Below are 540,447 nucleotides of genomic sequence, written 5' to 3'. Positions count from 1 at the left end.
ACTGAACCTCACCACGTGAATTTCATGAACTCCACCACTGCAGCACACCCTGAAGGCCAACCATTGCACAGAAAGCTGTCGCTTACAACATGCCGTCTCTTTTAATCGATGTAGAGCCCGCAAGTCCTATTCAGCCGTGCTTGTGTGCTCGCCAGCTGCGGAGCTCGACAGTAGGCCGGTCCCCTGAGCCAGCCTTAATGTATTTAGGTCATCAACTTATCGTCATAGCATCACATCATAATCCTGACGCCGAACGCGATGAGGCGGTTGTCGGCCTCGATGAGAAGCTCTATTTCACCTTTTCTGCGCATAAAATATGAAACATAACACGATGTCAAAGCGGGGAACACTGGCGTTATCAAACGGTACTATGTACTTTGCATACAATACATGTCAACATGCTCCAAGTATAGACGCGAGAACGGATCTTTCTGACATCCTCGTTTAGCGGAACTTCGAAGGAGGAAGTCAGAGAAGAGCGGCGTCAAGAATAGCAAGCTGTCGACATTAGACGTTTTATATTGGATTTATTTTATTTGCGGCAGTTTAAAAGATAAAGTAGATGTGTGTATCCGATTAAAGAAGACGGCAGAAGGAAATTTCAATTTTGTAATGACTAAAATACCCTGCGATTTCGAATGTCCCACTGTGGAGTTTTTTGGGACACAAGCGGGCATTCCTATGTCGCTTTCTTTTGAAATTCCTCCGCGACTATACCGCGCCCTTTTACTATGGTGAGCTAGCTTCTAGCTACTTCTACTAGCTTCTACTAGCTTCTAGCTACTTCTACTAGCTTCTACTAGCTTCTAGCTACTTCTAGCTACTAGCTGAGCTTCTAGCTCACCATACTTTTACTGCACTCTTCCACGTCATGAGGCTTAACGTCTTCCTCGTCTTCCCTCTGCTACGGCTGTGGAGTGCACGGCGACCTCTGTCACGTCATCCTGGCTTGTAGGCAGTATCACCAAGAGCGTGCACTCATGAAAGTTGCTACGCAACGTATTGACAAATGGCCGTTCAACCTCGCGAAGATTCTCAGACCGTGGTCGAACGCTGCCCACCAGATCCAAGACCTTCGTCTTCTTGCGGAGTTCTTGCGGTCCACCGGACCGGCGACGGATCTCTCTGGAAGTGCTCCCCCATCATCATCCCCTCATCCGTCCCCAATGAGCAGTAGGGCAGTGTACCGCCACAGCGGTGGTGAATCGCCCACCTCATCATCATCCAATGTATGCATGTGAGCGTGCTGTATGATTCATACAAGCAGAGCCGTCACGAGGCGAGTTTGCGCTCGGGGCAGGGTAAACGTGAAGCCCCCCCCCCCCCCCACACACACACACACCTCTCTCACTGCTGTTAGAACCTCTGTAAACATAGAAAAGAAAACGCTCATTCGCACTGCCGAGATCGTAAATTCAAATCCTCTTCATTCCCACTTTATACTGTACAAACTACCTGCCAGAGCCTGACGTTCGGCGCCTCTCTGGCGAGGGCGCCCAGGGCGGCTACCCCCCCCCCCCCCCCCCATCGCTACGGCTCTGCATACAGGAATGTACTGTTACTATGGCACTGTTACTGCGCGTAAATATACGTGATAACACAACACGGAGAGCCAACGTCTATGTGTTTCATGTTCCGTGATCGCTAATATGTATGACGCAATGATTCTCCAAGTAGGAGGTAGAAGACATATTTTCTGGTCACTATATAGGAACCTCTTGTGTATTTTTGAGCATACAATTTAACAACGTCAAAACTGACGGTCTTCTCTGTTCGACATATTGAGCCGGCGAGGTTTGTAAGGTATTTTTACACTGGCCTCGCAGTCTTCCAATGTATTCTCGGGAAAACAATGCGGGCTCGGCCTTTTAGAACGTCCTCGGTGATGGCGAGCACGTTCACAATTCAGCTGAGGCAGTCGTCACTTATAATGTCTGTCATGTCGTTCTCGACATCTTGTCAATGAAGGTTGACGAGGAGAATGGGACGCCATTATAGTATATAGTCGACAACTTCGAATGCTACCGTCGAATGTGTTGGAGAAGCCGACCATGTGGTTTGTATAGTCGCACTTATAAAACAGAGAGTTGAGTTGAGTTGATAAGATAAGAAAAAAATGGAGAAATAGGCACTCATTACGAGGGCCGGCTACTCCAGATCACTTAGGAAAGCACAAATGGCTATCTACAATAAAACCAATGAGTGACAGAGACTCTCACTCAAACACTCACACACACTGTCCACACACACTGTCAGTCACACTGTGTCCACCAGCTTGGAGTCTGCGCAAAATCGCACAAACGCCTGCATGGCGCGAAACTGATGGTCGGGTGTCCAAGGGCCCAGGACCACAGCACAGGCAATCTCTACAAGCTTCCTTAGCTCGGCTGGATGGCAGACATTTGATAAAACAGAGACTTGCTAGAGGGACTGAATGGTGCAATAGTAAAACCATGCGGTTGATATGGAAAATAATTTTTTAACAACCACCACCACCACCATAATTTGATGTCAATGTCTATGAATGGAGGAACGTGGAATATTCGAAAATGAACTATTTGGGCACAAAATAAAATAAAATAAATAACAATACATAACAAACGAAGAAAGTGCAAAGCGTCGTGACTGCATAATTTCGAAACGAACAATTTTGAATTAATATACATAATGTCCGATATTATCATTCATCACCAACCAGCACAGATTTAATTCCAATACACTCCTATGATTTCCGGTCAGGGGTGCTACCGATTACAACACAGATTTGATTCCCATAACTGAACAAAACCGAAATTATGTTTCCAATACTGCTGAACCGAAATCAATACGAGACCACGATATCGGTCAGCGAAACGGTCCGGCAGGAATGCTAGCTCTAACAAGCCAGACTTGTAGCGGTGGCGGTTTTCGGCCGTCATCATTCCTTCATCTGTTATCACACCATCTCATCTGATCCCGGCCGAACTTGTAGCTTCTGTATCACGCAAAGAGCGGACCTATCGTTCCACTACGTACTTAAAAATCTAATTGAGAGACAATTAGAGCTTGCCTGTGAAAATCATACGACCTCATGAGCTGGAAAACACATGAACCAGAATCCAAGCAGTTCATCGCAGCGTGGTGTGTACTGCATCATCGGAAGCAAGCGCCGTAAGACGGCAGCATTTGTGAGCCAATTAAATTATCATTTTAAGAAGACGATCCATTTGCGGTGCTACCTGAATTAAACTGGCAGTTACGCATCTGTGCAGTTATTTCGCTACGAACTCCGACAAGTTTGCAACAATGACAAAAATAATATTGGGCCATATGTCTTTGCGAACAAGTGTTATATGTCAGTCAACTTCAAAGCCTTCACTGAACCGGTTTCAACCGTTTCAAACTTTTATTTTGTCCACTTCGGAGCCGATAGGCTTGAACCCCCGAAGTGAACTCCCAAAAATAACATTTGCTTAGGCTCACTTCAATTCCGTGATAATAAAAGGCGATAAACGAAATTCCGATCGTAGGCTGGATTCTTTGATCACATCTAACAATACATAAACGCGGAGTAGCAGATCCTATTTATTTGTTTTATGATCAAGCTCCCTGAATTACGGTGTACCAGCTTCAAAATATCCTCGTCTCCTCGGAGTGGCAGTGAAGAAATTGAAGATGAATGTAATTAACTCTTAATTTGGTACGTACCAAGAGACGACAAAAAGCCAAGGACGCAGTTTCATCGATATTGTCATACATGATCTGGTTCGGACTAGAAAAACAGACATTACTTGCTGTCCAGACTTCTGGGACTTTGCACGAAAGCCGATTTTGCAATCGCACCGCGAGCAAGTACATCTTTGTAAGATAACGAGTTACATTTCCTGCATCTAAGTGTAGAATGCGCGGTAAAAAGCAATTAAGAAACTTTTGAGGCACGACTTACCCATATAACTGTTCCTGACAAAGTCAACTTCCGCGTTTCCAGTCATTGCTCGAAAACACGATACGTCCAATTCTTGGTCCTTCAGTCGCGAGGCAACAGAGATCACGAGCGAGCAAAATGTCTGCAACTGCAGGACGTTGTTATGGTCGTGATACAAAAGAGGGGGGAAACCACTCAAGAATGTCCGCGGGCATTGTTTTTTAGAATGAGGTCGGAGCGCGGCCTTGTGCGGGCACTGTAGCACTTTAGGGCTTTCGCTCTTGTCCGAAGCGTGCACTGCGCCATATAGCGTACACACGACATCTATTCGCATAACTCACGTCGAAGAAAGTTACCTTGGAGGAAAGAAAAAAAAATAAGAAAAGAAAGCCGCTCCCCACACAAAGTGAATCGAGAGCGGTTATAAGAGTAACGACGGGGTGTATATGGATGTACGACATGGATTTCGTGACGATCCGGTCGGTAGTTATTCTAAAGCGCTCGTGTCCATTCCCTTGGATTTATCCGGAAGACGATACTGCTGTAACTGTCATGTTCGGTGCACGATATAATACAGTCAAACTCCTTTACAACGAAACTCAGGGGACAGCAAAAAAAAAAATCACAGTAAAGGTATTTTCGTTAAAAAAGATGTCCATTATTGGACCTATAGGGCTCCAGCGGGACCGCAAAAAAAATTGCTGTAGTGGTATTTTCGTTGAAAAGGTGTTCGCTATAAAGGAATTTGACTGTATAACGAGAACAGAGAAAGTTTCCATGCCTGGTTGGGAAACCTTTGACTATAGGCGAAAGACGAGGGGGCAATGAAGAAATAAAAGGACAGCGTGCAGCGGCCATTGGGCCGAGCGTTTTCTTTTTTTTTTTTTTTCAAATAGATAAATAATTTGTTGATAAAAAGTCTGCAAAAAAAAAAAAGAGGTTAAAGGAGCGATGAGGTGACATTTAACGTCGCTCGAAATCCTGCCTCATCTGTCAAGCTGTCCACCAGGAGTCACCATGCAAAATATTTTCGCTCTGCGGTGCGTTATAGCTGTGCACTGTGCGTGTCGGATAAAAATAATTACCGTGATCGAAATACATCCAAAACGTTGCGCAGAAACAACAACCGCATTGTTTACAAACGGTTTGGTCGCCGATTACGGGCGCCGCCATCTTTAAGGTCACGCGTGTGCCTTGACGTTTGCTGTGACGTGCGACCAGGACCTGTCCAGCACGCATTGCGTTCGCCCAGCACGCTTTCGTCTACGGAGCAATACATTCGATGCCACCCCTGTGGTAGGCCACCTGCGCTCATCGTTCTTTCGCGCGAACTCATTTTATTCGTTGTAGAACACTCCCCACCGGAAAAAAAAAAAAAAAAAGATGGGGGTCACCACACTGACAGCAACAATTTCCCGTCGTGGAATGAAAGCTCGCGTTACCTTTACACCAACACAAAAGGAACGGGAGCTATCCGGTGCATCGTTCATGACGTTATGAGTGAAAGAAGCCGCAATGTACGCCCTTTCCCTCTCCTTCTCAAGAACTGCAACGATGCTGAGCGCGCTCCCATTGGTCTCCTCAAACTGTTTATCCAACCATCGAGTTGAGATCGTTTGAGGAGACCAATCGGAGGTGTCTCCGCATTGTCGAGCTTGTTGAGAGGGAGAGGGAAAGCTTACAGAATGTTTGCACTTTAGTGCCCCTTTAATCTAGCGTTTCTTATTTGGAACCCCTCTCTTCACTTTGTGCGACTGAACAGTTAGCGCGCACTACTTTCTTTCTTTCTCTTTTTTTTCAGCACGGAAACTGAAAAGTATTTGACTAAATAACGAGTCCAAGTCAAAGAGAGAGATTTTTGGAGTAGCCGGTCCTGAGTAATTTGGGACTAACGTCTCTTTTTTTTTCTTTTACCAATCAATCAATCAATCAATCTATCTATCAAGTCTTGAAATAGATGTTATAGTCAAATACTTTTCATTTTTTGTGTTGCAAAAAAAAAAAAAAACAACAGTAGTCACAGTCAACAGTGTCGACAGGGCGCGCAGCGCTCACTCATCACCTTCGTTAAGAGCATTGCAGAACCTCTCGTCTTTGTAGACGTTTTTTTTTTCCTTTTTTTTCCTCTACTAGATCTGGAGTAGCTTGTCCAGCGGTGAGCGGGCTCACATCTCCCTATTTTTTCTCCTACCATAGTCATCATCATCATCATCGTCGTCGTCGTCATCGTGATCAACAGTCTCGATTGTTGTCAGCTTGCAGAAATCCACCGAGCAACATCGACCGCTTGTCTACCCAACGTTACCCCCCCCCCTTTGCAGAAATCCGACCTCTATTGGCGGTTCACCACATCTTCATCCCATTTATGTGTGTGTGTGTGTCACTCGTCAAGGATATCTGGAATAACGATCACAGAAAAGCAATCGAAACACACTACGAGAGGAATTTTTTTTTAGCCCACACAACCAACCAGTAATGGTAATTTGGAGGTTGTTTTGTTGCCCATCTGATGGAAGCCGTACGCTGCATAGAGCGAAAATAATGGGCGGCATTCACGTTAGTAGGTTGGCCAAATGCTTCGATACAATTACAAAAAAAAAAAAAGAAACGTGTGAAGCGGAAGACGATGGCTGGCGAGACAAGACCGTTTGCCAACGCCGCATTCCTTGGACGATCGGCAAAATTCACCGATACGAGAGTAAGATTCCGAGATACTCTTTTGATGCATGGGATATATACAACGTAAGTGTTTCGAGAGATACCAGACGAAAGAGAGGGAAAAACAATGATTAAGTTTATATATTCAAGTAAAAAGAAGAGTGAAAGAGCGAAAGCACTGATGCCTTGGTGGAGAGTGAGTCCTGTTAGGAAACGGGTTAAACAACTCTACACTCTCAAGAAGTGGAAATGCTGCATCACCTATATGGCTAATCAAGAAGAAAGGCTTCATGCGGGTCAGTTTTTATAAGTGTACGATACTTACGAAACGCAATACTTAAACTTCAGCAACGACCAAAGTAATGATTTCAAAGATGACAGTTGACAGCGTTTTCATATTTTTCTTTCTATCCTCATCCCCATATCATCGTCATCATGTATTTCTCTCTCTCTATTCTATTCTATTCTAGTTGACGAAAATTAAGTGCCGGTGGCAGGACCTAACCAAACCTCAGGGCTTCGAGAGAAAACTTTATCGACCCCAGCGTTTTCTGGGACACTTTGCAGAAATCGCGCATGTTTTGTCATAAAATTATTCGCTATTTTCAGATAGATTTGTCAGATTTCAGATGTTGGACGCTTCGCATCATGCGTCACACTAACACATTATTGAACCGGTCAGGAAACATGAAAGGAAACACAAACATTACAAACAGAAACATTTCCATACAGTGCACATACAGTTCGGCGACCAGAGTAGGTGACGTTTTTCTCTTTTTATATTTTCTTTTCATTTTTTTCTTTTTCCTTTCTGTGGGGTTCATCCAGTTAGGGGTTGTTTGTGGGAGTTGCAGAATTCGTCAGGTCACGAATTCAATTGCTTCCCTTTCTTTTACATTCAAACTCAAACTCAGAAACATTTCCAATCCAATCCAGAGCAAAGTCACCCTTGATTTGGGGGGAGGGTGAGGGTATACGCTTTTCTGTAACCATTAACAAGACTGTGAAGTGCCCCAAAAAAGTCGTTCTCCTCCTCCTCCTCCCGTGTCAATGCTGATGCGGTCACACCAACTGGACGCCACTGCTTTCATTTTGACCGCACCTGATCATTTCAATCTGCTAGCAGCTAAGAATGCATGAATGCGGACATCAAACGTTATTTTTTCGTGACGAACTTTTCCGAATATAACCTTTTTTTACACATCCCTCAGTAGTGCAGCCGCAGAGTGGGAGGGTTCGGAGGTTTAAACAAATCCCCGGAACCGCATACCTTTGATAGTAAAGTTGGGAGAGGGAAACGAGGGTGGATATCATCCTCCCCCCATTTAAAGTCCCCATATAGAACCGCTCCAGAACTATTTTTCTCCCTGCGCCACTGATATCCCCTTCCCATTCTCAACCAATCGGGAGAGAGAACGATATTTCTGTTTTTATATAGAGCGTGTATAACAGAATCACGTACCTTTTTTAAAAAAATTATAACGAACCTATTGGGTTATTTTGTACTCCTCATAGGAGAGGTGCACTTACTCTAAAAAAACACACAAAAGAAAAAGCGAACGTGCACCCTTTATATGCATATAAAATGCAGGTTCTTCGGGCGTTTATTTACCTTGCGCTCCCAGTGTGGGGGCCGTTTTTAGTAGCGATATCGTGACGGGAAATCGAGGTCCATTGTTCACAAGCAAGACCGTTTATAACGATGGATGCGGCTCTCATCGTGGTGTAGTTTCGAGATCGTGATCAAACGTCAGTGAAAACACAGCAACAGCACCAACCGGGGGCGTTGCCAAATCGATATGTTTCCCCTTATTTTTTCTCTCTACGCCTTTTTGAAACTTCCACAGATATTTCTCAGTGTGTACGCAACAGGCCGCGTTGCGCACCTACACGCCTGACCTATCTGTTCATGAGCAGTTTTGTAAGTCGCGACCTTGTACTCGTATCTTGAACTGTATATGGCACATTCTTCCAATCCGAAAAGCAACAAGGCGTAGCGGACGTCAAACTCAATGGCGACCCAAGAGTGTTATGACCGCCCAAGATTGTGGCAACGTCCCTCACCTTGTCGATGTCGTGTCGGGTCCACAATAAATATAATTTGCCAGTTTCGTGATAAGTGCTTCTATATAAATGAATTGATAGCTAGCTAGCTAAATGATGCGCACGATAGAGTTTGTTTCAACAATCGAAATGAAAATGGAAAACCATTGGCAAACATTGTCCCCATTGTTGCCCTGAAAACGTGACAACTAATAGTTTTTGTAGAATAGAATTTAATCTAAATTTCTGATGTGCGCATGCTAATAAATAAGTTCAATAAAGTTTGTTAACGACAGTTTTTCCTTCACTCAGACAGGATTAGTTGCATGAGGCGTTTTTTTTTAGAGTGTACCAAGTAAACACCTCATAATGCCAGTACGCAAGCACAAAATACTCTGCAAGAAAACCAAGGGCAAATGTAGGTCTTGTAATGCGGGCGGAAAACTGTTCCCGGTTATAGTACTTAAACCAGTGGGCAAGCTCACCGAAGCATGACAGGAAGGCGTAGCAGCTTACATTTAGATTATCTACACTCCAATAAATGTAGCAATCAAACGAACATAAGATGTCGGTATTACACATTCGGAATGAGCACTGCTCTTTGTGCTCGACACGCCACCCGAGTTGGCATATTTTTTCACTGTGAGATGGGTTCTCCGGGCAGGGCAGAACAAAAGAGACAGTATCGCCTGCAAACCTTAAACAGCAGGTTCGGACATAATATCACTTTATCAGCACTGCAGACGTTGACGAACACAATGTTTCTTTGGCGTAATAGTTTTCTTCGTCATATTTTCTACGCAATCCTCGAGAAGCTTCGTTCAGTTGAGATTGGATAACTATTATCCTGCATTCACTGCCTGCACTGGAATGGGGAGTCCCGCGAGATACCCAAAACACACTTTATATGTACTATACGCTTGTGTCTTCTCAGGCCCATTTCCGGACATAATTATCCCCTGGTGACGACGCCGCACGCCGCACTTGTCTGTTGTCACTAGTACAGCGAACTGGATATCGCAGACATTACGGCCTCTCTCAGCGGGAACCGCCACAGAAATCCCTCTGGACCATGTAATCAATGAACACGTGTGCTCTCGGTGCCTCCGAAGTGGTGCGTAATAAATTGCGCCAGATCCTTCTTGGGGCTCCCGTGCGAGAAATCATTGACCGAAAAGCTGACAGACAGACTGTAAACAGCCACCCACTCTGCGCACCACAGACGGTGGATTAACAGGACGACATGTCTGAGCTGAATGACAGACGTATACACACGACAGGGGAAATTTTGTCTCGAAGCGGATGAAAGGGGAAAAAGCTGGCAATTCATTCGCACGGCTCCAGGCTTTTCCCGGTGACTTTCCCGGTACTTCTTCATTTCGAACAAAGCTCTTACTCTATAAGCCCATTTTATTCGAATTCTGATCCGCGCTTGCAGCAATCAACGACTGAACCGATGATGCAATAAGGAGAGCGTAAGCAGCCGATTACTTTCAGAAACACGAAAGCACCCGTGCGTGCAAAATGCTCCGGCAAGACACACGCGCTCCTTGTTGCACCGACACAAAACAAGAGCGAGCCTACATGAAAGGAAGCGGCGCTGTTCGTAGTATTGCTGCTACAAGAGAACGTTAGTTTCGCTTGTGCAAAGGAGTAGCTGCGGAAAGCGTTCCCGACATCGCACGTCATATATTGGCGATGGCCCAACGTTGCCGCAAAACGGACGAGCAAAATATAGAACAGAGCTAGCTCACCGAATTTGCCGAGAATCACAGATGGGAGCAGCATCAAATCCCTTCCGGTGTCAAATCCACGTAACCGCGTAATCGACAGCTCCGTTCACCTCAATCCTCCCTTCTCTCCCCCTTATCTTATCAAATCTAAGGTGCCGCCCAATAAAGGACTGTTTCAAAAAACTCACCGGTCTCCAAGGACGGCGACATAACGGTGAACTGGTGTGCTTCCATGCTGACGGCAACTGCTACAAGGCGGCCGCCCTCCTTTTTCCACTCTCTCCTTTGTAAAGCAAGCCGGCCTACATTGAAGATTAACAACGTGATCAGAATGAGGGGGGAGAGGGAGAGAGAGTGATCGCAGAAAGTTCTCTTCCGCCGCTTTCCCCGCTCGAGTCCATACAGAGTCGCGTCAAACTGGAAATGAGCGCGCCAAGAAGAACCTAAAAGCTGTCGTCGCATTTTGATGAACGTCTTGTTTTAGGTCTTCTCGTGTGTCGTGTATATGCCCGTAGATCAGCGGGATATGTCTGGGAGTAAGGGTTCAGAAGGGGTTTTTAGTCAGAGGACGGCATAAACGCAAGCCGACTGGTGGAAGACAGCCTGAGCTTGGGCAGCAAATGAATAAGGACGACACAGACAACAGTCGTATACTACTATGTCGAATACGTAACTAACAGACCTCTCCCTACTTGTAAAGAAATTACGTCATAGTGTTCGACAGCGCCGCCAATTTGGTAGAGTTGAACTGCGCTCGAAGCCAGGGGCGAACAAGGTCGCGCCCGAAAGCCACGGTCTTGAGGGGGTTACGATGGTCCCTGAAAGGGACGTGACCTTCGGTCCTACTTTTCTTTCAATAGGAGGCAGCGAACAAGTGCCCTTTCGTGGAACCCAGCCCTCCCCTTCCGATTTGTTTCGGTTTTGAGTCTGTCTACCAACGTTATGATGGCGTTTCTCGGGTAGAGGTCTATAGTCTGTGTTTGGCTAATGCAGAGAAATTAAAATTTGTACGCGCTGAACTCAATTGAATACCTTACGCTTGGCTCGTGTAACCGCGAATTCCCACAAGCGGCGCTCTCCAGAATCTTCCAGCGGAAAATGCGCAGAAAGTCACAGGTTTTTGCAGCCACGTCACGTCTTTCCATGCTCTTCTAACCGTGTGGAGCACCCTGCGGCTCAGCCACAATATATTCCGTAGCAGACGACAGGGACGACGGTATCGTTTGCTGAGTGCTCAGTACACCGCTCCTATACGGATGGGAGCCGGAGCCGGATGGAATACGGATCCGACGCCGTGCGGATGCTCAACATAGCTCAACATAGGCAAATTGGGACATCATGGCTCAACATAAGACGCGGCGGAACAGCCGCCTCGTGAGCAGCTTCTTGCTTTTTCATCCACTAGAATACTCCGTGGGATGTCGCTCGTGTGAACATATGGTAATAGGAGTTTTGCTCTCACAATCTTTGAACTTTCACCACTTGCATGTGACACGTTTATGAATTTATTGTTTATTTCCAATGAAAAATAGAGGTGCGCGAAAAAAAAACTGTAATATAGTCAGCTCCTTAATCGATTGATTGAAAGGCAAAATACAGCTGGTTATAACGCGACTAACACGCCTATCGTTGTATAGTGGATGAAGCAATTCGACATAGAAGGGTAGACGGGCGGGCAGGGAGGGGGTAATGGCAGAATCGGCTCGCCGTTGTTGACCACACAGAAGTGGGCGTCGTCACGACTATAGCCAAAAAAGAAGAAGAAGAAAGGTGGATGGAGGATGGAGGGTGAAGGGTGGAGATGCGTAGAGGGTGCGTGAGTCCGACGGGGAGTGCAAAGTGGTAGAGGGCAAACACAATACAAGTAAACGCCCAGTTGCATACTTCAATTGAATGATGGCAGCTGAGGAAACAATACTGTTGGTGCCTTTTCTTCAACTGCCATCATTCAATTTGAGACAGCTATCTTGTTCACGTCAACACGAACAGAGTCTAGCGTACTAAACACCGCTGTCAGTGTTGCCAAACTATTCCAATTATACGATAGCAAGCAGTATTTAGTTTGAATTTAAAACCACATATACTATTATTTGTTCACGCCGCTATAGCTGGCGCGCAGAAATGTTGAACTGCCAAATGAGACAGAGGTGTGCAAATGACCTCACGATTTGTAGACAGCGTATTCCTTGCGTTCTTTCCTAGTTTTCTAGTGTTCCTCATACTCCAGGAATATACATATTATACATATATTATACATGCAACGTACAAGTCTGTTACAACAGCTTGTTTGCCTCCTACTCCTGTATTGGACCCTCACCACCTTTGCCGTTACAGATGTTTCTCCTCCCCTCCCCTCAATCTTGTCTCTTTTTGTAAATTTTCCTCGCCTCACACCAATGTCCTTGAGGTGGGGGTGAGAGCGTCTCCTCCCTTGTAGAGGAGGTAGTGTTCCTCCACGTGAGTCCTGATCGGCGATGATGAATGTCCCAGCGGGCAGGTGTTCGTGGCCTCACGCTATGACGGCGCCGGTAGAACTGGCTGGCAGGCGCAGTGGAGACCGGCAGCTGAGGCACATCTTCATCGTTGTCCACAGGACGCCACATCTTCATGTGCTCGCGTGAGGGTGCCCACCTCTGGTCATCTCATAACATAGACGAGGGCGAGCAAGAACGGTGCTTGTTAGTAGTAACTAGCGTACGTTATTCGCATATCGTTGCGCATCTTTTATGCATTCTAGATGCATTGTTAGTATCTATAGCGTACGTTATTCGCATATCGTTGCGCATCTTTTATGCATTCTAGATGCATACATAATAAAAAGTGCACCTTAAGTGATGCGGAGTATATTTACACGTAAGGTTAGACAGCTGATGTTTCTGTGGCGACATGCTGCACGTACCGCGGCGCAGAGCTGCTGATAATTTCGACCACCAGTGGGGTGACACAGCGCTTTGTGGAAACATAACTTCATCGCATAACACACCCAGAACCTACCGTCGATCCTCCATTAAGAATGCTGTCGTGCTGTTTATGGGCAAATAATAAGTAAATCACAAATGAAAATGAAATTAGCGGTGGTTCATCTCCGTATGCATCGTAGCGCCCCGTGCATCGAACATTTTATTCAAATTCCTTTTATGTTCGTGAGGACAACCCTGTACACGTGGTAATACGGTACCTACAAAATCATTGGAAAGTTTCAGGTGTGTTCTGTGGACATGTTGAGAGGACACATTGGCCTCAACAAATGAAAGTTATCGGCCCGATCAGCTCGGCTTCAGGGGCCCTTTCTATGATGGCTGGTTGCCTATATACCGTTGCCACCCGTGAAGAATCTACCGTCTTTGGACACAAAACGAGACACCGATTTGCATGTTATGCGTCCGCACCGAGGCCTCCGAGCCCACAATGGCTCCTTTTTGGCCCAACGAGTAGTTGTTCGTTTTTCACCTGGCTATTGTTTGCGTCAGCCTGAAACTTCAAGGTTCCGTCACCGCTCCATTATCGCGTTGTTCACTTCATTCTCCTTCAGTACAAGGAAGCGTGCCGACTGATGAAAGGGGATTACAAAAGCTGTCATATGCTCTCGATGTGTGAAAATTGAGCGAGAAATATCCGAAAATTTCTTCTCGAACGCTGAGTGACAAGCACGATGCCCTGTTGAGTCACGTTTGAGCGTTGCCACAGCGGAACACGGGGTATTTCCCTCTCTCCACAGGGCTCTCTAGATAATTCGCTGGCTAATTCGCTGATTCTGGATAATTCGCTGGATAATTACACTCAGTGTGGAATGAGGGACTCTTAGTACAGACGTTGTATTCTATCTCATTACGGCCGAAACTTTGGGAAGCATACAACTATGGCGGGCTAGAAGCCCGCCATAATACAACGCAGTGATTGCTAAAATGGCGGATGCTTCTTCTTCTTCTTTTTTGTGGCCTTTTTGGCCGAAATGAGAGTCGTCGTGTTCCGTAATGAGACATCTTCTGCCGATCTGAGATTTCGGCCGTGATGAGACACTTGGGGATTAAGAGATTATTTCTCGTAATGAGACTTTCTTCCGTAATGAGACATTGGTCGTAATGAGACGTCGGTCGTAATGAGGTGTTACCCCGACATTGTGAGTTCCTTGTTGGAAGGGTGGGGTGAAATGACGTAATCTTTAACGATATTAGTGATCGCTGGAGCACGGATTTTCATGCCGATGCATGTTTTCGTTTTTTTTTCTTATGTAGTTTCGTATCTACACGATGCGAAAAACTTTTGGTCGTGGTTTGGGACTGATTACAGAGGTTCTATGGTGTATACCAAAGCAGCACAATGTACTGAAACTCGAGTGCAATAGGGGTGGAAAGGTAGGTGGAAGGCCTTGAACAGACTTATGAAACTAAAGAACATTGATAAGACACGTACCGTCCACCCCTATTGCACTCGACTTTCAGTACATTGTGCTGCTTGGGTAAATGCATGTTTTGCACCGCATGAAGATGGTCCCTCCCACCCCATGGTCCCGCAACCCATGGTTGGAGGAGTGTGCGCGAGCGGTTATACTCGCGGATCCGCGCGGTATCCGCGTTTTATCCGTAAATAGGTATGTGTGTCTCTGTCGACGTCCCCCCCCCCCCGCCAGGTGGAGCCGCAATTAACACAAATAATCCAACATTTTCGTGTTTATTTGTACTGACCATGAACAGCAGATTCTGATGTCGAAGTCGCTGATGTCGAACAGTGTCATCCTTTGCATTGCTGTTCCTTTTGCCGCATTTTATTGGACAATTCTGGATGACATAATGTTCCTGGACTGGTATGTATGCTGAAAAGTGAAAACATTTGCAACACAACATTTTCATTAAGATTAGTGTTTCCCAAACTGCGGGTCGCGACCTCCAGGGGGGTCGTGCGGGGGGGTCGCGAAACGTCTCGGGAACAAAAGCAAATGATAAAAGGGACAGCATGATATGGGGACATGATCTGCATACCTTACTGAATCACAAAAGAGCTCGTGGTATAGCGGACCCAGAGGTGTAACAAACTAACACACCTAAGGGAATACATTCCCCTAGAGTGAGTGACAACTTAAGTCCTGCAATTGGGAATGCCCACTCATCCGTGGAAAGCTCCTGCGATTGGCTACCAGCCTTTGTACGACGCCTCCGCTTCGCGATGAAGTGCCGGCTCTCTCTCTCCCCCGAGTCCTCACTTGGCCGCGCCGCACTACATTCGCGCGCGCAACGATTCTTGTGTGGGGGCGGGGTCAAGTGTATGACTTATGTTGCACTGACGATAAGTCTGTTACTTTGTTACACCTCGGGATATTAACAGCCATACCTGCTGGCACGCGTTTGTGTGTGTGTGTGTTTGCGATGATTTATAGCTCAGCTGATTCACTCTCACTATATCAACTGTTAAATTAAATTACACAGTCAATTCAGTGCATTCCTGCACTGTTCGTGCACTTCTGTGCCTGCACTAAAATCGAAAAGCTGGAGGGGGAATCGCGACGCGATTCCATATCTTTTTTATGGGTCTCAGGCACAGGGCAGCCGAGTTCCGGAAGCACTGCGTTATACGAATACAGTGACCATGGACGTGCGGATACACTTGATATCCGAGCAGGGTGCGGAAGCGAACACACTTATGTGAACAACGATCGGTATTCGATGCGATCGCGGATCTTACTCGCGCGGGTAGTGTACAGTGCGGATGCGGATACTGTCAATATTATCCGCGCTCATCTCTATGCATAGTCAGGGCCGGCGATAGGGGGGGGGGGGGGCGAGTAAGGCGACCGCCTTAGGCCCCGCGCACGAAGCCCTCAACAAGGGATTACTTTTTTTTTTTTTTTAAATATCAAGTATGCACTTAATTGTGTGAAACAGGCCCCGCGATGTGCATTTGCCTCAGGCCCCGCACATCCCTAGCACCGGCCCTGCGCATAGTGTATATGTTTTGTCACATTTGCAGGTGACGAGGTGCGGCAGCTTTCTTTTTAACTTTAATTAAGGTTTTGCGTCTTTGAGGGAAGGTCTCGGGTCCTCTTTATTGAAAATTTCGGTCAGAATAGAATATATTTTCGATGTTTCGGTGTGATGTGGTATTCAGCCCCCACCTTGTCTGCTCCACTGCGTGAATTACTACCCACAAAATGTTCGAGATTTTTTCTTCCAGCGGCGCTGATTGCTTGTTCGCATGCATGGCGTCGGAGCGGTTCGCTTCGCGTATGTGACCGGTGTTCCGTACTTTGCCTTCGCCACTTGCTTTACCGGTACGAAGAGGGGCGGCGTTAGCATTTCGTTCTGCACTATGGTGCAGTGCCGAAAGCAAAGCCTCCAGCTGCATGATTTATATCTAGCGTAAGCATTCGTTGCTGTGTGCTCCTGAACGATTGCGGATTTATTTTACCGCCTGATCCCTAATGCATTGCTCGGGATGTTGTCAAATATGCGTTAGATACATCAAGAACGGTGAAAAACAGTGATACACCGACAATACTTACTGCACACGTCGAAGGTGTTTGGTGCCTAGTTGCATGCATATTTCGGGAGTTTTTAGTGTATGTTTCTCCCAACTCTATTTATTACTTTTCGGTTTCGTTTTCAGATTATCGAGGAAGCACCAAAGCACCACGCCAGGGGCGACTGTTGATAATGCTTCCTCGGTACTATGTATGGTGGCATAAAATAAACAACGACATCGACACCCTCAGTGACCGAGGCTGTGAAACATGTGCAGAATTCAGAGAGCAAAAACGCCCCCTTCCGCAAAACAAAAATGGGAGTCGCCAAGTGCGATTCGTATTCACTGTATCACACTGCATTACCCCCTTGGGGGTCCTCAACGTATGTATGTATGTAAATAAATAAATAAATCAGCAGTTTATTGTTCTCGTTGACGCTTATACAGGCTACAGCAAATGGCCCGAGGTTGCTTGCCTGACATCGTTCGACAGGGCTCCCTCAGCCCTGGCAGTGGGCCCTGCCAATCGAATTGAATCGAATCCCGAAAACGAGGTCAATGTATCAGGAAAATACTTTAATCGCTGCTTGCTAGCCCAATACATAATTAGAGTCACTCTAAACACAATAACAGTGCACGATTGGAGGAGCCGGCTCGTCGAATTGTTCGGTTTGTGCAACGGTGGAGGATAATGAGCATATTATAACTAGGTATGCATCTCAAAGAGCTACACTGAAAGCTACACTTGCTCGACTAGACAGCAGGGTCTTCGATATAGTGAAGGTGTTGGGACTTTGGGCACCCAACAAGAGGGATGCTGCATTGGAGGCACTTGCGAAATTTGTTCAGAGCTGTGGGATGGATACAACCTTCTCGGATTCTTTGTGCATGATCTTGGGATAATTGTGAATGGGTGGACAATAACGAACATGTGAATAGGAAATGGTGAACTTGCGAGTAGAGCACCTGAGAAGTATTTTTGGGGGGTGGGGTGGAGGGGGGTGGGGTGAGAATTTATGTTAGGAGTAGCAGAACAAGTCGGGAGTCCGCTTAAAGGTACTGTAAAGCAGTAGACAAGCATGATATGCCGCTGATGTGACTAGAGACTTTATTGCTTCTAAATACCATATGCGGAACCATACGACCTACAACGCGCTATAAATATTTTTAATTTGCCATGAAAGATGCGGCGTAGTGGAGCGGTGCGATGCCTGGTGTCAAACAACCCCCTTTACAGCGGGCAACACTGAAAATTGGTATTACACACCATGACATAGGAACTTCGTTACTTTGGTAACCATATTATTAGTTTTCCTGTTTATCTATGCATTCTGAAACCCCTGTTAACAGTTTAACCTGTTAACCCCTGTTTTTGCGAAGTAACCCTGTTGTTCCCTGGCCGCTGGGCGCTTCCCTGGCCGCTGTACCCTGGCCGCTGTTCGATGGGGGCTCTCCCTACTTCTCTGCTGCGCCTGCGCGCTCCTTTTGTTCGCGGCCTCTTTCAAACGAACAATCTCTCTCCGTGAACCTCTGTGAACAAACAAGTCCCGACGCTGTCTGGCTTCTTGAACGTCTGACACATTTTTTTCAACGGCTCAGCATTTCATTTCAGTTCGCTTATCCGTTTATCCTCAGATGTGGATCGTTGTGTGGATTGCAGGGGCGGATTTTATAGTGGATTGTGGTGGATTGTTATGTCGGGCCCAGTGTTATACGCATGCAATGTGGTTGCCGCCGTATGTGTCAGAAGTACGGGTTCATTTCGAATACCTAGTACAGTGTTGCCCGTAATCTTTAATTGTAATTTTCTAATTAACTGCACCGTCGATTGGAATGAAACTTGCACAGTTTTTGTCCTGGGGGCTTGGACTATCGAATAGCCACACTAAATGACATTTGATCGGTGCTGTTTTACAGTACCTTTAACGAACTGCTTCCGTATATGCACTGAGTGCCTCACACCTCCCCCTCCTTACAATGAAACATTTGCTCCAAAACGCTCAGGTTGTCGGCGATTCTGTGAGCTTCTCGCAACACCACTGGGCCCTATAACAGGGAAAAGCTAGCCATTTCATATATCACACGTTTGAAAATGCCCACCCAGCCTGTGCCACCGAGGAAGGCGTGGGCGTGGATATAGCACTACATTGTCCACAAGAGCCATCAAATAGTGCCGACTCGTGAGAATAGTGAGTTTCAGTATTGCAAAGGCGACAGCGACGGCAGCTCCATGGACGGCAGCGCACGTAAGGGATGCCATTGTTCTGCGCACGCGCAGAACACCCGTTTTACTGACCTAACCGGCGGCACAGTCTCACGCCCGCACCGCCTAGTGCTTGTCTGGGGGGGGGGGGGACCCCTAGACCCCCCCCCCTCAATCTGTGAACCCTAAACTGACCTAACCTCACTAAAGTGAGGTGAGCGCCTTCTGGAAGCTACTGCAAAAAACCAAAACCATCCCTGACAGCGTGACGATTCACTGAAACAAAAGTGACGTGCTAATTATCAACTGGCTGCTTTGTGACTATTTTCTCCAAATTAAGGATATAGTCACCAGGTCGGATGGCAACACTGACACCACCGGAAGAAAAAAAAAAAGATACAAACAAACATGGCTGAGGCGGTGGATTCTGTTGTTGTTGATGGTGTTATTGACAAAGATGATCCTAATTTCTGGTGTGCAGTTGGCCTAGCGACCAATACGAAATGTCATTTAACGGTGTTGACCAAAGAAATCGGCCTCAGGAAGACAACAGAGCTTTCACTGGAAGAATTGGAACTGGTAGTAGCGAAGGCCGGCGCGGGTGCCGAAGGCGTTTGTTTACATCACCTGAAATACCTAATGTATCGAAGATACCACACGAACGGATGCTGTAATCCGCTGTTGGCGCATGCAGACAAACCGAAGACCCAGGCTGAGGCAGATCTAACATTCATCACCGAAGCCGTTGCAGATGCGTGCAAGGATGTTATTGAGCTGGAAATTGGGCGGAAACTCTGTGCCTCATGCATCAAAGGACTGGAAGCAGTCTACATGAAAAAGTTCCCCGATGCAAAAAGTTTTCCCCTCGCAGATGTCATTGCATCAGAGCAGAATTCCGAAGAAGTTGTGAGTCAGGTTTCAGTAAATAGTCGGAGTGTTTTCGAGTGACTGTGCCTTGCACTCATCAAACAGAACGTCACCGCACAGCACGCTCCTAGCCAACCATCATCCTGCATGAAACCGTTATCTTCCCTGATTTGTTGAGAACAGGAGGCATGCACCCTCTTGTGACACGTATGTTAACTGTCACAAAAAGGCCTTCATCTTGCTATGTGGTGAAGTACTGTTAGGAGTGTACGTTCTTCATGATTTGCTGGACTTATCCAATGTGCTGGCTGTAGTGTGGCCATCATGTTCTGCCATTTTGCACAAATGATAAGATTGTTCCGCAGACCGTTAGGGAGAAGTATAACAAAATAAAAGAGGTGGTATCTCCAGGAAGAAGTCTACAATGCTGATGGTATCATGTGCAACAATTATGTCACGATGAACTCTTTGTGGAGAGATGCTGGTATGCAAAGCTGCATTTTTTTTTCGTGGCATTGCTATCTGTTAGATGTACATCTCACCTGACGCGCGACCAGGTACTATTAAATTTAATACAGTTTGACATTCTGACATCATGCTCACTTTGAATATTTTATTTAGATTTTTACTTGGCAATGCTAACCTTAAATTTCAGCTATTTGGTGGTGCTGACATGTGCAGCTTTGTCAGTTATATTTTCCGGTTCTTACATTAAGACAATTTAGTAATATAACCTGCAACATAATTAGCAGCATCTTATTTTGTGCATTGAGAGTGCCCCGCTTACAATTTTGAAACTATCTTTCCGCAGGCATTTGCACAAAAGTGCAGCGTTGGGCTGATGACCAACACTCGGTGCCATTTGCTGGAACATGTGTCAGTGAAGGCTATCAAAAGCATCGTGGCTATGCCTCCACGCTTCTCCCAGATGTTGGTATCTCGTGTTGGCAGAGCCTTTGACACAATTTGTTACCACCACGAAAGAGTTTACTTGGAAGGCCACGGCCCGGCTTGCTGTGATCCCGAAGGAAGACACATTGGAACTGTCGTTCATGCGTAAGTGCCTTTAGAGAAAATTTCGGGAATGCGCGACTGGTCATTTCAAAGCGAATGCGAAGTGAACAGCTACATGACCTAGCTAAGCACATGTACTGCATATACAGGGTGTTTCACCAAATATGTAAAAAAATATATTTCAAAACTACTTTTCTGAAGATTATGGGATCACCGGTGTTTATGTTTATGGAACTTTTACTATGAGCACTTTGATCAGTGGCGTAGCCAGACCTCCAAGGTGTGTGTGTGTGTGTGTGTGTGTGTGGGGGGGGGGGGGGGGCTGGATACAAAAACCTACTCCCCTCCCATCCGCTGACCCTGGGCACATTCACACACTCATCCTTGTGCACACAGCGACATGAGAGATGAAAACACAGAATACAGTAGAACCCCTTTGTAGTAAACTCTCTGGGACCATGATGAAATTTTACTAGACCAGGAGTTTTATTATATCACGTGTGCCATTGAATGAATGGGATTCTATCGGGACCACAGCTCTCGTTTACTATAAGCAGAGTTTTACTACAAGAGGAGTTACTACAAAGAGGTTCTACTGTATTTGAATGTTTAATAATGCGTTTACATATGGGGTGTCATGAGCTGTGAGGCCGCCTCACAAGATTTGAAGTAGCTCGAAAAGCTCATAGTTTCAAAAGTATTCAAGTATGCTGCTTAGATAGACGCCGGTAACTGGAAGAACTTTTGCGATCGTCATGCTAGAACCCCCCCCCCCATATAGATTATTTTTTTCTCCTCGGATTTGCACGATTTGCGTGGGTCGGCCTGTGGCAAGTACGGGGGCTCGAGCCCCCCCCCCCCCCCCCCCCCCACCTGCTTCATCTCCGTTTGGGAGATGTCTAACTCCATTCTAGTTTGTGCTCAATTACAAATGAAATGCAAGCATCCCCATTACATGCCATTGGAGCTGAGCTTGCTCATGCTTGTTTTATCGTGTTTCAGGCAACTGTGGCTTGTCCCTATGAACTTTACCAAAGCTTGCACTGGAGAACAACCCATAAAGACTGGTCAAGTTGTGTGTGTGCACTGTTTCAAACACATCAGATCAAAATATCCGGACATCGAGAAGTTCTTCCACAGTGACAACGTGGACTTGAACAGGAAGTACAACTTGAAGCGAGTCATGCGCCTAGATGACAGTCCTTCCGTCAAAGGAGACGACACCGGGGATGACACGTCTCAACCGGAAGATGAAGGATCGAGGAAACGCAGTCGGGGATCCAATGTGGTGAGTTGCCTCTTTGCCCCGCTCTTTCTGTTGCACAAAGCGCGGAAGTGCAGTTGAGGCCAGATGCAACAGACCCTCATATCCAGTTGGAGAAGTCTGTTGTATCCAGTGCACGTAAAAGGAAGGATAGGAGATGAAGCTTCACAGTAAATGTGGGACAGCGACTTGAGAGTATCAGTTTAGGGTGTAATAAAAATGAGGCTGCGCTGCTGTGCCGTTTTGTGTTGCGCTTTCCCGTGGAAAGCTATGGGAAAACTGTGCTCTTGAGATCGTGAGAGAACATGTGTCACTTACATGTGGCGTCTAGTTCATCACAATCCACGAGAGACAGTCCCATTCTGTCTGTGTGGTTTAGTGGATGACGGGAGAAGCCACAACACCGCTATGTCAACAGGCAAGAGAGTGTAGGTGTGGTCATTGCTATGGCCCCCGGTTTTTCTGCAATTCCGCGAAATATCGCGGAATCCTTCGTTTGGCACGGAATCTCTTATTTTTAGGTGCGTGCGGATATTCGAGTTATCGAATTCGAATCAAATATCAGTCACTCGAAGTATTTCATTCGCGAATTGAATACCTAATATATTCGGATTTGCAAATATCCAACTGTTAACCAGTTAACTGTTATCCAAATATGAACGACACCTCCCGAAAGTGGGCTTCACCTGAAGCTTCCCTGCATGACGTGAAGCCTGCTTTACGAAACTGCACAAATTCATTATGCATACTTCGCCTGAGGAGCGGGCGGCGTCCCTCCCGTGTGCAGTTTAGCGGTGGCAGTGGGGGATTTTCATTTGATGTCTGGGAGTTTGCCTGTACAGAGTCTTATATAATGCCTACAGCCCAGAAACAAAAAGGGTGTCCTGTAAATTACACAGGGCATGTATTGTAAACTCCTTCCTATAAAGTTCCTATAAACTCTGTAGATGCTGAAAGATCTTTCAGCAGGTATAAAGTAATTGCAGGTGACAGACCTTTGTCCTTGTCAGAGGAGAAATCAAGATATCATGTACGTAATGCTGAGCTAGTTTAAGTGAATTTTCTGAGTACCGGGCAAAAAAATTAAATGAGTAGAGTACTAAATACTCAACCTTGAAAAGTATTTTGAGTGGAATACAAAACACTAACAAAAGTAGCTTGTTCCTTTCAACATACTATCAAGTTACAATTTGTGAAATTCACTGTCAAACAAATAAAAACTAACGGAAGAGAGCGGATAAGCGGATATCGTTACTCTCGTCTTCCCGTAATATCTTCTTACTACGTGCTCCCCTCATATCGCTCGGCCATATTGCCCAATACCGTGGTAGCTGTGAGTTTAAACGAACGACAATCCAACAGAATATTCCAGTGGAAGAAAAAGCAAAAATATTGCTCACCGGGCGGAAGTTCTGCCAGGTCTTGTGAGCATTTGTGCGGCTGTGGAGTACTGGGAATGGTGCACATAGCAGACGATGGCAGCGGCCCTGTCGTCTGCTATGGAATATCTTGTGGCTGAGCCAGTGTCGGCCCAATATTGGGCCAGCATTGCCAATATTGGGCCAAGATGTTGTGCAGCTTGGGGTCCTCCATGGTTAGATGAGCATGAAAAGACATAAAGCTGGGCACTTGTGGTCACATGACAGCAGAAAGTTCCGACGTTTTGCACATATTCTGCTGCGGTATTCTGGGGAATGTCGTTGGTGTGAAAACATGGATAATGTCGCTCGCGCAGATACACAATACTGTGGTCGGAGCAGGGGGAAGAGCCACACAAAATGAATGTAGGTGAGAGCAAGCCACTTTAAACTAGGTACTCCTATTATTTTAATCGATTGTTCATTTCAAGCATAAACATTTATAGCCTTCCTTGCTCGCTATTACTTCATGAAACACAGTTCCTCTTCCAGGCTTCGACAGACCTCGAGCATTCATGAAAACAAGACAGAATAAAAAATGATACTTTATTTCGTATTATTAGTGAACCATGTTGAGAGACGCAGTGCACAAAATATACATACGTGTGGCCAGTGAACATTACACACATACATATACACATATGTACATGCATACACACACACACACTTATGTGCACCATACGCGCCATACATCACATACATACATGCACCAGCAGTATGGCCGAGCATATTAAAGGGACATTCGACACCGAAATGTGTTGAGGTAACAGTGCGACATCGATCCAGGCCGTATGATATTTCAGTGAATACAATTTCTCATCCCAAAGTGGCACAGATAATTAGAAAATGAATATTTTCCTTTGAGTGACTAGGCGCTCTTCTACAGAAAAGCAGTCCAGCAACACTGTGCTTCACCTCACCAATACCTCGTGTACCACCTCGTGTACGGCTTTCTGTAGGTTTTGCTTTTATCGCTGGCGAATATTTTAGAACGAAATTAAGGAAGCAGATGACTGGTCATCCATGTGGCACAAAGATGTTACAAAGCGCATGCCCGAAAAACAGCTGGTGGCCCACATGAGACTACCGGTGACGTCACGCATGGTACACGAAGTAGGAGAGGGAACCTTCAGAAGTTTCAGTTTCGTTTTGAGCTTCCCAGCTCTTTTGGCAACTGACGAGTCCCCGACTGCCAAACCAACTTTATTTCTCATTTCGGAAGAATGTATCGAACTTATTTACACAGCCATTATCATAGTTTTGGATTGTCCCGGCCCTTTAAGGCGTCCCGCTCAATGGTGGTAGCTAGGTCGTGCTGAAGACGGGGAGGTGGTGGGTTCGAATCGTACCACCTACTGTGCTGTCTGAGGTCTTCCCTGGGTTTTCCAAAGACTTTCCAGGCTAATGGCGACATAGTTCCCCTGAAGTCGCCCTGGGACGCATATTAACCCCCCTATCCCCCACTCCTTCCTGCTGTCCACTCTCCATCCGCCCACGTCTGTACGCCGACCATAGCCATAGTTGCTTCGCGGCGCTAACATGGAGTAAAAAAGATCAAACTTGTGATACCACGGCCAATTTAAATTTGGGAAGGATCCACACAGAAGCTTTGGATAAGTGAAAATCTTACTCCAAGCTTCTGATTGGATCGTTCCCAAATTTCAGTCAGCTGCGGTATCACAAGTTGGAACTAAACAAAACGAAAGAAAGGTACTGGTAATGAAAGAAAGGTACTGGGCAATCGCCCGTTGTCCCAACGGGCGATTGCCAGCCGTCCTGAATGTTCGCTTTCGTCGGTGTACGCATCGTCCGTGCCTGTCGCGAAGAGGGCCGCTTGGAAGGTGCACCGATAAGCAGAAGACCACCGACCACCACGGCGGAGGAAGACAAACAAATAATCGCCGTAAGTACCGTCGACCCGTTCTTCGCGGTGACCACCGAGCGGGAACTGGGCTTAGGGGCGTCATCGAAAACTGTTCAACAGCGCCTCAAGTTCCTTGGTCTCCAGTCTGGCGTAGCTGTTCCGAAGCCTCTCCTCAAGGCTGCCCACGAAGAAGCCAAGCTCCACGACAGTGCGCCTTCCAGCACGGGAACTGAGACGACGACCGTTGGTAGAGCGTGATTTTCAGCGACGAGGCCACGTTTAGCACACGGTGGTGCGAGGTGAACAGGATCTGGCGGCCTCCGAAATGCAGATACTTATGCAATATCCCTGATCATTTTCGTTTGAATGAGTGTGGGTGACCTTATACCTCCACCTTTGTTAGGTGCCTTCCCCAGTATATCTACAGAGTCGTGTCCAGTGGCCGGCACGCGGTGAGCGTCTGGGGCCTTATCGTACGAGGGACTCGGGCCTCTGGTGCGGTTGGAAGGGTGCTTCAGTTCTGCAGCGTACGCGGACGTCATCGAAAGGGCGCTGCTCCCCTATGCCCTGGACGAGCCGTTCACGGACGGATGTTACCAGTTTCAGCACGATGACAGCTCAGTCCGTCGAAGTAAGCTGTCCAGCGCCTCCTCTACAACCTCGACGTAATGCAGCTCACATGACCTGCCTAGAGCCCAGACTTAAACGTCATTGAAAACATCTGGGGTATCCTCAAGAATAGGATGAGCAAGAGACAGACGCAGACAAGGTTCAAAGATGCGCTTTGGTAATTCATAGCTGCAGAGTGATCCTTGCTACGCGAAGACGTGGACCTTGTCCGTCGGCTGTACGCTTCCCTGCCTGTCCGCAGGGCATCCGTTATCGCTGCAGAACGGGGGCCGACAAAGCATTACACGAGTACCATTACGAGTACGCGCACACACTCTTTTCTCGCGTTTCTGATGTTTTACCGAGTAAAACAAGACTGAAGAAAAACTAAGCACTGCAGCCGGTTGACGCCTCGATACATCGTTCACGATAACAGTTCCGAAAACATGATCAGCCAATCATCTGTTTCATTGGAGCGAGTGACATCACATTACTAAGCTTCGATTTGATAACTTCCTTTATCGTATTGTTTTCGTCCAATTCTTCCAATGTACTAAAACTATCTTTTAGCCGGTTTTAGTACATCGGAAGGCGTTCACGATAACGGTCCCGGAAAGATAAGACACGAGAATTTAAGAAAAAGACCGGAAGCGTTGGCGTAAGTTTTGTTAACACCTTTCACCGTTTGACCTGGCCACAAAGATCTGGAGGAGAATCCGATATCTGAAGGAGGTACTCCCTCAAAAGTATCCTCTCGCGGCCTTGGCTACCGTTAGGGGTGTAGACGAAAACACGTTAGCGACGGACTTCTGGGTGGTACTAACGGCACCGGCGGCTGCCTCGACGACTCCAGTACACGGCAGTTTTGTCCAGACTACGTTGGACGGCTGAAATTCGCCAAGACTGGCTCAGTTCACCGACCGTGACTTCACTCTAATCGAACTAAAGACAGCGTTGAAGATTGTGAACGTGGGCTCGTCCTCGGGACCCGATAAAATCACCTATGCCGCACTGCGCAACCTTGACGGGCGGTCACTCCAACTTCTCCTTCATGTGTATAATACGTCTTGGCAACAGGGATCTCTACCACCTATCTGGAAGGAGGCAGTAGTTGTTCCCATCCTGAAACCAGGCAAGCCCCAAATGCCCTATCCAGTCAGGCCTGTGAGCCTGACAGGCTGTATGGCAAAACTGATGGAGAGAACGGTTTTGTATCGTCTCGACTGGTGGCTCGAAAAGCAATATGTGCTCCCTCACGAAATGGCTGGATTTCGTCGCCACCGATGCTCCATGGATCCAGCCCTCGACCTAGTCTCTGCAGTACAACATGCTCGTGCTCGTCGGGGGATCGTCGTATCGATTTTCCTAGACATCAAGCGCACATATGATGCAGTCTTGCACGCCTTACGCTGTTTTCGAGTATCCGGTTGACTCTTCAGCTGGCTCCAAGACTTCCTTACGGACCGAACTGACGCTGTCCGTATATCCCAAGGCCAAGGCCAAAGCCCAAGGAGTCCCCCAAGGAGTCCCCCAAGGAAGCATTCTGAGTCCGACACTCTTTAATGTTGTGATAGCGAACCTAAAATGGATAATTCCTCGCAGTGGCGTTATCTGTGTATGCAAATGACGTTGCCCTTTGGACAGTAGGAATACCGCGACCAGCAATTCAGCGCCGCTTGCAGCTGACTTTAAATAATGTACATATGTACAGTGCCGGATTTAGGGGAGGGCAGACGGGGCAGTTGCCCCGAGGCCCCCACCACAAAGGGGCCCCTACCAGTAAAGGTCTTGTCCAAAGGAAATCTGTTTTGCATGCATGAAACGCATCACTGAAACGGAAACTTCGTAAAAATCTGTCCTCCTTCCACGCATATCGACCCCGAATAACACATTGGATAGACATGAATAGAATATTTATTTCACTTATCTACGAAATGTTCAAAATATGACAAAACCTGACTGCTGAAAAACCTCGGACTAGTGTGCCATACGGCCGCCGTCCTTTAGGTACAAAACGATGTCATTTATAGACATGTAATACACGAATACATAGAATAATACATAGAATACATGAACCGGCCTCGGTGACTCAGTCGGTAGCGTGTTCGCCCTCTGATCCCGAGATCGCGGGTTCGAACCTGGCCGAGAACGCCAGCAACTTGGTGGCAGGGTACAAGTTGCGTAGACACGCCGTCTTCCGCGAGGGACGTTAAATACGGGGTACCGTGTGATGAGCTTTCATCGCACGTAAAAGATCCCTCAGGTGGGCAAAAGCAATCCACAGACCGACCGCTGTGGCGTCGATCATGATCTCAGTTGTCTTGCGACGTAAACCCCCAATTATATATATATATATATATGTATAAATAGAATACATGAGGGAGCCCCCACAGCACAGTGCCCTGGAGCCCCCACCACTGTAAATCCGGCACTGCATATGTACCTCACGCAACTTGGGATGGACCTTTCGCCCGAAATGTGCGTCCAGCTTCCTTTCACGCGCAAGGTTACGACAAATTTCCCTCTTTGGGTTGGTGCCAAGAAGCTTGTGCCTGTACGTTTCCATCGCGCCCTTGGTGTGGTCATGGACACGGACCTGCGCTGGGCTCGCCACATTAAGCACCTTGAAACCAAAGTGCAGCGATGGCTCCCTGCAATTCAACATCTTTCTGGCGCAGGATGGGGCTGTGATCCTCGCTCCCTTCTAGAAGTTCACACAGCTTTGTTGAGGGCGTCTGTGCTTTACTGCCTTCCAATGCTGCACAGGATTTCCACAACATCATTAAATACCCCTCGGAGCCTGTTTGCTCGAAGCCTTCGTCGCTGCCTTGGAGTTCCAAAAATGGCTGAAACACGGCAAGTCCTGACTGAAGCTGATGAACTCCCGCTTGAGGTTCTACGTGAACGTGAAACGGCTCGGCACTTCCTCCGTTTGCGTGCATACATTCCCCGTCACCCGCTCCTCAGGAAAATTCCATACCGCCCTGAAACCGACTTCTATCGAGTAGCGCAGAGGACGCGCCAATCTCACTGGTTTCTTAGCTATGGACGTAACACCGCCGGAAGCCCCCTGGCCTCTGCCGGTACCACCCACCTTCGTAGGTCTTCCGAACCTTCTGGAACGAAGGATCAGGTTCCCCCGAAAGTCCTTCGAGCCCATTTCTATGCTCAGGTAGACGCGAAGTTTTCTTCCTCTGCCGCAGCATACACCGATGGCGCATCTCGAAATGGCAAGTCCGCCTCGGCAATCGTCATCCCGTCCGAAGGCGTAGTGGAAGGACGTCGCCTTTCGTATCAAACCTCATCCACAGCCGCAGAACTCTACGCTATTATTTTCTTTGTTCAGCACATCTTTGATTTTACATAGCGGGAATGGGCAGTGTTCACTGACTCAAAATCTGCACTGCAAGCTATTGGAAATTCTGCCATACGAGGCTCATCCGCACCCCTAGTGACGGATGTGTTAATGGCTTACCACATTGTGTACGAAGCAGGGCACGGGCTGGTTCTCCGGTGGGTTCCAGCCCATTGTAGTGTCGTGGGGAATGAACAGGCCGACAGCGCTGCAGAGGCAGCTCTCTCATCTCGGAGACGGACGAGTATTGCGCTGCTGAGAGGAGACCGTCGGACCGTCTTTCCATTCTTCGATGCCTCGTGACACCTCTGGCTTCCCGCCAGTGAACTGACATTCTCCCCCATCTATACTGAGAAGTGTTGATCCAACGCTTGCTTTCCGCATGCCACGAAACACCTGTCGTCAAGATGCTGCGTTAATTCATCGAATACGACTGGATGTGGCTTCTATAGCTCAGTGGCGTTACCGCTTGAGACAAGTTCACTCTCCCAGATGCTGTCACTGAGGTGCTCTAGAAGATCTAGAGCAGATTCATCTTCATTGCCCACACTATCAACCGTCCCGGACCGCACTCTCCGGGTCTCTTAATCAGCTGGGCTCTCGCCCCCCCCCTCTCTCAAAATTGCTTGGTCCCTGGCCAAATCCAGCCCACCAACGTTCTGCCCTCAAAGCTCTCTTGACCTTTGTGGTTACCATAGGACTTCGATCCTTATTGTGAAGGGGCTCATTATTTGATTCCCCACATCACCACCAGCAATGGGGTAGAGTATCGCCCCTGGCGATGAAACTCCCCATTCATGATCTCACAATAAAGTTGTTGAAAAGATAAGCCAATCGCCCAAGTGGGTGATATTGATTTGCTAAGCTTGGATTGGATATCTTCCTTTATCATATCGTTTTCGTAGAGTGCTTCCGATGTACTAAAGCTTGCTATTCCTCTCTCCGCGATAGCCGCTAGGGTGTCTCTGCCAAGAGAAAATACACCACTCGAGCGTTCCGTAAACTTTTGTTCAGCACTGTACAATATGCTGATACAAGAAAGCAGCGCAATGGATTCCAATGCGAATCGACTACGTCACTACCTCCTATTGTGGAGCGGTTGTAACGCAAACTAAAGAACGCGAAAATTGTCCCCTGCGCATTGAGGACGCTTTTGCGTTTCAGTAAACGTAATGTCCATGTTTTCATTCCGCAATAGACTATGTTCGAGCATTACAAATGTCCTGAAAAAGCAACTATCTACGCAAACAAATCTCCAGGCACTCTGAGTCTGGGAATAGCTAGACCTGTTCCATGATAGACCTCTACCCCAGAAACGTTATCATGACGTTGGTATACAAACTGCAAACCAATACAAATCGGAAGGGGAGGGCTGGGTTGCACGAATGGGCATTTGTTCGCTGCCTCCTATTGAAAGAAAAGTAGGACTGAAGGTCGCGTCCCCTTCAGGGGCCATCGTAATCCCCTCAAGACCGTGGCTTTCGGGCGCGACCTTGTTCGCCTCTAGCTACGAGCGTAGTTCAACTCTACCAAATTGGGGGCGCTGTCGAACACTATGACGTCATTTGTTTACAAACAGGGAGAGGACCGAAGGTCGCGTCCTTTTCAGGGACCATAGTGACCCCCTCAAGACCGTGGCTTTCGGGCGCGACATTGTTCGCCCCCTAGCTTTGAGCGTAGTTCGACTCTACCAAATTGGTGGCACTGTCGAACACTATGACGTCATTTGTTTACGAACAGGGAGAGGCCCATTCAACATCACGCACATGCACGCACGATCGTACCAATTAAGTTCCTTTGCTTCTGCTCGCATATCCTTGACTCCCTGCACCGTCGCGCTTTCAGTAATCTTCCTATGAGTGCCAGTACCTGCAACCGTGTAACCGTGTACTTGCTTCTGCACGCAAATTTATTTATTTATTGAGAATAGTGTTGACCCGTCAACGAGGGTCGCTACATAGACAGCCGGCATATAACAAATTCCAACTTTTGTATAAAAGCGGAAATGTTTCTTGCACTCACAACATTCTCCGGAAATTGAAGGGGTCTGTTCGGTAGGCGCGTTTGGCGAAGTCAGTTATCTGTGAACGCCTCCAATTTTAATTTTGCAAACTTGTCCATTTTACGGACCATTTAAAAAATACTACACACCATTTCGATTACCCGTAGATCGCCCAAACTCTTCGCAGAACCAGTGCTCGGGGTACATGGCGCGTATCATGATGGTGGACTTCACCCCAATGCTTCAGTGCAGCAGTTGAAGTCTCCTTTACATGTTGAAAATTTTGATCCTAAATGGAACCTCGAAGATCCCAATATTCACCCAGAAAAAAATATACCAAAAGCTTCGCCGCGACACAGTCAACGTGCAAGCAGCGTATACGAATGCAAAGCGCTATCAACGGAATGTGTTGCACGATCTTTTTTTTTTGGATTCATATACATGGCTTCTATGGGAGCTCTTGAGACAAGTTGACTCTCCCTGATGCCGTATCACTGCGGTGATCTGGAAGATCTAGAGAACAATTCTTCTTAATTTCCCACACTACCAGCCTTCCCAAACCACGCTTTCCGGGTCTCTCAACCAGCTGACTCTCGCCCTCTGTCTTTGGTCCATGGCCATATCGAGCTCACCAACGCTCTGCCCTCAGAGCTCTTTTGACCTTTTTCGTGGGCACCGTAGGACTTCGGTCCTCACTGTGAGGCGATTCATTATACCATTTCCCGCACAATGGGGTAGGGTATCGCCCCTCGCGATGAAACTCCCCAATCATCACCCTCAAATAAAGTTGTTGCTACGGGAGCTTGAGACGGTGAAGCCTCCTTGACGTTTTCTCACAAAATTTCTGGTCGTAATGTGCTCGTGCATGGGCGCTCCCACACATAATAATCTACTCTTTCCTGACATCCCGTCGCTTTCGCTTTTTCTTTCTTCTGTACTCGTGCATATGTGAAACGTAATACCTTGAAGGCCTCCAGCACTCCGTCGAGTCAACGCCACCTAGGAGACCTGCTTATTGCCTCCTCTTCCTCTTTCGCTATACGTGGACATATAAAGTCAGAATTCGTCTGCTACTGCGAATCACCGTTGCGAAATCAAGAACTCAATCACTCACCACTGCGAAATCAAGAACTCGCAAATTATTGCAGCTAACTTGGAACCTGTAGACATGAAACTGTAGACAAAATGTGCAACACGCTTTCCAGGAGATCAGCCTTAACGGGGCGTTTTGCGCTTTATTTTAAAGCTTTTTAATTTAGTAACGCTGGGACGTTCAATCACTCTCGCGACGGTAGTTCTTCTTCATGACTACGACCCCTGAACACTCGTTCATGATTGGCTACCGCAACTAAAAACACGATCTTGATTGACTGACTCTTAGTTCTTACGTCACGTCGACGAATAAGCTGGCTTTCTGTATCCCAACAAAGCTTCCCTAATTACACGCCGGTCAAGAGGTTATCGGAGCCAGATGGATACTGGAGATTGGTGACGACGACAGTGCATTTCGGCATTAGCGAGTTTTGGTGGATCGGAACGTGTTCGCGATAACGAAAACACGATAAGTCGCCGCCTGATTCCTTTAAAGTGGCTGACATCATGTTCCTGTGGTCTTTGACTGCGTATCCTTTATCGACTAAAAACCCCTTATTCACTAAATATCAACGTATCGTACAGCTCTTGGAAAATGTGCTGCACATTCCAAAGCGAATTTTTCGTGACTTTTTCTCGAATATACTCAGAAGCCACAACCTTTATGGGGCGATAGTTCACTTGCAGGACGCCGCGTTCGAGCCCTGCATATTACGTCAAGTTGGTGCACAAATTGTAAGTGATGGTTCCAGCTGGTGGTCGACCCATTAAACCATCAGGAACGCGTATCTTGGGCACCAGCACAAAGGAAGTGCTGTTTCAACCGGAAGCAGGCAATTGGTTTCGAATTCGATGTTTTGGATGTTTTATGAAAAACACGAACGAACTGCGCGTTTTTAGTGTTTCCTTCTTGGAAGGCATCTCCAAGTGGATATCACATTAACTCTATAATGCCGGATTCCTCGCGGACATCGCCGCGTGGGAAATAATCCCCAATTTCTCGAGCAACAGTGGTATATGTTCCCGACTGGTTTTGCCTCATGATGACTACGTAGCCGACTTCTTTTGTTTCTGACACAGTGTTATGCGCATGCAATGTACTTTTGCCGCCGCAGTCGACGAGCAGTGCGCAGTTCGTGGCGACTTCGACACAGTGTTGTCCGTAATTTTCAATTTAAAATTCCTATTTAAAAAAACTAAGCAATTGGAACGAAAGACTACTGATGGCTCAGGCTATCCAATAGATAGATTTTCTGAGATTGCCACCGAAACTCCCCCGAAACTCAATGTAATTGTCCAAAGTAATTCAACAGAAGCTCGATGGACGCATTCAGAACACCTAACCCGTTTGCCTAAGAATGTTTTTTTTCTGATTCTTTTTAATGGTGTGCGGAACCGGGTGCGAAATTCAGGTTCCGGATCTCACATCACCGCCAGGACCAGTTCCATGCACATACTATGTCGATTTCAAGAGCCACCCAAGCAGCACAATGTACTGAAAGTCGAGTGCAATGGGGGTAGCCGGTATGTGTCTTATCAATGTCCTTTAGTTTCACGGGTCTGTTCAAGGTCTTCCACCTACCCGTCCACCCCTATTGCACTCGACTTTCAGTACATTGTGCTGCTTGGGCAATGTTTCCACCATATTATCTTGATCATTCACGTGATCTCGGTAGAACATGTGAGACACATGCATGTAGGCTGCACTTGAGGGAGACACGAATAGCATGAGGAAAGTTTACGCAACTTAACTTGCTCGCATTCACACCCGATAAAACCCTCGATGCGGGAACGGGAGATGAAGGACAAACACAAAGGAAGACGAGGACATACTAGAGCCCTGTACGGGCCGACTTTTCCGGGCCCGATCCGTCCCGGGCGCATCGGGAAATAACCCGGGCCGACCCGACCCGACCGGGGCCCGGACCTTCATGTTTTCATGCGGCCCGGCCCGGCCCGGCTCTGCCCAATGGCCCCGTGAATAGAGCCCGGCCCGGCCCGGTGACTCAGCGCGTAGATCCCGGCCTAGCATTTCCAGACTGACGTACGCGTTTCTAGCGCTTATCACACAAATTTATAGAAAGAGAATACACGGCCACAGACATACAAGAATTGTCGGTTTGACACCACAACAGCACGAGACCAAATTAAATCCAGGACGCACGCGGGCAAGCGCGTTATCGTTACACTACCAAGTTTTTGTGGATGTAGAGGATGCCGTCGACAAACTCCTCCCAATCCTTACCCCTCTCACCCCTCTCAACCTTTGTGAAATTCGTGAGGACGTGAGGAGTCAGGAGCAATGTAAAGTGGCTTTGAGAATGTTATAGAGGGTCGAATCATACACATAATGCAGTGCCCCTTGCTTGTTTTTGCAAATACTGTGCACAGGAATGACGCAAGCACTTGATGATATGAACTAATAGTCCTCCATTGCGTGGAATTCGCTGCGTGACCCGGTCCAGCCTGACCCTCGGAAACATGTTTGTCGGCCCGGGCCCAGCCCAGCCCGCCGTGCTGGAGTCCTTTGTCGGCCCGGGTCCGACCCGCGGTATTTGCGTATTTTGTCGGCCCGACCCCCCGGACCACACAGCCAATAACAAGCCCGGACCAGCCCGCAGGCCGTGTCGGGTGCCCGGGCCCGCGCAGTGCTCTAGGACACACTGCACTGAACTGCTAACCATGAATTTCATTTCGAGAAACGGCGAGTAGTAAATACACTGGAATTCATCTCCGACACTCTCCTTGTGTTGGCCATCCTATTTACAGCTAGCAGTTCAGTACAGTGTGTCGTCTTCTGTGTTCGTACTTCTTCCCCGCACTGAGTGCTGTTATGCTATTATAGGACCATGACTACTATACTGCGGAAGCCACTGTGTATTCTTTCGGAAAAAGATGTTCAGATCGAGCCCATATCTTCTTCCTTCTGCTTGCGGCTTCTTGTAGCCATTCGTAATGGCGTTTGCGATCCACAATCAGGTCATCAAATATATTGCGCTTGCGATTATGAAAACTCGATGCACTACTGCAACTATGCCACAACCACTAGTGACTAGTAAAAGAATGCTGCCTCGTTCAGTGCATGTTGGCGTCGCGTCAGAACACACACAAAGCGTCAGTCGTGTCAGATTAGCTGCGAATCGTGTCAGATTAGCGAAGAGCACTTGTATCTTATCTACATCACGTATAATCATGTTCCGTTTGTCCGGAATCTTCCGTTCCGTGGTACAATCGTCCGGATATATCAGTGTTACCTGAACCGAGAGGAAACTCTTTCATTTCCTTGGCAGAGTTTGGCATTTATTTAAATATACAGGATGCGTCACGTAAGACTCACCAAAATTTTTCTTTAAAAAAACTATGAGAGCAGCATAGATGTTTTTGCAGTTGAGTTCTGCGGCCAGGCGGACATCCTCTGGAAGAGAGAATGTAACTACCAGATCACTAATTACCTGAAATTCATTAATTATTTTTTAATTAGCGAATCTCGCGCTAAAATAAAGCACACACGATCAGCCACACGTAAATCCAAGCGCTGGTAGAAAAGATAAATAAATATTCAATATAATAATAATAATAGAATAGAAATAAATTTGACATCAGTATGTTTGAAATTCAAAAGATGCGCTGTTATAGGCTTTTTGCCTGTTCCTAAAATTGTACTCCGTTTAATCTGTTCTTCCAGCTCAAACGTTGCTGATACGGCTGGTGTGTGCAGCCGATATTGCCCAGAATACCCTGGAGAATCGTGATAACATTTCGGTGGAGGAGGCGCCGCATTACCTGGCGCACTTGTCATTTCCGCTGACAGTGCTTGAACTAGATGACAGCGCGGCCGGGGAATGTTTTTCTTTTTTTTGACAACCATACTAACCATACGAGATGCCGCACGTGCGTAATATCACGGTAATATGCATCGGCCGTGATCGACACAGCAGGGATTATGCAGATGTCACAAGGGATTGTTGGGATTCATTGTTCTTAGCCTTCTTTTCTGGCACTGGAGCTATGTGGAACCAACTGTGGTGCAAGGGTTCTATAAGCAGACAAGGGCTCTATAGGGTTCAAAAGAACCCTACACTCTAAGAAGAAGAAAAAAAGAGTGTAAGACGGGGAGTAATTGCAGCTTCTACTCCCCTAGACTGCAATTACTCCCCATTTTAGCCCTCAACCCCGACATTTAGTCCCGACATTTACTCTCTAGGACTGCAAATTGTCACTAAACTTCGCGAATGGTCTCCTGAATGCAACAGTCTACGTAAATATGTGCCCTTGATCAATTTGAACGACATAATGCTGTATAACTCAGACAACGTAGCAATTTTCCAGCCACACAGAGTAAGAAACAGTTAGCGCATCTTTCTTCTCAAATTGTGCCCTATGTATGGCGCAAGATTTTATATCAGTCGATATATCACGGTTGACGGTTTGCTTCAAAGTATTTTCATGCGTGCACACGAATTATGTACCTGGGACTCTTACAACAGCGCGTCAAATGCAGTCTCCACTCTGAGACATTCATTTACTCCCGTGTATTTGCTCCCGAAAGGGACTATTTTTTTGTGGCAATGCATTTAGTCCCCAAAAGGGGTAATATTACTCCTTTTTTTCTTAGAGTGTAGGAGGTCCAAATTATCGGCAGTCCTACCACCCTGCGGCACGTGCAACATGTTGTCACTCTGCGCAGACAAACCCTACGTGTAACGTCACGGTACCATTACCATTATTACAAACCTTATGTGTTATATCACGGCACCATTATTATTATTATTTATTTATTCTTTACGTGCTTTCATTCATTGTTCTTTTGAGGCGTCGTAGAAGAAATAAGATAATCTCAAGCAAATGGTTGTGTTTGAGCCATCGCTTTAGCCAGGCCGTAATACTCATCTGTTGTCACATAATAATATACCGTACTAAAGTGCGCATAACAGTAGGAATATTAATAAATTAATACATATTAACTGTTGTAATATATAAATTATACGAAATTTATACGTATAGGCCAGTTATACTCGTATAAGTAACGCTTCGATAAAATGATTGCTCTGTATTGTTCGTAGTCTACAGTGTGCTGTTAGAGGGAGACGCTTATTTGTATTTTAGCTGTGGAACTGTTTACGTCCTATTGACAGTAACGTAGCATAACATATGTAACAGCATATAAGGTATGTTTCCACAGGGTTTGACTTGAGTAGCAATAATTCTTCTCAAAGGCTGCGTCGTCAGATGATTGGCCCTAAGGTTTAAAGACACTAAAGCTGATGAACGCAAGCACCTCCACAACACAGCTTTTACCATACAGTTTGAAACAGTTAGTTACACATGACTGTAGGACCAAGAGAAAAAAAAAATGTCCCATTTAGTACAGTTCGACGTTCCAGTGTTACATTCACGACAGGAATGAAGTGTTCCACCCGTTTGCGACAGGCAGTTAACTAACAACGGGATACCCTGTCAGAGATGGTTCTTTCTTGATATCCTTTGTTCGGAAGCACGAGGTCAGGCACTAATCTTTAACCCTTAGACGAATCAGAAAAATGGAACAGCCCAAAGGTGCAATGTCTTTTGGTGTCCTAACGGTATATGCTATTGTTGACGCATGCAGGATGGTAGTCAGTACAAAATATTACTGTAGCATTGCAATACCACCCTAGTGTTTTGCCAAAGGTGTAATGTTTGGAACTCGTGCGTTACATAAAGGAATGTTACTGCAATGCGCACCGACCCTTGATTCGTCCTGATAAAGCACGTGACTTTATGTAACTTTATGTCTCTGCCATATCCGCTTGTGCAGTCCCACACGGAACGGCAACTGCGGAGACTGAAGGTAGACAACCCGGACTACAGTGACATCCTGGACAACTTGGACACAGATTCCAACACACGTGGGAAGCGTCGTGTCACGAAAAAGCTGCAGAGCAACACCCAGACGTTAGTGGCATATCTCTTGTCTGCTCTTTATCACTTGACTGCGGCGCGTCACTGCCGCGTTCCCATTGGCCGGATTAGTAGCTCCACAGGTTCGGCCAATGGGGCGCGGTACCGTTTTGTAAAGGTCGTTGGTAAAAAGATGTGTTTATGCTGGCGCTGAATCTCTGGCCCCAGCCTTTCGTAGTGGTGTATACAGCTTGGTTCTGCAACAATGAGGCTCAGGAATCGCACACCGGACTCAGGTGAGATCCAATTTTTCTGCTTTTCGTACAGGCTTCTTCCTTTCTTTTTGCTTTTTAAGCTGCAGGGATAAAACCGTTCTTCAGAAAAACGAGACACTTCCGAAACCCTTTGTATGGTTTCTTTTGCAAGAGCCCCGTACATAGTGGAAAGTTTTCTTGTTTTTTTTTTTTTGTCAAAGTATTTTAGCGACGACCGAATAGGATAATAATAGTAATAACAAAAAGATATTTAAAAAAAACTTCGTTGCTCGGCTAGTTGTATTTTGTGTGCCTCTTGAGATTGTGAATATGTTATTGTTTTTACCCCATTATTACTGCTTAGTGATACGAAAGTATTCGACTTACGTAAAATTGACATTGGACTGCTTATGTACGAAGAAGGAGGACGTAGAAATCGAGGAACACGAAAAGGAATGGTGTATGTACGTTATTGTATACATGGGGGGCACCTTATCGGCAAACGACAGCGATAGCTGCACACAGTGTAGAATGGGTGTCGAAGGTGCAGAGATACGTGCTCGCATAGGAAACCTTCTGCATGCTTCAGAAAAAATAAAAAATAAATAAAACGACACCTACTACACGCAGAAAGTAGCAAGGGCACTTGCCCAATAAAGCGTTCCACGTATCATTGACAGTTTGTGGTCCTCGCGCGTTTTGGTTGCCTTAGTTCTGAACACGAAATGCGATCATTGTTCGAAATGTTAATATCAGATATCGTTATGTGATAACGGACATTTATTCATACATTGTGTTACCAGTGCGACAAGGCAGAACTTTTCAAGTGATGTATACGCTATCGTGACACACTCTTCTGATCTGTTCAGTGCAACACCTGCGGACCATCTAATGACAGTATAAAGGCTATACTATTGTAATCTCCCTGTAATCTGCGCTAACCTGGCTGTGTTTTCCTCTGTGCCTTTCTTTGCTTCCGTTGCAAAGGCAGGCGTCTTTCTAGACGAGCATGGGGATAGAAAGCAGGGGACAGCGTCATCTCAGAGCATGGTTCGCTTCACCATATGAGGGCAGTAGCGAGCGTTCCGGATTGTTTGTATAGTCGCGTGCGCGTCAGTAGGGATGCTGTCTGATTGTTCCATAGATAGGTTTTATTTTTTGTATTGCTCATTCACACACTGTTTTGACGAGCTAAGAAGTTTTAAACTTGCATTTTCCATTTCTGGCGCATGATTGAATATTCGAAATCTCGACGTCGCCATTCGCTCTAACTCCGTGAGGTAGCGAAAAAAAGAAAGAAGAGAAACACGGAGGCATGCGCTTTCACCGTCGGAGCTCTAAATAAACAATAAAAAGAAAAACAATGGTTATCGCTGTCGTCATTTGCCTGTTGCTACGACAAGGTTTTTTAGACTGTACATACAGTTTCTTCGCACATATTTTATACACTGAACCGGGTCACCTCTTCTCGAACCGGTTTGAACCGGTAGCTGAATGGGAACCGAGCGTTTATGTTTGAACTCGACACTCTGCATCTTTTATCTGTTTAGGGCGTTAGCGTCCGTTTTGGACATTTTGAACGAGTCCGCGTTCCGAATTACTGCCGTATCCGCTGTAATCCGGCGTTGCACGAGCAATCAATCTTGTTTAGAGACGTATACACAGTGTTTCTTTTCTTTCTTTTTAGCTACGCCAGATTTGACAGATCAGATACGGACGGTATTATTTTCTTGGGCTGGAGGTGTTTTGTATGTCTCTCCCAACCACATTCTCAAGCTCAAGGAAATGGCCCAATAGTGTAATGCTCTGCCCGTTGACAGCAGATGAGCACAGACTCCTACCATCGTTCCAAAGCACGTCGTCCTCGCACGTGGTATGAGCGCTGTGCTCCCCGCGTTCCTGAGGCGCACGGTTTGGGTTTCGTCTCATTTGCATTGTAATACCCCTGTCAGACGTACTAATTTAGTGTCACTTTCAGCGAGTACACTTGCAGTAAGTGTCATTCTTTCGGAGTCACACGGCATCTTTTAGTGACACTAAATGCAAAGTACACTTACGATGAAGTGAGTTCGCCAAACTCACTTCACTTTGCCTGCGACAATCAAGTACGTAGCCTCCACGGCAGGGATTGCGTAACAAACAGCTTATTTTTGGAAAAGGAAAGAAACAACACAATCGGAATTTATTTTTGGACAAATTTGTTAAGACAGCACTGATTTGTATAAGAAAGACGTAAGGATTTTTGGCGTGATTTACCGGTACTCTCGTTCACAGACTGCCCAGTAGAGTTCGTAATCCACTTCGCGGCAGCCATATTTGTTGACATTGCACGGTGGTTAAGTGTTATCGGCGAAATCGCGAAATACTCGCAGTGAAGCACTGAATAATAGAAGACAAAAAAGACAGGGCATCGTGGTCTGAGATAGAAACCTATGCTATCAGAACATGGGAGGACCAAGCGAAACGCGAAAGTGTATGCTGACATCGCGGGCCAGTTGCACGCGCAAGACATAGTAAACACCATCAAAGAGGTGAAGAAGAAGATTGAAAATTTGTCAAATAAATATACTTGTGTTGGTTCGCAACAATTATATTTATGACGTTCAATCGACTTCAACTGCGAAGAAAATCTTTATGGAATGTTTCTGGACGTAAGAAAAATGATTTTGCCAAGAAAGCATGGCGCACTCCCCGATGTTAGGTGGGAGTTCAAGCTCGCCCATCGTCATCACCATGACTGCTTAGTGACACTTACTTATGCCGTGTAGCAGGAGCCTAGTGAAAGTGACATTACAGGACGGAGTGCACTTCAAATAAGTGACACTAAATTAGTACGTCTGACAGGGGTATAAGATACAGTGACAGACGTTTGAACTTACGTGCTAGTTTTAGGATTTTTATTCGAAATTTCAAATGTGAATGCTTTTGCAGTGTCCTTTCTCCATGCTCTACGCTGTTCTCAAAACCCGTGGTACTCTTTACCGTTGTTGACGCGCCAGGTTGGACAATTTACCTTCAAGGGGCAGTGCTATCCCCACTGCAAAAGCGGTGCTAGAACCGTGGTTGTCGAATACGTCTGTTAAGCGCTTTCAAGTTTAGAGCATCGTACGCTGTCGCCATTGCGTACGAACGTGGTGGTTCTGCGCAGTGCGCGAAGCGCTCTATATGCTTTGCGTGTGTGCAGAACCACCATCGCTATCCCTTACGTACGCAAAGGCGATAGCGGACGACGCAATATAAATCTCTAATATTTCGGTCGTTAAAGCGGACTATGCACGAAAATCAAACACCAGATCTGCCTGGCTTTGGTAGATTGACTCGGAATCTCTGGAATAATAATGGTGCCGTGATGTTGCACGTAGGGTTTGTCTTCCTTGAAGCAGATAACTGGACGCATTCAGAGCAAAGTTACCGATTATGAGTCAGCTATCTAATCGGGTAATGTTACCTCCAAAGCGCATCTCACGTGAGCGAGAAGTTCAACGCCGCTGTTGTCTCTCCAGCGTGAGTTCATCACTCGTGATCAATGACGTAGACTGCAGGAAAAAAAAAAAAAAAAAACAGGCAAGTCGAACGCTTAGCGGGCGGTCTGCATGTGTGCTTCGCTGTTACTTTGTGTGCAGAAACTTTATGAAATGAGGAACATCCCAGAACAGAATCAAATATAGAGTATTTGGCGAGCAACGTATAGGCGGCGCTGCGACGCCTTGCGTTCTGCGCCCTCTGCGGGATGGTTTATCGTCAGCGGTAGGACGCGAAGTCAGCTGTGTGGTGTACGAATGCATGAGATGAGGAGTCGTATCGGTGCGCTTATTACATCAAAGGCATCCAATCTGTCAGAAGTTGTAGTGTAGCAGCAACATTCTCACTGGCGGAGAACGGTATTTTGGAGGATACGATAACAACAACAATAATAATAATAATAATAACGTTGTTGCTAGTTCTGATCCATCCTTGACGAAACATGTTGAATACGTTTTTGGTGCTTGAATTTTCATTTAAATGAAATCGATATTTTTTTTTATGCCTTCAGTCCAATTGTTTCGGCAGTAATTGTTGTCGCAATTGGTATAGCACTCTTATTGAAAATCCTGTCACCCATCCCGAAAACATCGTCTTGGATATTTTGGAAGCACGATTGCCAGTCCATATCTGCATTCGCGTGGGAGCTGGCTTCGTGAACGTGGAAAGTATCTTCAGAAGGTTGTTGGGGTATTTTCACACTTACTATTGTCAGCTGGAGGCAGCCGACTGTTTCGCTATTCAGATAGCCGACCCGAATTTCTCTTTTATCAATATATTTTTACCCTTCTTACTCAGAGCCCTTCTTTTAGTTAACAATGCTAATAATGTCTGTCTCCTAAAGATAAAGATATATGGCACGTTGATAAAAATACTTTAATAAGGCCCCTCATTAATATTACTTGCAGATTGATATGTCTTATTGACAGTAAGTTCGAACCTTCCTGTACAGTTAGTTCCACAGTTAAGGGAATTATACTTTTCTAATCCTTTGTCAGCGTTGGAGGTTAGGCTCCCAACAATAACTATTTGGGAGCCGTGATGTTATCTGGTGATATGAGCTACTAGAAGTGTATTTTTTATTATTACAAGTACTATTGCCACAATTGTCTGTGTTAGGGGTGATGAAGTTGAGTGACCGCGAGTCAGTGTCTCACAGTAACTCCTTGTTTTATGTTACGCACTACCATGCATACGCAAGAGACAATAGGGAATGGGAATATGTGCTTACTCCAAGAAAAAGAGCAAAAGTCAGTCAAACGCAACGTAGACTTGATATCCTATTGAAAAAAAAAAAAAAAGAAGAAGCAAAAAAAAAAAAAAACAACAAGAACAACAGGGAAACGAGGTAGGCATATGCACGAAAGACTTCTCGAAACTGTGGCTGGTACTGCGGTCAGTATGAGCTTGTTGGGTAAGAGCAAAAGAGGAGAAACACGATATGGCTCGGTTCCTTTCGCTTCTCGTTTCACTTTTAAATTACGACGAGAGTACAGGTGTCCCAATCAAGATGTATTGGAAAGCGCACTAGTTGAACATAATTACAAGATAGACGAGAGATGAGACGTACGCGAGCGCATTTTTTTCTTTTCTTCGAGGTTATTCCAATCGACTTTACAGTCGCGTCTTATCCCGATTGTACAGATTTGGCATTACCTCTGTGTCGCGGCATGATTACACCAGACGAGGCATCGAAGACGGCAGCCACCCGATTTTTGTGGCTGTGAGATGCTAAATAGAAGACCATACGCTGTTCCGCTTTGTAGGACTTTCACAAGTTCGGTTTCGCTTTCTGCGTAAATAGTCTGAGGCTTTGCAGAGGAGTTTCGGTTTGGTGTAGGTTACTGATCGTTTCTTGAACATAAAATGCTTCTGTAAAAAGCTATCTCAAATATGATGTTCAAGTACGTTCCTTATGGTTTCCGTCCATCGCCTACACCAGAATATGAGATATGACCATGCATATGACCATGCGAAGGGCTACGACGCTAGCAATAATCACAACGAGTTTTTCTTTCACTCAGAGTTGCATACACTGGTGATGCTTGGCGCGTGAGCCTTGTTTTGGTTGCGTTGCGCGCGCGGATGGAAGACGAAGATTGCCATTCCAATAGTTTCATTTTTCTTGTCGCTTCGTCGGTGCATGAACGTCGCGTTTGATAGACAGCCCAGAATCTGTAAGCTGTAGTTAACAACGTTGCTTATGACACGATCGTTTGCTCGTAACCACTTCATTTTACTCTTTTTGCACTGGAACATATAAAGTACATACTGTGCATGCGTCTATACATATTTATGTCATGTTCTTTAAACATTCTTCGAGGGCACTCGTAAAAATGTCAGATTTATCGATGTTGCCGCCCAGGCTATGTTTGATGTAAAATCGATGGTTGTGATTGCAAGCGGGCACTCAAGATAACTTTCATGACGCTTTGTAGGCATTGAAATGGAGTCTGGATTTATCGAGGCATTTGCTGTCATGAAAACGAATGATACATCCAGTTCGAACACGTAAGCGGGTTTCGTTATAGTAAATCAATAGCGCAAATCAAGGTGTGATTAAGTTTTCATTTTTAGGTCCAACGGCGAAGTATATGGCCCCGCAAATATGATTGAAAATGGCTACTGTGAACAGGAGCTGAACTGTGAACCACATCTGTTGCCATCTTCTTGTGATGAAGGGTAATATTGATTTGTTTCATTAACGAAATTGCTGTTTTGTGTACAATCTCCCTTTCTTAGAAAAAAGGCCCGGTAAAAAAAAGCTCTTAACTCTTGCAAACATTTTTCGCTTGTTGAGGCTGCGTCAAACATGCGCTTCTGAATGGGTTGGATCTTTCCTACGCTTGTTAAAAATTCGCACATTCGAAACTTATCTAGAAGAACCCAACCACTGTTTGACGAGCCTCCAGCTACTGCCGTTAGTTTTCTCTACCTGTCTGTGGTCTACACAATTACATACACAGTCTTTATCTTTTGTTAGCTATCGCAGGACAATAGCGGTACCAGTGTTGATGAAAGTAACAAATACATGTCAGTTTTAGAAAGCAAAATTGTCAAATTAGTTTAAATAATAAAATTATCTCAGTTATTAGTGTTGTTAGACAACCCCGTTCTTGTGCAGCGTTAGTGATAGCAAAAATATTCCACACACAGAAGCAGTGCATCTGATGTGGAAGATGATGAGTGGAGACCTTCGCCCAGGAAAAGACCCCGTAAGACAGCATCTGTGCAGCGGTCACAAGCAACGCGGCTCGTGCGAAGACGCAAGCAGGTATCGAATGGCACGACTGAACAACTGTCCTGCACCTTTCCTTATGCTGAAGATTTGGAGAAGTGAGTGAAATCAACAAACATTCTGTCGAACAGCACAGCTCATGAACAGAATTTAGGCAAACTTTGTCCTAAGGATTAATGTCTCACCCTTAATGTGCTTGTCCCTGCTCGCTTTGTGTCCTCATGTCATACAATCGGAGCGTCGATCCGGATCGGAGACCGAAAACCGGAATGAACTGGAATTTTTATCTGGAACTGAACCGTAATTACTAGCACCATCTTGGAGCTGAAGCGGAATCGAACCGATCTTCGGTTACCGGTTCGGGATACCGGTTCGGTTCGGGTCACGTTGCTCGGTGAAGGGATGAAAAGGGGTCTTGTTGGTCGAAAAACAAAAATAAATGCATAAAAAAACAAACTGTTTTTGCATTTCTGCATTGCTGTTCTGCATTTTTAGTGGCTACCTATAATTTTGTAGCATATTAGAATCTCGAACCGATTCCGAACCTGTTTACAGCCTCTGAACCGGTTAATCGAACCAATATATGTGAACTCCGGAGCTGAACCAGAACTGAACCTTTATGGCCGAACCTGAACCCGAAAGAAACCGAAAAATGTTTCTGTTCGATGCTCTGGGTACAATACAGCTATGAGCTTGACAAGGGTCCCAAGGCTACATCTATCTAACAATAATTGATTGCTGCTAAAAATTGCCAGCCCTGCTATTGAGTGTGACCCTGTCCTTGGCAAGGATTTTAATTTTGCTTGTAAAAAAAAAGAATTGAAGGGGAGAAAAAAAAGTCTATATAAATCTGGGGAACTTAGAACATAACTTGCGTGTATTATATTGCATCAGCTAAAAGTGTATCTAATTTTAAATGTTTTAGCTTCAACTTTCTCTACTGTCGCATGGCTCTTTCTTACTCTTAGTCAAACAAATGTTTGACACATTCATTGAACCATGTCCCTCACGTATATTCTCTAGACTTGGACATAACATAACATAATTGGCAGTACAGCCAGAGTCAGGAAAATCAGTCAATCAATAAGTCAGGAAAGTCAGCAGTCATGGGCTTATTTACTTATGTGGATGCTATGCGTAAGCATAAAAATGCTTCATCCATACTAGGCCAAATTATTTTGATTCCCGATATTCATATCCTCTTAACAATATCACTTATGGCAATTTCGGGTGGTGCATTTATGGCACTTTTTTATGCCGTGTGGTCAGAGCAAGCGCCGCATGTTCGGGTGATGCAGCACGGAGCAGTTTTTTTTTCTCTCAGACCGAGCCAGAACTACTCTCATTCCACTCTTGACAGTGAGCATGCGCACATGTGCCTAGTGAGTGTCATCTGCTACATGTTGCACCTGTGGCTGTGTGCCTCTCATATGTTTCTTTGTTGTGTTCACTATTGACGGTATGGATCGTTACGAAAGTGGTAGCGATGAAAGTTCAATTCACTCAGATATTGCGAATGACGAAGAGTTGAATGACCTGTTTCTCTCAATTTCATTATTTCATTCCCCACATCACTATCAGCATCAGGGTAGCATATCACCCCTGGCGATGAAACTCCCCATTCATCATCTCAAAATAAATTTTTGTTGTTGTCTCAAGCTATGCTTGTGATGCAGACGACAAAAGCACTTCAGGACGCTACCAGAATTAACGAACGAATGGAAAGCACAGCGCACAGCGCCCCTTGTGGAAGAGCGGCAGAGCGTCTGGCAAATTCTAATGATGACTGCTCCAGAGCGACACCCATGTAGAGCGTGCACTGGACTTGGGTACTCTTGCTCGGATTACCAGATGCATTACCCAAAATCACCATTCCAGTTTCTTGTGCACAAGATTTGTACCCACACTTTCGCGATAGAGGGGTAATGTGAATGACCTGGATTTTTACGTGTTTTTTTTTTTTTTAAACCATTGTAACTGGAAGTATCTGTAGCGAATCCAGTATCTGAAGCAAATGGGATAAAAATACTTTCGCGAACACTCTAAACCAGTGTTTCCCAAAGTGTGGTCCGCGGACCCCCGGGGGGTCTGTGGGAGTGTCCGTGGGGGTCCGCGACCATCTCTCACATTTCAGTGAGGATTTTCGTCCCCACAAACACGCTCTCGTACATGCTGCCCGATTTCTAAACACCCAGAACTTCCAAAATTGCTACAAGCATGCTTCAACGGCTAGCTTCTAATTTCGGATAGAAAAGTCCTGCGATGCACGTTTGTCTGCGTCAAGAAACCAGTCCGGAATCGTTTCTGAAGCTGTATCGAAAGCACGCAGCAGCTGACAAGGTTGCTGGTTATGCACTGGCTGTGACGGTGTGTGTGTGGGGGGTCCGTGAATTGGCTCTCATCGCTTCCGGGGGTCCGTCACCGCCAAAAGTTTGGGAAACACTGCCCTAAACGTATGACAGTAGGACTAGTTGAGCAGGAGTCTTAATAACGTGACATGCATGTCTCTCTCCAAAGCTTTCCTCAGAGTTTAATAACGTGACATGCATACCTCTGTCCAGAGCTTTCCTCCAAGTTTAATAACGTGACATGCATGTCTCTCTCCAAAGCTTTCCTCAGAGTTTAATAACGTGACATGCATACCTTCCTCCAAGTTTAATAACGTGACATGCATGCCTCTCTCCAAAGCTTTCCTCAGAGTTTAATAACGTGACATGCATACCTCTGTCCAGAGCTTTCTTCCAAGTTTAATAACGTGACATGCATGCCTCTCTCCAAAGCTTTCCTCCGAGCTTAATAACGTGACATGCATACCTCTGTCCAGAGCTTTCTTCCAAGTTTAATAACGTGACATGCATGTCTCTCTCCAAAGCTTTCCTCAGAGTTTAATAACGTGTCATGCATACCTCTGTCCAGAGCTTTCCTCCAAGTTTAATAACGTGACATGCATGCCTCTCTCCAAAGCTTTCCTCCAAGTTTTGCAAAAGAGAAAGCAAGGAACAGTGAGCGCATGAAGGCAGTGTGGGCAGGGTGTTCAGCTACTGGACCAAGGCCGATGGGCCCGTTAGCCTCATGGCAGCAACGCAAACTAGCTCGCCTCAAAAGGGCTCGTCACCGTGGCTGCGACAAGCTCTCTTTCCTCCGCAGAGATGCAGTGTTGGTGTCCTTCTTTCCTCCTTCACTTTTCTGTCCTGCAAGTGGTAATATCGCAGAATTGTAGAGTAAGCTCAGATTGTAAAGTGACAGTGACAGTAAATTTACTCGGACCATTTAGTAACCCATACGTTTTGCTGGTGTGGCCTGCTTTTGACTCGGGGGTTCTGTCAAAGCGCTCTGTGGGGGTCATCTATAGTGCTACCATGTACAGTGGATACTGTTTATTTGTGATTGTTTGTTTGTTTTATTCGTGATTTTGGAAAAACATAAAACCAGAAATTATAAGGGTCTACATATGATGATATCGTCTGAGTGACTACAATAAGTATCACCAAATACACGAGTGAATCATTTGCAAGGTAGCAGTTGTCAAAATGGCAAGAACCCAGGCGCGTTGGTACATGGTGATGTGAAACCTTTAAAGGGATGGTCGCATCTGTTCCAGTTGGTTTTGAAACAAAGCAAATAAAATTCATTTCACTTTGCCAATTCCCAGTGGTGTTATGTTCAGAGTGTTCTAATTGGTATTCCTTTTTGGTTTATTTATTGTTTGTTTAGTAAATTTTGAAGTGTGTCTAGCTGAACACTAATGAGGGCGATGTAATAAGTGTGCGCGAGTCTCTGGCACAAGTCTGTATTCTTGAGCCAGATTGTTTTCTGCCTTTTGTATTTCATTTGCGGCGTGTAGGTTCACAGTTTTCGTACTGCCGAGTGCACATATTAAACACTTTGAAGAGAATGTATTTGACGGATATGAACAGAAAATCTTGCCCCGAACTTGATGAATCGCTCAACTTCCACTTCGTCATTATCGTCAGCGTCGCAATGGTTGATCACTACTTGTGATCACCCTTGTCACCTCCCGGTCTCGGGTGGGGGGTTTGATTGACGGGTTTTGATTGATTGATGGGTTTTTGAAACTTTTTGATTGAAATCAACTCCTGAACTGTTACTGTAGTGAGTGAAATCAAATTTGGTCCAAATATCGCAGGCGGGCCTGCTGAGAGAAGTGATTTTGTTGCATCTCCCGTCAGTCGCAATCCCAAGTTGGGGGGGGGGGGGCGGTCGCTCCACCCCAAAGCATGGCCTGGTCCAGTTTTCGTCTCTTTCCCTGTGACACTCTAAAGGAGAGCAGCGAAGAGGGCGCACCCCCAAACTTGTTACTCATAAGACTTCCCATCGTCTAGCAGCTGTTGTACTCTACCTGGACCGTCCTGGTAGAGTACAACAGGCTTTATGCTGGGCACTATACCTAAAATGGATTACCAGTGATAGGATTTCGTGCGAGAAAAGGTTGAACCCGTGTCCAGAACCCATCAACCCCCTCCGCAGACAAATGGATAGCGACTGGCTAAAGGCTCGCCCCCCCCCAAAGTACTTCGCTGGGACCGCCCCTGTCTCCCATAGACTCCCATGTATTGAAAATTTGGGAAACTTTAATTCACCAAAAATCAGTGGATCTCATCAGGTCTTCAAAATATCTCATTCCTTAGGTAAACTAGAGGGTAACACGCCTATACCTGTTCCGTGTAGAAATTTGGCGAGTTTTACGAGAACTCTGCGAACAAGAATCCCCCATGGACTTTCTTAAGAAGTGAGTCCGCCTTAAATGGCATAACTAAGCTTCAGTTTGGGAAGTACTTCCCGCAGAGCCAGTTCACATCATTGGATTAGGGATCTATTTGGTACGATTTCTCTTCCCAAGGGCTTTAGTACAGCAGACTAACAGCAGTTCATGGAACTGAGTTAAGATTGAAGTTTGAGGTTTGGCCACGGAATACTCTCTATTGACGAAGAAAAGCTGTGAAAATATTGCTTCCGTCTGCGACAGCGTACTTATGCGGGCTTTGCTTCTCCGCTGTAGCGACACTCAAAACAAAGTACAGCAGGCCACAGCTCAAGACTGAGGAATAGGACTGAGGGTTGTGGTGTCAAACACAGTCCACATTTGAAGAAACTACGCAAAAATAAAAAATAAAAAAACAGGCGGACTCCAACTACTAGGGAGAGGTCTCCATGCTTTCGTAGCCGTGCACCTCTGCCGTTGTCAAAGACTTTTTGGCTCGTAGAACTTTCTCTGAATGTAGCTCCAATAAAATGTCGTTGGATTGGCTAACCGTTTAGCACTGAGGTCCGAAGACGTTCGGTATTGCGACGAGGAGAACCGTAGTGGGGGGTCGCGACCGAGTTGTCTATATTTTTATGGGCCGTGGGGCGGCGAAGTTTGGGAACCACTGCACTAGGGGATTATACTGTAAAAGTAGAAATTACCTTGATTTAATTTTCGCAAATTTTGCGATCAAACCTTTTCGCGAAATTAAGGTTCCGCAAAATATATGTACAGTCAAACTCCTTTATAGCGAACACCTTTTTAACGAAAGTACCACTACAGCAAATTTTTTTGCGGTCCCGCTGGAGCCCTATAGGTCCAATAATGGACATCCTTTTTAACGAAAATACCATTACTGCGAATTTTTTGTGCTGTCCCCTGAGTTTTGTTGTAAAGGAGTTTGAAGGAGTTTGACGAAAAGAGACTGTAGCGGGGATGAAAAAGTATGGGCACTGGAGTCCGCGACTGTACGAGCTCCATAAAGACAAATAAAATTACTTGACGTCCTTTATTCTCGCACATTCGTTCTTGTGAAACATTTCTATGAATGAAACACCACTTCAACATCTGGTTTATTCGTATAGTGTATCACTTGAGATTGCAGATACCTGCTTTCACAAAACCATCACGTATGTCATTGTTACGGGATTGGAATTTACGGTAAGCCTCTACAAGCCAGCCGGCATGTAGGGGCCAGCTAATTCTTGTTGTTTACTGTCTGTAGTGTCACGAACCACTGATCTCCTCAAACCCGCGATTTCCGGTTCCACACGAATTCGCGAAATTACGGTCCAGCGAAATATTCCTGAAAGGTGCTCCCACACGAATTTGCGCATTATTAAGACTGCAGAATTAACCACTTTTACAGTATTATGAGTGTGCGCCTCCAAAGCATTATCTTGGGGCTTTTGTGACAAGAATTCATCATGTGGTGGTAACATATTGTTCTCTCACAGACGGTACCCTCTGTGCTGGTCAGACACTACATTAGGATCTGCAATGGCTGGGAAGGCAAAGGCTGGAATTGATAGCGCTCCAGTTCCTAGCTGCATTCTGCAGGAATCGAGGCTAACAGCGTGCAAGAAGACACTTCCAAATGACACTGGGTGAGCTGATGACTTATCAGTAGGATGAGAAGTTAGAAGTAGCTACCCAGTTTTATCACATCCGAAAGCTGCAGAAAATGCTTTCTGAAAAATGTCTGGACCACCTTAAGAGGCAATTTGTAAAGCATTCAGTGACTGGTGAGTACTTGAAGCACACTAGGGCCTTGTAAATTCACGAATCGAATACTCAGTATTCTGTTTTCCCAATATTCAACTACTCAGCTACACCTCCCGCAAAGTGGGCTTCACCTTATGCTTCCCCGCATGAGGTGAAGCCTGCTTTATGAAATTGCCAGTGCTGCAGGATCAACGCAGGCAGATTGTTGTTTAGCTTAAGATAACGTTAGCCCAAGCTTATTGTGCATACTTCGCCTGAGGAAGGGGCAGCTCCAGCCAGCGATTTTGATTTGATGGCTGTGAGGTTGCCTTTAAAGAGTTAGTTAGTTAAAGACCCTTAAATAACGCCTACAGCCCAGGAAATAAAAGGGTGTCTTAAAGATGTTCCTTATGTTCAAAATTTTCAGCAAGGTAACTTCCCCATTCGAGACGCGCACACACCAGTAAAGAAGAAGAAAAAAAAAACGTTCACGACAAAGCTGAGGCAGGACACCAATTTTTTTGTTTCACAAGTGACCTACAGATGTCCAGAAACAATTCCAGCCTCATCTGTATAACATGCCATTGCCAGACATCAAATCTTGAAATCGAAGATAATTACCCCAGTATGTACTCACCTGAAAAGCAGGAAACACTATCATGGAACATTAAAGAGTAGGGGCTTCCCACAGAAGAATTCCCACATGTCTCTTGTGACAGTTAATGCCAGAAAAATAACACTAGAGCCATGGGCTAGAACTTGTTAATTGCAAACTTTGACACAAAAAGCATGTATTGTAAACTTTGTGTGGATATGGAATTCAACATTTCTTTCTCTGTTAGATTTGATATATGATTCGACTTTAAATGTTTGGATTTGCGCACCCCTAAATATAATACAATAAAAAATAAGAGACTGCACACATTATAGACTATACATTACATTACATTACACCATTAGACTATGCATTATATTCGTGCAAATCTGAACGACATATGGCTTTGGTTCTTACTGTGAAACACATTATTTGGTATATTTTCACCAAATTACTGTGAGTAACGGGGATGAAAACCCTCTAAACACATAATTAAACATTGTGTTGAAGCGACACAGCTCCCATGTCACTTTGACATATGTGGCACGTCATGTTCACATTGTACTGCATGTATTAACGTCAAAGGATGGCTTCAAGGTTCATGATCTTTAAATAGTTTCTGAATGACATTTGAAATTTGTTATAAGTTGCATCATGGGGTGCATCAAGGGCTCTGTGTTTTAGGACTAAACCCAGTAAAACCCATTTTTACCCCTCAATTTACATAATTTTCACTTGGGGTAACCCCCGAAAAACCTCAAAAGCTAACCTAGCAAAGGGCCAATTCAGCCAGCCATACAGGCACTGCAGAATGCTATGCCCTGCACATTCAACACAGCTGTCCCACGGCTTGTGCTCATCGAAAATGTGTGAAGCGCTTTATTTGTTTTCCACCCAATATCACCTGATTTGTCCTGGTTTTGGCTTTGTCCCTGGCTCGTTAACTAAAACCAGAGTTTTTACGGATGTTGCAGATTTTTGCAGGTGATGACATTGCATGAGGAGCAATGCACACTTAGATGCACCCTTAAAGTAGCACAGAAGTCATTTTTAACACCCAGTTTTCTTCCTTTAAAACTGTTAAGTAGGCCAGTAAGATGCACCATGCGAAGTAATTTACACCACAGAGTCATAATTATTGAAGAAATTGAATTTAAAATACGCCGCAAAAAGCGACCGTGCGCAACGGTGGTGAAGAGCAGTACCAGCCTGTGATCTGCCTGGAACCTCGCGCTGACGCTATAAGGAGAACACTCGCTGATTGGCCTAGAGAGATGTCCTCTGCTACTCGGCTGTTCGGGGTTCTGATAATGCCTTTCTCCTTGCTCGGTAATGCTTCGGCCGCTCCTTCTAACCCCAATTCTCCGTGAAAACTGGCAAAACAGGTTTACGGCGGCAAAGGGACGAGGCGCTGACCCCCACTGACCGCCAAACCAGAACGAGTCTCCTTATGCCGTCATCGGTGATGTGCCATCATACCTCCTCATTCTCGTTATAGCTGGAGTGGCGAGTTAAGGGTGAAGGCGCGGAGCTATGTTTATGTGAGTTTTTTTCTGCGAAACAAATTGCACACATCAAAACCTTTCGTGCTATTCGGTAAAATGACACACACACTTTCATCAGATGTCTTAATCTGAAATTTTTTTGGATGGCCCTCTGTACTCCTTTAATGCATTCCTAGAACACTAGAAGTTACGGAGTGACAGTAAGGAGGTTCATTTTGTCTACCTCATACCAGGTGCAGTGAGATGTGGAAAGAGCCTGACAAATGCATCGGCTTGAGGAGTGGACCGCACCGTGCATGCCGGCCTAAACTATTCCACAGCAGTTTTCAGTCGGACGACGAGGACGCCTTTGAAAGGTTCGTGTTGCCCATAATTTGGGTCAGGCCTTTTGAAGGGATTAGAACCAGCTGTTTGCGAATACGTCGTGAAGCATACGCATTCTATCCCAGCATTGCTTTAACCCTTGGAAAAGAATGCAGACATGCTTTATGGAAGCTTACTTAGAGAGAACAGTTTTCCAAACCACACAAATTCAGCTGATGCTATGGGTAGAAACAGTTCCCTCTTTTTCTTCTTACAGGAGTGAGAAGCATTTGAAATTGAGGAGAAATGGTGCCAACAATTTTAAAGAGGCGGGAATTCCCCCAATGCCTAATTCCAGACCAAGGTTACTTCAGAAAAGACCGGTAGAAAAGTGCTCGTAAGTTTTCTGTCTTTCTGTTATTGTATAATTCGCAGTTGGAGTTCTTATCTGCGAAAGACAGCCTTTCAGATGAGTCCCCATGTGTCCCACCAGAACCCCCACAGGCCCATCGTCCGCGCCTCAAGTTCCGTTCCTTGGCTCCGCGAATGTTGAGCAGAGGCAATTACGTCGTGGAGAAAGACTCAAAGGAATCTCCGGAACGGTGAGGCTGATGAGGGTTTACGCCTTCGCGTACACATTCGTGAAATAGTCCTCTGTTTTGCTTTCGTGTGACACAGTAGAATCTCGATGATACGAATTTCGGGAGGATACGCATTCTTTTCCGGTCCAGGCTGGAACGCCTATTCTTCTCGTGTATTAGAGTTTGGATGCGTTGTCTTGCCTTTACGGTTGATACGAACGAGCCGAGGATGCGACGGAGGTCGTTGCCCTGTGATGTGAGAGCGTGCAAGTCATGCTGCTCCTTCTGTCGAAAAGTGAGGGAGATTCTCACCATCCTCACCACGAACTCCCTTACATCACACAATGCAAGTAATGACTCTCCCTTTGTTGGTGGTGGAGGAGATAAGATCAAAGGGATTACATGGCCCAAAACTTTATCACCTTATCTCTGTTTTGACCTTTTTATCCTCCTCCCAACAAGAAACCGCGAAGCTGTGTGACATCGCACTGGTGGAAAACAGCGACCAGAACATGTGGTGGGAACGTATCAGGACAACTTCTGGCAACATTACGCGTCACCATTCCGCAAGTCTGCTTCACCTGACGCGCACCTGCTTTAGGAGAACCTCGCATTAGAACACTGTCGCGCAACACTGCTGGGTCTTCATCTCTAGAATTTGGGCAGCGTTGACCAAAAACAGACATAAGAGCGTTACGACCAACCTCTTTCACTGACAGTAATGGAAAATGAACAGTCGCTGTCTATTTTCTTGCCTCAATTTTTATTTTGGTTTAATTCGTTTTATACGAATTTCAGTTGATACAAATTTTTTCCGCTACCCTGCGAGATTCATATCATAGAGATTCTACAGTAGATGTACATTTTGCCTCATTGAGCTAGATTTAATATATACCAATTGTAGCCCAGGTAGGTCTTTTCGTTTTAAAGAGGCCTTTTTTGTGTAATTGCAGTTGTGTTGCAAAAAGAATGAAATGTATTTTTACAATGTATGTTTGCTACATAGAAAATTTTTGGATTTTGTTTATCTATATGCTTGCATACCTTGTATTTTTTCCTGGTCTTTATGACTGCACGTTAATGAGGGCTCATCTTATGATTACAGCCTGAAGTTTTCGGGAAATATTTTTTCTAAATTCGGGGCGTAAAAATCGGGTAAATAAACATGTGCACTAAATTCATGCGAATTCGGGTGAAAAAACTTCCATTACGCTAAAATCGGGGAGAAATCTGGTTCAGTTATTCAAACTAACTGTAGCGGTTTGGTACAAACTGTGATGTAACTGCATTTATCTGCCAAACAAGTAAGTTGGTGCATTCCTACAGACGTCCCCGAGAGGGCAATTTGCAGGGTAAAAATCGGGTTTCACCCTAAAGAGGCAACCTTCAATTCGAGGTGCAAACTCTGGGAAGAATCGGGTAAAACCCTAAAACTTCAGGCTCTACTTATGATCCATGCCAGTTCTGAAGTGCACGTGAGGAATAGAGTGAAATGCTCTATTTTTATCTGCAGGCCTGTCGAGTCCACAGAGGTGACACGTTGTTCAAGAAAAAAGAAGCTCTCGTTGGCAGCTAAACAGAGGTGGGAACGTAGGAGGGCAAAAAATGAAGCTCTAAATGGACAAGGTGTACATTGTGCAGTGCCACCATTCCCACTGTCTAATGAAAGGTGCGTTGGAACATTCAAGTGCCCGAGTTGTGTGTTAATTGCAGGCTGTTTATAGTAGATCTCACGGGGCTTGCAGAGCTGTTGAGAGCATACTGGATAAAAGAGAGACAATATTGTAAAAGCAAGAATAGCACACAAAATTTACAAATCTAAACATACTACATGGGTGGAGAGACCAGCTATTTTTAAATATGTAATTCGGGTATAATTGAATCATTCAGGTGTTACTGTATCAGTATTTTTTTTTTCTCTCTTCAGCAAGCTGCCCACAGTTAGAGGTGCATTGGTGGACGAAGGTGTATTACTTTTAGATAGTAGGGACAAACACCGCATGTACTATAACATCAAATGTGCTTTGCATAGTTTATTTTTGCATTCAATTAGTATTTAGATCAGATATGCATTGAGATTGCTACTAAATCGTATATATGATATGTGATTGGAATTCGGGAAGAAACAAGGTTTAATATTACTTTGGGGCACCATCTGGTTTAACTAAAAAACGGCCATACTCTAAGAAGCATGCATCAGGAACATTGTAGCCAGTAATCTTTCATCATCCTACAAGTCTGCTTCACCCAAAGCCGACTTGTGCGATGTTACATTGGGCTAGTATTTTGTTGTTTGGCAAGGATGTGTGTCTAGGTAGGCACTTGCAGAGTTTTCAGACTTCAAAAATTCAGGCTTTTCGATTTTTCGGACAACACTCTCCAACTTTTCACTAGAACTGGCATATGATGGTCACATATGACTAGCATATCATGATCCACATCACATGCTGAATGTTGTTACAGCTCTGTGCCCAAGTCCGCAATTATAAAGGCTGCATTCGTGCTACCAGCAAAGCTTCGATGGAAGTGGAACAATGGCTGCTCAGATCCTTCCAGGTAAAGTCTTCACAAAGTATTCGTTGGTGGCGACTGCACACAAAACTGTCGATGAGGTATCTGACACTTTGATAACAAGGAAGGGTGTGAGTGCTCAAGATCCTTGCCATCTGTAATGTGAATAAGAATTACAATGGAGTGCAGTGAAAAGCTCAAATTCCTCCTTCGATTAAATTATTTAACCGTTAAGTTCAGTTTCTATATGGCTAAAGTTGATGTGATGCCTTTTTTTGTCCAGTTGTGAAATCAAAAATGAATCCCAGCCAATTGTAAATGAAGATAAGAAACGGGAAGAAGAGAAGAAAGAGTATTTCTCAATGCCAGCCAAATTACGGTGGAAGCATGGGCAGGCAGCTCAGGAAGAACAATATACTGACACTTCTCATTGCCACAGGCACGACTCAAGGTGAGATAGTGTCCACAAATGATGCATACTACGATAGGGTACTACAATTTTCTGTTGATAATATGGTAGTATTGCTGCAAGAAACAAACCAAAGGGGGCACTAAAGTGCGAGAACTGCTCCGCGCAGAATGAAGGTTGCTGTTACCTTGATGGCAACGCAAAAGGAACAGAATTCATCGGTTGTGTCGTTCGTGACCTGTGAGCGAAAGAAACCGCAATTTTCAGTGTTCCCTCTCTCCTTCATTTTCTTCCTTTCCTTCCCAAGATGCGTGGCAGTGTGGAGAGGCCTTGGATCGGTTTCCTGAAACGACCTGTTTTAATCCTACCGTCGCTCTCCGAGGTTTTCCCTGTGTTTTCCGAAGACATTCCAGACGAATGTCGGCACAGTTCCCCTTGAAGTCTGCCCAGGACGCATACTGACCCCCCCTGTCCCCCACTCCTTTCTGCTGTCCTCTCTTCATCCGTCCACGTCTATGCGCCGCTCATAGCCACAGTTGCTTCGCGGCGCTAACACAGAATTAAAAAAAAGAAAGTTCCACTTCAAGTCAGGCCTACGATGCATACTAACTCCCCTTGTCCCCCACTCCTTCCCGCTGTACTCTCTCCATCTGTCCATGTCTGTGTGCTGCTCATAGCCACAGTTGCTTTGTGATGCCAACATGGAATAATTAAACTATAATTAATTAAATAAAAATAAAAATTAATAATTAAAAAAAACTATCTCCATTGACGATTCGATAAATCATTTGAGGAAACCACTGAGGACTGCTCTGCTTATCGTCTGCCTGCTAGGGGAGGGCAGGAAAAGGTAAAGGATAAATAAATGAACAATACATTTCTTTTAGAGCTGCGCAAATATTGAATTGAATTGAATAAGCAATGTTGTTCGAGCGATGTTCGCACGTGACGTTGTGTGTTCACGGTTTTCGAATATTTTTCTAATACTACCGAAACGAGGTGAAGCACCTTCGTCGGCGCAATTTTACATCTGAAAGGCAGGAGCGAAAATTTGTGTGTGTGTTAAATTGTTGTGCAATAAGACAGGCGCTGCGTTTTGTGGTGCGGTGCAGCGTCAGTGTGATGAAAACAAAAGCAGGAGCATAGCATACCGACACTGAGAAGTAATTTCCCTCACTCACGTCGTCTCGCGTTGTGCGTAAAGGATATAGAGACACCGAATGGCTACACCGAATGGGCTACAAAGAGATCCGCTGGAAATAACCGAAGGCGTGCAGTGCGAATATTGACTCCCATGCCAAGAAAGGTTGCTGGAGAAAGGTTGCAAAAATGATTGCTATCTATACTTCCAGCCTTTCTGTGCTGTGAAAGATCGCGGATTTCGTGAACTAATGACTGAAGCCGTACTGACTTCGAGAAGAGCCTTTTCTCTGATTACTATACTTGCTACTAAAGCTAGCTTTTCTGCATGCTAACTTGTGTAACTAACTCACAGTACGTGCCTAGACTGGTCCATAGCACACCACCACAACGGTAGGTTTCCTGTGCTTACATTATGGGGGCCGGATAGATGTGTTCACAATAGATGTATTCTGCCAGAGTTGAACACAGTAATAAAGGGAAGTATTTGCAGTTTGTAAAAAATACAGGGGGTACAAGTGCTAACAAACTAAGAGAACACCCATCCCAGTGATGTAGTGTCTGTTCCAATATTTCAAGTGTGTGTGGGGGGGGAGGCTTCTTTCTCTTGATATTACCGTATTTTCACGCGTATTAGCCGCGGCTTATGCGCGATTTTTTTTTCTCACGGGCGCCCTGCAGCTTATCCACCGGTGCGGCTTATCTGATGACTATTTTTTCCTGGTATTTTCCCCATACGCCGATTTTAACGAAAGGACCGACAGTGCCTCTGGAACAGCAATGGCCTGCAGATGCACGAACAGTGCGTAACAGGGACGGGTCCACATTCGAGTAGATTGATCTTCCTGGTGCATTCCCCCAAGCAGTTTTAAGGAAAGTGGTGACAGTGATTCACGTCTTCTGGAAGATCACTGACCCATCAGTCCACGAAAACCTCCCCACAAGGGCACAATCCGATCTTGGTAGAACTCCGGAACTGACCTCCTCTGTTGTACACTGTGCCGATCCCGGAGTATGGACCACAGGGTTTATGGCCTTCTCTATGGTCTCATTTGTCACACAAATCAGTCGTCTCGTATTGCCCGCGGCTTATCTGCGGGTGCGGCTTATCTGCCAGAAAATTTTCAAAACGTCCCAAAAAACGCGTCCTGCGGCTTATCTGTGGTGCGGCTTATACGCGTGAAATTACGGTAATTTAAAATTTATATTTAATATTTATATTAATATTTATAATTTATATTAATATACATATAAAAATAAAGTTTAATAAAATAATAAAAAGCCTGATATTTTAAAAATGTTAAAATATATTAAATATTTTATATATCATATGTATTTTATTTATATTTATTTTTATTGTTGTATTATAAAAGCTCAAAGCTCATGCATCAGGAGCAGCAGTTCTCCTAATGGGCACAAAGCTATGAAATTTTCCAAAGTGAGACATTTGAAATACATGTATTCTAACTGGGCTTCTTGCGAATATTCAAATTCGACCCTAAATTGAATTTGATTTGCAGTGTGTGTGAAATATTCGTACTTGATTTGGCCTGGAAATTTTGCTATTCGCGCAGCTCTAATGACTAGAACATGCACACAAACAAGGTTTTTGGTTTAGATCTGTAACTTTTTGTTCTGGGGTTTCAAACTGTAAACCTGTTGCAGTGCAGTTTAGGCTATTTAGTGGAAGCATCGTGCGAGCTATAACATTGTCCCTTCCTGATGTATTCTTGGGTGGGTATGGCAAACATCGCACTGGGAGAAGTGTTTGTCTCCTTTTGACAGGTATCGTCTATAAGCATACTGGTCTTTTTACGGAGTTTACGGGACAATCTGGCGCATTCCTTCCTCAGAGTGACACGCTAGCAGCGAATGGGACCTTACTGACTTAGACATGGGCCTAGGTAACCCGGTCACCTGTTTGCAAGTCCGTACAGTGCCATTGTTCTGTAAACATTTGTCCAGCACTGTACAAGAAGTTGCGTAGGGCCTCTCAAAAAGTGTGTGATGACAACCAGCAGGTGACTGGTGCTGGAGACATTTTATTTGTCAGTGTTATAACCTGTTGTAAACTGATGATAAAATATAAAGTGCCTGTACTACTACATAATCCTAAGCATCTTGAAACTTTTGTCTATTGAACGACATACTCGACTAACGACTCTTGCATGTTACCACATAATGAACTTCAGTCTCTGAACGGCTCATGTCCGTAACAGTGATAATGCTGGAAATTTTTATGTGTATTCTGGGTATAATCAGATTGTACCTTCTCTGCTATAGCATGTGTTAGTGAGCTTTTCGCCGTTTTGTTTATGGTTCTTGAGGCTACGCTGCACCTTTTATGCTCCTCATAGTTGCAAACCGTCGTTAGTGACCTCACTGCGAAACGCATCTTCAGCAGCATTTCAGAAGGTGCCGCAGTGCCGCAGGAAGACAAAGTAAATAGGCGTTCACACGCCAAGAAGCTGTGGTGGCAGCGTATGAAGACCTTCACTGCGGAGAGCACACTTGGTCAGGCACCGATCCCAAAGTTTCTCCAAGCGGAGCTCTTCCCCAACATACGAATGAAGCGCCGGAAATCTCTGTCGGCCAGAAACGAAAACCACTCGACCGAGGCGGCCGAGCCCAGCAAGCGGTCGTTGGCGATGAAGGAGAACTGGCGAAAGAGGAAGCAGGCCTGGATTCAAGCAGCTGCAAAGTCGGTGGCTGCATTCACTGCAACCCCATCAAAGTGAGCAACAACATGTAGGATCAGTGTTACAGTAGGTTTGTTTGCATTGTTTCTTTCCAATTTTTCATGAAAGTTCTCGAATCCCTCTTTAGTAGGTTTTATTTACAGTGTTCCGCTTGCTCTGCTTGCGCAAATTGTGAATGCCGCATTTATCTGATGGCGTTTGATCCTTCTTAAATGACAGAAGGGCTACCCTCGACTGGTCTTAACCAGAGCCTGAAGTTTTAGTGTTTAACCCGATATTTCTCTGAATTTGTGCCCCGAATTGAAGGTTGCCTCTTTAGGGTGCAACCTGATTTTTACCTGGCAAATTGCCCTCACAGAGATGTCTGTAGGAATGCACACTAACTTGTTTGGCAGCAAATGCAGTTACCTCACCGTTTGTACCAAACCAGCACAGTTTGTTTGAGCAACTGAGCCCGATTTCTCCCCGAATTTAGCATGCTGGAAGCTTTTCCACCCGAATTCGCATGGATTTAGAGCACATGTTTGTTTACCTGATTTTTACCCCCCGAATTTAGAACAAAAATATTTCTCGAAAACTTCAGGCTCTTGTCGTAATGAAGTGGCAGTATACAGGAAATCTACAAACCTGGGAATTGTTAGGGAATTTTTATGTGACTGGAAAAGTCAGGGAATTTGCCAAAAAGCAGCTGAAGTGGGGCTCTGAAGAAGCTCAGAGACTGGAAAGTAGTGCAGCTTCACTAATACTCGATAAATGATTAGTTTTATCAGGGATTCGTACCAAAGCGTAGCAGCAGGCACCAAGTTCCTTTTTGTTTTGGTCAGGAAATTTGCTTCAAATAGTCGGTGAAAACCTGGAAAAGTCAGGGAATGTGCTTCAAATAGTCTGTGAAAACCTGGAAAAGTCAGGGAATGTGCTTGAAATAGTCGGTGAAACCCTGGAAAAGTCAGGGAATGTGCTTCAAATAGTCGGTGAAAACCTGGAAAAGTCAGGGAATGTGCTTCAAATAGTCGGTGAAAACCTGGAAAAGTCAGGGAATTTGCTTCAAATAGTCAGTGAAAAGCTGGAAAAGTCAGGGAATTTGAAAGCTGCAACTTGGTAGACACCCTAGTACACAAGTTTTCTTGCCTTTATCGGTCTTCCTCGCAATGTGTGGGCATTAACTGTTGAGGCGGGATATTTCTGTGATGTCGGGAGTTCATCTGTGTGCAACCTTGTCCCATGTTTTGTCCCTTATGGTAAAGCAGTGTGATTATAGGAGGAAGAACACAAGCAAACAAGTCAGTGCTTGCCTTTGTGATTCCAGCCTTGCAGCCGACCTTACGAGCTTGGTGGAGCTTGGAAATGCAACTGAACTGGCTGAGAGCATGTTTCTTACCCAGTGCACTGCGGAGATGACTCTTCTGGAGAGCACCAGGTTTGAATGTACTCTGGAAACCTGTGCCTTTCCACGCACTCAAAATATGGTCTGTTTCTCGCAGCACTAGAACAACGCGTCCTTTACAGTAATTGTAATAAGTAGTTGGCGAACTGCGCCATTTTACTGCGTTCACGTAGGTTTGTATTTAATTTTGAGCATCAGGCGTCAGGATTGTGAGCACTAAATTGCATATATATGTATTTTGTGGCTGTGATGGTCATCAGCCGTTGCCAGTGTTGAAACGTTGTTTTCTTCTACCAAAGTCAGTGGTAGAATTGAGAGGTTTGTTGAACTTGTGCATTGGACAGGCCACTCTGTTGTTGATGGTATTTGCCTCCTGAGGTGCGTTGCATCCTGCTGCGGCATTGATGGTGTAGTAGTGGAAGGTTGTTACACATGTGTGCATATCCCCTGAGATTAGTGTCAAACCAATGTGGAGCTTACATGCAATTTACATGAACTCTAGGTGATGTGCACACTGTTCCGTAATTGGTACTGCATCTTGTAATGGTTCAAAACGAAAGTTTCATGCATTCTTGCATAACCTTAGGTTTGCATTGCTCACAGTAAGGAATGTCTCACTATGTCACACTGAAGCAATAGTGTTCATACCAGTAGATATGTCTTAAGTTCTCAGGGTGTATTCCTTGTTTTGAGTTGGTGAACCAGAACGAGCTGTTCTGATGGTACGCTGTAGTGCATTAAATTTTGACTCTCGCTAAAATAAAAGGTTCACAAGTTTCTGGATGTGCGTAAAATGGACACCTACTAAATTTTTGTGTGTGTTATGGCACTTAACATGTGACTCACTTTGGCGACTTAATTTTTAAATAATAAAATCATATTAAATAATAAAATTGCCTCAATTAATAATTAACTGATACATAATAATTAATAATGTAGATTAACCGCATAATTTAATTCAACCGTAATGCCAAAACTACAGTGTCATTTAATTCCTCACGGAGCACTGGCCACGGTATTGAATGCCCCAGCGAAATACTGGTGTACTTTCACTTGTTATTTGACGGAATTCTTGACCAGCACACGCAGGATGTTGAGAGTATGCAGGAATTCCCTCTCTGGAAAAAAATTGAGAAAACTGGCATTCTATAACTGGCCCAAGACTACACGCCTTTGAGAAAAGAAATGCTCGAGAGTTACGGGGCGTCTGGAATGGCGCCCTCTCACTCCTCCGCTTACAGAGTGATGTCGCGCTGGTGGAGCTTCTGCTGCCGCGGAGGCAGCACTGATCTTTAAAATTTGTTTAGTTAATATCTAAGCACTTAACAGAAAAATGCGGCCGTCCCTTTAACTGTCAGCTGCATGAGCGATCAGAAAGGCTTAAATGCTATGTCAAAAATGAATGATGAATAACGTCCGTTGATGGAGTAAAAACAACCTCGAAGGCCATTAAGCACGTTGATGCTTCCTTGTGGTACGCTTTAATAACGGAATGGCTGAATTCGGTTGACTCTGCCTTACGAAGGCCTGACAGCTTTCTTGTCTTTCTCTCTCCAAAGGAGCCGCAATTCTTCTCGGCACTACAACACTAAAGGCGTTCACATTGCCAGCAACCAGGACCTGTGCGATTGCTTGGACTTGTCGTGCCCAGGGTGTCACTACCCCTGCCCCAAGTGCAGGTCACCCAAGTGCGGCCACGAATGTCGCTGCTCTCGACATTTTGTCTATGAGCAGATAGAGATCGATGGTACAGACACAGTAATTAAGAACCAACTATTGTGAATTTTTTTTTTTTAGTGCCTGCCCTGAAAGAACAGTGCATCGCTTCACATCCTGGTGGTCGTTTTTTTTTTCTTTTCTTTTATGTGTACAAAGTTCACAAAAAATAAACGTTTTGCACAAAGTGTAATTTTGTGAACTGTGTCAAATAATTTTGATACTTATTTGAGGATTGGATCGCGGTATGAGACTCGGGGACACAATATGATTAGGGCCTGACTTTTTAGGGTTAAACCCGTATCCGCCCGATATTTACCCCCCGAACGAAATCTGTAAAATTCGGGTTTAACCCGAATCTACCCGAAAACATCCGGGTCGCGTGGCACACTCATAAGCGTGCATTAAAGTAAAGTTTGATAACATTGCATGTTGTTATGCAGTTCCATGTTAAGACAAATTTTTATGAAAAAAAAAAAAAAAATCACCCGAATACACCCGAATTCCTGACGACAGAATATGCCGTAACGGGATTTAACCCGAATACACCCGAATTTTCGAATGAAAAATATCACCCGATATTTACCCCCCGAATTTGGCCAAAAATAAAACCCGAAAAAGTCAGGCCCTAAATATGATGCGATGGTGGTTTGTGTGAACCACAGTGTGGCACCACCAACTACAAAACAGGTAGACTTGTGGGTAACATTCCATCAATTATGAGGAGAAGACACGGAAGATGAGAGAGACTATGGGCCAAACGCGTACCAGCACTATGAAACATTCCATGAGTCCAGGTACTATGCGAAAGGGGACTTACGGGAGGTGGATGCTTGGCCTCTACTACTGAAATCAGGTTGTCATGTTGTTCTGCGCAAACAACACACATTGGTGGAGAGTGGAAGTGAGCACCTGAGGGTGAGAACTAAACGTCCGAGGCCAGACAGACCCACACGCACAGACAGGCATGCCAGGTAAACTGCTAAGATTAATTGAAGCACTCCATGACTGTAGAAATGGAGGGGGGGGGGGGGGGGGGGGGGTCAGGACAACCAGCACCCTCTAGATGTACCACGCACATCTACGACATAAAAACATTGCAATTCACTTATTACACACTCTGGGCCTAAAAATGTTACATAGGGAAGTGGGATCAGAGAAAACACTAGACAAAGCAAGATTACACTTGGGTACACCATTGAGAAATGTAGAAACTTTGTGGAGTCAACACAAGTGATAAAATGTTTAGCAAATGCAAACTCCTGTTCATTAACAATCTTTCTTGCTGTGGTCTGCATGTGTGAAAAAGAAAGGGAAAACTGGGAAATGAAAGAAAATGAAAATGGTTATCAAGCATCACAGAAATTCATAGTAAATACGTAGGCAACGGAGAGACGTGCGGCAAATTGATTTTTTTTCTGCCAGGAACATTTTCCACATTGGTACCATTTTATATCATTTCTTGAATTGAACTCCAAAATTTCCGAAGGCAACCTAACTTTTTCTTTGCGGAAAGGGGTTCCTCTTGGATAGGGGTGAGGGAATCAGAGCTATACCAAAAACGAGGTCTTTCATTTCATTTACTATGACACAGTAGAATCTCGATGATACGATCACGGATGACACGAATTCATTTCCGGGATACTAATGCATTCTCTTGCCTTTACGGATGATACGAACGAGCCGAGGATGGGACAGAGGTCGTTCCCCCGCGCGAGTCAAGCTGTTCCTTCTTTCGAAAAGGAAGGGAGATCCTCAACATCCTCACCACAAACTCCCTTACATAATGTTGCACAATGCAAGCAGTGACTCTCAATTTGGTGGAGGAGATAAGGTCAAAGGGATTACACGGACGGTCCTGAACCTTATCTCTGTTTTGATGGTTCAAATAGCGAAGATGTTCTATATTAGCCACGGGCGTGAACGGCAGCTGCTACGGCCCGCCTCCGAGGCGAACTGGCCGTGACATCGTACACAGAGAAAAGATGTTCGGAGATATTCGGAGAAAGCCGATGTTGGGTGGCTTTTATTTGCATATATAACAGGAGCACACTTCACCCCAGCAGGCTCATCGGGCACAAGTTTTGCAGCAACAGACTTTGCCCTCTCCAAGGAACTATCTGGGTGTCAAGCTGTGGCAAGGCTATGACACTTTCTCAAAAGAACGTGAGGACACAAAACTATGTCTCTGTTCTCTTTGCGAGGTCGAGGTTGTCTTTGCGAGGTACGCAAGGTCGAAACAGCTAGTGCGAAGGTACCTTTGTTGCCCGAAAACATGGAGGAAATGCCCGGAACCTAGAAGCGCTAGAACTAGAACCATGACCAGAACTCCTGAACTCCGTAACACACAGGAAGCGGCAGCGATGCCGATGGCAATTGGGCTGGTATTCGATTGACGTTTTCGTCTATGTGCCCAGAGAAAAAGCAGGCGTTTGAGATATAGAGAGGAATACTGCATTTTCCGGGAGATTTGCTTCTCGGACGTACAATCGTACAAACCAGTCCGAATCCGGGAGTCTCCCGGATGAATCGGGAGAGTTGGCAGGTATGCACAGGGCTCTTCAGATATTGAATGAAGTCGACTCCATGACGTTTGCACGAAGTTTCATGCCGGATTGACTGCCGCAGGACAGAGTTCAAGTTCCTCTGCCTTCTGTCCCGTGCGTGTCTGCATGTGACGCTCCAGATCCGAAAAATTCACGAACTCTGCCCCGCAGTGCTCGCACTTCAACGACCTCACTCCCATGTGCGATCGCATGTGACATTTCATGTTTTGAGACTGAGTAAATCTCGCGGGACACACTTCGCACCTGTACTCCTTCTCTCCGACGTGCGCTCGCATGTGGCATGCCAGATGCGAAGCCGAAGTGTACTCTGCGGGACAGAATTCACACCTGTACACCTTCGGTCCAGCGTGTGTCTGCACGTGATATTTCAGCTGCAAGGAATGAACGAATTCTGCCCCGCACTGCTGGCACTTGAACGGCTTCCTCGCACTGTGTGTCAGCACGTGGCATCTCAGGCTGAGACGGCAGACGAAGACCGCGGCACAGAGCGTGCACTTGTACATCTTCCTTCCTTTGTGCGTTTCGACGTGATGTTTCAGATGTTCGGACCGAGCGAATTTCGCGGGGCACTGCTCGCACTTGTACGGCCTCTCCTTAGTGTGCGTTAGCACGTGAGATTTCAGTTGCGAAGACTGAGTGAATCTTGCGGGGCAGTGTTCGCACTTGTGTGGCTTCTCTTTAGTGTGCGTCAGCACGTGGCATTTCAGGTGCGAAGACTGCATAAATTCTGAGGGACAGAGTTCGCACTTGTATGGCCGCTCCCCAGTGTGTGCGCGTGCATGACGCTTCAGATTTGCAGAGTAAGCGAATTCTGCCCCGCAGTGTTTGCACTTGAACGGCTTCTCTCCGGTATGTGTTCGCATGTGGACCTTGAGATTGGAGGCGGTGAATACTGCCGGACAAAGTTCACACTGGTAGAGATCCTTTCTCGTGTGCTTAAGTGAGTGTCTTTTCAGATGCTCAGACTGAACAAATGTGGCAGTACGGGCCTTACACTTGAAAAGCTTTGTTGGTTTCTGTACTCTCTCTTGGTGCTCAGGCTGAGACAATGCGACGGCATTCGTTCCACGTGTCTTTCGCTTAAATGGCATCTCCTTTGCAGTGCCATTTCTCTCGTTTTTGGTCGCTTGTGATGATGAGTCAGTGCTGTCTGCTTCTTGCACCAGACACTGTTCACTCAAGAATGCAGCCTTGTCAAGTTCGGAGCCTACTTCTGGGAGGACACTGTCTGCACTACACAAAATATCATTATCGAGGGTGTCTCCAAACTGTGCGGTTGACGAACTGCAACTTGAATTTGGTGTACCACAGGAGTCCTGAGGTTCCTTCTTAGTTTGAAGCATACCTTTGGCCACACCCATTCCTGGAATGAGAAAGTAAAAATGTTTTCAAGAAACTACTTCGTTTAAAAGTAGCCACTCAGGTGCAATGTTAAAACGATACAAAGGACTGCCAAGTACACAAAACACGGGAGTAAAAACCGGGCCTGGTGTACTTAAAAAGGGGTAAAAACTATACTTGACACTTCGTGACCCTCTTGACGCTCGAAACGTCAAGTATAGTTTTTACCCCTTTTTAAGTACACCAGGCCCGGTTTTTACTCCCGTGCAATGTTAAAAGACAAGGTCACTACTATCATCAATGTAACTTCTGGTTTGATGAATAGCCTCATTTCCAGTGCTTGATTTAGGCTGCTTCCATGTTGATTATGCAGTTCATCCCACAAGAAAGTCTATCCATCGACGTTCTCTCAAGTCCCAACCTGCTTCACTTCACACTTGCAAGTGTTAATGGGGTTTTTACACTGTGATTCATGTTCTTTATTACATCATGCAGGCACTGCACTATGTGCCAGAGTGCTGAGGAAAAAAGCATTATTTATGTTTGCGTCATAGCTACCAGCAAGGCACACAAATCTGCAAGTACATACTTTTCCAAGAATTTCCAACGCTGCATTCACCTCCCTGAACATTTTGTGAAAAAAAAAAAAAGACAGTGCTGTACCTTGACTGTCGTCTGTTACAACTTCACTGTTGCTCTCATGAAAGTCTTCTGGTAAAAGGGTGCAGCTGATGTTGTAGGGTTCAGTCTTGATACAGGTGATGAGACTGGCAGCCATTTTCGTGTCTAAGAGCAGATAGAAATATACTTTTTATATTTCCCAAATTTTAAATACTGAGCCAGGTAGAGAAGGTGTGCATTACTACAAAAGCTCATGTTGAAATCACAGTGTCATCAATGTGTGTGTGTGTATGTCATTAGCCAAAATATTTCCATCCAAGTGTTCTGCCCTTGAGGCAGACTCCTCTAGGTTTGTGCCTAAAAAGTGAGCACACTGTTCAGATATCCAGGATCATAAACCAAAGGAGATATACATGAGAACTGTTTTGTTCTGCAACGAACCATTCATAAAACGAAGGAATTCGCAAATTGGTTGAGAGTTGACTGGATATAGAGCTGCCAAGAACTGTACAGAAAATGCACTGAACGACAAGCAGCCAGAAGGCTGCTCCCATTCCTGAGAGTGAAAGCCCTGTATCACCAACAAAGTACAGGATTGTAACAGGTGTCCAAATATCTCACCCGTTCTAACTTCATCCGTTCCATGGGTACCAGTTACGAGAGGGACACTTATGTCCAGAGGTTCTTCCTTCACAAAGATTGATGCACTTGCGGTCAACGTTCCTGAAGACAGCAACAAAAAAAGAAAGGTTTGTTTTCTGACAACACATTGTCAACTCCAAAACTCACTGCACCTTTGGTACAATCCCGTTATTTTTCTCAGAATTTAATGTCCCGCAAGATATTGGTCAGCTGCACTAACCTAGCCTAACCCATCAATAAACTAACCTAAGACATCATAAACTGGCTGGCATAGTTTTAGGTTAGTTGTGCGGCTGTGGCAGCTCGCCTTGCCTTCCCAAATCCGTTTCGATAATGAGGTGAAGCCAACTTTCAAATGGTGACGCCTACCAAAGGAATGTCCTATTTCGCATATATTTAGCCCACTTTTGTAACATCAATAAATCTCTCACCCTCCGCCACGTCCTTAGTGCTTCTGTAGTTCCCAGGCACAGAAGACAGAATGCTTTGATGCTCTTCTTTGATTGAGATGGAAGCGCTTGCCATAATGTCTTATTCTAAGAACAGAGCAAGTTGTAACTGTATTGACTAATTGTACAGTCATGTACGCTCATTCAACTACGAAATCCGATAAAACAGAGTCGTACTGAAAACACCGAAAGCACGAAGATTGAAGATGAATGACTTGTTTTTTGGATTGGATTGGATTGTTGGTGCACCCATGGTGGCCTCTTTGAAACGAGGGCCCTAACCAATTGAAAGGGCATATCTGGAACTCTGCAAGACATTCCTATAACCGATATAGCGTAGGAAGACTACTTTGGAAATCTACAGCGGTCCCTGCCCTTACTTTCGCGAATGATGCGGTTGTCTTCTCGCCAGCTACAATCAGGACCCTGGATCAACATCAACGAGAACTCGGAAAATGGTTACTAGGGGGTAACTTTGCAACAGCCAACGTACAAGGAGAAATGGGGTGGGCGACTTTCGCAACACGAGACGCAAAGTCCAAAACGCATTACCTAGGACGATTAATACACCTACCGGAAACATCTATAGCAAAAAGAATTTTTCAGCATACCCGATACCTCGGTATCAAAACAGCCTGGATAAAGAAAATAAACCAGTACGACAGGAAATATAGCAGCTCTGTATAGCAGAGGCATGAGGCGCCACAAAGCCCCCAACGAGAGAGAGTGGTCAAAAATCACGGCCGAAGAAATCAAAACGACGGAGACTGAAGAATGGAAAAACAATGTAAAGAAAAAGCAAAGCCTCAAATGGTACGGTAACCACAAGTTGAAACCCGAAGTTTGCACCCAATATACAGGAGACAGAGCCAGCGCGCTGCTTTTCCAAGCACGTACGGGGTGTCTGCTAACAAATGTCAGGAGGAGTGAACTTTTTGAAGAAGTGGATCCCACCTGTCAGCTATGCGGCAAAGGGATGGTGAGTCTATATCCTATATTGACAGAATGTGACGCGCTTCAACCAGAGAGCCACGAAACAACAGAAAACCACCAAGACTCCGTCGCCTGCCTATTCTGGGAAACCGAAACCACATCGACAGAACGGCTCAATAGGGAGCCTCCATGCGCGGAGAAGCCGCAGCAACCCATGGAGGCTCCCTAGGCTCAACCATGCGCAGCGCCGCCTTGTGAAATGGGAGCAACAAAAAAAAAAAAAAAAAAAAAAAAGCTCGACAACATCTGGACTGGACAGACGTAAGTGACAATGTGTATTTTTTTTTGTGTGTGTGTGTGTGCACGTTTTTATCTAGTTAGTTTTATTTTTGTCTATCTTTTCGCACCTGTGAACCTATTTTTGGGATCTGCCCTGTATCAAAAGGGATTAGGTGCACGGTACTCTACTCTACTCTACGAGGGTCCAGCAAAACCAAAACTATACCAAAACAGCAAACTGTGCGCTCAGTGCTGCCAAACCCTATGTCGGAAATGTAGTTAAAATGCCGCCTAAAAATAGCAACAACAAAAAAAAAAAAAAAAAGAAAAGAGAAGAAAAACTGGCTAAAACACGAAGAACGATTCTAAATGGAGCTAAGGTCTTGTCTTGGCTCGGATACGAACTGCACTGCTCGACTCCACTGACAACATGACTGACAACGACGTCTAGCATTTCAACACGCGTTTCGCGGCATCAAGGAAATGACATGCCAGTTCGAGATGATATCGTGGCCACTCGTCTGATCAGACTTGGCAACAGTGTTTCCCAACCTGTGGGTCATGTCAGATTCAGGGGTCGCGAACCGGCTCTAAAACTATAAAGAATAGACGTCCAAAAAGACCATGCTCTGGCCAATGATTCTGTGTTACACACACACAAAATGAAAACCCTTGGTAGCAGGCAGCGGGCGGACCACCACAAAGCAAGCTCACTTTAGTGAATAGGAACAGTCATTCCTGCTGCCACGCGTTTATTTTTCTGTCTGCGATGGTTAATAGCCAGTCTTACTACCTCTGACTAGAGTCACTAAATAGCTACGCTCAGCTAGCGTAGCTATTTAGTGACTCTACCTCTGACTAGGTGCTCCTTCCGTCTTTCTGCTAAAACGCTACAACATAGGCTTTCGAGTTACTCCCTCGAGCTCGGGTCGGGTAAGCCTCCGTGGCGTCGGGTACGAGCCGGGTCGGGCTGGTAAATTCAGGCCCGTGCAGTGCTCTATCTCAGGGTAGCAAAGTTTGGGAACAACTGTCATTAAGGATGTGCTGCTGAGCTTTCGGGCGTGTACATATACAGTGTGTTTCTTTTTATCTGCAACACATTTTCATAAAAAGGGCAGTTGCCTTATGACGCTTTTACTTTTGTAATTGGATTAGTCGGCGACGCTGATTCTAGGAAACCGTATTTTTCTCAATTAAGGAACTAATTAACAGAGGTGTTTTAATAAACTTTCTAATTATTGATGTTAAGGAGCACATTGCAATTGCGATATTAAAGCATGATCTACACATGACGCGCTAGAACCACTGATGACGTGCAAAAGTAATTACAGCGCGCGCTACGGACCTAAGTATTTTATCTCCGCCGTCTGCTGTGCACAGCAAGTGATCGGCAAAGAAGCGGCAGAGACGTCGATGTCTACGTCCTCACTCAACTTCACAGAAAGACGTCATACGCAATTCAGGCAAACCCTTTTCGCGGTATGCTTCACGATCTTTATTTCCTTTTTCGCTTGCAAGGAGCTTTGTACATACAACACTACATAGAGGGTGTCCCAGAAAACGTGTCATTGAATTATAACAAAAAAACTGCGCCACCTAGAATCATGCGGTTAATGGCATTTGTTCTTATTAGGATTTTGCCACCTCCTGATGTGAATGTCATGTATCGTAAGTTTAATTATGTAAATATTCGCGAACTGAACTCGGAAATTTGCCAAGTGAAGGTCACTTTTTTACCCCACTAATATGAAGAGCGTGCCGAATTCACTCACGTTCATGATAACTGACAGTGATATTCATGAGCTATCCCATCGAAAGAAATAGCCGAACATCATGCTTTTCGGAGCATCGGACCATAACGCGCGATGACTTTTTGAGCGCAATTCCTCACAATCCGACGAAAGGAGGTTCCAAAGCAAGCCCTCAGAGTGATAGTAGAAAAAGTAGCAGTTCCTAAAATTGGGAGAGGGAAAGCATTATTCCAGCGAAAGTCGGACGCGCTAAGCAGTGCCTTTGTTATCTCTTTCTGCGATGCCGGGGTGGACTGGGTTTCCAACCTCCTTTCGTCGGACTGACAAAGATTGCGCTGAAAAATTCATCGAGCTACCCTATGGGAGCTCCGTAGAGCATGATGTTCGGCTATTTTTTCCGATGGGATAGCTCCTGAATATCCCTGTCAATTATCATTAATTTGTGTAAATTAGACACGCTCTTCACATTGGTGGGGTAAATAAGTGATATTTACTTGGCAAACTTAAACTTAAACTTACGTTATACGATATTCACATAAGGAGGTGGCAAAAACCCAGTAAGGACAAATGCTGTTGACCGCATGACTCTAGGTGGTGTAGTTTTTTTATTATAATTCAATGACACGTTTCCTGGGACACCCTGTATATCAGCGATTATCGTACCCGTGAACGGCAAGAGACATGTCCAGCAGAATGAAAGGAATGATATGGCGAGCGACTCCGAACACATGAAGGAAGGAAAGAAAGCAAAAAGGAAATACATTACAAATATCGTGAAACATGCCGCGATAAGGGTTCCTTACATCGCATATGACATTTTTTGTAATGCTAAGTGAGGACAGATATACGTCTCTGGTACAGATATACGACAGATATAACGTCTCTGACGCTCTTTTGCCGACCACTTGCGGTTTACAGCAGACGGCAGAGGTAAAATAGTTGGGTCCGTAGGGCACCCTGTGATTACTTTTGTGCTCCATCAGTGGTTCGAACGATCACGTGGACATCTAGCTTTAACATCGCAATTGCAACGTGCTCCCTAAAGTCTATAATTGAAAAAGCTAATTAAAATATCTCTGTTAATTAGCCCTCTAATTGAGAAGAAAAAAGACATAGCGGCAGCCCCGTCGAGTAATCCAATCACAAAAGGAAAAGCGTCCCAAGGTAACTCCCCTTTTTATGAAAATTTGCTGCTGATAAAAAGAGCCACCCTGTATAGTCCGCAGATGTGCCGGATATGCTGCTGCGGCGGGAGACTCAAACGAGGTGACCGAAAATGTGGAACGTAGCTTACGTAACAGTTGTCGAAGAACTTGGTGAGAGTTCTCTCCCTTGCGTCTTCTGTTTGTGCGCTTTTTATATTTTAATGCTAGGATGCGGCGTGCGAGAAAGCGTGCCGCCATTTAATTTTCATTGCGTATAAGTGCGCAGGCCACTATTCATAACCACGAAACTCTACCTAACAACCAGGAGTGGCTCCCTCCCACACATTAGGCCTTTTGATTACCATCTGCATACTTATCCGTGGCTGTGTGAGGGGCTGTCGCGGCCCCTCACAATTTCTGTAGCGCGTTGTCCCAGAGGGGTCCCATCTCCGAAAAAGATCCTGGAACCGTCCCTGAACTTATCCCACATACAATTTCAATTCTCAAATGCTCACTTGCACTCTCCACAAAAATGTGCCGTTTGTCAATCCAAAGCAGCATAACGCAAGGCCTGATTTCAGTGGACCTTTTGCACAATGGCATATGTGCATACGCATGACCTTGAGGCGCCGGAGAGGGTTATCTCCGTCTTCACTAGATGGCGCAGTATGGGGACCAGTGGGGAGACCGCACGAACGGTTCGAACTCGTCGGTCGCACTCCGGAGCCGAGCCGGTTTTGGTCCTTTGTGCTACCCACGTGGAGTTGTTTTTGAGCGCGCTGAGCGTGGTTCGTTGGAGAGCCGGTAGGATACGACGCGCATGTGAAAAAGGCCAATTCTTAAGGTGCGCACGCTCTTCAAAATGAACCTCACAGCATAGCACGGACCTAGCCAACCATCATCTCGAATGCCATTGCTCTTTATCCACTGATTTGTTGAAAACAGGAGGCGTACGCCTTTTTTTGTGGCACTTATGCACTTCATAGTTGTCACAAAAATGGCGTACGCCTCCCGTTTCCAGCAAATCATGGGAGAGAACGATGTCATTCGAGATGACGGTTGGCTAGGAGCGTGCTATGCGGTGAAAATATGTTTTAAGAGTGTGCCTGTTGTGCAACAGGCAATGGTATACACTGTAGTTTACACAAAATAGCGCTAAGACGTTCCGTGGGTCAGCAGAGAATCGCAATCCCATTCACGAATGAATGTCCAAATACATATGTTCTAAAATGACATTTTGTTTAAACTGTTTATTTCATGTGAACTTTCTACACGTGAAAGATGAAAAGAAAACAAACGACCCCCTGGATGTCAAGCGCTGCACAGTTCTTTCAGAGCAGGCGGCGAAAAGAGGACATCACAATAGCGGGTTCTTGATGACTGCGTTTGCACCATCAACCTTTATCTTCACGTAGACAAAATGTCGAGAGCAGCGACACTTGTGACCGCACTTTGGTGACCGACACTTGGGGCAGGGGTAGTGACACCCTGGACACGACAAGTTCAAGCAATCGCACAGGTTCCGGTTGCTGGCGATGTGAATGCCTTTACTGTTGTAGTGCCGAGAAGAATTGCGGCTCCTTTAGAGAGAAGAAAGACAACAAAGCTGTTAGGGATACTACTCTTCAGGCTCCACTGTCTCTGCAAGGCCAAGTCGACTCAATTCAGCCACTAGGAGCACTATTGTTACTAGTTCCATTATAAAAGCTACAAGGCGAAACCACTGAGACGCCTCATGGCCTTCCAAACCTTTTGTTTTTATTCTACGAAGGAACATTATTCGCTATCCGTTTCACTATTCGTTTAGCGACGCTACATTGACTTTCCAGCTCTGTGCCATTGCGGCACAAATATCCCTGCCACACGGGCGTGAAAAATGACATATTCTGCTTAATGCCTTAACTCATAATGTCATTCGTACGGTGCCACGAAGATATATTTAATGACATTTGTCTGAATGACAGTTTCTACTTAATGAGATTTACAAAACATTCACCAGGGCAAGTGAGCCTATGCTGGACGTTTAGGCTTGATCGGGGTGCGGACAATTTCTCACCGGACACTCACCAATGAAACGCTGAACCCGGGCAATTGCTCACGTCTCATTATAAAATACTCCAGAGAGTCAACCCTGAGGTTTTAATTTCCCCGTGAGAGCTCCCTTGCAGTTTCTGCTCCATTGGAACTTACACTGCCATCGGATCCAGTAATTTTTAGTGACCTTTTCGACGTATTCGTAACCGTCCCAGAGAAGCTTCGATTTCCTACTCGTAATGACCCCCACAATCGACCTTGTCTCATTCTCAGATGCTTTCATTTACTTTGCCTATTATCCAGGCATGATCACGGATAGCCGTACAAATAAAAGTACGGCTTCTTTTCTTTTCTTCGAGGTATTGAATTCAAGTTTTCCCTAGGCAACGGGCACCCACCTTCCTCAGAAAATGGCGCAGAAAACCTTTTACTGTTTTTAATTCGTAACGAAGAAGCCAACCTCCACGTGTAGGTCGTTTCAACCTCGCATACACAGCCTATAGGTGGTCTCTGGAAACGTGAAATTCAGAATGGCCGTTCTCAGATTCAACCTCTCGGGATTTTTCACTTCCCGAATGAATAAGCTAGATCCCAAATTCCAATACGCAAATCATCACAAACGCAGGTGGTTCAGAAACTGGGGGTCGCGACATCCAGGGGGGTCGCGAAGGGGCCCACAAATAAAAAAAAAAAAAAAGAGGAAGAAGGTAGGTCAGCCTTTCGCGCAGTCCCTCCACCACCACCAAGTCCCTCAGCTATTCCCTTTCTCCTCGTGCACGTAGAACGGTCTCATTGGATCGCTCTCAAATAAGGTACCACACCAACTGCACGCGTATTTTGAGCTGTCCGAGAATATTTTGCCACGCGGCGAAAGCGCGCCGCTGTTGACAGTTTCCCTTCTTCTAACTTACGGTGGGGAAAGAATCCTCGGCCTCTTTAGCCTTTTTTGAAGTGCAACACACAGCACGTACCATGTGCGTGATGAGAGAACACGCTACTTTGAAAACCATAGCACTATCACCAGAATGGCGCTGACTGCCGCAAACTAGAGGGTCCGCTAGCCCAGCCGAACTGTGCTAGAAAGACTACACTGCGCAAATAAGATATTTAGAGCTGTCAGATAGGGATTCACAAACTAAAGAAAAATGAAATTAATAAAAACAAAAAAGGTCAACAACTACACAACACTACTAGAAACAAGAAAACCTACTGTGACGCTGATCCTACACGTTGCTGCTCACTCGATGAAGTTGCGGTCTCTGCAGGCGTTGCTTTGCCAGGGTCCGCTTGAATCCAGGCCTGCTTTCTCTTTCGCCAGATCTCCTTCATGGCCAACGATCGCTTGCTGGGCCCGGCCACTTCGGTCGAATGATTTTTATTTCTGGCTGACAGATGTTTCCGCCGGTTCGTTCGTGTGTTGGGTAACAGCTTTGCTTGGGAAAACTTCGCCATGAGTGCCTGATCAAGGGAGCTACCTGCCGTGAACGTATTGAATACGTTGCCGCCACAGCTTCTTGGCGTGTGAGAGTCTATCTACTCAGTGTTCTTCCGGCATTGGCGCCCCTTCCGGAAATGGTCAGATCCTTTCTACATTCTCCCCATGTCTGGTTATCACCCTCTCTCATATTCTGCTCTTCGCACCCGCGTGTACCCAAATGTGTAGGACCTGCAGCCACTTCAGGGCGGGGCCACTATTTAGTGAACAATAAAGGTTCCGACATTCCCTGTGCCTGCGGTTCTGTTTCCCCAAGGCTACGGAGCTCAGTTGTTGAGCGGTACCGATTTAGACGGGGGTGAAAGGAAGACTGTATGAAGAAAGGTCGCTCATTCACCAGCAACTGCAGCATACACAAAAACCTGTTTTTTGTGTCGTTGCGAGACAGTTGGTGTTGCGAAGTACAGTTGGCACACGCCCCAAGGCACTCTTTATAACCACATCATAGGCAAGCCTCAGCTGTGGGTCAAGACACATAAACAAAACGCAACAAGATGCAGGAACGTCGGAACACTTTCCAATATGGGGGGGGGGGGGGGCGCAGAATTAATTCCCACGTGGGGTGCGGTCGCTCGGGGGGGGGGGGGGTTGTTAAACATACCTAGTGTGTCTTCTCGTAAGGAAGATGCTAAAGGGAGCTATCAATAGTAATATAATAGAATAATGACAATAAGTGCTAAGTGGTAATATTTGTACAAACTGAGGTGGCAAGAGGCACTGAAGCGTGCAAGCACGGTATTGGCCATCTGCCTGCAGTATAGCTTCGTCGGATCAGTTGATCATTGCTTCATTGGTGCGCATAGAAGTACCTGCACACAGCTCACCTGCGACCGCCATGCTGGCGTATTCTACTGCATGGAAGCCGACGTTTTCGCGCTGTTTATTGTTTTGCCCTGAGTATGGCTTCCACGATTTTTTTGTAGCTTCCGCACGCATAAATACGCCATTGTGTGCCACCGGAAGTTCCTCGGGCATGCAGACATCGAGTTACGTGTGCAAATGTGGGTTAGGTTTATCTGCACACATACTGTACGCTACGTATGTGTGACGCCCACTTCGATGAGTCCACGTGCCTCATAGAATACTATCACTCGAGTGAATGCTTCAAACAAAGTCAAAACAATAATTCTCACGACAGGTGGATATTATAGCATTCTCTGAAACCAGATAATAAAATTTTAATCAATAAAATGAGCATAGATATGCTTTTAATTAAGTGTAGACGAGCACTTGAAAACAGAAGAGACAATTGCTCTACATTGAAAAGATGGACAGATTTTGTACTCGCTACCATAAGTCATGGGAAGATGTGATAAAAAACTGCTTCGAAAAAGAAGAGCCGCGAAACGATTCCATTATCGCTGCATTCGAATATGTCCTAGACATGGTCGTATTCGGAGAAATGGTACAAACTACAGAACTGAAGGTATGGCCTTTCCATTTGTAGTGCCCTGATGCTATGACACTAAAATAATGTGATCGTTTTTGTGTACGGGAAATCTCGAGTATATTTTGTGAATTGGATCTACGTTTATGTGTGACCTGCGCTGATCTGGTTATTATAATTAATATAACATATCTTCCATTGTGTTTATGTATAACGCTCAACTTCATTGTATATTGGTTAAGCACTTCTGATGGCGGTTGTGTGATCCGCTTCTCCCAAAATCTGATTGCCACTTGGAAATTATTTCATATACGTTTGTGGCCTGCACGTCACGCTCGTAAAATCCTTCGTTTTCATTGTGGCATCTGATAATAGATTCGCTTTTCGCGAAGACTCCGTATTATCTCGCAGGCACTGAACCCGAATGCAGTTGTAAAAGTTGATGACACTATGTCGCGAACGCTTTGACTTATCCCGCCGCGATCAGTTATCTTGCCTTATTTCCCGTTTAGCCCTATCTTGGATAGCTCCTTTTTCCTATCCATACACACAAATGGATAACTGTGTTGACGAAAATATTTATTCCGCGATTAGACGATTTCAGAAATTGCATGGATGGCCCACCAGAGAGCGCCGTGTTGCGAAAGCCGCGCTGCTCCTTGGGATTTAGTGTTCATGAGTCAGAGAGAAGAAGAAGAGCGCAAACGGTTTCTGTTTTCTTTCTCCTTCACCTCCCGCACCTTCAAGCAACAGGCAGACGAGCACGAATGCAAACCATTTCCCACAGCGCATTGCGCGATGCGCGTGACTTCCGCGACGTAGGGCCCCCGTGCGGAGCACAAGGGCGATATCTGAAATCGCCTGCTTGTCAAAGACGTCTTTTCTTCTTCTTTTCCTACGTCTGGTTTTGTCCAACTGTTTGAGAAATATACATGCACTGTGGAATTTAATTCGTGAAATGTGATAAGTTTTCACAAAAGATTGATGATTCTTTTTTTTTTTTTTGTAATCAAAGATTGATGTATCATGCCTCAAATTTCAATGACCGATCATTCTCCAACAATTCTATCCTTGGGGTGATGAAGTTGTACAGAGTGTATAGTCAGCAAAAAACCTATTTGATGGCTAGCTCTGATTCCATATTAGAATTTTTTGCACATAGTGTGGAATATTCGTTCCCTCAGCAATCATTGTGTTCAATCTAGCCATACCAAATGCAAAGTGTTTTTCATTGTGATGCGTAGAATTCATTATAAGCAGCCCCACCCCCAATGGATGGCACCCCGGAAACAGCTGCTGTGTTCACGTCCATACAATCTGACATGCTATCTGGTGGGCCCACAGTATCTACAACGGCCTTCAGCAAGCACACTCTGCATTGCAGCGTAATTTTGTTCCGCAATCCATTTCTCTTTTCTTACGTTATCTCCATGTCTGCAAGTGTGCAGTTGAACGGACTGTGGATTCCCAGAGCTTGAAATCTGTTGAACAAGTGCACATAGCCCAGAATGCTTCGCCCTCCAACAACACAGGGTCCGTTTCCGGACGTTCCTGCAGACACGTTTTGCGTAATGTCGCTTCTGCTAGCTCTCAATTGCTTGATTGGTGAGAGACTGATACTACTGAAAGATTATCCAGATGCCTTCTCTTGTAGAAGCTCAAGGCTTGTTCTTTGCGTCTCATCCGTTTTCCGCAGATAGGTTTCCTTTGCGATAGATGCTTTGCGAAAAACCATGACTGTCGAGTGTCGAGGCACAGCACAACCACGGAACGAAGGATTCCGAGATAAGAGCGATAGCTGCGCGCCCACAGTCCATTTATTATCACATGCCAAAAGACAGATTGTGACAATTTATCCGGTTTTTCCCACTTGTGCAGATTTCTGTGGCATGCAGACAGATGGCACCACCGCGCACAGTCAAAATCCCAGCGGGTCAGCATCGGCTAACCATTGCTCACGAGAATCCGTGTAGCAACTCTATGCTTCGACATAAACAAAATCTTTCGGGACATATCGATTTTAGACATATTTTTCTAGTACTCAATGGGATTAAAATTCTCACCATAGGTCTATTTATTTTGTGACCGGCCAACAAAATTAAAGGAAGCGCGAAACGCAATTTCTGACGTCTGCGGAAACATTTCCAACGTAAAAAATGAATTTATGGCAGAATTAAATACTAGAACCCATTGAGATCTCCCATTCAAGACTTATTTTATGCAAATTGAATCCCTTGCGGAGTTATGCGGTTTGAAAAATGCATGAGGAATGCCATTGGGCCAGGAGGGTGTTGCACCCCCTCAACGCACTTTTGGGCCTCAGTGAAACGTAGCTTCAGTGGACAGGGAAGCCCATTCTCGCGATGTGCTATCTCCCCCTCACAAGGGTGGCAAGCTGGGGTAGTTGGTTCAAGTTCAACGTGGTGTTCATTGCAGCCAAAACAGACACACACTCAGACAGAGAACACACAACACAAACTGCAAACTCTCAACTAAACTTTAATCGCAGTGCACAGACAAATTTAAACAGTCATAGACAGAAAAAGAAGCAGATAACAATCCGGAAAAGGCACCAAGGTAGAACAAGATCTAGACAAGTTCTGGTACACGTGCCCTCACGATATCAAGTGAGATATTCCAGCTCCGCTTGGGACAGGCCTATGGAAGGCTGGCTTACACAATTGTCTCCGCTTCTCCTGATAAGTGAAGCTTCCGCGATTTCCCGTACCTTCTTGTCTTTGAACCTGGCCACAATCAAAGTTCTTTTAAAAAAGGGGGCACAACCGCACCGTGAACAATGCACTGCTAAGTGGCCTGACGGCGTGGAATTAGATACAGAAGATCTATGCTCAAGAAGCCTTACATTTATGCACCGCCCTGTCTGTCCAATGTATTCACGCCCACAGGAGAGAGGTATATTGTACACGACTTGTCGCCTGCACACAAGCAACGTTTTGTTGACTGCAGGCGACAAGTCGTGTACAATATACCTCTCTCCTGTGGGCGTGAGTACATTGGACAGACAGGGCGGTGCATAAATGTAAGGCTTCTTGAGCATAGATCTTCTGTATCTAATTCCACGCCGTCAGGCCACTTAGCAGTGCATTGTTCACGGTGCGGTTGTGCCCCCTTTTTTAAAAGAACTTTGATTGTGGCCAGGTTCAAAGACAAGAAGGTACGGGAAATCGCGGAAGCTTCACTTATCAGGAGAAGCGGAGACAATTGTGTAAGCCAGCCTTCCATAGGCCTGTCCCAAGCGGAGCTGGAATATCTCACTTGATATCGTGAGGGCACGTGTACCAGAACTTGTCTAGATCTTGTTCTACCTTGGTGCCTTTTCCGGATTGTTATCTGCTTCTTTTTCTGTCTATGACTGTTTAAATTTGTCTGTGCACTGCGATTAAAGTTTAGTTGAGAGTTTGCAGTTTGTGTTGTGTGTTCTCTGTCTGAGTGTGTGTCTGTTTTGGCTGCAATGAACACCACGTTGAACTTATCTCCCCCTCGTTTGTTTCTTCATTGCGTGCCTCAGATGATAAGAAACGTTTCCACCAGCGGAGACCCAGCTTTAGCAGATCGTAAGGTCTTAACGATAACGCTTCGGAAAACATGATACGTCATTCGTCTGATCTGATGTGGGTTCCTTCACGTTGCTGATTTTTGATATGACAGACCTTTATCGTATCGTTTTTGCGTAGAGTGCAGCGTCTGTTAAAACTCCAGCAGGTGTGCTTCTTCCGCGTCCGAAATGGAGTCTTCGTCCTCCTTCTGTTGTAATGCTAGTAATGCTATCGCATTTCATACGCTTTTGGCAGTGTGCCATAGAGTACAGTCATTTTTGTTGCTGTGGTGGGTATGAAACGGGAGGAACGCGTCGGCTGATAGGCCAAAAAGGCTGATAAGGCTGATAAGTGCCCAGCAGCATATGCTTTGCCCGGCGGCGAAACGTAATCAATGACATTGGGGATCAGATCGTCTACGCGGTGGCAGTGTCGGAGAAGACGTATCAGCGTGTTTCGAGACTGCCGTTGTTGTGCTCCTGACAGATTGTCCCCGTAAGGTCCAAACTACTACAGGAAGATATTACCGTGAGCCTCTGACGAAGTTACACGAAGCCATCATGGCAGAGCGCCTCGGGAAGCTCCAGGTCCCCCAAACTCACCTCGGAAAAGCGTGCAACGAAGAAGGCCGCCACTAGATACCCCACTGTTGCCGTTCCGGATCACTTCAGCGCGCTAAGTTTAGCAGCAAAATGTTTTTGTTGTTTCTGCGAATGAATCTAGTCTTTATATGTCCAAATAAAACGCGTATAACAACTTTCTCTGTCGTGTTTCACTTTTTGGTCCGTTTTTAAACGTGTTGAGCGATCGGAAGGATCTAGTGCACGGCTGCGTGCATCACATAGCGTACCTGTCGTACCAGGCGCCGCAGGCGCTGCAGTCGTCCATTTCTCCTTCGGTGACCTGGCCTGGCTTGGATTGTGCTTCAACTGGATCTTTAGCGCGCTACAATTTACGCAAGCCAACGTCTGGTAACAATGGGGTATCTAAGGGCGGCCTCCAGCATTGCACGCATCGGGATAGGAACAAATACATGGGAAAATGGCGACCTTGGGGGACCTGGGAAGCTCACAAAGGGTGTCCGTCTGCTCCACGGCAATGCATCGGCTCATTCCGTACAGGAAGCGGTGAGATATGAAACCTCATTGGGTTACAGAATTGTACCTATTGTACCTACAGTGGCTTCTTTCTCTTTGAAAGTATGTGAGCCACAAACACGCTACATGTTTCACACATTAGGCGGAATGGGACTCCGTGCCATGCTCCGTGCAGATCGGGGTGGGTGACCATGCTAAGAGATAGGTAGGTATTCCGCAGAAAAAAACTTAGGCAACATGAGAATAGGCGAGATGACAAGATAAGTTCGTGCCAACAGGCCTGCTAGCGAATATAAATTCTGTGATCAAAAAAGCTTTAGCGTGGGAGACAAATGGAACAAAGAAGGACACAAGACATACTAGGAATATTAATTTACTAAATACTGAAACGCACGAAGCACATACATATAAGCTCGATGGGAAACCGACGAGGAACTTGTAAAAACGGGGGCACGCGCCAAAGAGGGGGGGAATATGTTTAATGCAAAGTAAGAAAAAAGGGAAGGGAAAGGTTAGCCACGGTGTGGGCTTGCTATTCCCTAATGCTTTCAAGCAAACAGAAGAAAACAGCTGGGATACAGAAAATTATCAAAAAATACAGAAGAAACAGCTCCTTCACTAATCGTTGCGCCAAAGAGAAGCAGGTAAGGGAAGAGGGATAACATTCTTTAGGAAACAGTTTGGAAAACCTGTGAAACTGCGTAATTGTCACTGGAGCCATTTATATTTTGCGAACCGAGTCTGAGCGACGTTGCACACGAAATAGAATAAATACAATTTCTATTGCAGAATGGCAGCTTAACGGAGTGTGAGTGGCGTTGATGCATAATACGAAACAAGATTAATAGTTTTTATTGCAGGATGGCACTTTAACGGAGTTTAAGTGGCGTTGATGCATAATACGAAACAAGATTAATACAATTTTTATTGCCGGATGGCACTTTAACGCTCTTTGACTAATGAATAGCTTACTTTGCTTCTTACTCAACACTATGCAATCAATCCGTGCAGCGCTTAGTCCTTTGCCCACTACCTAGCGTACGATTACGTGCGGCTCGCTACCGCCCCCCCCCCCCCCCACACACACACACCTGTTTGAAAGACAACATGTCAGAACACAAAATAGCTTCTGAAACAAGTCGTGATTGTCTGCCAGTGCGTGACACCTCGACTGTCTCGTACATTGGTTCGATATGGAAATCTCTTTCATTCTATAATTCTAGGATCTTGATAAATACACTTATTCAGCGCACTCGAAGTTACGGAGCAGTGACATACGGTGACAGTGACTAAAACTACACTGTTAACAGCTTCTAAGATGGAGTCGTCACTAAGCTGTGTCCAGGGAGGCGAGGTCAAAGGCGAGATATGAGAGTACCAGGATCCTGAATTCCAAACTGTAGGTGTGTTGTCACCCAGGGTTGAACCTCGCTATCCAGAGATATGGGTTGCTGTAGCGTACGCTCCACGTAGTCGACACCCCCTCTGGCGTCGACGAGAATGATGGAGTGGGTTCTGCAAGAGAACACTTGCGTCTGTAATCGATGCGGCGTGTGATTTGGAGTAAACACTTCGCAGTTCGCTGGGTTCTGGGCCGGACCCACCCGTATCACCCAGGCCAAGGGAACAGCACCTCCAGTTTACCAGAACAACAGGCTGGTTCACTATATACTTCCAACTCCCTCACATCTTTCCGCGGGAACAGTTGAGGAAATTACATTGATTTTGTAATACATTGCATTACTCATTACTTTTGCATGCTTAAAGGGGCACTAAAAATGCAAAAACAAGTTCAATTCAAATCACGTTCCACGCTATGTTAATTTCGTACTTGTTATCATAATTCAAAACTTTGATTCCGTTACGAAGCTACAATCAAAAACATACGGGACTCTTTCTTGCTTCGGCGCTAAGCAGCGAACGTCGTTTCAGCTCGTGCATCGGTGTTTCTAGTTAATGCTGCGCGTGCACGCGCGTGCCACGCCATGCAGATAGCTCCGGTGAAAAAACATAGTGCGCGTTGTGAAGCGAACTGGCGCCGCCGTCCGAAGGATAAATAAATGTTTTCAGTGGAACATATGCGAGAACTGCTGTAGGCTACAATTCAGTGAGTCGGTATTGAGAAATGAAGCAGTGTGCATCATGCCACGCATATACGGAACGCTACGATCAGACCCGTACCAAATCCACACAGCCACGATAGGTATGTGCGCGCTTCTGCTGCTGTCTCATTGGATGCCGCCAATCTTTGCCTCCTGGGGATCCCATTCGTTGCCGCAAAAGACGGCTCTGTTTTCATTGCGTTTTTCTTCTAAACCTCAGCGCTGTGTGAACTAATTTCGCTTGCGTTATACTAATTGAAACACGAACTTCAATTTGAGAGCAAGTTGTTTTTTGCATTGTAGTGCCCCTTTAATAATCCGTTACTAATGCCATTTACTAATGCCGGTTTTGTCCAATTTAATTATTACCTTTATCGACTAATGACATCACTAAGGCATTACGTTTTTCCGGAAGCCTCTAACACAGTTCCATGCGGTGTTGAGATCTGATTGATTGACGTGTTTGTAAAGGGACGTGATTGGTCGTGTACTTCGTTACACATTACTAGTGACGGTCGGAGCTTCCACAAAATCGCTAAATGATTTCGTCCAGAGGTGAGAGCAGTATTCCTTATGATTCAATCACAGAAGAATGAGTTCAAACACTCCACATGTCCTGCACCTTGGTAACCTGATCCGTGACTGGTGACGTGGACAGACCAGCTTGGTGGTGGTGGTGGTGGTGGTGGTGGGGGGGATATTTATTAGAAGAAGGAAGCAAAATGGAGGAAAGGTAAGCCAAACGGGACGTCGGCTTGCTATTCCGCAAAAAAAGGAAAATAAATAAAGAAAAGAACAAGAAAAATAAGTAAAAGACAGATAAAATTAAACAAAAATTAAACAAAAAGAAAAGAAAAGAATTAGGAAATAAAGGATAAACTAAGAAAAGGTGAAAGAAGGAAGAGATGGAAAAATAAAATAAATAAAAGCTTCGGTATATTTCCTGTCCGTACCATACACAGCTCATAACAGGTGGATTTACACAACGCCTGAATTTTCGACCTAAGTAACGAGTAATGTTATTACGCATCACTCTGCAAAAACGTAATGACATTACTCACTACTGCTCCACATAATGTAAATCATTACTCATTAACAAGATGTAATGCTTTACCGGTAAGGCATTGCTCTGTGATGTATTTACTTTCCATTTCTGACCTCCAGCCCCAAGACCCGAATAGCTTCGTCCTTCTGCCGTGGTATACTATTAAAGGACGAAAATACAATTATTGCCGTAATGGCGTGTAAAGTATTTCAATTGCAAACTTTGTGGTTATTATGTTGGAAGAAGAAGACACGCTCAGAACTTGTGTGGTATCGTATAGTCTTCTTCGTTCCGTGTCTTAGGGTATTCTTCTGCCATCATGCTTCACCCTCACCACCATCACCGTCATGCTTCACCAGCAAGCGTGCGTCTTGTCCCTTCTCCATTAGTAGTTATTCTTGATCAGGAAAAACAGTGTTAGTTCAGCTTTGGTGCGGACTTTTTAACTGTTCCCAGTAGGTACCAAAGGACTACACCTGGATCCGAAGCATTCTTCGTCGACACGCACAAAGACAGAGCTGAGCTTTCGGAGGCTCTCTTCCGATCGACCTTCGGCATCACGGATGAGCTGTTCGTCCGGATAGTGTCTGTGGGAAGAAATGCAAAAGAGCCATTGGCGTAAGCACTGTGACGAAATGTGTGAAGAAAGAGATACCTAGAAGATATGCCGCTCGAATATATGTGAAAACAATATCAGGAAGAATGGCTTCAATAAGCACACCCTGTAGCGAATCGATGACTATTGCACACGAGCAGCAATATGCAATACCCATTTTTGAGGTGGAGGTCTACATTTTTTTCGTCTCTCTTTTCGTCAGCGCTATATTGTGTGTCGAGTGTCGGAAGTTCTTGTCGAAGGACGAAGACGATAGTCTTCGTTTTGTTTCGAAGACGAGTTAATTCCCGGGGTTAGGCAGTTATGTTAACAATGTATTTTAAAGTGCCGCTCAGACTCTGAAAACGGCGTTCATCTTTTTAGTCCATGAAAAGAAGGTATACCTCAAGGACCATACATACGCGAAATTTCAATCCTGTTTGTGAGCGTTGTGCATTCATGTCAATTTTTGAAGATCTGCGGGCCTCCATGAGTTTCAATGACGCGAGAAGCAGGTGACGTCATGTCTTGCCCACACAGTGATGTGTGATGTCATGTTCTGCTGAGAGCGTTCACTCCTTGCAAAGTCTCCGGCGTCCGGGGAGGGCCACGTGGTGGAGAAGTCGCGTGACACTGATCGAAAGAGGGGGAAATGGGAGAGATGTCTTCCCCCTCCTTGTGTTTTCTCGAAGGCCTGTCGGAGGGTATGTCACGTGGTGCTCCGCTAACGGTGTGAGCCCCCAGGAAGACACAAGGGCAACAACGCTGCCAGATGAGAGTCGGGCGCTCCGTCATAGCCTAACATTACGTTACAGTTCTCAAAATAAAAATTAAAATAAAATTAAAATTAAAAATTAAAATTGAAATCAATTTTTCTAACTTTCGCGTCACGTAGAGCCCAAACAAGCAGGAATGCAGACTGCAGGAATGTGAAGTGAGACAAGAAGGTAGCAGTAACATAACTTTGGTAGGATTCGGAGGACACGAGATTTAGTCCGTAGTGGCACTTTAACAGTTTGTTGCTTACAAGCCCAGCGATGTTACAGAATACTTTTAGTATATTTAGTTTGCAAGCGAAATCACAATAAATTGGTTTGGTAGGTAAACGGCTGTCAGGAAATAATCCACAATTCGTCGAGCAACAGTGATCCACATTCCCGTGAATGATTTGTTGCTCCTGATGGCTACATAGTCGACACTTTTTAGACCCAATGCAATGCGCATGCGATGTAGTTTTGCCGCCGTACTTCATGAGCAGTGCGCGGTTAGTGACCTCTTCGACGCAGTGGTGCCACTAATTTTCAATTTTAATTTCGAAACTCGAATGCAGTTGAGATGAAAACTGTGATGCAAAAGTGCTGAGGGCTCAGGCTCTCGTATAGATAAATTTTCTGAGTTTGCAAAAGCGCCAGAATCAATGACTGGAGTGTATTGAGGAGCTTAGCGGCACAGGGATCTACATTCTATTCCAATCTGGAGACGAAGTTGAGAAGGACGTGTCTTTCTCTCTCTCTCTCAAACTCTATTCACAGGACAACTGTGTGCATTACTTTCAATCTGCAGGACAGTTTTTTTGTTGCAGATCTCAGTTGGTCTTGTGACGTAAACACCCAATTGTTATTATTTTCTGTTGCAAGACGTGGACAATGCCAAGTAGAACATTTTCAATAAGCCCCCATTTTTTTTACGTCTGATGACCCGAACAAAGAATGCCACGCTCGGCGTAATTCGGCCCTTCACCATCCCAAATTTTGCATCGGTCAACGCGTTACTCTGGAAGCCATCACTGAAAAGAAGGTTGTCTTGTTCCTCCAAGGACTCGCTTGCGGTGACGCTCCACGCTGTTTCAACAACCTCGCATTTCTCGGCGCCACTCCCGCCTGGCTCATCTTTCAACACGCCACGGACTCCTTCACTGCTTCGCGTGGCCTCACGCATCGCGATGGTCCTCCTCGGGGATCATCCAGCGTCACTCTTCCGAGTCCCACGCTCCTGTACCGGTTGCGGTACGCCGCTGTCGACCGCCCCGCACGTATCTCCCACACAAGGAACACGGTCCGTCAACTTTCCTGGCTTCGACACACGATCCTGACAGTCCGTTCAGTTGTGGCCAAGAATAACCGGGACCAACGTTCCACAGTGGACACGCACGGAGGCCACAGTGAGTTCCGCTGCAGGTCTTCCCGTGCTTCACGCTGGTGTTCCCCGGCACTTTCCCAGGCGACAACACTTCGAGCTCGCCGCTCATGTACCGGTTGCGGTACTGTCGGACCCTCGCCCACACTACTTCAGCCCTTAACGGGAACACGCCCTGCTTACATCGCGCTTGCCCATGCCGTCATGCAGCTGTTCTACCCTCTGCCATAACCACAAGCCGTATGCCCAGCCGTCACACGTCCATGTGTCGTCTTCCTCATGGTATCGACGCGAACCTAAAGTGCATGCACGGCTCCGTGTCTGAGGGGAAGAACTGATATGGCGGCCCGTGGACAACGAGAAGACGTGCCTCTCTTGCCGCGTACCACTGTCCTATACTACCTTTACCCCAATGCGCCTGCCAGTCAGTTCTACCGGCACCGTCCTAGCGTGAGGAGAAGGACACCTGCCCGCTGGGCCATTCCAGTCGGTCAGGACTCATATAGAGGAACACCACCTCCTCTACAACCTTATTACTCGTTACATAGAAGTCGTCACTCAACCGTGCACGCTACTAGCACTGTTCAAAACGCAGTCCTTCAACCAGTGGGTGTCTGTTCAGAGCCTTTCGATGAAAATCACGCAGCGAGACGAAGTGGCATTTGGTTGAAATAGGTTGAAACCGATAAATAAACAATAAACGCCATGCGCTATTCCCGTTCCAATTACACATTTCCTTCTATGCTTTCCCAGCAATACCGCTACACTTACTCCGTTGTGCTGTCCATGAGTCCAAAGAGGCCTTTCACAAGGTCCCTCTTGTGGCCGACTTTTGCGTTGGCGAGAACAGTGTCAGCAAAAAGATGCTTCGTCTCCGTCACTTTTCTCCATGGGTGCCTCGGGTCGCTGTTGCCGAACACGTGGAACCCTGCATTGAACCTTTCGTGAACACGCTAATGAGGAAAACGAGGCCGTGTACCGGGCTGATGGTGGTGGGGTACTGATGAAAGAGCTCGCCGTTGTCGGCATCACAACGTCACGACTAACGCTATGGGGGAATGTGCGTCCTGGGCCGACTTTACCCAGAACTTCACCGCATAACACACCCTTAGCCAAAAACCATTCCGAATGATATCTTTCTTGCTCTCTTGATTTAGTAGGGGTAACCATTTTTGTATCACCTTCCATTGCTCTTAAGGGGGTACTAAAGTGCAAAACGTTCTCCTCGCGTGATGAAAGGTACCGTTACTTTGACAGGAATTCAAAACGGATGAGATTCATCTGTCGCGTCGTACGTGACTTATCAGCGAACCCGTACAAAAATTACGGATCAAGCTTGATCAGCCCGGATCTGGTTTTAATCAGGCCGGATCAAGATGAATCCGGGGTCGTTCAGGTCTCTTCCAGTTGATTCCTGACTGGATCTGCCTTTATCCTGCCTGAAAAAAACCGGAATGTCCCAGATTCTGGAACACCCAGGTTTTGATCAGGCCAGTACAAGCATTAGTGGCCCTCTAATGGACACAAAAAGCCGTAGGCCTCGCTTTCTCCTGGAATCAGAAGGGACAGAAGAATTTCTGTGCACTAACTAGCTTCGAATGTGTTATGTTGTCAAGCTATTTGTTATGAGTGCATCTAACTCTTCTGACACTTTGCATTTTATTTCGCTGTCACATTATAAGACTGTCGCGCAGTGCATTCCCCCACCCCCCTTTTTTGTACCCCGATAATTCTACATACCGTGACAGAATATATCCGCACTGAGACGTACGAATACCGCTATGAGGGGACGCGTACCGTATAGGCTCATTATTGCAGATAACGGGAGAGAGGAGCGCTGGAAATGTGGGCACAAAGGTGTGTCCTACCTGGAGTGAGCTGCATAGGAACTGCGTCTTGGGCGTTGGTGTAGCAGGACGCTCGCGCATCTTGTGCAGAAGGCCTGTTGTGCCATAACGTGTGATGAGTAGTACTGCCCATCAGTACTGCCGGGAGTGGCAAAAGGCTTACCTCACGTCCACTGTTACCAGAAGGAATCGATCAAACTGGTCACCTTTCCTGCGGACATCTTTTAAGTACGTCATGCCGTCCTGTTGATTTTCCAAGTACCTCACTACCAGGTTGCCTGCAAGGAGACGTTCAATCAAAGCTGTTTATGAGGGGAGTTTGGCCATTATTTGATCATTTGTAGATGCAGCTTCCGCTGACGTGAATTTCATCACGAAGCCACCAGGTGGCATTTTCTCGTTCCCGTGCACACATGAATACGTGAGCACTCAAACTAGCTTTTGGATGCATCTAAATGTTTGGATGCGCAATGTCGAAGGGTAGAAAATCCAGCGAACCGGTAAGCAAATGTGAAGCTCAGGACGAGAGCTTTTCTTTCAACCATCATCATCATCATCACGAGAGTTGCCGATATTTCGAGCAGAGATTGTTCTTTTGGCACCGTCCTCATCATTTGCATGGTACTTGAAGGGCTAAGGGTTCATTGGTATTGCAAGCCAACAGGCCAGAGGGTACGTAGGAAAAGTTCGTTCAGTCTTTTACGACAGCATTCCTTTTTTCTTTTCTTTGTCCATCAGCATTCCGAGAACTTTTTTTTTTTTTCGATACGCGTCCAGCTGCGGACAAAAGAAAGAGAATCGACTGTCCTGGAGAAGTCTGGATGAGTCCGAAAGCATACTTTATTGCGTCGCCTTTGGTCTAGTACTCGCCACGTTGAATACGTTTTGGTGGTGGTAGTCAGGGCCAGCCCTGAGCGGCCCTGAGGGGGGTAGCCGGGGATACAGCCCCGGGGCCCGTGTCTCTTCAGGGGCCTGCCCAATGGCCCGACGACCACCAGGAGACGTGAGGAGGGGCTCTTGCAGAACTCGTCCGAAGTCATCCCGAGGGGCCCGTAATTTCTCTCGCCAGCCCTGGTGGTGGTGTGTTATTTCCGAGCGGTCTGCCAGCCGGCGTTGCGGCATGTTGCTTTCGGGGACCGCACGTCCTGGACCGACTCCGACCGTGCGTCCTTGGTCGGTTTCGGAGTGTCAGGAAGCAGCGTCGGAAGAGCGTGACGTACTAAAACTTTTCGTTCTACGGTTATATTCATAGCTCATACATAAGAAAAGCTCTGTGGTGTCAAACATCGCGAAATCATCGGAGTAATGTCGTCTGTGTATAGATCTATTCCTGCTTTTACTGACGACGTCATTTGCCATCTTTTGGACGGATAAATCAGTGACACCCGGTGTAAAACCTTTTTTGTCCAACGCTTGTATGCTACATCGACCCGCCTGTATTTAAACTCGTTGCAGGGTAATTAACGCCAAAAGTATCAGAGGCAGAACGAACAGGGTGCACACAGCAAGCGAAATGATGCACGATGACGTAGAGGCATGGGAATAGGTTTGAGGCACGGTTTGCCGATCTGACTTCAACGGGTCCCAGGTGGTAGCGTCATCGTTCTGGACAATGCTTGAAAGCATGCCAACAAGTGCAACCAGGAAGGCTGACGTACAGCAGTGGCTGGGCTCAAAAGGAGTGGAATGGAACCGTGATATGAAGAAGGCTGAGCTCCCACAACTTGTTTCCAGGGAGAAACCTATGAAGTACGTTCATTACAGGGTAGACCGTATGGCGGAGGATTAGGCCATCTTGTGCTTCGCCTTCCCTCATATCTCATTGAGTTCAACCCCATTGAGCTGATATATGGGGACAGGTGAAGGATGAAGTTGCCGTAAGAAACGCTTCTGGCAGGCTTGCCGACGTTCGAGGTTTGCTTGAGATTGCCGTAAGGAATGTGCGGCCAGTGAGTTGGCAAAGAGCATGTGCCCATGTTGAGTGCCTGGAGGAGGAATTTCGTCGAGTGGACATGGTCTTCAACGACATCCCTCCCGTGATAGTCCAACTTGGAGAAGGCGACACCACTTCAGAGCACGAGCTGTCTGGGATTGAGTCCATGGAATGATGCTGGACATGGACATCGGACTCAGGGCATCAGGTCTTATCTACATGTGAGGGTCATAATTTCCAACATGCAACCTATGAGAATTGGACAATATTGTTTTCAATAAGGCTACATTGACAGCTCTTAACATCATGCTGCATTATGGCAGTGGCGTAGCCAAGGGGGGGGGGGGGTTCAAAACTCCCCAAACCGTACCTTTGATTGTGCTTTTGGGAAAGGGAAACGAGAGTGAAATCCTCCTCCCCATGGGTAAGGTTCCCATAGAACCCCTCCCGAAATAATTTTCTGGCTACACTGCCGATTATGGCACTATTGTATTGCGAGCAATTCAGTCTTACATGGGTGGCTCCAAGACGAGCTGTAGTCGTATGAACTATGCTACCGTTCAAGTGGGACACATGCAACTCAACGGTAATCCGTTGTGAGGCTCATTGAAGAAACCGAAACCACTCGTCAGTGTTCACATTAATATTGCAATAGACCTCTCCCTGTTTGTAAACAAATGACGTCGTAGTGTTCGACAGCGCCACCAATTTGGTAGAGTTGAACTACGCTCGAAGCTAGAGGAGACCAAGGTCGCGCCCGAAAGCCACGCTCTTGAGGGGATTAGGATGGTCCCGGAAAGGGTTGCGACCTTCGGTCCTACTTTTCTTTCAATACGAGGCATCGAACAAGTCTTCATTCGTGGAACCCAGCCCTCCCCTTCCGATTTGTTTCGGTTTCAGTCTGTCTACCAACGTCATCATGACGTTCCTCGGGTAGAGGCCTATTGCAGTATGCTCCCTAAAGTCAATAATTACAAAGCTGATTAAAATATCTCCGTTAATTAGTCCCTTGATTGAGAAGAAATATTGCTTCCTTGTAGCAGCCCAGTCGACTAATCCAATGACAAAAGTAAAAGCGTCCTTTTTATGAAAATTTGTTACAGCTAAAAAGAAACTCCCTGCATATAGTGAAGGCTACAATGAGAGTGTACAGACAATAGACTTCTTACCTCTTGGTAGTTTGTCTCCCGAGACATCGTCGAGTGGCTGGATGATGTTGAGAAGAGACGCGAACTTGCCCGTGACGTTCATTCCCATCCACGTTCCGCCTGCTCTTCCCTCGGCCAGATCCATCGCTGCAACATTATAACGAGCATCTTAAACGATTGGAACAAAACAGCAGTGTAACACCACGGGAAATAGCATGGGCTTGAGGACTGGTTGTCTGATGAAAAAAAAGAGGAAAGAAAGAAGTCGAAGGGAAAACCTCTCAAGCACCCGGTGGTCGTTGTTGTAGACGTTATTGTGGGTTGGCTCCATACTGTTATCGATAAATTGATGACACGGTTTCATCATTGATAATTACGGCCAACCTATGCTTTTTCTGCAGGGAGGTTTTGCGAACATCGTTTTGCTTCGCCGCATTGGTCCTATGTGGTATTTACTTGAGCGAATTATAGCCTTAATTGCTCATGCGCCAGTCAAACCTCAATCCAATCCAATCCAATAAAACTTGTGTGAAGGATGCGTCCCGTATTCGTGGAAGGCACACTGGTCACATCCAACCAGGGAAAGGTAACGGAAACAGAAACGGTATATTACCGAAATTGGAGATGGTAACGATAACGGAAACGGAAACGCATACCACGATCCTCCATTACCAGAAGCAGAAACGGAACGAAAATTATCGCCCTGTATATTGAATTCGGGTAATGGCTATTGCTATTGTGCGATGACATTTGAGTGACTTTTCATCTTATTCTTGTATCTTGACGACCGCATTCCCTGTAATGCTCTAAATACTGTACGAGAGCATGGAAAGAAAGCGCGATATTTATTGGATCTCGAGCATAGAAATGATCTCGAGAGTGCATCCCTCGCTTACCTACTCGTCCCAGTCCTCATAACTCCATGACGCCAACACGCGGGACTTACAAAACATAGACTCCACGCCCTCTACTCCACCATAGCACGAGGACGAAAGCATACGACTTTTATTTATTTTTTATTTATTTTTCATTTCACCGTGGCTATGACAGTATTATTCACTACTGAAAGCGTCCGCCGATGAATGTGACATTGAATAAAGTTCACGCCAATCTTGAGTTGCTGGACTCAGATTGGCTGAAGACAGAGGACATGTTCCTACATTTTCTACATTTTTTTTTAAATCTTACAAGCTGTGCACATCCCAGCGACGTAAAATTGCTTGTGTAGTGTGTACGCTTGACACCGAAGCAGCACTTGGAGAAAACTGAGTGCTGACAGAGCCAGACGGGCTGTCCTCCCGCAGCTCTCTAACAGCCGTTCCATTACCGGACACAGTAACGGAAACGTAACTGAAACGAAATTGAAAGGCTGGTATCAGAAACGGATAACGGAAACGAAAATGTAGCAAACGAAAATGGAAGTGGTAACTAAAGTACATCCGTTACCCTTACCTGCACCTAACCACGTCACGCCATAGTAATCAATCATACGTGTGATGGAATTTCGGTTTTCACGATCGCATTTTCTGTGCTAACACCTTTGGAGTACAACAGCACCCCTTTGGAATTATGTGCGTACACACGTTTGGAAATGTAGTTCGCGAGAAGCAAGCGACCCAGCAACCCAGTGACCCAGGAACAAGTGAAACTGTTCCGTACATGGGTTACGACGAAGGGGCAACCACCACGTCAGAACTACAACGTCAACGAAGAAGCACCTAGCTGAAACTGTGGGCGTTTCTACTGACCATATACGTGTTGTCTTCCTTTACTGTTCTGAAATGTTCGTTGGTGAAGTTATTTGTTACACACCATCGCATATTTCCTGAGCTGTTTCCCAATCCGGAGTTTGACACACCGAAATTTTCGTTGTTTCTCGTCCTTCGGGAAGGCATGAAAGCTAATTCCGGGTTCAGTGCAATATGTATCGCACTAAAAAACGTCCCGTCGCTATACGATTGGCTTTTTCCACGTCTACCATCTTTATATATTTAATATTTTAAGGCAACTTGGTGCTTTGTTGTGTCCGTCCTTACGTGTTCCACCCTCAGGACGGCTTTCCATATGCGGAACGCAGCAACAACGAACAATCTTTCCACAATCGCTTCGAAGGCTATGAAAATCCAACGCGCCATTCATACTCTTGGAACGCACCGCAGCGCCGTTCTCCTCACAAGGCACCCAGAAACGAGGAGCGAACGTTAAGCATATTACCTGACATCTTCATCAGTCTCAACAACAATTTTATATGGAGATGATGAATGGGGAGCTCATCAATCTGGTGGGCACTTCTCTTTGTGTTTTGCATGTTGAACGCTCAGACAAGAATTATGTTTTTAACATACGAGACAATCCTCTTATCTTCTGCCGAACTCGATCCACACGAGCAATCTGAGCTATGATCTGAACAATTATGTGTGCCGCCATCTATCGGATCTCCCAAAAACTGGCGCGACCGGATGGGGACTTAACCTGAGGCTAATGTCTGATTGGCCACTTGCGCGCGCCGCTTCCGCCGCCCGCCGTCAAGATCTTGGACTTCAAGGACGGCGACGCGTCTCATTGTTCTCTGCCGCTGTGGCTTGCCGCTCGACACGCTTGCCGCTTGACGACAAGCGCTACGGCCCACCGAGGCCCGCCGCGGCCCGCGGCCCGCCGCGCCGCGAGGCGAGGTAATATGATATGAGATGAGTTGTTGAGATGACGACGGTCGAAAGTTAAGATGTTGGTGGTCTCTGCTAGGCTTTGTCAGGGGCCCCGTGTGCAAATAACTTCCTTCACACGACCCTACACAACGCTAACGCAAGACAGCATGCGCAGCAAAACGAGCCTTTCGGGTTTCGTCCGATTCAGCTTGGCGGCGCCGCCTCACGGCCTCACCATTCTTTCGCCGCCGGTCCTCCGCACAGCTTTCGTAACCCATGCGCGTCCACGGAGACACGTCTGAACCTGTAGACCACCACAGCTGCATTGCCGACGCTGCTGCGCTGCTCTCCACGCGCCCTCTCCTTCCCGCCTTTCCTCTACACTCACCGCGCATGCGCGCCGTGGCTACAGACATACCACGCCGCGATTCTTTCGTAGCCAGGACTCTAATGCTCACGCATGAAAATAAATTCTATCTCATAGTCTTTGGACGAGTCCAGAATCCTGGTACAGTACACGATAGCCCGCTACGCTACACGGTACGGTAATCCAAAACGATATCACGATACGCGAGACTAATGCTGTTGACGTTCTAGTACACTGCGGAAGGAGACGGTACGGTTAATTAACGTCGTAACGCTCCCGCATGGCAAATCTCGAACCCTGAACCGTGAAGCCTTTTGTCGTTACGCTGTTGAGGAGTTCTGTTATCGCAATCCATTTCGTTGGATCCACGAGAGGGCTACTCGCAATCACCTTGATAAGCATAAAAATGCTACAGGAGCCGCACTGCTTGCTTCTCGCGTAGATGGCCTAGTCGTCGTCGTATTCTCCTCGCGGAGCCCCTCAGCCGGCGTGTCACGTTTCCGATAACACGGTACGCTATAGATCTCTCACTGTTTGTAAACAAATGACGTCATAGTGTTCGACAGCGCCACCAATTTGGGAGAGTTGAACTATGCTCGAAGCTAGGGGCAAACAAGGTCGCGCACGAAAGGTGGCCCCTGAAAGGGACGCGGTCTTGGGTCCTACTTTTCTTTCAATGGGAGGCAGGGAACAAGTGCCCATTCGTGGAACCCAGCCCTCCCCTTCCGATTTGTTTCGGTTTCAGTCTGTCTACCAACGTCATGATGATGTTTCTCGGGTAGAGGTCAATTCCTCGAGGAGATGCGTACCGGCGATATACGTTAGCGATGCTCTGATAACATCGCGTATGCGCCATGAGACCAATGCCGTAGCGGGTGCCGTGTCGGAGATGCAAAAACGGTCTACTAAAAGGGTATTACCGTGCACTTCCTCCTCAAAATGGTGAAATGCTCTTTGTACCATACAGTTTAGTACCCCCCTTTTTTTAACGGCAACTTAGTATGGGGAAGGGCTCCTGAAACTCGTTTAAATAAGGTATCGTTGGTACAGGTACGGGCCCTCGGGTTAATAGAAAATTATATCCTGTAAAACTGACACACGGAACGGAAAACAGAGCGCCCTGTTGTATCCATCCGTTTTCTGTTCGCTGTGTCCGTTCGTCGACTTTAGCGCTTTTATTCCAAGGTAAACTGTTAGGTAACTAGCCCAAAGAGACATTTTATTGACAATTATACATAAATACACATAAATACAATACATAAATACAGCATCGTACCTGCACTTATTCCTCGCGAAACCCTGGAGAATACTGCCAGCCACGTACTACAACAGATTATGGCCGAGAAATTATTACCCTCCGAATTTCCTACCTCTTAATCCGATTACCCGATTTGAACTTGTCAGAACGGTTCATTGCAAGCTTTCAAAAGGCTATACATAAGAGTAACTTGTTGCAACTGATTCGGTAGGGGTACCGTTATTTCCACGTACACATTACATTTGCCTGTACTGCATTGTTTTTAAAGTTACTTGTATTGGATGATTGTACGAACTGAATGGGCCCGTAGCCTTTAACCTCGTTGTGGAGAGTCTGAAAAATAATGCTGATTCTCCAAACAGGGAAACAGTAGAGATGTTGATGTTACTCAGAGTGTTAATCAGAGGAAGCATCGATTCCACCTGATGAAATTCCCCCATGTCCAGCGGCATGACTGAGTTGCTGGTAGCCAAGGTCGTGCTGAAGACTGCGAGATTGTGGGTTCGAATCCTACCACCGGCTGTGCTGTCTGAGGTTTCTCCCGAGTTTTCTGAAGACGTTCTATGCGAATGTCGGCACAGTTCCCCCTGAAGTCGGCCCAGGACGCACACTAACCCTCCTGTTCCCTACTCCTGTCCTCTCCCCGTCAGTCCCCGTCTGTACGCCGCCCACAGCCACAGTTGCTTCGCGGCGCTAACACGAAAAAAAAAAAAAAAATCCCCTGCATCTATCTCACCTCCGATTTGGGACGACAGGGATTCGGTGAAGATTGCACTACTTCATGCGACTGTAAATTTGGTTACAGACGCTCGTCTTGAATCGGTTCTCCTTCCTGGGTAGGGTATCGCGTAACTTTTGTTCCATCCCATGAAAGTGCCTTACGAAGCCATATATAAGGAGCGGCCGCCATGTCTTTTGTTTGCTATTAGGAAACCAGAGACATTTCGACGGGGAAAGCATCGAGACACATTTTCTACACAGTAGAATCCAGCCATTTCATTTCTGTAGGCCGGATCAACCGACTGCTTCGGGAACATGTAAAAAAAATTCAATAGTCTCAATAAGGTTTCAACGCCGCGAAGACGAGGTCGTGCGTAACGTATTCTCACTTCGAAAATCCGTCACATCATCCCCGTATTCGTAAAAGCGCCCGGTTCCGTGTTTTCTTCTCTTTCTTTCTTTTCCACGGCACCTATAAAAGGGCACGCCATCGATCATGTGATGCAGTGCCGGTAACACGTGACCTCCTCCCCGTGAATATGGAGGTCGCCCCACAAACACACTTGATGGGAGGTGAACAACCCGTCCTGTCGTTCTCCGAAACACATTGGGTGACAGTTGTTGCGCTACCATTTCCGTGTTGTCCCACGTGCTGTACAACGATTTTCAGTCGAGTGGCCGGAACGTCGGTGTCACGGGTCAACTTGGAGGATCCAACTCGTAATACCGATAGATGTGCGTGCACGATAACCGTTGCGCAACGGAAATAAATAACTCGTTTATTTATTTATTTATTTATTATTTTTAAGGAGATTGCTCGCGTGTCGTCATGACAGAATGTGTATGGATTTCGAAGTGTTTTTGAATTAAAATTGGATCGTTTCTTACGTGATGAGACCTGCCCAAGGGCTGCTTTATCGCTATTACACTGTAACAACCGATATGACACGGTCAACGCCGCCCGCTGTACAATAATGGTGCTGTTACCGCACTCCTGATTTGAACAGGGAGTGGAACCGTCCCACTCCCTGTTCAAATCACAAGGAGTGCGGTAACAGTACGTAACGGTAACGGTAACTGGGACGTACGCCTTTCTGTTACCATTATCATTTTTGCCACTGGCGCCTCCTCAACAGGCACGCGTCATAACAACAACTTTATTTTGGCTTTGGAGAGTGGGGAGGTCCATCGCCACAGGCGATACTGTACTTACCCATATACAATACCTACGCGTCACATTTCAAATACTGTAAACGAATTTTTATTCGCGATGTATTAATTTTCGCGAATTTCGCGGCCGCTAAAAAGTCGCGAAAAATTGTACTCGCGAACACAGCTTCACGTTTATCCCGTGAGAGGAAACAGCCCCGAAATTAAATACTCCCGAATAACTTCGCAGATGACTGAATGCGCGATTCGCGAAAATTAATACATCGGGAATAAAAATACGTTTACAGTAACTGAACTTGTGACGTTCTGCTCTTCGAGTGCACGTGCAACTATTCAAATTGGGAGTAGTTTTATACGTAAAGTCGGTCAGCCTATTTGTGTGGCGACGTGCAAGACGTTTCGCAGGGTAGGACAGCGGATAATTTCGACCACTTGGGGTTCTTTTGACGTGCATCGGAAATCGCCGACACATGCTGGAAGCAATGTTGACCTCCTCACATTGCTATACCGTCCTCGACCGGGGTCGAACCTGTGTTTTGTGCATTGTTCGTCGATCTTCACCATCAAAACTCATCACATCGGTACGCATGTGAAGTGACATTCCTCATCCTCCGAACATGGCCGACCCCTCTCTCTCAATTTTTTTTTTCGCTTTTGATCATCATCAACAACATCATCCTCCGAAGATGCCTGTGAACATGCATGTCAGCTCTTTGTAGTGGCTGCGTGGGAAACAACTAATGGCGTCGTCATTCATAATTTAATTGTTATTGGCTTATTAAATGTTAATGGCCAATATTGTTATTGGCTTAATTAAATTGGCTTTTACCTGTTAACTCAAAAAAATGCAAAATTGTGTCGTTCACACGTCGAATACCAACCATTGTACCTTATCATCCTGGTTCCTGTGACCTTGAGCGCGTCTCCTCATTTAAGTATCTGGGTGTTATCTTAACAACTAACCACTCTTGGTCAAACCATATCGCTTACATCATGTCTAACGCTAATTCCTCGTTAGGATTCTTACAACGCAGTCTAAAGCTAGCACCACCATCAGTTAAGAAACTAGCGTACACTATACACCCTGGTAAGACCTAAACTGGAGTATGCTGCCTCCATATGTGATCCTTACCACGCAACTCTGATAAATTTCATCGAGAGCGTCCAGAATCACGCTTTCTCAACGACTACAACACTAACTTCAGCGTCACGGCAATGAAGCAATCCCTTTCCCTACCCCCGTTAAGCCTACGTCGTTCTTTATCCAGACTCTCCCTTTTCCATAAAATATTTCATAACACATCTTTGCACTATTTAATGTTAAACTCTCCATCGTGCGCCGTCTCTGAACGTCTCGATCATCCATTCAAAGTCGCAGTTCATTCCTCCAGGAGTAATTACTATTACGAATCCTTCATCTCTCGCATATCTCGACTCTGGAATGACCTCCCCGGTGACTGTGTTACCCTGACTGACCCAATTCATTTTAAGCAATCTGTAGCTGTCCTACTAGGTGTTTCGTTGTGCTAACTTGTATTGTGTATCCTTGTGTATATTGTATATTTTATTGTGTGTTATATATTGCATTGTATGTATTGCATATCTGTTGTGTATTCTGTTTATATGTACATAACTTATAGCATATTGTACGTTTTGTTTTCTTCATCTCTCACTCTGTTTCCTCCTCATTTTTTCTGTATCCTTTCCGTGTGCCCACCTCCGTTATGTAATGCCCTCGGGCTTTTAACGTGTTAACAATAAATAAATAAATAAATTATTATCCTTGTTCACTATAATTTGAATGTTGCTAACGGTGGCCGTTAATTTACCGCATGTTTCAGTCGAAATACGCATTACGTAAAATTCGATTCAGTTCAATTGTATTTTGACGGAGTGAGAGAACTTTAGTTACAGTTTAATTACAGAAAAGGCCACCGAATCAAGTGACGTACAGCTGCTGAGTCCACGTCGTTGATACAATATGCGCGTGAAACAACCCGCGACATCATCGTTGATAATTTAGTTGTTCTTTTTGTTCACTATCACTTGAGTGTTGTCAACGGTGGATGTTAATTTCCAGCGTATTTTTTTTATCGAAATACGCTGTCAGAAAAGTTCAATCGAATTCCATTTTTTTAAACAGAATTACATCATGTTATTTGGGCAAAATGACAGCAAAGGTCACCGTATCGTGTGACGTAGTTGCAGAGTCAGTGAGTCCACATCGTTGATACAATAAACGTCATATGAGGATAAGGGCATTACGTTGGCGGCCAAGTCCGAGAGTTTTCCTCATCGCTCTGACATTTTCCTCTTACCTTGACCTCCAACGCTTTCATTCTCTTTTCCGGTGCCGTCTGTTTGATTTCCTTCATAGGACGTTTTATTACTGTTTAAAGACGTTTAACATGCGTGACAAAGCGCTGTCAGTACACCTTTTTTAGACGCTCTTTGGCCTTCGTGAGCTGGCAGTGCGTTTTTTTTTTTTTTTTTCTGTCACCGTTCAAATTTCACTACCACCAGGGGAAAAATTGCTGTGCTTCGTGGGGTGATTTTCTAGTGCATTGGTGCGGGGTCTGTAATCTGTGTCATTAGCGGGCTTTAGTGCATATGCATCGTACGCTATCGCCTATGCGTACGTAGGGGATAGCGTGGTGGTTCCGCGCACTGCGCGAAGCACCCCTTGTTTTGCGCAGTGCGCAGAGCAACTCTCCATTGTTGGGGAGTGTTGTCTTACTTTACCAGCGCTCTGGTCATTTTCTATAAAAACGAAAAGTGGTAGACATATAAATTTGGTGTCTATCGATTCCTGAAATATTTCGAGAACAATTAAATCTGAGATTGTTTTCGTAATGGTTATAGAAGTTTAATAAAAACCTGTTCAAAGACGGACGAGAAAAATTGTGATTTTTTTTCACATTCGTGACGTCGCAGTAAAATACATACTACATGTTCCAGAATTGTTTCTGCGTTATTTAATTCATCTCGTCTTCCTCTTTATAGTGAAACCATCCGTGTCAAAATCTGCGTGGTGGTTACCGAGAAAAAGCATAAAACATGTTCCATAGGAAATACATTGGGACGGAGAGCTGGTACGCCCTCTTAACATCGATATTCTATTTTTTTCCCCCGTTTGGGGTGTGTGGAGGTGCTGTCACCGACGCGCAACTAGACTACGTGTTGTTACCTTGGGGTGCGGTAGACGGACACCACCTTATCCACCGTTGCCGGTAGCTTGATTAGTTCCAAAACACATGCGTCTGTGTATGTTTGATTTTGTGGAAAAGCTGTTATTGTCACGGATGAAACAGATATGTCGACTCGATGAACAACTGACGAACGCTTTATTCAGCTAGTTGCTGAGATAAGCACAAGAGCACACTTGGCTCTTCGAATGCCCCTGCTTGGGGCATAACAATCATTTTATGCCCGACAACGAAGATGGCTCGCGCGGTAGACAGAGTGCTCACGAAAGTTCATGATGTACGCCGCGTGTTACCGCCGTTAGCAAACAATAAGCGTGGCAATATGTTGGGGTACGGGACCAGCCTGTTTTTGTAAATACTTTTTTAAACACACATTCACCAATCTAAAGTCGCGCTGTTCTTAGAAGTTACACTTCTTAAAAGAAGATGTAGTTATGGTTCTTGGTAGACTCGTTATATTATTTCATGCTCATTTTTTTTTATTTTTAAAAGGGAAACACCAGAACGCACGCAACTGACAGCAATGCTGGTTTGCCACTGAAGTTGTTCGAGGTGGCTACTGCGTGTGTGATGTGGTGCGAGCGGCTATAATGACAGACATTTCGCTGAGAGCGTCTGTCGAGATCATTGCGCTGCTGCTGATGATGGTGGTGAAATAGTAGAAAAAAAAGAACTACTCGATGACGCAATGCCTACAGTGTATGCCCATCTGACATCTGTGCGTGCGTGGGTGCTCCATCAATTTGATTTCAATCTCATATAATAAAGAGTTTTAGTGCACCGTACGCTATCGCCTTTGCTTTGGTGTAATAAACATAATATAAAATAATAATATACATAATATAATAATAATACCTTTATTAACGTGCCCAAGAACAGCCAAATCCTTGGTATTGGCGCACGTAGACGATGCAGTAACATATATACATATATGTTAATAATAATAATACAAAAAGTATTAACATAATAAACATACAGAGAGCTTCCCGCATTTTTGCGCAGAACCACTACACTATCCCTTACGTACGCAAACGCGGTAGCGTACGATGAGCTAAAATTCACAATTGAGAAACATGTAATGGGATAAGGTACCGCAACTCTTGCGGTGAAACACGTCATGCTATCATCATTATGTGCAATGTTGCCTTTGCTGTTCTGCTGTACTAGCCTGAGCCACATCAGTTTTTATATTTTGAGCATATAAAAACTTATAATTGCCACAGGTGAGCAGTGCACACTATAAAGCGTGATCACACCGTTTTTTGTCGCATGAGTTACACGTATACACAGTGCCGGCCATAATAATAAAAAAAAACGTTGGTCGTTTGTTTTGCGGGATTCGCGCATTGCATACGTTAGACTCCCTGATAGTGAGAAGACTTCGATACCAATCAATATTTCTAAAAAAAAAGTTTCAGAAGGGATTCGTACATGAGCAGAGCCATCCGAGTATATATGTTGCCATATACTCACCACTACAACCCAGAGATACGCTGTACAACGCATTTCTCTTTCGTTCCTCCCTTTCAAGGACCCGTGTGTTCCGAAAATGGGTTTGGTCTACATAGTCGAGGCTCCCCGCGGCGGTGTGTGCATTTTTTTTTTTTTCATTTTCCCGTCAGGGACTTGACGGCCGTGTCTTACGTCGTTTTATGTTGGCACACTTACGTCGAGATCACATTTCCTTTCTTTTTCTTTTCTTGTTCTGAAACGGTTTCGTAAGTTCGGATGCTCTACGCAATCAAACCGACTCTTTAGTCTTCGAGAAGCTGTTTCCTTGAATGGATGGTTCTCGAGTGAAGGTTCCGCTATTGAGTTTAGCAGCTCTTGTTTGCGGACAAACCATCCGTTTCCTGCCCACAAGTACCCCTTGTAGGGGGACTTCGTCCTTCTTTGGCATCAGCTCCTATAGCCACTTTGCGAATGAAGCCATGACGAATCGATGAAACGCTATCTTAGGACGAAGCTATTGCGCGTGACTGAGTCAAGTTATTAGGGCCAGATCATGAACTCTCGGCGGTGCTCCTCGGCTATACAATGCTGGACAAAAGTTAACGGAACACGCTCCGGCACATTCCTTCCTCAGAGTGACACGCTAGCAGCGAATGGTAAAGCACGGACTTGGAAGCAGGTGACTGGGCTTCCTAGGCCCATGTCTGTAAGCCCGTAAGGTCCCTTTCACTGCTATCGTGTCACTCTGAGGAAGGTATACACCGGAGCCTGTTCCGTAAACTTTTGTCCAGCATTGTACATCGAGTCACCAGAGAGGTCACAACGAAGGGTGACCTGGGTCCCGGCATCAGTTTCAGCCCGATCTGAGGAAAATATCTTCCGATGCAAGATCTGTGGGTGTGATGGCGTCTTTCTCTTTTTCTTTTTTTTGTGTGAGTGTGCCATCACCTGCCTCATCTGTGCGTTCATAGCGTCCCCCACTCCAAACTGCATTACGCAATTTTTATTTTATTTTAGTTAGATACAACTAAGAGCCGTTAAAGGCAGAACAACATCGACAACAACTTTATTCGGGGGATGATGAATGGGGAGTTTCATCGCGAGGGGTGATACTGTACCCCATTGCTGGTGGTGATGTGGGGAATGAAATAATGAGCCCCTTTACAATAAGGACTGAAGTTCTATGATGTAAAAATAGGTCAAATATATATTGAAGGGAGGTGCCGGCATGATTCCCTGTGCAGTCGACCCAGGACGAACGATTATCTCTGGGCAACATACCGCCATATTGACAGGCTTGTCCGCTTCGCAAAAGAACGCCACCAACCAACCACTTCGTCGTTCCTATAATGGTGATGTCGCTAGCATGCTGCAAACCGCAGCCCTCGTTAGGTAAGGTTCGGTGACAACGTTTCCATACCTTCGTGTTTTGCTGAATTACATTGTAGTCAATTACTTTTTACTTTGAATTACTAAATCATTACTGCTGGATTTCGCGGGTGAGTTGACTTGGCATTTATGGCAAAGGATAACGAAAGAAAGAATTTGCAAATGAGGTTCTGTTGCGAGAAATGACCCAGCAACTCATATTGAATGCAAGGCGCCCGACATTTGGAAGGGTGATTTACCCCTTTTTTGCTCGTAACTGCTTCAAAAAAAGCAGGAGAGTCAGTATCTCCACGATGCAGGACTTTTCCAGCTGAGTACGGCCTCTGTGTTTGTGAATTCAGTTTTCCGAAGTTATTTGAATTTCAGTTTCTTTCGTTTTCATTGGCGACATTGACATTGAATAATCAGTGTCTGCTCATGAAAAAGTCCCATGGAGACCGAGTCGTAATTTGGTTCTACACCCAGTTCCATTCATTCACACCGTCATAATTATGCATTGTCTCCTTGACTCAGTTCAGTCATACCTCCTGTCTGTTAAACCATATTTACAGCAACAAGGGAGAACAATAAATGATGAACTACCTTCGCTCTTCGATTTTATTCGATGAACTGCTGTTCGTTTTTAGGGCGAGGGCAGTGCTATTTTTGATATGTGATGTGGGCAAGATTTCGCTTGCCCATCCTACAGTTAGCAATAGAACTACCTTCATAGGTAGTTCCGCTGCTTGATGACAATACACACAATAAACGAAGGAGAAGTGATGATGATATGGGATGTTAACAACGGAGCAGCATGACTGTATAGTATAGACTGTATGGTATATAGCAAAAAAAAAAAAAAAAAAAAAACAAAAAAAAAAAAACGTAATGTATAGTATAGCCTTTTTGAATAGAAAGTAGCGGAGAAGCCTGACGAGGATCTGTCAGCGCAAAACAAGTTATAATGTTCGTCGTTCTTTGTTGGCGTTTCTTTCTTCCAATGCCTCTTCATTTCATACTCAGCTAAAAGTTTTTCTTTTCGCCGGGGGGGGGGGGAAGAACTACGAATTCGATTGCATTACTACGCTGCAGGTTTATTTATACATATGCGAGGGGTTATAATTATTATTGATCGGGGCTATAATATAGAATATTATACTATTATATTATATTATAGAATATGTGTATAATTCCACAGACTCTATAAGAGAAGTTTACTGCATAACACTTTCATCGCCAAACGTTGAGCCGAATGATAAAATTGTCGCTTCTGATTTGAGGACAGAGCGTGACACTACGCATTTTGGGGGTAACTAACATCGATATTGTTATAAAATGGCGTACACCTCCTATTTCCAAGAAATTAAGAACAACGCCATTCGGAATGATGTGTGATTTAATTTTTTTCCGTGGTGAAACCCTCTTTGTAGCGTGTATTGTTAGCTGGCGCATTATCGCATTATATCTGTACTTTTCACGTCCTCATCATCCCTCGAGTGAACTCTGCAAAACATAAAATCCACTCCTTCAAGGCGTGTATCGTATGTTTCCTTCGTGTTCATTCAATTACTGTGCAGAGAAATAATCGTGTCGTATTGCAGTCGTATATGTAATTCGTGTTATGCAGCCACGCTTTAACGACTTGCTCGCGTCGCACATTTACCTATTAAAGCACGTTAAACGTATTTCACCTAATAGCGGCCTCGAAACAAGTTCATAAGACGCTTCATATTCGTCTTGCGCTCCGTAGTCATGTTCATCAGCGTGCTGTTTGATGATAAACGCTGTAAGGCTGGCGCTAAATGTCTGCCTTCCTCATAAAAGCAAATTTAAGCGCCGCAACGCTTGAGTAACAGTGAAACATGAGTTCATTTGTAACCACGCACCATAGACATGTCACTGCTCTATTTAATTTCGAAGCCAATGCAAGCACACATGTAGCACACCAAGAAGAAGTGGTGGTGGTGGTCATGATCGAACTGCTTGTCGTAGTCTGCCACGGTCAGGCGCAGGTCGACGTCACGACTATTGCAGGAGGGGTTCGTGCTTCCTGGGCCGACTTCACAGGAAACTGTGCCGACATTTGTCTTACAGTGTTTCAGGAAATACGCGGGAAAAACACTTAGACAGCGCAGCCAGTGCCCGGATTCGAAACCGGGGCCACCTCCCAGTCTCGGCGTGGAACACTAGCGAGGGAACTTCACTACATAACACGCTCGGAGCCAACCACTGGTAAAAAGAACGATATATCTCTCACAATGGGGGCTAGCTAGACCTTAAGCTTCGTTAAAGCTTTATGATTATAATGTATGCATCTCTGGTAACTTTGCAATGCGTAGAAAATGAACCACGAAGTTTTTGAAAGTTCACCGGATTATGGTCTACGGTATGATTTATAAATGTCAGACTTTCAGGAGAAAGCGGGAAATCTGCTGTTGGGCATAACTTCGCGACTGTCTACTTTTGCGCGATGACGTCGCCGTCGTTCGATCATAACACAAATTTAAAAATAAAGTGGACGATAAATAATAGTAACAAAATAATCATATGGGCAAAAATCAGCAGACGTATGTACGGTTACATATGTATTGAACCATGCAATGCACTTACGGCCAACAATTTGAGGATTCCTGTCCCAAAAGTGACATCCACGCGTCGGTCTCACAAAAATCTCGTCACGCACATTCGCAATCACCAGGAGGTACTCGTCTGCTTTCGGTTTCGGGTTCACGAACAGATACAACATGCACATAGCTGAGTCTCAAAAACAACCACACAAGCACCGGGATATGTCTGTCTCGAACTGTATGGGAAGGGATCGTTCTCCGCCAATTTTTTGAACCTGAGTCTTCGGATGTGACGTCATCGGAGAAAGTAACCAATGGAAGGGCAAACAAGAAGTACCGCTTTCACTCTTGAACGTTTATTGTACTTTTTTTCTTTATTACGACTGGGGGCGAGGGAGATGCCGGAATATGAGGCGTATTTTTAGCCCCGCACTCCAAACAGGAATTGAGGCGTTTGTTTGAGCGCCTGTCACATCACCCGAATGCCAGTTCCGGACTCTCTTTACGCTTTCAAGTAGTCATGCCGACAAATCAGTCCGTTTCTGCGTTCACAGAATTGGCGCTCTGCTCAAATCGACAATGGATGAGTGTGTGCTTTCTGTGGCGTCAATGGATCTTGACAGTGTTGCCCACATATGCGCCGCGTTTCCGCACTGCATCTCCTCTGAAGTGGACGGTTTGTTATCGGAAAAATTTCTTATTGTTACACGATGTAGACGTTTTACACAATCAAAAAGGAGGCACGTTTTGATGCTCCTCAATCTCGCGACCGACCGGTTATTTCACTTCGGAAATGCGGAAGACGTTAGGCGTCCGAACGGTGCGATGTTTGCTCCTCGAATTTCACGCGTACCTTGTTACGTGCCTTAGTTTCGTGAGAAGGGCATGCATGTTCTGTTCGAGACACTACGAGAGCCACGTGCGTCCCATGAAACTGAAAACCAGAACTGAGCGAAAGGATTGGGAACACCTTCGACGTATAGTTAAGAATAGGTTTGGGTCAGCAGACGACAGTGCGGTGATGTCAAAGTACATGCTCAAAGTGAAAGCTCTATTGTTAAGACGGGGAATCTGTGATACGTGGTGATGCTTATGATTCGTTTACGGTAAGCTTCGTTGCAACAACAACAACAACTTCGTTATTTCGAGATGATGAATGGGGAGTTTCATCGCCAGAGGCGCTGCAGATTCCAACTTGCCCATACGATTACGTTGCCGATACGCTTCGCACTCGTCGGCGTTCGCAGCGACAGACGTTTACTGGTGTGTGCAAATGCTATAAAAAGAGGGCTTCGGGGTCATTTGCTTTCAATGTACAAAGTTTCAGGCTGCATAACTACAAGACAGAAATGGCAGTTTATCGGTGTGTTTCACTCTCTCTCTCTTTCTTTTTTGAGACTGTTTTCGCCCTGCCCTCTAGCCCTCTCCAAGTTCAAAAAAGAGGCACATTATTTTGAGAGTGACGACTGCGTTATTCTAACCCTGAGCAGGGATTATACTTACTTATACTGTATTATATATACTGTGTATATATACTGTATTCGCAAATAAGACAGTCTGACAACATCTTCCGTGAGAGATGCAGAGGTCCAGCAACACGGTAGAATAGACCTCTCGCTGCTTGTAAACAAATGACGTCACAGTGTTCGACAGCGCCACCAATTTGGTAGAGTTGAACTACGCTCGAAGCTAGCGGCGGACCAGGTCGCGCCCGAAAGCCACGGTTTTGAGGAGATTACGATGGTCCCTGAAAGGGACGCGACCTTCGGTCCTACTTTTCTTTCAGTAGGAGGCAGCGAACAAGTGCCTATTCGTGGAACCCTGCCCTCCCCTTCTGGTTTGTTTCGGTTTCAGTCTCTCTACCAACGTCTTGATGACGTTTCTCGGGTAGAGATCTATTCCAAGCGGACATTGGGGACGTCGAGCGTAGGCAGCTTTATGTAACTGCGTGGCAGTCTTGCAAACGCTCTTGATATGTCAGCAACTGCACGGCACACCGTTGACTGGCTTGCATCAACTATGTCTCCAGTCCCAGTCTGGAAGGACCCAGTCTGATGAAACCGCAGGGCGAGCAGAACTTGAAATACGGGTGGAAACGGGCATCCACGATTGTTGACGCACTTGGTCAGGCCGAAACGTTTCCACAAGCTCACGTGCCATCTTCTTGGGAAAACCGTATCTCCTTTCGAACTGCGTGTATGTAAACTTCAAATGGATTACTCCAATCACGCATTCCTCTATACTTAGTGTCAGGGGTCCAGACTCTCGCTGTGTGTGTGTGTGTGGGGGGGATGCGGTTTCTTTGTCGGAGCGCGTAGTGGGGAAGGGGAAGAAGGAAATCGAATGAATAAACTGTCGTTTTTTTGGTTGGACGATATCTCCCCCATGTTTCCGTCTCACTCGGCGCTCAAGGGCTGTCCGAGGTTGCCCCGTCGCTCCCTTGAGCGCGAGGGTAGTGACAAAGGGTAGCGCTGCAGTCGAGTGTGCTTGAGAATCAGAGAGCGCCCTTCGGAGTGCATCGGACGCTAGGGATCCCTGATGGCACAGCAAGAATTAGGGGGTTAGTAGTCCTGGAAGCTTCTATGATGCCTTTGATGTCAGTGTCACTACTTTGTGTGCATGTCTTGTGTGTCTGGTGATATCCCGTCATAGTCAGCTGTAACGTATTTCCATCCATTAAATACAAGTGCTATTCAGAACATAACTGTTGTGGAAACCTTGTTGCAGCTCATGCGCCGTGGAAGAGTGCAGTGAAGCATGCATGAAGAGGGGAAGGGCGGGGGTGAGTGGGGAGACTCGCTGGTAACGTCCCATATGGCGTCCCTAAAATGTATCGCAGTATAATCCACAGGATAGCCGAAAGGATGTCTCAAAATGTCGCACTGGCAGTCATATATCGACGTCTAGTGTCATCCATTACGGCTCTAGGTCATTCGCCGGACATCATGTTGTCAGCTCAGTGATATCTTGCAGATGTCCACAGGATATCTTATCGTCTACTGGGTCATTGGTCTGTGGTTTAATATTGTCCTCCAAGCCGCGTGTAGTGTACCTCGAATTGTATTCTATTTATTGTAACCGTATTTATTTTTGTTATTCTCCTCTTTCTGTACCCGTGTAATGCCTTACGGTCATTGTGTTTTTGACAATAAATAAATAAATACCCCCCTGAAATCATGAAGAGCGTTAAAGAGTGAGCCAACTACTTACCGAATGGCTATACATAAATATCATCGGCGTATATGCTCCTTCGTACACCCCTAGGGCTGGGTAAGAGGGCAAGGATGCTAGCCATTACAGTGTTTAAAGCAGAGGGCTAAGACGTCCTTCCTGGGGCGCTCCAGCTGTTAGACTGTCTGTCCGTGTTGCAGGCTTGCAGCTGGAAGTGCGTGCAGGAAAACTGTCCTGCTTTGTAGACACTCAGAAATAATCCACCGTAGGCAGCGACCTCGAATTCCTTTTTCGTACAAGGCGCGCAACAGGCACCTGAAAGCGACGACCTGATTTTTCATCTTCAACGTACGATACCATGTGGGAGATGCTGTGCATGGCGTTGCGTGCGATTCTGAATCCCGTGACAGCCTGTCAGTCCACATTCCGTGTCTCTGGGAACCACTACAGACGGTTTAAGACCAGCCCTTTGACCATTTTCCATGGACAGCTGGTCAGGCTTATTTGGTCTGGCCGGAAGGATTTCAAAGCCCCATGACGAAGAAAGCGTGAGCTTGGGTACTACAACGGGACGTAACGTAACACAACAGAAGCCGTTGTTACCTTACGTCCTGTTATTATTCACTCTTATGGCTGGCTTAGAACACAGCGTACCGCGAGCCGCCGCCGGTGAGTTCATAGTGCGATGACACTCGGCGAAACGCGCAACTACGTCAGCCGTCGTTGGGGGGGGGGGGGGGGCAGTGCTCTACATCTGGCGTTGGCCAACAAAGTTGTGCACGGCGTGAGCTCGGTGGACTCGCATTTCCCAACATCGCGTCGGCCATTGCGCTTTTGATCGAAGTCGTCCGTGCCTATATAATACATGACGCATATGTATTATAGAAACAAGCAAAGGAAGGAGAACAGCAAGGAAGACGTGCGACTTTCTTCTTTAGTTGAGTGTCCATAGTTGGGGGTACCAACCGTATTACAGAAGTACAAACCATAACAGTGCAAACGATGGGAACACTGATTGTCTCTAGACGGATTCCAGCACGCGGTACAGTTGCCAGATACAGAGGCGGAGAGTTTTCATTTTCCCAGGGGGGGCAAGGGCGCACCGCGAAATAAGTACTCTGGCGGGGGGGGGGGGGGGATATGTTTATTAAGAAAAAAAAAAGAAAGGTAAGCCAGATGGATGTCGGCGTGTTATTTAAAAAAAAGTGAAAGGAGGAAGACAAAAAAGGAAAAGAAAAAAGAAAACAAATGAAAACAAAAAGAAGGAAAGAAAAGAAAAATGAAGAACACAAAACTAATCACACACTCTGGCGGGATCTTATGATGTATGCAGAACTGGCATAGAAATAGGAGGAAGGAAGAACAGAAAAAAAGAAAAACAGAGAGAACGTAAACAGTGAACATGTGCACAACTGAAGGCATTACGCCTTTGAAAACTGAGTGCAAAAGGAACAAAATGCATTGAATCCTCGGTGTTTGACCCGAAATGCACGCAATATAATGAATATGGTCAATGAAATGGACCAGCGGGAGTTGAACCAGCTCCCAACGGATATGCGTTCCGAAGATTCTACCGTTGCACTTCACTGGCAGCTGCAGGTACCTTTTCGACTGCTTTCGTTTTATTGATCTTATTGCTTTGGGCGAAATTCAGGCAGTGTGTTGTGTCATCCCCTGTGTTTCTTCGCCTCACCTTCTACTGTGATAATGAGTATGGTGTGCGGATACATATTTTACAAATTGCAAGATGCATTTTTGGGGCTGGTGCCTCTTCGCTCTTTTGACCCGGGCGCTCCGAGCCCCAAAGATTGGTGTCAGTCTCTTAGCGGGACTTCCCGGGGGAGGCGGCGCCCCCCCTAGTTCATGTTCCGGGGGGGCAAGGGCCCCCGCGCCCCCCCGCAGTCGGCGCCTATGGCCAGATATGTTTGCTTCCCCACTACGAAATGTGAAAATCTCCGGTGGTGTCTTCATTGCGCTGCGCAGAATAGCGTCAGACTTGAAACCCAGTAGGATGAGGAAGTGTGGCATAACGGACGCTATAGCTGTCGGCCCGGAACGAGGGCGGCGACGTGCGAAGACTACGTCGAACTATACAACAACCTTTAGAAAAAAAAGGGTCCAGCACTTATACCTTTGTGGTGATCACGTATGTTAGTCCAAAAAGGTGTAAAGGTTAAAACCCTTGAATGGATGACAATATTAAATCTTGTTGGCAGGGTGTAACACTACCACCTTGAGGTAAAATATCGTACCCCATGGATAGGTGGTAAAATTGAGACTCCTGGTTGCTGCACTATACCATGTGGGTAGGTGGTAAACTGCCACCCCTGGGTGTTTCATTGTACCCTGTGGTGTTACATTATACCCCATCTCCTAACGGCATATCCGCGTAGCATCTCCTTCCCGTCTCGTCCCGGGGCATTTAGCCTTTTAGAGCTACATTTGACTTGGAGTTATCTTCATTGACGCATCACCAAGGGAAAGACGCAAACAAAAATTAAGCGCGCTTACAAACATGCAAGCTTTGCGCGCAAGGCCACACGCGCCAAGCACAGATTAGGCTGAAAGGTCGTGCAAATTTTTGGGAAAAAAAATCTTCCCGGGACAGCACCGCAAGCGATGCTACCGAAGCAAATTCCCGCCAATTTGCCGGAGAACAGATACTATTAATAGGCTGCGACTTCGCAAATTCTGAGATCCCCTATGACAAGCGACTTCGCAGGTCAGGGTTGGAAGATTTCCTCGTAACAACGGAAAGTCTGCCGCTACGAGTGACAACATTTCGGATTAAAATACAATCGCGTGTTGCTGAATGCGCAGTGACAATACACTGCAGAGCGAAAATATTTTGCAGGGTTTCGAGCCATGTTAAATGTCACTTCCGTGCGCCTCTGCCCAAACATGAACAAAACTTAATTACAACCTCCGAGATCCACTGAGTGCCATACCAGTATGATAACCTACGCTACTCATGCGTCTGTCTTCTACTTGCCCAAAAAAGAGGTGTTCCAGCTAGTGAATCAGTTTTTCAAAAACACTGAAAGACGCGAAGACTTAAGTTATAGAGATATGCTCACACAGCTGTGACACTGTGTGACAACCGTGATGTCATATTTCGGTGCTACAGCAACAGAAGTGAATAAACTGGAAGTTCCAAGCTGCGAAAGTCAAAAACAAAAACACCATTTATCCCTATAAGCACCGTTGAAACTACTTCGAGGCCTAAATATCGACGAAATGCAAAACACCTGTTAGTAGGACGTAGACCGAAACTGTCCACAATCTTCCCCTGTCTTGAAATAGCCCCTTACTGCGCACTTTTCCGAACCTGTAGTTTACTGTACCTGTAGTATTCCTGATCGTCTAATCTATATTGAATCGCATCATGAGAAGACAAATAAGTTGTCTAAGAGGACATAGATATAGCCACGCGAGCGTGTACAAACGCCTTCAGTACAGCCCACCTTCAAGCGCTTCGTTGCAAATACGGAGCGGATGATGAGACTACGTTTTTTGCCATTGGCCTGATTGACAAAGCTCTTCACCACGAAGGCACTCAGATGATCCATCTCGTTCGAACGAAGAACCTCAGTTAAACCAGTTAACCTCAAACCGTGCCAAACGGCTTCTAACCAACTCGTCGAATGCGCTCGATTTAGTTACTTTCCGCTAAATATGGAAGCAGCGAAGGCTGTCGAAAGCTCTCGTCCGGTAAAGTTCAGCGGTTTTATGTTTCAGCACCTGTGATGAATTGTGTGCACCAAACTCCAAGTATGGTCGAAGCGTTCGGTGTGTGATGAACCGAATGAGACCTGTTCGTCGTTCAGTGGAGGTCAAAAACGAGTGCTTGCCGGCGCAGACTTGGAAAAAGAGAACGCGGAACAGACACGATGTGCATGCAGTTGTAGGGGAATTCGGAACGTTGTGATGACGCAATTTAAGATATCGATTTCCGAGCGTATAAGGTCCATGGCATACGCGGTAGAACTCGTCCAAATGACCTCGAGCGAACCGCATTATAATTTCAGGGACATTAAAAGCCACAGATCGAGAAGTTACCAAGTCAAAAAGAACTCGTTACGAGTTAAGCTACCGTGTGAAGAATGTAACTAAGTTAATAACGAAGTTCTTCAGCCTGAAATGTAACTCGCAGTTACGGAGTTACTTAAAAAAAAGGAACGAGTTACTTCCAAGTTACTTCGGACATAGAACTACACAGGTGCAGCGCGCGTGAGCAGTTGAGTTAGGCCTTCAGTTGCTTGCGGAGGAGTGCAACACGCTTAGGTCGTTTTCGTTTATGTCCAACAATTCGAACGCTTTGCATCTTACTTCCTGTGGGCGCACAATGATACAGCTTCATTTCAATGGCAGACGTTCTTACTTCCTTGCATTGATTGAATATCACGTTTTATGGCATAAAATGCCATGAAAGCACCGGAGAGAAAGCAAGAAAATATGTGGGCGTGAGTGAAAAGCGAATTAAAAGTAACTTGGAACTTAGCTTAACTTACTTTGGCAAATTTACCTGCAAAAGAAACTAGTTCCTCTGAAAGTTACCACGGCGCAAAAATTACCGAGTTAAGTTACAATCCATAACTTAAAAACCCGAGACTAGGGGACAAAAAACGACAAACACAGACAAGGTCGTTTGTCGTTTTTTGTCCCCTAGTCTCGGGTTTTTAAGTTATGGATCTATACCACCAGCTCGCTAGCTACCTCTCTATCCTCTCGTTAAGTTACAAGTTACAAAAAAAAAAAAACTTAGTTTAAGTAATGAGCTACTTGTAACGAGTTACCTTGAACTCTGTTAAAAGCCAATTAACTGTTCAGCCATGTGCACGCTTTCGCATAAGCCCGCCTTGTCCGCTGACTTTGAGTCACCTAAAGGTAGTGTTGTACATAGGCACCGCATAGTAAATGTCATCTGGTAGCACCGTGTCCATAAACTGAAGCGAAAGGTGAACGGAGGAAAAAAGAAAAGTAACGAGTTACGCAGTTTTGTAACGAAATCCGTTACCAGCAAATTTTAGAAAAGGAACTAAGTCGTTACTTCGTAAGTCGTTAGTTTGTTCCTCATAAAAAAAAAAAAAACTTGTTACCCAGTAACGCGTTACGTAAGTTAAAGGTACTGTAAAGCATCAGGCAAGCTGTTAATATTGGCAGCGGCATTTGAAAGCTTATTCCGAATGAAATCCCGCACTGCAAATTTTATGTGCGACAGAAAACTCTAAGTATGTTTTTAATCACTACTGAAATTGCGGTGAAAAGACGCAGGGCGACGCATGTTGGGAAACCGCCCGTTCGTAGAGTAGCAGTGTTATGTCTGCAGCCCTCTATCGGCAAAGTCATGGACTAAGTAGCCGACTTCTTGAACTTTCTTTGAAACGTTTGTTCAAACGGGATAGTTCCCGACATATATTCTCTCCAAGAACATTTGTACATCGTGGAATTGAATAACAGAACTGCCAGCAGAACCACCATGAGAGTCACCTACGCAAAAATGCACCACATCCGGCGAGGCGGCGTGGTGTTGGTAGCGGTCCACAGATGTCGCTGTACCTTCCCACTGTTATTGGCATGTTTGTGTTCGCCGCCCTATATGGCGGGAACTGCGGAGTTCGTGTCGTGTCTTAGACACAGGGTTGCTCGTAACATTAAATCTGAACTTTCTAAAAAAAACAAAAAACCACGAGGCTGTCAAATGGGCCGGCAGTATAAAATTATATGCATGCTACTTTACACTACCTTTAAAGGGACGGTCTCGTACAGCCGGGGCGATTCCGAAACTTAGCCAAAACTATCTTTACGAGTACTGTACACATACAATCGTCAAAGTTTCATTGTGAATAACCAAGTCGTTCTCGACGAATTTGCCGAAACATGCTGTAATAGCAGACGATGGAACCTGCGCTTCACTCTCATGCAACGTCACGCATGACGTCGGCCTGCGGATACGTCGCCGTTGCCATGGGAATAGGAACCTGCAGAAGGACTTTGGATTGAGTCATCCCTTTGCTCTCGAAATGGGGACACTCAGACATATATCTCCTCGAGCAAAGAATATAGCCCGTGCATTGACTGTGGAGTATCCGATAATGTGGGGCATAATCGGAAACGTGGAAGCTAGGTCACGTCGCCTGAGAACTGAAAGAAAATGTACGAGAGTTGCCGCTGTCCCCAGTCACTTCTGAATGTCGTCTGCTCACGCAAGTGCACTAGCGCACGCAAAAACAGACGATTTCTGTATCCCATCACGGACTTTCCCGCAGGGCGACGTGCCCGTCCTTATTGTTGCCAACACAGATCGCGGCACGCTCTGCAATCTTTATCAATTTAATTCGGTTATTTAATAACCATGTCGTACTTTGTGAGGTAAATTTGCAGTATTCCATCTTCAACAAAGGGCAATCGAATGGTACACTTTATGAGAGGGGTAGGGGGTACGGGGTACGAGAGTGTCCCTTTAAACACGGTACGCCATGTGCTGAGATTTCAGTGCACGTTAAAGAACCCCCAGGTGGCCAAAATTAATCCACACACCGACGGCTGCGGCGTCGCACACGATGATAGTTGCCTCACGACCGTAATATCGCTTTTGACAATATGCATACCTTGGTGCTCCATTGCCGCGACTCCTTGTGCTTTTTGAGCCTCCTTGACTGCTGCAGCAGTACTTCACTTGATAACTTGATAACTTCTGGTTTACGAATCTCTTCAACCCTTTCTCACGCACAGCTTGAACACACACGTAACTGCACCTGTACAACTGCGTGAGTATCCTTTGAATAGGTCTTGATGCGTTGTCCCAGCTCATCAAATGTCTAAGTCTGTCGCCAGGCTTCATCCCGTTAAAAAGACAAGAACGTCACAAAGTACGGGAGTACGTAAAGTACGTCACCGGAGCAAAAAGCACGTGGGAACTGTTGAAACAGGGTGGCAACAAGCGCCAATGGTGGCTGTTATCGGCTAGTTGCCTGGCGTGCCCGTAATTGCCTCTCTGCGTGCCAGTGACGGGTGACGTAACTGCTCTTGTACGTTTAAAACGAATGTAAAGCGGTATAGAGTCTTAGTCAATCTAGAGTCAATCTTAGAAAATTTATCGTTTGGGTAGTATGAGCCGTCAGTAGTCATTCGTCATTGCGCTTGTAGCTTTTCAGAAACTTAAATTACGTGTTTGAAATACGTTATTTTTAAAATTTCACGGAGCCACAGAGCCCCACAACACAGACACTACACCCACTACAGACGAACACAACACGAGCCTCAAGGTGCCTAAGAACGTGGACAACTGTATTGTATGTTTCATCCGGGTTCCCGAAGAAATGGTCCCGGAAAATTTGGTCCCCGGTATTTGTTCTCATGAACAGCCCGTGAACTCAAGTCGTGCCATGTCATTCTTCAGTGCACCACCCTCACCTCTCACCCTCATACGCATTACCCCGATATTTATTTTTTAAAGTCCTCTTTGTCTTTATTCTATCTCATCCTTCCTTCACCTTTTGTTAGTTTATCCTTTATTTCCTAGTCCTTTTCTTAATTTTATTTTATTTTTCTATCTAATCCTTCATTCATCGTTTGTTAGTTTATCTTTCATTTCCTAGTTCTTTTCTTTTTATTCATTTTATTTTTAGTTTATTTATTTTTCTTCTTTATCTTATCTTTTCTTCCTTTCTTTTTCGGAATAGCAAGCCGACGTCCGGTTCGGCTGACCTTTCTTCCTTTATTTTTCTTTGTTCTCATAAATATCTCCCCCCCCCCCCGCCCCTCTAGCTCTGCAACATTTCTTAGAGGCATTCACCAGTCCGCTATTGATTGATCTCTCGTTGTTATCAGGCAAATGTCATATATCCTCCTGGTCTCCACTCAGCAATGGAGAGATTATACATTCCTCTCTATTTGCTGTTCAATACTGCTGTTCCATGCCCTGGTCTCATGCCTGCTCTCTTCCGTTTTCATCAACCACTCTCCGCAGTCTTCGTTCTTGGCCTTCGTTCCGACCGCCTCAGTGGCTCAGTTTTTAACAGCTATAGACTACTCAGTTGCGCTGTTTTCCTTTTGTATTACCGTGGTATTACTGAGCCCACCCATGCTCTGCCGCAGTGGTGAACACTCCAGAGTGCGCCCTTCGGCTAAGGAAGGCCGCGTAGAATCAGTTTAATCATAACCGCTCTCCTCGCAACTGGTATGTACAGGGTGGGTACTCTAAAAGTCACATTTTCGCGCATGACGCGATACCTACTTGACGCACAGACTTCCGCTGCCTCAGAGTAAAGAATTAATGCCAGAGAAGCATACGCAAAAATCGTGGTTACCAAGCACTGTGTAACAAATTAAATACGACCCCGCAAGCTTTCGTCTTAATGCATTTCCTATGCGCTATACCGATGTAAACACGGCGGTCTGCCGATGGTTGTGTATAGCACCCGCCTGGGGGCGCTAGCCGACATGAGTTTGTTTCGGCTTCCACGTCGCTAGCGCCCCTAGGCGGGAGCTGCACCCAGCCATTGGCAGACCGCCGTGTTTGCATCGGTATAGCGCATATAGGAAATGCATGAAGACGAAAGTTAGCGTGGTCGTATTTATTTTGTTACGCAGTGCCTGGTAACCACGATTTTTTCGTAATGTTTCTCTGGCACAAATTATTCACTGTGTGATCAGCGGAAGTTTTTCTGTCAAGTTGATATAGCGTCACGAGCGAAAATGTGACTGACCTTTTAGAGCACCCACACTGTATATCGATTGCGCCGTGCTTCTTCTAAGCGGACTGTTTCTAAAGCTAAAGAGCAACATTTCACTTCATTACATACCGTTATGTCCCACCCCACTCTTCCATGACTCCTTTACATGTGTGCTCCGTTCTGCGCGAATAACTAGGTGGCCAAATCTCACTCCTTATCGCTTCCTTCGGATATTCTCTCACTCCTCGACCGGTGTGCTCGCGGCCTTGAGGCACGTTTTAAGAATGTGCTACCTCTTGGCCCTCCCCCCGGTTCAACCCGGGATCCTCAATTTGCCCCGGTCCAATTTGACGAGCGGGATGCGCATCCAGAATTCTGTGACAAAAACTTAAAGCGTGCTTCACCCGCAAACTCCCATAGGCGCTATGCATTTGCAAATTCGCCTGCAGTTCATCTACTTGATGTCACTCTGCGTTTGTTCTCTAGATGTACGTTCATTAAGCACCAAGGGTGATTTTTATCACAAATTTGTCGATGATTAACGCCATCTTCGAGGTTTCATTTAGGTTCCAAAGTACAAGCGCGCGGGTGAAGCCTGCTTTACGTTCTGTCCGTATTTGGTTCGTGTCACTTTTGCCAATTCCTTGTGGGAGCAAAGACGGGCGACAACACCAGAGGACGTTCAAGCGTGAAGTGGTGGTCGTGGTGGTGTTGTGATGTTATAAGGAAGAGGAGCGTGGAGTGACTTCATGATCCAGGAATATGAGCAACGATAACACGCGCCAGCGAGCATCTTCGGATGCAATCCGACGGCCTCTTCCTGACTGCGAACCACCGAGTGACCGCGGTGGTAATGTAGGTGCTGCTTGACGTCGTAGGCGTCTCTAAGGTGGGCAACGTGACGGGTAACGCACAAAGGAAACTACGTCCCTGTCGACTTCACGGGGATCCGTGCGGCATATGTATTTAATCCCATTTACATCATTTAGATTTTAGATTTATTTACATCGTACACACATTCTTGGATTATACTGTTGCGAATAAGGGACGAAGTACTGCACAGCTGACACTGAGCGGGCAGATTCACGTGTTTCTCTTTCTATACCTTTTTCAATAAAAAAAGTAATGCAGATTTCTCTTGCGTACAGTGTACTGCGTACTGCGTAGACAGCACTGCGTACAGTACGCAATAGATACGTCATAAACGCAATGCATAAGGAATAGAAAGACGCCTGTTTGCTTGGTTGATGTTGCTGTGCGTTTGTTGTGCGCCTTCCTTATGTCTCAACAATGGTTGTGATTACAAATTTGGAGATGATTAACGCTGTCCCCGTGGTTCCATTCAGGTTCCAATCTACAAGTGGTCCTGGTTGTGATGCACGTACCGTCGTTACAGAAGATGTCAGTGGGTGAGCAAACCCTGCTCTGTATTTTCATTTGCCCTCCTTTTCGGGAAGTCGTTGAGCAGGCTTCAGCCGTATCTCCGTATTCCAACTTTCTGTGACAAAAACTTGTGAAAAAACAAACAAGCAAACAAACAAAGAAAGCGTGCTTCATCTTCATACTTTCATAGACGCAATGCATAAGGAGTACAAAATCAACCATATATATAAGTAATACCAAGGGGAAAATAAGTAATACCAAATCGCCTGTAGTTCGTTTGGTTGATGTCACTGTGCATTTGTTACCTAAAGGCACGCTCTTCAAGCACCGAGGATGATTTTGATCCAAAATTTGTGGATGATTAACGTCATCTTTGAGGTTCCATTTACGTTACAAAGTACGGGCGTGAGGTGAAGCCTGCTTTACACTATGTATGGACTTTTTCTTTTCAGACATTTTTGGTCATTTTCGTATGCATGACGTACTCCCATAGGGGAGTAGGTCACCACTGCATGTAGTGCATAAGGAATGGTAAAGCGCCTTTTGTTTGTTTCTTTGGTGCGCTCTGAGCATTTGCTCTCTAGAGCTGCGTTTCTCAAGTCCAAACGATGATTTTGATTTCAAATTTGGAGATGATCAACATTATCTCAGAGGTTCCATTTATGTTCCAACGTACAAGTCGCAGTGGTGGTGGCAGACAATCGTTACAGGTGAATGCAGTGAGCATTCTTCTGTAACGTTTTTTTATGTTTTACAGAAATAAACAAAACGAGCTTCACCCCTATAGTCCCATTGGAGCCCAAGCGTACGCACATCATACCATTTTGTTATTTATACTATATTCTGTTTTCACTCCGAAATGAATAGTATGCGACATACCCAATGTCTTTTAATCCGTTAGCATTAGAACCCCCATGTCGGTAAATTGTGGCCATCGCGTCGGTGTGTTTGTCTGTCGGGTGTGTGAAGCCTCGGTGAAGTATAGGTGTTACATATGAGTAGAAGAGTAGCTCACGGTTGATGTAGATAGTGATGATAGGCGATTAGTGATAAGGTGATAGGTGATTAGTAATTACTAATTAGTGAAACAACAACGACAACAACAACTTTATTGTGAGATGATGACTGGAGAGTTCCATCGCCAGAGGCGATACTCTACCCCATTGGTGGTGGTGATGCAGGAAATGAGATAATGAGCCCCTTCACAATGAGGATCGAAGTACTGTGGTATCCAGAAAGGTGAAGAGAGCTTTGAGGGCAGAGCGTTGGTGGGCTGGATATGGCCAGGGACCAAGCAATGTTGTGAGAGAGAGGGGCGATAGTCCAGCTCGTTAAGGGATCCGGAGAGTATGGTTCGGGAAGGTTGGTAGTGTGGGCAATGGAGAAGAATGTGCTCTAGATCTTCTACAGTACCACAGTGACAGCATTGGGGAGAATCAACTTGTCGGAAGCGGTAACGGCACTGCGCTGTAAGAGCCACATCGGGGCGCATTCCGTGATCTGATGCGGCATCTTGACGAGTGGTATGTCGAGGCATGCGGAAAGCGAGCGCTGGATCAACTCTGCTCTGTATGGCTGGGAGGAGAATGTCAGCGGTCCATTGACGGGAAGCCTGGGGAGTCACGAGGCGTCGAAGTACGGAACGACGATCTCCTCTCAGCCGCGCAATACCTGTCCGTCTCCGACACGAGAGAGCTGCTTCTGTGGCGATGTCGGCCTGTTCATTCCCTTCGACACTGCAATGGGCTGGAACCCACTGGACACACGATACTGCTACACCGAGCCTACACGAGCACGGTACAGTATGCTACATTGAAACGACCAGCGGAATTCGCCATTACGCTCTTCCGCTGTCGCGTTCCCCTTCTGAACTTCTTTCTCTGCCGTATTCGCCACATTCCTTCCCCCAGTTCTCCTCATTGCCATTTGGATGAGACCATAGATCACTTTTTTTCTCGTCTGCTCTCGCTATTCATCTTACAGTAACACCTTCTTGGTCGTCCCCCTCCGTTCGGAAGGTATTCCCATTGCGCTTCTTGCCATCCTCTCGTTTGGTGGTCCTTCTGGACGCTGCTTATCTGACACCATCTTTTTCTCAATTATTTCTTACATATAGTCTACAAGGTGGGTGCAGATAAAGTAACCCCGCATTTTCGTACATAGCGCGTTCCCTGCATATCGTACGAACTTCCGGCGGCGCACGACGGTGCATTTATGCGATGGAAATCGATTAAAAAATCGTGATAACCGAACTCCGCGCAATAAAATCGTTAACAACGCGAACTTAGCTCCGTGTATCTCCAATGGGACATGGCAGTGTAGCACAGTTTCATCGCCTCACCGCTGGGGGCGCCACTCACGCAGACACAAAACGAGATCTGGTACGTGTAGCAGTAGCTAGTCGCAACTGTGCCGTGACCGCCATATTGACTTCAGCATAGAAAAATCGGGATGAACGGAGAGCAACGTTTGCATGGAGAACATTTTTGGTACGTTTGTTCGTTTTCATCGTATAAATGCGTCATCTCTCTTCTTCTTCTCATCTCTCTTCTTCTCATGCGCTCTTCTCTGTAGAAAGAAGAGCTCTCCGCCTTTACATGGGCCTCCCCAACGGCCAACCAGGCGCTTTATGCCGAGGCCCGCATTCCCCCTCTGAAGACTCGGTTCGGCCTACTCACAGTGAACACCTTCCTTTCGCTTTGCCAGAGCCCTTTAGCCACCAGACAGAACCAGTCTCTCAGCGATTGGACCCGGTGGATCGCCCGGCGATTGCGAAAATCCAACACCCCGCAGTTCGTCCTTGACGAACCCCTTCTGGCCTCGCTGAATACCTCTCTGACTGCCCTCCCTGTGCCCACCAGTCTGGTCTCGTCCATGGCACTACGAGTTACCGACGCCTTCCAGCCCGGCCTTGCCTACACTCCGCCTCCCAGGCTTGAAGCCCACCTCTCGGCGCACATCAACCAGTTTCCGTCTCACGTTGTCGTCGCGAATGATGCCTCTGTCTCGGCCCAGCTGGCGGATGCCGGCGTCGTCTTCCCCAGCTGGACTGTCATTGCCCCATACGCCTCCCAGACTACACTCCACTGTTCGAGAGCGAATTCCTCGCCATGATACTGGCCTTCAGATTGGGGCCCCGTGCATACTCCAGGATCCTGCTCTTGTCCGACTCCCTATCGGTCATCACCGCCTTAGCAGCACCTCGTGCGAGTTGCTCCAGTTCCTGCAGGCACTGAGTCATAGCCACATCACGGAAGTAGTACTGACATGGATCCCTGGCCACTGTGGCCTCTCTTTCAACGAGTTGGCGGACAGCCTGGCTAAAATCTTCCTCTCTGGCCCTCTCATTGACGTTCTTCCGCCCCTGGCCTCTATCACGCGAGCCAGGTACAGAAGGCTCCTGGAGCTGACTGCTCTCCGCTCGCTGCCAGCCTGGTACGCCCACCTTTCCCGCGCTTGGCAGGCTGACCGCCGCATCTCCCGTCAAGTTGAAGTCTTGCTGACTCGTCTGCGCTGCCTCGCCCTTCCCCTGAACTTTTATTTACACCGTGCGGGTGTCAGCCGCTCTCCTGCGTGCGTTCACTGCGGTCAAGAGGAAACTGTGGAGCACGTTCTCCTGCACTGCCCCCTCTATGATCGCTCCCGCCTTAGCTACCTTGCCCAGCCGCTGGCGAGACAAGGCGTTCCCTTTTCCCTGGGCGCCGTCCTGTCGTTTGGAGCCTCCCATACTGAGAAATGGCGGTTTGAAATAGGGTCGAGTGCCGCCGCCTTCCTTACCACCTGTGGTCGCTTCTGAATCACCACACACCTTTCGCCTCTTTCCTTCCTATTAGTGCGGCTGGAATCATATTATTCTACCCACTGTACTTCCTACCCTCTTCACCATCCCCCTTGTCCCGCGTGTGAAGCTCTGGGACTTATGAGTCCCCAGTGATTACCCCGCACGGAACCCTGGCCAGTCGCCCTGCGTGGCTTGTGGCCACTGTGCTTAGTGATGGAAGAAGAAGAAGAAGAAGAAAAAGACCCTTGCACTGACCCGTGCCATTGGCTGTGCGCCACGTCAGTTAGAAGGAGAAGACACATGCATCTGTTCTGTTCGCTCTGGGCAGAAAGTGGAGCGATGGACGATATGGAACATTTTGGCACACCTGATCGGATGGAAACTCCTGCGACGCTGGAAGGCAACTTCAACGCAACGAACGTAAGTTCTGCGTTTGTGATAAGAAACGAGCCAAAGGCCTTTTTGGATATCTTGTCAAACCCCCTTAAAGGAGCTATGAACTCTACCAAGCGAGCCTGCCGACTGTGTCGGCTCCAAACGGCGATTTCAACGTGTTGTCTGTGACACCTTTTGTATAGGTAAATTTGATAGGTGCGTATCTTCAGCACATAGCATGCTCCTAGCCAACCATCTTCCCGAATGACAACGTTCTCGCCCATGATTTCTTGATAACGAGAGGCGAAGCCTGTTATGTATCTATATATTATGCGCGGCTACAAAATGGGCTACGTCTCCCGTTTTCAACAAATCAGAGACGAAAACCTTGTCATTCGGGATGATTGTTGGCTAGGAGCATGCGCAAAGCGTGCCATGTAATGAAGTTCATCTTGAAGAGGGTAAAGCAGAACGTTATGTGTACCTCCGCGTTGGCTTCTGATTGGGTGCTACAATTCTTCAGATGACGTAACGATGGATAGAGGTATCTGGACGGCGGTGCGTGTACTCGCAGAATACGAAAGAAAGTGCGTTTTTGTATTAACGCTGCACAAGTTATGAAGGAGAAGAATTGAATAATAGATTGTAAATAGAATTACGAAGCGTAGAAGAACAATATTACATATATTAAACCCGTAACTAAATACGTGCAGACAGGAGCTCTTACCTCCTTTAAAAAATAGACATCAGGTTCGGACGCATGGTGCCAGAACAGAACAGTCTACTGTAGCTTTGAGGTGACTCATGCGAATGTTGCCCGCCCATATCTAACCATTTCCTAATACAGTCATTGAATAATCGTTTTTCACTCGTTTCACACTTGTTTCACATTCATGGACCCGGCTAACTCCAGGGTGGACTGTGCTAGTAAACTCCGCGTTACAAGTCAGCTGGAGTAGCCGATTCCACATCTGTAGGTCATTCTCATTATTTTGAACTTCAACCCAATCAAATCCTGAGTTCGCTCATGTGATGTAACTAACGGAGCATTCCATTGACATAGATGGATTGGCATAGTTTTGCTCGCGGAAGGGGCAAAAGCTGTTACACTGGCAGAGCGGGGCATGCGTTGACTGTCCCATTGGTGGAGAAAAAAATTGCTCTAAGGAGCAATAGTTTTTGACCCAGCGATTACTTCAACGAAACACGACAGAGAAGAGGCATGCGCTTGACAAATGAGGCTGTGATGTTAGAGCCCCTTTTCTTTTTACTCGTGTGTTGCGCATGTAGCCGTGCTTCTCTTGAACAGTGTAAACACTGTGCGATTCCAAAGCAGTTTGCTGAACCCCACGTGGCCAAAGCAAAACCCGAAAAAGCACTCGGGTCACGCGCTATTGCAACACCTCCTATATACAGAAAGCCTGCGCGCTCGTCGACGTGACGCAACATTTAAGAGTCAGCCAATCAGGATCGTGTTTTCAGCGGTCGTGACCACGGAGAAGAACCTCTGTCGTCTGCGAGTTGTGATTGAACGTCCTCGCGTACTAAATGGGAAAACTTGGAAATAAAGCGCAAAGCGGTCTCGATCTTTCTAAAAACTGATTGCACTTGCACTTTTTGCCTAAGTGTTTAGGCCTGCAGGTTCCAGATGAGCTGCAATCATTTGCGGGTTCTTGAATTCGCAGAACGGTGAAACGCTGTAGCAGTCGAATTCCGACTTTATATGTCGACGTAGCGAAGGAGGGAGAGGAGGCAATGCGCAGGCTTTCTCCATCTAGGTGGCGTTGGCTATGCGAAGACCGCGCACCGTACATTGAATACTAGCATTCCATCGACAAAGCAAATCCGAGCGACCCCGCCGGGAGCATACACAGGACCCCACCAGGGGCAAAAATGGCTCTCCCATTGGAGTTCTACATTAGTGTCGTTCTGTGGTTGCGTTCCTCCATTTTAGACTCTGCAGCACAGGGATAACACGTGGTGCCAGGGGTATTGTGTGGCGAGTCTCAATCGAGTAAAGGTATTGAAGCCGTACGTGTGTCATGTACTGAAGGGCCCTATTTATTGTCGCTAAGAGATGGATGTACTGAAGGAGCTGGACCTGTGCCCTTGTGTTACCTCGCATGCATGCTAGCCTTCTGGTTATTACGGCTGGCTTGATTCTTGGACACGCTCAGCAAAAACGAAGTTTTTCTACCTCAATACCATACTTTCTCAATCTCGTTGGCTCTCTGTTGCTTTGTTAACGTCTAATTACTTTTGTGCCATTACAGGACACCTATGAACCACAAGGAACGAGCGATAAATGTTACGCTATACTGGGTCTGGTGTTAGTCTTCGTACTCTTGCTGGCCATGGCAGCAGCGGTCTGGGTCATCACGCAAAGCAAAGGAAAAACATCTGATGACGACACTGTTTCCCCATCAGCTGGACACATCACGCTCCCAAAATTCACACCCGAACTTAAATTTCCCGCGAATGACTACGAAGACTACGAAGACAAAGAAAGTATTCCGGGAACATCAGAGCGTTCACTGCCAACGACGACGACGACGACATCGACGACGACATCGACGACATCGACGACGACATCGACGACGACATCGACGACGACATCCCCCAGACCTGGCGACGACGAGTCTGTGAAGATATGCGAAACAAAAGATTGCCGCACAATCCGCCGGTTAATCGAAGACGCTGTGGACATGGACAGAGATCCCTGCGATAATTTCTACGCTTTCGTATGCGGACGAATCAAGCAGCTGAGGTATCGCTTGTACAAGGAGGGTGGCGTCATCAATTATTTCGCTGGGAAAAATCTCCTCGCCATACAGAAAAGTTTGGAAGAAGCTAGAATCCCGGGGAGCGGGCAAACCGGATTCGAAAAATCTGCGGCACTCTATCAGCACTGCATAGAAGCAGAGGAAACGACGTCTGCGACTGTCGCAAAAGATTTCCTGACGCGGCGCGGACTAACTATTCATGATACCGGAAACGTGCCATTTCGACCAGTGGACGTTATGGTAGAATTTATATTTGAAATTGATATTCCACTAATACTTGAAGTCATACCGAGAGAGCGGGAGCCGCCGGTGCTTCAATACAGTGAAATGGCTTATGGCTGGGCGGTCCAGACGCGGAACCGGTCGGAAGGAGTGTCTACCGTACTATCAGCAATATACTCGACGCACATCGACGACATCCTCGTTAAAAATGTTACGGATGCTGAGGATAAGGTATGGTACAAGCCGCTGTACAGGGGCAATAATGTGGTGTTGCTAAAGAAGCTCTGGGATCTCTTCCTCGATGACGACGCTCTGTCGTCAGACTGGCAAACATCTCTTCAACGGCATACATCCACTGGGATACAGAACATGGAAGTAAATGTCCTAGACAACACAATTATATTTGTCCAACTACTATTCGGAAAAAACGCAACAGTCACAGAACATGAAATGCGCTTGTACTTCTCTTGGAAATGTGCATCTTACCTGTACTTTGCCTCGTTATTCAGCATTAAGGAAGACTATGCCGGTCAGTGCCTGGCAATGACCTTGGGTGCTTTTGAGCACGCCGCTGGCTCTCGAGTGATGTTCGCAGCGCTGACCAACGAAAGGACTGAGGCCATCAAGATGATGACTGACAGTATCATCGACGAACTTAAGAATTCATTCAGAAACTCCTCGTGGCTGGACGACGAAGCCCGCGAAGGGGCTGTGGAAAAGATCTCTTTGATGAAGTTTAATTTCGGCTTCCTGCCGAGATTCAAGACGAAGGAAAAAATCGATTCATTCTACACGGACCTCTCCGACCTCAAGGGACCTTTCCTCTCTGACTGGTTGAACGTCAAAAGGCACTCGACCAAAACGCTCTGGAAAGGTGTTGAGACTGGTTACGCGGAGTACGCTCGTGAAACCGTCGCTATAGTCCCGCACAACCTACCAAATGGCGTGTACTATGCGTCACGGAATGTGGTTACACTAACTGGGCAATTCATGATGATGCCGTTCTTTATTCCTGAAGCTCCGCCAGAGGTTAACTATGGCGCACTGGGCTTCGGTATCACGCATGAAATGATGCACGGCTTTGACAACCTTGGTCAATACTTCGACGGCAATGGCGTTCAGACACCGTGGTTTGAAAAGAGCCGCAATGAGTTTCAATACCGGACCTTTTGCCTCGAGAATAAAATCGAGCATGCTCCGAAAGCCAGGTATGATTATCGCGAATACATTTACGAATATCAGGCAGACAACCTTGGGTCTATGTCCCTCTTGAGGGCGTACCAGAATGCTGCGAAGAAGTCAAATGTATCTCTAGGGAACGTAAAAGGCTTGACACGGGATCAAGTGTTTTACGTTGCCGGTTCGCTCATGTGGTGCGACAATGATCCTGATCCGTCCACCTACACGGGTCATCCACCGAATGATGAGAGGAGGAACGTACCTTACATGAACTCTGTTCACTTCAGCAAAACTTTCTCTTGCCGTGAAAATTCACCAATGAATCCAACGGAGAAATGCGTCTTCTGGTAATCCCTGGAACGGACGTACATCATGTGGAGGGCAGTTCATTAAAAAGTAGATCAACACGTGTCTTATTCATTCCTTTCCGATGTTCGCCTAAGCTGGCAAATGACAAATTTTAAATGACATGACGTTGACTCGTATAATCTAGAACGTCGTATTCTGGGTTAAACGTTTTGTAGACTCATGCGTGTCCCCGTCCCGCCACTTGCCCATTGTCATATGTTGCGTTCTGGGCTTGTTACCGTTAATTTGACCGCATACATGCAACATGTGCCACAGGGTACTGGTACAGGGTACTGGTATGTACTGTTCACGGTACAGACGCAAAAGTATAATAGAGCGTTAGGTTGTGTGATGTTCGATGTCGCACTTCTCATAGCGGCCACTTTGCCCCACGCGCTCCTCCCTCTCCACTCCTTTCTGCTTTCCTCCCTCCATGTGTCAAAGTTTTATACAGCTCAGCGCCCCAGTTGCTTCGCGGCGCTCACAAGGAATCTCGAATCGCTATGGTCATCGTAATAACGGGAAGTGAATCAGTGTTGATGCCAATTTTTCGCTCTATAAATGATACACAGTTTCGTCTCGCTTCTTTCACCACTCAGACGTACGTAAAATATGTAGCATTGTAACGCTGGACACTTGTTTTCTGTTTTTCTTTTCTTCTTTTTTCAATCGCATCACGGGAAGTTCCCCCTGGGAAATCTCTCCGGTTGTATCGCAAGACCCACGGTTTCGATGATTCACAGCAAGTTAAAATAATCTAAAGCTATAATAAAAGCCGTTTTGCATACGTTGTCCCGGAAAGTGTCCCGATTTCCTGTCCCGATTTTAGTAATATTTTTGTCCCGCTAGCTCCAGCTGTACGCGTCACCACTCACTTCACGGGTCACGAGGCTGTAATCGTCACTGTGGTTGTGCACATGCACAACCAGCTACCGCTGGAATTCGCGTTACGCAGTCGTAACCGTCCCGTAATTTTTTCTGCATATGCTTGCAGCCCTTATTAAAGAGTCACCGAGAGCTTAGAGGGAGACTTCGCAACGAAATGGATTTCAAGCCGTGCGGTATTCCCACAGTCATTTGCACAAACTGGACACAGTTGTGAAATATCTCACTGCAAAACGAAAGTGGAATCATAAAAACGACTTTTGAATTTTGAAAAAGCCTGGCTCCCACCGAGCGTCGATGGAAGCACTTCTTTTATTCTCTGGTCGGCCAACATCCCCGTGCAGTAGTCATGCCATTCCTCGGCTGTTTCTTGACTCTCAGGAAAGCAGGTGACTGCCGTTTCTTTCCATCTGTGTCCGTGTAATCTCATATTCGTCCATTGTTTTGTTTCAGGAATGTAACACAGCTGCTACGACGAGCGTGGTATACTACTTGTCCACTCCATGCATGGTGACGTAACGCGTTGGCGCCCGGAGGGGAAGCTTCTGCGACTCCTGCAACACTTCACAGCACCGCACCTTCCAAAAGCAGCTTTCATAGTCGACTTTCGCTGTTATACGCATGCAACCAACCGTCTTTCTTGGTATTGTCTAACCGGAAGCTGTCTAGGGTTCCCAACATAAGCGGCTGCATGTGGCGCCACGCCCTTTCACTCACTTGAGTTAAACCCGTTCACTATTTGTAAGCAGCATAGATTGAGAAGTTACCTGGAAAAAAGAACTCGTTACAAGTTAAGTTCGCATGTGAAAAATATAACTAAGTTAATAACGAAGCTCTTCAGCCTGAAATGTAACTCGCAGTTACCGAGTTACTTAAAAAAAAAAAAGAACGAGTTACTTCCAAGTTACTTCGGACACAAAATAGCATTACGCAGGTGCAACGCGCATGAGCAGTTGAGTTAGACCTTGAGTTGCCTGCGGAAGAGTGCAACACCCTTAGATCGTTTTCGTTGATGTCCAACAATAGGCCTCTCCCTGTTTGTAAACAAATGACGTCATAGTGTTGGACAGCGCGACAAATTTGGTAGAATTCAACTACGCTCGAAGCTAGAGGTGAACAAGGTCGAGCCCGAAAGCCACGGTCTTGAGGGGATTACGAAATGGTCCCTTAAAGGAACGCGACCCTTGGTCCTACTTTTCTTCCAATGAGAGACAGCGAACGTGCCCGTTCGTGGGACCAAGCCCTCCCCTTCCGACTTGTTTCGGTTTCAGTCTGTCTACCAATGTCATGATGACGTTTTTCTGGTAGAGGTCTATTCGAACGCTTTGCATCTTACTCGATCCCTGTGGGCGCACAATGGTTCAGCTTCATTTCAATGGCAGCGGTTCTTACTTCCTGAATAAAATACTGTCATTGATTGAATATCACGTTTTATGGCAAAAAATGCCATCAAGGAACCGGAGAGAAAGCAAGAAACTATGTGGACGTGAGTGCAAAGCGATTTAAAAGTAACTTGGAACTTAACTTGGCTTACTTTGGCAAAGTTACTCGAAAAAGGAACGAGTTCCCCTGAAAGTTACCACGGCGCAAAAGTACCGAGTTAAGTTACAAGTTACCAAAAAAAAGGAACTTAGTTACAGTAACGAGTTACTTGTAACGAGTTACCTCGAACTCTGGTAAGCAGTGAAATGGTTTAAGTGAAATGAGTGACACGGCGTGGCGCCACATGTAGCCGCTGACGCAGGGAGCTCTAGACAACTATCGGTTGTGCCTTCTGTCTGTAAACAGTGAAAGGCCTTGTTGGCGTTGGCCCTGGGCGCTTGTTGACACGGCAAAGAGAGCATGGCTGGCCGCGTTTCGTTTTCGCTGACCCTGACACCTTAGCGTTTACGTATTAACTTACGTTCACGGTGTGTGCTGCCAAATATGGCACCACAAATACCACATTCAACGACAGATAGCACCGCGGTCCCGATAAAAACAAATTAAGAATAACAAGAAGACCGATAGCGACGACGATATGTGTCGACAAACGCAATGGTTGCAACGTAAGTTTGCCCATCAGCAACTCCCCAACAAACCATCGACGTCCCACGTCCCCTCAGCATAGCTGTTGCTTACTGACGTTTTCAGGATCACTCGTCGTATTCCCCCACAGTAGCCGGCATGACACATAATTCGAGGGAGTCCAGTATCCACGTCTTCGAGCTGATCCCAGGAGAGAGACACCAATGCAGACCGTGTCAGCCAATATGCTGTCCTCCTAAGCATGAGAGCCGGCTCACTTCTGCACCCTCCACCACGTAAGTACGCGGAGCTGAAGTGAAACCTGAGCGTTCAAAGAACTTCCACGGGGAAGTCATGTACTACATGCTCTTTGCCACGCGAGCTTCCACGAATTCCAGAGCCCTGTTCGACTGCGAATCAAAATGAAGTGTGGGGTGTCTTATTTTAAATTCGACTGTGTACACTAACAGCGCGGAAATGAGCAATTGCTTGGCGCATTAACTCACCATGAATATAGCGTCTGTGTTTTTTACTGCTTTTGGTTTGAGACATTCAGTTGGTCCATCAGAAATCGACCTTCGCGGAAGGTCGACTTCCGGAATCGAAGGTCGCGGTACTTCGCGAACTTCGCGGAATTGAATGTCGCTGAGTTTTAAAGGTAAATGGAGAGCACTTGGGGGGATATATAGGGTGTTTCACCTAACGGGATAAAAAAGCGCATTAAAAAACCTCGGGGAAGACTCATCATGACTCGTGATCATTTTAATCAGACTTCATTCGTGAAAGGTTGAATTTTTCCAATTGATCTCCGAAATTTGCCGAGTCAACCGCACGCTTCTTATATATATATATATATATATATATATATATATGTACATTTTTTGTATAGAACTGCAATCCACGTCGGATTTACCCAATGACATTGTAGAATGCATTCCTTGCAGCTTTGGTAACAGTTGAAAAAAGAAAATCGCGAAAAACGTCGTCTAGAAGCGCGAAACCAGTCCGCACAGCTCAGTTCTCATTCCCATCAAGGCAAGGTGCAGCGGAAGGAAAATCTAAGCGCGGTCGAGCGCCATTTGCATTCCTCAAAACGACGGTTTTCGTAATTTTTTTTTTTTTTTTTGCTATTATCACTGTAGTAACAGTGAATGTATTTTGCAATAGAATGGGGTACGGCATTCGCTTTATGTTTCTGTAAACAAACGTGAGGTTCGGAGTTCAATCGGGAAAATGCAATTTCTCGCAAATTAGTTTTGATAAGGGCGCTCAGAAGGCACCCATGGTACTCCTGGCGTGTGGTGACGTCAAGTACGTCAGCACCTTTTATTGGCTGCCGAGAATTGGCTGGAAAGCAGCGATTTAAATGCGAAATTTGCAGCACGAAATGGAAATGCAAGAAGAAAGGGAAAAAAGAAGGTGCGTGCCTCACTATTGGATGGCGGACGTGACCAAGGGAAGGAGCATTTCTGCGAGCGACCTTGCAAGCTCTCTTGTGCACCAGAATTGTGCGCTGCTGTCATACTTTTTCGTGAACAATATATCCCAGGCCTTCTAGCCCTAATTACTACTCCTCATGACACTTTGTTTTCGAGTCCTTGCCACCCGTGTGGGCTTAACCAAGGCCGCGAACGTCACCGTTCAAAGCTTCTACGTTCCGCCTTACATCCCGTCTCCCGCCACGGTAGGTAGCACCTTGAGACTGGGGGCTGGGGTCCGTAGTCGCGCCACTCACCAAACACCAGCAAAAGATTATGCCTTATTAGGCACAAGAGTAGATAATCTAGAAGAGAATCCTCTTTCGAACAGTGCTGGACGGACGGTGTTTTGCATCGGGTACTGTCCCATCCCACCCCACAGTTGGCAATACGACTACTTTAATATGCATTTTGTCATCAGAGCATACCCATGCGCAGGCCCTTCTGCAATATTAGCTAGGCCCCCTTCGGCGCCACCTCGAGCCTGATGCCCAGCTGAGCAACAGTCCAAGAACTGAGGTACCTGGAAGGTTCCATTCCGCAATGGCGCGATTCTTTAACAAGTCTGCGTTCCAATTCCCACTGTCGACACCGGAATTGCATCACACTCTCCGTGTGGCCACTCTTGTAGCTTCCACAGCTGGATCCTCCCGTCGCGCTATACAAGGTGTGCAAATTCGGTGGCCTGCTTTCGCCCCGTTCTAGCTTCCGTTCTAGCCCCGTTCTAGCTTTCTTCCCGTTCTAGGTTCAGGACACAATCTGGAGATTTGCCTGGAAAGTTCAGTCGACCCGTGACCGACTGGGACGCTGGATAATCGTACCCCACTCTACGTGCCCCTTTTGCAGACACCCAAGTCGAACGAACATGTCGTTTATGACTGTCGTGTAGCCAAAGAATTTTGGCAGAATCTGCGAAGGTCCACATGTATTCGGCGTCCCGTGGACTTTCGTGAAACTTTGTCTCGTCTGCGTTCATCATGCGGATCATCAGTCTTGTGGTCCGCCAGATGAAAAGCTGTTGTTCAGAGTCGCCTAGGGACTCCCATCTTGCTATCTGTACAGCGGGCAAGGTGTCCCGTGTAGTCAAGACACTCCAAGAAGAGCTCTCTACAGGTGCTGACCACGTTTTCCTTGCAAGATGGGAAGGCCTGTCATATCTGAAACGTTGGGGGGATCGATCTCCTTGCGGGACTACCGAGTATTGCAGCGCCGAAGTCGCTACAAGTTGTACGATTCCGTCATTTTGTCATTTCCATTTTTCATTGCTCAATCCAACTGTCCTTTAATTTTTTCGCCGTAGCATATATAGGCCTCACTTTTCCATCACGTTCACACATGTTCATTAGCACACTAATTTTAAAAGCCACGTCTTCGTACCACCTGGAATTATGCCACCCAGTGAACTACCACACCCCATCTGATTCGATTTGAAATTGCTCTGACAAATAGGCATATAAGAGAGAGGGTGCGACAATGAATAGTGGGGAGTAGCAGTCTCGAGGAGTTGGGTGTTGTGCACAGGGGCGGTGCTCGCATCCAGGGATTATCGCAGTGCGTGTGGGAGAGGTCGGTTCCGTAGGGAGGACGATGACACACGCATCTGAACTAGTTTAGGATTTCTTTGGCCCTCTTTGCTGGAAGGTGTTTTGGCCTATTTGATAAGTATTTGCGAGAGGGTAAAAGGAAGAACAACGTTAGAAAAAACTTCGGGGGCGTTTGCCCTCGGACATTTCGCCTTATCACCCCTGATTCCAAAGAAACCTTGCAGCAAACCATTCGAGCTCCCAGCTGAGTGTCATGAGCATAATCAATACCTCATTTGAACACAGTATTTGTAATAGTAATAAAAGACAGGAATGGTTGATGAAAACAAAACCCAACACAGGCTCTCTAGCCAACCCTTGGATCGATGAGGTAACGTTCGGTAAATTTTTCGAAAATGACGTTCAGGAGTGGATGCTTGCCACCGCAGACACCGCGGAAGTCGTCCATGTCCACGTTGAAGACCATTACGCCGCCATAGTCGTTGTCCATCACGAAATCGACCTGCAATCACAAACATTATTCCAAAAGTTATATATTGCCACGAATCATCATCGCGAAACTTTCAGGACAGGCACGAAACGGTACATCTCATCCCGGCGCATGCTGAAGAAGAAGCAAGAAGCTTCCAGACACATCGTCTGCTCTCTGGCAAACGCACGTGCTGTTTCTAGACTTTTCGGCGCGACGCTTAAATGCTTGTGCGCTCCAAGCTGGAGCATTCATTCTTTGGACTCAGTTGTGTTCAGAGAGCTATCACTCTTGTGTTTTGCTACCAAGTAGTCTAATAAACCGTTCGCTGTTTATTCGACGACCCGCCGACCCATTTCGCTTCGTGACATTTCTGGTGGAGGTGCGGGGCATTCCTTGTCCAACGGGCTGGAAGACCAACTGCGACAAAGCAGAAGACAGCTCGGTCTGCCTGCAGAATTCGGTCCATTAGAACCCCCTAAACGCAAGAAGAAGATGACTGCGGAGACCAGTACCCAAGTGGCGCAACCTGTTGCCGCGCCCATAGCCCCTGCACGGTCGCCGAAGACATTCAGCGGGGAGTATTACGACGACGTGGACGATTGGGTCGACCACTATGAGCGGATCGCCAAGTTCAACAACTGGAGTGACGACCAGAAGTTCGTCAACGTCTATTTCTCCCTGGAAGGCACCGCGAAGACATGGTTCGAGAACCGGGAGACTTCGCTCACGTCCTGGGACGTCTTCAAAAGCAAACTCCGCGAGGCGTTCGCTTTTCAACAACGAGCTGAACGCGCTGAACATCTGCTCCAGAGACGGATCCAGCTGCCAAACGAAAGCGTTACAGGCTTCGTCGAAGATGTGTTGCGGCTCTTCCGGCGAGCTGACCCCAAAGCATCCTAGGAGAAGAAGGTTCAGCGACTCATGAGGGGCGTAAAAGAAGAAATTTTTCGCGCACTGTCCCGGGATCCACCTGCCACGACCGACGCTTTTCTGGACGAAGCCGCCCGCATTGAGAGGACCCTGCTCTCTCGCGCTACCGTTAACGAACGACACCAAGGCTACGAGGCTTTCTCCACGACCGCTGGCCTCGACGTCGGATCGCTCAGACAGCTGATTCGAGAGGTGGTACGCGAAGAAGTACGAGCTCTCCTCTGTCCTGAGAAGGCTCAAGACCCTTTGTCTTCGATCGGTGCGATCATCAAGGACGAGGTTCAGCAGGCAATCCAGACATCGTCAACCGCCAACCCCGACGCCGAAGTACCGAGACCAACCTACGCCGCCGCTGTGAGACAGGTGCCACCTACTCGTCCGTCGTACTACGGAAACCGTTGGACGCCTCCTCGGCCCGTCCAACCTACTCCAAGCTTCCCGCCACACTCTCAGCCGTTTCGCAAAACGGACGTTTGGCGGACTCCCGACTTCAGACCGCTCTGCTACCACTGCGGGGAGGCCAACCACGTCTATCGCCGATGTCCCTACCGACGACTTGGCCTTCCCGGTTTTTCACCCGACGCCCCCCGCCCCCAGCGCGGTAGTCGCCCCGCCGCAACTGAAGACTACCTACGGCAGCAGAATGCTTCTGCTGGCTCGGGACGCGACCTGTCCGCCATAAGTGTAAGATATGCGCAGGAGCGCACCACTTTAAAACCTGCACGGCGCGTCGTGAACCAAGGTGCGTTAACTGCGGAGAGAAACATACAGCGTCGTACGGAGCGTGTAGAGTTGCACGGGCAGCGGCGGCTACACACGCTCGGAGGGCTTTTACGGAAGCGACCAAAGCGACCAAAGTATTCACTCGTCCAAATGCTACCTACGTTAAGCAGCCACCAAGGGAGACTCCTCCTCCAGCAGAGGTGCACAAAAGCACACGTGACCAGAAACACACACGCCCTAAGGGGAAAAAATCATTTGCTGAAGCTGCAGCGAAGGGGAAGAATAGTCCAGAAGTGCCTTCTGAGCCTATAGCAACAGCCACGCCAGCGACTCCAGCTCGTGCGCTCCAACAGGAACACGGCAAACAGAGCTCCCATCACACTGAGACGCAAGCGAATGTCAATCTTGAGATGCTCGTGCCATTGATCATTCTTGCTCTGCGCTCAATCTTGAAAGCGATACCTGGAGCATCTAAACTTCCGGAGGTGCAAGCTCTGCTCTCCCTGGAGCCGATGCTGAACAAGCGTACCACACTGACCAGTAATGACCGATAGGTACAAACATACTACTGTATTTCAGTGGAATATTAATGGCATGCGAACTAAATTAGGCGACTTTCGCAATTTTGTGTATAGGCACAATTTCCCTGTGTTGGCTATCAGCGAGCATCGAATGGATCCTTCTTTCCGGCTTTCAAACTACGTTACGTACGTCTCTGCCTCGACGACGGGGTCCAGCCGGGCTATGCTGTGTGTTAGAAAGGACATTCCTAGCAGCCTTTTGTGCACCTCTAGCGATGGGGACTTCGAGTTTGTTGTCTGCAGTGTTCTCCTCCGCACACGAAGGATTGCTGTGGCTAGTGTATACATCGCCCCTTCTATTCGCATCCCGGAAGATGCTATGAGGGAGTTCTTCCAGCGACTTCCTTTCTGTTTTATCATATGTGGCGACTTCAACGCCCATGGCAACAGCTGGGGAAGTCAACATGCCGATTCAAGGGCGCGACTGATTCAACAATGTATTGAAGACTGCAGTGCTGTGGTGTTAAATGACGGCTCACCGACATATTTCCGGGGTCCCTCTTATTCAAGCTGCCTGGATATTACAGTCTGCTCTCCCGATCTGGTTTCTCGCATGCACTGGAGGACGGATTTAGATACACTAGGAAGCGACCACATACCTATACTCATCTCTTACTCCCCAATGGTTGCCGGATCACGACAAGAAAGAATCACAGACTGGAAAGTATTCAAACGCAGGACAGAGGAACTTCTACAGAATGTCACCACTTTTGACGAATTCAACGAGGCGCTGTCATCTAGTATTGCAGCTGCAACAAAAAAGATATCGTGCCCGATCAAATACCGCAGCGTGGACGCCGAGTTCGAAAGGTTGCGGACAATACGTCGTAGGGCGGAAAGAAGACTGCGAAGATCGGGTTGCATTGAGGACTACCGCGAGCTTTGCAGGCTGCGATCACTAATTCGCACTCATCTTCAACGTCTAGCCAAGCAGAGATGGAGAGCACTCTGTTCTACATTATCTCCATACACACCTACGGGACATGTCTGGCGGATCATCAAGGGCCTAAGCTCCCCGGTTGAACAAGTTAAGCCGTTTGGAGCACTAGCCGTTCATCAGGGCACGACCGAAAAATCTGTTGGGGAAGACTTTTGTAGGCTTTTTATTAGGCCCTCAGATGCTTCATGCACAACATCACACAGGGACTCGGCACAAGCCGCATATAGGGCGGTTGTTTTTACACAGCCAGCTGAAGACCCCTATATGGACAGTGACATCACGATACAGGAATTGGAGGCTGCCATCCACCTGTCCACGAAGCGGTCAGCTCCAGGGCCCGATGGGGTCTCATACAAAGCTATAGCCTCCTTGGGACCGACGTCGCGCACTTTACTTTTGAATTTGATCAACGACTCCTGGAGACGCGGCTTTGTCCCTCCGTCATGGAAGACGTCGCAAGTTGTGCCAGTCCTGAAGCCTGGAAAATCACCTAGAGAGTTGACGTCATTTCGGCCCATCAGTCTTACAAGCTGCGTGTGTAAGATCATGGAAAGGATTATCCTACGCCGAATAGAGTGGTTCTTAGAGTTCCGGCGTCTGCTACCTGCCGAAATGGCAGGTTTCAGAAAGGCTCGGACCTCGATAGACTGCATCATAAACTTGGTCACTCACATTGAAGAAGCTAGATTTCGGGGTGAGCTTACAGCAGCTGTTTTCTTGGACATAAAGAGAGCATATGATACGACGAGCTACAACCATGTCCTTTACGACCTATACAGTTTCAACGTCACTGGCCGGGCTCTTCGCTGGATTGCTGCTTTTCTTAATGGTCGGTCTGTTTTCGTGAGAACAGCAAAAGGCGACACGAGTTTGCATACATTGTCAGCAGGGGTACCACAGGGGAGCGTACTCAGTCCTTTACTTTTCAATGCTGTCATGGCTGCCCTGCCTCGTCTCTTGCCCAAAGGGGTATTTGTTAGTCTCTACGCAGACGACATCTGTATATGGTCATCGGGAAAGCAGTGGCCTGCTTTACAGCGTCGCCTTCAGACTTCACTTGATCGCGTAGTGCACTTCCTGCTGGAGAGAGGCATGGACCTGTCTTCAGAAAAGACTGTAATGCTGCCTTTTACGCGTCGCCATCTTAAAAGATTTCAGCTACAAATTGGTCATCATCAGGTACGTCGTGTACCACATCACCGCTTTCTCGGCGTTACTCTCGACCGGAGTTTGTCATGGGTAGCGGAGGTGCGCTGTCTAAAAGCAAGAGCTGAGAGTCGTCTTAATGTTCTTCGTTACTTATGCGGTTCCCGGTGGGGCACATCTCCTCGGGCAATGCTCAGCGTTCACCGATCTCTTATAAGTCAGATGGTTGCGCATCACATCCCCTTGCTACACAACCTCCCCGTTACCACAGAGAAGGTGTTAGAGTCTATCCTAGCAAAGGGCGTCAAGCTCTGTCTTGGCCTTCCTCGAGCAACGTCAAACGCTTTATCCATGGCAGAAGCACGGGAACCACCTGTATCAGCTCTCAGGATGCAAGAAACGTTCCGCCACTACGTGCGGTTGGCAACGCGTCACCATCGCCATCCTCAGCTTCGAGCCATTATGAGTCGTCACCACTCTTCTTTTACCCAAGCTATCCAGACACAACGTGGTCTTATTCCGAAACACAAGCCACATGCATTACCAGATATCCCAACATGGGTCCTGCACCCTCCTGACGTAAGAACTAGTGTGCCTGGACTCCCGGGAAAGAAGGATATACCAACGCATGTTCTTCGTCAGTTCAGTCTTGAGCTACTAAACAGCTCCGCAGGCAGGATGCAGATTTTCACGGATGCCTCTACGACATCATCCGGCTCCTCGTGTGCATTTGTTATCCCGGAGGCGAATATTGAGAGAGCGGTGCGGCTGTCTCACGTCACCTCTGCAACGGCCGCTGAACTTTATGGAGTCCTCTTGGCAATAAGTTTCATCAACTCACAATCTTCAGCTGCTCGCTGGACCATCTATAGCGACTCAAAATGTGCGTTACAGACCCTAGCTACCATGTTTACTACGGGATCTCTGGCGACACCAGCACAAGATGTCTTACACGCACACCATGCAGCAGCTTTAAAAGGTCATGACATCCAAATGCAGTGGATCCCTAGCCACTGTGGCATTGCAGGTAACGAGGCTGTGGACGCTGCTGCACGCCGGGCTCTTCAACTAAGGCGCGCCCAGGTGTTGCCCATTTATTTCACCAAGGGTGACGCGGGGCGAATGCTGAACGAGTTAAAACAAAGAATGTGCAATACCTCCTGGTTAACAGGATCGGCTCGGGATTCGCTTCTGTATAAGGTCGACCCAGGGTTACGCTTTCGAGTACCACCTTCCTTTACGCGACAAACGACAACTGTCCTACATAGGCTACGGCTCAATGTACCGTACAGCGCACGTCTCCTCTTCAAAATTGGAAAGCGAGACTCTCCGAACTGTAGTGAGTGTGGCGTTGTAGAGGATGTTGAACACATCCTTCTCAGGTGTCAGAAGTACGTCGATGCTCGAAGGGCATTAGAGACAAGCCTCTCTCGTTTGGACTCCCGAGCCTTCGACATCACGAAACTATTAGGTCCTCCTTCGTCCGACAAGGCGCTAAGGGCACTTGAAGACTTTTTGCATGCAACAGGGCTTATGGACACCCTATGACACGGTGAATGTGTGTGATGTGTCCTGTGTGTGCCCCCGGTGATTCCGCCACTTTACTCTAACTTGGGCGCAGCTCTTGAACTTTTGACCTACATGTTGAACTCAATTATCATCTCTGTTCGTCTCTGGACATCATCCTTTTGCGTTTTCATCATCTCATCATCAGATTGAACTTTCTGTATTAAGTGTACTGGGGTAGCCAGTTTGACTTCGTCGAAACTTACATCCCCATTTTTTTCTTTATTCACATCACATCACATCACATCACGCGACCTGTCCGCGAGCGTCCCCCACCGCAGCAGGTCGCCAGGAAGAGCACGTTCACCGTCACCGGCAAGACGACCTGTGTGGCGCAGCCCTAACCGGGAAAACTGAAGACTGCATCTCCGGGAGGTGAAGCTGCGGACCGACGACAAGTTACAATTCCTCGACGAACTCGAGGAACAGCAACTCGGACAACACAACTCGACGAACAGCAACGCAGCACCAACACGACGCTCGAAAAATTACCAATAACCTGAAAGTACTCATCGACGGCCATGTGATGATTGCGTTAGTCGATACCGGAGCCGACGACTCTGTTATAAGTGGTAGGTTGGCTAAGAAGCTTCGCAAGGTACAAACGAAGTGGGAGGAGCCTAACATCGGCACTGCTGGTGGACACGTCGTAACACCGACTGGCCGATGCACGGCAGTCATACAAGTGCGTGACATCCAGTACGTCGTCAGCTTTGCCGTCTTGCCGAACTGCCCACGGGATGTAATACTCGGAATGGACTTTCTAGTCGAAAACGAAGCAGTCATCGACTTCACAAATGGAGTTATCTCTTTTAAAACGCCGGAAACAGCAGAAGACAAGTGGTGGGCACGAATAACCCCGGAGAAACGCGCAAACACGGACGTAACCGCCGTGACGACTCAGCACGTCAACCTGCTTCCCTTGTCGTCAGTCCTTGTGACCGCTACGTGCGAGAGAGCACCGACTGGCTGTTTGTTGGCTGAAGGCAACACGCAACTTCTCCTCGAACGAGGAATTGGGATAGCAAGAGGAATTGTGCCCGTAAGAAACGGAATATTCGAACTCCTGGTCACAAATTTCCGCCCGGAGCCACAACACCTGGCGAACGGCACGAAGATAGCCGTCATCGTAGACTACTCCACCACGGATGTTTGCCTGATGGACACTGCTCGCATCGCGGTCACCACGGAGCACGAGGCCGAACATTTCGACGTAAACCCTCAACTCAATACAACTCAAAAGCAAACCCTTCTCCAGATGCTCAACGATTTCAGTGACTGCTTCGCTGCATCGTCGAAAGTAAGACAGACGCCCATTGCGAAGCACCGCATCATCGTCGACGAAAAGGCCCGTCCAATTCACCGCATGCCGTACCGGGTCTCCTGCAAAGAGCGAGAAACGATCCGAACGCAAGTAGAAGAGATGCTAAGAGATGACATTATCCAGCCGTCGACCAGTCCGTGGGCATCGCCGGTGGTACTAGTGAAGAAGAAGGACGGAACACTCAGGTTCTGTGTCGACTACCGGAAACTCAATGAGATAACGAAGAAGGACGTCTACCCGTTACCGCGCATCGACGACACGCTCGATCGCCTTCAAAACGCAAAATTTTTCACTTCCATGAACCTCAAGACGGGGTACTGGCAAATTGAAATCGACGAACGGGACCGTGAGAAGACTGCCTTCGTCACTCCGGATGGACTTTACGAATTCAAGGTTATGCCTTTCGGCCTTTGCACTGCACCAGCGACGTTCCAGCGTGTTATGGATACAGTTCTCGCCGGGTTGAAGTGGCAAACCTGCCTGGTGTACCTCGACGATGTTGTCGTCTTCGCAAGAACATTCGAAGAACATGTTGAACGGCTAAAGCAAGTCCTCGAGGCTATCAGAACTGCAGGGCTGACTTTGAAGCCTCAGAAGTGTCGATTCGGCTGCGAGGAACTCAGATTTCTCGGCCATCTCGTGAGCAGCGACGGCGTACGCCCCGACCCCGAGAAGACGGCGGCCATCGCAAATTACCGTGTTCCTTCTAACGTGAAAGACGTTCGAAGCTTTCTTGGCCTTTGCGCCTACTACCGACGGTTCATTCCGAACATTTCAAGAATTGCGTCACCCCTGAATGCCCTCACGAAGGACGGATCCACGTTTATCTGGAGTGAAGCCCAGCAACAGGCGTTTGATGAATTGAAGACGCGTCTACAGACCGCACCCGTGCTTGCACTTCGATCCAAACGCCGAAACTGAAATACACACCGACGCAAGCAACGATGGTCTAGGAGCCGTGCTCGTTCAACTTCACGACGGCGTCGAACGTGTCATCGCTTACGCAAGCAGAACGCTAACCAAGGCAGAGAAGAACTATTCGACGACCGAAAAAGAGTGCCTTGCACTCATATGGGCCATCACAAAGTTGCGCCCCTACCTGTACGGACGGCCGTTCAAGGTGGTAACAGGCCACCATTCTCTGTGCTGGCTGGCTGGTTTAAGGGACCCCTCAGGACGCCTAGCGAGATGGAGCCTCCGATTACAGGAGTATGACGTAACCGTCACTTACAAGTCAGGAAGAAAACACAACGACGCCGACTGCCTGTCCCGAGCACCACTCCAGCGACAGGACAACAGCCTCGAGGACGACGACGCCTTCCTCGGTCTAATGAGCGCGACTACCATGTCTACCAAGCAGTATAACGACCCCGAATTGAAGACACTCGTCGACTATCAATAGGGCCGCGCCGACAATGTTCCTCCCGTCTTCAGAAGATCACTCCCAAGTTTTTCCCTACGTAATGGTGTCCTCTACAAAGAAAACCACGCACCACAAGGCGCTACGTGGCTTCTCGTTGTGCCTTTCAAGCAGATTGGGATGGATCTACTTGGGCCCTTCCCACGTTCGTCATCCGGAAATCGTTGGATAATCGTCGCCACCGACTACCTGACACGCTATGCTGAGACTAAGGCACTTCCACATGGCACAGCAACAGAAGTGGCGAAGTTCTTCATCGAGAACATCGTACTACGACACGGAGCTCCGACCGCCTTAATCACCGATAGGGGAACGGCATTTACAAGCAGGCTAACACAAGAAATCCTTCGACTCAGCCACACCGCTCACCGGAGGACAACTGCGTACCATCCGCAGACGAACGGGCTCACCGAACGCCTAAACAAAACCCTTGCCGACATGATTTCGATGTACGTCGACGTCGAGCACAAGACATGGGACGAAATACTGCCTTACGTCACGTTCGCCTATAACATGGCTGTCCAGGAAACAACAGGATTCACATCGTTCCGCCTTGCACACGGCCATGACGCATCGACTATGCTGGACGCGATGCTGCCCCACGAACCCAGTGATGTGGAAAACGACGCTCTGGACTTCACACAGCGAGCAGAAGAAACCCGCCAGCTGGCCAGACTACGGATTGGCCAACAACAACTCCTCGATGAAAGAAGATACAATTTGCGGCGACAGTCCAGGCGACTTGGTATGGGTTTGGACGCCGATTCGACGACGAGGCCTGAGCGAAAAGCTACTGAAGCGGTACTTCGGTCCCTACAAAGTACTTCGACGCATTGGAGAGCTGGATTACGAAGTGGTACCTGAGGGCAGCGTTCCCTCTCGACGACCCCCGAGGACTGAAATAGTTCACGTCGTTCGACTCAAGCCGTACTACAGCAGGTAGCGCTGAAGACTGGCTGGAAGGAAACAACATGAAAAAAAAAAGAAAGAAGAAGGAGAAGAAACGGCATCGAGACGATGCCCCGTCTACGGAGGGGGCAATGCCACGAATCATCATCGCGAAACTTCCAGGACCGGCACGAAACGGTACATCTCATCCCGGCGCATGCTGAAGAAGAAGCAAGAAGCTTCCAGACACATCGTCTGCTCTCTGGCAAACGCACGTGCTGTTTCTAGACTTTTCGGCGCGACGCTTAAATGCTTGTGCTCTCCAAGCTGGAGCATTCATTCTTTGGACTCAGTTGTGTTCAGAGAGTTATCACTCTTGTGTTTTGCTACCAAGTAGTCTAATAAACCGTTCGCTGTTTATTCGCCGACTCGCCGACCCATTTCGCTTCGTGACAATATGAGCTTCGCGAAAGAGAAGTCTCTCATAATGCAGTAAAAGGATCAACACCAAGATTAAAGAGGACCTGCCCTTCTTCTTCTATATGGTCCGGAAAAGTGTTGCCCTCTGCAGCTAACCGCTTCAGATGGTTTTAAAGACCTGTGTGTAGCTTCAGGTAACTGCTCTGTATGGCTATGGCTGGTTGTGATTGCGTGTCATTCTTAAATACATAGCCACAATTGCGAAAACATTCTTTGATCTATATGGCGTTGACTAATCGCACGAATTACCTTCGCAGAAACGCTCTCTGGGTCTTCATATCCTACCCATTGGTCACCACTGTAGGCGTAAGGACATTGTCCCTCGGAGTCGTAGCCTCGTGTCCAGGTTCCATCCTTGCACTTCATGCAGATCTAAAACAAATGACTTGTTTGAGTGACTAGCTTGATGCTCCCACTATTACTACTCACATACGCCAACTACGACAAATAGTTCCATCGCCAACGCCACTCACATAAACGACCTACAAGTACTACTCACAACCTCTTGAATTTTTCTCTAGGAAACATAACTTGTGGAAAGACCTCAAAGTGTAACGCATGCCGATCCATAGTGCGCATCGCACTCATTCATCCCGTACATACGTCACCTCCAAGCCTTCACGCATTCACCCTTCATCGCTTTCTGGCTATAGTCGTGACGATACTCTCGTATGGCCAACAATGGCGAGACAATTCCGACATTCACCCACAAACACCTCACGTAAAGTGCAGTCAACAGTCGTCATCCAGTCCTAGCGCTCTTCATGATCAAGTCACTGATACGTTGGTGTTGGTGTTGATGTTGAAAATACTAGGGAGAGGTCGAATTAGTCACACGACAAATTCTGCTACCGTCCCATAGACAGAGCCTCCCCATGAAAAATAAATATAAAAGAGAACCCCCACCCCCACTTTCACGATAACTATCGGCCAAAGGCCGATAGTTATTATTCGTGAATTACCACATTATTATTCGTGAATTACCACATTATTATTCGTGAATTATTATTATTCGTGAATTACCGCACTAATAGACTGAATTACATTGTCCTAATAGACTGGCTCCAACGCACAGCTCTGAATAAATGTCACAAGCGCTGACAAGGCAACATCCCTCTTGTCAGCCCTGATACGTGTTTCGTGCTGTTAAGGAGGTAAGTAGGAGTAGGAGTAAGGAGTAAGGAGGAGTATAACCAAAGCTCAGAATCTATAGCTCTGTAAGACGTATTTTCATCCTGTGTTTTGGCAATGACTCAGCAAAAGAAGGCAACGTTAGCATGGCAGTAACGACAATTAGAGATATATGCATGTATATCAGAAAGGGTTATCTGTAGCGCCGTTCTCTGAGCTAACAAGTTCGTTTAGAGCACTTTTGTATTCGTGTTCACACAATGAAGACTAATTCATGCTGTCTGAAGTGTTCAAGGTATAGCGCTAAACAATGTTGTAAATGCTGAACATGGCATTTTGTGCAACCATGAAGTGCCCTGTTTGTTTGTTCTTTTTTTTATATAAAAATTGGTGATGAGCCATTTCAGGTTGGACATAACCATAACCGGTGTCGTGTCATACGGTATGAGCATATGAACACTGTTGGGTTAACGAGAATCCGGGCTAACAAGTTTCTCACTTCCAGGTACTCACCTCATAGTAGGCTAGAACATCGGAGGACATAACGAATGGTCCAGGCTTAGCAAGAATGTGTTGGTTTATCGGGGCTCCGAGATAGCTAACTGTTGGGTCCTGAAGAACATATGTGCGTCCGTAAAAGGCAATGCCGACCATCAGTTTCGCTTTCGGAGCGCCCAGTTTCGTGAGGAGTTTCAATCCATCTTCCTAAAAGATAGCCACCATTACATATGGCCGTAAATAGTTATAAATAACTTTCATTTGTATTGATTCCACACATAAAAGAGGTGTCCTTACAGCATTGAGTGTCTTGTAGTAGCCTTCGTCTATGCAAGGTCGTCGTTTCAAAGGACTGTGAACATCCGCTCGTCCTGTCCATCGTCCTCTGAGGTCATGTGCGAACACGTTGAACCAATCCACGTATCTGCGAGTTAAAAACTCCCATAAACCTTGCGTCTTTATCCAGAGAGATAATTACCGTGACAGTGACGCAACGTCGTAGCCATTTTGCAAAATAATTGGGTCAATAGGAATGCTCGTAGTCAACAGGAACTTCTCTGCCATGAATGCGTTGTGCAGGTCCTGCCATTGAAAGGAAACGAAATTATTCCGGGTAATTTTTTCACTGTTACTCCTGTGGAAATGACGTAGGCGATCTCATCTATGACACGTTCAGACGGACCAACCCGAGGCTGAGGCGTCTTGCCGAGGCCGAGGCTTTCATCTTGTTGCAATCTTGACATGTGAGATCAATTTGATAAACCCAACAACTCAATAATAACAATTCAATCATTCTGTCACAAGTGTGCATAGCTTTTCACAAAAGATGGCACTTGAACAAGAGACAAGGTCGCGTGGAAGTCTATTCCGTTCTTCAACTGTTTTAGCGAAAAAAAAAAAGACTTTTTGAAAACGGACATATGAAAACGATAGGGCTCAACCTCACAATCATGGTTGACACGTTCTGAAGTGTAGCTCGGTGCAAAAAGATAATGCCCTCGGGGAATGCCTGAAGTCCGTGACATATCTGATAAAAAGTTTCAATCGAGATTGTCTCCTACAGCATTCGAGTAAAGGCCATCCCAGCATGGATCTAAGGTGTATAGATCTAAGGAGAGTAATTATTACAGACAAATCTAGTCGCTTGGTTTTATAATTTTTCTAGTTTTCGCCTACGATTTATTTCAAGGGGCCCCAAACCGCGCTACAAAGTTCTAAGGACGGGCGGACGTATGAGTAGTAGACACTTTCTTTGATATCTCTAGAAGCCCTTTTGAAGTTCACTTTTACAAAACGCAATGTTATACAGGCCTTGTTTACAATTCAGTTTATATATGTTTGTCCCATTTCAAGTCCTTACTTAAGGTAACGCCCAGATATTTATAATCACCCACTGTGTCAAGAATCATGTTATTTAATTGGTAAAAGAACCTGTAATTATTGGAGGAAAAAGCAGCACGTTTACATTTAGACGTGTTTAAAATCATACCCCAATTTTTGCACCCTAGTTCAATTTTGGTCAAGTCACTCTGAAGTACCCTGCAATCGTCCTCAGTTTCTATAGTTCCATAAATTACGCAGTCGGCTGCAAATAACCGAATACCCGAATCAACAGTATTTAACTAAATCATTATTATAGATTAAAAACAAGAGCTGTCATAAAGCTAAACCCTCTGGAACACCCGATGTGACGGGAGTTGCAGGTGACCCGTTTAATACAACGCGCTGTTCGCAATGGGTCAAATAATTCCCGAGCCAGGACAGCAACAGTGTCGAACGCCGTTCTGAAATCCAGAAAGACAGGGTGCGTTCGAACATGCATATCGAAATGGGATGCGAGGTCATGATATATCGATATCGCGTGGTACACGAATTGCGTACACATTGCGTGGTACACGAAATTTTTTTACGAAATCTATGCTAGACTGGAGAAGAGAAATCGTTATATATTGATGCTGGGCATTTTCATCGAAATATCCCAATGGCTTCATCATATTTGTTTTGTTGTTGTTGTTTTCTTTCACCACACCAACCAACCAACCAATATTTTGTTGAGACTTTTCCCTTGCATAAAGTTTGAAGAGTCGCGACATGTTGCTCAAATAAAAGAAAAAAAAAAGTCGTTTTCTTTTGCATAGCGTACGCTCTCAGTCGCTCGAGCTAAGAGCTGGGGCGCAAAACAGACACGCCTTTAGTACGTGGGATTGCGCATATGGGGAGAGTGTGCACAGACCCCTAGTTAGGGAGCGCCCATGGAAGCGGTGTGCTACACACGGGCACACCGCATGTACCTCAGGGTTGTAAAGTACGTTAAGGGCGGGGTGCAGCCCTGCGTCCCGAAGAAAAGGTCGGGGTCCTTCCTGAACAACCTTCGGTGTTGTGAGCCGCCCATGAGATAGATAATGTCTACTAAGGAGGATTCGATGATTCCCACAGAACCGAGTGCCTTGGGCAGTGCATGTAGCTCTGAACATGACACTCCGGTTTGAAGATAAGGTACACACAAGAGAGATGTTCACCTGTACCAACTCGATGGCGACCAATTGTCGTGATGGTGTCAGCCCGACGCGTTGCGAGCAATGTAGAGTAAAGAAAAAATGGATGCTGATTCGCGTTAAATTGTGCAAGAGATTTATGTCAACATTGGAAGTCGATGTTTGACGGATTGTATCTATAATAATAGCCGCTACTTGGATGGTTAATCGTGGGATGCGCTCGTCGTTGGATTTTAATTAGTGTTTTTACTTCATACCGCCATGGCGGTCCATCGTATTGGACTCGATTGGATGGCACATTTACCTTCATGAGCAGAACGAAGTTTGTTTTGTCGTCGGCCGATCCCCCACGGTCAGGTTTCCCCGGATACTGCCATGAAATGTCCAGTCCGTCGAATCCATATTCCCGAAGCCAAACGAGGGCGCTTTTTACGAAGCGATACCTAAAAGAGACAAAAACCAAGAGGAAATGCTGAACAGCATAAAGACCATTCCATCGTGACCGATACAAATTTTACATTCCGATATCAAAAACGAAACGTTCTTGGAACGGTTCTTCAGGGTTCTTCTATAGAGGGTTCTTCAACTGTGTCGTAGAGCAATTATAATGGTTATTAGAAACGAGTCCCAGATGAGTCTAACAATGTGACCAACATGTATACCGCCTCACATGCGCGACTATTGTTTCGACGTGGATAATTTTATGGTTTTAAATTACGACGCGAACGGACCTTGTATAATCTTGCATTACTACTCTAAAAACCTATAGGTGCTCTGGAGAGTCCAGCGTAACGCAACCTGGACACAGAAACAGATTATCACTGGGTCAGCCACCGGAATACCTTCCAAGAACACTTGTAGAGAAACCTTTTTTAGAGAGGCACCCTGATGAACCATCTTCGGGCCTCTTACCTGTATGAAGCGTCGCGTGCCATCTCAGAGAATACGCCATTGCCGTATTCCCATCCTCCTACAGATAGCAGAGTCTTGACGAAGACAAACTTTTCTTTGATAGAGGTGAATTCCTTGTAGCGAGCTGAACTCCAGGGCGACAACAATTATACATTAGCCATACGGTTGGTGACTTTTGGCAAAGTTAAAAGAAACCGTACACATACTTGCGTTATCGGCATAGCTGGGAATAACACTATGCAGCTGGAACGTTTCTGGGTGGATGGCCGCGAACGCCAGGTTCACGTGGGTGCACAGGTTACCGCGAATATCACCGATGTCGTAGTTCATGGGCCGGGGGCGATTGTTGGCCCAGCCATAGTAGTAGCAGACGATTGGCTTCTGGTCCTCCGCACGAGAAACATCTGCGGATTTCAACATTAGAGGTCACATCCATCCATGAGGTGGAGCCTTGGGGGACTGGAACAGGCACTCTCCGTTTAAATGGCGCTCTATTTTTTCTACCCATTGCTTCGACCAGGATCGAGCTCTCGAGGCAAAGCAGTAAGCTGCCAACGATCTCAGGACTTTTGACACTCTTGCTGCGTTTGATGAAGCACTAACTCAACGAAGAAAAATGACCAAAGAGGCGAAGAACAAATGGCAGCGTCGGCACATTCCTGTTAAAGGGGTTCAGACACTTTCATAGATGTGATTCATTACATTATGGACGCATTGCACTGCACGCTAGAATACTCAGCAAAGAAAGACTTCTTTTTCGTGTCGTACTTAGCGAGATACAAGCCCTCGAACACACACCCTAGCAAAGTGCAGACGTCACAGAGCTCAGAGTTGTGTCCATTCCCATTGGCAGAAGTAGGCACGTGACTTCTCGTGCGCTGTCTCACTGGCGGCGGCGCGGGCTGTGATGTCAGAGCCGCATGAGTTTCGGTATTCGTGGTGTCCATTTCCTCTGCTTCCATTACCCTCTTCGCCGTGAAACTTTCAATGCAGGATCACATCGGCGTAGAGAACAGTCTTTTACGTTTATCGGCATGGGATAACGTGGGTTGACCTGTCGCAACCCCTTTAAAGGGGGAGACTCCGCAAGGATTCGAAAAAGAAAAAAAGATAGGTGAGCATCATACCGAACACGAACCACCTTCTCGATAGCGAATAGAACGTTCGTATTCACTTCGCGCAGGTAATGAATTCGTAAATGATGATAAAAACCAACCGAAACCGAATTGCGAAGAGCTCCATACTACGGCTGTTTGTCAGGAGAAGGACACCGTGACGTCACCCAGCATTGCCGTCTGCTTCGAAACCTGCATTCTCCCTTGCGTTTTGAAGGAAACAAAAAAGGAAGTCCCATGCAGGTGCCGTTTCCGTCGTGTAACGAATCTCTTGTCGCAACCACTCATGCAACATTTTGAGCCGACCATTTCGGCGTCGATTGCAACGGGATAGAAGCGAGTACGGTTTGGAAAAAGGTTGGTGTGGTGTGCAGGTGAAAGGGCTCGCCGTTGTCGGCCTCGCAGAGGTGAGCAACGTCACGACTAACGCCCAGGGGGGAATGTGCGTCCTGGGCCGACTTCTAAGGGAACTGTGCCGACATATGTCTGCAAGCGTCTGAGGAAAACCCAGAAAAACCCCCAGACAGCACAGCCGGAACCGGGATTCGAACCTGGGTACCTCCCAGTCTCGACGTGACATGGTCAGCACGCCATGCAGCATGGCCAGCTCTAGGGTTCGGAGCCCGGGATCACGAAATCCCGCGATTTCAGCATAATTTCATGTCGCGAAATCCCGAGATTTCGAGATTATATATTTCGACTTTTTTTATTACAACAAATATTCGGTAGTAAGAGTGAAAGGGAAAGAACGGTGTCCAATCGACTTTTTGTTTCAAGCGTCCCCTCCCTGAAAAATATAATTTGCAATCTGAAACCGAACCAACCTTGTCGTGCAAGACACATTGCAACGACGTTAGTTGCTGACTCATGTGAACTACGCAAGCCATAGCGGAAAACAGACCTCAAATAGCATAAAACTCCCATTGCAGAATCCCTCTCTCTCTCTCTGCAGAATCTATCTATTTGTTCTTTTGATCCTCACGAATACGTATATTTCAAACGTCAATATACAGGGTGTCCCAGAAAACGTGTCATTGAATTATAATTAAAAAACTACACCACCTAGAGTCATGCGGTCAATGGCATTTGTTCTTACTGGGTTTTTGCCACCTCCTCATGTGACTCTCGTGTAACGTAAGTTTAATTAAGTAAATTTTTGCGAGCTTAAGTCGGAAATTTGCCTAGTAAAGGTCACTTTTTTACCCCACCAATGTGAAGAGCGTGTCTAATTTAGTCAAATTAATGATAATTGACAGGGATATTCAGGAGCTATCCCATCGGAAAAAATAGCCGAACATCATGCTCTACGGAGGTCGCACAGAATAGCGCACGATGAATTTTTCAGCGCAATCTTTGTCAGTCCGACGAAAGGAGGTTGGAAACCCAGCCCTCCCCGACATCGCAGAAAGAGATCAAACAGGAACGGCTTATCACGTCCGACTTTCGCTGGGATAATGCTTTCCCTCTCCCAATTTTAGGAACTGTTACTTTTTCTATCACTCTGTGGGCTGGCTTCGGAATCTCCTTTCGTCGCACTGAGAGCGATTGCGCTCAAAAAGTCATCGCGCGCTATGGTTCGGTGCTCCGAAAAGCATGATATTCGGCTATTTTTTCCGATGGGATAGCTCGTGAATATCACAATGAATTATCATGAATTTGAGTGAACTCGGAACGCTCTTCATATTGGTGGGATAAAAAAGTGACCTTTACTTGTCAAATTTCCGAGTTCAGTTCGCAAATATTTACATAATTAAACTTGGAGTACATGACATACACATTAGGAGGTGGCAAAAACCTAATAAGAACAAATGCTGTTTACCGCGTGATTCTAGGTGGCGTAGTTTTTTTATTATACTTCAATGACACGTTTTCTGGGACACCCTGTATATACATATATTTGAAAGTAAAAAGAGAACAGATACATTTCAAATACTTGTACGTTGCTCGCCGAAAGCATTACTTTTCTAGTTGCACGCTTGTCGCTTCGTTGGTCTCTTTTCACCCCTTCTTCGTTTTCATCCATGAGCAGTAGTGCATTTTTTTCTAATTCCTTTTGCTTCTTTTTTATTCCTGTTTACTATCGCGTGCAGGACGGTTACGGCTCACTAATTCGCTTGAGCGTCAATGCCGAGCGGTTTCTATAACGTCCAAGGTCGACGGAATAAAGCTAGCAGTAAAGCTGATAATGGAGACCTTTAAACATGAGTCAAACCTATTAGCTCCCCCCTGTGCCATGGTACAAGATGTGGAACACTGCGCAAACATTTCCTTTGTACACGTTCTGGTTGTTGTGACCTACAGGAATCATAAAAGCTTTGTTCATATTTCGCGGCTGCTCATTTTTTGACGCGTAAAGTAGGCGACGATAGAAAGTACGTGAAAGAGACGATTGGGGGGAATCATGATGTTGCAACGGTTCCCAAGTAAATATCGGGAAGGAGTTTGCGGGACGAAAAAAAATCAATATCAATAATTATTGTTGAAAGGCATTTAGTCGTGAGACACCTCATTTAAAAGGTTAAAAAAATGTCGTAAAAGTACGAATGTACTCAGAGTTATATGCGCACCCTTTTAAACTTATCCTAATGAAACTCCAACCTTCTATGTCGTCTCACGCGTTGTTCGTCTCCTATGAGTAGACGCTATATCTGCAACGCTACGCAAAAAAAGAAAAAGGAAAAGGTGAAAAAAAAAAGGATTAAGAAAAGAAAACAAAGCAAACGTCCGTAATAAACAATGTAACAAAGTGTCTTCATAAGCTGTCGCCGGTCGTTGCAGTTCAAGCCGATTAGACGTCACCTACAAAAGCTTCAGCTGCACTCTTAGAAAAAAATTTCACCGCATAGCACGCTCCTAACCAAACCATCATCTCGAATGATATTGTTGCCTGCCCTGATTTGTTAAAAACAGAAGACGTACGCCTTTTTGGTGACGCTTATGCGGTTCATAATTGTCACAAAAAGTTTTCAACAAGTCAGGGCCGATAACGATATCATTCGAGATTATGGTTGACTAGGAGCGTGCTATGCGGTGAAGTTTATTTTTAAGAATGTGTCTTCGTATTGTAATTAAAATCCCATTTGAAATACAAATGCAGGTACACTCTAAAAACAGTACTTCACCGCATAGCACGCTGTGCTCCAACCATTGCCGCGAATGATAGGGTTATCGCTTTTGATTTGAGGAGAGAGGGAGACGTACGCCTTTTTGTGGCAATTACCAGATATCCAAATTGCCACAAAAAGGCGTACGCCCCTCTCTCTCCTCGAGTCAGAGGAGACAATCCTATCATTCGTGGCATTCGTGGCGCACAGCGTGTTATGCGGTGAAGCTCTGTTTTTAGAGTGTACTTATATTTTGTATTTAAATACAAACTTGAAAGATGCATTTATAATTATATCTAAATACCAAGTTTAGGGTATTTCGTTTTGTAAATACTTCATAAATGCTCCTAAATACACAAGATACTTACTCAAAGCTTATAGTTACTTCAGTGTTGTGCGTAGCGGCGCTACTTGTAGCGGCGCTTCTGTAATCGCTACTTTTTTCAGTATAGCGGAGGTGTAATCCCGCTACATTTGTTATTTGTAGCGGGAAACTAATTTCCGCTACAATTTTGAGTAGCGGAACCGCCTCCACTACCACTACTTTTGAGGGAGAAAATAAAATAAATTAGACGCTAGACTCCAGCGTCTAAAGGTGATTTTACTACATGCTTTGTATCGTATTGGACTGCGAAACCGGTTACGATACATGGTATTGACTTTTGGTTCGACCGATTCATGTCAGCCCAGAGCCTTCAAATCGCTGCTGTCTTAATTCCGAGGTTCAAGCTCTCATGGTTCACGGATGAAAACCAACGAAAGGAAGTAACCAGCTTCACCGTAAACGAAGTGTTAAGGTGTTCGGTCACCTCAAGTGAGCGCGCCGAGGAATCCACGAGCGAGCTCCACGCAGATGATTTCTTTTCTTTTGGGGAGTCAACTTCTACAGCAGATCCAGCTGGTCGTGAGCTTACTCAGTACATCTATGTGCCAGATAACTTTAATTTGACGTCGCTAAAGCAGGGTTATCCAAGAGTGCACGGGGCGTTCCTCAGGCTGAATACCGCCGTTCCGTCAAGTGCGTCTGCCGAACGACTTTTCGGTATTTGCGCCGATACGCACCGAGAAACGTGTTAGACTCAGTGACGCGAACTTTGAGCGGCAACTGGCTCTTAAGTTGAATGCAAGTGTGTAATGACTTTTTCAGAAAGTACTGATCGCAAGAAACAAAATATCAGCAAGAGCACATATCTTTGAATCTGCCGAATCACATATTCATAGGCCTTCGGCAAGAAAGTAGCGGAAGGGTAATTGCGCTACCTTTTTTTTGGTAGCGGTAGCGGTATCGCGCTACGTTCGTAAATTTGTAGCGCCGTTAGTATCGCGCTACTTTTAAATAGGGTAGTGGGTAGCGGTATTTCGCTACCTAAATTGAGTGTCCGGCACAACACTGAGTTACCTGCATTTGATATTTCGGGAAGAAAGGCAAAGCAGAGTTGGGGCCTGAAGTGATCCTGCGTCCCCATAGTTGCGCAGTAGTGGGAGTTTTCGCTAACATGCGCGTGCGATAAACTCTTCTAGGTAACGATTGCTTCACTGTTGTTGCGGTCTACCTACTACCTACCCTACTACTACTACTACCCGACTACCTTGTTGTACGAAGTGTCTCATTGAGCCTTTGATCATCGACGCCTGTGGAGAGGCTGTTCTTCTTTGCTAATTCGATTCTGCGGCCGAACTGAAGATGCCTAGAAGATGCAGTCTTTGAGAGGTCTCTAATATTAAACTCGCCATGATAATCTAACAAATAAATGCTATTAGTCCTTGCTGATTTGTTGTTATGATCATCGCTATTTCTGTAGTTCCAGATATCATATTCCTCAAAGTATTTATGGTAGTATACGGTATTTAAATACTGTACCGGTCTGGCGAAGGCTCTTTGACAGCCCCCATCATCATCCCTTCATCCTCTCCCAACGCGAAATAAGGCAGTGTACCACCTCAGCGGCGGTGAATTGCCCACCCCATCACCATCCAATGTATGTGTGTGTGTGTGTGTGTGTGTGTGTGTGTGTGTGTGTGTGTGTGTGTGTGTTGTATTTGAAATACTTACATTGAAATGTATTCATGCAGAGTACTTAAACACCTCTTTCAACAAATCATTTTGTATTTATATTTAAATACTCAAAATGTATTTATGCCCCTTCCGACGACATTGTGTGCACGACATTCTTTGCACTTGGGCGCCGTACATCAGCACTGAGCCAGGATCCTTACGAAGTGCGTGTGGTAATCGGGGATACAAAGGGCGACGACCTATCATGCACGTGCAAAGCAGGGTGCGAACCGGAAGGCGGAACTTCAGCTTCAGCATTGTAAAATAAGCTGGTGAGGCTCTGGCATGTGGAAATCTGAGACGTGCCTGATATTCGTGCCCTCTCAGAATCTTCCCATCATCCTGTCAAACTTCTTGTCGACGAAACAAACCGCGTTCTGTTCTGTGTACCGGCGTAGCGGTAAACTCTCAGGCCCTGGTACCACGTCTTAATTTCGATATACTTCAAAAGTGCAACAGGGAAGAGGCAACAATTTGGAGGCAGGGCATACTTGTAAGACGACAATGCGGTGCACAGTAATGTGGTTGCCGTACACCGTTTGGTTGCGCATGGTCACAACAACAACTAGATAATCATGATGACATGAGGCGTTTCACCGCGGCGGTGAGGTACCCTACCCCATTGCATGTGCGGAACAGAACACGAAGAAGGTGAGAGAATAGAGAATAATAGAAAACACGCGCACACACTAAAGCGTCTGAAGCAACCTGATGGACCACAAAAAGTCCATGAACAAGTGAAGAACCCGATGATGCGGCACCAGGGTTTTCATATAGGGGCCCAAGAGTGCAGCACAGTTTAGTGGTCTCTTGCTGATACGAGATAGTGCATCACGCAATGTCTGCCTTGCCGTGCCGTAGAGTTCACATTCCACCAGGGTGTGGTGTCCGCCACAGCACAGCAGGTACACTCTTAAAAATGAACTTCACTGCATAGCACGCCCCAAGCCAACCATAATCTCGAATGATATCGTTATCTGCCCTGGGGGGGGGGGGGTAATGGCAGGATCGGCCCACTGTTGTTGGCCACAGAGAAGTGGGCGTCGTCACGACAATAGCAAAAAAATAAAATAAAAACAAAAACAGAGAGAAAAAAAGAAGGACAGATGGAGGATAGAGGATGCAGGGTGGAGATGCGTAGAGGGTGCATGAGTTCATCGGGGAGAGCAAAGTGGTAGATGGGTCGTTGCACAAGACCTGCCTTATCTGCCCTGCAGATAACGATATCATTCGAGATTATGGTTGACTAGGAGCATGCTATGCGGTGAAGTTCATTTCTCAGAGTAATGGAGCAGAGGTTTGTGTCACAATATCGGATCATACGTTTGAATTAGGGTGTGAAAGCCATATTGCTGTGGCGTCTACTCAAGAGAGGGGTAAAATGGCGCGGTAAACTGGAAGGAAGACGAAAAAAAAGTGGGTCTGCCCAATACACGAGAGATTGGTTCGTGATGTTCCGACGCCCTACTGCTGTGCCAGTGGCTGAACACGAGCACTCGGAATACGCCTTGGTCCCGTGCAGAGAGCTAGCCAGTGGAGTGTCACAAAGGCGGTGCTCCGCTTTCCGCGGGATTCGGGCCTCCTGGGCTCCCTGTGAGCTGTGTTTTTTTTAATTATTATAATTATTGATTTTACGTAATAGCAAGCCAGTGTGTTGCCTTGGCTGACCTTTCTGCCAATAAATCCCCCCCCCCTCGAGCAGCTAATAGCGTCCTCCTGTCACCCATCGACAGCGGTGGGCACAGCTGTCTGGGGCTCGTGGCCAGCCATTGCCACTTTATCGGTCTCGTAATTGCCTTTTACACCACAGTGGCATGGAATCCACTGCAGGGATATATGATTACCTTCGCGATGTAGACGCTGAGCTCATCTGACAAACTTACAAAAGGAAAAACGACAACAAGAAAGAAATTATTCACAGCTAATCCCACAATCCCAGGATTTTTCGAAAATTTCCGGGGATTTCAGGTCGTGCGCTCTAAAAACAGAACTTCACCGCATAGCGCACTGTGTTCCAATCATTGCCCCGAATGATAGGGTTATCAGTTCTGATTCGAAGGGAGAGAGGGAGGGAGTACGCCCTTTTGTGTCAATTATCATATATCCAAATTGACACAAAAAGGCGTACGCCCTACTCTATCTTCGAACCAGAACTGATAACCGTATCATTCGTGGCAATGATTGGATCACAACGTGCTATGCGGTGAAGTTCTGTTTTTAGAGTGCGAGAAACAGCCGGGAGTCCCGGGATATCCCGGATCCCAACAATATGCAGGACAGGAAGGCTGCACAAAAGTTTTGCGGACGGCCAGAAGGGACTTCTCGTCCATTCCCCGCTCAGTTCCGGCAAAGTGACGGGTGACAGAGATCCACGCATGCAATGCATGTCAAGGTAATGTTGGAGGTTGCCCTTAATTTCCTTACTGCTCTGCTTTCCTAGAACTTAGAGATGAAAGAACATAGTTGCTGTGCTGTACATTCACAACACAAATGAGTTTGTGGAGCTGTCACAGACAAATCTGCCCCCGAACGTTTTGATGCCGACGGGATACTCGCAGTGTCCTTCGCTGAAGTGTTTGCTATACAAGCACGAAACTGTCTAAAATTCCTTTCTCCATCTTTACTTTGATTAGCCATGCTTTCCTAGGCGTTCATTTTTTTTTTTATCATAATGCAAAGTCACCTCCTTTTCCCCAAGATAGACCTCTCCCTATTTGAAAACAAATGACGTCATAGTGTTCGTCAGCGCCACCAATCTGGTAGAGTTGAACTACGCTGGAAGCAGGGTTGCCAGATTGGGCTATAAACCGCCAAATGGGGCTACTTTTTGTGGCAGTTGGCGGGGCTATTTGGCTATTTTTGGGCTACACCAGCGTTTCATGCCATGCGCTCGGACGACAGCACGCGATCACACGACGACTGTATCCACACGACTATCCATAATCCAGGAGAAGTTGCATGATTGTATATTCTCCTGGTTTCGTGAACAGAGTAACGAAAACACTTTTGGCTATTTTGGCTATTTTTTTCTTTTATGCGTTGGCGTGATTTGGCTATATTTGGGCTATTTTCTGAATCAGTTTTTGCGGGAGACCAGTTTGGCATCTGGCAACCCTGGCTGGAAACTAGGGGTGAACAAGGTCGCGCCCTATAGCCACGGTTTTGATGGGATTACGATGGTCCCTGAAAGGGACGCGACCTTCGGACCTACTTTTCTTTCAACAGGATGCAGCGAACGAGTGCCCATTCGTTGAACCCCCCCCCCCCTTTCCGATTTGTTTCGGTTTCAGTCTGTCTATCAACGTCATGGTGACGTTTCTCGGGTAGAGGTCTATCCTATGCAGCTCCTCTTTCTCCTGTACGTACTTCATATCTTGAGTCCCGCGTTTAGGTACATTACAAAGAGCAAGAAAAATCACCATGTCCATGTTTTATCATTCTCTTGGCGCAATATGACAATTCCATTGCTGTTGAGTCATTACACAGAAAATTCAGTCAATCAGTCAATACTGAACACAGCGCTAGCAGTACTACCACATAATACTACGCGAAATAATAATGCTGACTAGTACTGGACTAGGATAGCGCAAGGGGCAAGGACCGTACTGAAACATGTCCGGTGACTGACGTTTACCGGACTAATAGTGAAATCAGTATCAATATCACCGTTGCTACAGCTGATATAGGACGAGGAGTGTTGCCTTAGTACAACTAAAGTAGTGTTTGATCCCTGCCGAGGACGGTGGCAATGTGGGGGAAGTAAATATTGATTTCAGCACCGCGTGTATCGGAGATTTCTGGCGCACATCAAAAGAATACTACCCTGCGGCATTTGCATCATGTCGCCACGCAAATAGGTTGAGTCACCTAACGTGTAAATCTAATCCGATTACTAAAAGTTGTACTACGGACCAGGACCACCTTTTACAACACTAACCACTGTAACTACTAGAGAAAAACTATTATTACTACTACGTCTTAAGCAAGACAAATGCAATTCGGGTAGATAGAAAAAGGAGGTTAAATTCGACCACAATGGAAAATAATTGGAGCGCACAAGCAGAACAACACCACACAATCCTCAAAGTGCCTAGCAATATGGAAGCTTCAAATATGGCAGTCGTCGAAAAAGCCACAGGGATCGAATCCACACCTCTTGATTACCGGTCGAGCGCGTCAACATCTCTTCGCTCGACCAATTCTGCTGCACCCCCACCGAACTTCCCCCGCCTCCGCTCATCTCATCAACCGCAACACAAAGGGAAACTACGAAGTCTACAAATATATATAAACGCTATACTCACGTTGACTAGGAATTCCTCGGACCACGAAAACCAAAAGGGTAAATATCCTAATAAGCATTGTTTGTCCTTATTTTTAGAACTTCCGAAGTATATGGCCGAAAAGCTCCGGCTACGATGAACGCGTTCAGGGTCTGCCGACTAACGAGTCTGCAAGTTCCGAAAAGTTCTTTTGCTCCATCACCTCCTCTCACGTTTCTCCACTTTCACGCTGCAATACACCTAGGGAAGTCCCATTCCCCCTCTTTGTTTTTTCTCTCTCTTTCCTTTCTTGCTTTTGCTAAGTTCTTTTTTGTACATTACGTCGATGTAGCGTTCTCACTTTCTCGGTTTAAACGGCTTTGGCAAATCATGGAGGTCAAAATCGGACGCTGTCATTATATATACGAAGAAATGCGTGGGTTTTCTTCGAACGGATCCCATCCTCGGGAACTTCCAGAGTTGTGCAGCACAGAATTAGCTGCAAAAGTATTAGGAGCACGTATGGTGCAGCCTACTGTATGCTTCTGCGCTCGGACATCGCGTGGAATTAGATTTTGCCCGAAAAATGCCGAATCGTAGATTGGAGGGGCCTCGCGATCGCGCGCAGAAATTATATTTACCTACAAAGCACACTACCACAATATGAATAAACGAATTAAGAGTTGCGGAGTAAATTCATTTGGAGAGGATTTGGGGCAGAAAGTTCCAATCTAAAAGAAATTATTACAATAACTTCTTTTTTTCTTTTTTTTCGAAGTCACGAAGTTTGTCACAGCATCGATTGGACGGAATCTTGCGCGATGTTGCCGCAATCGGTCGATAGGTTTAGGGCTAATTTCCCTTTAAATTTTTGACTAAATTACGCTCGTGTCATTATAACGAAGGTGTTTCGTAAACACCGTGTAAATGTTGACGTCTCACAGAAAGCGTTACTTTACTGGAAGGAAGGAAACCGACCATCCGGTGACCATGACCAAGTTTCCTTGAACCGAGTCCACGTGCGCCGTTCGTTGCACTCGGTACATTTTTTAAACTGGAATTCCCCTCCATTCCAGCGGAGCCGGACGAAGTTGCTAAGACCGTGCGCAATGTTTATTGCACACTTGGTGTGTGACCAAGAGTATATATCGCTATTTTCACGTGTACTGTAAAGCCCCTTAATTTCACGGGTGCAACCTTTCGCGTACCGAATTCGAGTCAGACGTATAGTAGTAGTAGTAGTCCCATTTCGTGAAATCTGGGGGCTAAAATCCATGGCTTGGTTGACGTACTTTGTCATGCGCCAGAGATTGCCTTTACCGAACCTGAATGACCTTAAATAAAAGTGACATTGCACATGCTTCTTCAAATGCCTATACTGTATACAGGGTGCGTCATCTACATAACGTGTTAAAAATTTCAATGAGAAAGTCTACTTGTCTGAAGATCCAGTCGGACCTACTGGGCATCGAAACTACCGTATAATGAACGGTTTAGTCGGATACACATCTGGTGTTTCTGCTCCCCATTCGCCCCAGACCGACCCAAGGCGCTAATGTGTCTCATCGACAAGCTGCTAGGTCTCTGGAGTTCAGGCACAAAGCAACATGGCTTTAACGCTCCTCTTGTCCAGCGTGCCTTGAACGCGCGCATTACTTCACAAATTCGCCCAAATAAGTCCCATTAACAAGGAATTCACCGCTCGTCGTTGACGTCGAAGCCAATGACGTCCTAGTAAATCTGCAGTCATCACGCAAAAGGAAAACAAATGCAATTTCGATGTTTCGTTGTACACGTTGAATTTTTATAATTACAACACATTCACCCACGACATCAGATTGTGGCAGGTACAAGTGTTGTTGAGATCTACGAAATACCCACATGCACGCCAAGTGCAAGGACATAAGTCGAGGCATGCGCATGGCTATATATAGCTGGATATATGGATGTATACATGGATATATTTATTAGACGAAAGGGAAAAAAAACGGCGGAAATGGGGTTGACCAATATATAGTATGCATCTTGGCATTGTTCACGACCAAGACAGCACCGCTTATAAAAGGAAGAGCTCTATATAAACATACGGAAACTAATAAAGGGCTGCCAACTGAGTCGTTCCTGCAATCAAAGCATTGCTTGTTTTACCGGCATTAGTCGTAAGGAAGGTATAGAAAGGGGACAAGTAGAACCTACTAATAATGCTTATAACTCCAATTAGTAAATCGAGCGTAACGTCACACAGGAGCGAGTGCCGTACGCTAATAAACACTTGACTGGAGTGACTGCGTTACTCGGAGTATATGCTTTGGATACTTCGAAATCGTAAAGCTCTCGGAATGCTGTAGATAACCACGCACGATCTGTAGGTGCCCGCATATCTGAAGAAGTATAAGCTGCACAGCTTCAATTTTTGGAGCTCCCACAGCGGTACGGAGCGCTCCTTAAGTTTCAAAAAACAACCACGCTAACAAATAAAAATAAAACAGTCTTGAGCATTATTAGACCTGACTAAGAAATATTGTCGATTAACAGTTAAAATCACGTGGAAGGCGCGCATAAATGTTTTGTTATTTTGTTATTGTTCATTCGTTATTTTGTTATTTCGTTAAATGTTTTGTTAATGTGGTTATTCCCTTTAGTTGAAAAGAACGAACGCCGAAATGCTCCTCTTCTGTTCTGGGGCCCTATTCTCGTCAAAGTAAACGACCTCGATTACTTTGTGTCTCGTCTGTCATTGGTCGTTATGTGAAGAAGGCTTGAAGAACAGAGAATCGTGCCCGCAACCGATAGAGATCAAGAACCGATCAAGAAAGCGCTCTCAACCAATGGTCGAGCTCTTGATCCTGCAATCTTGCATCGTCATCATCTCGCAATAAAGTTGTTGTTGTTGTTAGCGAGAAAGAAAAAGCAATAAGGGAGGGAGAGGGAAGGAAAGTGGTCACGACAGACCTATCCAGGGTAGGAGGCGAAAGCGTCACTCGGGCCAATGCTCGGTCGAACTGTGAGACGAGGAATGCATTTCTTCTTCTTCTTCCGTCTCTGGACGTCATGAACCAAGGGAGATGGGCCAGGAGTAAATTACTGGCTAAACGTGACTAGTTTCCTAGCTATGTGGTCGATAAGGATGCTGAGTGTGTGCGTATACAGACAGTGGCCACAGAGAAAGAGGCACAGAGATGCAGTGCCAGCGTGTGTGAGTATGCGAGGGAACACGTGAAAAATTAAAGCACAGACGCTTCGTGGACTATGTTGTTTATGTTATTTCTATTCAGAGAGTCGAACCGATCACGAACCTGAACCGAAAACCTTTATTAACCGTTGTTTTTAGCCGAACCGGGAGTGAACCGATCCGAAACTATTGGCGGCGACTTGGAGCTGAACCGGAACTGAACCGTTAAAAAAATTCGGTGACCGGTTCAAATAACGGTTCGCAGTTACCGAAATTACCGACTGTGGGAGAAATTTAAAATGTTCTACGTAGAGTTGACTTGATATATGCCAACGACTTTCATATGCCAGACCTTAGGAAAAGACGAGTGCATGGTAGCATCACAAACTAGCACCGCAAAGGACTATATCCATTGCCACAATCGTAGTTCCTTTCTGGACTAAATGCATGGGACTAAATGAATTGTCAGAGTGCTGCATTTCACGCTTTCTCCCCGCAGTCCTTATGTACACATTCTCAATGTTCATGAAAGAAAGTACTTTGGTGCTGGTGGTGATGGAGGTGCTTGCCGTCGACCACGCTCAGGCGTGCAACATCACGACTATGGCAGGGGTGAGCCAACTTCACAGGGAAATGTGCCGACTATATACTTGTATTATGTGCCGACTATATCTGTTTTAAGGCCCCCCCATCTGAGTAATACCCAAGAGCACTGTCTATATCATGGAAGGAAATGTTAGCGTCCCAATCTGGTTGATCCTTGAAGAGTTTCATTTGTGTAACATGAACTGTTTTTGTTATTCCTTCATCCAGGCTTTGAACAGTACAAATGTCGTGGGGATGAGTGGATATAACACTGAATACCTTGTCCTTGCACTTATATAGGATCAAAAGGTAAAGTTGAAAATGACTCTATCCAAACTAGATCACTCGCAGAGAACTGCAATGGGTTTCGACCGTAGTCGTAGCGTCTCTTCTGAGAGGATAGAGCTTTTTCTAGGTTTCCGCGTGCTTCTGCACGTATGTCGTGTAGCATTTCAATGCTCTCAAGTCGCGACATGTCGTCAACGTTTACACCAACCTGAATCTCGTTTTTTGATACGAGGTTGAAATCCAAAGAGAAGGAAAAATGGTGAAAATCTAGTAGAACCTTGTCTTGAAGTGTTTATGAAAGAAATGGTGTTTGCGTTGCATTGGTCCCATTTTGAAGGATTCGGAAAACACCCAGGCAGGGATTCGGATAGGGAAAACACCCGGACAGCACAGCCGACGCCCGGATTCAAACCCGGATCACTTCTCGGTACTTTGAACAAAACAGTGAACCGTGGTATATCGAGGAACAAAAAATCTTGTGACATGCATGCATAAGACACAATTTGACAAAGAAGAACTGCTGTAGCCTGGTTCACGAAATTCTCAAAGAGCACATATTTACGTATACGTTGTTGCTTTCAGAGGACCATTTGCGAAGTTTACTATTTGATGTCCTAAGGAATAAATTTCAGGAAGCCACAGGCTAGCCACTTATAGAACTCGACTAATTAGTTTAAGGTAGGAGCTGTTTCTTAGAGGCTCTTACATTTGGACATGTTCTTAACATATTATCGTGCTCAGCAGGCCATTCCTCCTACCAAGCAGCGTTCGACGTGCACAGCACTGAAATTACATTGTAATTGCTCTTCGCTGATAACTGTCGGGTAAACCATGTAAACGCAAGGAAAATCATCGCGAAAAACCCAGATTTCGCGAAAATCAATAAACATCGCAAAACATACGCCGAATCCGCCCAAAAATTAACATCGAAAACGCGGAACCCTAGGTCACCACAAAGAATACTTTCAAGCAACTCGGAAGCAGCAATAAAAAGCAATAAAATCAATCCAATTTTTAACGCTTTGATGAACGGCAAAAGGGTTGCATGGAGGAAAAAAAGTTTCAAGTGGACTCATGCGATCTAGTTAACGTTCGCTTCCGAAGAGGGTTGGCTGCACCATCCCAAACTTGTTTTCTTCGCTTTGCTTTTCTCGCGCGCTCTAAGGAAGTAATATTATCGGCACCAGCGTGCAGAACATGCTAGCAAACGACAAAGTCATTATTTTCATTCATAGGGATCTGAAAAACTGCAGCAAACTTGTCGAATTTGTTCATTGCAATCAATTCCCAGACTGCTACTCTACATTCTAAAAACTGAACTTCACCGCACAGCACGCTCTGTGCCAACCATTGGCACGAATGATTGGGTTATCGCTTCTGATTCGAAGAGAGAGGGAGGGCCCCATGTATTGAAAACTTAATAAACCTTAATTCACCAGAAATCAGTGGGTCGCGTCAGGCATTCAAAAATATGTCATTCCCTAGATAAACTCGAGGAGAACACGCCTGTGCCTGTTTCGTGTAGAAATTTTGCGAGGTTTACGGGAACCCTGCGAACAAAAATTCTCCATAGACTCTCTAAAGTAGTGAGTCCGCCTTAGACCCACTGCTCTATTGTTTCAATTCTGCCCACAGTGAGTGGAGGGGCGTGGCACCAAAGGCGCATCAAACAAACCTCGGTCCCCCGGGAGTCACAGCAATCCGGCTGCCAGGGGAAGGACAGGTGTTCCTAACCAGGACGAGTAGCGCTCCTGGAGCAGCCTATATATCTTGCTCGAATAATTTCTGCCTGTGCAGCTAACACTTCAATTATCCGACAAGACAGGGATATCTTTGCCAGGCTGTCCGCTGTCTCGTTCAGTGGAAGTCCACGGTACCGGAGGCCCATGTGATTACGAGCGTGGATATGTCACTCTGTACGAGGAGAGGTGGTGGCCAAAGCAGATATTACTGATAAGTAGAGCATGGATAAATATGCACTAAAAACTATGCATGCAACTGTACACTAAAATTCTTCGAAGGATGCAGTAGAAACACTGAAATATGTGAATTTTTTTTTCGTTGTTTGTGGCATGAAAGCAATGTATAGGATCCATAATTTACGACAAATTTGCATACAAAGTCTGCATTCAGTTCCACATGTTCGATGTCGTCTGCGACGTCGCACTCGACCGCTTCGCCATCTGACGGAAAGGAGCTGGAACACAAACTGTGGTTCAGCTCCTTTCCGTCGGATGGCGAAGCGGTCGAGCGCGACGTTGCAGACGACATCGAACATGTGGAACTGAATGCAGAATAGTTCTCCGCGACGCCGCATTCGACCGTGTCGCTATCTGAGGAAAGTAGCTGGAACACAAGTACAGCCGATTAGGCAGCGGTGGTTTTTTAATTTTCACGATGTATCCGCAGAGTAACAGACTAGATGGCATTATGGACATAAAATTTGGGGACATAATACGTCCTCTAACGTCTACTTTAGCTTTCCGACACTGTTCTTATTTGTTTTATCTTCGTTACAAACCTCGAAGTTTATCTTGGCGAACCCTGTACATTCGCACTGATGTAGCTTCTTATTGTTGGTTCCCTTTATTGTGCTGCCGTAGTACACTTAATATAAAAAAAATGTACACGTGAAGGCTTGCGCAAAAATATAAGTATTTGCCGAAAAAAACATTTTTACAGTGCACACCTGTCCTTTTGGGTATTATTCCTTGGTGAAAGGACTAGACAAATTATGTTACATTTTAGTGTAACTTGGCACAAGCTTGGCACAATGCAGCTGCAGGCCGGCCGATATTTGGTAAGTCATTGATCAGGGTATAGATCCGTGCCAATTAGAAACAAGCTGTTGGCCAAGCACTTGCCCTGCAAGGCAAGGTCGGACAGCCACGCAAGTTCCATGTTTGGCCCAATCTCTTGGCAGAGATGCAAAATTTCCAGAAATTTTGAATCTCGAAAAAAAAATCCCGTTTCTTTCGTGTTTTTTTTTTCCGAAATATTGGAAAAATTGGAAGCAAGCATGGTTACTGCCGAGTCGAAGCAATGCCGGCCAAACCACACCACACAATGAGCTAGAAGCTTGAGTCCTGTAGGCATAATTGTAGAGCAGAGCATTCCATGAGACTGCTGTCTACTCAGCGATAGGTAATTAGAACTAGAGTCATTATTTAGAAACTCTAATTAGAACAACCCGTCCACTCCAAGCAGAACTCCGACATTATGTGAACGCGATGGCGGTAGCTTGGAGCGGCCAGATGGAGCTCTAAGTTGATGGATACTTGTTGGCGGATTAGAGGCACCTAAGGCACTGTTGGCGGGTTGGAACGCATCAAAGGCACGAACATTTACATCTTTGAATTTTGTCACCTGGAAATTTTGGGCAATTTTTCCGGAGACGAGGAAAAAAAACGAAAAGAAAAACAGTTTTTTTTCCACAAAAATTTCCGTTTTTTTCCCGGGGCTTCGCATCTCTACCGCTTGGTAAGATCCACGTTAAAAAAAAGAATAAAACAGGAAGAATATTGGGATAGAGATGCACACGAACAGGGTATTGTTTCCACTCTCGGATATTTTTTAATGGATGTATGGCACCAACTCGTTTGCTTTTCAGGCACGCTTTCGCCAATAGGCAGTCTCGCTATGGTCATCTAGCCACCATAGTCTCGCGTGTGTTACCCACTGATACCACTGACGAAAGAAACTGAAATCAACGCCATTGTGAGGCTCATGGTTACTTTCCCAAAAATGTAATTTAAAAAGTTTGAAAAGCGCGGCTGTTGTGAGCATGCCGCCGGTCTCCGCTGAATGCCGCCGCCGGCCGCATAGCACGCATGGGAAGAAAGAAAAAAGCTGCCTAGTCTACTCTCTATCTGTTTCATGAAAACTGTGCAAACGCCTATCAAAATTATTTGTATTGTACTTCAAATGGCCTGACTTTCTCACGATTACTAACTTTTACTGTATGGAACTAGCTGGCGTCGCGGACGATTCTTGAGCTCCCCTAGAACACGGGCAAAAGATACGAGCATGTGTGCGTACGCGTCGTTGCGTAATGTGCATCTCGCTGTGTCTATGTGGGAGTGATAAAGATTTTAGCTAATAAATCTTAGTGTTGCTTTCGCGATTTTCGATCAACTGGCCCTCAGTAAAACGGCTCGAATAGCCACGGGCCACAGTATCAGCTGTTTTGAGGCCTGCGTAGGGGCTTTGCATGGAAAGCGTTTGCCTGAGACCCCTCAGACAGGCGTTGACGTCATAAAATTGACCTCGTCTTTACGTTAAGTTCTTGTCTTCCACAAAGTGAAAAATAGGAAACTACGTTGATTAACCAGTATGGTGAGTTCAAGTCAATGCTTATTTACCAGCAATACTGTTTCTGTTGCAAAGTACGTAATTCACAGCGTATGACAGGTAGGATTTCAGCGGGGCGCTTTGTCGGTTGCTCTAGAAGGGGTTCAAGATGATACTCGTTCGCACTTTCCAAGGCATAATTGCCTGCACGAGTATTGTGCCTTCGATTAACTCATAGCTACGCGAAACGTTGTACTCATACATGTGTAATTGCGCGTAGTACCTGTTGAAATGACCTGACGTGACGTTATTGGTTATCATCAAGTCTGCTGCAGAATTTCTGAAAGGGCTTCCATCCTACAACGAGAGCAATTTCACACGATTCCAAGCAGATTCTACGTGCAGGACGACGGTAAGCAAGCATCCTCTTGTGTACACAAAAAAATAATTCCAATCACTCATCAGGTGAGGAGGCCCTCGGTATATCTTCCAACAAATGATCACCCTTCTGACCAAGGTGGGTGACGCACTTTTTATTACATATCTAATCAACAGAACCAAACTTTTTGTGCCAGAATACCAAAGCCACTGTGTTTGTTTTGATGTCATTGAACTAATCAGTAGTTCGAAGTCACTGCCATGGGAGCCTTCCTTGTTTTTTGCACTAGGATGTCTTCCTGCATGTGTGATTTGTATCACAAAACATCAGCTTTAGTTGGTAGTGTGATTGATCCCATTGACTCTATTGATTCCAAGGTTGTGGAACCGATCCCGCAACTTTGTGGATACGTTTTTTGTGGCAAAGTGTACCTTCCATCCTTTACCTCCCTTCCATTCTTAGTTCGCATTGTTGTTTGTGATGAGCCGCGAGTTTTCGCGGTATAGGCTGGAAGTGGTGCGTAAATAGGGTGCGGCCTTTTCGAGTTAAACCGGATTCCGTCCGATTATTCCCTCCCGAACCGGATCATGACCAGTTCGGGTTAAACCTGGTTTCTCCCTGAATTCTAATCATGCATCGCATTGTGTCGCATATCATGTGCGCTACTGATTAGCAATCTGTAAATTGTGTTTGATGTAATATTGTTGAAATGCAACAATGGACTAGGTGAAACACACTTGTTGCTGCAACGTGTGGTGATCGTCACTGTAATTTGCAACGCGTGCATGTTTCACCAATACAGGGTGTTTTTGTTTTAGCATTTCCTCGATTTTTATAAAAAAGGCTGTGAGGGCAGCATAGATGTTGTTTTTGCAGTTGAGTTCTACAGCCAGGTGGACATCCTATGGAAGAGAGTATGTAAAACTAAAAGATGACTAATTACCTGAAATTCATTAATTAGCTCTTTAATTGGGGAATTGTGGGCAGAAACCGACGTAATAGAACAGGAGACAATCCTTGCTGGAATTCATTCTGTCTTTAGAAAAAACAAGAAAGAAAGAGTGCGTGCTGTGAAATATCCATCACTGAATTTCGGTATACGAATGAGCTGAAAAACCGAAAAAGTGCACTTGAGGAGCGGAGGCTTGTCTTGGCTGGAAAGCGGTTTATCTGACCAGCTGAGAGGCACCTTTTCCAATCATCTCCATCCCTCCAAACCACGTAGCCCTCTGACTCATGTCAGAGGGCTACCCATTGCGTTCCTTGTTTCGTCATTTCGGTTTCGACTCACTTGCATATCAGAATTCGGGGAGGGATATTCTGACGCGTGTGTGTGTGTGTCAGGATTTTTTAAACGTGAAATGGCTCGCAACCAGGATAGCCTCTCAATCTGCTATCTCACTTTTGTCCGAAATCCCCTAATTAAAAAGTTTAAGGAATTTTAGGTAAAAAGTCATCTTGTAGTTAAACACTTTCTTCAAGAGGGTGTCAGCCCGGCTGCTGAACTCAAGTGCGAACTCAAAACTGCAAAAACAACATTTATGCTCCTCTCGTAGCTTTTTTTAACACAAATCCTTTAAAGGCTAAAAAGACAGACGAAAAAAAAAGAAACAAATGAGAAACATATATGCACTTTAACTGTCGGCTGCTTACTAAACAGAAAGAAAAGTAATAACCTGATAACACCCCGAATGCATCAATAATGCCTGGTTTCACTCCAAATTACATTTCAAAATGGCACCTGATTTCCCCCTCCCCTCCAGAATCTGATAAGACATTCAACCCGAAAAGGTCGGAACCCTATGCATGAGGTTATTGTCATGGTGATAGATGAGTGTGTTGCGTGAGTGCAGTGCTGAAAATTTGTGTTTACGAGTAATATCTTTTTGCTGGTCTGCTTGCAGTAATCACCACAGAGAAAACAAACATTCTTCTGCGTTACCTTCACCAACAGTGGGACAAAAAGGCAAGTGCCGATTTAATGAGTGGTCACCTTGACGGCCACAGAACGGACACACCGGCCAAACTCCCCAGAACTGTTTCTGAACATTTTCACATTCCAGGACACACTTTGACCATATTAAATTGTACAGGGTTCGCCAAGACGAACTTTGGGGTTTGTAATGGAAATGAAACAAATAGTAGCAGTCCTGTGTCGGGAAGCTAAAGTAGATGCTAGAGGACGTATTACGCCCCACACGTTACATTGACTAATAATCGGCTATACCTGTATTCAGCTCTTTCCGTCAGATGGCGAAACGGTCAAACGCGGCATTGCAGAGGATACCGAAACCAAGTGAAAAAGTGGAACTGGATGCAGAGGACTGCTGTGCGAAGTCGTCTGCAACGCTGGCGTTTGACTGTTTCGCCATCTGACGGAAGGAGCTGAAACACGGGTATAGCCGATTGGAAATGTTAGAGAGGGGTGTTTTTTAATTTCCACGATTTATTCCCAGAGAAACGGACCAAGTGGCAGTATCGACATACAATTTTGGGGCATAATACGTCCTTTAACATCTACTTTAGCTTCCCTGTACGTACTCAAAAGTAGATTCAGGTTCACATGTGACAAAGATGCTAGGGAATCATTTTTGATAGATACGTTGAAAACAGTCGGCCTGTATGACACTGATAGGCCAAAAGGAACCCTAGGAACGCTTCACATGTGGATTATCCTCGAGCTCGACCTAAAACTTTCTCAATTTTTCTGCATGGTCATTGCAAGGGAATGTTGCAAAAGCAACTTTTAAAGCACACAGGGTTCATCCCCCCTGTCCCCCACTCCTTCCTGCTGTCCTCTCTCCATCTGTCCATGTCTATATGCTGGCGCTAACACGGAATAAAAAAAACACAAAGAAACACAGGGTTCATCTACGTCATAAGTGTCACCTTCGTCATACTCTCGGTGTAGTTGTTCAACGGTTTTGAGTCTGGTTGTGCTTGTGCAGTGGTCACATGGCGAGAGTTCAATCTCCGTAGCCAGCCACTGCTGGCAGTAAAGTCTTCCGCCTTGTGGCCGAGGAAGAGTGTAAACATCGAGATAAACTATAGTCAGTGACAATGTAAGTCATACACTTGAGCCCGCCCCCACACAAGAATCGCTCCGCGCGTGCAAATGTAGTGCGGCACGGCCAAGTGGGGACTGGGGGAGAGAGAGTGTCGGCACTACGTCGCGAAGCAGGGTCGTCGTGCAAAGGCTGGTAGCCAATCGCAGGAGCCTTCCACGGATGAGTGGGCGGTCTCAATTGTAGGACTTAAGTTGTCACTGACTATAGCAGTGCAAACGAGGAGAGGCGGGAGAGGACAAACACTGTGCTAGTTTACCTCGATGCATTCATACTGGGGCTGTGCAAATATTCGAAATATTCGATATTTGTACCGAATAACGGTACCGCGCTATTCGTATTCGAACCGAATAACATTTTATCGAATAACTCGAATATATTCGAAATTCTGCAAGCTGGCTTCATCTCATGCATCTGAGCGTTGGGCGAAGCCTACTTTGCATTTCTGCGACTCAACTAATATCCTGCAAGGTGGCTTCACCCCATGCCTCTGAGTATTAGGTGAAGCTTACTTTACATTTTGCATGTTCAGATTTGAATATATCCTGCAAGTTGGCTTCGCCGCATGTCTCTGCTTGTCAGGTGAAGCCTAGTTTACACTTCTTCCAGTGCTGCCGATTTGCAGGCATGGTTTAAAAGTGCGACTTGAGGGATCACTGAAAATTGCCACTTTTGATAAATATTTTAGGAAATGTTGGCAATGAAGTTTAAGTTGCTTTAATTATTTCGAGGTTCAGCTGGACCAGCTATGACACCGTAGAAACGGTCATCACATGGTCAGCTACGTTATGTCTGGGTACTAGATCCTATCCCGAGTTACAAATTTTAGGACAATTCTAGCACAAACGTATTTGTCAATGAAATATGTGAAACACAAATTAAAGGTAACATTTAAAGGGGGTGTGCAAACTTTTGCCCTTACAAGTGATGTCAAGTTTGAGGTTCCTGGTGTAGAGAAGCTAGCCAGGACATAGTTTGCGGTCAGGGTCTCACAAACTACAACTGAGCATCTGGTTTCAATGCAGACCCTTGCTTACTATTCAGCAATAACCACGCATTTGTGTGTGGTATTCGACATTGTTCGATTTGCTACTATTCAAAGATTTTACTATTCGATTCAAACCCCAAAATCGCTATTTGCACAGCCCTAATTCATACCAACTTGCTAGGTTCACCACTGTTATGAACAGTGAAAACCCCCGATGATTTTTTCATTAAGAGAGTGAAGGGTACAAGCATTGCTGAATGGTTTGCTTGAAAGCCTGTGAAAGTTGCTGTCGATGTTCTCTTTGACTTTCAGGATCTTTGTAGAGATTCCATACTTCTCGCCGACATTCATCTTGTTCATGCCACTGTAGACGTACCGTAGAATATCATTTTTTCCGTCCAAGCCTGAAGCTTTTCGTTTTTGAGACGTTGCTGTGTAGATCCAGTGGTAGACCAAGACCACGTGGACAGGAAGAGCATTGCGGGTAACACACGGGCCACACTAGCGATGGAGTACGGGGCAAGTGTGGCAACGCGCATCCAATACAGTCATCCCAAGTTTATCACGGTCACCCTCGCTCTGTTTTAGCTGTGAAAGCTAATCCCCCGTAAAGCTTATGGGGAAGGGGTATCGTTTTCTGCATATCACGACCATCGAAAGGTAGAGCCTGAAGTTTTCGGGAAATATTTTTCTCTAAATTCGGGGGATAAAAATGAGGTAAATAAACAGGTGCTCTAAATTCATGTGAATTCAGGTGAGAGTACTTCCAGTATTCTAAATTCTGGGAGAAATCGGGCTGAGTCACTCAAACAAACTGTACTGATTTGGTACAAATGGTGATGTAACTGAATTTTCTCCAAAAGAAGTTGGAGTGCATTCCTACAGCCGTCTCACTGAGGGCAATTTGCCGGGTAAAAATTTGGTTTCACCCTAAAGAGGCACCCTTCAATTCGGGGAAGAATCGGGTTAAACCCTAACACTAATCAATCTAATCAAAAGGCCAGTGGCATTAGGTGATCCAGCTGAGTTACTTACATACATTATCCGATAATGACATTGACACAGGGGAGACTTAGTTCTCTATGACAACAGAATCGCCATAGGAATAAAGCGCGACTAGCTGAACTGCAATGAAACTTTGCAATAACCTATATTTTGTAGTAGGCATGTTCGCTTTAACGAGGTTCGACTGTATTGAAGCTCGGTTAATGTTCAATTGTCCGAACAGTTATTTAATTTTCTCTCGTCTTCTCCATTTGTACTGTTAGTATGGTTCACTGAATCATCGGCAAACAATGAAAATTTAACTGATAAGCCTGCTGCCCTGTCCGTTGTTACTTTTGGTGATGCTGTCGGATGGCCTTGCCCCAATAACACAAATTTTTCGTGAATCGGGCACAAGGTACATATTCGCGGCTACTAAATTTAGAGAAATTTAGGTGTGAAAGTTCATGGCTGTCTTACTGATGGCTGTCATGGCTGATTGCTATTATACTATATTTAATGAAGGTGGTATTACACGTATTACTGTGAAGCAGTTCAAATGCTAACAAGCAACCGTGTTTGAGAATAAAGCTTGCGATTGTGTCGTTGTTTTCGAAGTACCAAATGTTTTTCTCAAAATTTTCATGGGCTCTTAAAATTTGCAAAAATTAGAGGCACGTGAACAATTAGGGTTTTACGGTATATTGCATGCGATTAAGCGCGTACTTCCGCAAACTGGGCTTGTCATGTCTAGGCTTATCAGTATGTGGATGGGTTACGAGACTGGAATTTGCAGCAGTGACATTTTTCACAGATATTTTTCACAATATTTTTTTTAGACATTGACATTTTTTTAACACAAATTTATGCACAATTTACTGACAAATTTTTGCACAAAATTTTGGGGAAACGATACAGGAGGGAGTATATAGTGGATTTAACCGAAAGGCCCACACGTGTACGTTTGTCAGGGTCCTGGTGATGAAACATTTGTGTCGACATGGAGGTACCACAACTTACTAGATTATAATGACCACATTTGGAAGCTAGCGGTGGTGCTACTCATCCTTTCATCCTACTCATCATCTGTTATGGTTTCCTCAATTTCGGCAATACTTTTTACTTCAGCTTACTTTAGTATTTTATTTTTGTACAAGCGGTGGATGTCCCACAGGCGATGATTCCTTCCAAAGTTGATTATCATCATCATTCTACGCGTTTCCGTAGGAGCTGTTGCTGTCGTCTGCTACGGTATTCGTACGTCCGCTTCTGCGCATTCAGAATTCAAATTTTCATCGTCCAATCACAATGTAGGTCTCGCGGGCTGATGAGGAGCGCTCCTAGCAGATTGTGCCGACGGGCTGTTCATACGGGTTGCCAGTTGTTGTAATGGTTGTTATAATCTAGTAGGAGGTGGGTGGTACAGGATAACGCATGCTATGGGACGAGAAGTAATGCCTGTTCTTTTCATTTGTTTTTCTTTTTTGGCACTGTATTAAATATAGAGTTTGCACCTGCACAATACACATATATACACACATACACAATACAGTGTTGCACCTGCATGCTTCCTATGTCTCTAACCCCGAGTATCATCCAACAGTGCAACGCGAAGAAGCGCGACGCGTCGAGGACATCTCACGAAGAGGAAGCAACCACCACCAGGAAGAGGGCCCGCACGGAACAGCCGGACACTCCATAACTCCCTGACCTCCATTTTCTTTTTTTGCAATGTGCAGGAACTAATTTTTGTCACTTAACTCTCTGGCTCTCATTTCTTTTTTACGGTGCTCCTAATTTCTGCACAATCGGAGATGTCAAGTGGAGCCAGAGTGGTTGCCGGTTAATTTGCTTTGCTGATTGATTACATACAATGACCAAGTCGGAAGACTGTCTTCTTGTAACGTTGCCTGTAACGGAATGGTAAGCCCTCGCTGGAGGAGAGGTGACTTTCACCGTGCGATGTCCCCTGCTGGTCCAGTGAAGGCAGTGTCCCTTCTTGACGCACATCATTATAAATGGACAGTCTACGAAATTATGGAAAGACAGACATGACGACGTGGCTCCAGGTTTTAGGAAGCAATGACTGTAGTGGCCTAAATTTTTGGTGGTAGGTAAAACTATCGTCCCAGTGCATGTAATGCCCACTTAGTGAGTTGTGGTGAGGGTGGCATGTATGTGTGCGTGTGTATGTATGTACGATTAAACTGCTGAAGGCGTGTCAGTTGGCTTCCTCCTTGAACAGCGTATACCTCTGCGTCATAAAATGTGTGCATGCTGTGTCGATGTTGGAAGCTGCTAATTATTTAAACCAGAGTTGAAGTTATGCAAGCAACTTGAGGAAATTATGCAATCGTTGTTAGCAACAACCAGCAAGTAAGAAGAACCAGCCGGCCGTGTGGTTTTCGTCTGCACAAAATTTTATTGCTTAGGGAGGTTCGTTGCACTCATTTGGGATATTACATTTGTTAATTGAATTTGTTAATGACGTTAATTCCTACGCTCCGGGATAATCTGCAACAATTTTTGTTTTGTTTTCTGTCGCATGTGCAACGTGAATTATTCCCATAGTTCCAAGCTCTGAATTCTGCTGGGATGTGGACAGTGCCAAAGGATCCCATTATTTGCTTCTAGATTGCCAAAACACATAATGCCACCCAGAGCAGGTGACTAAACTCTGTTGACGAGGTGTCTACCAACCTGGAAGACCAGGAACTGTGAGGAAATTTTGGTGCGGCTGGAAACATCAGGGGGTTGTCAGGGACAAGTGCCGTCAGACAAGTGCCGTGACGATGCGCAGCGAATCTCGGATTTCGATTGGTGGTTGAGCGGCCATGCACGCAGCAACATTGCCGCAAGTACCAGTTTGCCGATACGACCAGCTAAGAGTCTGAAAAGTAGGGCAGTCTTACTGATACTCAATAAATTATCTGTTCTATGAGAGACCTGGTATCAAAACGTAGTAGCAAGCACCAAGTTCCGTTCTGTTTTGGTCATGGAGTCCACTGGAAATGGTCAGTGAAAAGCTGGAAAAGTATGGGAATTTGAAAGTTGCAATTTGGTAGACACTCTAATTGAGCAGTGGAATGTGTCATGGTGGTGTTCATGTTGTCTGGCTGCAAGTGTCTCGTACTGCCACCACCATGGAAAGTGTGTGCAAGTACGTGTCATGTTTACAACTACAATGCGCAGATTCCCTTATGAAGAGCATTTGCCCCGAAATTCTGTTTTACGGTCATAGCCCATAAGCGTTCTGTGTTCGGAAGAAATTTTCTAACATTTCTCAACTTTTCTTTTTTTCTCTGTGCGCTGTTCCTAGTTTGTGACAAAATAATTAGACCCTTATGTGTTTTTTTTTACATGTTGTGTCCAAATCGGGTTGGATGTTAGAAGCTGTAAAACGGTGAAATGTAGCAATATCATGTGGAAGGGCCTATTTTCAGGGGGAACAGAAAAAAAAAAGTAAAAAGAAAGCACACAAGATGATGAAAGGCATTGTCCAGTGTGAAGTATTTAGCATTCAACCAGAAGCGGGTCACCTGAACAGGTTTTACAGGGTTTAACCGTAAAACAGAAGCCCCTAAAAATAATCAGTCAAACGACGTCCTGTCGCCATGGGCAGGCTCGTTTGCTTGCGCACTTTCTACTGTATGGTGAAACAAGGGGGTGACAATGTGTGCATATCTGAGTTTTAGTGTTTGTTTACGATACTGAATGCCCCCAATTGCTATTTTGTGTACAGAGGCTATGTTGGCATGTGTAAAGGGTTAACGGTGTGACAGACCACTGCTGCATGATTTAAATTCAGACTTCACACTGTTTTCATTGTAGTTTTCTTCTTTTTCCCCTTGTAAGCAAAGGTTCTCAATACCGTGGAAACCCTTCAGTTACATATACTTGAATTAAGTTGGGCATGCATAAATAAATATTTTTTTTTTTTCTACGTTGCACATTGCAGAAACTTTTGTGTCACATCAAGAAGCAAGTTGACTTCAGTGTGCTATAACTGTAAATGCTTTTTGCTGTCTGCTATATCATCTAATAAACACTGCTATGCAATGGCAGTTGTTGTCGCTCACAAATTACGATTGGGTTGTTAGTTTACGCGGCAGATCAGCAATGTTTTTCCTCGTTTGCAGCATAGATACAGCAGTGCAGTGCAGCGTAGCCAATGTGGTCTTGCAATGAGGCAGCTATCGAGGAAGCTCATAAAGGAATTGAAGGATGAATGAATATGATGACTTCGCTCTTACTATAAGCATCCGCAAGTATCATAAATTTGTAAAACTCCAGCCGAGTGCAACAACCTTTATACATATTTAAATGTCTATTTATTTGTCTCCGCATCAGGAAGTTTCTGACGTAATTTTCTTCATTGCCTGCACTTAGTCCATTTCTATGAGTTCCATCCATTCGAAATTCCACTATAAAATTCCATAAACTGATTCGGGATTCGATTTGAATCAAATATCCACAATCTTTGCTTCAATATCCAAAACATGGGCGTACCGAGGGGGAGGGGGGGGCATGGAACACCAAGGTCACTTGTGAATATAGTGCGCTTTTTAGTCATAGGTCGTAATGATTATTCTCAGATGTCACGATAGGAACCTCTGAACACCCACACAGTGCACAATGGCAGACCTCCAGAAAAAGATGTGGAAAGGGGGTGGGTGGGTGCACTCGTGCCCCCACCCCCAGAAAGCACTTTTGCACCCCCTTGGAAAAAATCCTGGGAACGCCCATGATCCAAAAATGTCCAAATATTTGCACAGCCAAAGTTCTTGCGTGACAACACCATTTGTACCTGAAAACATTTACTGCCAATGCTGGCATTTTCAGTGCAAATTTCTCCTGTATTATTTATTTAGCCATTAACTGCAGATATGTCCCAGCTCTATCCATCGTACAACAGAGGTGGTTGTGGTTCAACCTGAACTGGCAAGCACAAGTTTTGCGTTCCCTACTCTAGTCTCACATAGTCGTAGAATGGAAAACTTTCTCCAGGAAGACTTACCTAGGTGCTTAGGCAGTGCCACATCTTTAAAAACTGTGTGTGTGCTACATAATCCTCATGCTGAAACCTGTTTGATATTGATATTTAGTGTTGCTCGAAAACTTGTTCCATTCATCAAGCACTCTTATCAGAAGTCACCACGCACAGACTATAACAGGCTGAGACACAGCTGAGCAGTAACACACCAAACACATTTTAAACCTAATATATTCTATTAAAGAGTATGTAGTTTCCATTACAGTTCCACTCAAAGAAGCAGTGCTTAACACAATGCTTTTAATATTGATTTCATTATAACATTGTAATGTGGAGCTTGCAAGTTTTCTATCTTTGACAATAACAAAAACAGGTAGTCTTATTATTATTATTTATTTATTTTCACATATCTCGACACTATTTGAATTCCCACAAGATGGTCCTGGAGGGCTTAAGAAACTGGTTTCCCAAATAAAATCAGTCGTGTGAGAACAGTGTGAAAAGGCTCCAGGAACACATGGAAGCATATGACAGGCAGTTTCTCAAGTTTCCTGCTGAGATAATCCTCCTACATAATTGCTGTCACATATCTGCTTTCCACTTTTGAGAATATATGAGTAATTCGTTCAGAAATGCATAGCAAACTTGATGAACAACACATAAAAATACTGTACCAAACTATATGGTTTGGCATGTAAGACTGCAAATGCATAAAATGGAAATCTTGCACGTTGTGCCTTGGCTCGAAAATAAATGCAACAGTGTAGATCATTGTGGAACGTTCCGTTCTGAGCATGCTTCTGGCTAGATGTGTTTCACCCAGATGGGGGCATGCTGAGTGCACATAATTTACATCTGAGATATGGATGCCTGTAAAACCATTGTACAAAATGAAGAGAGAGAGAGAAAAAAAGACGTACATTTGTATGCAATGCTCTGAATTGTACGCAGAATCTGTTATTGCGGGTACACCTTAATGAGGAAAGCAAGAGTTGCTCTGTACATCTGCGCTGCAGAGGAACCTGTGCTGTAGTGTCAAAGAGTGGAAAATCCAGCAATGTAGTGGATCTGTGTAGATCAGAGCAAAAGCCTCACGTCGTTCACCCTCACCAGTACCTGCCAATATTTTTGAACCGAGACTATTTTGTCCAGAACAACTATTGCTTTGATCTATGCTGTAGTAGTCTCCCTGTGTACCCATGGAGAATAGCACATCACAATCTAGGATGTTCAATCTGCACATTAACTGCACTGCTTAATTACTTACTTAAATCAATAGCAGATACGCATGTTCCAATTTGAACGTGCAATTACAGTACTTCATAAGTGCCCTCACTATGATAATTATAGCAGCAATAGCAAATCATTTCTTGTGACCCCTTTTGAACTATATTTCATAGCCATTCACTGACTTATTTCAGTTGGAGAGCATTACTGTTACTGATAATGACTGGTGATTAGCACCCACAGGACAGAAAAGTATGTAAACCAGCTGGTGTACTGCAGAATGAGGTGTTACTCCGTCCCTTCTGACACGATGAACATGAGAGAAAACCAAGTGGACAATACAAGGCTCCAGTGTTCAACTAACACTGGGCAATACATGCAGCTGTACTAACAGCAGTCTGACAACACGAAGAAACATAATCAATTTCAGCCTCTACATTATCGATGTTTAATACCATGCAATAATTGTTTGCCCTCTCCTGACGATCCTAAACTTCTTGTTCATTATTAGCATGACCTGTGTCCTCACAGAATCTGGTGTGGCAAGTCTTCAGCTCCTTTAGTATGTCAGTCTTGCACGTGATATGCCATCTACCGTTGCTGACCTCTGAACCTGTGTCTTCATTCTAAGCTTGCTCCTATAGAGTGCCACTTTAAGTCTCATGCTATTCACGTTACCCTCATTCAGTGCAGGTTCAGCAGAGGTTGTACCCTCATATGATATGCATGCACAGATAGGACTTCTAAACAGGAGATTGAAGTGGAAAGTAGTAGTTGTGAGGCTGGAACACACAGACAGACAAACAAAACACAAGCCTCAAAGTTCCTAAGAACATGACAGGTCGAATATGTCAGCCGTCGAAAAAGCCAGACAGCGGCAGGTATCAAGCCAGGTTCAATTTCTGCTTCCATCGGTCTGGCTTTTTCCACAACTCTCATATTTCAATCTGCCATGCGATTCAATGCCGTCAGTCACAGTGTAATTCAGAAAAGCTCACTGCAGGTTAGAGGAGACATTCTTTTGTGGCACCAATTTTCCTCCCTTAACGCATGCCATGCACGAGAACATGATGTGAAAACCCCACAAAGTTTACAGGAGATTCAAATGGTTTGTGGGCAAATGTTCAGTTGTATAGATAGCAGACCTATAATTCCTTTATCAACTTCACTTGTAGCATAACAGTGGCTCTGTCGACCAGTGATGCAGCCCATAGTCCAACTATGTGTTGACAACTGTATGCATTGCACAGATCTTGTACGAGGCAGGTCACCGGTTGTAATATACGTACGCACAGCTGGTGGCTGTGTGCTCACTTCTGGGAGCAAAGTGAAGTCAAACGTACGCTATCCTTCAAGCTCTGGTTACTTGTGCTCCCCTCAGCAAGATACAGAGTCTTTTCGACATCACCACAGTGTGACTCAGTTCACCACAGGAAACATTGTTCTTGTTCAAGGTGGAGGAAAGCATCAGCGTATACTTGAGTAGAAGTTATTTTTGGGCGGTCTTCGCTCGAACATTTCGTCAAGGAACTTTTTTACAGCGTACTGCACGAAGCGATCAACTATTACAACGAATCCATCAACGCCAGCGCCCAAAACACAGATGACAATTTTCGAAATCGGATCGTTCCCCATGTCTTCGATTTGATCAACCAGCCACCGTAAACGACGACACTGGAATTTAACGAGAACGATGTACGGAAATTTTGAGTGAGCTATTTACATATCTGTTTACGGTGCCACGGTTTTGCTACATCCCGAACAGCTGGAGGATTACCATAGCTGGAGCTCACGGGATGCACCAGGGTTGTGGGTTGGACTGGGAATATGCGCAAGAGCATGTCTCTTGCATTGCCAGTGCTTCCAGTTCGTTGCATGGGTTGCATGTTTCCGTGAAACGATCTGGTAAGAACGTAGTACCGAGTCTTCTTTTGTCGTAGGAATACACGCGCAAAGAAAAGGCCTTCGGTGCCTCGATGTGAAAGTTTTGTGAGCTTCCTACACCCTTACTGAAGATGACGATGAAGTGAGGTTTTTTGGGTGTGTATTGTAATCAAGAGGAGAGCTACCTATGGAGGTAGTCCCCTGTGGACAGACACTAACTTCACGTTACAGTTGAGCGGTTCAAGGACACACAAACACGTGTAAGCGAACAAGTGGGTCCCTTCACAAATTGTCCACTTCTGGTTGATGGTGTGTTACGGGTTGAAGGAACGCATCAAACTATCTCTGAGAAACTGTGGTGACAAAACACAGTGCTACAATATTAGAAACATAGAAGAAGAATGAATGAAGCCATCACTTGAAAGCGACGATCACATGCGCACCAAACGCGGCAACCACGCAACAGGGTAAAGCGGTAAAGCCCACCACGTGATCTAGCCTAGATACAAGTCATCCAGGTGGCCAACGGTAGCCTGTCGCAGCCAGTCGCATTTAGCGAGAGGCTTGGATTATCTTGAATTGGATTATTAACGTCCATCAAGCCATCGCAGGCACATGTGTACATGTGCGCGGAGGGGATTACAGATGTTCGTTATTCGTATTTGCTAATCCTTCAAAGCAGCCAACGAAAACAGAAGACGGATAGACATTTTAGCAACCTTTCCCATCACGGCATGATACATAAAAGGCTGTGGACACTTCGCTTTATAGAGCAGTGCCTGTTGCCTCAGCAGTGACGCGTGCGTTTGGCGTATTGCTTCGTGGAAAATAGGTGTGATATACAAGATTGTTGACTTGTGCTTGTGTTTACACATTTCTGAGGAAAACCCAGAAAAATATTTTTATTACATTCTTTCCAAAAAGAAATTTGCCTTCGCTACCCATGTCAGACGTCGAATCGGTCGCGGGATACAAACTATAAGTAGTGTACCAGGCACATCACATGTAGTGCCTGTTGGTCATCTAACATGATGAGTAGTAGCATAGGCAGAAAAATATTTAGGGAGGGGTGCCATGGGAACTTTATATGCATGGGGGAGGAGGATTTCACCCTCGATTCCCTCTCCCAAATGTACTACCAAAGGTACGGGTTTGGTGAGCGGGTTGAACCCCTCAAGCTCCCCCTCTGGCTAAGCCACTGATGATCAGGAATGCAAGAGGACACTCAGCGCAAGGAGGCAACACAGGGCGAGCTTTCGACTTTATAGGGGTTATGACACTTTGATAGATATGGTTCATTATATCGTGCACACTGTTCTCCACTCCAGAGTACCGAGGAAAAAATAATTATAATTCTACATGTCATATTTGGCGATTTACACGTCCAAGCAAATCACTGCCAGAGAGTGCTGCGGCTGCTCCTAATGGTAGCCGTAAGCATGTGACCTCTCTCTCGTTGCCATCACTTTTTTACATTTATCTGGGCAAACCTAGGATGGCCTGTCGCATCCCCTTTCAGTTACTTATTCTACAGAGACACGGCAAGCTGCAGCCGTCTTTCTAGCACTGTCTGCAGAACACTCGTCTCTGGAGAGAAACTTGAACGAGAGGTGCTGTGGCATTTTATCGCTAGAGAACGGTCCTGTGTTGTTCATACATGGCCGTGTGACCCCTTGTGTTGAGCAAGATGTTCTGCTTGTTGGTGAGACTCACTGGTGAAAAGAGGGAGGGGGGGCTCCAGATGTCCCGATCCCCTCCTCAATTTCCGTCTCCACATAGTGTTTAATTGACGCTAGATCGCGTATCTAGCCTGCTGTCCATGTCTGGACCCCCCTCCTCAGAAAAATCCTAGATCTGCCCTTGGGTGAAGGCTATAGAGGGGAATTGATGCTGCCTATTTTAACGGTGTGGCATCCTTTCACGGAATACAATCTATACAAGTACTCCACACTTCTCATAGGGAACAAAGAGAAGGCATGGCATTGGCAGTAAGGAACAAGATTGCTGAAAAGGTGTTGTTAACATTGCCTGATGTTACGAAGGGCTTTCCGTTGTAACGCAGCTTGGTGCAGGTTGTGGGAGTTGTGTCCAGAATGGGACGTGAACTCTCATTGGAAGAAGTATTGAGAAGTACGAGGTTGCAGCTTCCCAAGGACAGGTAAGAGAGTAGAGAAAAGGAATAAAGTTAGGCCTAATTCATTTTTCTCTCGGTACATGTAATACATTGCTCCTAGTGGCATTCCCCAGTTAGTGGTCCCCATGTCGGCCCTGTGCACTGATGGTGACCAAGACAGCCTCGCTGGATGCCTACGCGGTGTTTTCGAAGAAGAGCATGTAGGTACCTAATCAGCCTTCTCTTTACTGCTCAAGATAAAGCGGTGACAAAGAAAAAGCGTCTGTAGGCGAAAGTGGCAAATTTCCCAGTGGTCCCCTGGAGGAGAAAAGTGGACGCCGGTCCTGCGTTAACGGCACTTTACAACATCTTTTACAGCACGTTTTAATGCTTCTACAGCCCAAGTCTTATTGTGAGCTACTCCATTATTCCATTTACGGACGGGCGTTTCCTAGTTATTTTTACCAGCGTGACTGCACAGCAGATCATTTGTTGGAAATTGGAATTAATCGATTAGGATTCTACTCAATTAATTCGTGAATCGTTTTAACCAGTGCATCTGGTGCTTTTATAGGAATGTTCAAAGATGCTTCTTGCTTGTCTACTCTTTTGACTTTCTCCTTTTTTACTAATATGAAATATGGGTGCAGGCATCTGTTTCAAGTTCAAGCATCTGCTTCAACTTGGACAAAAAGTCGCTCATAAAGGTACCATCAGTGGCTGTGGTCAGGAAAACACAGTTTCCTGGTTTTTGCTTTGTGTCTCATTCAGGATGCCCTGCTGCATGCAGTAGTGCAGGAGAGCGGTCGCAGGAGTCACAGCAGTCTGTTTAATAACATTCTGCGGAAACGAGTCGTCGTTGACTTTAGGTATGCGCACACGTTTGGTATTGCACATTCCGAAAGTGCATATATTTGCTTTACTTTATTGTAAGTAAAAAAGATCTCTTGATTGGAAGTATGGCGTCATAACGGTGTACTTATTCTTTTCCTTGCAGTTCCCCCAACATTGCGAAACCGTTTCATGTGGGGCACTTGCGATCTACGATAATTGGTAATGTGGTCTGCAATCTCAACAGCCTCTTAGGTCATCAGGTCACCCGAATCAACTACCTAGGCGACTGGGGAACGCAATTTGGTAAGGCACATCAAGTCTGTTACGATGCACAAGTTGGGCCAGTTTGTACATGTCCGTGAACAATGTTTCCAACGATACAGCGTATACTTCACATTGGCAACATATCCCCGAGTTTGAGGGAAAGACGAATGGACAGAACACAGAAACTAACAAAAAGTAACCGGATACTTTTCCCCCAACTCAGGGTTATGTTGCCAGTGTCAAGGAGTGCCATATTTTGACAACCATGAGTGATAGTGGAACAATTAAGACACGCCGTACAGAAATAGACGGGCACGCTGACTTTTACTTTGGCTTTTATTATTGTTTTTATTTATGTGTGATTTGGTACTTCCAAAATAACCTGTGCCCACAGAGGAGGTTGTCACCTATCGGAGGTGTTGTTTTGTGGCATATGTTTTGTTTCCATTTTATTTCACTGTTGAACTCCAGTGAGCACCACCTTAGCCAAGTGGTTAGGTTAGGTCACATGCAGTAATGTTTAGCATGTGTATACAACATGTGTGTTCTCACTGTTTTCACCTTTTCAACCCAAAAATCCACTGTTTTGCATGATATATCCCTTATCCCTGCATTTTCTTAGCTGTTCAACAATTGCTATCGCTTTACTCCTCGTTGCATCAGCTCGGAGACTGCTGATTGTTTCTTTTTTTTGTGTGTGTGCAAACATGCCCAGTCTTGAGAAGTAACTTTGCTAAAAGTAATCATTTACTGAGCATTTAACCACTAACTCTAGTTAATAATCCTTTCTCAGAGAGCAACTTTCATGGTGAATACTAGTCAATGGCAGGTAGTGAACAAAGGTGCAACTAGTTTCTGAAACTATGGGGACAAACAGGGAATTCTCAAGTAATTGTAACTAGATAGCAACTAGTTAGTTAGTTTAGAAATGTGTTGGCCTCTCTAATTTAAGAAACTTGTCGCATATTTGTTCCTTACCTGTTGCAACTTGTAACTAAGTAACTTCCCAGGACTGAAACAGACTATGTTTTTCTGTAAATTTTCAACTTGTTGAGTTGCTTTTCCTTGGCATTAATCAATTTTGAAAGGAGTTATCATACACGTGACTTCTTTTGTTATTTACAGGCATATTGACTGCTGGTTTTGAAAAGTTCGGAAAAATGGCTGAGCTAGGGGCAAAACCTTTGGAATATTTGCTCGCAGTAAGTGACACCTTATGGGTAGATGTGGCAATCATTCCTCTTGTGTACATCAGATAGTGAGCTTGAAATAGCTTTGCAGTGATCATGGGGCCTCTTCTGAAACTTAGGATATCTGGCACACATTCGTTAAAGTGCACTTACTTGGCACTTGCTTGGGTCAAAAGTTGACGTGAGAAGCATTCAGTTAGGTGCAGTGTAGAAATTGGAGGATGGTTTCTAGAGTCGACGTCAACGTGAATGTTGAAAGTATCAGTTCTGAGCAAGCATCACTCAAAATGTACAGATATGTGACAGAGAGCTCATCAGCAATGCAAATGAAATTTAAATGGCACAAAAGTTAAAGCACCTCCAAAGAAAAACGACGAGAATTCTACTTTGTTGATGATCACTGCTGGGTTTGTGTGCCCCATTGACTGTGCCCCATTTCTTGTTTGGTGAAAATATGATGAGCCTTACAGTGACGACCTAAGCCCTACACATTGTGCAGAAACGTTAGTGGGAACATGGCATAGACTAGCAGAAGCACTGCAGGTTTGCATGGGTCGCAAGGTCTTGAAAGCGTCACGAGGTACGGTGACACGTTCTCTGTAAAGATGTTTCTTCTGTGAAGACTAAGCTCTGCAGTTTCATTCTTTGTGCATGTACTTGCTTGTACATGCTTTTCAACTTTGCATGCTTGATTTTGGCATCTGTGGGTACGCAGCATAGAACCTAATGTTGGCATGTGCTGAACTGTGGATTCTAGTATAATGCTCTAAGTACAGCCTACATGCGTTCTTAAAGTCTGTATTACACCATCTCTCAACTGCTAAGCTCCGCTAGCAAGGGGCAATATGCAAGGCACAGCACTGTGAACACCCCTCCTCAGCTTGGTACCACAGTAAAACAAATGGCTCAATAGAAATATGTGCCATTCTTCACATTTGCTTTGTGATGCGATTGCCTTCTTTTGGTGCGTAATGCTGACTATGGCGGAGGGTAGTGTTGCGTATCTGAAGAAAAAAAAAAAAGAAGAAACTTCCAAATTAACTTAGGGCACCCATTGATTAAAATTGAGCGAGCCAGATGGTATTTCTCTCAGGGGCTCAGGTGTAGGGGTCTGTGGGTAGAGGTGTTGAAGATGGTGCTATATACTGACTTCGGAAGGCAAAATGTAGAGGTTCTGACTGGTGTTATATCCTTGTATTTTGACAAGTTTGTTTTTGTGTTTGTGCTTAATGTGTCTTATGTAGTTACTAAAGATATTCCCATTGTCAAGGTGTACGTGAAGTCCAATGAAATGGCAGAAAATGATCCCTCATTTCGCACAGAAGCCATGAAAAAGTTTCTGAGCCTCGAAGCAGGTGCAGTACCTCTTTTTTATGAATGTCTCATGGTTTAGAACAGTGTAGCATGCGAGAGTGCTTGCAATGCATGTTAGTTGATGGTGTGGTGAATGTTTCAGTGACGATAACTTTCTTTACTGAAGCAGAGTTATGAGTTAAATTCAAGTTAAGGGACCCTTGATCTTGGTACAAATGTTAATCGGCATTGGTGAAACTGGGCCTTCAGCACAATGCTTTCAATGGTCTGCACATTTTGGACTCACCTATAAAAACAATCTGAAAAGAAGATGTCTTCCTTGATGTTTGCTGCCCCTATACAAATATCGTGAACCCACATTGCAATGAAATTGCTTTGTTTTTTAATTATCAGTTTATTTCAAGTCTCACACTGTCCCAGCCTGAAATGCACGCTTTTCTATCCTGGCTATTTGAAGCGCCGTACTGGACAACTCCGTATAGTGCGAAGGGTGACCTGCCATATGTCCATATAACAAACCCAGCATAGGTCTTCTCTTTCTCTCTGTTTGCCGATGTAAAGCCGATGTGAAGCTGCCAAGGTTCACATCACAATGTTTCTTTGCATACCTAACGACGTTTTCAAAGGGGGACTAAAGTGAAAAAGTTTCTGCTCACGCAATGACAACACAAAAAGGAACAGGATTCATCCGTAGTGTCGTCTGTGATTTCCTCTCTCTCTCCCCCTCTCCTTCTAGAGAAGTATGACAAGTGGGAGGTACTCCAATACATCTCCTCAAACGGTCTCCCACAATGATTGGACATCCGTATTGTTTGAGGAGACCAATGGGAACCCACTCCACATGGTCGGGCCCCTTGAGAAGGAGAAGGAAAGCATTAGATTGTGGTTTCTTTTGCCCACGAATGACGTGACGCATGAAGCCTGTTTGTTTATTGTTGATGTGGAGGTAACATTCTGTGAGGATACATTTTTGCAGTGTAGTATCCTTTTAGTGCTACTATGGTGACTCAGCAAGCTTCTGATGCCACTGTTTTTGTGTCACTTTTGCTTTTGTCGAATTGCCGATAACATAGAACTCGTTCCTGCTCGTGTTTGCATCTTCGTAACGAGGGTTTGTTGTAGGATAAATGGTAAAAATGCAGAGTCAAGTAGGTAGAAAGAGAAAAATCGAAGCACAGTGCCACCTAAAGCCTTCTCTGGGCAATTGTTGTGCAGTGCAGTTCCTTCAAAACATGGGCCAAGTATTGGAGTCTTTTTGATGTACCATTTGTTAATTACATGGCAAATTGTCTGGCAAGCCCAAAGTAAGATGCAGTTAGATGTGACATTCGTGATAGGGCTTAACGTATTTTCTTTTTGTTGTTGTTGCTCGTTGAAAGGCAGTCCTGATATAGTCGCACAGTGGAAGATCTTCAAGGACCTTAGCATGAGGGAATATGCAAAGTTATACGAGGTAGCACATTTGCCGAAATGCAGACACAGTGACATTGTCTGGTTTCCCTTCTCAGAGGATCGGCGTATCGTTCGATGTCATATCTGGTGAATCTGATTACAGCAAAGCAGTTCAGCAGCTTCTGACTTCACTTGCTCAGAATTCTACTCTAAGCACAAGAGAGTGAGGACTGCTTTTCTGTAGCTTCTTACTATTCCCACAAGCTGTTTGCAAAACTTCGTTCCTTTCATCAAGGGACGGTGTCCAAGGATTGTTTGTAAAAACAAAGGATGAGCCACGTTTTGTTCCGCTAGCGAAGAGCGACGGGTCCAGCCTGTACCTTGCAAGGTAAGCGCAACTATATTGTGAACTTTGTGAACTTTATGAACTTTGTGAACTATATTGTGAACTTTCATCGTATATTGTGAACTTCTGATAGGATTTGGTTTTTGAGTTTCGTTTCATTGTTCAGTGTCCTAGTTTGTGTGTACACATTTTCACATGCCGTGAAGGAGACCAGTATGACATGCGAGCCAGTTACTCCCTTCTTTCCCTCCTTTCTTTCTTATTTCTTTTTTCAATACACAGCCCACGGTGCTCAGGTCACAGTTTTCTGCTACAAAGTTTGATACCCTCCTCATTCTCACACGCATCTTTGACACACAGACAAAAAAGTAAAACTGATTTTGAAAAAACGAGAAAAAAAAGTCGTCTGTTCTATCTACGTAAAATTTTATTCTCTCGCAAATTCATAAGTATCGTATTGCCGAGATCAAAGTTTTCGAGTCACTTGCCCAATAGCTTGAGCTGAAAGCCATGTGTAGTTGGCAGGTGTCTGACAAATGGGGTTGACAAATAGTGCAGAGCACATGTTTTTTTTTTTTTTAATTTTATTTATCAATACTGCCAGCTGCTTGTAAGGCTAAGGTGTATGTTGAAGGCTGATTCATACTCGAGGCTGTTTATTATGCCTTGCTGACTCCAGTATGACACTATCACATTCAAAATTGCTGCATACGGCATCTCAGTTATGAAGAGTTGCAAAAAAGATATGAGCGACATCTGACAGATAAGTTCTAGGTCGCCTGGAATGAATTTTAGCTACACACATGGTACGTGTAATACTGTGTTTACTAGATGTCATGTGAAAATGCATTGAATGTAGCACAAATATGTTTGGAAAAAAATTGCTACATGTACGAGCATCTCGCTGTATGAAAGATTAGTGCAAATTGTTTACGCCATACCTCTGCGTGTGTGCTCTTTGTGTCTCTGTTAGTGACAGATGGTGAAGCCTCACCGAGGCAGAGGTATAGGTGGACATGTAAAGGGGACAGAAGAGGGTAAATGCAAATGAAGGTAAATGATATGGAATTGAAGTAGTTGAAGGTAATTAAGAGTAAGAGTAATTAAAGCTAATTAGAGGTAATTAAAGCAAGAAAGTTGCATTTAGAGTTAATGTAAGGTATATGTAATTAAGCGAAAGATTAAATACTCATAAGATTACTGGAGGTAATTAAATGTAATTACAGGTAACTAATGTCAGTTAAACGTGAATTGAGAGTAATTAAATCAAGTAAATGTAATTAAAGGGCAATTGAAAGTAATTGAGGCCAATTAAAGGTTAATTAAATGGACATATAGAAATTGAAAGTGGACAACCGGAAGTCAGGTCTAGACTGGAAATGGATACCCGTTCGTTCTTTCTCTTTTTGTTTTGACACTGGTCATGGCTGAGTTCACTCAGTCCTCTTGTGATAGTAGTGTGATGAGATATTCTGACATTCATTTCTCAGTGGGTACAAACATTGTTCACAAACATTCTTGCTGCAGGGACGTCGCAGCTGTTCTGGATAGAAAAAAGAAATACAACTTTGATACAGCCTACTATGTGGTAAGTACAGCTATCTTGCAGTGATGTACGTTTCTTTTTATACTCACATGTCCACAACAGGTTGACTCATCTCAGTCTGGTCACTTTGAGGCTCTAAAGGCGGTGCTGGAAACCATGGGCTATGAATGGCACACGTAAGCTTAGAAAACACTTGCCACGCTGTTCTATAGAACACTGCGGTTTGCAAACGTTTCTGGGGAACTTTCAGGATCTAAAGGGTACCTAATGGGCTTTGATTCGATAAAATCATTCTGTCTAGTTTGTGCTACTCAGCAGAGAATCCAAACATTGAGCTCATTAACGGCATTTAAATGTACTTTGTGACATTTCTCAAGTGGTCTGCTGATAAAATGGGGATGGAAGGTAACCTGAAACAGCACCAAACCCTGCAAAGCAATGTTTGGGAGTCGCTGACAGATCAACCTCAAACAGTGTAGAATTACAGTCGCCGACCGATTTTTCGAGCATTCTCGATTATTCGCACGCGTTTGCAGAACGGCGGTGAGCCCCAGAGAGTTACAACGTTTAAAATCGGACGCCGTACAGGCCCCTAGTTCGATATTTCGAACGGACTCTGTTTGCCCAGCCAGCGAGTGTGACAAATGGTCGCCAACTCACCACGTGTGTTGATGCAACGTGAAGGTCAAGGAACTGCACATTAGTCATTCCTTCCTTGTAACCAGACCTGTAAAGTAATTAGTTACAAGTAATCGAATTACTGTAATTAATTACTTTCTTAATAATTAATTACTTCCTGAATTATATTAGATTTTATGTAATTGTAACTGTAATTGAATTACTTTTACAAGTAACGCGTAACACATTTTGAATTACTTTCTGAATTACTTTGAACGCTATCTGGGAAGGCCCAATGTTTAAAGTTTGGGTCAGTTCCACACCGTTTTTTTTCTTTCTTTTTTTCACAGTGATTACCCAAAGACTCGATTCAGATCGGTACATTTTTCGGTACAGATTTTTTTACTTTTGAATGTGGAAGGAGAAAAACTCTTGCGCCTTGGGAAAAGGAGTACGAATTATGGGTATCGACCCGCGCTTCAGAGTTGTTAGAGTCTTTGAAAGATCTTCGTTGTGTGCTCGAGGTGTTCATGAAGTACAATGTTGGGCTGCCCAGCAGTGCACCAGTGGAGCGTCTGTTTTCGGTTGGTGGTCTTGTTATGACAAGGAGACGTGGCAGCCTTACAGACAAGAACTTTGAGAATACCTTGCTCTTGAAAGCCAATGGACGTTACAAGCTGCACTCATGATCCGCACTTTGTTCACATACCTGAAGAAAGAAAGCCTTTTGACTGTGATGTTTGGTGTTTCTTTAACATGGCAAGAGACTTGTCCTTGTGTAAGATTTCTCTAACTTGTTTTACTACCACAAGCTCAACTACCATCATCTTTCAGAACATGTGCAATAAATGTGTACATCAAACCTTGCAGTTTGCACGTCGTTTGTCCGTTGCAGTCAACTTTGTGAATGTAATTCAGTGTAATGCAATTACTTTTTCAGTAATTGAATTACAATAGAAAATGAGCAATTGTGCCTGTAATTTAATTACTTTTGTGAACATGTAATTGTAATCGTAATTCAATTACTTTGGAAAAGTAATTTTTACAGGTCTGCTTGTAACCCACTTCAAATGGATCTAGTAAGGAGTGAAACGGGTCAAAAGAGAACCAGGTCCCCCTTCTCACATCGGGTAACGCGCAACTGCACCAATAGCGTCGTCGGTAGAACCCCGATCATATCAATCTCTCGGGAAGCTGGAAAATATTCGTATCACCCGAAATTCGCACGCAAAGAAGTATATAAAAATTGAGGCAAGAAAATAGGCAATGACTATTCATTCTCCGTTACTCTGAGTGAAGAGGGCCTGTCGGAGCGCTTTTGCGCCTTCGTTTTGGCCAAGGCGGCCGAAATTCACGAAAGCCCAGCACGGGTTGTCCAGCCGCGAGTCACGCGGCAGTGCTTAAAGCGAGCTTCACCTAAAGCACGCATGCGTTAGGTGAAGCCAACTTGCAGAATGCTGAATTATTGTAATGATGCCACAAGTATGTTTCCTCCACGTGTTCGGGATATCCACGGCTTGCCGTCTCCCAGCGCAGCCGTCAAACTCGGAACTCGGAACAACGTTATCCGGTGTCGTAATGCTTAATGTCGTTAACATTTCAAGCGATTTTTTATTTTTATTTTTTTCGGACTGCTCGATTATTCGGACCTTTGCACGCTCCCCGCCGAATCCAAAAAATCCGACGACATTTGGATTTAGATGGAGGTTTTGCATGTTTGTGAAGTGAAAACAGATTTGGTGCATTGTGGATGTCTCCAGTATAGTGCTTAAAATTATAGCACAGCAAAAATCAGTACTTGAGGATTCCATTAGTGCACTCCACAATTTATTTACAAACAGTGCTGCAGAGTGTTTGCTTGTACATAAAGCCAAATACCAGCATAAAAACAGAATACATAGAGGCAAAATGTACCAGCCAGTAAATGTTGAACAAACAGAATGTCTCATTTATGGACAACTGTTGGAATATGAAACATGTTAGTTTCTTCATTGACAGCAGTCAAAGCATGCACTGCTCCTTTTGTTGAACTATGACTGAGTTGCATATGACCCCCCTTGTGGCTGCACTGCATAATGTTACAGCTCATTCAAGTAGTGACTCACCTGTACATCAGTGGTCCTTTTTTGTTTTGTGTATGTTTTGCATTGTACAGGCCTCAAAACTAGCTCGGTTTTCAAAAATGGCTGCATTTAACACTTACTTAACAGGTCAATCAAGCATGTAAAGTTTGGCCGAATTCAGGGCATGAGCACAAGGAAGGGAGAAATTGTGCTCCTGGAGTCACTCTTAGCTGAGGCCAAGGACCGAGCTGCTCAGGCAATGCAAGCCACACAAAGTGGGTGTTTTCTTGGAAAAATCTTCCTCTTCCCCCTAAAATATTTTCTTTGCAGCCACTCGTGTGTTCGGTGAAGATGCTGAGGCTGTCGCCGACACCCTCGGTATAGCAGGTGTTTTTGTGGCTGCCTTGCGGATGCGCCGAGCGAGGGATACCCATTTCTCTTGGGATCAAGCTCTCCACAATCGAGGCGACTCGGGAGTTTCCTTGCAGTACGCTCATGCCAGGCTCTGCAGGTAGGGAGAGACGACACCTGTCCTCTGTGTGCAGAGGGTCCGTAAAATGTAGGGACAGGCCAACCGAATCGGCAAATCCTCAAATCCTTGGCAGGGATTTGAGATTCGGGAATCCAAATCCCAAACAGCCCAAATTCGTGCCCATCCGTGCCCAAATCCATGCCCAAAACAGCGAATTGAATCTTTCGAATCCACCAGCCAAGTTTGTTTGTTTCTTTTTAAAATGGGCGCCTGCGGAGTCTGCCGAACGCCTGATTGTCTGGCGAATGTTTCCTTGTTTGTTTGTTTACATTGCTGTGGACTGAAACAGTTCAGGCAGGAACTCTTACATTGCAAGTTTAAAAGTAGCATGGTTTTGCTTTTGATTGTTTCTTAGTTTTATGGAAACAAGATAAGTATTTAAATAGATTGAACCATTCAAATAATTTATTTTACTCAAGAACAAGCTTTCGAACGGAGTCCGTCATTCGTGAGGTGCTCCGTCCAAAAGCTTGTTTTTTAGTAAAATAAATTGCTAAGAAGATGTTAATATAAGCAGCATACAAAAATATTTCCAAATTATCTCCATATGAACAAAATTGCACTTATTGAACAAATTGCACAAATTGAATTGAACAATTTGCGTATATATGTATATGTGAAAAAAAAGTGAAGGGTTTGAGTATATCAGAGGAGAAAAAAAAAAAAAAAGACAGCAGGAGTGTACATCATGTAGAATGAAAAACGACTCTGCAGAGAAATAATCGCATAAACGCTTTTTAAATTTTGCTTCGCGGCACTAACGCGGAATTAAAAAAAAAAAAAACTCTTAAATTGCTTAACTTCGATAATGGAGGTGATGGTACCGTGAAGGCGGTTCCACTCCAATGATGTACGTGGAAGAAACGAATCGTGAAATGACCTCGTTGAGCATTGAACTGCATCATGAAGACAACGAGCTTCCTCATCGTGTACGTTTGTTAATTGTTTGTCATTCCGGTTCGTACTCACGATGACACTGGAGTCAAAACTAGCAATCAACAGCACCTTGATGTCTCCTCTGGTATGTGACCATCTTTGAAGCATTAGCTCTACTCTCTTATTTCAATAATCTCCAAGGCATCGTCCCCAAAACTCCGTCGAATTTTGCTACAGTAGAATCTCGATGATACGAATCTCACGGGGTCGCGGAAAAAATTCCTATCATCCGAAATTCCTATCATCCGAAATTCGTATAAAACGATTTAAACCAAAATAAAAATTGAGGCAAGAAAATAGACAGTGACTGTTCATTTTCCGTTACTGTCAATGAAAGAGGTCGGTTTTAACGCTTTTGTGTCTCCGTTTTTGGCCAATGCTGCCCAAATACGCGAGATGATTCAAAAGACGTAGCACGTGCTTTTCACCCGCGAGTCGCGCGACAGTGGTCTAAAGCGAGCTTCTCCTAAAGCAAGCAGGCGTTAGGTGAAGCCGACTTGCGGAATGGTGACGCCTAATGTTGCCACAAGTTGTCCTGATATGTTCCCTCCACGTGTTCTGGGGTTCTGGTCGCTGTTTTCCGCCAGAGCGATGTCACACACCCAAGCAGCACAATGTACTGAAAGTCGAGTGCAATAGGGGTGGACGGTATGTGTCTTATCAATGTTCTTTAGTTGCAAGTGCGTGTTCAAGGCCTTCCACCTACCCGTTCACCCCTATTGCACTCGACTTTCAGTACATTGTGCTGCTTGGGCAGTTTCGCGGTTTATTGTTGCGAGGGGGGTAAAAAGGTCAAAACAGAGATAAGGTGATAAGGTTCCGGGCCGTTCAATCCCTTTGATCTTATCACCACCACCACCACCAAAAGAAAAGTCATTGCTTGCATTGCGCTGCATGATATAAGGGAGTTCGTGGTGGGGATCGCCCTCCCTTTTCGAAAGACGCAGCAGCATGACTCGCGCGCTCTAGCGTCACGAGGGAACGAGTTCCCCAAGCAGCACAATGTACCGAAAGTCGAGTGCAATAGGGGTGGACGGTATATGTGTCTTATCAATGTTCTTTAGTTTCACGAGTCTGTTCAAGGCCTTCCACCTACCCGTCCACCCCTATTGTACTCGACTTTCAGTACATTGTGCTGCTTGGGTCTGTCGCATCCTCGGCTCATTCGTATCATCCGTAAAGGCAAGATAACGCATTCGTATCATCCAAACTCTAATATATGGGAAGGATAGGCATTCCGGCCGGGACCGGAAAAGAATTCGTATCATCCGTGATCGTATCATCGAGATTCTACTGTAATTGTTTCCGGTTTGGCATCTCCAAGCTTCTGGCAAAAACGTTGTTGAGCACAGCCACTCCACGCGTTCCGTCGTTTCGCACGAAGTGAAATTGTTATGATCTCGATGTACGCCGCTTCACACACTGTGTGCGGAAATAAATGTGGCTGGATACTTATTGAACAGCCCTCATATTGACCGTTGAATGTACCTTGAGCATTTAGATGCACTTTTTTTCTTACGTAATTTATGAACCCCGTCAATTGAGCTACATTTTTAATGAAAAAAAAGTGTACTAATTCTACTAGTATATACGGCGAGTGACCCCGCAGTTTTAATTCTTACGTTGGTAAATTCAAACATCAAATCTGGATCCAATGTGGGCCAGGAACAGAACTCTGAAGTAAGTATCTCTATTACCTACCACAGTCTCGAAGAGAAGGCTGCCGTCCCAGTTGACCTGAACTGCGACACAGCATTGCTAAAGGAACCTGAAGCCCTTGAAGTAGCAGTGCAACTGGCAAGGTAGTAATCGAGCAAACCTCTTCTGTCCCTTCCTCTGTAGACAGCGAGAGAGTAGACAATCTGCAGTGGCTTAGACTTCATTTGGAGCTTGGTCTCACTGCAGGTGGGATGAAACTGTTCTCGAGGCATACTCCGAAATGGAACCATGTGTCCTGGTTCAATACCTGTTCTCTCTAAGGTACGCTTGGTCTATTATTCGAACTATGATAATACATATTTTGTCCCTTTGACTAAAATCTAAACACTGTTTACAGCCATGCCGTTAGTCGAGCCAACAAGGCACTAATGGTGAAGGGCCAGGACAGCGATCTTGCTTCTGTAAGTTATACATTTCAACATGCACAAGGTGTCACTTGGTGAGCCCTTTGTGTATTTCAGGCAAGACTACTTTTATTCCATGCATCAAGAAAGGTCTTATCACAAGGGCTTCAACTACTTGGAATATCCCCCCTTAGTCGGATGTAGACAAGTGCTAGAAGTTTTGAAGTGTATAGTTCAGAGGATATTGCAGTGGTTTATTAATTAAAGGGCTATGCTGATGACTCGATTCTTTTTATTTGTTAAATATTTTGTGCTTGATCCATGAAGTGCCAAGGAGAAGGAGACATTCTCAAACGCGTCTCACAGGAACGGACAAAACGAGAGAGAGAGAGGGTGAAAGGGGATGCTCAACTTGAGAGCCATTAAATACTTCATTATGGAAACAATCTACTGATAAATTTTCAAAACATTTGCTATTAGTTAATTTATAAATCAAGCATTTGCTAAATGCTATTGAAAGGCCAATTTTAGGGATTTCCACAGTTCCAGAGCCATAGCGAGACAACTTTGCGCCCAGAGCAGGGTAAATCTAAAACGCCCCCCTCCCCTTTGTTGAAGAATCCGAAGATCCCTCTCTGTGGAAGAAGTGAAGCTGAAACCTCGCAGCTCTTAGAAAATCCAGCAACCTTTTAATCCGTCCACCTCGTCCTTACAGAATCGAACATAACGAACGTGCTACGAGTCCGTTCACCAAAAAAAGAAGAAGAAAACATCACCCCAAAAAACTACAAACTTCGTCGTCTTTACATAACATATTCAACACCCTCCCCGCGCGAGAGTGAGTCATCAACACTCGCGGTCTTGAACCTCCAGGGGATACACCAATTGTACTGGTCGGCGCGTAGTGTGGCCGCTTGGAAGTCTTAACTCGCACGACCGAATGTTTCCATCTCTTCCCTTGTAGACTTCCGTGACTCGACCTAGTGTCCACAGATGTCTTGGAACCTTATCTTGATGGACAATGACAACGTCACCTCTTGACACTGTGCGCGACTCGGGAACCTGGTTGGATTGATGGGCAGATCGTAGTTCGAGCAGATATTCATGTCTCCACCTCTTCCAAAAAAGGTCCGCAAGTCTTTGTCTATACATCCATCTTCTGTTGGTGGTGTCAGTCTTGGTACAGGGAACTGATGATGCGTCCTTTGTGTCTGGAAGTGCTATTAGATTTTTTCCTATAAGTAGGTGACCGGGAGTGAGAGCGCTGGGCTCATCTGGGTTGGAATGTAAGAAAGTGAGTGGTCTAGAATTCACCACTGCCTCTACTTCGTGCAGTAACGTCATCATTTCTTCGTACGTAAGGCATTGACGTCCGAGCACCTTCCTCAAGGAAGCTTTAACTGTGCGCACCATCCTCTCCCACATTCCGCCCCACCAGGCCGCCCTCTCTACAATAAACTTCCAACTTATTCGGTTTGTGGCTACGAAATCCTGCGCTTCTTGGCTCCGTATGGCGCTCCAAAGCTTCCCTATATCCTTGGCTGCTTTCTTAAAGGTCAGTGCATTGTCACTAAATATAGTCGACGGAGTTCCCCTCCTTGAAATGAAGCGCCGGAACGCCCTGATGAATGACTTCGTGGTTAAGTCCATAACAAGTTCTAAGTGTACGGCCCTCGACGTCGCACACGTAAACAATGCAATATATGACTTGGTAGACGATCCCGAAGCCTCCTTGATGTACAGGGGTCCAGCGAAGTCTATGCCGGTAGTGTCAAAGGGGTGTGTGGGTGTCAAACGCTCTGTTGGTAAAGGCGCAGTAGGTGCTGCTCCTCTCGGTACACGAAATTTTGCGCAGACCTTACATCGGTGCACGATGGACTTTACCAACTGCCTCGCTTTGATAATCCACCAACGCTCTCTCAAAGCTGTCAGTGAGGACTGCACCCCGCCATGGAGCATTCGCCGATGAGCATTGTCAGCCAGGAGCGCCACGAATGCATGTTGTTTGGGCAGTAGTATTGGGTGCTTTACCCCTTCCGTATGGTTGGAGTACTGCAGTCTTCCTGTCAAACGTAGGACTCCGTTGTCGTCCAAGAAGGGCCGCCACTGTGCTATTTTCGACGTATTGGAGATAGCCCCCTTCTCTTTCAACGCAGTCATTTCTTCTGGAAAAGCTTCTGTCTGTACATGTCTGGTCCAGAAATCTTCCGCCTCTCCAATTTCAGTAGCACTGAGTGAACCACCGATTTTTGATGTTGAACGACAGTTCCGAATAAACCTCGTGATCCACGCTGTAACGCGCAGCACGCGCTGGTAGTTACTGTGTCTACTCAGATCAAATAATGCAGGAATGGGACTCTCTTCAGTGTGAGTCATGGTCACGGTTTCTGTTCTTCGCTCGTCTTCAACGGAGTCGAGACAGCTTGGACCTTTAGACGTTATGTCTGGCCATAATTCCTCGTTCTTAGTTAGCCAGCCGGGACCTTCGAACCATTGCCTCTCGTCGATCAGCTTCTTGACGGTAAGTCCTCTTGTCAGTGCGTCGGCCGGGTTCTCGCTCCCTGGGCAGTGCCTCCACTGCTTCGCTTCACTGTGTACTTGGATCTCGACGACTCTGTTCCGTACAAACGGTCTCCACCGCGTAGCGTCACCCTTGATCCAACTCAAAGCAATTGTAGAGTCTGTCCAGAATGTCACACCTTTTACTACCACCGCCAGCGACGATCTGACGAAATTGGCAATTCGTACTCCTATCACAGCTCCCATTAGTTCTAACCGTGGGAGCGTGAGCGTCTTGATCGGCGCGACACGTGTCTTGGCGAAGATCAGTCGCACTTTCCTTTCTTCACACTCATTTTTCGTTCGCAGAAAGGCGCAGGCCCCGTAAGCTTGTGGTGATGCATCTGTGAATACGTGCAGCTCGTAGACGTATTCTGTCCCGTTGACAGGTAACAAACACCTCTCCAAGGATATACTGCACAGCTCTGGTAGCTCTGAAATCCAGGATCGCCACATGGTCGCTAAATCTGCCGGTAGGGGAGCGTCCCACTGTAGTCCAGCCTTCCATAGTTCTTGAAAAATGATCTTGACCCGGATCGTGTAGGGTGCAATAAAGCCGAGTGGATCAAATATCCTAGCTGAGGCCTGTAGCACTGACCGCTTGCTTAGTTGTGTGTCTCTAATGATGCTTAACAGATGTTCTCCAGAGAATGTGAACGTGTCAAGTTCTCGATTCCAGACAACACCGAGCACCTTGCCCTGGGCGGGCTCGTTAAATGATTTCCTCTTCACACCACAGCTGATATCTTGTGGTGACAATGCCTGTTGTATCTCGGCAGCATTTGAAGCCCATTTTGTTAAGTTCATACCAGCCTCAAGTAATATTTCTTGCGCTCTGTAAGCTATATCCAGGGCCTCGTCCACGGTTGGAGCTCCGGTGAGCAGGTCGTCCACGTAAAAGGAATTGAGCAACGACTCAGCCAACTTTCCATCGACGTCCAGAAACGACTTGAAGTGATGCTGCAGGGTAGCGCTTAAAAGAAAGGGGCTCGCTGTCGTCCCAAATGGCACCCTCTTCATTCTCCAGCACTGTAACTGTGGATCCTGATGGTCTGCTGTCGGAATCTCCGAAAGCCAGAGGAACCTCAATGCATCTCTGTCTTGACTCCGGACTCCCACCTGCAGAAAGGCTTTCTCGATGTCGGCTGTCAATGCCACTTTGTGTAGCCGGAAACGTAGCAGTACTCCAACTAAGTCTGTGTTAAGCTTTGGCCCTTTTTCCAAATGATCATTTAGAGACAATGCCCCTGCTGCATGTGACGAGGCGTCAAATACAACTCGTACCCTTGTTGTACTCGAGTTGTTCCGGATGACAGCTCGGTGTGGCATGTAATAAACCAAACTGGATCCGTTGTCCTCGTTGACTTCTTCGGCATGACCATTTTTTATGTAACTTCGGATAGCTTCATCATACTCCAGTACGGTGTTGTCTCGTTGCAGTCGTTTCATTAACCTCTGCAGTCGGTCTTTAGCTACTGCATAGTTGTCTTCTAGCGCACTCAGGCCCATCTTCCATGGCAGCGCAACCTCATAACGGCCGTTCCTCCTTTCCAACTTCTGTATGAAGTCCTCCAGAACCTCTGCGTTGTGTTCCTGTTTACTGTCAGGCTCCTGGGATATTCCTAGATTATCCAGTTCCCAGAAACGTTTCAGAATGTCGTCATCAGAAGTGCCCACACCAACCTTCAGTATGCACACAGCTGTCGTTGAACTGTCTGTAGTACTGTAGCTGGTCACCGTGGTTGGCCCCTGAAAGGTCCATCCGAAAACTGATTCTACTGCAACCAGTCTTCCGTCACTCTTGCATCTCTTTACTTCTCCTGAGACCAACTTCCACAGCTCGTCGCATCCGATGAGTAGTCCTATTTCGCCTTCACTCCGTACACTAGGGAATAAGAGGTCATCGGCGATGAAGTTGCCGTGGACACGCACAGAGGACACGAATTCGTTACTGGCAGGAGTTTCTTCGAGGTCCTTACAAATGAAGTCAATGGTGGTTGCGCGAACCACATACTCCTTTGGTGCGAACTGACTTCTTAGCCGAACTTCGACAACTTTGCACTTTCGAATATTGTCCCGACTGGCATCGCCTGCGAAAGTGTTGAGCTGAAGCGTTGTTTGCCCAATTACTGGCAGCTTAAGCCTGCGGGCTATGTCATCACGTATAAATGTGCGCTGGCTTCCTCCGTCGAATATGCCTCTCAGGTAAGCGCATTCGGTGTCCGACGATGCCCAGGCACGGAACGTTTGCAGCATTACTCTTGCTCTCTCGCACTGTTGTGGATTGTTCGTTGTAGAGACGCTCGTCGTGGTAACCACTTCACTGACCAGAGCCTTTTCTACCGGTTGTCTAGACGGGTCACAAACCGATGACGCATGTCGTCTTCGACACTTACTGCATTCCACTTTTACTCGGCAGTCCTTTGACCGATGACCCTTCTTGGTACAACGATAGCACCTCATATCTTTGGCCAGTTTCTTGAACCTTTCCGCTAGGGTAATGTCTGCTTTGCAGTCCTCGGTGCTGTGATCTGCGGCACTGCAGAAAAAGCAGTTCCTTTTTTCGCCAGGCTGCCCAAGTCCAGCGTACAACACAGCTCCAGTCGTCATACCTCCAGTCCTTTTGCCTTTGGGGCGCTGATCGGGGTAGCTGTCACGGCGAATTTTAGTTGCTACCTGCTCTCGGCTCTCTATTTCTACTCGCAAGTATATAAGCAACTTTTTTAACTCTTCCAGTCCTTTTGTCTCTGTTTCTGCGGTCGATTCTGACTGAGCTGCTCCTTGTCCATCCTGGTTGGCTTCGAAACTTTCTGACCGCATGGCGTCATGTACTGTCCTCCTTTGGTAGTCTATGACTAGGGCTTCTGGAAGCGCCGACAAAAGGATGTCTACCATCATGGAAGCATAACTTTCCTTTGTTACTCCTAACGCTCGAAGTCCTCTCATGTGAGCCTGGACATGATCGTAAAGTGCTCGAAGTCCCACGACATCTTCCGTCGACTTCACTGGTGGGAGTTTTCGTAACCTTGACAGGTGCTCACGTTCTATCCGGGTTGTATTCCCGAAACGCTGCTTCAGTATGTCTACAGCATCGTCATAGCACGCCGCAGTTGCCTGTAGACCTCGAATAGCTGATGCTGCATCTCCTTTCAACAAGGTCCTCAAGTATTGAAATTTCTCACTCTTCGTCAACCTTGCGTTCTCATCAACTGCCGTACGATACTGCTCCCAAAAAGATATCCAGTTGGTCAACTCGCCTGAGAAGGTTTGAAGCTGCAACTTCGGGAGTTTGACTCCGCTCTGCGACTGCCCAGGGTTGACTCCGCTGTGTGACTGTACAGGGTTGACTCCGCTCTGTGGTTGCGCAGGGTCCAGTCTCAACTCATCCAAACGTGACTGGATCTCCACTATGGCTTTTACGGTCTTCTCTTCGTAGCTGATTGCGCCCTGATACTCCTCTTCAAGCTCCTCTGCTCCAAACAGAGGCTCGATTTCGTCGTTCACTGCTCGAAGTGCCACGTCAGCATTCTGAAGGTTGCTCAAGAGTGCTTTCAGCGTTACGTCCGTCGCTGTTCGGTCCGCTCGGAGCTCAGCAACCTCGTTGCAGAGCTTCGTTACTTGAGCACTTCTGGCCGCTCTCTTGTACTTGACCCGATCCATTGTTGATGGACAGAAATCCGGATGAAAATTGCAGTGAGGTCAGCTCCCGGGTTTCGGCACCATGAAATGTTGAAGAATCCGAAGATCCCTCTCTGTGGAAGAAGTGAAGCTGAAACCTCGCAGCTCTTAGAAAATCCAGCAACCTTTTAATCCGTCCACCTCGTCCTTACAGAATCGAACATAACGAACGTGCTACGAGTCCGTTCACCAAAAAAAGAGAAGAAGAAAACATCACCCCAAAAAACTACAAACTTCGTCGTCTTTACATAACATATTCAACACCTTCTCCCACTGCCGTCAGAAGCCCTATAAACAAAGAAATGAAACGCCTGTTTGCGCTGCCAAGATCTTGTCCAACCAACCTGCCAGAGCCCTCAGGCGAAGGGCAAAAAAGTACAGAAACTCCGACTTAACATAACAAAATAACAAGGTTTACTCAGATGTTTCGTCCGTCATGCGACGGACATCATCAGTGCCAAACTGAATGAGAGATTACACAACCGGTAAGGAGATGGGAGTATTGTTCGGTAAGGGGGCCACGGTTTTTGTTACAAACCGAGGGGTCACCGCGTATGTGCCAAGAGACTCCAGAAGCTTTCTGGGTCCCCATCTTTGTTCCAACTTAGTGCCAACTCCAGCCAAGGTCACCGCGTTGTCGAAGTCAAAACAATGCCCCGTGTCCCAACAATGCTCTCTAAGCTCCGTCTTGAACCGTATGGCGTGCGTCGCGCTCTTTATGTCCCGCTTATGTTCTTTGAAACGAGTGTTCCGTTTCCTGCCTGTCTCGCCAATGTAGCACATGTCACAGTCTTGGCATTGTACTTTGTAGACCACTCCAGACCGCATCGTCTTCCGGGGGGACGGGGCCTTCGGTTTCGATATGAGACTTCGAAGTTTAACATGCGGTTTGAACGTAGTCCTGATATCCAATGGAAGCAAAGCCCAGCGGATAGATTCAGAAACGCCTTTGACTTAGGGGATGACAACACGTGTCTGGCGGGTGCGGTTCCCGTCCCGCGGTCCAAATGCTTGCATGCGCTTGCGAGTGTCCTCAATAAACCTGCGTGGGTAGCCACGTTTGCGAAGGCGCCCGGGCCGGCTGGCCCTCTCGCACCCCCCTCGCTACGGCTCTGCACAGTTCCATCATTTTTTTTCTTTTTTTTTTTAGTTTTCAATTTTTGTCTGTGAACTGTCAGACACGTGCTCAATCAGAAATTAACTTGAGTACACGGAAAGAGGGTGGCCGAACCAAAAGAGAAACGAAACGGTGCGTCCCTGGTCGGACTGGGCTTCGTCTTCTCCCACGCTGTTTGCGAAACGTATCGCTGACGCGCAACCCTCTTCTGGATACTTTTTCGGCTTTCCGGCTAATTCCGACTCCGTATCGCCGTCAGCCAGTCGCAGCCCGCTGAGTCTGAGGCTGCTACATTTTACGTGCGGAATATCGCACCCAGAAACGTGTACGAGACTGGTACTGTCTGAAATGCAGTTATATTTTTAGTAACGTGTACTGCTTCTTTCAGTACATTTTCTTGGATGGTTGAACAAAAACATGACGGATGGGATAACTGGGATAAGGTGGGTGGCAGCTCTGGGAGCAGTGGGTAGTCAACGGCATGTGCTCTGTTAGTAAAAAAAATCTGATGTGCAAATTTATAAGTTTTGGTAAATATTATAAGAATAAAGGGGTATTTGTATACATTGGTACACTGATGTTCAAAGTTGTACGGCCAGGGAAAGATAATTCACTCAAACACATATTGGAAGAATTTCACACAGATGAAAGTAAGAAAAGTAGGCTACTTGCTTCTGGAAAGATACTCCTGATCCCCATTCTCTGCACTGCTTGCAGCTCTCTATGATGCATTTAGTGGGGACCTTTCCTTTGAATAAATATATATCCCCCCCCCCAATTTAGTGGGCATGTTGACGTTGCTGAACGTGGAAGCCTACGGATATCGGCCCCTTTTTTTAAAGGCATCGCGAACCAAGAAACTCACTAATTAAAGTTACCTTGACGCGGTTTATGGCTTGACCGGTTTGACGGCCACGAAATAGAAACCAAAACCTAAGTAGACTGAAATTACAAAGCTACGCGTATGGCTACGCGACACATATATGATCCAGTCTCGTTTTATTCATTTTTTAGCACGTTTTACATGCCATTGTTTGGTACACACAGTGAAAAACGGCAAACATGAACCAAAAACATCGTTCAGATTTCTTCCGCCAAAACTAGCGGTCTCTGCCAATTGTGGCCGGGCAACTCGGGGACGCCTAATGGCGGCTTCCTTCGTTTGACGGTAGTTCTGGATGGTGACCGGTGCGGTTTCTTTTTTAGTGTTCTCCTTCTCATAAACTTTAGTGCAGCTTAATTGACATCTGGAAGCCCTGACATCTGGAAGTTGGCACTACTTGGGTCCCTAGAAAATGAGTTATGATGTTGGTGCTCATTTTTCTTACGCAGAATTCATAGGGCACCGTAAAAACAAGTTTCGCCTTTCTAGTGCTCTGAAACGTGTCCCTTTGAGAAACAACCTGCTTTTGTAGTGCTCAAAGAATTCTTAGCTGGTCGTGTGTCCCTAGCGTACCACTGCACAGCTCTACATAGAGTGCCATCTGGATGTCACTGCAGCCCAACCCTACTGTCACTCCATCATCGAGTTTCAGCGAGTTACACGCGACCGCAACACGGCTGAAGCTGTGCATGTCAATCAATGCTTTTTTCTGACACGGTCCGTTGCATTCCTGCGCAATGCCTGTGTGCGGCGTTCGTGGCTGTGTAAACACCAAGGTATCCAGCTCCGGCGGACGAAAGGGAGCGTTGTTTCGCCGTCACAATGTTCCACAGAAAGAACCGGCACGGACCACATGGCTGAGGTTGATAGGACGCGATGCCGTCTCACAGGACACCGAAATCGTCGTCTGTGGCTTGCACTTCCGATCGGACGATTACGTATTGAACATGGCACTCGCAGACGCGTCCGGAGTTGGGAAATTCAGAGGTAGACTAAGACCCGGCGTGACGCCATCGTTGAACCTGCCAACGGGTAGTCAACACGCCATGCAACAAGAAAACAAGGTACGTGCTGCGCCGCGTCGTGATGGGCGACACACACACATGAAATGTATCAGCCCTGTCTCAGGTTTCAACTGAGATCGACAGCACTGCACTTGCTGCATGATTCATTTGAGAATGGTGACGCTGTTCTTTTTAACGTGCATACCGTGTCCCACGCACTTGAACCTTCTACATGTAAGGAACTTCTCTCAAATGCAGGCAAACCTGTGCATCCTAGACAGCTGTGACTGCCAGGCTGGTGATTGCAGCACCGCATGGACAGCCTCCGCGCTGCTTGTCAGTATGGTGGCATTGTGTTCTGTGCATTGAAAGATACTTTTTGGTGTAATATTTATTTATGATGGTGCCCCACAATATTTTTTGCAGGCTTCCCTCGCTCGTAAGAAAGGAAGCAGCTACGCACCTGGAACATCGTCTGCATTCCCTGCGTTTGTGTCTCCCAGTGTAAGTGGCTTATAAAACTGTGCTCCAGCGTCATCAATTGTAACACACAACCAAACAGTTTGCCCGCTTGCAATGAGTCACCTGATCTGCGTAATACAGGCACATGTAGTGTATAATGCTATCTTTTTCTTTAGAGTTTCTATTTTTAACCTTTGTTCCAGCTCGACACGACCCCTCCAAACATCCTGCAGCGCACAAGCTGCGAGTGCAGTTCGCCCTCGACTGAACAAAAGGGTACCCAGTACTGTCCCCCGAAGGAGTCAAGGTGGACGCAAACGCGACGTGTGCAGACGAGGACAGCTGGTATGAGCAACATACGGTACCATCGTAAGTGTTAGACATGGGTGCGTATAATTTTTTACCCATAGGTGCACAAGGAAATCTTACTGGTGTGCCCCTACGGACATCATTCACCCAGACGTGAGCTCTGTCACACTCAGCTAGGGGACAGTAGATTCCAGTGGCAGCGGATCCAAAAACCGTGCAACCAGACAAATGAAGAGCTTCGTGGAGCTAAGAAACAAGACACTGGAGTGCAATGGAAACTGCAGCATTGTTCCACGCTGGTTACGGACATGGCAGAAAGCATTAGTGACACACAGGGCCGGCTTTAGCATCCCTGGAGCCCGACTTGACACTGTGGTGTGGGATCTCCCCCTGGCCGATACCTACAGAGCCGTATATTAAAAGGGAGTCTGGCCATTGGGAGGAGTCACAAAAAGAGGCTCGACCTGTCAATCACAGTTTCACTCCTCTGATTGGGTTGCTTTTTACCAAGGGGGTCGCCATGACACCTTACTGCCACCCAAAATGGCGACGAAAACAAACAGTGGTGAAGCGGAGATTTCGCAACAAAAAATTTTCACGGACTACTCTGACTTTACGGTGCAAATGTACATTTTCTTATACGTTTCTTGGAAATCAGTTTCAACGTACGCTCATCCATCGATATCTAACCGAAAATAGTTTTGTCGCCGATGTTACGCCTAGTGAACACGGCGATCACAGCGAAATTGTAACCAAAACGGCACTGTGCTGTGCAATCTTATATTTAATTGATGGATTTCGTAGATATAAACATTCCTGCCTCTTATATTCCAACTATTCATGTAGATTTGTTTGAAAATCATACCGACAACAGAATGTGTCCCAGCAGGTGGTTCTGCCAGCAGCAATACAACGAAGGAAGCCGACGACAATTCCCGACGTGCCTTACGCTCCCTAGGTGGCGCTCATCAAATTTGTGCTACCAATCCATTACTCTTGCAGATTGCGAGAGGTATCCATTTCAATCCCATCCAATCCACTTGCCACCCAAAATGGCGCTGCCCGTGTTGGATAAGGGGGCAAATAGTGAGGATGGGCTGATTGATAGCGCCCCATATTTCAAGACTTCATTGGTCAGAAAGCTCAAAAAGTGGGTGGAGCTTCATGTATAGGCATGACCCATTAATGGCCAGACTCCCTTTTAATATACGTCTGGATACCTAGTGTCAGAAAGTGACGTAATTCATTTAAAAAGTATGCGCGACTGCAAGCAGTTGAGGTTTTCAAAAACCCTGAAAGGAGTATATGCGTTTAAACATGTATTGCCAAATTTTATTATGCTAATGAGCTGATACCGAAACTGCACTCCTCAGGTCCTCAGGTCATGTCCTTTACTGCTGCCAGCGTATCTGGGCCAGAAAGCAGTTGATCTCGCCAACAGACCAACACCTACTCCAGTCGTCTCCGTTGCTCCAAAGCACGTGGCCCTCTGACATGGAATGCTTGTCGTTTTTTTCTGCGCTTGACATTGTGCAATTCTGCTTCTGGGTCATGTGCATAGCAAAACTCACCAATCTATATCTCAAAGTATGTGCTTACAGCGACCAGAACCCCAGAACACGTGGAGGGAACATATCAGGACAACTTGTGGCAACACTAGGCGTCACCATTCCGCAAGTCGGCTTCACCTAACGCCTGCTTGCTTTAGGAGAAGCTCGCTTTAGACCAATGTTGCGCGTTTCGCAGGTGAAAAGCACGTGCTACGTCTTTTGAATCATCTCACGTATTTGGGCAGCATGTTTTTCAGCTTAAGCCAGGAAAAAAAAAAAAACCAGGACCACAATTCTGTAAGGTCCGAAGCCGCCCCTCTTTGCGCCTTACGAATCCATGCAAAATTTTGGATAGGCAGAAGGGCAATTGCAGGCAAGATCACTGTATTAGTAAAAGAAGTAGCAGTCAGATACAGGGCTTTTGTGTACAAAAGGAAGCTATCAGAGCTGCACACCTTCCATTTTCACATGTGGTTGGCAAGCAGGTGGGATTGTGTAACTGCAAGCTGAAATAAGAACACCTATTTCTCTTTCTTTTTTCCTTGTTTTTTCTTAGAGCTTATCAGACAGGACGAGGCCAGTCCATGGACTGTCAGAGCTAGTCCACTTGAAAATTATCCTGAAAGAAGCAAGCACATGCTTCATATTATTCTTTGCTGGTTCGAAACAATACTAAAAGTAAGGCAGAGCTGCATGCAAGGAGCACAGGAACGATTCCTATAGCTCATATGCTATAGCATATGTCTTTTCTGCACAGCCTTGGAACAAAGATATGGAGCAGCTGACGATGCAGCATGGCTTGTGGTGACATGTCCTTCTGACATGACCTCAACTGCAGCGCAATGCATAATTACCAGCTCCCATTATTGGCTCGGGGAAACTACATGGACATTTCTCAGTAGCCTTGAGGAGAGGGAGGGTGTGCCAGTCCTCTTGCTCTGGGATTGGGGTAGTCCAAGAGGACTACCTCACCACAGAAAACATGTGAGCCTCTCTCAGTAATCTTCATCGGGATGCTCCCTCTACCATGGTAACCGCCAGGATTACTGGCGAAGTTACCCCATCCATACAAATTGTTCGAGCATGTTCCTTAACTGTTGTGGGGGCCTAACACATTTGTAACGGTGACGAGGATGTGCTTCTGCAATTAATACCTACGTCTGCAATGAATCAAAGAACTACCCTCTTACATTTCTGACATCTCTTCCTACCAAATATTGTGTTTGTAATTCATGCTATCGTTTATGATGAGGTTGCCTTCTGTGTGGAGGTGTAAAACTAATACGTTTCCTGTCTTGGTTGAAGAGTGTTACATAAAATCCTTGCACAGAGCAGGACGTGAAGATGAAAAAAAGAAAAAGAAAAAAAAACGTTATTCAGTTGCTTTTAGCACTATGCAAAAATTACTATTACACTGACAGTTGGAACAATGTTTCATAAATATCTCATAAGTTTGTACCATCCATTATACATTCATTGCACCTGCTAGATGGAAGTACAGTGGATGTCTAGATGATGATGCTGGCGAAAGGGCTCTCCGTTGTCGGCCTCACCTATGGGTACAATGCACGTTCAGCCTGCCGTTTCAAGATTTCGAGATTATTTCTTCAACCTGCATCTTCAACCTGCTGCCTCGCAAGCAGACTCCGGATACTTGGTACATTGAAAGGAAATCATAACCACATTGAACTCTCGTTCATGCGCTTGAATTTATCGAATGAATCTGCTTGATTTTTTTTAAATAAGATTTTCAAAACATAGAGGAACCATTGAAAATCCGTTACATGATAGGTGCATTCTTTTCGCTTGCACCTCCTGCACCAGATCTGAAGTGGGTTATTTGCATGCGGCACTTTCCTGTTGAAAAGAAAGGCATTACTAATAAAGTTCCTTTCAGCTGGAAAGTGCAGCTCCCAAAAACCCGTCTTGCGTGGAGTCCAAGGTAGTGCAGTCCAGTGCAAGTGAAAAGAATGCGCTTGGTTTGTAATAGAAACATCGCGTGACTGGCTTGCTGAAGCGAACACCTGAACCGTTCGCGAATTGGTAACTGCTTGAGGTTTATTTTGGTTCAGTTTCGGTTCGGTTCAGCGGTAGAAGAAATAATTTTGGTTCGGTTCAGTTCCGGTTCAGTAAAAAATAACGGCTTTTGGCGGTTTTCGTTTTGGGTCCAGCGCCGCTTCCGACCCTTGGCCTCGAGTCGTGGGCCACCTCCGTATGCAGCTGGAAGCAGAGACTGAAACCGTAACGGAACCGAAAACCGCTTGGAACCCATATTTTTTTGAAGAACCGTAACTTGGCAATTACCGTATTTTCACGCGTATTAGCCGCGGCTTATGCGCGATTTTTTTTTCTCACGGGCGCCCTGCGGCTTATCCACCGGTGCGGCTTATCTGATGACTATTTTTCCCTGGTATTTTCCCCATACGCCGATTTTAACGAAAGGGCCGGCAGTATCTCTGGAACAGCACTGCCCTGCCGATGCACGAACAGTGCGTAACAGGGACGGGTCCACATTCGAGTAGATTGATCTTCCTGGTGCATTCCCCCAAGCAGCTTTAAGGAAAGTGGTGACAGTGATTCACGTCTTCTGGAAGATCACTGACCCATCAGTCCACGAAATCCCCCCCCCCCCCCCCCACAAGGGCACAATCCGATCTTGGTAGAACTCCAGAACTGACCTCCTCTGTTGTACACTGTGCCGATCCCGGAGTATGGACCACAGGGTTTATGGCCTTCTCTATGGTCTCTTTGTCGCACACATCAGTCGTCTCGTATTGCCCGCGGTTTATCTGCGGGTGCGGCTTATCTGCCAGAAAATTGTCAAAACGTCCCAAAAAACGCGTCCTGCGGCTTATCTGCGGTGCGGCTTATTCGCGTGAAATTACGGTAACCGAAACAGTAACCTGAACCGCAATATGATTTCGGTTACCGGTTCATATGAACTGGTTCAAGCGTGTACATGTACAACTTTGGATGCGATATTTGTACCGCTTTACAGCTCTGATTAGTGATGTAGTAAGTGCTCCTGTTGAAGTAGATCTCTTCATCATGTTTTTTCATTCAGAAGTTGTGTAGACAAGGCAGTGCCGGATCCAGGGGGGACCGGTTGGGTGATCGCCCTCACCCCCAAAACGTCAGTTTAGACATTGGATTTCCCGCTCTCTCCCACTACGCGCTTCGACAGAGGAACTGCCCCCCCCTCCCCAAAACCGAGGGCCTCTATCCGCCCCTGAGACATACCATCACATGCGCATGGACCCACAATCGAACCTTGCAATGGAACCGTACGTTTGGGTGACGACCGCCATAATTAGAAGGTCTGATATTTGAAGTGCGAATAACGTGGAACCTTTCAGGGTCGCGAATCACGAGAATGGAGACAAACTGCACAGAAGCAACCACCATATTTATAATGTATATCTAACAGTGCGCAGGGAGATACAGCCACTCGCGTCCGTCGTGTCAAAACACCTGTAAGTGACACAAAATCCTACCTTCTTAGCAAAGACTAGGCACATTTGTGACATCATGTTTTTGACTGAATCGCGTACTCATTTCGTCCTTTTGACACGTTATTGGGCACATACCTTCGTCACTGAAATCTACATCGTGCGTCCGCTTTATCTATACTAATAAGTACGTGTGGTCACAACATGTCGTCGCATGGCCGGCAATTCGAGACAAAACGTAAAGCAGGCTTCACCTGGTACGGCTTCCATAGAAGCCATGTATTAGGAATAGATAAGCGCGTGCAGCACGTTCTGTTGATAACGTTTTGCATTCGCTCGCTAGTAGGACGTTGCCGGTGTCATAGGGAAACATTCCATGAAGTTTCGTTGGCGAATATTAGGGTCTTCCAACCTATAAAGGAGGCTTCACGCGATGCACTGAAGCGGTGGTTGAAGCCCTCGACCTGGTGAGTCAACGCATGCATCATGTGTTTTGCAAGAAACGCGTGAGCTGTCTGCTCTGTACGGCTTCACAAATACCGTCCGAGTAGAGAAGTTCGCAGAATTGTCGCAAATATATATATATATATATAAATAAAAAATCGCATTGCCAACTGTAGGATGGGACAAGCGAAAATTTGCCCACATCACCTTTCAAAAATGTGCAGATAAATAAATGTGCAAAGAAATCTTGCAGTCGCGAGACTCTTTCTTCGATGCACGCAGCTTGTGAGAAAAGTGGCCAGTGGCGCGTGGGCAAGGAATACCGTGATAAACACGCGATGGTAAACAAGCACAGAACTCGATGTTAGTTGGTTTCTTTTGCCTCCTAAGAGGTTGGGGTCTAAATGTAGAGCACATATCACCAACCTACCCCCTTGGGATGCGCGCATTGAAATTCGAAAAGCGCGTGTAGCACATTTTGCTGACACTGCTCTTCATTGGAAAGCAGTGTGTTGTTTTTCTTATGGGGATGTTTTTAAATGCAGATTGGTAGCTAAATTCTGCGAGCTTCCTTTGAAGCTCCAAGATTTTCAGTTCGACTAGTTGATGAAGCTACACTTGGGTGCCCCAATGTGGGCGTTCCTTTGCACACTTCCGCATGAACTCTAAATACTCCTTGCGTGAATTTGAAGTACGAAACAGATCCAGCTGCTCCTACAACACCAAGTCCTGAACAAACTGTAAAAATGACAAGGAAAATCAGATAGATGATATTCGGAGGGTAATGGTAACATCCCAGCCGGAAACATCTGTTTGCTATGTCCCGAACGCACAGAACCGGCCTCGCCACATTTAATTCTCTCTGTGATTCGTTCTTCAAACAACTGATTTATGCAGCTATGTTTGCATATGGACGACGTTTTGTTTACGCTACTTGGCTGCAAGCGTTTCTGATCGTTTTTCCTCCGTTTCGTTGGTAACACGTGTTGCTAAATATTTATGTGTCATTTGTTATTCAGTTGTCATTGTCCCGTCTTATTTTGTACACGCCTCACATTCTGCTGCTGCACACAAAAGAAAGAAAGAAGCATTTCAGACATAGTATGTGCGGAATTGCTGCATCATGCGAGAGACAGGCTGTCCTGCACCGAACCAAAACCCGTAAAAGTCAAGCACAACTCCCTTTTTTTGGGTATGGCGGTCATCGTAGTCCAGCGCATAGTTCCAGTAAAATTCGTTGAAACATCTCTCTGCATAAGGGCGAAATCGATACGCTTTTACGACACCCTGCTGTGTGGATGGTATCAAGAAGCTCCAGGAGCGTATAGAACGTGATACATTCGAGGGATGTTCAAGTCAAACCGGGACTTTTCATTTTTCGCAAAAGTAAAATGAACTTACAGGCGAGCAATTAGTTTTATTTTTCGACGTAATCTCCAGCTGCACTAATGCATTTGTCCCAGCGTGTCACGAGGGCTTGGATGAAAGCAGCGTAGAAATCCTCACCGGCGCGTAGCAGCCATGATTGGACCGCATTCTTGACCTCGTCGTCGCAGCTGAAGTGGCGACCCCCAAGGAACGCCTTCAGTGGCCCGAAGAGATGGAAATCGCTGCGGGCGAGGTCTGGACTGTAAGGGGGATGTGGCAGCAACTCACAGCCAAGTTCCTGTAAGGTGCGTGTCGTGAGATGCGCGGTATGCGGGCGTGCATTGTCCTGTAGGAGGAGGACTCCTTTGGTGATGAGGCCCGGCCGCTTTTGCTTCAGCGCCTTATGCACATCCCTGAGAACCCAAGGTAAATATAGAGAACCTGGCAGTAATATGCACTATCGATGGTGGCTGGGCAGAAAACCAACATGAACAACGCCAGCCTTGTCCCAGAAAACCGTGGCCATGACCTTACTCGCAGACGGGGTGCTTCGGAACTTCTTGGGAGCTGGCGAGCCCGGATGCTTCCACTGTTTTGATGCGCGTTTAGATTCAGGAGTGAAATGGTGCACCCACGTTTCATCGCACGTGATGATCCGATCAACGAACGGCTGTCATTCAGTGTCGAAACGGTACCTTAACTCTTGGGAGATTTCCAGTCTTTTCTGCCGGTCAAACACGGAGAGTTTCCTCGGGACCCAACGGGCACTAACTTTCCGAAACTGGAGGTGTTCATGCATGATAGTGTTCAACGTTCTCACAGAAAGGTCCGTCTTTCGAGCCAGTTCGAGACATGTTATCCGTCGGTCCTTGAGGATCAGGCGTTCCACAAGTTGGATGTTCTCAGGAACTCTGACACTTGGCTCTGAGCCGCCCCGGTCGGGATTGTCTTGCACTGATGTACGGCCATCTCGGTACCGTTTGCACCACTCAAACGCTTTGCTGCGGCTAAGTGTATCGTGGCCATACTGAGCCTGAAGTCTCTTGTGAATTTTAGAAGACTTTACGCCTTCATTTACGAGAAACTTCATGACAATTCGCTGTTCGATGTGCGTGCTCACCTCGTTGTCGGTCATCTTGTCCAGCACGTGCCTTCTGTTTTGCACAAAATTTGGACCACCACGTGGTGAACGCGGAGGCCCGTCGCGTGTGAAAATGACGAAAAAGAAGCAGAGCGAGCCATTTGTACACTCAGGGGACAGAAAGTCCCGGTTTGACTTGAACACCCCTCGTAGGACCACGTCTTCACCAGTAAGATATTGTTGCGGCCGCAGGTCGGCACCACCGTAAAATATGCGCCAAAAATAAACGTTGACGCGCGCTCACGGGCTCCAGTTCTTAGCGAGCCGAGTGCAGCCGCATTCTGTTGTCTTCCTTCCATGCATGTCTGCCTGTCTACTTTTCCCTGCTACACACCACAATATCAACGAGGAAACATACAACGCCCTCGAACAGTTATCGCTTATCGGTACTTCAGAGACATGTAAGAGGAAACCAACGCTGCCTCAGACACCCCCAGATCGCATAATATATTTATATTGAAATTCACGCAAGCGGTGTTTTGGGCACGAAGCTCATGCTGACGTGTATAGAGGAACTCCACAATCGGGCACCCAAGTCCAGCTGAAAAGCTGGGAACTTCCAAGGAATCTCACAAAATTCGGCCACAAATCTGCATTTAAAAGCATCATAAGATAAACAACGCACTGCTCTCCAATGTATAGCAGCTTCGGCAATATGAGCCTCACGCGCTCTTCGGTTTTCAATGCGGGCATCCCACGGCGGTAGGCTGGTGATATATGCTTTACATTTAGACCCAACTAATATCGCAGGTTGTGCTTGTTTACCACCGCTTATTCATCACGATATTCCTTGGTCTGCGCGCCACTGGCCAATTTTCTCACAAGCTGCGTGTATCGAAGGAAGAGTCTCGCGACAGCAAGATCCCTGTTTTTTTTTTTTTTTTGCATGCGCAACAAATCTGTGAACTTGCCTTCCTGTACGGTGTTTGAGAAGCCGTAAAGAGCAGTCATCTCATGGGTTTCTTGCAAAATACATGGTGCATTTACGTTAACTCACCAGGTCGGGGGCTCGAACCAGCGCTTCAGTTTATCGCATGGAACTGGAACCTCCTTTACGGGTTGGAAATTTTGAACCAAAATGGAACCTCGAATACCCCAATATTCTCCAACAAAAATTAGATCGAATGTTTCGCTATGGCGCAGGCAATGTCCCACTAGTGAACGGATGGAAAGCGATAACAACAGAACGAGCTGCTCGCGCTTTTCTGTTCCTAATACATGGCTTCTATGGGAGGATTATCAGGTGAAGCCACCTTTTCGTTTTGTCCCGAACTGCCGGGCATGTGCTGCAGTTTTTCCAATATTTTCAGAAACAATAACGTTAAGGAGGTCAAAGAAGAAATTATACATATATCAGTTTTTTTTTTTTTTACCTCGCCCTCGGCTACCGCCGTGGGTTTGCGGCATGACGGTTGTGAAATGGTCGTTGCGTAAATACTGAACTTTTTGGGCAACGCAGAACTTCCGCTCTCACCATGAGCCTTATCAACCAAATTACCGGGAGCAATATCGCCTCTGGGCTCTAGCGATGAAACACCCCAACCGTTAATTATCCCCAAATAAAGTTGCCGTATGGTCGGTGCATCTGGCGGTGTTAGAGTACCCAGCGGCGTTGCGCAGTCGGGAAAGCGGCAGCTGTAAATCATTTATCATTTTGCAGGTCCTAATTCAGTTTCATCGAAACTAGAAAAAAATAAAATAAAATATTCGCCTCATGTGCACATTTCATGCTATGGCCGAACGTGCATTACGAACGCTATGTGCTGCCACTCTAGTGCCCTCGGTGGTACTGGAAGCATAGAAATTACGAGAAATGAAACATCTGGTCCCTAGTGAAGCGTTCTTTTAGGTGTTTGCACAGTTAGCGATGCGACAGATCCAGTGCGAAAAAAAAAAAGAAAAAGGCGCTCGCACTTCACATCTAAACAAAGCTGGCTACTCGACGGCTGTCACGCAAGGCACTTTCTCCGGAGGCCGCATCGCGGCGCCACCAGCTTGTCGCACAGTCCCTATAAAGTGTCTCGTAAGGTGCCACACTTGACCAATAATATATCGCCATTTATTGTAATAAACAAGTATTTTCCTGTCCTACAAGTTCTGTGTATAGTTAGTGCAGGCACTTTGAGTATAGAAAAAATAACTACTTGGTGGAAGTCTGTAGTGAATTATAGAAGATTCTTGTGCAGCGAAAATTCCGCACAAGTTCTGTCATCCCTTATATGCGTAATACACGCATTCACTCATGGGACGTTTATGTGATGGGGTATACGAGACAGGGAACGTTGACATAATCCAAATGCATCACAGAAATCCACACGCATCAGAACCCGGTGAGCCAAGACCAGCGTTAAAACGCTTCGTCGAACGTCGAGATCACAATCCATTATTTGAATTCAGCTTCAAAACCTGTCAATGCCATTGAGCCCTGAAGGTATCACAAGTAAATAAATACATTGACTCCAACTTCAAAGCCCATCGTTGGACTTCAACTTAGTACGCAGTTTTAGCACACCGTTGGTAAGGTTATCGAGCATATCGGAGCCAATCGCAGTTGTGTGTGAAAAGCGAGATTTCGGGAACCTGTTGAGCACACCCGCTACGATCGGTTGGGAGAGAAGGGAGCGACGCGCATGTGCTTTACCTCGTGGGGATTATCGTTCCCGCGCGACAATCTTACTGGCCGATTCGAGGTCACGATCGGTTCGCTTCCGATCGTTCTCTTTCGGGGAATCCTCAACGATGCTGAAACATGGCCGCCGCTGCCGCCGCCGTGATGGATTCCATTTACTTGGCAGCAGAGAAGTATTCCCCCTTGGATGGCTTAATGGCTCCTCACAAAGTTTCGTTCCTCTGAAACCTCGCGTTGTGTCGATATTTCTGCTTCATCGTTCGTCGGACTAAAAGTCAGTAACTCGCCCTAGAAAATATCGGAAAAGACCACTGCCGCCATTTTGAATGCCGTTCCATGCACGTGGCGATGCTGTGGTGACTTAGAACTGTTCAAACGTTCCATTTCGTAGATTGTGCACTATCTTATAGGTCGAAAATACGTGTGGGAATACGCTTAATATTGTTCTGTGAAAGAGCATTTACAGTGCATCGGAAAAATGTTTTCCTTCTACGAGAGATGGCGCCACATGTATCGTGGCGGTTGTTTCCCTGCGGTTGCCGAAGACTCCTTTTGGCGAGTCTCCGGTTGGTTCCTTACAACTGGAACTAGGCACCGACCGACCGATCGGACGGTGTGCACCGCACTGGTTCCTGAAAACTCCCTAGAATCTTGTCCACTGATTGGTTCCAGTTGATACAGTGTTACGCAAGCCACGTTATCAACGGTTTGCTAAAAATCTCTAGTGCTGTTGCCACTCCGGGATGTTTTCCCTAAATTTGGCGACCTTCTGCTGCACTTAGCGACGTATTCTCGCATACCGAGATTAGCGACTTTCTCAGTGACACTTTCCGCTGCATATTGTGGGACTCCGGAGGGGGGGGGGGGCAGTGAATAGCAGGAACGCTGGGCCACGTTTAGTTTCTAACGCCCGTAAGAAGTCTCATGGGGGCATGGTTAAATAACGTAGGCACAAGGAGTCATGTGTCATCTTGCCAGATTTCATAAAAGTCAGGTGGGACATGGATTGCTACAAATAGCTGGAGCAGCTTGCCCCACGGTGAGCGGGCTGACATCTTTTTTTTTCTCTCCTACGATCATCATCATCATCGTTACTGTAACCTCACCCGATAGTTTCCTATAACTATGGTGGGCTACTGTAACTTCGGAAATAACTATAGTTACTTTTTCAGGCAAGTCCGCCGGAGTGACCCAAGCAATGTTTGCAAGTTTATTTCCTTTTTGCTTCATGTGCACGAGGAACGCGGGCACGCAAACAAATCAAAGTAGACGATGACGCAGAAAACGTACTATTGCATAACTAAAGGACTAACATGCCCAAGGGACGGTCGCATCCGTTCGAGTGGATCACGAAACTACGGTGTCATTTTATTCCTCGTTGGAGACTGGCAACGGTATCAAAAATCCCACGCGAAATAGTGGTGCAGTTTGGGTGCTATTCGATGGAATACATGACAAGAGTACACGCAGGGATGCAGAGAGTATGCCGGAATTCCCTCTCCGGAAAAAGGCGAAAACGTCACTCCCAACACCACCAATCAGAGCATGGCCATGAGAAAAGGGATGCCGCGACGGTGCGGGATCGACAGAAGCGAAATGGCAAGCTTGTGGTACATGACTCTGAACTTTGAAGTACTCCTCCTTGTCTCTGGTCTTACTTCACAGTCACGGTGCGGGACGGCGCCTTTCTCCTCTGAGCGAGACCCTCTCACTCCTGCTGATAGGGAGGAGTAAGAGTGATAGTGACGTCACGAAGATTTCATCGTCGCCGAAGCCTCTGCATGTGCGGAAGAAGCGCTGATCTTTAAAATTTGGGTTTAATAAATTTAAAAAAAAGCACGGGTTTTCCTCAGACGCTTCATACATATGTCGGCGCAGTTCCGTTAGAAGTTGGCCCAGGACGCACACTCCCGGGCGTAAGGGCGTCGTCAGTCAGGGCGCAAGTCGTGACGTTGCCCAGTGCCAACGCCACCTAGATACAGAACGCCTGCATATTGCCTCCTATCCCTCCTTCGCTACGTGGACATATTCAGGGTGTTTCACCTAAAGTGATAAAAAATTCTAACTGGCGACGTACTCGCCGGAGGATTGTGGGACTTTCGGCAATTAACTTGAAGGAACTTTTGCCGCCATTTAGGAAGGCATTGAACAATTTTTAATTGAGGGAAATTTTTTTTTCAATTGAACTTTGAAAATTGCCAAGCGAGCCTCACTTCTTTTTTTAAACAGAAATATGAAGTCCTCCATGGATAATCACGGACCTAAAAAAAACTGCACAGTATTGCAACAGAAATAGTCGAAAAAAAAAAATTAGTGAAAATTCCGCTTTAGCTCCCCCTGCTTGATTGTCGCAAAGAAGCGCACGCGACATGTGCGGGGTGGGTGGGGCGGATATATTTAATGCAAAGAAAAAAAGAAGAAGGGGAGACAACCCGGCACCAACACGGAATGCAAGGTAATACACCTAGAAGGGACCGTCGGGGGCACGAGGCACGATATGTCAGCTTGTGTGCTCCAGATAAACCTTGATTGGTAGAAGAACACGATGAACCAAGGCCGGTGAAGCCCCAACAGCAAGCGGAGGTGGTAGAAGAGCCGGACCATCAATACGGACCACCTGTACATCGGACAGGTGTACGGGCGACATTGGAAACGTCTTTAACCTTATGTTCGTTAGAGATGCATCACAAACTAAGGAGATCGCCGAGAAGGCCATGAGCTCGCCTGGACCTGGCTGTATCACATGATCCTTGGCGAACACGCAATGTATGATCGGTAGCGTCATTGTTCCTGGGGAACTTGATACTTGCCGGGATTCCGGCGAACCTGTATGTATGAGGTGTATATGAGGTGTGGGGAAAGAACTGTTGTATTAGATAGGAATAGCTACTATGCAAAGATGCAAGCTGTACTGGACGACGACAAGCATTTAGTTAAGTTAATGAATGTTCCCACCCCAAAGGCTGAGCGCTGTCTTACTGATCACGTTTGGATGAAACAACGTACGGACGTCTCTTCTCGTCCGATGGCTCAACTCCCAGTCTTTACGGTCTTCCCAAGGTGCAAAAGCCCGAATGTCCCTCGCGCCCTATCGTTTCATTCATCGGTTCACCGACGTACAACCTCTCCAAGTACCTCGTTCAGGTCCTCAGCCCCTTGACTGGGAACAACAACTTAACTGTATGCAACTCAAGGGAATTTGCAGCATTAATACGACATCATGAGACGACATGATGGTATCTTTTGGTGTAATCTCTCTATTCACGAATGTGCCAACTACCTTAGCGGCGAACGTTGCCGAAGAACGACTGAAGCAAACCTACCGTCATGGACATCCCTGATAGTTGAGGTCATCATCTTACTGCGGTTCTGCCTCAACCAGTCCCATTTCACCTTCTGGGGGCATGTTTACCATCAAATTGAGGGTTGCCCGATGGGTATCCCTGTGTCTGCAACCATAGCGAACTTGCACATGAAACATATTGAAGAAGCGTCCCTATGTCAATCTGCGTGCCCCGCTAAATTCTACCGACAGTACATCGATGACACGTTAGTAGTAGGGCCTTATGTCCAACAACGACGTCCTTTTTCTAATCTAGTGACAGGAATTCTATTCTAATCCAATTCTAAGCCAAAATCCTCTTTTAATCCAACACAATCCAGTTCTAAGCCAACCCAATCCAGTTGGAATCCAACTCAAGCCAAATCCAAAGCCATCTGATTGGTCGCCATTAGCTCCGCCCACTTCACGTTGATTTGCCCACGCTAAACCTACTGATCGTTGATTGGTTGACCGTAGTTCCGCTCCTTTATGCTAATTAGTTGGCTCGGCTCCGCCCACTTCACGCTGATTGGCCCATGCTAAGCCTACTGATCGTTGATTGGTTTACCATAGCTCCACTCCTTTATGCTAATTACTTGGCTCCTCCCACTTCCCGTTGATTGGTCCATGTTAAACCTACTGATCTGTGGTTAGTTCATCATAGTGCTGCCCCGTTATGCTAATTACTTGGCTCCGCCCACCTCACGCTGATTGGTGCACGCCGATCGCTGAGCCTCTATGCTAATTAGCCAGCTCTGCTGATTGGTCCGCGCTAAGCCTACTCATCTCGATTGCTCCTCTTCTCCACAGACTTCTAACCCCCCCTGATTGGCCCGCGCTAAGCTCACCATAATGGCTAGCAGTCCTGATTGGCCTACTGAACGTAGTGTCCACCGGCGCCAGCCAGATGGTGCGCGGATCGCTCGGCAGTGGCTTCAGATGGTTCTAACCCAATTGGGTATCTCTATCTCAGATAGCTCTACGAGATCAACCAGACAGGGAAAAAAAAACATCTTTCAACGTTTATTGAGTACATGTTTGAGGAAAAGCATGGCAGTCTTGGAGAGGTTGATTCCTTTGATGCTGGGCGTGGTTCCACGGCAGTGACGGATCATGTAGACGTCTCCGGGGCAGCGGCTGAGAAAAATTTCGTCCTTCGTTAGTTGACACTTCCACGTGCACTGGATATCTTCATAGCTGTCGCTCACGTCCAGCGAGTGAAGGCACGTACGCAGCGATGCAGTAGCGTTCCTGTCCAGGTTAATGCCGGACCGCATAGGTACCACCTGCCACTCTCTGATGGCCAAGATGTCGGCAGGGCATTCGTGCGCGTACGTGTGCTTATCCTTCTCCAGCTTGATGCTCGCAGTACAGTTGCCGGCGTCCAGCGCCAGCGCGCACGAGACGAGCAAGAAGAGAACGAGGTACCACATCCTTCCAGTGACGCAGTCCAAATGATACTACTCCTTCTCATCCACTGCATTATCTGTGCGGCGGGGGAAAGAACGCCAGGTGAAATCCCGCTATATACGTCATCCACTCGAGCTTACCATATTCGCAGCTTCCGTACGGGTAGGAGTCCACGTCGTAGAGGTATCGTTTGTCGTCGTACGCCATCAGACTTCTTTTCACATTTCTGATGATGTACATGCACCATTTCTTTCCCACTATTGACACCTGTTCATGGGATACGCTGGCAGGCTTGAATAGGGTATCGTGGTACGTATCATGGAGGAGGTGTTTGCACACAATGTTCTTTTTGACCCCTTTAGCTCTTGCTATCTGTTTTTCCCCGGCTAATTTGGTGGAATACATTTTGGCTTTCAAGTATATTACTTCCTCAATGGGTATGCTACCCGTTTCACGTTTGAACGCGCCAAGCCTACCGCAATTCTCTCGCTGTACAGTGGATGATCACGATCGAACGAAGACAAGTCTAAATGGTCGTCGCCGATCGCACGTAACTGAACTTCGTAGTCCTTGCACAATAGGCCGAGGATCAAAGAATCTGTATCAAAGCAGCAGGTAATCACCGGACAATCACCGGGTTTCATAGTAGAACGAGTAATGGTTAACTTACTCAGTTCTAAAATCGTGAAGCCAATCTGCAGGGGGAAATCGCATTGCACTTTTCTTTTGCGCATTTCGTACATGACGCAATCAGGGGACAAAATTTCCATTAGTACGCATTCCGCCCGACTCCCAAGGTGACTCGCCGTCTCCTCATCGAATGCTGCTCGAATATCCTGCATATTAAATTTATTTAGTAGTGTACGCCCGAAGACCACATTATTTGAAATTTTATAGAAATTTTTCTCAAACGTCGTGCTCGAGGCGACGCGTCTGGCAACATTGTCCTCGATGTAGGGACGCAGGAATGGTGCCTAACTAAATTTTAGAATTCGGTGAATTTTCATCACCCGCATGCCCAATCTACAATAGAGCGTGAGCGACAAACGCGTAATGAACGACATACTCGACCTTGTCCTTGCACGTGAGCAGCAGCTTTTTGCTGTTAGGTGGCTGATACATTAACTCTTCGAGGAGCCCCCGCTGAAATGGTGAGAGCCATTCCTTCGGGACGACCGCCTTCTCAGTAGCCAGGGAGAAGTACCACGTCAGCACGTGGATAGATTTTGAATACTCCAAGTCGCACACGTACACGTCCGAATCCGTGGGGTGACGCATAAAATCCACGGAGCTAAAATCCTCGACCCATTTGAAATCGCCGACGGGGAGGTGCTTTATCGTACTGAATCCGTAAAGATCGTTGGAATCTATGTACGATATGTACACCTCCTCTTTATCGGGATCGTAGGCCTTCCTATTCAGTAGGCCTTCCAATCACTGCACAGCGGGTTGTTAGCCCGTAAATGACGCCTGCTCGCCTGGCAGAGTCCGCCTCTAACACCCGATTCGATGGTTCGGTACCTGTCCTCGTCGATGATCAATTCCAATTTTGCCCGCGTGTAATTTAGAGCGCATTGCCACGAATAGGATGCCAAAGAAACGCAAGGAAGCAATTCCAATCCGCGCGCGTCGTAGCACAGGCGCTGGAAGTGCTGCATTACGTCAGCATCTAACAGGGCATCCGTTTTCAGGTACAATGCATTATAATCCCTCAGATTCGAGCATCCAAAACGTTCAAATACGCTCAGCGCGTACTGAACGCCTGCCACAGGGGGTGGCAGGCGTTCAGGGCGATCATCTCATCCCGCATTTCCATCAAAGCTTTCACGCACTGCATCGCGGAATCTTCACTGTGGCGCGTCCTGATGCCATCACCTTCGAGTGCACGAGCGCACGAGCGCACGAGCTTGGAGCGCACGAGCATGGCACAGAAGCTCGAGGTGACGTGATGCTGCGTGCCAACACCACTGGGCGCGAGTACGCTCTCCGTGTCCAACGCGACGACGTAGTTATACTGCTGTTGTACTGTAATGTAGTAAATTTTACAAAGTTTTTGTTCGGTTCGCAAAATTCCAATATGATTTCGTTTACGTCCGCGCACAGGCGATGATGTTTCACTATGCTCTCTTCCTTCAGGAAAGAGCGCGTGCAACGCTCGCATACGAAACGCTTATTTTTCTTAATCAGTAACCGCTCGAGGGACTTGATTCCAAAAAAATGTTCATCTATAGCCAATAAGCAAATTTTCTTTTCATACTCGAGTCTTGGGGGTCGCGACACGTGCACTCCCTGATCGACGTACTCGTACACAGATATCTTGTTTTTGTCTTTGAATTCGTCCAGGTCAGAGTAGGGAACGGGAAAGCGGCTAGGCCACCAGTACTCTGCTGCGTAGTTATCACATTTTTTCCACGAATTCCTTTCCTGCGGGTGCAGGAGAGCGAGCGTATTGTATTTAAAACACTCACCCTCCTTACGTGCCGGTAAATGAATATTCGTTAGCACGTTCCTGCGTTTAGCCAAATGATCAGGAAGTGCACAATTGCATCCGAATGTTTTAGTTTTCACTCAGTGGAAATGCACATTTGAACGTTTTGGACGTCGGAGGACACGAACCCACTCCCTTCCCGCTGCTGATAATTTTCGATGCACCCCGTGGACTCCTGAATCACGTCCATTAGGGTATTCGCGATGGCTCCGTCGCTGTGGACTTCGTGAGCAAACGCCATAAAGTGGGCAACGTGCGCGATTATCTCCCCTCTGGTCTCCTTCACCGTTAAAACATCGGAACAAATGCAAAACCTAAAGGGTATTCGTTGTGCTCTCCATATAGCGACCATATCGTGAAAATGAATCATTAAATATTGTCGCAAATCCTCTACTCCCTGATCGTTAACAGATGCCAATAGCACGAATCTTTTGACGATACCTCTAAATGCAGTGTCAGTCTGGAAGAAGGGCAGGAAAGATATATCCACGTCGGGGTGCGATCGCATCACATGAGCAGACAGTGTAGGAGGTGCGCCGTCCCGAGAATCGTCTTCCGATTCATCCTCGATATCGTGAGGGTCAAAAAAGCAGAATACACACCGAGGCACTGAAAATAAACTGATCCGTAACAAATGTGCAACAAGTAAAGGGGATAACTTACTTGTGAGCAAGTGAAAGCAGACTCTTCCCCCTGAGGCGATCGCGCGGCTTATAAACCAGCATCCACGCTGCATGCGCCAACACGTTGGGGCTCGCATGTTTCCACACGGTCGTAAATCATGTGTCACCTTGAGGATGAGGCCACGTTGGGCCATCGTTGGGGCCATCTGTCTAATAGCAAAACGCACTTCCACCCGTCATGGTCAAAATGATGGTGAGCTTTGTTTTATCACCGTCGAAGAAAATGTCGCGTATGTTTCAAGGTGGTGTAAACAGATTTCGCTTTTTCCGCGAAATTGGGTCACCTTGAGGATGAGTCTGCTGCATGTTCCAACACGTTGGGGCCACCAGTTTTATATCAAAATGCACTTCCTCCCGTCATGGCCGAAATGCGTTTATACTATAGAACTCTATGGTGAGCTTTGTTTTATTCTCAGCGAAGAAAATGTTGCGTACGTTTCAAGGTGATGTAAATAGGGTTTCTCCGAGAAATTGGGTCACCTTGAGACATGCCCCAACATGATGGTGCCATCTGTTTAATATGAAAAACGCACTTCCACCCGTCGTGGCGGGCCCTAGCGAAAAAATGTTGCGTATGTTTCAAGGTGGTATAAACAGATTTTGCTTTCTCTGAGAAATTGGGTCACCTTGAGGATGAGTCGGCTGCATGTAGGGGCCATCTGTTTTATATCAGAGCTCGCAGTTTGAAGGTCGTAAATCATGTTTTCCGAGGCCGCGCGTATTAAAACCAAAAGTAAATTGTTGTGGCTGTTGAGAAAAGTCTATCTGAAGGAAAATATCCCTATGAGCCCAACGTCAAAGCGGACCACCTGCTCAATGGCGAAACAAGCTTTCTGTAACCAAAAACAAAGGGTTCGCTTATGCAGTTTCCAAGACGTTTCAAATGTCCTTCGCGCGCGCGCGCGCATCATATATCATGGGCTGTTCCTGGGTGATTGTGTAAACAAAATCACACCACCCTTGCGCTCCTCCAGGGGTGCTTCATATAAAAGTTGCGATATACAGGGTGTCCCAGAAAACGTGTCATTGAATTATAATAAAAAACTACGCAACCTAGAATCATGCGGTCAACAGCATTTGTTCTTATTAGGTTTTTGCCACATGCTAATGTGAATGTCATGTACTCAAAGTTTAATTATGTAAATATTTGAGAACTGAACTTGGAAATTTGCCAAGTAAAGGTCACTTTTTTACCCCACCAATGTGAAGAGCGTGCCGAATTCACTCAAATTCATGATAATTCACAGTGATATTCACGAGCTATCCCATCGGAAAAAATAGCCGAATATCATGCTTTTCGGAGCACCGGACCATAGCGCGCGATGACTTTTTGAGCGCAATCGCTCTCAGTGCGATGAAAGGAGGTTCCGAAGCCAGCCCACAGAGTGATAGTAGAAAAAGTAACAGTTCCTAAAATTGGGAAAGGGAAAGCATTATCCCAGCGAAAGTCGGACGTGATAAGCCGTGCCTGTTTTATCTCTTTCTGCGATGTCGGGGAGGACTGGGTTTCCAACCTCCTTTCGTGGGACTGACAAAGATTGCGCTGAAAAATTCATTGTGCGCTATTCTGTGCGACCGCCGTAGAGCATGATGTTCAGCTATTTTTTCCGATGGGGCAGCTCCTGAATGTCCCTGTCAATTATCATTAATATGACTAAATTAGACACGCTCTTCACATTGGTGGGGTAAAAAAGTGACCTTTACTAGGCAAATTTCTGACTTAAGCTCGCAAAAATTTACATAGTTAAACTTACGTTACACGACATTCACGTGAGGAGGTGGCAAAAACCCAGTAAGAACAAATGCCATTGACCGCATGACTCTAGGTGGTGTAGTTTTTTTATTATAATTCAATGACACGTTTTCTGGGACACCCTGTATACAACTCATTTGAGGTCTGTGAAGCTACTTCCGTCAGTCGACTCCCGGTGAAGCACACAACGAGAAAGGTATGTTTCACTATTGTCTTCAAGATGAGGAAATTTAGGTAATAGTTGTCCTCATTTTCAGTTCATTTGGCGTGCGTAGAAACTTGCACTGAGAAATAAGCGAGATATGTCATCTGTTTTCAAGAAGTTGGATAAACTAAAGAAACCCGGTGATGGGGACATTCAGAAAATGAGCATTGTTCCGAAGAACGAAAAGCTCGACGTGTTGGACTTACGCAAAGTGGATACTATGGACGGGGAGGCCGTGTACGTGGAACTCCTGATGGACAACGATAAACGCGTAAAGGTGTACCTACCCAGTCGTTTTAAGCGACTCACAGGTGAAGATTTGCAAGAAATGCGAGAATTACCAGATCTGAAACCAGAGAAGAAGGAGAGATTCAGGGATGGTAAAAGAGTCGCCCGACATCATCATTACTCACGCGAAGAAGAAGTGGCCGGCGAAAAGACCAGCGAAAGTCCGCGTCCCATATGTAATCAGCAGTAAAATAAAAATACATGTATTTCTGATTTTAAGAGAAAAAATGTTGCGTTGTTGTGATGGATTAGGAAGATAGGCTGATATGATGGAAAGCTCTATTGATAGAAAGATATGATAGGGAGCTGTAGCACGTACTCATTGACTAAGCAAGTATAGTTTGTGGGGAGCTATAGAGAATAAAGGACACCACACTGTTTTAAGCGACAAACAACTTTTCTAGCATCTTTATTGATTTTAGGTAATTAGCAGCGAGATTATCGGAAAACAGGGATACAATGTTCTTCAGTGATTTCCCTTTCGCCAGCAATGTCGCCACAATACAACAGTACACACCACACATTGGAGAATACAGGCTTTCAATACAGACATCATTATATTCATCGACAGTGAGGCGTTTCAGCTCGGGTTCGATGGGTGGCAATCCGAAAGAATCGAAGTAGATGAGGTCATCCTTCATTTTCGCGTACAGAATCCAGTGCTCCCCGGCTTGCTGTCGCCGATCTGTGTTCACTACGATTATACCCGGTCTATCCAGCGCGGGCAGACGGTTGTCTCGAGCGTATACACCAGGGAAGAGTGCTGATAGTGTAATCATTGTACTTCAGGAGTCTCTCGATATCTTGCTCGAACATCGCTAATCCAGTGTGACGTTCCTGTTCTTATCGATGGACATGATTCTCATACTCTCGAACAGTATCAATACGGACGTGGGTTCGGCCAAGACACGTCGGAACTGGAGTTGCAGACGAACGTTTCCACGCCTGATCAGTGACAGGTGGACGGAAGATTGATCGGGATCCAGGTCGTAGTACAGTAGGAATTTGTTTCCAACGTAGTGGTCGTATTCGTAGGAGACGTGCTTCTCACACAGCTGCTCCAAGAGTTTGAAGTAGCTTCGGTGGTTCAGGTTATTGTTGAAGTCGAACATGTCTATTCGATGCGTCCCGTTCACGATGAGCGTCGCCGACTCAATGTCGCAGTTCACAAATCCGTACGGGTCCCGATTGAATGCTCCCTGGTAGGCTAGGATGGGCATTAATGCGACCACAACCTTAGATGGTATCTTCGCTGGAAATACATCTTCCAGGCATGCATCCAGGTTGGCAACTGGTAGCGAACGAATACGCGATTCACTTCCGGCCAGTGTGTAGAGAGCCTTACGCTGCTGCAATTCCGTTTCGTGCCCCAGGAATAGGCTGGTAGACACGCTGATTTTCTTTATGTACAAGGTGGCACTCATGATTTCCACTTTATGCGTGTGCTGCTCCTGATCAGTCTTCATAATGTGGAATTCGTCAGAGCCTTGATAAAAAACAAGCCTAATTTCCACTCCCGATATGAGTAGCTTAGGCTGCAGGAAAATGTCCGAGTTGATCTTGGAAACCAGGTCGATGGTCTTGCCACCTCGTGTGAAGTTGCATCGTTCGGTCGGTCCACGAGCGCGAATGTTGTTTTCCTATTGACGCGCTTCTTCTTGCGTGTACAGACTCGCTTTATGCGCGGTATTTTGCTTTGTGGTGCTGGCGTGAAGCAAAATATCCAGGTAGCTTCTATAGCTATACAAATCATTATTCATAATCATGGTCTGATTCAAGAAGGCGGCTACGTTCCTGAAAAGCGAGCTGGCGAACGCGTTGATGGGGTAGACCTCCTCGTGTGTCGTCCGACCGCCAGCGTGTTTCCGGTAGCGAACCATCGTCACGTACGATGCGGACTTTCGTCACTATGTACGCGAAGTTCAAATCGAGATAGTGATGCCCCAAACTCTAAAGCTGGAACTCTATGACGGAGGATATGTCAGCGACCGGGTAGAATGCCTCATATTACCCCTACAGTATATGCCACTGCGTTCCCGGCACGGAAAATAACTGTGTTTCCGACTTATCCAACAGAGGAATGTCGGGATGTACGACGTTAATCGTGTACATCTCGCAACTAAATTGTGGCCGCGCAACCGGCGTGATTTATGCTGTCGAAGACGTCCGGTTTTCTCCTCTTTCTTCGCCCGGCCCCTCCGAGGTCTCGGAGAATTTCGTGGCCCGTATCTTTCGCCAATCTTTTAAGCGCACTTCGGAAAAAGTCTCCCTTCGACAGATTTTTGGCCACATGCTTAATGGCTGCAACAGAAGTCTTTTTTAAGTAGGGTGATACGCGTTTAAAGAGTGGAATAGCGAAACGCCTGAGCTGAGAAAAGAAATTGCCTCCCCTCTGGTACAGATGCGACCTGTATACCGTCGGAACGCCAAATCCGTAGATTGGTACCGCTTTAGTGTACAGGCTTAAAGTGCAGCGTCAGCGTCGATCTACCGCGATTTTGTAGCGGTAGCTTGCTACCCGTGTCGTCGCGTATAGAGACGGTGATTGAGGAAATTTCGCGCTGCACTAACTTAAAGTACTGAACGGGAAGAAAGCTGAAACTGAGTTGTTCTTTCATTTTATCGTATACGAATGGAATTAATTTCAGTATCGGATGCCGCCCGTTTCCCACTACGGAGGGTGTGATGAGATCCGTGTATATCATAATAGAGTTAATGGGAAGATCTATGGTCACTTCGTCGACGCCCGTATCGTTTTTCGGTAAATACGATTTTCCCGTCGAAACCAAGTAGGTACGCAAAGTAATTGATAATGTAAGCGATGCGTTTTCCCGCAAGCTCAACGAACACTTCCTCGCCCATGTATCGTACGTGAGGGAAGCCTCCGGCTGCAGACGCTTATGGATGGCGCTCACGAGAGCTTCAGGTGTTTCGTAGTAATTTGGTGGAAGTGAAATGCGCCGACTTTCCGTCTTTCGAGTGTTTATGTGGATGCGGTACGTCTTCACTATGGGATTACACGTGACACGCTTTCGGGATCCTTCAACGTAGATGTGCTTCACCTGAATGAGGTCCAGGAGCTCGGTCGACAAGTTGAAATTCACCGGGAGAGAGAGCGAGTAAGTGTTGTCTTTGTATTCCACCCTTGATTCTGTATCGTTCCCCGCTCTGAAGAATTCGTTGAATGTGTCGGTAATTAGCGATCGGGGTTCCAAAATTAAATCATTATTGATCACTATCACCCGGCGAACTCGCATCATAACGGCCCTTTCCTCCGCGAGCGGTAACACGTTTGGGACAGCGCATACTGTACCGCCCTCCAGGTGATCTCCATCAATGTCGACGATTCCAAAGGCGAGATGCAGCGGTCTGTCGATTAATTTCATCGAGCGCACGCGCGACGGTAGCTTAAACACGTAGTGATCTTCCTCGTAAGTTCACTCTATCCCATATTCGTGGAATATTTTATTCATAGCGTGTCCGTGTCTTCGAACGTGAGCTGTTTTGTTTGCCACTTCTCCGTTGATAGCGTTATCAAGTTATCGGGCGCTAGGTTCACGTTCAGGAAGCTGTTGGGAATGGAAAATCCCTCTAAACCGACGACGTACGAATCATCCAGGTGTAGCGACTTATCTAACGCGATCGTGAAATCATTCAGCGTGACGGACGGGTGCAGGCCCATGCTGGCGTTCGAGAGCAGATACACGTAAAATTCATTTTCTGACATCGCTGGCGGGCACCCAAGAATTGTGATCTTTGGCGTATCCGAACCAACGAACCAAGTAGTGCAATACCCCGTTAATTTTCTTCTTTCTAATCACCGAGGATATGAGTCGCTTATCGTACGAGGAAAGATGGTGGACGGGCTGCAGCTCCTGCTCATAGAATGATCCCAGTATTTTTTTTCCCGTCGAATCTTTCACGTACACTACGGGCGGATCGGTCTTTCTCGTTCGCGTCACCTCGAACAGTTCGTCCGTCCACCTTTGATCGTAGCCTTTGGCGAACACGCTGCGATCTAACGCGAGCCTCACCTGGTCCCCTGCTTTATACTTGCTCTCGCGCGGGGTCGCCTTACGATTCAATCTGTTGAACACAGCTACTTCATTTCCGCCGTTCACGTTTTTCGGCTTTTCGCACGGGGGAACCCCAAAATTCGCTTCCACGATCCGTGAGGATATTCTTCGGAATTCCATGACGGAAAACTCGTTGGAAAGCTTTCTTTACGTCTTGCGGGCGCTTTGTGCGAATGGGGACCATGTAGATACATACAGATACCTCGATAGCGTATCTATGACCGTTAAGATGTACCTGAAGCCCTGGTTAAATTTCTGATATTTACGCATATCCAGAAGGTCTGCCTGATATAAATTCCTCATGTGAGTTGCGGTGATGGAGCGCCGCTTAAATTTTTTCTTCACTGGCTTGTGAAGGGTGTAAGCATCTTCTTTTTTCAGCTGTTTGATGGCTTCTGCGCGCGTGAGCTTGTGATAATGTCGGTACCGCTCGACTCCACCTAACCCTTTCTCCTTGACCTTTCTATAGGGCCCCATATTTGCTCCAGCGAGCAGTGCCGTGCATTTTCAGAGCGCTTATAATTTTCAATACTCTTTTGTACCAACTGGGTTTTTTTATGAGCGCGCTACGACGTGCTAAGTAGCTCATAAGGTCCACAATGTTTGAGCGATTGATTCGCTTCCCTCCATATACTGGTACATTATCCACCTGCCAGGTGAGAACTTTCTTCAATTCTTTTAGCACAGATTTCGTGCGTGCTTTATCAACGCCGGAGGGTAGAAGATTAAAATCGAATTGATTGGGTTCCGGTTCGGGTGCCCAATGGACAGGTTCCAGAGGAGGAGGAGGAGGGGAAGGAGGATGATAGTGAGCGCGCTTCAGCAAGTAATAGAGGGGTTCCAGTATTTTGCCCACTTTTACCTCGTCTGAATCGTTAGATTTCAGAACTTCACCTATTTCTATTCTATGAGCCATGACCGATGGCTTTGGATATCGCTTGCCCGGCGACTCCCGCCACAAGACTTGATAGCCCTGAGAGGAGCAGTGGAAGTATGGGAATGAGACCACCTCGTTGTTGCCTAATATATTTCTTCAACTGCCGGGGCACTTATGAAGTGACTTGTAAGCGAGGAAGCGGAGAACTTTTTTGTGTTTCTTCAAGTTTTTATGAAGTTCTGTCGAGAGTGTGATATTTCCACGTAGAATGTTCAGACAGATTTCCGAAAGGATTCGAATGTCGTCGCAGCTGAGCTCTTTAAGTAGCTCTGCGCGGTGCGTCAGTTTGCTGGTGGCCAATACTTTGAGGAGCGTGAGATGTCTTCTAAGATCGGCCGTTATTTCGCGGGCGTAAACAGGAACCGCCGATCGTGCAGTAAAATACCCGTGCGCAGGCTACGAGAGGGAGGTGTTTGCGAGTGAAGATCTACAACTAAATAACAGTGCACCTTCTCCGTCGCCTGGTTATATGCGTCGAGAAAATAGGAGCGCCCCTGTTTCCCGAATACCTGACGTCCGAAGGTTTCGATCTGTTGTGTGGACTGAGCGTTCCGGAACAATATGATATAACTGGCGTTCAGCGGTATCGTTCGAAAAGAGGCGTTGTGATAGAACAAGGCTTGTGTGATCAGGATCACGGACGCATTCTTATGGTGGCTACCACGCACAAACAGCGACTCTACCTCCGATAGAACCCCCTTTTCCGTGAATTGATCGTCAATAACTATGAGAGTGGGATATCGCTCATCCCAATCTCCGGGTAACCTGTCCATAAACTCCATGCCATCGAAATCCTTTTCCCATCCGGCTGCATACTTTCGTACGTAGAGTATCTTCTGCGGTGGAATGCTAAATAACTCGGGCTGCCTCATTATATTCTGCGTGAGCACCGTCTTCCCACACATGGATGCGCCGGAGATGAAAATTCGAGCGGGGTGCTGGAACTGCATGCGCATCATGGAATAACTTGAGCAGACTGTGTAGCGAGGTGTGATTCATCTTTATTTTCATCCATAGCTCCTAGTGCGATTGATGATCGTCTCCAGGACTCTTGTTTCTTTCTGACATAGTTCCTGAAGCTTGCGCAGTGATTGCTCCCTGTAAGCCGACAGGTACTCATCCAAGATTTCGCGTATAATGTCCCACAACTTGTTTGCGGTGAAACGGGAGCGCAGTATGTGGCAGCACATCTCAACGAAGTTCTCTCGCTCGTGCGACGCCTCAAAGCGAAACCGCGTGGAGTTGATGCACCTGAGTCGCGCCATGTGGTGGCACGAGGTAAGTTTGGACGTATGAGATAGAGATACCCAATTGGGTTAGAACCATCTGAAGCCACTGCCGAGCGATCCGCGCACCATCTGGCTGGCGCCGGTGAAGGCTATGTTCAGTAGGCCAATCAGGACTGCTAGCCATTATGGTGGGCTTAGCGCGGGCCAATCAGGGACGCTTAGAAGTCTGCGGAGAAGAGGAGCAATCGGGATGAATAGGCTTAGTGCGGACCAATCAGCAGAGCTGGCTAATTAGCATAGAGGCTCAGCGATCGGCGTGCACCTATCAGCGTGAGGTGGGCGGAGCCAAGTAATTAGCATAACGGGGCAGCGCTATGATGAACCAACCAAAGATCAGTAGGTTTAACATGGGCCAATGAACGGGAAGTGGGAGGAGCCAAGTAATTAGCATAAGGGGGTGGAGCTATGGTAAACCAATCAACGATCAGTAGGCTTAGCATGGGCCAATCAGCGTGAAGTGGGCGGAGCCGAGCCAACTAATTAGCATAAAGGAGCGGAACTACAGTCAACCAATCAACGATCAGTAGGCTTAGCGTGGGCAAATCAACGTGAAGTGTGCGGAGCTAATGGCGACCAATCAGGTGGCTTTGGATTTGGCTTGTGTTCGATTCCAACAGGATTGGGTTGGCTTAGAACTGGATTGTGTTGGATTAAAAGTGGATTTTGGCTTAGAATTGGATTAGAATTGGATTCCTGGCACTGGATTAGGAAAAGGACGTCGTTGTTGGACATAAGGCCCTACTACTCACGTTTGTGATCCTGAACGGGCATCATCGCGGACACCTTTCAATTGGCATTAAACAACGCAAGTCTATCCATCCAATTCACCCGCGAGGAGGAACAAAACCCGCCCTAGCCTTTCTGGATGTGAAGGTGCACCGCGAACCTTCGGGGCGAATAGCCACCAGTGTTCACCGAAAACCATGTGACACAGGAAACTCCCTGAGATTGGACTCCCATCACCCCATTGAACAAGAGCGTTCTGTCGTGAGGACCCTACTGCAGCGCGCCAAAAACCTTTTTTCTGACCTCCCGGTTGCTAATGAGACGTGGTTACCCGGCTAACGTTATTGAGAACACACGGAAGCAGATGCTGAATGAAAAGCCAAACAAAGACCCAAGCTCCAACCAAGTGATAACTGTCCCATACGTGATGGGGACCTGGAAGGTGAGGGCCTCGAAAGTTCCTGTAATCATGGTACGGTACATCCAGCGTGAGGCAATGTAAACCGCGGCCCTCTTGCGGACGTCTGTATCCTCATTCTGCTAACTAAGGCTAGTTCTGATGATGTCTCCCGTACGGGAGACGAAACATCAATTAAATTTGTTACTTTTGTTGCGTTAAGTCGGTGTGTGTGTGTGTTTGTTTACTATGCTACTCCCGGCTCTTGGAAAATATTTGCATTGTTTAGTTTCTGTCCTCCCTGTTCAAAGGACCTAGTTCATCCACCTTACTGACAAATGCCAGAGTTGTACACGTTACTCGAAAAAAGTAATTGATTACAATTACTGTTACTACTGCGCGAAAAGTAATTCTTTACCGTTACAAATTACTTAATCGAAAATCTAATACGTTACCGATTAAAAATGTAACGCGTTACTTTCTTCCGTTACTTTTAAATTGTGGGCCATAGCAAAGCCAGCAATCCTGGAGTGAATGCAGCCATGCAGCTCTTGTTGCGAATTCTACTATGAGACACCAACATACTTGATAAGTGAAATTCACAAATACATTTGAAAGCAACATACAAAACGCATACACGGGTTTATTACGGATTTATGTGGACATTTAAAAAAACATCGAAACATCCGCTTCGTTTTGTTACTATTGTTAAGTTCAGCCCGCACAATTTATCAATACAGTCACCTAGGTCGCGGTTGTAAGGGATATTACTGTGGTGTGCATGGAACACGTGTGGACTAGAGACGGCCGTCACAGTGACGTCTGCGCCATTGCTTCAGGGTGGAACAGAAGAACAGATTGGCTTGCTGAAAAGGGTTGCCATTGTTGACAGAATGTTAAAAAGTAATCGATTACTGAGTACTTGATTACTGAAAATTGTAATCAGATTACTTGGAAAATTACTTGCTCACAAAATTAATTGAGTACGTTAGAAAATTACTGAAAAAAAAAAGTAATTGACTTCTAGTAACGCAATTACTAATAACGCGTTACGTACAATTCTGACAAATGCTTAGCGCAAGGGAGGAAGCGGCCTTCTGGCGGAGCGACAAAAGTGTTTTTGCTGGGGTTTCCTCGCGCTACGTTGACTCGATGTTGCTTCTGAAAACGGCAACGGCATTAGCGGACCAAAGGGAACATATATGTTGTCATTGCGCTGAACCTCTCTCTTTCATATGTAGAGTACACTAATGAAAATTCACGAGGACAACATACCAGGACGCTTGCTAGTGCGTTCCCACTTGACCAAAAATATATCGCCATTTATTGTAACAAAGTAGTATTCCCCTACTTTACAAGTTCTGTCTATACTTAGCATGGACACTCTGCATACACTAATTGGTATAACGAGGCTCGGCGGAAGTTGCTGTCTGAAGTGAATAAGAACATTCTTGCGAACATTCGCACAAGTTTTGTTATCCTTATTTGCATAACGACTGCATACATACATGGAATGATGATGTGATGGGGTACGAGACAGGGCACGTTAACATAATCGAAATCGAAAATGCTAATAAGTAGCATGCTCTCCTTTCAGTCCACGTGCGCTCGTATTACTGAAATCCACATGCATCAGGACCCGGTGAACCAAGGCCAGCATCATAACGCTTCGTTGAACGTCAAGATCACAATCCATTATTGGACTTCAACTTCAAAATTCCTCAATGCTATTAAGCGCCAGTGTATCATAAATAAATAAGTCGACTTCAACTTTTAGACAATTCATGTTTTCGCTTTGGGAGATTTGTCCTAAAATTTGACGAGTTTCTCACAAACTGGGATGAGCAACGTCCTTATAGTCAGTGACAACAGAAGTCGTACACTTGACCCCGCCCCCACACAAGAATCGCTCCGCGCGCGCGAATGTAGTGCGGCGCGGCCAAGTGGGAACTAGGGGAGAGGGAGAGCCGGCACTACATCGCGAAGCGGGGGCTACCGAAGTCTGGCTTTTTTCAGCGACTGCCCATATTCGTGACACGGTCAATAGACGATTTTAAAAAGATGCTCGCGCTACCAAGCGCGCGGCGCAAAGCAGCATGGGAACTTTGATGGACACTGCTCTGTCGTTTGCTTCGGTTATGGATTACCTCGGCTGACGCTGCTGCTGCGCACACCGGGAATGTTGTTGTTGTTCTTCTTCGACCTCCGCCTCTGGCCGTCCCGTAATGCTCTAAGGCCCTCTAATTTCCCATGAGCCTTTGCGTGGCACAGGTGCGCAAGCTTACGCTTGTCCCATCCTATACAGTTGGCGATACAAGGTCTCTCAGGCGGTTGCTATTTTGTGGTCTATTTTTGAAGCGTGATGTGGTCAAGCTAGCGCTTGTCCCATCCTACAGTTGGCGATACAAGGTCTAAAGGTCAAGCTTACGCTTGTCCCATCCTACAGTTAGCAATACAAGGTCTATTAGCAGAGGAAGCAGAAAAATAGTCAGCAAAGCGTGATCGCGCAACCTGATATGTATACTGCACTGCAAACGTGCCATGTGCCATTTTTATGATACTCCCCCTCCCCCGACACACGGGCATGTTTGAATTCATTTACAGAAAGGGACACCTAACGGAAAGGCGTTGCGCGACGTGACACACGGCAAAGGAGAATCACCTTTTACGAAGCGGTCCTTTTGGGAAGCCGAGATCTGCGATCTCCTTTTCATCTGTAAAGGCGTATGGCGTAGCCTCGAGCGAAGGACGATGCGAGGACGATACTCTCGAACGAAGGCTAGACTTTGTTTTCATTTTTCAAGTACTCGAAACCTGCGTGCAGATATTGCAGTTGCAGTACGTATTTTGAATTCATTGGTCGTATTGCTGCGTTTACTGTCATCTAGCTACCCCACTGTTATATCTGTAGGCATATTTTTCAAACGAAACACCAAAAGGAGTTTATTTGTGCCGTGTGTCACCGGCACGAACTCCTTTTGCGAAGGTGTCCTTTGCAGCTGTAAAGGACCCGTAATGGAAAAGAGTTAAAACGTGCCCGTGTGTCAGGGATATCATTTAGCTCGTGATGTGATGTGATAAAGAAAAAAAAAAAAATAGAGAAGGGGATGTGAGTTTCGACGAAGTCGAACTGGCTACCCCAGTACACTTACACACAGAAAGTACAAACAGATGATGAGATGATGAAGAAACAAAGACATGATGCCCTGAGAAGGACACATCACACATTCAGCGTGTCCTAGAATGTCCATAAGCCTGGTTGTATGCAGAAAGTCTTCAAGTGCTCTTGGCGCCTTGTCGGATGGCGGAGGACCTAACAGTTTCGCGATATCGAAGACTCGGAAGTTCACACGAGAGAGGCTCGTCTCTAATGCCCTTCGAGCACCACCGTATTTCTGACACACTTAGCTCTTCTCTGTTTTCTCTTACATTAAGAAGAGTGTAGACGAGGGCTTGTTGGTAGTGTTTCGTATTAAAAGCAGTAAAGGCGCACAAGAAAAAGGGACAACGAGACGAGACGAACACAAGGGGTTGTTTTCAAAATTTGACTGACTTGTTTTTTTTTTTTTTGCGTCCACTCACCAATGCTCTGAGTTACAATCTAACGTATCCTAAATTCGCTTCCTCGAAATAGCTATGGATCTTATACGAGTCAAATATTGACGGCACACTCACAAACTTTGTTTCCTAATCTCTGGCTAACCTATGCTTCTTCAAACAGCGACCCCGTTACCCGACATGTTGTTTTTATCAGGGATTTCCCCACACACCCCTTGGCTTTTTTCAACCCCATCTAAAATTTCTGTCATTCCCCAACACAGCTCAGCCACCAATGCACATGCCCATATACCCGTGCATTCTAAAGAACTTAAAGGAAAAAAGCAGGAAAAAGCGGCACAACAGGGAAAAGAAAAATAATAAGGATGTATAAGCGCTATTAAACATGTTCATGTCATTTCGGTCCAGGTTAAAGAAACAAGCAGAAACTTTATTACGTAAAAGTGGCATTTCGAAAAGGGGATTTTCTTGGATCACTACCACAGAAAAATAGGAAACATAGATAGATCCCTCCAGGGAAAGAAAGGATGTAACGTAAAACAAAAAAATTGCGTACAATGTACGTTGTATACGAAATTACTTTAATACGCGGAAAAGTATGCGTTGCACAAACATCCCGGTGCACAAACACCGGATTGACACACACACAATACATAGAGATACGATGATGTGTGTGTGTGTGTGTGTGTCAATCCGGATTGAGAGAACGCGGTAACAGGGAAAAGACGGAATGCACTAACATAAGTGAACATACAAAACGTTGAAAGATGAAAGTCACTGAAAAGGTTAGCCAGCTGTAGGACTCGAACCCACATCTTCTGGATTGCCAACCTCAGAACATCAGTTCTTTCACTTGCACATACAAAACGTGCTCAGAGTGCAGGCCAATTAGGCAGTTTTAGGAAACCGTTGGTAAGATTACCGTGCCTACCGGAGCCAATCGCAGTCGTGTGTGCTTCAGAATCTTATTCCCTGATTGGTTCGGGTTCATACCGTTCGACGTAAGCCACGTTACCAGCGGATATTTGAAGGAGCCAGGGTTATAAAAATATTGACATAGATAAAGATAGCGTGTCATCAATATTTTACTCAGATAAGATTCGTGACTTTTTAGAGGAAGCGAATGCTGGTGAATCAGATTGTGACTCACGACTGTTTAGTCAGCGGTGAGTGGGTAGGCACATAAAAGAAGTAATTTGTGTTCGCCCGTGTTTGTCTCGCCTCGTTTTCCCTTGTTGTTGTGCTCCCTTTTACAACCTTTAATATGTCTCTTACGTTGCCTCAGCCAATCGGAAGTCGTCTTGCCAATGAAGAGCGCGCTTCTCTCACCGTGGCCCTTGCCTCCTTCAACGCTCACGGGGTGGCGCTTCGTCGCCCGTGTCGATCATTCCGCAGAGCTATGGGCAGGTCTCGCGCGCTGGTTTCTGCGACCCAGTGCGTTTAGAGCGGCTCTTAGGTGTTCTTGCTTGCAAGCGCGCTTTTCAGAGGGGAGTGCATTGGTATTCGATTTTCGGAAGAGCAGCGTGGGGGAAGGAGGTTCCACTTAAGTCAGCAGTGGGGTGCTAGTGCGTCACGAAACAGTTTTTTTTAGATTCGTCACGGAAGTTACAGCGGAGTTTACGTACGAATGCACCGAGTGCTGATGTGGTTGCAAAAAGAAATGTTCCCACTTACTTACGGTGAAGTTGCATGAGTTGGAGCAGTCTACAACATTTGTTACTGTACGCTGCTCGCAACTGCCTAAGGTTTCGCTTCAGCAACTACAGCTTGAGGACGGAGACATCTACGTGGGATGCCGTCACTTTCCTGCATGGAATAGGTAAAAGCACCGTAGCCTTCGTGCAGATCTACCAGTAAAACGTCTGAAACGGTTTTAATGTGCCTCGTGGTGAAAGGATGACGTCACCAGTGACCATGTCTCCAATTAACTCTTCTACACCTTCGCCTGTTGTGGAGGAGGCAGTTCCCGCATCGGCGGTAGTTATTGCTTGCCTTTCCGTTCTGTTCTTTACAATCGGTTCGATTGGCGTTATCGGCAATGCTTTCGTTATCTGGGCTGTGATCGCCAGCAAGAACATGCGCTCATCTGTGACAAACATGTTTTTGCTTAACCTTGCCGTGAGTGACCTGATCATCATGTTAGCGTGCGTGCCAGACATAGTGCAGTTTATTCTCAACCACGGCTGGCAACTGGGACTACCGCTCTGCAGGATTCTCAGGTTTACGGAAGTGTTCGCACTTTATGCTTCTGTCATGACACTCGTCGGCGTTTGCGTTGAAAGGTAAGTGGGAATTGTTGTTACTCTTTAACGACACAATACGGTGCGTATCGCTAAGCAAGCAGCTATGAGCTTTGGGAGCCGCGAGGCTCAAAATATAAAGAAAAACACTAGCGGTCATTCACCGCGCTTAGTATGAAACGTTGCGTCACTCCGCTTGAAAAAAATACACAAAAAATAAAAAGAAAATCCATAATGCATTTTATGTGCTTGTGATGGTCGATGACTTGGGCACTTTGGAACAAAAGCAGCTGTGCCAACTGTGTCCATGATGCCCACGTGTTGACCTTAAAATAATTACCATGAAGCTAAAAGGCAAACGGTGAGTGAAACAGGTCCGCGTTAAATCCCAGTGTAATACGATATATAAATCCGAGTAAGATTACAAATCCTTGAGCTAAGTAATATCCCAAGAAAACGATGAACGAGGTTTAAAGGGGTTACGTCACACGGCAATGTGGGAAGGAGTACTATGTATACAGAGAAACGACACTGACAACTACAGACGTCCGCGTAATGACACGTGGTTAGGAGTCGTGTGCAGAAGGGTACACGCAGTGAGGTCGCTTTTCTTCTCCAAGCAAAGATCTATACTTCAAGCGGTGCGACCTATTCTCCCTTGAGCGCCTTCGGTTGAAAGAGCACTGTACGCAATTCGTCAGTTTCTAACATTACTCCCGTCATTTAAATTTCGTTGTTGCGTTTTACTTTCCAACTTTCGGCGGTGGTTCTCTGTATTATGCAGGGATCGGAACCGGTATTTTTTTTCGGTCCGGTTCCGGTTCAGGCATATTGGTTCGGTTCGGGTTTAGCTCCGCTAAACCGAAATTATCAGCTTGAACCGGTTCAGGTATATCGGTTCGGGTTCGGCTCAGGGAGAACCCCGCTCACACAGAGAGAAAAAAAAATCTGTCAGCGGTCGGGACATTGACAGGGATTGGAACCGTTACTTTTTTCGGTCCCGGTTTAAGCGGTTCATGGGCAGTAATTTTGCTACATGAAAGCGAGCTTACGCTCACCATACACGGTTGTAAGAGATGACCGTTTCAGGTGAGTCAAAAAAAGGTCGGTCAGTAGTACAATTATTTCACCTCTGAACCGATTCCCGAACCGGTAACCGTATGATTTTTTTTTTCGGTTCAGGACAAGCAAGAAAATTGTTCGAGTTCATCAGAAAATAACGTTTTTTTTTCCGGTTTTCAGTTAAGTTCCGGTTCCGATCCCTGGTATTATGTTGCGAGTTAATTATCTCCATACTTGCTGGTAATTACCGTTGTAGCACGCAAGCCCTGCCAGTGATTGACCGACGCTTAAAACTACGCACATGAATGCTAGAACGTTTACATGTGGCGTATTGGGAAAATTCTTTTAGCGCGCATTTCCTGCTTCTTATCTGTGCTGAAAAGGTGTTCAGATATGTAGGTGGTTATCTGGTCGTCTTGAAATGCGGGAGATGTTGTCGTGGCAGATACAGAGGCAGTTTTCCGTGAGACGATTCCAGACAGGCGGCCTCACCTCGTACAATACGTTACGCACAGTTTGCCTCTGCGCGGTAGGAAAGGGCAAAGTTTGGGGGAAGCCACGTGACGAAGTGCCTGTCCAATCACATGGCAGCAATACGGGGTGACGCAGAACGTCATGGTTCTCGGCGTGTGTCCACAGAAGAAACGCCGTATGCTCCATAACCTTGAGTTATTCGCGGTTACCTTCTTATATGGGAGAGGGACCAATGAGGACGCTACGCGGACAATAGGGGAGAGTGGGAAACAGGGGCGCCGCGCGAATAGCAGACCCACTTGCGTAGCGCATAGTTGTGAGATCTGTATAGTGTTTGGATCTGCTGGTGGTTGACAAGGGAGCACACACTTCCTAGCGATACCAGCAACGACCACGGAAACTGGCGTTGTCCTTCTATTCAAAACAGGCCAAATTAATCCAAAGGGTGGTTTTCACGTGAGCAGCTAAGGCAGCCGTGCCACGATCGTCTCGTCGTGAGATGGTTGCCAGCTTAGATGCATAGGTTTCTGGAGGCCTGTATCGCCGACGTATTAGTGACAATCTTAAAACAGGTGGGTAGGGGAGCAGGAGCTTCGAGAGTGGATTTTAGAGGAGCAGGTGTTATCCCTTACGTAGGGTAAAGTGGTGCTAAATGGACCATTTCAGCCTTTTTTGTTAGGGTTTCGCGGTTGTATAGACCAAAGTTTCATAAAATTTGTTTTCTGAAAGGTCAAGCCCTCTTCTTTCATTTCCCACTCAGGAAATTGTGAAACGAAGTATTAAAAAAAAACTGAGCAGGAGGAGCAAGAAGCCAACAACCCAATTTGGTCTACCATGCCCCACCCTTGGGGTAAATCGGACCCGCTGTGAAAATAACATGGGGCTACCTTCAATACTGCCTACCTTCAATGGGACATAAAGTGGACTTCAATACTTTTTGCCTTTATTGAACAAAAATCCTTCCGAATTTAATGCGTAACGGTCGCAACACACAAATGTCTTCTTGTTACTGAAGACTGGCAACCTATTGGCGATGAACAAACATTAAAACGCAAGCAAGCTAGTGTAACGACGTTGATGGTATAATTTCCTTTAGCTTGAGGAGGTGGTAAGGACAGCAACACAAAACACAAGTAGACAGGGCTACTGCCTACTTGTCTGTGTAAGCCCTGTCTACTCCGGATATATGCGCGGTACCTCACACAGCATCCTTACCATCATCTTCGGCTCATTGATATTGACTGTCCGGACTCCAGCATTGGTATTGCTGTTGACCGCCTGAAAGTGCACCTCCCCACCACGCCATCAGTGCTTTCCTATGCCCCGCCGATGTGGACTCTTCGCAGGCCTCCTGTATGTGATCACATTCCTGGTCTTCTGAAGAAAAACTCTGTACCTCCCGTTGTTGCTCACCAACTTACACTGGAGCACCTTAACTCAGCGTACTCTCAACGACTCCCTGTGTACACTGACGGATCAGTGTCTCAAGGCGGATCTACTGCAGCCTTTTATATGCCAAATGAAAACCTTGAAGTGGCGCACAAGCTCCCCTACGAAACATCATCTACAGAGTCCGAGCTCTTCGCCATACTGACCGCGTTGAACCACATAGCGGTATCACCGCCTGGCGCTTGGGTTGTGTTCACGGACAGTAAGGTGGCGCTATAAGTTCTAGCAAATTATTGTTCCAGAACAATCTGCGGCCTAGACACCATGATAGTCGCAATATACAACCGACTTCTATCCTTTGGTCATAGCCTGTGTTTCCAATGGGTACCCAGTCACACCGGCCTGCACGGAAACACCCGCGCAGACGCCTTAGCACGTCGGGCACATGGGGACGGCACCTCCAATAACTGTCTCCTACCACTTTCAGCCTCATCGTGTCGGTCACAGACACAGCGACTCCGTTATAACGGCACTCGGCAGTTTCAAGAGGACGCTGTCCGACTGAACGACCATCTCCGGTCTATCGACCCGTCGATGGATTTCGTTGCCACACACCACTGCTCGCGTCAAGAAACGTCCATTCTACACCGACTACGCCTTAATGCCGCCAGGACACCTCTACTCCTCTGTAAAATGGGTCTCCTCCAGTCGCCCAAATGCCCCACTTGCGCTGTTGTAGCTGATGTGCCACACGTTCTTCTCGACTGTCACAGATTCGACACCCCTCGAGCCACGTTGAGACGACGCCTACTCGAGCTGCGGTGCACGGACTTTTCTCTGGCCACTCTGCTCGGCCCAGTACGAGATCACACACAGCGGTCTGTGACCAAAGCAGTTCTCACTTTCTTGAGAGATTCAGGTCTGATGAACAGCCTGTGAACTCAGTCGTGAAATCTCATTCTTCTTCTGTGATTCATCTCATCATTTCTTCACCGTTTGTTAGTCATCTTTTTTTTTGTCATCTTTGTCATTAATCTACCTCATCCTTCTTTGATCACCTGTTAGTTTTTCGTTATTTCCAAATTCCTTTTCTTTATTTCTTATTTCTTAATTTTCTTCCTTTAATTCTTTCTTATTCCTTCCTATTTCTTTCTTTCTTTAATTCTTATCTTTTCTTTTTATTTATTTATTATTATTTCTTATTTCTGGAATAGCAAGCCGACGTCCCGTGTGGCTGACCTTTCCCCGTTTTTTTTTCCTTTTCGTCTAATAAATATATCCCCCCCCCCCTGTCTACTTGTGTTTTGTGTTCCTGCCCCGTCCCTACCACCTCCTCAAGCTTCATACCATCAACTTATTGGCGTTCTCCACACTTAAAGAGACACTCAAAAGCAAAAACAACTTGCTCTCAAATAAACGTCCGTATTTGAATTAGTGCGATTCAAACAAAATTCGTTCGCACAACACTACCGCTTAGAAGAAAAGCGCAATGAAAACAGAGCCGTCCGGCAGCAACGAATGGGATCCCCAGGAGGGAAAGATTGGCGGCATCCAATGAGACAATAGGAGAAGCGCGCTCATCGTGGGCGTGTGGATTTGGAACGTCCGATCGTAGTGTTGCCTGAGCAATAGTTTCCAGGTACAGATCGCATCCTTGCGCCTCAGCATCAATCTCTTGATCGTCGACAATTGCTGCTATTTCATTATCCATGCCTGCGAGTGCGGCGGCTTTAGCGGTAAGAAGAGGAAGGTTCAACTCAAGGTCTGGACGTGAAGGAGTTTCAGCACTGAGGATTTCTTTGATTTCGTAGCCAGCTTCGTAATGGACCATTTTCCTGAGATGTGGCGCCCTCTCGAATGTCGTCTGCTACTGGATGAAAACAAATGCACGCGAGGAGCGCTGCGGTTTCTGTGTCTTTCGTTCCAGCATACTTCGTGCATTCACTTTTTGACTATCCATCTTAGGCTTCGAGGCCTATTCCTGCTGCTTTTCCCTGTACAAAGTGTAAGTGTCCGTTTGATGTATGCAACATGACCCTGGAGCAAACCGTGTCTCTGTACAACTGTTTTGAGGAAGAAGAAGCTTCTTGCGCTTGTTGAGTGCAGTGCAGTCATCTAGCACGCACTAAAGCTATTCGTTATCGTTCCTGGGTCCTTTCATACATTTCTGGTTCCGAGAAGCGTAGCATCACTCATTGACGGAAGCAATCCAGGAACGGGATAGTGGTGTGTTCGGGACCGAACCTGAGCGCGTGGCTTTCGAAGGCGATCCATAGTTGAAGGGTTCTTGCACAGATATTCCAGTAAAGACGGGCGCGTGCATATGACCTTGAGGCGCCGGAGAGGATTATCTCCGTCTTCACTAGATGGCGCGCTATGGGGACGCAGAAATGGCGACCAGTGGGGAGACCGCACGGATGGTGCGACCTAGTCGGCCCCACTCAGTGCCGGTTTTGGTCCTTTGTGCTACCCATGTGGATTTGTTTTGACGCGCGCCGAGCATGGTTCGATGGAGAGCCGCTGGGATACCACGCGTATGTGAAAAAGGTCCACTGTCCGATGTGTCAGGGACGAGCCCAGGAGAGACTAGTGCCGAACCAGTAGGCCGTCGTAGCGGTATGAAAATCGAAACAGGCGCCAGGAACACCAGGCAGATGATCCGGGACACGTCATCGTCGTCTCCAATTTCTTACAGAAGTTTAAAGTGACAGTCCGGTCGAAAACATAGGTCTAGGAAACACCGCCTTATGATTTCTAATACTCCTCACAACAACTGTGCAAAATATTTCAGAAGAAATCGTATCGCACGATTTATAATCGACATTTTTCTATGCCGCAGTTGGTCCCGAGTAAAGGCCGCAGCGAGCTCTCGCGTGACGTGCATAAGAGCAATGCCGCACGTGACTTGCGCATGCCTGTTTGCGCGATAGTTGATTGTTGCGTGCTAGCATTTGTCCATTATGATGTTTTTGAGTAGCAATCACGCGTTATGTAGTCTAAAATGCAGAGTAGCGTCAATGTAAACACAGGTATCACGACGTAGCCTTCTGTTCAGTACACTCATAGACAAAAACACCTCTCTGCATTCCCAGCAACGGCGCAGTCCTCCGCTCCACTTTGTCCATTGGGGACGTCATGCTCACGTGACGGCTGACGTACATAGAAGATCCTAGGGGCAAGGAGTATGCGAGGGAGAAAAACGAAACCGGATGTCTTCAGAGGAGTATTTTTTATTCGATATCTCGAAAACCACGCCGTTTTGTGAGCTGAAACTTTCCACCCAGCATGTAAGCTTCCGTGACAGTTGGAAAAAATCAACTTCCGGTTTTCCCGGACTGTCCCTTTAAGCGTCCCTTAGACAAGCTAACGATTGTGTCTACACCGTACATGTACGATTCTGCTACTAAATAGGAAATGAGTCCGAACGAAGAGTCAGGAATGACTGTCCTTAGAATATGCAGTCTGACAGTCGTTAACATAAATGTCGGAAGTGTCTGTAATCAGCAGAGCGTAATCGATTTCATGTTGCTTGAATACTCCGCCGATCCCGTAGCGTTAACAGAAACCTGGTTTCGTCCCGACATTTCCAAACACTGAAGTTGTTCTTCGAAACTGCAACGTATTTCGTAAACACGCGGTCTGAAGAGGGGGAGGTGTAGCTATATGCTCATTAAAAAATATTTCAATAAGTGTGGAATGCAGATGTAACAGATGTTGAAAATGTTTTTTTTTTGTGTGTGTAAACTATAGCTCGCGGATTCCAATATTATTAATTGTGTGGATATAACAGGCCCTCGGGCACCGATTCACGAAGCTAGATGTAGCTGGTGGATATTAGTTTACCCTGTTTTCTGCGTGATACCGCCATCCTGGGCTCCCTGTGAGCCGGGTTTGTTTTTAATTTATTTTGAAATATATCTTTATATTTTTAATTTTATTATCTTTTATCTTTTGTTTTTGTTTAGGGTATAGCAAGCCGGCGTGCTGCATGGCTGACCTTTCCCCTTCTATCTTTCCTTTTCGTTTTTCTGCCAATAAATCCCCCACCTCGACATGAACTGGTCGTCATTATTGAGTTTTAGTATAGCGTGCGCTATCGCCTTTGCGTACGCAAGGGATAGCGTTGATGGTTCTGCGCACTGCGGAAGCTGTCTTTCTGATATAGGCGTACGCAGAACAATACGCAAACGTTATAGCGTACGATCTACTGAAACTTTCTAGCTACAAACCCTTATCGTACGAGAGCGAAGCTTCTTCTAGATACGATATTTCTCTTGTAATATGTGACACGTCGTCACAGAGCATGCGCGGGTGTAAGGACCATTGCCATGCCAATCCTGTGTCGTTTTCAAGCGGTGCAGTGTAAGTTCAGAGTAGAAACGAACGAATAGCGAACGGAACGACCAATGAAATAGCGTTGCGCGTCGCACTGAGTCGACCAGTATAACACGCACACTCAAGTCAGTGTAGGCTTTCCAGCACTACAACGACCGGCGGAATTCGCCAGACGGGGAATTCCGCTGCCGTTGTAGCGAATTCAGCTGGCATACCGGAGGGGAGCGAATTAAGCGAATTCAGCTGGTCATTTTCGTGCAACGCGGTGTAGTGTGCCAGGGTGGGTTAAGCCTAAGAACGAACGAACAACGACCAGAAGGACACATGAAACGCTACGCAAGTTCGGTTGAAGGGGCTGTGTGACGTGCACTCTCGATCCACTGCAACTTTTTCTGCAGTAACAACGGCCAGCTTGATTGGCTTTGTGTCTCTTTTGTGTGTCTCTTTTGTGTCTACCTGAAGAAGTGCAGTCTCTTGCACGAAAGTTCTTGTTCGAATAAATATTAGTTGCTCCTAACCGTTTTTCATGTTACGTGTGTGATTCTCTCTTTTGTGTGTTAGATAACACACCTGTCACACGGCAAATTGAATGTCATTCCCAGCGAATGGCATTCGCACTGAATGACATTCGTTTCGTGTCACACGGTGAAATCAAATGGCAATACATGCGAATGATATTCACCCAGCGAATGAGTTCCCCGAACTCATTCACGCTTTTCCCTCTCGTACTGCGTACCCTCTCAGTACAGGGATAGGAAAAACAACAACGATAAACAATTTGAAGAAATGAAAGAGGATTGAAAAGTTGTACTCCAATATTTTATCGCGAATTTGATAACTTTTGACACGATCGAAGGAAGGAAGGTTGAACACTGTTTTTCGGAGAACTTCCCTCGTTCCCAGTCGCCACATTGCCAAGCGCGGTGCAGACGTTTCGTTTCGTTACAGGGCTCGCCCTCACAATCCTGTTCTGTTCTATGCATATAGTAGAAAACGATAAAGATCAACAATAATATATAAAAAAAGACAGGCTTCTTAGTAGAGATGGGACGAATCCAGAATTTCTCGAATCCAAATCCAAATCCGAATCCAAGGAAGGTTCTGCGAATCCACGAATCTTACGAATCTCGAATCTTTCGAATCCTTTCTTCAAAAAGAGTTTAAAAAGCTGTGGTGTCGCGCAGAGCCGATAGCGCGCGAGTGTAAGAAGCACCATGATGATCGCTATATCAATAAAGGATTCTGGAATGGGATGTCTGGCTGAGCGGACACAACAAAAGCCAGGAAAAAAAAAGACCTCTACTGAAAAGTGTTGTGAAGCAGAATTTGATATATTTGTTTAATAAAAAACAAATTTCGGGAGAAGAGATACCTATCCAGTCAGCACTAATTGTTGGAGTGACACTGCACCAATATTGTTATGATGCAACCATGTTATTGAAACAACATTGCAAAAATGTGGCATCGCAATGCTGATGTGATATTGCTAAAGACCGGCTTCGTTATTTTGGAACAATATTACAGAAACAACATTGCAAGAAATGCGGTATTGCAATGTTGATGCAACATTGGCAATGACCACTTATTTTACAGTGTAGCGACGTTACAAAAGCAACACCGGACGGGCACTAGTCTTGCTGATATATGTGCAAGTGAGTACAGTATGCTTACATATTCACTAATCGTCCTGCTCCTGGGCAGGCTTCAGGGGACGTTCGTCTGAAAAGCCTACCGGGAAGCCCTGGGAATACCGCTGACAGCACAGTCAGGATTCGAAACCGTGTCTCAGTCTTTGCACGGAATGCTGATCATTCTAAACACTATGGTAACAATGGTTTGTAATTAATTTCAAGTTCTCGGTGTGCCGTCCTCGTCTCGATCCTTTTGTCCATAGTCGACTCCCATAGTGCTTCAGCAGCGTTGCCTCAGTATATGTCTCTCAGAGTCAGAATTAATTCTCCCCATAATGGTGTCGCTAACTGTAACGTTCCCTCACTGGAGCACGTGAAACACTGCCTGAGCAAAATAACCGTAATGTTTCTAAAATGCGTCGTGTCAAAATGCTGCACCAACATTGAACTAGAGGCATTGTGGTGACATTCCATTTGTGCATTAAACGTTGCCGCAACATTTGAACACGTCGTCGAAAGCAAACTGATAAATGTCTGGTGAACGTCACGGGAAGTTCCGAAGATTTCATTCATTGTTTATTGGTGGGAATTACAGATGGAACAAGATCGTGCAAACATTGTGTTACTGGAGCACTCGGAGCATGTGCCTCGTCAATGCTGCATGCAAAACGTGCAACATTGTAGCGATATGTTTGTTTCAAAGTTGCTGCAATGTTTCAGACGTTGCCTAGAGGTAACATTTCTATTACACATTGTAACTACGATGTTCCCTCAATGTACCATGTGCAATGCTCTCGCATTGCTCCGTTGCCAAGCACCACATCAAATGATTGCCAAACACCACATCAGCAATGTAACTGCGATATTTGGGAACACAATCACACTGTTAGCTCTACGCGTCTTTTGGAGTACTGCAAAAACATTGAAATAAAGATATTGCACAAACGTTGAATTTACGTTGCTGATTAAGCGTTTTGGAAGAAATGCAATTGCAACACAGCATTCACATTGCTTGCAAAACATTGCACCAGCAATGTAAACGCCACATTACCTGAGTGTAACATATTCAACATTGCTTCAGTAACAGCATCGCAATGTTAGCCTTACGCAATCTTTGAGACATAGCATGAACTTTGCAAGTATATTGCTACAACGACGAATGGGAGCATGAAACATCACTGCAACACTTCAACGTTGAGGCAACATTGATGCAACACATTTGCAACATCTTGTGCCGTCTGGGCATACACTTCTTCCTAAGTGTAACTTATTTAACATGTTGTTCATCGACTACATGAAATACATAAACTCAGGAGTCTGAATTCCCTCCATAAAACTAAGAAGCAATCAAAGCAAAGCTGTGTTGCTTGTAAACTTCTAATATCGGATCTTTATGTTGTGGTTCTGGCGCGCCCCGGGGGCCTCCGGTGAAGCAGGCTTGGCCGGAGCACCGGCCGGCGGCACCGACCTGCTTGGCCGGCAGCACGCCTCCGGCCAAGCAGGCTTGGAGGCGCTGATTTTAAAAAGAAACAAACAAACGTGGTTGGTGGATTCAGAAGATTCGATTCGCATTTTTGAGCAATGGGATTCGGATTCGCGAATCTCGAATCCCTGCTAGCTGAGACCTCGGCGACCACCTTAGTGACATTTCGCCTCCTTGATGCGTGTTTTTCGCATGACTCGTTCACGATTTTGTAGACTGCTCGTTGGTCCGGGGTTTCAGCACCAGTAATAGTTGGTGCCGAAACTAGCAGCGGTGAATTACCATGCGCTATGACCCATCAAGGAAGACGACTCATTACGGTCACGTCAGAGTTGTTTGTTGCCAACAGTAGGATGGGACAAGCGCAAGTATTGCCACAAACTTTATTTGAAATTGGAACAAGCTTTAATGACCATGCGGTCAGTCTAAGCCTTACAAGCAAGCAGACTAGAATGTCGCCACATCCTCGAAAGAAAAAAAAAAGGAAAAGAAAAAGCAAAGAAGCCCTCGAGCGCACATACCCATGACGATAATGCCACGAAAGTCCATGAGTCCTCTTTTGTTGCAGCTGCATCTTATGCCTAGAAATTGTGCAAACAGCAGCAAAATAAAGTATCCAAAGTTTCCACTGTTACAAAACTTCGTAAAAGCGCATAGTTTTCTGTGCTTCTGTTCTGTCTTCTTTTTTTTTGTTGGTATTTGGTTTTTGGGATAGCAAGCCTCTAGTATGGCTAACCTTTCCTTGTTTTTTTCACCATATCCTCCGCGTACACGCTAGGCTTAGCATTCAATAGAGACCACTGGAAATGTTAAAAGAGGGCGGCTGTTTATTTAACTTTCAGGAAAATTGGACCCTGTGACAATTTTTATACAAAACTTGAGCATAAGTGTCCACAGACGTATAGTTTACCTCCTGGACGCTCTTCCAGCGCTGGGATAGGGTATAGACTATTGGAGAAGAAACATCTCGATCTTCATGATGAAGGTGAAGTTGTTGTTCTTCCCTCGTTCATTTCATCTTCACTGCACGCACACACACATAAAGGAACGATGATGAGATGGGACCCTGCCTTTGGCAACCGTGTACATGCAGTGTCATTGTCTGCAGAGCGCGAACATGTCCTTAGTGAAAGGGAAACACGTCTAACCAAAAATGAGAAAAACGCCAATACGGATATATCTGTCCCGACAAAGTCGCGACATGCTGCCCCAGGACACGAAAATAGTAGACTAAGTAAGAAAACGAAATAAATGCAATCTCAAGATGTTCAAGAGACATGAGAAAGACAAGCCCAGCAGGAAACGAAGGAAAAACGAAACCCCTGGGGTGTGTTACTGAGCGAATCTCAGTGAGTGAGACCCGCGCGCTTCCTTGGGAAAACGTGATGGTGATGTGATAAAAATGGGAATGGGGAAAGCAGCTTTCCTTTCATATGATTTCTTTTACCTGAAATCGCCCTGTTGGGCATTACACGAGGAAAAGGATGGAAGGTCGCCCCGGATTCGCGGACTGGTATGGTGGTGTACGTATGTAAGTGATAAGTACGAATATCAGAACTGGTAAGTACAAGGTGAGCACGTGATAACGCTACGTAACGCATTTGGGACACATTACTAATTACCATCAGATCAGTTGAATAACAGTAAGCCTTGAGAAGTTCGCGTTAAACTGTTGCAGCCTGTAAGAACATCTGCGCAATGTACAGAGATATCCACGTACCCACGGTCCCATATTGCGCGTACCCACGGTCCGGGCGTGAGTATAGAGTAGACCCGTGCGAACAGTGGTTTGAAAGCGAAGCGGATACGAAGCGAATGGTTAGAGGGCCGAAGCGAATACGAAGCGAATAAATGTAGAACCGAAGTGAATACGAAGCGAATTGTTGCGAAATCAGACGGCTTGCACGCGTAGGCGGAGTGGAAACAAAGTGCAGGAAACGTATCCAGACAACCGATATATTTTAATTTGCACGGGTACACAAGCGCCAAACCTCTGTCTGCATGCACTCAGAAGGTGGTGTCGCCGTCCATAACTTTCTGTGTCTCTGTTTCTCCTTCTTCCTTTTTGGTTGTTTCTCTTTGCTTTTGGGAATAACAAGCCGTCACCGTGGCTAACCTTTCCCTTCTTGTCTTTTTATCATCATTAAACATACACCCCCACGCAGAAACACCAGCTGCTCCACGTGATCCTGCAGAATACTTCGGGATGTTCGGCAAGGCTGCAGACGGAGAATAGTCGATGGCTCGATATTTGGGCGGCTGGAACGGAAAGCTACTTCCCCACCTATACTTTATCCCATTGCTGGTGGACAACAACATTGGAAATAGGAAACGTCTACGTCGCCTCACAAAAGATTCATTGGAAATTCGATCAGCTTGGCGCAAGAACCCAATGTCGCTTCAAAGCTTTGCCGTTGTATTTTTAAAATTGGTTAAGAACAAACCAAACGTTGTTTTCGGGAGCTCACTGCGAGAACAAATGTGATTTCACAAACCCCATTCAAAGTTCACAAACATGTTTATCGCTGGAGACATCGCTAACAAAACGCCTTCACGTATATTCCGTGTGACAGCCTTCCATGGTTTGAGGCCGTATTTCAGCTGCGACGTTTTCGTAAGGCCGTTAGTCGTAAGTATGCCCGTCTGACAGGAGTATTAGTCCTTTTAACGATTCGATTATCTTAACGACACCTTTTAGGTTAACGGCAATAGGTTCTCCCCGTGCAAAATCATAAGGTTCGCATTGAGGTAGGCAACTATGGACGACCCTCTGTGTACAAACATGTGAGGTTATGGTTTGCTGTGGTGGGCGAGAAGCGGGGAAAACGCTTCGGCTCGTAGGCTAATAAAGCTGATAAGGTTTCAGGAGTGAGAATTGGCCATACCTTTTCATTCCGAGGAATTGAAAGGAGTGGAATTATCACAAATCTGCATTCCTCGGAATGGAATTGGAATGGAATGGGTGATCCCATTCAGCAACCCTGACGTCCACCCTCACTTAACGTCACCGAAAAACGTCATGCCCAATTCAAGCAAGCTTTTTTTTTTTGCGCTTTCATTTCTTCCTTCGTGTGTTCGCAGTCGCTTGCCGTATCACTCATTTCATGCTGCTGAACACGGCTCTTGCCCTTCACCGGTACGACGAGCGTTGATATGTAGTGGTGATGCGCAAAGTTCCTTGCAGGCAAGAAAAGAAAAACAAAACAGACATTGTGAAACATATCGCGAAGGGGTTGCCTAAATTGCGTGTGACGTTTTTCTGTGACGTTAAAGGTCAGCTATGCCGATATCCCAAATAGTCGAAACGGTTGTGATATTCTGAAAGCCCACATCCAGCTCTCCCCAAAATGCACCTTCATTCTCTCAGTTCGGTACAGTACCATGTCAAAAAAATAGATAATTCATTCCGAAACACACATGGGCGCCGCCATTTTTATGACGTAGATGCACCCGAACGGGCATTGTGACGTGTACGCGCCTTCGTACTTGCCAGTGGATTTCAGCTACGGCTTCTCGCGGCTTCACGTATCTGTGCTTGAAGATGGCGGACAGCCGCGGGTTCCACCGTTCCGCGATAAGTAAACAGTGCAGCAGCTGCGAACTCATTCGCGAACCAACCTCTGTGCGATGTTGTGACTGGAATTCGTCGTTTGTGTTTTGTGAGCATGTACAATTTGTATCAAGTCTCGTCTGCGTTAGCGCCTTTACAGCACTTGTCCATTGTAGAGACTGACGTTTCGATAGCCGTGTTAGCAAGAAAATGCCGACAGCGTTTTATTCCTGCAGGAAAAAATTGTGCTGTGTATTTGAGAAACCGCATACTACTATGGGACAAGTTTTACGTACGATTTATCAATGTGCAACAGCGTCGACGATGGTATGTAACGACGAGAGACGTAAAACGAAATACAAATCACATTTTAAACTTTTTGTGGGATTCTGTGCATTTTCCAGAAGCAATCTTTGAATCACACCCCCACGCTGCGTTGTGTGGCACGCTACAAACTACTGCATTTTATGTCTAACATCTGGATATTGTTTGTAATGAACACCGTCGCACAAAAACATGCACACGAAAGCTCCAGTAGCCATGTGGTTGCACACTATGCAGACGCAAAAGAAGTACCCGAGCACATATTGCCACTTAGAAATTGTGTTTTTAGAAATGTGGTGTCTGAAGAGTTAGAGCATAGCATATATACTAGAAATCAGGTGCACCTTATCCTTCTGTAGAGTGCTCTTTCAATTCACAACTCAGCACATGGGGTGTAAAAGTGTTAGAGGCAATTATGTGACTTGTCGTCCCGGGTGACATCACTGGCCATCCTCGGAATTAATTCCGTGCTCAGGAATTATTGTACAAATCACTTTGTATGTAGGACATGATAAGCAATATGTAAGTTGCAACCTTGTCTGCAGCATTCTCGATGGCCTCTTACCTTTACAGTTTCAGACACGTTACCAAACCATTTAAAAAGGGCACACTTACAGGGGCCGTGTAATTTGAGTTTTTAATTTATAAAAATATAAGTATACAATATGTAATATGAAATTTATATAAAATAAAAATAACATTTATAAAAAGAATTTATAAAAAATAAATGAAAAGGCTTCATGGAAGCAATCCATTAGCATACCCATTGCACATGAAGCACAATTATATATGCTTGGACATCATCTAATTAATCTTCTGAACCATATGTGTGGCTGCATACGAAATTTTTTATGCGCATGCTCTACCTTCCTATTCCTACGTGTGCACACGAACAACAGTGAATATATGTGAAGTGGCAAAAAGCAATGCTAGACTCTACCATCATTGTGCCCCTTTAACTTTTCCACATTTATTTCTGGTCAACAGGGAATATCTCACTAGAAAAGAAGACATTTGTGCATTGTTTGGCAAGCAAATAAATACATTTATTTACATTTTCCATCAATCAACAATGTTGTGACCTGGTGCAAATATCAATGTCAACAAGGAAAGTACTTACAAATTATTCCTATGTGCTCAAATGCAGATATGACAATTCTGTTTTTGTACCTCAGCACAGTACAGTTTCAAAATTAACAAACTGCACAGCATCAGCAATCTTAAAGTAGCTCAAGAGGGGAGTCACATAAAGCTCCAATAATAGACTGTGCAAACAAAGCTAAAAAAAACAAAGTACTTAAAAAAAGATCTGAATAATTGGTTGTCGCTGTGATATGTACTACTATGCACAGTTCATGAATGGAACATGCTACCTCATTGCATTCCCTCCATGTGAGCACTAGCACAGGCAGCTTTTTAGGTCGCTCTTTTCGTGTTTTTCTATTGTCTTTTTTTGTTTTCTGTTTTTGCAATAGCAAGCATGGCCATAGTGAAACACAAGCAGCCAAGGACAGGATGAGACATCTGCAATGCGACTGCTAGCTCTCAACTGATATATTTATTAGCAGACTCTGGAATATACACATATATGCTGCTAAGCAAATGACAAGTTAACCAATAGAATAACAGACAAGAAAAAAGGGTTATATATCTTCCCCTCTCCTCATTCTATTTCACAGGCAGCCCTAGTATCATTCGGAGTGTGTCCGTGCGTTCCCTTTGAGATAACGTATCTCAGACAGAAGCAAATCCAACAGCAGACTGCTTACACGTGCAACTGTCTTGTATTTCTCTAACCACTTGTTATTTAACCGCTGCCTTGAGCTGTGTGTTCTGGAAATTTATGCAGCATCCAGAATCCCTGCAATGTGTTGCCATGTTTCTCGAGGGCATCAAAAGTCTGTCCTTGGCTGCCTGTGTTTCACTATATCTCTCAGATACAAACTACCCCATTTCAACAGAGTAGAAAACACAGATTTGTAAATAGCATCTGTTGATTGCACTGTACATACCCCTCATATAAAGGATCATAGTGGATACTACATCTCGTGCGATAATGTCAGGAATACAAAAAAACTAGATTTGAAACCACTCTTACGTCGTAGTAGTAGTATTTGTGTGAAGCTGCGCAATTCCTGTCCTGCAAATAATTTAAACGATATGTTTCATCTGCCAGCGTGATGATCCCCTGAAAAGTAATTCACACTTGGCGGGAACTACCGGTTCTGAAACCTATCCCTGACATGTGTAGCCATCAGGGAGGAAACCCAAGGGCTGCGGTGGAAAAGACAAACACACACGGGCTATGTTCTCAATGTGTGTCAGCTGCTCTGGCTACTAAGAAGAACATGTTCCAAATTAATAGAACATGGCTTGACATCATATGCCGGCGAAAGCTAACCAATAAAATTAGTAGTTAAATGTACAATACGTAAACACTTTCCATAACATGACAGTTCCCTTTCTGCATTTATGCGCTACCATTCAACCCACATAAACAGTGTACTGAATTCTTTTATAGCATTACACGTCGTTTGACAGAACTTGAACAAGATTACATAGCACACAATAAAAGTAGAGTGAACATAATGTGCAGAAAAAATGGCTAGGAAGCAAGTGAGCTGGTGAAGACGATGCATATGTAAAATCCCGTGACTAGGGAACACAAAGGGACGTGTTTGTGTTTGTCCCTTCGTGTTCCTAGTCTTGGGGTTTTACATCATGCATAATGTGCAGCCTTCCATTCACGCTTAATGGCCGTGGCAGTAATGCATGAAGGCCACTGCTAAGTTGTGTTGAGAAACACCACTTTATGTTTGCCATGTCTAAATGAAACGTACCTGACCTGATCCAAATTAACCGTTCTGAGTCTGGAACACACAAAGAGAAAAACGCAACACACGCCACAACATTAACAGATAAACAAATGAGCTGTGGCGAGCTCCACCTTGGGACAAAGTCAACAAGTAATTCACCAAAAGTCAATGAGCACCTGAAATGTAACATCTCTGACTGGTAGCAGGACGGTCCACGTTCAATTCCTGGTGCTAGCACTGACTGGCTTTTTCATGAATTATTTGTTGAAGTTTCGATGTACTTGAGAACCATTCGTCAACCATTGTATCCTCATGAGGTGATGAGGGTTTGTCATCTCAAAGAGACTCCCTTTCTGCCATGTGTCCTTATGGATGCTCATCACTGCAGAAAAAAAGAAAGAAAAAGCATTTAATGGCAAGAAATGGATAGTCGTATTTACTGTATAATGATTGTGCACAACAGAAAGAAGACTTTCGCACAGAAGGCTGTACTTCTTGAGGTCTAACATCAAGTTACAAAATTCCAGAATATATGACATGTTGTAAGGTAGAGAATAAGTAGAGTTATTGAGTTGTCGAGTTGAGTTGAGTCGAAGTCTGAGTTGAGGAGTTCTACCCCCTTTTTATTTTATTATATATGATTGTGTAATTATTTTTATGTCTGTAGCAACCCTCGCTCTCTACATTACAACATGTTTTATATATTCCGGGATTTTGTAACTTCATTTTAGACATTAACAAGAGCAGCCTTGTGCACGAACGTCTCGTCTCATTAAAATTTAGATGCTCTCAACAGTCTTCTTTCTGTTGTGAATCTCTATCGCAGCATACCTGCACATTGCTGTTCTACGTACTGTGACTTTGCAGTAAGAGTATGGACTTTAGGTAAAAAGACTACACAGCACTCCTCAGGTATTTTTGCCTATCAAACAGTATGTATGTATGCAGTATGCACACAGTATTTGTGCACCAGACCTACTAAAAATATAGTGAATGTGGCATTGCCCACGGTAATGCACCAAGTTCAACACAATTATTGTAGAATCCAGGTATTTTAGCTTACATGTCAAGCCAGTACCACATCCAGTGTGAAGTTGTGACAAATAAATAGTTTCGATTTTTCTAAGCTCTCAGAACACAGACAGTGAATTAATAAGAGTAGACAATGTTAACATGAATTCTGGGCTATTCTTCAATTAAAGGTTCACAGATAGTAAAGGCACCTTCCTCAATGGACGTTGATGACACTGAAAATTCTAAAACGTAATCAGAGGCGACATCAGCTTCTGTGTGTCAAAGGATTGTATGTCCAACAGTAATCCAACTAACAGTAACGAAAATGTGCAAAAGACAAATTAACTGAACTAATGTAATGTACCTTCTATATCAGACAGTGAAGCTTGTAACAGCCCATCCACAGGAACCAGTGTCCAGACAGCAAAAGTGCTTGAACTGGGAGACAGCAGCTAATCGGAATGGCGACCTTTGTTTTCCACCCTGAAAGCACAGGTTGTAACTTTGAGGGCAGATTTAAAAGTGGTGTCAAGATGTCTGCATGCGAGTGCACATGAAGAGTTTAACATAGGTGAATACTCAAATTATAACATCACACTGTCGTACCTGTTGGTGGAGGTAGACTGCAACTAACGTGCCAGCAATTTCTTCATGCACCAGATGCAAGCCAGATCATGCTTCATTTCCGCCTTCAGCGTGCACCTGTGACAATTCAGAAGTTAGATTATCAATACTATTGTGTTGTTAATCGTGGTTATATCAGAGTAAGCGCAGTAGGACAGCTGCACAATCGATTCATTAGGTTTGCTATTTTTTGTATCTGAACCTCGACTTACCTTTTTTGCTCTCGTTTTTTGCCTTGATCCTCCGTGGCACATTCAAAATGTTGTGCGTCGGGCACCTCAGATTTTCAGCCGACGATTTCGTGCCGATATTCCAAATTGCCTCTGGAGTCGCGCGTAACCTATGATAACATTCGTTGACGAAATCCTTGCAGTGGAAATTAGCAGGCACCACTGTCAGCCAAGAGCTTCGCACTGCTTGGTCTTTTAGCAGCTTATAAAAGGTAACACTTGAATGCTCCGATGAATTGTTCTAACAGCGTAGCACGTAGCACCGTCGCATCTTCGACAACTTCGCCGTGGCATATCGCTCCAGCCCATAAAAGGCAAGGTCAGAACAAGGAAGTGCACTTTCCAAACGACGCCGTGCCAAAAAAAAAATATTCACATGCTTTGTTTCCGGCTTAGCAATAACATAACAGCTGTTCGCTTATGTACGATGCACAGAGGACGAAACGAAAGAAGCCAAGCGGCCAAGCCAAGAGTGCATGCCAAGCCAAAGACAGATAAACCGAGAGCAGTGACGTCGGTGCGCCCGTGCGCAGGGTTTGCCGACGGTCTGACGGCCGGGCGTGGGAACTAAAAAAACTGTTTTCTAAAAAACTACGAACAGCTGGAGCAAGATATTTCGCACACATATTCAGTGTTAGGTAATGAACACACAGCGCGAGTATCGCTCAGTTCTGCGGCACTTCAAAATCGGCATATCTGACCTTTAAGTGAGGGCTGAGATATCGACGTCACTGTCACTCCTTTGTCGATCACTCGCGGTTTGCAGCAGAGAAGACCGTGGCGCGCGCTGCGATTACTTTTATGCTTCATCAGTGGTTCGAGCGGATCACGTGGAGATCAGGCTTTAATATCGCAACTGCAATGTGCTCCATAAAGTCAATGATTAAAAAGATGATTAAAACATCTGGTAATTAGTCCCCTAAGTGAGAAAAAAAAAGTGGTTTCCTAGTAGCAGTCCCGTCGAGTAATCCAATGACAAAAGTAAGAGCGTCCTAAGGCAAAGCCCCTTTTTTTCCTGAAATGTGTTGCAGCTAAAAGCCTGTATAGCTAGCTTGTATAGCTACACGCCTGTATAGACACAACAGGGCCCATCACTATCCCATCCTTCCCAGTTTTATGGCTATGTTGCCTTGTCTGTATTCAAATAGTACGAGTCGTATGCCCAAACGTGACAGTCTGTTGTGGCCCTGTTGAATCTACTCTGCAAACATAGTCCTGATTAATTAACCTGACTTAATTAATCCTAACATCAGGGATGCACAAGCGTGTTTCTCAGCTCCCAACGTCTGCGCATTCCGATCAGACAGGAGAGGAGAAAGAGGTGAACTTATTGCCAGTCGAGTTGATTTAGTGGCCTCACAGATTAGCATTGCTACCGACATTGAGTGCATTTTTCTATTGCTGCACAGTGATCGCCGTTGTCTTGTGACGTAAAGCCCCGAATTATTATTACTGTACGGTTCGATTGCACACAAGTATGTTTTGCTTGGAGCACATGTTATAGCCCGTCACATAGAGTCTCATCTTCGAGTCACCGCAGGAGTTGGTACCCTGTTTGCTCCTCATTCATTATTTATTTATTTGCTCATTTCCTTTGCAAAGGAGGCTCGAACCCTCGTCTAGGTAAGGCAGCAATTATCCATTTTACCTGTTTTGGGATTTGCAATTTTCCTCTCATTTACTCGGAAGCCGTCTCTCCTGTAGCCTCCAATGATAACTGGTCTAGATAATTATTTATGCCTTGTGATACCTTGGTTTACACCACTTGGTAAAAGTGGTGGTGATGTGGGGAATGAAATAATGAGCCCCTTCACAATAATGATCGAAGTCCGATTGTGTCCAGAAAGGTCAAAAAGATCAAAAGGTTCTTTACAGATAACACATTCTTCGTCGAATAAGATTACTCTACAGGGAGTTTTTTTTCTTTATTCGACACATACTTTTCATTTAACAAAAGCTGCGACAGCTAGAGCCCTCCACGGGCTCGTGTCCCCGTCGCGGCCCGCGGGCCGGGCTTCTTATTGGATGTGTGCTCCGTGCCGGGCCGACAAGATACGCCAGCAACGCGGGCCGTACCGACAAGGGTTACCCTATCGGCTACCCTACATTAGATTATAGCAATGGTCACTGTTATGACCCTTCAATTTAATAGGCAATAGACTGTCAAATAGCAAAGAAGCAGTACATAATTGTCAATCACGTAATTTATTATTTGAAATCATTTTATCATTTTAAGTCACCGCAATAATTTTATGGCTAGCGAGTCTAACAGCTTTTGGAGGGGCGCCACGGCAATATTATGTCGTTGTTTAGGCCTTGGAAATACGCGGCCATCCCCGAGAAAAAAAAAATATGTTGGATCACAAGGGGGTAACGTCTAACCAAATGCTTCCACCAAAGATGTAACTGGCACGTCCCCAACAAATGGAATTCAAAGTGCATAGTATCCGTGCCTTGAAGATACCTTTTTCGAGATAATACGTACTCACTACAAAATGACAAAGCAATTCTTCATCTACTCTTGAAAAAAGAAATAAAAAATGAATATCTGTGCAGTACCGACCAGAACGTGGGGCGCAAAATATTAAAAAAGAAAATTCCCCAACAGTTTAAAAGCCACGAGAGACCACGAACGCATGCAGATCAGGTCTTAAATATATAATACACAAAAAATACATAAAGCACGTTCTTCTCTACGTAAACCAAATTCCTTGACAACACTACTTTTGATGCCAAGCCGCCCTCTTCCCTTTGTTTTATTATGATACGTCGACATCGTGACAACCATTGCCGAGACAATTTTTCCGGGACACCTCAGCAACGTTTTACACTGAAATGCTCGTGCACCGAAATGTCCGGGTCCCCTCACACTTTCACCACGGTCCGTGCTTTTACCGGGCATGGACCATGCTTTTACCGACTGCAACTCCTTTTTTACTGCCATGGCTTTTTTTTTTCGGGGGGGGGGGGGGGGTCCATATATACTAGGACCATTTATCCCGACATCCATATGCCAGACATCAAATAGGAAGGAGGTGTGACATTGTAATAGAAGTTGTAAACAAGAATGTTTTCTCGCCTATTTGTGTCCTCCTGCCCGATTATGACAGTTTCCAATAAAGGAGAAATAATAAATGGTATGAGACAAGCGTAGGCTCGTTTGCGTGCGTGTTTTGTAGGTTGGAGAAATTTTATATGGTTAACGTCAATCAATAAATCAATCAATCAATCAATGCACCACTTTTTCTGTCAATACACAGCAGTTTGCTTTGCGAAAGCCGTCTGTCTGCAAAATGTTTTACTGTTGGAATTCTCAGCCAAAGAAACCAGTTTCCGCGGGTGACGTCACAAGGCCGGTGTGGGCAAAACAAATTAACAGAGTCCGGGACAATGAGAATAATGTGACACAGTTTGCCAAAAATTACCATTCTACAACACCTGAATCAATTTGCAATTACGTACGGCAATCAGGAGTCGCGTTCGTGTGGTTGCCCACACAACAATGACGTCTTTTGTTTGTAAACGGAAAGAGGCCTATAGAAATAAGCGCGGCGAACGAAACGTAATACTTGGACTTTGCGTGCTGGTGTCGAAAATCTCCGACATGGAAAGCTCAGGAAAGCTAGGATAACATCAACCCCAAAAGTAAGTAGATGCAGTCCACAAGGAGACAATGAAGAAGAATTCGCCTTGGTTGGACCTGCCTTTTTTCCTTTAGCTCAGTTGACCTTGGCAACCCACACACGACGGGAGATCCCTGCACCTCAATAGTCAAGTAGGTCACACGTGTTTATGGAACTACACAATTCCGCGGAGGAGTAACTCGTAACAGGGGCATTGGTTAGAGCTTTCACCCTGCTGAGACTCGGATGTTTGTGTGGCACCATCTACATGTGACAAAGTCGTGAATCGGAGGTGGCGCCTCGGTGATAACCCCTCTTAATGATCGGGTACGTAGCTACGTCCTCGAGGAATACGTTTGAGGTAAATAAAGAGAAATGAAAGGTCCATGTTCGTGGCGTGTTTACTGAGCAGCGGACAAAGAGACGACGACCATTGCGATGAGAGGCGGCTACAGTTAAGCCGGTCAAGTAGGGGGGGGGGGGGGGGAAATGATCTGAGAAGCAAAAGAAGCCTCGCTACTTCCCAATCAAGTAGCGCGGACATGCCTTTGCCTTTTTCTATTCTCATTACTTCCCGCGTCTTTCGTCGCCTTTCGTTCCGCGAAGAAGCAATTTCCCGTGCAGCTAATCAGTCGAGGGAGGATTTGCTAACCGTTTCATGGTTGAGTAGATCCCTGGATATGAAACGGGCTGCTATTACTATGGGGGCATACGACACTCACGCGCCGCTTATTTCCGGATTACAAACGTCGTCTTCGACTTGGAAGGTTCTTGAGATACAAACAAACACATCTACAGAATGAACGGCAACAACATCCTGATTAGAGGGCACTGGAAGACTAAATACGGAGCAGAGTATCGACATTGATGGCGATTTCGGGTGATGCATCTGGTATTCCGAGCGGGAGCGCCCAGGTCCAGTACACGCTCTACACGGGAGTCTCTCTGGGGCAGTCATCACCCGAATTTGTCGGACGCTCTGCCGGCTCTACCGCTCTTCTATGAGGGTCTCTGCGCTCGCTACGCATTGTGCGTTCGTGAACTTCCGGCAGCGTCGTTGGCGCTCATGTTGGCGCTGATCACAATCATAGCTTGCGAGAAGTAGCTTCGCACATCTCCCTCTTTGTCATTTCCATTATCGGCGTCAATTGAACTTTCATCACTACTACGCGTACTTTCGTAAAGATCCATGCCGTCAATGAACGCAACAAAGAAACAGATGTGAGGCACACACCCACAGGAGCAATACGTAGCAGACGACACTCGCGAGGCACATATACAGGGTGTCCCAGAAAACGTGTCATTGAGTTATAATAAAAAAACTGCACCACCTAGAGTCGTGCGGTCAACGGCATTTGTTCCTACTGGGTTTTTGCCACCTCCTCATGTGAATGTCGTGTAACGTAAGTTTAATTATGTAAATTTTTGCGAGCTTAAGTCGGAAATTTGCCTAGTAAAGGTCACTTTTTTACCCCACCAATGTGAAGAGCGTGTCCAATTTACTCAAATTAATGATAATTGACAGGGATATTCAGGAGCTATCCCATCGGAAAAAATAGCCGAACATCATGCTCTACGGAGGTCGCACAGAATAGCGCATGATGAATTTTTCAGCGCAATCTTTGTCAGTCCGACGAAAGGAGGTTGGAAACCCAGCCCACCGCGGCATCGCAGAAAGAGATAACGCAGACATGGCTTATCACGGCCGACTTTCGCTGGGATAATGCTTTCCCTCTCCCAATTTTAGGAACTGTTACTTTTTCTACTATCACTCTGTGGGCTAGCTTCGGAACCTCCTTTCGTCGGACTGCGAGCGATTGCGCTCAAAAAGACATCGCGCGTTATGGTCCGGGCTCCGAAAAGCATGATATTCGGGTATTTTTTACGATGGGATAGCTCGTGAATATCACTGTCAATTATCATGAATTTAAGTGAATTCGACACGCTCTTCATATTGGTGGGGTAAAAAAGTGACCTTGCCTTAGCAAATTTCTAAGTTCAGTTCGGAAATATTTGCATAATTAAACTTGGGGTACATGACATTAACTTTACAAGGTGGCAAAAACCTAATAAGAACAAATGCCGTTGACCGCATGATTCTAGGTGGCGTAGTTTTTTTTAATTATAATTCAATGACACGTTTTCTGGGGCACCCTGTATGCGCATGCTCGCCGTCGAGAACGGAAGAAAAGAGTTGAGGGCATTTTTGGGCCCGGCCTCTCGCAGCAAGAACAAAAAAACTGCTCTTGGGGCGAGCGAACTACTCCGCAGTGCATCACCCGAACACGCGGCCCTTGCTCTGACCGCACCACCCGAATTTACTGCTCGGGTTCGGGGCTGAAAAAAGTGCCCCAAATGCATCACCCGAAATCGCCAGGAGCCTCGGCGGCGAGCGAGCCCGCCATCTTGAGTCAGGCGCAGCTGCGTCGCCTAGCAATGGGACGCTAATTCCCCCTTCTCTGGTGGAGAACAACGCGCAGTAGAGCCAGTTCTCAACTCAGGAAATGTGTTTTGCATGGATGTGACTCAACATGGCCGGCCAGTTCTTGGAAGGAGAAACCACGTTACACGATCAGCCCAATCGCGGACACCGAGCGGCAGCTCCGGCGCGGAAAAGGAATGCGATACTCTGTACCCTATTTAGTAACTCTAGAGGGCACCACCTTTGTTTGCAGTATTCCTCGATGAAGAAGAAGCGGGTCTGGTGTTGGCCCTTCGCATGCGCGAGCAGAAAAAAAACTTACGGCGTTGCTTTAGTACAGCCACAACAACGACACGAATGACGATGGGATGAGGTGATTCACCGCAATAATTGCGGTACCATACATCAGTGCAAGTGAGTTAATACATGAGTGGGATGACGATGAAAAAGATGAGGCCCACACACTCGCACACACACATGACACACGCAATGAGATATCACACACACGCGGATTCGTCGTAACTGATAGTACAACCACGGTCCTCGTTGTACAGTGCTGGACAAAAGTTTACGGAACGCGCGAGCGGCGTATTTTCTGTGGGCAGAGACACCCTAGCGGCGAGCGGAAGCCGGCGAGTCCACTCGCTCAGAGTGGATGGAAGAGTGCGCTTGTGGCGACCCTCCGTGGTAGTAGTGGTAACTTTGATTTCGAGTGCGACGAACGCCAAAATGGTTTCGTTTTCGGTCTACTGCACCGAGCGTGAGTAGCTATCGTGGGAGGGAACTAACCGCTATCGGAGAGATAACAGGACGTTAAGATGAATTGAGGTGACAACGGGCTGCAGTACCTAGTATTTTTCTTTTTTTTTTATTAGGCAAAAACAGAAGAAAAGAGCGTGTACCCTTGAACACACACACACAAAGAGGCGGGGGAGGCGATAGTTTCTCAATACTTTATCGGCCCCCCTTTCGCAGCAATAGCTGAGGCCATCCGCACAGGAAGGGGAGCGTATAGTCGACGAACAAGGTCCACGTCTTCACGTACCAAGGACCACTCCCATAATGGTAGCACCCATCCGGGAACGGCCCGTCCAGAGCATAGGGGAGCAGAGTCCTCTCGACGACCTCAGCGTAATACAGATGACATGGCCTGCGCAGAGCCCGGACTTAAGCATCATCGAAAACGTCCGGGGCATCCCGAAGAATAGGATGAGCAAGAGACGGACGCCTACAAGGAGCAAGGACGCACTCTGGGAATTTATAGAAGCAGAGTGATCCTTGCTACATGAAGACGTGGACCTTGTCCGTCGACTATACGCTTCCCTTCCTGTGCGCATGGCCTCAGTTATTGCAGCGAAAGGAGGGCCGATAATGTATTGAGACAGTATCGTCTCCCCCGCCTCTTTTTTTTTGTGTGTGTGTGTTCAAGGGTACACGCTCTTCTGTTTTTGTATAATAAAAAAGAAAAAGGCTAGACACTGCAGTCCGTTGTCACCTCAATTCATCTTAGCGCCCTGTTATCTCTGCGATAGCGGAGAGGCTTCCTTCCCGCGATAGCCAATTGTGCTCAGTGCAGTAGACCGAAAACGAAACAATTTTGGCGTTCGTTACACTCAAAAGCAAAGTTACCACTGCTACCACGGTGGGTCGCCACAGTCGCACTCTTCCATCCCTTTGAACGAGTGGACTTGCCCGCTTCCGCTCGCCGCTAGGGTGTCTCTGTCAAGGGAAAATACGCCGCTCGCGCGTTCTGTAAACTTTTGTCCAGCACTGTACAACCATAGAAACCGCAAGGGCAGGGGCGAAAGAAGAAAAGCTACACTGAACGCTACACTTGCTCGACTACACAGCAGGGTAGTGAAGTTGTTGGGACTTTGGGCACCGAACACGAGGGATGCTGCCTTGGCGGCACTTGCGAAATTTGTTCAGAGCTGTGGGATGGACACAACCTTTTAGGATTCTCTGTGCATGGTCTTGGGATAATTGTGGACCTCTAGAGAACATGTGAATAGTTAATAACTGTGATAGACTGCTAGTGAACATGTACATAGTGAGTAGCGAACTTGCGAGTAGAGCGCATCAGCTATTCTTGCCGATCGCATGTTATTCCTCATTGCGTAGCGCTTAAAGGGGCAATGAACAGGTATACAAGGCGCACTGTTTTTGAATGTATCGTGGTACGTTGCCGACGGTGAACGTTTTCAAAAAAATTGTTGTCGCCACAAGAATGCGACACGTCATTTTGACGTCGCGCATCATCAGCCATTTAGAATGTGGGACGCCTATACATCAATTTTGTTATAATATCGAGAGGTGAGGTCAACTCTAAACATATTCCCACTTGTCAAATCCAAGATAGCCAGTTCAAACCGTACCAAAAACCCTCAATATTATATTTTGCGTGCGTACTATGTTTCCGGTGCTGTATTGTTCCGCGAGGTCACCGCGATGTCCCCACAACCGGTTCCCTCGCGAGCTGCAGCTTGTCTTAGTGGGGTCCATCATTGGCTAGGAGAGCGAAAACTCCCCCACTTCCAGCGCCTAGATCCTTGCGCCAGTAAAGTCAAATGAAATGAAATCAAATCAAAATCCAGCGCCTAGAATTCGGTGTTGCTATACGCTGGAATATAATGACGTGACTCGGTTCCAAGGATAAGGAGAGACTCGCACGGATTATGCTCTTTGAATGGCATTGTTTCGTGTTAAAGACGCTCGCTAGAAGCAAAAGAATTTCATATTTGGATATCGTGAGCTATGTTCTTTCATTGGGCATAATAATTGGAGTGCCACTGTTTTGTCAACAAAAACAAATTAAGTTTGAGAGAGCGGCTGACAAGATATCCCTGCACAATCATTTAACAAATGAGGTGCATTCCAAACCAATAGTGAAAAAAGTAGTATACGGTCATGGTCGGTTGCATGCAGCCTCCGCTACGGCTGCGCCACCGTCGCGTCTGGGCCAGGGCCGTTTATAGGCAGAGTTTGGCCATTCTTTAATCTTTTGCCGCCTCATGGGAGAAGCTCATTATTTTGACGTCAGAGTCGTCGTTGCACCGCCCAAAAAGCCTGAATACGAGCGGAATCCTCTCATGAGCCATCTGGTCCGCGCCATATTGACGCTGTTCGTCAGCCGTTCGACAGCTTCGTGGTCGCGTTGAATGTAATCTAGAGGAATAACCGGCTCATGACCCATTGGCGCCAGTGATAAGGGGGGCTTTGTTGCCAAACTGAAAGAGTTCAAGGACGAAAGGCTTTCGAAGCAAGAAGTACGCACCTGTCTTCTCTCCTTGGATTGTGAACAACGATCAGCATCAATATGGCGTCGGCGACCGGTTGACGACTGGATAACAATAGAGCACGACGGAGGGAGGTCGTTCAGCCGTGACGTCGCATGACACGCTTTAAGTTAGGCTCCTCCTAATGGCCAAGCTCTCTATAAGCGGCTCTGGTCTTGACCGACGTCAATCGCCATTTTTTTTCTCGCGCGCGGTGGGCGGCACGTGGGCGGAGGGCTGCGCGTGCACTTAATATCGCGCAGTTTTCCGCCTGGGCCGACTTCACTCGCGAATTTTTTCCCACCGTAACGGCTGCGCAGTGGGCGGTTTATTGCAAGTATAGACATGCAAAGGATAGTCGTGCACAAAAGTACAAGTGGCAATTCATTTATTAATGCGAATGGTGCTGGTGATTGTAATGACAATCTGAAGGGGAAAAATCTAGCCAAAAAAACCTTCACGACCTGAAACAGAAGAAACACATTACAATACAATTCACGTAATAAAGAATATACTTACTTATTACAGGTATAATGCACTAGCATTGAAGAGGTATCACATAGAAAGAATCAATAACAATCATTTTTATTAATGGTAATCATACACAAAAGTTTTCAATGAATCAGAATTACAATGGAATAGCACATTTAATCAAAAAGATATTCCTAATCAATATTATTACAATCAAAATTACAAGTTTTACCCGTAAATATCATTTCTTGCATAAAATAAAATAATGATAAACACACACACACGCAAACTGTTAAACAACTCTCCATTTTTCTTTCCATATTCTCTTCGTTTGACTCTCTCCTGAGGTAGTAGCTCATAAGCACCAAATGCTCATAACCTCCAAACGCTCAAAACCTCCAAACGCCCATATGCACCGAAAAAAAGTTGGTGGTTTTGAGCGTTTGGTGGAAATGAGCAGGAGGGGAGAAGCTGCTCATAAGCACCAAACGTCCAGAACATCCGAATGCTCATGCGCACCGATAGGCGGGAGACCACAAAGGTCGGGTCTTCCTCTCCCGCATTTGGAACAAGGCCATAGGGTGAGAAAGGTGGAATGAATGGCGACTACCAAGGCCGCTTAATATGTCAGTTTGGATGTTTATGAAGTTTGAATTTGGCTGAATGTGTGGGCTTGAATGGGGTTATCGGGAGTCAACGGGTGTTTGAACGTGACAAACACGTCCGCCGTCACTCTTCTATGGTCATGCGCATGCAGCATGTTTCTAATTGGTGGACTTACGTCGCGAGACAACTGTGATCATAAGCGATGCCACATGCTCGCGTGGCTCAGTGGTTAACGTGCTCGCCGTGTCACGTCGAGACTGGGAGGTACCCGGGTTCGAATCCCTGTGCCGACTGTGCGGTCTAGGGTTTTTCCTGCGTTTTCCTCAGACACTTTCAGACATGTCGGCACAGTTCCTTTAGAAATCTGCCCAGGATGCACATTCCCCCAGGCCGTCAGTCGTGACGTTGCCCACCTCTGTGAGGCCGACAACGGCGAGACCTTTCATCCTCACCACAGTGGATTAAATTCGCCTACCTGAGGTAGAGTGTGGCTGACAAAACGTCTAAGCGAAAATGTGACCGAATAATATAATGAACATGAAACGCCGTCTACTCCATAGCGGCTAAAGCTACATATATGCTAAAGTAAACGCGTAAACATAAGAGAAAACGAGTAGTAAAAATAAACTGAAGAAATAAACTGAAAGAAAATGAAACTGAATATATGTTAGAGGATCAACGATGACACCCAAGTGAGCTTGAACTAGCGGTACAGGAAGGAGGCTTGACGCTGTACAGCGTGGCAGTCAGCCACTGGCGTCATCGAATTGCATGGTTCTGGAGCATTCGCTACAGTTCTACAGTATGAAGTCTGCGTCGTGAAGTGTACATTAGAAGTAGTTTTGGCATGTGTTACAACGTGTCTGTTTTTGCATGTTCTTGCCTGTTTAGGTGTTTTTGAGGGCTTAAATACCTGTCTATTTTCATGGTTTTAGCTCGTAAATTTCCGAGTTCTCTTTATTAGAGGAAGTAACGTTGATCTTGAATGCCTAAAACGGTGGGCAAACAGAAATGAGTTGAAAACCAATCGTCCAAAGAACCAAGCCAGTCGTCTTCCAGACCGAAGATTGAAGAACTACAGGAGCGAGAATGTGTAGAGCATGTTGGATGGAGTTCTGGAAAAAAAATGTCTGGAAAAGTTCCCGGAAAAATTGGTCCCTGGTTGTGTGGCGGAAAAAATGGTCCCGCGCGGTTCCGTGCACCCAAAAATACAGGAGCGTCGTTGTGGACATCTGATGAACCGGATCATAGCCAATCAAGTGCTATCATTCACCCTCCTAATTTGTTCGAAATTGGAAGACGTGCTTTCTAATTAAAATTTTTTTGATTGCGTGTTAGCGCCGCAAAGCAGCTGTGGCTATGAGCGGCGTACAGATGTGGACAGACGGAGAGAGGACAGCAGGAAGGAGTGTGGGACAGGGGGATTAGTGTGCGTCCTGGGCCGACTTCAGGGAGAACTGTGCCGACATTCGTCTGGAAAGTCTTCGGAAAACCCAGGCAAAACCTCAGAGAGCACAGCCGGCGGTAGGATTCGAACCCACCACCTCCCAGTCTACAGCACGACCTTGGTCACCACCAATGAGCGGACGCCTTAGGCCATGCCGCAGGTTTTAATTAACATTAACCTTAATGAACAATAAATGCTGCACGCCATTTAATGAGGAGCATAAAAGCGGTTCCATTACCCCTTAAAAACCCCCATGATCGGCGCCTGAAGAGGCGCTGCACCGAAGATAATCCAGCAACCGAGTTTTTCTACCAGAAACAGCCAGCATGGTTCCCTGGAATCCTTGTCATACACGCAGATGAATCGATCAAGTCACTGTCAAAGCTGTCTCCATTTGCAACTGCTAAAGTTCTGGAACAGACGATAGGCAAAAATTACACTGCTCGAAAGCTCCGCTCTGGTGACATCCAGGTGGAGGTCCAAGAAAAGGAACAGAGCGTATCCCTCCAATCCCTGAAGGCAATTGCCGACATACCTGTCACGGTCACTCCTCACAAGACACTCAACATCGTAAAAGGCGTCATTTCAGAGGAAGAGCTCCTGATGTGCTCTGACTCTGAAATTGAGGAGGGTCTCAGAGAGCATGGAGTGGTCAGTGCACGGAGAATAATTATGCGTAGAGACGGCAACGAAATACCAACAAAACATGTCGTACTATCATTCCAACTTCACACTCTTCCATCTACAATACATGCTGGCTACCTCCACTGTAATGTACGGCACTACGTTCCAAACCCAAGGCGCTGTTTTAAATGCCAGCGCTTTGGGCATGGCTCACAGACATGCCGTGGACAAACAACATGTGCAAAGTGTGCGGGAAAAGACCATGAGTCGCCAACATGTGAAAATGCATTGAAATGCATCAACTGTAGTGGCAGCCACCCAGCATACTCCAGGTCCTGCCCACAGTGGAAGGACGAAAAGGAAATCCTGAAAGTTAAAGTTGAGCAGAATCTTTCTTATACTGCAGCGAAGGCACAGGTGGCATTTTCTAGAAAGGGCTCGTACTCCGAGGTTATGCGCAGGGGAGTGGCGCCACCTCGGAAATCTGTGGAGACTCAGACTGAGTCCCCACACAACACTCCCAACACAAACGTTGGGGACACAGCTCATGTGCCTCCCAAGGGAAACGTGGCCTGCCCAAGGGCTGGCCACAAGGAGGTCGCCAGCCCCAATCAGGCTGGCAATACCTCTTCCGAAGGGAATGGGGGCGGTGAGGGCTCGGTCCAAACCGTACCCCAGTCGATGGATGTCGATGACTGCTGCACGCCGCAGAAGTCATCGCCAACCCCTCAGAATTCCCCAGATCAACAGAAGGGGAAACAGCCGGGTCGAGGTAGAGGGCATTTGCAGAAGGTGTCACCGAAGGCACCTCCAGCCAGGGTGCAAGCGCCCTAAGTACACCAAGCATGCTGAATACGCAAAAGATTTTCATGCAGTGGAACTGCAGGGGAGTGCTTCCAAATGTTGATGATGTGCATGACCTCCTGGAGGCGCACAGGCCAATTGGCGTCTGCCTCCAAGAGACGTATTTGAACTCTGGACACACAAATCCGTTCCAACAATACCAAATGTTTAGAAGGGATCGCCCGGTGGTTACGCGATCCTCAGGTGGAGTGGCGATTCTAGCATCCCGGTCTGTTGCTGCAGTTGAGGTGCCGTTGACAACAACATTGGAAGCTGTGGCTGTTCGATTGAATCTCTCTACACCACTTACGCTCTGCTCAATATATCTTCCTCCTGCAGCAGATGTGCAGCGACAGGATATCGAAGATCTCGTGGACCAGCTGGCAGCCCCATTCCTCATTATGGGGGATTTTAATGCACACAGCCGTTTGTGGGGATGTTCAGATTTGGACTCGAGGGGCAGACTTCTTGAGGATTTACTCCTCCGCCACTCCATCACACTCCTGAACACAACACAACCAACATACTGCAGCACATCAACACGGACATTCTCTGCATTGGACCTTTCCATCTGTAGTGCGACCATTGCACAAGATCTGCAGTGGCACGTGATCCAAAACCCCTATGGCAGTGACCATTTTCCAACTTGGGTCGAGTATCAGTGTGATGATGCTGTGCTGTGTACGCGAAAACCCCGCTGGAGGCTGCAGGATGCGAACTGGGCGGTGTTCAGCGTGCTGGCTGACCTGACCCTACACAACACTGACAACATGAGTATCGACGAGGCCAACGAATTCATAACAAACACGATAATACATGCTGCTACACAATCCATATCCAAGACGTCGTCCTCTCTGCCCAAGCGTTCAAAGCCTTGGTGGAACGACGACTGTAAACGGACGCGCAAGGAACAACAAAAGGCGTGGGCTCGTTTGCGTCGATACCCGACAGTTGACAACATGATCCAATACAAAAGGAAGCGTGCTGCAGCCAAACGCACAAGGGAGGAGGCCAAGCACAACTCGTGGAAGGAGTTTGTGGGTACATTGAACTCGCGAACTCCAGCCAAGGTTGTGTGGGACCGTATCAATAAGGTCTCCGGGAAATACAAAGGGTTTACAGTGCCTTGTCTTTCGCAGAATGGCGTTCCCTGTACGTCCTTGGAGGAACAGGCTAACGTACTTGGCGGACACTTTGAACACGTGTCTAGCTCCTCGCATTACAGCCAGCGTTTCCTGTCACACAAAACCGCTGCTGAAAAACGCATCATTAAACAACCTAAACAAGATACAGCACCTTACAATGTACCCTTCAACGCACATGAACTTCAGAGAGCCCTACAGGCAAGAAAGAACACTGCACCTGGCCCTGACGGCATACACTATGACATGTTGCGGCATTTAACACCCCAGTCGCAACAAATCTTACTCCACTTTTTTAACCGTGTGTGGAGAGAAGGAACTCTTCCGTTGTCCTGGAAGCTAGCCGAAGTGGTTCCGGTTCTCAAGCCAGGGAAAGACCCGTCTGCTGCTATTAGTTATCGCCCCATCGCATTAACCAGCTGCCTTGGGAAGACTTTCGAGCGCATGGTAAATGCAAGGCTCGTATATGTTTTGGAAGAGGCAGGCATCTTTGACAAACACCAAAGCGGTTTTCGTTCCGGCCGGAGCACCCAGGACAACCTACTCCACCTAGAATCACAAATCAGAGAGGCTTTTGTTCGAGGGCAGTTCTGCGTATCCGTGTTTTTTGATCTCGAAAAGGCGTACGATACCACATGGCGCTTCGGGATTCTGCAAGATCTACACGCATGTGGTATCACAGGGTGCATGTACAGGTGCATCGATAATTTCCTCAGAGATAGAAAGTTTCGTGTCAGTCTGGGATCAACTTTATCTAACGTCTTTGTACAAGAGAACGGGGTTCCACAGGGGTCTGTGCTGAGCGTTACGCTATTCGTTGTGAAAATGAACTCGATAGCCAGAGCCATCCCACCTGGCGTCCAGTACTCCCTGTACGTAGACGATGTCCAGGTTTCCTACTCGGCATCAAATCTTTCAACAGCTGAGAGGCAGGTGCAGCTCACGATCAACCGTCTATCTAAGTGGGCTGATGAAAACGGCTTCAGGTTTTCCGCGCAAAAGACAGCGTGTGTTGTCTTTACTAGGAAGCGAGGCACATTTGCTGAGCCCTCGCTGCTCCTTGGTGGGACACACTACCAGTTTCTGATGAGCAAAAATTTCTGGGGGTGGTGTTTGACAAGAAGCTGTCTTTTGTGCCACACATAAACTATATAAAACAGAAGTGCCTGAAATCCTCCAACATACTCAAAGTTTTATCCCATCGATCGTGGGGAGCCGACAAAGTCACACTGTTGCGGGTCGATGACTCGGTTGTGCGATCAGTAATTGAGTACGGGAGTGTCGTGTATGGCTCGGCGCGGCCTTCGGCATTGAAGGTGTTGGACCCCATCCACCACGAAGGCATCCGACTCGCCACCGGTGCCTTCCGGACGTCCCCTGTGAAGAGTTTGTATGTTGAGGGCAATGAATGGTCGCTCGAGAGACGGAGACAATTTGAACATGTGAAGGCTGCGCTAAGGTACAGATGCCAGGGCGGTGACCCAGTTGTACACTCTAGTGTGAACCCCGCTCTGGAGCGACTCTTCCTTGCAAAGCCCTCTGTTGTACCCTCGTTCCCGCTTCGTGTGGAGGCGGCTAGTTCCCGTGTGGGATTCAGCCCCTCTGGCGTTCCCTTGCAGCAGGCAGTCCTCGATGCTGCGCCTTGGCAGAGACATCTAATACAATCCAATTTAAAAATGACACAGTTTGACAAACAATCCACTGCACACACTGTCATTCTCCAGGAATTCCTGGAGATTCACCATAACTTCGGGAACCACCATGCAATCTACACTGATGGGACCAAAGTAAGCAATGGTGTGGCAGCCGTTGCCCTTGAAGGTGATTCTATTATGACGGCACGCCTGAACACGAACGCCACAGTTTTCACCGCAGAGCTTTACGCGATTCTCCTGGCTCTGCGGCACATTCGACAAAACGACCTTCAAAATTCAGTGATTTATTCCGATTCGCTAAGCTCTGTGCGTCCGCTGCTTTCATGCTATGACAGCAAGAATCACCTCGTCAAGCGAGTACGAGCGCTTGCGACCCAACTTTGTTCCCGAGGCTTTTCAATCTCTCTCTGCTGGGTCCCCAGCCACACTGGGATCCCGGGGAATGAACGAGCCGACCGTGAGGCTCGGCGAGCGTTGGCACAAGAGGAGTCAGCTCTAGGACTACCCTACCAAGACATCCTGCCAGTGTTAAAGAGAGCTGTCTGCACACAGTGGCAGCAGGAGTGGGACATGGAAGAAAATAACAAGCTACACCTCACACAGCCACACGTTTCTCCCCCGCATCGGACTGAACACATCAACAGATCATCCGAAGTTCTTTACGCGAGATTGAGGATTGGACACACATGGCTCACGCATCACCACCTACTCAGAGGTCAGGATCCGCCAGCTTGTGCGCACTGCGGTGACAGCTTGACTGTCTTGCACATACTGGCATCCTGCCCTCACTTCGAACACCAACGCCAACAGTATTTCACCGCATTCTACAGATACCATGTCCCACTCCACCCAGCCCTTCTACTGGGTGACACCCCTCTTGTGCCGTTTGATAACGTAATCAAATTTTTGACCACGTGTGGGTTTCTTAGTCAGATGTAGATGATAAGCATTGCTCCGCTTTTATCCATTATCACCGAACTCCTCATGTAAATATCTCATTGTCACACTTGTAGATAGCTTTTAACTGCCATGCTCGCTTGCTATCGTCATCCCCCTCTCTCTTATCCTGGTCAATCAATCATCGCTCATCGCTCATACCTGTAGATAGGTTTTAACTACCACACTCTCTCTCACATCATCTTTCCCATAATCGTCTCCGACACACTCAGCATAGTTTTGGCGCTCTATGGCCTTTGTTGCCTTTGTGCCATTAAACACATAATCAATCAATCAATCCATTTGCTGCACCGCTTGTATTGTACAAATTGTGTCTGCTCTTTCTGTTCCTCTCTTTATTTTGCGTAGTAAAGACAACGCGACACGATCCGGAAGCAATTCTGCAATGTCGGCTACCTTCTCCTAAAAGTGTAAAAAAGAAAGAAAGTAAGAGTCGTCTTTCTGCAGAACGAAAATTCAAATCGCAGTTCTTTCTTATTCTCACTGATCAGGCCATATCTTCTGTTTCGTTGACCAACTCGTAGAGTGGTAAAAAGTTGTTTGGATTTTTGTAAAACGTCAACAGCTTGGAGCAGTGTGAATGAGAACTTGAACTGGAGAGTCGCAGCAAAAATTTTAAAATAAAAATGGCAGACATTGATGCCAACGAACTCATAATGGAATATCGTTTTGTGTCATTGAGAAAAAGAGAGGACGCCAAACAAAGAGACTCCAAACAATTTTTAATGTACACATACAAGAAAGCCTCCAGGAGATGTATCAGAATCCTTGCATTTGCGTCAGGCTTCTATTTTCTGACCACACCAGTTGCTGTCGCTGACGCTGAAAGGAGCTTCAGCACAATGAAACTGATCGATCAAGAATATCCTGCACTCAACCATGAGAGATGTCAGGCCTTCTGAGTTTGTAGTCAACCGAAAGGAAGATTATCATATCTCTAGACTATGACGCATTGATTAACCAACTTGGGAAGAACAAGGCTCGAAAGAAGGGCTTCGCGTAAATGTTCACTGTAGGCTATGCATGCATAATATAAACCCTACATAAATATCGTATTCCAGCTTCTGCATTGTAAGTGAGCCCGGACATATGTTCGGAGGAGGCCACGTTCTTTGTTGCTACAGCCCTGGGAGCCGAGTGCCTTTCGAGTTAGAATCAAGTCTTTTGTCCTAGGCTGCCTCCATGTCTATGAAAATAAAGCTCACATTGAAATCCATAAACGAGAAGGCGCTATTCGTTCTGGCTACATACAAGCAGGACCAAGCTGTTACATAAACTTCGAACTGACACTTTAAGCGGCCTTGGTAGTCTCCATTCATTCCACCTTTCTCGCCGTATGACCTTGTTCCAAATGCGGGAGAGGAAGACCCGTCCTTTGTGGTCTCCTGTCTTTCGGTGCATATGAGCATTCGGATGTTCTGGACGCTTGGTGCTTATGAGCACGTTCTCCCCTCCTGCTCATTTCCAACAAACGCTCAAAACCACCAACTTTTTTTCGGTGCATATGGGCGTTTGGAGGTTTTGAGCGTTTGGAGGTTTTGAGCGTTTGGAGGTTATGAGCATTTGGTGCACATGAGGCACAGCCCTCTCCTGAGACCACCTCTGTCTTCACGTTCTCGCGGTCCACTGGTCACCTTTGTACTCCGCACCTGTGTCCTCATTCCGTCGCCATAGCCCCCTTTTTATCCTTATTTCCTGGAACGTCACCTACATGCGTTCTCGTTTCCTGTGTAAGCTTTGGACTCGCGTTATGTTGCGCTTGTGATACCCCTTCGTTTGTATTCATGTTCTTTTCATTTTTACCTCTTTTTGCGTCCTTTCCATCACCCTGCTACCCTCTCATACCAAAACTCCCCCTTCAACTGTATATATGTTCCTGTACCATGTTCATATTTTTGTAACCTGAAGAAGTACAGTCTCGTGCACGAAAGACTTGTTACCATGTGTAAATAAATAAGTTGCTCCTACCGTTTAATGTCACTCTTTGATATAAAAAAAGTCCAAGACTCCTGTACGTAAGCACCATCATTGCAATGGCGGGGTTTTAATTTTCATTACAAGTTCTGATAGATGTAATTAATTAATTGTGCACACCAGAGACCATGAAAGACCACGGAACACATAGAGGGACGGTACGATCACAAGATGAATTAAAAACTATATCAAAGAACACCACATTTAATCAAATAGTTGTAATCAGTTAGTTGTAGTTGTTTACTTTCTATGTTGATGAACCGTATTTTCAGCAGAAGTGGAGTTGTAAAGGCAATGAAACAACTGAATTAGTGGGTGTAGAGCTTTTAGAACCCATAAACACCGGCACAGGAAAAGATAAGGACAACTGTAACACCTGTGTCTGACCGACAGTGGAGAAATACTAGCATCCAGCGAACGATATCGCTAGCGAACTAATGCAGCCAACTTTATCCATTTTATGTTGCTCGTTGAATGGAACGTAGATTTAATTATTCATTAATACATGAAAAAATAAAAAATAACCCTATGTCACCCAATTTCAACAAATTCGCAAAGCGAACGACAACACAGTTCTTACTTGCACCTATATATATATTTCGGGGGCTTTTAGTGCACATTTTCCCGCACTTTACCCACAACGCACTTTCTTTTCGTAGTAAACATGTTGTAGATTATTGTTTTTCATCTTCGCTGGCTAGTCCATTTGCGACCACAAAATGCTATGCATTCCAGTTATTTGATTTCTAATACAATAGCCACAACTTTTTCATAGTCTCACCATCCCATTCAGTGGTCATCCACTGGAGTGCTCACCCTGAGTCTCTTTGGCCTTTCCATGTTCAGCTTTCTTGTTTTCGGCCTTCTGACAGTTCGGCGTTATGATTTTTTCGGTCTTCTGGCTTTCGGCCTTCTGATAGTTCAGTGTTATGATTTTCGGCCTTTTGATAAGCTCAATACTTACACTCAATCAGCCTAAATAAATGCACTGCATTTTGCAACAGCTATTCAAAAAAAAAAAAAAAAAAGAAAGAAAAGGAGAAGGAAGCTCCTAAAAGACCTTGAACTCCGTCTTTATGTATAAAGGAACAAGATAAAATGAATGGAACTTGACGCGCGAGAAGGTCTCGGAGCACAAATGAGGCGTGCACTAGCGAAAGGAAAAGGAAACGGCGAATTATTATTATGGGAGGTGACGGTATGATTTCTAGCATTTTTTCAGCATTACGAACACTACAGTACAGTCCTGTTGAAAGCTGCTGTAAAGAATGACTGTAAAGCCCGGCTTGCACTAAACAGAAATACGAGAGATTCTCGTTAGTCCTATGAGACAGTTCGAACCGTTGACTGAGTCCGCACAAACTCGAACCGGCAAAATAGGGCAAATTGACGTTCCACTTTGTACCTGAGGAAGCGTGGACCTCCACGCGAAAGCTTGTACAAATTAAACTTAAACAAAAATCTTCAGTGTCGGCTTCTGTATTTTGTTTATGTGATCTACAGGACTTGACTCCCCTCTTCGTATACGCATCTTCCACGTAGAGCTAATAAACTCGTCTCACTCTTCTATACCCACACCGTGCGCGGAGGGGCAGGCTCATGGGATAATCCCTTTACGAGCAGCTAAGCAACCTTTTGTACTGGACTCCAAGGCCGCGCTCTAAGTCAGTGGGCCATGAAAGTAATGAGAAGAGAGAGAGAGAAAGAGGATGCAGGAACCAGCATGCCATTCACGCCCCATACGAGCTAGCACCATGATGCGCATGCGCACCCCATGCACGGTGGATGGATACAGTCAGCGCAGTTTCTCCTTTGGGTCACCCGATGGCGCCACGGAGTGACATGCTTTCAGTCGGCATGCATGTGTACTCAGATTTGATGCTTTTTTGTAAATACTAAAAGCGTTAGACATATAAATTTGGTGTCTATGATTCCTGAAATATATCGAGAGAAAGTAAATGGATAGTTTTTTTTTCGAAATGGCTATAGAAGTTTAATAAAAAGCTGTTCAAAGAGGGAGGAGAAAAATTGTGTATTTTTTTCACATTCGTGACGTCGCCTTAAAATACATACGACATGTATGAAAAGTCGAATAACATTATTCATTGTTCATCCCGTCTTCCTCTTTATTGTGAAACCACCCGCGTCAAAATCTGTGCTGTGGTTACCGAGAAAAAGCATAAAATCTGTTCCATAGGAAATACATTGGGACGGAGAGCTGGTATGCCCTCTTAAATTCGTAATGTTTCGTTCTATGTGATTTGTTTGTGTCCGTTACGTCTTAGAAGATGGACTTATTGTCAATGTAGAATACCCCAATACAATACCTTTCTTTTTTCTTAATAAACATATTCCTCCCCCCCCCCCTCAATACAAGAGCGAGCCACAGCAAATATCGTACCAACCATGACAAAGCTTTTGCACTTTTTTTTCTTCAAATTTTGCACTTTCGCATTGCTTGTTTGTTTCAGTGTTGTGATTTTAAGGAAGCGTGATTTCCATTACTCAGATGCATGAGGGTTTTCAATCATCTGCAGTGCTGCCTCTTGTGTAAGCAAACGAGATATTGTTGATGCTCGGATTGCAAGACGTATTGTGTGAGAGCTGGCACTGAAAAGCTCAATACCCTGTGTTGTTGCTAGGGGAATATCGTATCTGCATGTTGCAGCAAACTGAAGAATTTTTTAAAATGTTTGGCACAGTTGATTTGGTTCAGCGGGTTCGCAATATAGTCTTGTATCCCATAAGATCGTCGTTGTCCACAACTAAATCATCGTTTAAGAAGGGCTTGCATGCGTCGCACAACTTGCAGCAAGAAGCAACACTTCTTGAAATATACCCCGCCACATAGCATAGCGAGCATAGCATTGAGCTTCTACGTGGTCCATCGGTGTCCATCGTGGTCCATAGCGGATAATGAGTTGATCTTCGCCGTGCTTAGTGCTGTCACGAATGGTGTCCTGCGCTACACCTTTTCTGAGTTCCACAAATTCCAGCAAGTCTGCACAATCACTAATATTGTAGCTGCCCTGCCTTTTCGACTCGGACGGAAATACTGTGTCCGGACGTGAACTTGACCTCCAGAGGTCGAGGAACCGGGTTCTTCGTTCGAACACAAGAGAAGAGGTTGTCGAGGGCGTCCTGACCAGAGCTCGGCATTTTGACTCACGATCACAATCATCTGATATAGGCCTGTTGCGCTGGAGTTTTTCGCAGAGCCAGCTAGCGACAGACATGCAAACTAGTCCCTAGTTCAGCGGCCTCCCATTTGTACGTTTTTGCATAATTTTCCTGCGAATGGGAAGAAGCGCACGAGAGCGAAAACATCGCAATATTAAAATTTAGTGGTTACTCTTGCTAGGTTGTAGCCACGGGCACAGGTATTCAGAAGATAAACATGTCTCTACAGCCTTGCAAACAAACCACGCGAAAGGTGTCGCAGCCACCGTTGGATTATAGTGCTGTTCGCCGTGCGATGTCAATGTTTACAAGATTCTCAATCGAATTACTTCAGCTACCTTAATCTAGGACTCGGACAAGACGTTTCACGTGTTATTCGGGACACACCACGTTCGGCAACAAATATGTGAAAGAACGTGATTCTAGCTTTGGAATAACAGACGACGGAAACGAGTTTTTACGTTTTAGAGTGACACATATACGTTGTTCATCTTTGAACAGACAAAACGCGCAGCAGCTTATTCAGGTGATTTCACCAAGGGACCTCGTACTGATTGATAAAGGGCTTTCTGGAATTCAAGGCCGTAGTGAGAACAAATATCCAATTCTGCTGATGCCTCCAATTTCATGTCTAGTGCGCGGTTTTGAGAGTAGCAGATGCAAGATAATGACTACATTGCTCAAGTTCGCAACCATGTCGAACGTGCCATTCAGTGCGTAAAAGATTACGTTCTCCTGAACGGAGAAATACCTGTAACTTTAACCTCACGTGTGAATAAGACAACTAATTGCTGTCGTGTTCTAGGTAATTTACACTTCACATTATCAAACAAATTTCTGTTGACTAACATATGATTTATTTTGCACAGTACTGCACATAAGTAAAAATGGCAGAAAGGTCCTACACGGAGAAATCACATCAGGCCCAGCACGACCGACCGCCGGAGAACCAGGAAGTTTTTCGTGTCTGGGCGCTCGTGGCGCATGTGTCGGGAAATCGCAGCGCCGCCTGATTAGTGCAACAGGCCTATAGTGTGCGGCCATTTCAGTCGCACGCGTAGTCAGCGGTGGCTGCCATGGCGTCCGTCATCTCTTACTTACAGCAAGACTATTTACGGCGCCGTGCGGTACTGTACTCACTCAGCCGAGGATCGCTGGTTATCGCAGACTACCACGCTACGAGATTGCAGTTACACGTTCGCGATATTACAAAGCGTGATCATAGGACATTGCTTGTGGACTCATACGATGGCGATAACAACGCACGTGCCACCAGACGGCGCTTGCGGCTGGCGCTATATAAAGTCCCTCCATCGCTCTTTGGGAAGTAGCGACAACCCTTCCCTCGCCCTCTGTATTTTTCTCCCTTTCACTCCTCCCCCCGCCATGTTCTTCCCAGGTATCGACGCCGATTCGGTTCGCTGATACATCGTCTTGCTAGCGGCCGGCTAATTTCACTTCAGCAGACCGAAATTTTGTGTATGTGCGTGCGTTTTGAATGCTAAACGTCCTTGGCTTGTTTTTGAACTCCCAAATCAAAAGTAGGAGCATGCCGCCTAGTGTTACAGCACGATGAAGACCCATTTGGCTGTGCAGTGAAACGCTTGAATGAAAACCAAACGAAAACGTCTTCGAAGGAAGACTTCTCATCTATTTCTCGGAAGTGCTGTTTGCCGGTCCTGCGCGACTCTGTTTGCTTGTTAGGAAGATAAAAAGACAAAACATCTGCACAAGCATGACCGATAGTGACTCTCTGTAATGCATCTGCTAGGGAATTGCAACTTAGCCTTTTCTTTCGTGTCTGTTTTTTTTTTTTTTTCAGAACCAAACAGACATCAACCTGAATTACACTAAACTTATTTAATTTTCTGCACAGCGTCTTGTAAGGAGGTAGCTGTTCCAAGTAATGCCCGGGTTTACCGTAATTTTCCCCACTAATGTCCCTATGCCTGGCCACTGTAATTTTCCCACCCTCAAGCATGAGTGAAAAACACACAGACACAATTTTGATTTTCTGCTAACACAGCTGCAAGCCTCATGCTGACTAATTGGAGTGGCCCTGAAAAGGGCCATCATGGGACTTTAGCGCTATATCATTGCTGATATGATACCGGAGCGGTCTGTGAGAGAAAACAGCTATTTAATTTTTTTGGGAGAGAGGGTATGCTATCATAAATGGCGACAGTCTGTTGGTTGTAAATTCTGACATATGCACCGTTTTCCAGCCAGCCTCACATCCCCAAGCGCTTTCGCACCCCGCACACTCCAACAAGGAGGAAAGCGATGCGAGGGAGGAAGCACACGACACGTGTGCTTTCCTTCTCGCTGGCATGGGCAATAAACAGCTTTCAACGTGCTCACCCGGCTAGACGGCGCTCCGCTTTCAATATGGCGGCGTCCACGGGAAAACGGTGTATAGGAGTTACAATAAAAGCAGCCTTCCTGTCCCGGGCACAGGAACGACGAAAATAATATAAAAAAAGTAATAATAGGGGTTTACGTCGCGAGACAGCTGAGATCATGAGCGGTGCCACAGCGGTCGGTCTGAAGATCACCAGCGATGAAGGCTCACCACACGGCACCCCGTACTTAACGTCCCTCGCGAAAGACTACCTTTTTAAGCAACCTGTACACTACCACAAAATTCCTCGGCCGGATTCGAACCCGCGATCTTCTGATCATAAGGCGAACACGCTAAACCGATGAGCTGCTGAGGCCCGTAACCACCAAACGAGTGCAATGTGGAAGGATCAAGATAATGAAAACTGCAAACTGTTGTACCGCCACATGTGCGGGTTAGTATGGGAAAGTTTCTCACTCTCCAGGGTTTCGAGTTTCTTTGCCATTTGCGGACTTTCTTCAGAGCACTATTGAGACGCAGTCGCGAGTAATAATTTGAAGCTTATGGTTGCATGGTTTCCCATCACAGTATCATCTCACCACAATCATGGCTTGGGGGCACATAAGCCATCCTCGACAGAAACTGTCGACGAGTTCAGTTACCATAATGTGTCATCTCTGTCGGCATTAGCAGATGTGTGGGGTCGATGAGCATGTCGACCCTAGGCTCGATGAGCAATATGTGCTCCGCCTGCATTGAAGCAGCCGTAAGGCAAACTTTCGAATGGAAGAAAAACAGAGAGGGAAATGTTCATCGCGGTTCATTCCACAAGTATAATAATTTCTTACCGCTGGTGGAGACGGTGGCTGCACAAACAGATGGAAGCTCCTGAAGCAACTCATCTTCTGCCGCGAAAACATCCAATAGTCTTACAACACGGTTCATTCCACAAGGATAATAATTTCTTGAGATGACGGACGCCATGGCAGCCACCGCTGACTACGCGTGCGACTGAAATGGCCGCACACTATAGGCCTGTTGCACTAATCAGGCGGCGCTGCGATTTCCCGACACATGCGCCACGAGCGCCCAGACACGAAAAACTTCCTGGTTCTCCGGCGGTCGGTCGTGCTGGGCCTGATGTGATTTCTCCGTGTAGGACCTTTCTGCCATTTTTACTTATGTGCAGTACTGTGCAAAATAAATCATATGTTAGTCAACAGAAATTTGTTTGATAATGCGAAGTGTAAGTTACCTAGAACACGACAGCAATTAGTTGTCTTATTCACATGTGAGGTTAAAGTTACAGGTATTTCCGCGTTCAGGAGAACGTAAACTTTTACGCACTGAATGGGACGTTCGACATGGTTGCGAACTTGAGCAATGTAGTCATTATCTTGCATCTGCTACTCTCAAAACCGCGCACTAGACATGAAATTGGAGGCATCAGCAGAATTGGATATTTGTTCTCACTACGGCCTTGAATTCCAGAAAGCCCTTTATCAATCAGTACGAGGTCCCTTGGTGAAATCACCGTAATAAGCTGCTGTGCGTTTTGTCTGTTCAAAGATGAACAACGTATATGTGTCACTGTAAAACGTAAAAACTCGTTTCCGTCGTCTGTTATTCCAAAGCTAGAATCACGTTCTTTCACATATTTGTTGCCGAACGTGGTGTGTCCCGAATAACACGTGAAACGTCTTGTCCGAGCCCTAGATAAAGGTAGCTGGAGCCATTCGATTGAGAATCTTGTAAACATTGACATCGCACGGCGAACAGCACTATAATCCAACGGTGGCTGCGACACCTTTCGCGTGGTTTGTTTGTAAGGCTGTAGACACGTTTATCTTCTGAATATCTGTACCTGTGGCTACAACCTAACAAGAATAACCACTTAATTTTAATATTGCGATGTTTTCGCTCTCGTGCGCTTCTTCCCATTCGCAGGAAAATTATGCACAAATTATGGAAAAAAATGTACACATGGGAGGCCGCTGAACTAGGGTCTAGTTTGCATGTCTGTCGCTAGCTGGCTCTGCGAAAAACTCCAGCGCAACAGGCTTATATCAGATGATTGTGATCGTGAGTCAAAATGCCGAGCTCTGGTTAGGACGCCCTCGACAACCTCTTCTCTTGTGTTCGAACGAAGAACCCGGTTCCTCGACCTCTGGAGGTCAAGCTCACGCCCGGACGCAGTATTTCCGTCCGAGTCGAAAGGCAGCTACAATATTAGTGATTGTGCAGACTTGCTGGTATTTGTGGAACTCAGAAAAGGTGTAGCGCAGGACACCATTCGTGACAGCACTAAGCACGGAGAAGATCAACTCATTATCCCCTGATGTTCCGACACCGATGGACCACGTAGAAGCTCAACGCTATGCTCGCTATGCTATGTGGCGGGGTATATTTCAAGAAGTGTCGCTTCTTGCTACAAGTTGTGCGACGCATGCAAGCCCTTCTTAAACGATGATTTATCCGAGCATCAACAATATCTCGTTTGTTTACACAAGAGGCAGCACTGCAGATGATTGAAAACCGTCATGCATCTGAGTAAAGAAAATCACGCTTCCTTAAAATCACAACACTGAAACAAACAAGTAATGCGAAAGGGCAAAATTTGAAGAAAAAAAAGAGCAAAAGCTTTGTGATGGTTGGTACAATATTTGCTGTGGCTGGCCCTTGTATTGAGGGGGGGGGGAGGAATATGTTTATTAAGAAAAAAGAAAGGTATTGTATTGGGGTATTCTACATTGACAATAAGGAAAGATAAGCGAAAGAATAATAACAGTGAAGCGCAGTCCATCTTCTAAGACCTAACGGACACAAACAAATTACATAGAACGAAACATCACGAATTTAAGGGGGCATACCAGCTCTCCGTCCCAATGTATTTCCTATGGAACAAATTTTATGCTTTTTCTTGGTAACCACAGCGCAGATTTTGACGCGGGTGGTTTCACCATAAAGAGCAAGACTTGATGAACAGAATAATGTTATTAAATTTTTCATACATGTCGTATGTATTTTAAGGCGACGTCACGAATGTGAAAAAATACACAATTTTTCTCCTCCCTCTTTGAACAGGTTTTTATTAAACTTCTATAGCCATTTCGAAAAAAAAAAAAAAAACTTTCCATTTACTTTCTCTCGAAATATTTCAGGAATCGATAGCCACCAAATTTATATGTCTACCACTTTTAGTATTTACAAAAAAGCATGAAATCTGAGTACACGTGCCTGCCGACTGAAAGCATGTCACTCTGTGGCGCCATAGGGTGACCCAAAGGAGAAACTCCGCTGACTGTATCCATCCACCGTGCATGCGATGCGCATGCGCATCACGGTGCTAGCTGGTATGGGGTGTGAATGGCATGCTGGTTCCTGCATCCTCTTTCTCTCTCTCTCTCTCTTCTCATTACTTTCATGGCCCACTGACTTAGAGCTTGGCCTTGGAGTCCAGTACAAAAGGTTGCTTAGCTGCTCGTAAAGGGATTATCCCATGAGCCTGCCCCTCTGCGCACGGTGCGGATATAGAACAGTGAGACGAGTTTATTAGCTCTACGTGGAACGTCAATTTGCCCAATTTTGCCGGTTCGAGTTTGTGCGGACTCAGTCAACGGTTTGAACTGTCTCATAGGGCTAACGCGAATCTCTCGTATGATTCTTCTGATCATAAGGCGAACACGCTAAACCGATGAGCTGCTGAGGCCCGTAACCACCAAACGAGCGCAATGTGGAAGGATCAAGATAATGAAAACTGCAAACTGTTGTACCGCCACATGTGCGGGTTAGTATGGGAAAGTTTCTCACTCTCCAGGGTTTCGAGTTTCTTTGCCATTTGCGGACTTTCTTCAGAGCACTATTGAGACGCAGTCGCGAGTAATAATTTGAAGCTTATGGTTGCATGGTTTCCCACCACAGAATCATCCCACCACAATCATGGCTTGGGGGCACATAAGCCATCCTCGACAGAAACTGTCGACGAGTTCAGTTACCATAATGTGTCATCTCTGTCGGCATTAGCAGATGTGTGGGGTCGATGAGCATGTCGACCCTAGGCTCGATGAGCAATATGTGCTCCGCCTGCATTGAAGCAGCCGTAAAGCAAACTTTCGAATGGAAGAAAAACAGAGAGGGAAATGTTCATCGCGGTTCATTCCACAAGTATAATAATTTCTTACCGCTGGTGGAGACGGTGGCTGCACAAACAGATGGAAGCTCCTGAAGCAACTCATCTTCTGCCGCGAAAACATCCAATAGTCTTACAACACGGTTCATTCCACAAGGATAATAATTTCTTGCCGCTGGTGGAGACGGTGGCTGCATAAACAGATGGAAGCTCCTGAAGCAACTCATCTTCTGCCGCGAAGACATCCAATAGTCTTACAACACGGTTCATTCCACAAGGATAATTTCTTACCGCTGGTGGAGACGGTGGCTGCACAAACAGCTGGAAGCTCCTGAAGGAACTTGTCTTCTGCCGCAAAGAAATCCAATAGCCTTACAACACGGTTCATTCCACATGGATGATAATTTCTTACCACTCGTGTAGACGGTGACTTCCGTGACTTCTTGTACTGTAATAGGCTCCTCAACCATTAAGGCACGTGCTACAAGACAGTATTGTTCCCATTAAGCATGTTGCGGTGTGACAGGTTGCATATATACTTCTTACCATCATGCGATGATGAAAGGTCATCCTGAAGCCTACGACGCATCAGTGGTTCCCCCCACTTCGTTATCGTCAACGGTATCAATAAATAATGATGGTACCATGATGTTACGCGTAAGGTTTGTCTGCGCAAAGTGGCGACATGGTCGCACGTGCCGCAGGGTAGGACTGCGGATAATTTGAACCACCCGGGTACGCCGAAACCTCAACGGTATTAGAACACATTTGTAGGTCCGTCGAACTAAAACGTCGAGGGCGCCCGGACTTCGCAGAGACCAGAAAACACACGACCACTTCGTTGCTTTGAAAAGAGACTGTTTTATTTACAAAAAGAAGGGAGAGACAGAGGCACCAGAAACAGTGACCAGATGCGTCTACTCGGAAGACGTTGCTTTGGGTATCAGGGTACACTGACCCATTTGGGAACGTTCCAACGAGGGGTGCAGGTGCAGCGCCCCATGAATAGCATGAACTCGGTTGATAAGTCCCCGTGGCTCACATGAACAGTCAAAAGAACATAGTTCCACTGGCATGGTGAACAACATTCTCAATTTTGTTGTTTCACGTTGTGATATTCGACACACAGTTTTGATCATTTGATCCGTTCTGAACATTGATAATTATTGATGATTTTATATTAGAAAGGCTTATAACAGCGGCACATAGCCATACCTGTTGGCCCCGTGACTGGTGCAAGGGCTGTTCTCCGTGGACGCTTATTACTGCACCTCCTTCCGCTCTTGTCTGTCCTAGGCATCGTGGGAGTGGCATTCCAGAGACGGAACAGCCTGCCGTCAGCTCTGTCTTTCTGGAATTGCTCGAGCTCAAAATAGTGCTAGGAAAGGGAACCAAAAACGTTGTAGCACATCTCGTTCGTATCTAAAAGGTGTGCGATGCTAGATGTTTAGTAACATGGCTAGGCAGGTGTCACTACGGTAGAGGTCCAGCACCTACACTGTTGATAACAGTCATGGTTGGGGGAGAATGTTGCAGCGTACACAGAAGCAGACATAGAAGCCGTTCTTTTGTATGTCCGTTCGAAATCGGATTCGCCCTTCGTAGACGGATATTTTTGTCAAGCAACAGTACAACACGATCTAAGACATCATAATACACTTCGCGGCGCTAACACGCAATCAAAAAAAAAAAAAAAAAAAAAAACACTCTTTCACTGGGCATTATCTGTTTCTTGTTGATTTGGTTTTAGGTTTTATTTTTTGAATAGCAAGCCGACCTTTCCTTTTTCATTTCCACTCATATTCCCCTCCCCCACTCCCCGTGTGCAAGTCCAACGTAAGGAGGCACCGGGGACAAGCACCAGTGAGTCAAGAAGCGAGATGAGGAAGACGAGAGCAAGGGGAGAACCTGGTGGAGGGGGAGAAGATCGGAGGCGATTGCAGCCGCGTGTGGTTAAAAAATGGCACACTTTAATGGAAAAAAGAAACTGGTTAGCAAGTTTCTCCATAAGAACAGCAGTTTAAGCAAGAGTTTTCTGTCTTTTTTTTTTATTCCGTTCTGCTGATTACATTACAAAGACTGGAAAAGCACTTTGCGGCCCTATAGCCTAAGGCTAGTTTCGAGTCCGCCACAGTTAATACAATTAGCGCAGCAGGCATTTCTGTGAAAAAAATATTACACCGATATAAAACTTAGAAATATACGGAAATAATAACGTACATAGTTTGACTTATACTTGCACGAAGAGAAAATTTATCACGAAACGAACAAAAAACAATAAAAAATAAACGAAAAACACGGGTAATATCTGAAAAGTTAGGAACAAAGGTGAGAAAAGTTTGTTGTAGAACAAAGGAATTCCGCGATTGGTTCACGAAAGCAGGCAACGCATTCCCATTCCTTGATGCCGTAATACTGGAGCAAACGCTCCTTTCTTTTTCTTAATAAACATATGCCCCTCCCCCCCCCCCCCCCAAACGCTCGCCGTGTGTATTATATGTAGGTGGAAGATTCAAATTTCCGCGAGGAAAAATGTCAGTAGTCGCGTGTTCAACTTCAGAAGAAAAAAAAAGTTTTTTGTTTGTTTATAAGGAAAAAAAAAAAAAAAAGAGAGAAGAAATTGAACTCTTCTCCCGATTTGTTCTGCTACTCCTAACATAAACCATCCCCCCCCCCAAAAAAAAAGAAAGAAAGAAAGAAAAAAGTGAGTACACAAAGAAAAAAGAAAGAAGAAAAATAAATCTAGTTCGTGAACTACATACGCCGTTTGAGATAAGGAGGCCCAATAGCGCGCCAGGAGAAATATTGCAGCGCGACCATGCGCCATCAGTAGGGGAGCGCACTTTCTGCTGCAGCGCAGTGTCATGCGGCCAGTCTAAACAGCCAATACGGAAGCAGAGCGAGTACGATGGATTACATTATCTGGCGCAGAGAGAGTGCGTGACGTCTGTGCGTCCAGCCATCCTATCTGCGGCGCAGTAATATTTTGAGAGCTGACTGACTAGATTTCGTTTCCTGCTTAAGTTCAACACTACTGTAGTCAGTAGCGGTACGAAGGCTAAATAATGACGCGTTGAATACACGTGTTTGGGTGCACAGTAAATTCAAAAACACCCTTTCTGGGTAAAAAAAGGTGTTTTTAAGCAAATACACCTTTTTTAATTCCACAAAGATAACCAAAGGCCGCAAAAAGGGTGCTAAAAAAGGTGTATGAGAAAATACACTCTTTATTACACCAAGTGCTGTATCAAAAAGGGTGTTCTTATGCGTTTACACCTGTCTTTACACCCTTCAAGTAACACTGGTGTCGAAAAAGGTGTTTACGTTATATACACCCTTTCTATACACTGGTGTTCAAAACGGTGTTTTCATTCGTGAGAGAAAAATTACATTGGCTTGACAGCTCCGCTCACTAGGTAATCACATTATAGACGATAGCTTGAGTTGAAAACACAATATTTGACAGGGAGGGATGTCAGGAAGCTCGCTGATATCTTGACTCGTTACAGGCGTACGTGTTAATTGCAAAGACACATGTTCGTCACCGTTACAGACGAGTTTTATCGCACTAAGCTTAGCGAATATACTCCAACGAACTGCATTTCAGTATATGATCAATCTGGTACGCCAATTTAGGCTACCGAGAGTGCTCGGGCTCATTACAGGCATCGTCTGAAGATGGCAGCATCGTAACGCCGCTCATTTCACGAGCACGGACGGCGTTACGATTTTGCGATCTTCACCTCTTCCCTTACATATGTCCAACTGTTTTGTTTGCATTTTATTTGAATTGTTCTTTTTTTTTTTTGCTCACTCACAGTGTTGCTAGGACGATGAGGGTTGCCAGTGACGCGCTGCGCTCCAGTTTAGGTTCTGTGTGGAACCACGGCTGGAACTGTGCCGTCGCTAGGGTGGTTGTTGCCATACAAGCAAAAACGTCGGACCGCATGGCTCGGCATGCTGCCGCGGGAGCTTACACCCTTTCGAAAGGGTGTAAGAGTGTTTAACACCCTCCTAAAAGGGTGTTTAAACAGGTGTTTTTTGCAGAATACACCTTTTTGAAAGGGTGTTACAGTTGATGCGGTGTAAAAAAGAGTGCCAGCCATAGGACAAAAAGGTGTAAGCGGTTTATACCCAAAAGGGTGTTTTTGAATTTACTGTGTGGTTTGGGGAGCTTTCGTGGTCCCTTTAATATATATTCGTGTTTGGACTGATTAGTGCTTTTATACCCTGATAATGATTCATTTTATGCGTGTGTCGACAGCAGTGTTTTCTCTAAGCCCCGCTAAGCCTATTAACTCTCTAAAATTGCTGCCTCTCAAACGCGAAGCCCAGATAAAAATGAGGCATGCATCGCGAAAGGAAGGACTTTAATATAGGAAATGTGTCAACACTTGAAGGGCTGCCGACATTTCTTAACATAAGCTCATTTCCTAAGGACCTTGAGCCCGCATAGGAGCGTTACATTAAAATATTTTCGGCTCTCCTTTTGAGCAAGCGGTTTGGTGGTCTAAACGGAGCCTTCCTCAATATAACGCTCGCTTTATAACGTCCAACGACAGACTTGCTTCTTCATGATAAGGGGTACCCACTACAGATGGTACTTGTATTTATGAAGTACGGAGCCTGTATGAACACGCTGATTATACGCATAGTCGTTAGTCTGTAAAGAATATATAATGGTTCCTCCTCCTCCTTCTTTGCTTTTCAGGACGAACATGGAGTTGCCTTTTTTAATTTTGTTATTTCCGTTTCCGTGAGAGCTGGCGGAAGCTGAGGACAAAAAGCAACCAGTATCTTGTGCTCATTATCTCTGTTCTCAAGTGCTGATGTTTACCGTGTCTACGACTCTGAGGAACTGCAGGAAAGGAAAATAAGCAGTGATACGAACGGGCGACCAGGTCTGTTGCTGAGAGCATACCATTTTTTCTGCTCATACCAATTTCTGCTCCCGTCATCACTGTGTTTGTTGGAACCATCCAGCGAAAAGAAATCTACTACATGCGTGTGCATACATTTCGGACAGCACTACGTGGGGTAGGTGAACATTGCTTCCATCACCGTGTCCAAAGCGGTCCAAATCATCCGCAGTCCTACCCTACGGCACGCGCAACCTGTCGGCACTCTGGGCAGACAATCCTTATGTGTAACATCACTGTACCATTATTATTACCAGCTAAATGACGATGCATTCAAAAACCAATTTCCTGAAGCGCATATATAACACCCTCTCCCAAAAATCTACCGCCTTTACCAGATGAGGCAAAGTAAAGGCGGAGGGTAAACTTACTTGCGAGTTTTCAGCATTTACATCCCAATTTTCATGTAGATTCCTTGCGATCTCCTGATATCTATTACCAGTCATCGTCAGGGTTCACAGATGTTACGCTAATTGCTCGTAATAACGCGTAACGAATTCAAAACTTCCAGTTGTGCAGTTGTTCAGTTATGCACTTACTATTCCGCATAATTTCAGTAGCCACATTGAAACAAGGTTAAGTAGTATTGTAAGTATTAAAACAAGATAAGCAGCCAACGTGGGTATTTGGAATCCTCATATTTTTCACATCTATACTAGCCTTGTTTCCTTCACCACTCCACGACTCCCTTTTTTGAAACCATACTCAATCCACTATGTGTATGGCTGTAAGGGGGCCAGACGGGGCGTATGCCACGGGGCTCTCAGTTGTCACAGTTTCTTCTGTATATACGATACGCCTTTTAGGTTCTCGTCAAAATCACGCAGCAAGAACTTTGTGCACTGAAAAAATACTACGCTGGTTGAGTGACATGTTCAAAGTTTTACTGAGTTTCCTCGACGCACATACAATAAACATCAGGGAATGTCACGGGCAGCTTTACGGCAATGCTGGGTCGACCTTCATTGGTAGCAGAAAGTTTTACACTATGCACTAGAACTCCCTTGTATCTCTGGGCTCTCCATGCCGGCAATCAAAGGGTAGTACGAGTTCCAATCCAACAGCTGCAGCCTTTTGTCACATTCATAAGCGAACGCTCTCAGTAGTAAACAATACTGCCATAGCCACAGTGAAATGAAGAAAGTAAAAAAAAAAAAAAATCATATGCTATCATCCCTGTGCTATGGTGGAGTAGAGTGCGTGGTGTCTATGTTGTGTAAGTCTCAGGTCTTGATGTCACGTAGGTAGGTGATGTCACGAGCGGGTGAGGCACCTTCGGTATCCAATATTGCGCTTTGTTTCCATGCTGTCGTGTAGTATTTAGAGCATTACAGGGAATGGGGTCATCAAAATACAAAAATAATACGAAAAGTCACTGAAATGTCATCGCACAACAGTAATATTACCGGAATTCAATACCGGACTATAATTTTCAGTTTCCGTTTCTGTTTCAGGTAATGGAGGACAGTAGTATGCGTTTCTGTTTCCGTTATCGTTACCACCTCCAATTTCGGTAATATACCGTTTCTGTTTCCGTTACCATTACCGATACCCTTCCCTGGTTCCAACCCGGCTGAGGACGGTGGAACTTGGTGGAAGGGTACAAGTTGCTTAGACACACCGTACTCCGCGAAGGACGTTAAATGTGATGTGCCGTATGTCGAGATTTCGGCGCACGTGAAAGAACCCTCTGGTGGGCAAAATCAGTCCACCGACCCGACGACTGTGACGTCGCTCGTGATCGCAGTTGTGTCGCGACATAAAGCCCAGGAGACAGTGCAAGAAATAAAGAAACCAGTTTGAAACGTGTCGAAACCTGTGTCCACTGTCTCTATCCTTTCCGCAAACATGTATCACAAACGTTTTGGAAACAAATTTGCAGACCTACACCGAAGAAAGTGTTGCGACATTTAGCTGCAATGTCAAACGTTTCGTCTGCGTCAGCAAAAATCACTAACAGGTGCCGCTGAAAATCGCAACACTTTCCGTGACCGCCTGCAAATTTTTGATATCGCCAAGTCCCCAGATTTGTTCGAAAAAAACAAAAAAACAAAACAAAACAAAACAAAACAAAAAAACTCGGGATTTTTCAGATACAGAGAGAAAGAGGTCCCGTTATATGTATGTCGTAGTTGCAACTTTTAATTCACATTTCTTAGCGCTCCAGATTGCCCGGTCTTTGAATTTGTTGGCCCTTCCATAGTTCGATATTTTGGCTTTTCGGCGTTTTTTTTTTTTTTATTTCGGCCTTCTGATTGCCACCCGATAGTGGATTTTGAGGGAGTAACGAAGCCATATTCTCTTCCGGGTGCTGTCAACTCTGAGGCGAGGTGTGGGAGTAGCAAGTCTAACGTAGAACATTGGGATAAACTTAAAATCCGAAAAATCCGCGTCTCCCACGGCACGTAGCAATAGTTCAGTTTCTATGCTCGATATATCAGGCCAATTTCCCAGGAAATAAACGTTATTTCCCGTCAGCACAAATCAGCAGAAAACAAAAACAAAAACAAAAAAAGCTGTTACCAAATTTTATCCACACGGGCGACTTCCTCTCTCTAGTTCCGACGCTGCCATGTAAATGACTTATGTGCACGTTCGTCTTTTCCTCTAGCGTTATAATTTGTTAGACTTTTCGTGGTTAATATTTTTGCTGAATTGTTCAGCATTTAAATGTGACAGTTAAAGGAAACTTTCATCAACTGAACCTGCATCTACGCGCCTATAATATTCATACTGGTGAATTGGAACTCCACAGCGCTCAACTGGAGCCGTGTTCCTTTGGTTCGGGTGGCTATCATATTGAAAACCAACCAGAAAAAAGAATCGGTAATACGGAGAATTAAAACGGGAGCCCAAGAAACAAATATAGCACCCCACCGGATACATGCAACGTGGGTCAGTGGCCGTAATACCCTCTACTACAAAAAAAATTATTTTCTATCGTATACGAGAAAACACACTCGATATTTTTTAATATGTTGTAGAGGAAGGCTCGTTCTATAAAACTGCGTTGGTTTCAGGCGTCTCTTCCGACCTCTTCATTGCGTGTTTTACGCTCGATTGTAGCGAATTTTGGAAAAATCGCATACTTCCTCTTTTTTTCCTGCAAAGACTAGAAGAATTACGTCTCTTGCGATTTTACCTGTCGAAGTATCCCACGAGATCTTGTCAGGGAAAAATATTCATTAAAATTTAATGGTTTGATTTTCCACAAAAAAATCGCTAAGTAGGAGGAAGATTTCGAAACTTCCGGCCTTTGTATACCTGCACCGATTACAGCACAACAACGGGATTTGAACGCGGCGTAAAGCGTGGTTTCCTCTATACGCAAAAGAAAACCGCACAGTTCTAGGTGCTTTCTATGAGCCGCAGCTGCCGTTCACGCCAGGCACGGTTTTCGCCAGTGCTGCGAACTTTGCTCGTGTGTAGCACCCGCCACATTGAGATTTGGGAAGAAATGTTTCGTGGTGTATCGTTTTGCACTATTAGGGACTGCTAAAGAAATTTTCGTAAAAATTCGCGATAGTTTTGTGATGGCCGAGCAGGTCCGCTGGATCATTTCGCGTGGAATCGCCCAGGGGCATTGCGACGTCGAGAAACCGCGAAAGGGAAAGTTGAACAAAACACGCAGTAACACGAAATAAAAAAATCTGACTACGATGTCAACCGGTAATGAAGAAGTAATGACACCATGTCAAGAATGGCCGATAGAGTGGTGTCACGCGTTTCTTGTGCCCGTGGGCGTCTATATATTGTTTCCCCTTCCGTGGCTATGCCGAAGAACCTCCCTCCCCCTTTTTTTTTGTTAATACTTTGCATCTCCCCTACAGGAACTTCCCCAGACGTAGCCTGGCGATAAAATATTTTCAGGATGACTCACTTTCTCGGGATTACGTCGAAATAAATAATTTAAAGAAAACATTGAAAAAGGACTCATGTAAAAATCCACTTTTCAAAATAACTTTTTAAACATAAGCTCTGTCAATACCCAGGGTGGCAAAATAAACTTGTAGAAATACATATCACGAAATCAACTGTTCAAAGTAAATCTTTCAAAATAAATCCTCTCTGATTGCTGGAGGGCCGAAGCTCATGTTCGCCTCCAAAAATAGAACTGCTGTCGTACTTAGGAGGGCCTCGATTTTTTAATTCCCTTCTTATTTTTTGTGACCGCGGTGATTCTGTGTGACTCTTCGTCTAAATTCGCGGTTGAGGATTTTCCCGCGCGCGAGTTGTGCATTGTAGGTAGCTTCCTTTCAGTCGGGGGGACCAGGAAACAGTTATCTGCAGAAGTTCATTCGCTCAACGTTTTGTTTTCTTGGAGTAGCAGAACTTGTCAGGGGACAAGTTCAACCTCTCCGTATTATTTTTAGTCCGTCCAACTCCAACTCCAATAAATGATGACGATGAGATGGGGTGTTTCACCACGGTGGTGCGGTACCCTACCCCATTGCACAGGAACATTATGTGAAGATGATGAAGGAAGGATGAAAACACAAGAAAGAACTAAAGCGTCTGAAGCAATCCAGCGGAAGACAGGAAGTCCACGAACAGGTGAAGAACCCGACGATGGAGCACATGATCTTCATAGGGACCAATGATTGCAGCTAAGCGAGCGGCCTCTCGCTGATGCGGGCAAGCTCACCACACAATGTCCGCCTTTGCAGGCAGCAGAGTGAACACCCCATCAGAATGCGCGGGGCGGCCGCTACGACACCGCAGGTGGAACAGAGGGCCGTGTCACAGCATCGGATCATACACTTGAATTGCGGGGTGAAAGCAATATTGAGCCGGAGTCTACGCAGGAGGGAGGTAAAACGGCGTAGGAGACGGGCAGGGAAAGAAAACGACAGATTTGGATCTACCGAATGCATTAGAGATTGAGCCGTGATGTCGCGGCGCCACTGCTGCAGAGCCAGGGGTTGAAACCATGCAGTTAGTAAGGCCCTTCTGTCGCCTCTCGAAAGCACAATGGGCACGGCTGTCGGGCACTCGTGGGCAGCCGTTGCTACTCTGTCAGCTTCCTCATTGCCTCTTAGACCGCAGTGACCTGGAATCTACTGCAGGGATATATGATGACTTTCATCATGTAGACGCCAAACTTGGTGGAGAATGTCTACCACGATGGGGGCTAGAGACCCACGAAGCCACACATTGCAGAGCAGCCCGCGAGTCGGTGTATACCACCCCAGGCATGCGGAGGAAGTTGGGAGATCTGCTGTAGAAACAGTAGAATGGCATACAGCTCCGCTGATGTTGATGACGTACGATATAATATTTATATATATATTAGATTGTATACAATATAATATTTCCATTTCAGTTTATTAAATTTGTAATGTTTGATAGTTTGTTTCGCAATTATTTTCCTGTGTGTTGTTTACATGTTGGCAGACGCATCGTTCAAAGCGCTTCTGTGCTATTTACCCGTGCATGTTTATCGTTTTGATAGATTCTTTTTCAATTATTTTCCTGTCTGTTGTTTACACGTTGGCAGATGCGCCGTTTAGAGTGTTTCTCCGCTATTCAGTGTTAAATGCGTGCATGTTTCTCGTTTTGATAGATTGTTCTTCAAATATTTATCCTACATCCCTATCCGATATTATTTTCCTGTCTATTGTTTACGTGTGGATGATGCGCCGTTCAAAGTGTTTGTCTGCTATTCAGAGTTAGCTCTTTGCCGTATTAAATTCGTCATGTTTCTCGTTTTGATAGATTCTTTTTCAATTATTTGTCCTTTGTGTACCTCTTGTTTACCTGATGGATTTTGGTTCTCTATTAGCTGTTGATCGTATTTCTCGTTATTTCCTTGCGTGTGTGCTATTCACATCATAAGAAATTGATTAATTGTGTCGTGTTGTAATATTCAACATAGCTTCCCATATTTTTTATTATTTGTATTGCATTCCTTCTGCTTTCTTTTTTTGGCTGGGTTTTGCACCTTCACGCAGAGTTACAACATAATTCCTGCCACTATTTGGCTTTACTATCCTTTGCGTGTAAACCCCCTACTGCATACCTGTTGTAGCGGGAAAAAATTAGCGATTCAAGTCGGCCAGATTGAAAAATGACGATCGAAGTCGGCCCAGGTGTGACGGTATCGTCGCCTGGATGGGATGAGAGTGTGCATGCCCCTACTTACATGTAAACCACTCATGCGCTGAAAAAAAATTGCGAACGAAATCGGCTCAGGGTGCACAACCATAAGTGTACGCTCAGCTCTTCGGCCCGCTGGTAAGCACACGGACAGCCCCTCATCTGTGCGCCACCCACCGCGCGCTGTAAAAAAAATCGCTAGAGAAGTCTGCCCAGCTATTGTTCTTGAAGTTACATACATCTATCAGAACTTTGTAATTAAAACTCCACTATGGTGCTCACGTATAATAATGTTAGGCTTTTTATAGTAAAACTTGTAATTTTAATTGTAATCGTATTGATTAAAAATATATTTAATTAAAATGTGCCACCCTTCTGATTCATTGAAAACTTTCATTAATAAACAATATTGTGTATGATGTGTGATACCCCTGCAATGCTATTGCATCATGCCTGTAATAAGTATAACTTTTGTTACGAGTATTGTGTTTCTTCTGCTTCAGGTTTTTTGGCTTGGTTTTTCTCTTTAACATAGAGTCATAACATAATTCCCGACACTAATGACTTTAATAAATATATTTGCACATGCACTTTTGTGTATGGCTATCTTTTGCATATAAACCGCCTACTGCACACCTATTGTTTACTGCACACCTAAAAATTTACGATTCCAGTCAGCTCCGGCTGAAAAATGACGAAAGAAGTCGGCCCAGGCTGAAAAATCTGAGAGGGTAAGCGCGCACGCAGCCCTCCCCCCGCCGATAAGCGCGCGGACAACCCTCCGCACACGCGCCGCGCGGGGAAAAATACGCGCAGGGCTCAGGGGCAAGGGTGCCGTAGTTTCTCATTGTCGTAGTTTAACATAACTTCTATACCACTTAAATGACTTAGGCTAAGGTTGCAGGCTTGGTTGACTGTTATGTTCCTGCTGAGATTCTGCGGACAACCCAGTAGGTTAGTTAACCACCACAACATGAGCTGCGCGCTGGGGCAGTCAAACCAAACTGGTAATTCATGGTTGTGCTCCTGTCGTAACCATACTATAATCTTGTCTTTCATATCGCGCAAAATCTTTCAAAATCTTGAACATCCGTTGACACCTTCGTCTCCACTTCAAGCACTCTACCACACAAACAGGAAGTGTGCTCTAACCTGCCTGTTGTGCCTCATTCCCAACCGTGGCCCCTGATCCGGTTCGCTAACCGAAACATTTGAAAAAAATAAAATAAGAAACGGTTCGAACCATTATAGTTGCTTTCCGGAGCTGAACCGCCGGAACTGAACCCTTATCGCCGAACCTAAACCCGAACCGAACCGATAAACGTTTCGGTTCAACTCTCTGTCGGAGACGCATTGTGAAGACAAGTTTTCGAGGCCACCAACGATGACTCCCTGCCGCTGCGAGAAAGTTTTGATAGAACTTTCGAAGTTTCGATTGAACATTTTGTGACACTGGTCCCTCATTTGTGTCAAGTGTTCCCACTAGTTCGGGATGTTGTTTCCCGGCCCCCAACACTGGGTTTTCTTCTTCTGTGTTTTTTCAACTTCTTGGGTTTTCTCTTCTTTTTATTCATTTCGACTAACTGCGGCTAAGTGGTCGGGGGCAGCCAGTCTGACTTTGTCGCGACTTAAATCCCAATTCTTTTCTTTTTCTATCACATCACATCACAACTTTTGATACTTACGCGAATTGAACTTTTCGTCATAGCGCGAGGTATTTGATTTTGCATAGCCTGTGAACCAGATTATTGTGCGTTAGAGACGCCTGCGTGACATATATGTTGGACATCAGCCGCCTGCGTCGTTCCCGTCGTATGAATGTGTGTATGAGTGAGCAAAAATGTAAGAGTGAAAGGAGGATGAGTGAGAGAGAGTGGCTGGTTTGTCCCTTCAGATGACGCACCCTGGAAGTCGCTGAGAAGGCGTGTTAGCTTAGCTCAATTGGTAGAGCCCTGGACCAGCAATCCAGAAGATGTGGGTTCAACTCCTACAGCTGGCTAACTTTTTCAGGGACTTTCATCTTTCATCATATATGTTGGGTTGCTATCGTTGCTCACCGAGAAGGGTGCGTCATTTCAGTTTGTATCCATACAAATGCGTGCATCGGAGAGTAAATTTGAACGCTGTTGTTCGTTACAAGTGTCCTCGTTACCCTCTGCGTCATCCACCATCCACGCTATTCGCGGAGTCTGAATCTTTATAGTGGTCGCTGACCTTGGGTACTCGGCGGCGGAATCCCGATACCCGTGACAGTGTCCGCTCTCGATGCGGTGGGTTTCTTGGCGGGTAGGTCGAAGTAAGTGTTCGTTTCAATATTTAAAAAAAAGGTATTGCTTTAATTAATGAATCAATTCCCAGAAAACCTCTGATTAAACAGTTAATGAATGAATTTTAGGCGATCTTGTAGTTGCATGCGCTATTCAACAGAATGCACGCCTTACTGTATAACCCACCTGCAGGAGCGGTATACAGGGTGTTCTCTTAAATCCCCGGGCAAAATAATTCGCGAACGGGTGCACCAATCGAAGAACTTCCTGTTTTACAAGTATCTGTCCGATACCATCTACAAGCGCTGTAGGCTGTCCGATACCACCTACGTTATGACCAGGCGCGACAAAAATACGTAAACCGAAACCAATGAATTACTGCAACAAATGACCGGTGGCAGATTTTTCTCTAAAAACTGTCCTCTGAAGTTCCCAAAATGGGTAGTAATCATTTTAATGCCGACATCGTCTTGCTTTAGAAGTTACGTTTTTTCACGACACTCATTTGAATTTGTATTTAAATAATGAGCGCTTCGCACTCATTCACACGGTGCGCAGCTTATATGTGGTATCGAACAGATACTTCTAAAAGAAAGTCCATCGATTCGTGCACCCGTTCGCGAATTATTTAGCCCGGGGATTTAACTGAAACACCCGGTATATGCTGCTGTCATAGCTTTTTACATACAAAAAACTATCGAATAAAAACAAGGCGCACACACATTGCACATAAAAACGTCTTTCGACGTGCGTAAAACACGCAGATTAACGCAACGGCTGGAACGAGGAAAGGAACAATGTTTTTGAAAAAAACAAAGAGGATGAAGAGGGGCACAGAGGGGATAAAGATGCACACGCATTAGAGGAGAGAATCGCGCATCTTGAAAGAGGCCCGTTTCTGTAGAACTGAAAAGATGGGTTTTCTTTGTTGTCGCGTCACATCAACATCGCAGAGCGGATTTGCTGCGCTGGAATTCTAGAAATAGGGAAAATAGGGAAAATAATGACGAAACAATAAATTGCTCTGTTTACAGCTTTGTTAAGGCGGTTTCCTTCAGAACAACAGGGACCCAGGATAAAGCTCCGCTTTGCAGAGCTAAAACGTGTTTTCTTTTTCATTCTTCTTGTTTCTGTATCGCCTGGTTGTGAACTGTGAATTACCTGACTCTGTAGATGTGGCACCCGTCGTACTTTTCCCCTACCCTTCCGTTAACGGCATTTTCTGACAATTTCTCTCGCTCTCGAGTTAGCTAGTGGTGTCGCTGTTTTCACGGTCTACCCCTCTCCCTAAGGTATAAGGCGTAATTCCACATAACAAGGGAATACATGAGGTGATGGGGGTAAGTACATGCCACGAGGAACTTGCATTTGCCAACGCTTCAAACACTAGAAACAAGAAGTAAAAGTCGCACATCCCGTTGAGAGTCGGCCTCGTACAGATCGGGAGCTCGCGTAACTTTGCCGAAATTATATTTACAAATGCCGTAGACACAGAGTCATGATAGTTCGATTCGGAATAACGAAATGGTGCTCGCGAAATTCGTAATAATAGTATACCTTAACAGCAGACGAGAGAAGTTTCACGTCACACTCATGGAACGTGTAGCTGACGCTTACCAGATGAGAAGTTCGTTTGCGAAGCGGACAGCAGAACAGTTGTTTGCCCGATCGGCTCTATAGGTACCATGCCACCTGCGGTCACTGTCATCAACCTGAAACCATCGAACATATCCTGCAAGAATGCCGCGCATAAAACGCTCCAGGACTGGCACTCTGGCGAACATCTTACACTCCGGAGGCTCTTACGCTGAACCATCCACAAAAACTTCGCAACCTCGTGCGTTTCCTCCAAGGAAACTGGCCTTGCGCTAAAACCTCTCTAACGTACCCCCCCCCCCCCCCCCCATCCACAGTGCACATCGCTCACTAACCTCACCTCCGACCCTTCATCCCTTTCTGGCTATGGTCGTGACCATGTCGACACGCGAGTGGCCAACAACTCCGACGCAATTACGACATTATCCCCATCGTTGCATTATTGCCATCGTTGCATTGGCTGTTGCACATGGGTTATTTACGCGCGATGTAGTCACGCGTGATAGCGAATTTGTCACTCAACCGTTATGACTATCGTTGCGTCGACTTCGATCAAATGAACTATATCGGTGAGGTAGACTCGTTGCTGTCACTGTAACGCGGCCAACCAGTGGAAATAGTGGACGCACACGAACGAAGACACGACAGTTCGCACTGGCAGTGGACGATTCGCAACCGACTGCCTTTCGGAATGATTAAACAGTAAACGTGCACGGTTCTGAGCATGTTCCGTGTGACTGTGACATTTCTTATGACTACAAACTATGCGGGTGCACCAACAGCCACTGCTGGCCGCAGGTGGCTGACGAATGTGCTGCATGGACGAAAAAAAAAATGTAAGAAAACGGCGACTTTGAGTTGCTCTGTATCTGTTGGTGTTGATTGTGGCAAACAGGGGCGGGGAAAGGGGGGGGGTTACAGAGGTACTGTAGACCACCTGAATTTTGTGATGGGGGCGTGTGGAATCGAAAGCTGCCATCTGCAATATGGCAGCTACACACTCTGGCTGGCGCTCCCTGACTGCTACAAGTTGCTAACCTTGTCGGAGACAACAATATTCCACCCTCTCTTTTCCGAACAGGCAAAACTGCCCTACCCCATGTCGTCCACCGAGGCTGAACTGTTCGCCATTCTTACCGCCCTAGAATACATTACTGACTTGCCACCTGGGAAATGGGTCGTCCTCACCGACAGCAAGGCGTCCCTCCTCTGCTTGATGTCGGCCCGCCCCAACCTCATACAGGATATACCAACCATGATCCCAGATGTATAACAGACTTCGTGCCAATGGTCATGCTTTGTCCCTTCAATGGGTGCCCGGTCATGTGGGCCGGACCGGTAACACATGCGCAGACGCGGCTGCAAGACGAGCCGCCGCAGCTGATACTCCTGCCACTGCACGTCCACCACTTACACTTTCGGCTTGCCATTTAGCTATTCGCCGCCGGTGGGCAGCCCGTGCCCAATCATTTAGATCTCAGGCCGTCGCCTACAACAGTCACGTGCAGTCCATCGACACCTCGGTTACCTTTTCCATTGCGTGTCGCTGCAGTCGTCAAGAGGAATCGTTGAGGAATCGGGCAACGTTGAGACGGACGCGGTGCGCGTCCGTCTCAACGTTGCCCGCACCCCATTGCTTCTTTACAAAATGGACCAATCCAGCTCCCCCTTGTGTTCCAGCTGTGGCGAGGTGGCCAACATTCCTCATTGTCTTCTACACTGCCAGCAGCACATTCCCCAACGGCAAGCCCTCCATCGCCGTCTAATACAGCTGTGCTGCAACACATTGTCCATGGCCACCCTCTTCGGTCCCGTCCCTCGGCCTACTGAGTGGGCCATCACCACAGCCCTGCTCCGCTTCTTAAAAGACTCGGGCCTTGCGTCTGCCCTCTGACTCAACATTCTTGGAACTTTCTTTCGTGCCTGTACTGCACTGCACTGCACCTTTATTTCTTTTGTTTATTCTCAGTTCCTTTCTTTTCCTTTCTCTTTCTTTTTGTTTATTTTTCAGTTTCTTTTTCGGAATAGCAAGCTGGCAACAGCCTGGCTGACATTTTCGTTTTTTTTTTCTTTCACTCTATTAAACATATCCCCCCTCTCTTTTTCCCATCACCCTGTTATTCGCTTCTTCTCACTGTACCCCTGCATGAAAGCTACATTGCTGGTTTGAGTCTTGTGTTGTCCTCTTCGTATTGTGTGTTCTTCAAACTGGTGCTTCTACAGCGCCGCAATGACTGCGGGGAGAGTCAACTTGCCTCAAGAGGTAACGCCACTGCGCTGTAAAAGCCACATCGAGGCGCATTCGATGAACTAATTTGAGCATATTAGAATGGTGCATGCGAGCTGATGTACTGTAGAATGCATTTCCTTATGTTACATCTTTCTACAGTACACCAGCTCGCATGCACCATTCTAATATGCTCAAATTAGTTCATCGAAAGCGCCTCGATGTGGCTTTTAGAGCGCAGTGGCGTTACCGCTTGAGGCAAGTTGACTCTCCCTAATGCAGTCACTGCGGTGCTGTAGAAGATCTAAAGCACATTCTGCACCATTGCCCACACTACCAACCCTCCCAAACGGTACTCTCCGGATCCCTTAACGGGCTGGACTCTCGCCCCCTGTCTCTCGCAAAATTGCGTGGCCCCTGGGGCCACATCCAGTCTAGCAACGCGCTGCCCTCGAGGCTCTCTTCACCTTTCTGGATACCATAGGACTTCGATCCTTATTGTGAAGGGACTGATTATTTCATTCCCCGCATTCCCACCAGCAATGGGGTAGAGTATCACCTCTGGCGATGAAACTCGCCGTTCATCATCTCGTAATAAAGTTTTTTTTTGTTGTTGCTCAAATTAATTCGTTTATTTAATTGCTGGAACTCTCTTGGCCCAGTGAATTCGCGGTATTCCATCTTCAGCAGTGTGTGTGTGTGTGGGGGGGGGGATTTATTGATTTTGAGCATTCATCGGCTGTGTGTGGGGGTGGGGTGGGGAGATATAGAAGAGAAAAAGAAATTAAAAAAAGAACGGAAAGGTCAGGCAAACGGTGTTGTGTATTGCTATTCCGCAAGAATATAAGCAGAAAATAACTCTAAACCAAAACTAAATAAATAAAATAAACTAGAAAAAAACTAATAAACTAACAAAAGCCGAAAAAAGGATGAGAGAGAGATCAAAGAAAAAGCAAAGAAAAATAGAAAAGGAAAGAAGAGATGAATGGGCAAGCTAATGGTACACTTTATGAAGGGGTCGTATGTACGACACCGCCCCTTCAACAAGAGTAAATGAATGAACAGTGATGAATATTGCTACCAGCGCTTTTATGTGCCACTGTGACAGCGGATGTTTCCTTCCCCAATAGACGATTACACGAAGTTGCGTGCGCCCTCAAGTGAGCCGCGCAAGGCATTGTGGGTGTATTGAGGGCCGAAGAGCATCGTCCGCTTGCCGTAACACCCATGCTCATGTGGCCACAACGTCATCCACTGCAACTATCGGCTGAGCGAATGGGCTGGCTTTCACCCTCAAGTATCCCACAATACCTTGTCACGGCCACTCGCGGTGCTGCTGCATGTAAAATCGTTTGTTAGGGCGAAACAAGGGACACGTCGATCCCTTCCTCAGCAAGCGAAAATACAGTGACCACTCGGATGAGGTGACCACGTGGGATGCATACTGTGAAAGTTCTGGCCACACACAAGTTGCAATGTCTGAGTTGACCTACGAAAATATTTCATCAAGCCAGGGAAGATTGCAATTCGTCTTACAATGTGCAAATTGGTTGGCGGTACATTACGGAGGAGAGCACTTCGCTGTAGCTCAAGTCAGGAATAAGCTGTTCGGTCTCTCGGCTTCCCTGCAACCGACATCGGAGAGCAAGTGACAGGCGTCAACGATCGAAGTTCTGTGAGTTATTACTGCCGCTGGACATTTGTCGCGACGCATTGCCTGTCTTTGTAGTGCCCTGGCAGCCAGGTTGCGTTATAATGGGAAACGCTCCTTTGCTCGCGGGAAAGTCGATTGCGCAATGTGGGTGAGGTGAGTAAGTGAAACAGAAAACACGGAGAAATTGGCACCACCAACGTGGAAGCCACGATTCTGCAAAGTGAGTGAAAGGCAACGACGCCCTTCAACACCTTTTGTCGTTGCATATGTCTCTTCAAACTTTGGCACAGTTTCTTGTCAGATTAACAACTTAGTTAATGGAAATAATTTAATACGACCATTTTTCAGAAAGTCCTCGTCACACCGAGCCTGTCATTCTAAACAATGAGATATCGTGTATTCTTCTTGCGCACATATTTGTTAATACGCGACTATAGCTACATATATAGCTGAAGGAGCGTGACCCATATATTCCGCTGAAAAAATAGTTTCCTTATATCATTTATTGGATTTCACATGATTTCCTGTGGACTACTAATGTTGTGGTGTCTCAACTCCTTTACTGCTGCATAGCGTTAGTATTTGCATTGAGTTTCTATTGTTGCGCGCGCAGTCGTCTGCTGCAAGCGTCTTCAAGTAGTCCTGATATCATGTGTAATAATAATAGGGAGTAGATTTACACGTAAAGTGAGTCCGCCCGCATGTGCTTGGATTGCTTCTCCGCAAGCCAAAGGGGAGGAAGCCAATGCAAGCCGAAAAGGAAAGGGGAGGAGCAAGCCAAAGGGGAGCAACGGGCATTGTGCTACTTGAACCTGCTGCTGCGACACGAGAGAATGGCGCACGGAGCTTGCAGTGCGATAGCGATACTGCTCGTGCTACTACAGTACCGCATCTATCATGGCAGCTCAGTTGTTGAGATGGCCCTCTTCGCCACCTTGGTTTCTCGTTATTATGAGTGTTCTGTGGTTTTGTCGACAGGGATGACGATTCTTAGACATTTTGTTTAGTATTAGAATGCACTCCTATAAGAGTGCAACCAGTTTGTGACTGAACGGCCAATGAACTGGGCTACTTGGTCGAACATGCTCATTGTGGAAGCGAACAAGAATGGAAGACGTAACAGGGCAAAGCGCTTCGAACAACCAATGTTAGTCGAGGGGAAGCTCACGTTTAAACCTATGACACAAAGCATCCCCCCCCCCCTCCTCTGCTGTGGCACATTCTGGAATTCGAAAAGACGTTCTATACCTGACCAAATCTCTTAGCACTCGTTCGGAGGGACCGACTGATGGCCTGCTTATACGTGTGGTACGGTTCTTATTAAGTGGCACTGTTCTGCTGACGCCAATATGATGCGACATCAGTTAACATGAAAGCCAACGAAACCAAACTGCGACCACACATTGTTCAGGAGTTTCTTGCTAGGTGACAAGACACCAGCGTACGCCACCTGACGTCCTAGGAGTTCTATCAATCACAACCATGCTTTCAGAGGCCGTAATTCGCGGCCGTAGCCATATAGAGACGAGGGGCGATGGGTCGTTTGGGAAGCCACTCAAGCCGTAATCATAATAATGGTACCCTGATGTTACACGTAAGACGACGCGCTACTGCCAAACGAAGCTTTATTAGCTTCCCGTGCGTTGCTTGAGACAAACGCTTCTATCTTCTACTGAGACGGGGTAGGCACCATGTCACCGACAGGCACACAGTACGAGGGACATTCTCCAGAATACTCTAGCGGAAGATGGTCAAAACGTCATATACCTTTCTCTGCAAACGTGGGCGCACAACAGCATGTACTTTCGAGTTATTCTAACCGTGGGCAATATCGTCAGCCAGAGCCAGAGCCAGAGCCATAGCCATAGCCATAGCCATAGCCAGAGCAGCCCATATTCAGCCACAGATATTTCGTAGCAGAAGACAGGGCCAATGGTGTCGTCTGCCATTTGGACAGTCGGCCACTCCCGATATTCCGGAGCCCTGTGAATCCTCAAGGTAAGGCGCGGTGGAGCTTTCACCCCCTGAGCAGGTTTTTTTTTCCTTTTCTGCCACTAGGATATTCCGTAGCGATGTAGCTCCAGCGAGTACACAGACTCTTCTTATCTTCTTCCTCCAGTAATTCGTGCTTGAGAGTGATGACGCAGGTCTCCACTGTAGGCGTATATCTTCTCAGTAACATTTTATACGTGCGAACAGAGTAAAAAGGAAAAAAAAAGTGTAGGCCCTCGTCCTCAGCAAATAAGTCAGTGGTGTCAATCAGGCCGGCAGTCAATACGTACCGTTCTGACTGCTAGGTGGCCCTGAGGAACAACTGGGTCTGCTGGTATATCATTTGCAGGGGACAGAGCGAACACACAGGCTAATACACTAAGTAATTGACTTGGTGTATTATACCCCTGTCAGACGAAATTGGTGTCACTTTCAACGAGTGACACTTGCACTCAAGTGTCATTCCGGTGCTGTCACACGGTGTAGCTTTAAAGGGCTAAATGCGCCGGGACGAGGCAAGCAGTTGGGGTGCCATCCGCAGATACGTCGTTTGGAGACGGACTACACGCTCACACACGTCCGCACAGGTTGACTTGTTTATTGCAACTACAGCTAAACAGAGAGAGAAAGATGGAGACCACAGAAGGGAAGTAAACGGACACTCTCCGTGGGAACGATACAAGGATGGGAAGCCAAAGGAAGTTTATGGAAGTGGAAACTCGCCCCCAAGTGATTCACAGACCGAACCTCAGACACTGGAAGCACATATGAAACGTTCTGTCTTTACGTTAGCGGAGAAGACAGCACGTACACATAAACATACGTTCGTTACCCCAACACACGGCATCTTTTAGTGACACTCGACTGAAAGTGCACGAACGATTTAGTGAGTTCTCCAACTCACTTCACTTCAGTTCGCCTGACGGAGTGTGTATAGCCTGGACGGCAGGCTTTGTGGTACAGGTAAAAACACTGAGAGAAAGCGAGGGGCCCTGATATCACAGTACGTTTAAACAGGTATCTTCAACAGCGTGTTTATTTTCTTTTTGTACAGCGTGACACTGTGCTGAAAACAAAAACAAAAAAACATGTCATTACTCTCGTTAACAGCCTGTGAGAACTTTGCAGTATCGGCGATTCGGCAACGGCCTTTTTTGTTGTGGCACACGTTTGAGGCCAAATTGTTTAATGCTGGACGAAGATTTGCGAGAGGTGATTTTAAATCAATGAAAAACATTCTGAGAAAGGTATTGTGGGGCACGCCTAAAAGTTTTGCCGCCGTTTATTCTTATCTATCGTGTATGCCATCATTGCTTAAGTGACACTTACTTAAGCCGTGTAGCAAGCACGTAGTCAAAGTGACATTCGCTTGGTTGGAGTGCACGCCACGAAAATGACGTTAATTAGTCCGTGTGACAGGCGTATTAGTCTGTGTGTCAGATCTGTCGCCTGCAAAGCTGTTCTACATTTCAAATGCACCGTATAATGCACAGTGTCTTCTGAACAGCACGAAACGAGAAAAAAATGGGAGAAAGAAGTAACGTTTGCAGGGTGGAAGATTATTAAGGTGTGTTGAGGCTCGTTTGCTACTATACTCATAACTATTAAGAATTGAGGTATTAAGAATAGAGGTATGATTATTTAAGCAGTTTTAAGCTACATATAACACATTTCCTTTAAAGATATCATGTACCAATTAATATAGCCAGGCTATTATTATTATAGCCAGGCTATTCCCATTGTTATAGAGCTTTATAATGACTGTTCTAGCTTTGTTTGCAATTAGTGAATAGCACGTTAGTTGGACGCACGTCCAAATACTTTTATTTTTTAAGTTGAAGAGCACTGGAAATGTTAATACCCTTCTGCCAATTAAGCATTCTATGTTAGGCCATTTTGTTCTTTATTCGTATAATGATTTCACTAATCACCAAAAGTAACATGTAAATTACCCGAGCATTGAAAAATCGAAGCATGAGGCGTGCAGCATGCACGGGGGGAAAGCGAAAGCAATTATAATTTATGCCGAAAGGCATATATTATAATATTGTTATGCAAGAACACACGGCCTACAGAGCTAATTAGGCTAAACTCTCGAGTTTTGCGAGATGAGCTTTGAGTTTGGGTCTTCTCGTTTTACAGCTTCTTCCAGAGGTGGCATTGTTAGCATAGTCGGGAGTGACGTTCGCCGGAGCTTAAGGCTCGTATTAGTAGTTTAGAATTAGTTACGTGTCTGGACAGGGGCTGATTGTGTCGCGTTTTTGAACTCATTATAAAACGCCTAGTTTCCAGGTATGGGAGATAGTACATGTGTCTGATATTTTGATTAGTCATCGAATGCAGAAGCGGGAGCGCTGCCTATGAGAAGACTTCGCTCGCGTGCACACGTGCAACCGGTCATTCAGTGCAATAGATTTCGCCGATAAATCTCCCAGTATTCCTAGCTGTCACTGGTCAAGAAAATTGCCTAACGGGCGTCCGTACGTGAATACGACGTACATACGACATATATTATTGACAAAAGAATATAGTACGCGTTCAATTGGGACTGTGAGCTCATGCCTGTACAGCAGTGGTTCTTGCAACTTACGTTATTCCTGGGAACCCCTGATCGTGCCAGTACGACCCCAAAGAACCTACTACATTGGGGAAACTATGTGTGAAGCAGAGGCTGAAACCGACGATTCGGTTACGGTTACGGGATCCAAACAGTTGAACCGGGATTTTTTTTTTCTTTTTCTCTAGGATGTATCCGCAGGCTGCTTAGATGTCTCAAAATGAGCTACAAAGTGCAAGCGCGTAAAAATGAACTCATTTATCTGTTGGGTGCTGCGGTGCCATCCGCCAGGTCGAAGAGATAGTGAATTCTTTCTTCGCCGCACCCTCGCCGTCTGCGACATTCCCCGTAAAATAATATCCTGCGGTCTCTATTATCTCGTGCACATTCATCTCGCTCGTCCTATAGGAAGCTACAAGGCAAAAAAACTGCGTGCGTTCAGTGGTTAAACAAATAGATGTGGGGCCCTATTACCCACGTCACCCCCCCCCCCCCCCATTATTGCGAGCAGCTGTCGAGCGACAGCGACAGTGTCGATAGAGGATAATCGGTAAGGCGATTATTGTTGGAGTCGAGCGTCGGCAACGACAGGGTTCATGGTACCGAGGTAAATGTGTAATGATCGACTGAGAATATACAGGTGCGCGCAGATACTCATGCACACCCGAGCAAGTATTTTCAGCACTGGCAGAGTTTGTTGCAGTGGTGTGGGAAAAGTATTTTCAGGTGCGAACACTGAAACACGCCCACAACCGGGTTGCATCCCACAGCTTGTTGTACGACAAGCTGCTCCAAAGGCTTCCAGATGAGGCTTCAGCATCAGTTGTGCAGCTTGGGCACAACATTTACAGTGTTCCAGGCAACGCTGGCAGTGGGAGGACATATGAAGTGTGTGCTGAGCTGGGTACATGCACTTGCTACAGCGGCATCCAGCGCATTCTGTAAGCACCAGGCGCTCGTGTACAAGGTGCATGGTGCATGGCGGAAGCTTCCCGAACGCTCCGGTGTTCTTTGCTGCAGACCGCCACAGACTTGGAGAACTGGCCCTGGGGGAGGAATGTCCACCAGCATCGTTCTTCTCCGAGTTCCGTGGCACAGAGGACGACACCGACAACCAAACTGACCTTCACAGCACAGGCATCTTCCAGGGTCACACATTTGAGCCCGGAACAGGAAACAACGCCCTATCTGATGACATACAGCCATGTACCCCAAGATCTGGACCGCCTAATAGACCTGGCTGCAATAGATCCAATGTTGTCAGAGAAGTTTAGGACGGGCGAGCAGCTTCAGCGTATTACGACACAGGGCGGTGCAGCAGAGCTGTTGTTCAAGATACGTGCTGGCGTGGCAAGTAGCACAAGAAGGGGTGGCCGCATTCGTGTGCAGCCTACGGCAATTTCCATGCGCCGTACTGGCGTAACAAGAGGATCAAGACGCATACCAGCAGGCCGTCCCCCAAGCGAGCTCCCGTCCAAAAGGCAAAAAAGACTCCAGGACTCTCCATACAAGCAAACGTGCCACGAGCAAAGTCACATGGCCAAGGCCATTAGCTTAAACATGCTGCAGAGTACTAAATATTTTGTCTCTACCTGATGCAGTAGTCGGAAAAAGTAATTTCTTCTTTTAATTTTGCGGGGTGTGATGTCGTGGTGAGAGCCAGGAAGCTGAAGGGATTTCGCCCGGCAATATTGCTGCTGGAGAAAGCTGGCTTCCAGGCATACCTTCGAGTCTAAGGAATTCGGTGCTGCTTTTATGTGTTGGCAACGATGTCATCTGTGCTCATCGCTTCCTGTTGTGGTCATTGGGAGCCCTGTAAAGCTTTGGGAGGTTACAAGTGCACATACTGTCGAAAGTCAAGCTCGGAAAACATGTCACAGAGGATTCTGCGCGAAGCTAATCCGTGTGATCAGTGGGTGAAAGTGCTGCTGGAACACAGAAAAACTGTTCAAGATGCGGGCCCCTTCGTGAGGCCTGGGCACTTCACGAGGGAATCGTACAAGTACAATATAGGTCTGAAGGCGACGCTCGGTTTACGGATAAGGTTGAGCCACCTGTGGCCAATGCTGTACCTACAGTATTAGGTTGGAAATCGAGATCATATGGAGGCGTCAAGGCACTATCCAGATGGAAAAAAGTCTTCAAAATCTCTTTCCAACCCACCAAACGTGGCGTCGAGGGACACTGAAAGGGACGCTTGTGTCGTTGCTAGGACAGTGAAGACTTGATGCATACGACGCCCTTTCCGACATGACGTCTTCGAAAGCTGGGCCTTTTGTGATGGCGTGATTGCGACAACTTAAAAAAAAAAAACGAAGGAAAATTTCACTGATTTTGCCGAACATGGTAATAATTTGTGTGTAGAATCTCTGACCTGCGTTCTCTCATTTGACGACACAAACTAAGTATCGGTTTCGTGACTGTGTAGTGGCACTTTAATGCTGTGATAGCTTTGTTTGCAGAACTGTAACATGACTTGTCCAAGTTCACTGCTGTTCCGGATGCACAGATATATGGGGGCACCACATATTGGAACAGGCTTCTCTTTCACTGATGGTGACAAAAGACACACCTGTGTTTGACTCGCTCCAAATAATTGTCGCTGGCCTTGTTAAAGCCTAGTTATCCAATGTTACTCGTATGTACAGATGACTTGTCCAGCCTACCACGTCATGACCGAAGCAACACACCCTAATCACCGAAGCAGGGATGACAGAAGTTGAGTCTGTGCTTCATTCCAGTGCCTTCCACACCCCCTTTGTAGAAAGGAGTTAAATTCAGCCATCCTATTTCCAGAATGGTCCGCTATGAATCTGGGCCAGATCCAGGCTCGTCCGAGGCCAGGAACCAGCCCAGTAATCCAGCCTGGGAAATCGGGTGGAATATTTGCTGGTGATGATGGCGTAGTTTACTTTTGTGCTCAGCTTTGCAGCCAAATTTACAAGATAAACCATTACTTACTGCCAATGCCATCTTCTTTCCAGTAATGGAGAAGTAAGGGCCTGCACGCATTAAGGGTCTGAGTTAGTGTGGAGCTCAGAGCCCATTGGTTTGTGACAAGGGAATACTTAACGATACGCGGCCCCACAGCAATCCAGTGCCTGTCTTCAGCATTGCAGTGATTTCTTCTTACTATAGCAAGCGATCTGCAATGTGTTCGCGACTTGTCGCTCTGCAACATAAATTGTGGGTGCACCAGCGTCTAATTGAGATTGCTGCCAACGAGTGTGTAGGTGAATCATTGATATCAATAGGCATAACAGCAGGAGGCAAACCTATTGATCCTTGCTCACAAACCTGCAATTGTCACTGCATATAACTAGAAACCAGGGCATCAAAGGGTTATGCCGGCCACGAAATTAATTTCGCTGGAGACACATAACACAGGACACCGTCATCCCTGGTGCACCGCCTAGAGAAGGTGGCAAAGCTTACACCCACTTAAGCCACCCACCCACTTGGTTACTATACATTGTGATGAGAAATACTCTTTCTTATCAATGCGTATCTTTAAAAACTAAATAAAAATATGCTGTCTCCCGATCAAGAGGCAGCCAAGCTGCAAACAGGGTACGTTTTGTGTTCAATCCATTCCCAACAGACGCCTATTCCGCTCTTCACGTAGCTACAGTCGAGGATGCCAGCAAAGCTATTGCCAGCAAAGCTATTGCCAGCGCGCGAAAGGCGGCAAGCACCTCGACATGCCTTTACTTTTCTTTTTTCTTCTTTAGCTGTGTGCGACCTCCGAACGGAGAATATTCAAACCCCTCAAGGACAAGGAAGAAGATACTGAGTCCCTCGCGCAGGCCACAAATGATTCCTATTGTGCTTATTATCGCAGCAGGTTTCCCTTGCGTTAATTCATGCATGCTTTGCCGTAAAATTTCGTGATATCTCGAAGCTAGCTTTTGGTCATGAACTCTGCTGTGTACCTGTATCAATACCAGATGCTGGTGATATTCTGAGAATTATCGAGGCTCTTTGATGATGGATCTTCACGGACGGCGACAAAAGTAAACAAAGGCGCGCTGCGCTGTACACGACGACATTGTCATAGTCCAAAGCGGCAACCGTCACAGCATGAAGGGGCATCTTGATGTGTTTATTATACGTATTGTGTACGAACTACAAGTACAACAAAACATGTGCACACAGATGTGCAACGACGAGCGACCGACATGCTGGCATGCAGCAGCATGAATAAATGTCACACACGCGATAGTCTGGCCCGACCGCCAACATCAACCAAGCGGCATAGGGGGCGCTAGTAACATGCACCCAACTAAACAGATACATGACATGCCCCTTTTTTTTTCCTTTGCTAACAAACCCCTCAAGCTTTCTCTAGCTTTAAGATACTACATAACATCAGTCCAACAAAAGTTAACGCTAAAGTTAAGAAACAACTCCAACAATATTAATAACTCCAAAACGTACTATACCCAGTTCTCAGTAAACTCTCAAACACAAAAACTGCAAGTTTCTAGCCACAGTCATAACCCTGAAGATATCCAGGACGTCGCACAACTCTTCCAGACCTTGTTACGCGAACTTCAGGTTCCGGATGCACAGTTACAGTTTCCTTTTGAGACGACGCACCCTGTGGAGATAATACCGGCAGCCCTGCTGTTTCTGTTGGCTCAGCATCCTGTGTAGACGACGGCGGTTCGGCCTGCTCCAACAGGTTGTCCTGCTGTGGAACTATAGTCTCTTGCGAAAGTGAAGAATAATACTGCTCTGCGCTCCTTTCTTCCTCAGCGCCACAGTCCACCTTACGTGGCCTCAGATGATATCTATTTCTTCTACGGACACCACCACTTGACAACTTCACCAGATAGCTTCTTGGTTGGGGTCCAACCTGTAGAACGACTGCAGCCATCCACTTGGTACCTCGCCTTACCCACACAGGTTGTCCTGCATCCAGTTGAGACAACTGGGCACTTCTTCTATCATACCGGTGCTGCTGCTTCTGTCTCAACTCTAGGCCTTTCTGATGGTCTTCGCAAGGGTAATTTGGCTTGTACAGGGTCTGAAGTGCTGGCAGCAATGTTCTAACTCTTCGTCCCATCAACATCTCGGCAGGAGATGGCAAGTGTTCTGTCGGTGTCGCACGATAATTAAGTAGAGCAATATGAACATCTTGTTCATCATCCAACGTTTTCGTCAAGGTGGACTTAATGGTCTGCACACTTCTCTCCACCAGTCCATTGGATCTTGGAAAGTGAGGGCTAGAGGTTATGTGACAAATGCCCCACTCCTTGTTGAAGGAAGCGAAAAGTGCAGAATTAAAGGGAGGTCCATTGTCGGAAATCACCTCAGACGGAATCCCGTGGCGTGCATACACGGACTTCAAAAAGTTTATGACACACTTGGCGGTCACATTTGGCATTTCCTGCAACTCAACATACTTGGAATAATAGTCAATGACGAGTAGATAAGTCAATCCTTGGTGATAGAAAAAGTCAAGGGCAAGCTTCTGCCACGGCAGTGACGGTAAGGGTACACTAAGCAGTGTCTCTTGAGGGTTGCTCCTGTAGTTTACTTGGCATGTCGTACACTGTTGTACCTTGCTGTCAATGTCTCTTGACATTCCTGGCCAGTATAGGGCTTCTCGTGCCCGTATCTTGGATGCTACCATACCTCGATGACCTTCATGAAGTCTGTTTATGGTATGTTCCCTGCAACTCTTGGGAATCACCAAACGTCTTCCTCGGCAAAGTAAGCCTTCCTTCACGTGCAACTCATCTCTGCAATCCCAGTACAGTTTTGCTCCAAGCTCAACCTGCTTACGACACAGTGGCCAGCCCTGCTGGCAATATCTAACAACTTGCTGCAACGTCTCATCTTTCGCTGTTGCACCTCTGATGGCGTCCAAAGTAAGTGACGATGCTTGCACAAGAAGACACAATGAGGCTGGTACCTCACAACTCGCCTCCCTAGTCACTTCCTGCAGTGGTGCCCGCGACAACGCATCAGCAACAGCAAGATCCTTTCCAGGAACATAAACAAGCTGCGCTTGATAATGTTGCAGTCTCAGTAACAGTCGTTGCAATCTCGGTGATATGGAGTCGAAAGGCTTTTGCGAGAGTCCGACTAGGGGCTTATGGTCTGTCTGTACTTCAACAACCCTACCATAGGTGAAATAGTGAAAATGCTCCGCCGCAAACACGACTGCCAAAAGTTCTTTTTCTATCTGTGAATATCGTTGTTGTGTCTCCGTCAGCGACACTGACGCATAGGCTACAGGGTGGTCATTTTGAAGAAGTACAGCGCCCAATCCATAAGAGCTAGCATCCACTGACAGTGTCACCGGACAGTTCACGTCGAAGTATGACAACACAGGAGCAGTCACCAGAAGTTGCTTGAGGTGTTTAAAACATTGTTGACAATTTTCATCCCAGACCCACTCAACGTCTTTCCGTAGCAGCTGCCTTAGCACACGAGTACTTTCTGACATTTTTGGAACAAATTTAGTGAGGTACGTCACCATTCCGATGAACCGTTGCAGCTGCTGCTTACTTGTCGGCACAGGATAGTCCGTAATGGCCTTCACCTTCTGTGGATCAGGCTCCACGCCTTGCGATGTCAGCACGTGGCCAAGGTACTTAACTCTTTGCACTGCTAGCTGTAGCTTTTCCTTATTAAGCTTCAGGTTTGATTTCCTTGCCACTTCAAGAACCTTTCGAAGCTGTTGGCAATGCTCCCCCATGTCTCGAGACGCCAGCAGAATGTCGTCAAAATATGGGTGAACGTCTGGAAGCTCAGCAAACAGTTGGTCCACAGACTGCTGAAATGCTTCTGGGGCACAGTTCAACCCATAGGGCATCACCAAGAAGCGATAACGACCGTAGGGCGTAGCAAACGTACATAACCGAGAACTTCCTTCATCCAGCTGCAGGTGGTGAAAAGCGTGTGATGCATCCATGACCGTAAATACTGTAGACCCGTGAAGTCTTGCAAACTGCCTTTCCTGTGTTGGGATCTGGTTATGAGGTCTCTTGATTGCCTCGTTTAACTTCCGATGATCCAAACATACACGAATGTCTCCATTAGGTTTCGGCACAATTATAAGCGGGCTGCACCAGTCAGTAGGCTCTGTCACTCTTGCAATGACACCGTCTCGTTCCATTCTCTCGAGCTCCAACTTGAGCTTCTCCTCTAAGGCCAAAGGCACTTTCCTGGGCGGTGAAATAGACGGCTCCACGTCTTCCTTTAGTATGATCTTATGAGTTCCTGGCAGTCGTCCAACACCTTGAAAAACATCTTCATATTCTGCAACAACTTGCTCTGGTGTCTCCCTGATACTCTCATGTCGAGCCACTTCACCTTTAACCTCGCAAACTCTCTTGAGAAGGTTGAACATCTGACATGCTTGAAGACCCAGTATGGGCGACGACGACAAGTCGACCACCAGAAACGTCACAGGGCACGTAAGTCCAATAGCAGTGCAGCTCAAGACTGTCTCTCCGACCACCGGAAGCTGCTCCCCGGAATACGTTGTGACACGGCGTTGAGACCTTCTGACAAGAGGTCTAGGATTCCAAGCTCGGACAATCTCCTTTGAAATCACATTCACCTCGGACCCTGTGTCAAGCTTGAAGTTGAGAAGGTGGCCTTCTACTCTGACGTCTTCTGTCCAGAATGCAGACCCTTCAAGGCTGTTAACAGTCAGGACATCAAGGGACACGAAGTCGCCCAATGTCCCTTGCATATGATCACCCGTGAGAACGTGCAGTTGAGAGTCATGCTTGTTATGACCACGGTTGGGACAGTTTGGAACACAGGCCCTCACTTGATTAGGGTTACGTTGTCCTGCTCTGCAGACTTGCACGAAGTGGTTCAATTTTCCACACTTTCCACAACGCTGCCCATATGCTGGACAGTTGCGAGGGGGATGAGTCCTGCCACACCTTCCACACGGTTCTGTGTTGCCCTGCTGGGGTTTCGTAGTTAGTCCTCTGCCTAGGCCTCTTCCACGCCAGTGTTTGTAGGCTCCTTTCTTTTGACCTGTCATATACAGTTCATCAACGTGACCCTCCTGGACGGTGACTGCTTGAGAGTGACTCTTTGAAAGTTCCGCGCTCTTGCACTGAAGAACGACGCTTTGTAGTGTAATGGCGGCATCACGTAGCAAACGCTCTCGCAGGGCGTTATCTTTTATGCCAAGAATAAGACGGTCCTTGACATTGCGCTCGTACGCCGGCCCAAACTCGCAAAGCTCCGCTTGCAGCTTGACTTCCTGAAGGAATTGATCAAATGGCTGTCCAGGCTTCTGACACAAGTTATTAAACACGAACGACGCATGCGTGAGATTCCTGTACGCCCTGAAGTACTTGTCTAATGCGTCCCAAACGCTCTTCATCGTCCTCGCCTTTTCTTGAGCTTTGCCACCGGCCTCTGTTGTATCCTCATTTGGGAACTCCAACGTGCGATAAACACTGTTAAGTTCTTTTCCTCCCACATGAAGCAGAAGAGATAGCCGTGTTTCGTCATCTTCCTTGTGGTATTTTAGTGCACGTTCATACGTCTCGTACTCATGGCGCCACTCCGACCATGCTTCAGCAGGGTTCGACGTAGTTTCAAAGGGGCGTACCTGCTTCAGGAACGTAGCCATCTTGTCAACCCTACTTGACAGTCAATCCTCGTTGTCAACCGGTCGACCCCACTTCTGACACCATATCATAGTCCAAAGCGGCAACCGTCACAGCATGAAGGGGCATCTTGATGTGTTTATTATACGTATTGTGTACGAACTACAAGTTCAACAAAACATGTGCACACAGATGTGCAACGACGAGCGACCGACATGCTGGCATGCAGCAGCATGAATAAATGTCACACACGCGATAGTCTGGCCCGACCGCCAACATCAACCAAGCGGCATAGGGGGCGCTAGTAACATGCACCCAACTAAACAGATACATGACAGACATGTCATTTCCTCACTGCTGCGTATTCCATTCGCTACCGATTCGGCACGTAAAACCATATGGGCGTCTGCATACTGCTCCTATACACACTCCACAGACCCCAGCGTAATTAATTTCGTCTTTATGGGGCTTCCCAAGCAAGCAAGCAAGCAAGCAAGCAAAGCGTGCAAGGCGGCCGGCGACCGCCCGCACAGCGGCACAAGCCGGCAGACAAGCACAGCCGCTCCGTTCGCGCCTACCTCCTCACTCTCCATTAATCAGCTGCGTCCTTTTCCTCCCTGCGCTCCTACATGGATGCAGACTCATGCACCTGACAGGAACTCTACAAGTGTAGAGGTCTACGAGGTGTTGAATCAGATAGAACCAGGCATAAGCCTTCGTTTTACTCGGCACAATACAGACAACACACCAGCTGACACCGGCAGAGTCCATGCATGCAGAGGCAGCAGGGTATCTGCTTTGACAGTTTGTATGATCATATTTATGTATTTGCAACACAGTTTCCAAAGTTCTGTGTTAGTTATGATGACTTTGGATCCCCCAGGTCCAGCACTTTTCAGGAAAATATCTGGTTAATAGATATGAAAATATATGTGAAAATATATGGGAAAATATCTAGCGGCACAGGCCGGCAGAGAAACACAGTCGGTCCGTTCGCGTCTACTTCCACACACTCCACCAATCAGCTGCGTCCTTTTCTTCCCTGCCCTCTGCTCTCTAGCAGATCTAAATACGCTTCCACAGGTTCGCTTCTGCCGAAATCCGTAGCTTGATACGCTGGGCGCGTAATTCCAAAACGCTACCCTGTACAACGGATCGCGCTGTGTCTAGCTTTAGCGGGCGATAGCTGATCGTCTGGCAACCTGCGTTACCATGGCCACGCCGAGACGCTACTGCATTTCCACCGGTTTCAAATATCGATGGAGAAAAAGAAAGCATATATCTTTTCCAGTTGACGTCTCGTCAGCGAAAGTTTTTGGGTCTGTTTCTGTTTCGTTTCGTTTTTATCTAGTACGTACGATTCCATCAATGGCATCAGAAACATAAAGCGGAGCACCCAGTGGGAAAAATGTCGTGTAATTTGTAATTTCATATGGCTTGACTTCCTGTCCTGCGATATGTTGAACTGTGAACCATGCCAGATATCAGCTGAGACATCGTATCAAGACACGTAGTGGTGGCGTAAAATGACGAAGAATGGCCCACAGCTTCTGGCTTAGAGGTTGGGAACTGCTATGGTCTTTTTATTTGCTATATTTTTGCTGTTACGTCAGCACGAACAACCGGCTTCCGGTTTTCGGTGTTTACAATTTTGGAGACCTCTCGAAGCACGGTATAAATGAACGCCATACCAAATTACAGTAGTACAAAACTGAATTGACTTGCAACATAATAAAGTAACAAGATAACTTCTCTTTGTCACTTATCTTTGCTCTATCTCGTAATACCTAGGAAAATATAAACACAGAAAACAGCAAAGCTTAGCTGATTGCATTTTTTTTTTCTTGTTCCGTTTAAATACAAACAGATCGGGAGCTCTCTGTAGGAAACTGAACATGTTCGCTGACCGAATTCCAGCTTGCGATACTTATAAATATGCGACAAACAGTGTGAGAGCAGTGGGCGCGTCGTACACATAATTATACCTAAGACATACTCAGCAATTAGTCGCTATAGAGCAATACCGAAACATACGCTTTGTGTGATATGAAATTATTTTCAGAACTAAAGAGAGCAGCCCCTTTGCGTTCTGATTCTGTTTTCTGCCCACGTATGTACCTTCCATTTACGCTAGGAGTATGCCTGAATGATATCAGAGTCTTATGTGCATTTCACGTCTCTATCATTGAGAAATGCATTCGCGATTCCCGAAACGTTGTTATCATCTCAGTTCGATGGAAATCATCACACTACAAGCACCACGAGTCTTCGCAGCTCTGCTGGCTCTGCTAGCTTGCCAAACGCACGACACATTTTTCTCACAGTTCAATTCAAATAATGAACATGAAAAGGCTGCCTTCGTCGACGGTCTATGCATGGTTTGTATCCTATCTTAGGAGTACCAAGCCATTAAAACTGGCTGACCACTCTCAGCCCCATACCGAAGAAGTATCCTTCTTTTCATCGTGAATCACAGGTCCAGATTTAACACAATCAGTCCACTTGGAAAGCACCACGCAGTGAGCATCTGCAATTTAACATAGCTTATAGAAAGTTCGGTCGTAGAAGTAGAAGGGTACGCTGATGAAAGATCCCTGCATTCTTTCCTCCAACGATATTTGAAACCACCCCGAAAGCATGGCGTTAGGGCGTCGCCATGCCAACGTAGGTTGCCAGAGCATCACCTATCATCCGCTAAGAGTAGAGAGAGCACGGTCTGTTGCACTGGGTAGTGGTTTGGAATTACGCATCTCGCGTAGCCTTTAAATACAGGAGCAACTTCAATAGTGTAAACGGTTCGAAAATACGTTTAATAGAACACTATTAAGCGCACCATAAGAACGGGTAATATGGCGTCTTCACCCCGGTCGAGAACGTTCCATCCAGCCTCGTCGCGAGATGCAGATGACAATGACCACACTGCCAGCCAAAATGATGCAAAAAAGGGATAAACGGAGTGCAAAGGAGGGTCTTGTCACGTCGTTTAGACGATAAGGGCTCTTTGTATGCATTTCAAGTGGTATAAATAAGTGTAATGTTGCAACGACATAACTTTCGCGCTGTCTGTACGTATAAGAGCAGTAATACGAGTATGTTCCGTGTTTATACCTTCAGAGTTCTTTTTCTATACCGTTGCATTCCGCGAGACCTCACTGGCAACCTGCTCCGCCAAGGAATGCTTCGTGGACTAATGGCAAAATTGACATAGCTAAAATCAAAGGTTATTTCGATAGCACGCGAATCCCCGACAAAGTTGGGTGGTTGGTGGTTTGTAAGTATTTTGCCTGGCGTGATTTGCACGCTGAAGTAGCTCGCTCGCATACTCCAGCAAAGTAGAAGAAACAAACATGGGGAAAACTTCAGTCTAATAACCTGGGAATAAGGCTGTCCGTCCTGGGAGTACTTTGAGTCGCGGAAAAGAAAACATAAGCTGATATGTCGACATGGGAGACAAGTTTATTGAACAGAGTTCTCCAGAGTGACGCGTACCTTAGTAAAAAGATAATTAAAATATTTTTCTTCGGCAAATATGCCAGTGTCGTCTGAACAAAAATATTGAAGTGGAAGCAGCTGCCAACTACCTAGAGAGATCGATAATATAGGAAAATAGAGAACGGGACGGTCCCAGAATAGTATAGGAAGCACCTGCAGGAGTAGTTATGAAAACACACTAAAGTCGATTACTGAAGTATCTGTTCTAATGCGACACATGTCGAGTTCCGTAAGGAGGAGGTAATGCTCAATGAGATCAAATGCTTTACTCGAATCTATAGAAAGTCTTCCATTGAGTAATTTTCAGTGGACACTTCTTCGTATTTTTTCCAGTAATAGCTGCGAATAGAAGTGCGAATAGAAGTAATGGTCGATTTCCCTTTTGTGGAATCCGGACCGTGAGTGTGATAAAAGCCAATTGTGACAATAAAGCTTCCACCTTCTTCAGGATTATCCGGGTAGTATTGCAAACGGCCTATAGTTTTTTTGGTAATTGCTTGTTGCCTTTTCCTTTAAATTATGGGAAACACTTTGGCAATTCTTAGCCGGCTGAGAAAGACGCCTTCCTGAAATAAACCCTCAATGACTTTCCCTACTGGAGCTGATATTAAATCTCGCGCTGGTTTGAGTCTGCATATTACACTGGCCGCTTCGGTCCAATGCAATATCCGTCGCGGTTCATTGGTAGTTTATTAGCTCTTCGTTCGTATCTCCTGTCCACTGAACACGCACCGGGGGGGGGGGGGGGACGTAGAGATTCGAGCGGTCTGCCTGCCTAGATTGCCGGCACGTTGCCCGGGGAAGGGATAAAAGGGGTTGGGGAAGGGCGTAGGGGAAGGCTCACACGTCTGGTTCTACAGTTCACTGCACTACAGCCGACCGTTAGGGTCCACTTCCTTCAGAAAGTTCAGCAGGGCTTTCTGTACTGATTCGCGGCGCTGGAGGTTGCCGCGCGGATGGACGGTCTCCTCAGTCCCTGCAGTGAGTGGCCTCTCCAAGGCCGAGGTTTCCCTCCTGTTTCGCAACCGATCCCGTAATGCCTGCACGTGCGGCCGCACTTTCAAACTCGGCCGTACTTCTAGTCCATGTTGTCATCAATGCGATGAACCAGAAACGGAGGAACACATTATAATGGTCTGCCGGCTACGCCCGACGTCAGACGAGAACTCCAGGAGCACCCTAGAACATCAGAACGCGCGCACCGGTACATTACACTGCGTTGTACGGAAACGACCAGTGGAAGTCGCCGTTAACCAGCTGCCTGCGGTTTATTGAATACCATATTTGTTTGCTTGTTTGTTTGTTTGTTTGTTTGTTTGTTTGTAAAGAAAATCACCGCCACCATGGTATTGAGTACCATTCTGATCGTATATCCCATATCATTTTGCAGTTTGGCTCCATGGAAATATCGCTTCTTAGGTTCCTGTAGATGTTTTTTTCAGATTGTTGTTGTAGGTAACACGTTTCTGTTGCATATACAAGTTCGATGAGTTGCAGCGACTCTTTTTGTCGATGTTTGCATGTTTATTATTTTCTCAGAAGCGCCTGTGAGATAAGAGACTGCCTAGCTGCGATCTATTTGAAATGCCGGCCGCCAGTTGAGGAACATCTGCGCGTGGTATTAATAAATAAGTGGTAATAATATATAATAAAAAATATGTGAACTTGTCGCAGCCACAGTCTCACTTCCAGAGCGAATACTGAATGGAGGATCGTTTGTTTTCAAGTAGTTTGCAATCAGTGTAACGCATTGTTTTTTTTTATCGCTTTTAGTCTAGGGGAGACTGCGCGAACAAGTGACTGTGGGTATTACGTGGATTCATGAAATAAATGATCTCGTCGTCAAGGGTGCCGCAGGCTGCAAGAGTAATTGACTGTTGAACGGAGTGTTGAGGAGATTAGTATAAAATGTCGGTTCTGTCAAAACGACAGAACTGAAACTGCACTGAACTATGCTGTCGCCACTGTGTTTTTCTCTCGAGCGGACGAAAAAGAAAACCTTCAGCTCGCAAGTCTAGACTCACTGCAATTTATTTACGGGGCGAAGGACAAATATATAGATACAGAAAACGTTAACTGCCGCGAAGGCCGCTTAAAGCCGCACTCCCACGCCGCGTATATCGTTTTACAGCTCTACTTCCGAGCGAAACCCAGTTTCTCCCCACTTTTAATTGCTTCTTGAAGGCTCGTACACACAGTTCTTTTTTTTTATTCTTATTCTTTACGTAGAGCTAACGTCTTTCCGGTATTTAATGTGACCGACCCTTAAGAAGTTCCATGTAAAGTTGTGACATTACGGTTTGCTCTGCGGCTAAATTATGTGAAAAAAGCATGTGAATAATTTAATTTGTAATAATTAACGGGTTAATTAAATGGAAATTAAACAAAGTAAATTCTACGCCCAAGACCTCGCCGACCACCGTAAGGGAGAGATCCCCCCACTAAGATTTATGACTCTTCTTCGTATTCGCTGCGAGATCGACCTATAGGGGGCGACACTGTCACTTTCTAATGTGGATAACACGTGGGCCCATGTTCGGAGTTGATGATTCTTTTCGAAAATTATCATTCATATTCGCAAGAAGATCACTTGTGCGCAATGGTACGTTACTGTTCGGTCCCCCAATGCTTCACCTGCTGCACTGAATGCGGAATAAACGTGTAAAAGCAGACGACGCGTCCACACTACGGTAGTTCTCCATTTACCGCAGCGCGGCGACACCGTTCAATCTCTGAGCGAATACCCTCCTGGCTTTAGAGCTGTAACAATTACTTTGCAGTGGTGCAGAGCTAATACTTCAATCAACTCCTCGCTTTGAGTATTTTTTCTTTGCGTAATCGAAAGAAACATGGACAGCACACCTTCCGTTTTATATTGCAGGCGAGTGGGACTGTCGAATGTACGGAGGGTCGCGTAACAAGCAACAAATAGTATCTGTTTTCGCTTCGGAAGGGAATTCTAGTACCTTTCTGAGTGGGTTTTTCTATGTCTTTTATATTTCTCTCTGCCTCCTTTTTAAACCGCTGCGCTTATTGTCTGCTATGGAATGTGCTAGAAACGAACAGCCCGACTTTATTGCGACAGTTAACCAATGTGTATGAGGTCAGTATGCAACTGTTTTCTGTGCAATAAAAAAATAAAAACATTGATATCGGTTAAATGTGTCAACACATAAAAAAATAAAATAAAAAGAATGGTTCATCCTCGAAGTGCTCTGGCACTGTTCTAAAGTTGTCCTCACGTAGCATCTAAGGACGGTCTGAGGATACCGAGGGCTCGACGCTATATTAGTGCAAAAACGACATGTTGAGGATGATTTGAGGATCAGATTCACCCTCCTGGGGATGTCACCCCCGTCCATGCATGGTGCTCTTAGGATATCCCTGGGATGACAGTGTGTTGTTGGGGATAGAAGACATGTCACATGTCATGGGCACATGCACTGTAGGCAATATCGCCACACCCCATAAAGTCATCAGAAATGCACGTAGACTAATCAGAAACCTATCATATACTAATTAGGAAAGCATTAAAAACTTATCAGAAAAGCATAATAAACCAATGAAAAACTCACTCATCAAGTATGAATCACAAAAGACCGGCTAATTTGAAACATAAATTCATCAGAAATTCGTCACAAGATTCATCAGAAATTCTGATGGCTCTGATGTCAAAAGTCATTAACTTTTCAACAAAAACCATTAAACATTTTCGTATACAAAAATGATTTTCGAGTTTCTGATGAGCCTGTGATGAGTTCTTAATGAATCATCAAAAATACAACAGAATTGCAAGGTCTAATGTATTTTGACATCACATTATCATCAACAACCTTACATAATTTTTACATTAACTTTTTTTATGAGTGATGTACGTACTATTTTTATTGTGTCCGTGATGCGTGAAATCATTAGGTTCAATGCAAGACGTCCTGAATTCCACCAGTTCCTTACGTGCTAGACAATGTACAGCGTCGGGTCTAGCACGTCTCGCTACAGGACATTCTGGTACAGACATCGGGCGTTTCAGTGATCGGACATTTCTGTGCACTGACATCTTGACACACGAACGTCTCAGTACAGGGACATCTCGGTACATGGACTTCTTGGTACACGGGTATGCCGGTAAAAGAATGGTCGCATAGCGAAATTTCTGCATGCCAGTTCGTCGGTGGCGTACTGTGGCGGTACGGTTTGGAATAACACTGTTCAACAAAATTTTCCTTGTTTTCTGTTGCACGTAGGGAAGCGCGGACCATTTCCTTGAAACTGTCGCTGGGTCCGGCGTCCCCGCAACCTCTTGCGGTAATCGTGAGAATTCTACTATGTGTTGGGTGGGATAACGTGTAACCGCACTAAACGGGCCGAGTGCGAGTGAGGGCCATAGAAGTTTATATGACAAGTTTGCAGTGTCATATGCCACTGGAGGATGACTTGGCTGTTGTTGCTGTATCTCTCTCCCTGAATAATTGGACCCTTGTGGAAGCTGTGGCAATTACAGTATTCTGGGTGGAATCTGCGCCAACAACAACGGCGCACTAGAGACACCTTATAAATGCACGTTTAGCATGTTTGCTACAAGATGTACAGGGTGCCTCTGAAAGACGACAAAACTCCGCCAAACGTAGTCGTGTTAGTTTGTAGAGGAGATGTCGTTCCTCTATACGTGAGTCGTGATACCCGATGATGAAATGTCTGGGAGGGAAGGATGTGCTGGGCTCACTATAGGACGTTGCTGATAGAACTGGCATTGTGCGCGGTAGAAGTGGCGCGTTGTCGTCGTCCATGGACCGCTACAAGTTCATTAATACTAGAGTATCACATAATTAATCGAATTGGGTTACATAATTGATTGCCATTAGTTTTCGTTCCAATGGGCGCGGCAAGGATAATAAATCTCGGGCAGGGACTAATTATTCGCAAGGTCTTGTCGCTATTCCTTCATATTCGTTGTATGTGGTGTTACGAGTCACTCAGAAGTACAAGTGTTTTCGACCCAACAAACAACCTTCGTGCAGTCCTGTTGCGAAACTTTACTCTAAGCTCAGTTCTTCCGCACAGGTTTTAACCCTGGTGTACCATCTCGACGGGCAGAAGACATGCACCTCGCATCCTGCACGTGCCCTGTGCCGAGCCGAAATGGTCCTGTAGCGGTACGTCCACGTACCGAGACGTCCGTGTACCGAGAGGTTCATGTATCAAGATGTCCGTGCACCGAAACGTCCGTACCCGATCCTACACAGTCCCAGAACCTGTATACTGCCATATCGTTACGTGAGCTAATAAGGTGCTTCTAATTCGATCTTGGGAAGTAACTCAGTCACAAGTAATCATTTACTTAGCAATTAACCGGTAACTAACTCTTTCTCAGAGAGCAGCTTTCATGGTGAATACCAGTGGCATCATTCAGATTCGGCAAGAAAACTAATGGCGAATAAATTATGCAACCCACTTCGATCAATTATGTGACACACTTTCCTTATCGTGCAAAGAGTACTCATAATAATTTCCTTGCTGGCTGATTTCAAGTCAGATTACATTCTCAGTTGCTACACTCTTCCTGAACGAATTTCGATATTATGTAATTGTAGCTGTAATATAATTAGTTTTGCAATTAATTTCCAGTAGTTTGGCCTTGGAGGGGCAATGTTGAGCTGAGGCGTCGATGAACTGGCCACCGGATGACGTGATACGTGTGAGGACTAGAAATCGATTTTGTGTTACTTGCTCGTCACATAGAGAAGCAATACTTTGGAAGAATATGATGCAAGACATGTATAGTTTGTAATTACTTAAATTCGGTGGTATCTCAACGTTCTGCGTAGAGTCCATTCCCCTGTGTCAGGACAGTACGTCCTTGCTTGGAATACGTGTTGGGCTCGCTTCGTCAGGTTCTCAGCGTACGTGCGAAAAGCTGGTGTTTCCACTAGGATATGCGCAACACAACAGATCACTTAGGGTCGAATCACACGACGCCACTTCAGTTGCGCGCAACCAGGTTGCGCCTCCAAGTTGCACTGTGTGAACGGCGAGGCTCTGGTTGCGCAACCCGAGTTGCGGGAGTTGCAGAGCCGATCGCTTGATGAGCGATTTCTCCTGCAACTCTAGCTGCAACCTATCAGTCACACGGCTCCGCCTTGCAAGCTCGACGGATCAGGAAGACTTCGATGTGTCACTTATTGCAGCGGTGGTACGCGAGACGATGAAATTATCACTGACTAGTGGAAATTATGCAAAATTGTCAAACTCGCAAGGGACTGAAGTCGTAATGAGCGGAAGTCGCAGCGCGATTGGACCAAAATGATGACAACGATGTTTTTTCTAGCTCGGTGACCACCACGGCATTCCAAGTTGCTCGCCGTATGAAAGGAACCTTTTTGGTGCAACTTCGGTTGTGTGCAATTGTAGCGGGAACCGAGTTGCAGCAAAAAGTTGCATCTTGTGAATCGACCATTAAAATGCGACGAACAGCTAGGCTCGCAAATACGTTATTTCTATCAATGGGAAAAAATAACGTATCCTGCCTTCGTGCTTGACGTAGGCCTTAGAGACTTGGAACGCTGGCTGAAAAACGATCCCGGCTCCCGCATTTTGTTGCCATTTGCTGCCACGTCGCTTTCTGAAACATCCACAGCATACGTGGTATATCTAAGGTCACAGTTGCGGGAATAGTCTCGAATGATAGAGAATTTATTATTTCTTTATTAAAAATTATTTTTAGTCCGTAAGGCATTACTGCGCGGAAATTCCTGTGGTCTGCGCCAAAAAACCCTGGTCGGACGACAGATGGCACCACGGAGACCGTGGGCGAAGAAGCGTTTATGGCAGCGTATTTCACGTGACTCCTCCCTTTCTCATAGCGCTGGACGCGTTTGCTAGGTGAGGTTATCACGGGGCAGCTGCGGGCATTAGAATACTGCGTTATATTACATTTTGCAAGCGAGACTGCCCAGGCGGGAGAGCGACGTCTTGCACTGTCGTGGCGTGGGCCTGTCAACAAAAACAAACTGTCGTTCTCGAACTTCCCATGTTGGTGGCCGTTGCCTATGCGCTCCTGTAAATCCAGTTTGATTTCATTTCATTTTGTTTGTTCTGCTTACTTCTACTGTAAGCCCAGGGTAGCGGGGGAAAAAGCCACGCAGTGTGGTTTGACGAGTCCCAGCCCTGGTTCTTCAGCAGTGGAGCACACAAACAATTCAAGTACAAGCTCAGTAGTAACATAAGCTGAAGTAACTTAAACGATACAAAACAAAATAAAACGCGACGAGAAAAACGAAAAACTATGTACAGAGCCTATGTACAGTTAGGCCAGTCATCATCCCAACACGTTTCACATGAATTCTTCAGATCATTAAAATCCGTGGCTCTCGAAATACACGGGAAAAAATTTAGTGTGCATCCTTCACTCGAGGTGTCTGCCGCAACGGTATATGACATTCGGCTTTGAGTTTGGTTTCTGAACTTGACACGCTGAAACGTGCCGTTACTCTGGTACGAGCATAGGTGCTCCTGGCCACTGTAAGAGAGTGAACGAAAAAAGCTTTAACAGTCGCATAGCGTCCATAGGTCCCGTGCAGAATAAAGCTCGTGTATGGCCACCTAAAAGCGTACCGCAGGCAGAAGGTGAACGACTGCCGTGTTGTGCGAACTTCAAACTCATTGAGCGACCAACTGCAGGCTAGCGGTTCCTTCACTTTCACATCGGGCAACCACGTTGAGGGATGGTTATGTGTGCTATTTAAAGTACTCATGGTGCGGCAAAAAAAAGCGTCAAGCCCCACAACGTGTTTACCTTTCATGGCATTATGTCGTAACTCATTGCAGTTCCGCACCTACATTTGACCCACATCTGCAAATCATTAGGCGCAATTTAAAATCATCCCCGCATTACCTTACCAGTTGAACTATTGCTATCACTTTGCTCGTTGTTGCATCAGCAGAGAGATCGCTAATATTTCTCCTCTTCATTACCCAGCAACAATTATATTTTGACGATGAAGCGGGGAGGTTTTCCACTGTAGGAGTGGAACGCGACCACATAGCTAGGGGGTCTAATATGAGTGGTGACGATGATGAGAGATAACAGCGATGATGATCGGAGTGGCGATGGCGATCCTGATCGTGATGGTGGGAATGTCCGAGGGCGCTGTTGGGGTCAGAATGAGTCCTTTAGGCCAGTCGTCTAAAAAAAAAAAGAACGACATTACTTAAGGCCGCCCTGGAGAGGTGAAGCATTGGGGGACCGAACAGTAACGTACCATTGCGCACAAGTGATCTTCTTGCGAATATGAATGATAATTTTCGAAAAGAATCATCAACTCCGAACATGGGCCCACGTGTTATCCACATTAGAAAGTGACAGTGTCGCCCCCTATAGGTCGATCTCGCAGCGAGTTGCTGGAGTTGCTATAAATTACCCATTGCCACGGTTCACAGCCTGCCGCATATGTCAAGAATAGCAGGATAGCATAAAGCTCAGCGGATGTCGATTAGATGCGGTGAGACAGACGGCATCCACGTGTAACGGACTCTGATGTAATGGCAAAGGCTGAAGATCAAGTGTCCCTGGTCGACGATCCATCCGTGTATACATCCGTACCATTGCAGTATTGAGCCTCGATGAAGTCAAGGGTAAGTTACCAAAGGATAACATCAGGATAGCTCTTTTTGTTGCTCTTGAGGCCGGGTATGGAGACAGTGACAAGTGGTGATGGCAACGTCCATGGAGGCACTTTTGGTGCCCTCGGTCGACTACGAATTTGAGACTATGAGATCTGAATAATGCTATAGAAGCGTGAACCGTCGCGTTCGTCTACGGACGGGGAACCTCATTGGGGACGTCCCTAGCCTCAGCAACTACTAGGCGGGTTACTGTGCCTCGCGGGACCCCGAGACATACCCGAAGACTTCGCGCGAGCAGGCCTAAAATTCATTACCCAGAGTTCACACTACTACTACTGCTGCTGCTGCAACGCGAGAGTTAGAACAAATACACATTTACCGAAAAATACCATTGGTGACTTCTCACCGCGAGGTGCTACTTTATCCTATTGACATATTCCGACGAACGCGGAATGGGATTTTGTCCCTTGTGTCTCCATCACGCACTAAAGCAGTACTATACTTACATTCCAACGTATAAGCGATGCACCAATCCACAGCAAGAACCCGTTGTACGTTCATGGAGGAAGATATTAAGAGAAACAAAAAGATATGCAGAAAGGTGATGGTTTATCAGGATTTGGCAGTCCGATCAAGCTGTATTAGTGCATTTTTCGTTTTAGCTCTATGGGGTATTAAACGCGTTCCTTGCGGGAGCTGAATTATTTCACTATTAAAATTTCGAAAGTATGTGAGTTTTTTCGTACCTTGATGCGAACCGTGCAGTACTCTTGCTTCTGTTAATCATCCGAGTGCATGCCGAATATGATACCCTGCGCCGTCCGCAGCCTTGATACACGGAGCCTATCCTTTACATGGTATATCTGACTTATCTCGTCCTATTCGCCAACGCACAGCACGGTAACGATTACAACCTCAGGCACAACATGTCCATTACGACGGATTCGTCCGCCTTGCTTAGCTTCTTCTTGTCCTGCTTTATCAATGGCCATTCCCATTTAGGAGATACGTAGGGTCGTATAGAGAGCATCAAATTGCCGAACAGCCAATCACACAACTGGGCCGCACATCGGCTTAATCGTCGTTAGGGAAGAGAGTGGTCCATACAACCGCGAATCTGTCGTCTTGGGACATTTCCCCATGGCAGCTATCCATGAAGCTATAATTTAGTAATTAGGCGGGGGATATCTGCAAAAGGGTGACGCTAGCAGCTGTCTGTTCTTAGTTGTCTTCGGATGAAGATCTTGCTTATTGATGTAGGGGAGTCTACCTGAAACCTTTTTATTTACTTGAGTTTAGCATTCTACATGGGAGGACAAATTCCTGCCGCCCTTCTTCAGCAGCAAGGAAATACATATGAAAGCATATATGACGAAATATAAAGTGCTACAAGAGGTCACAAATGAACAGGGCAGCAACTATATCGGTAACTGTAACAGTAACTGAAAATTACAGTAAAATCATATTAAAGTGAAGACCGCAAAAAGGCAGGAGAGTGTTGTTTATAGTTCGACCATCCAATACGTGGTTCATCTATTACATGACAGAAAAGGACCGAATTCTTTTCCTTCACAACTTTTGATGAAGATATCTTCGCTAGAGTACTAATTAAGTAGCTCCGGTTGATTGTAACGAAGGGGTTGCTTACCATACTTAGAGTGAAGATAGGGAATGTTCCACTTATCACTTCCACGAAGGTGAGCGTGCGGGTCGTGTACTTTTAGATGCGATATCGTGTTAAGGAGTTGTTGATATGCTGGATTCGCTGGCTTGTATGCGGAAAATGGCCTATAAAAATACATGTTGTAGATTTTAATTATACCTAGTTCTTGAAATAAGCCTTTGGTTGTCTGCCGATTTGATAAATTTCTCATGACGAGTTATTTTCTTTTGTAATAAAAAAGTTTATCCAAATTAGTTTTCGTTGTGGTACGCTAAACTAAACGACAATAATTCAATATAGATTAAAAGAGGGCGAAGTAAATTTATCTCGAAATTTTTATAGCCAGAAAGGAGGGGGGGGGATATGTTTATTAAGAAAAAAAGAAAGGAAAGGTTAGCCAGAAAGGAGGGACATCTTAAGATAATACCCGGAATTTTGGATAGTTGCGACATCAGGTGATGAACGTGAAAATTCCAAGTCATGGTTTCAGACAAGTGAACACCTACTATTTTAAGTTAATTTACTATATCGATGGCACTATCATCCAAAATCAGTCCTGTGTGAGTTTCAAGGTTGTTCTTGTTTTCCGTGTGGAATATGATTGCTTCTGTTTTATTACTGTTAATTTTGAAGCGATTCATACGACTCCAAGCGGTTAGATTATTAAGGGTAGATTATTAAGGTAGAGTTGGTCTTACAAACTAAATCATCAGCATTCGCATGACTGGAAAGCAGCGTTGTATCGTCAGCGTACATTACATATTTTGGAATGGAACTCAGACTAGCTATATCATTTTGAATAGAATCGGTTCCAGAACTTCCAGCATGCTTCCTTTCGGGGCACGCCTCCGCTTAGGTTTTTGGGCAAGACAGATAAGCGTCGATGACCGCGGGCTGATATCGTTCTCTATGGTAGGGCATTTGGAAGGAATGGGAAACACCTCCAAAAACATAGTGGTACAATTTATATAAAAGAACATCGTGGTGTAAGGAATCGAAAGCCTTTGAAAAGTCAAAGTATATTGCAAGAGTGAGCGGTTTGTTTTCTAAGTTGATTGTTCCTTTTGTACAAGTAGCCCGCATTCATTCGACTTTCCCTTTCAGAAATCATGTTGACTATCTTCGAAAATTTACATAGTTCCGTTTCTGTTATCCCCTCCAAGCCCTTAGAGAAAACAGTTATCACGTATATTGGTCTGTAATTTATTAATTTGTTTTTATCCTCCACTAAAGATTACTGATACCTTCGCATGTTTCATCCTCACCGGGAATTTTCCCCGTGAAAATGACACATTAAGAATGAATCCTAAACACGGAACGCTAGGCTTCAGCTGAGCAATCACCGAGCGGACCCCACAGTGCTTCCGTCTCATAATCTTCGATACGAGCGGGTGCCGCCGATGATGGGATAAAAGACATAGGAAAAATCGGCAGGTCTCACCGCAGCGGAGAGCGTCCAGCGGGGGTCTCCTTTGTTTCAGTAAGAACTGCTCGGGTTTTCTTGTGTTCGCGGGACTCCGAGGCACACACGGAAGCTTCGCGCCATGAGGCACTGCAACTTATGATATGAAGATGGTGGGAGGCTACTAAGCACTCGCAAACTATACGCGAGTGACCCTCGCACCAAAGCCCTGGACGGCCAACAGGGAGCTCTTGTCGCTGCCCTATCTCATGCCTGCCAAGCGACGGATCACCGCAATCCAATGGTGGATCTTGCCCTCCAAGCTTGCAATATGCTTCCGCCAAAAGAGCCAGCATCAACAGTAAAACCGAGGAACCTATGGGGAGACACGTACTTCAATGATATATCAGCAACCGAAAGCTGGAAGGACCGCATGTTCCGCCTCGTAGGTGTGTGTAGTACCGTCCTTTCTGTCGAGATGTGCTGCTGGACAGCGTCAAGAGCGAGTTGGAGGCATCGCTGGAGGGCAGACGGGATTTGGCGTTGGTGCAGAGACAAATACCATCAGCGTAGATGGAAATAGTCTACTTTCCTGCCGATGCAGCCCCGAAGGCCATCCATAACAACGTTAAATAAGATGGAGCTCAGAATGCTCCCCTGGGGCACACCACGGGTCAACGTGACGAGGTCTGTATCAGCCTGGCTTGTGCGAAGGAACAGTACGCGTCCATGGAGGAAATCAGTCAGCCATGAGACTGCTCTGAAGGGTAGGGCCATCGTAGATCAAGATTTCTTTGCAAATATAGACTTGTGGCTCAATACATTCGTTGAACAATTTCCATAAGCGCTGTGCGGCACTTTATTTTGAAATAATTTGTTGTAATAATTTGACTTGTTTTCTGTAGGTCTTATAGTATGAACGCAATAAGTCCAGGGAATGAAGCACTCTTTGGAATAACACTTTGTTTTATTTCAAAGAGTGCTTCCTTCCCTTATTGTTTTCTCACTATTACCAGGCAGCATCGTGTATTTTTTTTCCTTCAGTGCCCAAGTGTCTTGTAGTATGTTAGGCAACTTTACTTCTCGATTTTACGAACCGTCTATATAGTTTGTTCCGGTTATTCACCATTGATATTACACAAGCAGAAATGCATGGCATTCAACATCCTGTGAATGGAGTGAGCGCTTTAAAAGAAACGGCGCATCATAAGATGTCTTCAGTTTATCAAAAAATACTTTGTAACCGTTGTTTACGTCAATCAATTCATAGATATCAGTCCAGACTAGTCGACTTCCTGGAGGTTCTCTCGAAATGTGAGTATGGTCGTTAATATCCTAATGGACAATGTTCTGAATGTCTCTTCGACATTACATGTCTATGAACAGACAGACTGGACGATGGTCGTTGACATCTGACAATAACGTACAAGACACGTCATGTTCAAGAACATTCGTAATGTGTGGTATTCCTGATGTGGCATTCCTGATGTGGAGGTAATTCTTGTGTGGCTGTTGATGGCATTAAAGAAACCTGACAAAGGTGTTGAGTTCAGCTATTGGAACGACATAACTGGAAGAGAACAGAGCAAGGAGACGACAGCACAGAGGGACAGCGCTTGTATGCTGCCCCCTTGTCCTCGTTTCCATGCGCTGTTTTCTTCCAGTTTTTTTTTAAACAAAAACATTTGTGAGCAAGACGTTGTTGAAGTCGCTAGGGTAATACAAACAATCATCAGACATATCAGTATTGAAATCGCCGCCAAGAACAGTATTCCACTTTCGATTGTATACATAAGACCTACCTGGAAGAACACGAAGAATGCTTCAATCTTGCCGTTGGGTGGGAGGCGGAGGGTCGAGAACATGAATTCAGCATTTGTTATGCCAACTAATGTGTTAGCATTAAAGTCCTCGCTATGAAAGAATCGCTGCATGGTCTGTCTGTGTAGCCACCACGCGGTGCGCATGCGCGGTGGGTGAAGAGGGAAGGATAGAAGGAGAGGGTGCGACGTGGCGACGGCGCGTCGGTTGTGCTAAACAGCGCTGGTTGGTTGGGACGTGTCTGCGTGGGGGCGCCATGGGTTATGAAAGCTGTGCGAAGGAGCGGCAGCGAGAGAAGGCTGACGCTGCGAGATGGTGCCGCCAAGCTGAACGGAGGAAGCCCTAAAGGCTCGTTTGGATATGAATGCTGTTTTGCGTTAGCGTTGTGTAGGGTCGTGTGAAGGGTTATGTAGCGTTTGCGAAGGGTCGTTGAAGGTTTGTGTAGCGTTGTGGAGGGGAGTTCCCAAAGGGTTTCGAAGTTTTAATGCGAACACATTTCCGTCGGATCTAACAATGGATCGATCCTGTTTTCTTTTCTTCATATCATCCCTTACTGTTGTAAGTTGAGAGACTAACTCATATCCTTCTGGGTTTCATAAGTGTGGTTTACCTCCACCCTGCTTGTTCTTTGTAATTACATAGAAAGATTTGTACGCAGCATATAAGAAAATATTTCGTGTTTGTGTTTGCATGTTTCACATAACATAATTGCATTACACTCGTAACGTAGTCCATTCAATAAGGTATGTAAAGTGGCGTATTTATTTTTAATTAATCTATAGCATTTAAATAAAAATGATTGAGCATTCTTAGGTACACAAATCTGAGTGCAAGCAAGTTGTGTGGCAGTTGTGTCATTAGAAAGAAAAAAAGAAAAGAGAAATAAGCCCAGCTATCGATAAAGCTTTAGCTAGGCATTTTTATACGTGTCGGATTCATTCATTCCCTGATGAAATTGTTGCTCCATGTGGATAACCATCTGCATTCTTTATTTAATCTAACAGTCTGAGGGTTTTGAGGCCTGGGCAGAGATGCCCGTTCACATAGATAGGATCATTTTGCGGAAGTTGAAAGTCTGCACGTGTGATCCGTGAACTCTTCGAATTAATTAAGAACATGTCTCTTTTTGCCCTGCTCTGAAACTGCACGGCAATGTTCGTATTACCTTTATAAGTGGGGATGCGGTGGGATATTTCTATGTCACACGGTTTAATCTCAACCTGCACAATATCAACCATTTTTATGACTAGTTCTACTATATTCTCCTTTTCCGTTTTAGGAATGCCTTTGATTTTCATGTTCATGCTTCTGAAATATTGTTCCAGTTTCGAGATTTTATGATTGCTTGCTTCAAACGTTATTTGTAAAGCTTCTTGATCGCGCTGAAGTTCCCGATACCTCAATCTAGGTAAGAGGATTCTGCTCCTAGGTTGCTGACATTGATGTTAAGCTCGTCATATTTTGCGCTAAAGAAGTCGAGGAATTGTTTCACTTCTCTTTCATTTTTCCTTACATCGAGAACAACAGATTCCTTCATTCCTTTCAGATCTTGTTCCAATTCTTTTTTTAAAATTATTCAAGGACTTTTGATATCTCTTTCACCGACGCGACTCAATGCGTAGATAGATTGTGTCTAAGACAGTGGCAGAGTGACAAAAAGTAAATAACTGCTATGGCAGCAGCAGCAGCAAGAAATATTTTCAAATATATTAATAGTCTTATCACAGCGTCACATACCTGTTAAAATATGCAGTATATAGCTGTCGGTAAAGTAATGATATCAGACTGCTGCTGCCAAATTTCCTTGGCGCTGGTACGAGGTTTTATTTAAGGTCTTGAGCCGATGACATCAGCAGCGCCGCTCCAATCAACACTGATGTAGGTTACGGCCTTGATACAGATGAGACGTATGAGGCGTGAGATGTATATTCAGGACGTCAATCCTTCAACTGATGTACTCGGCAAGCAGGATCTGTTAAGATGTGCAGCATAGCTGTCAGGTCACAATCGTTGTTTAAGTCGTCGCAATCGCCCTACCCAACACAGCGACGTGACTGCAGCGTTACTCAAGTTCCTCAAGGAAACAGGACGTCTTTGCAAGCTATGATGGCTCCACCAACTGCGAACAGTGAGAGAACAGTCAATGATGACTGCGCATAAGACTTGTTTTTTATGGAAATATCAATCCTACTCATGTATGACTACCATTGTCTTTATCCGTTATTTTATAATAAAGCGCCAACCGCATGAGGCGTTTTGCGCCTATGGATGGCTTGTATCCTACCTTAAGAGTACCAAGCCATTAAAACTGGCTAACACGCTCTCCCCATTCCAAGAAGTATCCTTCTTTTCATCGTGAATCACAGATCCTGATTAAACAAAATCATTGTGGAAAGCACCACACAGCCAACATCTAAAATTTAACACAGCTTATAGAAAGTTCGGCCGCAGAAGTGGAAGGGTACTGACGAAAGATCCCTGCATTCTTTCCTCCAACGATATTTGAAACGTTTGAAATCACTCGGATGGCAGTGGCGTCTCGGGGTCGTCACGGCAATGTAGGTTGCCAGAGCATCACCTATTATCCGCTAAGAGTGGAGAAAGCACGATCTGTTGCACTGGGTAGTGTTTTGGAAATACTCCACCGGGACCGCTAACCCGGTTGGGTTCGCTTTAAGTGGTCCCATGTAATCAGGGTCAGACCCGTATGTAGGGAGAGTTTGGCCATTCTTTGATCTTTTGCCGCCGCGAGGGAGGAGATTGTTGACGAGTCAAACGCGTCGCTTTCCGGCCAAGTAGTTCGCGAAAACGAACTAAAGCCAAGCTGAGCCAATCCATGTGAGTGTGGTCTGCTCCAAAGCGGATGTTCCGCCATTATGCGACTATACTGTGAATCGACGCTTCGTAGCCGATTGCTTTAAACGTTCAAAAAATGATTTGTGAGCCGTTTTTCCGACCGAAAGTATCGGCTCTATGGATAAAAGATGTGCTGATTAACTAAGTGAGATAACATATTAAAGTGCAGTAAAGCAGGAAACACGGTGCACGCGTGAAGCAGCGATTTGGAGTCGGCAAAAAGTGCCGTCACAGGTCCTGAGTGAAGCAGCGTCGTAAAAAAAGGATTTTGAACAGCATGTGCCTCTCAAATTGTATGAATCTCTGCCAAAACAATGAATCGAGTACCGAGAGAGCACACCACGGACGGAATGCAACCTTCACTCAATGTGGGACCGTTGTTGCGAAAGCGGCAGTGTCAAGACGATAGTTTACTGGCGGGTGTGATTAAGCGCTTTGCGTGTTTTCTATTTCTTTCATACTCATGTATGACTAGCATTTTCTTTATCCGTTATTTTACAATAAAGCGCCAGGCGTTTTGCGAGCGGCAGAGCTTCGCGCTTTTCTCAGCGATCGCTGACAAAAAATGCTTGAGGCTCACCGCATGCAGCGTTTCTACAACGGCGGATGGACGGCGTCTCATGCGAACGTTTCCGTAATCTCTCAGGGAAAGAAACTCTACGTAGCTGAATAAACACTTTTATTACAAGAGAGTAATCTCAAACACGGGTGCTTTCGAGTGATAACACGCTACAAAGAACAACATACTGCAGCAATGCGCACTCACGAAGCCATATTTGTTATGATTTCCGGTCCCGCTATTCACAAGGTACCCCGCTTCGTGTATTTAGACGGAGCGAACTCAGCATTCCGGTTGGCATATTCATCAAGTTGTTGCACACTTCCCTTTGTGTTTTGTATGTTGGACGCTCACACAAGAATTGCGTTCGAAACATCGGCAACACACTTCTGTTCTTCTCCAGAACACCGTGGCCGTACGTCAGTCTGAGCGATTCTGCGTGCCGCCATCTGTGGCCCCGTTTAGACGGGACCACTCAAGCGAACCAAGTCGGAGCGCTCCGTGATGTGGGGTCGGTTCGCTCGCGTTTACATGGAGCGATCGCACCTTGCACCAGTGTTGCCAGGTCACTTAGGCGGGAATTCAGGAGGTCGGCATTAGGAAATTCAGTAGAATGCGGTAGATGCACTAAAAACAAGGGCGAAGCGCTCCATGGCGAGCTAACTAGTGGGCCATATGATCAGTAACCGCGAACTATAACGATATATAGGCGAGAGAATAAGTAAAATGTACTTTTTATATGGTGTACACAGTACATACGTGCTTCCACACCATCATTCGATCACGTACTCTCGCGCATATATGCGTACTATTCAGTTTCAACTGAGTCACAGTGAAGTTACAGCAGCTCTTGTCTCCTAGCAGTCTCTCCGTGTGTAGCAGTCCAGTTCTGTCGAAAGCTGTTTACATAAGCTGTTTACATAAGGTTGACCTCAGAAAATATCCGTTCCACGCATGTGCTCGAATGCGACAAGCAGAGGTGAGTCGTCTAATAAATTTTCTCAAACAGGGGAGGTGGTTTACAACGAAACTTCCTGAGGACGGAAACATAAGCTCGTCAGAACTTGTCATGTTTGCTATGTTAACGGGTGTCCTGTGGAATATGCATACATCTGCAATGTCTTTGCTATAAATTGTTTTACTTGGGCAGATGCCATAACGCGTAGATCCCTCACTATGTCAAAAGGACATGATTTTCTCTGTCGTACGCGGGCAGTGATGCAACCAGACAGTGTCAGCAAACGTGAATTGGAATTATGCTATGAATTTTTACTGTGTAAAACCACGCTTGAGGCAAACAATTCAGTAGATTTAAGCGCATTTTGTTCTTTTTTCAGTATTTCAATAGACTGACTCGAACTCCAGTAGAAATACTGTAATTTCATTAGACCTGGCGACACTGCCTTGCACTGGATGGGAGCTGATGGCTGATGGGAGAGAAGTGAGAGAGGAGGAGCTCCGACGAGGAGAACGTACCCAGAGAAATTCACGCGGCGCCCCCTGGGCCTAGGTAGAGGAACTCGGTGCGCACCGAGGCGTTTACATGAGCCCACCAAGCGAACCGAACTGACTCGATCCACCCCTCCGAAGAGGACCAAGTTGGGCCGCATTTGGGAGCGCTCCGAGGCATTTACATCAGCGCACCAGGGGGCTTAATTGCTTCATCGTCGTTACGGTCGTTACAAGCTAAATAGTGGCGGGAAATTCAAAAAGGTGGGCACGTGACACATTGCGCGTGACGTATACAACGGCCTTCACGTATCGCGCGAAGAGCGCCGAGCACGTGTTTTATCACGTGCCCGCCTTTTTAAATTTCCCGCCCGCTTTTTCGAATTTCCCGCCACTCGTTAGCTTGTAACGACCGTAACGACGACTAAGCGATTAAGCCCCCTGGACCGCTAACCTGGTTGGGTTCGCTTTAAATGGTCCCATGTAATCAGGCTCAGAGCCGTATGTAGGGAGAGTTTGGCCATTCTTTGATCTTTTGCCGCCGCGAGGGAGGAGCTTGTTGACGAGTCAAACGCGTCGCTTTCCGGCCGAGTAGTTCGCGAAAACGAACTAAAGCCAAGCTGAGCCAATCCATGTGAGTGTGGTCTGCTCCAAAGCGGATGTTCCGCCATTATGCGACTATACTGTGAATCGACGCTTCGTAGCCGATTGCTGTAAACGTTCAAAAAATGATTTGTGAGCCGTTTTTCCGACCGAAAGTATCGGCTCTATGGATAAAAGATGTGCTGATTAACTATAAGTGAGATAACACATTAAAGTGCAGTAAAGCAGGAAACACGGTGCACGCGTGAAGCAGCGATTTGGAGTCGGCAAAAAGTGCCGTCACAGCTCCTGAGTGAAGCAGCGTCGTAAAAGAAGGATTTTGAACAGCGTGTGCCTCTCAAATTGTATGAATCTCTGCCAAAACAATGAATCGAGTACCGAGAGAGCACACCACGGACGGAATGCAACCTTCACCCAATGTGGGACCGTTGTTGCGAAAGCGGCAGTGTCAAGACGATAGTTTACTGGCGGGTGTGATTAAGCGCTTTGCGTGTTTCCTGTTTCTTTCATACTCATGTATGACTAGCATTTTCTTTATCCGTTATTTTACAATAAAGCGCCAACCGCATGAGGCGTTTTGCGAGCGGCAGAGCGTCGCGCTTTTCTCAGCGATCGCTGACAAAAAATGCTTGGAGCTCACCGCATGCAGCGTTTCTACAACGGCGGATGGACGGCGTCTCATGCGAACGCTTCCGTAACCTCTCAGGGAAAGAAACTCTACGTAGCTTAATAAACACTTTTATTACAAGAGAGTAATCTCAAACACAGGTGGTTTCGAGTGATAACACGCTACAAAGAACAACATACTGCAGGAATGCGCACTCACGAAGCACTCTTACGGCGCCTCCTAAGCGCTGTAAGAGAAGTATAGTAGGGAAGCCTCCTACACTATAGCACCACCATACCTCCCGAGGCAAATCCTATCGAACAATACCATTTATGGGTTAAGCGAGTTAAGCGGTTGCGACTGCGGTATCACTGAGCAACAATGAATGCTACTGTAAATTATACAGGAACCACACTGTAACTGCTGAAATAAGCAATTACTCTAATGTGCAATAGCTCAAAACTAGACTTTACTGTCTGCAGTCTTTACGCCTTTTTTTGCATGCCATACATGCATATGAATGCGAGAGAGGAACTCGAAGACGGCACACCAAGTACAAGCATTTTTATGTATCCCTCTTAGTCTGGCCCGTCAGCTGTGGCCTTTTCAGAATGGGTTGACAGCTAATTACAGTAGCGTAACTACTGCTGGCTTAGTCCATAAACTCACAGAAACATCACGGCAAGTTGGGGATATCACAAGGAGGAACAGTGTTATATGCCACACTCAAAATCAAGTGCAAATGCAAGCTAACGTGTCCAGCATGTTGAATATAAAATATGTGGAAATGTTTAAAAAAATTTCAAAAATATCAAAAATACCTAGATGTGCGTGACAAATGGAACAGCAGTTTGTGTTGTTGTGGCTGGTGGATTGCAACATGTTGGCATGTCGTGCACCTTATTTTTGCCCATGTCACACCGTTGTATTCATGAGCCCATACTGGCACACATTTTGATTCGGTGTTAGCAGTTGCAAGATAAGATGTCCAGCACGTTCAATATGAAAGATTTGGAAATGTTTAAAAAATTTCGAAAAGATCAAAAATACCTAGATGTGCGTGACAAATGTGCAAGATGGGACAGCAGTTGGACAGCATGGGACAGCGTGTTGTTGTAGCAGGTGGATTGCAACTAGTTGGCATGTCACGTGCCTTATTTTTGCTCATATCACACCGGTGTGTTCATGAGCCCATTCTGGCTAATATTTTGATTCGATGCCAGCGGTTGCAAGCGAACATGTCCAGCACATTGAATATAAAAGAAGCCAGCATAGAGTATAAAAGAATAAAAGAAGCCAGCTGTAGTCACCATACTGTAATTAGCTGAGTGCTACGTCAGAGTCACCCATGCTGGAATGGCCTTAACCGACGGACCAGACTAAGTGGGATACATAAAAATGCTTGTATTTGGTGTGTCGTCTGAGTTCCTCTCTCGCATTCATGTGTATGTATAGCTTGCAAACAAAGGCGTAAAGACTATAGGCGATAAAGTCTAATTTTCATCTATTGCATATTACAATAGTTGCTTATTTGAGCAGTTACAGTATGCACAATTACCTGTATAATTTACAGTAGCATTCATTACTGCTCAGTGCTTGGGCGGCACCGCACTTGCAAAACTGTGCATAACTCACTGGTCCGTTGTAACCCATACGCGATATCATATTCGATAGGATTTGCCTCCGAGGGGCTATAATGTGGGAGGCCTCCCTATACTATACTTCTCTTATGGCGCTGGAACGAAATAGGAAACGCGCAAAGCGCTTAATCACACCCGCCAGTAAACTGTCGTCACGGCACTGCCGCTCTCGCAACAACGATCCCACTTTGGGTCAAAGTTGCATTCCGTCCGTGGTGAGTTCTTTCGGTGCTTTACCCATTGTTTTGGCACGGATTCATACAATTTGTGAGGCACACGCTATTGAAAATCCTTCTTTTACGGCACTGCTTCACTGGGAACCGTTACGGCACGTTTCGCCGACTCCAAATCGCTGCTTCACGCGTGGACCGTGTTTCCTGCTTTACTGAACTTGAATGTTATCTCACTTAGTTAATCAGCACATCTTTTATCCTTAGAGCCGATACTTTTGATCTGAAAAACGGCTCACAAACCGTTTTTGAACGTTTACAGCAATCGGCTACGAAGCGCCGCTTCGGAGTAGTCGCATAATGGCGGAACATCCGGTTTTGAGCAGACGGCGCGTCTGGCAACTGACTAGTGTCTGACGTCGTTTGACGCAGTGTTGGTGAGGCTCCTCCCAATGGCCAAACTCTCCCTATATACGGCTCTGATCAAGGTGTATGGGGGCTGCCGAAAACAGGCGCGACCGGCTAATCCCTGATTGGCCACTTGCGCGCGTCGTCCCGGCCTCTTCCGTCGCAAAACCCTGAATTATCTATTCGCCACGGACTTCGAGGGTAGCGTCGCACTTCTATTGTTCGACGACGCCTTGGATGCCGCTCGCCAAACGCCGCGTCAGGACGCTGGAGAACCGCTGGAGAAACGCCTCATGTTGGCGCTTAAATGTATCACCCACACTGTGACGGTGACCAACGGTGTTTTTTTCTCGAGAAATACGAAGGCTGATGACTGTACCTCGCAAGACAGTCCGTGCTATCACCATAGGCGATCTGGCATACAAAACACATGTGCAGAACAAAACGCGCATGAGTGAAGACAATATACATATATATATATATATATATATATATATATATATATATATATAAAATACCCTGTACACCATTTCCAAATTGCAGCGCCATCGCGAAATGAATGACACAACTTTATGCGTGAGGATGGCGCAAGGGATTGCCCCATCTCCGAAAGTGGGGCTGGAGCGTCTGAGAGTCTGTGGCGCATTCCATTGGTAAAGCTGGAACAAATTTTTGCCCCGGAAAGGGACAAGTACTGTTCCATTGGCAGAACCGCCTCTGACTTTGAATGTTCCATTGGCGGAGCAAGGGCAAAACGTTTGCACGAAAGAGCAATAGTTTTTGAGCCACGAGACCAAAGCGAACCCGGGAAAGTATGGGCTCACGCGCTATGCGCAGCGCGCTCTTCGTACCTCGAACGATTGTTAGCATTCCATTGACGAAGCAAACCCATGTGACCCCGCCGGGAGCATACACTCAAACCCCACCCAGCGCGGGGCAAAATCTGCTCTCCCGATGGAATCCGCCACCTGTCGTGGAAGAAGAAGACGGAGGGGTGGTTTTTTTTTCGCCTGGGTGCACTACGGGGCGCAAGTAATCGGAAAAGAGGATAAGAGGATTTCAAAGTAGTATCTTAGTGAACAAAGCAGTAGAAGGGACGTGAGCTGATGGATGCGCGAAATGGGCAACATTCCCTTGAGCCTCAGGACAACTTGAACGCTCACACATAAGAACGAGAAAATGACACACAGACACAATTATCTTGCAGTTAGCTAATTAGTCATATCTAATGATTTCATTCGGTACAATTAAAAAATACTGGCGATATACGAATGCTTAAAACAATCAGTTGGTCTCAGTGGCGTGAAACTACCCTTATATATATATATATATATATATATATATATATATAGATACTCATTGAACGATGCGACAGCACCAGAGGACACGTGTTTCGCCGTTTTTGCGGCTCGTCGGCCCTGGGTAGCTGCGCATCGTTCGAGATTGGCAACCATAGAAGCCATCTTAACTGTAAGTTTGAATTTCAAACACGTCTAGCATCATTTACCTATTTTTTTAATGGCTTTCCCCCCCTCTTTATATATATATATATATATATATAAATATTGGTGCGTGTTAGTTGGGACACCCAGTATACGAAAGATACGAGGGTGGTTCTATAAGTTTCCCGCCCGACCAACTTTTAATAGTCATAGAGACGAAACAAGTGTATCACTTTTCGACATAGTCGCCCTTAACTTCGATGCACTTTTGACACCTTTCAACCAGCATTCTTATACCCTTGAAAAAATAGTCCGAAGTTTTGTCCGCAAAATGCTGGAAAACTGCCTCTTGCACCTCACTATCGTTTTGAAATCTCCGTCCTCTGAGATCCCTCTTCAAGTTTGGGAACAGGAAGTAGTCACTCGGTGCCAAATCTGGACTGTAGGGTGGGTGGTGGATTTCTTCGAAGCCGCACTCCTTCAGTGCAGCCTTGGCAACAGAAGCCGTGTGGACAGGGGCATTGTCCTGGAGCAACCGGAACCTCGACTCAACGTGCCGCGCTTCTTTTCCTTGATGGCCTCTCGCAGTCGGTGCAGGAGTGAAGCATAATAAGTCGCATTCCCTGTGGTGTTCCTCTGTTTGAAGTCGATGAGGAGGATCCCGTGACAATCCCAGAATATTGTTGCCATGATCTTCTTTGTGGATTGTGTGACCTTGGCTTTTCTTCGGGGTGCTTCTCCTGGTTTGCGCCATTCCATCGACTCCTTTTTCGAAAGGGGATTATAGTAGAGCACCATAGTCTCGTCCCCTGTGACAATTGACTTCAATATTTCTTCTTCGTTCTCTTGACAGAGCTCCAAAAACACTTTGGCACAGACGACGCGCTGTTGCTTTTGAACTGACGAGAGAAGTCGTGGCACCCATCTCGCAGTGACCTTTTCCATGTGAAGGCCCTTGCCGATGATGCGAAAAACGGTTGTTTTGGAAAGCCCCAGCCTTTCTGAGATTTCCTTCACCTTAAGAACGCCTGTCGCTCAGCACTTCCACCTCGACAAGAGACAAATTTTCTCGTGTCACCACTTTCGCTGGACGACCATCGCGTGGATCATGGACTTCAATGGATTCTCGCCCCAGTCGAAACTGCTTAGCCCAGTCTTTTACCTTTGTGTACGACGGAGAGGCTTCCCTGTACACGTTGTCCAGTCGCGCTTTAATTTGTTTAGGCGAAAGTCCCTCTTTTGTCAAGAATTTTATCATAGCGCGGTACTCGATTTTTTCCATTTTAGCTGAAGAGTGCACCCTGGCTGTTTGAAGTGCCGCTCTCCAACCGGCAAAAGCATGGAGAGGGCTGAGGGTAGTGCTCCGGCCCTCCAACAGATGGCGCCACGCGTCCTTAATCGCATTTTCAAATTCGCGCGCATTTTCTACCTCGGGCCGGAAACTTATGGAACCACCCGCGTACATCGATGTGAACTTGCATTCCAAAATGTAGTATAAAGAGTCCGAAATCGTATAGCCCCTTATTCAACATGAAACATGTGGTGTTTTGTGGTGAGTGCAGTGCTAAGGTTGCTAAGCGCTGAGATTATGTCTGCGCGGTCTTTTGCACCTCGCACGTCTACCCCAGAATTCGCTGTGGAAGTACAAACACACAACACAAAGAGCGTAATAATGTCGTTGAAAGCTTATACACAGTAAATTGGAAAACACCTTTTTCAGTATTAATGGCTTGTCCCACAGCGCACTCCGTTTTGTACACCTCAAGAGTGACAGTGCTGCTGTACACTTTTTTAAATGGTGTATTAAAGAGAAAACACCTTCTACAACACCATTTCTGATTTGCGTTTTGTGAGGAATACTGCAATCTAAATGGTGTTTACGGCAGAGCTTCAGCACGACTCGTATACGCTGTGCTCGGGCCTGCAATAGACCCCCGGCAATAAACCCAACATTACCCCCCCCCCCTCCGGCAGCACACCAATATTGGCCCAAGACTTGAACCAATGTGGGCTACCGTGTTCGCCAATATTGGTCCCGTATGTGCTGTGAATATTGCTCCCACATTAAAAGTGCAATCAGGCTGTCTTAGCAAGCCCATTTTGCCCGTACTGTGTCAACTCTTCCGTGATAATGCCGAAGGTGTGTCCGTGTGATAATAATGCATTATCCGGTATAATATCCACCACTAAAAACGATATAGCCTCATTTGTCTTTCTTTTCTTTTTTCTGTCGGGCAGATCTTCTAACTGATCCAGGTTGCATCGCGTTAAGAAAAAAAAAAAGAAAAACAAAGAAAAACCCTGCTTCGCCCTAAAAACGAAGAACAGATGCAGTGCCCGTCGTGCTCAATGATCCAGGGAGTCCCACAGAACTACCCACGAAAAACATCCCTCAGAAGCCTTCATTGGGATCGCAGCACTATACAGGGTGTCCCAGAAAACGTGTCATTGAATTGTAATAAAAAAACTACACCAGCAAGAATCATGCGGTCAACGGCATTTGTTCTTACTAGGTTTTTGCCACCTCCTGATGTGAATGTCGTGTAACGTAAGTTTAATTATGTAAATTTTTGCGAAATGAAGTCGGAGATTTGCCAAGTAAAGGTCACTTTTTTACCCCACCAATCTGAAGAGCGTGTCTAATTTACTCAAATTAATTATAATTGACAGGGATATTCAGCAGCTATCCCATAAGAAAAAATAGCCGAACATCATGCTCTACGGAGCTAGCGCGAGAGAAATTTTTCAGCGCAATCCTTGTCAGTCCGACGAAAGGATGTTGGAAACCCAGCCCACACCTGCAACGCGGAAAGAGATAACACGGGTATGGCTTATCGCGTCCGACTTTCGCTGGGATCGCACTTTCCCTCTCCCAATTTCAGGAACTGTCACTTTTTCTACTATCACTCTGTGGGCTGGGTTTGGAACCTCCTTTCATCGGTCTGAGAGCGGTTGCGCTCAGAAAATCGTCGCGCGTTATGGTTCGGTGCTACGAAAAGCATGATATTCGGCTATTTTTCTGATGAGATAGCTTGTGAATATCACTGTCAATTATCATGAACTTGAGTGAACTCGCTACGCTCTTCATATTGGTGGGGTAAAAAAGTGACATTTACTTGGCAAATTTCCGAGTTCAGGTCGCAAATATTTCCATAATTAAACTTACCATACATGACATTCACACCAGTAGTTGGCAAAAACCTAGTAAGAACAAATGCCGTTGACCGCATGATTCTAGGTGGCGTAGTTTTATTATTATAATTCAATGACATGTTTTCTGGGACACCCTATATAACCCAAAACTTACAATCCGCTCCTAGAGTACAAAGGAGCGACACACTTTCGTGACGGTGACGGACATACGCCTCAGCAACTTGCATTGCATCTGAAATAGCTTCAAGGCACCTAGCGTTAGAGAACGGATATATCCCTTTTTATCAGACATTGCGTTTTTTACTTGACCTGCCGTTCCCATCATTTATACATACATACATACATACCAGTTTATACACTGGATTTCCCTCTCTCCCCTCCCCCACCACACGCTCCGACAAAGAAACCGCCCACCCCAATCCGAGGTTCCGGATCCGCCCTTGCTACAAGCTGTTGCAAATCTGGGTACAGCTGTCAAAAGAAAGTGGAACGAGCTTCGTCGAGGACGTCGTACGCCTTTTTGACGTGCTGAATCGAAGATTGAGAAGGCTATATTGTCTCCGTCCACCGTGTATTAGCGACACTACGGTAGCCTCCGTGCACCACGTACGTACAATCGGACGCTCAGTAAGATATTCAAGAATTTGTACGCGAATAAGTAGGCCTTTTGATTTGATTTTGAGGGCCCTTTCAGTCGGAGCAATGGTCAGAGATGAGATGCAGAAAGCGTTCAGGCGTCGACGTCTCCTTTGCCACCGACTGCCGCGCTTCATGCCTGTAGGACTAGGAATTGTATGCAGATGCATGTTTTCTCTGGGGACGAAGTTCCTCGGACCGTTGTCGAAAGCTGCCCACCAGATGCAAAGCCTTCGTCTTTTTGCGGAATACTTGCGCTCCACCGGTCTGGTGACGGCTCCCTGAAAGTGCTCCTCCCATCATCATCCCCTCATCCGTTCCCAATGCACAATAGGGCAGTGTACCGCCTCAGCGGCAGTGAATCGCCCACGTCATCGTCATACGATGTATGTATGCGTGCGCGTGTGTCTGGGGACAGTATATGCATGCAGGCCTATATACTCTGGAGTATAGCACACATGTTTAGGAAGTCGTGAAGATAGTATTTATACTGCATATAAGTGCATATTTCTCGCATTTTTTAAAGATGCGTCATATTTCTAAGTATAAGACATATCTTCCCGATTTTGAACTGAAAAATTCGGAAATGCGCCTTTTTTTCTATTTGAGCGCACAATCATCTAAGCAAACACAGAAGACAACAAAGGGAGCAACGCTGTACTTTTGGTCACAAGTCATATAGCCAACGTAACTCTCACCTGACCACTCTGACCTCGTACAAAATGGCGCCGTCCTTCGTGGACACTCAACTGTTTTGTGAACAAAGGCATTTCGAGTATTTATCACTGTTTTTGATAGATGCTCCTCGTCTCAAAGATAGGTTTTTGAGTGTTGCGACACCGAATTACGTATAAGGAGGTTAGTGTGAATTCATGCGGTGAGCTCCGCTGTGGGCAAATGAAGCGGTTGGGCCATGTCGCGTACCGATAACGGCGATGGGTACAACAGGTACCTTGTTTCAGTAAGGTTTGCGGGCAGTACATTGCATTGTTCTGCTTTGCGGTGCCTACAGCAACCAAATAACATGTAGTTCGGGTGACTCTATACGCTCATGAATTTCGTGGATCGGATGGCGACGTTTCCGAACCACGATAGAGACATCTCCCTGTTTGTAAACAAATGACGTCATAGAGTTCGACAGCGCCACCTATTTGGTAGAGTTGAACTACGCTCGAAGCTAGGGGGCGAACGAGGTCGCTCCGGAAAGCCACCGTCTTGAGGGGATTTCGATGGTCCCTGAAAGGGACGCGACCTTCGGTCATGCTTTTCTTTCAATAGGAGGCAGCGAACAAGTGCCCATTCGTGGAACCCAGCCCTCCCCTTCCGATTTGTTTTGGTTTCAGTCTGTCTACCAACGTCATAATGACGTTTCTCGGGTAGAGGTCTACTGCTCAGAGAGCGCCTCGATTGCTCGGTAACAGGTGACGAGTCACCATGACAACCTTGCCGTAAGTGACCCGTACAAAAAAAGATGCAACTTGAGCAACCCTGCGCTCCTCACCCATGCCCCTCTGAACAGCAGAAAAGAAAAACTAAGGCAACAGACGTCACTCAGCGGCAAAGACATTTTTGTCCATTATTTGCTTTGAATCAGACAGCCCTCCTCCTCTTGGAGTCCTTTAATTGTACTTTAGGCTGTTGTTACTCAGTATGCGCGCAACGGTGTTTAATGTTCCCACATATTGCGAGCGAAATCGACGCCGCAAGTTGGCTCGTGTGCCGAATCCTAATCCACTGGTGTAGCTCCCAGCTGAGGTCGGTTGCAATGAGGGAGAGTTAAGGATTGCTGCCAGCGCTGTGTGTCGGAAACTTTCGGCTCCAGCTGGTCGAGATTATCCGCAGATTATCCTGCGGCACACGCAACATATCGCCGCTACGGAAGGCTTACACTTCCGAGTAAACCTACCCCAGTTGGTATTATTATTATCGCGGGTGCGCGATCGCATGTTTATGTACACTTGAAGAGGCACTTACGTGTACACGCATGCATATAAATAGCAAAGCCTATAGCGCAAAACGTCTTGGGAAAGCGAAGGGGGCATTTCTCTTGAATTTGCGCGTAAATTACGTGTCAGTTACGTGGTTCATTATCACATATTACACTACAGGGCATATCTCCGTTGTTTATAGAGCATAAGTGCATGCATACTTCGGCGGTTTTGGAGGCATCTTTTTCCTAGCCCTATACTTACAAGATGCTGCGTTACGAGGGATTGCCTTCCTGTCTCCGCCCTAAGTAGTGGGTCCGAAATCGCCCTATCGAGAACACGGCAAGTGTACTAGTTAACCGCAAGACGGACGTCTTGCGCACCACAGACTACCGACCGTTATACTACCACTGCGGCGAGCCCAGTCCCGTCAGCTGACGATGTCACTACCGGCAGGGGCTACTAGGATTCCATGAAGTTGAGGTGGCCACCTTGTCCATCGCAGCGATGTCAAGTTCCCTTGATTCCAGACGTTGCACTGCTCCTAGCGAAGGAGGTTCAACAGCAAACACTATCCGCAGCCGTGCCAAACATCGCTAAAGCCGCTATCCACATGCGGAGAACGCCCGCGGTAAACTCTTGCCGCGGAGCGGGAAAAGCCGCCTCCGCTTTTCGTCGACTGCGCCATGCACGCTTTTTAGCTGGTCCCGCACATGCTCGGCCAATCAGGAGGTCAACGGTGATAGCAGAGTCTCCGGAGTCAAGACGGAATCAAGGAACGACTGCCAAACGGAAGTTGCGCGAAGTTCTTGTTTTCTTCCGGCCTCTCCCCCCGGAGAGCATTGACGGCGTCGTTGACTGCAAATAAAATGTCACTACACTGCCTACATTATAAAGCGTCGCACTAAAATGACTTTTTGGTCCGACATTAGAATCAAATTCGGGAGTGCGGGTAAGTAAAGTGTCAGAAATTTACTGTCATAGTGTTGTCAACACTAGTCAACTAAACATTGTTCGCAAGAAGAGAATGCGCTATCGCCAACGCAAGTGAACCCAAAACCTGCGTTTCTTGAGGCTGATGTTAATTTCGCAAAAGCTCAGATGGAAGAACGGTAAACGTTCACTCCAGTCAAGAACTTGACTTCGCTGTCGTTCGCCATCTTCTGAGACACGGTCTCAGAAGCTTTCGCGTTGGACGAGATCTCGCTGTGGAGAGTCGCGGGCGAGGGCGGTATAGCCGGGCCGGCAAGCATGCGCGCGGCAAACGGAAGGCGGTTCCGCCCCAAGCAGCACAATGTACTGAAAGTCGAGTGCAACAGGGGTGGACGGTATGTGTCTTATCGACGTGCCCTTAGTTTCACGAGTCTGTTCACCTACCCGTCCACCCCTATTGCACCCGGGTTTCAGTACATTTTGCTGCTTGGGGCACATCTCTACCGCATGTGGGTACTGGCCTTTAAAGAGGTCCTGATCCGCACGTCGTTCCCCATTACAAATTGTCATTTCCGAAGTTTGCTGTTTTTGCAGGAGCCACAGATTTGCAGGCGGCTTACCGGATGCACGCTTCTTGCTTATCACACAACGGATGACGGGGCTGTGCTTCGTTGTGGACGTAGAAATCAACACTCCACCTGCCAAACCCAAGGCCATAAGCGCCAATTCGTCCACCGCAACATTCTATTCCTTGGCAGCGCTGTAGTCAGCCAACTTCGCACACGAGTGGAACCCAAGCATGCAACTGCACGTTTTCTTTCGTAGCTGCCGATATACGCCATATAATAACCACGCGAAAAAGAGACTGATAGAAGGAAACGGACAAGGGGGGGGGAGGGGGGGACGTGCTGCCTATTTCCATCTGTACCGTCTCTTTCGCGCATAGTTATTATCAGGGATGGGCAGTATTTAAATACATTGTAATTAAAATACTATTTAAGATATAAATACATGTATTTATATTTTATATTTAAATACAGACAGAAAAAATGTAGTAATAATTATATTTAAATACCAATTTTTTGGGTACGTATTCTTGTAACTACTTGATAAATCCTCCATACAGAATATACTGATTCATATCCTAAGTTGCCCTGGGTTTGACCTTTCGGGAAGAAGGACGAGTTTGGGGCGCAGTTATACTGTGTTTGTGTCAGCATGCGCATGCGACAACCATTTTAGATGACGAGTTTTCACTGTTGTTGCGGACAACGGTCGTGACTGCCCGATTACCTTGTTGTACGAAGCAGCTTCGTCAAATTTAGTACAAGCCTTTGCTCATCGGCACCTGTGGAGATGCTGCTCTGCTTTACGAATCTGATTGTACGGCCGAACAGATGATGCCTAAAAGATGCAGACTTCGAGAAACTTCTAGTATTAAAATCGCCACGATAATATAAGAAATAAATGTTATTGATGCTTGCTGATTCGTTGTTATGATCATCGTTATTTCTGTAATTCCAGATGCCATCTTCCTCACAGTATTTATGGTAGTAGTTACGGTATTTAAATACTGTATTTATATTTTGTATTTAAATACTCATATTGAAAAGTATTTATTAAGATTATTTAAATACCCCTTTCAACAAAGTATTTCGTATTTATATTTAAAACAAAAAAAATGTATTTATGCCCATCCCTGGTTATTATGAGCTTCACTGAACTCGCCCAGCTTTCCTTGTTTCTTACGCCATCTCTGGCACGGATCATCTCACAAATAGGCAGTAAAGTCACGCAAATCGTATGTTTCTTCCATCTGTGGCAGTCATCTGCGAGACGTGATTTCACTGCGCTGCCGTGGGCGAAGGATAAGCAACGAGCGTTGCCAGTTGCGCTTGCCATTAGCGAAATTGGGGTTGCTCTTTTTTCTTTCTTTTTTTCGAAGCCATTTACGTTTGCGGCGGCCGCTCGTTGTGTGTTTATCGAGACAGTTTTGCTCGAGTGTGTTTTTTTTTTAAATATGATGCGCTTCCATTTCTGCAATTGCAAGTAGTACGGCAACCATGTCTTCTCTTTCAACCTACTAGTGAGGTGCTCAGCCGCTTCAACCGAGAAGGCTCCAGCAGGAGAATGAGCTAGAGCAATATCATCCTCCGTCAGTCATATCAGTCCTTGACAATGCCGAGGTGGGATACATTTTAGGCCTGTGCATCTTTCCTTTGTGCCTTTGATTCCACGAAATGGAGGAAAAAAAGGCAGACTGTCAGGAAGCCCGCGAACGAGAACTTTCGTGCACGAGACTGCATGGAAGTCGTCATTCAAATAAACCTTAGGTGCTCCTAACAGTTTTAGTACTACATTTCTCATTCCCTTTGATTCAACGTAAAACATGCAAATACAGTTTGTTCGTGTGTGTTAGTCGTGTGTTCGTTGGCAGGAGACAGACATGTACAAGATACTCAAAAATCTATTTAAGATGATAAATACTAACGTTAGAATGTAATTAAGATAGAGTACAAAATACTTCAAAAAGTATTTGAAATACAATTAAAATACTATTTATCCTTGAACGCCAAAAGTCACCGGTCACTGGTCAATGCGGCAAGTCGCCGCTACGTGACATGAATCACCTAAACCCGCGCACTACGCTAACTGCCGTTGTATGATAGGAGTCATCTAAACACAAGTCCCAAAAAGATGACAAAGAGATACCACATAACTCCACTAAGTATATGGGACCCAGAACAAAGCAAACTTCTAGCATGTCCCTGCTCGGCGAGGTCAGAATTCGGCATCATAATCGCACACATAATAGAACCCTGACTGGTCAAGGATTAGTACACACGGGGCAAGATCTCTAAATGGGGACTTCCAAGAAGAGCCAATGTCCGGGTCAAGTCCAAGGGACTCAGGAAATTTCCACTGAACAAGCAGGATAATGGAAAGACGAGACACAGAAAGTCTGAGAGGGAGATCCAAAATATGTAATTAGAGTATTGAGTAGAAAATACCATAAAATGTATTTTAAATAGAGTACAAATACACAAAACAAAAAGTATTGAGTAGAGTACTAAAATACCGCAAATTCTATTTAAAATACAGTATTTTAAATACAATACTCCAAATACGTACAAGTCTGGCAGGAGATTAACGCGTGTTCCTTTTATACATGTTGCTGTAATATAAAATGAGTTTAAATTATATTCGCTACATTCCGCCACAGAACCCCTCCTAATTGTGTATCTGGAATTCCGTCGTCCTTAATATGCTTTCAGTCGCTGAAAGCAAATCTACATATTTCACATACCACAAGGGGGAGCCTCCTTTAAGTTTGATCGGAAAGCGAGGTTCCGCTAATTTCGGATTCTTTTCAAGTTGATACTGGCACACTTTCGCACGCCTGCGTCTGTCAACACTGTCGCAACTTTTTGAATGTGTAAGCTGAATAAGTAAGCGTGTTTTGTCCAAAAGAGGTAGGAACGTCATCTTAATTTCTATCACTTGTTGTATCCGCGAGATTGTGAGCCGCTATCCACCTTCAGCTTTTTCGGCTAATGTGCCGAGGTTCTACAGTGTCAGTCTAGCAAACATTACACATTTCGATCCCGCATGGCCCAGCTGGCTAAGGCGTCGCGCTCGTTGGAGGTAGCCAAGGTCGTGCTAAAGACTAGGAGGTGGTGGGTTCCAATCCTACCAGCGGCTGTGTCGTCTGAGGTTTTCCCTGGGTTGTCCGAAGATTTTCCAGATGAATGTCGGCACAGTTCCCCCTGAAGTCTGCCCAGGACGCATACTATCCCCCCCTGTCCCTCACTTGTTCCTGTTGTCCTCTCTCCTTCTGTCCACGTCTGTACGGCGCTAAACCGGAAGTAAAAGAAAAAAACATTTCGATCGCATCGTAAAAATGGAAGTCTCCGTCTATCCCGTTGCAAACTTTGCAGACTTATAGCAATTTTTTTCTGACATTTTGCTTAATTTTTTTTGAAAGCATTATGATCTTGTAAAGTAAAAATAAAAAATGGATTAATATCTCGCCCCATGCATTTCGATGGCCTATATCACACTAACATCGCCATTTTTTTCTTGTGCCGGTTTCACGTTCACGCAGGTGGCGCTGCCTACAACAATGCGACTCGCTGACATTATACTCAATCCACTTCTGTATTTTGGCACCACCTGTGTGCGGTGACATCGCATACAAATCGAAAAAATAGTGTCTTTTGAGTGAGATAAGCCGTAGAGAATGCATTGGTTGAAATTATGTTTGTTTAGTTTTCTTGGTGTCCATAACGTTTGCAAAAAAAAAAAAAAAAACAAAAAAAGGAAAAAGAAAAACATCAGACAAATGCAAAATGTAAAACCCTGAGACTAGGCAGGCTGTTTGCTCAGGCGGCTAGTCTCAGTTTTTTACATTATGCGTCAATTTCACCAGCTCGGTTGCGTCTTAGCCATCTTTTCATCATCAGACAAATGGTTAGCAGTCTGCAAAGTTTTGGGTGGGATAAACGCAGTCTTCTATTTTTATGATGCGATCGAAATTCGTCATGTTTGCTAGACAAACCCTGCAGTTTGAGCTACAAACCTTTACCTAAGACTTACTTATGACCGCCTGAATTCGTCTTCCGGGCTTCACATTACATTGTCACATGTAGAAAGAGGGCGCGTGTTGGCTTTGCTTATACGTCGTGAAAGAAGAAATTCAAAGCAATCCAGTCGCGACAGCCCAAACTGCCTTAGGTCCCCCGAGTTATTTCACGTCGACCACTCACTCACTCATCCACTCACTCTCTCTCTCTCTCGGTCTCTCTCTTTCTCTCTCTTTCTCTCTCTTACACACACATAGAGACAGACAGTGTACATTGCATTCACTATTACCTTTTGTAACCTGTTTTGTCGTCCCTCGCACGAAGTAAAAATAACTCAATTTTAAGTAAATAGTTTCCCGTCACAAAATTTGTCCCTTGATGGCATAGTAGCAGAACTTCTTTTACCGTTATGAGCCTCATACTAACCGTGAGATGTGGAATTTAGACGACGAGACGGCCTCGAAGTAGCATAAAACGCTCAAGAAGTGAAACTTAGGCGGAAGTTTGCAGGATTATAAAAACGTCGGCATTGCCTCTGTACGTAATTCCAAGTACCAAACATAAAATTACTTTACTGGAAGCTCCTCTGCACACTTTATCGCCTACTGGGGCGATCCAAATATTCCCCGGATTTTCGTCCGCTTGCTTGCCGCAATAAAATTTGTGGCTCGATGGATGCCGTGAGCCCTCCAGACTTGCTAGCAGAAGCAGAAAGAAGCAGTGTTGTACGCATAACGCCTCTGCAAGTACGTACTCGTACGCTTCTCAAAGTACACTGTTTTCTCACGTTCTTTCTCAGCTATTACCACTGAGTTAGGTAGCGTAGTTTGTGGTGGTTTTGAGTGGATCTGCAATTAGCTTCCTGATTCGGGCAAGAATATGTTACTTACACTTGAAAAATTTCAGAGTTCAATTCAATAAATTAAATGTCCGTTAGCTAAAACCTGTTTGCTCTACTTCTAGAACGTGGCAAAAGTTCCCTATATATAGATACAGTTGATCGTATATTTTTGCGTAGAGTGCTTTTTATTAGTTTTCTTGCATGGTTACTCAAACACACCCTGTATCAGAAGTGCAATTGAAAAAAAAAAACTTTAATTAATTATTAGTTAATTATCCTTACGGAGCGATAGAGCAGACAGCTTTGGTATTTTAGTATTGGAGACAATACATTCTTCATAGGATAGGAGTAAAGCGCTGAAAAATAGTTTTGTAAATACACTTACCTGAGTAATGCAATGACGGGCAAGAAACACGCATCATACACCTCTACATCCCTCCCTTTTGTTGGGTGATGACGCTCTTCTACCGTTTGAACGGGTTTTTAACTTCTTCCACGGTATTCATGTTTTAAACGCATTGGAGTTTAATGGCTTTATTCATGTCCTTTGATGCATTAACTGCATCACTTTTGGCTTGACTGCATCGCTATACTTTTAACTAGTAATTTCCTCACCATTGTCTTGGCGCATTATGACCTCCGTCGCTCGTGTGCCTGGAAAACCCGAATCATCATCATCATACTAACCCCCCTGTCCCCCACTCCTTCCTGTTGTTCTCTCTCCATCTGTCCACGTCTGTACGTCGCTCATAGCCACAGTTGCTTCGCGGCGCTAACACACACACACAAAAAAACAGGTGCTGCTGCTTAGCGCGCTGCCATATTGGAAGCACAAAACTGTGTCCTGTATGCGTATGCAACACGAACCGTTGCCCCGTACGTTATGTACCTATAGTCGTGCTCAACTTAAAAAGAAAAGAAATCTAGTCCGTCGGCCCCCAAATCACTGCGCCGCAGATAGGATGCCTGGATACAGAGAGGTTACGCTTGCTCCCGCCCCAGATAATGTAATCTATCATACTCACTCTGCTCCCGTATTGGCTGTTAGGACTGGCCGCATGACTCTTCGGGAGTAAGGGCGCTCCCCTGCCATATGGCGCATGGTGGCGCTGCAGTATTTCTCCTGGCGCGCTATTGGGTCTCCTTATCTTCAACGGCGTGTGTAGTTGACGGACGAGATTTCTTTGACTATAAATATAAATTTTTCAACTAGAAAAGTACATTTATACGCATTATTATATTTGGTAAGAATGGGTACAATGAGTTGCTCTGAACATTTTTGTTATCTAAAATTTGAGGTTCGGTAAGTTGTAGCAGCGCACGGAAATACAAAGATACAGAGAAGAGAGACAAACAATTCCGTTTCACTCGCAACTGCAGGGTTGTTTAAAGCACAAAAAGGAAGCACAATAACGGGGAATTCCCTTTCTTTTCATGAACATCCCTAATGTTCCTCTGCCCCATACAGATAGGAAACCGGTCATGCTGCTTGAGGTATTGTATCACTCGTGGCACTAAGGCGATACCCAATTCAGAGCAGTTACGAAGTTTGGTACTTACACTAACCAGTAATCACGAACAAATGACCGCTGGTCATGTTTTTTTTTTTTTTTTATCTCGCGAAAATTCAATGTTATTTCCTTATTCCAAGGCATCGTTTTTACTTCATGCTATGTAGGCACGATGATAGACCGTGTTCACGCAAAATATCAAGAAGTCAGCCTTTTGGGGAAAGCGCTGCTCGAAACGGTGATTTTCTCGTAGCCCCGTCATATTTAGGATGATGGTGCAAAGGGATGCCTGAACGCAACGAAATCGAGTATGCGTGCGAGATCGGAATCTTCTACATGTACGTGTAACTGAGATCAACAGGTTGCTTTTGTTCTCTGCAGTGGTGAAAAAAGTTCCAAATTTTCTGCCTTAATTTGTATATTTTCATTTCTTTTTACTTTTTTTTGTGCATGCACGACCTAATGCTAATGTTTAAATGTTTTCATGCAATGAGGCACGAAAAGTTGGGCAGCGAGCCCCAGAACCGAAAAGTACCATACCATCGGTCACGAGAAAAATTGTCACTTGAAGGAGACGGTCCATTCCAAAGTGACACCGCTGCAAATTGAAAAAATAAGACTGACATAGCACCGATTCCCTTGAAGCCGCCAAGACCGACAACTGGATGTCGCGAAGTCCTCTAGTCGGATTTATTTTGGTTCTCTTTGTAGACGTAGTAAAATGCGTTTTTTCTCCGCAAAAATAAAGAATTATGGGCCATATGTCGACTATGCAACCGCGATATACTGCTCGAAAATATATTACTTCCTTGAGCCTATACACGTGCCGACTCGCGTTTTACCCGGGAGGTGGTTGGGTGGAAGTGCACGGATATTTTCTCCTTTGCTCCTATTGCCTGTATTTCAATATTGACACCCCGTTATGTGCCTCGATGCATTTTCAACTCAGTGCGTCCCTTCAATTGCAGAGCTCTCCGTTCGTCGTTGAGCGGAGGAATAAGGCAGTGTCAACTTCTCGATGCGTTCTTCGAGTTGTTTACTGACGCTCGTCTGCCAATTCGATTCTGTTACGCCCGTGGAGACTCATCTTCACGAGAAAAAACGTAGGTCATACATTATGTTGTTTCCATTTCCCAAGAAGAAGCATAGCCTATAGTTAGAAGTTATCTTATACTTTGATACGCATACCAACAGGCGCAAAATACTTACACTTCTACGTTAGAGCTAAGGATATTCACAGAGCCTATGTGCACACAGCGAGAGTAGGAAACAAACAGAATAGAATAGAAAAAAAAGAGAGAAAAAAAAAGAACCATGACGTGGCTGTTTCAATTCGTTTCGTACCCAGGTCGAGAAGTGTGCCTTTATTGGGTTATGTAACTGGTAGCAGGGACACATGGACGTTCGAGAGCCACGATTAAATCGACTAATTAAACTAATTAATTAAAGCATTGTCAGCTGACGTGACGGGTATCATCTCGGAGTGTGTGTGTGTGTGTGGGGGGGGGGGGTTCAAAACACATTGGCGGTGCCTCCTCATCGAGTGCTGTTAACCTTTCGCCCCCTGGTGTACAGAACACAACAAAAAATCTGTTGTGATGCTTGAATTAAACGACCGAAATAGACATACAAACCGGAAATAGTTGTAAGACATCCTAAGCCGCAATCTGCATCACTAATTGTGCTGTGGCCTTCCGTTATTGCGAACTAAAAGGATCATTTACCATACTAGATCACCATACTTCTGTGGATGCCTGTGAGGGAGGGACGAAGAAATGCATAATGTTCAATTATTTATTTCTTAAGCAGTTTAACGGGGATGAGTTTCGAGTTTTGTATGTTCTCCATAAGATGTTGAAGCTTTATGTTCACTGAAAAGATGTTTTCCCGGCGTGTAGCATCGGATGGCATGTTATGTGTACTATATTTACTTATTGATACAGGCCCAGAGCCTCTCGCTGTTTGCAAGTGGGGCTCGGGAAGTAGCGTAAATTGAGAAAACGCAGCTGTACAAGAATCTTTTTAAACATTTCTGGCGAATCGACAGAAGCTGCTAACGATGCATACCAGACGAAAGAGTGTTCTGTGTATTTCGTGCCGCCCGTTTTCCTCTCTATACAGTATAAACCGAAATGAGCAATTTGTACGAGCATTTTTCAAGTTAATTACGGACACAACATACCACGCAAGCAATATATAGTTTTAGTTTTATTATATAGTTTTATATAGTTTTGATTAGCTTGTCCATAAACAGCGCGATGGCCTTCTAATATGGTACAATGGTTAGTAGAAAACAGTGGAACATGAATTAGTAAAAGATTGTACAATCAAAAACGTCAATGTCACAAATTTCATTATTATAAAGACGCTGCACACGGGCCAGAGGACTCAGTGTGCTAAATCTTGGAACGTTAGAAACACGACACTGGCGGAAAGTTCTCATTGGTGCATGAAAACTAATTGATTCGATCAAACACTGGCTATCGAAAATGGCATGAACGCATTTGCACAAATATATAATGTCTCGACTTATGCGTCTCGCAACCAACGTTTCTAAAATTGCAATGACTTAGTATTCTGTTATACTCATAAAAATATCATCTGTCGAGGTATCTATCAAAGTAAATTCTGATAAATCGACGTTGTACATTTTCTATGGTCGATGCCAAAACATTTCCAATACAGTTCCATACAATGGAGCAGTACACTAGCTTTGGCAAGACTAACGATCGATATAATCTGATGAGACAATGAGGATCGCTTAATCCACGCGTGACCCTTGAAATAAATCCCAGCACAGAGTAGGACGTGCTAATAATATAGTTAACATGTTCTACAAATTTCAACTTACAGTCTGCGAAAACACCCATGTCGCGAGTTACAAGTGATGCGGAGTAGTTCACATCGCACTAGTGAAGAATGTAGAATAAAAAAAATAGCAGGAGTTCTTGTTTTTGTCATTTTGGAAAGTAACTGTAGAGTAATTAAGTTGTTTGGAGCTGTATTGGGACTATTTACTATTTGGGCAGAGTAACTCAGTTACTTTTTAAGTAACGTTTCCCAAGATTGGTTTGAGGCAGTATGCAAAAGTCCTACAGGAGCATTCGAAGCCGTTGGAAACCTGTGGTAGTTTGGCCAAGGCCAAGATATTACGAAATGGTAAAGTTGTACGGACAAGCCCACATTACTAGTCACAATATCAAAGAGGGTGAAAAACAGAACTGTTCGGTGTAACATTCTAGACACAATAAACCCCCGGCGCCAGGGAAACACAAAAGACGAGACAACACGAGCACTGACTGACAAATAGTAACCTTATCTCACAGCAAACTGCTTGTAAAACAAAACCAAGAACCACACCTTCCACTGGGATTAGATCGGATATCAGACGCACCCGGTTTTTGCATAGCCTAGAACCTTCAACACCCTACCTCCCACATTCACTGCTGCGGCTAATGCCCTATCAAATTATCTGGCAACAACAATACCGTGCTTTTATTATCGATTTCTTTTCTTTTTTGCTAGGAACTGTTCCACTTTCTTTCTGTTGTGTTTAAAAGTCCACTGATGGAGCGCTTGTGCAACGATTACCCGCTTTTTTATTTACAAAGCCTCTTGATAGAAAATTCTGTATAGAGGACGGAAAGTTGGGGGGGGGGGGGTTCTATCAAGAGATTTCGCAAACAAAGAAAGCGGGTTAAATGAATGCGGGCGGCAAGGTGTGCAACGTATGAAAAAACCGGGTGCGAACGTTGAACAGTTTTGCGATATCCGGTTTTTATATCTCGTTTTATAAGCGGTCTGTTGGGCAATAAGGTTATTGTTCCTCAGTCAGTGCATGCCTCTGTTGCCTCGTCTTTGTTTTTCCACGACACTGGGGGTTTGTCGTTCTTAGATAAGAACTTCTTCTTCTTCTTCTACCAATGAGATAATGGCCGTGAGCCACTAAGGGAGATTGGCCAGGACAAAAGGGGCGTGAGATGTTTGTTTATGTCTGTGCTGTAATGATGGGGACTAAGGCCAAGTCGGATCCAAGTATCTTATGACATATATGACATGTGATGACTAATGCAGGAACTGGATATGCACGTATGTAGGAATATGCGTATGGCGACTATACAGGGCCAAAAGGATGGCTGTATGAATGTGTGTGTACGTGAAAGTGTATGAGTGTAGGAAGGAAGTGCCTAGAAGCGGTTGGAGAGCACGATGTAGGATGCAAGACCCGCTACCACAGCCCTATGACAGAGCGCAGTGTGTGATGCTCCGAGGGACAACACTGACGCCAATGAGAGTGGGGCTCCTAACAAGCGTAAGGGTGTCCAGATATACGTGCGGCGTAATTGGCCGAGCTGAGAGCAGGTTAGCAAGAAGTGTTCAGTTGTTTCATCCTGGCCACAGTGGGAGCAAGCAGGGGACAAAGACCGTCCAGCACGGTGGAGGTAAAAATTTAGCGGCAGCGCCAGGCATCGAGCTCTCGTCACCAAGACTTCTGTCTGCCTTGAGCTGCAGAGGTTAGGGTTCCACGAAAAGACGAGGTGTTCATATGGCGGGCGTGGGGGGGGGGGGGGGGCAGCTCGAGACAGACTTGTGAGCCGTCTGTACCTGGCAACAGAAGTGCGAGCAAGTACTGGGAGGAGAGGAAGAATCTCTCCGGAGAGGGACATTTTAGCGAGGGTGTCAGCGGTTTCGTTAAGGGTGAGTCCGCAGTGGCCAGGAATCCACGTGATTATGACGTTGCGAATATGAGGTGGGGCAAGCCGAGCCAAGATGGATACCAATGACTCTGAGGACGCCCGGAAGCCCGAGGGCGGCGCCAGGGCTGAAATGACAGATAGGGAGTCCGACAGCAGGATAACTTGTTCGAAGGCGGGAGGAACCCTCCTAAGGGCAAGGGCCATAGCTAAGAACTCGCTGTCAAAGGGTGGGGTAAAATCAGGGAGGCGAACCGGAAACTGGAAATCAAGTTGTGGGAAGTACAAGCCAGCTCCAGCGCGCTCCGCAGAAACCGACGCGTCCGTTGCAACAATCAAGAAGCAAGATAGTCCGTTGCAAGAACTATCGATAACATTTATGTTTTTTTCTTTTTTCTTTTGCATCCAAGCTTCGGATAACCTCATCCTGAATAGAATTATTTCTGTTAACAAAAGGTCACCTACCGTGTCTCGTATTTGTTTGGCAATACGCAAGCGGTCATTCCAATACGCCCTTATATTTCCAATATTAACACGAGTGGTACTAACATATGCTGTACTTGAACTGCACTGTTCTAATGGGCTGCTTGGCTTATGTACATAACGTGCCCCATAACAGGCGATTGCTACACAGGCCTTTAGGAAGGGCACTGATACAACGACTTAACTGATACAACGACTACGCCGTGAATATGGGGACCCAAAAAGTTCTTTGGTGTACATACATACCGTTGCTTCGACATCCAGGTGTCTCTTTTTCATTTCAAAAACGATCTGTTCTCACATGGCATGCTTCCATGGTACATTTCATTATTGCCATCGGCAAGTTTCCACAAAATCTAGTGTTGCTCTACCAGGTGTATTAGATAAAAACAAAAGAGCTTGTCACGACGGACGTTTCTGACGGACGGAGCTGTCGAGCGCAGTGATGTTGCACAAGGCTCTTTCATATCTCGCCAAAAATAAGATAAGAACGTGCGCACTTCCTAGATTCTACTGTACGATAAGCCCCGTCCGCGACCGAATGGTTGGATGATTGGGTGATTATGCTGATACCTCCTTCTCCTCCTTCAGTCGCTGCGCAGTCAGAAAAGGCGCTCGTGTGAATACACGGTTACTTACTTCGGACAGTTTTACATCTGTTGGAACGATATACCCATGGAAAAGCATTTTCTTTGCTAACACGGGTCATCTACATAACATGAGATGACATTGCTCATTTGCGGAAGGCAGAATTCTCGAGATTACTTGAGGTGTTCTTATTCTTATTACTTATTAGGTGTTCGAGATTACTTGAGGGACTTAGCCTGTGAAAACGTCAAGATTTCACTCTCTGTATCGGCTGCGAGCAAAACAATTACCTACCTCTACTCCTGAAGTTCTTCCTCAGATTCTCCGGAGAGTTCTTGTGTTATCATACGTGGAAACGCTTGGGACCAGCCCTCGGTTCTCTTTCCCTGCATTCTTTCTCCTTCTCTTCATTTCCCTGGAGCACGACCTTTGCAATGCGTTAGTATTTATATAACTGTTTTCACCACTTTCACTTTAGGCGAACGTGGACGAGGAAATGAGTTTAAGATGACCACTAGAATTTGTAAACAGAACAACAGAAAAAACAAAACAAAAATAAAACAGAAGTATATTCGAACTGACTCGCGTACATTGGACCAGGGTTCAGAAACAGCTTGTACATCGTCATCCCGATTTCTTCTCGCGCAGTATGTACGCCAGTTACACTTTCTGCTTTGCTTTAACTGCTCCTCTCGCATGGAACGACGCATGAGACTGGCGAAGCCTTGGTTTGTCCTTGTAAGTTGAAAGTCCTGATCCAACAGTTCCTTTTCATTTTCTTGTGCAAGTAATATTAGGTTAGCACAACCTAAGGTCAGTATTCACTAGGCCGGTGTATATTAGACCTACACAGCGTTGTACCTGCTCCCGCAACTCCACTCAAAAGTAATGACGCTTCGCTACATGTTCGACCAAATGGTAACGCGAATACTTTCCCGATATTTTCCGCGGTTGCACCCTCCTCGTTGAGGTATATAGTTGCCCTACACTCTCAGAAACGAAACGGATGAATTTACGCTTACATCATATTTATCCTTACTAAGCGTAAATTTCGACAAAACGGCTGACTTCGCATCCGTCAAGCTGTGTTTTATTCGTGCTACCCAGCAACATGTCCGCTGTGACCGTAAAGGTCGGAGTTTTATTCGTAAATGGCACGGGGAACACGATTTACTCTTATATTCTGACGCATACGATTTCACTTTGACGGATAAACTCAGGCTTTGCGTTGCAATATCAGTCCTTTACGGCTATATTGATGCATAGTGTTCTTGAAATGTTGTACGGTTTCTTCTGTCTGAGAGCGCGGTGTCGTGTGCAAAATGCCAAGCGTTTGCTGGGATAGCCGACACCGTCTCGGCGTTTGGCGTCTCGTGGCCTCAATCATGCATCGTCCAACACCAGTGTAAGTCGCTATGTTTTGGGCTCGGTGTCTTGAGTTAACTAAAGTTTACCGAGTTATTTCATGTCAAACGTATGGCGGGAAGACACGGCATCGAACGAGGCAATTTCGCACGATTTAGTCACCCAAGCAGGCCGTCGGCCAGCAAGCACGCCGGCCAGAGTTGTGATTGTCCTGGCTATTTCCAGGCTGCAAATTCATATGCGTACGCCCATTGCTCTCTGGGCTGGTACCTTTATATATATGGCAACCTATAAGCAGATCATTTTGGTAAAGCTGACCTCTTACCTCTTTCGTTCTTCTTTCTTTTTCGATACGCGTTTCCCGCCGTTGAAGCGTCCGTGTTAGTGATTCAGTTTCAAAATCTTCCTTCGTAATTGCAGTTCAAATTATTGTTACAGATTATAGCTCAGCATGATGTGTTGGAGCAAATGCATCTCCAGGAACAGGAGGCACTCTTCGTAGCCATGCTCCACTGCTCAATACCTCATATGCACCCTCGGCGGCCTTAGATCCTGCTCCTGAACAGCATGTACATTATGCAATGTAGCATACATGAACATCGAGCATTCATGAGCATTGTACGTACATACACACATGTACATTGAGAAGCAGCTCGAGTGTCGCTTTTTGTACGTTCCTTTCAATTCTCGTAGATCTTTGCATGGAATTTGTTCTGATGGTTAAGCTGGTACAGAGTCGTTTACCTCGCAGTGACAAAGTGATCTGTTATGCCTATAGAGCGTTCTGTGTTGATGTAAACAATCCGGTATAACTAGTGGTATATGGCCGTAATTAGGGGAAATATAAGCATAGATATTCTACGCATAAAATAGAAGTCAATGGCTTGCTTCTAAAATAGCCGTCAAAAAACGATCAAATTCTTGACCTTTACTATCCGTCAAAGCCCTAAGTGGAAGTGCATGACGCATAGAATAAAAGTCAATAATTTTATCATCTTTTGACGCTTACTATCCTTTTTTTTTTTTCTGAGAGTGTAGCGACAGTGCACTACATAAATTCCTCAATAAGCCGACATGACGATAAAGTACACCGCAACTTGCAGCCAAGGTATTTGATGTAGTTCCGACCTTCAGAATATGCGTGTCCTTGCCAACTTGCGCAGCGCATAACTTTTCGAAATCTCTTGATTTGTTCGAACAGTGTTGTGTTCGATGCATTCGTACTTCCCAGCTTCAAACTTTGGCATCTACCTTGATTTTCCTTGTGTCTGTCCGCCTGATATAGTATACCATAAATAAATAAATATTACATATATCGTATAGGGACTGTGTGACAAACTGGTGGCGCCGCGATGCGGCCTGCGTAGAAAGTACCTCGCGTGACAGCCGTCGGGTATACGGCTTTGTTTACATCCATAACTTAAAAACCCGAGACTAGGGGACAAAAATACGACAACACAGACTGTCTCTGTTGTCGTTTTTTCGTCCCCTAGTCTCGGGTTTTTAAGTTATGGATCTATACCACCAGCTCGCTTGCTACCTCTCAATCCTTTTGTTTACATGTCAAGTGCGAGTGTCTTTTTTGCCACAGTGGAACTATTGCATCGCTCACTGTGCAGACGCCTAAAAGATCGGTAAAAGAATCTTTCGAAAGGGACCAGACGTTTCATTTCTCGTGATATCTATGCTTGCTTCCAATACCAGCGAGGGCACTAAGACTTGCAGCAAATATAGCGTTCATGACGCGCATTCTTCCACTGCATGAGGTGTGCGCAACATAAGCGAACATATTCTATTTCTTTTGTTCTGCTTTCGGTGAAACTGAATGAGGATCTGTAAAATGATCATTGATTTATTTATTATTTATTATTTATAGTTGCCTCTTCCGTGACGGTGAAACGTATCACCGCGAGAGCAAACGGCAACTTTATTTCGAGGGTGTTTCATTCGCAAGAGACGATATTGCTACCGGTAATTGGGCTGACGAGCCTCCACAGTGAGAAACAAAGTTCTACGTAGTCCAAAATGTTTAGTATTTACGCATCGATAATTTCACAACCGTCGTGCCGCAAGCCCACGGCGATAGCCGAGGTAAAAAAACTCATGTCAATGGTGCTCCATATTTGTGGTCTACACCCCTCTGAATCATTTCTTCTGTGAGGATCTCTTTAGCGTTATTAACGCGTGAACATTAGAACGGTCGTGCGACGGCAAACCTGGTGTCATCCGTCGGCGTACAGAGGAATGGAAAGGGTGTCACACCGAGGAGAGGTTGGCGTGAGGCGGAAATAGATGAGTTCAGAAAATCCCAGAGTGTTTTGCGCCGCTTTGAACTGTTGGAGTTTACTAACACGAAAGAAACGGGTGGCCTCAAAACTGTTCCGATTTCTTCCCTATCGGTCCATTGTCCACGACGTGTCAAGGTCACCGTAAGCGAAATGTGAAGGATTATTCTTAGTTCCCCCCGCTCAGCAAGCGCCCAGGATGCAATGCGTGCGCAAAGAGCACTGGGATTTTCTGAACTCTTCTATTCGCTGTGTAGTCGGCGTTTGCTCCTGAGCACGTTCGGACACGTGTAGCTACGCGAGTGTGTGCGTGCGCGGTTTATAAAATGGAGATGTTTTTATAAAATAAAATAAAGCGGAGGCCGTTTCCATGTTAGTTAGTAACAGTTTGTGATAGTTACGCGTGGATTGGGGTGGATAGTGCCGGATAGTGGAAGTGGGTCGGTGGTGGGTCACCCGTAAACGAAAAAAAAAAAAGAAGTAGGAGAATACGTCTAATGCTAACGCATTTCCGCCTCATTAATGAGGCTCGTGCAGATGACGTCACGCGCAGCCTTTGAGCGCCTAGGACTTGGGAAAACATGGGGATGCGTCGCAGGCGTCCTATTGTGGGCAGAAGGAGAGAGCAGCGTGTATTTTTACATTGCACGCATACCGCAACTACTCACGGCGTGCCCTCCTACTGGGTCTCCAGTGCTGAGGGATGGTTTTCAATCTCACGTGATCCTTGCGCCAGAAAACTCCAATGTCACGTGAACAATCGTGACGTCACTGCGCAAGCCTCGTTACATTAATCGTCCTTTTTTTTTCTGAACATATTAGAAAACTGAAACAGTTCAGACAACATGTGGTGATCACACGTGTTTCTTTGTATTGATAGAGCGCAAGAAACGATGTAGGTTTCAGTGACGAAGTGACGAAGCTATGTGCGCAGTAATGCGCAAAGGGGACGAAAAATACGAGACTCAGTCAAAAACATGATGTCACAAGCAGAGCGTCGAACCCAACCGGAACCGAAAACCGGAATTAATCGTTATTTTTAGCTGGAACTGAACCGGATTCCAACCGATCTAAAAACTCCTGTTACCGGTTCGGGATACCGGTTCGGTTCGGGTTGGCGTGTGCCGCCTGTTATCTATCCCATCGTCTGGTGGTGACATCCGTTTTATATGACGTAATACTCGAGGTCTGGCGGTCCATTCAGTAGCGCGGGACATACAAGGCCAAGGGTGAAGGTAGTTTCCCTCTCGCCCCCGCTTATAGAAGAAACATGTTTTGTCATTCCTACCTTCGAAAGTTTGCAGGAGCAGTGCACTGTAACAACATCGTAGCCAAACCACTATGTTCAATAAGGCTGCACTGCACTGCTGCCGGAAGTGTGCCGCGACTCGCTTGTCACAGCAGTCCAGCCCTTCCATTTAAAAGATGAAAGTGCCCCGGCGCCGACAGCTGCGGCGTGGCGTACTTCTATGGTTTCGATTTCAGAGGTGCAGACGCTGGCCGAAGTTGTGCCAGTCTGTCAGAACACAGACACAAAGGGGGTGCAAGGAGGCACATGGAGGTGAATGCAAGTTTCGGTGCCAGTGAAGTCCCTGCAACTATAGAGGGGGTGTTTCACGAAAATCCTCCGGCTGAATAATTCGTGGACAAGTGGCGCCATCGAAGAAATTTCTGTTTGGTAAAGATCCTTAAGGATCTTTACCACAGACGGAAGATAAGGAACAGCGCAGGACCGCAGGAGACGCTTTGGTGTTCCCTCACCTTCTCTACAGGCTCCGCCTCCCGTTTTCAACAAATTGGGCGAGAACGTTTTCATTCGGGATGATGGTTGGATAGGAGCGTGCTATGTGGTGTAGTTAATTTTTAAGAGTGTACCCCACTAGTTCAGAGCGCTCGCAGTGGATTCGTCAACATACATGATAAGAACATACTATCTCACCTACCGAACGACAAAAACTGCCAGCGCTATTTACCAGTCGCTTTGATGAGGAATATTAAATCATCGCTTGCAGCTGATCCTAAGAGGACACTGGTGCACTGCTCCGCGCAAGAAATATGTAAACCGAAACCGATTAATTACTCGGAAAAAATCACTAGGCGTCTACGCGTTTTTTCTTCTTGCAATATTTTTCGCTGAAGGTCCCGATGCGTAAAACAGAGGTTCCGAAAGCGTGCGAAGTAAAATTTAGAAGTTAGGATGTTTATCTAATTAGTGAACGTATGCAAATGAGCCGCTCACTACTCAGTTCATAGCCGATGCCTCAAGGATCTTTACCAAAAAGAAATTTCTTCGATGGCGCCACCTGTTCACGGATTATTCAGCCGGGGGATTTTCGTGAAACACCCTGTATATATCTGTTAGTGCATGAAGTACGTGGCGCCCAAGAAGACAAGTCTTGAGACCTCGATGGGGCATTGGAAATTCACTTGAGCAATAGTGACTATAGTTAATTTGCCATATGAAGATATTACATAAAAATACGTTCCGCTTCCAGATGACGTGTTACTGTTATAATCTAGGCATATCGTTTTTTTTTCCCACAATTTAAATCATATTCTGTTGGTGGGGGGAGGGTGACGTTGGGATTCGAGCGGTCTGCCTATCTTGATTGTCGGCACGTTGCGAGGGGAAAGGATGAAAGGTGGTCCTGTTGGTCGAAAAACACAAATAAATTCATATAAAAACGTAACTAAAGGATCTTGTATCCTTTCTAGTGGCTACCTATAATTTTGTAGCATATTAGAACCTCGAACCGGTTCAGAACCGGTTTACAGCCTCTGAACCGGTTAGTAGAACCGATATATGTAAACTACAGAGCTGAACCGGAACCGAACCTTTATGGCCGTATACCCGAACCCGAAACAAACCGAAAAGGTTTCGGTTCGACGCTCTGACCACAAGTGGCTGAAGTCGGAGAAATGCGCCCACCTTTTACTAGTAAGCTAGGATTTTGTGAGACATCAAATAACCATCCTCTCGACGTACTACGTACGTGTGTTTTGACACAGACAGACGCGAGTGATTGTATCTCCTTGCGCACTGCTAGATACATTATAAATATCGTTCTAACCCTGTGCAGCACCGTCAATGCCTGCACTCATTCTATCTGTTCCTGACGTCTACTAGCCTGCTTGAACTCCTCTGACCTCAGAGCTTTTGTCATGAATGCGGAGATGTGATCTTCACAGCACTACATCTTCGGTGCCCGACCGTATGATCTACTATCCCCATTAGTTACGGCGCACACGCGTGTGTGATATCTCCTTTGCGTGTGTCATGTGCGTGTGTGTGTATGCCTCATCTTTTTCGTCGTCATCACACTCATATATTAACCCACATGCACTGAGGTATGGTACCGCAACTGTTGCGGTGAATGACCTCATCCCATCGTCATTCATGTAGTTGTTGTTGTCCTCATTAGTAAGTGGAAGACGAAGATTCAACAACAACAACTTTATTTCGAGATGACGGATGGGGAGTTTCGTCGCCAGGGGCGATACTCTACCCTATTGCTGTTGGTGATGCGGGGAATAAAATAATGAGCCCCTTCACAATATGGATAGAAGTCCTATCGTGTCCAGAAAGGTGAGAGAACTTTGAGGGCAGAGCGTTGGTGGGCCGGATGTGGCCAGGGACCAAGCAATTTTGTGAGACAGAGGGGGCGAGAGTCCAGCTCGCTAAAGGATCTAGAGAGTACGGTTCGGGAAGGTTGAGAGTGTGGGCTATGGAGAAGAATGTGCGCTAGATCTTCTACAGCACCGCAGTGACTCCATTGGGGAGGGTCAACTTGCCTCAAACGGTAACGCCACTGCGCTGTAAAAGCCACATCGAGGCGCATTCTATGAACTAATGCGGCATCTTGACGAGAGGTGTGTCGAGGCATGCGGAAAGCAAGCGCTGGATCAACTCTTCTCAGCATGGCTGGCGGCAGAATGTCAGCGGTCCTTTGACGGGAAACCAGAGGAGTCACGAGACGTCGAAGGACGGAACGACAATCTCCTTTCAGCAGCGCAATACGCGTCCGTCTCCGAGACGAGAGACCTGCTTCTGTGGCGCAATCGGCCTGTTCGTTCCCTGCGACACCGCAATGGGCTGGAACCCATTGGAGAACCAGCCTGTGCCCTGCTTCGTAGACAAGGTTGTCAGCCCTGAACACATTTAGCACCAGCGGTGCGGATGAGCCTCGGATGCCAGAATTTTCAGTTGCTTGCAGCGCAGATGTAGAGTCAGTGAACACGACCCATTCCCGCGGTGTAGAATAGACGATGTGCTGCAGAAAGAAAAGTATGGCATAGAGTTCCGCAGCTGTGGATGAGGTTTGATGCGACAGGCGACGTCCTTCCAGTAAGGCATTCGGACGGGATGACGAACGCCGAGGCGGACTTGCCATCGCGAGATGCGCCAAGACGAGAAGACGAAGATTTTCAGGCGTGTTGCTCACAGAAACAGCATAATGACTCTTTAATTGAAGGGCTTGGTTGCGAAAAGATAGAAACACGTTGGAGCAGAGTATTAGTAAACTAGACATAAATAAAACACGTTGAGTATAACAGATACTCAAATAAAAAGAAACAAATGAAATGCAGAATGCACGGAAACAAACAACAAAAAAGATGGAAAACAAATGAACAAACAGAAACAGACGTTTTCGGCGACTGCCCTCGTTCATAAAAGGAAGAAGGTACACACAGAAAAAAAAACAAAACAAAAAAGTATACTACATCGAAATAGGAACATTTCAATCTGCTCCTCAGTACAATCGCGCCTTTAGAAAAAGGAGACAAGGCGAAGGCCCTTCAAGTCTTCAAGTAACGGATTTAGTTTGCGAAAGCTGTAAGGAGTTTGCTCTTCATTGTAAGACAATTTTTCATGAGAACCGACAGTTGGCCGAGCTATGTCTGACTATTTACACAGAACTCATCACGAATGCGCTCGGGACAATGTTAGTCCTCTGATGGGGCGCGTAGGAAACGCATATTGACAGCCGTCCCATTCCCCGATTCCCAGTCCCGCTGCCTGCTATGATTGTTATGTAGATTCCTACTTAAAGAGATAAAGGAGGTGTGAGTAAGCGGGAAAATATAAGTAACGCCCATTGTTTGAGTTGGCACCGAGCCTTCAGCTGTGTCGTGCGAATTCGTAATCTCTTTTGATGTGTCTATTCTGAAGGTTGAGCTTTCCGTTATCCTGTTCGTCGTCGAAGTCGCCCGTCAGTTTCTGCCGCAGGATACGCCCCTAATAAGAATACAGGTCGCAGCTCGTCTGCCGTAAAGCATCCGTTGAGCTCGGGTTATTGTGTGGACTCCTATACAGGCGATTGCTCTGGCGCCGTAGAGCACCAATACACTACCTCCAAGCGATGTCGGTAGCCATTTTGTAGTTTTTCCAGACATGTCCAAAACATTGCGCAAAAGTAACGCGCAAATAAGGTATACTAAATACTTCGCGTAAACAAGTATTTAAAACAGAGTACAAAATACTCAAAACTGAAAGTAATTTGAGTTGAGTACTAAATACTATGTCTTTAAAGTACTAAAGGGACTAACTAAAGTACTAGTAGTACTAGTACTACTAAAGTACTAGTAAGAAACCACATTCCGCACAGGATTACGACTTTGACTTTCGAGACGATGCAACCAACCCTTGGGTGAAGTCTTCTTCTCTTTCCGTGGCGGACGGGGAACGCGAACGAAGACACCAAAGCGACTAAAAACGTGACCTCATTTGTGTGTACCACTAATACCAAGAGCGACCCTTGACCTTCGTGAGAGAATACGACTTTCTGAAAAGGCGGTGTTCTCCGTCCGTGCTGTCGTCCGTGTTGAGGGAAAGATCTGCCAGACCAAGGTCGGCATGCTATTCCACAAAAAAAAAAAAAAGAAAGAAAAAGAAAAACGCATCTCAGGGATACGCATCTCAGAGCTTGGTGGCCAGGCCAGTGCTGTTCAGAAGTTGCAATAAAGCTCTTGTGACAGCCCACTGTTGGTGCTGCGCAGGGTTGCGGAATGGGGTCTTCCATTCTGTTCCAATTCCATTCCGAGGAATGGAGATTTGCGATAATTCCATTCCTTTCAATTCCTCGGAATGAAAAGGTATGGTCAGTTCCCAATCCTGGAATGGTTTGGCAACCCAATTAAGTCCCGTTAATTCCCTCAATAAAGAAAAGGACCGGTAACCATACTGGCAAGTCCAGCAGTGCTACAGGAGATTGACATTCCCAAGCACGAAAAAGCGCAAAGACAAGGTTATTTCACTCTTGGCCGTGTGCAGGTGTGGTGCAAAGGGTGTGAGGGCAGAAACCAGCACGTTGAAACCAAAACTGCCACCGGGGCACCCAGATCATTCCATTCCATTCCATTCCCATTCCTAGGACAGTTTCCGCGATTCCATTCCAATTCCATTCCGGGCTCTGCTAAATCTGAAATAATTCCGGAATCATTCCAACTCCGGAGTGGCAACTCCGCAACCCTAAGGCACAGAGCGAAGAAGTGCGGCGAGCGTCAGTTGGTTGTGCCCGAAGCGCTCGAGGCAGCGGGAAAGGGTGGCGCGATGTCTGGTGTACTTGGAGCAGGTCAGCAGGAGGTGCGATGTGTCCGCAACCACTTCGCAAACGTCGCAGAGGGCCGAGATCTGCCTACCCATCATACGCTGGACTGGTGGCGTGTATGTAGCAGCCCGCATCGCCATCGTTAAGCCGCGGCCTGCACGCTGCACGTTTTTCCACTTTCGTTTTAGGTGGCAACCGCCACTGGAATAAACCCTCAGTTCTTTCCCGCAAATTGTGGTGTGAACACCTTGTTTACTTCGCTCCACAATTTCTGGTGACCCGGAGAAGAACACCGCTGCTATGAACCCTGCTGGCGACCAGCAACACCCTCCGCCTGGCGCAACCGCCCCCGCTGCTGCTGCGATGCCTCCCATGTCCCACGTCGCTGTTCGATTGCCGCCATTTTGGCATCGAGGACCCCACATCTGGTTCCAGCAGGTCGAAGCCCAGTTCCTGCTCGCTGGAATTACTTCCCAACTCACCAAGTACCGGCACATCGTCTCTTCCCTACCACCAGAGATAGCCATGGACGTTGCCGACTTAATAGCAAGCCCTCCACCTCAGGCGCCCTACGACCAGTTGCGCACTGCTGTTCTCCAGCGGACTATGATGTCAGAGCGGAAGCGCCTGCAGCAGCTCTTGAATGCCGAAGAACTCGGTGACCGACAACCTTCGCAGCTACTTCGCGCCATGCAGGCTCTCCTGGCGGATCGCTCAGCCTCTTTCGACGAAGCACTGCTTCGCGAGCTATTTTTGCAACGGCTACCCCCAACCGTACAGATGGTTCTCACTACAGCCGCCAGCTTGCCACTTTGTGACTTGGCCGGCCTTGCCGACAAGGTCATGGAGGTCGCTTCCCCTGCAGCAAGCATAAGCGCCGTCGGCCATAACCACCCTACTTCCTCTTCAGGCCTTCTGCAGCAGGGCACGGTGCCGCCGCTTTCACCTGCCGACTTTGCGAGTACGAGCGACATGGCTGCCGTGAGAGCGGATATCCAACGCCTCTCAGAGACTGTCGCTGCCCTGCGCTACCCCGATAGCCGTCGCCGGTCTCCCAGGAGATCCAGCCGCTCCCGCCGTTCCCGCCACTCTCCGCGAAGACAAGACGGCCGAAGCCAGTCTCCGTTCGACGACTCCAACCCACCACCTTGTTGGTACCATGAGCGCTTCGGCGACGCCGCTCAGCGATGTACGCGCCCTTGCGGCTGGCCGGGAAACTCACCCGGGAACCGTTGATGGCGGCCGGCGTTTCCCCTCCTCAAGCTGCAAGTCGCCTATTCTTCGTTGTCGACCGTTCCACCAAAACTAGGTTCCTTGTCGACACCGGGGCCGCTGTTAGCGTCTTGCCCGCATCCCTTAATGAGCGGCGTCGTGAGCCGTTGTTTCACTTGATGGCCGTTAATAACACTACCATACCTGTCTACAAAGAACAGCTCCTCAACGTTAACCTCGGTTTACGAAGAGTCTTCCCCTGGGTGTTTCTCGTCGCTAGCGTCTCACAGCCGATACTCGGCGCGGATTTTCTTCATCACTTCGGCCTTTCTGTGAACGTTTCCCGCGGCCTTCTCGTCGATGACAACACCCACCTTCACGTCCACGCCATATCTGCCGCACAACCTTGTCGCGACCTCTGCGGAACATCCCTTCCAGCCGTTCCTGCTCCCTATGCTGCACTTCTCCGCGAGTACCGATCGCTCACGCAGTCTCCGGACTGGACGAAGCCCGTGAGCCACGAGGTTGTGCACCACATAGTGAGGAACGGCGCCACCAGACATGTCACTTGGGCTGACCGCTCCTCTCGGAGTCTGGGGGGGAGGCAGTGTAGCAGCCCGCATCGCCATCGTTAAGCCGCGGCCTGCACGCTGCACGTTTTTCCACTTTCGTTTTTGGTGGCAACCGCCACTGGAATAAACCCTCAGTTCTTTCCCGCAAATTGTGGTGTGAACACCTTGTTTACTTCGCTCCACATGTATGCCAAGTTGAGGCGCAGCCGGTGAAGGAGTGTCTCTTGTGGCCGTTGAAGACGTCTTGGTGGGGAGAACTCCACCGCCGAGTCGATGGAGCCGGTAGTCGGTAGAGGTCTATTCGCAGTTAGTACATTTTTAGCGATAGCTGTATGACGGAACTTTTGACAATGCCGCTGCGTGGTTTCTAGCATTTTATTCGGCGCGCCATTGGTCGGCGTAGCAGCAAATCAGAGCGCAGATAAAAAGAAAAAAAGAAGAGAAAAAGCAAAGTGCGGTGCGAGCGCTGTCAGTGCACCGGACATTGTGCAGCGGCCACGGCGAGTTGTACGGACTCCGCAGATAGGGAGGTTCGGCGCGGCGGCTGCAGCACGCGAACGGCATAGCACACGTTTTTGGGACACCCTTTATGCCTTGTAGTGTCTCCGAGCTCTAGAGACATTTTTGCTTTGTGCCTCTGCCAAAGTTTTAGCCTGCGTCCTTAGGTTTCTCGGCAGAGTGGTTCGCCACTTTAGTGTCCGGTTTCGGTAATGTTTCTGTACGCGCTATGAAGTACTCTAATTTCAGCACCGCGTCTTTTGTCCCGACTGTGGCCAAACAACGTTCTCTCAAAGCGTATTCATTTCTGTCCCGTTGAAATCGACACCATAATGGGCCCGTCAACACGTTGCATATATGTGCTGCCGGCAACAGATCTCGCCACTCGACGACAGTGTCATCTTTCGGTTTCCCATTGGGATGAGCAACGACGCTTCCAGGTGGGAAAGAAGGAACTCAAGCGGGACTCATGGTGATCATTTTGCGCAGGAAATGTTTCTCACGATCTCTCGATCCACGCACGAGGCGAAAATAGCACAGGAACGAAAATATATGTTCGCTGAAACATTGCATTCAGTCGAACCGTGCTGTGTACGCCAAAAGGAGGCGAAAGCACGTCAGGACGTTCCGACTGGTAATAGTATTTGTGAGGGAAAGAAACCGGAGACACCGAAGACGACCGTCAGCTGAGATACAAAATTCGTTTTAATCTCAAACCGAAAGAAGAAGCTGAAAGAGCGCCTCGGCGCGCTTCTTGGCCCCAAGCTACTTCCTCGTTTCCTTGCAACACCCTCCCCGGCCGCGACTTTTTGCAGGTCGATTTCGAGGCGACTGGGTTGGGTAGGTAGAGGGAGCAGGCCCGGATGACACCGTCTCTACAACGGATTATCTTTGCCACACGTGCGACCTTCCAAAATAAGGGACGGGCGTTGACGTCTCAAACCTGGACCACGTCCCCTTCCCGCAGGTGGGGTTGTGTTGATCAGGTCCCCCAAACTCACCTCGGAAAAGCGTGCAACGAAGAAGGCCGCCACTAGATACCCCACTGTTGCCGTTCCGGATCACTTCAGCGCGCTAAGTTTAGCGGCAAAATGTTTTTGTTGTTTCTGCGAATGAATCTAGTCTTTATAAAACCAAAAGTCCAAATAAAACGCGTATAACAACTTTCTGTGTCGTGTTTCACTTTTTGGTCCCGTTTTTAAACGTGTTGAGCGATCGGAAGGATCTAGTGCACGGCTGCGTGCATCACATAGCGTACCTGTCGTACCAGGCGCCGCAGGCCCAGTCGTCCAGTTCTCCTTCGGTGACTTGGCCTGGTTTGGATTGCGCTTCAACTGGATCTTTAGCGCGCTACAATCCAACGCAAGCCAACGTCTGGTAACAATGGTGTATCTAAGGGCGGCCTCCGGCATTGCACGCATCGGGATAGGAACAAATACATGGGAAAATGGCGACCTTGGGGGACCTGGTGTTGATGACGTGGCGGTGTGGGCAACCGCAATTGAAGTAAATACTCGTGAGTCCAGCGCTTCCAAAAGCGTAGCTTGGCATCTTGAATGGTCTGGAAGTGGTGCAGTAGCCCAGTAGGATACTGCAGGTTGGGTGTACACAAATCTCGCAGGGCGACAGCACGTTTGCCTATGAAAAAAATGAGACGGCGATAGCGGCTCGAGCTCCCGGGGTCGTCCGCACCAAAGGTCGTCATGGTCAAAGGGCTGGGTCTTCCCCCGGAAGCCAACAACCGAGCAACAGCTCAACGGCGGCTGCAGCAGCTGCGACGTTTTCGGTGGCCTCCGGAATTGGTACACGACTACGACACCGTTATTAGAGAGTATTTGAGTGAGGGGCACGCGGGGACGGTGGTGGACCAAATCGATAAACACGAAAATGTCTACTATATGCCCCACTACGCCGTTATTCGGAAAGAAGCCGTTACAACCAAGCTTCGCGTGGTTTTCGACGCATCGCCCCATCTCTGAATCCCTGCCTAATGAAATGGAAGAAGTTAAACGCTGATCTCCTGCATCTGCTGCTGTTACTTCGTTGTAGCGCCTTTGATGTCACGGCTGATATCCGAAAGGCATACCTGCAAGTTGTTATCCGCTGTGAGGATAGAAACCTTCTCCGTTTTCTTTGGTTTCTGTATGTTGAAGAATCCAAAAACCAGCTTATAGAGGAGCAAGTGGCGAATGACGCGAGTCCCTTTTGGCGCCACGTCCAGTCCTTTCCTCTTGGCGGCAGCGTTGGAGCATCATTTTGAGGCCGTTTCTCCCAGATGCGCGAACACGGTGCCCCGACTTCGTACAGGCTTCTACGTCGATGATTTCGGTCGTGGGTTGCACCTCTGAAGAAAACGCCCGAAGGGGTTTAACGTGATACAGTGGAGATTTTGAAGGATGCGGGAACGGATGTGAGGAAGTGTTCGTAGACGACGGAGTCTCGTGCGATAACGCATCTACCGGCGAGGCTACTATCAAGGTTCCCGGACTGCTCTGGGACCGCGACGCAGATCTGCTTGTGTTGTCAACTCATCGTGCTGTCCTTCTCGCGTTCACAACAGAGCACGAAGCGTGTAGTACTCAAGAGTTTCTCCCTTATTTGGGATCCCTTGCGGTTACTTGCGCCCTTCGTCATAACCAGCAAAATCTTGTTTCAAAAGCTATGGCGCGAGAAGGCCTTTTGGGATGAGCCTACTAGTGCTGAGGACCTTGTCATGTGGGAGAAATGGAAAACTGGCTTAGCTCTTATCGACCGCCTCAGCGGTCCTCGCTGTGTTCTTCCGCTGTGTTCTCCGCTGGGCAACCTCGTGCTAGATATACACTGCTTCGCCGACGCCAGCCCCAAGGTCTATCCTACCGCTGTATATATCCGAAGTCGCGATTCTAGAGGTATCATTTCTACCGTCTTGCTTCTTGCCAGAGCTCGCCTCGCTCCCTTGAAACCCGTTTCGTTGCCACACCTCGAGCTTTTGCTTATTTGCTGGCGACGCGCCTCTACTGCCACATTTCGATCCTACTTGTTGTGGCTTCTGCTCAGCCACACATTTGGACAGACTCCAAAGTGGCACTCCAATGGATCAAATGAAACGAAGCCAAACAGCCGCAGTTCGTCAAGTCAAAAGTAGCTGAGATCCTATCCGCATCTTGCCGCAGGCAATGGTCGCACTGCAAGGGTCGAGGCAATCTCGCTGATCTCATCACGTGCTGCATTTCCGCCACGCCCCTGAAGAAAAGCAGTCTATGGTGGCACGGACCACATCGGCTTTCGTCCGATGACGCCAACGCCTGTCGGGACGTTGCTGACCTCGTCCCCTCGCCCGCACTCCCTATGGACGAGTCGCAACACGCTGCTGCCGAGCTTCCCGTGTCAGCTCTTGCGGTCTCCACCTCGGACTCGTGGACGGATCTCTCCGCCCATAGTACGCTGTCTACCGACTTACGTGTCACCGCCTGGTGTGGGAGGTTCGGCCGTAATGCTAGGTGCAGCTGCATATCTGTCTTGGGGCCCCTCACCTCTGGGCAGCTTCTCAACGCAGAAGCTGCCTGGATTAGATGTGTCCAGCGGTACGCTTTCCCACAGGAAATTGCCGCATTACTCGATCGCTCAATGTTCCCTGCCTCTTCGCCCATGAAAGCATTTACACCTTTCTTGGATGATGCTGGCATGATCCGCCTTGGTGGTCGTCTACAGCAGCTCCAAGAGTCATACCACCTCAGGCATCCAATCCTCCCTCCCGCTAAACACCGATTCACAACCCTACTCGACATGTACCAACGCTTCATGCAAGGAGGCGTAAAGACACTATGGCCGAGATCCGACAAAAGTATTGGGTGCTACGTTGTCGGCAAACCACGAAACGCGTTCTACGGTCTTGTTTAACTTGTCGCAAGAATCAACAACATCTCTTGACGTCCCCAATGGCTCCATTACCCCGGGAGCGGATCACTCCCACAGAACCTTTCACCACAGTAGGCCTCGATTTCGCCGGACTTCTGTTCGTCACCAGTACGCAGTCTCCAAATGCCTACATCCTGCTTTTCGCATGCGCCGTCACCAGGGCCATCCATTTGGAACTCGTCTCCTCTATGACTGCCGCCGACTTCTTCTTGGCGTTCAAACGTTTCATTTCCAGACGTAGGGTGCCATCCGTAGTCTACTCCGACAATGCACGCACTTTTCCACAAATGTTCCCGTCTGCTGTCCCACTTGCCTAATTTGCCTGCGTCGCAAATATAATATTTTGCCGCCCAACATCGCATCGCCTGGCGTTTAGTCGTCGACCGCGCCCTCTGATGGGGAGGCTGGTGGGAGCGCCTCATACGCTCGGTGAAGGAAGCTTCCAGGCGCTCGCTCGGAAAGCATCGACTAACCTTCGAGCAATTACCGACAACCTTGTATGAAGTGGAAGATCTTGTGAATTCTCGCCCCCTCACCTATATTGCAACAGTGTTCTACCGCAACGATCGCAACAACGCACGCACTCCTTGTTAATGTCTGTGTGCAGTTTGGACAGAAAAAAATGTACGTCTATCGTACCGGCACTGGGGAATGGGGGTTAAAAGGCGATTCCTCATTTGTATTAACAAGTGAGAGACAGACCGGTGTTGTGGGTTGCTCAGAAAAGAGCCGAAAGAGCAGTCGGAGGTGGAGTCTGAATCCATTGTGCAGCATCGCGAATGAAAGGGAAAATCCAAGGCTCCATCTCCACAGCACCAGGACTGACGCCCCCGCAGGGTGACGCCACGGTGTTGTCCTCTCCTCCTGCTCGCTGGAATTCGATTTGCATTATTTATCAATTAATAATCTGAATAAAATTAACACTGAGGCTTTATTACGTATCGTGGGTGTGGTTTCCATCCGGTATGACGTTCAGCTAGTTCTTTTTTTCTTTTTCCTTTCTGACTGTTGCGAAGACACTCCCAAGTCTGTAAAGTTCGGCGTCAGTAGCATTGACTGTACGTAAATTATTATAGTGTTGGAAGTTTTCACAGTATGGGTGATCCATCCAATGCAATATTTTAGCTGATTGAAGTAGTAACGTGCTGTAGCGCAAAGCAAAAATCATGTAACAGAATGGGAAGTCACGTAACCCATTTAATATCATGCAGCTCTCTGTGGATGTCAGGACGTATACTTTCGACACAACCGTGGACGGAGCTTAACCATGAGAACGACTCCAGTCCCAACACGGACTGTATCTATGAAGTCAGGTTTGACTATCTGCACAGTTTCCTCTGAAGTCGGACCAAGTCGAATTCTCCGTTTATATGTCTGGCGACGTTTTATTTTAGGAGTACTGAACCTAAATTTTCAGAGACCATCCATGAGACAGTCACCCTCCAAACATAGTCACACGGCCACGTGAGTCACATAAGACAGTCACACGGCCACGATAGGTATGCGCGCGCCTCTCCTGCTGTCTCATTGGGGATCCTGTTCGTTCTCGTCAAAGACGGCTCTGTTTTCATTCTGTCGGCACAGTTCCCTTAGAAGTCGGCCCAGGACGCACATTCCCCCAGGGCGTGAGTCGTGACGTTGCCCACATACGTGAGGCCGACAACGGCAAGCCCTATCACCACCACCACCACCATCTGTTTTCATTGCGTTTTTCTTCTAAACGGTAGCGTTGTGTGGACTAATTTTGTTTGAATTTGCTGGATAACGGTAACGACAACGGATAGAAGTTTTCTTTTTCTTTTCGTTTTATCTGCTGTGCGAGGCTCGCTCTCTTTGCACGTTATTCTATTAAAGTACGTTCTGCTGACAGGTTATGGGCCCAGCAGCTCTTGGTTAGCTGTAGAGGTCATCTCCAGGACGGTTTCAGTCAAGCTTCGGTCACGTTATCATTTCTCCAGGTTGGAGGGTAGTCAGGCATGGCGGAACCAAGTAAGTTCACCGTAGCGAAGCTGGGAGACGACAATTATCAGGCGTGGAAGATCAAGATGCGGATGCTTCTGATAAGGGAAGGTACCTGGAAGTATGTCGAAGAAGAGACGCCCACAACGCCTTCGGCGGAGTGGATATGGAATGATCAAAAGGCACAGAGTACATCTCGCTCAGCATCGAGGATAATCAAATCATAAATATATGCAAGGCGACGACAGCGAAATAAATGTAGAAAGCGCTACAGAAGCTCCATGAGCGGATAAATATGAGCAACAAACTGTGCCTGTTGCGTAAGCTTTAGCAGTCGCGGCTCAGTGGCGGACAAGAGATGTAAGACTACACTAGGGAGACCTTGAGTCTTGTGGAGCGCTCACGAGGGATGGAACAAGAGATCACCGATTTCCAAGTGGCTGCACTACTACTGAGCGGACTCCCTCAAGATTATGCGACCTTGATCACAGTGCTTGATGCACGTCCTGAAAGTGAGTTGACATTCGAGTGTGTCAAGGGAAAACTCGTAGGTGAGTTCAGAAGGCGATCAGAAAACTCGCAGTGCACGGAGTCAGTGCTGAAGGCACAAACCACGCACTTCGAGGGCTTCAGCGAAGGAAAGTAAGAAACTAGGGAATGTTTCTTCTGCAAAAGAGAAGGGCATGTCAAGAAGGACTGCTACAGGTGGAAGGCAAGCAAGAGAGGAAGACAACTTATTTCGAAGGCCAGAAGCGCAATCAACCAGGACGAAGAAACAGCTTTCGCCAGTGCTACTGCTAATTTCCACCGTGGGTGGGTATAGACTCAGGAGTCACAAGTCACATGACTAGCGACAGAAACTTTTTCACTGAATTTAATAAGCAGAAGTCAGATTCAGTGATTGTGGCCAGTGGTCAGCGTGTTGCATCGGAAGCCATAGAAGCGGTTTTATCCACTGTGCTGCAGTATCAACAACTCGCTGCATACAAGTACACGACGTACTGTATGTTCCATCGCTTGAAATGAATCTCCTCTCGGTCAGGAAACTTACAGATCGCGGCCACATGGTGGCATTAGACGGTGCCGTCTGCGCTGTCACAAACAGCGACATTCTTCTAGCAAAGGGTTCTTTGAGCAATGATCTTTATCAGCTGGAATGCAAGAGACATGTGCTGCAACTCGAAGAGATCACGCCGAGTGCGTTCATACATGGCACCAGAGGCTAGGTCACAGAGATCCAGAAATAGTGAGAACGCTCGTCCGCGATGATCTTGCGGAAGGCATCCACATGCGGGACTGCTGCCACAAGCTTTTGAAATGCTCAAGTTGCCTCAAGAAAAGATGACGAGGAAACCCTTTACAAAAGTGAGCAGTTCCCGATCTCTAGAGTTAATGGACTTGGTAGACAGCAGGATTGTTTGGATTTAATCCACATGGATTTTATCCGGTGGATTTTTATTTTATTTTATCCACACAATTTAATTCGGATCTTTTAAAGATTTTGTCCAGATGCGATGTAAAAGGCAATCTTACTTCAACGTCACACAGAAAACTCCCGCTTTATTTTCTGTTGGCTGTTTAAAAGAGCCCAGGTACGCGCAACATTAACCTCGAGCTTTTTTAACTTTAACTTTTTAACTTGAGTTTTTGAGCTTTTCAGACTTCACTTTTTTCCCATTTTCTTCTACTTCTGCACATTTAGGGAGAGGCTTTCTTCTGCTCCGTGGCGGCATTCTAACTGAAGTACGACAGCTAACCCAGGCGTGTAGCGTCTGCACCATTCACCCACGAGTGCATGGGACTCTACCTTTTGGAAAACAATGGAAGCTCATTCAATGTTACTGGGACAGGCAGTTCCATAAACCGAAACTATGAGAGGTCACCCGAAATCAAGAAGGACAGCAAAGCAGATTTGTTTTTACTTTGTCACATTTCTAGGCTTGTCTATATTCTCCAAGAATATCAAAATCCAAAAATATCCGGATTTTATGCAAAAAAGCCTACTGGAGAGGAATCCTCTCCAGTGGGCTTTTTTGCATAAAATCCGGATATTTTTAAAATTTTTTTAAAATATTCGGATTTTTTTCAACCCTGGTACACAGCGACGACTGTGATCGAATGCAGACCGCCACAGTTGACAAAAGGAGATACTTCATGCATTTATTGACGGTCATTCAAGGTATACAGTTATTTACTTGCCACAGTCAAAGCTAGAAGTTCCGGACCGGCTAGAAGAGTACATAGCGTATATGTGCAAAACAGATTCGGAAAACGACCGATTTTACTTCGCAGTGATAATGGGACAGAGTACACGGGCAGCAAAACGCAAGCAATCCTCAGGAAGCATGAAATTCAATTCCAGTCTACCGTACCCTACAATCCAGAGAAAAACGGTGTCGCAGAGAGGAAAAACCGAACGCTGTGTGAAAGTGCTCGTAGCATGCGTTTTGAGGCGAAGCTTCCCGAAATATACTGGGGGGAAGCCATTTTAGCTGCATGCTACTTGCAGAATAGGCTACCTATACAAGGGCTGCGACGAAGGCACCTTTCGGACTCTGGACTCTGCAGAAGCCCCATATGAGTCACTTGAGAGTTTTCGGGCAGCAAAGCTTTTGTATATATTCCGAAGGAAAAGCGCAGGAAGTGGGACAAATACGCGGAAGACGGTATCTTCGTTGGGTACAGCGATAGACAAAAAGGATACAGGTTTCTGCACCCTGACAACAGAGTGTCCATTAGGAGTCATAACAGTGTATTCGGTGCAGAGGTTGATATATATGGCGTTCTATGAAGTGAAGTTGTGTTATAGAGCGAAGTCAGAAGTTGTTCGAACGCCGACTCTCGTTAAACTTCACGTGAAGTTCTGACGCGAAGTTGAAGTAACCAACAATGACTTTCTCTTGAGTATGATGAAGCACCGAGGGACACACCGAGAAGAGATGTTTCGTGGCATGCGGAGAGTAAGCGTTAATGGAACAGCTATATCTAGTACTCGTCGTTTTATGTAGTAGAACTAGCCTTCGCGCGAAATGTCCGTTTATAATGACCCTTGGGTGAATCGACCGTTCGCAGGCACCGCGGTGACGGCAACAGCGTGATCGAAAACAACTTAGGAAGTCATCTTGGAGGTCCGCTCTCAAGAAAAATGGAAACTGGATGCAGGTGACGGAGACGAAAATATGCCTAATGTATTTCAAAGTTGGGAAACACCTGAATTTCGAGCAATCGTTTTAGTAGCCTTTCAAGGTTCAAGTTTTTCTTTTCTTTATTGATTCAGTGCAAAATCATACATGCCATTTCGTGGAGAGGTCCCGTAGGTGAAAAAGCGAGAGAAAAAGAGTAGAAAAAGCCTTTATTCGACGCATCAACACAATAAATAATATGCGAAATGTTCTAGCTGACTAGCTCTAGACCCTTGCTGGTTTTAGTTTGTTGCGCCTCGCCTCTTTAGTTCACCTCGGCAATATATGAAGAAAAAAAAAAGGCAATGAAAAAAGAATGAAAAGAAAACTGGAGTGTTTCATTGAGGATAAGGCAGAAACAGAAAGTGATGGATGCAGGGAACGTGCGTATCGCTGTTCGGCAGTATCTATTCAAAAGTTGGAAATTGAAGTAGAAAGGAAAAGAAAACCACGAAGAATGCTCCATCAACATGGATGCAAGCTACTCAATACCGCTTAAAGCTGCATGCCAAGGTATAGAAGTAAAAAAGAAAAGAAAAAGGAAAAGCTATAGACTCAGTGCTTCATTTCATAGCGATGCGATGGCGCTGCTGTCCTGTTTGGTGGGCGAAAATCGCGCGATAATCGAGTCACTGTGTTTTCGGTCGTTACTAAGGCTTGCCGCAAAGTAGGTGTAGCTGTTGCATGTGTTACGCAGTACAGAAAGGACAAATACGCCGTACACCCTATGCGGTTTCTTACCCCATGCCTACCCCATTTCCTACCCCACGAAGGACGACGACTCCATTTCGGATGTGGAAGAAGCACACTTTCGGGATTTTTAGCGGACCAGTAGCGGAAACGATACGAGAAAGGAAGCTGTCAAACCAAATATTAGCAACGCGATGTAAGTCACTTAAAAGGAATCAGGGGAATGACTTATCGTGTTTTCCGAAGCTTTATCGTTAAGACCTTCCGATCTGCCAAAAAGCGCTATTTATTCCTAAGGCCATGAACCTGAACGTATGTGTGTCACCGCGCACGACAGCTCGGACGATTCCTCTTCTTCTGGGTCGTCTTCAGTTCCGGCGATGCAGAGAATGGATTTGTGAACCCCGTAGTAGATGTAGTCCAAGGAAGAGTAGAGATAGGGAGCAGGCAACCTGGTACTTCGTCATGGTGTAGGGAAACCTGAGGATCCTTGTGTGTGTGTTGTCCCCTTTTTGTCCATGCCTCCCGGTTTTCCTGCATCATGATGTAGTCCATGCAGCGCACACTATACGAGTACACAGTCTATCGTAGTGCGGTTGCGTGTGGTCGGCGCATCACTCGGCGATCACGCTGGTTTTCTGTGCGCTGGCGTTTGCGTTCGACTTCTGCCAGTGTCCGTTTGGCGGTTCGGTCCGGCAGTACGAATAGGCGGTTAACGAATAGTTATACGGGAGTATTTCGAGATTCAGCATAGTGTAGTATTTATGCAGCGTCACGCGTATTTCGGCCCCTTCTTCGGCAGCAACGGTAGCGGGCTTTGCCGCATGCCGTTTCCTGGCATTCTCGGCGGCACGTCGATTACGTTTATTTTTCTTTAACGAACGCGTCCGTATCTCCAGCAGCAGTGGCGGCAAATTTGAGAGCTCTATACTTGCGCGAGTGCTCTGCAGTACGTGGTGTCGGACGACATTACATGAAACGCACCATGCAGACACAGAGTTTCAGCAGCTCGCAAGAGCTCTATGTAAACCATACAGTAAAGGAACAGATGAAAGAGTTTCGTTTTGTGTTTGTCTGCTTGTACGTTCAAGCCTCAGAACAATTACATTCTAATGAAGGAAGTTGTCAAACCTAAGGTCCACATGGTGACGTCAGCCACTTTAGAGGAATCAGGTGTTTGGCTTATCGTGTTTTAGGAACCGCTATTGTAAAGACCTTCCAATTTGCTACCCCCCCCCCCCGCTGCAAACGTTTCCTAGCAGCCGAAGCGCACACGCACAGAAACAAACGAGGGGGGGGGGGGGTTAGCGCATCGCGCGCGAGAGGAAGGGCACCTCTCCACTGACGCTACGCTTCACCGATGCCCAAAAGGCGTTACAGAAATGATATCGCATGGGGTGCTCGGTCCCTAATGCACGGTTCCTTGCGCACGTGCGGTTTCTGGTTACGTGGGTGCGCAACGTTGCACAAGGGTGTGGTTTTGTAAGCAAGGAAAGGCGTATAGCGTTGCACAGTTAGAGCATCTGTAGTGATAGAGATGCGTATTAGGCAAACCGCGTCACATCGCAAAGCCCGGGAAGCCGTCATTGGCAAGCAGCTACCGGATCGTGTGCTACAAAGAGCACATTGCAAACAGCTCCCCCCGCCCCCCTGGTATAAATAATGAATAAAAAGCTTTCCGGAACATCCTCCGCAACAGAAGTTCCGTTCATGGCAGTGTATCATATTTCCTGGCTAATGGTCTTGATACTTGAATAACCCCTGAGCGAAAGGACGTGAGTGTGACTCCTAAAACTCGCTGAGTATTATATTACCTTAATGGTTCTCGAACAGAAAAATTACGAAGCCTTTCGCAACTACGGCAAACATGTTGTTTCGCTCTGTTCGGGACTTGATCGTAATTTCTCGCTAACGTGATATTTTCTATATTATCTCGATGCACGTGCCGTAAGGTCGGGTTTACCCAATCTGGCAGTTCAGGTGAACCGCAACCTTGCCCAGTGTAAAGAGCATAACTCTCAGTAAAGTCTATTTTCATCGCTCCTGACTTCATCGCATCTTTTCGGAGATGTGGTCTAATAGTTTTTGGTTATGATAACCCTGGTGGTGGTTTCTTTTCATTTTTCGTGGCAGCTATGCTCCGTGGACACGGACATAGTGGACATAGTGGACACGGACATAACACGACTTTGTGATGGCAGCGCGTAGGACAGATTCTACAGTTTCCCATTTAACTGATTTGGGGTTGCAGCTGTACAGCAGTGGTTCCATATCAGTTCGGTCGTACTCCCAGCAATATTTCTGGTATATGGAAGAAATTTCGTCTACGAAACGCATGTCACCTGAAGAAGGTTCCTCTGACGTCAAAGGCAACTGTGGACAGCTTTCCTGGACTTGGGTTTGGATTGCGGATAGTGAGGCAAGAATAAAAATACCATCGACATATCGACGAATTAGGGTTGATCCGACGAAGGTGGGCGAAATGGTAGATAACGAGTCATCCAGCACGATTAGAAATATTTTCCTCAATTTAGGCACGATAGAGGAGCCAATGCAAATCTCATTAGACTGCATGTAGAGCTGGCCTTTACAGTTAACCATGGTTGACGAAATGTGGGGCGATGCGATTTCCAGGAACGAAGAAAGAGGAATGCTGCCGTTGGTTTCGAAGCTAACGATGTCTTTTTTTTATAGGGTACAGACATATCCCTGTTTACGAACAAATGACGTCACATGGTACAACAGCGCCGCCAACTTGGCAGACCGGAACTACTATAGCAAATAATAAGTCACAAGGAGGTCACACACCTGTTTCTCTGCACCTGTTTCATACATAATTAGCTATGTTCCTTCCAATAATAGTTGAGGAAATCGAAGTACTCAGTTTCAGAGTTGGACGACGACAGGTATGAAAAACAAGAATAACACGCACATTCCTGAGTTGAGCTAATGGAAGGACGCTATTCATATACGCTGGAAGGCCTCATGGAATAAAAGGATTAGTGCTTGCGTCTTTCTTCGTTCCCTTGTTTTATCCCAAAACTCCGCGTTTTATGCTGTTTAGTGCTTACGAGTCATGCTATAAAGGGATTAGTGTATGTTTCGTTGTTCGTTCCCGTGTTTTCTCTCCAAACTCAGTACTATGCTGCTTAGTGCATACGAGTCATGGCATGTGGAAGTAGATGCATGGACATGCGGCTGTGATACATGTGGGTTCAAGCTAGCTGACGCTTCCAATCCGTCCCCTTCTTTACTGTTCTCCTTTAGAGCAGAAATACAGTCGATCCCCGTTTATCCAGGCTTCACTTATCCGGATCCCGCGCTGTCCGGACAAACATCGTAGGGACAGATTTCAGTCCAAGCATTTTAGCTTCATCTATACGGGCTTCAGCTTCCAAAATCGGATGAGAATTTCCAGGAATCGCTATAGGAAAGTACCGTAAACCTGCCTTGCGTATATACGGTCTTGAGTCAGAGTCAGCGTGCGATATAAATTTTCGCAAGCGAGGGCGACAACTTTGAGGATAGAGTGAGCTACTCCGAACTATGCTTCAACGATTTCCCTCTTTGTCATTGTACCCATGCGGGGTGAAGAGTAGTCGTTTGAAGCTGCAGTGGAAGGAGTGGCATCCAGTCCGAATGTAAGAAAGTCAGTCGAAAAGTCCGCTAGCAGATTTCGAGTACCTCAGCGTGGACGACTCTGATGAAACGTGTGTCATTGTTTCTAATGGAGACGTCGTCGATATTATCAATTACAATGACGACAGTCGTGAATCACACGAAAACACTGATGAAACACATGTGGGGACACTCCAACGCACTCGGAGCTGCCCTGATGCTCTTTGAGTAAAAAAGTAGTGTTCCTGAAGTTACTGCCATAACTAAGAGCTTAGGAGAGCTCGGTGCTTTAGTAATCTAGCAGAGATGAGTACGGGCAGTTTCATGTGCATTACGAAATAAATATAGGCCACGTGGACAGCTCAAATTATCGCGTTTCACTCATCTCGATGCCCTGTTATGCGGACATTTTTGCTGGGAACGGTCAAGTAATTACCTGTCCTGAGGGTAAATAAAGATGGGAAGGAAAGAAAGTCCGTATAAACTGGGTCCTACTGTGCAAATATACGGCGTACGTATTTACAAAGAGTGTGCACACAACCCACTTCGAGTATATAGAGCGAAATTGTCGTTCTCAGATGAATGTTCATTCAAAGGGTGAAGAGCGTACCATTTTCTAACGTGGACGTAGAAATCATCGGCATCGGCTCTCCACCAATTAGAGAGGATGGATTTTGAAAGATTTATTTCGACGCTTTGATTTTGTGAAGTTTCTTTTTTCTCGGACTTTGGTTTGGCCAGTATTTACATGATTTATTTTTGAAGGTTTATTTTGTCAGTTGGATTTTTAAGATGTTTATTTTTCAAAGTTTTATTTTTTTAATAGTTTATATCAGCGTCACCCCTTGCCTCAGACCCAGCTTATTTAACGGCAATCCGAAAGAACGTCCAGTAAAGCTGTTCAGAGATGCTTTTTCGTCAGAGGAACCTTCTTCAAGTGTCTTTCGTGTTCTAGAAATAACTAGCTGGGAGTATACGGTCGAACTGATGCAAAACGCCTGCGTTCGTGTCGTAGCTGTCACCTCAAATCAGTTAAATGGGAAAATGTAAAATCTGTCCCACGCGCCAAGTCATGTTGCCACGGAGTACCATAGCAGATCTCAAGGCATATTTTCCGCTTAAATGAAGCCGGCTACTACGTTGACACCACACACCGCTTCTTGTGCGGCCTCTTTAGCCCCTCCCCTTCGCAACCGTTCTTTTTATCGCGTCATATCCAACTGTTTCGGGAAATTAACCTTCGCTCAAGGTATTTGTGTCACTTTTTCCACCAAACACAAAGGGACCTTTTTGCAACCTTATTTATTTATCAACGTTTTCACAGTCCTACGCATATTTACAAGCGGGACTGCGGAGACCTTGCAATACAGTCCCTATTTTAAACAAACAAAACAAAGACGAAAACAATACAGCAATCCTGTTGGGAAGATAGCGTAAACAATGATAATAAGAAAGAAAATAATACAGACTAGCTAGTTGGCTAGTTCGAATCCGAGTTGGGCATTTTATAATGTTAATTTATTATAATTCATGAAAACACGAAGGTAGCCACGAACTGATACCATAAAATGAAGAAACACTGGGGCATTTCTCCGTAACATTACTTGAACAGACAAAAGAATGGTTTAATTACGATATCGGGAGCAATGCTGTAAAGAGAGGAATAACAGTCACACTCACACAGTCACAGTACCACCACGGGCGTGCACTGATAGATGTTTCTATGCGACGTATTGGCAAACGGCCGTTCAACCTCGCGAAGATCCTCGAACCGTGGTCTAACCCATGCCCACGAGATGCAAGGCCCTCGTCTGCTTGCGGAGGGCTTGCGCTCCACCGGTCTGGTGACGGATCTCTGAAAGTGCCCTCACATCATCATCCCCTAATCCTTTCCCAATGTACAATAGAGCAGTGTACCGCCACAGCGGCGGTGAATCGCGCACCTCATCGTCATCCAATGTATGTATGTGTGTGTGTCTGCGTGTATAGGAAAACAAACCAAAGATAGGTAAACAAGGTAGATTAGTAAACAGAAAATAAGCCTAAGAAAATAAGTAAACAGTTATGTCACACGTGCCGATGTAGTAATCAATGGAGCAGCAGGGTTGGTTTAACATTACGGAGGAAAAATCTTTCACTGTACCTTTAAATGATCGACAAGAGGTTGATCCTGTTATCGCTGATGGCATACGGTTGCAAGCAATAGAGCTAAAGTAAAGGAGTGAGAACGAACCAAAGTTTGTTCGGGGGGGAGGAGGGGGGCGGTGAAGGATAAAGTGTACTATACCAGCCTTTCAGGACTACTCCCGTCACAGGGGCTAATTTAATGTGTCACACGGGCATTTTCGTGAAGTGCCCTCCAACGACTCCAACCGAGCGAACGTCACATTGACTACGTGCTTGCAATGATGGCAGTTACTATAGATGAGAATAAACGGCGGAAACATTTTTAGGCGTGCGCCACAGACCCTTCTTCAGAATGTTTTCTTCTTATATTTAGAAACGCCTTCTGCAAATCTACTTGCAACATTAAACAATTTGGCCTCAGCATGTGCCACAACAAAAATGGCCGCCGCCGGATCGCCGGGAAGACGAAGTTCTCATAGGCTATTAACGAGGTTAATTACATTCTTTTTCGACACAATGTCACACTGTACTAAAATAATATAAATACGCTGCTGAAAATGCGTGTTAAAAAATATTGTGGTGTCGGGGCCCTTCGCTTTTTCTCAACCCTGTACCTGCCGTCGAGGCTACGCGCACGGTCCGGTGAAGATAACTTTGAGGAGCTCACTAAGTTGTTAGTGCACTTTTTCCCGAGTGTCGCTAAAAGATGTCGTGTGACAGCACACAAATGACACTAAGTGCAAGTGTCACTCGTTGAAAGTGACACTAAATTAGTTCGTCTGACAGCGGTATAACTTGTGTGTTTGTGTGTAAGAGTAGGGGTAAAATAAAGAGTCTTTAACACCTTTCATCCATCCCGAACCTACAGAAGGCCGCACGTTGTCCCACGTAACCAAGTTCACAGGTTGTAAAAGAGGCTGTGTCTATTCCATGCCTCTGAAATGAAAACCGGCTCACGTGGCATAGTGGTTAACGTGATCGCTTTCCACGCCGAGACTGGGAGGTGACACGGGTTCGAATCCTGTCACCGGCTGTGCTCTCTGGGTTTTCCGAAGACTGTCCAGACGAATGTCGGCACAGTTCCCCCTGAAGTCGGCCCAGGACGCACACTAGCCTCCCTGTCCCCTACTCCTTCCTGCTGTCCTCTCTACATCTGTCCACGTCTGTATGCTGCTCGTAGCCACAGTTGCTTCGCAGCGGTAACACAATTAAAAAAAAATATATAGAACATTCCTCTGAAATGCGATATTTGCTGCGCCGGCCCAACTTCTCGCTATCTTAACGACAGTCTTCGGGAACACTCCAATAATGTGAAAAACAAATCAAATACATCTGAGCTATCGAAACACGTTTCAAGTTGCACGGATTGTGAGCCTGTTGTTGCACAGGCAGGGCCGGTACCGCATTCTAAAGAATGAGGCTTGTGCGCATGACGTCCCGCGCAGACTTTTCGCGCTTTGGAGCCACGTGACATGGGGAAACATAGGGATGCGTCACAGGAGTCTTACTGCGGGACGAATGAGGCAGCGGCGTGTGTTTTTCCAATTTTCTCTCGTAATTGCACGCACACCACAACAACTCACTGCATGCCCTCCTACTGTGACTCCCGGGCGGCGATATGTTTTCCAATGTCACGTGACCAAACATGACGTCACTGCACGAGCCTGCACGTGTACTGCTGGAATCTGCCCAGGTCGCTAGGACGCCTGACCGCGTCAGTGATCCGTCGATTGTAGTCAGTGACGATCTGGCTAGCCTCCGATTCCACGTGCCCTTCGGTAGCCTCCTTCTAGCCTCGCTGCCTTGTTTGTGACTTTGCGGAAATAAATTTCATTCATTTGCTGGTGTGTGAGCCTCCGTGTGCACTTGTGTCTGCTAGCCCTCCTCCCGTCCTCAAACTAACGGACATGTTGTTCGCCTCGTCTACATATCAGCCCCCTTCTTATTTTCTGTTCATTACTCACCTCTTTTCTTATTCAGACTCTTCTAGTGTGACCACCTTTTCTCCACTTCGGGGGTTGTGGCGCATTATGACTAGTGGCCGATGCGCCATAAAAACTCGAATCATTATCATCTCACTTCGACCGCAGTGCGTCCGATACCCCGCGATGTGATGTGATGTGATGTGAATAAAGAAAAAAATGAGGATGTTAGTTTCGACGAAGTCAAACTGGCTACCCCAGTACACTTAATACAGAAAGTTCAAACCGTTGATGAGATGATGAAAGCACAAAGGGATGATGTCCAGAGACGAACAGAGATGATAATGGATACCCCGCGCGAACGGGCTCTGTGAGGCTTTACTCTTCGGCACAGAAGCCTCGTGGTCCGTCTTCGGCGGGCATCGATGGCAGATTAATTCGCTCGGTAGCCCTTCACGAGCAGTTCAATTTCACGCCTTGTGAAATTTGGGCGGCGCATGCGCTTCGCCGCTTAAAGCGGTGTTTGCGGTTGCGGTGTGTTCGCGGCTAGGTTTCTTTATCGAGAGACACGTGGTTTATTGTACAGCAAGAGCGTGAGGGAACCGGAAACTCTATTTGGAGAGACCCCGGATATTCGTCATCATTGCCATAGTGATGACATACTTTCGCTCCAATTGGCTCTCTGTTGCCGAATTACCAGTGACAGGAAATATACAACTCCCTCCTTCGCATCACTCTCTCCTTCCACTGCGACAGCTTTGTGAATTGGATTTACGACGACATCGTACGTGGGCTGAGGCATCTTAGGGCATTGCGTCGCAACTTACGGTCTTATTTGTGGATCCGACCCCTGGTTCGTACCACTTTGGATGGCACTTGACGCGAACACGTACAGAGAGAGATCCCACTGCTGGTGCCTTTTCTTCAACTGGAGAGGGGAGGATTTGTTGACAGAAAAAGCAAAAAGGAAAAAGAGAGATAGAAGGGGAAAGGTCAGCCATGCAGCACGCCAGCTTGCTATTCCCTAGAAAAAATCACACATACCCGGATCACAGGGAGCCCAGGAGGCCCGTATCACGCAGAAAGCGGAGCACCGCCTTTGTGACACTCCACTGGCTAGCTCGCTGCACGGGGCCAAGAAGTGTTGCGAGGGAAACGTCCGTGCACTCAAGCTCTGAGAGGCGTTGCCAGAGTAAAGCCCGATGACGAAGGTGTCCCCAACAGTGGAGGAGCTGATGGGGGATATCGTCTTCTACGGCGCAGCAGGGGCAAGTGGGAGATGGGCAGGGTTGTTTGGATTTAATCCACATGGATTTTATCCGGTGGATTTTTTTTATGGATGTTGTCCAGATGCGATGTGAAAGACAGTCTTAATTCAAACTCACACGGAAAACTCCCGCTTTATTTTATTGTAGTGTTGGCTAGTCTTGGGTCTAGTCTTGGCTAGTAGTTGGGTAGTCTTTTACAAAAGCCCAGGTACGCGCAACATTAACCTCCAACTTTTTTTTTAACTTTGTAACTTTTTGAGTTGACTTTGTGAACTTTTCTGAGTTCACTGTTTCTCGTTTCCTTCTACTTCTTCCGATTCAGGGAGAGACCTCCTTCTGCTTCCTGGAGGCATTGTAACTGTAGTACGACAGCTAGTCCAGGCGTGTATCGTCTACATCATTCACCCACGCACGCATGGGACTCTACCTTTCGGAAAACAATGAAAACTCATTCAGTGTTACTGGGACAGGCAGTTTCATTAACCGAAACTATGAGAGGTCACCCGTAATCAACAAGAACAGCAAAACACATTTGCTTTTACTCTGTGTCACATTTACAGGTTGTCTATATTCTCCAAAAATATAAAAAAATATCCGGGTTTTATCCCAAAAAGGCTACTGGAGAGGATCTTTTTAAAAATGTTCGGATTTTTTTCAAACCTGGAGATGGGAAAGGGCCCATTTTGGACAGGAGTGAACGGGCGAGGGCAACGATCAGCCGAAGACGATGTAGAAGGGACTCTTCTTCGCCAGTACATACTTCGCCGATGACATATACTCCAGAGAGGGGTCGATGGACTGCAGGAATCACAGGGGTGCCCTACAATACATTCGACCCATAGAGATAGCGTGCTGGTCGACGCCATCTTGTCGTGGCCTGGAAACATGGCGGCGCCCATGGTCGGCGATCAAGCCAGGTGTAAACAACGCGATTTCCGCCTCTGCCTGTCATTTTATAACTTCATTTGCCTCTAGTGGAATGTCGTAATTAGCTTACATCATACTGGAAGCAAATCAAGTACAGGAGGACAGCCATATGTTTCCTTACAGTTCGGATAAAATAAGACGTTCACACCGCCAAGCAAGACAAACGAAGTCCTCTTCTGGGGATGCAGATTTCTTCTTCGATTTCTTTCATTGAAGACTTCAGTAACATGATCAATAACATCTATAAGGACACAGTTTCCACCTTTGAATGGTGCAACGAAATCTAGACAAGGATGACTGCTGGAATACAGAAAAATGTGCAAAACCTGTCTAAACTGCAAATAAACAAACAAGGGCCTCTAAAAAATAGACAGGGTGTAAACGGTAGAATAAAATGAACATAACACAGAACTGCGAGTGTGTTATTTGCACAGTGACACAACTAAACCTGACTAAACCGAACTTCACTATTTACACAGCAAGATTGGCATACACAACACCTACAAGGATCAGGAGGACAGAAAAGTAGCTCACGTGATACAGAATAAAAAAATATTTTGTTTGACAGCTTTAGCTATATAACTATACAAAAACGTGGTACTATTTACAAACCCCAATGATGACGTATCAAATGTATCGAATGATACACCTTCTGCAAGTATTGCTTACTGCCCTTTGAATTGGGTGAGCTATGTAAAAAGCTGGCGACACCTACGCTTATGCAGCTCCTCTGTACGTGTCTTGGCTGCATGACGCATACATATACTTAAATACCTCTCGGCAACAGACCTTATCAAGTGAAAAAAAGTGATTTTCAAGGCATGTCTGTTCAAGCATGTGCTCACTCCGTATTTGGCTGACGACACTGCTGTCCAAAGTGGACTCCATAACCTGCAAGAGTACCCTTTGCAGAAGGATGTTTGACGATATGCCCTCTTGCAGGAGAGCCCTTCGTAACAGCCTTTCCGCTTTCCTACAGATTGTGATAACATCGTCAGATGGGTACCGAAATTCACCGTACTTGTCCTTTCGCTGCATGAGAGAATGGTGGATGGAAGACATGGGCACAGTTAGCTGGGAGATACAGGTTTCACAATTCAAATATTCTTGTAGGCGGCATGCTATATGTCCCGCAATGAAAACAATTAGTCTGTCCCCAAAAATGGTTGGCTCCGTTGGGTCCGAGAAGTAATCATGGTCAGGAAGGTCATCTTGGAGAATTCCTTCAGCTGTGTTGCTTCGTCCTCTCGATGTCCAATTTATGACATCTTCTGAACGAGGTTGTGTCACACTGCTGACGTGAAGTACTGAGATATTTTCAAGTGGAAGGCAGTTCCCCTTTTCAGAGGCTTCTACTTCGGTATTAACAATCAACCTTTTGTAGGCTGCTTCGAATTGCCTTGCGGTTGGGTCGTTGTTGTAGCCACCATGTGATCTTATCAAACCAAAGAAGAGTTCAAGGTGGTCTTGGCTGACCCTGTGTGTGGGAAGATGTTTGACAAGAGACTTGGAAAGAAGGAAGTCGTAGAGCTGAATGGTACTATTGCAGCACACAAGGAAGCCAAGGAATCCGGTTTTTCGGTTTGTCTGCACAAGAAGTGGCCCAGATTTTCCACATTCACTTTTACGAAGAGCACGTATGTAGGATGTAGCCATCTGGAACATCATTCGGACATCTTGAATATTTCCAGGACACAGCGGCTTCTTCAACATTTCTGGTGAACATTTACAGAGTTTAGGACGTCAAATACGTTGTTAATTATCCTCAAGAACCTCTCAGTTCCTTTAGTGTTTTCAAATCCAGGTACACCCAGGTCTCGACACTCACTTATGGCATCTGCAACTGATGTGCTGAGAAGCTCTGCAGCAAGGCTGACCTTCATGACCTGTTGTTGAAAATGTACATGTGCTGTTCGTAGTCTATTTGCTGCATGAAGTCCCTCTTTCTGCCGGGATTGAGTGAAGAGCTTCAATGTGCTTCCACGATATTTCATGCCCATCTTCGTCAACGACTTGAAGTGGTGCGTTCCTCACCAACTTCAACATGTGGCACGCATCAAGAAAAACACTTATAGGCATCGCCGTGTTGGGGTGTGGAAAGCTTGTGCGTAAGCTGTCGTACTGCAGTGAGCAACCAAGGCTTTGAAGCATAGATAGGTTGGCTGCAGCACCATCACAGGTCAGGGAAACAACTGTCACGCTAGCGTCGTGACAAAGTGACAACCCTTCGAGTACAAGGTTACTTCGTTGTTCTCCGGTAATCCCATCAACCAGAAAGTAGCCAATGGGTAACTTCCACTGTTCACTCAGTGCAACAAGGAGCATCACGAAAGCCTCTTTGGCAACTACGGTGGAATCTTCACAATTTGGCCCAGCCAGTTGCATACCCGTACGTCCTCCTCCCATCCCACTCAATGTGTCTTCTAATGGCCATTTCATCAACCATAAGGCTGCACGCAGTTTGTACTCCCTTCTTTGAGTTAGTCACAGCCTTCATTTCCAATGCAGACAGTGCTTCCTTTGAAAATCCAGCTTCTCCATCAATCGACTGGTACCACTTTTTTATAGTGCGTGGATGGGGCAAGCATGTGTCAAACGTTTTACGCACGTAGTTGCAGGCACGCGGTGAGTAGAAATGAAGGGTGAGTGCAAAGGCACGCAACTCAGGGCTATACTGATGTGGCAAACTGGTTCCTCCCTTTTTCGCTACTTGTCGCATCAGCAGATCTTTGTTCGCCCCAGCAACGTTTTCAAGACAGCCTGCATGTTCTTCAAGCAAAATGTTTTTGGAAGTCAAATCTGATATGATGTGCTGCAATTTAGCAACCTTCTGCTTTATACGGCGTTGGGCTTGCTGCAATGCCTTGATCCGCTTTTTGCTGATAGTGTTCAGATTGCCAATTCGTCTTACTTCTTTTTTGAGGAAGGCTTTCACAGGTGTGTCCCCAGCTGAATTTTCCTAGGACAACATGCAGGTACCTTATTGCATAGACTCCACTGGATATTCCGGCAAGTCACAAAACGGAGCATGCGTACTACTTCAGGTACTGCGACCTTTTGCAGATTCTGGTGACATGCATTTATATTGGCTTAATAGTACAATTAAAAGAAAATCCCTCATGACTCAAAACAGGGAGAAGAGTGTGCTGGTACTTCATGAAGGGAGTTTGAATAGAGCACGGAGAATAAGTTGCCATATGAGCAATTGCACCTAACTTTAGATATTTTCTCAGTGTCAACATGCACGTGAAACAAAACACTTACTTCCTTTGGTATATAGAGTATACTTACCGAATAAAGAAGAGATTTGGCTTTGAATTGTAGCAGCCGCAACAGATGACAAAGTATCAGGCATGCAAATCACAAGGAACTCATGGCATTGTGGTCGATAGAATCCATTTTTATTGGCTCAGAGTGAGTACAATTCATTGTAACATGTATGAGGGTTAGTAAGAATCATCAGCATGCACAAATGCCGAATGAACTGGACAGTTCCCCATGACATCCAACTGTCTGCAAATACACGTATTTATCTCATTTTTTTTCCTTTGAAGGCACTTCTTAATGCAAAAATATTTAACCTCGAACTGCACTATGCACAGTGCATTATTATTTGCCCCACCCAACAAAACAAATACTAATTTTGCCCGTATCAATAGTTACACACTATACAAGTGCGTCGTGAAAAACCGACAAGAGTGCTTCGTAATAAGAGTGCTACACAGAAACTGGAGGCTACCTTTGTGGCACAAACACGTGCTGCTCTTGATGTACCACATGTTTGTAACTCAAGTATCTTTTTATCACTCTCTTCGTGAAGTGGTCTGACCAGTTTCTCGTGATGTGACATGTATATGTCAGCCGCAAATGTAACTGTGAGTCTGTTCATAGCAGGCATGTACAGCTATGGACACAGTGGCATGAAATCTCTGCATGACGCCTTAACGACTCTCCAGAAGTTCAGAACAGAACGGTATGAGGAAAGTAGTAGTAAACATGTAGACTGCGTCCTAATATTACTCTTTACTAGGGATGTGCCAGCCGAATCCGCGAATCCTCAAATCCACGAATCCTAGGCAGGGATTCGAGATTCGGGAATCCGAATCCCAGTGCCCAAAACGGCGAATCGAGTCTTTCAAATCCACTGACCACATTTGGTTGATTCTTTTATAAATTGGTGCCTCCGGAGTTCGCCGAAAGCCTCATCGACCGACGGGTGTTTTCTTGTTTGTTTGTTTACATTGCTCTGGACTGAAAGAGTTCAGGCTGGAACTGTTACATTACAAGTTTAAAAGTAATATGGTTTTGCTTTTGATTGTTGCTTTAGCTTTATGGAAATAATTCAGACACGAGAATTTATGAATTTTTCGTAGTCGATGAACAATACGTTAGATATACTATATGGGTATACTTTCACCCAAAACTGAACTTTTTTTTTTTCATTCAACAAATGTGTCATATTCTGCTTCAAAGCACTCTCCAGCAGAAGACTTTTTTTTTTCTTGGCTTTTCAAACTCTTTTTAAAAAAAAGGATTTGAAAGATTCGAGATTCGTAAGATTCATGGATTCACAGAACCTTCCTGGGATTCGGATTCGCAAGATTCTGGATTCGTCCCATCTCTACTCTTTACTATACTTCATTCCCAGCACTGTGTCCACCAGAAATTGCAGAACATAGCCATAGCGTGGAACTGAGATTTCAGACGTCCGTGTCACAAGTTGTAACCTGACTAAAGATATTGCATCTGTTTCCTATCAGGTACTGCCAGTTCACGACATAATGTATAATATCATATTCAAGTGTTATGTTTATGAGTATTACCCTTACCACGAGCACGCCTCTGCTGGTGCTTGGGCTGGTAAGGAAGGCAAGCGGGGAAGTGGGCAAGTGGGGAAGCGGGGAAAAGGTCAGACAGATAGGAGCATAAATGAATAGTGCATCATAAAGATGCTCAACTTTGTAGAGTCCGCATACCCTAATTTATGGAGGAAAGAAGCCAAAGGAGAGAGTGGCTGCCATATAGCTGTTGGTTGAACAAAGCTCCTCTCTTGGCTAGCTGCTCATGTGCTTCGCTCCCTCTCCCCCCCGGCCTTTGTTTGACCAACACTAATGGCACCACACTACATCCTCTAATTTACATTGCCCATGTGGAGTAACATCAATTCCGCCACTTTTTGTCCTCCGTTTCCACCACACCTTCTCCAACCAAGTTAATGTGGTGCGCTCCCTCCTTAGGTTTCTTTATTCCTTGCTTTAATTATAGCAGTTAACCTCCCTTGCATGCAGCATTTAGATACTACAAAAAGTGCAATAAGACTTACTACAGACGACAGCCTCGATGACTGAACGGATGGCCCAGGTGTCCCTACTGAACTTGTGTCATCAGGGAAGCTCTAGATGCAAAATACAAAAGATAGCATTATGCTGAAAAGACGTTATTGCTGCAACAAGATGCACAATTTATGACACATAAACCAACAGTCAAAACCCACGTACCCACAAGTTAAATGCCGGCCCTAAGAACTGCATGCATAAATACTTATTGCGTAGTCAGTAATATGTCTTACCAATGGGTCATTTTGCTCGTCACATGTAAGAATATGTGTGCAGTCAAACCCAGTGCTGTCCTATAGATTAAGAGAAGGGATATTGTAATGGAAAACTTCCCAAGTTGAGATGCTAAACAGCACCATGACAATGTGCATGCGGAGGTAAGTGAATAACTCACCCCACTGATGTCTTCATGTACGTCACCCACCGATATGTCCTATAGAGGGGAGGAAAAGGATATAGATATGAGTGTGTTCAACTAGCGAGTGTCAGGAAAAAATATTTAAAGAGAGCAATAAAAGAAAAACGAATGCTACTTTCCTGCTACTTGAGTAACAAACAGGTGATACTCCTGACATAGAACCTGGTGGTAACTCAGGTAGCAGGTTCAAATATTTTTTTCGTGACACGCTCTCGTTCAACAACCTGCGTAAAGGACAGCAAGTACTCCCTGTACTTCAAAATAAGACAGTTTCTACAGGCATAGACTCATCAAAAGTTTTATTGAAGCGACTCCACATAAAGATAGTCGCCCATGCCATAACGTACGTGGTTTCAGCACCACTGCAATACGTTTTCAGGAGATTTTTAGCACTTACCAAAGCAGGTGAAGGAGGCACAGAAGGCACATCCGCGACCTCGTGCACCTGTAATATGAGAACAACTGTGATACTCATATGTATACTGCCTGCGACACAGTTGTTCGAAATCTGGGTTCTACCACTGTGAAGCCTTTCTGCAGTTCCTGGTGAACATCATGGGGAATGAAGGAGTACACATGGCAGTGGGACCTAGTTTAACTTTTTGCTACTACTTTCCCGACACAAGTTCGTCCAGGTCTCACGGGGAGCCGCTTGGGCATGAAACTGAGATTGAGACAACCATGTCGCAGGCATCTACTGTTCACATGATATATATGCTCACATGTCCTGCCTCTTGTGCACTGGGTTCTGACATGCTCACTCCGTGCATGCTTGACTGTTCCTCAAGCAACTGTGATGGGATAATAAGAAGATGTGCTGTTTATTATAATACACATGCTGTCATCAATGCTCTTGCCTCTTGTGCGCTGGGTTCGGGATCGCTCACTCCAGCAACGTCTGGCTCCTTCCCAAGCAACTGGAGGCAATGCAGCCACCGGTAATTGACTACGCCATTGCATTTTGTTTACGATGCCTACCTGCTGAACCTGCAGCGAAGGAATGGGGACAGCACCTTCACGTAGACGGACCCGTGTTAGCGAAGTTCTGTCGAAGTCTTCGTTTCTGAAGTGCTTCGAGCAGACCAAGTACCATGTTCGATTATGGATACGCCATAAAAAATTCGGAAGACTGATGAAAGCAAAACACAATCGCGTCTGTACCCTAATCCCGACCTTGGAAAATCTCGCCGCCGGCGAAGCAGACGAAACGGGGGAGCGAACAGGCGGAACGATCAAAACATAAGGAAAACAAACCAGCGGAGCATATCATTGGATGATGGCTCCGTGACGTGGGTTCATGACAAGATGGCGGCGTTGCCACAAGCGACCGCTGAGGGTAGTTACAAAAATGGCGGACATATGGCCCCCCTGTGGCAGGAATACATGAGGTCGGATAGCGTCTACAAGAAACTGGCGGGTGCTGTCGCCACAGAGACGCCGTATTAGCAGGCGACTGGCAGACACCGTGAGCGGCAGCAGGGGCACCGGCGTGGCCGCATCATGCGCGGCGCGTCTCGCAGCCGCGTCAGCACAGGTGTTTCCGTGTCGCCCTGTATACTCGGGTGCCCACTGAAGGCAGATAGGTGGTCGGCCGAGGAGAGGTGGGCGTACTCCTGAAGTACCATGGTACGCAGATCACTCACGACGCTCGGGTGGTGTGCTGATAGGAGTGTGAAAGACGCCTTGCTGTCTGTGAGGATGCGTCAGGCACAGATCCTTGGATATGCCACAGAGCGGCGAGCAGACCGAGCAGCTCCGCATCCGTGGAGGACACTGAATAGGGAAGTCGGAGGGCGAGATCACGGTTTTCCTGCATGACGTAGAAGGCCGCCGCTGATGATCAATTCGCTACCGACCATCAGTATATATGGCGCGGCTCTGCGGATAGCTAGGCCGAACTGAGATGCTCGAGCACGACCTGACGGGCTACTGCCGCAGGCACATCGTTCCCCCTCTGGAGGGCGGGGATACTGCACAGACATCGGGTCTGGCAAGCGTCCACATCGCCAGGGCGTGCAAGGGCAGGGAGAACCGGCACGGACGGACTCTTGTAGGCGAACGATAGCATTACCGAAGTAGGCCGGACAGGCTTCGTCGACGTGGCGAAGGTAGTGAAGAGGGGACAAATACATACAACGCCTCAATTTGCCTAAGAAATTAACGATGAAAGATGAAAGACGAAAAAAAGAAAGATGAAAGGACCGGCAATCCAGAAGATGTGCGTTCGAGTCCTACAGCTATACTTTCATCTTTCTTCGTAGTGAAGAGGGTGCCGAGTAAGGTACCGTGCGAGAACGCGGAGGGTTGGGCCGTACCGCAGGACGTTGACCGGCGTTTGGCGTGCCTCGGCTAGGACAGAGTTCTTCAACTACTATATCACTCAAAAGAGAGCAGAAGAGACTCCACGGCATAACACGAGGACGCGCCCTTCCGAGTTTTTCTTCGTGGCAGCTCTATTTACTACTGGTAGAGACCGTCTGGGGGAGGTCGTTTGCACACTTTGGCTGCACATCAATGCTGGACTCCCAATTTAACAGGGCTCGGTAAAGGATGAAGACAAGTCACTCCACAAATTCACTCTCTTCATTTTGAAAACAGGAAACAGGGACAGGAAACGAAAAGATACGTCCGAACCTTCCCTTGTTCGAACTCGGGCCCTACTTCTACATTGGTCAGACGCCCGTTCAAGCGGAACCGCGCTGACACACCACAATGTCCCTTTCAGTGACAGGTTCGTCTATTTCGTTGTGAAATTCTTCTGCGGGTTCCCATATGCTCTCGTCTACCATCCTCTTTTCTTGTTTACTCCGTGGTTCCTTCGATCCTGATGTTTTTGCGGGTCAAATGTTGTTTACTTCTTCGTTACAAACCCATTCGTACTTATCGGCGCAGGAATCTGGACATTTCTGAAGTGTACGTTATGTTAGAAAGTATGAAGATGTAGACGTATATTTCGTCCACAGGCACGCATAAAAACACACACACACACAAAAAAAAGTGACCATGCTGAGATGTCGTGATCTGAGATGTCGTGAGAGACGTGGAACCAAGAGCTGTGACTTCAGAGGAAAGGGCTCCGACTTGTCTTTTTCTTTTTTTGAGCGAAAGCATACAGTTTCGCGAGTTAAAGAGAGTGGGACAGTTCATCCCAGGTTATCTCAGGCAAACGTGGAAGACTGTTCTTTGCGGCTCTGACATCACAGTGCTCACCGCCGCCAGTGAGGCAGCGCGCGAGAAGTCACGTGCATAAGGCTGCATATATGGGCATATATATGGGTTACGTGCGTTGGCGTAAGGCTGCAAAAGGGAATGGGAATCTGAGCTCTCAGACGCCTGCGCTTTGCTCGGGAGTGTGTTCGAGGGCTTGTATCTCGTTATATCTCTCGCAGACGAATAATTCTTTTTTCTTCAATATTCTGGCGCGCAGTACAATGGGTTCATGATGTAATGAACCACGTCTAGGGAAGTGTCCCAACCGCTTTAACGTCACCAGTAAGTGTTTACAGGAGCTGACGTTTACATAAATCGCGACAGACAACTTCCCGTGTCCCACCAAATATGCACGGCCGTCTTTGTTGACAACTGATGGCTCGTCTTTTCTCGAGTTTCATCTGTTCGGGTCTCCCGGCATTCCGAGCATTCTCGCCGGAAAAGGCCAGTGGTACATAAACGAGGGTCGACTGCACGAATAATTAAGTTACTCTAATTAATTACATCCCCTGAATACTTCCAGAAAGTGAGACGTTTGAACAGTCCCTCAATTACATTTGTAGTGCAAAGGGAGCTACCGTCTGATGTGATTTAAACGAGTTTATTATAGATTTCTGCCTGCAGCATTGTCTCATTGAAAAAAAAGAAGAAAAAGAACTGGAGCTTTTCTATTGCGTTCGGGTTTTCCGTCTTTCTTACAGCTACTGGTCTGCACAGGCTTTAGCGTTCGTTTAAAACGCTATATCCTCATTCTTTGTTAGCGTGCGCCAACACCAAGGCTCTCAAGGCTATTGTTGCACACCTAATAAACAAAGTGTTATAATAATAATAATAATAATTGTTATTATTATTATTATTGTTATTATTATTATTATTATTATTATTATTATTATTATTGTTATTATTATTATTATTATCATTATTTTTATTGACTGATCTTTTGAACACCCATTACACCTAAACAGGGATTGAGAGTATTTGCCTGTTTTCATAAATTTACGCGTTACTTCGTCTCTGTGCAACACTTTAATGGTGAGCCCCATGGTATTAGTTCCACAGAGCTTCAAATTTACCACGTGTGTTCGATGAGATTTCTTGCTTCTCTTTCTGGTATGAGTTTCATTCTTATCAACATTTTTGCACCGTTTGGCATGAACCACCAGGATTTTAACTATTTTGTGAGAGAAGTCGTAATATCTGCCTGAAGTAACTCAAGAGTAACTAAAGTACATATGCTGAGTAATTGAAACTAGAATACATTTAGAATTCGTTACTTTTCCTTAATTATTTTCAGAATCGTGCAACTGTAATGCATCCTGTATAATTACATCTTCTTACGCTCTCTTGCAGAGTGTATTAGACAGGGCATTTTGTAATCTGTTGCAAAAAAATGCAGTTTGTAACGTATAAGAAATCTTCATTGTTTTCACGTTATGTAAGGTAACTTGCACAGCTCTGCCCCATGTGCAGGGAGGGGCATAAATACATTTTTTGTATAGTTAAAGATAAATACAAAATACTTTGTCGAAAGAGGTATTTAAATACTCTGCATAAGTACTATTCAATATGAATATTTAAAGGAAAAATATAAATACATTATTTAAATACCGTAACTACTACCATAAATACTGGGAGGAAGATGTCGTCCGGAATTGCTGAAATAATGATGATCATGATAACAAATGCACGGAACAAAGCACGGAACAATAGCATTTATTTATTAGATTATCATGGCGATTTTAATATTAGGAGTTTCTCGAAGACTGGATCTTCTATAGGTATCTTCTGTTCGGCCGCAGAATCAGATTCGCAAAGGAGAACACCTTTCCACAGGTCCCGATGAAGAAAGGTCGGCATTAAATTTGACAAAGGTGCTTCGTACAACAAGATAGTCCGGTAGTCCTGGCCGTTGTCCGCAACAACAGTGAAAATTCACGGGCAATTTAGCGGTAAACGCGAGAGAAACGCGTTAGCACCACCCGCTTTTTCCGGTCCAACTCGACTTCCGGTTCTCCACTTCCGGTCTTACCTGACTTTCGGTTGTCCATCTCTAGTCAATGCTTGATTTCCGGTTTGATACTTTGAATTACCATCTGTAAGTCCATTTAATTAACCTTTAATTAGTCTCAATTACTTTCACTTACCCATTAATTAGCTAGGTGTCCCCAGGTTACATGAAGTAACCTTGAATTCCCTTAATTAATTTTAATTACGTTAACTTGCCTGAATAACTTTGTTCCCCTTTAATTGACATTAATTACCTTTCATTAGCTCCCAAAGAAGCTACGGTTACCTTCATAATTCTTTAATTTCATTTAATCTTTCTCTTAATTACACATATCTTACATTCATTACCTTTAAACTCAACTTTCTTGTATTAATTGCCTTTAATTACCTCTAATTGCCTTCAATTACTCTTACGTCTCACTCTTAATTACCTTCAACCACTTCAATTTCAAATCATTTGCCTCCATTTACATTTACCCTCTTATATCCCCTTTGCATGTCCGCTTATACCGCTGTCCCGGTGAGGCTTCACGATCTCACACACAGACACATACACAAACAGATCAGCTTTTTCCATTTTGACTCTCCCAGTGCTAACGCATTTAAAACTGGCCATCTAAAATGGTTTGTCGCATGTGCATACTTGCGAAAAGACGGCATCACAGCGCGGCTCTCCAAACTTTGCTTTGCCATTCTTACCGAAAGGTGCAGGGTAACTTCAAGATATGAGTCAGTATCTTCCATATTCAGGAGTATTTATAAAGTATTTACAATAATAAATATTCAAAAATTGGTATTTAAATATAGTTATAAATACACATTTCGAGTCCGTGCTAAATACTAAATGTAAGCACATGTATTTATATTTTAAAAGCTATTTTCATTACAATGTATTCAAATGTATTGTCATCCCTGTGTAGCGGCCGCAGGTCGGCGCCACCGGAAGATACGCGCCAAAAATAAACGCTGACGCGCGCTCACGGGCTCGAGTTCTTAGCGAGCCGAGTGCAGTCTGATTCTGTTGCCTCCTAAGCTGTCTGCCTGTCTACTTCTCTCCGCGACAAGCCACAACTGGTGACCCGAACAATGAACATTCCCCCCGACGCCCCTTTGGAGCCACCGTCGCCCCATTCCGCTCAGCTTCTCGAGAACCCCTCCGTCGGCACGGTTGGCGTAGAAGTTCACTTGCCCCCTTTTTGGACAAAGAACCCTCGGGCATGGTTCCTGCAAATCGAAGCCCGGCGCTGATGTCCGGCGCTGGACAAGATCTTGCACTGCCTGCCAGAAGAGCAAAGTCACTCGCCATACTAAGTCCCCTCCTGGCCACTTCCCCCCACCCGACGGTCGCTTCCGCCACATCCACGTCGACCTTGTGGGCCCTTTACCACCGTCCCGAGACCAACGCTACTTACTAACCATTGTCGACCGTTACACCCGCTGGCCTGAGGCCGTCCCCATCAGTGACATCACGGCGGATACCGTAGCCCGCGCCCTCGTTTCAACTTGGATCGCCCGTTACGGCTGTCCCACGCGCATCACCACAGACCAGGGCCGACAATTCCAGAGTGCCCTTTTCAAGAACCTGATGGCTCTCCTCGGTGTTCACCATATCAGCACCACGGCATACCACCCTTCCTCCAACGGCCTCGTCGAGCGCTTTCATCGTCAGCTGAAAGCTTCGCTCATCGCTCGCGAGGCCCAAACCAGCTGGGTGGATCACTTGCCTGATGTCATGCTGGGCATCCGTTCGGCCTTCAAGGAGGACCTCTCCTGCACCGCAGCCGAGCTGGTTTACGGGACGACACTGCGTCTTCCTGGTGACTTTTGGAGCGATCCCGACGGCGTACGTTCTCTTCCCCAGGCCGAGTACGTCCAGCAGCTCCGGCGTTTCTTTCGTGGCCTGGCGCCGGTTCCCTCCAGGACGCCGCCCCCCTCCAAAGTTTTCCTCCACCCCGACCTCAACACGAGCACCCACGTGTTCCTGCGCCATGATGCTGTGCGGAAGCCGCTCTCGCCACACTACGATGGCCCGTACCGTGTTCTCTCCCGAAACAGCAAGACCTTCACCATCGACATCGCGGGCCAGCGCCAAGTCGTCTCGCTGGACCGCCTCAAGCCGGCCTACCTTGAAGCCGTCGCCCCCGCTCCCCCACTCGCTCTCGAGGACTCTTCCCCCGCCTTATCTCCTCCGAAGCCTCGTCGTAGAGTTACTTGGGCAGCTCCACTTCGTGTCCCCAGCCCCACGTCGCCTCCACCAGGGGGATGAACGTGTAGTATATTTTTATTGTCGGGAAAAACTCACGTGACCTCTAGCGTTGGGCCAATCGTTGGACGACGGTTGAGTAGCTTTTCTGCTTTGCTTTTTTCTGTCTCCCTGGGTGACCTGTGACGCTGGGGGTGCTTTCCCTTTCCCTCTCTCATCTGTTTTCTACCCTCTCCCCCGCTTTGGCGGTTCTGGGTGGTTGTGGATTTTCGTTCGCGTCGAGTGAAATAAATAACAAAATGCGGCAGGTGTTGGCTGTTTCTGTTACACAAACTGCTTTATTTTTCGAGATAGATATTTCCAAATCACAAACTGCAATCTGCTGCAGCTGTGCAAAACACGAACATGATATGGACATTGTTTCTGAAGTTCGAATGATATGCCGAAGCAACTTTGCATTCATTGATAGCTGATGTCTCACGTGGAAGATTTCACAGTAGAACAACAGTATATTGGCCGCGCAGGCACACACATTCACAGATCCTGCATGACAGAGAACATGTCCATATCCCTTTGCTGCTTGTGTAGGCGCCTGGTTGACCCGCCACAAAGGAACTTGTGCAGCTGCTATGCCGAAAGATGATCCTCCAACCACTTTGAGTGGCTTATCCATTCTACTGTATCATGCAGATGCTATTCTGAAGCTGATATGGGTTGAGTGCTTATACCTGAACAAGAAAGATAGAAATAAGAAACGTGAAAACCAAAAATTCTACCTGTCAAACTGCTGCGTATATGCCACAGGTGTGGCGCTATGCTATGCTAATCGGCAGAATGGGATAGGAACTGACTTACCTGTCATCGAGTGGGTAGCGGAAAAACACAGTATTCGTCCTTCTTGAATCGTTGTCGCACCAAGCAATGCGAAGCAGACCTGCCTTCCTCTTGTATATCACTGAATTGACTTGCAGAAGTATCCATGAGGCGAGCTTTTCAGAGTCGGTATCGACAACATGTTAGGACACTAAAAACCATCCAAAGCGGTACAGTCATAGATGCTTTGCTTAAGTCCCTGCTGCACCCAACATATTTCGAAACTTTGCTGCGAATTGCACCGGCACCGCCGACACGGTGTCGCCGGCTTGAGCGCGCCAAGAAAAGTTCATAATTTCAAACTAACCAATGAGCGCTCGCATACCGGGGGAGCGGCCTCAGGAGCCAATGGGCTCGTGACGGTTGAGAACTCGCGCTTCGACGTGAAAATTCTGACAATTTCATGACGTTTGATGACGCGAAAAGCTCGCAGCGCCTCACTTTAGTCCGCAAGTGAACTCGCGAGTTTCATCCCTTTGCCTCCACTCTGAGGGGGGGGGGGGGGGGAGCCCTGTAGCGGCCGCAGGTCGGCGCCACCGGAAGATACGCGCCAAAAATAAACGCTGACGCGCGCTCACGGGCTCGAGTTCTTAGCGAGCCGAGTGCAGTCCGATTCTGTTGCCTCCTAAGCTGTCTGCCTGTCTACTTCTCTCCGCGACAAGCCACACCTGCATGGGGCGCTTTTCCTTTGATAACGCACACGAGCCCTTCTTCCTCCTTTTTTTTTTTTTTGTTTCTGAGACGAAAACCTATAGCACGAAAAACATCTTCATTACAGGTTTCGTAGTAGAGATGCCATTTGCTGACAGTCGTCGCCTAGCAACAGCTGCGCGACCATGTGCGCTGATAAAATCACCGCTTAGGAATCTACTATATACCGCGCCTATATTGACATACCCTCAGGGCCCGGAGGGCAAATAGAGGGGAGTGGGGTTACAGTACAACAAGGGCAACAGCAGCAAAGGTAAAGTGAATATACAAATCGGTTAACAAAATGACAGCAATGAAAGGATGACGTGTGTCACAGGTGCTTAAGCGTAACAGTAATGAAGATGGAAACATAATGTGGATGACCAAGGAAAACGATGAACGGGATTTACAAGTTAACACGATCGAGCAAACCAATTTTAAATTGCTTGATGTCTGAAATAGAGAAACAGGAAGGTGGTTTCACTCAAGTGATGTGCGTGGTATAAATGATGAATAGAATGATCTTGTGGAACATAATTGTACTCCTACTTTTTGATTATGGTCTGTGTGGGGGGAGATGTAGGAAGATGTGCTCATGAGCGACTCTTTTAGGGATTCGGTATAATGAAATATTTTGTGACACAGGCAGAGACGGCTGATTTTCCGGCGCACTGATAAACTTGGTAATTCTAAGGTCTGTTTCATTGTAGATACGCTAGCTGTACGACTGTAATTACCTAATATAAAGCGGGCGGCTTTGCTCTGTACGGATTCTATTGTCTTGGTGAGATTGTCGTGATCAGGGTCCCACACGGATGAGGCATACTCTAATTTGGGTAAGACAAGTGACCTATACAAGGCAATCTTGACGTGAAGGTGGGCTGAAGAAAAATCACATCGGATGTAACCTAATGTGCGAATGGCATTGTTAGCGATGTACTCAATGTGTGCTGTTCATGATAGATTATACGAAATGAAAACACCTAGATACTTAGACTCGAGAGGAGAGTTGTTGATGCAGTAGACGTTGTTTGTTGTGCCTATATACTCGTACTATATATAGGCGTGCTCGCATACGTGTAGCCCGAGCTTCGTGGTGAAGTCGACCGAAACGGAGTTCCATGAATATTATTACGATGTTTTCTCTAATAATATGTGGCATCGTTGTGATGATCTTCGTCCTTCGCGCTATAGATAGCGCATTGGCTTCATTGGTTTTATTAAAAGCAACGTACCTTACCATCGAAATTGATCCGGCTCAGTTGCACCTGAACGCCGTCCACACGAGCAAAATCATTATCGTTAGCAGTATTCAGGAAAGCCGCGTTTGGGACCACAAACGTAATTGCTGTCGTTCTATGAAAATATTGTTCGTGTGTATGCTTTGCGGGCGAGACTGGAGGAGAGAAAATGGAATCCTTCGATCCGCTACGCTGTCTCAAAAGAAAATATACCAAGTCAACTAAATGCATACGAATTTGTTCTCTCCCTCTTTTCTTTTCCCTCTCCCTCCGTCTCCCTTTTCTTTTCCCCATTTCCGTTTCGTAGACGATACGTGAGCACCACCCACTCATGCTCCACGGGGAAATAACACGAACTAGTTTAAAGGTCAGCTCTGAGGGTACCTTGACTTATGGAAACTGTAATGACATTCTGGAAGCCCATATCGAACTGTCTCTGAAACCACCCTTCATTTCCAGAAAATGACCCCATATTTTAAATAATCGTAAATTAACCATCCCGAAACACACATGGAAGCCGCCATTTTTATGACGAATTTTTTTTTTGCGTGTTAGCGCCGCGAAGCAACTGTGGCCATGAGGGGCGTACAGACGTGGACAGATGGAGAAAGGACAGCAGGAAGGAGTGCGGGACAGGGGGGTTAGTATGCGTCCTGGGCCGACTTCGGGGGGAACTGTGCCGACATTCGTTTGATGACGAAATTGGTTTAGGCGGTCTATACCGCTGACGTAAGTGGTATCAGTGTTCTTCAAGACGTCCCCCCTCTCTACGGAGCATACGGGAATGTAGACAAGTGGTGGTAGCAGGGAGCGTCTGCTCGATCGACGTAGGCACCTTTATTGCAGTGTTTTTTTCTATTTGTGTGATGGCTTGCAAATGCCAAAACACATTGTTGATACCGCCTGTGCGCTTAGGATGCGTGCAATTATGCCGTCGCGTTGCCGGCCTGCGCTAACTATAGTGAAGAGCACCATGAACGTCACGTATTATCAGCCGAGCTGTGCTACGCCTACATACGAAATATATTTTTGTTGCAATTGTAGTTACCTTTGATAAAGTAAGTTAATTGCTGGCTTAATTGTGAGACTTCACTCTCGTATCGTAACCGCTACATCACTTGCTGCTTGCGAAGTCACACACTACGCACACATCTCTCTCTCTCTCTCGAATGACTGGCATTTGACGTTCCAGAAACAATGATTAAGCTGCTTTAAGGGCATTAGAAATAATCGTGTGAACGAGTCGTACTTGGAAACGACATAGTATCGTATACACACTGTAGTACGTACGTAAGAATTAGGCATGAATGACAATGGCTGACGTGCCACACATACTACTTGACTGCCAGCGCTAGGAAGATCACCGGTCGAGTCTCCGGCGCCGCCGTAATCATCTAGGCTACCGAGAGCTTTCCTTCGCGGTGCTACTTGGGCCTGCTCAGGATGCTGAAGTCACGTCTGCGCTGACACAATTCCTTCGGGAATCTAAACTCCTGGGCATTCTCTGATATGTTCTCTCTGATATTCTCTCTCTATGCGCAACGATTAGTGCTCATTCGTTTCTGAAGCGATAGCAGACGCTCTGACCTGAGCCAACATCACCTATACAGAGAAAGTCTGCTTACCCGTCGCCATGACGTAAAAATTAAGAGCCAGCCAATGAGGATCGTGTTTTCAACGACCGTGGCCAACCATGAACGTGCTTTCAGCGGTCGTGGTCGTAAAGACGAACCACCGTCGTGTGTGAGTTGCGATTGAACGTCCCCGCGTACTAAATGGGAAAACTTATAGATAAAACGCAAAACGGTCCCAATCACTCTCAAAAATGATTTTCTGGAAGGCTTCTTGCACTTTTTGTCTAAATATTAATAAATAAATAAATAAATAAATAACTAGCCGCAGTCATTTGCAGGTTATTGAATTCGCAGAACGGTGAATCGTAGCAGCAGACGAATTCTCACTGTTAATCGAAGGAGGGAGAGGAGGCAACGAGCAGGCCTTTCGTATCTAGATCGCGTTGCCCGAGCGATGTCTCTGACGCCTGGTGGCCAATCGAAAGAGGAGCGTCTACATACATCCGCCATCTTTGTAACTACCCTCAAGCGGGTGCTTCTTGCAAAACCGCCACCTTGTCTTGGTCGCACGTCATAGAAAGCGTCATTTTGAGGTCATGTGACTTTGTTTCCATGTCATTTTGCCGCTTACGGACATGTTGTTCTCGTCATAAAGCCAAGAGATGAACGTATTTTGCCAGCGTGAACTATGCGGTGCTTCTTCCGCAACATAGCAGCCCATTTGTCCTTACTTTAAGTACACCGCATCGGTTCCGTGAGTCTTAACGCGCGGTCTCATCACACCTTTGGAAGTCGTCAACGGTACGAGGTCGTACGTGCAAAACTGCGCGTGGCGACTTCGCTACGGTTGTAGTGATTGTGCGGTTTTCTGGCAAATAACATTCCGTACCGACCACAACCAGAAACACTGGTTGTCTGCCTCTAGATTGCTCCTTTAAAAATGACGAAGATAAAGCTGTAAAGCACACAAATGAAACCCACATCACGAGGTGTCACAAATGAAGTAAGGCTAAATACCGCTGAACGCATGTCTCCACATAGTATACTTTTTAATTGCAATTTTTCGAAATGTCTACTGGGATTGCATCCACTGTAGATTGCGACTCGCGGTATTGCTCGCGTGGATCGCGTTCGGCAGAAGATAAGAAATTGCTGGTGATGTTCTTCCTCTGACTTCCCCTCTCCTCTCCACGCTTCGAGAAAGAACCCCCCTCCCCAAGTGAGCGTTCAGATCCGCCCTGCTTGACACGCCGTCCACGCGCCGTTGTGAAAACGCTGCATGCGGCTAACTTTGAGCGTTTCTCCACAGCGTCGCTTGCCAATGAGAGAAGCACGGCGTTCCGCCACTCGAAAAACGCCCCATGCGGTTGGACACTACCACTCTCTATTCATAGCACATTGCGACTTACCAGACAGAAGACCGCATAAGGTCTCATATCTTTTATCTAAAAATATAGATTAGATTAGAAGTAGAAAGAAAAAATAGAAGCGTAGGTCGCACTGGTGCGACCAGCTGTTACATAATCGTTTACCTCTTGCATTGGTTGTGTCTTTTATGGTGGCGTTCCGTCCAGTGAGTCTCGTGTAGGAACGTTTAGGTGTTGCATTCTCGCGTATACCTCAGTGAATGCGAATGTATCTAGACGGACTGCAAGAGCAAGTCTCATTCCCATGGAGGATAAGGATAAAGACAACACGTAATGCCAGATAAAGACAACCCTGTCTGCATGTACAGACGCTTATCACGGTGCGTTATTATGCCCTCTGTTCGTCAAGGAAGTGCTGACAGGATGAAAAGCCTGGTAGTAATAAAAAGCTCTATAAAAGCTATAAAAATAAAAAGTAATAAAAAGCAAAAAAAAAAAAAAAAAACACGATACAACGAAGTGGTGTCTCACGTCGTTCAGGATATAGAGTTCCTCCACCACTTGGCCTGCTCACACCGTATAAGCACTAGAACCGTTATATCTGCCTTTCAGTACCTGCTTATACCGCACAACACAGGCGAGTATACTCTGTCGATCCTTTATGCTGCAGACGAACAGATAAAGAGGAAAGGAGCGCACTGCTTCCATAGACAATGAAAGCGACAGTCCCCTGTAATGTGGCGTATAAGTTATGAGAGAGGTTTTCTCCTCATTCTCTGTGCGATGGAGTATGCCCATGCATGTAGTTCAACTCAACCTAAAAAAAAAATTCACGCAATTTCGCAGCCACGCGCGAAGAAGTGAATGCGATAGCTGTATACAGGGTGTTTGTCTTTTTTTAGAGACAGATTTTTCATAAAAAAAACTATAAGGGCTAGAGACATTCTGTTTTCACATGTATCATATCTGGGCCAGCGGACGTTCTTGGCCATATGTTGCTGAACCGTCAAATAACTAATTACCTAAAAATCGTTTATTAGTTTTTTAATTATAAAAGCTACGAAGTTATTCCAATGAGAACATCTGTTTCTTTCGGTGGCCTGATATCGTAGCCGTTTTCAGATCAAAAATCCGTTCGGTAGATCGTCCGCAAAAAATTCGTGAAGGAACACCATTTTCTTCCTTTATTTTTTTCATTGCGCATCTTCGGAGTTCGGAGGCGCGTCTTTCCTTCACCCGAATGTGAGAGGAGGATGAAGGAGCACACTGCCGCCTACTGCGTCCTGGACAAAAATTAAAAGAAAACAGAAAATGCAACCCAAGATAAGAGCAGTTACGATAGCGTCACCCGATACACGTGTTCTTAGAAGAGATAGGGCGCAGACTAACTGATGCATGATGAAGAAAGAACGAATAACCGAGAGACACGGGACACGAAGACAAGCACAAGAGTTCTCAGACACTGTAATGATTTAATAACACCGAGCCTCCTAAACACCTAACAACTCCCGCAGGGAAGGGAGAAGGATAAAGGATGGCCTATTTACACAGTTCCCGGGTTGCGTTATCGCCACCGTCTCTTTCAAAAGTCTTTTCCACTTATCCCTTTCCCTAGACACAACTACGGTTTCGTTGAAAATGGGCTCACAATCCACCACTTGCGGAGAAACTGGCGCTGTCTGTTGGACGCGGAAAGAACTATAGTGCTCCCTTCGTCCGAGAGTGTTCGGTTAGAACGCTCTTGAAATATCGCAGCGGTTTCGTTAGTTTCTTGCCGTCTTCTTGACTGTTTCTTTGGGTGTCTGTCGTTCTGATCGAGGAGAGTGAGAATTTGTCCATGATCGAGGAGGACGGCATCCCGTTTCCGTTCTTGGAGTTCAGGTGGACAGTATATATATATATATATATATATATATTTTAGCATGCCCTCATCCAAGTTCTAACCAAACGCATTCGCCGCATGGGAACCTTGATCCACACAAAAAGTACATAAATGGGTACTATGTCGTAGACAGCATCAGGCAGTTGAAACGCCATCTAAGAAGGCTCCAGTCGTGAAGTACGAAAATGAATGTATGTATTGTAACTTGTAGTGCATATAGTGAATGATTATAATACATATAGACTTAATGTCTTAGTCCGTATAGTTTTAATATGGGTATATGCGTATATGTATAGTGTGAGAATACATGATATTCTCACAGTGAGAATATCATGTATGTACAGAATGTATATAATGTGTATGGTCAGTGCTTATAATGAATGTAGTATGTAAATGCATATAGTGCAACAAACATTTTCCCAGATGCTGTTCTCAATGAAGACTGACTCATTTATATGACTTTGGAGGGTTCAATACGGTAACTTCACAGGTTACCGTATGATAATACGACAATATATGCACAGTTGTTTAATTCCTTCCCTGTCGTGTTAAACCACATTTATTAAGGATATTTCAAAATTACTAAGGTAACAGCATGCAAAATATATGCTCAGCAATGTCCACCATGCTGATGGGAAAGGCCCGACCAAGAATGTGTAATTCTTTCTCATGTCTGATCACGCGTTCAACATGCGCTCTTGCACTGGCAATTTCTCTTGTACTTTGAACACTGCTCTTGCATATTTGGGCTTCTCTCATCCTAAATGGTGGATTGTAAAATTCAATTCCTTGGGGGAGACACGAAACATTGAAGCTCTTATCTACCAATATGGCATCACCAGCTTCGAGGCGACCTAACAATCCTCTACTCTGCATTATGTCCACATCAGATATGGACCCACCCCAAAGCCGGGGAACAAAGCTGATGTAACCTTCTGGGTCACAGTCAACAACTGATTCGTATGTGTTGTAATGTTGATAACGCGAAAAAGTTTGTTTCTGTGCCTCTGGATTCTGACTTCAGTCGCATCGAGCGCTAATCTTGTGTTGGGAAGGTTGCGAAAAGCTTTGGGCAAATTCGTTTGTGTTTCCTCAACGTCTGGGAATCCTGTCATGTCTGGCAATTCTTCCTGTCTTTTCATAGCCCGAACCCACGATTCGGGTTATTGAGGACATAACATATCGCACGGAAACCTAAACAAACGCAACTTCTTGCCCTGCACATAATAATTCGTACAGCCGTTGAAGCTTGCAGCAGCGGCGAAATGGCGTTTGTTTTCCAGCCAGTTCGAAACCCGTCGCGAAGCACGAGGGAGAGGGAGATGTGCGCATGCGCCGTGTCTTTTTTCGCAAGTGGCGGATTTCTGCATTGCCGAAGATGTTCAACTAACTCGCTAGAGATATGGCTCTTTTTAAGTTCAGCTGGTGTTCTCGAAGGCGGTCAAACAGCCATGTGCATCCCGTCGTGTGTGTATATATATATATATATATATATTCTCAAGCCCCTTATCAGCCTCGTGGCCACATTTAGCTCTTTTGTCCCGAAGAAGGCGGAGCTTCCGCCGTAACGTAGACATTCTCCCTAACTTTCATGATTTTTAAGTTTTAATAAACCCTTTTTTTGTTACTTCCCCTACTTTTGTCTTCTGTCTCCCATTTATTTCAACTATAATTACGTAGCCGTCCGATCCAACTCCAACTTTTCAAGATATATATATATATATATATATATAGATTAGAAGCTTAGGAGGGCGGTTGACCACGAGCAATACTTATCGTTCCGCAGTTGCCATCCAAGGCATACTAAATTAGCCATACCTTATAGTCAGGCATTGCGCTACCGCAGAATATGCACTAACGATGCCGAACTAGACAACCATCTCCAACGACTAGAACAAACCTTCATTGATCGTGAATACCCGGACAAACTTGTTAAAGACGCTATAGCCAGAGCAAGATCCACAGATCGCCAACAATTGCTCCAAAGATCTCCTCGAGCCAATGGTAATTCTGCAGTAAATCTCACTGTCACATTCAATGGCAGCGTTCCTAACATTAGCCGGATACTCAACCGCCACTACACAATTCTTTCACAATCTGATCGGATGAAGGAAATATTCTCACAGCCACCGCGCGTAAGTTATCGCCGGGCGCGGAACATCCAAGACAGACTAGTAAATGCCAAAATTAACAAACTTCCAGAAAATAACATTGGTTGCCACCCTTGTAATGCAACTAGATGCCAAATTTGTAAATCAATGCAAGCCGCTAACTCTGCAGATAGTACCAATTCAAATTATCGGGTCAACATTAATGGCGACTTTAACTGTAATTCTTCCAATGTTGTCTATCTTCTTCAATGTAATGAATGCAACGCCCAATATATCGGACAGACAGCTACTTCATTTAGAACGCGATTCAATAACCACAAATCTGACGTCGCGAATAAACCTAATCTGCCAGTGTCACGCCATTTCAGTAAACCAGGACACTCAATTACCAATATATCTATTTTCATCCTGCAGTCAGGCTTTCTTTCCCAGCGGCTCAGGGAACAGCGCGAGTCTTATCTCATTCATAAATTTCAGTGTCAGATAAACGAAGATCCAGGAATCCTTTCTACTATTCGCAACCTGCATTCCTAATCCAGCACAATACATACACTCTTTTGTCTCTTTTTCAGGCTCACGGGTATTTCCTCAAGGTCCTGCTGCACAGACCCGGTCATTCCCCTTTCACTTAGTCACCAACCTATGTTAGTCATGACAAAAGCGCATGCGCTGCTCTCTTTCCCTTGTACATAACCCTCTCCCATATATAAAGCTTGTTCTTGTCACCAAACCCCAGTCCCGTCGAAGGCAGCGCTGACTGCCGAAACGTCGACCCCTATCCCTATATGTCTTAATAAACTCCCCTTTGTGTTTTCCTGTAAGCTCTTTGTCGTCTTCTGATTTTTCCTGCTTATATATATATATATATATATATATATATATATATATATATATACTTTTGCGACACGAGCGCGTATATTAACAGGCTCCAGACTTGCGCAATATTATTTTGGTGATGGTGCATATATTCAGAGAAGAGCGGAGGAAAGTTGTTCCTATTTGTTTTATGTATTTCACTTCAATATAGCATTCTCACATAGTTTAAATTTAATTAGCGGTTAGTAATACTGCAGTATAAGCAATTTAGCACACTAGGGAAGAAGAACAGTCTCTGTTCGAAATATCGGCGGCTCCTGTCCTGAGGCAACTCCCTTCGTAGCACACTACAGTGCTGTAAGATATATTGTAAGCACCTTATGGGCTGCAGAATAACTGGGTGGATATCAGTAAAATTTTAGTGCCTTCTTTCCTGTGGTGGTCACTGTCACTAATAGGGATTAAGCTAAGCGTTGTGGCAATTCCAATGTAAACAGTCATCTGCTATATTGGAATGTGAGTGATTATGGTCAAACAAGTCTCAGTAAACATGATACATTCTACAATACAATCTGTGATTCGTAAATGTCAGTATGACAAAGTATGAAGAAATGTTAATATAGTGCATGTTATCATGTTATCCAAAGCAAGTTCTTCCACATCCCCCCCCCCCCCACCATGTACACATACTGAGGAAAAAATGGTTCTTGGGTTTGCCTCTGGTAACATAATTTAACTACACAAATGCAGATATGTGCAATCAAACACATTTGCAAGGAAAGCATGAAGATTATTGCAGTTGCAACAGCCATATATTGCTCAGTCAGTAGGTCATGCACACCTTGGTATTTTTGAAATTTCTCAAACATTTCCATATCTTCTACATGCAACGTGCTGGACATCTGGTGTGCAACACCTGATATCGAACCAAAATCTCAGCCATTATGGGGTCATGAACACACCGGTGTAACATGAGCAACAATACGGAAGACAGAATGTCATCAAGTTGCAAACTGCTGTTCTATCTTGCACGTTTGTCATGTGCTCATCTAGGTATTTTGGAAATTTGGAATATGAGTAGGATGAATAAATGTTAACATAGTGCATGCTATCCGAAGCAAGTAGCGAGCTCTTCCACATCCCCCCCCCCCTACACACACACGCACTCAGAAAAAAAAGGTCTTTGGTTTGCCTCTGTGCATGTAGCTTCTCTGATGAAATTACCTAATATTGATACAAAAAGTTTGTTGTTTTTGTTTACATGTCGTCTGGCTTATTGTTGCTCATGTTACACCGGTGTGTTCATGACCCCATAATGGCTCAGATCTTGATTCGATATCAGGTGTTGCACACTAGATGTCCAGCACGTTGAGTATAAAAGATGTGGAGTTGTTTAAGAAATTTCAAAAATACCTAGATGAGCATGACAAATGTGCAAGATGGAACAGCGGTGTGCAACTTGTTGACATGCCGTCTACCTTATGGTTGCTCAGGTTACACCGGTGTGTTCATGACCCCATACTGGCTCAGATTTTGATTCGATATCATGTTGCATACACTAGATGTCCAGCACGTTGAATATAAAAGATGTTTGAGAAATTTCGAAAATACCAAGATAAATTGCACATACTGCAGTATTACTAATCGCTAATTAAATTTAAACTAGTATGTGAGAATGATATACTGAAGTGAATAAATACATAAAGCAAATAGGGGGAACAACTTTCCTCCTCTCTTGTCTGAACATATGCACCGTCAGCAAAATAATATTGCGCGAGTCTGGAGCCTGCTAATATACGCTCTCGAGTCGCAAGAGCGTTATTAGGCAATTAAAAGAAAGTATCCAAGTCTAATATATACACGACGGGATGCACACAGCTGTTTGTGAAAGGGTTCGCGAAAGCGCCTTTATAATGCAAAGTGTAGCAACACGGGAAGCTATAATAATGTGGCGTAATTTATCGTGCACGTCCTTTTGTTTATATGTATTTATTTATATTGTCGTATGCCGTACATAGCATAGCAATTGAGCTCTCGAACAACAACCATCAGTTGAACAATAAACGGAGTGAGATTAATATAAACTCGCTCAAAGACTCGTACACAGCGCTGGACCCAAAACCGTTTTGCCGCGGACGCCGCGTATCGCGGTCACGAGACCATAACAACGCAGTGGAGAGCCGCCACCGAGAGCGTCTGTCCTGTTGCCCGCAGAGCCACCACAGCCTTGCACAAGGGGGCGCTCTATTTCGCATTGCCATCCAATGCGTCCCGCTATCTCTCGCCATGCTCCCCGAAGGAGCAATGACGTCATCAACGGAATGCGACAGCAGCGGCCCCTAGTGGTGAAGCGTCGCTCGTAGCGCCCTCTAGTGGTGTACCCTACACAATGGCTAATTCTTCTATTCATCGGAGATAATCCGTCTATTGGGGGCTGCATTGGAAACAACACCCGTGCACGACATTGAATGGAGTCAATCTACTCAACCTGAAAGCATTAGAAGAAAACACTTTCAACCCAAGATCTCTCGCAACAGATAAATGTTATGGGGGACAGAATGATAATACGGTATGACAACTAATTTTTCGTAAGATGAATTGGCATTCTCATGGTTAGTGTCTAGCCGAACATGAAGCTTGCGTAGGAGAATAAGAGGCCTGGAGGCAATCCACTGCATGTCATAACCTGCTTGAACAAGTCTGTTAACCTGTCGTGAAATACTTGACGAAACACAATGAAGACAACTTTTTGACGAAGCAGCATTTAGAAGACTTGAAATGATCCCAAACTTAACTTGGAATGTGAACTAGAACATGGGAGGATGGGTTTGTTAGCATCGTTACCATACTGCCAGCATAGACCAGAATGAGACACAAATGTAAGGTCAAGATATTTCAACTTATTGCAGGAAGGGTACCCGACAGAAAATTTTAGCTCTGGCGCGAGAGACATAATAGCATCGGCAACCGTGACAGGTGACATGGATGGACGATTATACAAAACAATAATGTCGTCAACATACCGGCGAACGTATATGGTGTTATCTACCCACTGAGAGTTACAGAAAGATCGAATAGCATTTTCAAGAGCATTAAGGTAAATCTCAGCCAAGATCGGCGCAACAGATGATCCAATGCATACATCATTAGATTGTATAAATGACATGTTATCCCAGGTTACAACCGTAGAGTCCAGGTAAGTTTGCAAAACAGTCAGAAAAGTCCCAGAAGGGATACCAACAGAGTTCTGAAAGGCCGTTAAATTGTCATCAATGAAACTTGAAACACGCTGAAGCAACAGCTGAATGTTCATGGAGTAGTATAAGTCCTTAATATCAAGCGCAAACAGTTTAAACTGTTGAGCATGCAAGGGTTTGATGTACTCAATGAGCTCACCGTTTTTTTTTAATGAGATAGATCCTGAAAGGGTGATGGACTTTAGAACTCGCTGAAGAAAATCTGATACAGTTCGCTGCCACGAACCACGTTCAGATACCACAACCCGTAAGGGCATTTCCTGCTTATGATCTTTGATGATGAATTTCACATCCAGGGTGGAATGATTACATTTCTGGATAGTTGCCGCAAGGGGGTGTTCACATCTTGAAAGTAGAGTGACGATAATTGACTTTGATTTCTTCAGGGAACCATTAAACGGCTTAAATAATGACGAAAGAGCAGTATCCACTTTAGACCTGAAAAGTTGGTTCGGGAGGACCGCGAATTTTCCAGATTTGTCACTTCAAGGTTCTTCAAGGAGCTTCAAATTCAAGGTTTCAATGTTCTTGATCACGGTAGCAAGTTGAGATGACAGCGGCTTGGTCTTTTTTGATATGGCGCTTGCAGGAATTAGGGAAACACATCTAGCCGCGAAGAGGTTCTTAGCGGACGGATCAGCAATCTTGTAGGCAACAGAATCAATCATAGAAGCCACATCAAGCTTAGTCGGCTTGACAGGAAGGCAAAACTTCGGTGTTGTTGATAACAGCTCAACCACGGGTTTCGGCAGCGGAATATTGCAGAGATTGACCACAGAACCACTGGAATGTTGTCCAGGGTTATGTTGAGAAGGTGGCACAGGGTGAGGATGAAGCAGAACTCTCCTTGAAAACCACACCTTCCCAAAGTTCTGATTTTTTTAGAGGACCCACTGTCGGAAGAAGATATGGGAACGATACCGGTTACCAAGAAGCTCAGTCCATATGATGGATGAAATGCAGTATAAATCTTTGATGTGGGAAATGACAGATGACACGTGTTCTTGTTTTGTTTCCGCAAGTTAGAGCCCATCTTTGACGCATGAGACGGCACTGTGGCGGCATCTTGGACGCATGAGGCTCCGTCACCCTATCACATTGGGGGTGAAGGAATGACGCGTTTCCGAAGATGCGCAATGAAAAACATGGAGGATTGAAACCGGTCTATAGTGGGGCCGATGAGCTTGCACGGTCTCCCCACTGGTCCCCACTCCCGTAAGTTCAATCCAGCGCCAAATATTGAACCCGGATGTCGCCTTGTCTGGCGCCGCAGCTCACGGAGTGTTCCCCATTGGTCCGGCGTTGGGCAAACTGGTAACATTCCTTTTTTGACCGTGCCGTTTTCTCTTGCTCGTTTCTCTCCTCTTGTATCAATTTGTTGCCGTGCACACGACCTTTCAGCTGTGTTTGTGTGGTATATGCACTTTTTTTTTTTCGTTTTGTGTCCCTAGTCCCGGGGTATTTAATATGTATGAGCACCATTAGCTCGCTTGCTCCCTAACCGCTCTTTCATTGTCATATACCTCTGCAATATTTTTGCTGGGCGTGTCTAAGCGAAAACGAGGAACGTAAGGGAGAGGTACGGACCGCACCTTTCCTCACCGTCTATCACAATGTCATCCGCGGTTCATCTGCGCCTCTCTGCATATCAGTATCTCGACAGTATCTCGTAAGGTGTTGAGCAAATCTCACAGTCCCTTTAAGGCGACAGTCCCAAACTAAACAAAACCTGCATCGAGACGACGTCATATGCCTTCTTATGATGCCCAAAGCCTACGTGCAAAATATTCCACATCAATATGCAGCCAACGATTTACCATCGAATTTTGTAGTCGGCGTCTGTGCCGTCATTGTCAGTAGCTTCCGCCGGAAGCCAACCAACCAAGTCACCTATTAGAGCGCAAACTTGCTAATCACGTTTTAACACCTCGAAACAGACCTTAATCACCTCACCCTTAATACGCTAGCCAAAACGCGGTATCTATGCCTTAGGTACCGTGAAACCGGTACTGGATGTGAGCGTACCTTTTCCGTATTTATCTCAAGTGCTATGGCAATCTGATAGGATGAAACTTTGCATATGACATCCAATGCCAATTACGTCAACGGAAGAGGCGAAGCAGGAAAGGACTGTTCCAACCGGAAGCCGGCAGTTTGTTTCGAATTGAATGTTTTTGATGTTTTAGGGAATAAAAAAGAAAAACACGAACGAATTTAGCGAAACTTTTTCTGGTGTTTGCTTATTGGAAAGTATATCCAAGAGGACATCACATATTATTCCGGATTCCTCGCGGTCACCACCTTTAACACCCAGGAACTGCTCTCCTGAACTGCCAAACTGGAATTTTGGAATTCTGGAATTCAAACGGCATTGTCGACAAAACGACGGCACTAATGAAGGACGCGGCTATCTGAAACTGCTTCTGGTAGCTGCGCCGCTTTCAGCGCCGTCCTCCATCGTGTTTTTGAGCAACTTCTCCACCGTCACTAGACCTCTACCCGAGAAACGTCATCATGATGTTTGCTAGACAGACTGAAAGCGAAACAAATCTGAAGGGGCGGGCTAGGTTCCACGAATGGGCACTTGTTCGTTGCCTCCTATTGAAAGAAAAGTAGGACCGAAGGTCGCGTCCCTTTCAGGGACCATCGTAACCCCCCGCAAGACCGTCGCTTTCGGGCGCGACCTTGTTCGCACCTAGCTTCGAGCGTAGTTCAACTCTACCAAATTGGTGGCGCTGTCGAACAGCATGACGTCATTTGTTTTCAAACTGGGTCAGGTCTCTTGAGACGTTGTTCTAAAGCTCATGGTGTCTTGTGTGATATCTGGTGGCGCGTGCCCTCTTCCACACTCTCCTCTACCGACATGTCGCCAGATAAAGTCGCTCGTGCAGATACCCGGTCATTAGAATTTGCGACCCCATTCTCTACCAGAACACAACTGCTCTTCCAGCGTCCCTTGGAACAGTTCCTTGCATGGGATAAACCCATGCCGAATAACCTGCTGAAGTGCACGCAACTGTTCTCGAAACCTCGAGCTGCTACATCCAAGAGACTGGCTTTTTCGAGATTAGGGAGACATACAGTACCATATATTTCTCGGAGTTTTGCGTCGAACTCATCTGGATTAAGGGGACAGCAGGAAACTGTGTCATTTGTCTGCAAGTGAGTTACGGAAGTTTTATCTACGCCTGAGCCTCATCTGTTGCGACCTAAAGCAAAATCCCTCTTGTTCGTGACTTGAGGTACAGACGTGACTGCTTTACGGAACACCCATTTTAGGTGGATCGGGTCGACTTGGCTGTCCAACAGTACGGAAGAAATGGCTTAGCTCAGGCTTATGGTTTGTGTCTTTTATGGGTGTGAGCGCGAGATCCTGAAGAACGGCCCGCCATCGGATGCAGGGTATCTGCCTCTCTGGAACTTTGTAATCATGTGATGTAGTTTAACCCTCGTCGTCAGCTCTGCTGATGGCAACGGGGCAACGTACAGCCTAAATGGCGCACAGCTGTCCTACTGTCCGTCATCATCGTGATTTCTGTAACTACGTGTATTTTTTACTGTTAAGGTGTAGGGTTTTATTAGAGGGAGCAATCTGAGTTTTAAGAATGTGGGGAGGTTATTTTCCTCTGCGATTACTTCCAAGTGAACCAGTTGTACGATCTTCTCTGTTTTATTTTTTAATTTCATGTTATCGCCGCGAAGCAACTGTAGCTGTGAGCGGCGTATAGACGTGGACAGATGGAGTGAGGACAGCAGGAAGGAGTGGGTGACTGAGGGGTTAGTATGCGTCCTGGGCCGACCTCAGTGGAACTGTGCCTTCATTCGTCAGGAAACGATGTTCTGTGTACTGCAATCATATCAGTATAGGTTTAACGCTTTTTTTGTTCAGAGACATCTTTCTTTGTGTCAAACTCACCTTCTGCTAAACTAGCAGACGGATTCGAATGAGCTGCCTATGCGATGACCATAAGGACTACACGAGCGACATCCTCGGACCAGAACACGAAGTATAAGAGGCTGAAAGGCAGCCGGCGGTATTCTTGATGGGATCCTGTTGCATTCACTAAATGGGAAGACATCCATAGTTATTCAGTAGAAGTTGGTCGGGATAGTAGCTCAGAGTACTATAGCAGTGAAAAAAGTTTGAATCCCAGCTACAGCAATGAATTAAGTTTGGGCCCTGCCGTACTATTGCCCGACCGACTGACTTGAATAAGAAAGATAAAGCGATGAACGGGCTACCCCAAGCAGCAAAATGCACTGAAAGTCGAGTGCAATAGGGGTGGACGGGTAGATGAAAGGCCTTGAACAGTCGGCCCACTTACGTGAGGCCGACAACGGCAAGCCCTTTCACCATCACCACCACCACCACCTTGAACAGATTCATGAAACTAGAGAGCATTGATAAGACACATATCGTCCACCCCTAACGCACTCGACTTCCAGTACATTGTGCTGCTTGGGGCAGGACATACTTATCTGGATGAAATCTTCCACGCAAATTACGTTGCTCTGGAACGATAAGAACGCGGCGTCAGACTCTCGCAGTGGTATAGAGATGTGATGTGATAAAATGGGGATGTGAGCTTCGACGAAGTCGAACTGGCTACCTCAGTACACTTACATACAGGAAGTACCAATAGATGATGAGATGATGCAAAGAGGTGATGCCCAGAGAAGAACAGAGATGATAATGGAGTTCAACATGTAGTAGTCGTGAACCAGTCTCCGTCCGAATTTAGCATTCGGGGAGTGAAATGAGGTAAACATTGCGCATTCTATTGCCTCCCTCCTCGAACTCCCAATAGCATCGTGCACTCAAATACGTCACATTCTTAGCTTTCTTATTCAACTTTCGTTGAACTTTCCTTTCAAGTCGAGTGTTCAGACCGGTCTAAATGCGGTATCGATCGCGGTCAGAGCTTACGTCAGCTGCTGCGCATACGTTCTAGGCCAAGGTCTTGCCGAAGACTAGGAGGAGGTGGGTTCGAATGGACCATTTCCGACAACGCGTATGCGCATGCCCAGCCCTTGCGTCCGCCATGTTTGAGTGGAAAACATCACTATGGACCCACCTGCGGGCGACTGTGATGTTCATTGGGGGGAGATAATCGGTTTCAAGGTTACGCGGACGTTTGAGGTCTACATTTGACAACCCTTTGTACTGGTAATGAGTACAATGCGCTTTCACTCTTTCCGCTTTCTTCTTCCAATCTTCTCTTGCTACTTTCCCACGCAACGTGCCAGTCCGAAAAGCCTCACCATGTTTATTGGGAGGAAAGATACCACGTTCCACATTCCGCCGCCAGGGGCGACGCGAATATGGAAATGGTCCGGCTGTGCTGTCTGAGGTGTTCCGAAGTGCCTGAGTTTTCCGAAGACTTTCCAGGGGAATGTCGGCACAGTTCCCCCTGAAGTCGGCCCGGGATGCATACTAACTCTCCTTTCCCCTACATGTGTATACGCCGCTCATGGCCACAGTTGCTTCGCCGCGCTAACACGGAATAAAAAAAAAAGGAGTGCGAGATATTCGCGACTCCAGCGAAGCCGTAGCCAACTAGCGGTGGAAGTGGCAACCCTCGAGTCCAGGTTCGGCGTGCGCCACCTATAGTTCGCTAGAGTCGCGAATATCTTCCACCCTCTTTTTTTCTTCTTGCCGTATTTTTATGTGTTGATTATTATTATTTTTTTTTTTTCATGGGAAGTTGGAAGATTGCTCAGGTGGAAACATTCATCCGTGTCTACTGGACGTGCGCCATCTGGAAATGTGCTCTTTGTTTTTGTTTTTTCTTTCATCTCCTTTCACGACGCCCGGTGTTGGTTATCACATGATGCACGCGTCTTATCGTTGCTGCGCTTTCGCTTTTCGCGTATTATTCTGTGATTTCATCCACTCCACTGTAACAGCAGAGCACAAGGGTTAGTAATTTCAACTTTGAAGATGTTTGTGAGTTTGTCACCAGGCGAATCAATCACTACACGCTCTATAGCAGTTGAGTTTGCATCTGGCACTGTGCTCCTTCACCCTCTCGCATTGGCGGTGAAGGGAAGACGTTTCTCTGAAGATGCATAATGAACAAAATAAAGAAAAAGGTGGTGTTCCTTCACGATTTTTTTTTTTTTGCGGACGACCTATCGAACGTATATCTGTTCTGAAAATGGCAACGGTACCAGGGGACCAAAGGGATCCGATGTTCTGATTGATTAATTTTTAAAAGAAAACCTCGTAGCTTTTCTAATTAAGAAGCTAATTGTTGAAAGTTAATGAAGACATTGCCTTAGGAGTTTGCTGGTGCCCTACTAGGGAGTACTCTTCACCATATGCTATATTACAATCGATTTCATCTCGAAAAAAAAAGTGATGAATATATTTTAAAAAGTCTGTTCGCAGTTAGCTGGGACACACTGCATATGTTATGCTACCTATAGCGCGCACCGCGCGGTAAACTATTGGATTGGAAAAAGAAAGAAAATAAAAATAGGGAGAGGTTAGTCCCAGTCCTAGTCCGACCCAGTCAGAGCTATGGAGAGCAAGACCCAATTTAGACCCCACATCACTCGCAGTACCGAAGCCTTGTTGTTGCACGACGCACGTCAAGTGTTTTCTTGTATAAGACCGCGTGTCTTTACGCTTCTGATGTTTTGGCTGTCACGTGAATGGAATTCTTCGGGCCTTCACAGAAAGCCTCAAAGACCGGTAATTTTGCACTCTCAAGTGAGCGCTTATTCAGCTTATTCAACATACATTCGAAGAGCAACGTACAAAGGAATAACGAAAAGAAAAATCAATTCTGGAAGCGGAGGCGTTGGTGCGGAACATACGGAGGATAATTGGGACGTAGAAGATGTTTCTCGGCACGCGCGTCAGGTGAGGCATAATGAGAGGGCTGCCATTATAGTTGCACGTGAAGGGAACGCGACCCGTAATTCACGGAGCCCGTAATCTTGGCGTTCCGGCATTCTAAGAGTTCTGCGTTTTGGACTTCAACCTAAGAACGACAGTTGAAAGCCTTAGTATAGTATGCTCAGCAGCGCAGCGGCCTCGCCGTTTCAGACAGCGCTCCTAACGTCTCTTTGGCTTTAGCGAGGCGGTTTCGTTGTGTCGCGACTACTCCAAATGTCTGGCGTCTTGCGAGTCTTTCGCGTTTCCTATTTGTGTGTGTGTGTGTAGTTTTACAGCGACAGCTCTTAAAGGAACTGTAAAGTGAAATTTGACCCCCCTGTTTCCGTGGGCGACCTGGTAGTGTTTGCCTGTGTGATGCCTCACATAGAGCCTAAGCACTCAAAGCGCGTTAATTATTACACATCATAAATTAGAAAAATTAAATCGGACGGTAGGTTGCGCCCCGCAACAGCTAAAAAAGTCATGATGGGAGTACTCCCGTCACGTGATACCTAAATAATACACAATGAACTTATGACCGACTACTAATCTCCAATAAACACTACTTTTAGAATCACAAGAATTACTGGGACAATTCTTCAAAATATCGAAGAAACAGTATTCCAAAATACTGTGGTCAGCGCCCTCTGTTCGCTCTCCTCCAAACCATATCGCACGGCGATGGCGTAAATTGCGGCCTTGCGAGGTTTGTGTACGCAAAAAAGTTCATTTCCTGCCGAAATTGAACGAAGCTTCACCTGACAGCAATGCCAGGTATCGACTGTAATGTTCGGGGATACACCAAGTGTGCTCTTTTGACAAGGGACGTTGTGTACAACAAGATTCCAAAGGAAAATGCGCGGAAACGCAAGTTGTTGCAAGCGCTTGGTCAAGACATTCGTGAGCCACGCCGTATTTGCTCAACCCATTTCCCTAACGAGTCGTACGAAATGGTAGCAGCAGACGGCCGAAAACTTCTCAAGCGGACTGCAGTCCCGACACTAGTGTTTCGCCTTGTGACGTCTGACGATGCGAACATCAGTGCACACGAGGTATACACAGGAATAATACATATATGTGGTTCACTTCAAATTCAAATCGATTTTTGTGATGGCATGTACAGCACATGCTTCGAGGACTTTCCTGCAGTGCTTTCCTAATGGTCCCGAGAGCCACCTGGTAAACTGTATGCAACGTTCCGAACCTTCCTGCATGTACCATGGACAGCGTAAAATTATACATATAACTTCACAAATAATAACAAAGCGAAGGCACACATGAATGAACTCACTTGTTCACTTTGCTGTCCCTGATAACAGCGTACTCGTCGCTTTCTCTCACGTAGCAGTAGGATACCTGGAGCAACTCAGTCTTCAGCCACAGTATTTTAAAGTACAGATTTCTTGAAATGCAACCACTGCGCTGCTTCAGTAACGTCTCATTTCGCGGCAACAAAGGCATTCTTCTGCCGTCGGCATCGGCACGCATTTGCTGCAAGTACACCTGAACCGAAAGAGCAATGTCGTATTTCCGCTGCGAGGTTCTCGACAATTTCATTACACATGAAGAGTGTTTCCCACGGCGGCTAGATGACGGCAATGAGAGTAATTCATCCTCCGTCGACGATTCTGCGGATGATATCGTGTCATGCTGCGTCTCCCGCGTGCACTCGTAAGAACCGAAGTTTTGCGGGCGTGACTGCTAGACTATCACAAGTTCAAGGGCATTCAAGCTTGGAAAAATCGACAACACACGTGGACCTCAAAACAACAATACGGCTTCGCCACAAACGGGGAGGCGGATTAGAAAGGCGAGACTAGCCGTAGCCGACACGAGCCAACTCAGTGTTGTTGCTTAGGGAGTACTGGGCTTTGCGCTCGAATGCCATCTTTGAAATTCGATTACTCAAAGAAAAAGGGGATTCAAAAACAAATACTTCGTAACTGAGATGCACACTTCCTAGGCTTTCATAAAATCATAAGATAACCCTGGGTTGAAATTCACTTTACAGTTCCTTTAAAGCATCACTGACGTGACCCCCCAAATTTTTTTTTTCGTTTTTGCGGAGTGTTCCTCAATGAGTAAGATGAGTCCCTGCGAAAGAACGATGAGCGCAGGTGACCTACAGAGCGAGCGCGAGGGATCTGTTCCGCACACCTGTGAAAAGAGCGTGTCGGAGAAGGGGAAGACGTCGTGACGTACGCTATCCTCTCACGTGACCAGTGACGTACAGTGGCACGACTCAAGCGTGTATAAGCGGCGCGTGAGCTGCGAAGAGAAAATAAAGAAACGAGGCACGGAGTCTCCAATACGTCACGCGAGAACCGTGCCGGCCGTCCGCTGCCGCCGTCTCCGACTACTTTTTTTTTTTAAATCACACAGCTATTACGTACCGCAGAGCGAAAATATTTTGCTTGGTGATTCCTGCTGTACAGCTTGACAGACGAGGCAGGATTTCGGACGACGTCAAATGTCACCTCATTGCTCCTTTAAGGGCTCTATTTCGTGAAGATCCTGTCCCGTACGTCGCATCGCCGAAACCCTTTGAAGTATTATCGTCTTGATGACGACGAGGTTGGGCCGTTGTTTTTGGCTAGCCCGTGCGGGCAGCGTTTCTTCTTCTTTTTCTGGGGGAATAAACATTCACGTTCTAAACTACGACGTGGCCGGTTGTCTCTTGCTTCACGCTACATGGTGGCAGCGGTGGGATCATGGACCCAACAACATCCGCAACCCCGGAGACAACCAGCAGTACAACTTCGCTCGTGAGGTTGCCGTTAACGGGACTTCGGCAGCCGCCTCCCTTCAACTTCACGGACGTCGCCGAATGGCCTGCATGGAGGGATGAGTTCCAAGACTACGTCTACGCCTCTGGGGGTTCAGAGGGAGCCGGAGATGTCAAGGTTAGAACTTTGCTTTACTGCATGGGACGAAAAGCCCGTGAGGTCCTAAGAACGTTCAGCTTGTCGGACGAGCAAGTTAAGAACTACGACGTCGTTCTCGAAAAGTTCAATTCGCACTTCCTGCCATCGCGAAATCTTGTCTACGAGACTGCTAACTTTAACAGACGCCGGCAAGAGGATGGCGAAAGTGCTGAGGCGTACATGGTTGCGTTGCACGAATTGGCCGACAAATGTGACTTCGGCCAGTATAAAGAGAGAATGATAAGGGATAGGCTCGTGGTCGGCCTCAGCGATAAGGCGCTCTCGCGAACGCTTCAGATGGACTCCGCCTTAACCCTTCAGTCAGCCCTGACAAAAGCTAGATTGAAAGAAATGGTGCTGCAGCAGCAAGCCAGGCTCGCCAAGGCCGACCTTGCAGTTGATGCAGCAGATGTACGCAGTCCAAACCTCGAACATTCTGAGGAACTCGAAGCCGACGCAATTACCCGCCGCTACAGACAAAGCTTCAGAGGTGGTCGCTCGCCTCGTGCAGGGAACATCTGCAGCTCGTGCGCCTACCGACACGCACAGTGATTCTGCACAGCTCAAAACAAGCCTTGTTTTACACGCGGGAAGCATAGTCATTTTGCAAGAGTTTGTCGTTCAGTCACGCCGCGTTCACCAGGTTGAGTTGCTACACCCAGAAACAACGTAACAGAAGTCGTTCTATCGGACGAGGCCTTCTACCTGGATACTGTACATACCCGCAAGAAAGTTGCCGTGAATAGACATGTGAAAGTAGAAGTCAACGGTGTCCCAGTCTTGGCGAAGATAGACTCCGGTGCTGACGTCACAGTCGTCGGACATCAGTTTTCAGCAGTTCCGGACGTTCTTGAGCCGGCGGAAGCTCTCAGGGGACCGGGTGATCAGCCACTTCATGTTCTCGGAAAATTTCGAGCGCCTATTAGCTGGAAAGGGATTAGCACTACCGAGTTTGTGTACGTGGTACGAGGATTAGGAATGCCGCTTCTTGGAGTATCGGCCTTACTGGATTTGAACATTGTTCGTTTCCTCAATGAAGTTGGGGTGGCCGGAGAAAGCAAGTATGAGCAAGACTTTCCAGGGCTCTTCAGAGGTCTTGGCGAAATGCCTGGAAAGCTCGTTATTCACCTGCAGGAGAACTCCATTCCATTCGCAATCTCAGCTCCCCGACGAGTCCCCATTCCGATGCGTAACATGTTGAAGGCAGAGCTGGACCACATGGAGAACGAGGGTATCATACTGATAATAGAGAAACCGACAGACTGGTGCGCGCCAATTGTTTTGGTCAGGAAGCCCACCGGGAAACTGAGAGTTTGTGTAGACCTGACCAAGCTCAATCACTGTGTGAAACGCGAACGGATGGTTCTATCCACCGTAGAAGGCCTTTTGGGAAGCATTGGACAGGCGAAGTTCTTTTCCAAGCTCGACGCTAATAGCGGATTCTACCAAATCAAGTTGGCAGAAGAAAGCCAAGAGCTTACTACATTTATTACGCCCTTCGGCCGCTATTGCTTCCAACGTCTACCGTTTGGGATTACGTAAGCGCCCGAAATTTTTCAAAGAAGGATGTCCCAAATCTTGGATAGTCAACATGGCGTCATAAATTTAATGGACGGTGTACTGGTTTTCGGTAACACCCAAGAAGAACACGACCGGCGACTGCGTGCTGTACTTCAACGGCTGATGGATAATAATGTCACTCTGAATCGGGATAAATGCGAATTCTGTGTCAAAAAGATAGCATATCTTGGAGTAGTCATCGATGAAAATGGAATCTACCCAGATCCTCGCAAAGTGGACGCCGTGACAGCCCTGCCGGCCCCTGAAAACGTCTCTGACTTGCGTCGCATCCTTGGCATCTTCAATCACCTCGGCAGGTTCATACCCAGTTTGTCGACAGTATCTGCGCCTCTGCGAGAGTTGCTAGTAAAGAATGTTGCCTGGTATTGGGGACACCGCCAGCAAAAAGCCTTCCAGCAATTGAAGTCCATGCTATCGTCTGCTGTCTGTATGGCCAAGTACAACCCAAACCTTCCAACGGTGTTATCCGCAGATGCGTCGTCGTATGGTCTTGGCGGCGTGCTTTCACAGGTTCAACGAAACGGAGAACCGAAACCAGTTGCCTACGCATCTCGCAGGCTGAACAGCGCCGAATCTCGTTACTCTCAGGTGCAGAAGGAAGCACTAGCATTGACTTGGGCGGCAGAAAAGTTCGACGAATACATTCGGGGCCTTCAGTTCAAGTTCGAAACCGACCATAAGCCACTCCTATCGCACCTTATTGGGGGTCAGCAGCTGGATCAAGTACCTCCAAGAATACAGAGATTTCGTCTGCGTCTGATGCGGTACGATTATGGCATAACGTGCGTACCAGGAAAGTCTCTAGTAACAGCAGACGCTCTTTCCCGCGCGCCTTTGCGAGATCTTGCCACTGGCCTCACCGTCGACGACGTTACTTCGTATGTCCAGGGAGCAATTGACATGATTCCCGCGTCGGATAAAATGCTGAGCCGTATTCGCGAAGCTCAGAAACACGACACTGTTTGCAGAGCACTTCGAGAATACTGCGAATATGGGAGGCCCCCGGACAGTATGCTCCAGCAGGAAATGCAAAGGTACCATGAGCACATGCCCAGGCTTTCCGTAAGCGAAGATCTCCTGTTATGTGGACAACGCATTGTGATCCCCACTTCTTTGAGAGCAGAAATACTTAGTCGCATTCACGAAGGGCATCAGGGAATCTCCAGGTGCAGAGAAAAGGCAAAGGACTGCGTTTGGTGGTCTGGCCTAAGCAAGGAGTTGGCAGACATTGTCAAAGCATGCCCTGTTTATCAAGAATATACAATACAGCCTTCAGAACCCATGGTTAGTACAGAGACACCATTGCTGCCTTGGGACAAGGTAGCGGTGGATCTGTTCCACCTTGACGGAAAAGAGTATGTACTGGTGGTGGACTACCGCTCAAGATTCCCGGAAGTGTCACAACTAACGGACGACTGGTCATCACGGGCAGTCATTCTGCGGTTGAAGTCCATTTTTGCTAGGCACGGCATTTCCCGTGAAGTGGTGACCGATAATGGCCCTCAATTTTCCGGAGAAGAATTCAAAAGATTCACACAGCTTTACGGTTTCATACACACGACCACTAGCCCTTATTTTCCTCAAGCAAACGGACAGGTCGAGAGAACGGTCAGAACGGTCAAACGGCTGATTCAAATGTCAGACGATCCTCATCTCGCATTGTTGAATTACAGAAACACCCCAGCGTTCTCGGGAAGAAGCCCAGCGCAGATACTGATGGGGCGTCGTCTGCGAAGTAGGGTCCCGCAACACCCTCTGCAGTTACTACCGGCTCGGGAAGAACCACGTTGGGACGAAAAGAACAAGTACAAAAAGAAACGAACTTTCGACCGCAGACATCGGGCTCGTGGACTACCACCCCTCGAAAACGGCGACGTTGTCTGGTTACCCCAGTTCAAGGTCCAGGGCAAGGTCATATCTACTGCTGGCACCCCGCGCTCCTACTGGGTTGAAACTGACACAGGAGTCTTCAGACGCAATCGGCGACACCTAATACGAAGAACGTAAACGTCGCAAATTAACGTCGCATATCGGAAGACCTACGGGGAACAAAGCAGGATAACGTGCGCTGGCCCTACCTGGCGGCGTGGAGCTGTCAAAAGGGTCTTTGCAACAGCTGTAACCGGAAGACCAACGGTACGCACATCCAGCTCTCGCGCGTTGGAGCACCCTAGCGTCGCCAAAGGGTCTATCGTACAAACTTTTTGGCTTTTGGTTGGTGAGGTTCTCGCCCTGACAGGAAGACGCTTACGCTCTGCAAGTCGGTCACGCTTCCGCGCAGCTTCTCACTCCAGCTTTGCCTTAGCCTCTGACGTAACCTAACGCGGTACATGATTGACCGCCCCTCGGCACAACAAACTGGACGCGGAGAGCCACGTGGATCGGTTCACGTGGGAAGGAAGCGAAAGCAAATAACCGCAACCACAACATCAAGCACGTTCGTTACTCCGCGCCGACCGGTGAGTGGAGGAACGCTGCCCACGTGATTTCGCCGCCCATTTTCTTCTCCCCTGCGCAGAAGCTGAACTTGCACAGAATAATTCTTCGTGACCTTTGTGATGCCACACTTCAATAGGTTCTCCACCGTTGTTCTCTGGTCCACCCTAACAAGGCTTTCTTTTTTCTTCAACTCTTCAGCATACCCCTTGTGGAATATCTACTTTCCCTACTCCCTGTTAACCTTCAGTGGGCAGCGGTATAATGAAAATTTATTCCACATAGGACACAAGGTTACGTTAAACACGAGAAGAAAAGGAAAAGCGTGACGCGACTGAATCGTGCAGGCTGCACAGCCTCGCTAAGACCCAACATCATGACTCACACAGTTGTTGCGGCCCTCACTGGCCGTTCGTCAGCAGTGCCCAGGTAGGCAACGTTGCCTACTGCCGAGGTATTTGTAAACTGATACTGATACAAGTGGAATGTTATTAATGAAATAAGGCGCATGCACTTTATTAGAGCGAGAAATTATCATTGATTTACATTTTGATAAGTGAGGTTGTACGTGCAAGTTTGACGCCACCAAGAAAGCTTATTTAGATCAGTGCGAAGTAATTCCATATAAGAATCGTTAGTAATCTGTCGATAGATGACACAATACTCAGCTTAGAGACGTACGGTGGATGTCAGATAATTTGGAAGGTCGTTAATGTATATGAGAAAGAGAAGCCGGAGAAGGAGAGAACCTTGGGGAGCCCCAGAAGGGACACTTAAGCTCGGTTCACACTGTTGCGTTTCAATGCATGCGTGCGGCCGCGTGCCAGCGACGTTGAGTTGACAGCGAATCATTGCAGCGGAACCTCCTTCAGGATAGAACGAAGGTGCACGTAAGACGCTGTACGCAGCAATGGACGCTGTAACGTGAATCAGCCTTTAGACTGGATTCGTTACCGTTTACGGAGACAAACTATGAGCGATTAGTTAAGAATGGGTGTATCCAAGCCAGAATTTTATCGTCGATGCCAAGATTGCGCAACTTATGAAGCAAACGAGAGCGTGACGCCTTATCGAATGCCTTCCAGAAGTCAAGGAATATGCAGCCCGTGCGGAATCCATGATCCTGTTCATCACCAAGGTCATGAACAAAGAAGACTAGTTACTGATGCCCCAAAGATGAGGCTTGTTCACTTTAGTCCGCAGGGCCTGTGGTTGGTTTTTTTCGTGAACGACATATAGTTGATTCACAATGCTCTATACAGCTCCTTTACCCACAATCTCCCGGCGATGAGGACGATGCGCTATGGAGGAACATTCTGTGTTCAAAATATTTGCGTTTCCAAGTCCTTTTGCTCCAATCTCCCGTCATCGAACGATTTTCTAGTCCCAGAAATCTGGATTGGAATACGGCACGGAGAGTGCGCTTTATTTTTCTCAGCACTGCTCAGCAGGCTCATGACTCTCTCAACGCCTAAGAACAACGAGAGATTGGCGTATGCGTAAGCCAGTTGCCGAAAGGGCCACCACTGCCTGGCTTTTCGTCAACTGCCTTACTTCAATCTTCCTTCTTCCTTCGGCAGTTCGATCCACGCCCAACAACATTCGCCCGTAGTCAGTACAAGTCTGTGCGACATGAGAGCGCGATGCACCGGCGATGGCCCGTCTCGAAAATCGAGAAATACAGGAAGGTAACAGAGTTTCTGGAATCCGGCTTGAAGAGACGTCGGGCTTTGCATCTTTGCAAAACTGCATTCGCATGCAATTTCGTTTGTTTCAACGTCATGCAATTGCTACTGTCAAAAAGATACAGTCGATCAACGAAGGTCAAACCCCGATCTTGACTTCTCGACGATATTCAATGTCCTCGAACAAATTGTATTTGCGAGTCATAAAAGGGAATGCAAGCATTTGTCCGTCGAAAGGCATGGCACGTATTGGCGTGGCCGGGGTGCTATCGGTATCGCATCCGACAAGTATTCCCCCTCAAGGGAAAATGTCCACTATCCCGACGAGACCTTGACTACAGCAGATTACAGCCTACTATTGCTAAAGATATGGACAACGCCAATTGTCTACGGCGAAGCCGGGTTGAAGTATACGGACACTAGTGGCACCCCTAGAAGAGCCTACTTTACATAATTTCAGAAGAGTTCGTTCCCAAGACACTCGTTCATCTGGGACGAAAAAAAAAAATGTTCTGGAAAAACGAGCCCCTGAGCTCCATAGTTCAGAATTTTTTATTAACATAATTGTCTAAGTACACAAGTAACTGCCCAGATTACATTTTGCTTCTAACTAACACAATAACAACGTAGACGTTCTGCCTGCAAACTATCGTTACAAGAATGTCAAACTGCTAAAAATATGTACAGTCTACCATCAAGCAAAAATTTGTTGTGATTATTTACATAATCTGAATCCCTTGTTAGAACATGAGGGTCCTCAGAGTTAAGCAGAGTTAAATAGCTATAGCTGCCGTGAGACGACAAAAGTAATACCGTACCGCCAAAGGTTCTTTTAGAATGTGTATGGCGATATTTAGGATGTGTTGTATGTTTATTCGACACATAGTTTTTTTATATATAAAAAAAGCTGTGAGATCAGCGCTTATCCATCTTGGCACGCGGGTTATGCTGTCTGGCGGACATACTGTAGGGCAGTGTATGCGGATGAATAAATCCCTTAACTAATATATTCATTAATTGTTATCTGGGAAATGCGAGAAATTAATTTCAGCCATTCAAATCCATCGTCCTTATTAAACGCCCTGAGAAACCAACTTGCTTCGGGATAGAAGTTGCTGAATTCTGCTATGCAAAAATGAATCGAAACCAGAACTACTCACTTTTCGAGCGCATAAACGACGAGCTTCTTCGCCTTTTCTCGGTCGGAGAGCGGTCTTTCTGGCCAACAGATTAGCGCGTACTGCACCCAGCTCCATCGCTCCAAATCACGTCGCCCTCTCACGTGGATTGCCTATCGCAGAATAAGTTACTTAATGCATTTTAGCTGATTAGTCGTCCAGTACTTGTATACGGTACCTACAGGACGGTCCGCCTGACCGCATAACCTGCCTGCCAATAAGGTGTCAGCATCTGCTCTTGCACCTCTTTTCTTTCCCTTTCTTTCCCGGCAATGAAACTCCCCAGTCATCATCTTGTCATAAAGTTGTTGTTGTTTTTCCCTTTCTTTCCCCTCAAGTTACGTGCAATGTACTATAGTAGTATTACTCATGTAATACACAGAAGTATTGGTATTATAATACCTCAGAATGGAAGTACCACGTATTAGTATTAGAATACCGATTTCTAGGAAGCATTATGTATTAGTATTAATAATACAAAATATGAGTATTACTGCCCAACCATGTCTGAAATCGAGGCGCACGCGCGCAGGTGCACTCGTCACGTGCTAAGTTTTCGGATGTCGCGCGCCGTGTTTCTTACCAAGGAAAAAATAAAAAAGAAATTCGTCTGCCCTAAGACGTATGCTTAGAAAGTTAGCGAATAAATTGCGCCCAATTAATTAATCAGCCGCCATTGAAAAATACAGGCGATTAGAACACGCGACTCCTCACAATATTATGCAGTTTCCATTCGCTTATGGCGCACCATGTTTCTTCTTCTTTTTTTTTTTATAGACAACGATGCGCGATTGTTAGAACCGCCTGCAGCGAGCGTATACAAACATGTTGGCCAGATTTGACTTTGTTGAACGTCCTCATGTGGCAATTTTTTTAATACGAAAGCCTGGCTCTTGGTCTCGGATCTTTGCGGGGGTTCAACGCACCTTCTTTTGATTTGCGGTTACGTTTGCAAGCCTTATAGCCTACGGCACCGTAACTACGACGCTAATAAAAGTTCTGTCAAAGACGACGGCTGATGGAAACGGGAATTCTATCGAAGTGCGTAATTTGAAACTCATCAGATCACATGATAAGGTTCTGATTGTTTTTCTCTTGGTTTTGTGGCTCTGAAAGTTTTTGTGTGCGCGCTCCAGCCATGTTATTACGTCAGAGACCGTAATTAATCCAGAGACCGTAGGGAATGTGGTAGGGTCTCGCTACTCAAGAAGTGAAACACCGCATGGCATCATCATAATGTATCTGTTGTTGTTGACTGTTATGCTTGCCGCCACAGTTTCTTCTGCACGTTGCGATACTTTAATACACAGTGTATTCTCTGAAAGTTTGTCTCTAATTTTCTGAGTTATTTTCTGATTTTTAATGTCCAGATTTGTGCAAGCGATATTCTTCCTGGTGGTTTGGTGGTGTCTCCTGAATGCGCAAATTATAACTTGCAAGCAAAGATATCACGAGAAGTATAAGCGCACTGTACGGCACCACATTTAGTTCATTCCGAAAGTGACGAACCTCTCGTGGCTGTCTCCCGACTCTTCTTTCTCTCTCAATGCGAAAGTCTGTAATCACATCCTCCTGAAGGGGGCTACGCTTGTAGTAAAAAAAAAAAAAAAAATGGTTAAAAAGTTTTTAAACACAGTGCATAATGCACCGTTCCCAGTAAAAAGAAAACCAGCCTCATTCATTTAATTCTTCACAACATTCTAAGACCCCCGGCGTCGGGAAAGTGGCGCCCCCATCGCCCGGCAGCAGCCGCAGTAGCCCCCTCCTGCACTCACGGTTGGGTCGCCGCAGGAGGGAGACCCCCACGTATAGCTGTGCGTGGCTGTCCCGTGTCTGGGGAAAGGGGGATCCTGGTGGTTGAGTGGACCCAGAGGTTGTTTTGGACCCTTCGGGGCCCCTCTGGGAAAGCAATACACCACTTTGGCCCCTGCTTCCCATAGACGGGTGGTCCTGGAAGGCCCGGCCAGGACTATTCAGCTTAGTCGCCATCTCCCACGCTCATTGCTTTCTCCTTTGTCTTCTTCTCTTGCTTCTCATCCTTCCGTTTCACCTTCTTTGGCGGCGAGGGTCAACCTTGTGCGGTCTTTTCTCTCTTCTGAAACCTGCACTAGGGTATAGTGCAGAGGTACGTGTTAGCGTGCTGGACACGTTCCCATGGTTGGGCTCGGTGGTGGGCGACACCCCTACTGCACTGAATCTTGATACTCTTTTATGGAAACGTCACAATCAAATAAATCTGATCGGCGCCTGAAAAGGAGCCGCACCGAACGACAAACACTGAATATCACTGACTTATCCCCAGAACCCTGGTTCCCAAAGTTTTTGATTGTTCAGCCCAATGATGAAAACACGTCCTTGGCAAAAGCGTCGCCATTTCTTGTAGCAAAAGCTCTTGAACAGGTAATAGGCAAATCATATCAAGCAAAGAAATTGAGCTCAGGTTCCATCCAAGTAGAAGTGTATACAAAGCAGCAAAGCATATCACTTCAGTCACTGAAAGAGATAGGAGACACACCAGTAACAATCAGTGCACATCGTACACTCAATATTGTAATGGGTGTAATATCAGAAGGGGAACTGCTTTCCTGTTCGGAATCAGAAATTGAAGAGGGCATGAAAGATCAGGGAGTTGTGACAGCAAAAAGAATAGTCATAAGGAGAGATGGCAAAGAGATCCAAACTAAACACATTGTACTCTCATTCAAGCTTCATTCACTACCCTCAAGTGTCAAAGCCGGTTATCTTAACTGTAACGTGAGACCGTATGTTCCAAACCGAAGGCGCTGCTTTAAATGTCAGCGCTTTGGGCACAGTTCACAAGTCTGCCGTGGGAATCTTGTTTGCCCAAAATGCGCCGGAGAAGACCATACTCCGGAAAGCTGTAGTAATGAGTTCCATTGTCCAAACTGTGAGGGAAACTATCCGGTGTACTCAAGGTCATGTCCCCGTTGGAAAGACGAGAAACAGATAATTCGAATCAAGACCGAGCAGAATCTCACATACAAAGCTGCAAAGGCACAACTTGACTTTGCAAAGAAGGGTAGTTTTTCCGACGTGGTGCGCAGGGGGGTGGCACCACCGAGGAGGTCTGTGGAGACTCAGACCTGTTTTCAGGAAACTGAGACTCCACTCCACACCCCCCAGCAGGATGTGGGAGACACGCAAGTGCCTCCCACGTTGCCAGTGGCCAATCAAGAGACTGGCCACAACAAAGGAGCCACGACCTCGTCCAAGGTCGATGGCGCACAGTCTGTCTGGGACGGGAACTTAAAGGAGCATTAAAGTGGTGTCTAACATGGCCCAAAACTGCTGTCATCTTGTAAAGCAGTATGTGAAAAGCATTCCCACAAAATATTTCTGTCCAAAGTTGTATCACCACGGTGCAATTAATTTGGAAAATCGCTGCCGCGGTGACAGGCCGGAGCGCTCCAACTGCAGACCACACCCACTCTAGTGTGACGTTCGTGGTAGAGAGCCCCTCATTCGTTCGTAGGAAAAACCGTCTGCTACGAACATTGCTAGCTGCTTCTTGTTGACTTCTATTATTTATATGATTTATATCACGTTTTCTTTAAAAGAAGAAGCATATACGCAGCCTGAGAAAATAAGATTACGATCACAAGAGTTATATATCCGTGGCTTCTGTGCAATCTCAGAATTAACAGCAGCAGAAAGCTATTGCGAAGCTGTATTGTGGAAGCGGTATTGTGGCGCCACCTGTTAGCCACTGAACCAACTGCGCGGTGAAGACTGTCGGACAGGCTGCACACTGCCGAGAAGCACGGGGTTTTTGCTGTACAAACGCAGTTAATTTCGGGCTGCACCACTCGTTCTTCCCGTGGTGCCTGCGGTCCCAAAAAATCGTGGTTGTGTCGTTGACAGCCTTCAAACCCTCCGTTTCGGACATCACGAAGCCGGAGAACGCATGGCGTCTCCCAAGCGGTAGCAGACGCTCCGGCCTGGGCGATGTTGCTCACCTCGATCATGTGATCCCAAGTCCAATGAGGAGCGTCCTCACCACTTGCGTCACATAGTGACGTGTGTGGTGGCGCTCATCACGTGCCTATCGTGAAGGCGAAGGAGGGTGTTTCGCGCGCGGGAAGTTCGGGGAGCTATTGCAGGTGTCCCAATTTAACTACGGCTGCACTAATTGTGGGAAAACTGTTTTCGGCCGCCTAACATTCCATACTGACCAAAAACAGAAAAAATGTTGTGGGCCTCTAGACTGCTCCTTTAAAGGTCCCTTCCCAAATATCTCATAGTATGGACGTCGATGAGGATGACTGCATGTCGCAGAAGTCTTCATCGAGTGTATCCAGCTTGCCTGGAAAAGAAAAAAGAGAGAGAAGAGATAAAGGGAGAGGTAGGGGCTCTAAGCCTAACGCCCCTTCCAATGAGCAGCGAAGGTCTGTCCCCCAAAGGGTGCTGCCACCTTAAACATAAGTTATGCTTCAGGTAGTAACTCTTAAGTTGTTGGTCCCTTTAGTTACCATTCACACTCTCATTATGGGGCAAGTATTCCTTCAGTGGAACTGTCGAGGCCTTCACACTAACATAGATGATATACATGACCTGTTTAAAAGGTACAGTGCCGTCTGCTTCTGCTTACAAGAAACATACTTACACGAAGAAAATTATAATCCTTTCCGCAGACATAATATTTTTAGGAAGGACCGTACAACTGGCGCTCGTGCATCTGGCGGAGTGGCTGTGGTCCTCCCGCAGAGTATAGCTGCAAGACAACTTCCGCTTGTCACAGACTTGGAGGCAGTTGCCGTTCAAGTCTGCCTTGACACTGTCTTGACAGTGTGTTCATTATACTTGCCACCATCATCACTAATAGAACAAAGGGAACTTGAAAAGCTATGCGATCAACTTCCTCAGCCCTACATCATCTCAGGCGACTTTAACGCTCACAATCCCTTGTGGGGCAGCTCAAAAGTAGATAGACGAGGGAAAATGTTGGAGAGGGTTCTTCTCTCAAGGCCAATATGTCTCCTCAATTCAGGGTTACCGACATACATAAATTCTTCAACGCAAAGTTTCTCTTCTTTAGACCTTTCGCTGTGCAGTCCTACACTTTTTTCACGTCTGGAGTGGATAGTTGAGCAAAACCCTCGTGGTAGTGACCATTTTCCTATCATTATAAAATTTCGTGGTCCAACAAATTCTCTAAGGTCACGACCTCCACGATGGAAACTTTCTGAGGCAGACTGGAACTTGTTTCAGAAAGAAGCCAACCTCGTATCATTATCTTTTGAGGATACTAGCATTGAAGAAGCGAATAATGTTATAACAAATGCAATAATAAATGCTGCTTTGAAATCTGTGCCACAGACATCTGGCCGTCTCCCCAAGCGTCCTAAACCTTGGTGGACAAACGATTGTGGGAAAACACGCAAAGAACAGAACAGAGCTTGGGGTATCTTTCGCAGATACCCCACTCCAGAGAACCTCCTTGCGTTTAAAAGAGCACGGGCGAAAGCCAAATCGACGAGAAAGCAGGCCAAACGCTCTTCGTGGTGCAGTTTTATCTCTTCCTTGACACACAACACTCCATCAAAGGTGGTTTGGAATAGACTTCGGAAAATTAAAGGAGATTATACATGCTTTTCTATCCCCTTACTTCAGGTAAATGGGGTCCCATGTCAGAACTTGGGCGAGCAGGCTGACCTCCTCGGTCAGCATTTTCATAACATATCGAGTTCTTCTCATTACAACAAGGATTTCCTCTCTACAAAGCAACAAGCTGAAAAACAAGCCATTCCAGCCACAGGTGGTGAGAACCTTCTATATAACAAGCCCTTTACCATGGTAGAGCTCCTGAGAGCACTGTCTTCAGTAAAGATCAGTGCCCCGGGGCCAGACCGCATTGCATATTCTATGCTCACTCACCTGTCAAGTGAATCTAAAGAATGTTTGCTTAAGTTTTTTAATAATGTCTGGGAAAAGGGCCAAATGCCATCAACATGGAAAGTAGCAACGGTCATCCCCTTCCTGAAGCCTGGGAAGGATGCTTCAAACCCAACCAGTTACCGACCTATTGCACTGACAAGCTGTCTGGGAAAAACTTTCGAGAGGATAGTTAACAACCGACTGATGTATTATCTTGAGGTTAATAACTGTCTTAATAATAACCAGTGTGGTTTTCGAAATGCACGGTCGACAGCAGACCACCTCATCCGGTTGGAATCCACTATTCGAGAGGCCTTTGTTAGAGGAAATCACTGTGCGTCTGTTTTCTTTGACTTAGAAAAGGCCTATGATACTGCTTGGCGGTATGGTATCGTCCGAGACCTTTACTCATTAGGAGTACGGGGCCGACTTCTCAGTTGCATAACCAACTTTTTACAAGGTAGGACCTTCAGAGTTCAACTGGGAACAACGCTGTCGCGACCTTTTATTCAAGAAAACGGAGTTCCACAAGGTTCAGTACTAAGCGTAACACTTTTTATAGTTAAAATGAACTCAGTAGCAAGCGTTATTCCCCCTTCTATTTCATACTCTTTGTATGTGGACGATGTACAGATTTCTTATTCGTCCAGAAATTTGAGTACTTGTGAGAGGCAGCTGCAACTCGCAATTAACAAACTGCTGAAATGGGCCGATCAAAATGGTTTTAAATTCTCTTCAGAAAAAACTGTGTCCTGTTTTCCAGGAGAAGGGGACTGCACCCAGACCCCACACTGACTATTGATGGTCACGCTCTTGCTGTACATGAGGAACACAAATTCCTTGGCGTCGTCTTTGATAAAAAACTCACTTTCGTGCCGCACGTCAAGATCTTGAAAGCAAAATGCTTGAAATCTTTAAATATTCTTAACTTGAACCATTCACATTCTTCACATTCTTATTGAACCATTTCACACCGTTCCTGGGGTGCAGACAGAGAGACTCTTCGCCGCATATACAGTTCTGTTGTTCGTTCTAAACTAGATTATGGATGTGTTCCATATGGATCAGCACGCTTATCAGTCCTGAAAGCTCTCGACCCAGTGCACCACCTTGGCTTGCGGCTGGTACTTGGGGCTTTTAGAACCACACCGGTTCAAAGCTTGTATGTTGAGTCAAACGAGTGGTCCTTGGAAAGGCGACGCTTTTACCTTGCAGTGTCTTATGGGCTGAGAGTAAGGAGCTATCCACAGCATCCTGCACACTCCACTGTAACCAGCACTTGTTTCCAACGGCTCTTTATTAATAAGCCAAATGCTGTGGCTCCATTTAGTATTCGTGTCCAGCGGGATGTAGAACGTTACAATTTTACGAGCTATAATCTACCGCCCTTGTTGTGCAGTAAGCTGGTATCTCCTTGGTATCCACCTGTACAACATGATACAACTCTTCTGAAATTTGACAAACAGAAATGCCCAGCCTTGCAAATACAACAAGAATTTGAAGCCCTCAAGCAAAACTTTGGCGACCATGTGGAAATATACACTGATGCTTCGAAAACAAATACAGGAGTATCATGTGCCATTGTATCTGGTGTATACACTAAGCCACATCGTTTAAGCAATATTTTGTCAATTTTTAGTGCTGAGGTTTATGGCATCATTGTTGCGCTCAACCATATCTTGCAAACACACACATCATCATCGGTTATATACACAGACTCTCTTAGTTCAGTGCATGCCATATGTGGTCTCCACATGCACAAAAACCTGCTGGTAAGACGAGCACAGTATCTTGCGAGTCTTATACAAGGAAAGGGCCACAGTTTGTGCATTTGTTGGGTGCCCAGCCATGTAGGCATAAAGGGAAATGAGAGCGCGGATCGTGCTGCCGCTGCTGCTCAGGATACCGACATTACGGCATTTGAGATTCCTCTCAGTGATCTCCTGAGAGACCTCAGACATGTTATCAACAAAGAATGGCAAAGCTCTTGGGACACGCAAACTCTGAACAAATTGCACACTATCAAACCACGGATAAAACAGTGTGCACAACACTTCGAAAATCGATTAAATGAAGTTCTATTCAGCCGTCTGAGAGCTGGACACACCTTCTTAACACACGGGTATCTTCTCCGAGGCGAGGAGATACCACACTGCGAGCATTGCGGGACAGCCTTGTCCGTTATGCATATACTCATAGTTTGCACCCATCACGAACGCCATCGTCAACAACACTTCTCACTGTTTTACAAGTATAGGATTCCTCTTCACCCAGCGCTTTTGCTGGGGGACGAGCCTCTCATCAGTTTTAACCATGTGTACAACTTTTTAAGAGACATAGGTTACCTGAACGACCTGTGAACATGGAAATATTTTCACTGCTTTTTACCTTTCCTGTTTTGACTTTAAATGAAATCGATTATTTTTAACTAGCTTTGATTCATACCATTGTCGTGGCGCTCTATGGCCAAAGTTGCCTTTGCGCCATGAAAATCCTAATCCTAATCATCATCATTCTAAGACCTTTTAATACATGACTAACAAGTCGACCTTTAAAAAAAAGAAAACTGTGAAAGCTATAGAAATGCAAAATATATCTGGTGGCAGTAGCATGCTGAGAAGCCCATCACCACATTTCATCGTCGATGCGCGATATAGTGCGTCTTGAGCAGTAAAATGTGTCTGAGGGCCTCACAGAGCCGACAAGGTCCGATATCAAGGTGGGCTTCTTCACGAGAGATATGTAAAAAGAAATTACATAATTGTATATGGGGCCATATCTTTTTCTTTCTTTTGAAAAAGTACATATCCACACCAGAAGACTGCTGAGCATCTACTGCACGGTGTTGCGAGATGAATGCCCACATCTAGCTAATGCTTGCGTAATTTTTGTTTGTGCCATGAGTGTGGCGGATACATGAGGCAAAAAGCCAAGATGTCCTAGCTGTTGTAATGAACCTTCTCAATAAGTTCAAACAACAACAACAACTGTATTTTAAGATGATGAATGGGGAGTTTCACCGCTAGAGGCGATACTCTACCCCATCACTGGTGGTGATGTGGGGAATGAAATAGTGAGCCCCTTCACAAGGGAATTATTAACAAGAGGAAATGAACTATGCATGAATGGTACAACAACCGATGTAACCAGCATACAGCAGGCACATAAATGCATATGCAGGGTAGAAAGAAATCATTTACGCCAACATATCATATACGTTCTCTGCCATCCATATTATTATTATTATTACTATTATTATTATTTGTGCCAAGGCAGATCAAATTTTTGTCATATAGACCACCACCGCAACGCGCTTGCGAACAACTACCACCAGATGCCAGGCCATGCGTGCTAGTGAAGAAATTATACTTCAGCCTCCGTCGAGACTTGTCCTATTATGGATTACAAGTGCTTTTCTCTCAGTCTGCGAAACCTAGCGGCAGTCCGGCTGTCTGCAACCTTTCAAAGGATTAATTAAGGTGCAGGTGGGTCCAACCGGAAAGGAAGGAGGAGAGCGCGAGAAGCACGCCGACTTGCGCGGAAGAACCACACACCGCGAAAGGAGATGTCCGGTTTAGCTAAAAGGAGCGCGCTCCGGAGACATGGGGTAACTTCGCGAATTATCCTGGTGGTTACCGCGGCTTACCGCGAATATCCCAATGAAGACTACTGAGGGATGCTCGCATGTTTTTTGTGGTGGGTAGTAGTACTCTTGAAGTAAGTACCCAAATCCCGGAGCAAGAGGGTTAGCACACCCCTCCCTCTCCTGTGACATCCACCCGTCTCTCCACTCCCTCTTTCACCCTCTCCTCTTCTCCCTCCCCTGGATGCACCGAGTCGCCACTCCTAAGATGGCTGACCGCACATTTCCCCTACATCCCCCCACTTACCAGCGCGCTCCAAAGCTGCTACTTAACGAGCCCAGATACTGGAGAACAGAGACAGTCAGAACTTGTCGACCGCCCCAGTTAGGGTCGATTCACACGATCAAACTTTAGTTGCGTGCAATCAGGTTGCGCCACCAAGTTGCACCGTGTGAACGCGAAGCTCTGGTTGCGCAACTCGAGTTGCAGGAGTTGCACAGCCGATCGCTTCACGAGCGATTTCTCCTGCAACTCTAGCTGCAACCTGTCAATCACACGGCTCCGCCTTGCAAGCGCAACCAATCAGGAAGACTTCTATGTGTCAGTTATTGCAGCGGCAGTACGCGAGACGATGAAATTATCACTGCCCAGCGGAAATTATGCATAATTGTCAAACTCTCAATGGATTGAAGTCGTAACGAGCGGAAGTCGCAGTGCGATTGGACGAAAATGATGACAATGACGTTTTTTCGCGCCATCTGGCGAGCTCGGTGACAACTACGGCATTCCGAGTTGCTCGCCGTATGAAAGGGACCTTTTTGGTGCAACGGTTGCGCGCAACTGTAGCGGGAGCAGAGTTGCAGCAAAAAGTTGCATCGTATGAATCGACCCTTACTTTGAGGAATGTAATCAGCGCAGAGCGTGCCGGGAAATGCTGTGCAAAGCGACAGCAATTTGCTATTCTCTCCAATGAGCGTCGTCGTTGTACTGGTGTATGCACCGTATGCACCGTCGCTGTCGTTTTGCACGGCGTTTCGCGGCATGCCATGGAGGAAGGAAAATAAGGAGGGAGTGTGACGTCATTTTGCACGATTCCGGAAGTTTGGGTGAGGAGAAGCAACTGGGACAAACAATTCTCCTCTCCCAGCTCTCTAGCATCTCGCCGGGCGCCACAAAACGCCATCCACGCCGGTAGCTGCCCCAGTTTGTTTGTCCCAGTTGTGGCGAAGACTCACCGCAGATTGGCTGCCTCAGTCACCTGATCGATATGACGTCCTCATGATGCGTCACTTCCACTACACTTTTGTGATTCGGAAAGAAACGGTCGTGCTCCCTCCTTAGTTTTCCTTCCTCCAAGCGGCATGCCCTCCCAGGGCGCGCGCTGCTCCCTGGAATTTTTGCAGCAATTATCCAGAGCCACAAGACTGTCAATCCGAATAACAGCGAAACGAGCGGTTGCCGTCGATGTTTATTAGGGCTGTCATTGCTCTACATTATTCGAGGGTGAGTTAAATGAATTTGTACTAACTGTCATATTACGTATGTATTTTCCTAGCTGCATATTACTTTCTGTTCGTGTTTAGTTTAGTTTCTTTAGAAGTATATTTTTAGTTGAGTTTATTTAGTTTCGTTCTTATGTTTAATTCCAACGGCAAAGTCGTAGCAAGTGGCAGATTCGGCAATGGAGCGACTTGATCTGGCCTACAGCAAGTGATTCGAATCTGCGACTGGAACACTTGCGCCCAACTTGGAGTTTAGCCCTGGCCCATCTCCCTTGGTGGATGGCGGCCAGAGACGGAGGAAGAAGAAGAAGAAAGTACTCACGTTCCCATGGAGGAAGGAAAGAGAGGAGGAGCCCTATTGCGCCGAGAAGTGAAGCCGACGTTGGGGGGCCACTCCAGTGACATCACCACTCGCCTTCCCCGGTTTCGGTTACATACATCTCTATGGGAGCCCCCAACGCATAGTTTCCGAATACTTGGAGAGGTGTGCTGGTAGCGCGCCAAAGTGGCCCCCAAAGTGGCGTGTGCAAAGCGACCCTATTGGACTACTGATGTAACGTGACCCTCGCGTGGCTCCAAAGAAGCTACGGCTCATCTCCTATCATCCCGTCACTTGCCAGACGCTTCTCTTTTCTGCCGAAGAGCCGTTGGGGCGCCTCCTTTTCTTCTTTCCTCCATGCATGTTTTGCAACATCAAGGTCCTTCTAATCTCCTAACGTTGCCACTGTAATGTCTGACTTATCGCTTCCTTCATGAGACAAAATCGCCAACGTACGACGCGAAAGACTAGTCACGGCGAAGACGCGTTGCGAGGCGGCCATGTTGGCGAAGCAGAGATAGGAAATAGGAAGCACAAGCGACAAGTGACACGTCACATAGAGTTCCGGTTGAATCTGCTTATTTTGGCGGAGCAGTCTGGGTTGCTCCCTGGAGCGACCTTGGCTCGAATGCCGCTCCGAAGCTCCCATTGGAGGACTCCAGAACTGTTCTCAATCTGCCAATCGAACAGACTTGCTCCGGAGGCGCTCGGAATCTGCCATTGGAATTCAACATTAGTATTAGCCTATAAGTTTAGTTTTCGATCCGTTTTTTTTTCTTTTTGTTATTTCTTGTCTGCACACAAAGTCACAAAGTGTGCTACTCTCGTGCCCTGTGTTCGTCCAGAGACTTCTTTAGAAGCAGTGGAAAGGGTCAGGGGTGTTCGGGCCAGATGACGTGCATCTTAGCGACGAGAGTGTACCAGCATAAGGCCGCTCGTCGAGCAGGTCAGTCAGACGTCGTAAAGTTAACGGGCGCTAAAGATGACGCGGGATGGTGAGTCAGGTTCGCCTGAACGACGAACGAAAGTGAAAGAAAAGTTACCGCGTGTGCCCTATAAGACTCGAAGCATGTAATAATCCCATTCGCCGACGGGGGATCGACTGACAGTCACAGGAATACTCTTAGTAGGTATATAAGTACCCAGTACGTGTCCATGCGGGGGAGGTATACCGCTCTTCGCATTCGGGATCTGTTTCTCCTCCGAAACTTTCTCCTCGCCGAATAAGAGGTTCCGTTACCACAACCACAGAGATACCATCAGCACAAAAGGAACGGGACTCGCTCATCGCGTCGTTCGATATTGATGGGCTGCGAGAACGAAAACCACCAGTTTGCACTTTCCCTCTTCCCTCCTTCTCAAGATGCGCGACAAAGCGCGGAATGGCTTCCTCAAACGATTTGCCCAATCGCGGCGCGACATGGTGTGGGGAGCACAACGGAAGTGCGCTCCTTAGAGGGAGAGCAGAAGAAAGGTGGAAGCTGTGATTTCGTTCGCGCATAAGGCATCGACGACGCAACCGCTTCCGGTCAAGAGATCCATCGAGTCAAGAGATCCAACCGGTCACGTGACAGGCGAATCAAAAGATCCAAAGCGTCAAGAGTTCCAACCCGGTCAAGAGATCCAACGGGTCAAGAGATCCAACGAGTCAGGAGATCCAACCGGTCACGTGACAGGCGAGTCAAGAGATCCAACCAGTCAAAGCGTTATAGGGATCAGGATTCCCGACAAAAAAGAAAGTCTATCCCTTACCATGTTCATTGCAGAACGATTGCGCTGTACGTACAATTAGCAAGTAGCACGGTATCAAAGGACCGTGAAAGTAGTATGCCCTGTAACAGTGAAGACTTTTTGGTGTTTTCTCTCTTGTTACCACACACGCACACGCAAAAAAAAAAGTAAGCGAGAAAATCCTGAGGTTGTGCTGTAGGTTACGGCGGCGAGTCCACTTTTTTGCCTTTGCATGTTTATGTCCACAGCCCCTAGCGCCGTAACACGCTATGCCAGAACGGATGCTTGTTACCAAGAATATTGAGCTCAACTTACAAAGAATCGTAGGCCGCAGGGCTTAAAACTTATCCTTGTCGCGTTCTTTTCATTGGCCCCCAACCCTTATCACGTTATTCTGTTCTTTTACTGACCGTGCGGGAAAATACTGTCTGACTCTGCTTTCCAATCAACATTGACCTGTCACGTTCATTGACCTCCCAGTATACCCAAAATGCAGGGTATACAGCTGGACTTAGAGTTGTCTTTGTACTTTTGTGTCCATTGGCGCAGCCGTCCCCACGTTATGCCAGAACTGAAGTTTGTTACCGATAATAATGGGCCCAGCCGCAAAGTGCTTTGTCTTTGTTCTTTTTGGACGGCGGGAAAAATTAAGGGAAAACTTGATACAGAAAAACACACACACACACACACACACAAAAGAAAAAACAGATGTTCGGGCATATGAAGCTATCTTTCGTGCCGTGAGAGAGTCCACGATCAGACGGTTCCGCCATGTAGAACGTCTCTCCACAACAGCGACTTGGCTCTTCGACTACGAGCCTGCTGTGATACGAGAAGTGTTTGAATAATCAACGTGTTTGAAACAGCAGCCGGCCCATCCAACGTGAGTGTACATAGCCCACGCTAACTGTAGAAATAATCTCTAACACGAAACGCTGTCAAAAAAAAAAAAAAAAAATGACAGCACTCCTATAAATCCTGTGTTACAAACAGGTTGATCTTACAATGCAACCACCTGTTTTTAACACAAATGACATGACACAAATGACACAAGAGAACTGTCGGCTTTTCTTTGACTGCGCTATGTGTTACAAAGTAAGTAGAGAGAGAGAGAGAGATACATGATGACGATGATATGGGGATGTAAAGTAAGTAACTAAGTCAATAAAAATGAGATATTGATTTGCCACCTGCATTTGTATTCTATTTATACCGCACGTAAAACGAGTCCCTCGTATTTCGATGCGAGTAATTTCTGCTTAGCGATGTTAGAGTTAACGACGTAACACAAAGGGGTCAAAAGATCCAGGCCTGGCGAACCCTCAGACGAGTCAAGAGATCCAACCGGGTCAAGAGATCCAACGGGTCAAGAGATCTACCGAGTCAAGAGATCCACCGATGGATCTCTTGACTCGATGGATCTCTTGACCCGTTGGATCTCTTGACGTGGAATCCGACGCAACGTAACGATAACGTTCCTTTTGTGTTGGTGTCTGTGTAACGGCGTTTCTCTTTACGGGAGGAGCAATTTTTACACCTTAGTGCCCCTTGAACCTGTACCGACAAAAACTTCCATATCCCCACTGAGTTGGTGAACCATGACAAACCTTATGTTCTTCCGGGTCTCGCGTCGGTTATGTCGATCGCTGTTTGTGCTATTGATATCATGGTCGTGTGAACGAAGCATTAGTTCAGGTTATTCATTATTTCCTCTTGCGGAACATTTCTTGATTTAGTTGGAAGATTACGAAACCCCGCGAGAGCCCGTGCCCCGCTGGATACGCGACATCATACATCATCTATAAATTTCTGCACTCAAAGGTTCGTTCCTCATTTTGGTTGAGCCCTTTCCTTCTTGTACGCTACATTGCGCAATCTCCAATCATATTAAACGAGGTGCTTCAAAGCGAGGAACTTTGTTTTTTTTTTTTTTTTTTTACAAGTATCTGTTCAATACCACTGACGCAAAAGGACGCAATTCATTGGTGGGCAAGGGAGTGGAAGAGCGTCCTTCTGCGCTTCACCGAGACCAGCCGCGAGAACAATATGCAAACCAAAACCAATTAATTCCTGCTACAAATGACCCGCTTCGGTGGCAGATTTTTCCAAGAGGGTGTCAACTGTCAAAACACAGTTCAAAAAGGTGTAGTACCAATTGTAATGCCGACGGCGCCCTGCTTTAAAGTTACGTTTTTTCACGAAACACATTTGAATCTTTATTTAAATAATGAGCGCCTCCCACTTATTCACACAGTGCGCAGCTTGTAGGTGGTATCGGACAGATACTTGTAAAAAAGAAAGTTCTTCGATTGGTGCACTGGTTCGCAAATTATTAAGCCCGAGGATTTAACTGACACACCCCGTATTAAGTACACAAATTTTGCCCAGGTGATCCTGCTGTGCGCAGTAAAATGTTGTTAAACTCAATTTCTTCGTCTTGGAATCTCCTCTCATCTTCTAATGTGTCCTAAATCAACTTTATTTCGCTGATTTAACCGCACCTTTCTGTGCTAGATACCTTGCCCTCAATAACCTCATCTTTTTGGACTAGTTTGCTTTTAATGAAGTTGTATGTACGTATGTGCGTAATATTATGCTGAAAAACATGATTTTCGATTTGACATGTAATACCACTGTGCTTGGGGTGGGGGTGGGGGGTTAACATTGGGTAGACGAGCGGTCCGCCTGCGCCGTTGTATATGTGTTGCGGTATGGCCCTGGAGGCTCTTCTTCGGCACAAGACAGAACTATCATTAGTAACCACAATAGAACTAACATAAGACATGGACTTGCAAGACAAGGTTCAACCGGGAACTGATTGAAAAGCAAATACATCAGTTGCTAGTTGAGCGTCGTCCGTATGAACTCTTATCTTATGTGCGTTCTGCCATGATCAGCTTGAACCAATATGCTCTACATATTCTAGCACTATTATATTAGTATTCTTATTATTGCCAATCATGAAGCACGAAGCCCAAACCCCCAGCACCGAATCTGACGTGTTCCATCCTTGTAAAAGTGACTCGGTGTCAGACGCTAACGATAGCTGAGTGACATCTGAATTATATTTTTTATTAGTACAGGGACAGAGCTGCTGATTTTGTATTGATGAAACAAGAAAGCCATGCAAAGGCACAATAAATCATTCCACATTGTGTAAACAACAATAATAATAATGGTGTCGTAATGCTATACACGTAAGGTTTGTCTGTCTGTGGTGTGGCCACATGCTTCCCGTGCCGCGGGGTAGGACTGCGGATAATTTCGACCCCATGGGGTTCTTTTGACGTGCGCCGGAAATCTCCGACACACGGTGCTGGAAGCAATGTTTACCTGACCCACAATGATGTCGTCCTCGGCCAGGATCGGGAACCCGCGAACTTGAGCTGTGGTGAACTATACTTGAGCTCAGCATCATCTCGGGAACCAGGCACCACCATAGGCCAATAACTTGCAGGCTTTTCTTTTCAGCCTACAGTACACGTATTTCAGGAACCTTTCCAAAATTTTCCAACATTATTAGCTCATTTTTCCTTCGTTGACTGCGCTTCCTATACCTCTTTGCCAGCTTCTCTCTACCTCTTTCGTGACCCGCTTCGACGTAATATTGTTTGAACAGCCACCGCATGCCTTAACGAGCATTCATAATTAAGTTCGTTGGTTAATAAAATTGTGCCCTACCGCGATGTGTGGTGTGGTGCGCTGTATGCTTTAAATCGAAAGTAAACCTTATCTGCGTTGTCGTTCCCAGTATTTCCAATCTACAAAGTAGAGCGAGACAACGAACATATATAGAATATAACGAATATGCAACAACTTTATCTTGTGATTAAAAAAAGAGGGTAAAAAATTGGGCGGTTCGGTGAATCTTGATTAAAACACCAGTGCCGCAGTGCCCAGTGCGCAACTTTGCTGTTGCGGCTCAAGTTGGCGCATGAAAAGCAGCGGGGCGCAGAATGGCGCAGCACTTCCACGCATGAATTCCTTGCACTTTTCGGCAACTTTGACAACAGCAGAATTAGATATCTATGTACACCACATCACTCGTTCCCGCCCAAAACGATGCTGTCAAACTTTGCACACAGCGTATTTCTATTCTCCACAGCATTGCGTGATCGCTGTCTCTGTTCGGCTTCAGAGGAATGTTCGCTCCCGACCGTAATTGTGATAGATTTGTCCGGGGGAGCGTTTGACATCAAACAGCTCTCCTTCGACCCTTTTCGCACGATTTCCAGAGTTGGAAGGAAGGAAGGAAGGAAGGAACCTTTAATGATGTGTTCCAACGATGTACAAAACGGGAATAGTGTGACAAGCCCTTCAATACAGTCCCACAATTATGCACGCAAAATAATAGAAAATAACTGGGATGTGATGCGTGGCATAGAGAAAGAAAAGTAGGCTGTGAGAACGTGGTAACGCTATCATGAACGTGTACGCACACATGTCAGGCACTCCACATAAGGGGTGTAAATAAAGTAATGAGACCGATGTCGTACGATTTTTTACTACAATTAAAATTTCAATTTCACGTTGTCTCCTTCAAAGTGGTTGCCTTGGGAAGCCAAACAGCGATTGAGACGATTTTTCCACTTGATGGAACTCGGATACTGAAATTGCCCTCAGCTGGTCGGCTACGGCCGTTTTAATGTTTTCTAGTGTTCCAAGATGATGTCCTCTGCGGTGATTTTTCAATCTTAGGAAGTGAAAAAAAAGTCACAAAGACCTGCTGAGTAGCCACAGGGATACTTTTACTTGCAAAAAAAAACTCATTAATTGAAGATGCAGTGTGACAAGGTTTTCCAGAACAACTTTCGCGCAGATTTTCCTCATCCCCAATTCATTGGTCAAAACCTCATGAACGGTGGTGTGAGTCAAATTCAACTGTTGCCCGATCATTCTGACTGTCAAGCGTGGCAACATTTTCGTGAATTCTTGCCGTTGCAGGCCTTCCGCTGTGAGGTTCATCTTCAACCTTTTCTCTCCCTTCTGAAAATGCCTTAAATCACCTGAACACCTGGGCTCCTGATGAAACATTGTCTCTACAGGCCTGCTGAATGAAGCTTTGCAAAGGTTTCTGTCGCACTGTGCCCAAGTCTGAAGCAAAAGCTGATACCACAAGGTTGCTCGAAATGGATGTCCCTCATTTTCAGAACGCACTGAAAAAAAAAAAAAAAAAAAAAGAAGACAGTTTACGAAAAACATTTCTACACACAACCAATCGATCCTACACTCTAAGAAAAAAAATGTTTTTTTTTTACCTTTTGGGGTTGAAGTGCGTTGTCCCAAATTTTCAACCCTTTTGGGGTAGAAAATGAGTGGTAGAAGCAGTCCTACACTCTTAGAAATAGGTCTTCTATCTTGCCGTCAAGAGCTGCCGTGTCTTCTAGATTCACGCTCAAGGCCGAAGTTTTAGACGACAGATGCCCACGTGACCCGAGAGAAAAGAAAATATCATAAAAAATTGTCTTGCTTTTTTTGGCGCGTACGCCGTGTAGAAGACACGTTTATCACGTGACCAGGAATCGGACGTCGTTAAGTCTATTTCGTGTTGTGTAAATTTTTGCCGTGGTTTCTATGCGCTCGGAGTGATCACCTGACCGGCGTCGAGGACCGGAGTCACGTGAACTATGCGACGGGGCCAGACTTGCTGGTGGCGCGGCACTGGTCACATATCTTGTTCGATGCCATGCCGCCAGCGTTTCCTCGCTTTGCTGATTCTGGGATTATTTGACAGGTAAGACACCTCCGTTTAATAAATTTTATTGCGATAACTATGCTAGCAGCACTACTATTGTAGTGGCTATCTGCTACTTCCCCACGCTTCTAACGAGCATTTGGAAGGTGCAGGTGCGAATGGAAGTGTCATGGCGGTCGTGACAGAACATCAACGAAACGTATGCGGTGATGCTTGAGAAGTTGAGTAGTGATGGTATTCGAGAGACGGTAATGTGTTATCAGCTGTATCCGGTTTGTAGCTCTGTTAGAATTGCCTCTAAACGTGGACTTCACGAGCGCTAACGTTTGTGTATGGCCCAGGATGTTTTTTGTCTTTCGGAGTCTCGTTTCGACCGTGGTTTGAGTAACCATTCTCTGTCTCAGCTGGCCGCAGTGGGTATGGACATCACCAACGAAGACTTCACTGGTGTTCAACGTGCCGCCTGGAGGAAATGTGCGTGCGATTCATACCGAAGACTGACAGCTATTAGCCGGTACACGGCACAAGTGTTACCCGGAACATGCGTCCAATGCTAACACTCACCTGTCGACCATGACCGCATTCAGTAAGATACCTCTTTGATCTCTCCTCCTACATACTTGGTACTGCTGTGGTACCAGTGTACCATTTTTCTCTCCTCGCTGCCTCACCTATCATCGTTTTAGTATAAGCTATAGTTCGTACCCTTTCACTGTTGTCGATAGTGACTTTTATTACACTTAATGTTGTTCCTATCCACTTTGTAATGCGTCTTTGTCGTCGTTTACTTAGTCACAGTTACGCCTTGAAGCAGAATTCCGATTCGAGGCCAGGATGGGAAGCATGGAGGAAACGCTGCACAACAGGTGACAACTGCCATGTCAACAGCCCCCACAAAGAGATGTAGAGCCGCTGAAATATGGTGATCATATGCCCTGAGCAACAAACAGGTCTGCATCCCAGCGCGATCCCAGCATTGTTTCGTAGCGAGTTTCAAGCTTGCAAATAGTTTCGCAGCAGCGGCGTCGAGCCGCGCCGTTTTGTGCAATCTGTGATATTTTGACTATGTGTGGTTCTTATTCATTTTTATTTTCTCTGCGTCATTTCTCTGTGAACAGGGTATTTTGCATAGTTTGCAAGTCTAGTCAATATTCACTGTATCACTGCCACAATTTCACAACTTTGGCAAAATAAAGTCTTCAATCCCCTTTGAAACAAATTCTGTTGACTGCAAGCCTGCGCCGGGGGAGAGGGGAAACAGGAGCACGCAGGGAGGGGGAAACGACCGGGAAAGGAGGAAACTGTGAAGCATAAAACAGACGCTACTTTTGTGGCTTCTACGAGGGAAACCACGTGATGCGACGTCATTCCCCGCGCTTTCGCGTGGGCTCTACGTAGAAACCCCAAGATTACCGTTTTTCGGGTGTCTGTAGACGACACGATAGAAGATCCATTTCTAAGAGTGTACCCTGCCACTTCCACCCCAGGGGTAGAACACACCTACCCCATAGCGGGGTGGCAGCTCTACCCTCTTCGTTGAAGTTCTACCCGTCCACGGTTGAGTATTATGCCCCTTAAGGCATATGTGTTATACCTCATGGGAGAGCTACGTCTACCTCGAGGAGGCGACATTTGCCTCCGCGTTGGAGATAAATGCTATACCTTCTGCGGTGGGACGTTCTACCCTTGATAGAAGTGATCTGCCCTACAGGGCAATAAATTTCCACTCCTGAACGAAGCAGTTCTACCCATGTGCTTCGAATCTTAACACTGTAACGGAGGGATGTTTTCTACCCTAGAAGTGATATACGTTTGCCAGTGGGGAGGGGTATTTCACACATTTCGAGAGAAGCATTTGCCACCGTATGCATATAACTCTTCTGCTCTTGTAATTAGAACTGTTCCCTCTTGTTGGGGTGCACGTGAAGTTAACAGTAACGACATGTAGTTAATGAACACTGTTCCGAAGGAACGGAAGCACACAGAAAAGGCTGTTACAAATTACAGATCTTTACTTTGCACAATCTATTCCAATCAAGACACAGCAGCTTTATCACATGGGCTCACCAATGCGAGGGGTACATCCATTAATTTGTAGAGCACTTGCAGTGTAGAAGGGGACTTGGGCATGAATTCGATGTCCATAAGCCAGTAAAGCACGACGAGGGTCCTCACAGGCTCCTTCAAGCTGGACACCCAAAGGGTCTCTTTCTCCAGGTATAACAGCGTTCGCTCCGGATGGAATACTTTCCGGGAAAAGCACACGACATGACAGACATGTTCGTTCTTTACATAGAAAGTTACCAGAATACATAGACAAAATCTCCCAAGTATTTTCAGCAGGACGTTATCTTCGCGGTCGCTCTAGAGACATCAGTAATAAAGTACGAAAAATGCAAAGCTCGTTTCCATAGCTACAGAACGAAACCTTTTGCGATGTACAATAAGAACGAACGCCATACGTACCCATCTGGGGCGTGATGAAGGACTCGTACCTTTCATGTGGCAGTCTAAGGACCACAAGGAGTGTGACTATCATTACTGCACATATACATAATCACAATATGAATATTCACCCGACATTACACAAGAATTAAGACACAGAAACACAGACACACCCTGCATGTGTTGCAATGTATATGCGCTATGGAAACCATAAAGCCGTGAAACTATCTCGGAAGACAAATCACCTTACCGTCACCATGTTCAGACTCTAAAGGCTTCAAAGAACGCTTCCAGTTGGCGCTTCTTTCGACTGTACCTCAATGCCGCTTCCGAAAAGTCCTGCAGAACTCTGGCGAAGGCAGTTTCAATGACAGTCCCTGTGAGCGCATTGCATTCTTCCCTAATCTGAACGAACAAAAAGTGTCATGAAGGCGTACAAATGGTAAGTTCGTAGTAAAGAGAACCGAGGTGGGAGCTATACAGCCACGAAAACTACCTGCTAGTGCTGTTTCCACAGAGACATCAAAGTCGACATCGTAGATCTGCAAGGAACGAAAGACAGCATGATTATCCCACCACTGCGACACTACATAGCGCGCCATCAGTGAAGAACTGACCATAATATAGGTGATGGCTACGTCAAGCACTTATCACGAAAAAGGTACACGACACTACTCACTGCAAGGTGCTAGCACTTTAGTTCATCTTCCCTAAGGCGGAGTACCGTTGAGTTGCCATCGCAGGACACCACCGCCGTTCTTTCGCCGTAACGTGTTATAATCTTCATTGCTAGATTCGTTGCATGCGGTATGCATGACTGTCTGGAACGAACTGACGGCCTAAAGTTACGCAGTTTCTTCCCTTCGTCTCCACAGTCATGCACAGATTGAACGATAAGTGAATTGACATATTTATCTGAACGTTTTTCGAACATAGAAAGTAACTCACCGTTGGTCTCTTCTTCTTTAGTTCTTTCACTGGTATGCTCAGTAGCGCGGCAGCGGCACCAATTGTGTCTTCCACTGTGGTGATGTCAGCTCCCCCCTACACTACCGCTTTTCGCCCACCATAACTAGCTAGCACCTTCATGGCAGAGTTCGCCGTCGGTCAGGAACGCGCCGTCGAGTCTGAGCACGAGATCACGTCTGTTCCCACTCTCTTCCACCCCTTTTTGCACGCAGGCGAAGGATGCTACGGTGACAGTATGCCTTGACAGCTGTGAGCTGTTCACGCGCAAAGAATCATAGGTTACGCCGACTGCATTTTCACCAGGCACAGAGCTTTTCTTGGTAAACACATCATAGTTTGGAAAAGGAGAAAGAAAAAGAAACGTCGCCACACGTCCTTATCGGCGTCCTTGGTAGCTCTGTCAGTGTGCTGAGGAAGACTGAGGCTAACTTGGTTATCGCGGTGACGTAGGGCTCTTCGCAGTATGCTTCGGCCTTTCATTTCTACCCCACACAGGGCAATGCACCGACATATCTTTTACCGCTGAGAAGAGATAGCCGGGGAGAAGGGTTCATGCCTCCAGTAGGCTGAAAAAAAGTTGTCTGGGAAGAAATGCGTGTTTCAACCCCGTTTCAACCCCTTTTCAACATTTTTTTCTTAGAGTGTACTCGAGTCCAAACTCTTACTGGCGGCGCATCACATGTTGACCCACCTTCCCTCCAAATCGGAAGTCCCCAGTGTTGCCAGATCTTGTGATGTTGCCATAGGTCGGTACGTCACCAGTCTCATATTTACACATGTGAAGCGAGGATTGAAGACACATGTAGGGCAGGGTGCATGAATACTATCTCCCTCTGAGTATTGAGGTACCCTAGACGCAGGGGCTCTGCAGCACCATTCAGAAAGAAGGGAGAGTGAAATTAGCGGGGCCGCCTGCATCAAGAATACCGCAACCTGCTACATCACCGCTATGTATACGTGTAGTGCTGCAGAATAACTTTAGCTGGCAGAAAGCCCTTGCCTTTTGTCGTCCTTTGTGCGATATGCCCCACCTGACTTCTAACCAACTAGCCGAGCGTACAGCTGTTTTAGACGGAAAAGTAAATGAGAAAGCGGTCATCAATAAAGCAAGCGTACAGGCACACAGCTGCAGTATAAGTAATGTCAAGCACAAAAAGAGTGATACATGTCGCACAGATACAAAAACACAACAAGAACAACACACCAAAGAATGGTAGTTTATGAAAAGGCAGCGGTAGTTGAATTCGAAGCCACATCATCCGATTTTCGGTCAGAGATCCTAGTAACACCTGCAGCATCTCTTACCGGAAATCCGTAGGTGTGAGTTAGGATCCCACTGCTGATACCGAACTTGGCGTTGTGACAACCCTATAGGTACTCGTCCTTCCGCGTGTTATTGCCTCTAACGTAAGAGCAGCATGGATGTGATTATCGTCAAACAGGGAAGAATGCAAGGTATGCAAAAAGATTCATACAAAATGCTATAGCATTGGCAGGCGGTCCCTGCGCTGTGGCCGTACATGATTTGCGTGCGGCGCAACGGCAAACATGCCCATAGGTCGCCGATTGCCATGGGCCTCGTGCAACAACAACAGATACATTTATTATGAATGGGGTAATTCGCCACATGGGGTGCGGCCCACTACCCTAAGGTACGATGGACGGAATGAGATGTGACATGACCGGTCGACGGTCAGTGGAGTCGGTAGGTCAATATTAGGGGCGGCGAAAACGTCAATAAAACACATATAACACAGGGGTAGGTGGGCACATCATAGGATTGAGAGCACCGATGTCACGGAGAAAGACCAGGAAATACTGCAGAGCACGACGATGTTGGACCATGTTAGGCCATGGGGCCGTGGATGGTTGCCAATGTGAATGGAGCGGCAGCGATCAATTGCAGGCGACACAGGAATGTTGCTCTTTGGGAGTTGTAAAGATGGCGGTCGAGCAGTCGAGCTAGCTGTCGAACATATGTTAATTATTAAGGCAATGTCCATCAGCTTATGTAGCAAGGTGCCCTTACGTACCCTGTAATGTCCTGTGGCATTCTTCACCTCATTTTGATGCTGCTGCAGCAACGTGACATGAGTTCAAAAGGGCGTTCAAAGTAGAAGCGCGACAAGCGGCAAAAGCGGCAAAGGCATAGCTGGTGCAACAGGTCAGAGAAAGCACCACGAATACGGAATCACGCGGCAACACGAAAAAGTCCGAGACAGAGTACCAGAATCAAATTGGTCTCTACAAATAGATACAAACCAGCACCTCGCTTATAAAGTTGAAATCTCCAAAGAACGTCCTGTAGTTTTAAAAATGCTTCGCCTCACCGGTATTCCTCCTGCACGGCTTTCTGTAGATTTTGCTTTTACCGCCGGCGAATATTTTAGAACGAAATCGAGGCAGCGGATGGCTGGTCGTCCATGTGTTACAAAGAATTTACAAAGCGCGTGCACGAAAAACAGCCGGTGGCCTACACGAGACTACCGGTGACGTCACGCATGGTACAGGACATAGGAGAGGGATCCATCAGAAGTTTCGGTTTCGATTTGAGCTTCCCAGCTCTTTTGTCAATTAACGAGTCATTGACTGGCAAAGCAATTTTATTTCTTATTTAGGAAGAATATATCGAACTTATTTGCACAACCATTATAATAGCTTCAGATTGTCCCGGAATCTCCCTTTAAGCCTTCACTGTTCCCCGACCCCTGGGAGCACCGAACTGCCACCCCCAGCAGGCTTCACCGCACCTTCCCCAAACATCATCCCCCTATCCCTATCGACGGCGCATGCGTCATCACCAACATAGTCTGCCAGCGGCTAGGACGTGTTCTACCTTGACTAGTTTGAGAGTGACTATAGTGTCATCATTTCTCGAGTAGCTGGCGTCACCGGCACTACGGCTGTTTCCTCTCTTAGCATAAGAAAGGCATCAGAACCTTTCCATATGTCGCGGTAGGTCGATCAGGTATCTGAGAGGGCGAGGGTATTGCACTTGGCCAGTATGCCGGGTCACTCGCTATGTCAGTAACATGTGCATTGAGGCTCTGCAAGTTAAGGGCCCATATGATCCTGTTGTCGTTCTCCCTGGCCCGATGTACCACATTTTCGGAAATCCCGAGAGTAGTAGGTAGCTTTTTGGTTGTCTAGTGCACGTCCCGCTTGTATTGTAGATCAATCTAGGTGGCAAAGACTCAGCTAGCTGTTAATATTGTTCATGGGGATCCTGTCGCAATTGAAGGCAACACTTGAAGAACGAATCGAACGTGGGAAGCCTGCCTCAAATTGCGTGCAAAATCCCAAGCAAAGACCGATAGGTCGAGCGTACTCCATCCCCTGACGCACTGTTGCAGCTTGGCGACATGCGACAGCTAGAAACTCGAATATGGTCCAGAAGAAAGCCAAGGTAAACAGACGAGGACCTCATACCCACATCGTGCTCCTGTCAACATATACTAAGGTCTCGTTCACGTAGACACATACATGCACTTACTTTGGCCTTGTGAGAGAGAATGGGCTAGAGTGATTTCACGTATATCCGATTCTGTGTTAGCCAGAGTGCCCGGGTAATAGGAGATTCGGATGAATATAACTCGAGAGAAGATGAATCATCAAAGCCTGTGCTTATTTCGAAGGACATAAGAAACCGTCCACCGTCGTAAGAGTAACAACACTAGGTACATCACTGTCATCGTACTCATAAGGCCTATATCCCATACGCACTGATGGTGTGGTGGGGAGGTACACTTTCAGGCGGTCAACAGCAATACCAATGCTAGAGTCCGCACAGTCAATGTCAATGAGCCGAAGATAATGGTAGGGGTGCTCTGTGAGGTACCGCGCATATATCCGGAGTGTTTCCACCACGACGGCCGGGATGGAAAGAGGTGATTTGGGGTGTGTGCAGGGACCCCTGAAGAAATAAAAGTTGCTATAGTTTTTGCCAAAAGACCAAAACATGGACTTGTAAGGAATGTAACGAGACCAATAAGGAATGATCATTCAGTGTAAACAGAAATGCACGCAGTTGAATGCTGCAGCTTAGTTGAACGGGGAGACTTATATCTTACGCAGAAGACACCTCTTCTGAATAAAACGGAATATCTTACTCACCAGTCAGTAACGAAGTGCTTGCTGCATTTTCTGTAATGCATCTGTCGGCGTGAAGTTGTCCCGTTTCACTGTGATCGCCCGCGCTTTTCGTCGCGGGGAAATCTACAGAACTTCGCCGCTAACAACTTGTTTACCCCTCCCGTCATTGTGCATGCGAGTACACAGCACTGTGGCATGTCAAGGAATACGGCAGTAAATATGTCAAGCACAGTCCGAAGCAACGAAGAGACGCAGCTGGCTGCGACAGTGTTGTCACGGTGCAGGGAGACCGAAACCTGATGTCCTTTTGGCAACAGGAGAGGGTGGGAGAGGGAAACCGGAAGGATGAAAATGGCATGTATGCGATGGGAAAACACTCTTGGTCGTGGTTTGGCTTTGAGACCGATTCGAAGGGTTCTATACAATGCATATAAAAGCGTGTTTTGCACGTTACGGCATATTCCGCGTGAAATGCACACGTAGTGCATATTTTGCCATATTTCCAGATCCCAAGAGGGGCAAGAGCCTTCTTCTTTGCTTGAGGTGACCCCCCCCCTTTTTTTTTCGTTTTCTTTTTCTGTCCAGAGTGTTCTCCAACGAATAAAATGAATTCATACAAAAGAACGACGGGCGCGGGGAACCTACCGATCGAGCGCGAGGACTATGTTCCGTACACCTTTGAAAGATTCTTCTCCTCGTGGAAACAGCGCATCGCAGGACAAGAGGACGTCATGACGTATGCTACTCCCGTCACGTGACGAGTGACGTACAGCGGCACAGCTCAAGCATGTATAAGCGGCGCGTCAGTTGCGAAGCAAAAGCAAAGAAACATGGCACGGAGCCTCCAATACTGAGTCTGCGCCTGCTTTCTCCGACTGTTTCTTCTTTCTTTTTTTTTTGTAGATTCAAGAAAACAACTTTATTAACTCAGTTTTTCTGTATTGGGTTCCCTATCCCAGGCGTCGGCAGCGGAAATCGCACTAGCAAGCAGGACATTAAGCTGTCTGATTAATTTTATTGCAAACGTAATCGAGAGTATCTTTCTTTTCCCTTCCTCCCACCGAACCGCGTTAGTATGGCGAACAACAACAATTACATCTTGACAATGAAGTGGGGAAGTTAGCATGGAGAATTTTCACTGGACCACCCTTATAACGCTTCCTTCTTATCATGCAGATGAGTGTGCTCTGTTAAACTAAATTGCCAGCCCGTAGTACATTCAAGATGACATGGGTGAGGGCGAACTATAATGGCTCGCATTAAGGTTGGGGGGGGGGGGGTTGAGCAAAGGCACATATCGGCACTTTACAAGAGAGCTGCACTCCATTTCCTTCTCTTTTTTCACGAAATCAAAGAAAAGTCTGGAGGAGAAGTCTGCATAAGAATCATGAAGTAGGAAGCCTGCAGAAAAGTGCCGCCTAAGGCTCCGAAAGCCATTGCTTGCAGGTCTAGATTGTAGTATCGAACAGGCGATTAAAGGGGTAACGAGGCCCGAAAGGATAGCTTTCAAGTTCAACTGCACGACTGGTTGAACTACCACGTGCGGAGCTTTTCAACGTTTGCTACATCCCACACGACAACGAAGAGTTCCACGGACGTTGATCGGATACGTCGCACGGACAGTCCCCGGACGTCCGCGGAGAGCCCTGACGCGATGAGGGGACATTGTGACAGCGAACAGAATAAGCAAGACTAGTGTTATTTTAACCCCGTCGAGAGGACGTGCGCTTCACGCGAACCGCCGGATCACTGCCGCGATGTTTCTTTTTTGTATACAACCGCGAGACGCAGTTTTGTATACATACGCGGAGTCAGCGAGACGCAGAACTCCACTCGATGACACGTTTCGGTCACACGTGGCGCGATAAATGGTATCGTTCTCTGCCTGGCTCACAGCAAGTGTGGAACGCACCGTTTTGTATGTGATGCAGTGTCGCACATGACAAACTTCTCGCCCTCACGGCTGACTATAGAAGGTATTCAACCTGAGCGGAGATTGCTGTGGGTGCTTAAATCCTTGTGCCGCGTGGGTGTTGTAGGAAAGCGTACGCCGTGTAGTTTGCAACCATAAACGCAGGGAGGGACATAATTTAGCACGCCAGTTCGTACTTGAAACATGAAGGCACTGCTACAACCATCAGAGAGAGACATAATTTAACACGCCAGTTCGACTGAAAGCCCATAATTGCAACCATAATTACAATCATGAATGCATTACGGCGCATAATTACAACCACGAAAGTAGACAGCGACATAATTAACACACCAGTTCAATTGAAACGCGTCGTGAAGCTCTGCTCTGCTAGTGTGACAGAATGCGTCGCACAAACGTGGGAATTTCTCCAGATGCACTACAGTAGTGATAAATAACTGAGATGTCATTCGTGGTAAATCGTTATTATTCTGCACATCATTTAAATGGTACTTCAGGTGCCTTAATAGTTCCAACACTTTAGTGCATCCCTCTAAAAATGACTGTAGTTAACTACGAACTAGGGCTCGCAATCTAACACGTTTTTCCGATTTTCGTTTAAAACGTTTCCGTTTTATACGCCGTTTAGATTAACGTGTAGTCTGAAAAACGTTTCCTTATGAAACGTTTAAACGTTTTGTTTAATGCGAAACGTGTAAACGTTTTGTTAATGCGAAACGTTTAAACGTATCGTTAATTTGAAACGTTTGAGCGTTCTGTTAAAATGAAGCGGCTGAATGCTATGTCAAGGTGGTTTAAACGTGTTGTTAATACGAAACGCAACGCTTTTTGAAACGGATAGCTGTTTAAGCAACTTCTTATAATTATGAATGGGAAACATGGTCGCGTCAGGCATTACGGGGACAGAGACAGAAGTGTCCCCGTTATACCTGGCGCGTCCATAGTTCCCATCAGTAATTACCAAGTACTCCAGTTTCTCACTGTCTTATAAGTAGCTTATTACTTCAGTTCATATTTGGCTTTTAAGCAACCATATTTGTGTTCATTTTCGTCGTACATTTCATTATGAACCGACGTGTTTCATTATAGTTTTAAACATGTCGAGCTCGTAACGGCGGTGATGACGTTTCGATCTTTTGGGTAGTTTATACTACAAATTCCGTATTTACCTTCTTTACGCGAGCAGTATTGTGGTGAAAAGACCAACGCGGAAGATTGTCACCTTGAGCAACTACTTTAGCCTGAAGCATGTAACCTGCTCTTTCCTACTGGTTCCCACTATTGCACTCTATAACCAGAACATTTGCCAATTAAGAACCAATCACTGTCCCGAATGATATCATTCTTGCGCCAGAGTGGGAAAAAAGGGATGAGCACGATTTTTGTGGCATGATGCGCTGACGCGAATTCCCACAAAGAGCCGTACACCTCCCGTTATGAACAAATTGGGATGGAGAAAAGGATTACACCCAGAATTGTAATTCTGCCGGACGATGTCGTAAAGCTCCGTTTCTGGAGTGTCGGCGATCCCAATGCCATGAGTGCACGCGGAGCGGAGTTCGGTGTACGCTACGAACGGAATAAAATGCGCCCTGCGCTGTGACTGTTGTTTATTAACGTAAGACGGTCACAAATGAGCGGGACAAAGTAACATGCCACTTTAACGATACCCTGCACTGTCTTTCAAAGGAAGTAAGCCGTAGTGTTTAGAGGAGGACAGAAAACGATTAAAAACGATTATGTAAAAGAAAACGATTAAACGACTGCGAGGAAAACGTTTATATACGTATACGTGCCGCTGTACGTTTATGCAAATGAAAACGTTTAAACATATCCTGGGAAAACGTTTAAATACGTATACGTGCTGTTGAACGTATATTTAACAGAACACGTTTAAACGTGTGTTAAGAAAACGTTTAATGTGTGAAACGTGTTACAAAACGCGTTTTTAAGCAAAGGTATAAACGTTTAACATAGAGCTCTACTACGAACATCTCCAGCAGTGTCTCCAGCGCAGTCACACTTTGTGCAATAGTTGCGTCTGCATTGGATTCCTGGATGTCAGTCAACTTTACGAGTCGCGTTGCACGAAAAACAATCCTTCCTTCCCGTGGCCTGGGAGATCTCCGGTGTCAGAACCTGATCCACTGACCTGAGAAGTGTTTCGGCACAATTGGGTGGGCTGCATCACTACTCCGATATGTTTTTAAGACTGTCCATGTCTGGTGGACAACCGGATAATCTTACACATCTTGCTGGCTGCCCGCAATGGTTTGAAGTGATTCAAAAGCAAAGCCTTGGTGCACACTTCTTGGACTTTGAACCTGGCCTTCCATCCGACATACGCGTTGTCCTAACAGCTGCTGGTGAAATGTCGTTGGATGATCTTGCCCGCTTTGCCGACCGCATCCTCGACTTACGTACCACTCCATCTTCCTCGGCATCCAACCCAATCTGCGCTTCCTGCGCTGCGCCTTTCCTCCATCCGTCTCAGCCAGCTGCCCTGTCTATCCCCGAATCTGCCGTTGAACCTGTCGCCACAGACCACACGGCGACTGTCAACAGCCTGCAGTGCGGCGTAAATCGTCTGACTGAGTTGGTGACAGGCCTGACTACCCTTGTGGTAAACGCAACCACGACACGTCACCGCTCACCATCTCCCTTTCGCTTTCGTGGCCATCACTCCACCACGCACCAAATTCTTAACCAAGGGCCCTCCTGTGCATGCCAAGCCGCGACGCCTTCCACCTGAGCATCTCGCCATCGCCCGTCGCGAATTTGACCATCTTCTCGCGCTTGGCTACATTCGTCCCTCTAGCAGCCCCTGGGCGTCTGCGCTCCATATGGTCCCCCCAAAGACCCAGGGGACTGGCGCCCATGTGGAGACTATCGCGCCCTCAACGCTGTGACCATTCCCGACCGATACCCATTGCCACATATTCATGACTTCACCGTCCGCCTTCATGGAGCCACCACCTTCTCCAAAATTGATCTCATAAAGGCATACCATCAAATTCCTGTGGAGCCCGCCGACATCCCAAAAACTGCCATCACGTCCGGGTCACCAAATGTAGAGGACGATGGTCTTCCTCTACATGAGTCCTGACCGGCGGTGATGGAATGTCCCAGTGGGCAGATGGACGTGGCCGCACACTAGGACTGTGCGGGTAGAACTGGCTGGCAGGCGCAGTGCTGCGCGCCAGCAGAGGCACGTCTTCATCGTCGTCCACCGGCCGCCACACATTTAATTGCTCAGGGAGGCAACGTGTTGCTCACCAAACTCTTTTAATCCCATCATGCACGTTTGCTAGGTAACATGAAATAAAGACGAATCAAAAAGAGGAAGTGGAACTTACTTTTAACAACTCCTGACGGGCAGGGAGGCGCAGCGGGTCGCAGCGCTCTGATGGAAACAAAACAGACGCGTCCTCTAGGAGAAAAAAAGACGCTGTTCGAGCATGTGCCATGAGCTTCACGCTTCATTCCGAAAAGGTCATATAGTGCAGTGCCGTGTATGAAAAGGGAGTCTGACCATTAGGAGGAGCCTAAAAAAGAGGCTCGACCTGTCAATCAAACTTGTGCGCATTTCATTGGTTACCGTTTTCAATGTGGGCTGCAATGGCACCGAATTTTCTCCAAAATGAAGGGTGGTGCTTGGAACGGCGAATCTGAGATTTTGTGACAAAGAAATTTCACAGACTACTTTAATTTTATACTGGGCATATGTATATCTTCATGTATATACGCATCTGCAAAATCAGCTTCAACTTTCGCTCCGCCATCATTATTTACGCGAAAATGGGATGCTTCGTCGCTAACGTTAGGCCTAGTTAAGACCGTGATCCCAAGAAAATAGCAGGCCAGGTAGGACGACCATTATACGTAGGACTTTGCATTATTTAATTGAATTGTATTTATACATATATCTTTGCCCATTTTTGATTCGATCTATTTACATTACCCGATTTAACTTCATACCGGCAGTCATCTGCTACGAAGAAGTGATTGTATCGCTCTCCTGGCCAATCACTTCTGCCAGCAACCATTTCTGCGGTTCTGAGCCTTCCCAACATGCCTCTCTCCATGCAGACGCGTTGGTAAAAGTGGGTTCACAATCCGCCGTTTTGGTCTGTCACCAGTGATACCCATTTCAATTGAAATCCATCCATTTTCGCTAAAATTGTGGCACCCAGTAAATAAGGGTGAGGTATAAGTACTGGATGGATGTAATAACAGACAACTGTATTTCGACCTGTGATTGACCCAGTGCCGGGCAAACACAAAATGCGAGACAACACGGGCATTGACTGAAAAAGGAATAACTTTATTTCACACCAGACCGCGTTAGGTTGCGCCACTTACCACGTGCGCTCGCTCCCTAACGACACGTTCGCACTACCACAGTGATAGGAATCGGGCCCCTAAGGCCAGTCAGAGACCAGTGACGGGCTGTGGTAATACAGTTTAAAAGATGGCGAACATTCGATAGCTCGCAACTCCCTTCCCACTTCGTCGTGTTCTCCAACAGCCATTTCTCTTGATGTAGTTGGTCCTTATTCGGAAGATTGACATCCCTTTAATAATGTTTACGTGATTTTCATTCGATATATTTGTAATGATTGCTCTATTTTTCTCGTATATATATTTTTTTTTTCTTTTGCAAGGAACTATGTGCAGTGGACACGAGCGGCGTTGAAAACTGGCCCTACTGAGCGCGCGAATGTGGACTGACCAAAGAGGGGGCTGAACGAGGGGTAATTACGGGGGTGGTTCAATATATAACCTTAAAACCTTAATTGACATTCAGACCTCTATCTCATGCATAATATTCTTGCTGCGGGTGGTAGTGCAGGGGTTCTTCTTGTATGTTGTGTTTTGCAACCTCCTCTTCGCACGAGCAAGCATGTAAGAACTCAACTAAAAAGGGCTGCTTCGCTTCAGGTTTGCACTAGGGTGGATACACGATCAGTCACCCGTTTCCTTATGAGCGAAGGTGTGAAACTCATTGACATTCATCGTCGCATGCGAGCGCAGTATGGTAGTGCCTGCACATCACTTAGCAAGCGTACGTATTTGGTTCCGACGAATACGTCAAGTAAGCGGTGCATGAATGGCCCACGCACCCGACTCAAAAATATCTTTCTTGGAATACAGGCCCTTCCCAAACTTTGGTGCACCCGCATTGAAAGCAGGGGGACTACGCAGAAGAATCATACGTTGTTTCCCAGAATATTAACATAATATTAATTAATAGGAATTTATTTTGATTTTTATTGTTCGTTAATACATTAGTTACAGTTGCCTACTGATCCACTCTCGTAAAACCTCCCCACCTCATCATCGGAATATCTATGTTGTTGTTCTCGTAGAACAAGGAAATATGATATGCCATCCTAAATGTATTATTTGGTCCGTGGGCGTGTCCCTCAACACGCTGCTGGGTTTGTTGGCGCTGCATAATATATTTCGAATTCAAACTATATTGTGCATATATTGATATTGAACCACGATTACCAGCAGCAGGTTATTTCCCCACCAAAACACGGCAAGACAACAAATAAAGAAACAAACACGGGACGCTGTTTTCTTTGGCATGTCGTAAACCAGGCGAACTCTGGGACCAAGTGCCAGGGGCCTTTCCAAAGTCAAAGCAGTTTATTCGAACAACTTGTCCGATCAGCAGCTAGGAAAAAGCACGTAGAGTCGGCACAAGCCGTTACTGAAACCCGTGCTGAATAGTGAGATGTCGTGCAAACTGAGAGCAGGCGTTAGATTTGTCTTGCTCATAGACCTCAACGTCGTACGCTGCATGAACATTTTTAAATACTTAAATAATTTCCTTCGATTACTTTGCTCAAGAACGAGAAGGGTCACTTTGCAGCAACTGTGTCAAAACAATTTGCTCTAGACATGATTCAGTGACGATACCTTGCGCACACTGCAGTATTCAGAGATGGGTCCACCAACTTTCAATGCTCCACAGCTGCGTTTACTATTACGGCTGCGTCATCGTGCCTCAAATACAGTCTCGCGCACCGCACATCCTCCACATCTGCAGAGTTGCACGCCATTTTGTTCTCCCTCAAGCACATTCCATCCGCCGATATCAGCAGCTGGGCGAATCCAGGGCAGCTCTCCAGTGCATACCGAGCATGAGTATTCGTGGATCGCTGGCGCCAGTGGTTGTCAAAATACTGCAGGAACTACACGTCTTCAAATGAGCGGGCACTCTGTCTGCTTCCGTTGGATTTCTGCGCACCGCGACAATGAAGAGGCTGACTGGGCTGCGGCAGCCGCGTACCATGCCCGATCAAGCATGCGGGTTATCCTCCCCAAAGGCGACAGGCGAACCTTCCTGAATGATGTGGTGAGGCTTCCCGCACATGCGCATTGTTCTCGTGACGTTCCATCAAGCACTCTAATGCGAGGAGTGGATCCTGACCTCTGTGTCACCATGCCCTCCTGTGCGCTTCGCTATTTTGCATCGCTGGCTTCGTCTCGGGGTTGCGTTCACCCCCCATTTCAAGCGTCTGATCGGCCGCTCCGACTCCATGCTCTGCTCGTGCTGTGCTGTTTTGCCAGATATCAAGGACGTAGGTGCTACTGGACTGCTATCTTTACAACTCCAAAAGAGCAGCACTTCAGAGTCTCCTGCAATCGATCGCTGCCACGTCATTCACTTTGGCAACCATCCTCAGCCCTTCCTCTAACATGATCGAACATCGTCGTGGTTTGGAGCGCTTCAGGATTTTTCTCCGTAACATCGGTCTCCTCTGTACCGTATGATGTGCCTGTGTACCTGTGTGCTGTGAGTGTTTGTGTGTTGTGTTTTTGCCTAGCGTTTTGTTGATATTCTCGCCGCCCCTAATGTTGACTTACCGACCCCGACTGTCGACCACTCACTTCAGTGTCGTTCATCGTCTCGTCATCAGGTCACATCTCATTCGGTCCATTGTGCCTTGCGGTTGCCGCACCTCATGTGACGAATTTCCCTATTCATCGTCATTAATTTATCTGTTGTTGTAGTTCGATTAATTTTCTTCTTTGTCCATCCAATCACGGCTGCAGACTCCTTAAAGCGACAGTCCGCACCAAAGTCAAAGCTAAAAAGTGTTTCGTGCTTTCTAATTGTGAAACGTGTCATACACGGCCAGCGACTTGAATCCAAAAGGCAACTTTATTGTCGTCATCCACGGCTTAAATACTGCCGGCATCGTCGTCGTCGTTATCACACTATTACTCTGCTGACATCCCCCTTTCTTCAAACAAGAAACCAAGTGAGAATAAACTTATAAAATGACACTAATAGAAATCAGTCCGGGTAGCGTTTCGGTTGTTTCTTCGCCCTTGTGCTTCTGCGTGGGGGTGCTGGCACTTCTCCAGCCGATGAGTCTTCCGCCTCCACATGATCCATGGGTGCTTGCATTCTGAGATGCTCCCTGGTCCTCGTCCTGGTAACTCCATCTTGGGTGGAAACGTCATATGATCTTGGGCTGGTTGCATGTCCTACGACGATGGCTGGAGACCACGTTTTCTTATTCGTGTCGTAGATGGTCACTCTTGACCCCTTTTCCACTTCAGGGAGCGGCCGTGTTCCTCGGTCGTAGAATTTCTTTTGCTGTTGACGTATCTCGCTGAGTCTTTCTCTAACGGTGTCCGGTGGAACCACAACAGGCTTGTAGTGCTCCGTAGCGCAGGGTACCAAGGTTCGGGTTTGGCGACTCATCAGCCGTTGTACCGGAGACTTCAAGACACTGTCGCGTGGACTGTTACGCCACTCCAAGAGTGCGTAATAAAACTCCTCAGCCGTCGATGTCCTACGAAGAAGCTTCTTGGCCTCTTGCACGGCACGCTCCGCCATGCCGTTACTTCTCGGATGGTAGGGGCTAGCTGTAATATGACGAATCTGGAGGTGTTCCAAGAACTGCTTGAACTCATAGCTGCTGAACGGAGGACCATTGTCGCTCACCAAAGTTACCGGCAGCCCATGGGTGGCGAATACTTTCATGCAGAAGTTGTTGATTTGGCGGGCGTTTGCAGTTTGTAGTTCCTGAACCTCGAAGTAGAATGAATAAAAATCAACCATGACTATGTACATCTTGTGCCCGTGTGCGAACAGGTCCAGCCCAACACGCTCCCATGGCAACCTCGGGATCTCATGAGACAACATTGGCATTTTCTTGTTCCTCGGCTTGTTTGCTTGACACTCGGCGCAGTTGTCGCAGACCTTGTCGATGGCATCGTTCAACTTTGGCCAAAACACGGTGCATCTTGCTCTTCTTTTCATCTTTTCCTTACCGACGTGCGCGGCGTGCAGGTGCTTGAGAACAGACTTCCTCATCGAAAACGGAATGACGACCCTGTCCGAGCGCAGAACAATGCCATCTTCCATGTGGATATCTTCTCTGTGAGGCCAAAATTCCACTGCCAGGCTGGGAACCTGCCCTCGATGTACAGGCCAACCAGAGTCTGCGTACTTGGAAAGAAGCTGCAGCTGTTCATCTGTTTTTGTAGCTTCCCTTATGAGTTGCAGTCTCCTTTCTGCAATGGGAAGTTCCTGTAGGGTGTTTACTTGAAGCATCTCGTCCGTTTCGTCCATGACTTCTGTTGTTGGAAATCTTGACAGGCCGTCTGGCAGAAGCTGTTCTTTGCCAGGTCTGTACCTTACGTCCAATGAGTAGGCTTGCAAACAAAGTCTCATGCGCTGTAGGCGTTGAGGACACTCATGCAGAGATTTTGCGAAGATGGCCTGCAGCGGCTTATGATCAGTTTCTACCACGACTGTGTGTTGTCCGAATATGTAGTGGTGAAATTTCTTGCAGCCATGTACAATCGCAAGCATTTCTTTTTCGATTTGTGCATATTTTTCTTGTGCCCCTGTGAAGGATCTTGATGAATAGGCTAGGGGTTTTCCTTCTTGCATCACAACGGCCCCCATGCCGTACTGGCTGGCGTCTACAGATAGAGTGATTTGCTTTCCAGGCTGGTAGTAAGCCAGCACTGGCGTCTTGGTGAGAGCTTCCTTTAAATGCTCGAAGGCAGTTTGGTGCACTTCAGTCCATACCCATGCATTGCCTTTTTTAAGGAGCTCTCGGAGCTCTGATGTGTGGTGAGAAAGTCTCGGAATGAAGCTTGAAACGTAGGTAATCATTCCTAAAAACGTTCGGAGCTCATGTACGTTCTTTGGCGGTGCGATGGCCCTGATGTCTTCAACCCGGTTTGGGTCGACTTTCAACCCTTCCGTCGTGAGTATGTGTCCGAGGTATTTAACTTCAGTTCTTGAAAACTGACATTTCTTCAGATTTAACTTCAGGTTGACTTCTCTGCATCTTTGGAGCAGACGTTGCAAGTTTTGGTCGTGGTCTTCCTTGTCGGTACCCCACACCAGGATATCATCCATCACGACTTGAACATGAGGGAGGCCTTCCAGTACATCATTCATGGCCTTCTGGAAGACTTCAGGCGCGGTACAAATCCCGAAAGGCATTCGTGTGAAACGGTACCGCCCATATGGTGTGCTCATGGTGCATATTCTCGAGCTGTCCTCATCGAGAGGAATCTGCCAGAATCCCGACGATGCGTCCAGCGTGGAGAAAATTTTTGCTCCCGCCAGCTTGGATGCCACCTCCTCCAGAGTTTTCATGGGATAGTGCTCCCGCCGTAGGGCTTTGTTCAGGTCGACCGGATCCATGCAGATCCTCAGCTTTCCTGGTTTGGAGACGACCACCATGTAGCTGGACCAGTCGGTGGGCTCGTTGACCCTCTCAATGACTCCATCAGCCTCCATCCTTTGGAGTTCAGCTTTCACTTTATCCCTGAGTGCTAGCGGAACCTTTCGTGCCGGCCGTACTATGCCTTGTGATCCGGGTCGCAACTTCATCCGATACCTGACTCCCCTGAGTTTCCCCAGACCAATAAAGACATCTTCAAACATTTTGGCCGGGTCAAACTGAGCAGCGTTATTCTGTGTCTGTGCGCCGAGGGATCCGACTCGGTTGAGAAGACCAAGCCTTTCGCAAAGGCTTCCACTGAGCGTTGTCTGTACGTCTTCATCCACAACGAAGAAATCTTCGAGAACCCTTTTGCGCGGTGTCGACACTTCAAGGACAACCTTTCCAACAGCTCGCTTACTGAACCCGAAGAAAGTCTTCAGTGCTGCACGGCTCTTCATGACGTGCTTCGTCGTGATCATCTTCACCAGCCTCAAAGGGATCACTGAGCAATTTGCTCCTGTGTCCATCTTGCAGCGTAACTTGTCCTGCTCGATGCTTATCTCCGTCGTCCAACGGTCATCTGCTTGGACACTGCCAACCGACACGTGACAGAGCTGGTAGTCTTCGTCGCTCTCACTCTGAGATGTCTCTACGCGAACCTCGTTCAGCTTCTTCCCTTTCCTGGGATTCCTCTTCTGTGGCTTCCGGGTCCTCCGTGGCGGTCCGCGGCAGACCTTGGCGAAGTGGTTTCGAAGTCCGCACTTGCTGCATTGTTTTCCCAGTGCTGGGCAGTTCCCTGAGCGATGCTCCTTGTAGCCACAATTCCCGCAGGATGTGCAAGTTGCTAAACCGTTTACTTCTGCCCCGTCAGGCACCTTCTCTTTGCGTATTTCCATAAAGCGCTCTTTTGACATCTCCTGGGTTCGACAGCACTCGAGGACCTTCGTGAAGCTTGGATTATCGCTTATGAGTTTTCTTTGTAGTTGTTGGTCTTTGACTCCCAGTATTATACGGCTTTTCAGCATCCTTTGTTCGAAGTCGCCGAACTCACAGTTCCGAGCCAGCGTCCTGAGTTCTGTGAGCCAGTCGTCGAACCTCTCGCCTTCCTTCTGGTCCCGTTTTCCAAAGACAAATTCATGGTAGGTCAGGTTGACTGTTGGCTTCATGTAGGCCTCAAACTTCGTTCGAACGACCTCAACGTTCTGCTTGTCGGCCTCATTTTCGAATACGAACGTATCAAAGATCCGCCGCCCTACGTCACCGATGCATACCAAAAATGTTGCTGCCTGTACCTTGCTAGGTTGTTGGGTGAGGTGGGTTGCAACGGCGAAGAGATCATACTCTGCTCTCCAAGTCTTCCATGCTTGCCACATGTCACCGGAAATATCCAACGGCTTGGGCGGTGGAAGTAGACTCGTCATGACAGGAGCCACCGGCGCGGTGGACGTAGGAGTGGAGCTCGGTTCTTCAACCCGCGATGAACCTGATGCGTTCTCCATGACGTATATGTTCGAAAGGCGCTGCCACCATGTGAAACGTGTCATACACGGCCAGCGACTTGAATCCAAAAGGCAACTTTATTGTCGTCATCCACGGCTTAAATACTGCCGGCATCGTCGTCGTCGTTATCACACTATTACTCTGCTGACACTAATGATGCTCAGGGTCACGGTGAAAAATATTTCAAGTAAACTTCACTAATTATGCACCATTCAATTTTATAGAGAGGGCTTTCGCTACCGTGTCACTTGCTTCCTTTACATTTTATCGTTGTGGTGCTTGTGTATTGTCCCTAAAGCGTTTGTAAAAGCGCAAAGAAGATATAAGACGGACGAGCACATAAAGAACACCCCTCACGCACCGCCGCAACTTTGTCGAACCACGTAGTGGTGAATGGGAGAGAAGGAAAAACAAATGTATAAACTAAGGTTTTAGGGGGCTGTCGCCCCCATCCCCCACCGCCCCTGGATTCGCCAAAGCGCAAAGCTAAAAAAGACGCTCCGGGTCGACCAGTCGAATGCGCCGTAAGCGTTCGTCTATGGTCTTGGCGCTTTGGGAAATGAGCCGTTGCCAACACGCCCAACATCGCATTCTAACAAACTTCCACATTTTTGTTTGCTGTGTGTATGTTTTGTTCATTGTAGTTATACTTGTAACTCCTCTCTTCCCGCGTAACGCCCTCCCCACTGACTTTTGGGCGTATAAATACATAAAGTCAAGCGATTGATTTCAACATATCACACACGCACACGTGGAAGGTGGCATTACGTAGCGCTTTATGCCACAATTTTAAAGCGTTAGCTTTATAGGGCCACGTGACACAAAGGGTTTTGCCAAATATTTACCGCTAACGACGTCCCTATAAAGGTACCATTTTTTTTTTATTCCGTGCTAGCGCCGCAAAACAACTGTGGCTATGAGCGGCGTACAGATGTGTACAGATGTAGAGAGGACAGCAGGAAGGAGTTGAGAACAGGGAGGTTAGTATGCGTCCTTGGCCGACTTCAGGGGGAAGTGTGCCGACATTCGTCTCGAAAGCATTCGGAAAACACAGGGAAAACCTCAGAGAGCACAGCCGGTGGTAGGACTCGAACCCAGCCCTTCCCAGTCTTCAGCACGAGCTTGAATACCACCAACGAGCTGGACGCCTTAACCCGCTTGGGCATGGCGCTGATGGTACCCGATTTAATTGCAAAATATATGCAGCAAATTTTTCTTTAGCGTCATTCTCTTCCTCCCTGTCCTCCAGTAACCTCAGCCTTTACATTCTTCCGCAGATACGTGGCCATCATCCACCCGATGCGGGCGCATCTGCTCTGTTGCCGTGCGCGGATGTGCGTCGTCATCTGCCTCATCTGGCCGTTAGCCATGGCATGCGCTGCACCGAATCTCCTGTGCCATGTCCTTCTGTCACATCACCCAGATTTTACGCCCTGCGTCATGCAGTTCCCCTCACCGAACCATTTCTTGGCGTACAAGTTCGCCGAGTTCTTCATCTTCTACTTATTGCCACTCATAATCCAAGTAAGTCCTGGAAGGGATGTCCTCGATCAATGTAATCAAAGATAGCTATGTGTGGTCATATTTAGAGTATGCTGGCAGTTATTTCACTTGAGCGAAAGTGTAATTGAACTACCCACTCAAAGATTTAAGGTAAGGCTTCAAATGTCGCCATGCATATTGGGACCTTCCTCAGATCTTCCGCTAATGCTACATATAGTTACGTACCAGTATGTGAATAGAGCATTAGACGAGGCACTAGGGTAATGATGACGGTGAGGTGAGGTGGTTTTTAAGCGATAGTTTTATAGGGCCGCCAACAGTGTACGTCTGTCTACGTGACAGTGTCACCACCGCCACGTGATGGCCACACACACATTGGATGATGATGAGGTGGGCGATTCACTGCCGCTGAGGTGGTACACTGCCCTATTGCGCATTGGCAACGGATGAGGGGATGATGATGGGGGCTTTCGGAGAGCCGCCACCAGACCGGCACAAGTGCTCCGCAAGAAGACTCAAGGCCTTGCATCTGGGGGGCAGCGTTCGACCACGGTCCGGGGATCTTCGCGAGGTTGAACGGCCGCTTTTCAATACGTTGCATAGAGACTTCCATTAGTGCACGCTCGTGGTGATATTGCCACAAGCCAAGATGACGTGGCGGAGGTCGCCGTGCACTCCGCAAGTGGGGCATAGGGAAGACGAGGTAGAGCCGAGACGGTGTTGAAAGGCAGGTGTAAAGGCAACGTTGAGCCTCATGCCGTGGAAGGGAGCAGCAAAGGGGCGCGGTAGTCGCGGAGGAAGTACGAGAGAAAGGAAGTGTGATGGCCAGACGCTCTTTGGGGTGCGCTCAAGTTGTGTAACCGGCACAATAACAATGCGAAAAAAAAATTAACCAATTCCCAGAACATGGCTTTCAATAAAAACTAGGGGTGTGCGAATCCGAATATTTTAAGTCGAATCGAATATCGAATCAAATGGGGGAAAACATTCCGAATACCGAATCGAATATCGAATATTTGTGCAAAATTTACAATATGTGACTTTCGCACTAAAAGTTTCCATTTTGTAGCCCATGGCTTTAGTGTATTTTTTCTGGCATTAACTGTCACAAGAGAGACACGCAATTCTTCTGTTTAAAGCCCCTACTCTTTAATTTTACATGAGAGTGCTTCCTGCTTTTCAAGTGAGCCTACACTTACTGGCGTACTGGAGTGGTTACCTTCATTTCAAAATTTTATGTCAGGCAGTAGCATGTTATACAGATGAGCCTGTAATTGTTCCAGACAACCATAGGACATTTGTGAAACAAACGAATTGGCATCCTGCCTCAGCTTTGCCATGAACACCCTTTAGTTTCTTTGCATTCGTCCTAGGAAGTTGCACTACTGAAATTTTAGATGTAAAGGACATCTTTAAGACACCTTTCTTGTTCGTGAGCTGTAGTCATTATTCAAGAGTCCTAACTTTTTAAAGGCAACCTCACAGACATCAAATCAAAGTCCCTCGTTGGCACCGCTAAACTGCATGTGGGAGGGGCGCCGCCCCTTCCACAGACGATGTCTACAAAACTAACTTTGGATAACGTTATCTTAAACTAAACACCGTCCGGCCTGTGTTGGTCCTGCAGCAAGGGCAATTTCGTAAAGGAGGCTTCACCTCATGCACGGAAGCATCAGGTGAAGCCCACTTTCGGGTTGTGTCGTTCATATTCGTGGAATAGTCGAATATTCGAAAAATCAAATATTGGATATTCCATTCGCGAATCGAATAGTTCGAGCGTTTGATATTCGATTCGAATTCGAAAATTCGAATATTCGCACACTCCTAATAAAAACCTAAGAGCACATCAAAAAAGAGTTTCGCTAAAAATTGACCGCTAACGATGATCCCAGAACAGAGTCGTAGCGACCGCATTTTACCGGCAGGCGGGAAGGGGGTAAGGTTGGGACGGGCAAACCTCGAGTACGGCTTGGTGGGAAGGGTTTGGTAGTAGAGATGTAACGCATTAAAGGCGGGTGCATCATAGTGAGTGAAGAATTAGACAAAAACGAAAGTGAAACATTTATTTCCGCATGGTTGGTACACGTCTTGTTGATACACACATGATAAAGAAAGCAGATGCAGAAACCAGCACACCCTTAGAGCATACTATTTTCTGAAGGTAGCTAAAAGACTTCGTTCTAAATCTACAAGTTGAAACGTGATTTTTCTAATAGACGTTGGTTTGATAAACTCGTTTGCTACAGCATTTAGGCTCACTGTGACAATGTACTAAGGCCATATGGTTTAGTCTGGCCTGCTCTATTTGTAGAGTGTAAGTTTTGACCCATCGGAGACAGGAGAAAGACCTTTCTGACATGCAGGAGGTCGCAGGTATTGTGAGTACAATTCGAAGAAGTTCAACAACTTCCGGAGGTTGCGTCGTTAGTGGTCCGCCTTCGTTTCGCGAGAGAAGCTCTTTCACGTCTTGAAATGAAGCAAGTGTCGCAACACGTTACTTTGCAATGTCCATTAGCATGTCTCAGTGAAGTTGAAGGCGGCCTGCATCAAGGTTTCCTCTATATAACTCGCACCATTATGTGCTGTCTACGCCTTCCGTCAAGAACTTTTCGACTCCCGTCACCTGATCCCACGTTCCGGGAGGAAACTGAGTGCACAGGGATGAATGCACAGTGTCGATAACCATTGGGAACCGCTGCCGATAGAAATCTTCCGGGGATTTAAACTCGTGTGCTCGCGCGATCCTTTGTCATAACGACGTGGTGCTTGCCGCTGCCTGTTCGGAACGCTAGCTTGGACTTCCAGCATTTACCTGATCAGCCTTAGCTAGCATGTCGCTCCAAGAGCAAGAGAATTCTTCGCGGAGTTCAGCAACCGGCTCTTTAACGGCCTTCACTATCAGCTCTGCATGGATAAACTGTAGACTCTTCTTCTGAAGAGCAGGATTTGCACTTCTCAATCTTTCACAAACAGGGATCATGAACTACACACACACATACATTAGATGATGATGAGGTGTGCGATTCACCGCCGCTGTGGCGGTGCACCGCCCTATTGCACATTGGGAACGGATGAGGGGATGATGATGGGGAAGTACTTTCAGAGATCCTTCGCCAGACCGGTGGAGCGAAAGAACTCCGACGAAGGCCTTGCATGTGGCTGGGCACTGGGCAGCGTTCGACAACGGTCCAAGAATCTTCGCGAGGCTAAGCGGCCGTTTGTCAATACGTTGCATAGCAACTTCTCTGGGTGCATGTTCTTGGTGATAATTCTCACAAGCCAGGATGACGTGGCAGAGGTCGCCGTGCACTCCACAAGTGGGAAAGAGAGAAGACGAGGTGGAGCCGAGACGGTGTCTAAAGGCAGCTGTAAATGCAACGTTCAGCCTCATGCGGTGGAAGCGTGAACTAAACGGACGCGTTAGTCGCAAATGAATTTCAAGACAAACGGTGGGGTCTACAGCAGAGAGAATGGAAGCGGCTACGTCGTGTTGCCACAGAGCCTGCATCTTGGGGCCGTGGAGTGTCGAAAGGATGGTGTCTACGGTCGCGCGGAGACATCATTATCGGGGAAAGAGCTGCGTGCTGATGGGCGCTCAAAGCGGCTCTGTCTGCTTCTTCATTACCACTCTTGCCGACACGTCCGGGTATCCACTGTAGTGCGACAGTGTGCCCTGCACAGCCACCTTCTTATATACTTGCAGGATGTCAAAGACAACAGGACTGAGGGAGCCGCGTATCCTCAAGTTGGCCACACACTATAGCGCGGGTCTTGGGTCTGGCTGGCTCATATTTATTGCAGAGCAAAGAGAATGGCGTAGAGCTCGGCACACGTAAATGATGTTCTGTGCGAAAGATGGTAACCACAGGAGACTGAGATGGAATGACAAACGCTGAGGATGAGCCATCCCGAGTAGATGACCAGTCAGTGAAAACCGGCGTTGACGTCGTGTACCTAGGATTCATCATGCCGAGGGTAAGCTGCTTGGTGACACGTGGGGCTGTATTCCTTTTCCTTCCATGCAGGCCAAGAACAGTTAGGCAGATGACTGGGCTTGGCACAGACCATGAAAGGGTACTGGGAGCCACTGTCTTCACCAGGAAATGCGGAACGCTAGGCTTCAGCGGAGCAATCACCGGGCGGACCTTGCAGGGTTTGCGTCTCAAAATCTTCGATAAGAGCGGGTGCCCCCGATGATGTGATAAAATTTGGAGGAAAAGTCGCCAGGTCTCATTGCAGCGAAAAACGTTCAGCGGGGTCTCCTTCGCTTCAGCAATAACTGCTCCGGCGTCTGCTGCTCGCCGGACTTCGATGCACACACGGAGGCTTCGCGCCAGGAGGCACTGCAACTTATGATCTGAAGTTGTTGGGAGGCCATTAAGCACCGGCAAGCTATACGCGAGCGACCCTCGCACCAACGCTTTTTGTGGACGGCCAACAGATAGCACATGTCACTGCCCCATCTCATGCCTGCCAAGCTACGGATCACCGCAATCTAACGGTGGATCTTGATCTCCAAGCTTACAGTATGCTTCCGCCCACGAGCCCAGCATCAACAGTAAAACCGCGGAACCTGTGGTGAGACACGTACATCAATGGTATTCCAGTAACCGAAAGCTGGAAGGGCCGCACATTCCGTCTCGTAAAATGAGGTATCACTGTCTTCTAGGCGCCAGAGCCTGCCATTGACAAGTACTTCTGGATAGCGTCGAGAGCGAGTTGGATGCGTCGCGCGACGGCAGGACGGGATTTGCCGCTGGTCCAGAGACAAATGTCATCAGCTTATATGGAGATAGCCACTTTCTTGCCGACGCCACCCCGAAGACCAGCCGTAACAATGTTAAATAAGATAGGGCTCAGAACGCTCTCTTAGGGCACACCATGGGTCAACATGACAAGATCTGTATCACCCTGACTTGTGCGGACGAACAGTTCGCGTTCATGGAGAAAATCAGTCAGCCATGAGGGTGTTCTGGATGGTAGAGTGGCATCAACAAGATCATGGAGGACATAACCGTGGAGGACATAAGCTTCACAACACGCGCGTCCTACAACTAACAGGTGGCCGTGCTGGCGTCAAACCCTCTCACTACCTCAGGCGCGCGGGCGCAGCGCCCTGGGGGTCATGGTAGTCATTGCAGTCATTCTAGCGTGGCTACCTGCAAGGCTCTGAAGAGGCTGCAACAGTACCGTCTGGGCGCGAGGCATGCCTGCGACCTCTGGTTCCACGTGCACTGGATGTACTGAGGTGTGCGTGGATCATGTCGTCGATTGCACTCCTCGGGAACAAGCTGCTAGCTGTTATACGCGCTTGAATGCGGATCAGTGGGACTAATTTGCTCCTAATAGCTCCTAACTAATAAACCGGGACTAATTGCTCCTCTGGAGCCATGAAATTCCGCCCCGGTTGGGAATCACTGTACTAGTAGACAGATTGTCCATAGGACTACCATAAAAAGGTACCACGATACCACGAGCTCTCAAGCGCGATGTTCTCACATGCTATCACGACAAAGATGGTCACAGCGATGCTAGCCGGACATTGTATAAAATTCGCAAAAGGTACTCTTGCAAAACGATGTCTCAAGATGTGCATGCCTATGTCAAGAGTACAACCACGTGCCAGGTGTACAACTATGGGTTTTGCAGCCACACGAACCCCCAACAACGCCTTTCGATTGCATCGCCATTGATCACGTCGGTGCTATCAACAACGAGGGCCACAACAAATACTTCATTACTGCTGTCGACACGCGTTTCGTCGTATCCCGTGCTGTGCGAAGCAAATCTACCGAACATTTGCTCACTTTCTTTGAACAGGGCATCGTCCGTACTTACAGAACATCTCGAAAAGTCATTAGCGACAACGACAAAGTTCTCATATCTATATACGGCAGCAACAAAGTATTTCACCAACAGCCAAGGCGAGCAGTTTTTTCACCTTCCACCACCTTTCACCACCACCACCACCACCACCACCATTTCGCCAACCGCCACATCTCACGACGGACTACAGTGCCCTACGCTCCGGAGACCTTACAAAAATATGTTGAGCCTTTCTGTAGACATCCCGTGTAATTCCTGTATACCCTATGAACTCTCTGTAGACTCTTCCTTTCTGTATACCAAATGCACAGACTTTCTGATAACGCTTATAGACTTCCTGTATGCATGCCTCCCATTCCTTTCTGCATACCTAGTGCACAGATTTTCTGTGTAACTACGAGTAATATAGACCTACTGTACTTTTTCATCAGTAAAAAGGGGGCACACTTTCTGTACACTGTGTGTTGACTTTTTTGGCTGTGCATTTTGCGGCTATAAATTTTACGGCCCTGGTATTAATTCCCACTCCGCCCATGAAGTATATCATCACTGTACAGCTTCTGCAATGAATACTATTGTATTTGATTTCCAATATTAGCAAACAACACAATAGCAGACATGCACAATCAACAACTGAAAGAACATGCCGTATATCTACATCAATTGAAAGACGAAAAAGAGAGAGAGAGAGAGATTAAAATATATTAAAGACAGAAAAAGAGAAATAGAAAAAAAACGAAATAAGAAAAATAGAAGAGTATACCTTTCTGTAGGCATCAGTATACTTCCGTATCCTTGTCCACTCTTGTGAACTTGTCTTTTCTCTACACTATGTGCGTTCACATTCTGTATGCCCTGGTAGGCATCATTTATACTTTTCATTGGGAATTAACAGCATGCACGCTATAGAATGTCTACTGACTTTCTGTATACTAGCTGTAGGCATTCATGGTCACGGTAATGCTGCCTTCACTCAGAGTGTGGCAATGTGCGTAAAGAACGGCAACTTTACACTTTGATCATGTGCGAACATGCACACAGCTTGTACAACAGTCACGTTGACGTCCAAAGGAGGGCGCGAAGGTGAACCGGGTAACGTAATAGACCTCTCCCTGTTTGTAAACAAATGACGTCAAAGTTTTCGACAGCGCCACCAGTTTGGTAAAGTTGAACTATGCTCGAAGCTAGGGGGCGAACAAGGTCGCGCCCCAAAGCCGCGGTCTTGAGGGGATTACGATGGTCCCCGATAGGGACGTGACCCTCGGTCCTACTTTTCTTTCAATAGGAGGCAGCGAACAAGTGCCCCTTCGTGGGACCCAGCCCTCCCCTTGCAATTTATTTCGGTTTCAGTCTGTCTATCGACGTCATGATGACGTTTTTCGGGAAGAGGTTTATACGTGGGGGTGACGTGAAGCATGGACTCTACTTCCTTCCAAACACGCGAAAAACGAATAAGGGACACATTATTTCAGATTGTGTAGGAAATTACGATGCACTGGTGTTATGGCTGATCGTGATTAAAATAGTATAATGAACACATCATAAAACTCTAGAGCGCTGAAGGTGTAACAAACAAACACAAACATAATAACGGCTGCCGATCGGCATCGCCATTGGCAGCATCATCATCATCTCTCTCATTCATAATTTCCTGTTTGAAAGTGCGGCATGACGCGTATGAGACGTGGTGCACCTTTTCTTTTCATCATTTTTGTGCGTTGGTGAACGATATGTAGGACAGCAGGGAGGTTTTACCCTCGTGTAGTGTTTATCAATACGTTAACCGTAAGAAATGGGAGACAGCTTGTGATAAGATCTTGTGCTCTGTTAGACATCGTGGTGGCCGAACGTGATAGTATTTGGTGGGGATCGCAGATACACAAACCGACGGGCGTCAAGAAAGCTCGGCAGCTTTCGAGAATGGCGGTAAGTGTATTTTTTACTCAGTTCTACTTGCCCTGAAATGTTCTGATGTTCTTACAAATGTTGTGATTTGTTCTTATCTTATTTGTAAAACGTTCTGTCTCTTTGCTGTCAATGTCGTGAAAGCATGAGCTGTAATGTGTGTGGTTTTCAGAGCTACTCACGGGCAGCGCTAACCGCGGTTACGCTTAACCACTGTTACACGACCAAACAGCGGTTATCGTGAACCACGGTTTGTTTGTGTTAGCGGTGAGTACGTGATTGTGACGCAAGCGCCACGTATATTTTGACTAGGCTGTATATCATGAAAAGAAAATGACATAGTGGCAATTAAAAAGCTTAACAAGGATTAAGTGAATGAGTGAAGAGAAACTTGTGGGCATTTCCGGCGGGCAGTGTCATGGTATTAAACAACGATGCCGCTCCTCCCAGACTACAAGTTTAAGGAGGATTTCAGGTTTAATCGTATTGGATCTGCAATGACAGACGGCCGAACAGTGCGGGTGCAACAGGTTTACTAAGAATGAGAAAACGTGGGCGGGTGCGCATGCATAGATGCGCACGTACCAAAAATGTTGTTGTCGTTTGTTTCCCCCCCCCCCCTCGACGACTAGCCATTAACGAGGCCTCAACGGCCCCTGAGGGTCTGCAGTCTTGCTCGCGACAGTGGCTTCGTAAAAATGTCTGCGACCATCTCGCTAGTTTGGCAGTACGGGAGGTCGATGACTGTGGTGAACTAGGTCGCGCAGATGATGATAACGAACGTCGATGTTCTTCGTCCTCGCGCTAATGTCCTCGTTAACCGAGAGCTTGATGCAACCGTGGTTGCCTTCGGGCAAACACGTCGGTTCGTCCATGCTGCAGCCGAAGTCGGTGAGCAACCGTCGCAGCCACAGCACTTCCTGTGAGGCATGCGCCACTGAGACGTATTCAGCCTCTGTCGATGAAAGCGCCACGGACGTCTGCTTCCTGCTGGACCACGAAACAGGGCTTCCTCCTAGACTAATGAAGTAGCCGCTTGTTGATCTACGGTCCCTGATGTCAACTGCCCAGTCTGCGTCTGCGTAGCATACCAACCTTGCACCTCGCTCCCCAGACAGTTGCAGCTTGTAATTCAACGTGTACTTGAGGTACCGAAATGCCTTCTTAACGGCGGTCCAGTCGCGCTGGCGGGGCTTGCTGACACGTCGGCACAGGTACCCCATTGCACACGCTATGTCCTGGCGCGTTGTCGTGCTCTGGTACAAGAGCTCTCCAACTGTTTGCCGATAGATCTCGTTGCTCTGCAGTACGTAGTCATCCCCAGTGAGTTTCGGATAGTCCGCGTCCATAAGGATGGCACTGCCTTTAGCATCTCCGAGCTTGTACTTCTCCAGTAGGCTGCTGATCCTATTCGTCTGGTGAAGAAGAAAGCGATTATCCTCACTTCTCTCAATCTGGATTCCAAGGTCTTTGAGCTCAAAATGCTTGTTAAGGTCCTTCCAAACTGCAGTAATTGTTGAGTCATTTGGGTGGCATATCAGCATGTAGTCCACGTACAAGAGAATATACATCACCCCACTATCTACAGTTCGGGAATAGAGGCAGGGGTCGGCATCAGCACGCCTGAAGCCTTCTTCGAGTAGTACCTCGTTTGCCTTCACGTTCCAGGCCCTCGCGGCCTGTTTAAGCCCGTATAATGACTTTTTCAACTTGCAAACGAGATGCTCTTCCCCTTCCTGAACAAATCCCTCAGGCTGCTTCATATATATATATATTCTCTTCGATATCACCATTCAAGAAAGCAGTTTTAACGTCGAAGTGTCGGACCTTTAGCTTTTCTATCTCAGTGATGGTTAGGAGTACACGTAAGGAGTACACGTAAGCAGCAGGATGAAGATGCTGCTAATAAGGGAGGAAACTTGGACTTTCGTAGAAGATGAAGCCCCGGAGAGACCAACAGTTACCTGGATTGCCGGCGACCGGAAGGCGCAGAGCATCATTTGCTTAAGCATTGACGACAGTCAAATAATACACGTCTGAAAATGCTCGTCGCCCAAGATGATGTGGGAGGAACTTCGCAAGGTATACATGAGAGGGCTAACCTTAGCAATAAGTTGTACCATTCATTCATTCCATTCATACCTGCATTCACGTGTGGCGATGGTGCCACACGTGAATGCAGTCATGGTGACTGGTAACTTGCGTTATGTGCGCAGCACCCGTACCTGCCGTCAAAAGCGTGTAGAGGTCTTTGCGGATCTCACCAGTCGTGACCACGTCCTAATCCTTGATCACGACGCATCGGTCCCCTTGGAATGTTGCTACATTACCCTGCTGTGCGAGCCTCTTGACTGAAAGAAGGTTGCTCTCGAGCCCCGGAACGTAGAGAACATTTTCCACTCGGACTTTCTGGAATTCTGATTCGCCAACTTTGCAATACAGAATGCCATTCCCAACGCCCTCCGAAGAGACATGTTGCCCATTTGCGACGGTAATGGTTTCCGTCTTCTCCACGTAGCTCTTCGTAAACATTTACCGGTCATTGAACATATGGCTTGCTGCGCCAGAGTCAATGTACCAGTCTCCAGAAGAGCAACCGGTAGCAAAGGCCATATTGGGAGACGATGACCTGCTTGATACGGTTGTCCGTGCCGGCTGCTTAGTACGTGTTCTGCGAGAGCCTTTCCGTTGTGCTTTCCAGTCCGGACAATCTCGTTTGAAGTCGCCAACCTTTTTGCTCCAGAAGCATTCCGTTGCTGCTGCCGTGGCTAAACTCTTCGCGCTGTTTTGGGCCTTTGATCGAAGCGCTGATTCTGAGTCGCACGTAGCGGCAGCAGACCCTTGCTTCCTGTTATACTCATCGACCAGCTTCCCTTTGACGTAATCTAGCGTGAGATCTCCGTCCGAAGGAGCATCAAGGACGGTCACCAGAGCTTCATAACTGTCAGGAAGCCCACTAAGCAGAAGAGCAGCAACCTGGAAGTCGGTAGTCTCTTCTCCAATGCCACGCAAGCGCTCCACCAATTCCAGAACACGCCGTATGTAGCCCTGCATGTCCTCGTCCCTGTCCATCTTCGATTGGTATAACCTCCTCTGAAGGTACAACTTATTGCTCAGGTTAGCCCTCTCATGTACCTTGCGAAGTTCCTCCCACATCATCTTGGACGACGAGCATTTGCAGACGTGTATTATTTGACTGTCGTCATTGCAGATGGTGCTCTGCGCCTTCCGGTCGCCGGCAATCCAGGCAACTGTTGGTCTCTCCGGGGCTTCATCTTCTACGAAGGTCCAAGTTTCCTCCCTTATTAGCAGCATCTTCATCCTGAATTTCCACGCCTGGTAATTACCGTCCGTCAGCTTCGCGACCGAAAACTTGCTTGCTTCTCCCATCTCCTTGCTGTCCCGAAACCAATTCGAGCACTGTGTACAGACGAAGCTAGTTCCAGCGGTTGACCCTGTAGTAGCTTCCCTCCTGTGCAGCGCAGATGTCAATTCCGTGACTCTGGGCCCATAACCTATTGGATCTGCAATGACAGACGGCCGAACAGTGCGGGTGAAACACGTTTACTGAGAATGAGAAAACGTGGGCGGGTGCGCATGTATAGATGCGCACGTACCAAAATGATGTCGTTGTCGTTTGTTCCCCAACAAATCGTAGCACATTGAGGTACATAGTGAGTATTTGTGAGTCAATGCGACGACAGGACACAAATATGCGGAGAGCTATTCCCCTGCACAAGCGCGTGGCAATCGCATTGTACCGTCTTGCGACATCTGCCGAGGAGAGAACAGTGGCCAACGTTTTTGGCGTGGGTCGATCTTCAGTGAACAGCATCTCACGAGAGTTTTGTAAAATTTGTGTAGAACGGTTGGAGCCACGGCATGTAAATTCCCGAAAGCACACGAGTTGGAGGAGCATTTACGACAGTTCTTTGCAGTGGCTGGCTTTCCTCAAGCCGTGGGTGCCCTCGATGGTTGTCATATCGAAGTGCGTCCACCGAAGGACCAGGCTGTGGACTATTTCAATTACAAAGGGTGCCACAGCACGATTTTGCTGGCTGTAGTGGATCATACGTACAAATTCATATATACAAATGTGGGGACACCGGGTAGGAGCCACGATGCTGCAGTCTTTCAGCGATCACGACTACCTGCTGTTCTGGCCAGTGACCTATTTAAAAGAGAAGAAAAAAACCTTTCAGGGGGTATTGGTGGGCCCCTCCTCCTTGCTGACCAAGCATTTCCACTGCAACGCCACCTCATGAAGCGTTTCCCGCATGCAGGCCCCGCTGGCTCTCCTTCATAGATATTCAATTACCGCCTCTCAAGCGCAATGCGCCTTGTGGAAAACGCATTTGGCCGTCTCAAAGCACGTTTCCGCATGTTGAACAAAGGGTTATAGTGCAACATCGAAAATGTAATCTCATAGTTCGTGCGTGCTGTGTACTTCACAATATATGCGAAGAGCTCTCTGACCACTGTGATGCAAGCTGGATTAAGATGTTGCTGCGTGAAGAGCAAGGGCGGCGTCAACCACAGTGTTCCAGCAGTCTAGAGGAACCATCGGGTGTAGCAGTTCGAAATACTCTCGCCCAGTACCTCTCTACAAACTAACATTTCTTGTAGATTTATTTTTATATACAGTCGACCCCCGTTTGTACGGGCTTCACTTATCTGGATCCCGCGCCATATAGACAAAATCATGGGGACAGATTTCAGTCCGGCAATTTTAGCTTCATTTATCCGCGGTTCAGCTTCCGAATCCGGACACGAGTACCAGGAACCACTATAGGAAAGTATTTAACAACCCGCCTCACTTATTATCTAGTGTTGGGTCCGAGTCAGTGTGCGACATTTTCGCTACAGGGCACGGCAACCTTGGGGAATGAACTACTCCGTACTATGATTCAACGATTTCCCTCTTTCCCATTGTACTCATGCGGGGTGATGACCAGACCAGTTGTTTGAAGCTGTAGAGGAAGGAAGGAAACTATGGAAATTGATGTTCTGAGGGCGGAACACAGAGAAAAGACAAACACAAAGCCTCAAGTGTCTAAGAACAATTAACAATACAACAACACAATTAACACATTAGCAGTGTTCCTGAGCTTAACTGAGGGCTTAGGATAGTTTGGTGTTTTAGTAATCTTGACAAATCAATATGAACAGTTTAATATGCATTACAAAATAAATACGAGCCTTGTAGACACGTCCAAATATCGTGTTTCACTTATCCGGATTATCCGCTATCCGGACATTTTCGCTGGGAGTGGTGAAGTCTGGGTAGACGGGGGTCAACTGTAGATATGCATATCTATTTCTTTTCTCTATTAATTGATATGCTGGTTTAACTAACTTAATTTTACTTTGTACAGTCAAACTACATCATGTCTTGTCTTGCTGTCTGCCAGACCAGCTCACCGATATTGTCCGTTGATCGTGTATAAATACATTTGATTCTTCTTCTTATTATTATTATATGTCCATTAGTATATCTGACACCTTATCCTCCCCTTTCATTTATTTATAAACATACCCTCAGAGCCCAGAGAGCATTCAAGAGGGAAGCGAGCAAATTCAAGTAATCATATTCACTGTTTATTCTCTCTTGCTTCAAGGTAACGCTCCATCACACGAAGCATGCTACTCTGAATGTCATTTGGTTCCTCTTGCAATCGCACAAGTTTCTTTTGAAGCCTTCGACTACTTTTTGCTGCTTTCACACCTTGCTCTACCTCCTCGTTGTGCATTGCAAGGATCTGATGCAGCAGTGACGTACTAGGGCGCTTACGGGTTCTGTTTGGCGTACCGCTGCCCTCTGTATTCCTTGTTGTCTGCATGCTGGGTGGCATATCATCACAGTGCTCATCGCTGTCACTTGGAACTGGAGAGCTTGCAGAACTGTGGACGTTACTTTCGCGAGTATAAATGGCACCAGAGCAGGGAACGTAACCGTTAACAGTGCCACTGTTGCTTTCAGGAACCGGCCAGCCCTCAGTGGACGATGTGCTTGGACTTCCCGTCATATAGACAGTAGAAGCCAACACTACTGCTCCATCACCATCAGGCACCTCGGCTACTTGTTCCTGCAGACATATACACAGCAATGAGGCCCGAGCAATGCAAAATGTTTCACAGAAGTCGTAGGGAAATAGCATTCATTTATATACACAATCTGCACAACACTGCAGTAAGATGTGCCCCTCTGACCAGTGTTGCAATTTCAGCAATTATGTTGCTATACAGTTAGAAAGCTGTATACCACGTTTCGAAAGTATCCTGCAAATGGTTTGTGGAAGCATATAATAATAGTTGTCCCGTTACATACTGATGTGGCCTTGTATCAATGGTGAGCACCACTTCCATCTCACTGATATCAATGCCATTGTCACCGAGATGCAGAATTCAGTGGTAGCAAGTTGCACCCAACGACAATACACATACTAACTTATTACGAGGGGCGTTCAAGTCAAACCGGGGCTTTCTGTCTCCTGAGTGTACAAATCACTCGCGCTACTTCTTTTTCATCATTTTCACACGCGACAGGCCTCCGCGTTCACCACGTAGTTTTCCAAAGTTTGTGCAAAACAGAAGACACGTGCTAGACGAGATGGCCGACAACGAGGCGAGCGCGCACATCGAACAGCGAATTTTCATGATGTTTCTCGTGAATGAAGGCGTAGTGTCATCTGAAATTCACAGAAGACTTCAGGGTCAGTATGGCCACGATACACTTAGCCACAGCAAAGCGTTTGAGTGTTGCAGACGGTTCCGAGACGGCCGTACATCAGTGCAGGACGATCCCGGCCGAGGTGGCTCAGAGCCCAGTGTCAGAGTTCCTGAGAACATCCAACTTGTGGAGCGCCTGATCCTCAAGGATCGACGGATAACATGTCTCGAACTGGCTCGAAAGACGGACCTTTCTGTGAGAACGTTGAACACTATCATTCATGAACACCTCCAGTTTCGGAAAGCCAGACCTCATCACCAAAGGAGTCCTCCTCCTACAGGACAATGCACGCCCGCATACCGCGCATCTCACGACACGCACCTTACAGGAACTTGGCTGGGAGTTGATGCCACATCCCCCTTACAGTCCAGACCTCGACCTAATATTTCAGTCGCCACGTCAATTCCTTCTTTGATACCACACGGTTCAGCTCTCAGACTTGCTGGAGGAATCGCTTTGCTTGGTGATGGTACAGAGCATGACCGTTAGTTCTCCATAATCATTCTGCATGAAACCATCCGTCACATTCAGAAAGATATCGCAGACACTTCGCGATAGAAGACTATCGTTGGCATCGTCGTTCTTAATGCGCACCAAACAGCCCTCGCGCCACGCGAGCACGGTTGGCCAGCATAAGCAGTCGCAGTGACACTCATCAAACTGCTCTACCGGTACTTTTTGTTCAAATTGTCCATCTTCAGCCGGATTTGCTCTGTTGTGTACGGTCCCTCGGTCCTGTCTATCACGCCATTCAACCATGTCGCCATGTCCGCATATAGGCGGGCATTGCATGTATTTGACCGAAGGGCTGCAAGATTGTCCTCCCATATTCTTATAAGAACTTCTGTCGCTGACACGGACCACACGACACGTTTTTTTGGTGATTGTTCCAGCCTTGGTTCTAGCAGATTCGGAAGTAGCCACCATACCGCGCATGTGTCGGGCGCCGCCATTTTCCTCGGTTAGCTCGAGAAACCGAGGATACCAAGCTTGGTTTCCCATAACCGCAGTTAGCGGCGTAACCTCCGTTCGGTTTGCCGTGTGACCGCGGCGAACCGCGGTTATGGCAACCGCAGTTACACACACAGTGTCACACACACGGTGACACAGGTATAAGAAGACTAGGGTATCCTAGGGAAGCTAGGTAGGTGACAAGGGTATAAGAAGACTATAGGAGATGAAACTTCACTCTCTCCCGCGACAAGAGAATGTACGAGGAGCGCGTGCTCCGCGCCCCAGCCCACAGTGCCATCTGTCTGTTGCACGAGGACGGAAATTTGGTGAAACATACGGTCACGTGATACTGTCGCTTGTCAAAGCTTGCCGAAAGTTCGTCATTAAACCTAGATGCACCTAACAGTTTCAATCTTGTTCTGACTACCTCCCTCGTGGACCCGACGGCGTTTTTGTATTTCACCTTTTACCTATTTACAATTAGATTGGACACTCCGTTATGACGCGTTTTGCGGCACTTGACACCTCTGCATTGTTTATATTTGTTCTACTCTTTGTTGGTAAGAAGCCCGGCTTGCCATTCATGGCCCTAAAACTAAACACCTTCGCTTTGCACGACTTGTACCCGCTGTTACAATTGGGAACGAAACATCTGAACATATCCTGAAATAGGCACCTTCGAATGCAGTCACAGCCGGTCACACAGCATGTACCAGCAGTGCCCGTAGTTTAGTTTTTCTACTTTTCAAACAAACTTACAACTTCATAGAAGAGGACACAAGCACGGGGTACAAGACAGAAACATGCGAGGCAGACAGTGCCAGAAAAAATGAACGCCAGCGACACATCACGGCGAAAGTTTCCCCGTGATTAAAACACGTGAATTAAACGCTAGAAAAGAAGAAGCTGAAACGCTTTCGCGATCAACGCGCTCCCATCATCTGCTCAACGGAACCGAGAGGCGAGAGAATGGAATTGTTCCCCGTTGATTTCACTGAACAAGAAGCGCTATGTAGTGGATACGCGTGGCCTTTTATTGCCAAGACAAACATCGTTCACGTTCATCAGTTTGTCTTCATCCGTAGAGGCTGCCGTACGACTCGCGAAAAGCACGTAGTAGTAGAGTAGAAGTAGCTGCGTTTTGGAGCTTGGTGACGCCCGAGTTTGAGGTCTGCTGCTCCATTTCTTTTAGTTGAGGAGTATGTTCCTCTTCTTCGCTTGTATGTCGGCTGGGGGGAGGGGGTTAGCTGGATTAGGTAGCTTGTTGATTATTACATTTATAGATCGCACGCGAAAAGCACGGCTTTTCCCATACCTTTCCATGCAAAAGTGCAAAACGGAAGACAGCGCCGCCCCGCCATCTGTCTCGTAAAGTCAGCAGCTGCCTTTTTTTCTTCCTCCCAAATTGACGTTCTCTGGTCGCGCGCCGGCGCTTGCTGCTATGGGCAGTGTCACCTCCTAGTCTGGCGCTTCACACTAGACGAACAAAACACGAAGCAGCAGCAAAGCACGAGCAAAACACGAAAGCAACACTGCTGGCGAACAATGTTTCCAGAGCACGTTCGCCGAACATCGTCGCACACTGCAGAAACAGACAAAAAACATCAGAGGACAGCAAATGTTTTGCCAGTGTGATTGAAATCGCGAACAAAATCATGCACGAAGAACATGTGCGCCGAACAAAAAGCTGTGTTTCAGACATTACTCGATTTTCGAGATGGAAAACACGGCTGTCAGTACAGTACAGCGTTGCGAGCCCTAGGAAATTTTCTTAATATCTATAGAATTTGAAGTTGCATCGACCAAAAAATAATAATAATAGTAATAAAATAAAAATTTTGCTCAAAATCTAGGGAGTTATATATCGTCGAATATACATGTGTAGGAACTATGACATCTTTTTAAAGACGAAAAGAACGTAACTTTCTAAAATTAGTACGCGCCATCCCATTTGCTCGTCCAACTGTTTCACTCTCACTTCCGCTCTCCCAGAGAGCGCAGTTGGAGGAGTCACCAGGCGCTTCCGAAAAAGAAAAAAAAAGTCAAGTTGGAAGTAGATATTTAGATTTACACGTAAGGTGAGTCCTCCCACATTTGTGTGGCGACATACTGCACGTGCCGCAGTGTAGGACCTAGGGTAGGACTTCCGCAAGAAGTATTGTTTCAGGGAACTTTGTGGACAACCTTGTTAATAACCATTTTTCGTTTAATTTGTGGGTCGAGCTCGTAGAGAAATTAAATATGGCAGATCTATTGCCACTGTCGTCTCCAGGGGAAAACTTCGGTCATGTCGTGTGGTATGTGGTGTATGTGCATGTTCAACGGAGTCACTCTCTCAGAAGAGCTGTTTGAGACAATTTATTTGCATCTGTTTTTGTAGCAGCAGCTTGTAACTTGTCTTGCAGCAAAGCCTCGACCACTCACTACTCGACCACTTACTCCATGCTACGAGTTATGGAGTAGCCGGTTCCCACGCTGGTGGGGCCAATTTCTCCATGTTTTTCTTTTTCATTCGCTCACTGAAGCAAATCCTTCATATACTTTATACAGAACCCCCTTGCTTGCTTTTCAAGTGTTCACAGCTCGACGCTGTTTTCAAGTTCGACGCTACAGAAAGTAAATTGAAACCATGGCAGTAAAAAATAAAGATTGCTAAATTGTTATCTGTGTCCTGTGACTTTCTGCATTTTACTCTAGGGCCCTTGAAGGCAAAGAATATCTGCAGCCTTTTTTACGGGGCTCATACAAATTCTGTATAATTTCTGACTGTTACCTATCACCTTGATTTACACACCGTCTACAGACTTCACCGACTACAGGAAAATATGTGCCGGCAACACAGAGTGCACAAAATCGGCCTGCTTTCTGTGACTACCACGGCAGGCATATAATATTCATTTAGAAATTCTGAGTATTTTCTGTCATCTTGGGTGGCAAGTGAGAAATCTACACAGAAGTGCCTATAGAAAGGGTACAGAAAGTATGTACACATAGAGGAAGGTGGGGCAAGATGAGACACTTATTTGCAATTGAATATGATTTTTTTTTTATTTTTCGTGCTTTTCAAGAAAACTAGCCATAAGCACATTCTCAGCTGTCTAGAGACCTGTAAATGCAGAACTGACATATCCGGTCTAAAATAAGCGCACAACAAGAAATCCAAAAATGCAGATTGTCTCATCTTGCCCCAACACTCGGCTTGCCCGACGCTCAGCTTGCCGAGACGCCAGAATCTTGGGTTACCTCAGGGATGCCCGGATGCGTACTGAGACCCATTCCTTTTAACATTGTCCTCCTTGGTCTTCCCAAATCCTTACCGCGGTCAATGCCGGAGCTGAACATTTCGCTTTACGCAGACGACTTATGGTTGTGGGCATCGGGGAAAGAACAGGTCAGCTCAGAAAAGCCATCCAAGATGGCATTACTGCGGTTGATAACTATGTTAGCGCCCGTGGGCTGTGACTTCCACAAGACTAAACATGCTTTATGCTGCTCGGGCCTGGGAAAGGTTGGTCTCATTTGCCCCCGCTTGTCCCAGCGCATCCGCTCTACAAGGATCGCAGCAGCTGCACAGAAATGGATTAAGGAATGTCCTCGGCATCCCAGTCTTTGCACGAAACGAGGCTGTGTACGCGGAGGCCCCAGCCCTGCCCCATTCTCCGCCCTGGTCACTCAACAACTCCTCAGGCAGCTCACGCCATCCCTCATCGCCATGGTACAGGGTCGCACACACTCCCGCTTTGCGGTCACTATCCGCACTTTCACAGAGGTGATGCCCACACCCCCTGCTTAGCCGGTGTCAAGAAGAAAAGTCAGCTTTCGGTCATCCAACGTTCGTCCAACACCTCGCTGCGGAGTGCCTCCAAAACAACCATGGTCAAGCAAAGCACGTTTACACAGATGCCAGCGTAGACACACACGCAGGAATAAGTGTTGAGGCATACTGCATCCCCTCGCTCAAGCTCAACTGGGCAGAAAGTCTTCTCGGGGCAGAGCCGTAGTGACGAGGGCGCGAGAGGGGCAGCCGCCCCGGGCGCCCTCGCGAGAGAGGGCGTCGAACGGCAGGCCCTGACAGGTGGGTTGGACAGGATTAAGCGGCGACGAAGAAAATTTGAACTTACGATCTCGGCAGTGCGAATAAGCGTTTCCGTTTCTTTGTTACAGGGCTTCTGAGTTCTGACGGCAGTGGGTGAGAGGTGAGGGCGCTTCAGATTTACTCTCCCCTGGGCGCAAACTTGCCTCGCTACGGCTCTGACTCGGGGAGCTAACATCGACAGACGCGGAATTACTAGCAATAACAGAAGCGCTGAAGACTGCAGAAGACCGCAACGTATTCAACATTGTCATCATCACGGACTCACGGGGTGCTATTTCACGCATCAAACACCACTACGAAAGATGGTGCTTCGCAGGAGAGGTCTGCACGTAGTACGGCTTGAATTGCGGGGCACTGCGGTATCGCTACATTGGATGCCTTCCCACGAGGGCAAACCAGGAGATGACCACGCTGACTCTATGGCAAAAGCAGTTGCGAGAACCAGGCCGAGAGTCAAAGCTCCCCCAAGCAATTTTGGCTGCTTGAAATCAATTAGGGTGTGTGTGTGGATGGTGCACCCTGACAAGCGCACGAGAGACGGATCTGCACCACCACTCTGTGCTACTGGTGGCCTCTCCAGGGCCGAGGCTCCCCTCCTTCTCCGGATCCATTCTCGCAGTGGCTACACACGGATCCACGTCTTCAAGGTCGGCCGTACCCCGAGCACTAGATGCCCACACTGTGGGGAAACAGTAACGGATGAGCACGTAATTATGAACTGCCCAGCCACATCGGATACAAGACGCAGGCTGCAGCAAGCTGTGCAGCCCACCGGTAAGCCTGAACTCGAGGAGATTGTCTATCCCCGCGGCAGTCTGCATCTTCGGAAGCTCATCCAAAGAGCTCTTCTGGACTTTTTCAAGGTCGTCCATCCACAAGAGCGACTATAGGAACACGTGATGCCTAGCAAAAACTAATGTAGCTGTTCTCCCTTTCCCCTTCCTCCCTTTTCCCTCTCCGTCGAGCAACATATGCCGCCAGCATAGGCAGGCAGACCGCTCGTCCAACAAACGATACCCCCCCCCTTCCCTCGGGGCAAGACGAGACATCGCGGAGTGCAAGATGAGACACGCCGTGGTTATGAACTACAGTCAACCCTCGATTTATGAACACCCTCGGTTCCCCGAAAAATCGTTCATAAATCGAGGGATTCATAAATCGAGGGTTGACTGTAGTTCATAACCACGGCGTGTCTCATCTTGCACTCTGAGTACTATCGAGTACTGAGTACTATCGAGCAAATGCAACAGTATTTCCGAGTTGGGATTCTGTTTATAATGCCATATATTGTGTAATTTTGCTTTTGACCATGCCTTCTGCTGTATCAGTCTCACAAAGAACAGACGTTAGCGCATTCACACTCTGTTTATTATGCAATACTAAATTGTTTAATTGTGCTTTGGACCATGCCTTCCGCTGTGTCAATCTTGGAAATAAGAGATGTCACCACATTCGCACTGGGCTGGTCTCGGATTTCCTCCGGGGTTTTTAACCTCCGTTTACTAATCTCCGAGTGACAGCGACCACCTTATTCATCAACTGAGGTCAGGAACACTTGGTCGCACCTTGTGCGACCCCGGAAAACCCGTTTGTTGTTCGGATTTCGAGGGGTTAAGAACCGAGGATGAAATACCTGTAAAATGTTTTATCAGTTCAGGTGTCGTTCATAAGACCACAGAATTATCCATTTGAAGGTTTCTGTTGACCTCGGAACGACCCGTTCATAAATTGAGGGCAAAAACGCTGGGCAACTCCTAGTTGGTTCCCAGAAATTCCGTTCATTATTCGAATATCGAGGTTCATAAAACGAGGGAAAAATGAATGGAAAAAGTTTGGTTCCCCGTGCTCGTGTTCATAAAACGAGGGAATTCATAAATCAAAGGTTCATAAACCGAGGGTTGACTGTATACCAATTAGTTCTTGCAATACATGCAGACAAAGTAAAGCCCGTGGGCCCCTATACAAGCCCCTTGAGCCCACCGCCCACATGATGTGCAAAACCGCACAGAACCCGGTACAATTTTGCTCCACCGTCCTTTGCAAACGCTTTCGCTGGTCGCTCGCATTTGTGTGCGTTTATGCTTTGCTGGAAATATCCTAGGAAACAAGGGAATTTGCTGGAAAATCCTAGGCAATATGAAAAAAAAAAAGGAATATTTGATGTGGAAGCATAAAGCCATCTAATAGTTGACTTATCAGTTTCTAAATTACATTAAATTTAAATTACATTAAGTTGTCGCGTCTTGCAGTTGTTGCGTGCTTATCATCGGATGCATTAATTTTTCTGTGAAACACTGGAAAGCCAGAGAGCCCATATTTTGCATATAGCTAGATGAATGAATAAAGAAATAGGATATGAACTCATATTGACAGAATAAACTTGCGACACGCTATTGCACAGATTGCAAGAAAAATGGCTACAGAAAATCGAGAACGACGGCCAGCATGCCGCTGAAATACACCTGCCCGGCAACTTGCAAGTCCCAAGAGGGCGGTTTTTGCTTCTTTTTTTTTTTTCTTCCGTTTCCGCTGTGGTGCTGGATGCCTTCAGTGATGTTTCGGGGTTAATCGAACATGCGCTTTCCATTTCCGTTGGAGAAACGTAGGGTTGACTTGGCAAATTAGCCGGATCAATTTTAAAAATTCAATCTATAGCAGTTGAGAATTGACAAAATATGTCTTTCCTGGTGGCAAACGTGACGCAAAGATCAGTGCAGCAAGCGGCATCCTTGTACAACGTCTAGATATATTTTTTAAATATAATTCAGGGACACGTTACAGCAAACACCCTGTACGTCGTCCTGTCTCAACACAGAGAGGTATCGAATACGGAACAAAATGTCGTCGTTTGACACAAAAGGATTCACGATCTCGTTCAGGTCGGACGTCTCCGGAACAAGCTGAAGTTTATATTTGCGAGTACTACAGATACAAAACCGTGAAAGTTGCATTCAAAATAAAGTAGTTTTTAATTAACACACCGTATAGTTGCAGACGCCGGATGGTAAGAGCGCTGAATACCACGCCCACAAGAAATCCCTAACAACGTCACGTTGGCGTTTTCGCAATGCGACCAACGGGTGAGCGAACAGGCAAAAAAAGTTATTTCCACTCAATGAGATAGGCACGCCACTCTGAGTATGACATATATATGACATATGTGTCGGTTCCACCATCCACCAAAGCCCCCAGTCGTTTTTCGTTCGTCAACTCTCACACGATTCTTCGGGGCCACGTATAGAGGACGGTGTTGTTGCGAGCAAGGCTCGTGAGACGCAGTGCAGCTCTCTTAATTATATCATTCGTTTGCTTAATATGACAACTGGCATTTGAAGCGAGAGGATTTGCACTCTTGCTTTATCGATGTCAGAGAATGGAACGGTGTGCGTTCCGAGACTAGACTCCGAGACTAATATTCCTCTTTGTTTTGTTTTTTTTGTTTTTTTTTGTTTTTTTCCTTCAAAGTGACCTGTAGGTGGCGCATCTGGACTCCAACATGGTGGACGTATCCAAGTTGTCGCTTAGTTTCCATTTTGAGATTTCTGAACTGCAATGTTACCAGCTGCGTGGCATAGTGGATAGGATGATCACTTTCCACGCCGAGACTGGGAGGTGACACGGGTTCGAATCCTATCACCGGCTGTGCTGTCTGAGGTTTTCCCTGGGTTTTCCGAAGACTTTCCAGACGAATGGTGGCGCAGTTCCCCCTGAAGTGAGCCCAGGACGCATATTAACCTCTCTGTCCCCTCTCCTTCGTGCTGTCCTCTTTCCATCTGTCCACGTCTGTACGCCGCTCATAGCCACAGTTACTTCGGGGCGCTAACACGGAATTTAAAAAAAAAGAACTGCAATGTTGATTTTCGATGCGTTGAGGCGAACGAGTATTAAACGCTGCTCATATGCTTCTGGCAGGCACAACCGGAGTTGTCCAAAGTGAAGGCTATAGTTGTCGTGTATTATTTGTTCCGATGTGTTTGATCAACCACACTTCGTGAAGGTGAATTTCACGTTTACCGGTTGCGAGGTCGAAATAGCAAGCAGCGAGTGCCCTGCGCAGCAGGAATGTCAGAGGCATGCAAGCACACGACATCTGTGCTGATGCTCTCTTACATATAAGATCTTCTAAGTGTGTAACGCGGGTACGAATGTAGTTTAAAATTTACAGTGTAATGTTGCGACACCCGTGTATCAGTGCCGCGCATGTTTTTGGGAAAGCTTAACGAAACGTCGTTTTCCTTCTGCATTCTTTCCCAAGTGATTTGGCGCGCTCACTCAAATCCACAGTTACAAAACTGGTTTGATATACGTTTTTGCGCTCTCCGTTGCGCTTTCAAGTTTACAAGAGGGAAGGATATCGGTAATGGTAACGGAAACATAAACGGTATATTACCGAAATTGTAGATGGAGATAACGGAAACGCATGCCGGAAACAGAAACGGAAACGAAAACTATCGCCCGGTATTGAATTCCGGTAATGGCTATTACTGTTGTGCGACGACATTTCAGTGACTTTTCATTTTACCTCTGTATTTTGGTGACTCTATTCCCTGTAATGCTCTAAATACCACACACGACATACTACACAAATACTACAGTATGGAAACAAAGCGCAATATTGTATAGCGGGGGTGCATCACCCGCGTGTCTACTCGTGACATTACCTACTTACATGACATCAAGACATGAGACTTACAGAACATAGACTCCACGCACTCTACTCCACCACAGGGATGACAGCATATGATTTTTTTTTTACTTTCTTCATTTCACCGTGGTTATGGCAGTATTGTTTACTACTGAGAGCGTCCGCCTATGAATCTGACATTGGATGAAAGTTACGTCCATCTTGGGTTGCTGAACTCTGAGTGACTGAAGACAGAAGACTGATTGAAGACATGTTCCTATACTTCTTTAAAAACCTAGCAAGATGTGTCATGCCAACGATGTAAAATTACTTGTGTAGTGTGTACGCGTGACATCGAAGCAGCACTTTGGCAAAACAGGGTGCTGACAGAGCTGGACTGGCTGTCCTCCCGCCAGCTCTGTAACAGCCGTTCCATTACCGGAAACAGTAACGGAAACGTAACCGAAACGAAATTAAAAGCTGGTATCAGCAACGAATAACGGAAACTAAAATATAGCAGTAACGAAAGTGGAAACGGTAACGAAAATACGTCCGTTATCCTTCCCTGGTTTAAAACAAACTTGTTCTGATTTGCGTAGAAAAGGTTTTGCTTCCCTTCCTGACGTGAGCTGCACAGAACTATGCTTCAGAGAAAAAACAAAAAGAAAAGACGCGTTCACCAGATATGTAGACAGTACTAGTCCAAGTGCTCTGTCACACACAAACAAGCATTGCTGATGCAACAGATTTGCTTATTTTGTGTCGCTCAATCCAACTCTTCCGATGATGCGTCAAAGTAAGAGGTATTACATGTGTGGAAAGAAGAAAACGCGGAAAGACAAACTGCTGTCCCCTCGGCGCGCAGAGTCTCATTGTGGAACAGAACAAAAGTCGTTTGGATTGGTTACTGGTCGTTGTCTGCATTGTTTCTTTCATCCATGATTTCAACAGCAAAATACAAGTGCAGCTCAGCGACCCATGCGAAAAGCAACAACTTCTCCGCAAGCGAAAGCAGGGTTGGCCGTGTGGTACCTGGATCGGCTATAGTCACGACTCACGAGTCGATTTGGCGAAAAGCGTATCTAACCAATGCGATCACGGTTACCTCAGCCCGGTTCCGCAGCCGTTCGGTCCGCCACTGTGTTTCAACATGAGCACGCATTTCTTCTTATCTTCATACCCAGGCAAAAAACTGGAGTGGGACCACTTCAAAGTGGTTTATTGGATAGGTTCCACTTAGTGACTGGGACCAGTTGAAAGTGGAACCACCTTCACGATGGTCCCACTTGAAGTGGAACCAGTGGAATTCGCAACTTTCACGGATCATAGGGGTCGCTGCGCGGAATTAAATATGGCTGCCATCTCGGGGGTTGCTGCTGTAGTGTCGTATGCGCCGGAGGGATGGATGGAGCGGACAGTCAACGTAGAAAGCTCTCCCTCGCAGCTATACTGCTGTATGCTGATGATGACAGTCCAACGACGCAAGGTGACACCGAAAAACGTTCGAAAAACGAGGGGAAAAGGTGTGTAATTGAGGGTGAACGACTGCTGGAAGCAAAGCATGTCCTCGCATGCGGCCTCGTTGAGAAATCAGCGACATACGAAAAGTACGTCAGCTTCGTCCTTACAACGAGCAATCCAAACGGCGATCCCACGGAAGTGATAGTTAGGCTCGAGGATTCTTGCACCATAAAGGTAAATGTCCTATCGCTCGTTTTGCAATTAAGATACGAGTCACTGTTTTCATAGGCGCACTGCAAATGCAAGGCTGGAAACTGGGGCCACTGTAAGCATGTCTTCGCAACTTTGCTGTACATGCACAGGTACGTAATTGATAGCAGTAAATGTCTATTTTCTCGTGTCAATTAATGTGAAAATTACATTCGACAGTATCGCGCCTCCCCTTTTGCAGGGAATTTACTACAACACTCCCCCACGCCTTCCTTGCACACACATTAAATTTTGCAACACTCCACCTCACACCAAAAATTCTCACACCAATAAATTTTTCTGTACAAATGCCAATAACCAGCACCGTTTTAGTGTCACTCTCACTGCAAAATCTCAGCACCCCGTAGAAGACAATCCTTAGAAAATCTTCGCTCTTTTCTACGCAGCTTATGCTGAAACTTCCTACTCTGTCCACAGGTACGGATTAGAGAGCATCGAGCAGATGTCATCTACTGAATTACAGCAACAATGGGGGAAAATGTCCCGCCACAGGAAACCATATCAGCCATGCTGTGTCAAGCACCTCTGCCATGTTAAACAACGTACAAACCCATTTACTGTTGATGATGACACCCTTGACGTGATCAGAAAGGATTTCATCGAGGCTGAACCTCCGTCAGCTTTGGCTCTCCACGCACAAGGACGAGTGACATTGCAATCCCAACCCCTGCCGCTTAGTCCATCTCTAGATCACTACATTCCCATGTTTTCTGCCATAGCTACTGCAGAGAGTGTAGTAGCAGCAGTGAATTCCTTAAAATTTCACACGTGCATCTTCCTCGACATGACGTCAGTTGTCGTTAGAAAATTTTCATTGGAGCAGCTAGAGTATGAATGTTTGGACTTTTACAATGCTCATATTGTGCTCAATACGTATGAGGCAGCCAAGCTTTGCTTGCAGACCGAATCACAAAATAATTCGCTTTGGCATACATCCAGGAGGCTCCGGATAACTGGGTCCATCTGCCATGCAATGTACACATTTCAGCCTAATGATGTGATGCTGTGGGAACCAAAAGTGGAGAGGCACTACTTTAGTGTGCCATTTAAAGGTAATGCGGCAACTGAATATGGGAAGAAAAGTGAGCCAGCTGCCTTGAAAGCATACAGTGATGAAACAGGGAATGTTGTCAAAACTATGGGCTTTGTTGTCAATCCTTCAGTACCCTGGCTCGGATATAGTCCAGATGGAATCATCCATCAAAATGGTGTGCCAGAGGTGCTGCTTGAAGTTAAAAGCCCAGTATTGGGTGAGAAACATGCTATTGTGGATTTGGTGAAGCAGAAGAAAGTGCGTTACCTCAGCAGTGATGGTGAAAATATTCGTTTGAAAAAGGGGCATAGTTATTATTCTCAAGTGCAGCTGGGTCTCTTCCTGCTTAACTTGCATGAGTGCCACTTTTACATTTATTCAAAGGTTACGTCACTCCTTATCATTGTGAACCGAGACGATGAGTACTTGTGGGAGATGCTCAACAAACGGTACTATGTGTATTTTGTCCACGTGCTGCCAAGGTTGACTACAAAAGCTAGAAGGTTGATCTAGTACCTCCTAACCTGACCGGATATGCTTCCTATTGAGGGAAGTATTTTAGTCTGAAATCTAGTCACTGTACTTTCGAGAAGCTGATGTGAGATACACTATGCAAGGTACAAGAGTGATTCTTATTTCTGTGCAATGTTGTGAAGTCTGTGATATCTATTTTGAAGTAAAAACACTTATATTTAGAGATAAGCACCAGTTCTGTGTTAATAGCCTCTACAACGTTATTGTGATAGATTTCCTATAACTGATGGGCAAGTTAGCAACGCAGCCTAAGGAATGCATCCATTTCACCATAGCAGCTTTGTGGTGATGCGTAACCTGTGTTGTGAATAACTTTTATGTGCATTATATAGATATACAGAAAACATACATACACACTCTAGAGTCATACAGCATACATTGGTGCTGGGAAAATAATCTACAGGGTTCGCCAAGATAAACTTGAGGGTTTGTAACGAAGATAAAACAAATTAGAACAGTGTCGGAAAGCCAAAGTAGATGTTAGAAGACGTATTATGCCCCAAAATTTTATGTCGATAATGCCGCTTCGTCTGTTTCTCTGCGGATAATCGTGAAAATTAAAAAAAATCACCGCTGCCTAAACGGCTACACCTGTGTTTTAGTATCTTTCCGGCGGATGGCGAAACGGTCGAACGCGGCGTTGCAGAATACGATTCTGCATTCAGTTCCACTTGTTCAGATTTCGATGTCGTCTGCAACGCCGCGTTCGACCGTTTCGCCATCTGACGGAAAGGAGCTGAAACACAGGTATAGCTGACTAGGCAGCGGCGGTTTTCCAATTTTCACGATTTATCCGCAGTGGAACGGACCGAATGGCAGTATCGGCATAAAATCTTGGGACATAATATGTCCTCTAACATCTACTTTAGCTTCCCGACATTGTTCTTATTTGTTTTATCTTCGTTACCCCAGACGGAAATAAAAAGCCCACGGTTGTCCACAGGATATCCGAAGCCGGACATGCGGATGTCCGTAGGATATCAGCTATTTTCCACCAGACGTCCTAGGGACGTCCGAGTGGCCACCTCGCGGACATTCCGAAATACGTCCGTTCCAGGACGAGCCACGGACGTGGCTACTCAGAGGGTTTTTATTGATTTTTATTACTAATTATATCCGTTCCTGCAACTAGAGCATGTGTTCATTATGAAACCACTTGTCACACTGGATGCAAATGTAAAAATAACTAGGTTTATTCATAAAAACCTTCCGGTAGATGGAAGCAAATAACCTCACACATCAACAGCAAATGTAAGGCACAGTAACAAAATATTGCGAAGAACTTATATAAGATGTAAATTGCAAAACAAAACTTGTGTGAGAGCATATCAAGATGGTCATACGTGCCTTGCGTACAGGGTGAACTTAGAGCACCGGCGAGATCATCGGTAAACTCACTATCACAAAAAATAGTCCTCTGCTTTGCCCTGAAGGCAGAGGTAAAACTGTACCTTTAGGTAAATGCTAATAGTACATACACATGTATAAAAAGCTAAACTGTAAGGGTATAAAAACCACTGAGGTAAAAAAAGGCACATATACTGTGCCTTTTTATGGACCAGAGTAACTGGACACAGTTGTCTAAAAGCTGCAGTCTGTGGTCACACAATTCCCCATTGTCATCTTGGCAAAGAATAGGACACGGAAAGGACGACAAGAAAACTTTGAAAAGATGCATCTCTCAGACAAACGTGCTTTTATAGTACACGATGCTCTTGTTTGGCAAAGATTTTTTGCAACAGGTATCGAAAAACAGCACGCAAAACAGATTGCTTGTTACTGAATTGGCTCTGCATATTCACCGGTAAAATGAATGTGACAAATACAACCAATCGAAATGAATAGTTGTCAACACGAGAAACTAAACTGTAAGCAACGCCAAGCACTAAAACTTACGAAATTTGTGTGAGGCTTGCTAAGGTGTACAGGACATATTCCAAAATTGGAAAATCTTTATATAAGCTGTACATAATGTCATAATGGCACATGACCTTTGTGTGCACAGCAGCACAGAAGACTGAGTGTAAATTCGTTAAGCACCAGCAAGCCAATCAAAAGGTCACTAGGAACACAAAAGGGTGCTCTGCTGCAGCCTAAAAGCATAACTGTTTGCACCTGAGGTAAATCTATAAATATCTAAGGGATAAAAGGTGAAAATCCAAACAGGTATCTAAATTACTGACCACTGTCTCTGTGGCCTCACATCAGTAATAAGACTATTTTATGGACCGGAGAACATGGCACTTTTGTTTGGCAAGGGCGTTTGCAACAGGGACCAAGATTTACTTGGGGAAAATGCAAGTAGTGAGACATCACAGCTGTTAAACTAACTGAATTCTCAGCAGTGCAAAGTTGTAAAAATTCTGGGAGCTTTGCTCAAGTATACCGAGCTTTTGCTGTAATGTCCTAAATCTTTTTGTGTACAGGTATCCGCACAGTTAACCGATCTCCCGCTCTCGTGGCTTTGCTCCGATAAGTGCCCAACTAGCGGCTGACGACGCAAACACAAGAGAGCTCGTCCAGGGCGGGCCCCACCTCGCACTTACAAACGAAGATATGCCGTATGAGACACACACACACACAAAAAAAAGAGGCAGATTGCAGACTTCTTATATTTTTTTCTGATGTTCTGTGCACGCGTGCGTGTTTTCGTCATAGAGCACGAGTGCACACGGGAATACAGTAAAAGAAAAATCCAGCCACCCCTGGACGAGTTCACTAGTGTTTGCGTCGTCAACTGTTAGTTGGGCACTTATCGGGGCAAAGCCACGGAAGCGGGAGATTGGTTAACTGTGCAGATACCGGTACATAAGAGCTGAGCTGTTCAAGCGGCCCAAAGTATGTAATGTTGAAAACTATGGGTAGACAACTGTTCATCACATGGGACACAGGCAAGACTTTCGTTGCAGGGTGGTCACTGTGTCCTCAGCATCTTGTCCTGCGCTGCCCTGCTGAAACTGCTTTCTGGTTCTGAGGTGCACGTTCAGACATGACCTCTCTTGTTGCTCCTGGGGTATACAGTTAGGAGCTCTTGTTTGGAGTGAATCTGAGTGAAATGGTCAGGATCCTTAACTAAGCCTCATCTGGTTAATCACCTCTGGAATCTGCTTCACCCAGACCTGAAAGACAACAGTCGACTGTAAACAATGCAGACAACACAGTTCCTGTGTTAGTCAATCTGGATCGGAAGCTTAAATGGATAGTATACTTAAGCGTGAAGTAAGTTTCCCCAATTCTCTTAGAACTATTCGATAGTCACTTCAGGTGAAATTTACATCCTTACATGTTCTACATAGGACGCAGTTTCACCTTCAACTTCTCCAATAACCTATTATCAAAAAAAAAAAAAAGCAAGACGACTTATCTTCCTACACACTTGCAATGTAAGAATACCATTTTGCTGCCAACGGTGTACTACCAGACTAATAGAGACGTGTAAATATTGAAATTTCCGAATACGAATGGTATATGAGTATCTCAAAAATTGCACCTTGAATATCGGATGAAATTTATAATATTTCCCTGGAAGGTAAAATCTAGCAGTGGCATGAGTTTCTTGAAATCAAACCGGTGAGGCTGATGTTGACAGACACCGTAGTACTGAAAATGATATTTTTCATTATAAAATATGTAACTAAAATATTAGTGTGAAATATGCAGTCCTGCCCCATTAGTCACTAAACCACATACTTCTATATATACAAGAACTGACTCCAGGATCAAAAATCTGAAATTTCTAATTTTTATTAACAGGATTATTTTATTTAACATAGTTCAATTAAGAGGACTATTTTCCTTCAGTTGCGGTTTATCTAAAAGCTATAATGAGACCACTGATGCAGTGTTTGCATGTGAACTCCACGTCCAGGCAGACCTTGCTGTTTTGTTATATATTATATATATATATATATATATATATAGGTTGAGGTAAAAGGATTATCAAATGGCCACGAAGGTTTACAGAAGTTGCAAAAAAAAGAAGACGCGGAAACATATTTCAGGGAAGTTACATAGGGAGACTTTAAAAAGTAAAATGGGCAAGGGGTCGACGTTTCGACAGTGGCACTGTCTTCGTCAGGACAAGAGAGTCTTTTGTCCTGACGACAAATTTTCGACAACCTTTCCAACAACGACAACCTTTCGACATCGCTGCTGTCGAAACGTCGAATGCCCCCTCTTGGTTTTTAATAAAGTTCCCCTTTTATTCCTTGTCCTGTAGAAGCACTGTCTCCACTTCTGATCTTTATTGGATATGTATATATATATCTATAACCGCTAGATGTGAAATTAAAATGAAACTTCATCAATATTTTATAATTCAAGCTTTTTCAGCAAATCCCTGATAGCATAAACGGAGGCAGTCCTTGTTTAAAGTAAGCAAATTTTTAGAAATTCTGCAACTAATTTACTTGGGCTCTGTCGAACACGTACACAAGTGATCGAAGTACAACAACCACGTACACCAAATGATCTTGTGTTGTGATGAAATTAGCCAAAATTTGAAACGAAGCCTTAATCGACCTGATTGCAGTTTGACTCTCCATGGCATAGCTACGTATCTGAACCGCAGCCAGTAGAGCAACATTTATCACTGTCAGCTGTCACACCAATCTGGCGCATATTTTAGTTGAAGCATTTGGCTCTCGAACAGAAATGGTAGCGTAGTGCCTGCACTTCTTCCACAGTTTTGCATTACTTTCGGCATTGTAAAAGAAAAATCTGACCATAAATAATTCGTGTCACGTGGTCCTTTCAACAAGAATTTCCCCACATTCTGCTGATCTCAGTACTGCCCGAAAACCTCCGATTTAAATAATTATTGCAGTTAAGAAAATTTAATCAATGTATTTTAATTAAGTAGCTGTCTGGTAGTTCTATACTACCTCACACAAAATATTTGCTTACACGTAGGTCAGACCTGCAAAAACAGCATTTGTGGTGTCACATGAAATTAAACACCCTGTTTATAATCAACCTCCTGAAGTGAAGCGGTTCTGATGTATGCAGGGTTTAGAAGTACGCAACGGTTTGACTGAAGGCCCATAGTCAGTACATGATTACCATGTGCACAGGTAGTCACGAATTCCTGTATGGCACCCAACGTGCTGTGTACCAGATTCATCAGAATGTTCTTCAACAGAGAAATAGCACAGTATAACTTACGCATATTGCATAGCTAAATTGCAACTTCTATAATACCTACATATAGAGACTAGGTTGTGACTCAGTATGTTAATGAGTGTAATGTACCTTGTCACACGAAATGAAACCTCCTGCTCCTTCGCTGGACTTTAGGCAGGAGAGCTCCGCAATGTGTTTGCAATCCTGGCTGCACCTGTGAGGAAAATTCAAAGGCACTACATGTTGCTACAGTTGTCTGCTGCATCCACAACACATACTGATTGTGTTCTCCGAGGTGTCTAGCTGACACTTCAGCACCTGGTTTTCCTTTTTCTGCACACCTTCTGCGTGTCCAAGCATGAAAATAACACATATGTTACATAGAGAAAAACGTGGACGGTTGCAAATTTAAAAGGCATATCATTGCGCCAGTTTGAAAGCATACGACTAAGGCAAAGTTAGCCTGCGTGACCATTATGAGTCGACACCTGCTAATTAATAAACATACCTCGTTAAGCCCTAAAATTTCACACTCACCTGGCTAGCTGCTTTGCAGTGCGCGTCGTTCTTTTCTCACGAATAGTGTCAGGGAAGTTTCTTGGTTGATGTCAACACAGGCACACACTCACACACACCAAGTAAAAGTCGCGGCCTGCACTGCAACTTGTGTCCTCCTTTTCGAGGAGGTACTGCTTGCCCGCGTGGTACAGCTCGCCCCGGCTCCCCCAACGCATTCGTCGTCGTCAACGCTGTAACACTGGGACGAGAGATTATTTTTATTGCAGCGCCCACATCGGTGTCGATAAGACACGAAATTCATATAAGCTCACCGAAATTTGGTCCGGAACCGCAGTTTCTTCTTCTATCCAGCACACAGCGAGGACGCGGCAGGGCCGCCTTTCGATGCCATCTTGATTGTCTCGATTCTGTGAGAAGACTCGCTCCTACTCTAGGATTCGCTACAGCCCATTCCGGTAACATATCCCACTGCTGCTTAGCAATCCCATCTCACACAACACATTCTGAGAAATTAGACGCGTACGAAGAAAACAGTTGTCTCACGTGCAAACACCGAGCTCACAAAAACGAAGATGGCGCCGGACTAGACTGATTCAGCCATGCAGATGCAGCCGTCCGATCGGCTCGGGTTTCGTATCTCTCCAAAATAATTGTTAAAAATATTTATGTTTTCGGTTCCGATAAAGTTATTTGAAGTACTTTTTAGTTTACAATTAACTGTTTGAAAACTATTTTTGATTTTATTATCGCAATTCACATACTGCAAATATGGACACTATTGCAGCACATTGTATGCGTTATCATGCACAACAAGAAGCGCGTTCCTTTCTTCTTTTTCTTGCTGCAAGCAGTGCACATGGACCTCGACTTTCAAATTTTGACTGTGACAATGAATTAAGATATGTTCAAATATCCATAGAAGGACGTCCCACGGATCACGAAATTTCTACATCAATTTACGGACGTCCGTGGGCTAACGAAGTTTCGTTGTCCGTAGGCTGATCTCCGAGGGACGTCCTGCGGGTGTCCCGCCTCGGACACGGACGTAAGGATCAATCTCGGATGTCCGGGGGACAATATGTTCCGTCTGGGACAAACCCCAAAGTTTACATTTTACGAGTTTACGTTTACATTTACATACTACGCAGTAGACCTCTAAAATTTGTCGCAACTGAGGATGGGTGCAGATAGATTCACTAGGCCTGCTGCTACTATCATTAAATTGTCAATGTGGGAAAGCAACTCCCATGGAATGGGGCCTCTTAACAACTTGAAAACTTTCAGCCTTTGAATAGCCCGCTCGACGTGGACACGGGCACTAGCAATTTTTGATGTTTCTTTTGCCTCCTGGACCGAGAATTGTTGCTTTTTCCTCAGAAACGGCGGCCGGATGAGACCAATATTACTTTCACTGCAAGCAACGTCGATCGCGAACCCTTTATCAACCATCACATCATCTTTGTAAGCGGACAGTTTCTTGAGAATACCAGATTGTTCAACTGTGGTCTTGTCTGAGGCTCTTCCCCCAAAGCCCTCACTGATGTGCGTGATGAGACCTCCAGGAGAGACACCAACAAGGAATTTCACAGTGTGGCATCCTTTGTAGTGGGAATACGTCTTGATGCGGCACGCAAGGCATTGTGATTTCTCAATCTGCACTTCCGTTCCATCTAGGACCACCCTAACTCGAGGGAACGACGAGAAGCACAGTGGCATGTTTTGCATCACCTCTTCGTTTGAGGGCCAGGGAAGTGCGGCCCTCATTACTTGTGCGAGGATGGGCAGTGTTGAGGAGAAATAGCGGTGCACGGAAGCTTCACTTACACCAAACAAAGGACTCATGCAGTTAAAGGACAAACCAGTCTTAAGACGTACAAGCACGAGGAGTACCCTGCTGTTTGTTGATAACTTGGCCTTGGTACCACTGAAATTGTCTACATGATGCACAATCTTGTTAAGCAGCTCAAAGGAGGGAACACCAGTGAACTTGTGCAAGGCACCTTTGCTCGAAATTAAGTCTGCTAGGGTGAGTTTTCTCAGTTTTTGTTCCATTGAATCGGCTTGGACTGAAGCATCCTTGGAAAGCACAGTTTCTCCTCTTTGGCGGCAGCAACTGCAGTGTACCTCTTGTTCACAAACACCATCATCTTTAGTAGTCCTTGGCAGTTCCAATGACGAGAGTTGCACACTGTCACTGTCACATACAGCAGAGCCACTTTCACATTCAGCAGGCTCGATGTTTGGTGGCGATTCATTGCTACCTAGCAAGGGGCAAAACGGCTGAATAAGGCAGGGAAGTCATGCGTTCACATAACAGAGTCCCAGCTCACTATCGTTATGGGTGCTAACAACGTGGAATCTACATTATGCTACGTTATTTCGTGACAGTCAGGTTTTCGTCATTTACCTCTTGTGTCCGTGAGTCGCGATGCTCGAGCCAAAGCTCGTGCTTCTCGAGACACTGCAGAAGCTTTTTGGGCAGACGTGTGGACGCTGTCGTTGTTACGAAAGGAAGCAGACTTCAGGGTTGCGACCGTCTTTACTGGCCCGTATCATACATGTAACTACCTCGAGCGTAACCCGTTCTCCCCCCGTCCCGTGCACCCATGCCCTCTTCGTCGTCGCTTCCGCTCAATCCCTAACACCATCCCCGCCGGGGGTTGGCTGGACGTCGACTTCCAGCCGGGAAAGCCGCTGGACGGGGCGTGCCACGGATGATCCATTCGGGAGGCGCACCACGCATGCGCGTACGACACCGTCTCTCCCACGTATGACTCGTGTCACTCGACCGACCTTCCAAAAGGGCGGACGGACCCTATCCTCTTGAACCAGCACCACGTCTCCTTCGTTGAAGAGGGTCTCTTCCGCCGTAGCTCCGTGGTGTGCGGAGCGTAGAAGTAGCAAATACTCTCGCTTCCACTGTGTCCAGAACTTCCGCTTGGCCTTGCGGACGCTTTCGAGGCTCTGGTACAGCTCGTGACGGCCGCCCGAGGATGGGACAGCTTCCCAGGCTTGATCGTTGGGGAGGGAAGTGGCACGTTTACCCAGCAAAAAATGTGAGGGCGTGAGAGGCTCCGGGTCCCCGGCGTCGGTGCCCACGTGCGTGAGTGGCCGGGAATTAACGACGGCTTCCACTTCGCACAAGGTTGTGGTCAGCTCTTCAAAGGTTAAACAGCCTCGCCCCAGAGATCGCCTCAGAGCCTCCTTCACCGTTCTTATCAGGCGCTCCCACCATCCGCCCCACCACGGAGCACGCTCGATGATGAAGCGCCACTCTATCCGACGTTGGGCGGCGAAGTCCTGAACGTCGGCGGCAGCGACCAACGAGAGAACGGCGGAGCATTTGTGGAAGGTCCTTGCGTTGTCGGAGTAGACGCACGAAGGCATTCCTCGTCGAGAAATGAACCGCCGAAAGGCGAGTAGAAAGTCGGGCACGTTCATGGACGATGAGAGCTCCAAATGCACAGCTCTGGTCACGCCACACGAGAAAAGGACGATGTAGGCCTTAGAGCTTGAAGACGAGCCTCTGAGGTACAGAGGTCCCGCGAAGTCCACGCCGACCACACCGAACGGCTCCGACTCCGTGATTCTCTCGCGTGGTAGCGGAGCGGTGGGAGCAGTCCCAAGTTGTGGATGATGTTTGCGGCAGGTGAGGCAGGTGTGAAGCACACGTCGTGTTGCTTGACGGCCGCGCAGTATCCAAAACTTGCTCCGGACTTGGCTCAGGGTGTCCTGCACGCCCGCGTGAAGAACGCGATGGTGGGCGTCCACTACGACGAGGTCTGTAAAACGATGCTTCGGTGGTAGCAAGACAGGGTGCTTCACTTGTTCGCAGTCGGGGAGTTGATGGAGACGTCCGCCGACGCGCATGATGCCGAAATCATCGAGGAAGGGCCTGAGATCCCGTACGGACGAGGCAGGGGAGAGCCTCTTGCCGTTGCTAAGGCAAGAGATTTCGCTCGGGAAGGCTTCCTGCTGTGTGCGATGCAACCAGACCCGCTCGGCACGAGTGATTTCTGCACCCGTTAGTGGCCCCGATGTGTACGCTAGGCGGCGGCGGCAATTGTTACAAAATCGAATGATCCAAGCCGTCACACGCAGCAGCGTGGAGAGAGTGCTGTAGCTGTAGAGGCTCATCCATTCCGTTGTGCCTACCACTGGATGGGCTGACGAAGGCTGTGTGACCGCCTCAGATTCAGCTGTCTGAGGATTGCCGGACTCGACAAGTTTTGCGTCACGGCAGGCATCGCTGACGTCGAAATCTGACGATGACAGGCGTTCTGGCCCTTCCCACCACAGGGAACTGTTTTCCAGGGCAGTGACTGAGATTCCTCGCGTCAGGAAATCAGCCGGATTGTCCTTTCCACTACAATGGAGCCATTGCTCTGCTCGGGTGCTAGACGTGATCTCGACTACCCTGGATCGGACGAACGTTGGCCACCGATCCGCGTCGCCGCGAATCCACTGAAGCGCGACGCACGAATCCGTCCAGAAGTACGCTGGTGCCATCGAGAGAACATTCACTGCCGAGATATGCCGGTAAAGGCGGGATGCTAACAAACAGGCAAGCAATTCAAGTCGAGGCAGCGTCACTTGCTTCAGCGGTGCAAGACGAGCCCTCGCTAGAAGGAGGTGAGCAAAGGGATGCCCGTTCCTGGGACGAATGCGCACGTACACAGCTGTGCCGTACGCCCTCGGACTAGCGTCGGCGAAGCAATGAATCTCCAAATGCTCTCCTTGGTCAGATTGAAGGACACAACGTCGAAGTTGCAGTTGAGTTATGTGGGGCAAATCGGCCTTCCAGGCTTCCCATGCGCGGGTCTTGTCCTCGCTGATAGGGGCGTCCCAAGGGCAGGCCTTGCGCCATAGGTCTTGGAATAACAACCTCGCTGTGACGACAAAGGGCGAGAGGTAACCTAGCGGGTCGTAAATCATGGAAAACGTCTTCAGCAATACGCGCTTAGTGGGGCCCCGCGAGCCCGCAAAGTTTCGAGCGCGGTCAACGTTGAACTGGATACGGTCAGTGCTTCTATTCCAAAGGATGCCCAAAACCTTGACCACCGGGTCGCCGCTCGACGCATCGTCATAAGAAATGCCGTCTTCCAGGAAGGCTTCGCGAAGTGCTTCGGAGTTCGACGTCCACTTGCGAATTTCCATACCGGCCTCCTTGAGGATTTGGCAGGCGTCATCGTAGACTTTCATAGCATCCCCTTCGGACATGCATCCCACCACCATGTCGTCGACGTAGAAGCCTGTCTTCAGTCGGGGGACTGTAGCCTGGTACACCGCGCTGAGGGAGTCGAAGTGGTGCTGCAACGTTGCGGCCAGGAGAAAGGGGCTGGAGGTTGCCCCGAACGGAACCCGTGTCATTCGCCATTCCTCTATGCGCGGTTCTTCATTGGCCACAGGCGTGGCGCTCACCCACAGAAACCGCAGAAGGTCCCTATCCTGCGGGCGAATCAGGATCTGTAAGTACGCCTTGCGAATGTCAGCGGTTAACACGACGGGGAAGCATCGAAAGGTGAGAAGAAGGTGAAGCAAATCAGCGTTAATCTTGGGCCCTTTCATTAAGATGCTGTTGAGGGATGGTTGACCGGCACGGTGCGACGACGCATCAAAAACGACACGCAGCTTGGTGGTGACGGCGTCTTGACGGATGACCGCATGGTGAGGCATATAATAGACATTCTTCTCGTGGGCGCTCGCTTGCTCCACTCTCTCGGCATGATGTTCGGAAAAGTACTCCCGGATGACAGTATCGTATTCTCGTAATAGATGCGGGGCAGAATGAAAACGCCGTAGTTGAGAAAGGAGCCGCTGTGTCGCAATCTCGCGATTGTTGGCCTCTGGGGGCAGTCCTTCGCCGTTCACCATCAAAGGAACAACGTAGCGTCCACCCGATTTGTCAAGAAGAGCGGAAAAAAGGGCCAGTGCAATGTCGGCCTTTGGGTCCGAATCGGGGTCAACAATTCCTAAAGAGTCTAACCTCCACATCTCCGATGGATCCAGATGGTCAAAGTGGTCGCGTCGCAGTCACATGATACAGAGCCCACGGAAATCATGCAGGCGGTTCCGTCTTGGGACTGCCGCTCCACACCCTGTACGACCCACCCGAAGACAGTCTCCACTGCTGTCAGGGTGTCTGACAGACGCTCCACGCGACCGGTGACAGCTTTCCAATAGTGGTCGGAACCTATAAGAACTCCTATCTCATGCGTGCAGCTCGTGTCCGCTAAGTCCAGGCCATACTGCCACATAGCTTGCGTGGTCGTCTCATCCAGGGGTGGCGTGAACACCTTGCACACGTCTTCCATGCCGAGAGCCTCGACATCGACGAAGGAGGAAACATTTGACAACGCGTGCAGGCGGACCCGGACACGCTCACAGCGGAATGACTTCGGATGATGGCTGGACGCAAACGAGCAGATGGACATCTCCTCTTCCCCGTCAATCTCGCAACGAAGGTCTCTTAAAAGGTCACGGCGAATGAACGTTTGCTGGCTCCCCGTGTCAAGCAGAGCCCGGATCTGCTTTTTCCCTGCAGGTCCCGATGCCCATACAGTTGCCGTCTGCAGGTGGGCGACTCCGGATCTGCGCGGACAGACGTTCGTGGTGCTGGTTGACACAACGGACACGACGGTGGTGAGGGAGATGTGGCTGTCGGGCTGCATCGAGGCGTCATCAACGTACTGGGTTGCGACTAATGCGCTCCCTGCACTGGAGGATGTTGACGTCTGCGGTTGAGTTAGTGGATTCTGAACATCGCACAAGATCGTGAGATGATGACCACGGCATAGGGAGCAAGATAGCTGCGCGGCAGAGCCGCATCGTCTGGATATATGGCCAGGCTTGCCACATTTGAAACATCGGCCGGTACGAAAGATGCGGTTCCTCTTCTCCTCCGGTGGGACGCTGGCCGCACAGGACTCCAGGCGATGCTCGGTCGACAAACATAATGGGCATGCAGCCTGCGATGCTCCGGAGTGGTTTTGTGCGTCTAGTCGTGTGGCGGACAAAGCAGACGCGGTTGCTGGTCGCAGAGGAACGGCTCTGGACGGACTGGTGAGTGTGCGAGGGACGTGAGGCGCCTTGTCGTGACTTAGGGCTACCTCCTCCCGCGTTTCAACTTGCACCTTCAGAAAAGAAAGCAGGTCGTCAATCTCTTCGATAGTTCCGTCGCCGTCTTCACGACGTTGAAGACTGGTTTCTGTCCTCCGTCGTTGGCGAAAAGAGACGCAGAGTTTCTCGGGGAGGCATCGCACCAGCACCCGACACAATATGACCGCGTACTTCTCCCGACCGATGCCCAATGCGTCAAGAGCAGCAACGCGCATCGTTACTTCATCGTAGAGATGTCTCAGCTGCTCGACATGCTGCGCGGTCGGAATGGGGCGCAGCTCCAAGAGCCGATCGATGTGCTCAGCACTAAGCAGGTCTGATCTCCCGAATCTGTCCTTGAGTATCTTGATGGCAGACGGATAGGTATCGCCGCTGATGCGAAGCCCCTCAACCGCCCGTTTTGCAGCGTCGGTCAGGTAGGTGGCTAGATACTTAAACTTCTCCACGGGCGACAGGGCTTCGTTCGAATGAATGGTGACATCAAAGTGCTCCCAGAACTGGTGCCATTCTGAGAGCTTCCCGGAAAACGACGGGATCTGAAGCTTTGGAAGCTGGACCGTGCGGAAGTGTCCTGCAGAAGACTGCGAGCGATCGGGCATCACATTCTGGGGCTGCGTCAGAAACAGCCGTGCACGAGAGATAGCTTCTTCGATGCCCTCTTCATATTCCATGGCGGCGGAGACTTCTGCCTCCATAGCGTCTTCGGGAGTTTCGTCCAAGATGCTCCGGTCCAAGTCGGAGAGCGGTTGACGCTTGGAAACGAGGTAGTCCATTGCGACCTGAACATCAGCGGCGGAGGGCTGAGGTCGAGCCAGAAGCTCAGTCAGGCGAGACTTAGTTCGGTTGAGACCGCTGCGAACTCCGGCACGCGCGCGACGTAGGCGTCGTTTAGGCTACGTTTAGGAAGGTTCTCGGACGGCACAGCAGTCTTCTTTAACCGCCTCAGTCGCGGCGTCCAGATAGAGTGGTCTACAAGCGAGTTTGTGTTAGTGAACGCGATACTATCAGTTTCCCCGCCGAAAATCAACTTACCAACATTGTGCCAGAAGAAGTCATCTCGCCGAAAATGCTCGCTGCATACATTCATGAACGATGTTAGCGGCTTTCCAATTCGGAGCTTGGCTTTCCACAGCTTACGCATTGCAGCGTCTTTGGGAAATCCATGGAGACTAACACGGCCATTGACTGACCGGTTATGGCATTGCGGAACGCAGCACATTTTCTTACTTTTTGGTCCACGGAGTGCACCTGCACTTGTGCTATCGTCGCCTACGTTTTCTTTTAGCTTCAGTCGGCCCAGTGGCGGCAAAAGTCCGCAATCTCCGAGTAAAATGCAGTAACGACGGTGAAACGCAAATACCTTCACCCTGCGTGATAACTTCTCAATCCTCCGCTGCCTCCGGCACCCCCGCCGTAGTAACTGACATAAGAGCCGTGGTGCGGCGCCACCATAGGTGAAAGTAGCGAATTGATCCAGTGGTCCCCTATGCTAAGTGGTCCGGGATCCGGCCACGTAGCAGCTGGGACCACTGAATGCATGACCGAAAATAATGCGTAGAAATGCACATATTGCTCAAGTAATTACCGTTTATTCTGCTAAAAGCATACGCTGAGCAGACAGAAATAATCAATACATCTCTACATTTACATACGACGTAGTATAAGTCTGATCCCTCACTGTGTCTAGACAAAGCATATGCCTGACTGTGCGATGCACTCACGGACCACAGGGAGCTTTCGTTCGTTGGCCACCTCAGTATTTTCTTAGAGAAGATGACACGACACTCCTGTTTTCCATGCAGGTCGCGACATACACCCCATTCCTCTTCACCGTACGTTCGGAATCTTCTTATCCTGTTTCTCTTCAAGTTCCTCCGAGGTTTCTAAAATGAAACATCTAATTAATAGTAATCAAAAGATCACGGTCATCATTCATACCTGCAAACATTCGCGACGTGCAGTCCGATTGGCGTTTCACAGTGCGTTCTTGCCCCTACGCCGTTTACGTCTTCTTGGCGTCAAAACTCTTCCGGGAAGTCGACAATGTGTTGCACAGGAACCATAGTCATCGCATTGTCTTACAAAGCGCACTGAAGCACACGTAAATACTGCACAGGAGATACACCATCACCATCCTTGCGACGGCTACTGAAGACAAAACCACCTTGCTGCGACGCGTCCAAGTTCTAACTTCCAACTGCCACCTGCCACTCACTCTCGCTAGCATCGCCCTCTCCCTCTCGGCTGTCGCCGTTTGAACTTTGAATTGCCGTGGCGTCTTCACATTGCATCAGCCTCTGCAATTACATTTTCTTTTTTTGTTGTTGTCTTTCTTCTAGTACTTAGCTTAATTTTTGTTGTTGTTGAGATGTATTTTTTTACATTTCTCTGGTACTTATATGTTATGATATTCACCTCAGATGAGAATGTGCACGAATTGGAGTTACAGCATTCGCAGACGCGCGCACCTAGATAAACAGCAATAAAAAGAGACCATGCCTGTGCTAAAATAGATAAGAGTAATAGATCAAACAAAACATGGCAAGTGTGGACAAGATGAAATCTCAAAGGGGGAAGCTGGGAAGCTGCCCAAGTTGGAGTCTCAGCGACCATTCTGGGAACAAAATGGTACCTGTGAGGCTCTAGCTGGAACTTCTGGAACCATCTGAGACCAGAGTGGTACCACTGATGTCACCAAAGTGGAACCAGCCACCCCACTTGGGAATCCAGCTGGGACCATCCACATTCAACTGGAACCATTCCGGGACCATCAAACATCCAACTGGAACCAGTCCAGATTCAACTGGAACCATTCTGGGACCAGTCCAGATTTTCGCGTGGGTATCTTAGGCTTTACCGCAGAAAGCTCGTGCAGAAAGAAAGAAAGGTGCCCGCGTGCTTTGTGGACGAAATGCCTACGCTGTGTGCTGTCCACGACCTACTAGATTATAACGACCATGTCGTACGGACCCCTTCCCAGCGCCGCATTTTTGGAAGCTAGCGGTGGCACTACTCATCGACCAAGTTGTTGCTTCCTCAACTTCTACAATACTTTGTACTTCAGCTTACCTTAGTATTTCTGTACAAGCGGTGGACGTTCCACAGATTCTGGAACAGTTCAGAAACAGAACAGTTTCATTCTGGGGTTGATTATCATCATCATTCTACGCGTTTTCATAGGAGCTATCGCTGTCGTCTGCTACGGTAGTCGTACATACGCTTCTGCGCGTTCAGAATTCAAATTTCCATCGTTCAATCGTGGCGTGCCGATGAGTAGCGCCCCTGGCGGATCGTGCGGACAGGCTCCTCATAGGGGTTGCTGATTGTGACATGGTCGTTATAATCTAGCAGGTCGTGGTACTGTCGTCGTCGTCGGAGGCAGAAAGAAAGTGAATTGCACCGTAGAAAACAAGGCGCGTCAAACGAGAGACGCGCACGGTTCCACATTTTCTGTGCAACATTTTAGGCCATATTAGCAACTCGTTCGTCACTATTAATGCGTTAGCATTAGGAGTGTCAAAATGGAAAAAGCTGTATGTATGTGCGTGTGTCCGTGTGTGAGATGGTGAAGCCGAACCGAGAGAGCGGTCTAAGTGGACATGTAAAGGGGATATAAGGGGGTAAATGTAAATGGAGGTAAATGTTCTGAAATGGAAGTAGTCGAAGGTAACTAAGCGTAAGGGGTGAGAGTAATTGAAGGTAATTAGAGGTAATTAAAGGCAATTAAAGCAAGAAAGTTGAGTTGAGAGCTATATTTAGTAGAAATATTAACTCAAAGTAAAGATTACCGAAGCTAACCGCATATTACCGGAAGTAATTAATGCCAATTAAAGGGAATTGAGAGTTAGCAAAGCAAGTAGACGTTATTAAAGGGGATATAAATTAAATTCAAGGATTACCTTATGTAACCTGCGGTTACCTTCGGTAGTTAAAGGCTAATTACAGGGTAATTGAAAGTAACTGAGGCTAATTAAAGGTTAATCGAATGAACTTACATGTAGTAATTGAAAGTGTCAAACCGGAAGTCAAGCATACACCGGAGGTGGGGAACCGGAAGTCGAGTTGGACCAGAAGTGGATACCAGAGGGTCGAACCGAAAATGTTATTGGTTCGGTTCGGGTTCGGGTTCGCCAAAAGGGTTTAGTTCCGGTTCAGCTCCGGAAGGCAACGGTAGCGATTCAAACCGGTTAATTCTAAAAGGTTCGGTTCACGAACCGGTTCAATAATATGAATTTCCTGCATCTGAATGTCGCTGTAGCCGAAATTAGCTGCGGTATGTGTATTGCGCTGGAACATTTTTGTTGTTTTCTGTTTGCAATGCTCATGGTGGATTTTTCGGGATGGAACGTGCACTATTAAATCAGATATTCCTGAGAACAGGGTCGTACCATTATTTGACGTTTCGTACATAATAATAATAATAATGCGTTATTATGAAGGAGAAGTATTAAACAAGAACGTGTAAATAGAATTACGAAGCGCAGAAGAACAACAATACAGCTATTACACCCGTAGCTCAATAGCTGCAGATAGGAGTTCGTACCTCCTTTAAGGCCAGTTCATTTTTGAAGAAAAAATCCTGAAACGGGTACGCACTTTTCAGACACCTATTGTGTGATGTTTGCAATGGCAATCCTTGTGGGGGTGTTGTCCTTCCTGGAGCCATTGAAATTACCAGAACGAATGGCGATGGAAAATTTAACAGAATTCGAGTTAAACTTTGCTAAGGCAGTGTTCGCACGGGGCAATTTTTTCCAGCAACTATGGGGAATTTTCGAGTTGCTGGCAGTCGGGCGACACCGGCAACCTCCAGCAACTCGAGTTGCTTGGAATCGCTCCCCGACTGAAAACTTGAGAAGTTGCTCGTGCACCGACCAATCAGTGGGGGAAGTGTTGCTATGCGTGGCTCGCGATGGCGTGGTGGATGTCGTTCGTGGATTCATGGGTTCAACATATCCTGCAGGTGCACCTGAGAATTTTTTTTTCTTACTATCGTCACGAAAACATGTCAATAGCCATTTTTTTAAAAGTAATGATGATCTTTTGGCGCGAAACACCGACTAAAACTTGACAAAAGGCAGCCAAAGAAAAGACATCAGCAGTTCGATTCGAACACACATTCTCCAGTCGCCGTAAGGTTGCTTGTGTGTGGAGCTACCGAGTTACTACATGTGAACGCGGTCTCGAAATTGCTCGTAAGACATTGTTTCGAGCTGCTTCGAGTTGCTGGAAAAAGTTGGCCCGTGCGAAGGCTGCCTAATCCTCAAACACAATGTGTATACAAGCATCCGCATTTGTGACCGATAAATTTTGTGTGATAAAAATGAAGTCTTTGTGACCGGCGTCCGCTCTTTCTTTCGCAGGTAGTGCTATACACGTTTGTTGGCAGAAAGCTCTTCAGCAGCGAGTTGTTCCACGCAATGGAGCCTGCTGTGGGACGCGAGAAGTACGCAAGAGCCATGCGAGCGCGACGTGGAGTCATCAAGATGCTGGTCGCAGGCGTGGCCGTTTATTTCATCAGCTTCTCTCCGCACCAAGCCCTGCTCTTCTACAACACGTTTTCTCCGACGCGCTTCGAGCAGACCTGGCCGTTCCTGATTTTCGTGAACATGATGGCGTATTTTTCGTCCGCTTGCAACCCGCTTTTGTACAGCATTTTTAGCCACAGATTCAGAGAAAAGTTTGTGGCCATTTTGTTGTGCCGGAGAACGAAGCAAAATGCGCGCGGATCTTCTCGGAAAGAAAGCACTGTAGCGAACACGGGGATACTGATTGGGGGGAAGCCACAAAACAAAAACTTAAAGACTGCCGTATGCGACGTTTAAAACTGTTAAGGACTTAAATTGCGGCGTAACGAATCTATTGACTTTAAAGGCACCTGGGCATGATCGAGCGGGGCCGGGAGAAAGAAGGGCACGGTTCGAGTTGCGAGGTACTTGATCAAGGTGTGCCTACGTGGGCTTCAGATCCAGCATCCGACGCTGACCTTCATTCCGGGGTATACAGGGCTTATACAGATTATTTATAAAACAGCTACGAGCGCATAAGACATGTCGTTTTTGCGGTTGATTTATTAGGCGAGGCAGACATCCTCTCGAAGACAGCACGTAAGTACTAGATGGCTAATTACTCGGAAATTCGTTAATTAACTTCTTAATATATGTATTGGCATCTTGCACGCAAGGGCTCATGAGAACTTAGAGCGTCTTGAAGCATTACGAGACGGCTAGAGGCGGAGGCAGAAGAAGAACAACAACATTCCCGCAGGAGCAACACATACCAGCGTAAACTATAACCCAAGCAGACGACGGAGCAGTGTCCCTCAAAGTTCCCATGCTGCTTTGCGCCGCACGGTTGCTGGCGCGCGCATCTGTTTTGAAAATCGTATAGTATGAGATTTCTGGCAAAAGCGAGATAGTGGAATGGGAGACAATCCTAGTTGAAAGTCATTCCATTTTTAAATAATCGTGCGTTGAAATATCCATCGTCGAATTTTGCTATGCAAAGGAACCGAAACCGAATTCGAGCCCGTCGTGAGCGCAGAGGGCACCGCGCTCATTCCACGTGAGAGGGCCACGCGCTTTGGAGCCATGGAGATGATTGGAGTAGGTGGTGCTCTGCTTGCCAGATCACCCGCGTTGCTGAGGGATACCAAGCTGATATATCGTCTCTAAGAACGCATCACAAGTGGCCATTTCGCCGAGTACACCAACACCTTAGTCAAGCATCCCCACAGTGATTTTTATTTTCAATATTCATTTTCTGGTGTTCTACCGCTCATCGCTCAACGCTGCTCATCGCTCAACCCCTGATTGGACTTCACTGCAAATCCGAATCTACAGTCCTGTCTTTCCCGTTTCCTTTTTCTTTTTTTTCTTTTTTTACGGACCTGCGTTAGTCGTGACGTTGCCCGCCTTGCGAGGCCGACTACGGCAAGCAGTTACACCACCACCACCACCGCGTTGCACATGTCGGCACAGTTCCCCTAGAAGTCGGCCCAGGACGCACATTTCCCCAGGGCGTCAGTCGTGACGTTGCCCACATACGTGAGGCCGACAACGGCAAGCCCTTTCACCATCACCACCACCGCCACCGCGTTGCGGCCCAGATAAGCCTACTCTTGTGGTTTCGGCCTACTTGCATAGCAAAATTTATTTCACAGCAAGTGGTTGTTTAAAGATTTTTGAAAGATAGAATGACTTTCAACGAGGATTGTCTCCTCCATTCTGCAATCACGCTTTTCCACCGAATTCCCTGATTACAAAGTTAATTAATGAATTTTGGGTAATTGGTCATCTTGTAGACACATATACTCTCTTCGTGGGGATACTACGCTCATGACTTTTTTTAAAAATAAAAATTATATACAGGATAAAGAAATGCCTTTTGTACCGACTGCTGATACAGAGTGCTGGACAGCACGGATGCTGGGATGGGGAAGGTTGTGAACTACCTCGAAAGGCGCTTTCCGTGACTAGTGTGAATGGACATGGTGTGCGACTGCAGCTGCTTCAAGTTCGGGGAGGTGAAGAATGCAGTGATACGAACTCAAATTGCAGAGATGGTAACCCACACAGTTCTTCGCCGTAAATGGGGCCTCGTCCACAAGTCATTCGCGTCTGCTACATCACCAGCACCACCAGCCCGCATGACTTCATCGACTATGCATTTAGTGCGCCTCGATTACGTCGACCACCGGGGATGCTTCTTCGGACGGGAGGGGTACAATGCGAGGAGGATCGACCACAGCAGCTTTCCCCTGAAATGAGGGGCTTACATATAGATGTCCAACGTAAACTCAGAATGAAACTCAAGCAACCTGTTTCGCGTGGTGAACAGTTGGTCGGAGGTAGCTTAGCTTCTTGTGGTCCGTGTGCATAAAATGTTTTAGACCTGAAACATGGGAACACTATTTCTTGCCAATGCTCATGTCATGTTATCGACGGCCAGACAAGACGATTTGTAATGGAAAATAAAGTGAACCCTTTCGCATACTGTATCTACCAGTTACCACGTCCACAAATAACTACTTGTGCCGATAACATAACCATCAATTGCTATATCATATCCGTTGCTGGCGTGCGATGGGTGTCTGCACATACGCTCGCTTGCCTCCGCTTCGTTCTACACATTTGAAGGTTCTTTCGCGCTCGTCCCGTTGCGTCCGGGTTCTGTACATGCCGTGGACGCGGGTCTGACAGTGACCAGACTTCTGGTTCGTCGTGACGCAGCGCGGGAGGTGAGGGGGGCTCGAAACTTTCCGGGGCAGTCTCCCCCCTCCTCCAGAAGCTATCTATCTGACAACCAAGATGGGCCTTCCGCGAGTCGTGACATATCGGCAGAATCCCGTGGTTGGTAAATTAGGTCGACGGAGGCTGTTAATACAAGCGCATATTGTAATAGGAAGCTCTGCAATCGGCTTGCATATGACACGAAACGTCAGCGCACGGAAGATCTGCGCGGAAAATCGGCTGCACTTGGGAGGCCAAGTTCTTCTTATTGTTTGCGTTTCTGATATCCACCTCCCGCCTGATGGTCGGAGTTAGAAAAGTCAAAAATGCCTAAAAAATAAAGATCCCGCTCGCAGGCATACAGAGCAATAAACTCTCATTGATTTCGTGTTCCCCATGCGCGGTGGTTCGAACTTCGCCAGAAGCCATCCCCTGTGAGCGGCGCCAGAGCTGTTTATTAGGAGAGTTTGGCAGTTGGCAGGAGCCTGTCTCAAAGCACGTCATGTGACGTCACACGACGGACGGTGCCAAGGTCAGTGGCACCATTTTGGATCAGAGCTACCGCCTTGAAATCTCCCATTCCGCCGTTTTGGAGTGGAGGTACAGCGTTGAAATCCCCCGTGCCGCCGCGGCTCGCCTTTCTTTCCGGCTAAGTGGGCGGAGCGACGACTGCTCCGGCGTCACGGCGGGTTCCCATCACCGGACGGCAAAAGATCACAGAATGGCCAGACTCTCCCTATACACGGCTCTTAGCGGCATGCGTTGGCTTTTTCTCCCCTGCAGTTTCGTTTCTTTAGCCAGTTTAAAACAGCCTTTGGGAACGTCAATAAGGCCCCATTTGGTCAGTGTGAAAGTAATTGCTCTCAGTGCTAACGGCGCTTCAGTGTGGGCAAAAGCAATAAATATGAAGTGACCAAAAACATGTCTACTTTTCCATTGTTCCGTATAAGGGCAAGACAATTGAAAGCAGATGCGTTTAAACGTTGTTTGCAAGTTTTTAGCCACACCGACTCAATAGGGTTTAGTTATATATGTCCCAACTTTACAGTTGACACCACAGTCGGTACAAAAGTGTGGAGACGCAGACGGTTTCCTTGAAGTTCTGCGTGTATCTCTCCTCAGTGGCGCACGAAGAGGCTCAGTCTTTTCTCGGAACGTATGCGCTTGTGGATATTGTATCGACGAAAGAACCAGCGTAACGTCCCGTTCCTTTGCCATGGTAAGACACATTTACCTGAAATCTTCCGTTATGTGAACTTGCTAGCACGTTCGTGTTGTATCTGACGAGATTTCAGTAACATCAATTCTTCGGGCTTGAAGCACTGAAGTACTAACGAAGTTATCGGAATTTAGCTGCAGTTCCTAAGTGAAAATTTACCAGTTACTTTCGACGCACCATCCGGCTTTTCAGAATATGCGTGGCGCGCATGCGTGCGACCGCCGCGAGCCGAGAGGGAGGAAGTGGAAATAATCAGGTAGGCAAAAGCAGCGTGGTAGTTGCTCGCTTTTGCTGGCGGCGATCATTCAGTTGCATTCCCCGTTTTGTGCGATGCGAATTTGAAGGTATGCCAACGTCGTGTGAAGCTGTCGGCTGCAATGTACATTTTAAACAGTGTGACTGTCTGCGGTTCTTTCGGTTTCCATCTGAAAAACATCATCCCGAGCAAAGAAAAGCCTGGATTAGTCCTGTCAGGCGACAAGGTACAGATGGCAAACCATGGCTCCCACCTAAATACGCCAGACTGTGTGGCAGTCACATCCAAGGTGAGGTTCTTTTACAAACACAAAGCTGTATGCTTCGATCGAGTTGTTCGATCGTTGCTTCATCGGCTGCGGCTTGTGCTCTCTGCTCTCTGAAAAAATAAATAAATAAATAAAACGAATAATGAACCGTGGCCTCCGACCAGCTAGCTAGCTGGTCGGAGGCCACGCATGCATTTATGTCCACCCCTGTAGGGGTGGACATAAATGTATTTTTTGAGTATTTAAATATAAATACAAAATACTTTGTTGAAAGGGGTGTCTAAATACTCTTCATACATACTTTTGGATAGGAGTATTTAAATATAAAACATACAGTACTTAAATGCCGTAACTAGTACCGTAAATACTGTGACGAAGATGTCATCTAGAATTACAGAAATAACGATGAACATAAAAACAAGTCAGCAAGGAAAAATAGCATTTATTTGTTAGATTATCACGGTAAATTTAATATTAGAAGTTTTTGACAGCATCACTTAGGGTTGTTGTGTTCGGCCGTACAATCACATTCGCCAAGGGGAACAGCATCTTCACTAGTGGCGATGAGCAAATGCTTGCATTAAATTTGATGAAGATGCTTCGTACAACAAAGTAGTTAGCCGCGACCATTGTCTGCAGCAACAGCGAAAAACTCTCCATCTAAAATCGTTTTTCGCCTGCATGCTAGCTCGAACTCTGCGTGTTCTCAGCATTTCAAGGCCGAAGACTTTAGCATCGGCGCAAAGCGCAAAATTCTCAGACGTGGCACCGTGGCTACGGTACCTACGTTTAGTGATCACGAAGTTTACACAGCCTTGCATCTCGCAGGGGTGCAAAACGAACACAAAAAGGCACCAAAAGGTAGCGTCGCAGAAAAGCCACCATCAAGAAAAATTCTCACAGTGGCTTCTATCCGAACAGTATTATAATGGTTAGCAGAGCACTGTAATGGCAAACCGCAAAAGAAGAAAAAAAAGTGTAAAAGTAAAATAAAAAGGGACCAATAAGTAGGAAAACAAAATCAACTGCTGATTTAAAACTGAAGTGCTTGCTTATACAACAAATTCTTTTGGACGTCGTAACAGGCGTCAGTCATCTTTTTGCCAGGAACAGTTTCTTCTTACGGTCGCATTCACCCATTCTCTGTAACTGCTCTGTATGTTAACACGGAACGCCTGTCACGTGAAATGTAAAGTCTGAACGCGCTTGCGTCTGACAATCATAAACGCATGATAACTTGCCCAACACACAAGGTGCTGCTGCCAAGTTTATATGTACGATGTACGGCACATAGTGCGCGAGTTTCACAGTTTTACATGCCACCTACGCTTCAGAGCACAGCCTATTTCTGAGTATTTAGTTTCAGAACTCTTAGCTCTACATGAACAGAGAACCTGCGACAATACACAAACATGTACGCACGAAGAATTAACCACAAGGGCCACTCATATTGCACACAGCTGAGCTACACAGGCGCTCTTCTGGGTCCCGCAAATGGCGTCCCTGGCGGGCGCTCCGCGCGTAAATACGGCACTTCTGCTCCTCGAGGCGCGGACGGAAGTCCCATAGGCGAACGGGCGGCTGTTATGGTTGTGTATTATAGAGATGGTCGTGCTAAAACCGGATGTGATAACAGCGGAAGGCCAAAGAGTTTTACCCTAGAGGAAGAATTCTTTATGGCTCTTGTCAGGCTTAGAGTGGGGATGTCAGTGAAGGAGGCATCCAAAAACTTCGGAATTTCTCCAGGAAACTTTAGTCGCATTTTCACCACATGGATAAACCTCCTTGATAGAGAGTTGTCTGCCATAACCAGATTTCCTACAAAAGATGAAGCGTAGCGATATCTACCAGCAGCCGGCTTCCTTCCAAGGTTTTGAGGACACCAGGGTACATAGATTGTACTGAGGTTGGAATTCAGAAACCCTCCAGCTCAGTGGAGCACATTTTCATTTTACAAGCATTGTAACATATTCAAAGTGCTTGTATGTACAACACCTGATGTGTGTACGTGTTTTATTCGAGCGCATTCCTTGAGGTCCTGTTGCCCGGAGATGCTGTAATGGTAGATAGAGGGTTTAAAGTGCAGGCACTATCTGACATTGCTACTGTGCACATGCCTCCATTCAGGAAGCCTAAACAAATGACAAAGGAAGATGTGCATAACGCACGCAGAATAGCAAGTGCTCATATCCATATTGAGCGTGTAACTGCTGTAACAGCTCGGCGGCAAAGACCTTAGTCCTGAGCACGTCGAACATCATCCTTTTCTCCACAACAAAATATAAAGTTATTTGCAAATGCTGGCCATTTTGCCTTTCAGTTTACCCACCTTGGATAAGAATGAGCTTTTGCTGAGGACGTAAGCATGAAAGTAGACTATAATTCAGATTATTCAAAGAAGGCAGCGATAAACACAATAAATTCTGAAATGTTTCTTGTTTGACTACTGGTAATGCTATTCGAATACTGCTAAACTTCCGCCATAGAATAAGCCACCCCGGCAAACAGAACACACATTTTCGGTTAATATTCGGTATTCGATTCGACATTCTAAGTTTTTGTAAATATTCCATTTGACCTCAGATATTCGGCCTCGCATAGGTCCGTCAAGAAGGCAGAGCAGGAGTAGCTGTCACTCTCGATGTTATTCCTGTCTGCCCTTTTCGACCTCTGCTGTGTTCCGAACAGCATCTTGTGAGGCTTGCATGAGCAGTTTGCTATCGTGCAATACCTGCCTTTGGTATGTGTAATGTGATGTACTAAAAGTGCAATTTTATCCGAGTGACGTACGATACGCAGGCAAAGGATGCGAAAGGGAACACAAATGACTGAGTGGTGTTGGAGCATTTTATTTATCACACTGTAAAATGTGCACCAAATACGTCGGCACCATTTTTTTTTTTTTTTTTTTGCATTCAGATGTGCCTCGTGCAATGCCTAATTTGGTGCACTATATCACTAAGGGCTTTCTTGTTTGTCTTTTCTAATAAAATATTCCAGTCTTGTTATTTTGGCTCTGCAGTTGTTGGATCGCTCGATGGCATCATAGAGGAACACACTGTGAAACTTCAAACACATTTGCATGTCAAGCACACAACTGTGATGCAAATCTCCAGGAGAGTCCACATCAGTCCTTCGTTCAGTGTGTCATTACTTTCCTGATTTTCATTACTAGCCCTGCCGATGAAGGCACACGAGTACAATAACCTTTATTTGCTCTTTCATATGGGATATACCCTGGGCCGCTTAGGTGAAGGCAACCTTTCCGTTTAACTCGCGTAGTGAGAAGTTCAGGAACAAGGCCAGGCAACATCTCCTTTTCCCAGTACATCGTGTCTGCATAAATCCTCCCTACATTAATTGATCTGGCCATACACCTACCGCACTTCTGCTCCTGGCCTTTGCAGATTTCACATGTAACATTTGACCAAAGCACAAAGTTGCATCAGGAGAGTGATATCAATGCAAGTTGCCCCTGCACCTGCATGTAATATGCATGTTCCTTCTTTAGGGTTACGCTGCCCTCGGACAAAAAGCAACAGAAGCTGGGGTCACTGCATGCATGGGTTCACTGCACTGAAAGCGCTCTGCGCTTCCTTAA

General features: G+C 46.3%; 10 protein-coding genes and 4 long non-coding RNA genes across 21 annotated transcripts; 7 read left to right on the top strand and 7 right to left on the bottom strand.

Annotated features, from left to right (window-relative positions):
- Positions 1-38,451: 38,451 nt before the first annotated feature.
- Positions 38,452-64,881, top strand: LOC135388794 (uncharacterized). 7 transcript variants are annotated; one of them, XM_064618595.1, is made up of 15 exons: positions 38,452-38,658; positions 44,577-44,649; positions 44,716-44,820; positions 45,295-45,474; positions 48,341-48,532; positions 51,599-51,748; positions 54,179-54,301; positions 54,526-54,645; positions 54,710-54,850; positions 56,343-56,498; positions 57,293-57,385; positions 57,624-57,791; positions 61,291-61,623; positions 62,895-63,005; positions 64,532-64,881. In XM_064618595.1, exons 1-15 carry the CDS (start codon positions 38,628-38,630, stop codon positions 64,752-64,754), a joined length of 2,199 nt encoding a protein of 732 aa, XP_064474665.1. In that variant the 5' UTR covers positions 38,452-38,627; the 3' UTR covers positions 64,755-64,881. The 7 variants fall into 7 exon arrangements, with proteins under 7 accessions (XP_064474665.1, XP_064474667.1, XP_064474666.1 ...); XM_064618597.1 differs by lacking the exon at positions 38,452-38,658 and adding an exon at positions 44,036-44,315 and having other exon boundaries at positions 54,185-54,301; XM_064618596.1 differs by lacking the exon at positions 38,452-38,658 and adding an exon at positions 44,038-44,315 and having other exon boundaries at positions 61,294-61,623.
- A 1,805-nt stretch (positions 64,882-66,686) lies between these two features.
- Positions 66,687-70,513, bottom strand: LOC135388793 (zinc finger protein 883-like). Its single transcript, XM_064618593.1, has 4 exons — positions 70,291-70,513; positions 69,839-69,940; positions 69,260-69,382; positions 66,687-68,618 (listed from the first exon to the last, which is right to left on the bottom strand). Exons 1-4 carry the CDS (start codon positions 70,382-70,384, stop codon positions 67,294-67,296), a joined length of 1,644 nt encoding a protein of 547 aa, XP_064474663.1. The 5' UTR covers positions 70,385-70,513; the 3' UTR covers positions 66,687-67,293.
- A 5,140-nt stretch (positions 70,514-75,653) lies between these two features.
- Positions 75,654-83,522, bottom strand: LOC135387457 (uncharacterized). The gene is made up of 3 exons (XR_010421127.1): positions 83,492-83,522; positions 77,661-77,925; positions 75,654-75,996 (listed from the first exon to the last, which is right to left on the bottom strand). It is a non-coding gene; the product is annotated as an uncharacterized LOC135387457 (long non-coding RNA).
- Positions 83,523-83,966: 444 nt separating this feature from the next.
- On the top strand, positions 83,967-87,794 carry LOC135387456 (uncharacterized). The gene is made up of 2 exons (XR_010421126.1): positions 83,967-84,016; positions 87,593-87,794. It is a non-coding gene; the product is annotated as an uncharacterized LOC135387456 (long non-coding RNA).
- LOC135387455 (transport and Golgi organization 2 homolog) lies at positions 84,347-109,758 on the bottom strand. Its single transcript, XM_064616645.1, has 7 exons — positions 109,589-109,758; positions 94,814-94,939; positions 91,875-91,989; positions 91,733-91,806; positions 90,636-90,792; positions 87,610-87,720; positions 84,347-85,501 (listed from the first exon to the last, which is right to left on the bottom strand). The coding sequence occupies exons 1-7, from the start codon at positions 109,728-109,730 to the stop codon at positions 85,342-85,344; spliced, it is 885 nt and encodes a 294-aa protein (XP_064472715.1). The 5' UTR covers positions 109,731-109,758; the 3' UTR covers positions 84,347-85,341.
- A 17,071-nt stretch (positions 109,759-126,829) lies between these two features.
- On the top strand, positions 126,830-131,524 carry LOC135388791 (neprilysin-like). Its single transcript, XM_064618591.1, has 2 exons — positions 126,830-126,978; positions 129,207-131,524. The coding sequence occupies exons 1-2, from the start codon at positions 126,859-126,861 to the stop codon at positions 131,466-131,468; spliced, it is 2,382 nt and encodes a 793-aa protein (XP_064474661.1). The 5' UTR covers positions 126,830-126,858; the 3' UTR covers positions 131,469-131,524.
- A 5,703-nt stretch (positions 131,525-137,227) lies between these two features.
- LOC135388792 (endochitinase-like) lies at positions 137,228-163,577 on the bottom strand. The gene is made up of 9 exons (XM_064618592.1): positions 163,465-163,577; positions 153,092-153,289; positions 152,886-153,009; positions 152,278-152,416; positions 149,957-150,060; positions 149,776-149,902; positions 149,494-149,685; positions 148,099-148,221; positions 137,228-137,881 (listed from the first exon to the last, which is right to left on the bottom strand). The coding sequence occupies exons 1-9, from the start codon at positions 163,520-163,522 to the stop codon at positions 137,726-137,728; spliced, it is 1,221 nt and encodes a 406-aa protein (XP_064474662.1). The 5' UTR covers positions 163,523-163,577; the 3' UTR covers positions 137,228-137,725.
- Positions 163,578-171,477: 7,900 nt separating this feature from the next.
- Positions 171,478-179,397, top strand: LOC135388790 (DET1- and DDB1-associated protein 1-like). The gene is made up of 5 exons (XM_064618590.1): positions 171,478-171,802; positions 172,083-172,169; positions 172,223-172,274; positions 174,041-174,102; positions 178,777-179,397. Exons 1-5 carry the CDS (start codon positions 171,800-171,802, stop codon positions 178,873-178,875), a joined length of 303 nt encoding a protein of 100 aa, XP_064474660.1. The 5' UTR covers positions 171,478-171,799; the 3' UTR covers positions 178,876-179,397.
- Positions 179,398-185,862: 6,465 nt separating this feature from the next.
- On the top strand, positions 185,863-200,769 carry LOC135388789 (probable arginine--tRNA ligase, mitochondrial). Its single transcript, XM_064618589.1, has 20 exons — positions 185,863-186,109; positions 187,238-187,289; positions 187,350-187,435; positions 187,512-187,611; positions 188,041-188,097; positions 188,162-188,259; positions 188,388-188,527; positions 189,614-189,690; positions 190,949-191,033; positions 192,372-192,445; positions 192,501-192,607; positions 192,680-192,772; positions 194,258-194,318; positions 194,379-194,452; positions 197,105-197,232; positions 197,288-197,468; positions 200,132-200,227; positions 200,331-200,405; positions 200,482-200,545; positions 200,606-200,769. The coding sequence occupies exons 2-20, from the start codon at positions 187,254-187,256 to the stop codon at positions 200,690-200,692; spliced, it is 1,719 nt and encodes a 572-aa protein (XP_064474659.1). The 5' UTR covers positions 185,863-186,109; positions 187,238-187,253; the 3' UTR covers positions 200,693-200,769.
- Positions 200,770-201,334: 565 nt separating this feature from the next.
- On the bottom strand, positions 201,335-206,707 carry LOC135389737 (uncharacterized). Its single transcript, XM_064619768.1, has one exon. The coding sequence runs from the start codon at positions 206,705-206,707 to the stop codon at positions 201,335-201,337; it is 5,373 nt and encodes a 1,790-aa protein (XP_064475838.1).
- Positions 206,708-208,994: 2,287 nt separating this feature from the next.
- On the top strand, positions 208,995-213,239 carry LOC135388788 (uncharacterized). 2 transcript variants are annotated; one of them, XM_064618587.1, is made up of 5 exons: positions 208,995-209,789; positions 209,988-210,065; positions 210,156-210,233; positions 210,395-210,536; positions 210,602-213,239. In XM_064618587.1, exons 1-5 carry the CDS (start codon positions 209,463-209,465, stop codon positions 210,655-210,657), a joined length of 681 nt encoding a protein of 226 aa, XP_064474657.1. In that variant the 5' UTR covers positions 208,995-209,462; the 3' UTR covers positions 210,658-213,239. The 2 variants fall into 2 exon arrangements, with proteins under 2 accessions (XP_064474657.1, XP_064474658.1); XM_064618588.1 differs by having other exon boundaries at positions 210,395-210,577; positions 211,874-213,239.
- Positions 213,240-243,896: 30,657 nt separating this feature from the next.
- On the top strand, positions 243,897-533,477 carry LOC135388787 (neuropeptide receptor 15-like). The gene is made up of 3 exons (XM_064618586.1): positions 243,897-244,495; positions 486,455-486,701; positions 532,236-533,477. Exons 1-3 carry the CDS (start codon positions 244,110-244,112, stop codon positions 532,695-532,697), a joined length of 1,095 nt encoding a protein of 364 aa, XP_064474656.1. The 5' UTR covers positions 243,897-244,109; the 3' UTR covers positions 532,698-533,477.
- Positions 262,979-263,405, bottom strand: LOC135387454 (uncharacterized). The gene is made up of 3 exons (XR_010421125.1): positions 263,368-263,405; positions 263,138-263,233; positions 262,979-263,014 (listed from the first exon to the last, which is right to left on the bottom strand). It is a non-coding gene; the product is annotated as an uncharacterized LOC135387454 (long non-coding RNA).
- On the bottom strand, positions 515,285-520,326 carry LOC135387453 (uncharacterized). The gene is made up of 5 exons (XR_010421124.1): positions 520,065-520,326; positions 519,772-519,991; positions 519,513-519,578; positions 519,364-519,448; positions 515,285-517,232 (listed from the first exon to the last, which is right to left on the bottom strand). It is a non-coding gene; the product is annotated as an uncharacterized LOC135387453 (long non-coding RNA).
- Positions 533,478-540,447: the final 6,970 nt, after the last annotated feature.

Source organism: Ornithodoros turicata, chromosome 3 (genome assembly GCF_037126465.1).
Source record: "Ornithodoros turicata isolate Travis chromosome 3, ASM3712646v1, whole genome shotgun sequence".
Taxonomy (NCBI): domain Eukaryota; kingdom Metazoa; phylum Arthropoda; class Arachnida; order Ixodida; family Argasidae; genus Ornithodoros; species Ornithodoros turicata.
The sequence above is the reverse complement of the archived record's forward strand: the minus strand, read 5'-3'. Positions and strand labels throughout refer to the sequence as shown.

Excerpts from the sequence above, each read along its gene's own strand:
- LOC135388794 (XM_064618594.1), top strand. The coding sequence starts at position 44,282 with ATGAACGTCGCGTTTGATAGACAGCCCAGAATCT. Across the intron at positions 45,475-48,340 it reads TATGCTGAAGATTTGGAGAA|CTTTCCTCCAAGTTTTGCAA; the intron begins GTGAGTGAAATC and ends CTCTCTCCAAAG. Across the intron at positions 63,006-64,531 it reads ACTCTTCTGGAGAGCACCAG|GAGCCGCAATTCTTCTCGGC; the intron begins GTTTGAATGTAC and ends CTCTCTCCAAAG.
- LOC135388793 (XM_064618593.1), bottom strand. The coding sequence starts at position 70,384 with ATGGCAAGCGCTTCCATCTCAATCAAAGAAGAGCATCAAAGCATTCTG. Across the intron at positions 69,383-69,838 it reads AACGGATGAAGTTAGAACGG|ACACGAAAATGGCTGCCAGT; the intron begins GTGAGATATTTG and ends ATCTGCTCTTAG. Across the intron at positions 68,619-69,259 it reads TGTAACAGACGACAGTCAAG|GAATGGGTGTGGCCAAAGGT; the intron begins GTACAGCACTGT and ends TTCTCATTCCAG.
- LOC135387455 (XM_064616645.1), bottom strand. The coding sequence starts at position 109,730 with ATGTGCATGTTGTATCTGTTCGTGAACCCGAAACCGAAAGCAGACGAG. Across the intron at positions 91,990-94,813 it reads GGGAGACAAACTACCAAGAG|GCAACCTGGTAGTGAGGTAC; the intron begins GTAAGAAGTCTA and ends GTCTCCTTGCAG. Across the intron at positions 85,502-87,609 it reads GAAGAATGCTTCGGATCCAG|AACCCACTCCATCATTCTCG; the intron begins GTGTAGTCCTTT and ends GTTCTCTTGCAG.
- LOC135388791 (XM_064618591.1), top strand. The coding sequence starts at position 126,859 with ATGCATCTGTTCTGTTCGCTCTGGGCAGAAAGTGGAGCGATGGACGAT. Across the intron at positions 126,979-129,206 it reads GCAACTTCAACGCAACGAAC|GACACCTATGAACCACAAGG; the intron begins GTAAGTTCTGCG and ends GTGCCATTACAG.
- LOC135388792 (XM_064618592.1), bottom strand. The coding sequence starts at position 163,522 with ATGCTTATTAGGATATTTACCCTTTTGGTTTTCGTGGTCCGAGGAATT. Across the intron at positions 152,417-152,885 it reads GCACGCGACGCTTCATACAG|GTATCGCTTCGTAAAAAGCG; the intron begins GTAAGAGGCCCG and ends TGTCTCTTTTAG. Across the intron at positions 150,061-152,277 it reads ACTTCGTTCTGCTCATGAAG|GACCTGCACAACGCATTCAT; the intron begins GTAAATGTGCCA and ends TTTCAATGGCAG.
- LOC135388790 (XM_064618590.1), top strand. Across the intron at positions 172,170-172,222 it reads ATTCTACGTGCAGGACGACG|GTGAGGAGGCCCTCGGTATA; the intron begins GTAAGCAAGCAT and ends ATCACTCATCAG. Across the intron at positions 174,103-178,776 it reads ACCAACAGTGGGACAAAAAG|TGCAACGCGAAGAAGCGCGA; the intron begins GCAAGTGCCGAT and ends ATCATCCAACAG.
- LOC135388789 (XM_064618589.1), top strand. The coding sequence starts at position 187,254 with ATGGCATTGGCAGTAAGGAACAAGATTGCTGAAAAG. Across the intron at positions 187,436-187,511 it reads TTGCAGCTTCCCAAGGACAG|TGGCATTCCCCAGTTAGTGG; the intron begins GTAAGAGAGTAG and ends CATTGCTCCTAG. Across the intron at positions 192,608-192,679 it reads TCTACTCTAAGCACAAGAGA|GGACGGTGTCCAAGGATTGT; the intron begins GTGAGGACTGCT and ends CCTTTCATCAAG.
- LOC135389737 (XM_064619768.1), bottom strand. The coding sequence starts at position 206,707 with ATGGATCGGGTCAAGTACAAGAGAGCGGCCAGAAGTGCTCAAGTAACG.
- LOC135388788 (XM_064618587.1), top strand. The coding sequence starts at position 209,463 with ATGCCTGTGTGCGGCGTTCGTGGCTGTGTAAACACCAAGGTATCCAGC. Across the intron at positions 209,790-209,987 it reads CCATGCAACAAGAAAACAAG|GCAAACCTGTGCATCCTAGA; the intron begins GTACGTGCTGCG and ends TCTCAAATGCAG. Across the intron at positions 210,537-210,601 it reads TGTGCAGACGAGGACAGCTG|GTGCACAAGGAAATCTTACT; the intron begins GTATGAGCAACA and ends TTTTACCCATAG.
- LOC135388787 (XM_064618586.1), top strand. The coding sequence starts at position 244,110 with ATGACGTCACCAGTGACCATGTCTCCAATTAACTCTTCTACACCTTCG. Across the intron at positions 244,496-486,454 it reads GTCGGCGTTTGCGTTGAAAG|ATACGTGGCCATCATCCACC; the intron begins GTAAGTGGGAAT and ends ATTCTTCCGCAG. Across the intron at positions 486,702-532,235 it reads TATTGCCACTCATAATCCAA|GTAGTGCTATACACGTTTGT; the intron begins GTAAGTCCTGGA and ends TTTCTTTCGCAG.